This window comes from Ovis canadensis, chromosome 4 (genome assembly GCF_042477335.2).
Source record: "Ovis canadensis isolate MfBH-ARS-UI-01 breed Bighorn chromosome 4, ARS-UI_OviCan_v2, whole genome shotgun sequence".
Taxonomy (NCBI): Eukaryota; Metazoa; Chordata; class Mammalia; order Artiodactyla; family Bovidae; genus Ovis; species Ovis canadensis.
Window position 1 is genome coordinate 46665937 of NC_091248.1, and position 487587 is coordinate 47153523.

General features: G+C 40.4%; 8 protein-coding genes and 1 long non-coding RNA gene across 27 annotated transcripts; 4 read left to right on the forward strand and 5 right to left on the reverse strand.

Moving 5' to 3' along the window:
• Nucleotides 1–21108: 21108 nt before the first annotated feature.
• On the reverse strand, nucleotides 21109–40398 carry TRA2A (transformer 2 alpha homolog). 7 transcript variants are annotated; one of them, XM_069587692.1, is made up of 10 exons: nucleotides 40133–40367; nucleotides 39516–39605; nucleotides 30174–30480; nucleotides 29760–29893; nucleotides 26514–26679; nucleotides 25430–25618; nucleotides 23609–23724; nucleotides 22506–22631; nucleotides 22128–22195; nucleotides 21109–21960 (listed from the first exon to the last, which is right to left on the reverse strand). In XM_069587692.1, exons 5-10 carry the CDS (start codon nucleotides 26544–26546, stop codon nucleotides 21950–21952), a joined length of 543 nt encoding a protein of 180 aa, XP_069443793.1. In that variant the 5' UTR covers nucleotides 26547–26679; nucleotides 29760–29893; nucleotides 30174–30480; nucleotides 39516–39605; nucleotides 40133–40367; the 3' UTR covers nucleotides 21109–21949. The 7 variants fall into 7 exon arrangements, with proteins under 7 accessions (XP_069443793.1, XP_069443794.1, XP_069443792.1 ...); XM_069587693.1 differs by lacking the exon at nucleotides 30174–30480 and having other exon boundaries at nucleotides 40133–40390; XM_069587691.1 differs by lacking the exon at nucleotides 39516–39605.
• Nucleotides 40399–111607: 71209 nt separating this feature from the next.
• CCDC126 (coiled-coil domain containing 126) lies at nucleotides 111608–157949 on the forward strand. 2 transcript variants are annotated; one of them, XM_069587694.1, is made up of 4 exons: nucleotides 111608–111859; nucleotides 112264–112344; nucleotides 129292–129670; nucleotides 156170–157949. In XM_069587694.1, the coding sequence occupies exons 3-4, from the start codon at nucleotides 129433–129435 to the stop codon at nucleotides 156352–156354; spliced, it is 423 nt and encodes a 140-aa protein (XP_069443795.1). In that variant the 5' UTR covers nucleotides 111608–111859; nucleotides 112264–112344; nucleotides 129292–129432; the 3' UTR covers nucleotides 156355–157949. The 2 variants fall into 2 exon arrangements, with proteins under 2 accessions (XP_069443795.1, XP_069443796.1); XM_069587695.1 differs by lacking the exon at nucleotides 112264–112344 and having other exon boundaries at nucleotides 111611–111859.
• LOC138439217 (merlin-like) lies at nucleotides 149569–151461 on the forward strand. The gene is given in 2 exon segments (XM_069587696.1): nucleotides 149569–151228; nucleotides 151389–151461. Coding segments are annotated over 2 exon segments (1635 nt in total). The 5' UTR covers nucleotides 149569–149651; the 3' UTR covers nucleotides 151447–151461.
• A 30593-nt stretch (nucleotides 157950–188542) lies between the features above and the next one.
• DBF4 (DBF4-CDC7 kinase regulatory subunit) lies at nucleotides 188543–215085 on the reverse strand. Of its 4 annotated transcripts, none has more exons than XM_069587699.1 (12): nucleotides 214109–215085; nucleotides 212832–213004; nucleotides 205222–205401; nucleotides 202906–202956; nucleotides 202355–202424; nucleotides 202072–202148; nucleotides 199556–199592; nucleotides 198667–198712; nucleotides 194414–194542; nucleotides 193864–193978; nucleotides 191854–191978; nucleotides 188543–189734 (listed from the first exon to the last, which is right to left on the reverse strand). In XM_069587699.1, exons 1-12 carry the CDS (start codon nucleotides 214152–214154, stop codon nucleotides 188756–188758), a joined length of 2028 nt encoding a protein of 675 aa, XP_069443800.1. In that variant the 5' UTR covers nucleotides 214155–215085; the 3' UTR covers nucleotides 188543–188755. The 4 variants fall into 4 exon arrangements, with proteins under 4 accessions (XP_069443800.1, XP_069443801.1, XP_069443803.1 ...); XM_069587700.1 differs by having other exon boundaries at nucleotides 198667–198709; nucleotides 214109–214922; XM_069587702.1 differs by lacking the exon at nucleotides 205222–205401 and having other exon boundaries at nucleotides 198667–198709; nucleotides 214109–214922.
• Nucleotides 214530–327366, forward strand: SLC25A40 (solute carrier family 25 member 40). 5 transcript variants are annotated; one of them, XR_011256638.1, is made up of 14 exons: nucleotides 214532–214797; nucleotides 255383–255451; nucleotides 256768–256888; nucleotides 258507–258566; nucleotides 260334–260440; nucleotides 275436–275503; nucleotides 277395–277519; nucleotides 278138–278311; nucleotides 280192–280301; nucleotides 283959–284040; nucleotides 286228–286308; nucleotides 299310–299390; nucleotides 318952–318999; nucleotides 325619–327366. XR_011256638.1 is itself a non-coding variant. In XM_069587710.1 (13 exons), the coding sequence occupies exons 3-12, from the start codon at nucleotides 256792–256794 to the stop codon at nucleotides 299339–299341; spliced, it is 936 nt and encodes a 311-aa protein (XP_069443811.1). In that variant the 5' UTR covers nucleotides 214532–214797; nucleotides 255383–255451; nucleotides 256768–256791; the 3' UTR covers nucleotides 299342–299390; nucleotides 310319–310562. The 5 variants fall into 5 exon arrangements, 3 of the variants coding, with proteins under 3 accessions (XP_069443810.1, XP_069443811.1, XP_069443812.1); XR_011256637.1 differs by having other exon boundaries at nucleotides 325726–326056; XM_069587710.1 differs by lacking the exons at nucleotides 318952–318999; nucleotides 325619–327366 and adding an exon at nucleotides 310319–310562.
• Nucleotides 291950–313248, reverse strand: LOC138439223 (guanine nucleotide-binding protein G(I)/G(S)/G(O) subunit gamma-10). Of its 5 annotated transcripts, none has more exons than XR_011256639.1 (4): nucleotides 312331–312576; nucleotides 312071–312156; nucleotides 308551–308605; nucleotides 291950–294155 (listed from the first exon to the last, which is right to left on the reverse strand). XR_011256639.1 is itself a non-coding variant. In XM_069587713.1 (4 exons), the coding sequence occupies exons 1-4, from the start codon at nucleotides 312904–312906 to the stop codon at nucleotides 294111–294113; spliced, it is 312 nt and encodes a 103-aa protein (XP_069443814.1). In that variant the 5' UTR covers nucleotides 312907–313248; the 3' UTR covers nucleotides 291950–294110. The 5 variants fall into 5 exon arrangements, 3 of the variants coding, with proteins under 3 accessions (XP_069443814.1, XP_069443816.1, XP_069443815.1); XM_069587713.1 differs by lacking the exon at nucleotides 312331–312576 and adding an exon at nucleotides 312781–313248; XM_069587715.1 differs by lacking the exon at nucleotides 291950–294155 and adding an exon at nucleotides 303383–303863 and having other exon boundaries at nucleotides 312331–312423.
• A 2932-nt stretch (nucleotides 327367–330298) lies between the features above and the next one.
• LOC138439224 (uncharacterized) lies at nucleotides 330299–340049 on the forward strand. Its single transcript, XR_011256641.1, has 3 exons — nucleotides 330299–330850; nucleotides 337132–337214; nucleotides 339242–340049. It is a non-coding gene; the product is annotated as an uncharacterized lncRNA (long non-coding RNA).
• On the reverse strand, nucleotides 336248–384994 carry LOC138439218 (ATP-dependent translocase ABCB1-like). The gene is given in 20 exon segments (XM_069587697.1): nucleotides 336248–337509; nucleotides 338377–338523; nucleotides 342444–342515; nucleotides 342517–342645; nucleotides 350764–350961; nucleotides 351445–351601; nucleotides 354211–354351; nucleotides 356283–356383; nucleotides 364774–364974; nucleotides 371117–371200; nucleotides 374375–374452; nucleotides 377689–377796; nucleotides 378993–379139; nucleotides 379660–379836; nucleotides 380899–381060; nucleotides 383059–383229; nucleotides 384109–384312; nucleotides 384419–384544; nucleotides 384632–384742; nucleotides 384887–384994. Coding segments are annotated over 18 exon segments (2514 nt in total). The 5' UTR covers nucleotides 384452–384544; nucleotides 384632–384742; nucleotides 384887–384994; the 3' UTR covers nucleotides 336248–337305.
• On the reverse strand, nucleotides 384623–486808 carry LOC138439799 (ATP-dependent translocase ABCB1-like). Its single transcript, XM_070292395.1, has 12 exons — nucleotides 486720–486808; nucleotides 458946–458956; nucleotides 457289–457545; nucleotides 456838–457056; nucleotides 420300–420471; nucleotides 413167–413203; nucleotides 410684–410875; nucleotides 410129–410300; nucleotides 393707–393831; nucleotides 386343–386397; nucleotides 384887–385000; nucleotides 384623–384742 (listed from the first exon to the last, which is right to left on the reverse strand). The coding sequence occupies exons 1-12, from the start codon at nucleotides 486806–486808 to the stop codon at nucleotides 384623–384625; spliced, it is 1563 nt and encodes a 520-aa protein (XP_070148496.1).
• Between the last annotated feature and the right edge of the window lie 779 nt (nucleotides 486809–487587).

Consider the following 487587-nt stretch of genomic DNA (forward strand, 5'->3'; position numbering starts at 1 on the left):
AACTGAATGGTCCCTCTTTTTAATTCTAACCCATTCTAATTCTAATCCAGCTATCAAAAATTTAATTCATAAAAAGGACGCTAACAAAAGTCATAAAAAAACCCAAAAAATCAATTTTGTTATATAAAAAAGTGTGATTTCTGTTATACTGTTAACTAACATTTTGTTCTGAGACAATTAAATACTAAATGATATCACCATCTTTTGCTTTCGTTTGTTGAAAATTGCCCAGAATTTTGCTCCTCGATTCTGGTACCATATGCCTTATGGTAATTCATTTGCTCTTGCATTTCTTTCCTACCAAGATTCAGATGCCATTTTTTGGTTTTGACTTAAATGAATGGCCATGCATAAAAAGCCAAGTAAAAATTTTCTAAAATTTTGGTGTAGTATACTATAGATGCTCATCTCTGGAAACCACAGAGATATATTCCAATTTTATTTTAATCCACAGCTGATATCATGACTTTGCAGATTAAATTGAATTTTGTTTTAAAAATTAATAACAAAAAAAGTTGAGAAAGTGTTTTAATCCAATTAGACAATAGGGTTAAAAGGTGACATTACTCTTTCCCCTCAATATCAACAAATCTTCCAGTTGAGGGCAGTTTTTTCGGGTATGGAAGGTATGGAATGCAGTCAGTGTGTGCAGTTGGACAGGAGAACATATGTACATATTCCTGCTGAGAAGCTCTTTGTAGAGATTTGTGGCATAAAGCAAGATAGAACTTGTGTTCAGTTCTCAAGTTGCAGGTTAAAAGAAGCAAGGTAAGCACTGTTTAGTACTAAGTTTTGTCTTTAACCATCAGAATACTTCAGTATGATGCTTTTAACAGTGGGAAGAGAAGAGTAATAATACAGCCTGCATGGAATTAGGATGTCATTAGTACATCAACATTAGAATTTAAGTAACACAAGTATGTTTGGAATTTTCTGTTTTTCTTTGCCTTGTTATCTATTTTAAAAAAAATATTACACATAGTTTTAAAATATCAAATAACACTACTAAAACGTGTAATGAGTGTTTAAACTTATAGAATAATATCACATATTTTTAAAATGATAGATGTTCAATTTACTGAAATAATATTATCACAGATCCTTTCTGTCAGATTATTCTACCACTTCATCTGTGCATATGATCCATATATGGAGGGTTCATTTTAATCCAAAGTAATAGCATTATTTGAGAAAATATCCCTAATTTCAGAAAAAAGCCAAAGGTATGATGTGCTGTTACTGTGAAAACAACAATGTGTTTTGAAACCTATAGAGAGGAAATTCAGATTTTAAGTGAATTTTTACTTTATTATTTACTGCATTTTGTCTATTTATTGAGGAATAGGGAAACAGATTAAACTGTAATGTTTCTTCAGGGCTGACCACCAATAAAGTTTTAAGTGGCTATAAATAAAGTATGTTGTTTCAATCAATGATAGCCCCTTCCTATTACTATTCTCAGAAAAGTTTCTCTTTGCTTGATTATTAAAGATCCCTAAATTATTTCTTTACAAAGTAGGGGGAAACGCATGTTACATTAGGATAACCAAATATTTTAAACAGTTTGAGCTTTTGACAGATGAAGAATGACCACTGCTTTTTAAATAAAACAGTGTATTTTGTTGTCATAAGTGATGTATTTATTTTCTTTCCTTATCTTTATCAGTGTTCTGCTAATACAGTAATAAGCTGAATTTACTCTCAGATGTGATAGTTAATGGAAATAAATATATTACAGCCAAAGTGCAGAGAAAATATATAAGCAAGAAAAAGATCAAAATCAGCATGTCTTGATTAAGCTAAAAATTAAAGTATCTTCCCACAAATAAACCCAGTGATCAAGCTTATAGTTTTATTATTTAAAGTCTGTAACAGTTAAAATTTGAGTGTGTTGTTGGTTTGCAGTTATTACTAATCATGAGTAGAATCTCTTCAAAAGTTTGTGGTTTTATTTAATGTAACTTTTTATGTGATATAAAAATCAATTACTTTTTTTAAAATGTTTTTTCATATTGCAATAAATTTGAAAACATGAAAGTTAAGCTGAATACTACTAGTTATTTTGTTAAAATCTATAATCTGTGGATTAAAATATGGTCTTTTCCATCTAATTTTTCCCTGAAAACTCAAAATATAACCTATTAAAAACCAGGAGATGTAATGGCATTTGCAAGCCCATGGAACAGGTTTTGCTGATTTAAAAAAAAATAATCTTACAGGTAACTTAGAGATAATAGCGAATTTGATTTATGTATATGCAACTAATTGGAAGTTGGACATTTAAACAGAAATGCATTTTGAAAGCAATATAATTTAAGCAAATTGTCACTGGCATTACCAAAGTGATTATGCAATGTAAAATGAGGTTATAGACTAGATTTTAAATTCCACTATGAATATACCAATATAAATATGCAAATTATTGTTTTCAAAAGCCCAGGCTACATGGATGTAACCTCAAAAAAGCAGACTGTGGTGTAAACGGAAGTCAAAATGTTTGAAGCATTTTAGCAGGAAAAGGCTGTGTGAACCGGAAGATACCTAGATTCACTATAGCAGATCTCTAAAATGTAATTTTGGTAGTTAAAATTAGGTCTTTGGATATGTAAACTCTTAGCACTTTTTTATTTAATAGAAACAGAGATTGAGGCAATTCATATTAGAACTTAGTTCTAAAAGATCCAAAGTGGGAATATAGCCTTTTATATATATTGCAGATTCTTGGATGTTTGAGTAAAGAAGTTTGGACTTTTCGTTTGTGTCGTTAATTAGGGAATTGTGCAGAGTATCTTCTCTCTTACATGTCTTTCAGTTGAACTTGTTTCATTATAAAACAATTCTAAAATTTGAGGACTGGGAATACTTTTAGGGATCTGCTAGATTTTCCTTTCACATTTGAGGAAATTGAGGCCAGGGGAGGTCAAAGCAGGCAGACACCCAGCTAGTTTGATGGCAGGGCAGAGGTGTGTTTATCACTGAAGGAAACCACATGACAATCCTAAGTGGAAGGTAGTAAAAATGCTTTTTCCAGATTTTGGTGATAAGAACACCCAAGGTGAGGTTTGCCCAGACCCAGTATCTTTACTTTAAAAACAAACAAACAAACACCTATATTTATTGAGATCTAAAGTTCTGCAATGTTATTAAAGGGGAAAAGATTGAAGGCAGAAGAGACCTTGGGAAAAAAAAAAGTTACCTGATTCATCTCAGTCACTTTACCCAGGATCTCGTTTAAACCATCCCAAACAAGTAAACAAGTTTAGTGTGAAAAGCTGATAAGGAAGGAGATTTTTCTTCCCTCAAAAGCTTGACTCAAGGCCCAGCGATATCAGAATCTTCAGGAGCCAAGGAATCTGTATTCAAAGCTGCCTCACACTCAGCAGCAAGCTAAGAAATCCCTCCTCATATCAAACTTTAAAAATGGTATGTTGGGATTTAGTCCAAATGAGCAATAGTTTTTCATTGGGTTTGAATTTTATTTTCTTTTTGCTTTGGTGAAATTTCGGGGGGGGAGGTGCAGAGTGTGTATATATATATATATATATATGTATATATATATATATATACTCACACACACATGTGTCTATTTGCATATGTTTGCATATGTATCTCCCCCATGGTGTAGTTCAGACTTTCTTATCTCCTGCAGGGTGCAGAACAACTGGCAGAAACCCACTCTGCCCCTAGCTCTTCTCTTGTCCACTTACACCAGGACAGAGTGGTGGTCGCTGGCCATAATTCCTTCGGGCTTCCCACCCCTCACTAGAGACGTGAGCCACAACCTTTTCTCAGAGCTCAAAGTCCTTGGCTGTACCTTTGAATTAAAAGCTGCACTTAAGGAACTTCTTGTACCTCTAAGTGTGTTGATCTTCAGAAACCATGGATGCCACAGAGAAGTCTGTTTTCTCTATGTGTTGCTGACCCTACTGTGACCCTGGGGTTTTTTTTGTTTTTTTTTTTTTACCTCCTTGGTCTTGTTTCCACAGTTGTAAAGGGAGTTAAACTATTTATACCATCCTTTGCCTTTTTCACAACAGAACACTCTGGAGGCTTTCTACAAATATTTGTGGTATTTCATTTTCAGAAAAAGGGCTAAGGTTGGAAATATCAATGAAATTATCGTACCACTTCAGAAAGTTATATCAAATGCAAAAGGGGAAGGGATTATTGCTTGACACTGGAAAATAATGGAGATTTTGTGTGTATGTATCAGAAAAGAAAGCTTATTTAAATACCTCAGCTAAATAAGAGTTGGTAGTGAAAGCAGAATACAAATGAAAAACTATCCCCTATAAAGGAATTCCTTACTGATGCCAACCACCATCACAAGCCAGTGTCTTGGCCAGAGATTGTACGAAATTTGCCTCAAATCTCCAAGTAAACCAATTTATTTCCATAAATGGATTTCTTCTGTTAGAATCAGAGCCTCATGCTTCATATGAACTTAGATGAGAAATTATTATCATAACACAGAGTTTATAGGTAAAAGAGAATTAACAAGGAGAAGCAAAACGTCAAAATTTTGGAACTGATGAATCAAATATTAAATTACTGGATGATGGATCAGTCAGTATGAATGTTTACTAATAACTACATTTTGCCTTTAAATTGATTTTCTGACCGCTTCCCTTAGATTACTAAAGAGTGTATCAACTTAGTTATTTTAATTTTATAGAAACAAAGATAATTAGAACAAAAACTGGAGCCTTTTGAGACCAATTGGAAAATATACTAGACCAAACTAAAGGTAAATAAAATATCATTAGGTTTAGACCACGTACATTGGATTTAAAGAATTTAAAGTGCTCAGTTATAATGTCTGTGTTTACTTCAGTTCCTGGTGGTTTCTTGAAATATTCTGTAGGAACTGGAAAAAGAGATGTAAAAATTTCAGTTGTGCTAAGGTGACTATGCCTGGATTGGCTTTTCTTCCTCTAGACTGGAAATGTTCATTTGAGCAACATTTTCAAGAGAAATTTTTCCTAAAATTAAACTTCAGCATAGTTGCTCCCTCATGGTAAATAGCTTTAGGAGTAGTGACTTAAAAAGCTGGCAAGAATAGTGAGATTAGCAGGGCTCTAAGAGAAAATAAAAGATCCTGCAGATGATTCTTTATTTTCAGTATTTGAAATGAGTACCATTATAAGATGCAGCTTTAATACTTTGTGATTAGGAGTATCCCTGTGCATTCTATCTGTTTAATTCATTCTCATAAAATGAAGAAGAGAAAAGCTCAATGGAACAAACAGTGATTTATTTAAAATAAATAAACAGTGATTTGTTTAAAATAAATTTAAAATAATAAGTTCCAAAGCAAACAAAAAGTAATTTATTGGAAATTATTGTGCTTTTCCCCTGTGATATTTCAAATTTTTTCAGAGACTAAAATTTTTAGACTCTATGCAAATTGAAAATACATTCTGTTAACAAAAATTTTGTAATATGGAAGTAGATGAAGACTCTCATTGATAATAGCAGAGACTACTTAGCTTATTTAGCTTATACCTCCAGTTCTTACCAAAATAAAGCTTTTTAACCTGGCCCTGCAACTTTGAAGTTATTAATAATGTAAATATAGAAGAGATTTTTACTTTATAAAATTTCTGTTCCACTGCAAAAATTTAAATATATTTTTAACAAGAAAAGTCCTTATGGTCTATAATCAGAACGAATAACGTTTGATAACAAAGAAGCCAATCAAATTTGGGTTGATTTTTCCTTCTCCCTCTTGTGCTGTTGTGCTTTTCATGTTGAAAATCTTTCATGCCGAGGACACATTCAAAAGTAGACACACTGTACTTGACATTTTAAGCTTACCTCATTTTACTTTGTTCCTTTTATTTTGTAATATAATGAACTTGAAGTAATTATGTACCACTTATTCATAGCTTAGACTACACATGTAGGCTGGTCTCAACTAAGTCATTATTTTCCATGAATCCTGTGATTCTTGACACTAGAAATAACCTCTCACTCCTCTGATGTTAGGGTTTTGAAAGGTGAATTTCACTTAGCACTTTTTATATTGTAAGAAATTTATCATTAAAATTTTTTTACTTATGTCCTCTATCAGTGTAAACTGGTGAGCAAGTCTGATTTATCCTTGTAAATAAAGTAAACTCGAAGTTTGCAGAGGTTTTTTGTTCGATTTGGTTAGGTCTATGTTGCTTATTGCTAATTTCCCAGTACCTAAAATTGTGCTTGACACGTAGTATATACTCAATAAATATTTGTTGAATGAATGAATGCATGATACTGTCTTAACATCCAGCCTTTTATGAAGCAAGTCTTCAGTTGTAGAACATAGAAATGGTGGGGTTTGGGGGTACAAATTCACACTATTTCACCGTCTAAAAGACATGTGGTAACCCTGTTTCAAAGAAAAAAAACTAGTTACTTTGGGGATTGAGAGTATAGACTAACTCTGCAACAAAATAAAACTATTTAGTTTCCAGTTTTGTGAAGGTGCTGAAGAATCTGATTAACTCTATTATCAGTACAATCACATAAGATAGAGCGTCATAAACTTTAATCACTTCATGCACAGACTAACTTCTAAAAAATAATCGAGAGCAGAACTGAATTCAAAGGAAACTTTTGAGACTTAGTGTATGAATGATTTTTGTGACATTTGGCAACTTACATTGAGTAAGTATAAGGTTTTTATGATACAATCCTATTTGAAGAGAAGAAATGATTTTTTAAAAATTGTCCAGAAAAAGAACCAGTCTGTGATCAAAAACTCCAAATTATTACACAGTCATTTTCAAGTTAAAAAAAAGTAAAGTTGCCTAAACCTCATACAGACTATCAAATGGGATTCTGGAAAGTTACTGTGAAGTCCTCCCCTTCTACTTTGAAATAACTGGTTTTTCAGGTATGGAAATCTACACTTTGATTTTTATGGAATCCTTAATTTTTACATTTATCATTTCATGATGGGCAATATCAAACAGCATTATCCAAAATGTAGTAGTACAAAGCCATATGGTTTTATTATGTGGTTAGCTAACAAAAATTGTTTATATAAAATCACTAGATTCTGAAAATGATCAATCTAGTGATACATTTTTCTGTAAAGACTTTCATGTATTGGGTATATTTGGAACTGGACTTATTCACATCTACAGTTCTCTCTTTAATATATGTTGTGTGTGTGTGTGCTCAGTCATGTCTGACTCTTGGCCACCCCCAAGGACTGTAGCCTGCCAGACTCCTCTGTCCATGGAATCTTCCAGGCAAGAATCCTGGAGTGGTTGCCATTTCCTTCTCCAGGGGATGTTCCCGATCCAGGGATTGAACCTGTGTCTCTTACTAACATGTCCTGCATAGGCAGATGGATTCTTTACCACTGCACCACCTGGGAAACCCTAATCAGTGTCATCAAAAAGCATTCGGCATAGTAGTGTCTTCTTATTTATTCAACAAATATTTGAGCCCCCAAAGGTGTAGGACATTGTGGAGGGCAGAAGTTGATATGTGAGATGTGGTCCTTTTCTCACCCCGTAAGAGAAGCATATAAATGCCGTTTATACAGCCCTTAAAAATGTCAGTGACATACCCCAAAAGCCCTTAACTTTCTTTAATGGCCCATAAAGATTGTTTTTAGGAATTCTTGCAAACCCTTCTAAATATGAAATAAACTACCTTCAAAAAACAATGACTTTAAAATAAACTAAAAAAAATTATTTTTCTCAGAAGTTTGTTGGTTCATCATGTCCTAACAGAGACTGGCAGTAGAGGTCACAAGAAACTCAGTACCTACCCTCTAAAGAACTTTGTTTTTTCCAAAGATCTCTCAAGAGTGAAAGTACACTTTCTAATTCTAAATACCAAACAAGTTCACACTCATCGCACCAGTTCCTTTCAGCAATTTTTGAACTTTAATCATATAACCTCTTATTTTAATGTTCTAGTTTATAGTGTCCTGGTTCTTTCAGTCTGGGATCTTAAGATACTCATTGGTGGCTATCTTTGATTATTTATTGCCTTTTTCTAGACTTCTGTCTTCCTTTCATTGTTTACAGAACAATAGTCAACATCCAGGCAGGGGTTCACTATAATTTCATGAAAGGAGAATTTCTATGTTTTCATCTTGCTTTAGTAATGTGTGAGTATCCCCCAGGGTGGATAGATTTCAGGCTTCTTGGACCTGCATCTTGGGCTGCTATTTAAATGCAACTATACACACTAACTTCTCAATCTCTTTCTGAGGTATTGGTTATTGCTTGGATCAGAGCTCCTCATTTTTCCTCTTACACTGAAGCTTATTTTGTACTCTTTATGTTCTTTCTTTTTAAGTCTTTATTGCTTCTATTTTATGTTTTGGGTTTTTTGCCTCGAGGCATGTGGGCTCTTAGTTCCCTGACCAGGGATTGAATATGTACCTCCTGCATTGGAAGATGAAGTCTTAACCACTGGACCACCAGGGAGGTCCCTGCAGCCCTCCAGGCTTCTCTGTCCATAGAATTCTCCAGCAAGAATACTGGAGTGGGTAGCTGTTCCTTTCCTCAGGGGATCTTCCAAACTCAGAGATCAAACCCAGGTCTCCTGAACTGCAGGCAGGCTCTTTACCATCTGAGCCACCAGGGAAGCTGGTGAGTCAGAAGACACATTTATAGGAAAGGATGGAGGAAAAGAAATAACTGTAAACTAGTGTGTTAATGTGGTGAAAAAAAAAGCAGCACTGTTCTATCCCACAGAGGATACTGTTTGCTGTTGTTGTTGTTGAGTCGTGTCCAACTCTTGTGACCTCATGGCCTGTAGCCTGCCAGGCTCCTCTGTCCATGGGTTTTCCCAGGTAAGAATGCTAGAGTGGGTTGCCATTCCCCTCTCCAGGGGATCTTCCCAAACTAGGGATCGAACCCCTGTCTGCTGCATTAGCAGGCAGATTCTTTGCCGCAGAGCCCCTAGGTAAGCCAAGGATACTCTTACTAATGATGAACATATCAGGTTCATCTCGGTGTCACACGCGAGCTTAACCTTATAATTTTATCTAGCTGTTCCCTAATTTTAAAATGACTGGACTGAACTAAGTGATCTTTAAAGCCCTTCTTAACTCTAGCATTTTACTAATTCTCCTGAAACAGTTAATTGCTACCCAAGGCTGACTTTCCTTATAGCTTATTTGTTGCTCTATAGTATTTAAATACTCTCTAGAGAAACTTTTATCACAAGAATAATGGAGTGGGTTGCCGTATCCTCCTCCAAGGGATATTCCTGACCCGGGAATTGAACCTGCGTCTCTTGTGTCTCCTTCATTGTAGACAGATTCTTTACCTGCTGAGCCATCAAAGAAGCAAAGGGAAGCATTACAGCCAATACAGAGGCATGATTCAGTTGATTTTTGTGGGAACAAATGCAGAATACACAAGAGGATAATAATTTCCATCTAGAGAGTTGTCATCGTAGCAGAATTCATTTTTTGAAAAACCTCACTTATAAATAAAGGTGAGAGGAAGAGGGAGTGAGCTTTTGTCCCCCAGGCACCAGCCTTTAGAAATTCTAGCATCACTTAAAATAAACTAACCATTTGACCATTAACCATTTGACTGTATTAAAGTGTACAATTCAGTTGACATTTACTACATTATGTAGTTATGTGACCTTTCCATTACTTAGTTGCGGAATCTTCTCCTCACCCCAAGAAGAACCCTGACCTAACACTACTTTTAAGAACCGAGGGAGCCAACATTTCACAGACCTTTGGTCGTCATTTGCTCTTTTGGTTCTACTACACATAAAATTAAACATGAGTTCTAGCCAAACTTGAGTACTCACCTTCACCTTCTGTAGGCTGAAACTATTAAGATTCAAGAAACAAAGACTAATTAAATTTATACCTTAAATAGACAAAGTATTAAATAATGAGAGAGTTCAATCTAAAGTCAATATATTCTTGTCTATTATGTGATGGTTTTATCTAACTGGTGATCCTTTAAATTTCTTTTAGACTATTCTATTTATATAGTACACAATTTGCTACTAGTTGCACTTTTCTCAACTATGAGACCATAATTTGTTTTCTAAAGGATTAATCTGCTGAAAAAGATTCTACACCTACTTACATTATACTTAACTTGTGCTAGCCAGGAATGGTAATTCACACCACACATGCTATAGACAGGCTTCCCTGGTGGCTCAAATAGTAGAGTCTGCCTGCAATGCAGAAGACCCTGGTTCAATCACTGGGTCAGGAAGATCCCCTGGAGAATGGAATGGCTACCCACTCCAGTGTTCTTGCCTGGGGAATCTCATGGACAGAGGACCCTGGTGGGCTACAGTCCATGGGGTGGCAAAGAGACATGACAGAGAGACTAATACTTCCACTTCACACATGCTACAGAAATGCTCTTTGAGGAACTGGGTTAGTCATCTCCCTTTTGTTTTATTTTTTTTTCTTTCCTTTTTTGCTGAAAACGGATTATTTTTACTTCGAAAGCTAAGGTTTTTTTCCAGTTGCTCTTTTGGTTCTACTACACATAAAATTAAGCATGAGTTCTAGCCAAACTTTAGTACTCACCTTCACCTTCTGTAGGCTGAAACTATTAAGATTCAAGAAACAAAGACTAATTAAATTTATACCTTAAATAGACAAAGTATTAAATAATGAGAGAGTTCAATCTAAAGTCAATATATTGACTTTATATTGTCAAATATAATTTTTAAAAAATTATAATTACCTATGGTTTAGCCACAGTTGTCTCCTTTTTAAGTTATAGGTTGGAAACATTTCAATTTTTATTTAAATAAAGTTGTACTTATAGAAACTTTGAATAGTACAGTGAATCCATATACCTTTCTGATTTATTTTTTTGTATGAACTATTTGAAAAGGCTTCAGTCATCTTGACGCTTTACCCTTTCAATCTGCACCTTCTAAGAATAGTAATATTCTCCCATAGAATCGTTATGCTGTTGTTCACAGTTAGGAAAATTAACATTCATTCAATCATATTAGCTAATATGCATTATTCAAATTCACTTTCCCAAACTGACCCAAATACCTTTTGTGGATGTTTATTTGTTAGGGTCTAGATGCAATCAAGTTTTAAGTATAGCCTACAGAAATCATATCTTTTCAATGTCTTTTAATCCAAACCATTCCATCCCCACCCCAGCCTTTCAGGCTGGTTGGTTGTAAAATTTCTCACATTCTGAATTTGTCAAATTAGTTTCTCCAAATTAGATTCAGGTTAAACACTTTTGGTAAGAATACTCTTAAAGTTGAAAACCCTACACTTTATTACAATACAGATTCATGGAGCACTTATGTTGTTCCATCATTAATGTTGCTAAATTTGGTTCTTTTATGGTAACTGCCAGCTCTCACCATTGTAAAGGAATATTCCTTTCTCTTATGATTTTTTTCCTTTTATGATTATAATGTAGCATGAAACTTTGATTCCATGCCAATATCCTTTTTTCCAGCAACCATTCATCCAAGGGTTTTAGAATCCATTGCTAATTTCTGACTGAATTTGTTATTATATTGAGGAATAGATGATGACTTTCTAATTCTATCAGTTATATGTTTACTAACTGGCATTCACCTGTAAAGAACTATCCCACACTTTCTCTGTGTGTGTGTTAGTGTTCATTTTCAAGAGTTTGTGGGGGGGGGGAGGGGCGGTGTGTGTGTCAAACATGAAGTTTGACCCTTAAATATATTTAGAAATATTTTCTGCAGTTTATCATTTTCCTTCAACTTTATGGTATTTGTCACACAGCTTATGTCTCTATGTAATTTAATTTATCAATTTCTTTTATTGCAAATGGATTTTGAGTCATAATAGAAAGGATTCTCTCACACTTAGATTATGAAGAAATTTACTTATGCTTTTTCTGAAACTCATATGATTTCATTCCTTTCATTTAAATCGTTGCTTCATTCTAATAAAAAATAAAAACAGAACTACAAAAAAGAAGAGCTATTGAGAGAATTCCCTGGCAGTCCAGTGGTTAGGATTCTGCATTCTTATTGCCAAAGGCCCAGGTTCAATCCCTGGTTGGGGAACTAAGAAGATCCCACTAAGTCATGTGGCATGCCCCCCCCCCCCCCAAAAAAAAGGACAGTTATTGAATCTGTCAAGAGTCATTAGACAACTGTGGAGATAATCGTATGATTTTTCTCCTTAGACTATCACTATGATGAATTTACTATTAAACATCCTTGTATATACAGAATTAATCCTCTTTGGTGCATTTGTTTTAAATGCTGTTTGGATTCTACTTGCTAATAACTCATTCAGACTATTTGCAATGACATCTTAAATGAAATTTGTCTGCAGTTTTCTGTTTTGTGCCACTTTTAAGTTTAGATATCAATGTTAAACTTACTTCACAAAACAATTTGGATTTTTAAAAAAGTTTTCTGAAATAATCTGGATAACCGTGATATTATCTGGTTTTTGAGTCAGAATTAACCATGGAAATCACCTGGGCCTGGCACTTTTTCCTGAATTAGTTCTTTAATAAATGTATCTATTTTTTCTAGAAACTGGTGTGTTTAAGCTTTCTGTCACTATGAAGGGCAACACTGATGAAAGGAAGTGTATTTCAACATGAGTAAGCTCGGTTGATACCTCCAGTTCAAATCCATCACAGCAGAGATCTCCCTCACCTTCCCTTATTCTTTCTACGTATTTCTATCTTCCTTCTCTCACAAACAGGAAAATGTGGGCTGCCAACATCAGTATTTCCACTCATTATTTTCAAATTATGCATAGTTTCAATTCTGTTAAGTCCCAAAGGTCGTGTTTTTTTAATTTGGGGAGGGTTATGAACAGACTGGTTCCAAATAGGAAAAGGAGTATGTCAAGGGTGTATATTGTCACCCTGCTTATTTAACTTATATGCAGAGTACATCATGAGAAACTCTGGGCTGGAAGAAGCACAAGCTGGAATCAAGATTGCCAGGAGAAATATCAATAACCTCAAATATGCAGATGACACCACCCTTATGGCAGAAAGTGAAGAGGAGCTAAAAAGTCTCTTGATGAAAGCAGAGAGTGAAAAAGTTGGCTTAAAGCTCAACATTCAGAAAACTAAGATCATGGCATCTGGTCCCATCACTTCATGGGAAATAGATGGGGAAACAGTGGAAACAGTGTCAGACTTTATTTTTCTGGGCTCCAAAATCACTGCAGATGGTGATTGCAGCCATGAAATTAAAAGACGCTTACTCCTTTGAAGGAAAGTTATGACCAACCTAGACAGCATATTCAAAAGCAGAGACATTACTTTGCCAAGGTCCATCTAGTCAAGGCTATGGTTTTTCCAGTGGTCATGTATGGATGTGAGAGTTGGACTGCGAAGAAAGCTGAGCACCGAAGAATTGAGGCTTTTGAACTGTGGTATTGGAAAAGACTCTTGAGAGTCCCTTGGACTGCAAGGAGATCCAACCAGTCCATTCTAAAGGAGATCAGTCCTGGGTGTTCTTTGGAAGGACCGATGTTGAAGCTGAAACCAATACTTTGGCCACCTCATGTAAAGAGTTGACTCATTGGAAAAGACTCTGATGCTGGGAGGGATTGGGGGCAGGAGGAGAAGGGGACGACAGAGGATGAGATGGCTGGATGGCATCACTGATTCGATGAACATGAGTCTGAGTGAATTCTGGGAGTTGGTGATGGACAAGGAGGCCTGGCGTGCTGCAATTCATGGGGTCGCAAAGAGTCGGACACGACTGAGCGACTGAACTGAACTGAACTGATGAACACCATTTAGAATCTAGTGGAAGCATTAAACTCTTTAGAAAAATAAACACAAACACAGCTAGTTCTGAATACTTATTCAAAGGCTCAGGATTTCTCTAACACTACACCCAAGCTAAGGACCCTAAGTTAAGACTCATTTCCTTAAACTACCTCCTGTAAGGAGTATCTTGTTCTAAAGAAAATTCAGTTATTAGATGTAGAGTTGGGTTAGATTATTTTAAGACATTACCCAACCCTGAGGTTCCAATTTAGAATGTTTAACTGAATGGTAAAACAGCACTGTAAAAGACTGACCAAGCATTTATGGATTCCTTATCCAAATGACCAATTTTAAGAATGGCAACTGAGAGATGCTTCCAGGTAAGAGGGTCCCTCTCTCTTTCTTCTTGAATAATTTTCTACAAAAATTTGTTTTTTCCCAGATATTGAGAATTATTTTTCACTGAATTTGATGAAGTATACCTACCACTTCATATTTTAAAATTCTACATTCTATCTTTGGAGTTAAAAAAATAATCACAATTTGATTACATTATTTTAAATGGATAAAAACACCTATGTTTTTTTAAATTCAAACAGCAATAAAAAAGGTACTGGGAAATTTAAGCCTCCCTTCGGTATGTGACCAGCAGTCAACTAGTTTCCCTCCCAAGAGGGAATGTCTGTGTCATATGTATTTCCAGAGTACTACTTACAGCAGTGGAGAAGGCAATGGCACCCCACTCCAGTACTCTCGCCTGGAAAATCCCATGGACGGAGGAGCCTGGTAGGCTTCAGTCCATGGGGTCGCTAAGAGTCGGACACGACTGAGCGACTTCACTTTCACTTTTCACTTTCATGCACTGGAGAAGGAAATGGCAACCCACTCCAGTGTTCTTGCTTGGAGAATCCCAGGGATGGGGGAGCCTGGTGGGCTGGCGTCTGTGGGGTCGCACAGAGTCGGACACAACTGAAGTGACTTAGCAGTAGCACTTACAGCAGGTATTTTCGTATTTCCATTTCATGGGTGAACACATACATGGGTGAACACACTTAGAGATCCAGGAATGGCAGCATAGAATATATATTGTACTACACCTTGTTTTCCACTTTACCCATATATTTTGATGGTTATATTAGTGCATATAGATTGTATCATTTTCTTAATGTTTTTCATTTTTTGAATGACTAAACAGTTTTGAATAGGTTGCCATAATGTATTTTTTACTAGTTTTCTGTTGATGCACATTTAAGTTGCATCAATAAGGAATTTCATATGTGAATATTTGTGCCCATGTTCTTGTATATCTAAGGTATATTTCTAGAAGTATCTACTAAAATTATTTTGGTTGTTTTTGGTGGTGCTGCTCAGCTTGCAGGTATTTAGATCCCAGATCAGAGATCGAACCCAGGTCCTCAGCTGTGAAAGTGCTGAGTCCTAACCACTGGACCCTCAGGGAAGTCCCACTATTTAAATTTAAAAGCAAACTTTTCATATTATATAGTTTGGCAATTAGTAAGTAAAATAAGTGTATATTTTTGGGTGTCTCTTAAGATATAAACCCAATTACAAATGTCAATTAGTTTTTAAAATGTATTAGTATCCTGTTCTCCAGAAATGACTAGAATTCTAATGTCCAATTTAGATTTGGAGTACTATATACTATCAACATATTGAACTCAAAGTTTGGTGGATTTCTATGAATATTCGTGTTAAGATTTGGTAAAGTTTTATTTATTTTTAATTTTTTGGCAGCATGCAGGATCTGCTCAGGATTTCCTGTGCCCACTGTGCCCGTTGGAAGTGTAGAGTCTTAACCACTGAAACAGCCAGGGAAGTCCCAAGATTTAGTAGAAGTTTTGATCAGCTCTTGGAGTGATCTGGTTAATTAAATGCTCTCATCAAGAGTTTTTAGTCAGAAACTCTTTTATTTCAACTCTTGAAGTTTTAAAAATGTTTGCTTCCTGCTTTTACTCCAATAAACAACTTTTAACAATCTTCACACACTTTCATGTCTAATTGTATTTTATTGTGGAAATTATAGGACCTTTACTAAACAGTCTAGAAGTCATGGAATGAAAATTGTTTCTCTAAATAAGATTTTAGCACTTCATTTTTTATGACACATCTCTGTCATCTAAAAGTAGAATAACCCTTAGCTTAGTGAGAACTCAATTTCTGTGCTATGCTCTGCTTAGTCCCTCAGTCACGTCTGACTCTTGGCAACCCCATGGACTGTAGCCCATGGGGATTCTCCAGGCAAGAATACTAGAGTGGGTTGCCATACCCTCCTCCAGGGGATCTTCCCGAGGATTGAATCCAGGTCTCCTGCACTGCAGGCAGATTCTTTACCACCTGAGCTACCAGGGAAGCCCTAATTAACTTTTACTTAAACTGAAATACAACATTTTTTTTAATTTATTTTTTTTACAACATTTTTTTTTTACACCAATTCAGTCTGTCTGGAAAGCCAATTTACAGAATTCATTCTCTAATATAGTAAGTACTAAAAAGTACTAAGAATAATTACTGATATGAAAAGGTTTCTGTGCTCTGTAACTGTTGAAGTAGATTAAAAATAAAAACCTTGATTGTACATATTTAATAAAAAATCATATTATACACTTAATAGTGGTGAATATACTTTCATGTAAACTATACAATAAAGCTGACTTAAGAGCTAGAGGAATGATTGATCAATGGTATGAATCCCCATGACTGAACAAAATGAAACTATCTAAAAGTCATATTTTAAACAGAATAAAAGACAATCCTAGATCATGGTTTGCATTTTATGTCTTTTTAGTTTCCTTTACTCCTCAGTCTTATCTTTCAGGACACTGGCATTTTTGAAGCATATAGTCATTTTACAGAATGCCTCTCAATTGGGAGTTACTTCTCCCATGATTAGGCTTCCCTGGTGGCTCAGAGGTTAAAGCGGCTGCCTGCAGTGCAGAAGACCTGGGTGCAATCCCTGGGTTGGGAAGATCCCCTGGAGAAGGAAATGGCAACCCACTCCAGTACTCTTGCCTGGAGAATCCCATGGACAGAGGAGCCTGGTGCGCTACAGTCCATGGGGTCGCAAAGAGTTGGATACAACTGAGCGACTTCTCTCCCATGATTAGAGTCAAGTTATGTATATTTTGTGGACTGTCACAAAAGTGATATTGTCATTAGTGTTTCGTATCAGGAAGCACATGATGTCCATCAGTTCCATTACTGTGATGTTACCTTTGATCACTTGTTAAAAGATCTCTGCAAGGTTTCTCCAATATACAGTTAGAGTTGACTTTTGAACAACATGAATTTGAATTGTACAGGTCCACTTTTATGTGGATAATTTTCCAGGAGTAAATATTACAGCACTACACGGTCCTGGTTGGCTGAATCCAAGGATACAGAGGAAGTGCAGATACAGAGAGTTAACTATAAATTGTACACAGACTAGCCTCTGTGTTGTTCAAGGGTCAACCGTACAAACTATTTCCCTTTGTAATTACCAATTATCTTCAGGGGAAAGATTTTCAGACTCTTGTTTTTCTCATTATTCCTCACACGTTTACTCTAGTTTTGGCATCCATGAAAGAGTTTTGCTTAATTATTACTACCATGGTTGCCAAATGGTAACGTACAGCTTCATTTTTCACATTTAGGTATCTAATCCACCTGTTCAGTTCAGTTCAGTTGCTCAGTCATGTCCAACTCTGCGACCCCAGGGACTGCAGAAAGCCAGGCCTCCCTGACCATCACCAATTCCCGGAGGTTACCCAGACTCATGTCCATCAAGTTGGTGATGCCATCCAACCACCTCATCCTCTGTCATCCCCTTGTCCTCCCACCTTCAATCTTTCCCAGGGTCAGGGTCTTTTCAAATGAGTTAGCTCTTCCCATCAGGTGGCCAAAGTATTGGAGTTTCAGCTTCAACATCAGTCCTTCTAATGAAGGACTGATCTCCTTTAGGATGGACTGGTTGGATCTCCTTGCAGTCCAAGGGACTCTCAAGAGTTTCTCCAACAACACAGTTCTAAAGCATCAATCCTTTAGCACTCAGCTTTAATAGTCCAACTCTCACGTCCATACATGACTACTGGAAAAACCATAGCCTTGACTAGACAGACCTTTGTTGGCATTAATGTATAAGGCAAGGGTTTGTCTTCCAAATGTGGGGTAGGTGGCTCAGACGGTAAAGAATCTGCCTGCAATGCAGAAGACCTGGGTTCGATCCCTGGGTGGGGAAGATCCCCTGGAGAAGGAAATGGCAACCCACTCCGGCATTCTTGCCTCAAAAATCCCACGGACGGAGGAGCCTAGTATGCTACAGTCCGCGGCGTCGCAATGAGTCGGACACAACTGAGCAACTTCACTTCACTTCGTCTTCCAAATAGTCAATTTTACCATCTCTTAATTTTTCTACCAAAATGAAATGTCATCTTTATAAATTCTCCTATGTAGTTCAATCTATTCTAGATTCTATTCCTGTTTATTCATTCCTAGGTACATTCTTCCATCTGGTCCTTGGAATAATTTCATCCACTCCTCCCAAACTGCCCATCTTATAGAGGTTATTATAAGCTGTTAACAGAACCCTTCCCCCTTTTGCATGTTTATACATACATATAAATTTTGTGTAAGGATTGCAATAGTTATACTACTAGGCCTTCCCATTCAATTATAATGGAGTAGGGATCCTTGTATACGAGACAACAAATGTTTTTGGTTTTCTTCATTTCTTCTTGAGTTTGTACCTATTAAATTTATATTAAAAAGTGAAAACCCTAAATAATTGAGAAACCAGATCATACAACCCATACTTTTAAAATTGTATTAGAAGTATATGCCTTCACAAGTAAATTTTTTAAGGAATACTTGTTAATGTAACAGTACTTGAAAATAAAATTCATGTCCCTTTTTGTGTTCCAAAAACCATTTTCCATTGACTACTCTGCACTTGATTTTGTAAATATCAAATAGAATACTTCAATTATCTGACACTAGGGATGTTTTGGATAATTTAATTTTCAAGGTGACTTAAGCACCAATACTTTTGTTATATATATTTTTTCTGGCCTGCACCATGTAGTTTGCAGAATTCTTAGTTCCCTGACCAGGGATAGAACCCTGGCCTCTGCAGTGAAAGCACTGAGTCCTAACCACTGAACTTCCACAAAAGTCCATAATTATTAAATTGCCTCTTCCTTTATTAAACAGATTAAAAGTTATTCTTAATCCCTTTTTAGGGTCATCATGATTCAGCCTAGACTCCTTCTGTCATATATATCCCTTTTATACTTCAATTTTAACTTGATGGAAATTTTGGACTGGGAATTTCACGGAATTTCACCAGTCCAAAAGCTCCACCAATGATTTCCGTTAACTCACTCATTTATATATGTATTTACTGGACACTTACTCCATCAGAATAACAGGTACTATAATTATTACCTCATTGTTTACAGATGTGTCGACAAAGAGAAACCTGGCAGGGTACAGTCCATGGGGTCGCAAGGACTGGATGCAACTAAACAAATTATACATAAAATTTACCATTTTTAAGTGCACAGATCTGTGGCATGAGCATGTTCATTGATACACAACCACCTTCAACTTTTTTGTCTTCTGCAATGGAAATTCTATTTAAGTTAAACTCCCTACTCAACCCTTTATTTGTCCTTTTAATTTTTCCTAATTAAAGTGATCACACGGGGATGATCCAGAGATGATATGGGGTGGGAGGGGGGTTCAGGATTGGGAACTCATGTATACCCGTGGTGGATTCATGTCAATGTATGGCAAAACCAATACAGTATTGTAAAGTAAAACAAAGTAAAAATAAAAATTAAAAAAAAAAAAGTGATCAGAGCCCCATTTGATGCTCTGAAGCTGTCACACTTCAATTACCCATGTGTCCCAGTTTACTTTTGAGGGAACAGTAGGATTAGGCCCTCTCTTTGAAGAGTCTCAATTTTTCCAAGTTTGTCAACTTTATTCCCAACTCATTGTTAAAGGATGTTGCCAGTTACATTCCCTATATCAAGGAAGTATCCTCTCAAATTTACAAAGCAGTAATTGTAGCAGTCTGAAAATCATGCCCTGAAAATCTATTTCTGGATTAAATTACCATCAGAGAGATACAACAGTCCCCCCTTTCACTTTGTAGTTTTAATTATCTAAAGTTGACCAAATAATCCAAAAATATTAAAAATTCCAGAAATAATTCATAAGTTTTAAATTGTAAGCCACTCTGAGTGATGAACTCTTGCACCATCCTGCTTCATCCTTCTTAGGGTCTCCAACCATCAGCATCATTGTAAATCCAAGATCCAGCATCACCTGGAGCACATGGTCCTCCTTCTGACATATTATCAGGTCGACTGTAACCTAACAATGCCATTCATTCACCTCACTTAATTCATCACATGGGCATTGTATCATCTCACATTATTGCAAGTTTGAGAATGCATTCATGCACCTTTATTACAGTATGTATGTATAATTTTTTTTTGGCCGCACTGTGTGGTTTGTGGAAATCTTAGTTCCTCCACCAGAGACTGAACTTGGGCCCTCAGCAGTCAGTGGAGTCCTAACCAATGGACTGACAGGGTATTGTATTCTCTACATACTGTGTCTTTAATCATGTTCAGTATCTCTTTATGTATTTATGTTTTTACTTTTTACTTTTTTAATTTACACTTTTATTGAAGCATATTTGATTTATACTATTTTGTTATTTTCATGTATACAGCAAAGTGATTCTCTTTACATGTTATACATATATATGTGCATACGCTTTTACTTTTTGATGATACATGTATTTTAAAAGTATTCCTGCAGTCAACAAGTTAATGTTCTCATTCATTAGGGCAATGATTTCCAGTCTTTAAATAACCTGGCTTAAAAAACAAAATTCCTGTAGGGACCAACAAGAGAGAGCTTTATTCACTAAGATAGCCCTTAGTGGCAAGTTAGCTTTTTAAAAAAGATATCTGTGGTACTTGGATTCCACAGATCTCACTGAGCTAGCATACAGATCATAATAATCTAATTTTATTCCCATTGCTTTGAGGGAGAAAGCAAAGGAGGCTCATGTTCCTATACTTTTTCTTAAAGGTCACCTGAAAAATCATCCACCTCTTCATTCGTACAGCCTCCCCTTTCATTACACTAGTTATTTAAATGTGTTTTCCCATTAGAATGTGGGCTTCTTGAAGAAATAAACCATACTATTTATCTTTTCTTCAACACGGAATACTATCAATATTGGTAGTTGACCAAAAAAGGGAGGAAAGAAAAGGGTTTTTCAAGAAGAGACACAGATTATACATTTAGGTGCATGCAAAAGTACTAGGAAAAAGGAAATCCAAATTAATCCAGTTATATCTTCCCACTGTACCACAATAAAGAGAGAGTCCCATTTTCAAAGAAATTAACTTTTATTTGAAAGAAGACTACCCCCTCCAACTACTTCTAAGAACTCTATACAAACAGCCTGCCTAAACCATTGTCCCAATACCAAAATTTCTAATAGCAATTATACAACTGCTCTAAGTAATAAATAATAAAGGCTGTCCTTCACTGATTAATAAATTCAACACAAAAATCACACTTTACGTTTTTAAGTTTCAACAAATGTATTTTAAATACAACATGTTTTATAGGAGTCCACAAGCTTTTCATTTCTAAAAAAAAGAAGTAATTTTTAGGGTTCAAAAATTATGTTCTTCAAAAGAAATGACCAAGTAAGTATTTTCTTCTATAGCTTCAAACTTTCTATACTCAACTATTTGACTGTTCCATGCCACCCCAGACAAACTTGACCTGACTGAACTACTACTAACTTCCCCAAGAGAAAGTTAAAAAAGGAGTTTGTAGTCAATGCAGACCTCTAATACAATGTCTAATACAATATCTAACACAAAAGAAGCTTTAAAAAGATCATTTCTTTCCTCATTTTGATAAGCTAGGAGTGAATTTTCCATAAAAGCAAAAAACAAACAAAAAAATCATTTACAAAGCATAACACGGGGGGGTTCCTTTTTACTCAAGATGTTTAACTACTCAAAAATGACAATTACATCTTTAAGAATATAATAAAAGGGGTGGAAAATAGCAATACAATTGAGAAACTGTAGATGCTAAACAAACCAAAGATTTTTTAAGGGTTCTTTTTGAGGAGTAGAAAGGATTAGAAGCTTGGGGAAATCCAGCATTAAAAAAAGAGAAAAAGATGTCCTCAACTGCAACTGCTCTGCTTATTAATAGCGTCCTGCAAAAGAGTAAAAAAAAAAATAATAATAAGTCAACTGACAATTACACTTTCACTTGCCTAATATTTTCCCAACTATTTACAGTCACTACACACCCTAATTTTCTAAAATTAGCCATTAGTTACAAATTTGGTTCTTAATGTGACAAAAGCGAAAGTATACATACTTGGGCTGTAGGATCGAGATCTTGATCGTGATCTGTATCGACTATAATAAGGAGAAGGTGATCTTCTTCTGTAGGAGATAATAGATTACTTAGCAAAGCACATAATCACTACACTGAAGCAGATAAAAACAAAAATTTCATCATTCAAACTAGTAGCAGATCTAAGATAAGCTATTAATTTTTCAATGCACCAACTATACAGGGTGAGTATTGGCCGATACAAATGCACATGCCTCTGCACTGCAACTAGAGTATCAACCACTGGACTGCCAGGAAGTCCCATATTTCACTCATTTTTATCAATACAGATTAACTTAAAAGTGCCCATACTACTATTATCATCTAATTCAGAACAGAAATTGTAAGTTACAACATTACCTGTACCGGTAATCATAGTCTTCATATCTGTCGTACCCACGATCATATCCTCGATCATAGTAAGAATCTCGACGTCTGCCACCTCCCCCACCTCCACCACCGCCGCCACCGCCACCACCACCACTGCTGTAGAAAAAGGCGCAAATTCCACATCAACAGGAATGATTATTTTCTATCATTTAATACAAATAGATGCTTAAATAAAATGGAAGAAGCTAAGAGAGAAACAATAACCCTTTCATGCCAGTTACTTCAATGTCTTACTTTGTTGACTCCTATGGTATTCTGCTTGATATTTATAACATAAAGAGCCAAGAATAATTTCACTAACTACAAATTATAAGGCACTAGCCAAATCAGTAAGACCTTTTCAATAGGGTGAAAAAAACCACTGTGCTGAGAAAAAGTACCATATTACTAAGATGTATGTTCTATGACCAGTTCAAAAGCAGTTAATAAATCTCAAGAATTTAGACATATCCAAGCCTGAACACCAAAGAAAACTAACTATACTAAAGTCCAGCACTAAAGGTTAAGGTCTGGTGTTCAAACATCTATCAGTGAATTTAAATTCTAAGCCCTCTTTTCCTTGTTGTTTTCCTAACTCTTAATCATATGGACATTATTTTCACTTTAGTTTTCAGTGGGCTCTCCTTGTCAAATCCTTTTTTCTCCCAAGAGGCTTCACATTAAATGAAAGCCTATATTCCTTCTTTCACTCTCTGGTTTTAATATATTAAAAAACTTTTTCCTACACACAGAGGCTTCCAAGGTCACATAAATAGAACGAGAAGTATTTAAAAGCATACTTTTAATAATTTAATACATATTTAATACATACATTTAATAATTTTTCTATTGTATACAAGAAAAGAGCTAGGAATGCACTTCAACTAGTTTTAATGTCCCCTTGCTCAAATATACATATAAAAAATTAAAGTGATTCAAATAATATATATATATATACACACACACACATTAAATAACTTTCAATTCTAATTACAAGGGAAAAAAGTTTTATCTTTTGATTAACCAAAGATGTATACACATTTCTGGTGGCTTTTTGACTCTTAAAATTCAGCTTAGGAAACTCAAAATCTTACTGAGTTGGTCTGCCCATGTATATGCCTGGTGTTGGTGTGTGTGCTCTCTTGGTGATAGAATAATCCACCCGAATTCTTCTACCATCCAGTTCCATTCCATTTGCCCTTTCCATAGCCTATAAAAGAGAACAGGCACAGAAAGTCATGCATAATTTACCAAGGGGAAACTTTCAAAACTGAAAAACTGGTAAACATTTCTTTCAAGTAAAAACAGCAAGGACCTGACATCTTAATTCCTGCTATATGCCTGTCAATAATAATGCATTGTCAATGTACACAAGAACACTTACGCAGGCTTGTGTTAAAAGTTACAAAGCAGCAACCACAGAACCTGCAGAATTCTGAGGCTTCACAATCTAGCTTCAGTCTGAGCAATTCAAAGCAGAAAGTGCTGTTCAGTGAACAGGTCTAAACTAGTCAAGCCATTCCTTAAATAACATACTGCCACCTAGTGAGCTTCAAATAAAAAGGAACTTTCTCATCTGCCACCAAGATTATACCTGTGCTCATAATCCCCTATCATTCTGCCCTTTGGTACTAATACTAATAAAAGCATTAATAAATCAACCACTTTAACATTTTAAGAAGCATTTTGAAACTAAGTGAAGCTGTCATTTCCATTTTACCTCATTCAGAAATAAACCTAAAGAGCAGGGGTGTCAAAAGGCAGGGCAAACAAGCTTCATATTTACACAAATTTTAACTGTGATACTGTCTACACTTTTACTTCAGGTCAGATATCCTGGTATTTCTAAATTTACACCTTTATCCTTTATTAAGAACAGGAAAAAACAAAGCACAAATATGCAACAATAAAAAACCACTAGTGTCTATCAGTATACGTCTATCATATAAATGCCTTCAACTGAGAGCATTGTTTTGTTAGACTTATCCAGGTTTTTCAACGACACTACCACTGACATTTGGCAGTGGTTAATTCTGTGTTGTCGGTGGCTATCCTGTGCATTGTAGGATGTTTAATATCATCCTGCTTTACAAACAACAGATGTCAACAGCATCTATTACTGTTGAAAGATACGCTTTTAATATGACTGTTCATACTATAACCAAACACTATTGATACACAAAGCAATAATGACCTACACCCAACTACTGTCACATATAAAATGGTACAAAAAAGACAAGCCAGTACCTTCTGTTCTTTAACAAATGAGCTTCAAAAATTCCTTAAAATGGAATTTTCAATTCAATCACCATGAACTTTTGAAGGCAAGCCTACTGCTTCCTCTACAATCCATTACCTAGTACATTATAACAACGCTATTTAAAATCTCTGACATTGACTGGGATCATTCTGTTAGGCATATTAAGGGCACTAAACAAAAATGAAAAGGTATCAACTCTTTCCATTATAGAACAGAATGACAGATGAATATTAAGAGAATAGAAAAACAAAGCTCTGTATAGACAGGGAGATAATCAGACAAAAAAATTAAACAGATTGATTAAACCTAAACACAATTTTTAAAAAGTCAATGTAATCATTTGCTTAGAGCACGAATAAGGCTTTTTCAAAAGAGAACAGTTATATACACTTCATCTTTTCCATGTAACTCATAAACTACTTCACAAGGCCAGATTTTAATCAGGATATGCTTATACGCATTTTAGCTGGAAAGTGAAACTGAACATTCCAATTTTAACACTAACAGGCAGAGTTTAAACTATGTCAGAGAATTAAAGAGCACATAATGTTTATGGAACTGGAAATTTATTAATCACCTTTCAAAAGTTAACTCAATACTAAATAACGCACATCAGAAATTTTTCAAAGTGACAAAAATAATTACAAAAAATTACCTCCTTTGAGTCATCTATTCTCTCGAAATAAACAAAAGCAAATCCCCGTGACCGTCCAGTTCGCTGGTCATAAACCACATTGACACCACTCAACGGTCCATATCGAGAAAATACTTCTCGAAGATCTCTCTCTGTTGTGTACAAACTGAGGCCAAACACTCCTAGACAAGTATTGGGATCAGGATTTGCCTGTTGAATAAAGATGTTATTTAAGCTCTAAATTAAAAAAAAAACAACAACAACAAACATACAGAAATACTTCTGCTTAGGGCACTTCACCCAATACACAAAATCACTTGGAAACAAGAATTTAAAAGGAAAAAACCAGATGAGCTATATTTTACAGTTCATAGTACACTCAAGCCTTCTCTAGAATATACTTCAGGTTATAGACTGAATAAAAACGTCCCTAATTCACTAGTCCAGCAATTTTCAGAATACTAAGAATTTATCTTTAATGTCTATTTCTAGTTTATTCAAATGTTTTATATCCCCTATAGATCTGTACTCAACCTGACTTCATCTGCAATTGCTAATTAGACTCCCCTCTTCTATTTTCACTCTTTAGCAAGGGTATTCTTTCCAGATTTGAAAAATTAATGTGCTGATTTCAAAACACCATTAAATAATAGCAGACTCCATCACCGTTAAATAGAAGCAAACCTCAAAGCCACATATCCAAGACTCAATTTCTTTATCAATAATAAGGTAACCTGTCTCACGGAAAGGTTAACTGCATTTATTAATGCACTGAGGAACTTTGCATATTGCTCAATATAAGTGTTAGCTTGGTATTTCCTTGCTACCCTCTTCCCATGGTGAAACTTTTAATCTCAATATTTTCAAGTTAGCTTTTTATTTCAATTCTTGCAACATGTTTTCCCCCAAATTTCTTTTAATGATTCAAAAGTCAAGAAAAGAAACTATACTTGAATGAATATAAACAATATTCATATAGCCAAGGATGTTTCTGGAGTACCACTTTTAAACAGTGCTCTAGCTCTTACAAAAGCAAGATTTTATACTACGACTAAAGACACAGGAAACACATAAAAGGTTTTCATTAACTTAAAAAACCATATACCCTGCTGCCTGTATGTCTTCTCCGGTTAGACATTGGAGAATGACTTCGGCTCCTTCGACGCCGGTATTCTGGTGTATATGACCTACTTCGAGATCGTCTCCTATGAGAGTGAGAATGGGATCTGGATCGACTGTAACGTCTATGAGAATGCCTCCTTGACCTCGACCTTTGAGAGAAATAAATTTAGGTAAAAATACTGGAACAAAATGGCTAACGCTGTTAAAAATAAAAAACAAATGGACACCAGTTGAAGGCTCTCTGGACAAAACCAGATTAGTCATTAATTTAATCATCAAATACTTGAGACACTGCCTGCTCACCATTATAAGCTGCTTTATATTAATAACATACCACTGAGCCTCATTTCATGTCTGGTTTGAGCGCTCCCTATTTGTAAACTGTCTTTTTTGGTATGTGCACAGTAAATTTTTACAAATTTTGTTAGTGATTCACCCACTTTACTTTAGCTTTCTGAACTTTTGACAATTCCGAGGACCTATACGTATATCCCTGCTTGTTTTCAGCTTGTTTATCCTTTTAGAGGAAAAAGTATTCTTCCTCTTATAGACTGTATCTCCTTTTTTCCAGTTAACTCTTTTCACCTTACCTTACAAACATGTTAAGGCTCCACCTTCTTTAAAAAGAAAGATATCAACTAGCACTAGAAAGAAAATTATTTAATACTCTACAACATGGATAAACCTTGAGGACATTATGGCAAGTGAAATAAACCAGTTATAAGAAGACAAATACTGTTATTTCACTTAGATGAGATACTTAAGAGCAGTCAAAATCATAGAGACAGAAAGAAAGATGGTGGTTTGTCAGTGGCTGGAAGGGGAGGGGAATGAGAATCCTTGTTTAACTCACAGTTTCAGTTTTACAAGACAAAAAGCATTATGGAGATGGATGGCTGTGATGAGTGTACAGCAATATGAATGCATTTAATACCATACTCTTAAAATGGAAAAAAAAAAGACATAAACAAACCACCAACCAACTACCATCACAATAAAATTGTTTGAGTCTTATTACCTTTTCAGTATAGTCCTATATTCCCTTCACGGTTAAGTATCATTTCCTCTCCAGTCTTTCCTTAGCCTGCTGCAATCTAGCACCTGCTAAATTAACTCATCACAACCTAAACTGCCCACCTAATCTAACAGTCCTCATGTTTAATGGTCTTCATTTTTTCAAACCTTCTACAGTATCTCACCAATTTTTCTACTGCTGATTCCCTAGTTCATCTATTGTTTGATTATTTCCAATTACTCACATTCTTTTCATTGCAAAGAAAATGGAATTTCTTATTACTATTCATCTGATCCATCCTTAAATACCCAGACTAGTAGTGATGACAGTCATACAAAATAACTTCTATGAGGCATTCAATAAATGTTATAAATGCTAAGGGCCGGAAAATTTAAACAATAAAGCTCAGAGATTTTACTAGGTAGGCAGGGGAAAAGTGTTCTAGGAATACCAAGACCAAAGGTTCCTTGGCAAACAGTTCCGAGTTGGAATGAAAACAATAACATGAATGGCCTACTATCCAAAATAAATTAATCATGGGGAGGTGGGGTAGAACAAGAAAAAACTTGTATCCATATAGGAACACTGAACAGGGTTTTCTATTTTCCTTAGCATTAATTTATAGTTTCAATTTAAAAAATAAAAAATATTAATAAAACTAGTTGTTACATAAAATACCAACTGTTACATTTAAATGTGTTGGTCCTAGGTATGGAGGGCTGACTGTACTATGCCATTTTACGTAAGGGACTTGAGCCTCTGAGAGGGGCTTCTCAGGTGGTGCTAGTGGTGAAGAACACACGCAGGAGACTCAAGAGACAAGGGTTCACTCCCTGGGTCTGGAAGCTCCCTTGGAGGAGGAAATGGCAACCCACTTCAGTATTCATTCTTGCCTAGAGAATCCCACAGACAGAGGAGCCTGATGGGCTACAGTCCATAGGGTTGACAAGAGTCAGACATGACTGAAATGATTTAGCATGCACCCACGAGCATCTAAGAATTTGGCATCCACAGGAGAACCAATCCTGCCCCTTGCCAACAGATACTGAAGGAAGACTAAAGCAATGAAAAGTGACATGAGTGCCTATCCTTTCTCTAAGTCAGACAGTGATAAATATCATGAAAAAAAAATAGGAGTAAGGGAATAGTGTATGTACACTGGTATTTAATGTTCTCCAGTGGTACAGGAGCATAAAACTGAATCAAGTGATGATTTGAGAATATCATGAGGGAAGAATACTCTAGGCTGAGAGTAGCAACCACAAAAGTCCTAAAATGAAATTATGCTCACTTTTGTTTCCACACCCGAACTCTATGGAGCACAATTCTGTACATGTGGATTCAGTTAAATATGTAGAGTGGTAAGCAAATCAAGCACTAGGTTGGATCTTGGATACAACAGAGAAAAAGAACTAACTGTAGACTACAAGAAAAGTACAGCCTTCGATTCTTATTTCATGTCCCCTTGCAAGCATACACTATTCAGAGACATAAACTATGTCTTTTAATCAAGAAATTACAATGACTTATCAAAAGAAAAATAACTGTCCAGACTGCTTTTAACTGTTCCTCCCACCACTCCACAACAGTACACCTGAGATCTCTGAAACAGTGAGCCCTGCAATGGCTCACTAGTCTTTGTTGTAATCAGGGGAAGCGGCTGGAACTCTGAATCACTCTAGCACCACTTTCCAACAATTTATCTGATCAGACCATCAGAGTTCCCTCCTGGACCTAATGAGTCAAAATCTTCAGTTAAAGAATGCAGCTATAATGTGAAACTTGAAAAAGCTCAAATCATTCTGATAACCAGTACCACGTACATATATCAACCTTTTCTGCATTAAATTGTATGCCAAGTCTCCAATGGAAAAAATTATCTTTTTGTTGTACAAATATTGCTGAAATAATATCAAACAATAACCCTCAAATGCCAAGCACATTTAAATCAATCAACACATATTTAATTTGTATTAACAAGTAACAGCTCTAGACTAATAGAGCTAACAAATTATTCTACCTTATCTAAGTCTTTATATCTGTAACATACCGCTGATTTCTAAACTCCATTGTTAAAAAAAAATTTCATGATTTTGAGCAAAATTTCCAGAAAAAAACTGCAACAAAAATGAGGGATTTGGTAAAAACCACTTTGCCCAGAAAAATCCAAGAAAAGCATTTTAAACATACTCACATATTATTTTAAACACTTACCTGGATTTTGATCTTGATCGAGAATGGGATTCAGAGTGTTTGGAAACCCTTGATGGACTACGAGATCCTGACCTGCTCTCCGATTTTACACGAGCAGGAGTTCCCGTTGGAGATTTTGACTGAGAGCGAGACTCCTAACAAAGAAGACAGTATTACAAATGGCACTGGTCACATAGATGCCTAACACCTAACATTTAAAGTACCGTAATTATTTATATTGATTGCTCCTGAAAAACAAATGGTTAGGCAACACCCTCCAGAAAAAATTTCAGCTCAATAATAACCCATTGTTAATATTGCTAACTGTCCTCAATAATTCCCTACTTGAACCAGATCACCAATTCTCTATTAACTAAGTAATCATGCAAATTCATCTACAACTTGATCATACAGACACTGGAACATAAACCATACATTTACTTAACCTAGGACCCATTCATTCTTCCAGATTCTTTTAATTCTACTTCACTCTTGCTTTCTACTTCTCTTCATTCTTCATTGAGTTTTTCATTTTTCATACTTCGTGTATTCTTCCCCAAAACAATTCAAAATAGCCTTAAAAAATATTCAAGTGCTTCTATCTGACCAATCTTCTGTTCAATTTTTTCCCCCATTCAATTTTAATTTTCTGATCTTTAATACTTTTCATTAGCCTTCTTTTATCTTGATTTATCTTCCACATTCTTGGAAAAAACTCTTCAATTTCTTCACGAACATTAACCTTAATGGAAAAAGAACATTTAGTATATTTAAGCACGTGGGGATTATAAAACTCTGCTGGAGTTCAGAATGTTATCTACCAAATGGAAAAGCCAGCAGGTAAAGTGCAAATAACTAGTTTATTAAAAAAAACAATTTTATAATCTTTAAAATTTTTCAAAACTCTAGTTTCTAACAATTAAAGAGAATTTACTAAATTTCTCTAAATGTTTTTTACCATACTGTTCACCCTCCTCCCAAGTTTCATCCTAGTTCCTAAAATGTGAGCAGTTTTAATATAAATACTTAATTCAAGCATAACTCTAACATTAACTGTAATCCCCCCATACCTATGTCTTAAGTTTTCACTAATTTATAACCTGAAGATTCCCAATGATCTCAAAATAAGCTTTCCCTAAGCCGGGCTAAGATACCAAGATATAGTTAAAGCAAAGCATCACAGGCTGGAATATCTGAACACACCTATCTAAACTCACCTATTATAGGACACATAATGAGGTTCAGAGAAGTAAAACACAATTAGTAAAATTACTAACATTTCCTGATTGTTTGACCACTATCTTTGCTTACTCTGACTTTAACCAGAAAGATGCAATCTGAAATAAAACAAGCATACTAAAAAAAAAGAAGGGGGGGGGAGAAATATAAAATTTAAAAAATTTCCCCTTTGGCTTTTAAGTTCCTAGTAGTTGTAAATTAGTATCATGGTCTTTATTGTTTATCCTATCTTTTTCATAGTTTTTGCATATTTTATATAGTTATGCATACGTATATTCCCTTCAGTGACTATATCATTTATCAGAAATCCGACTGGCTTCTAAAAAAACTGGATATAAATCAAAACTTTCCAAATCATTTAAAACGTATTAGAAGCCTGCTTTTAAAATTTTGATAGACGTATGAAGAACTTATGACCAAAGTAGGATGGACAGTTTGGCTTCTCTGTCCACTTAACCCCTGATTATTAGTGAAAACAAACCCATTTTCCACCAATTTTCATTTATGTCATTAAGATTATCATCCAACTTCCTTGAGGTTTTCCTTCAGGCTTATTTTTCAAAAATGGTACTATTGATGCTACCAGGCCTGTTTTTTTTTTCCCAGATAAAAACAAACTGAAATACATAGCTACCCTTCTGTTCAACATCCACTTTCTCCATTTATTTACCTACAGAAAGTCTTTCACTACATCTCAGATACTTCCTAAATTTGTGGACAGATGCCTGGAACAGGCATAGCAATTTAGGTTTTTTCATTCACTGAAACGGTAAAAGCAGCATATTCAGGACTAAAAACAAAAGTATGGCCACTCATTTGTAATTGAAGTCTCACAGGCCAGTTCATTACCTATATTTCATTAGGTAAAAATATACCCCCCTCCTTTTTTTTGGCTTTCCCTTATATAAACAGATCCCTTGGTATAAATCTACAAACATCACTACAGCTCTTGTTATATACACAAAAAACTTTGTGTTCTGTGTGCTCTGATACTCTTAAAACCTTTAATTTTTAAGACAGAAATAGGTTTATTTATTAAAGACTTCTAAAAGACTTCCCTGGTGGCTCAGACGGTAAAGCGTCTGCCTACAATGAGGGAGACCCGGGTTCAATCCCTGGGTCGGGAAGATCTCCTGGAGAAGGAAATGGCAACCCACTCCAGTATTCTTGCCTGGAAAATCCCATGGACAGTAGAACTTGGTAGGCTACTGACCCTGGGGTTGCAAAGAGTAGGACACAACTGAGCAACTTGACTTTCACCATAAAAACAATAGTAGAAAATTATTCAATAGCGCTGAAAGTAACCACCTTTTAGGTATTAATGTTAATAAGGTAACTCAGTAACAATTTAAATTTTAAATCTCATTTCTGGGATAGCAACCCACTGGAAAATGTATAATTTTCCTTTTACTTTGTTAGCAAAAGCTAAGATATGACAGAATATCTTTTGGTTTTTATTATCCAAGGTGTCACAAATACCTAACCTCCTCTGTTACCTACCCTTCAATTTTTATATCAGGGAAACCTCAAAATGCATCTATTTTTTTCATGGAATCATTCAAGGTTAAGAAAGAGTGCTCATAACTCCCCCTTTAACTTAAAAAGATGTCAGTCATTTTAACTTCCAAAAACAATTTAGAAACATCTAGCTAAAAAGGTAAATCAACAACTGTCAGTAAACTAAAACTAAAAAATAAAACTACAGAGCATAAAAAACTTTTACTCTTCACTGTGCATTAGAAATTAGACTATAATAAGCCCTTTGTGGACAAATGCTAGATTATTCTTTTCCATCTTTGACTATCTTCATTATGAAATGGTAATATCAACTTTTCCCAAAGAAATTCATACAACTATTTAGAATTTGGAAAAGTAATCGAAACTGCAAAGAGAAAAATAACTATTGAGAAGGGTTTTATCTGTCCCATTTCACTAGAGACTACTTAACCTGCTGTTAAATCTGTCAAGAACTTCTGCCAATTCCTAAGTAACCTGCATCTGGACCCACCAACCAATACAGTGCCTACTTGAAATGGGCAGATTAATGACTCAACCAAGTCATATCACAAATTTTAATAGAAATATATCTTAAGTAGGCTTCTAGTCTACCTTCCCTACTATAAACCAGGAGCTGGGCAGAAAGTTCTCACAGCACAACCTGCTTAGTGTTTTTTTTTTTTTTAACTATTCTTTATTAACAAGATGCCTCTGGTGGTAGTTGAAGTACACAGCCAAAAATAAAAAGGAGCTAGCTACGATTTCTAAGAAACTACTATAGTGTATCCCATACAAGCAGTTTAAGAATTGTCTATGTATAAATATACCATGACCATGTACTCAATCTAAGAACTATCTATGTGTAAAAATATTATAACCATGTACTACTTTTTAATCAGGAAAAAGTTTATTAAATACGCACATGTAGTTGCAGAACGAGAAAAAATCCTACAGCAAATAACTGCAGTGTCTTTTAATACAGCTAGTATATTATAGATGGAAAACAAATTCCAACCATATGTATGCTTAATACTTAGAGCCCATTAAAATAAACCAATAAAAACGTTATGCTATAGCCCATTCTAATATTATGACAAGGCAAATTCCAAGGCAAATGCCAAGTAATCATGCCAAATTTACAGAAGTCCAAGTCTATGTGAATATAGTCTAAGTTTTTAAGACAGATTCTCAAAATGTATTTCCCTACTACTTTGTAAAATTGAGAGATTTTCACAGAAACATACTAGCGCGTTTAGGTGAACTATACTTGGGGGTGGGAGGGATTTAAATTACCCAAATAACTTATATTTATTGTACTAAGAACTTCACTCTTTAGGACTTGTAGACAACAGTCTGTGTTTATTCAATTCATGTATCTCAGTCTTTCAGTTTATAGCAGTTCTGCTTCCTTCCTTTTGAGTATTAAGCTGTTTCTTTTATAGATCCTTAAGCTTATAAAAAAATATTTTCACTTTTTAACCCATAACTAGTATTAGAGCAATTTCTTAAAAAGAAAATACCAACTGCTCAAACATTAGCTATGTAAAATAATTTACCTTCTTTTAAAGTCCAGTATGCTGCATCTTAAGTGAGATTAAAGTGGTTTTTGTATCTACAAAGGCTCACAGATATTCTAACCCGTATGTCTTTATAGTCTCTGAAGTTTGGAATAGTTTTGGCAATGTGTTAGACAAATTATTAAAGAATTGGCAGTTAAATTTCAACTCATGCACACAGTGAAATTACCTGTAAAATTTACAAATCTTTCATACAAATTTTATTTAGGCCATGCCATGTGGCTTGTGGGATCTTAGTTCTCTGACCAGGGATCAAACCCTTGATCCCTGTGAAACATGGATTCCTAACCACTGGACCACCAGGAAATTTCCTTCTTTAACTTTAAACGAGGTTCATAAACTAGTCAGTTTATATGCTATGATCAGTTGTCCAAAAAGCTGGAGCATAACTGGCAACTTCAAAGGTATAGAAAATAAATGTACAAAATTTCCTACTTATGTTCTCATCTTTTAGTGTTACGGAGTATTTACAAATCTTGAGTAAGTAAGATGATAGGGCCTTAGTTTCAAGGAAAAAATTTAACTTTTCTTCTGCCTCAGACTGTTCAGGCCTAGTCTCTCACACTTTGGTGAAAATCATGAGACAATAAAGATCATACAGAACTACACTAAGGCAGTAACTTAAAGGAAGGAGGGGAAATCACATTTTCTTTCATTATTTCCTTCTCAATTTTTTTCTTTTTACAGTGTTTACTGATTCCCCATCCAATCATTTACCATTTTCTCATCTTCACTTCTATCCTACTAAACTGGTTACGACGTGTGAACAGTAAGTATTAACTCATTCAGCTTGAGGATATATACCTTTTATACCCAAAGGGGAGGGGTCTCAGGGTTAGTTACATGATGACTGAGCACCCACTGATGCTATCAAGAGGTTTTCACAGCATTTACAAGCTCTGCTGGGAGGGACTGGGGGCAGGAGGGGAAGGGGCTGACAGAGGATGAGACGGCTGGATGGCATCAATGACTCGATGGACGTGAGTCTGATTGAACTCCGAGAGATGGTGATGGACAGGGAGGCCTGGCGTGCTGCGATTCATGGGGACACAAAGAGCTGGACACGACTGAACTGAACTGAAAAAACTTATGCTGATTACTCAAGGCCATTTTTACACTTGTATACTACACACTATACCATAAGGACGTAACTTCAGTTCATTTACAAAATTAAGTCCATAAACAAAGTTTATCTGTATTGTAAAAAATGACTCATCTCTAAATATTAAATCCCTTGATAGACTTTCAGATCCCATGACTCTTCATACTCATTTTAGGAATGGTACAAATTTTAAGTAGTAACTATGGCAAATCTGTAGAAGTACAGTTAGGCATCCTGGGTACAACTGGTTGTATTGTTCCTTTTAAAAATCCCACCTTCTGCTTAGATTGAGCAAATGAGCACCCTTCAGCGAAAGAATCTCAAATATAAAAATTTGAATGTTAAAACATTTCCTTAAGTTTTAAAATTCTCTGCTTAAATAAATGGATGGGGAGAACAAAAAAGTATTAAAATTGGATACATATTACTTCAGGAAAAAAAATTAAACTCAAGAGACACAGACTAGTCCCTAAGTTTAACAATACTCGTACTAAAAGAACGGAAGCCTTACTCTTTTGCAACTGGTTGATGTGATGAGATATGTAAAATTAAACTGCTGAAGACGCTGGACTAAGTTTTTTTTTTTTTAAACCTAAACTGCTAACATTCTTATCTATAAAATTGGTATTTCAATTTTATCTGTATTCATTTAAAAAAAAAAAGAGGGTTTTTTTTTTTAAAAAAAAGACACTAGTGGCCATGCTGGGTTTCTAATGGCACAGTCATCACCCTTATTATTATAAAACAGGTTTCAAATGAGAAAAAACAAAAAATCTTCCCCTATTTTTGATATTCTTTAACAAAATATCTTAACACACACAAATTTAAATTCCAAATTGATAGATGAATTTGCGTTTTGCTCTTCACTTTTACTATCCAGTTAATCATCTCATATATTAAGAATGGCAATACTAGGGTCTCTTAAAAATATCCCAGCTACTCAAGAAGCCAGAACAAGCTCTCAAAACAGGATGCCAGAATAAGTAGTATCCTTCCTCTTCAGCAATTCTACTAAGTATACACAATCATGTAATTATAAGATAGACTCCTACATGATAAAGAATCCTTAACCTAGATTAAAAACTCAGGGCCATTGTTTTCATTAAAAACATTTTTTTTTAATTTTTAAAATTTCAAATTTAAAGAGGGGAATAAGTAAAATAACAAGAAAATATTAATTTCCATTCCCCTTAATTTCTATCAAGGATACTAAAATTTTTTGAGATTGAAATCCTAATTTTAGTTGAAGTTGTACACAGCAAACTATTCGTTATTTTTATGAAGATCACATGCAAAAAAAGTCAGTTCAAGTGCCAATCTCACTTTTAACTCCAAATAAAGATAGTTCCACTTAAAATTCTGTTACCTTGATGCACATACCAAACAAATGGACTTATCTTAATAAGTATCGCTATTCTTCTGGATCCCCTGAAATCCTCTATGCTCATTCTTTACATCCCACTGCTGTCCAGTTTAGATAAGACTTTTCATAAGCTCCTTCCTTAAATATTTTAAGTGTGCCCTGCTGCTCTTCCTCTGCTATTTTCTGTTCTAAAGAAACAAATTCCTTTCATTATGCTGCTCTCATAAGAATCTATCGATGGCTCCTTACCACATATTGGATTAAGTCCAAATTCCTAAATCTAGAAATCAAACTCCTCCACTATCTGACTACAGTCAAGCCTATGTAGTCTAGCAACCTCCCCATTGTCTCATTCTTAAAAACAATATTCGTATTTCCCTTATCATAATATGCAGTGTTAAGTTTTACATACTAAATAACTTTTCCTTTCCTCTGGGCTCACAAAATCATTCAACCTCATTTTCTGAATTTCTTATTAATACTATCATACAGTTGATTATATTCTGACTTTTACCCAGATTTGAGATTTCCCTTATCATAATATGCAGTGTTAAGTTTTACATACTAAATAACTTTTCCTTTCCTCTGGGCTCACAAAATCATTCAACCTCATTTTCTGAATTTCTTATTAATACTATCATACAGTTGATTATATTCTGACTTTTACCCAGATTTGAGCTATCAGTTATCACAAATCAGACCCCAAATTCTCTCCTTTGAGAACATCTGGTCTTTACAAAAAAGTTAAGAGATACTTAATACCTTCGAAGGGAATATGATTGATTAACTTCTAGGGTGACTTTTAACAAAAATTCAGCAAACTATATTTTCTTTTGTAAAGCTCTTTCATGTTTTAGGAAACTCAAGAGATAATTATCTATAATGGAAAATTAAGTTCTTGTAATTGTTTTTAGCAAACTCAATTAACAGGTCTGAGACACTGACATGGAGTGTGTGCTCCTTTAAGAAAGTAATCAAAACATATACATAGCATATTTTTTGCATGCAATAAGCAATGGATTGGGACTTGCAAATCTCAGATTCCTGGCTGCATTGTCTTTTGGGTATCAGTTTTTAATTTCTAAAATGGTAAGAGTTCTCCAGCCATTGTAAATTAGAAAATATGTCAAAGATGGTGAGGGGGGAGATTGCAAAATGCTATAAAAGTAGGAACTATCAGTATCAATCCTGTTTCTTTAATATGTTTCAAAGTTTCCATAGAGTCACTCTCTACTTTCAAATATCTTTTCAATAAGATATGGTTAACATTATGTTGTTTATTCCTTACATAAACGAAATGAAATCTTTAACACTGACCTATTGATGTTTTCTTTGTTTTAATCAAAAAGTTTGAAGTATAACAACTACTCAAAACATTTCAGAAACACCATTTAAAAATCCTTTTCTGAGACTCTCTAAAACGTTATTACATTTACGTACAAAGATAACACAACAATTTTATTTTCTAAAACCAAGGGCACTATAGCTTAAAAACTAAAAGCACTGCTGAATATGAAACTGCTTTAAGAGAATAACAACAAAAAAGTACATCATCAGAAAACTGTCTCCCACTCTTCCAATTCTTCTTCCAATCATAAACAAAGACAATTACCTCAACCTACCAAAACAAAAAACAAAAAAACAGAAGGTAACTGGTGAACATACTGAGTTCATTCACTTGGGTATCAGATGTGAAAAAGTATTTCCTATGACCACGAACACTGTAAAAGAGGAGGAAAAGGTAAAAATGCCTTTTCCTATTAAAATATATAGTTAATGCCGACATGCATTTTAGCTTAAAATTGGGTAGGAATCTTATATATATTACTTTCTTAGCTGGGTAAGGTAACAATTACCTAGAACTTGCCAACTTTCTCAATTTGATGACCCCCCCCCCCAAAAAAAGGTAAGACCTCAAAGGAAAATAAGGTCCCCAAAGTAGTTCTCTTCAATTTCCCACAAACCAAAACAAACATTAACTCCCCAAAACTGTACTTAACTGACAGTAAAATTTCTTCCCATTATTAGCTAACATTTTCAAAACAAGAAGCAGCTTATGACTACCTATTACCAAGTATTACATGATTTTTTAAAAAGTTTTGTTGGGACCATCAATACTTCACCCTAAAAAATGAGCAGGTAATTCATTGATATCTACAGGCTTCAGATTTTAATAGAGAAAACCAATCTTAAAGGCATTCAAGATAGCTTTTTTGTCTTAAACTCAAAAAGAACAAAAGTCTAAATCGACCTTCTTCTGGTTTATCTGTTTCCAGATGCTTATGAGCGTCTAAAAAAAGACAAAACTCATTCCTTCCAGCACACACCTAAAGTGTTTTTGATGCGTTTCCCCTAGTGACCAGAATGCCAACACAGAAAATGCTGCCTGGGGATTGTTTTTTTTACAGGGTTTTACACTATCTCACTTCCATCAATTTTCACTACAAGGGTAACTTCCGAAATATAACCCAATCACTGCTAAACGCCCTAGTATCTTTAAGCTGAGGATAAGGTATCTTTGTGATGTTTATATTCATCATCCAAAATAATGAAAAACTTCGAGCCCTCTTTGCTTGAGAATGGGTCGAGAAGAGAAATGGGAGAGAGAGGGGCTGGAATTTTCAGGTAACCTTTTTGAGTTAAGAGAATAGCACAAACTATTGTAAAAATACTGAGCAATGAAATTTGTTCAGTTATGTAAGATTAAGACAGAAGAGTCCTTTTTGTTTTTTACCGTAAAAACCTGTAAAGGAGTGGTGAGTGTTTAAAGGTCATAGGAGGAAAAGCATTGGAAGTTGAGATATAAGGAAGAAAGAAAGAAAAAAAAAAAAGCCCAACATTAAGGAATTAGAAAAATAAGGCGTTGTAGCATTTCCACATTCATTTTGAAGTGAAAAGAAAGCAGAAGGGACATTAAAGGAGAAGGGCTCCTTGCGTAGTTTTCCCCTCACAGCTCTCGTCTTAAGAACGCTTAAGGGTCGGTGCGGTCGTTGACTAACCACTTCATTGGGCTCGTCCCACCTTCAACCTCAAGGCTTTCGCCTTTATAGACGCAACGCCGCCGGTTCCAACAGAGACGCGGCCGCTCACTGCAATAGAGAGCCAAGGAGACACAGGCCCCAGCTAGTCCCGCGCCAGCTTCTCCCCGCCCGGACAGCAGCCCCGCGCACTTTCGACCCCGAGACCCTCTACGATGCTCGGGGTCGCCAGAAACGCCACCGCAGGAAGCACCTACCACTATCCGGCCGGAGGGGAACTCCCTGCCGTCTCCTCCCGCCCCACCGCGACGGGGACCCACACCTTGGAACAGCGATAAGGAGCCTCGGGGTGGGGAGAAGGCAAGGTGCCCCGCGGGGGGGTGGGAATCGGACCCAGGAGTCCAGCTATCAGTCAGTCTCCAAAAAAGGGGGGAAGGGGGGTGATCCGTGATATTTGGGGCAAGAGTGTAACCCAGAAGCCATCTTGGGATGTGAAGAAGCGACCTCGATGGCTCCAGAGGCTGCTCCCAGCGGGACCCCGCAGGACTCCCCGCAACCCCGCCCGACCGCGCTCGTCCCCGTGAAACCCCGAGCATCGGGGCCGCCGCCGAAGACGGCTCCCGCGGCTTTGTACTCACTCTGCCCTCGAAGTTGTTCTCCTCTACATCACTCATGTCGGCCAGGCGCTCCCCAGAACTAAATAAGAGACAAGTCTCGGCTTGAGGGCCGATGGCCTAATCAACCCGCTGACTGGACCGTGGGGAGGAGGAAAGAGTCGGCAACAACGGCCGCTCCACTCCACTCCCACTCGGTCGCAGGCTCCGGCAAAATGGCGCCGGCACCGCCAGAAACCTTCTAGCCTCCCTAGTATACGACGTAAGGGGCGGAGCGTCTCTGTGACGTCAAGATGCCCCGCCCCCAAGGAGGCTTTGTGGTGGCCTGGGCCTAGCAACGCCCGCCGCAGAAGCTCTGACCCTCCACGCCTCGGAACCGACCGCCCACCTGACGTTCGAATTTCAGACTCCTTCTTAAGCGTCAGTCCTTTTGAAGATTTTCAGTCACCACATAAGCTTTTATTGACTTTAGTCCCTTTATATATTTTTCAAGTAGATTTAGATGGAACAGAAAAAATTGGAATCGTCTTCATAATTAGTAGGTTTTTTATTTTGAATGGTTTCAGTCAGCACTCAACTTTTCTTCAGCATTTGCTATCATGCTATTGAAGTAATTTATTCACAGATGGAATTTATAATCAGTTCACTCCTCCCTGAGACAACTGTGTCAGTTTTTAAAATAATGCTTATTTCCCTGCTAATCTTTTTAAATTAATTTATTTAATTATATATTTATTTTTGGCTGTGCGGGTCTTAGTAGTGGCATGGGGACTCTCAGGTTGAGGGGTGCTGGTTCAGTAGCCCTGAGACATGTGGGATCTTAGTTTTCTGACTCTTCAAACCTTGTCCCCTGCACTGGAAGGCAGATTCTTAACCACTGGACCACCAGGGAAGTTCCCTAACTAGTCTTTTTTAACTCAGATGTTTCTATAAATCTTCATAGTCAAAACTCCCAAATCTGTCGGCTGCTGCTGCTGCTAAGTCGCTTCAGTCGTGTCCGACTCTGTGCGACCCCATAGACGGCAGCCCACGTGGCTTCCCTGTCTCGGGGATTCTCCAGGCAAGAACACTGGAGTGGGTTGCCATTTCCTTCTCCAATGCATGAAAGTGAAAAGTGAAAGTGAAGTCGCTCAATCGTGTCCGACTCTTTGCGACCCCATGAACTGCAGCACGCCAGGCCTCCCTGTCGGAGAAGGCAATGGCACCCCACTCCAGCACTCTTGCCTGGAAAATCTCATGGCTGGAGGAGCCTGGTAGGCTGCAGTCCATGGGGTCGCTAAGAGTCGGACACGACTGAGCTACCTCACTTTCACTTTTCACTTTCATGCATTGGAGAAGGAAATGGCAATCCACTCCAGTATTCTTGCCTGGAGAATCCCAGGGACTGGGGAGCCTGCGGGCTGCCGTCTATGGGGTCGCACAGAACTGGACACGACTGAAGCGACTTAGCAGCAGCAGCAGCAGCAGCAGGCCTCCCTGTCCATCACCAACTCCTGGAGTTCACTCAAACTCACGTCCATCGAGTCGGTGATGCCATCCAGCCATCTCATCCTCTGTCGTCCCCTTCTCCTCCTGCCCCCAATCCCTCCCAGCATCAGAGTCTTTTCCAATGAGTCAGCTCTTCGCATCAGGTGGCCAAAGTACTGGAGTTTCAGCTTTAGCATCATTCCTTCCAAAGAACACCCAGGACTGATCTCCTTTAGAATGGACTGGTTGGATCTCCTTGCAGTCCGAGGGACTCTCAAGTCTTCTCCAGCACCACAGTTCAAAAGCATCAATTCTTCAGTGCTCAGCTTTCTTCACAGTCCAACTCTCACATCCATACATGACCACAGGATAAACCATAGCCTTGACTAGATGGACCTTTGTTAGCAAAGTAATGTCTCTGCTTTTGAATACTTGGTTTCAAATCGTGGTGATACTTTCTGAGATGACTTTGAGCCTTATTTGCATTTTGCATTTTTAAAATTAGTTTCCTCATAAAACTTTTTTTCCCCATAATACTTTGTGATGAAAGGTTGATGTGAACCTTCAACCACAGTTCTATGTTAGGAAAGGTAATTGAAGAACATTATTAAGATTTCTACCCCTGGTCTAGATTTCAAGACTTGACTGTTGTCTGCTGTTGATAGAGCTGACCATATATACTATCTGCTTTAAATTTTTATTTATATTTTTGGCTGCTCTGGATATTCTTTGCTCCTTGGGCTTTCTCTAGTTGCCAAGAGTAGGGCTACTCAAGCACGGCCTCTAGGGCTCGTGGGCTTCCGTAGTTGTGGCACAGGACCATAATTGCTCAGCATACTGTGGAATCACCCTGGACCAGAGATTGATCCAGTGGCATGTTCCTTGCATTGGCAGGTGGATTCTTCACCACTGGCTCACCAGGGAAATCTTATAACATTGGCTTTGTAAAAAAATATTTATTGAAATATAGTTGATTTATAACATTGTGTTAGTTTCAGGTGTACAATAAAGTGATTCAGTTATCTATGTATATATAAAATTCATTTTTTACAGTCTCTTCCATTATAGGTGTTTATAAGCTATTGAGTATAGTCTCCTGTGCTATACAGTAGGTCCTTATTGGTTATCTATTGTATATATAGTAGTGTGTATATTTCGGAGAAGGCAATGGCACCCCACTCCAGTACTCTTGCCTGGAATATCCCATGGATGGAGGAGCCTGGTAGGCTGCAGTCCATGGGGGTCACTAGGAGTCGGACATGACTGAGCGATTTCACTTTCGCTTTTCACTTTTGTGCATTGGAGAAGGAAATGGTAACCCACTCCAGTGTTCTTGCCTGGAGAATCCCAGGGATGGGGGAGCCTGGTGGGCTGCCGTCTCTGGGGTTGCACAGAGTCGGACACGACTGAAGTGACTTAGCAGTAGCAGCAGTGTGTGTATTTTAATCCCAAACTCCCAATTTATCCTCCACCTTTTCCCTCTGGAGCTATGAATTACCAAACTGTATGACTGTGAGTCTATTTCTGTTTTATAAATAACTTTATAAAAGTTATTTGTATTAATCTCATTTTCTAGATTCCACATATAAGCGATATTATATATTTATCTTTCTCCATCTAGCTTACACGATAACCTCTGAGTCCATCCATATTATTGCAAATAGCACTATTCCATTCTTTGTTTTTAATTTTAAATTTATTTTTAAATTGAAGGATCATTGCTTTACAGAGTTATGTCCACTGTGTGTGTATATATACATACAATACATATATACAAATATATGTATGTTGTTTAGTCACCAAGTTGTATGTATATATATATACATATATCTATATCACATCTTTATCCATTCACCTGTCAATGGACAGGTTGCTTTCATGTCTTGGGTATTGAAGGTAGTGCTACAGTGAACATTGGGGTGCATGAATCTTTTCAAAGTATGATTTTCTCTGGATATATGCCCAGGAATGAAATTGCTGGATCATATGGTAGTTCTATTTTTAATTTTTAAAGAAACCTCCAAACTCTCCACCAACAGTGTAGGAGAGTTGCTTTTTCTCCACATCCTCCCCAGCATTCATTAGTTGTAGACTTAAAAAAGTATTTATCCACCTACTTGGCTGTGTCGGGGCTCAGTTGTGGCACATGGGCTCAGTAGTTGTGGCCCAGGGGCTTAGTAGTTGTGGCCCAGGGGCTTAGTAGCTCCACAGCACATGGGATCATAGTTCCCTGACCAGGGATCAAACTCTCATCCCCTACTATGCAAGGCAGACTCTAAAGCCATTTTTTGATTGAGTTGTTTGTTTATAACATCTACTTTTAAAAAAGATAGATGGAATAGGCCAGATACCATTTGAACCTCCTTTCACTGGGTCTTGTTGCAGCATGTGGGATCTAGTTCTCTGACCAGGAGTCAAACCAGGGCCCCTTCCACTGGAAGTGTGGGGTCTCAGACCCTGGACCACCAGAGAAGTCCCTCAGTCAATCTTAGTACCATTAAAAGTGAGGTACTTCTTGATGTGATCAAGTAAGAACTACGAAGCACCTTCTTTAAGTATTCATGATTCCTTCAAATTCAGCTCAAATCCGATTAAGGCTTAGACCTAACCAGCAATTTATATGAAATATAGGTGATAGACAAATATGTTTTAAAAAACTGACCAAACACCAAGAAGAAGTAATCAGGTTTCATAGGACGAATAACCTGATTTCCCCAACAAATTAAATAAATTTAGAAAGAAGGGTATAAGAGGAAGGTGGGCTATCAAAAAGTCTTAAGAGACATAATCAAATATGTGCTTCATGATTTTGATTCAAACCAACTGATTCAAGACACCAAAATTTGAATTAAGCCTGGGAATTTGATCATTTTCAGGAATTAATATTAGCAGATGTAATAATGTTAAGGTGGATATGTTTAAAGAAAAAAAATCTTTACCATAAAATGACGTCTTGGACTTGCTTTAAATTATTCCAGAAAGAACCCAACTAAATAAATATATATTGTGAATATAATGAGGATACTTATTGTTAAAATTGGGTAATGGATATGTAAGAGGTCATGATGGAAACAAACAGGTTTTTTGTTTAAATTTTCCATAATAGTTTTTTTAAAAAAATATTGCAAGAAACTGCTTTTCTTGTGTCACATTATACTGATACAGAAAGCACTTTCAAAAGAAAAAGTCAAAAACTGTTTTCACAACTTTACAATAAATAACATTTCAGAGACAGTATTTTGAAGGATAATAATTATTTGAACAAAGTTCTATTTTTCTCTTTTCATTTTGAAATAATTTCAAGCTTATTGTTTTTTAAAGTTGTAAAAATAGTACAAAGAATTCTCTTCACTCAGCTTCCTCAAGTGTTTTTGTGTTGCATGCTGTTGCTGTCCATTTGCTAAGTCTAGTCTGACTCTTTGCAACCTCATGGGCTGTAGCACACCAGACTCCTTTGTCCTCCACTATCTTCTGGAATGTGCTCAAATTCACTGAGTTGGGGATACTATCTAACCATCTCATCCTCTGCCATCCCCTTCTCCTTTTGCCTTCAATCTTTCCCGGCATCAGGGTCTTTTCCAGTGAGTTGGCTGTTTGCATCAGGTGGCCAAAGTACTGGAGCTTCAGCGTCAGCAACAGTCCTTCCAATAAGTAAGTATTCAGGGTTGATTTTCTTTAGGATTGACTAGTTTGAATCTCCTTGCAGTCCAAAGGACTCTCAAGAGTATTCTCTAGCACCACAATTCAAAAGCATCAATTCTTTGGTGCTCAGCCTTCTTTGTGGTCCAACTCTCACATCTGTACATGACTATTGGAAAAACTATAGCTTTCCTATACAGACCTTTGTGGGTATAATCATCAAAACCAGGAAGTTTACATACTATTAACTAATCTGCAGACTTTATTCAAATTTCATTAATTGTCCTACTGGTCACCCTTTTCTGGGCAAAGATCTAATCTAGGATTATGCACTGCATTTAATTGTCATTTCCCTTTAATCTGGATAGCTTCTAAGTCCTTGTCTTTCACCTAAAGTCATTGAAAGTTTTGAAGAATACTGGTCAGCTGTTCTATAAACATACCTCAAATTGGGTTTGTCTGACATTTTTTTCTGATTAAATCAGTGTTACACATTTTGGCAAGAGTATCACAGAAATGATGCTGCATTCATCTCAGTGTATCATATCTAAAGGTTCATAATGTCATATGTCTTGTTACTGGTGATGTTAACTTCAATTACTGTTTATCAAATAGTAGTTGCTGGATTTCCCCACTGTAAAGTTACTTTGTTTCTTTTAGTAGTGAAAAAATATCTTGTGGGGAGATTTTTTTTGAGACTCTGTAAATATTCTCCTTCTCAATACTTTCTTGCCAGCAACAAGAATTACCCTACCTCTTGTCAAACAGTGGTTTTATATTTCCATTGGAATTCTATTCTAAGGAAAACCTTTCTATCTTCTCTCATTATTCTTCTCCCATTATTTCTCTCTTCTCAATTATTCATTTTTATCAATATGGGCTCATGGATATTTATTTCATTCTATGTGTTCTAATTCATTGGTATCATTTTGTTGCTCAAATTGTCCTCGATTTGTCCATGAAGAGTTTCTCTAACTCTCTATTTATGAGTTAGTTTAAATTTTTAAATTTTTTATGTTTAAACATATGTATGTTGAAACAGATATGTTTATGTCTGTTTGTATCTCTTTTCCATTTTCCTGTTGGATTTGCCCCTCAATTTTGAAGAGTTTTTAGTGTATTACGACATTGCCCTTTTATCTGTGATGTATAAGAATTTTCTCATAGTTTGTGAGTTGCCTTTTGGTTTTGCTTACGGCATTTTTTGCATACAGTTGTTTTACCTACAGTTGTTTACAGGTCAGATTTGTTCATTTATTATTGCTTTTGATTTTAAGTCATAGAAAACCTTACACTGAGGCTAAAGGAGAATTTACTCATGTTTTCTTGCAACAGTTATGTAGTTTCATATGTTATATTTAGGTTCTTGATCCATTTTGAGTTTATTCTCATGTATGATGTGACATATAGCTTTTTCCAGATAGCTACCCAGTTGTCCCAGCAACGTTTATTAAAAATCTCCTCTTTGCTGCAATGATGTAAGATTCCACCTTTATTATATGCTAAATTTCCTTATGCATTTAATTTTATTGCTGCATTTTCTATTCTGTTTGCTTAGTCTTTTTGTCTATTCATGCATCAGTACCACACTTTTAATTATAAACACTTTTAAGTTTTAATGACTGATAGGGCAAGTCCCCTTCTTATACATTTTTATGTTTTTTTAACTTAGCCTGATTACTTAACAGCCACAGTCTTTTTTATGGGGAAATTATACCTTTTAAAAATATTTTATTTAGTTTTTTTTTTTTTGGCTGTGCTGGGTTTTCGTTGCTGTGTGCAGGCTTTTGTCTAGCTGTGGCGAGCAGGGGCTACTCCCTAGTTGCAGTGCTCAGTAGTTCTCATTGCAGCTTGCCGGCTCTAGAGCCCAGGCTCAATTGCTGTGGCCCCCGGGCTTAGTTGCTCTGTGTCATGTGGGATCTTCCTGGCTCAGGGATAAATGATACCTTTTTATTGCTGCTGCTGCTGCTAAGTCACTTCAGTCGTGTCTGACTCTGTGCAACCCCAGAGACGGCAGCCCACCAGGCTCCCCCATCCCTGGGATTCTGCAGGCAAGAACACTGGAGTGGGTTGCCATTTCCTTCTCAATGCATGAAAGTGAAAAGTGAAAGTGAAGTCGCTCAGTCATGTCCGACTCCTAGAGACCCCATGGACTACAGCCCAACAGACTCTTCAGTCCATGGGATTTTCCGGCAAGGGTACTGGAGTGGGGTGGCATTGCCTTCTCCAGTTTATTGCTGACTTTCCAACAAAGGAAAAAAGCAGTCTTCCTAGTTCTCTATTATCATTACCGTGATAGCATTTCTACCATCATCATGATGTCATCCACATCAGCTGTACTATCTATGTACTAACCATTTTATGCACATTTTCTCATTAAAAAAAGCATCAGTACTCAGGTAGATTTTGGGAGAAATTGAAAATATGTTAAGTATCTTTTCCCTCCCCAAGCTCACCTTCTCATTCTTAGCATGTGAGGAGGTTTTGGTTATTTGAATCTAATTGCCCTGTTCATATCTGTATTCATGGGAGTTTAGAAGAGAATCCTTTTTGATCGGAGATACTAGAAATAGATGGTATCTCCAGTTTTTTCATTTTAAATGCAGACATGAAGGCTCAGGGAAGGGAAGTCACTTACATCAATAGAGAGAGATGGAAACAACTTTAGAAATAATCTAATCCAATATTATGGCAAATAGATGGGGAAACAGTGGAAACAGTGGCTGACTTTATTTTGGGGGGCTCCAAAATCACTGCAAATGGTGATTGCAGCCATGAAATTAAAAGATGCTTACTCCTTGGAAGGAAAGTTATGACCAACCTAGACAGCATATTCAAAAGCAGAGACATTAACTTTGTCAACAAAGGTCTGTCTAGTCGAGGCTATGGTTTTTCCAGTAGTCATGTATGGACGTGAGAGTTGGACTATAAAGAAAGCTGAGGGCAGAAGAATTGATGCTTTTGAACTGTGGTGTTGGAGGAGACTGTTGAGAGTCCCTTGGAGATCCAACCAGTCCATCCTAAAGGAAATCAGTCCTGGGTGTTCATAGGAAGGACTGATGTTGAAGCTGAAACTCCAGTACTTTGGGCACCTGATGGGAAGAGTTGACTCATTGGAAAAGACTCTGATGCTGGGAGGGATTGGGGGCAGGAGGAGAAGGGGACTACAGAGGATGAGATGACTGGATGGCATCACCAACTCAATGGACATGAGTTTGGGTAAACTCTGGGAGTTGGTGATGGACAGGGAGGCCCGGCATGCTGAGGCTCATGGGGTTGCAGAGTCGGACACGACTGAGCGACTGAACTGAACTGAACTGAATCCAATTTCTTGGTTTTACAGAGGCAGAAGTTTGAGTGACCCACCCAAGGTCTTATAGCAATAATAATACTGGTGGGTCCTCACCATGTGTCAGGCACTATTCTAAGAAATCAATATAGTTTATCTCGATTATTACTCACAGCAACCTGAAGAATTATTAATATTATTACCTCCAGTTTGTAGATAAGAAAACTGAGGCTGAAAGTAGTAGAGTAATTTGTTCAAGGTGAGCCAGCCAGCTGGCACAAGGCAGAGTTGGGATTTAAACTTCAGTGGGTTAACCACTAGACTCCAGTGCCCTCAGCAATCCTCTGGCATTGCAGATACAGAGCTCAAATGAGCAGACCCAAGGTTAGTGTTCAATCACTCAAAACTTGCTTATTTTAACCAAGGACTAACGTTGAGATCATACAAAACTTTTCCATAAAAGAAAAAGCAAACACACAAAATAGTTTATATTGTTTTAACAGTGCAGCAGGACTGTCCAAAAAGTTCATTATCTTGCAGTGATAGCTTTTTTTCAACATACAAAGTTTTACTTTGCTTTAAACATCCACACGAAAAAGAGAGGCTAGTATAATGCTGAAGTGTTTTAAATTAAATTGAAATACTCTGATATTGCATAACTGTTTCAACATGTGTATCTTAAAAAATGACTTTTCTTATATAACTGCAATATTATTTCCTACAATATCATTATCACACCTAAAATTAAAAATTTGCCTAATACTACCTAATAGTCCATTCTTGAATTTCTGCTATTGTCTATAAACTCTTAAAAAATTTTTATAAAGTTTGGGTCTAATCAAGCACCAAGATTGCTTTTTCTCATTTTATCTTCAGTCTCTTTTATTTAGAATGATCTAATTTTTCTTACCCTCTCTTTTTCTTTCTCCCTTCCTTACTTCCTTCCTCTCTACCCCACGCCCTGCCTGCCACCCGCATCCCCACCCCCGCCGACACCTCTCTATTTCTTTTTTTTAAGTGACATTCACTTGTTAGAGAGACCTGGCCTGCAGACCTGTGCTAAGCCCATCTTTTTAGGTGTATCTGTTTCCTCATAATGTCCTTTAATTGGAGGAGGAAATGGCAACCCACTCCAGTATTCTTGCCTGGAAAATCCCATGGACAAAGGAGCCTGGCAGGCTACAGTCCATGAGACTGCAAAAGAGTGCGACATGACTCATCAAATAAAAAACAAACAGCAATGTCATCTAATGGGACTTTCCTGGTGGTCCAGTGGCTAAGACTCCACCCTTAAAAGGCAGGGGCCACGGGATGGATCCCTGGTTAGGGAACCAGATCCTATGTGCTGCCCCTAAGACCCAGTGCAGCCAAACAAATAACTAAAAATAAACACTGAAAAAATAATAATGTCATTTAATTTGCTCCTGTATTCTCTATACTTCCTAATTTTTAATGGCTTGATTAGATTCAACTTAAGTATTTTTGGCAAGATTATTTCATGGGTGAAGCAGTATGTTATATATCAGAAGCAACATGGTGTCAAGTCACCCCATGAGCATTGACACCAAGACAAATCACTGAGTCAAGGTTTTGATACACAGATCCCTCCTCTGCAGAACCACATTCTACCATTTTGATCAGCAAGCAGCCAGGGATTGATATCTCCACACCATCCAAATATATAATTTCCCATCATCACTTCATGTAATAGGCTCAGTATCCATTGGAAATCCTTGCCTATATCAATCATTTTATTCAAAATGGTGACTTTCCCCCTCCATCTTATCTCTATGCTTACCAGCTGACAATGTTCTGATAAAACGATAGCTTTTTTCTCTTTTGAGTTTTAATTCATTTTTTGTGTTTTTTTTTAAATTTTTTTCTAATAAAAATCTTTAGAAAGAGCTTTCTTCATAAACTGTAAATTGACTACTCTGAAATATATTTCCTACTAAAAAGGATAAATGCTTAATTTTTTACCTTTAATTGTCAGTTTCAGAGTAAAGTGTTGATATAAGTCACTTCCAAAAGTGGCCCAGGAGGCTTTTCAATGATAGAAATGAAAGGGGTTTCTACTTGTAGTGCTTTTCCACTGAGATGCATTTTATCACCTAGGGAGCTCATAGCAGGTCACTGCTGGATTAACCTATAACAGTTTAGCCAGTTCTGAGGAACTAGATTTTAACATTGACAAGTAAAAGAAAGGTCAATATCAATCAGGAAAAGGTAGGTAAATGAGATTAAAAAAATAAAGAGATAAATTAAAAAAAATTGAAGTATAGTTGATTTACAAAGTTGTATTAACTTCAGGTGTACAGCAAAGTGACTCAGTTTTATTTATACAAGTACATATACGGGCTTCTCTGGCAGCTTAGTTGGTAAAGAATCTGTCTGCAATGCAGGAGACCCTGGTTCAATTTCTGGGTCGGGAAGATCCCCTGAAGAAGGGAGAGGCCACCCACTCTAGTATTTGGCTTCTCTGGTGACTCAGTTGGTAAAGAATCCACCTGCAATGCGGGAGACCTGGGTTCCATCCCCAGGTTGCGAAGATCCCCTGAAGGAAGGCATGGCTACCCACTCCAGTATTCTCGCCTGGAGAATCCTCATGGACAGAGGGACCTGGCGGGCTGTAGTCCGTGGGGTCGCAAAAAGTCGGACACAACTGAGCGACTAAGCACAGCACATAAACACATATATATGTTTACTTTTTTCAGATTATTTTCCATTATAGGCTACTATAAAATGTTGAATATAGTTCCCTGTGTTATATGGTAGGTCCTTGTTGTTTATCTTTTTAATACATAACAGTATGTATATGTTAAATCCAAAACTCTCAATTTATCCCTCCCCCCAAAATTTTTAAAATTTTCTGTATCAGAGGACATACATTATCAACAGAGTGAAAATACAAATCACAGAATAGGAGAAAGTATCCGATAGAGTTTAGTATCTAGACTATATAAAAACTCTTATAACTCAACAAGAAAAGAAACCCAAATGATTCAATTTGAAAATAGGCAAAGGTCCTGAATAATCATTTCTCCAAAGAAAATATATAAATGGCCAATAAGCTCATGAAAAGATGCTGAACTTAATGTGTCATTAGGGAAATGAAAATGGAAACTACAAGATACCACTTATACCCACTCAGATGGTTAGTAATTTTTTAAAACCATAACTATACTCCAATATAAAATAAAAGAACAGACAACACAAGTGTTGACAAAAATGCAAAGAAATTGGACGTTGGAACTCTCATGCATTGCTCACAGGAATGTAAAATGGTGCAGTTGATGTGGAAAACAGTTTGGCAGTTCCTCAAAAAGTTAAACAGAGAATTTCTGTATGAGTCAGAAATGCCACTTCTAGGTATATACCCAAGAGAACTGAGAACATGTGTTCACACAAAAACTTGTACACAAACAGTTATAGAAGCATTGTTCATAAACAGTCAAAAGGTTAAAACAATACAAATGTCTGTCAGCTGATGAGTGGATAAAGAAAATATGGTATATCACTTCAATAGAATATTATTTGCTACAATATGGATGAGCCTTGAAATATTATATGAATTCAAAGAAGGAAAACATAAAACATCACAGATTTATGATTAATTTATGATTAATGTGAAATGCCGATGTAGGCAAATTCATGGAGACAGAAGGTAGATTAGTGATTGCCAGAGAATGAGGAGAAGGGGGAATTGGGGACTAACTGCTAATGGGTACAAAGTTTCTTTTTAGGGTGATGGAAATGTTCTGAAATTAGATAGTGGTAATGGTTATTATGGACAGAGGAGACTGGTGGGCTATAGTCCATGGGGTTGCAGAGAGTTGGACATGACTGACAGCTGACAGCTAACTAAAATAATGGTTGTTACACAACAGAGAAAATATACCAAACGCACTGAATTGTATAAACCAGTGAATTTTATTTTATATAAAGTATTTCTCAAATTTTTAAATGCTATAAGTAAAAAAAAAAAAAGAGGTCAACGAGAGAAAGCTAAACAAGCTATCTGGAATATGAAATCATTATGTTGACCCTTAGTCACTTTAAGTGGTTCCAAAATGATATCAGATGATATTGCCCCAATGAGGCAAAAATGAATCTGTGATAATTTTTTTTTCTGTTTCAGTTTATTGCAGCAGTAAAAATGAATCAGGTGTTATAAACAAGCAATAGAAGGACACTATATAAAAATTATGATGCTGTGTGACCTATTAAATGATATATAATCATTTAAATATTTTTCTTTTTTTATATTTTATTTAATTTATTTTTTTATCCTTTGGCTGCACTGCAGCATGTGGGATCTTAGTTCCCCAACCAGGGATCGAAGCTGCACCCTTCTGCATTGAAAGTACTGAGTCTTTAACCACAGAACCTTGAGGAAAATCCCTATATAAACTATTAATACAGATATATAAATATGAGTTTTAAACTGTGTTGTATATAACAATATTATTTAAAACTTCAAAAATGGTAGTGGTGTGGTCACGTCTAAGAATATAACATATTTAAAAGAGTCCAGTCAGTATCCGTACACAGAGTATCTCTAAAAGGGTGTAAGAGACCCTGATAACATTCTTTCCCTGGGGGTGGGGAACTGAAAGGCTTAGGTGAAGGGGGTCTTTTTACATAAACCTTTCAGTCCCTTCTTTTTTTAAAATTTATGTTTGGCTGTGCTGGGTCTTCATGCTTTGTGCTGCACAGGCTTTTTATCTAGTTGGGCAAAGTGAGGGCTCCTCTTGATTGCAGGCTTCTCGTTGTGGTGACTTCTTTGTTATGGAGCACAGGCTCTAGGGTGCATGCAGACTTCAGTAGGTATGTTTTCCAGGCTCCAGAGCACAGGCTCAACAGTTGTGGCACATGGGCTTAGTTGCTTCAGAGCATGTGGGATCTTCCTGGACTAGGGATCAAACCTGTATTTCCTGTGTTGGCAGGCAGATTTTTTTATTTTTTTAACCATTGAGCCACTAGGGAAGCCCTCAGTACCCTCTTATTTTGAACCATATGAAATTGATTACTCAAAAAAATATTTTAAACCACCAACATTATTTTTACAGAATAGTCAGATTATTCAACTTGTAGAATCTTTTCCATTTTTCAGAACTTTCTGTGATGACATTCTTGCTTTGATATTTCAACCTCAATGCACAATGAAATTTTGTCAGTGGCACTCCTGCATTGATGTGGAGCTTATGTCTTTACAGCTGCAGGAATAGCAAGGCCTGTAAATTTATTGACCCTGTCACCAACCTTCATTAGGCAATGGTGACATCAAAGAGAGCAACTTCAGAAGCAGAGAGATACCTTTGCAGAAAACAGAGAAAATTCATCTCATCTTTAAACACTTTGACAGGACCAACCTTGATATGTCAGCTGCTGATGGTATGATTTGACTGGTGCACAGAAGACCTTTCAGCTGAAATTTATCCCCATCTTTTCCACTGCGCCTTTTGGTGCTCATGGTTAATCATCTGTAAAACCTCCCTGTGTTTTAGCTCTCTTCTTTGAATATTTCCTGCACACTCTTTATCTAGTTCAGTGATTTTCAAAATGTCCCCTGCTCCCTGGAGACATTTTGCAGTACCTGGAGATATTTTTGGCTGTCACACTGGAGGTGTGAAAGAAGAGAAACAAAAGGCAAGAGAGGGAGGGAAAAATACCCAATTAAATGCAGAGTTCCATAGAATAGCAAGGAGAGATAAGATGGCTTTCTTAAATGAACAATGCAAAGAAATAGAGGAAAACAACAGAATTGGAAAGACTAGACATCTCTTCAAGAAAACTGGAGATCTCAAGGGAACATTTCATGCAAGGATGAGCACGATAAGGGCCAGAAATGGTAAGGACTTAACAGAAGCAGAAGAGATTAAGAAGAGGTGGCCAGAATACACATAAGAACTATACAAAAAGGGTCTTGACCCAGATAACAGTGATGGTGTGGTCACTCACCTAGAGTCAGACATCCTGGAGTGTAAAGTCAAGTGGGTCTTAGGAAGCATTACTACGAACAAAGCTAGTAGAAGTGATGGAATTCCAGCTGAGCTCTTTCCAATCCTAAAAGATGATGCTATTAAAGTACTGCACTCAGTATGCCAGCAAATTTAGGAAACTCAGTAGTGGCTTTAGGACTGGAAAAGGTCAGTTTTCATTCCAATCCCAAAAAGGGCAATGCAAAAGAATGTTTGAGCTATTGTTCAATTGCACTCATTTCACATGCTAGCAAGATTATGCTGAAAATCCTTCAGGCTCGGTTTCAGCAGTACATGAACCAAAACCTTCCAGATGTATAAACTGGATTTTTTAAAAAGCAGAGGAACCAGAGATCAAATTGCCAACATTTGCTGGGTCATAGAAAAAGCAACGGAATTCCAGAAAAAAACATCTACTTCTGCTTCATTGACTACGATAAAGCCTTTGACTGTGTTCAGTTCAGTTCAGTTCAGTCGCTCAGTTGTGTCTGACTCTTTGCCACCCCATGAATCACAGCACGCCAGGCCTCCCTGTCCATCATCAACTCCCGGAGTTCACTCAGACTCGCGTCCATCGAGTCAGTGATGCCATCCAGCCATCTCATCCTCTGTCGTCCCCGTCTCCTCCTGTCCCCAATCCCTCCCAGCATCAGAGTCTTTTCCAATGAGTCAACTCTTCACATGAGGTGGCCAAAGTACTGGAGTTTCAGCTTTAGCATCATTCCTTCCAAAGAAATCCCAGGGCTGATCTCCTTCAGAATGGACTGGTTGGATCTCCTTGCAGTCCAAGGGACTCTCAAGAGTCTGTGTAGGTAACAACAAACTGTTGAAAATGCTTAGAGATGAGAATACCAGACCACCTTACCTGTCTCCTGAGAAACCTGTATGCAGGTCAGGAAGCAACAGTTAGAACCAGACACGGAACAACAAACTGGTTCAAAATTGGGAAAGAGTACATCAAGGCTGTATATTGTCACCCTGCTTACTTAACTTATATGCAGAGTACATCATGCGAAATGCCAGTCTGGATCAATCACAAGCTGGAATCAAGGTTGCCAGTAGAAATACCAACAATCTCAGATATGCAGATGACACCACTCTAATGGCAGAAAGTGAGGAGGAGCTAAAGAGCCTCTTGATGGTGAAAGAGAAGAGTGAAAAAGCTGGCTTGAAGCAACATTCAAAAAACTGAGATCATGGCATCCAGTCCCATCACTTTATGGCAAATACAAGGGGAAATAAGTGGAAGCAGCGACTGACTTTATTTTCTGGGGCTCCAAAATCACTGCGGGCGGTGACTATAGCTATGAAATTAAATCCTCCTCTTCTTTCAAACCTCCAGTGTGACAAGCAAAAATATCTCTAGACACTGCTTGCTCCTTGGAAGGAAAGCTATGGCAAACCTAGACAGCATATTAAAAAGCAGACACATCACTTTGCCAACAGAAATCCATATAGTCAAAGCTCTGGTTTTGCTAGTAGTTGGGTACAGGTATGAGAGTTATACCATAAAGAAGGCTGAGCACTGAAGATTTGACGCTTTTGAATTGTGGTGTTGGAGAAGACTCTTGAGAGTCCCTTGGACTGCAAGGAGATCCAACCAGTCCATCCTAAAGGAAATCAGTCCTGGGTATTCCTTAGAAGGACTGATGTTAAAGCAGAAACTCCAGTATTTTGGCCACCTTATGCAAAGAGCTGACTCATTTGAAAAGACCCTGATGTTGGGAAAGATTGAAGGCAGGAGGAGAAGGGGACGACAGAGGATGAGATGGTTGGATGGCATCACCGACTCAATGGACATGAGTTGGGGTAAACTCTGGGAGTTGGTGATGTATAAGGAGGCCTGGCATGCTTCGGTTCATGGGGTTGCAGGGTGTCAGACACGACGGAGCGACTGAACTGAACTGAACTGAACTGGCTTATTTCACATAGCATGATAACCTCAAGGTTTATTCATGTTGTTGCAAATTGCAGTATTTCCTTCTTTTTAAAGCCTGAATAATATTCTGTTGTATATATCTATCATATCTTCTTTATCCATTTATCTGTCAGTGAGTACTTAGATTGTTTTCATACCTCTACTACTGTGACTAATGCTGCAATGACCATGGAATATATATCCAGAAGTGGAATTGCTAAATTGTAAGATAGTTCAATTTTTAATTTTTTGAGGAAACTCCATATTGTGTTCTGTAGTGCCTGTACCAGTTTATATCACCAGTAGTGTTCCAGGATTCCTTTATTCCACACCCTCGTCAAAATTTATTTCTTGCCTTTTGATAATAGCTACCCTTACATCTGTGAGGTGATGTCTTTTTCCTGTTTTGAATATTTCTCTGATGGTTAGTAATATTTAGCATCTCTTCATGTACTTCTTGGCCATTTGTAAGTTTTCTTTTGAAAAAATGTCTCTCCAGGTCCTTTACCTATTTTTAAATTGAGCTATGCATTTTTTTTCTGCTCTGAATTCGTTGTATATTGTGGATAACAATCCCTTATCAGATACATGCTTTGCAGTTTTTTTCTGTTACCTAGGTGCCTTTTCATTCTATTGATTTCTTTCACTGTGCAGAAGCTTTGTTATCATTTTGCTGAATCAATTTTTGTTAAGTAGAGTCCCAGGGTGACATATGGTTCAATAAATGACCACAAGAGAGAAAGACAGAGAAGTTTATTACTCAGGTTCTGGAGAAAGTACATAGCGAAATACCTCACAGGGCCATAAGAAGAGATCAAGGCAGGGGGTGGGCAGGGAGAATGGCAGGACCTGAGGTATATGCCTTCATTAGGGTCCAAAGGGTGTGTGCTTTATGGTTCCCAAATTAATGCTGATTGGTCAAACAAAAATGAGTAGAATTTTGATAAACTTTATGGGCGGGGGGGCTTATCCACAGTGGAATGCCTTGGGAGTCAGGGGAAGCTGCCATAGGGCTATTGGAGGAGTCATATCAGGAGTTTACTTTTGTTTGTGACTTTATGGGTTTTTGGGGGTTCCCAGGTGGCACTAGTGGTAAAGAATCCGCCTGCCAATGCAGGAGATGAAAGAGATGTGGGTTCGATCCCTGGGTCGGGAAGATCCCCTGAGGAGGAATTGACACGCCACTCCAGTATTCTTTCTTGGAACATACATGGACAGAGGAGCCTGGTGATCTACAGTCCATGGTGTCACAAAGAGTTACACATGACTGAGCATCTGAGTCACATGACTGGTTTTCCAGGGCACGCACCTGAATGATGGGCTTGTGTAAGTTTGAAGCACCTACAGGTCATTTGGCCAAACAAAATATATGCCAAAGCAGCAATACCATGGAGTTGTTTAGTTACTAAGTCATTTCCAACTCTTTTGCGACCCCATGGACTGTAGGCTTTGAGGCTCCTCTGTCCATGGGATTTCCCAGGCAAAAATACTTAAGTGGGTTATCACTCCCTTCTCCAGAGAATCTTCCTGACCCGGGAATCAAACCTCCGTCTCCTGCATTGCAGGTGGATTCTTCACCATTGAGCCACCAGGAAGCCCAATTCCATGCAGTAGCTCAGCTAAACTCTCAACGATCCATCCTGTGATGCCTCAACATCAGGAATACAATCACCTGTATAGCAGATATGTTAAAGGACATAGGCATTGTTTTCAGAAGCCATCAAAAAGCACACTTAACCAGGCAAATAATGATGAAACCTATGATGAATACTGGAGTGGGTAGCCTTTCCCTTCTCCAGGGGATCTTCCCAACCCAGGGATTGAACCCAGGTTTCGAACCCAGGTTTCTCTCATTGTAAGTGGATTCTTTACCAGCTCAGCCACCAGGGAAGGCCCTTCCCTGGTGGCTCAGACGGTAGTGTCTACCTGCAATGTGGAGGAGGAAGAAGAGAGAAGGAAATGGCAACCCACTCCAGTACTCTTGCCTGGAAAATTCCATGTACAGAGGAGCCTTGTAGGCTACAGTCCATGGGGTTGCAAAGAGTCAGACACGACTGAGTGACTTCTCTCACTCACTATGATGAATAGACGTGCTACCGTCTGAAATCCAGTCTAGCCATTGTGCTCAGGTGAATAGAGAGAGCCATGAGTACAAACTAAGGACCTCAAGGAGTGTGGGAATTTGTATTTTAATTATATTATGCATGGTCTGTAAACCTTGACATAGCTTGTGGAGGTTGGCCTGTACCTATCCAGACTTGTTAATGTACCTGCAATAAAAGGTGCCTTGTGAAGAACAGACACCGCCCTGTTCTGCCAATAGGAAATCTACCACTAGTCAATTATCCATCATCTTTTGTGCTGGGGAGTCATGCTGTTGTTGCATCAGACTCAGAGTATGGTGTAGTGTCTGCCTGTGGTTGGTTAGGATGGGTGCTAATTCCTGGGTGTTTTTTAATATATTTGATCTTGTTGGGCTGGGGTAGAAGCACCTGTTCCTATGGCTGGTGATAGCCAGGCCCAACAGGGTAGAGAAAAGAATGGCTTTCTTGGTATATGTGAGCAGACAATTCTCTAGCAGAAAAATGCCAAGAGGGGAAAAAGCTAGAATATCAAAGGTGATGGTGTTGCAGTAACAATAGCCATGCAGATTGCTTGCAGATGGAGCAGAGTCAAATGGACTTGATACTTAGATACCTCCTGGTTTAGATCCACAATAAAGTTTGCACAAGATACTATTTATCACTAAGAGGCAGTGAGTATACACTGCTGAGATCCAGCCTGTTGGGTTCCAGGAGAGTTGGTAGAAAATATCATCGTGGAGGGATAATTATTTTGATACTTATCCACAGGGTACCCTGTTTGGAGTCTAGATTAGGGGTTTGGTTTAGCCTAAATGAGGCTTGTGGTGTTTTGGAGGGAGTTAGCCCAAGGGGCTGATAAGTAGGAAAAACCGCAGGATAGATAGGTCTACATGGGGCTGTAGGTGTGACTTGTGTGGTGAGAAGCTCAACTACATTTTACTCACAAGGCCTGGGCTGCTCTCTTGAAGATTTGTATGAATATAGTTGTTTTTTTTTAATTTATGAATATAGTTGTATCAGACCCGGCCCACTTGGTTGTCGTGTGGGCAGGGTTGTGGCACACGGTGTGGAGGGGCTTATGGCTGCTATGTGGAAGGGAGTGGAGATAGCAGTTTTGATTGTGAAGTGGGTGCTCGTGGTCATAGTGGGAATAACAAGAGAAATTGGATCTGTCATGGATACATCGTGTGGAAAGCAAGGGCTATAATCTAGTATAGCGGTGAACATAGCCACAACTAGCTGTGGGATGTGAGCAGGTCAAAGTACCTTATTGTGTCTAAGTGCCTTATTGTGGCTGATGTGGTTTAGAATACAGAGTTTGGCTTACCACAGAGGTGAAGCAATGTCTAGTGCTGCCGGGGCACTTAGAGTTCTGCAAGCATTCTGACACAGAGGCAAGGTTCAGGAGGCCAGCAATTAGCTGTTTTGGAGAAATAGCATTGAATGAGTTCCTCTGGGTTCATCAACTGAAAACATTTTTGCAACTCAGCCTGGAGGTTGACTGTCACCATAGTCTTTTCCCTCCTGGTATGGAAGTGATATGGGAGGGACAGTCAGCATCTAGTGGGGTTGGAGTACATTGCTTTCTTTGACTTTCAACTTTCTCCTGGACTGTGGCATCACCATCTGAGATGCAGCTTTCTCAAGTGGTGAATTCTTGGGCTGCAGCCATGTCATCAGAGGGGTTGATGTGCTTGGGGTGGGCAAAGGCCAGCTCAAAGGAGGATCGCCTTGTGAGGTAGAGATCCAGGAAGGGCAGGAGTGGCTGGCTGGGGGTAAATTCTGAGGACATATGCTAGAGGCCTGCCTCTGGATTGAACTGCTAGGATGGACTCTACTGCTGGTTGGGAGGATCTCCGTTGTGGGGCCCCTTGCAAAACAGTGTGTGATCTCTATGACTGAGCTTGGCAGGACCACCATCCACAATTTATACATATTCTGGGCATATTGATAGGCTAACTGTAGGGACATTTTGTGGATAGAAGCTTTACCATCCAGATATCACCCCATTAAAACTATTAGCAAATTCATCAGTGTATCAATTTGCCAGCCAGGTAAGTTTGATTTGTCTACATTGGGAGGGCCATTCTGCCTGGGATATAAAAATTGTGGCATGGAGGGAGTGACTAAATTTAAATAGGGAGGGAGTGACTAAATAAAGCACTGCTTCCACTGGTACCATATAAGGTAGAGGAAGATGAGCTCTGGGTCAGAATCCACACCTGGTTGTTTACTCACTTGTTGTTCAGTTGCTAAGTGGTGTCCAACTCTTTGTGACCCTGTGGACTGCAGCACACCAGGCATTTCTGTCCTTCACTATCTCCTGGAGTTTATCAAACTCATGTCCATTGAGTCAGTGATGACATCCAACCATCTCATCCTCTGTTGCCCCCTTCCCTTCCTGCCCTCACTCTTTCCCAGCATCACGGTCTTTTCCAGTTACTCAGCTCTTCACATTAGGTGGTCAGAGTATTGGAGCTTCAACTTCAGCATCAATTCTTCCAACACTCAGTGTTGATGTCCTTTAGGACTGACTGGTTTGATCTCCTTGCAGTCCAAGGGACTCTCAGAAGTCTTCTCCAGCACCACAATTTGAAAGCATCAATTCTTCAGCACTCAGCCTTCTTTATGGTCCAGTTCTCACATTCATACATGACTACTGGGAAAAACATAGCTTTGACTATATAGACCTTTGTCAACAAAGTGATGTCGCTGTTTTTTAATACACTGTCTAGGTTTGTCATAGCTTTCCTTCCAAGGAGGAAACGTCTTTTAATTTCATGGCTGCAGTCACCATCCACAGTGATTTTGGAGCCCAAGAAAATAAAATGCTACTGTTTCCACTTTTTCCCCATCTATTTGCCATGAAGTAATTAGACCAGATGCAATGATCTTAGTTTTTGAATGTTGAATTTTAAGCCAGCTTTTTCACTCTCCTCTTTCACCTTCATCAAGAGGCTCTTTAGTTCCTGTGCTTTCTGCCATAAAGGTGGTGTCATCTGCATATCTGAGGTTGTTGATATTTCTCCTGGCAACCTTGATTCCAGCTTGTGATTCACCCAACCTGGCACTTTGCATGATGTACTCTGCATATAAGTTGTAGCCTTTTTTTAACAGGGCCTGCCAGCATCTGGCACTCAGTCATGCTGTGATGCAGTTGTACGCCTGACTGGTTTTGCCTCGGCACATCTCCTGAGACAGCGTTAGGGTCGAGGGGTGTACTCGGTCACTATACTGTGACACAGGCGATGGGCACTAAGACTAACAGCCACAACAAAGGAGAGCATCTGCATCTGACCAGCTTTCAGGGCCTGCTTCTGGGGAGCAATCTGGATACTGACCAAAGGCTGACTGTACTTGTTTTGGAGCAAGAGTTGTTGACCTTTTCCTTTAAAGTGGACCTACCCTAAATGAGCTGACAGCACAGTAGCTTCCAGGGTTTCCATTTGGATTTCATTTCCAAATGTGACTGGCATCCACTAGGTGGAGGGCCTCTGTTCCTGTCTCTGAGATCCATGAAGTTTTGCTAGTGGGTCCTGTAGTTATTGTTTCAATCTTCTGCAAAGTTTTTGCTGAGTTTGGTTTAGTTAATCAGCCTTTAAACTCGAATAGTGAGACAAAGACTACAGCCCTAGCTCCCAGGCTAATACTGGACCATTGTCTGGGCCAACAAAATCTGTATAATAATGATCTGCACACCATTTGGTAGGAAGTTGTCCTCTTGGGTAAAACTCCACAATCTGCCCTCATTTGGGTTACCAGCATGTGAAAGATGGTGAGATGATAGAAGCATTAAAATGGTAAAGTGAAAATGAAAGTCACTCAGTCATGTCCGACTCTTTGTGACCTCTTGGACTGTAGCCTGCCAGGCTCCTCTGTCCATAGAATTTTCCAGGGCAGAATACTGCAGTGGGTAGCCATTCCCCTCTTCAGATCTTTCTGACTCAGGGATTGAACCCAGGCCTCATGTATCACAGGCATATTCTTTAAAATGGTAAGGGGAGCATTCATCTGGTGAACACATGTGAACGGTATCCTCTCTGATGTCAAAGGAGAGGGGTTCCCTATGAGTACGAGGAAGGGAGTCTTTGAAGAAGACTGGTAGTCGATGTCAAGCTGTTGGAGACTTGGGGGCAGGGACTTAGGCAGTACTAGAGCCTGGGGTAAAATTTTCGGCCATTTGGGGACCATTTGTTGTTATGAAGCTTGAGAACAATGTCTTTGAGTAGGTCATGTGTCTTGCAGTAAGTGCAGCCTTCTGGGGCTGGTAAACCAGATGGAAATTCCCCAAGGTTCTATGTTCTAGAGTCCAGAACTGAACAACTTGGGAGATGATATGGATACCTTGATCTGAATTTATGGATGTCTGGTGGGCCACAGGGGATGAGCACATACCTGGTTAAGAAGATTACATGGTAGGAATCTACCAGTAGGTGTCCATGAAGGTATAGGTGATGGCAGTTCTGTACTCATGATTCCAGCAGAGAACAGCAGCAACCTGATAAAATCAATTTGACTTTGTCAGTAGGGTCTGTCATCCAGGGGTTCGTGTCCCCATGTGAGAGCCTTCCAAAGTTTTGTTTGGGAGAAAAGGAGGCTATTATCAAGCACCACGTTGGCTTTTGAACTGTGGTATTGGAGAAGACACTTCAGAGTCCCTTGGACAGCAAGGAGATCCAACAAATCCATCCTAAAGGAAATCAGTCCTGAATATTCATTGGAAGGACTGATGCTGAAGCTTAAACTCCAATAATTTGGTCACCTGATGTGAAGAACTGACTCATTGGAAAAGACCCTGATGCTGGGAAAGATTGAGGGTGGGAGGAGAAGGGTATGACAGAGGATGAGATGGTTGGATGGCATCACCCACTCAATGGACATGAGTTTGAGTAAACTCTGGGAGTTGGTGATGGACAGGGAGGCCTGGCATGCTGCAGTCCATAGGGTCGTAGAGTCAGACACAACTGAGCAACTGAACTTGGCTAGAATTGGGGTGAGGGGTTTAAATTGTGTGATCTACTTATGCATGGATTTTTTTCAGTTGATATGGTACTACACCACCCATGGTTGTTTGAAGTCACAGATGTGGAGGGCTGACTGTATATTCATAGGTGGATTTTTGACTCTGTGAGGGTCAGCACCCCAGCTCCTGTATTGTTCAAGGATCAGCTATATATGCCCGTCAGTGAGTGCTGTCACTCCCCTAAGGCCTGATGGAATACAGACTCACTCTGCCAGTGGATATGACATCTTTGGAGCAATTCTTGTGTCTGGGACAGTGCCTGGTATTTTGGGAAATGGCTTATTGAGGGCCTTGGAACAGGTGTGTAATTTGGATAGAGAGTTGGCAGTATTGTTATAATTTGCTTCTTGTTTGCTAGCTTGTGTAGGCAGAGACATGAGTGACCATATTCAGCATGGTCATCTCTTTCTGAGTGGAGGCACCCAGACAGGCTTTCCCTGAATCAAGAAATTACCCCTTTGCTATTGTCCAGACCAGGCAGTGAGCCTGTTAAATACTGCCTTGGGAGTCTCATTATCACGACGTATTATAGAGTCAGGCATGCTCTCACCAACTCCACCAGGCGGGCTGAGCCAGGAGAGCACTTCTGGACTAGGGAGATGCCACTAGCAGGATGCCAGGCTGTGACCTTTGAGTGGGCTGTGATGTATATGGTGGTGGCACTGCCATCAGTGAAGATCACCCACTCCCTTCCCATGTCAGATAGTTCTATCCCAAGGGGCTCCCCAGAGTTTTAGAGAGGCTGGCAGTGAGGCTGCCACTAGTTGCACCTCAATGTCAGTGGGCAAGGGGCTGAGCATTCAGGAAGCCACGGCCTCCTGTAATTTGGAAATGCCCTGAACATCAGGTTTAACTCTTCCCTGAAGGTTCCATTCCCTTTTAACAGGGAGGCTTCAGTGGCCATGCTGAGCTGCCTTTGTGTTGAATTTCCAACCCAAGGCAGTGTGGGGACTAGTATGTAAAGCTGTGAGATTATTAATGCTACTGTCTCTAAAAGGGCCTGGTAGACTCCCACAATGTTGTGCTTGAGTGTTTATGTAACCAGATGCAGTTTGGGGCAGATGTTTGGTCCAGAACTCCATGGACAGTTACATAGAGCTATACTCAGTCCGGAGACCCTGTGAGGTATTCATAGTGGTTTGACTTGGCGGTCTGAGCCTGGAGGGACTGAGGGCAGGGCCTGCTGCATGTCGTGTTAGACCAGCCAATATGCAGTTTGTTGAGGTTCTCCCCGATTGAAAAAAAGCTAGTTTTCACGAAACAGCATGAAGTAAGTAGAGTGGATAAGTGTGGAGTGTGTTGTCTCCCAAAGGTAAAGAGAACCCGTGTGCGCTCTGCCTGCTGTAAGTAGTGGGAGGCTTGATTGTGAGAAGTTGATGTTTTACAGTCAGAGGAATATTTTGGCCCTCAGCTGACCGCATTATGTCAAGAAACTTGACTTGAAGTGGCCAGTTCTTGGATTTTATGCGGGGCAAGGGCCCATCTTCTCTGCTGTAAGTGTTACTAGGCCTGTCTCCCGAGATGGCATCCTCAGAGGGCCCCTCTAGTAGAATATCGTCTGCAGTGGTCCCCACTCTTTTTGGCATCAAGTACGGATTTCGTGGAAGACAGTTTTTCCATGGACCAGGGGTGAGGGGATGGTTTCAGAATGATTCAGGCACATTACGTTTATTGTGCACTGTATTTCTAATCTAATGCCACTGCAGATCTGACAGGAGGTACTCGTCTGCAGCCTGGAGTTTAGGGACCTCCGACCTATAGGATGTCAGGGCAGCAGTGGGTTGGTTTGAGCGAATGCAGATCTTGTCTGCATAGGCTACATATGGTGGCAAGGTTATTCAGATAATTCATGGGCAGCTGAGTAAACGTCTATTGGGGGCCCTGACTGAAAGCAAATTGAGGCTGTGGGACCAGGTAAAATATGTTGGTTAAGTCTAAGAGAGCAAAGGAGAGACCCTGAGTCCTTTGGCTGTCGTATCATCACCGTAATATTGGCAATGAGAGCCTTAGTGGCAGGAATCTATGCATTTAAGTTTTGATAGTCAATTGTTAATCTCCTTTCATTGGTGGCCAGTTTTAACACTGGCCAGATATGGTTGTTTATCAAAAGGTGAGAAGGTGGACCTAGTGACCCCATGCATGTGTGCTAAACTGCTTCAGTTGTGTCCATCTCTGTGTGACGCTATAGTCTGTAGCCTGCCAGGCTCCTCTGTCTATGGGATTCTCTAGGCAAGAATATTGGTGTCGGTTACCATGCCCTCCTCCAGGGTATCTTCCCAACTCAGGGACTGAACCTACGTCTCTTATGTCTCCTGCATTGGCAGGAGGGTTCTTTACTACTGGCACCATGACCCCAGGGTCAAGCATATTTCTAATGATGAGCCAAAGGTCCTCTGCACCTTGTTTCAGCCTGTATTGTAGTGTATTAACAATTTTCACTGGTGGAGACAGCTAGATTAGTCCCCATTTGGCAGCTCCCATGACAAGTCTTCCCTGGGTTCGGAAGATCCCCTGGAGAAGGAAATGGCAACCCACTCCAGTACACTTGCCTAGAAAATTCCATGGATGGAGGAGCCTGGTGGGCTACAGTCCAGGGGGTTGCAAAGAGTCGGACAAGACTGAGTGACTTCACTTCACTTTTGTGACAAAGGCCAGCAGTTTGGGTTTAACCCTCCAGGTGAATCCCTGAGTGAGGACATCCATACCTATAACAGGAAAAGAGTGAGCCAGGGTGAGAACCACCTGCAGCTGTTTGAGAAATATGGTGCCAATAGACATATCTAGCTTAATTTGTACTCTTTATAGTTTTACCTGCTATGCCTTGTAGACTGTATGAAGTTCACTTGGGAAATTTAGAAGGGTTACCCAGAGTTGCTGTGGTTTAGACTCCTCTGTCTATTGGTCAGAAACATTTAGAGCTGACCATTAGATCCTGCACTACCATGCGCCGGAGGTGACCCCAGGATGTCCCAGAGGGGAAGAGGATGAAGTGTCAGAGCATCGAGGTGTGCAGAGACAGAGGGACTTGGCCCCAGCTGCACTTGCCTTTGCAAGGAGCCCTGACTTGTCCTGCAGTGATGCCCCTGTTGTACTGGTCAACACCCAGAGTCCTGGGGCCATCCACAAACATGGGGGTCTGTGAAGGCGAGTCTCCTCTTCCTGCTAAGGTCACTGCCCCACACTTTGAGGAGCTCACACTTGACCTGGAATCGCCATTAGTACAATGCGACCTTGTGAAAATCGTAACCAGTTCTCCTGACAGCAGTTGTGTCTTGTGGGTACAGTCAGGAATTATACCCCCAATCTAATCCCCACTGGGGAAATTTACCCGCTGTGGGGCATTAACAGGAGGAAAACATATCTGATGCACTTTAAAGCAGCTCCAGTGAGTAATGCTCTGAGGTTTGGGAAGACTCTAGCTGCTTCTTTTGGAGTTTACACCGGGATGGGACGCAGTGGTACACTCCGCCTAGGCAGTAGGCTGCAGCATGAAGGAGCAGAAGACATGTGGCCTCCCAACGCCCTGTAAGTAGTAAACTTCTCTGCCTCAGTTTTTCTTTTGTTGAACCACAGCTCACAAGGGCTCTTCTTAACAAATGCTGATTTAAGAAAACCATAACAATTGGCATCACGGACAGGATGGTAGAGCTGTGCTCACAAGTGACCACAGAGAGTGTCTTTTGCTGCAGTGCAGACGACTGGCTCTCCCAGGTGGGACATTCTATCTGGGAGGGATCCACGTCTGCAGGTCTTTGTTTTCTGCTTCTTTGCTGAAACAGAGTTGTGGTTTAAGTCCAATGTTTCCTTTTTGGTGTTTTGGAAGGTGGAGTATTGAAGTGACGTGAGATCAGTCGTGTCCAACTCTTGGCGATCCCATGGGCTGTAGCCCTCCAGGCTCCTCCATCCATGGGATTTTCCAGGCAAGAATACTGAAGTGGGTTCCCATTTCCTTCTCCAGGGAGTATTGAAAGTGAAAAGTGAAAGTGAAGTCGCTCAGTCGTGTCCGACTCTTTGAGACCCCATGGATGGTAACCTACCAGGCTCCGCGGTCCATGGGATTCTTCAGGCAAGAATACTGGAGTGGGCTGCCATTTCCTTCTCCAGGGGATCTTCCCAACCCAGGGATCGAATCCGGGTCTCTTGCATTGCAGACAGATGCTTTACCGTCTGAGCCAGTAGGGAAGCCTTCTTCTATTATTGTGTTGTCTGTCTCATCCTTCAGGTCTGTTAATATTCGTTTTATATATTTAGGTGCTCTGATGTTGGATGCATAAATATTTTCAATTGTTTCTTTTCGAGGGATCGACCCCTATTATTGTACAATGGTCTTATTCAGCTCTTCTTTTAGTTTTTGATTTAAAGTCTGTTTTAAATTTTGGCTACCCCTGTTTTCTTTTGATTTCCATTTGCATGGAATAAATGCCTTTTCCCATCCCTTCGCTCTCATTCTATGTGTCCAATCAGCCTGTCCTGAGCTCCTGGTTGCTTCTCAAACCTTTGTGATTGTCCAAGCTGCCATTTTTGTTCTTAGTGGTTACCAGTAGTTGAGGGTGTGTCAAGACCTGACAGTGTCCCAGAGGGAAGGATCACAGTTAATTCCTGGATGCAGGCTAATTAGCAGCTGGACCCTCAGGCAGCAGCTGTGAAAGGACAGAGTTAAACCCCTTCCAAGAAGAAACTGGGAGGCAGGCACTTTCGCCTGTTCCCTCTGCGCTGAATCCAGCGGCAGGGCGGTGGTGGCGGCGGGGAGTAGTCTCCTGCACCTGTTTAAAAGCTGCTTCTATGTCTGCTATAGTCTTGTGGCACTTTGAATGCAAGTTCCTTTGACTATCAGAGCTAAGTCACTTGGGGCCTGTCCCCCTTGTAGAAGCCTTAAAAGTTGGGGCACTACATGTGTGATCCAAAGTCTTTGCTACTCAGGGAGAACCAATCTTAATGAAATGGAACTGGGGATTCCATCCCAACAGTGTGGTGCTGTGCCGGGGTAGGGGTTTATGGTGAGAGTGTGTCTCGGCTTTTCCTTTCCATTTTGATGTGAGTACTTTCTCATGGTCTGATGTGCAGGTGCCACTCAGCTAGTTTCTGGATTTCTCTCAGAGGGAATTGCTCTGTGCAGAGCTGTGTGTCAGGTGTATCCACAGGAGGAGCGAAGTTCAGGAGCCTCTTGGGTCACCATCTTGCCCCTGCTTCCTCTTTTCTTTTGAAATTCAAAACTTTTCCTTCTTAAACTCACTTTCTCCCTGTGTCCTAGGAAAATGAGAGTTTTTCATAAGCTCCCATTATCCCATCTGCTCACCCTTCATACCTGCTATGATTCTTCCCTTCTGTTACTAAGAAGGAATCATCTGTACTTTTAAGTAGGGCCAACTCAGATAGCAGTGGGGCACTGGAGGCTGCTCACATAGGCTTGCTAGGGCTGGTTGTTAACATTTCTGGGATATTGTGAGCTGGTCCTATTATGGAAATCAGCAAATGCTACAAATTGGTCTTCTTCTCCTGCTTCCCAGGTATGGAAGCATGAACTCCTTGCCTACTTAAGCAATATACCTTAAGCAATATAAATAATGTTATTTTTCACATTTAAAATTTTTGTAAAATTTGTCCTTTATAGTATTTGTTGTTGTTCAGTCAGTAAGTCGTGTCTGACTCTTAGTGATCCCGTGGACTGCAGCACGCCAGACTTCCCTGTCCTTCACTATCTCCCGGAGTTTGCTCAAATTCATGTCAATTGAGTTGATTATGCTATCTAACCGTCTAATCCTCTGCCACCACCTTCTCCCTTTTGCCTTCAATCTATGTTTTCTGATAAAATGTTTCCCTCCACAACATTATGTTTACGAGATGCATTCAGGTTGATATGTGTAACGTTAGTTCATTAATTTTTATTGTTCTGCCCCACTCCACAAGGGTATGAGAGCCACAAAGCACAGATTTTCATCAGTTTTATTCTCTGCTATATTCCTAGAACCTGAAACAGTGGCTGGTACAAAGCAGGCTTGGTACATATTTATTTGGTGGAATGAGTGGGGTCTGCCTGAAATTCTACCTCTGCTGCTCTCTGAGTTAATATGTTGCTCAGCTATTTGAGAGCTTAGTAGATCTTCATTTACTGACTCACCTGAATTTTCAAATCTTAGCAAAGAATTCATTTTGCATATCCTTTACCACCAGCAGAGGGCAGGCTTAGAGGAAAGAATAGGTAAGAGATGGCAGTCATGAACGTGGGACCCGAGCTGCTTTGGAGTGTCAAAGCCGCCAGGTGGCAGTATGAGCATGTTGGAAAACCAAGGTCAGGGATTTGGGACACTGGGGTCTATAAATGCAGTTGGGTGCACCAAACACACACATTTCCTTTTTTTTTCTTTTGGTCAACTCATCTTTTATTAACATTAGCCTTCTGAAGCTTTATATAAGTTGTTGCTTTATATTTTCCCTTACATTCGACAATACTAATTTTGAAACATTGGAACAGAACAAAACATTAAAAAAATATTTTTTTCATTGAGATAAAATTCACATAACATAAAGACAGCATTTAAACTATTTTAAAGTGCACAGTTTCAGTGAGTTTTAGGATACTTACAAAGTTATGCAACCATCATTATTAGCTAATTCCAAAATATTTGTATCATCCTCCGAAGAAACTACCACCCATTAAATAGTCATTTCCCATTCTCCCCTCCCTTCATTCTCTGACAACCATTGATCTACTCTCTGTCTCTATGGATTTACTTATCTTGGGCATTTCATATAAATGGGATTGTTCAATATACAGCACAAGTTTTTTTTTTTTGAATGCTACTTTATTTTTTTAATTTATTTTTTTTTTAGTTTTTTATTTTTTAAATTTTAATATCTTTAATTCTTACATGCGTTCCCAAACATGAACCCCCCTCCCACCTCCCTCCCCATAACATCTCTCTGGGTCATCCCCATGCACCAGCCCCAAGCATGCTGCATCCTGCGTCAGATATAGACTGGCGATTCAATTCTTACATGATAGTATACATGTTAGAATGTCATTCTCCCAAATCATCCCACCCTCTCCCTCTCCCTCTGAGTCCAAAGGTCCGTTATACACATCTGTGTCTCTTTCCCTGTCTTGCATACAGGGTCGTCATTGCCATCTTCCTAAATTCCATATATATGTGTTAGTATACTGTATTGGTGTTTTTCTTTCTGGCTTACTTCACTCTGTATAATCGGCTCCAGTTTCATCCATCTCATCAGAACTGATTCAAATGAATTCTTTTTTACGGCTGAGTAATACTCCATTGTGTATATGTACCACAGCTTTCTTATCCATTCATCTGCTGATGGACATCTAGGTTGTTTCCATGTCCTGGCTATTATAAACAGTGCTGCGATGAACATTGGGGTACATGTGTCTCTTTCAATTCTGGTTTCCTCGGCGTGTATGCCCAGCAGTGGGATTGCTGGGTCATAAGGTAGTTCTATTTGTAATTTTTTAAGGAATCTCCACACTGTTCTCCATAGTGGCTGTACTAGTTTGCATTCCCACCAACAGTGTAGGAGGGTTCCCTTTTCTCCACACCCTCTCCAGCATTTATTGCTTGCAGATTTTTGGATCGCAGCCATTCTGACTGGTGTGAAGTGGTACCTCATTGTGGTTTTGATTTGCATTTCTCTGATAATGAGTGATGTTGAGCATCTTTTCATGTGTTTGTTAGCCATCTGTATGTCTTCTTTGGAGAAATGTCTATTTAGTTCTTTGGCCCATTTTTTGATTGGGTCGTTTATTTTTCTGGGATTGAGCTGCATAAGTTGCTTGTATATTTTTGAGATTAGTTGTTTGTCAGTTGCTTCATTTGCTATTATTTTCTCCCATTCAGAAGGCTGTCTTTTCACCTTGCTTATATTTTCCTTTGTTGTGCAGAAGCTTTTAATTTTAATTAGATCCCATTTGTTTATTTTTGCTTTTATTTCCAGAATTCTGGGAGGTGGATCATAGAGGGTCCTGCTGTGATTTATGTCAGAGAGTGTGTTGCCTATGTTCTCCTCTAGGAGTTTTATAGTTTCTGATCTTACATTTAGATCTTTAATCCATTTTGAGTTTATTTTTGTGTACAGCACAAGTTTTTAATGGCAAGATTTATCTCTAAAGTCAAAATAAGGCTATGTTCCCGTAAAAAAGAATGAAATAATGTCATTTGCAGCAACATGGATGGACCTGGAGATAGTCATACTGAGTGAAGAAAGTCAGACAGAGGAAGACAAGTACCATATCGCTTATATGTGGAATCTTTTTTTAAAAAGAGCACAAATAAACTTATTTATAAAACAGAAATAGAGTCACAGATATAGAAAACAAACATAATTACAAAGAGGGGAAAGGATGAGGAGGGATAAATTTGGAGATTGAAATTGACATATACACACTGCTGCTGCTGCTGCTAAGTCGCTTCAGTCGTGTCTGACTCTGTGCGACCCCATGGACTGCAGCCTACCAGGCTCCTCCATCCATGGGATTGTCCAGGCAAGAGTACTGGAGTGGGTTGCCAGTGCCTTCTCCATATACACACTACTACATATGAAATAGATAACTAATTTCTAAATAGATAACTAACCTACTACATAGCACAGGGAAGTCTTTCCAATACTCTAATGACTGATATGGGAAAAGAATCTAAAAGAGTGGATATATGTATATGTAGATGTCCCAGCTGGCGCTAGTGGTAAAGAATCCACTTGCCGGTACATGAGACGTAAGAGACACAGATTCAGTTCCAGGGTTGGGAAGATCCCGTGGAGAAGGGCATGGCAACCCACTCCAGCATTACACACAATAGGACACAGCTGAAGCGACTTAGCAAGCATGTATGCATATGTATAACTGATTCATTTTGTCCTACACCTGAAACTAACACAACGTTGTGAATCAACTATACTCCAATAAAAATAAGGGTATGTTCCATCTAAAATATCCAAGCTATATCCAGGATGAAAAAAAAGTACAGTTTTGGGACAATTAGTAACTCTAACTTGCCTTAATACTTCGTAACAAGAGTGTTAAGAACTACCCAAATTGGGGTTGCCTGCCCTCTTGGGGATGAACACATCTCTTGACTGCCATGAAATTCTCTGGTATTAGCTGATTGCCATGAGACAGAGACTAAAGGATGAAAGCAGCACAGACTAATGAGCAGGGTCCATATCCCTTTAATTCCCCAGCAAATAAAAAACAAACCAATACCTAGACATTATCCACCAAGTACTTCGATTCCTGCTGAAGACAGAATTCTTCCCTGGTTTCCGAGACTCTGGGCCTGGAACCGGCTGTTAGTGGTCCCTGATGGGTTTTGCCTGCAGCCCACAGCCCACAGCCTGAGTACCTATGGGAACAGATGAGCTATTAACAGCCAAAGTTGAAGGGAGTGGGGAGAGGAATTTGTCTTCCTTGTGTAACTTTCCCAAGGGTAGAATTTTAAGTTCATGGCAAACATTCAATCACATAACTTTCTTCATCTTATTTGGGATACACAGAATATAGATTCTGTCAATATATTTTTACAGACAATGATATCAAGAATGGAAGCAAATAAAATTTCTTACTCAAGGGGATGTATAAGCAAGGGGGTTAAAGATGCTTCAGATTCTCTCACAATACAGAATAGCAGTTCTTCAGTTTGGAAAAGGCACAGGTCGTCACTGGTTGTTAGTCACCCTGCTGCCTATGAAAAAAAAAAAATCATTGCAGGGAATTCCTTGTGGTCCAGGGGTTAGGACTCCAAACTCTCACTGCCGTGGGCCTGGGTTCGATTGCTGGTCTAAACTAAAATTCCACAAGTTGCGTGGTGCAGCCAAAAAAGAAAAAAGAAAATCATTACACGTAGGTGTGATGAGTGTCAGGCCCAAGAGGGTTTTTCTGAGCAGCTGCCATAGCACTGAGTTAACATCTTCACTAATTACAAACTCAGAAATATGCAAGTGCTTTAAAAATAGAAATCGACTGAAGTAAAAGGGACATTAATGTAGGGAAAAAAGACTCTAATAAGCTGTAAATTTTTATAACAATAGGACTATCTATCTGTATCTTGAAAATTACAAAAATTTTAGATTATAAAAAGTTCAAAGAAAGACAAGCATAAATCTATGGAATGAAATTTTCATTCATTTATTATCATTCACTAAACATTTATTTGGCTTGTGTTCTGCTAGATGCACCTTGATCAAGAGGATTGAGTTGCCCTCAAATATTCAATTCTGATAATTTTAGATGATCCTAATGAAGAGGAAAAGGGGCTTACCCTGTGGCTCATTGGTAAAGAATCCACCTGCCAATGCAGGAGATGCAGGTTCGACCCCTGGGTTAGGAAGGTCCCCTGGAGGAGGAAAATGACAACCCACTCCAGTATTATTGCTCAGAAAATTGCATGGACGGAGGAGCCTGGCAGTCTACAGTTCATGGTTGCAAGAGTCAGACACGACTGAAGCAACTGAACGCAAGCAATGAAGAGGAGAAGAGGAAGGTGTGTGAATAAGCCAGTTTGATAGCATGAGGTATTTTCTGTTTAGTTCAGAGTTTAATCAAAAATGTGCAAATGATGTAAATAAGGAAATATGATTAAAGATGAGCACAGAGAATGTCCTAGATCTGTAAAAGTTGACGTCAGGTACACTGAAGCCCAATGTGAGTTGAGAATTACGAATCTGCTAAGGACAAAAGAGCTTCATAAATCATATTAGAACAAAAAGGATAAAGTATTTGGTTTGGTGCTTGGGGCCAACTGTGTAATGTGAACAAGCGACAGAGCAGGCAAAACTCTATGCCAAGGAGGATGCTCTTCATACTGAAAAAGGGTAAAGCAAAGAGGCTTAGAAAACACTAGAGTCCAAGATGGGTGAGAAGTGTGAGTATCTAAGTTGTGAAGAGGTCTAAATAATTTTGATCATCTAGACTTCATGAGGCTTCCCTGGTGGCTCAGCCAGTAAAAAAAAATCTGCCTGTGATGTGGGAGACAAGGGTTTGATCCCTGGGTTGGGAAGATCCCCTGGAGAAGGGAATGGCAACCCACTCCAGCACTCTTGCCTAGAATTCCGTGGACAGAGGAGCCTGGCAGGGACAGTCCACGGGGTTGCAAAGAGTCGGACACGACTGAGCAACTAATACTACATGGACTACATGAATTATGTCCATCCAGCATGCTCAGACAGCCCAGAATGAATGGTTGAACAAATGTTATTCTGAAAATCAAGGAGAATGAAATCAAGATCAGAAATTGACAAAAATGGAGACAATTTTCCAAAAGGAGAGGGTGAAGAACTCATACCTGATTTGATCCTGGGCAAGATTCAAGAAAGGATTATTTAAGGTATTACTTAGGTGCTCTTACAAAGTAAACATGTCCTAGAAGTCAGGGCTTGGCAGAGACAAGTATTTTTAGGTTACCTTATTTCCTTTCTTTTGACAAGAATAAATCATTTGTAAAAGAAGAAATTAAAATGACAGTACTCTTGATTCTGCAAGGCTTTGGAACAGGTGTTTCATTAACATCTTCCAGACTCCAGGGTCTTCGAGTGTAGGGGATTATGTCTATTATTTATTTTGGGGTTCTGCCCCTCCTCCCTCCCCCCGGCCCCTCCCCCCATCCCAGCCTCCTGCCACCCCCCCAACCCAATGCCTGGAGCAGTCTTAGTAGTTTGGCGAAGTTTGTGTTTTGGATAAACAAATATGTTTACCTAATGAAGGATGCAGGAATGTGGCTCCAGTGCTTGTATAATTCAGTGGTTACTGGTTAGACAATCTTGCCTGAAGGATCCAGCCAATGATTTAATACCAAATTAGACTATTGAAAATTTCCATTGTGAAGCAACAGGTATAGGACAATACCATTTCAATTTTGGAAAATTATATACTTAAATAGAAAAATGGAGAAAATCTTTATCTGTTACAGGCAAGACTGTAAACTAGTATAGCTATTTCAGAGAGCAGTACTCAGTGAAATTAAGAATGTGCTATACTTTATAACCCACCAGTTTGACTCCTGAGAAACTCTTTACAGATCCTTAAGGAGACAGAAATTAGAAGGTTTATCTTGGTTTCATTTGTAGTAAAGACTAGGAAGCAACATAGGGCAGGACCTTAGATCTGAGCAAGAGGGGCCTCTGCTCTGGACTCTGCACTTTAGAAGTCTCTAATTATCACAAATATACAAAAAGTACATTTCTTAGAGAACAAATGGGCACCTTGGTCACTGACTTGGTACTTAGGGCTGGCAGAACTTGGGCCTGTAGCCTACATATCTTTTTGTGTGACTAATGATATTCAGGCTCCAGAGAAATGCATCCACGTCTTGTCCCATGTTCTTTCTGTATTTGTTTATTTATACTTATAGTTTTTTTTGCTGCTCTGGGTCTTTGTTGCAGTGCATGGGGTCTTTTGTTGCAGTGGCTTCTCTCGTTGCAGATCACAGGCCCTAGGACACACTGGCTTCAATAGTTGTGGTGCACGGGCTTTGTTGCCTTATAGCATGTGGGATCCTCCCGGGCCAGGGATCAGACCTGTGTTCCCTTCGTTGGCAGACAGATTCTTAACCACTGGAGCACGAGGGAAATCCTGTCCTATATTCTTTAAAAAGGTGTCCCTGAGGAAATTCCCTGGCAGTCCAGGGGTTCAGTTCATTCACTCAGTTGTGTCCGACTCTTTGTGACCCCATGAATCGCAGCCCTCCAGGCCTCCCTGTCCATCACCAACTCCTGCAGCTTACCCAAACTCATGTCCATCAAGTCAGTGATGCCATCCAACCATCTCATCCTCTGTCCTCCCCTTCTCCTCCTGCCCCCAATCTCTCCCAGCATCAGGGTCTTTTCCAATGAGTCGACTCTTTGCCTCAGGTGGCCAAAGGATTGGAGTTTCAGCTTCAGCATCAGTCCTTCCAATGAACACCCAGGACTGATCTCCTTTAGGATGGACTGGTTGCGTCTCCTTGCAGTCCAAGGGACTCTCAAGAGTCTTCTCCAACACCACAGTTCAAAAGCATCGATTCTTCAGTGCTCAGCTTTCTTTATAGTCCAACTCTCAGATCCATACATGACTACTGGAAAAACCATAGCCTTGACTAGATGGACCTTAGTTGGCAAAGTAATGTCTCTGCTTTTGAATATGCTATCTAGGTTGGTCATAACTTTTCTTCCAAGGAGTAAGCGTCTTTTAATTTCATGGCTGCAATCACCATCTGCAGTGATTTTGGAGCCCAGAAAAATAAAGTCAGCCACTGTTTCCACTGTTTCCCCATCTATTTGCCATGAAGTGATGGGACCAGATGCCATGATCTTCATTTTCTGAATGTTGAGCTTTAAGCCAACTTTTTCGCTCTCCTCTTTCACTTTCATCAAGAGGCTTTTTAGTTCCTCTTCACTTTCTGCCATAAGGGTGGTGTCATCTGCATATCTGAGGTTATTGAAATTTCTCCTGGCAATCTTGATTCCAGCTTGTGCTTCTTCCAGCCCAGTGTTTCTCATGATGTACTTTGCATATAAGTTAAATAAGCAGGGTGACAATATATAGACTTGATGTACTCATTTTCCTATTTGGAACCAGTCTGTTGTTCCATGTCTAGTTCTAACTGTTGCTTCCTGACCTGCATACAGGTTTCTCAAGGGGCAGGTCAGGTGGTCTGGTATTCTCATCTCTTTTCCAGTGGTTAAGGCTCTGCTTTTTCACTGCTGAGGGTCCACATTCATTCCCAGGTTGAGAAACTAAGATCTTGTGGACTAAGATCCCATGACCCATGAGGCCAGGCCAAAAATCAATAAATCAATAAAATAAAATAAAAAGTGGCACTGGATTAGATTATTGTGAAAGTCTGTAAGGTGTTCCAGCTTCCCCAGTGGCCCAGCGGTTAAGAATCTGCCTGCAATGCAGAAGACACTGAAAACTCAGGTTTGATCCCTGGGTTGGGAAGATCCCCTAAAGGAGGAAATAGCAACCCACTCCAATATTCTTGCCTGGAAAATCCTATAGACAGAGGAGCCTGGAGGGCTGCTGTCCATGGGATCACAAAGAGTCGGGCACGACTGAGCAACTGAATGTGTGTGGGAGAAAATAAATTAATTACTCAGTGACTCCTCCTCTCAAATGTTACAAAGCAATCAGTTCAGTTCAGTCGCTCAGTCGTGTCCAACTCTGCGACCCATGCATTGCAGCACGCCAGGCCTCCCTCTCCATCACCAACTCCTGGAGTTCACCCAAACTCATGTGCATCGAGTTGGTGATGCCATCCAGCCATCTCAGCCTCTGTCGTCCCCTTCTCCTCCTGCCCTCAATCTCTCCCAGCATCAGGGTCTTTTCCAATGAGTCAACTCTTCGCATGAGGTGGCCAAAGGATTGGAGTTTCAGCCTCAGCATCAGTCTTTCCAATGAAAACCCAGGACTGATCTCCTTTAGGATGGACTGGTTGCATCTCCTTGCAGTCCAAGGGACTCTCAAGAGTCTTCTCCTACTCAATGAAACTACAATGCAATAGATTCTTGCAAAATGCAGTGTCCTTTCCCAGCAGCGCTGAGCATCCCTTTCTTTGCTTCTCTCTTGATATTCTGAGTGGTAGTTCCTTATAAATCAGTACTTTATTTGCAACAGATAAATATAGGAGCTGAAGAACGTTTGCAGTAGTGAGCAATTTCTATTACTAAATGTGTGGTTTAGACATAATGTGTACAATGGAAAACTGATTCTTTACATTGGCAACTAAACGGACAACAGATGCTAGAATTATGAACAGTTTTATTTTTATACAAGGTATTTTAAAAGGTATAAAGTTTTAGAAAACTAAATTTAAAATTCAGATTTAAACATTTTTGATATCCTCTGCTATCTATTAATTGTAAGTTATATATTACCTTTTCATGTAATAATGTTGAATATTTTAGAAGAAAAAGACTTTTTCGAAAAATGTACATGGAATTTTATTTTAATTTTTACTTTTATGTGTATTTTAGTTTGCTTTTTTCTTATGTTTTTTTTTTTTTCCACATCAGTTCAGTTCAGTTCAGTCGCTCAGTCATGTCCGACTCTTTGCGACCCCATGAATCGCAGCACGCCAGGCTTCACATACCAAGCTGCAAAAGCACTAAGTCCTAAATCACTGGATCACCAGGGAATTCCTAGTTTACTTTTAAAAATAATTAGTTAGTTTTTGGCTGCACGGGTCTTCTCTCCTGTGCATGTGCTTTTTCTAGTTGTGGTGAGCAGGGGTTACTCTCAAGGTGTGGTACATGGGTTTTCCTCTGTGGTGGCTTCTTTCGTTGCTGAGTACGGGCACATGGGGTCAGTAGTTGTGGTGCACGAGCCCAGTTGCTCAGCAGCATGTGGGATCCACCCAGACCAGGGGTCGAACCTGAGTCCTCTCTACTGGCAGGCAGATTCCTAACCACTGGACAACCAGGGAAACCCTCCTGGTTCACTTTTAAAATGAAAATACTTTTAAGTTGTCTAAAGTCAATATATTATAGATTATTTTAAAATCTGGATCACTGAGAATATAAGGTCATTATAAATGCAGACAATACAGAAATGGAGTTCAGAAAGAAAAAAGAGCTTAAAAGAAAAGGAAATCTTTGAAAGAGGCAGTCTGCTTAAATTTTTTAAAATTGGAAAAAATGAAAGCAAATAGACTTCTGTTGAGAATGACCCACATGAAATTCTTGAATAGAAGATAACAGTTTTTTATTTAATGGAGATTTGATAACTGATCCATGCAGTGAAGCTAGGAAAAAAATTATTCTTCAGATTCATAGCTTAAGTCAAATAGAATGTGTGCAATTTCATATTTTTTGTTAATAAAGATTTAATGACTAGCTAAGGCAATTCAAAAAATTAAGAATTATACATGAAATCAACAGGTTGGATGAGCAAGAAAACACTGAGGCTTTTCAGTGTTCATTGAGCAATGTTCCTGGATAATGATCCTAGATAATCATATTCTTCTGTTTCAAATGAATTTTCCATTTCCACTGAGCTGGTGATGCCATTCAACCATCTCATCCTCTGTTGTCCCCTTCTCCTCCTGCTCTCAATCTTTCCCAGCATCAGGGTCTTTTCCAATGAGTCAGCTCTTTGCATCAGGTGGCCAAAGGATTGGAGTTTCAGCTTCAACATCAGTCCTTCCAATGAACACCCAGGACTGATCTCCTTTAGGATGGACTAGTGGGATCTCCTTGCAGTCCAAGGGACTCTCAAGAGTCTTCTCCAACACCACACTTCAAAAGCATCAATTCTTCGGCACTCAGCTTTCTTTATAGTCCAACTCTCACATTCATACATGACCACTAGAAAAACCATAGCCTGGACTAGACAGATTTTTGTTCACAAAGTAATGTTTCTGCTTTTAATATGCTGTCTAGGTTGGTCATAACTTTCCCTCCAAGAAGTAAGCATCTTTTAATTTCATGGCTGCAATCACCATCTGCAGTGATTTTGGAGCCCCCCAAAATAAAGTCTGACACTATTCCCACTGTTTCCCCATCTGTTTCCCATGAAGTGATGGGACCAGATGCCATGATCTTAGTTTTCTGAGTGTTGAGCTTTAACCCAACTTTTTCACTCTCCTCTTTCACTTTCATCAAGAGGCTCTTTAGTTCTTTTTCACTTTCTGCCATAAGGGTAGTATCATCTGCATATCTGAGGTTATTGATATTTCTCCTGGCAATCTTGATTCCAGCTTGTGCTTCTTCCAGCCCAATGTTTCTCATGATGTACTCTGCATATAAGCTAAATAAGCAGGGTGACAATATACAGGAAATACTTAGGTTCTTGATTAAAAGAATAGAAATGTCACCAATACCTACAAAACCACACATGCTATTACTAGAACTGGAAAAAAAAAAGGCCAAATAAACAGAAAACAATGATAGCTTCACCATTATAAGCAAACAGTGATGTAAGACATTATTGTAATGCTCTTAAAGTAATAGTAACAGCACAGCATTTACAGAAAGCAGTGGAACGTTTCTAGATTTAAAATAAATGATTTTGAAATTTGAAGAATGGCTAAACATTTAAGACAGATAATGATCCTCATCTATGATGGAAAATTAAATAAAAGATGAAAAGATGATCAATTTGATATCTCATATATGCAAATAACACCACCCTCATGGCAGAAAGTGAAGAAGAACTAAAGAGCCTCTGGATGAAGGTGAAAGAGAAGGGTGAAAAAGCTGGCTTAAAACTCAACATTCAAAAAACTAATGCTCCTTGGAAGGAAAGCTATGACCAACCAAGACAGCATATTAAAAAACAGAGACATCGCTTTGCTGACAAAGGTCTGTATATCCATAGCTATGGTTTTTCCAGTAGTCATGTATGGATGTGAGAGTTGGACTATAAAGAAGGCTGAGCACCAAAGAATTGCTGCTTTCAAACTGTGGTGCTGGAGAAGACTCTTGAGAGCCCCTTGGACTGCAAAGAGATCAAACCAGTCAATCGTAAAGGAAATCAACCCTGAATATTCATTGGAAGGACTGATGCTGAAGCTGAACTCCAATCCGTTGGCCACCTGATGCAAAGAGACAACTCTCTGCAAAAGACCCTGATGCTGGGAAAGAGTGAGGGCAGGAGAAGGGCATGAGAGAGGATGAGATGGTTGGATGACATCACCAACTCAATTGTCATGAGTTTGAGCAAACTCTGGGAGATAGTGAAGGACAGCGAAGCCTGGCGTGCTGCATTTCATAGGGTCACAAAGAGTCAGATACGACTGAACAACTGAACAACAACAAAGTGAGAGAAGAAAAGTGAAAGAAAGTGAACTCACTCAGTCGTGTCCTACTCTTCGCGACTCCATGGACTGTAGCTCACAAGGCTCCTCCCTCCATGGGATTCTCCAGGCAAGAGTACTGGAGTGGGTTGCCATTTCCTTCTCCAGGGGATCTTCCCGACGCAGGGATTGAACCTGGGTCTCCCGCATTCCAGGCAGATGCTTTAACCTCTGAGCCAATAGTAACTCCCATCTTTGTATAATTAACTTCAATTCAGTTCAATTCAGTTCAATTCAGTTCAGTCACTCAGTCGTGTCTGACTCTTTGCGACCCCATGAACCACAGCATTCCAGGCGTCCCTGTCCATCACCAACTCCCAGAGTTCACCCAAACCCATGTCCATTGAGTCAGTGATGCCATCCAACTATCTCATCGTTTGTCTTTCCCTTCTCCTCCTGACCTCAATCTTTCCTAGCATCAGAGTCTTTTCCAATGAGTCAGCTCTTTGCATGAGGTGGCCAAAGGACTGGAGTTTCAGCTTCAACATCAGTCCTTCCAATGAACACCCAGGACTGATCTCCTTTAGGATGGACTGGTCGAATCTCTTTGCAGTCCAAGGGACTCTCAAGAGTCTTCTCCAACACCACAGTTCAAAAGCATCAATTCTTTGGTGCTCAGCTTTCTTTATAGTCCAACTCTCACATCCATACATGACTACTGGAAAAACCATAGCCTTGACCAGTCAGATCTTTGTTGGCAGAGTAATGTTTCTGCTTTTGAATATGCTGTCTAGGTTGGTCATAACTTTCCTTCCAAGGAGTAAGCATTTTTTAATTTCATGGCTGCAATCACCATCTGCAGTGATTTTGGAGCCCAGAAAAATAGTCAGCCACTGTTTCCACTGTTTCCCCACCTATTTGCCATGAAGTGATGGGACTGGATGCCATGATCTTAGTTTTCTGAGTGTTGAGCTTTAAGCCAACTTTTTCACTCTCCTCTTTCACTTTCATCAAGAAGCTCTTTAGTTCTTCACTTTCTGCCATAAGGGTGGTGTCATCTGCATATCTGAGGTTATTGATATTTCTCCTGGCAATCTTGATTCCAGCTTGTGCTTTATCCAGCCCAGCATTTCTCATGCATGTTGAGTAATTTTATACACACGCACATTTGAACTACCAGAAAAAAAACCAAAGTGAAAAATTAAGAAATATTCCATTGGCATCACACTTGATGTAAAAAAAGCACAGGCCTTTGGCTTAAGTGAAAGACTGATAAAACATTTTTCAGTTTTAAGCTTTGATTCAAAAGATTGCCAAAGGCAAGTCTGCTAAGAACCAAATCTGAAGGGTCCTGGAAGCATGTTTCTTTCCCTCCTTTGATAGGTTAGCAGAGGGCTCACTCTGAGGGACTGAGCCTGTCTGCAGAAGGACGATTAGGCTGCCACAGATGCCAGTGTACCTACAGGTAGAGCTTCTTCAAGGCTGTTTCCAAGGCCCTCAATATGAGACCTCAGCCTTGGGTTCACACACTACTTAGCACTCTTCCTGAGCTGAAGATCCCTTGTTATATTCTTAGGTCTTAGAGAGACTAGATCTTCCCTGCACTCTCTTTGTCCAGTTGATGCATATGTAACACATATTACGTGCAGGGCAGAATCCTTTCTCCTTGAATTCTGTTTGTTGAGTTTGTGCCACCTAATCCCTTGCCTCAGACCAGTCCTTGGGACTTTGACCAAGGTGCATTGAGAACACCTATGCCAGGCCTGTGCTGTGGGGCAATGAGAGCTCAGGGCACTGAGTATGATCTATCAGTAACTCCTATGTTCATAGGTGTACCATGGGGCCCTAGAAGTCTATTACAGAGCCCCTCCATGCATGATGAAGCCTGTGATAACTGTCCTGCTAAAATAAAGGGCACATGCTTTATTTTAGCACCAAATCCAGAACATTCGTGAAACCACTTCTGAACTTCGTTCACATCTGTTAGACTTACTCATGTCAATAGCACTCATATTCTTTGGAACAAATAGAAGATTACATACAACATTCCGAATCTGTCCAAACTTTGAACATCTTGCTGAATCATATACAATATCACTCCTGACCACATGAAGAAAATGCTTCCTAAATTTTGTCGAAGTAGTTGCATTTAATTTAAACAAGATACAAGGTACATTATAAAAGTTAAACGAAATAATAGATTTTGAGCAAAGAGTGATTTGTGGCCTTTGCAGGAAAAATGAAACTTATTTTGAAGTTGCACTGGCCACAGTGATTTGATATAAACTCTTCATTATTATTGCTAATGTTGGCAAAAGCATTACAAAAATCCCTTACTTAGCTAAGTTTCACTTTTGAAAATGGTAAGTTTTATAATTTTAGAGAAAACAGCTTTCTAAATCATAAGATATTAACAAAGACATCATTCAATAAAATATAAAGAAATTAGAGCAAAGAAACAAAGGTTTTATATAAATTTCATAAATAAGATTCATGTACATATAACCATCAAACTAAATTCCACAGAGCATGCTTTCTGTCCATAATAGATTAAGACATAGTTCAATTGAAGAGAGATCTGAACAAACTGATTAGCGTACTTCCAGTCTTGGTTTTGTTTGTAATATTTGAGCATTGACAATTTGGAAGAGAAACTCAAGGACTATTTTAGGGACCTATGATTCTCTTGAAACATAGGTAATGAAAATGGCAGTATAACTGACAACTATTTATATGGTAAATGAAAAAATTGGTCACATTTTTGTTATAATAATTTATCATATGCATTACAATTTTTAACATGATGGTGTTATAACATTATAATGTATATGAGGATAGAGATAAGAATAATGGTTACTCATAAAGGAGAGGAATATAAGAAAGCATACACATATATAACTGAATATATATATATATATCTCACTGGATCTCCCTGCCATATACCAAAAACAAATACAACAGTGTAAATTAGCTATCCTGCTTTCTGTTCTAAATCTGCCAGGTTTTATCCTTGAGGCGCATAACATTTCGGTCAGTTCCTGGCTTAAAAAATTTAGGGCTGGTCCATTGGGATGCCATATCGCTGGTGGCTCAGAGGTTAAAGCGTTTGCCTGCAGTGCAGGAGACCTGGGTTCAATCCCTGGGTCGGGAAGATCCCCTGGAGAAGGAAATGGCAACCCACTCCAGTATTCTTGCCTGGAGAATCCCATGGACTGAGGAGCCTGTTGGGCTATAGTCCACAGTGTCGAAAAGAGTCGGACACGACTGAGCGACTTCACTTTCACTTTCACTTTCAAGGAGAGTACAGGAATATTAAATGGTTTTATGACTAATATGTTTAAATTCTGCCATCATTATATTTCAAGCAAAACTTGAGAATGCAGACTCTAGAAATAAAAGGTCTGGATTCAATTGACGATCTACCATTTTTTAGCTGTAAGACACTGGGAAAATTACTTGACTGATCAAGATTCAAAGAAGTTTTCTCACCTGTAAAATGGGAATAATAATTGTCTTTATGTCTTAGGGTTACTTTGAAGATTAGTTGATTTAATACATGCAAAGTACTTTCTGAATAGTGCCTGGCAGAAAGTAATTGGTCATTTATTCTTTGCTTAATGATGCAGAAATCTAGGACTTTGAGCCAAACCTTTTTTTTTTTAAACCTTTTGAGAAAATCCAAAGCTATTTTTTAAAACCCATCTGGAGTGAAATACAAGCCATTCTTAATTTGCATATTGGAATGTAAGTCTTGGTCCTTAAGTGTTCATGCCAGAGGCCCTTGAGTGTCCTTTCAGTCTTCTCACCATGACTCCTGCTCCAGAGTTTTCACTCATGTTGTGAGCCTTGTTAAAATAACAGCAACAACAACAAAGCTGTCCTTTCCCATTGCAAAAGTAATGCACTGAGACACTTTGGAAAATACAGATTAGCAGAAAGAAAAATAAAATTGGCCCATAATCTCAGCTACTGGATATGCCAATTTCAATATTGCCATTTATGTTCTCTTAATCTTGTTTTTCTTTTTCTTTTTTTTTTTTAAACACTTTTTTGTTTAATGCTGCACTGGGTCTTTGTTGAGGCATGTGGGCTTTCTCTAGTTGTGGCACAAGTGGAGTTTTGTCACTCTTAAGTCACAATAATAGCTACATGATACAGTTGTAAAAAATAAAGTGAGACAATATATATGGCACATTATAGTAAGTGCTAGATAAATAGTTATTAAGATACAGAGTAAATTCCTTAAATGACCTAATCAGGAGCTAAAAAGATACAGCAGCCAAGAACAGGCCAAATCTACCAAGGTAGAAGTTTATAAGCATAAATTTGATACTGATTTTTGAATCCCAATTCTGTTTTTCATTATCTGTGGCGTAGACCAAGTTACTTAAACTTTTAAAGTATTAGTTTCCTCATAAAGTGGTATTTTATTTTAAAATTTATTTATTTGACTGCGTCAGGTTTTAGTTGTGGCACGTGGGATCTTTCATTGTGGCCCATGGACTGTCTACGTGGGCTTAGCTGCTCAGTGGCATGTGGGACCCTAGCTCTCTGACCAGGGAACAAACCCACGTCCCCTGCATTGGAAAGCAGATTCTTCATCACTGAACTGTTAGGGGAAGCATACTAATTGAAGCCGCCCACCCTGGCCAGGCACCATAGTAACCATTTGAGTGAGCTGTTTTATGACAGGAGGTCCTGCTAACGAACACAGAACTAATAAGCCACCACCAACCGGAAGAATTCGGGAGAGGTCAAAAGGAGACACCACATGTCCGACCACCTGCCAGAATCCTTCTCTCTGACGTCCATCTTGGCTGAACAAGGTGTGCACCACCAGGAAGGACTCTGAGTCAGAATGATTGGCTAAGGACAACCCGGAAACTAATCCCATCACCATAAAACCTGAGACTGCAAGCCATGTGGCAGAGCAGTTCTCCTGGGTTCCCTTACCCTGTTGCTCTCCACCCGGGTGCCCTTTCCCAATAAAATCTCTTACTTTGTCAGCACATGTGTCTCCTCGGACAATTCATTTCCGAGTGTTAGACAAGAGCCCAGTTTCAGGCCCTGAAAGGGGTCCGCCTTCCTGCAACAGAACCACCAGGGAAGTCCCTCATATAATGGTATTTTAAAATAGAGTTTCTTTTCTGCATTTTAAATGAGTCCCCCCTAAATGTTACCAACTATCCCCAATTCCAAAATGATGGATAAGATCATCAAATCAGGAGTTAAAGAGGAGGAGGTTAAACAAATTCCCCAACTTTTGCTAACTACACCCTATCGCAAGGGTAAGGAAGGCTGGGAATTAGAAGAGAGTGGTCACTGTCAGTATCCTGTGAGGTCTTACCCCTAAAGTGAGTCCCTCTCATGTGTTACATTTAGTGTCTCATGGATTACATGCGTGTTTGTATATGTGTGCAAAGAGTTGTGTCCAGCTCTTTGCAACCCCCTAGACTGTAGAGCCTGCCAGGCTCCTCTGTCCATGGAATTTTCTAGGCAACAATACTGGAGTGGGTTGCCGTTTCCTCCTCCAGGGGATCTTCCTGACACAGGGGTTGAATCCACATCTCTTGAGTCTTCTGCACTGGCAGGCAGATTCTTTACCACTGCACGGTCTGGGAGGCCCTCCTGTGTGTTTATTCTTCTTTAATCTGGCCAGTTCTTCAGCAGTTTTTGTCTTGCATGACCTTTGATACTTTTAAGATTATATAGGGCATTCATTTTGCATAACATTCCCCAATTTGAGTTAATTGGATATTTCCTCATGATTAAGTTGAAAATTTGCATTCTTAGCAGGACTGTTCCCAAACTGATGCTGTGCTCTTCTTAGTACGTCACATCAAGAGGCACTTGGTGTCAGTTTGTCCCATTATTATTCATGTTAACTTTGATTGCTTGGATAAGGCAGTGTCTGGCAGATCTCTCCATCATAAAGTGACAATTTTCCCATTTGAAATGAATAATGATTTTGAAGGGAGGTATTTTGAGACACTATAAATCTCCTTCTCCTCATCAAATTTTCACCGAGAATATTTAGCATCCACTGATGAGTCTTGTCTGAATCAGTTAGTGTTATTATAATGATTGCAAAGCGAGAAGTTGGAAATCAACCTATTACCTAGGACTGGGCATTTTAATTACTGGACTAAGACTGTCTCAGAAACCTGAAAAGCAGACTTTTTATTTTCTAAGAGTGACCACTAAAGTCATAGGACTTGCCTTAGATTTCATCCCTACAGAAGTGGTTTGAATGGAAAGTGGAGAAATAACAGTAGTTTTTCCAGTTATAACTTTCAAGTCCCACCTTATAAGTGTATCAGTCCTGCTCATATCTAACATGACATAATAACAGTGCCTATTTCATAGGTTGTTGAGGAAAGTAAGTGAAGTAAAATGCTAAGCACTTGCTGGTATGCACACCCCTTTGCATTGTGACTTTGTTGCTCCTCCTAACAAGTGAAGTCTGCTTATCTACCTCTTTAGTCTAAGCTGGACTGTTCTTGTTTTGGCAAAGAAAATGTGGAAGAGTTGTCACTGTGTGAGTTCTGAGCCTGGGTTTTAAGAGGGCTTGTAGTTTCTGTTCTTACTTTCTTGCCGTCATGATGCTTTTGGTAAAGTAGACCAGACCCCTTGGGGACAACAGACAACGTGGAGAGACACGGAGCTGACAGCCAGGACAACCACTGGACACATGAGTGAGGCCATCCTAGACCACCCAGCCCAGTCCAGCTGCCAGATGGTTACAGCTGTGTGATTCCACATAGGCCCCGCAGAAGAACCGCACAGCTGATCTCAGCCCTTATTGTTGACCCTCGAAATTGATGGACCCTGGAAGAGAGAAGATGTGGCTTAAAGAGGTGGGGAGGTGAGGTGAAGGACGTTGAGGGGAGAACTTGAGGTGGAATGAAGTGAATATGTTTGAGGGCATGGTTCTAAAGTATAGGACTGGGGCCAAGAGGTGGATGGCATGGAAGTAAGAATTTTGTTTTTTAATATACAGAAGAACTATGAGCAGAATTTCCCTAAAGTGAGGCAAACTTCCTTTGAAAGTTGGTTTTTTGTTGTTGCTGTTGTCACCTGACAAAGATCGAACCTGTGTCCCTTGGGAGCAGAGTCTTAACCACCAGAGGGCCAGGGAAGTCCCCAAACTACCTTTGCAAGTTTTGAGTTTACTCTCACTGGAGGAATTTTCTAAAAAGGCTGGATGACCTTTATTTTATTTTTGGCCATGCCATGCATCTTGTGGGGTCTTAGTTCCCCTACAGGGGACAGAACCCAGGCCCCCTACAGCGGAAGTGTGGAGTCCTAACTACTGGACCACCAGGGAATTCCCTGGGTGACTTTTAGATGATCAGAGTAATGTGGAAGGAATAGAGTGAAGTCTCACATGTTTCCCTTCCACTGTTACACTTCTTAGATTCTGAGGAAACTTCTCTGCACATCAGTTTGGCCTGGCAGTCCTGAAAATACTTTCCTTTTAGTGTTCACTATAGTAACAATTTTAACAGTTTTCTACAAGTTTACAGCAACAAAGATGATTCATTGCAAACATCTGTCAAAGCTATTGCTTTTTGTCCTTTTGGTTTATAAGACTGCAGAATTTGAGCTCCTGAACAAACTCCTGGCTTTGAGTCCCTTAGAATTTTATAAATCATAATACTTCAAAAAGTTCTAAGAATCCAATTTTTTTAAAAAAACACATTAACGTCTGTGAAATCAGGATGCTTCTGCATACATCATCAGTCATGTGGACATAGATGCAATTATTAGTAATTATGGTCATAGATATTCAAATTGTCATCACTTCAGCTGAGTTAAAGGCATTGTTGGTACCACATACGTTGAATGTAACTGATGTTCAGAGAGATTTATAAAAGGGATGCCAGTAATGTGGTAGAGAATCCTGGAGACTATTGGGAGCACTGTTTTATGTTTTTTTTTGGCCACACCTCATGATGCATGTGGAATCTTAGCTCCCTGACCAAGAACTGAACCCAAACCTCCTGCACTGAAGGGCTTCCCAGGTGGCACTAGTGGTAAAGAACCCACCTGCCAGTGCAGGAGACATAAGAGACTTGGGTTCAATCCCTGGCCCGGGCAGACCCCCTGAAGGAGGGCATGGCAACCCACTCCAGTATTCTTGCCTGGAGAATCCCATGGACAGAGGAGCTTGATGGGTTACAGTTCATAGGGTGGGAAAGAGTCAGACATGACTGAAGCAGCTTAGCGTGCACACAGGTTCCTGCACTGGGAGCAGAGAGTCTTAACCAGGGAAGTCCTTGGGAGCACTCTTTTAATGCTGCACCACATTCTTGGTGCATGGAGGATGAGATTGTATAGAAAACTCCTAAGTTATAGGAAAGCATCGTATTAGAGTTTATTGGAAGGGATTTTTCTTTCATTGTAATTTATAAAATAATGACTGATCTTACAAACAATTTTATCAATTTTTACTGATAAAATACAGTAGCTATTAAATACAGTTTAGCTAACCTGTATTGGTGCTAACTGTGTGTTGACCAGGCATAGTGTGAAGGGTTTTAAATGGATTATCTCAGTTCAATCTTCACTGGAACTCTGCAAGGTAGATATGTTTATTATCCACATTTTAAAAGAAGATTTATTTAATTATTCATTTTAGTGTTTGGCTGTGGTGGGTCTTTTCGTTGCTGCATGTGGGCTTTCTGTAGTTGTAGTGAGTGGCGGCTACTCTCTAGTTGTGGTGCAAGGACTTCTCATTGCAGTGACTTCTCTTGTTGCAGAGACGGGCTCAGTAGTTGGCGGCTCTGGGACGCTAGAGCGCAGCTCAGTAGTTGTGGTGTTCTGGCTTAGTTGCCCCATGGCATGTGGGATCTTCCCAGACCAGGGATCAAACCCTGGTCTCCTGCATTGGCAGGCAGATTCTTTACCAGAGTCACCAGGTAAGCCCTATTATCCACATTTTTACAAATGAGAAAATTGAGGCCCAGAGAAACTAACATTCACAGAGTTTTGCCCTTAGTAATGGATGGAGGCAGAACTCAAACTCAGGTAGTCTAGTTTTAGAGCAAGGGTTTTAACGCACTATATCCAACTGTTTTGCATTAGCAGTAACACTTTTTTGGCCGATGAAATATGCTGTCTTATTTTGAAAAATTTTATATATGTTTTGTCTCCTCATCTAGACCTTTGTTGTTGTTGTTATTGTTGTTCAGTAGCTAAGTCATGTCATACTGTTTGCTACCCCATGGATGGCAGCCCACCAGGCTCCTCTGTCCATGGGGACTCTCCAGGCAGGAATACTGGAGTGGGTTACCATGCCCTCCTCCAGGGGAATCTTCCCAACCCAGGGATCAAACCCAGGTCTCCCACATTGCAGGCATTCTTTATCAGCTGAGCCACCAGGGAAGCCCTCAGATATCATCTGCATATCTGAGGTTAAAAGATGATCTAGGCTTTAAGGATCATTAACTCAAGAATCTATTTTCTTCCTCTACACATTTGGGTCTTTAACATCCTGGCACTGTGCCTAGTTAATGCTTATTAAATGTCCCAGGACAGAATAGAATTTTGCACTCTGTTGATCTTAAGGTTACAGCCTTCCTCTGGGGGTTATATTAGGACTCCTTTAGTTGTAAGAAAGAGAAACTATAGTGATATTGTGCCTTTTTTTTGATAGTGCAGTATACAAAGCCTTCTATCAGGGGACTCTCTCATGAGATGGCAGCTTTCGGGGAGTCCATGCTGGGATTCTCTTCTTGGTTGCCCCCAGAGAGAGTTTCTGTCTCCTGTACACTGCAGGTGGAGTACTGGCAGGTGGCTTTAGACTTGACCTTGCAGCTTCACTCACCTTGTGCTTCCTCCTTTTTCTTTTTTTGGCCATGCCATGAGACTTGTGGGATCTTAGTTTCTGGACCAGGGATTGAACTCAGGGACCCCAAGAGTGGAAGCATGGAATCCTAACCAATGGACCTTCTGGGGATTCCTACCTGGTGCTTTAAATCTGGAGCAAACAATGCAAAAATCACTCAGTTCAGTTCAGTTCAGTCGCGCAATCGTGTCCAACCATTTGCGACTCCATGAATTGCAGCATGCCAGGCCTCCCTGTCCATCACCAACTCCCAGAATTCACTCAGACTCATGTCCATCGAGTCGGTGATGCCATCCAGCCATCTCATCCTCCGTCGTCCCCTTCTCCTCCTGCCCTCAATCCCTCCCAGCATCAGAGTCTTTTCCAATGAGTCAACTCTTCTCATGAGGTGGCCAAAGTACTGGAGCTTCAGCTTTAGAATCATTCCTTCCAAAGAAATCCCAGGGCTGTTCTCCTTCAGAATGGACTGGTTGGATCTCCTTGCAGTCCAAGGGACTCTCAAGAGTCTTCTCCAACACCGCAGTTCAAAAGCATCAATTCTTCGGTGCTCAGCCTTCTTCACAGTCCAACTCTCACATCCATACATGACCACAGAAAAACCATAGCCTTGACTAGATGGACCTTAGTCGGCAAAGTAATGTCTCTGCTTTTGAATATGCTATCTAGGTTGGTCATAACTTTTCTTCCAAGGAGTAAGCGTCTTTTAATTTCATGGCTGCAGTCACCATCTGTATTGATTTTGGAGCCCCCCCAAAAAAGTCTGATGCTGTTTCCACTGTTTCCCCATCTATTTCCCAGGAAGTGATGGGACCAGATGCCAAAGATCATTAAGATTCATTAAATGTACCTGCAGAGGCCAGGAGTGTCGCATAGTAGTGGTAGAGGAGTTCTGGCTAGCCTGTTAATAGACGGTTGTTGGGCCGGCCACTGGATACTCCAATGATGCCTCAGTCCCTATCTATCTTCTCAAATTTATTATGGGGGTACAGCAGTATTGCGTTTGCTTTAAAAAGATAATAATTTCATTTGTTTATTTTTGGCTATACTGGGTCTTTGTTGCTGTGCGGGCTTTTTCTCTAGTTGCAGCGAGCGGGGGCTACTCTTCATTGCAAGTGTGTCGGCTTCTTGTTGCCGTGGCTTCTCTCGTTGCACAGCACAGGCTCTAGGGCGTGAAGGCTTCGGTAATTGTGGCGTATGGGCTCAATAGTTGCGATTCCAGGCTCTAGAGCACAGGCTCAATAGTTGTGGCACATGGGCTTAATTGCTTCTTGGCGTATGGGATCTTCCGGAATCAGGGACTGAACGCATGCCTTCTACATTGGCAGGCAGGTTCTTTATTATTGAGCCACCAGGGGAGCCCCAGAGGTTATTTCCTGAAACTCATTTCAGATAGGCCTTCCCTGGCTAAAATAGTTTCATCCCTCTTGCCCCTCTCCATCCTCTTATCTTGCTTTACTTTTCCTCATAGCATTTGTCATCTCTGGACACAGCGACTTTGACGGCTAGCTGCTATTTCCCCAGCACCTGGCACATTTCTAAATGAATACTTAAATAAATGAATCCAAAGGTTGAAAGAGAACCTAGGCTCATAAGGGACTAGAACTGAAAACTGGAAAACCATTGGGACCTGGGGCAGTTTCTCTCCCAAGGGTGAGTTTATAGGGCCACATATTTGTTCATCTTTACTTTTCTCTTCCCATCTGCTTTTTTGACTTCCCTCTAGAGACTAAGGTGGAGGGAGGGAGGAATAAAGAGAAGCAAGATACTTTAAAAACCAGAGGTTTCTAAATCCAAAGGCTCATTAGAATCATCACAGGATCATTTTAAAAACACTGATTCCTGGGTCTCACTCAAGACCACTTGTGTTTAAATTTCCACGGATGGGGCTCTGAGATATGTAATTTTAAAATGCACATTTAGGGACTTTCCTAGTGTCCCGCATTAAGAAACCACCTTGTAATGCATAGGGCTATGGTTCCATCCCTTGTCAGGGAACTAAGATCCCACATGCCTTGAGGCAACTGCTGAACCGAGAGCCACAACGAAGGCTCTTCTGTGTGGCAACTAAGACCCAATGCAGCCAAAAATAAATATTTTTTAAAAAATAAAATGCATATTTAGCTAGCCAAGCACTAACGTATAGATGGGTTTCTGAGAACCTCTGCTTTAAACAAATCAAGCTTTCCCCAAAATGTTGTGTAGAGTGGACATCTTCAACAAATGTTTCCTGAGGCCACCTAACAGGAGTCAGGCATTGGAGTAGGTGCTAAGAGACTGTAGGAAAGAAAACTAAAGATGTCTAACTTCCTTGTGGTTAATCCCATACACAGGAAAAGGGAGTGAGATACTTTATTTCTTTATTCATTCCATTTTACAAGTACCTGGAAAACAGACTCATACTATTATGGTAAGGGTAGAGTCTTAGTTGAGATGTCAAAAGACCTAATTTCTAATCCTTCCTCTGCCACCTACAGGGTATGTCTTCTTGGGCATTTCATGTCCCTACTCTGAGCATTAATTTCCACAACAAAAAACTGAGATATTATCTTCTCTGTGTACCTCTCAGAGAGTTATTACAATTAGAAGAAGTAATGCAAAAATTGACTCATTGGAAAAGACTCTGATGCTGGGAGGGATTGGGAGCAGGAGGAGAAGGTGACAACAGATGATGAGATGGCTGGATGGCATCTGAGTGAACTCTGGGAGTTGGTGATGGACAGGGAGGCCTGGTGTGCTACGATTCATGGGGTCGCAAAGAGTCGGACACAACTGAACGACTGAACTGAACTGAACTGAATGCAAAAATGCCTTGAAAATTACATAAACATTAGCTACTCTGTTTTTCCCACAGATCTTATAGCTGAACACGACTGAGCAACTGAACTGAACTATAGCCTCTACATTTTTTAAGATCATACATTTTTATTTTTAAGATAAAGTACATCTGTAAGTGCACAGTTCAAATCAAGAAAGATATACCCAAAGCTGTCAATTGTGAATACCTACAAAGGCTGGAATAGCCAGCAGGGAGCAGAGGACTATAAACCCAAAAAGGGAACTTTTCTGTGCATTGTTTAGAACATTCTGCTTCAGTTCAGTTCAGTCGCTCAGTCGTGTCCGACTCTTTGCGACCCCATGAATCGCAGCACGCCAGGCCTCCCTGTCCATCACCATCTCCCGGAGTTCACTCAGACTCACGTCCATCGAGTCCGTGATGCCATCCAGCCATCTCATCCTCGGTCGTCCCCTTCTCCTCCTGCCCCCAATCCCTCCCAGCATCAGAGTCTTTTCCAATGAGTCAACTCTTCTCATGAGGTGAGTACTGGAAAGTACTCAAAGTACTGGAGCCTCAGCTTTAGAATCATTCCTTCCAAAGAAATCCCAGGGCTGATCTCCTTCAGAATGGACTGGTTGGATCTCCTTGCAGTCCAAGGGACTCTCAAGAGTCTTCTTCAACACCACAGTTCAAAAGCATCAGTTCTTCAGTGCTCAGCCTTCTTCACAGTCCAACTCTCACATCCATACCTGACCACAGGAAAAACCATAGCCTTGACCAGACGGACCTTAGTCGGCAAAGTAACGTCTCTGCTTTTGAATATGCTATCTAGGTTGGTCATAACTTTTCTTCCAAGGAGTAAGCGTCTTTTAATTTCATGGCTGCAGTCACCATCTGCAGTGATTCTGGAGCCCAAAAAATATAAAGTCTGACATTGTTTCCACTGTTTCCCCATCTATTTCCCATGAAGTGATGGGACCGGATGCCATGATCTTCGTTTTCTGAATGTTGAGCTTTAAGCCAACTTTTTCACTCTCCTCTTTCACTTTCATCCAGAGGCTTTTTAGCTCCTCTTCACTTTCTGCCATAAGGGTGGTGTCATCTGCATATTTGAGGTTATTGATATTTGTCCCAGCAATCTTGATTCCAACTTGTGTTTCTTCCAGTCCAGCTTTCTCATGATGTACTCTGCATATAAGTTAAATAAGCAGGGTGACAATATACAGCCTTGACATATTCCTTTTCCTATTTGGAACCAGTCTGTTCCATGTCCAGTTCTAACTGTTGCTTCCTGACCTGCATACAGATTTCTCAAGAGGCAGGTCAGGTGGTCTGGTATTCCCATCTCTTTCAGAATTTTCCACAGTTTATTGTGATCCACACAGTCAAAGGCTTTGGCATAGTCAATAAAGCAGAAATAGATGTTTTTCTGGAACTCTCTTGCTTTTTCCATGATCCAGCGGATGTTGGCAATTTGATCTCTGGTTCCTCTGCCTTTTCTAAAACCAGCTTGAACATCAGGGAGTTCACGGTTCACGTATTGCTGAAGCCTGGCTTGGAGAATTTTGAGCATTACTTCACTAGCATGTGAGATGAGTGCAATTGTGCGGTAGTTTGAGCATTCTTTGGCATTGCCTTTCTTTGGGATTGGAATGAAAACTGACCTTTTCCAGTCCTGTGGCCACTGCTGAGTTTTTCAAATTTGCTGGCATATTGAGTGCAGCACTTTGACAGCATCATCTTTCAGGATTTGAAACAGCTCAACTGGAATTTCATCACTTCCACTAGCTTTGTTTGTAGTGATGCTTTCTAAGGCCCACTTGACTTCACATTCCAAGATGTCTGGCTCTACATTAGTGATCACATCATCATGATTATCCGGGTCGTGAGGATCTTTTGTACAGTTCTTCCATGTATTCTTGCCACCTCTTCTTAATATCTTCTGCTTCTGTTAGGTCTATACCATTTCTGTCCTTTATACAGCCCATCTTTGCATGAAATGTTCCCTTGGTATCTCTAATTTTCTTTAAGAGATCTCTAGTCTTTCCCATTCCGTTGTTTTCCTCTATTTCTTTGCATTGATCGCTGAAGAAGGCTTTCTTATCTCTTCTTGCTAGTCTTTGGAACTCTGCATTCAGATGCTTATATCTTTCCTTTTCTCCTTTGCTTTTCGCCTCTCTTCTTTTCACAGCTATTTGTAAGGCCTCCCCAGACAGCCATTGTGCTTTTTTACATTTCTTTTCCATGGGGATGGTCTTGATCCCTGTCTCCTGTACAATGTCACGAACCTCATTCCATAGTTCATCAGGCACTCTATCTATCAGATCTAGGCCCTTAAATCTATTTCTCACTTCCACTGTATAATCATAAGGGATTTGATTTAGGTCATACCTGAATGGTCTAGCGGTTTTCCCTACTTTCTTCAATTTGAGTCTGAATTTGGTAATAAGGAGTTCATGATCTGAGCCACAGTCAGCTCCTGGTCTTGTTTTTGCTGACTGTATAGAGCTTCTCCATCTTTGGCTGCAAAGAATATAATCAATCTGATTTCGGTGTTGACCATCAGGTGATGTCCATGTGTAGAGTCTTCTCTTGTGTTGTTGGAAGAGGGTGTTTGCTATGACCAGTGCATTTTCTTGGTAAAACTCTATAATAGTCTTTGCCCTGCTTCATTCCGCAATCCAAGGCCAAATTTGCCTGTTACTCCCGGTGTTTCTTGACTTCCTACTTCTGCATTCCAGTCCCCTATAATGAAAAGGACATCTTTTTTGGGTGTTAGTTCTAAAAGGTCTTGCAGGTCTTCATAAAACCGTTCAACTTCAGTTTCTTCAGCATTACTGGTTGGGGCACAGACTTGGATAACTGTGATATTGAATGGTTTGCCTTGGAGACGAACAGAGATCATTCTGTCGTTTTTGAGATTGCATCCAAGTACTGCATTTTGGACTCTTTTGTTGACCATGATGGCTACTCCATTTCCTCTGGGGGATTCCTGCCCACAGTAGTAGATATAATGGTCATCTGAGTTAAATTCACCCATTCCAGTCCATTTTAGTTTGCTGATTTCTACAATGTCAACGTTCACTCTTGCCATCTCTTGTTTGACCACTTCCAATTTGCCTTGATTCATGGACCTGACATTCCAGGTTCCTATGCAATACTGCTCTTTACAGCATCGGATCTTACTTCTATCACCAGCCACATCCGCAGCTGGGTGTTGTTTTTGCTTTGGCTCCATCTCTTCATTCTTTCTGGAGTTATTTCTCCACTGATCTCCGGTAGCATATTGGGCACCTAATGACCTGGGGAGTTTCTCTTTCAGTATCATATCATTTTGCCTTTTCCTACTATTCATGGGGTTCTCAAGGCAAGAATACTGAAGTGGCTCGCCATTCCCTTCTCCAGTGGACCACATTCTGTCAGACCTCTCCACCATGACCCACCCGTCTTGGGTCACCTCGCAGGCATGGCTTGGTTTCATTGAGTTAGACAAGGCTATGGTCCTAGTGTGATTAGATTGACTAGTTTTCTGTGAGTATGACTTTAGTGTGTCTGCCCTCTGATGCCCTCTTGCAACACCTACCATCTTACTTGGGTTTCTCTTATGTTGGGCGTGGGGTATCTCTTCACGGCTGCTCCAGCAAAGCACAGTCACTGCTCATTACCTTGGATGAGGGGTATCTTCTTACCGCTGCCATTCCTGACCTTCAACGTGGGATGGCTCCTCTAGGCCCTCCTGTGCCTGCTCAGCCACTGCTCCTCGGGTTGCTCCTCCCAGCCACCGGCCCTGGACTCGGGTGTGGGTGGCTCCTCCTAGCTGCCGCCCCTGGCCTCGTGCTCGGGGTGGCTCCTCAGGGTCACCGCCCCTGGCCTGGGCACGAGGTGGCTTCTCCTGGCCGCCCCTGACCTCGGACGTGGGGTGTCTCCTCCCGGCCGCCACTGGCCTCGGACGCTGGGTTATGTGTTTCCAACTCTCACAGTAAGAGAAGAATAGAGTTTAAAAGTTAATTAAGTCCTTTTATGATTAAACTTTACACATCTACCATCTGGTTGAGTTAAACACATTATAGACTTTATATCACCCTAAATTTTTATAACACTTATTCCTGGTATCATATCATTTAGTAATATGATATGCTTTCCTTGTTAACTTGTTTGTCCAACCTCCTCATAAAATCATTATTTGCAGGCCTGTTTTGTGCTTGCCATGTATTCTCCAAGGCACTGGGTATAAAGTGGGCAGTTAGTGCTCCATAAATACCTGTTGATGAAATGATTGAATGAATAAGGTTATTTTTATGGTAACAGAGTGCATGCCCGGTTTGTTATCATCAGCCATAGGAGTGGGGAGGCAGGAAAAGAGGAGAGACTGTGGTTAATACCTGCATTAAATAGTCTTTTTCTTCTTTCCCTCCCTCTCAGTTAAAAAAATTTTTTTTTGTTGTTGAAGGATCATTGCTTTACAGAATTTTGTTGTTTTCTGGCAAACTTCAACCTGAATCAGCAATAGGTATACATATATCCCCTCCCTTTCGTACCTCCTCCAGTCTCCCTCCCCATCCCACCCCTCCAGGTTGATACAGAGCCTCTGTTTGAGTTTCTCAGCCATACAGCAAACTCCCGTTGGCTATCTATTTTACATATGGTAATGTAAGTTTCCATGTTACTCTTTCCATACATCTCACCCTCTCCTCCCCTCTCCCCATGTCCATAAAGTCTATTCTCTGTGTCTGTTTCTCCATTGTTGCCCTGTAAGTAAATTCTTCAGTACCACTTTTGTAGATTCTGTATATATGCATTAGAATACAATATTTATCTTTCTTTTTCTGACTTACTTCACTCTGTATAATAGCTTCTAGGTTCATCCACCTCATTAAAACTGACTCAAAGGCATTCCTTTTTATGGCTGAGTAATATTCCATTGTGTATTTTGTACCACAACTTCTTTCTCCATTCATCTGTTGATGAACATCTAGGTTGCTTCTGTGTTCTAGATATTGTAAATAGTGCTTCAGTGAACAATGGGATACATGTGTCTTTTTCAATTTTGATTTCCTTAGGATATATGCCTAGAAGTGGGATTGCTGGGTTATATGGTGGTTCTATTCCTAGTTTTTTAAGGAATCTCCATACCGTTTTTCATAGTGGCTATATCAATTTACATTCCCACCAACAGTGCAAGAGCATTCCCTTTTCTCCACACCCTCTCCAGCATTTATTATTTGTAGACTATTTGATGATGGGGATTCTGACCAGTGTGAAGTTAGGTGATATTGCGGTTTTGATTTGCTTTTTGCTAATAATGAGTGATGCTGAGCATCTTTTCATGTGTTTGTTAGCCATCTCTATGCCTTCTTTGGAGAAATGTATGTTTAGGTCTTTTCCCCACTCTTTGATTGGGTTGTTTGTTCTTCTGGTATAGAGTTGTTTGAGTTGCTTGTATATTTTGGAAATTAATCCTTTGTCAGTTGCTATTATTTTCTTCCATTCTGAGGGCTGTCTTTTCACCTTGCTTATAGTTTCCTTTGCTAGGCAAAAACTTTTAAGTTTAATCATGACCCACTTGTTTATTTTGTTTTTATTTCCATTACTCTAGGAGGTGGGTTATAGAGGATCTAGCTTTGATTTATATCATCAAGTGTTCTGCCTATTTTTTCCTCTAAGAGTTTTATACTTTCTGGTCTTACATTTAGGACTTTAATCCATTTTGAGTTTTTCTTTGTGTATGGTGTTAGGAAGTGTTCTAATTTCATTCTTTTACATGTTGCTGTCCAGTTTTCCCAGCACCAATTATTGAAGAGGCTGTCTTTGCCCCACTGAATATTCTTGCCTCCTTTGTCAAATATATGGTTCTCATAGGTCCACAGGTTTTTTTCCGGCCTTTCTGTCTTGTTCCATTGGTCTATGCTTCTGTTTTTGTGCCAGTACTATACTATCTTGATGACTGTAGCTTTGTAGAATAATCTGAAATCAGGAAGGTTGATTCCTCCATCTCCATTCTTCTTTCTCAAGACTGCTTTGGCTGTTCTGGGTCTTTTGTGTTTCCATATGAATTGCGAAAGTTTTTGTTCTAGTTCTGTGAAAAATGTCACTGGTAATTTGATAGGGATTGCACTGAATCTGTAGATTGCATTTGGCAGTGTAGTCATCTTCACAATATTGATTCTTCCTACCCAGGAACATGGACTGTTTATATCATCTTTTATTTCTTTCATTAGTGTCTTACAATTTTCTGTGTACAGTTCTTTTGTCTCTTCAGTAAGTTTATTCCTAGATATTCAATTCTTTTTGTTGCAATGGTGACTGAGATTGATTCCTTAATTTCTCTTTCTGATTTTTCAGTTAGTATATAGAAATGCAAGTGATTTCTGTGTATTGATTTTATATCCAGCAATTTTGCTAATTTCACTGACTAGCTCTCATAATTTTCTGTTGCAAAAATTGCTCTCATAATTTTTCAGTAACAGAAACAGATTTTCTATGTACAGTATCATGTCATCTGCAAACAGTGAGAGCTTTACCTCTTCTTTTCTGATCTGGCTTTCTTTTATTTCTTTTTCTTCTCTGATGCTGGAGCTAGGACTTCCAGAACTATGTTGAATAAAAGGGGAAAGGGGGACCCTTGTCTTGTTCCTGATCTTAGGGGGGATGCTTTCAGTTTTTCACCATTGAGAATGTTTGGTGTAGGATTATCATATATGGCCTTACTATGTTGAGGTAGGTTCCTTCTATGCCCATTTTTTGAAGAGTTCTAATCATAAATGGGTGCTGAATTTTGTCAAAGGCTTTTTCTGCGTCTATTGAGATTATCATATGGTTTTTACCTTTCAGTTTTTTAATATGGTGTATCATATTGATTGATTTGTGTATATTGAAGAATCCTTGCATCCCTGGAATAAAACCAACTTGATCATGGTGTATGAACTTTTTGATGTGTTGCTGAATTCTGTTTGGTAAAATTTTGTTGAGGATTTTTTGCATCTATGTTCATCAGTGATATTGGCCTGTAGTTTTCTTTTTTTGTGTTGTCTTTGTCTGGTTTTGGTATCAGGGTGATGATGGCCTTGTAGAATGAGGTTGGAAGTGTTCCTTCTCTGCAATTTTTTGAAAGAGTTTTAGAAGGATAGGCATCAACTCTTCTCTAAATGTTTGATAGAAATCTGTGAAGTCATCTGGTCTTAGGCTTTTGTTTTTTGGGAAATTTTTGATCACAGCTTTAATTTCAGTGCTTGTAATAGGGTTGTTCATAATTTATATTTCTTCCTGGTTCAGTCTTGGAAGATTGAACTTTTCTAAGAATCCGTCCATTTATTCCAGGTTATCCATTTTATTGCCATATAGTTGTTCATGATAGTCTCTTAGAATTCTTTGTATTTCTGCACTGTCTGTTGTAACCTCTCCTTTTTCATTTCTAATTTTGTTGATTTGATTATTCTTTTTTTCTTGATGAGTCTGGCCAAAGGTTTGTCAATTTTGTTTATCTTCTCAAAAAACCAGCTTTTAGTTTTATTAATCTTTACTATGGTTTCTTTCTTTTTATTTATTTCTGCTCGAATCTTTATGATTTCTTTCCTTCTACAAATTTTTGGGTTTTTCGTTCTTCTTTTTCCAGTTATGAGCTAGGATTGTATTGCTATAAATTTTCCTCTTAGAACTGCTTTTGCTGCGTCCCATAGGTTTTGAGTTCTAATGTTTTCATTGTCATTTGTTTCTAGAAATTTTTTGATTTCCCTTTTGATTTCCTCAGTAACTTGCTAGTTATTTAGAAATGTATTGTTTAATCTCCATATGTTTGTGTTTCTTACAGTTTTTTTTCTTGTAATTGATATCTAAGCTCATAGCGTTGTGGTCAGAGAAGATGCTTGATATGATTTCAACTTTCTTAAATTTATTGAGGTTTGATTTGTGACCCAAGATGTGGAGAATGACCCACGTGTACTTGAGAAGAAGGTGTATTCTTCTGCATTTGGATGAAATGTCCTGAAGATATCAATGAGATCCACCTCATCTAATGTATCATTAAGACTTGTGTTTCCTTATTAATTTTCCATTTTGATGATCCACCCATTGGTGTGAGTGGGGTGTTAAAGTCTCTTATTATTATTGTGTTACTGTCAATTTTCCTTTTATGTCTGTTAGTGTTTGTATTATGTATTGAGGTGGTCCTATGCTGGGTGCATATATATTTACAGTTGTTATGTCTTCCTCTTTGATTGACCCCTTGATCATTATGTGGTATCCTTCCTTATCTCTTGTAATCTTCTTTAATCTATTTTGTCTGATATGATGACTGCTACTCCAGCCTTCTGTTTTTTTGCTTCCCATTTGCATGGAGTATGTTTTTCCATCCTCTTACTTACAGTCTATATGCGTCTTGAGGTCTGAAGTGTGTTTCTTATAAACAGCATACATATGGGTCTTGTTTTTGTATCCATTCAGCCAGTCTGTGTCTTTTGCTTGGAACATTTAATCCGTTTACATGTAAAGTAATCATTGATATATATGTTCCCATTGCCATTTTCTTAATTGTCTGGGGTTGATTTTGTAGCTCTTTTTTCTTCCCTTGTATTTCTTGACTATTTAGGTCCCTTTAACATTTGTTGTAAAACTGGTTTGGTGGTACTGAATTCTTTTAACTTTTGCTTGTCTGAAAAGCTTATTTCTCCATCAGCTTTGAATGAGATCCTTGCTGGGTACAATAATCTTGGTTGTAGATTTTTCCCTTTCAGTGCTTTAAATATATCCTGCCATTCCCTTCTGGCCTGTAGAGTTTTTGTTGAAAGATCATCTGTTAAACGTATGGGTTTTCTCTTACATGTTACTTGTTGCTTCTCCCTTGCTGCTTTTAATATTCTTTCTTTGTGTTTAGTCTTTGTTAGTTTGATTAGTATGTGTCTTGGTGTGTTTCTCCTGGGGTTTATCCGGTATGGGACTCTTTATGTCTCTTGGACTTGATTGACTATTTCCTTTTTCATGTTGGGGAAATTTTCAACTATAGTCTCTTCAACAATTTTCTCATTCCCTTTCTTTTTCTCTTTTTCTTCTGGGACCCCTATAATTCGAATGATGGTGCGTTTGATATTGTCCCAGAAGTCCCTGAGGCTATCCTCAGTTCTTTTCACTCTTTTTACTTTATTCTGCTCTTTAGAAGTTATTTCCACCATTTTATCTTGCAGCTCACTGATTCATTCTTCTGCTTCAGATATTCCACTATTGATTCCTTTCAGAGTATTTTTAATTTCAGTAATTATGTTGTTTGTCTCTGTATTCTTTAATTCTTCTAGGTCTTTGTTAATTGATTCTTGTATTTTCTCCATTTTGTTTTCAGGGTTTTCTATCACCTTTACTATCATTATTCTGAATTTTTTTCAGATAGTTTACCTATTTCTTCTTCATTTATTTGGTCTTCTGTTTCTAATTTGTTTCTTCATTTGGGCAGTATTTCTCTGCCTTTTCATTATTATTTTTTTTAAGTTATCATGTTTGAGGTCTCCTTTTCCCAGGCTTCAAGGCTGAGTTCTCTCTTCTTTTTGGTTTCTGCCCTCCTAAGATTGGTCCAGTGGTTTGTGTATACGGTGAGATTTGCGCTGAGCTTTTTTTTTCAAATTTTGTTTATTTGTTTGTTTTTCCTCTGATGGGCAAGGCTGAGTGAGGTGGTAATCCTGTCTGCTGATGATTGGGTTTGTATTTTTGTTTCCTTTGTTGTTTAGATGAGGCATCCTGCACAGAGTGCTACTACTGGTGGTTGAGTGATGTGGGGTCTTGTGTTCAAGTGGTTTCCTTTGTGTGAATTCTCAGTATTTGATACTTCCTAGGGTTAGTTCTGGAGAAGGCAATGGCACCCCAACTCCAGTACTCTTGCCTGTAAAATCCCATGGACTGGGGAGCCTGATGGGCTGCTGTCTATAGGGTCGCACAGAGTTGGACATGACTGAAGCGACTTAGCAGCAGCAGCAGCAGGGTTAGTTCTCTGGTAGTCTAGATCTTGGAGTCAGTGCTCCCACGCCAAAGACTCAGGGCTTGATTTCTGTTTCAGCAGAATGAGAGGCAGGTGGAGCAGAATCATGTGGTGATGACTCACTCCAGTCACCGCAGCCTCCCCCAGGAACCACATCTGTTGTTGGTTCAAAACTCCGAGAGTTCTATGTGAAATCCCAAACAGAATCTCCTGAACGGAGGGCAAAGAGAGACTGAAGATAGGGGCCAATCACTCCAGATTTGTAGGCGGCAGTTTTAAGAAGCAAACTTTCTTACTTGGGTACCTGAAAACAGTGGCTCTCTGCATCCACTCCCCAGAATCTTAGGAGTTTATAAAGATGACTTAATGGGGCTCAGTCACATGCAGTACAGCCCAGATAATCTCAGTAACACTTTATTTACTCTCTCAAGCCTGCAGTGTTGTCTTGAAATGGTTCCCACTAGGGAAGCCTCCCTCTCACTTTTTATGGAATCTGAGAGAGATGGCTGACAGAATGTGGGTGGAAGTAGATGAATTCGACAGGGACTAGTGTTTCCAGGCTGCATCTATCTGTTCTGCTAAAGGATTGATCTGAGTAGTGTAGAGTGGGAAATGTATTGGAATGTGTGAATTTTACAGAACATGTTAAAATGTAACTTATGACAGACAAAGCTCTTGGGATTGTAAGAATTAAAATACAATAAAATTGGATAATGCTTAGACCAAAATATTAATACAGCTCTACACCATATCACATCTTTTCTTCAAATTTGCAATGTCATACATCTTGACTGACAAGATTTCATAATCTATTTGACTAAGTGTATGTAGAGAGATACCTAAACATTTTTTTTAACAAATGGATAAACTAAGACATAGCCAAGGAAAGTGGCTTAATCCTTGGGATTTATCAAACATAGTTATTAAAAATAGAATCCATTTTATCTAATTTAGAATATTTGGAGGGTTCAGTTTCTAAATCTAGCTCCTTATGTGGAAAAATGTATACTAATGAGCCTTGAATGCAATAGCATTCATCAATTGATTTACTTTAATGAGGTCATTATTTTGAATTTTATAATAATGGACAAAATATAGGTAATTTTGTGGCTAGGCAAGTTAGCACCCCCCCCAAAAAAAAGATACATATTTGTACATTTTGGTTTGAAAGGTTAAAATCCATCTTCCTGAGTGTGTATGAGCACTTCCTGGGAGATATAATCGTCATTATGATCTTGGTATTTTGAATGTTCATCTTCGCATTTTTGCAGTTTACATATGGGAGTTTAAAGAAATTAGATGTGCTTTCCATAAAGGAAGGCCTAAATTTGAATAAGGCAAGATATGATGGGTTTTTAGCTTCAGTTCAGTTCAGTTGCTCAGTCATGTCCGACTCTTTTTGACCCCACGGACTGCAGCATGCCAGGCCTCCCTGTCCATTACCAACTCCCGGAGTTTATTCAAATTCATGTCCATTGAGTCGGTGATGCCATCCAACCATCTCATCCTCTGTTGTTCCCTTCTCCTCTCGCCTACAATCTTTCCCAGCATCAGGGTCTTTTCCAATGAGTCAGTTCTTGGCATCAGGTGGCCAAAGTATTGGAGTTTCAGCTTCAACATCAGTCTTTCCAATGAATATTCAGGACTGACTTCCTTTAGGATGGACTGGTTGGATCTCCTTGCTGTCCAAAGGACTCTCAAGAGTCTTCTCCAACACCACAGTTCAAAAGCATCAATTCTTTGGTGCTCAGCTTTCTTTATAGTCCAACTCTCAGATCCATACATGACTACTGGAAAAACCATAGACTTGACTAGATGGACCTTTGTTGGCAGAGTAAGACAGCTTTTTAATATGCTGTCTAGGTGGCTCAGATGGTAAAGTGTCTGCCTACAATGTGGGAGACCTGAGTTCAATCCCTGGGTTGGAAAGATCTCCTGGAGAAGGAAATGGCAATCCACTCCAGTATTCTTGCCTGGAAAATCCCATGGATGGAGAATCCTGGTAGGCTACAGTCCACGGGGTCGCAAAGAGTCGGACATGACTGAGCACCTTCACTTTCACTTTTCAAATTGGTCATAACTTTTCTTCCAAGGATTAAGTGTCTTTTAATTTCATGGCTGCAGTCACCATCTGCAGTGATTTTGGAGCCCCCCAAAATAAAGTCTGTCACTGTTTCCACTGTTTCTCCATCTATTTGCCATGTAGCTTCAGTTCAGTTCAGTTCAGTCGCTCAGTCGTATCCGACTCTTTGTGACCCCATGAAGCGCAGCAACTCCCGGAAGTTCACTCAGACTCACATCTATCGAGTCAGTGATGCCATCCAGCCATCTCATCCTCTGTCGCTTAGGGGTAGACAATTAAAATACTTGTCTTGCATGTTCACACTGATATCTTTAAAATAGATAACAAATGAGGATCTACTGTATATAGGGAACTCTGCTCAATACTCTGTAATAACGTATATGGGAAAAGAATTTGATAAAGAATAGACACATTATATGTATAACTGAATCACTATGTATAACTGCACACCTGAAACTAACACAACATTGTTAATTAACTGTACTCCCACATAAAATTTAAAAAGCCAAAACGTTGTTTTAATTTTGATATTTTTTACACAATGTTAAATGATATATACATATACAAAGACACATTCTTAAATAAAAAACATACCATATTGTATATTTAAAAAAATCCCCTTTGTTGGCCAAACTGTTTATTACATTTTTGATTAGGAGCTCTTCCTGTGGTTAGCAGGCTCCTCCTGCATTCCCAGGCCCCAAAGAAGAGGGGCAGCTTCAGGGTTCTCTTCCCTAGCCTGTCAGACTCCCCCAGACCAAACCCTTTGGAACACTGTGTGGAAAAGTAGAATTGTCCATAAAAGGTTAGGCACACCACAGAAACTTACCACAACGTGGAAGGAACGAAGATTCTGTTAACTTGAATGTACCCCCTCAAAGCCCAGCGGAAGGTGCTTCCAGGTTTAGGCCTTCCCAACAATGGTGTCCTTCAGGGAGGCTTCTTCATTTCTGACCTGTCTCTCCCTCATCTTGCTGTCCGCATTTCAAACTCAGCAGAGAGCCACCATTTCCCCACAGGTTTAGCCCAGAGTCCTTTTCATGGTTTCAGCAGAGCTGAGCAATACTTCAGGCCCAAGCTGTGTCATGCTCTGCCTCATATATGAGCGTAGAATTAGGTACTCCCAATTCCAACTCCTTCTCCTAGTTTAGTTTCTCACTCCTTTCCTCAGAGACAACACAATTAACCTCGGAAAAGTCTACTTTTGTTGTTAACGTGATATGACAAGCAACGTATTTTAGGAATAAACTACCTTCTTACCTGTTACATGGGCTTCCCTGGTGGCAGCAGAGGTAAACAGCCTGCCTGCCAATGTAGGAGATGTGGGTTTGGTCCCTGGATTGGGAAGATCCCTTGGAGAAGGAAGTGGTAGTGCACTCCAGTATTCTTGCCTGGGAAATCCCATGGACAGAGGGGCCTGGTGGGCTATGGTCCATGGGGTTACAAGAGTCGACTTAGTTACTAAATACCACCATCTATTATATTGCTAATGAGGCACTTTCCAAACTGAGGTCAAGAACTAGTTGGATATGGTTTTCCTTTGATTTCAAGAAGGAATGGTTTCAATTCTGATCAAATTTATTTGAGCAACTGATTACATTCTTTTGACTCTAGGTCTCTCTTTGACAGAAGAGTGGGCAGAATTTGGCAATACCTCCCACTACCTCTAAGAAAATTATTTCTAAGTTGTAAAGGGCTATAAAATATAATAATAATTATTATTTTCAACCTTCCAAATTAATTTGTCTACCAAGATGTGGGATACAATGGAGGTGATGAGAAATCTTGAAAATAATAGTAGATGAATCTTTTTGGCCAGGGAAACCTCTATCAAATAGCCGTTATTAAATATATATGTACAGTGATTTGTGTATGAGGCATCCAGGTGTCCAGAGAGTTGTGTATGAGGCCAGTGGGAAGAGTTATTTATTCATCATATATTTACCAAGTGCCTTCTACCAGTATTGGGAAACAGTGAATAGTAATGTGTTCACAACCTAATATAGGAAATGGATATAATGGCTATTGTACTGGACAGTTCAGGTAATCTGTATCCAGGTGTCTTGTGTTTTGTATACATGACCTGCATTGCTCCTTCTCATTTGTACCTGGTTACTGAACAGACTTTTTGCACTCAGATGGAAGTGTTTTTTCCTCAAACAAAATATGTTTTTTTCTCTACAGATAGCAATGCAGGAGACCCCGGTTAGATTCCGGGGTGGGGAAGATCACTTGGAGAAGGAAATGGCAACACACTTTAGTATTCTTGCCTGGGAAATCTCATGGACAGAGGAGCCTGGTGGGCTACTGTCCATGGGGTTGCAAGAGTCAGACACGACTTAGTGGCTAAACCATTATAACAGGTATCACATTCTGCTGTGCCTTTTTGTTTATTTACCTTCTCTCCCTTCCCCCTTCCATAAGAGAATTCCCAGTCTTAACCCCTTCCCCACAAAGTACCTTCTGTCCTAGAGGTAGCCATTAACCTCCTTTTTTTTTTCCTAGACGCCCCTGCAGTGGAGGCACGCAGTCTTTAATTACTGGACCACCAGAGAAATCTCCAACCTCCTTTTTTATGGTAACTATTGCCTAGTTCTTCTTTACTGTTTCAGCACCTAAGTATGCATTCTTTCATTAAAAAAAAGTTTTTAGTCTTTACTTTAAAATTTTGTAATTTTATTTATTCTTTTGCTCTGCTTTATTTTCTTTGCTTTGCTTGGGCTTTCTCCAGTTGCAGGGAGCAGGGGCTACACTTGGCTGCGGCGAGCAGCCTGCTCACTGCATTGGCTTCTCTTGTTGCAGAGCACGGGGTTCTAGGGCGCATGGGCTTCAGTAGTTGTGGTTTACAGGTTCTAGAGTGAGGGCTCAGTAACTGTGGCATACAGGCTTAGTTGCTCCGAAGAAGGTGGAATCTACCTGGCAAGGGATCGAATCCGAGTTCCCTGCATTGGCAGGCAGATTCTTATTCACTGTGCTACCAGAGAAGTCCCTATGCATTCTTTACTCATGTTTTTGAACTTTATAAAAATGGAATAACATAGTATATATTATTTTGCGAGCGGTTTCTTAACATATTTTTAAGATCAGCGATATTATTGCATGTAGTTTATTCATTTCTTTATCATATTCTATTATCATATGACAATTTGTCCATTTTTATGTTGATAGAGGACATGGGGTTGCTGACAGTTTTTAGCTGTAACAGCAGCACTGCTGGTAACATTCTGGCACATGTATCTTGGTGCAGATGACTCTTTCTCAGGGTATATACCAGGAAGTGATATGCTTGGTCACGTGTGGGCCTGTGTTCAACTTCAGTTGATAAGGTCAAACAACTTTTCCAAACTGCTCTTTTAATTTACTCTCCCTGTAGTAAATGAAAATTCCTGTTTCTCCACTTCTAGCCAACTTGTAATTGTCAGTCTCTTTCATTTTAGCCATTCTGGTGGGTGGTGTAGTATTATTTTGCTGTGGTTCCCATTTCCTTTTCCCTTATGAGATTGACACTTTTCACATGTTTACTGGCTATTTGGATTTCTTCCTTAGTAATGTGCCTGTTCAAATCTTTTTCTTATGATTGTAGTTCTTTATATATCCCGGGTATAAGATTTCTCTTGTTTCTACATGCTGTAAATGTCTTTTCAGCTTCATTGAGAGATAACTGTTGAGATATACAATGCAATATTGTAATTTCTTATTTGACTCTGAGATTTGCTTAAGCTTACTGAAATATAATTGACATATGGCTCTGTATAAATTTAAGCTGTACAGCATAATCTTGTCATTTATTTGACTCTGAGGCTTGCTTTTTAGCTCTTTTAATGGTGTCATTTGATGAAATCAAGTCTTAAATATTAATGTAGTTAATTTATTAGTTTTTCAATTATATTTTAGTGCTTTTCATCGAGTCAGTGATGCCATCCAGCCATCTCATCCTCGGTCGTCCCCTTCTCCTCCTGCTCCCAATCCCTCCCAGCATCAGAGTCTTTTCCAGTGAGTCAACTCTTCGCATGAGGTGGCCAAAGTACTGAAGTTTCATCTTTAGCATCATTCCTTCCAAAGAAATCCCAGGGTTGATCTCCTTCAGAATGGACTGGTTGGATCTCCTTGCAGTCCAAGGGACTCTCAAGAGTCTTCTCTAACACCACAGTTCAAAAGCATCAATTCTTCGGTGCTCAGCTTTCTTCACAGTCCAACTCTCACATCCATACATGACCACAGGAAAAACCATAGCCTTGACTCATGACAACATAAGTCAAATTTCCATGTACAGATGAGACTTTCTGCACTCTTTATTTTTTTAATAGCAGGGGCTGGCCAACAGCAACTGTCTCCTAGGGGAGGTGCTAGCAGACTCAGACTCATGTGGGGACAGTAGGGCATCCGTGGGCTCTTTACTCAGTCTGATTGGTCTATTGGTGCACTCCTGATCCAATATCACACTGCCTTAATGACTATGGCTTTATAAGAAAGCTCGATATCTGGTTGCACATCTTCCTCCTCCTGGTCTTTCTTTTACTTCTTCCTCTTTCTCATATTTCATATATACTTGTCTTTGCTTTTCCATAACATTTTAGATTAGCTCGTTAAGTTTCTCTCACCCCCCCCCCCCAACTTACTGAAGTTTATCTGAAATTCCACTGGATCCATAGATAAATATGGGGAGATTTGACATCTTCCAATACTGAATCTTGCAGTCTGTGAACACTATTATCTCTTATTGGTTTAGGTCATCTTCAGTGTTTTAAAAATGTTTTCTTCATATAGGTCTTGCACTTTTTGATTTATTTCTAGATATTTGATATTTATTTGAAGGTACTGTAAGCTTCAAATACTCTAATTTAAAATTTCTAACTTTTTCCCTCAGTTCAGTTCAGTCGCTCAGTCGTGTCCGACTCTGCGACCCCACGATCTGCAGCATGCCAGGCTTTCCTGTCCATCACCAACTCCCGGAGCTTGCTCAAACTCATGTCCATCAAGTCGGTGATGCCATCCAACCATCTCATCCTCTGTCCCCTTCTCCTCCTGCCTTCAATCTTTCCCAGCATCAGGAACTTTTCAAATGAGTCAGTTCTTCGCATCAGGTGGCCAAAGTATTTGAGTTTCAGCTTCAACATCAGTCCTTCCAATGAATATTCAGGACTGATTTCCTTAGGATTGGTGATTTGATTGATCTCCTTAGCCTTTTCCCCTAGACTATAGAAAAAAGTATTATTTTTGAAAGATACTATTTTTCTATTAATCTTGTTAAATTCATTCATCGTAATAATTTATCTGCAGATTCTTTTGGATTTGCCAATACATATCTATGAAAAATAACGACTTTGTTCCTGTTCTTAGTCTTTTTTTCCCCTTACTCCATTGGCTAAGGACATTCAGGGGCAATAACGGGCATTCTTGCCAGTAGTACACTTTTAATCACTACTAAGCCCTCTGCCTCAAGCCAACGGCGTGTAATTGTTGGTTCCCAGCTGGAGAGTGTGAGTGAGACGCCCACGCTCTCTCTTCAGTGCTTGCAGCGAATTAAACCAGAGAGTAAGCCTCCGCGAAGCTCGCCTTCCAATTCTCAGGAAGGAGCTGGCAGCCCCCTCTGGTTGCCACGCAACGGCGTCTCCTGACCCTGAGTAGGTGCCAGCCGTTTTGAGGCACGTGCCGCGTCTTCCGCATTCCTGGACTACATCCCCCACAATGCGTCGCGCTACGGGCCGCAGGTCTCCAAGCAGGGGAAGGGCCGGGCAAGGAGGCGGAGCGGAAGCGGAGTGTGAGGGACAAGAGGAGTAAAATCCCCACAAGCCGGGAGCCAACCTTGTTGCTGATTCCCAGCTCAGGCCTTTCTTCATCCCCACCTGGAGGCTGCTTCGTGAGCGCAGGACGCAGCTGACGCCCGCTAATCGGCTTTCTTTGCGCCGCCCCAGCTCGGAAGCCAGTCGGCGTCGGCGACAGAGACGTGAAGCCCACAAGGCAAGGTAATGAGGAGGGGGCGAGAGGGAAGCCGCGGTTGGAGGCGTCTCTGTCCATCCCGCTCGCGTCTCTGCCGGAGCCCCTCGGGCCGGGGGCCGCCTCTCCTCCGCCGTGCCCCGTCCCCCGCCCCATCGGGGCCGCTGCCGCGGGGCGTCCGCGAAGACCCCGCTCCAGCGCTGACCCGCAGCTCCCGGCCACGGCCGAGGAGGGTCTTTGTCCCTGCTGCTCCAGGTCTGACAACCGCGGCCCCAGGGCCCCGGGCAGAGAACCGAGCGTGGCTCGGGCTGCGTGATCCGAGTGGGGCGGGCTGGGTCCCGTGGCCGCTGGCGCCGGGGAGCGACGGACCTGAGCTGCAGGGTTGGAGCGCCCGCGCGGCAGCCGCACTCACTTCTTTTTCTGTTTCTGACAGCTCAGTTCTGTTCTACTTTGAGAGAGAAAGTCAGATGCCCTTTTTAAATTCCGTCTCCAAAACTCAGCTGCTGGGTGACTGGTAAGGATGAATTTAAACGGCTATGTCGACTGTGGCTTATAATCTCGCAAGCCCTATTAAAACAGCCTGGCTTCCAAGACTGATCGACTCACTGCCTGGCTTTAGTGACCTTGGTTAATTAAGGCTCTAAGCCTGCATTTTCTCACCAATCAAATGGCCGTAACAGTACACATCTCTAAGTTGCTAGAATAAGAAATAATACGCTTACAACGCCACAAATTCTTCACTTGGAAAAATTCTTTGAGTGTGATAATTACATTAGCTATTCTGAAGTGGCCCCTAGATTGGTGAATTTTGTGTTCTCCTTGTTTAATCACTGGCACTCTGGGTTGTACATGCTTCACTTTATATATCTTGTTCACCTTAAACCTAAGTAAAGGATTCTTTAAAATGTGCTGTGTTTTCAATTTCCGCCGTTTTAAGATGGCTGAGAACATTCTTGGAAAATTGATGACTCTGCTTTTTGTGGGTTCGCTTTAGATATGAGGACTTACTCACCCCACCCCCATCCCCCCCTGTGTTCTGTAGGGGATTCTTGGAGGAGCTTAAGTGTTTTGGCAGAATAAGCATCTAGGTGTTCTGCAGTCCTTAACCTGGGGCTTTAGTAATTTTCACTTTTGGGCTTTTTGTTTCCAAGTTGTAGTGTTTGTTCTCAGGATAAATCCAATGTTAGCAATACATTTTATAAGAAATGATTGGAAGCATTTCACATTAGTCCTTCTTTAGTTATGATTGTTCTTGCACTGTTTTCTCCTGAATTTTACCGACATAGGTGTTGAGTTTTTCCTCATGGAAATCTTTATGATCCTTTGTTGAAATTGTTTTCATTTAAAATGTGTGTTCTGTACTACTTTGAGTTCAAATACTGTGCAGTCTGAAATAAGTTCTCTACATTAAGCTATTTTTGAATGTATGGTTACTGTGGGGGAAAAGCCAGTGGAGCAAGGTGAATTTTGTGTAATGTCTTGAGAGACACATGCATGAAAAAAAATTACTTAAGGAGAAATCTGCTGAATGTATTTCATCAGGATATCAGAGAACCTTAGAGTAAATACGTGAAAAACATATTTAAACTGTGGGAGATGGCATAGTGCACATAAAGATTTCTTATTCATTTAGAAATGTGTGGCAGAAATACTTGTTTTTAGGAAAAAATATTTCTCTGTTGGTGTTGTCATTTAGTGCTGTGTATAGGACAGAATAATGACTGTGGAGATAGGAGACCTTGATTCTTGTCCTGGGTCTGTCACTCTGTATGACCTTAGTTTCCTTTGTGGTTTTCAGCTTCCTCATCTTTCAAATAGAGAATTGGTCTGATTCCAGGGATTCTTCTAACTCAGACTTTTCAGTGATAAGTTCTTTTTTAATGTGGGAAAAAAATGATGTAAACCCTTTTAATAATTTATTTGTGTCTTAGGGTATTTTTCCCCCACCTTGGGGAACGGGTGCACATGAAAGAAGAGAAAGCTGCCATAAACAAGAATCTTTTTTCATCCCTCTTTCAGGAGCTGCACATGTTTTCTCTGCATTTTTGACATGGTTAGTTTTCTTCCTCCGTACTCTGCATCTCTTTTCTTTAGTCACAGTCTCTTTATCTGTTATCCCTGCTTTTATATAACTTGGGATCCCATGGACAGAGTAGCCTGGCAAGCCATAGTCTATGGAGGCCCAAAAGAGTGGGGACAGGATTTAGCAACTAAATAACAGTATAACTTGGGTTTGTTAGTCCCCCTAATTCAACCTCATTGTTTCTTTTTGTGATATTTATTTATTTATTATTTATAGGTATTATTTATTTATTTATTATTTTTCTCCCAACAGCTTGTTTTTTTTAGGGGCTTTTTTGTGCGAAGTCTCAGGCAAAGGTGCCCAGTCCTGGTCTGGTCAGCTGTGGAAGGGGAGGTGGGGTCATGTGGCACAAACCATGATTGGCTGAGTCAGTGGCTGAAATATCTAGTAGGGTGTGATGTATTTTGGATTACACTTTTACTGTGTGTAGTGCTTGAGTAGTTTCCCTTTTGCTCTAACATTCTCCTCGTCACCCTCACTTATTTTATCCGTTGTCTTTTATCTGTCTTTGTCCTCTGCAGTGCTTTTGTTGTCTTTTGCCTCTCCCCAATATTCCATCTAAAAATGATCTTAGATCTTGAGATGTGATATTTCTGTGTCTTAGCTGGAATTATAGTGTAGCTTCTTCCAAGGCAGTTAACATTTTAAGTCTTAGACCTAGTTAGTAGTGGATGGCTGTGTCCTATGTTAAATTTTTTCCCTAGTTGTTAGCCTCAGGCAATTTATGTAGAGAAACTAGAAAATATTTTAGTAATGAGCTTTTCTCCTGAAATTACATTCAAAGGCAAGTCTGTGGCATACTTATTTCTTTTTTTGGAGAGAACTATCTGAACCTCTGAGCTCTAGTGAGAACATACTGTGTCTTTTTGTAATAAAGATCTGCTTTTCCAGCTGTAAATTCCGTAGGAGACCAACAGGCAGTGATTCTTGTAGCACCTTTGGCTGAATGAGAGCTTCTGTGCTTGCTAGTTGCTGCTAATAGTTACTTCAGTTATATATTCATAACGGCACAAAAGTAGAGCCCTGAATGAATGCAAAAATGGGACTTGAAGGAGAGAGTTCCAAGGTAGGATTGGTCATCCATTGAAGTTTTTAGTCTTGCTATTGCAACGTCTGCATAAAAATACAAGGAAGTATTTAAAGATCGGCAGTGTGAAATGCAGCGTTTATAACATTTTTGACTGCAGCCCATAGAAAGGGGCCTTTTAACCGACAGACTCTACGGATATATAACTCTGTGTGCGTGTGTATGAAAAAACTACATGTGTATATAAAGATGAAAAAAGTTTTACAAAATAAAATCTATATTCTGTACAGTCTACTGTGATAATTTCTCTTTCATTTCTGTGTTTTTGGCTATGTTAGATCTTGGTTGTGTACCGGCTTCCTCTAGTTGTGGGAGGGGCTCCTCTCTAGCTGTGGTGCGCTGGCTCCTCTTGTGGAGAGCAGGCTCTAGGGGGCGCTGGGCTTCAGTAGTTGTGGCGCATGGTATTAGTTGCTCCTTGGCTTGTGGGATCTCTCTGGACTGGGGATCGAACTCATGTCCCCTGCATTGATTGGCAGATTCTTAGCCACTGGACCACCAGGGAAGTGTTCTGTGTTTCATCTTGTTTAAAAAGGGCTAGTTGAAAAGTAGATTCTTGTTCCTTGCTTTTGAAAAAACGCTGGAGTCCTGGGCTGAGAGTTTAGATGCTTAATTTCCCCATTTGTTTGACACTGGGTGGTCATTAATCCTCCTGATGCTTCCCTTTCCTTCTCTTTATTTATTAAAAGATATTTCTTTCTTTATTTGCGTACACCATCTCTTAGCTGTGGCACATGGGATCTTTAGTTGCAGCATGTAGTCTCTTAATTGCAGCTTGTGGGCTCTAGTTCCCTGACCAGGGATCGAACCCAGGTTCCCTGCATGGGGAGCACAGAGTGTTAGCCACTGGACCACCAGGGAAGTCCCTCCTTGTCTTTAAAATGAGGATCTTCTAGTTTAAATATTCACTGATCCTCTATTTTTACTTTTCCCTAGTAATAATGTTGGAGCAATGTATTCGTCTTTAGGTCTTTGGCTAGGGAGAAACCACTGAAAAATAGCTTAGCTATGTAGTTACTTGCATGTTTGCTGTTTGGCAAGAGCTTTGAAAAATCTTTGTTCATGTGTAAATCTTGTGAATTGGAGTGAATACATTAAGGTCTGTAATACAGTAAATATATAAATTTAGAAAAAATTTCCCCTTGTTCTTTGTTTTTCTACTTTAGTGTTTTGTAACGAGCAATATTTTGGAGTTTGAAAAATTGTATTTAAAATGCTTAACAGCAATTACAGATTAATATGCCATCACATTGCCAGATAGACCTTATTTCTCCTCCTTCTTACCACTGCCCTTTTCATATTAGAAAAGGTCAAAAAGAATGTTTTCCTGTGTAAAGACCACCACGTCAGATCATTACTACTCGTGTGTTACGAAACAGCGAAACTGCCATTCTCATAAGAAAAGGGAATACAGAGCTTTCTTTGCTTGTGGGTTTCCTTTTCATTTTGGACAGTTTCTCCAAACCAGGCCATTCCATGTGGGGATTGGGATTCCTTTCATTCTCATATGTTTGTACTGAGGAGAATAGAAATAAGAAATTTACTGTCTGCTCCCAAGATTCTGGTTAGAATTCTCAAGGTTTTGGTTAGAAGGAAATTGGAGCCAGACTTCATACTTCCGTTTCTTTCTTCAGGTCAGACCTCCTTCCTTGACCTCATAGCTCATTTGGCTCCTCCAAATTCTCATTTTTTCTCAATCTCTGTTTATTTTCTTCGTAGCAATTTATTGCCAGCTGAAATTAGCTTGTTTCTGTGTTTGCTTGTTACCGTCTGACTTCTACTAAAGCATAATCTTTAGAAGAGCAGGAATCCTGGCTTGTTTCCATTCACATCTCCTGTTCCTGGCACATAGTGGGTGCTTTAATAAATATTGTGAATGAATAAGTGAGCAAATGAATGAATAAACCAAGGGCTTTCAGGCTTAAATGAAACTGTATGTAGTAAAGGTTGTGTTTGAATACGGTTCTTTCTGTGTCATCCCTCCCCCCGCCCTCCCTTTATTTTTTCTGAAAATGTGTTCTTATCATTGTATTTGCTGATCATGGTGAAGATACCTACATCCAGAAGACCTTGTAGATTTTTTCTAGTTCTTTTGCTTATGTTAAAAAAATAAAGATCTACGATTTCTTAAGTTCTTCCTATAGCAACTTTGTAATACTTTGATTTCTGTGAATCAACATATTTGAAACTTTAATATACCAACCTGATAGTTTAAAGAATAGTCCAAACTATATATCTTCAGAATTTTTAGTATCATTGACCTAAACTGCCATTACTGTTTTCTTGTTACATTCCTTTAAAACAAAAAAGAACAAGATTCACTTGATATTATAGTTCGTTCAGTACTTACAGTCTTTTCTCCTGGAGGTAGGGGAGGTAGTGTGGTACAGACAAAAACCTAAACAGTGAGTCAGGACCTGTGTTCAGGGCCAGTACAGTTTCTGCTACTAACTGATTGCCTCCATTTTAGGCAAGACACTTAACACCTCTGAGCTTTAGTTCCTACATCTGAAATGTGAGAAGATTAAATCAGATTTCTGCTCAGGTAATTGAAAATACAGTCGTCCGTCAGTATCTGCAGGGCATTGATTCCAGGTCCACTGTACCTTTATTGCCCTGTGACCATGGATGCCAAAATCTTTGGGATGCTTAAATCCCTTGTATATTGATAAGATGGCATGTTATATGCAGATAACCTACGCACATTGTCCTGTATACTTTAAACCATCTCTCAATTGTTTATAATACCTAATACAATGCAAATGCTGTGTAAATTGTTGCCAGTGCATGGCAAATTCAGGCTTTGCTTTTTGGAACTTTCTGGAATTTCTTTTCATTAAATATTTTCTATCTGCAGTTGGTTGGATCTGTGGATGTAGAACTCAACTGACTGTAATTTTATCTTGAAATTCTCTTCTCCTCTGCACCTTTGCCCCTCAGAAACATTGCAGGGAGGTTACATTGGTGCTCAGGGGAGTTGGTGGGGTAGGCTGAGGGTGTGCTTAAAGTAAATAGCATTTCTGCTGATTGTTCTCCAGGCTCTGTGGAAGTTATGGCTGCGGTGTAGGGCACGTTACTCTTGCCCTTAAGGGACGTGGGACTTAAAGAGACAAGGCTCAGTTGGTATAAAGTAATGTGCTTTGAAATGTGAGAGGAGTTGAAAGTCGACTAGAATAAGGTTATGAGGTTTTAAGACCTTTCTCATACAGGTAGCATTTAAACAGCTACTCTAGTCTCATTTTAGGCCATATGGAAGAGGAACTGTTCTCATCCATGACATGCTGTTAAGTCGTCTTAATCATTGTTTTATCACTCAGTCGTGTCCAACTCTTCTGTGACCCCATGGACTGTAGCCCGCCAGACTCCCCTGTTCATAGATTTTCCAGGCAAGAACACTGGAGTGGGTTGCCATTTCCTCCTCTAGCGGATATTCTTGACCCAGCAGTCGAACCCGCATCTGTTATGTGCCCTGCATTGGCAGGCAGTTTCTTTACCACTAGTGTCACCTGGGAAGTCGTCTAGGAAAACATCCCCTGTATTAACTCAAGTTACTCAAATTGCTAACTGATATTGGTGTGTAAGTACCTGATAAATGTACTAATAAATGTTAATATTTATTGACGTTAGTAGTATAAGGTGTCTTTATCCTCACCAGTGTTAGGTAGGTACTATTGTCTCCATGATGTGAGACTTTAGGGTTTAGGAAGATAAAATAACTTGGTTAAGGTTTTAAAGATAGAACATAGTCAGCCCTTTGTATCTGTGAATTCTGCATCTGTGGAATCAACTGTGGATTGAAAATACTGAAAAAAATTCCCGAAAGTTCCAAAAAGTAAAACTTGAATTTGCTACTGTTTATATCACATTTACTTCCTGGTGGCTCAGACTGTAAAGAATCTGCCTGCAATGGAAGGGGCCCAGTTTTGATCCCTGGGTTGGGAAGATCCTCTGGAGGAGGGCATGGCAACCCACTCCAGTATTCTTGCCTGGAGAATTCCATGGACAGAGGAGCCTGGCAGGCTGCAGTCCATGGGGTCACAAAGAATCGGACGTGACTAACATATAGCATTTACATTAGTAAATAGTATTAGATATTATTAGTAATCTAGAAATGATTTAAAGTATACAGGAGGATGTGCATAGGTAATATGCAAATAATATACCACTTTTTATGAAGGACTTGAGCATCTGTGGATTTTGGTATCCACTGAGGGCCCTGGAACCAACCCCTGCAGATACTGAGGCAGGATCATACTGTATGTAATTTCATATGGAGATTGATAGAGAGTACCTTGAGGCTGGAGGTGGGGTAGGAGTGGGAGTGCTACTTTTTGAAGAGGTGACATTTGAGTTAAGGAGGAATACTAAAGGAGGAAAAGGAATAAGCCATGGGGAGAACATTTCAAACAAGGGAATAGCAGTTGTATTGACCTTGAGTTCAGAAGGAATTTGGTGTGTTTTGCCTAGCTTGACCTGTAGTACAGTGAGCAACGGGAAAGTGGTGTGAGATTAGGACAGACAGAGATAATGGTGAAGTCAGCAATGCAGAACCTTTTCGACTGTGGCCATGTTGCCAAACATAAGTTTGTGTGCCTCATGCACAGTGAGGCCAAAGAGGCCAAAATGGGAGTTTGGAGCAAAGAAAGGTTTATTGCAACAAGCATGAAAGGAGAATGGGCAGCTCCTGCTCAGAAACCTTGAACTCCAGGAATCGTGTGCTCATCACTGTTGTATCTTGACGGCTTCTCCTTTGTTTCTGCATTCTCTCCCTTCTGTGATCAGTATCTGTTTGAACCTGGTGAAGCCTTCTCTTTACAAACAAGAAATAGGGGGCACAGAAAAGCATTTGTACCTAGGAGTGCTCCACTGGGTCCTACTTGGTTTCAGTAAATAGTTTTAATTTTATTCTAAGTACAGTGGGAAACCATTGAAGAGGTTGTTTTTTTTTTTTTTGGTAACTGTAAGTTTGTTTCCTACATCTGTGACTCTTTCTTGTGTTGTAAATAAGTTCATTTGTACCATTTTTTAAGATTAAGCATGTAAGTGATGTCACATGATATTTGTCTTTGTCTGACTTCACTCAGTATGACAATCTCTGGGTCCATCCATGTCGCTGCAAATGACTTTATTTCATTCTTTTTTTGTGGCTGAGTAATATATGGCAACCCACTCCAGTACTCTTGCCTGAAAACTCCCATGGATGGAGGAGTCTGGTAGGCTGCAGTCCATGGGGTCGCTAAGACTCCGACACGACTGAGCAACTTCACTTTCACTTTTCACTTTCATACATTGGAGAAGGACATGGCAACCCACTCCAGTGTTCTTGCCTGGAGAATCCCAGGGACGGGGGAGCCTGGTGGGCTGTCGTCTCTGGGGTCGCACAGAGTTGGATACGACTGAAGGGACTTAGCACCAGCAGCAGCAGCAATATTCCATTCTATGTATGTACCATATGTTCTTTATCCATTCATCCATCAGTGGACATTTAGGTTGCTTCCATGTCCTGGCTGTTGTAAATACTGTGGCAGTGTACATTTGGGTGCATGTATCTTTTTGAATTATGGTTTTCTCTGGATATATGCCCCAGAGTGGGATTGCAGGATCATATGTTAGCTCTGTGTTAGCCCAGGAGTCCATCTACCGCCTTCCTTACTATCACTGCCTTACATCTCCAGAAGTTTTTCTTCATCCCAGAGTATTTATACAACTCTGTACTCTAAACCATAACTCTCCTCTCCTCCCACTAGCCTCTGGTAACTACCATTCTACATTCTATCTCTGACTAACTCTTCTAGGTACCTGTACAAGTGGCATCATATACTATGTGTCTCTTTGTGTTAGCTTCTTTAACTTAGCATAATGCCTTTAAGGTTCATCCATATTGTAGCATGTATCAGAATTTTAGTCTCCTTTATTACGAATAATATTTCATTGTATGTATATACCACATTAAACAAAATGTTCAGCTGTTCACCTGTTGTTCCCACCTCACAGTGCTGCAGTGAATATGGCTGTACAAGTTCCTCTTTGAGTCCTTGCTTTTGAAACCAAGCAGGACCCAGCGGGGACCACCTGGGAACAGAAGCCCTTCCAAGCCCCCCTCGCCACCCCCCCCCACCTCCATTTCTTTCTTGCAGAATGAAGGCTTCAGCCTCCTAGACCTCCCTGAATTTCAAAAGGCAGATTCAAATAGTTGCTAATCAGGCAAGTAAGGATATGCAGAAACAAAGGAGAGACATCAAGAAACTATATTGCAGCAATTAAAGTAGTATTCTGGTTCCTCCTCAAGGAATATATATATAATATCTTTCAGTTTTTCTGGAGGAACTAAGATTCCCATACAGATAAGGATGGTTAACTTCAGCTGAGCACAAGATTCCTAGAATACCGCCCTGTTAACCTTCTCACCAACCAATCAGAAGGGAGTAACATACCATACAGCCCTCATTCCAGATTTTGCCGATGAAACTTTCTCCCTGAAAACCATCAAGGACTTCAAGGTTTTTGAGCATGAGCCACCTGTTCTCCTTGGTTGGCCTTGTAATAAACCTTTCTCTGCTCCAAACTCCCATGTTTTGGTTTGGCCTTACTATGCATCAGTCACATGAACTTGTGTTTCATAACACTTTCAGTTCTTTTGTAATTACACCCAGAAGTGGAATAGCTGGGTCAAATTGTTTAATTTTTTTAGGAACTGCCAATACTGCTTTCCATGGCACCTGCACCATTTTGTATTGGGTTTCAATTTCTTTGCAACTGTACCAACAGTTTTGGTTTTGTTTTTAATAATTACTGTAGAAGAAAAAAACGTTTTCATCTACCTTCTTAGGTTCAGTGCCCAGGACTCTGCAAACTAAACTGATAAAAGATCAATTAACAGGAGAGAAAGGTTGTTTCATTTACAAATGGTTCACATCACAGAAATGAACTTTAAAAGAAGCAGTTAGTACTGAGAGTGTATATACCATTTAAACAAAGAGCCATAAATTATGGAAGTGTGATAAGACAAAGGAAAAGGAGTTTGAGCTTCTGGAGTCAGTAAATTGTGGGAAGGTAAATAAATGGGGGAAACTAATGAAAGATAAGATTTGTTTTACTAAGGTGTGTTTGTACAGATTTGTCTCAGCATCAGTGCCCTGTCTCCTGTGATAAAGAGTGTTCTCACCTTTCTCATAAGTAATTCATGTTTTGCTTTCAGGTAGAAAGGGGGAGGTCAGGGAGGCCTTACTGCATCTGCTGTTTCTCAGTTATCTTCGGCTCAAAATAATCCTTATACCAAAGTGGATATTTTGGGGTGACGTGTTCTGATGCCCTTCATAGCCATCCTGATGGTGTCATGTGGTATTTCATTGTGGTTTGGATTTGCTTTTCCCTAAAGACTAGTAGTTTGAGTACCTTTTCATGTGCTTATTGACAGTTTGCATATTTCCTTTGGAGGTAGAAATTAAAATTGTGGCTATTCAGATCATGGCTTGTTTTGCTCTGAGAACAATGGCTTGAAGTGGGGTTGGAGAGGAATCTAGGAAATCACTTGAGAAGTAGCGGCAGTAATTTAGTTGGAGATGATGGTACTTGGAGCATACTCTGGATGGTACTCTGTTGCCCTTCTTCAGGTTCATTTTAAGCGTGTCTCCTCTCCTTAATTTTTCTACTTTTGGGCCATATGGTGTGTAATTCCTTTTGTAATTTCTGCAGTTGTGTGAGAACTTTCCCCTGGGAATCCTAAAAATATTCAGAAGTCTGTCTTAGGTCAAAATAATGATGATGAAGCTAATATGTTACTGAACCAAAACTGTGATCCGCCCACCTGCAGTAAAGTCAACCTAATCTGCTGACACTGGGTTGTTGGGAAGGAAAATACAGTGTTTATTGTAAGGTGCCATACAAGTTGTGATGCTGATAGCTCAGCTTCTTTGTACACTGGTGCCAAATCAAATCTTAGAGACAGAGTTTTCCGTGAAGTAGAAAAGGATAGCCTTAGTGCTTTGCCAGGCAAAGGCAGGGAGACAGTGGGCTCCTGCCCTCGAAACAATGTATCCTCACTTGGGGAAGATAATAGGTTTTATAGTAAATGTTTAAGGAGGGTATGGTCATTCCTGGCTATTCTTCTGAAGGGTTGGTGGTGAGGTAGGTTGGAGTCACCATCATCAAACTTCAGGTCCAACTGGTCTTGGGTCTGCTTACTTGTGGGAATCATACCTTAGCTTAAAGACATTGTTGTGTGTATCCTTAGATGGGAAACAGGACCTTGCCCCAAAGCTGGTCCTGACTGTTTCTCCCTGGTCTCACATGCTTTCCCTTCCCTAATTAACATCTGCTTGTATCTGCCCCATTGGAACTCAGGGAAGGGCATGGAGGCTGAATGAAGGTGGTTTCTTATAATCAAAGAAATGGGGGACACAGAGGCCTGTGGGGCCCTGAACGGAATCAGTTGTCTGGGATAGATAATGCTCAAAAAGTCCCTTTTCTGGAGGAAGTTTTTATAGACAAAATTTGGGGTGAGGGCTGTATGGTGTGTGACTTTCTTCTGACTGGTTGGTGGTGAGGTAACAGCTTGTGCTCAGAGTGAAGTTACCATCTCCTACCTGTGTGGGGACTTTCCCTGCAGAAGAACTCAGAGGTGTGTTATGTATATCCTTTGCGGAGGAACCAGGACCGTGCCTCATCACTGCACTATTGTGTTTTTCTTTTTGGCCGCCCCATGTGGCGTGTGGGATCTTAGCTCCCAGACCAGGGACTGAGCCCATGCCGCCTGCAGAAGCGGGGTGTCTCAGCCACTTGGGCCACTGGGGAAGTGTCCCTGTCACTGCACTGTTGTTTCTTGACTCTTCCTCTTTTGTTTCTGCATTCTCTTACTTTGCTGATTAGCAGTTATTTGACTCTATCCTTTGGAACTCAGGAAACGTCTAGGAGGCTGAATGAAGTCTGTTTTCTAAGAACAAGAAACAGGGGACACAGAAAGGACTTCCCACTGGGTCCTGCTCGGTTTCAATAATGATTTTACTTTTGCCTTTAAAAACTCCAGCTGTTACTTGGGACATATTTGAAGTTTTATTTTTTAAAGTAATTAGTAAGAAATTAATATAGAGGCCTAGAAGTTAAGATTGAAAAGTTTTTATATTTTAGACTGTTTGGGTGGAGGACGACTGCTACGCTGGATTGTAGCCATAAGTCCCCAGTGACAGTGTAGGCCTTTCAGGTTTCTTATTATTGTCTCTATCTTGATCTAGGTGGCCTTTCAGGAGCTGAACTGGTACTTGAAGGACAAAGAAAAATTGGGGAGTTCAGTGTTCAAGTTCTCTGCCATTTGCAACAGAACGTTGCACAGAAATGAGTCAGGGGATAGAAGGGCTCCAGGTTAGACATTTATAGCTGTCCTCCTGTTTGCATTTCATGGGGCACGAAAAAGTGGGTTTCAGGCCTGATACTTAGAACTGTTAGCATTTCCTGAGACAAGAGTTAGATGGGCTGCAGTTGAGGAATTTACAGTCAGCTTCCTGTTTGCTCTCTAAAATGGAAGTAACAGCAGAAACAAGGTAAATAGCCAGTCTTTGTCTCTTGTAAACACCTTAAGGTAATAGTCATGGCAAGGACAAAGAGGGGCAAAACCCTATTTGAGTAAAGGATTAAGGGATCTCTACTCCCCCCTCTTTTGGGACAAGGGAATTGCTACACATTCGCAGAAAGGCTCCTTGTGGGTGGGTCAAAAGTCAGGGGATAAAGAGTATTGCTCCTCCCAGAAGCCTTCACTTTGAGATCCATATTGGCTGGGGGGTGTGTGGGCACCAAGGGGAGGGTCCCAGGGTAGGTCAAGTGTGGAGAAAAAAACCAAATAATTGGCCTGAAGGAAGACAAAGATCGGTAAGAACTGAGGTATATAAATGACTTGACCGCCTCCTTGTGGGGCTCCTCCTCACTAGGGGGGGTGCCTGTACCCTTTTCGCTCTGGGTGTACATCTCTGCCTTGCTTCTGTCTTAACAAACTGCTTCTCTGTGTGCTCTCCCGCTTGTTGTGCTATGTCTGTAGTACCTGCATGTATAGTTTCTGCCTCTGTGATAAATGTATCTTTTACTGGGAGCAAAGTTCCAGGGAGAAATAGCTTCTGGCCTCTAGCCATTGCTGATTCTGGTTTTCCTCCAGGCTCGTCAGCACTGGGATTAAAAAAAAAGAAAAATTTCCAGGTGGTTTTAATGTGAAGTATTCCTTCAGAAGAGACCAAAAGCCAGAAGTGTATCCTTTTTGGTATTTTAGTCACCTCTGCTGGGCTTGCCTGGAGTAGCTTGTGGAAATGCACCCTGAGATAACAGTTTTTAGGTCTTCTTGGGTCACTGTGGAGAATCCTCATGGACTGTTGAGTTGTTCAGCTCTTTGTCAGGCAGAAGCTGGCTCTGGGCCATCATTTCAGCTTAGAGAAGGCTCTAGGGTGTCTTCCACACTCGTTTCTTCCTTGGTGTCCTTTTGTAGTTCCCTCACATCTTGAGGGATTAACTGCTCCCAACTTCTGACCTCTTCGCTATTCCCAGAGACAAACCCTTTTAATAGTAAAACTTCTTATCTCTATAGAAAACCATGTAAGAAACACAAGCAAGTTACATAGGGTATAAATTTCACACTGCAGAGTCCCTTTGAAATTTCCCTGACTTCCTTCTGAGATGGTCTGCTTTAATTTTGTTGTAGGCAATGGTGAGTAGACACATTCCATGTAGAATCAAGGCTACAGAGATCTTTCATGAAAGCCCCTTTTCTGAATCTGTGGTACAGTTGGGTCATACACAGTATAGAACCAAAAGGGGGGTTCTTTATTTAATGTTTGCAGCTTCTTTGCGTCCCTCAAACTGAGAAACTTGGCTTCCCTGTGCCCTGGGATTTGTTACTCCGGGATATGCCCTCCTCAGCCGTGCTTGTGCCTTGTCTCCTCCCAGGGTTTTCTCTCTGTGTCTGGTGTTGGTACTGCCTTTAAGCAGAGTTTGTGTTCATGATGGTGAGCAGTCTGTCATTCCTTTTTGTAAAAATTAATTAATTTATTTAACTGCACTGTGCATCTTGTGGGATCTCAGTTCACTGACCAGGGATTGAACCTGGGCCATGGCAACGAAAACCCAAGAATCCTAACCACTAGGCCACCAGAGAACTCCCCAGCCTCTCATCCTTAAGCTTGAACCTCCTTGGAGGGATTTTAGCTCTTATGGGTTAGGCTCCCTGGGTTTAACTATTCTCTTTCACTAGGCATTCCAGCTTCCTTACCCATGAACCTCCTGTTCTCTTCCTAATGCCATTTACACTTTGGGGATTTGTCACTTTTGTGAAGTTTTGCCACTTTTGTGGAGTTTCATAAAACCTAGGAGTTCTAATATGGCTGGGTTTAAGGACCCTTTTGGAGAAGAAAATGGCAACCCACCCCAGTGTTCTTGCCCGGAGAATCCCAGGGATGGGGGAGCCTGGTGGGCTGTCGTCTCTGGGGTTGCACAGAGTCGGACACGACTGAAGCGATGCAGCAGCAGCAGCAGCAGCAGCAGCAGCAGCAGCAAGGACCCTTTTAAAGGAAAGAAGAGACCCTGAATGGAGATATAGATTCTGAATTTGTGGACTTGGTGATCCTTGTCAAAGTTTTCAGGCAAGTGAAGTGAGTGGTCCTGGGTATTAAAAAATCTTAAGCAGGCTAACCTCATAAAGCCTTACTTTAGTCATCTTTGGAGTGGGAACAACAACATTTTTTTTGAGGTTATGTAAATAGTGAATGAAATAACCTTTGTGAAGTGTTTATTTCAGTCTGGACGGGTGATAAGGATTCAGTACTTTCACCACAGTGGTTGCTGCTGCTGCTCTTTTAATGCCGTTGCTGTAAAAGAGGGCAGTGGTTAAGAGCCTGAGCTTTGAATCCTCTCTCTCCCACTATCTAGTTGTTTGATCTTGGGTAACTTTTTTTTTTTAATGTAAGATATATATATATGTATATATATATATTTTTAAAATTTATTTATTTTTAATTGAAGGATAATTGCTTTATAATATTGTGTTGGTTTCTGCCATACATCAACATGAATCAGCCATAAGTATGCATATGTCCCCACCCTCTTGAACTGGGCAACTCAATTTAATGTCTGTTTGCTTCAGTTTTTTTCAAACTGTTTAAGTTAGATTATTATTAGTATGGGATATTGTGAAGATTAAATAAGCTAATTTCTGTAAGGAGATTAGAGTAGAACCTGGTATGAAGTAAGTAAGTGTAGTGATGATTGTTGCTGTTATTTAACTGAAGTATCCTCTTGCTTCTGGTTTTGAGTCTCTTCCTTTGTGGCCTTGTACAGGTACAGTAGTCTAGAGCTTTTTAGGCCCTCATTTTAACCTTCATCTGCCAAAATACCTTCAGATCTTTGTTCTCAATTCTCTGGTGATGTCACTTTTCTGGCTTTGTGGGCATGCCACCTTTAGAACCCTGCTGTGACTGCTTCAGGACAGATTCCCAGTTGATTTTTCCACTGGGTACTGGGTTGGATAATCTAGCACTCAGGTCAAATTTGAAAAGACACAAGCACCTGTAAAGATGTGTGAAGGAAGGTTTATATATGTGAAAGAATGTTGTTAAATTTTGCTTGGGAACCCATAATTTCTATTTTTTCTGAACTTAAATGTAAAAATATTTGTAGAAAAAAATATTAGGTGATGTTTACCTTACTCTGTTAAACAAAATTTAGTAATCCAATATTGATATTAATGATACTGTTTCAGTGAACTCTGAAGGAGTTTGTTGGGTGCACGGTAACTGGAGAAAAAAGCAGAAGAAAATTAGAAAATGAGTTAATTCCTTAATTTTTAATTGCTTTACATAGTAATTAACATACCTAGTTGGCGGTGTAGTCTTGGTTGTAGTGAGGTTTGGAAAGATAAATATACTTCAGTTAGAGTAGATGGGTAGACCTTCAAACCTTGAAGCTCCAGAATTTATTGGATGTGTGTCAGGGACTGGGTGGCAGGGTGGAGTAAAGTAAGAATGGGAAGTTTCTGAACCAAAATTGGCAGGGCAGTAGATCTCCCCCTTAAGCATACCTCAACACACATGCGTTTGCTAAAAAACTTTGATTATATGTGTTTTGTATTTTGATATTTTGCATAAGATCATTGAGTAAATACTGTCTTAATTTATTTTCAAAAAGGTTTGAAAGCACCTATGCTAGAAATCAGATTCCTAGGGCAAAACAGGATTTTCCTGCTGCTTATCATATATGCTGGCTTATGAATATGTGTTGAGAGTGATTGAATGCTTTACCTTCATTGATACTATATTCATTTCTAGTCATACTATCCTCAAACTAGATTTTATTACTTCAGTTAAGTAGGTTGGAATTAGTGTGTTTTATTTGCCCATACTACTTTAGGAAGTTAAAAAGTTCTTAGTGATTATTTTCATTAAGCTGTGCAATGAATTTTTTGGACTCTAGGTATATTTCTCCCTGAAGAATTTTATCCCATTAGACATAATTGAAGAGTTTTCTTCACTGGACCCTTTGGTGATTTGGGCACATTATTACTGTTAAGATGTTTATGATTCCTTGATTGTTATTACTTTATCTCTTTTAAAAAACTGAAGTATAACTTTTCAGTTTTTCCTCAAATTATAAAAAATACATACCTGTTTAGAATTGTAAATTTGGAAATGTAAAAAAAAGAAAGTGCTTGTCATGTCTGGCATAAACTTAAAAGTATAAACTTAGAAATTATGACTTATTTTTCATCTTAGGTTGGTTATTTTTTAAGATTATCCACTGTCATTAGTAGTATTTTCTAGTGACGTTGGCATACTTATTGTGGGCTTGGTTTTGTTTTTCAGTCAGCTGTTTTGATCTTCCCGTCTGTTTTACCTTTCCCATTTCTGACTTTCATTTTGGAATCAACTTTTTTTTTTTTTTTTTAAAGGAGAAGGAGGAATTGCTTTCACACATTTAGGTTGGTGACTTGTATTGGAAGAGTCTGATATCTCTATAAATCTTATATATTCATCATTTTAGTTACAGACGATGAGAAGTTATTCAGAGTTTCATGACCATGGTGGCGTTTCTTTCAGGTAGTTCTAATGAACTGACGTTTATTTCTAGTTTAAATTTTTGAAGAACTGTGTAAACAGAGCTGATAAAAGACCTGGAGGCTTATTTAGTGATCGAGAAAATTAATCAAAAAGAAGACAGTACAATTCCAAATGAAAACTATTTGTAGAATCTCTTCTTTAATCTATCATTGTCTATTCTATTACTGATATAGTTAAGACTAATCGCCTTTTTTCTTCTCAATTTTACAGAGTTATTGTGATTTGGCGGCAACCTTGCTGAACATGAAGAATATACATTAGAGGAGGAGATATTTTTCTTTCACGTCTTGATTGCTTGGTGACTTGCCTCTAGGTACCATTTTTCAGTTGAGTCTGTTTGGTTCCTCAGAAATGGTTTTTACAATCTCAAGAAAATCCATGTCCCAGAAATTGAGTTTACTGTTGCTTGTATTTGGACTCCTTTGGGGATTGATGTTACTGCACTATATTTTTCAACGACCAAGACATCAAAGCAGTGTCAAGTTACGTGAGCAGATACTAGATTTAAGCAAAAAATATGTTAAAGCCCTAGCAGAGGAAAATAAGAACACAATGGATGTCGAGAACGGCGCTTCTATGGCAGGATATGGTAAGATAACCATAGAATATTCCTGGTTTTCTCCTCTTCATCTTGTCCCCATTTAATGATAATCATGGCGATCCAACTCACTACTTCATGCACAGGTGTTCACAAAGTAATTTTGTCATGACTTTTTATTATGAAAAATTTCAAATGTACTGAAAAATAGAAACCTGATAAATATCCAAATAATCCATCACTGAAGTCTTAACAATTCTAACGTATTGCAATATTTGCTTTGTCCAATTTTTGGAAAATATTTAGATTATAAAAACTGTGGCATTTTACTGCCAGATATTTCTGTATGTGTCCCTGATAGAGTGACTTTTCCTGCATAATCAGTACTGTTGTCATCCCTGGTTCATATTTGTGTTTTTCCTGCTTGTCGCTTTACTGCTGCTGCTTTGTCACTTCAGTTGTGTCCAGCTCTGCAAACCCCATGGACTGTAGCCCGCCAGGCTCCTCTGTCCATGGGATTCTCCAGGCAAGAGCATTGGAGTGGGTTGCCATTCCCTACTCCAGGGGTTTCACATTACTGTAGAGCATCAATCGCATAACATCTGTGAATTCCTGAGAAGCAGCCTTTGCCAGCGTCTCCACTGTTGCTTGTCGCCATTCTCCTTTTCACATCCCACTTGCTGCTGTGTTTGAAGTTCCTTATGTGTTGTGTTCTCTCTTGCCTTTAAGACTTAAAGAGAAGAGCTAGATCATGGTGTGTGTATATGAATGTGGGGACTATTTCAATATCTTTTGAATTAAAATTATACATGTATGTATTTAAACAAACTAACATGTTATGATTGTGAAAGGGCAGTTTTTACCACCTCCAACAGCCCTCAAATTTCCCATTCCTTAGAGTCAGCCATTTAAAATTATTTAATCTGCTGTATTTGGTGATTACATCCGTGCTTCTAAATAGCATGTTCTATGAGCTACTTCTTGACTTTTTCACTTACAGGAATTATCTGTTTACATCTCACTACAAGGTGAGAGTTCAGCTTTCTTTCTTACTCCAAATGTCTTACTCCAAATCCCAGCCACCCTAGGCTACTTTCATACACACACACACACACACACACACACACACACGTGCTTCCTGGCCCATCATAATTTTGGTTGGAACAGTAATTAGTATTTTATTATTATGACTGTATTGGTGGCATTTGTTAATATTACTGAGCCATATAATACCTAATGGTTACTTTTCCTTTTTCTGTACAACTATATTTTCCCCTGGAAATAAAATCTATAAGGATCAATTCTTATTTCTTTGCCTAGTTTTCTATCCCCACAGCCATATAAATCTCCTTCCGTATATTCAGACACATTAGGTATTTCACCACTTTTTTCTTGAGTAAAATCTTTCCCAGAGCCTTTGGATTTGCTCTGGCCTGGTCTGTGTCCTTTCTAGGCTTCAGTACTGAATTGTTCTAGGATCCCACTCCACCACCATCCCGTGGGTGCCCTTTCCCTCTGTTATGTTGGATCTCCTGTATCCTAGAATCCTGGGACTTCCCCTTTATTGGTTAAGCCCTCATTTTGGGGGAACAGACCCACTGGGAATTTTCTCAGAAAGGTAGAAAAGGAGAAAGTCCTTGCATATCTGAATATCTGAAAAGTTTTTTTTTTTTTAATTGCTACCCTCTATCTTCATGCTTAACTGACAGTTTTGGTACTAGTTTGGAAATAGTTTTTGTCTGATTTTAAAGGCTTTGTTCTTTTTTTTCCTTCTTAGCTTCCATTGTCCTTTTGGGAATCTAATGCTATTCTGGTTCTTCAATCTTTATATATGACTTATTTTTGGATGCTTATAAGATTTTTGTTGTTCTGAAATTTCTTTTAAAAAATTTATTGACGTATAGTTGATTTACAGTGTTGTGATAATTTCTTCTATAAAGTGATTCTGTTATAACTATATACATATATGTACATGTTCTTTTTCATTTTTTTGCCATTACGATTTATCACCGGATGTTGAATATAGTTCCCGGTGCTATGCAGTAGAACCTTGTTGTCTTGAGATTTCTTGATGATGTGCCTGGGTATGGATTCATGTGCTGGAACCTCAGTGGGCACTTTAAATCCTGAAACTTACGTCATTTATTCTGGAATATTTTTCCAAAATTATTTATTTGATTTTTTTCCTGCACATTGTTTTCATTCTTTCTTTTTAGAATTGTTATTCAGCATTTGGGCCCTCTAAACTAGTCCTCTCAGTCCAGTTCAGTTGCTCAGTTGGGTCCGACTCTGTGACCCATGAACCATAGCACGCCAGGCCTCCCTGTCCATCACCAACTCCCAGAGTCCACCCAAACCCATATCCATTGAGTTGGTGATGCCATCCAACCATCTCATTCTCTGTTGTCCCCTTCTCCTCCTGCCCTCAATCTTTCCCAACATCAGGGTCTTTTCAAATGAGTCAGCTCTTCCCATCAGGTGGCCAAAGTATTGGAGTTTTAGCTTCACCATCAGTCCTTCCAATGAACACCCAGGACTGATCTCCTTTAGGAAATACTGGTTGGATCTCCTTGCAGTCCAAGGGACTCTCAACAGTCTTCTCCAACACCACACTTCAAAAGCATCAAATCTTTGGTGCTCAGCTTTCTTTATAGTCCAACTCTCACATCCATACATGGCCACTGGGAAAGCATAGCCTTGACTAGACAGACCTTTGTTGACAAAGTAATGTCTCTGCTTTTTAATATGCTGTCTAGGTTGGTCATAACTTTCCTTCCAAGGAGTAAGCGTCTTATAATTTCATGGCTGCAGTCACCATCTGCAGTGATTTTGGAGCCTAGAAAAATAAAGTCAGCCACTGTTTCCATTTTTTCCCATCTATTTGCCATGTAGTGATGGGACTGGATGCCATGATCTTAGTTTTCTGAGTGTTGAGCTTTAAGCCAACTTTTTCACTCTCCTCTTTCACTTTTGTCAAAAGGCTCTTTAGTTCCTCTTCACTTTCTGCCTTAAGGGTGGTGTCATCTGCATATCTGAGGTTATTGATATTTCTCCCGGCAATCTTGATTCCAGCTTGTACTTCCTCCAGCCCAGCATTTCTCATGATGTACTCTGCATCTAAGTTAAATAAGCAGGGTGACAATATACAACTGTGACGTACTCCTTTTCCTATTTGGAACCAGTCTGTTGTTCTGTGTCCAGTCTAACTGTTGCTTCCTGACCTGCATACAGGTTTCTCAAGAGGCAGGTCAGGTGGCCTGCTATTCCCATCTTTTTCAGAATTTTCCACTAACTCCTCTTTATTTGCTTTCCTAGTTTCCACCTTTTAGTCTTTTTGCTTTATTCATTAAAGTTTTTTCTCAGCTGTATTTTCAGTTCTATATGGAATTTTATGGAATTTTGTCTCTTTCATTTTTAACTGCTAAGAGCTCCGTTTTTGTTATTTCCTAAGGTTAATTAGTGATAACTTTTCTGAAGTGTTCTTAAATAGTGAGATACTAAAACCTTGATGGGAAATGCTGAGTTGCTGAGTGGTGTTCACTCAGATGATCTGACTGGGTCATTTGTTTGGGCGTATCCTTAATATTTACAGTGACTTCTGATTACCAACTACCTGTAATTCAGCCAAATTTCACAGGTTAAGGGCATAGTCCTTCACAATACTGCCTTTACTTCAGACACCAGCCGTAAGTTTGGGTGTCCCCAGGTCATCTCCACTTTTTTTCCAGCTCTCTACAAGTTCCAGGGTTCACACTATCCTCTCAGATTTATAATGCATGAGATCAGCTCATGGAACTCACTGAAAATACTATACTAACTGTTACAGTTTTATTACCGCCGAATGGAAATCAGAATCAGTCAAAGGGAGAGACAAACAAGGCAGGTCTGTGAGGATTCCAGATGCGAAGTTTCTGTTGTTTTCTCCCTATGAAATCAGAACACATTGCCCTCCTGGCATGTCAGCGTGTGTCAGTATTAAGAGCATTGCCAGTGAGGTGAGCCCACCGAAACTTCGGCGTCTAGAGTTTTTATTGATGTTTCATTGTGGAGGTATGATTGATTGAGTCATGAGCCATGTGGTTGAGCTCAATTTCCCAGTCTCCCTCACCTCTCCCCTACTGGAAAGCCCTAACCCTCTAATCACAAGATGGGTCTCTCTGTATGGCTTGTCCCCATTCTGAGTCACCTCCGTACACACTATCTAGGGGCGCACCAGGAGTCCCAGGTTAACACATTATTGACCCGGGGTGGTTTTTGCGGAAACTAATGCCTCTGGTGCTAATCTGTGGTCAATAATATGTTAATATCAAGTGCAATTCCTTGGGCCCACCATGAGTAACAAAGACAGGAACTTCCTGGCATTCAGAGTCTGCCTCCCAGGATCCTGGGACAAAGGCCAGCTAAATTTTTCTTTCCCTTTTTAAAAAATAATTAACGAATTGATTTTTGGCTGTGCTGGGTCTTTTGTTGCTGTGCATGGGCTTCAGTGGTTGTGTCACGTGGGCTTAGTAGTTCTGGTGCACAGGCTTAACTGCCTTGCTGCTGCATGTGGAATTCTCCCGGACCAGGAATAGAACCTGTATCCCCTGTGCTGGGAGGTGGGTTTCTAACTACTGGACCACCTGGGAAGTGCCCCAGTTTTTAAATTATAGTATCAGTGTCTGTTCATGGCAAATAGATGGGGAAACAATGGAAACAGTGAGAAACTTTATTTTGGGGGGCTCCAAAATCACTGCAGATGGTGACTGCAGCCATGAAATTAAAAGATGCTTACTCCTTGGAAGCGAAGCTATGATCAACCTAGAAAACATATTGAAAAGAGACATTACTTTGCCAACAAAGGTCCATCTAGTCAAAGCTATGGTTTTTCTTGGAGAAGGAGATGGCAACCCACTCCAGTACTCTTGCCTGGAAAATCCCATGGATGGAGGAGCCTGGTAGGCTACAGTCCACGGGGTTGAGAAGAGTTAGACACGATTGAGTGACTTCACTTTCATTTTTCACTTTCATGCATTGGAGAAGGAAATGGCAACCCACTCCAGTATTCTTGCCTGGAGAATCCCAGGGACAGAGGAGCCTGGTGGGCTGCCGTCTATAGGGTCGCACAGAGTTGGACACGACTGAAGCGACTTAGCAGCAGCAGCAGCATGGTTTTTCTAGTAGTCATGTGTGAATGTGAGAGTTGGACTATAAAGAAAGCTGAGTGCCGAAGAATTGATGCTTTTGAAGTGTGGTGTTGGAGAAGACTCTTGAGAGTACTTTGGACAGCAAGGAGATCAAACTAGTCCATCCTAAAGGAAATCAATCCTGAATATTCACTGGAAGGACTGATGATGAAGCTGAAACTCCAATACTCTGGCCACCTGATTCGAAGAACTGACTCATTTAAAAAGACCCTGATGTTGTGAAAGACTGAAGGTGGGAGGAAAAGGGGATGACCGAGGATGAGATGGTTGGATGGCACCACCAACTCTATGGACATGAGTTTGAGCAAGCTCCAGGAGTTGGTGATGGACAGGGAATCCTGGCATGCTGCAGTCCATGGGATTGCAAAGAGTTGGACACGACTGAGCGACTGAAATGAATTGAATATCAGTATGTTTAGGTCTTTTCTCTTAAGCTGGTCAGACTCCTTAGAGAAGGGCTTCCAGTCTCTTCCAACACTTGCAGAACATCTATGCCTCCAAGTGTTCTGGGAGCGAACACTTTTTCTCTGAGCCAGGGGAAAAGGGTGCGGCGGGAGGAGTGGCCTCAGTGCTCACTATGTGAACTCTCACTTCCTCCTCCAGTTTTCAGTGTGGTGCCCAGGCCTTCAGCTGTTTTACTGGCTTCCAAAAATGCCTCTCAGATTTTCTGCAGTGGTGGAGGGGCCATTGCCCAGTTTGGAGTAGCAGAGAAAATTTAGGAATCAGATTTCTTTATAAATCAGTTTTTATCCAGTTCTTTGATTTTTGGTTCCTTTTTTACTCCTATTTTCATTAGTACCTGATACAGCAATTTCTGGGCCATTTGGGCTGTGTTTCTTTGGAGAAAAATGAATTGCTTTTTGTTTTCTTTTATTTTTTTCAATTGTTTTTTGGTTTCTGTTTCAAGATCCAACTTTTCCAGGAATGCAAAATCAGTTATCTAGGACACAAAGTAGCCATTCCTCCCCTGTGGGTGCGTGCTCTGTTGTGTCCGACTTTTTGTGACTCCGTGGACTGTAGCCCACCAGGCTCCTCTGTCCATGAAATTCTCCAGGCAAGAATACTGGCGTGGTTTGCCATGCCCTTCTCAAGGGGATCTTCGTGACCCAGGGATCGAACCTGCATCTCTTGTGTCTCCTGCATTGGCAGGCAGATTCTTTACCACTGACGCCACCGGGGAAGCCCCAGGTCTCATCCATCTGCTTTCCAGCTTCTGGAATTTTGTTGCTGTTGTCTCCTTTCTTGTTATCTTTGGCCTCATCCATGTATGCATGAAAAAAAGAGAGCGTGAAAAAGAATCACCTTTACTGTTTTGATGGAGTATCTCGAGTCAGCAAAGGTTTAAGTGCCTTTGTTGAGTTAACTATTTTTATCTGGGAATGCCCTGGACACTTTTTTATTGTCTTTATGATGATTTTTATGAAGTGATGAGCGTTAGTCTGCATTGGCTCTTGAGAATCAAATATTGTTGACTAGACATGGAGTTCAGAGAAGGCAACGGCACCCCACTCCAGTACTCTTGCCTGGAAACTCCCATGGATGGAGGAGCCTGGTAGGCTGCAGTGCATGGGGTCTCGAAGAGTTGGACACGACTGATCGACTTCACTTTCACTTTTCACTTTGATGCATTGGAGAAGGAAATGGCAACCCACTCCAGTGTTCTTGCCTGGAGAATCCCAGGAATGGGGGAGCCTGGTGGGCTGCCGTCTGTGGGGTCACACAGAGTCGGACACGACTGAAGCGACTTAGCAGCAGCAGCAGAGATGGAGTTGGTATAAACTGAGATGGCGGTATTAGTGGCAGATGCAGATGAAATGTTACATTGTTTTGCATTCTGTTTAGTCCAAGGACACTGATAGAAATGTGAAGAAGCAGTTCTTCTGGAAAAAGAAAAAAATTTCTCTGCTTGAGCAGAATAACTGATATTTTTAAAGGTAGCTGTTCTGTGCTATGCTGGGTAGCTGTATATAACAACTCAGTTATAAGAGCAAAATGAGACTCATATACACATGGTATCTTTTAAACTATATTTAAAATATATGGTAGAGCTAGTTCAATGTCAGTGAATATATACCTGCATCATTTAATGGCCACATGGTATTTAACCAGTGATCTGAAATGTTTTTTTATTTATTTCTGGTTATAAAAAAATAAAAGCATTCAAATATTACAGAAATATGCACCATAGATAAGTAAAAGAGCAGAGAGAGACAATGTCAGTTAATTTGGTATATATTGGGAGTTGCAGACTTTTTCATATAGGGCTAAATGGTAAGTATTTTCAGCTTTGTGGGTCATTTGGTCTTCTTTTCAGTAAATGAGCATGGCTGGCTGGCTTGCTTGTAAAGTTGCTCGGTTGCGTCTGACTCTTTGCGTCGGAGAATGGCTTCTCCATCCATGGGATTTTCCAGGCAAGAGTGCTGGAGTGGATTGCCATTTCCTTCTCCAGGGGATCTTCCCTACCCAGGAATTGAACCCGGGTCTCCTGCATTGCAGGCAGATGCTTTACTGTCTGAGCCACCAGGGATCCACTAGGGAGCATGGCTATGTTCCAGTAAAACTTTTTTACAAATACAGATAACCAACCAGCTCTAGTTTGCAGACATATCATCCAGCACATTTTGAACAAAAATGGGATTGTACTATGTATATGCTAGTTTGCAACTTTCTTGTTTTCACTTGATTATAGATGCCTTTCCATGTTATTATAGTCTGTTTCATTCTTTTTAGTGACTTAATATTGTTTCATTTTAAAAGGTTCCTTTTTTCCCTGCTTATTCTGTAATAATGGATAATTTGTTGCTAACCTTGTATGTTGGATTTAGTGCTGTGATATGTGTGTGTGTATGAAATATATGTGTGAATAATACATGTGTGGGTATTTTATGTTTGTATGACTGTTTCAGCAGGATGGATTTCCTCAAAATGAAATATTTGGCTAAGGGTATGCATGTTAAATTTAATAGACACGTGTCAAGGTGCCCTCCAGGGTTGTGCTGCCAGTGTGCACTCCTATTTCCATTCTCCCACCACTGTGGAAGTGCCAGTTTCTCCACACTATACCAGTTCTGTCTGCTTTTAAATGGCAGCTAATTGTTTGCTTTTGCATTTCTTTGTTTAGAGGAGAGGTTGAAAGATTTTCTAGTTTGTTGGCTTTGTATTTCTTATACATACAAGAGGGAATATTTTGTATCCTTTGTCAGTTTTTCTGCAGGGAAATTACTTTTTGACTGATTTTTTAATAAAGACATTCACGCTGTCAGTATATGTAGCATATGGATTTGCTCTCATTCATCAGTTGTCTAATAACTTGGAATATTGTTTTAAAAAATTTGTATGGTAAAACATGTCTATCATCTTTTATGGTTTAGTTATATGCTTAAAAAATTTTTTCTAAAACACATTGTAATATATTGCAGTTTTTTTTTTTTTTAACATTTTTGTCTGTAATATGGTCTTCCCAGGTTGTGCTAGTGGTAAAGAATCTGCCTGCCAGAGTGGGAGATGTAGGAGACTCAGGTTTAGTCAAGGGTCAAGAAGATCCCCTGGAAGAGGAAATGGCAACCCACTCCAGTATTTTTGCCTGGAAAATTCATGGACAGAAGAGCCTGGCAGGCTACAGTCTATGAGGTCGCAAAGAGTCAGACAAAACTGAGCAACCAAGCATGTCTGTAATACAGTTGAGATTTCTGGTGCAAACAATAAGAGATGCTGATTCTTTTTTGCAGACTAGGTAGCCAGTTATTTCAGTTTCATTATTTGAATTCTATCCTTGTGCCAGTAATCTGGAATGGCAATATAAATTACAGTAAGGTGAGAATTTTGTGAGTTCTGGTGAACTTGAACTTTCAGCCATTGATAGAAACCATTTAGCCTCTAGTTGTTACCATATAAAAAGGCTAGTCAGTCAAAATAATATTTATTGAATGGTTTTCCCTTGAGCTATATAATGTGATTTTCCCAGCTGGCAAACAAAACACAAGCTAATATATTTTTTAAAATGTTGGTCTACAGTGAATTGTTACTATTGCAAGAGCCATGGACAGATCAGTTCAGCTTTAAGATTACTGTCTGTAAATTTTGAGGAGTAACTTGTGCTTTCTTTTTAAGATACCATCATTTCTTTTTAAGATATCTTAAAAAGGTATCTAGGAATATTGCTTAACATTCTTAGTTTTCTCTAAGAAAGAAAATGTTTCTTCCCATGTAACATTTTTTGGATTCTGTCATTTGTGCAGAGCAGTGAATTTGGGGTTATTGTTCTGATGCCCAGTGACTGTTAGAGAACATTTGCAGTTGACATGTGGTTTCCTACACCTGAATGTACAGCAACACATCTTTTTTCACCTCAGGCTTTTCCACCCAAAGTCTGACCTTACTTTCTTTTAAGAGTTTCGGTTTTACCATCTGTTGTTGTTGCTGAAAAATGGACTCCATCAAATATTTTCAGAGAATTGGAGAACAGTTTAGTGTTAATATTTAAATGCTATTCTGAGAATTAAGAACTGTCAACCAGGCGTAGACAGAGACAAAACAAGCAAAACTCCAACAGATGCCTGTTCTCTGTGGCCAAAGAGGGGCAGCCTAGCAAGATAAAAACTTTTAGACATAAACCATTCCCCTCTAGCCAGACAACACAGAAGAAAGTTACCATTATACCACCCACGTTATCAAAGGCCAAGTGAGGAGCACAGACTCCCACCCTTGTGAGGCTATAACAGAGCATCCAGACTCCCCCTACACCATGTGGAGACCACATGGGGAGCCAGGACTTCTACCCTTACACAGTAATGAGGTGCTCAGCTCCCTCCCTCAGGGGTGATGTCAGAGGAGTGGAGAGTGAGGACTTCCACCATTGCCCAGTGGTAAGCAGCAGTCCCCATCACAATGTCAGTGAAGAGTATGTGGGGAAGGGGAGCCTGGAACTCCTCCCTCCATCCAGCAGTGACAAAGAGCTCACCACCTTCAGGTGGCAGTGGAGGCTAAGCAGGAACCTAGATTTTTCTCTCCACCTGGCAGTAACAAAGTGACACCCCTCTGCCCTGCCACAGTGGTATCAGAGAATACTACTTAACATAGGAGGTTTAAATAAGATCCAGACTTTCATAATAAAATATGTAAATGTCCTGGTTACAAATATAAATCAGTTGTCATACCAAGAACCAGAGAAATCTTAAACTGAATGAAGAAAGATAACCAATGACTGATGTTAGAATTATCTGAAAAAGATTTTAAAGCAGTCGGAATTAAATGCTTCAGTGAGGAATTAATGAGCACAAAGAACAGAATGAAAGAACAGAAAGGCTCAACAGGGAAACAGAAAGTCTTAGGAGATAAATAGAGCATATAAAGAAAAACTAAATGGAAATTTTTGGACTGAAAGATACAATGACTGAAATGAAAAGTATGAGTTAGCAGATTGACTCAAAAGTAGAAAGGAGAAAACAGAGGATAGAATCAGTGAACTGAACTATAGAACGATGTAATTACCCAACCTGAACAACAGAGAGAAAATAGACTTAAAAAAAATTCTAGTGCATTAGGGACCTGTAGGATTATAACAAAAGATATAACTTCTGTGGAAGAGAATGAGGGCAGCGCTGGAAAAGTAGTTCAAAAAAATTATGACCAAAAACTTTCTAAATTTTTCAAGAGACACAGACCTCAGATTCAGGAAGCTGAGTGAACCCCAAGTATGATTAGTGAAAAAAGTCCATGCCCTGATACATCATAAGTAAGCTTCTGAAAATTTAAAAGAGCAACTTAGGAAAAAAACCACTTGGACTTACCTGGTGACCTTAGGGTTCTGGGCTGTCACTGTGGTGGCCTGGCTTCAATGCCTGGTCAAGGACGATCCCACAAACTGTGTGATATGGCAAAAAAAAAAAAAAAAAAAAATCTTTTCAAAAGCACCTAGAGAAAAACAACACTTAACAGTGAGAAGACAATTCAAATGATAGTGGATTTCTCATCAGAAACCATCAAGACTAGAAATAAGTGGCATATGTGTGTGTGTGTGTGTGTGTGTGTGTGTGTGTGTGTATCTATATATTTAATTGGAGGATAATTGCTTTACAATGTTGTGTTGATTTCTGGCATATTTTGTTTTAAATGCTTGAAGAAAATAACTCTTAATCCAGAATTCTATACCCAGTGAAAATATCCTTTAGAAAGTAAGGGAAATCAAAGGTATTTCTTAGATGAAGGAAAAGAGCTTGTTACCAGCAGACCTACACTAAGAAACAGCTAAAGAAGTTCTTTCAATGGAAAAGAAATGATAAAAATAGAGGAAACTTGGAGCAATCAGGAAGGAAAGAAAAACACAATGCATAAAAATAAAGGTAGGTCACCAGATTGTTTTTCTTCTTGATTTTTCTAAACTGAAGCAAAAATTGTTGAAGGAAAAATTATAACACTGCTTGATGTGATTCTAAATTTATGTAGAGGAAATATTTAAGGCAGTATCTTATAAATGAAGTAGTTGGTAAAAGGATGGCATATTCAGATTTTTAAATCTGAATAAAACAAATCAAGGGGAGACATGGACTTTAAGAAATTTGCTGCTTATGCAATTGTGGAGCCTGGAAAGTCCAAAATCTTCAGGGCAGGCTGAAAATTCTGGCAAGAACTGATGTTTAGGTCCTGAGTCTGAAGGCAGTCAGTCTGGGGACAAAATTCTTCCTATTCCAGAAACCTTAGTCTTTTCTTAAGATCTTTAGCTTACTAGATGAAGTATACCCACATTATGGTGAGTAATTACATTACTGAAAGTCTACTGGTTTAAATGCTGTGTTAAGTTGCTTCAGTCATGTCTGACTCTTTGCAACCCTATGGACTGTAGCTTGCCAGCCTCCTTTGTCCATGGGATTCTCAGGAAAGAATACTAGAGTGGGTTGTCATGCCCTCCTCCAGGGGATCTTCCTGACCCAGGGATCAAACCTGAGTATCCTGTGGCTTCTGCATTGCAGGTGGATTCTTTACCACTGGGCCTTGCTAATCCCATCTAAAAAGTACTTTCGCAGCAATATCCAGACTGGTAGATTTGTCTCCATACTTTGGCCTAGCCAAATTGACACAGAATGAACCGTCACAGATGATGGTTGTTGTTCAGTCGCTCAGTCGTGTCCTACTCTTTCCAACCCCATGGACTGCAGTACGCCAGGCTTCCCTGTTCTTCACCATCTCCTGGAGCTTGCTCAAACCATGTCCATTGAGTTGGTGATGCCATCCAACCATCTAATCCTCTGTCATCCCCTTCTCCTCCTGCCTTCAATCTTTCCCAGCATCAGAGTCTTTTCCAATGAGTCAGCTCTTCCCATCAGGTGGCCAAAGTACTGGAGTTCCAGCTTTAGCATCAGTCCTTCCAGTGAATATTCAGGATTGATTTTCGTTAGGATTTACTGGTTTGATCTTCTTGGCAGTCCAAAGAACTCTCGAGAGTCTTCTCCAATACCATAGTTTGAAAGCATCAGTTCTTCAGTGCTCAGCCTTCTTTGTGGTCCAGCTCTCACATCCATACATGACTACCGGAAAAACGGTATCTTGGACTCTATGGACCTTTGTTAGCAAAGTAATGTGTCTGCTTTTTAATATGCTGTCTAGGTTGGTAATAGCTTTCCTTCCAAGGAGTAAGCATCTTTTAATTTCATAGCTGCAGTCACCATTTGCAGTGATTTTGTAGGCCAAGAAAATAAAATTTGTCACTGTTTCCATTGTTTCCATATCTATTTGCCATGAAATGATGGGACCAGATGTCATGATCTTAGTTTTTTGAATGTTGACTTTGAAGCCAACTTTTTCTCTCTCCTCTTTCACCTTAATCAAGAGACTTTTTAGTTCCTCTTCACTTTCTGCTGTAAAGGTGGTGTCATCTACATATCTGAGGTTATTGATATTTTTCCCTGCAGTCTTAATTCCAGCTTGTGCTTTATCTAGCCAGGCATTCACATGATGTACTCTGCATATAAGTTAAATAAGCAGGATGACAGTATACAGCCTTGATGTAGTCCTTTCCCAATTTTGGATCAGTCTGTTACTCTATGTCTGGTTCTAACTGTTGTTGCTTCTTGACTTGCATACAGATTTCTTAAGAGATGGGTAAGGTGGTCTGATATTGCCATCACTTGAAGAATTTTCCACAGTTTGTTGTGATCCACATAGTCAAAGGCTTTAGTGTAGTCAGTGAAGCAGAAGTAGATGTTTTTCTGGAATTCTCTTGCGTTTTCTATGATCCAACGGATGTTGGCAATTTGATCTCCGGTTCCTCTGCCTTTTCTGAATCCAGCTTAAACATCTGTAACTTCTTGGTTCATGTACTGTTAAAGCCTCACTTGGAGAATTTTGAGCATTACTTTGTTAGCATGTTAAATGAGTGCAATTGTATGGTAGTTTGAACATTCTTTGGCATTGCCTTTCTTTGGGATTGGAATGAAAACTGACCTTTTCCAGTCCTGTGGCCACTGCTGAGTTTTCCACATTTGCTGGCATATTGAATGCAGTACTTTCACAGCATCATCTTTTAGGATTTAAAACAGCTCAACTGGAATTCCATCATCTCCACTAGCTTTGTTGGTAGTGATGCTTCCTAAGGCCCACTTAACTTAGCACTCTAAGATATCTGGTTCTAGGTGAGTGATCACACCATCATGGTTATCTGGGTCATTAAGATCTTTTTTTGTATATTTCTTCTGTGTACTCTTGCCACCGGTTTGTAATCTTTTTTGCTTCTGTTAGGTCCATACTCTTTCTCTCCTTTATTGTGCCCATCTTTGCATGGAATGCCTCTTTGGCATCACTGACTTTCTTGAAGAGATCTCTAGGCTTTCCTATTCTATTGTTTTCCTCTATTTCTTTGCTTTGTTCATTTACGATGGCTCTCATCTCTCCTTGCTATTCTTTGGAACTCTGCATTCAGATGGATCTGTCTTTCCTTTTCTCCTTTGCCTTTCGCTTCTCTTCTTTTCTCAGCTATTTGTAAGACCTCCTCAGACACCATTTTGTCTTTTTGCATTTCTTTTTCTTTGGGATGGTTTTTTTTTAATCTTTAAAAAAATTTTTATTGGAGTATAGTTGATTTATAATATTGTATTTCAGGTGCATAGGAAAGTGAATCAGTGATACATATATCCACTCTTTTTTATATTCTTTTCCCATATGGGTCATTAGAGATTACTGAATAGAGTTCCCTGTGCTATGCAATAGGTCCTTATTATCTATTTTATATTGAGTAGTGTGTATATATATATTGGGTTGTTGGGAAAGGCTGTTTGCTATGACCAGTGCATTCTCTTGGCAAAACTCTGTTCGCTTTTGCTTTGCTTTATTTTGTACTCCAGTGCCACGCTTGCCTGTTACTCCAGGTATCTCTTGACTTCTTCCATTTGCATTCCAGTCCCCTATAATGAAAAGGGCATCTATTTTGGGTGTTAGTTCTAGAAGGTCTTGTAGGCCTTCATAGAACTGTTCAACTTCAGCTTCTTTTGCATTAGTGGTTGAGCATAGACTTGAATTCTGTGATACTGAATGATTTGCCTTGGAAACTAACCAAGATCATTCTGTCATTTTTGAGATTGCACCCAGGTACTGCATTTTGGATTCTTTTGTTGACTGTGAGGACTTCTTCATCTCTCGCTGCAAAGGATATAATTAGTCTGTTTTCGGTATTGACCATCTGGAGATGTCCATGTGTAGAGTCGTCTCTTGTGTTGTTAGAAGACAATGTTTGTTATGACCAGTGGATTCTCTTGGCTTAACTCTGTTAGCCTTTGCAGTGCTTCATTTTATACTCCAAGGCCAATTTGCCTGTTACTCCAGGTATCTCTTGACTTCCTACTTTTGCATTCCAGTCCCCTGTGATGAAAAGGACATTTTTTTTTTTTTTTTGGTGTTAGTTCTAGAACATCTTATAGGTCTTTATAGAACCGTTCAACTTCAGCTTCTTCCACATTAGTGGTTGGGGCATAGACTTGGATTACTGTGATATTGAATGGCTTGCACTGGAAATGAACAGAGATCATTTGTAGTTTTTGAGATTGCATCCAAGTACTGCATTTTGGACTCTTGCTGATTATGGGGGCTACTCCATTTCTTCTAAGGGATTTTTGCCCACAGTAATAGATATAATGGTCATCTGAATTAAATTCACCCATTCCGGTCCATTTAGTTCACTGATTCCTAAAATGTTGATGTACACTCTTGCCATCTCCTGTTTGACCACTTTCAGTTTAGCTTGATTCATGGACCTAACATTTCATGTTCCTATACAGTATTGTTCTTTACAGCATCAGACTTTACTTCCACCACCAGACATATCCACAGCTTTGGGTTCTTTATTCTTTGGCTCCAGCTCTTCATTCCTTTGGAGCTATATCTCTGCTCTACTCCAGTAGCCTTTTGAGCACCTACCAGCCTGGGGAGTTCATCTTTCAGTGTCGTATCTTTTTGCGTTTTTCATACTGTTCATAGGGTTCTCAAGGCAAGAATACTGAAGTGGTTTACCATTCCCTTCTACAGTGGACCACATTTTGTCAGAACTCTCCACCATGACCCATCCATCTTGGGTGGCCCTACACAGCATGGCTTATAGTATCATTGAGTTAGACAAGGCTGTGGTCCATGTGATAAGTTTGGTTAGTTTTCTGTGATTGTGGTTTTCATTCTGTCTTCCCTCTGATAAAGATAAGAGGCTTGTGGAAGCTTCCTGATGGGAGGGACTGGCTGTGGGGAAACTGGGTCTTGCTATGGTTGGGGAGGCATGCTCAGTTAATCTTTAATCCAATTTTCTGCTGATGGGTGAGGCTGTGTTCCCTCCCTGTATCTTGGCCTTAGGCCAAACTGTGTTAGGGGTAATGGTGACCTCTTGAAAAAGGACTTAAGCCAGGATGCTGTGGCTCCCATGACTGTTGTAGTCAGTGCCTCTGCTTCCACAGTAGGCCGCTGTCAACCCACGCCTGTGCTGGAGGCTCCAGGACACTCACAGGCAAATCTGGCTCAGTCTCTTGTGGGGTCACTGTTCCTTTCTCCTGCTTCCTGGTGCATACAAGGTTTTGTTGTGCCCTCCAAAAGTCTGTTTCCCCAGTCCTGTGGAAATTCTGTAATCAAATCCCACTGACGTTCAAAGTCAAATTCCCTGGGGATTCTCAGTCCCTTTGCTGGACCTGCTGGATCTGCTGGATCACAGATGGTTAAGAGAGGTAAAGCTTCTGTATATCACTGTGATTGGTAAAATGACTATCGTACATTATGTATACGATGTAATATCCAGAACAACTAAAACTTGCAGAGAGATACATTTAAAAACCCTTAGAAATATGAAAAAAATTCTAAAAAATACTCAAGTACCCCATAGGAAGGTAAGAAAAGGAAAACAGGGAAGTGAAAAAACAGAACAAACAAAAGATGAAATTTTAGACTTAAGTCCTAATGTACCAGAATTGCATTAATTATTAGTGTTATAAATGCACTAGTTGGAGGACACTGGCAGGTTGGGTTAAAAAACATGACAAAGTATGTGCTGTCTACAAGAAACTCACTTCAAACTTAATGATACTGGCTGGCTGTAAGTAGAAGGATTGGAAAAGATATTTCATGCAAATATTTGTCAAAGGAAAGCAGGAATGTCTACATTAATAACAGATCAAGTAGACTTCAGAGGCAAGAAAACTACCAGTGTTAGAGAAGGACCTTATATAATCATAAAGGGGTCAATCCACCCAGAAAAAATAACAGTCCTAAATGTATCTACAAAAATGATAGAACTGAAAGTAAAAATGGATAAAGCCACAATTACAGTTGAGAATTTAAACACTGCTCTCTCAGAAACTGATAGAACTAGGCAGAAAATCTTCAAAGATATAAAAGACCTGAAGAACCCAGTCTGAGCAGTGGACTCCTACATATATGGAAGCTCCATCAATAACAGCAAGATACACATTTTTTTTTTCCAATTCTGTAAGCATTTTACTTATCATTGAAGAAAAAACACAGGAGCATTGTGTTGGCTTCAATGAGACCAAATAGTTAATCTTTAACATAGCTAGTACACTCCAAAATTGAAGTCAACACAGGGAATATACATGGGTTTTAACAGTCCATAGAACATTTACCAAAATAGTTATCCTAAGACATAAAACAAACCTCAACAAATTTATAAGAATTGAGATTGTAAAGTGTATTCTGTGACTGCAGTGAGCTCAAATTAGAAATAAAAGAGTGGTAATAGGACAATCCCCAAATGAAAGTGCAGCATAAAAAATTGTGGGACACAGCTACAGCCATGCTGAGAGAGAAGTTTACTTTAGAAAAGTACATACTTTAGAAAAGAGAAGTCTTAAATGGGTAATCTGAGCTCCTACCTCAAGAACCTAGAAAAAAAAGAGCTAAAGAAACCCAGAGCAGAGCAGAAAGCAGGAAATGATTAAAGTAAGAACAGAAATAAATGAAAGAAAATCAGTAGAGAAAATTAATGCAACAAAGAGCTTTTCCTTTGAAAGAGTGGGGAATAAACTGGCAAACTTCTAATAAGACTGACAGAAAAATTGCAGTGTCACTATAGACCCTGCAAACATCAAAAGCATAATAAGAGACTACTATGAATAGCTCTACACATAAACATAGTAACTTATATGAAAGGGGTTAGTACCTTTAATGGAGAAGGCAGTGGCACCCCACTCCAGTACTCTTGCCTGGAAAATCCCATGGATGGAGGAGCCTGGTGGGCTGCAATCCATGGGGTCGCTCAGAGTTGGGTACTACTGAGCAACTTCACTTTCACTTTTCACTTTGATGCATTGGAGAAGGAAATGGCAACCCACTCCAGTGTTCTTGTCTGAAGAATCCCAGAGACGGGGGAGCCTGGTGGGCTGCCGTCTATGGGGTCGCACAGAGTCGGTCACGACTGAAGCGACATAGCAGCAGCAGCAGCAGTACCTCTAAAACCATGAACTAGCACAGTCACCCAGTATGGAATAAGTAATTTGAATGGCTCTGTATAGGCACAGCTCAGAGATACTTGGTTCTAGACCACTGCAATAAAGCAAGTCATTCCAAGTTTTTGGTTTCACAGTGCATGTAAAAGTTACATTTACACTGTAGTTTATTAGGTGTACAATAGTAATAGCATTATCTAAGAAACCAAATAAATGTACACACCATAATTAAAAATACTTTATTGCTAAAAAGTGCTAACCATTATCTGAGCCTTTAGCAAGTCATAATTTTTTTTTTTAACTGGTCTTGCCTTGATGTCAATGGCTGATGACTGGTCAGGGTGGTGTTGCTGAGGGTTGGCGGGCTGACAATATCTTCACATAAAATAACAGTGAAGTTTGCTGCATCAGTTGACTGATTCACAAATGATTTCTCTATAGTACGCCATGCTGTTTGATAGTGTTTTACCCACAGTAGAACTTTCAGAATTGAAATAAGTCCTCAAATTCTGCTGCTGCTTTGCAAACTAAGTTTATGTAATATTCTTAATGTCTTTTTTTTCTTTTTTTGTCATTTCAAGTCTTCATAGCAACTTCACTAGGAGTAGAGTCCATGTCAGTAAACCAGTTACAATACTCATTCCTTAAAGAGGCAACTTCTCATTTGTTAAAGGGTTTTTTTTGTTTGCTAATTTTTTTTTCTGTCATGAGATTGCATCAACTCAGTGACAGTCATCAGGCTTCACTTCGAATTCCAGTCCCCATACTGTTTTCACATATCTGCACATCTGATCACAGATCACCATAACAAATACCATAATGAAAAAGTTTGAAATATTGCGATAATTACCAAAATGTGACACAGAGACATGAAGAGAGCAAGCACTGTTGGAAAAATGGCACCGATACACTTCCTTGGCACAGGGTTGCCACAACCTGTCAATTTGTATAAAAAAAAATTTTGTACATTAAAAAAAAATCACAGTATTTACAAAGTGAGATAATTTTTTTAACTGTTAGGGAAATTGACTATAGTTTAAGAACTTCCAAAAAGAAATCTTCAGGCCCAGGTGGTTGCACTGAATTCTATCAGAAATTTTAATAGCAATCTAGAACCAGACATCTTGGAATGTGAAGTCAAGTGGGCCTTAGAAAGCATCACTGCGAACAAAGCTAGTGGAGGTGATGGAATTCCAATTGAGCTGTTTCAAATCCTGAAAGATGATGCTGTGAAAGTGCTGCACTCAATATGCCAGCAAATTTGGAAAACTCAGCAGTGGCCACAGGACTGGAAAAGGTCAGTTTTCATTCCAATTCCAAAGAAAGGCAATGCCAAAGAATGCTCAAACTACCGCACAGTTGCTCTCATCTCACACGCTAGTAAAGTAATGCTCAAAATTCTCGAAGCCAGGCTTCAGCAATATGTGAACCTTGAACTCCCTGACGTTCAACCTGGTTTTAGAAAAGGCAGAGGGGAGCAGGCTGCGGGGAGGGGACGCTTCCCGCAGGCGCGCGGAGCGAGGACGGTGACAGCCACGCGCGCACGTGCGCGCCCGGCTGTAGCGCGGCCCTGAGACGCGCGGGCTCTGGGCAGCCGCCGTCTAAGGGCCCCGTCCGCGGGCGTTCCCAGCGTCCCCGGCGCGAGTACCGGAGAGCGGGGCCGTGCCCTCCCCGTCGGTCCCCGATCGCGATCCTTGCCCAGGGCCGTCAGGGTCCGCCCCCGGGACTCCTCTTTCCTTTCCTGGGCAGGGTCCTCGCGGCCCATGCTGGCCGCTGGGGGCCCGCGCCGCTCAGACAGCTCTCGGGCCGGCCGGCCGGCCACCATGGTGGCCCTGAGGCCTGTGCGCCTCCTCCAGGGAGGCTAAAAGGTCCCGAGCGCAGGCCTTGGGGCGCGAGGGTCCTGCGCCTGAGCCCCGCGCCATGGCCGGGGCCATCGCTTCCGGAATGAGCTTCAGCTCGCTCCAGAGGAAGCAGCCTAAGACATTCACCGTGCGGATCGTCACCATGGACGCGGAGATGGAGTTCAATTGCGAGATGAAGTGGAAGGGGAAGGACCTGCTTGACTTGGTGTGCCGGACCCTGGGGCTTCGCGAAACCTGGTTCTTCGGCCTGCAGTACACGATCAAGGACACCGTGGCCTGGCTCAAGATGGACAAGAAGGTGCTGGATCACGATGTCTCAAAGGAAGAGCCAGTCACCTTTCACTTCCTGGCCAAATTTTATCCCGAGAATGCCGAGGAAGAGCTGGTTCAGGAGGTCACGCAACACTTATTCTTCCTGCAGGTGAAGAAGCAGATCTTGGATGAAAAAATCTACTGCCCTCCCGAGGCTTCTGTGCCCCTGACTTCTTAGGCCATCCAGGCCAAGTACGGCGATTACGACCCCTCTGTTCACAAGCGGGGGTTTCTGGCCCAAGAGGAATTGCTTCCAAAAAGCGTAATAAATCTGTATCAGATGACTCCGGAAATGTGGGAGGAGAGGATCACAGCCTGGTGCGTGGAGCACCGAGGCCGAGCCAGGGACGAAGCGGAGATGGAGTATTTAAAGATAGCTCAGGACCTGGAGATGTATGGTGTGAACTACTTCACAATCAGGAATAAAAAGGGCACAGAGCTGCTGCTCGGAGTGGATGCTTTGGGGCTTCACACTTATGACCCTGAGAACAGGCTGATCCCCAAGATCTTCCCGTGGAACGAAATCCGGAACATCTCCTATAGCGACAAGGAATTTACCGTTAAGCCTTTGGATAAGAAAATCGATGTCTTCAAATTTAACTCCTCAAAGCTTCGTGTCAATAAGCTGATTCTCCAGCTGTGTATTGGGAATCACGACCTGTTTATGAGGAGAAGGAAGGCCGATTCTTTGGAAGTCCAGCAGATGAAAGCCCAGGCCAGGGAGGAGAAGGCTAGAAAGCAGATGGAACTGCAGTGCCTCGCTCAGGAGAAGCAGATGCGAGAGGAGGCTGAGCGCACGTGGGACGAGCTGGAGAGGCGGCTGCTGCAGATGAAGGAAGAGGCAACGATGGCCAATGAAGCCCTGATGCGGTCCGAGGAGACAGCTGACCTGTTGGCCGAAAAGGCCCAGATCACAGAGGAGGCGGCAAAGCTCCTGGCCCAGAAGGCGGCAGAGGCCGAGCAGGAGATGCAGCGCATCAAGGCCACGGCTATCCGGACAGAGGAGGAGAAGCGCCTGATGGAGCAGAAGGTGCTGGAGGCCAAGGTGCTGGCGCTGAAGATGGCCGAGGAGTCAGAGAGGAGGGCCAAGGAGGCTGATCAGCTGAAGCAGGACCTGCAGGAAGCCGGTGAGGCAGAGCGAAGAGCCAAGGAGAAGCTGCTGGAAATCACCACCAAGCCCACGTACCCGCCCATGAACCCACTCCCAGCACCACTGCCTCCCGACATGGCAAGCTTCAACCTCATTGGCAACAGCCTGTCTTTCGACTTCAAGGACACCGACATGAAGCGGCTTTCCATGGAGATTCAGAAAGAGAAAGTGGAGTACATGGAGAAGAGCAAGCACCTGCAGGAGCAGCTCAACGAGCTCAAGACCGAGATTGAGGCCTTGAGACTCAAAGAGTGGGAGACGGCCTTGGACATGCTGCACAACGAGAACTCCGACCGGGGTGGCGGTGGCAGCAAGCACAACACCATCAAAAAGCTCACCCTGCAGAGCGCCAAGTCCCAAGTGGCCTTCTTTGAAGAGCTCTAGCAAGTGACCCGGCCACCCCAGGGTCGGCTGCTTCTGCCAGTCTGCCCCCTGCACCGACGGGATGGGACCGACACCGCAGGAGCCACCCGAAGGCAGGGCAAGCGGAGAGCCCAGGCCTTTCGTGTGCAATTGCCTTGAACTATGACCCTGCAGAGGGTTCTCTCGTGGGGTTCTAGTTCTCCTGACCTGAGTCTTTAGGTCTTTTCTCAGGAGTATTTGTCTCTCCTTGTCTGATGTGGGATCCTATGCTTCCTTCGTCCAAAGCAAAAAAAAAAAAAAAGAAGAAAAGGCAGAGGAACCAGAGATCAAATTGTCAACATCCACTGGATCATGGAAAAAGCAAGAAAGTTCCAGAAAAACATCTATTTCTGCTTTATTGACTATGCCAAAGCCTTTGACTGTGTGGATCACAATAAACTGTGGAAAATTCTGAAAGACATGGGAATACCAGACCACCTGACCTGCCTCTTGAGAAATCTGTATGCAGGTCAGGAAGCAACTGTTAGAACTGGACATGGAACAACAGACTGGTTCCAAATAGGAAAAGGAATATGTCAAGGCTGTATATTGTCACCCTGCTTATTTAACTTATATGCAGAGTACATCATGAGAAACGCTGGACTGGAAGAAACACAAGCTGGCATCAAGATTGCTGGGAGAAATATCAATAACCTCAGATATGCAGATGACACCACCCTTTATGGCAGAAAGTGAAGAGAAGCTAAAAAGCCTCTTGATGAAAGGGAAAGAGGAGAGCGAAAAAGTTGGCCTAAAGCTCAACATTCAGAAAATGAAGATCATGGCATCCAGTCCCATCACTTCATGGGAAATAGATGGGAAACAGTGGAAACAGTGTCAGACTTTATTTTTGGGGGCTCCAGAATCACTGCAGATGGTGATTGCAGCCATGAAATTAGAAGACGCTTACTCCTTGGAAGAAAAGTTATGATCAACCTAGATAGCATATTCAAAAGCAGAGACATTACTTTGCCGACTAAGGTCCGTCTAGTCAAGGCTATGGTTTTTCCTGTGGTCATGTATGGATGTGAGAGTTGGACTGTGAAGAAGGCTGAGCACTGAAGAATTGATGCTTTTGAACTGTGGTGTTGGAGAGTCTTGAGAGTCCCTTGGACTGCAAGGAGATCCAACCAGTCCATTCTGAAGGAGATCAGCCCTGGGATTTCTTTGGAGGGAATGATGCTAAAGCTGAAACTCCAGTACTTTGGCCACCTCATGCGAAGAGTTGACTCATTGGAAAAAACTCTGATGCTGGGAGGGATTGGGGGCAGGAGGAGAAGGGGACGACCAAGGATGAGATGGCTGGATGGCATCACTGACTCGATGCACATGAGTTTGAGTGAACTCCAGGAGTTGGTGATGGACAGGGAGGCCTGGCATGCTGCAATTCATGGGGTCTCAAAGAGTTGGACACGACTGAGCAACTGAACTGAACTGAGTATCAATCTTACACAGTCATTTCCAGAAAATAGAAGAGGAGAGAACACTTCCCAGTTCAGTTATAAGGCTAGTATTAACTTTACATCAAAACCAAAGACTGTATTGGTAATAAAAACTAAAGACCAGTATCCCTCATGAGTATAGATGTGCAGGTCCTTAGGAAAAACTTAGCAAGTGGAATTCAACAACATATACAGAGAATTAATTACTGTTACCAAGTGGAATTTATTCCAGGAATGCGAGTCTGTTTTAGTTTTCAAAAAGCAATCAGCTTAATCCATCATACTAGAAGGTTAATGAAAAGAAAGGGTTACTGTAAGAGAGCAACCCAGGAATCCTTGTGGTGAAGGAAATACTCTGCATCTTGACTGTACCAGACTCAGTACTCTAGTAGTGATGTTTTATGTGATTTTGCAAGATGTCACTATTGGGGGAAACTGGGTAAAGGGTACTGAAAACTTGTATTTGTTACTTCTTGCACTTAGTCAGATCATTATGTAGCTTTTCTTTTCTTGCTTAAGAACTAGGCTTTTTTAATGTACCTAGGCGTTGAATTTGCATGGGAAGTTGATGGGAACATCTCTTGATCTACTCATGAGATCTAAACAGTGTGCCTTGCACTCTTAAGTAGGGAAGTAATAAAATATTTGTTGAATGATATAATTTATTCAGCACTCAATGGGAGAGGGTAGCTGTATTAAAAATGTAAAAGACTGAACAATTAATGTCCACTTAATTGCAGAGTTTATGAGGCTTTTGAAACGATTTTTACCTAGCTATTTGCTCTGATACTTAAATTAGCTTTTAGTTCTGAGGAAGCATTCTTGTTTTATTGCTGGCTTCACAATAAAACTTTACAGTGAGTGATTTGTTTTGATCAAGAAGTGACTTCTAACTTTTCTCCCTTGTACAATTAAGCAGATGTTAGTGGCAGTAAAATATTCATTTGAATTTGAAAAATATTAATAAGGAAAAGTTTTTGACTTACACTTTAAACACAATATATTTTATTTTCATTAGTCATTTTTGCATTTTATTATAATTGTGTTTCTTTTTTGTGTACACATGGTTAATTTTATTTGTATCTGCCTCTCTTCACATTTATACAAATAGTAAAACCTATTGAGATATAAATAAGAGATAAATCAAGATAGAGACATATAGGTATGGAAGTTTATTTTACTTTGTGTAATATCTTTAAGGTTCATCCATTTTGTATCATGTATTAGAGATCACTGTTCCTTTTTATGGCTAAATAATATTCTCTTGTATGTGAATACCACATTTTGTTGATCTTGTCACCTACTGACGGACACTTAGGTTATTTCCACCTTTGGCTATTGTGAATAATTCTGAAATAAACATTTCAGAGGTATACAGGTACCTCTTTGAGTCTCTTCTTTCACTTTTTAAAGGTATATACCTACGAGTGGAATTTCTGGGTCGTATGGTTTGATCCCTGGGTTGGGAAGATCCCCTGGAGAAGGGAAAGGCTAGCCACTCCAGTATTCTGGCCTAGAGAATTCCATGGACTATATAGTCCATGGGGTCGCAAAGAGTCAGGCACGACTGAGTGGCTTTCACTTTCACTTTTTTCATGGTATGTGTAGCTTTTTTAGAAACTGCTTGGCTGTTTTGCATGATGGCTATGCCATTTTATAGTCCCACTAGCAGTATATGCGGATTCTAACTTCCTCATGTTCTTGCCAGTGTTTATTATTTTCTCTTTCTTTGATTATAGTCATCCTAGCAGGTGTAAAGTGATGTATCATGTGATGTTTGGTATTGTTTCACATGCTTGTTGATCAGTTGTATATCGCCTTTGGAGAAATGTTTTTTCAAGTCCTTTGCTGATTTTAAAAATTGAGTGGTTTATCTTTTTATTGTTGGGTTTAGGAGTTCTTTATATGCTCTTGGTATTAAGCCCTTGTCAGATACACGATTTGCAAATATTTTCTTCCATTTTGTAGATTGTCATCTCCCTTTCTGGATAGTATCTTTTGATATCCAAAAGTTTTAAATTTGATAAAGTCCAATTTACCTGTTTTATTTTTCTTCTATTTTTTTTTTCTGATGACTTAGTAGCAGAACCATTAACAATTTTATTAGCTGTTGTTAAAATGATTTTTTTCTCTGATCACAGATTGGGGTTGAGGTGGGTCCAGGATCAACAAAAATAACTGTATTAGTTGTCGCTGACTGAATACCTAATATGTGCTAGGTGCCATTGGGAATCCTGAGTAAAGAGACTTAAAATGAAGCAGAGGGTCATAATTTCATTTTTTTTTTTATTTTAATTGGAGGCTAATTACTTTACAATGTTGTGGTGGTTTTGCCATGCACTGACATGAATCCGCCATGGGCGTACATGTGCTCCCCATCCTGACCCCCCCTCCCACTCCCTCCCCATCCCATCCCTCAGGGTCATCCCAGTGCACCGGCCCTGAGCACCCTGCCTCATGCATCGAGCCTGGACTGGTGATCTGTTTCACATATGGTAATACACATGTTTCAATGCTATTCTCATAAGTCATCCCACCCTCGCCTTCGCCGACAGAGTCCAAAAGACTGTTCTTTACATCTGTGTCTCTTTTGCTGTCTCACATATAGGGTCATAATTACCATCTTTCTCAATTCCATATATATGCGTTAATATACTGTATTGGTGTTTTTCTTTCTGATTTACTTCGCATAATTTCATTCTTGCCAGTTAAATTCTGCTGACATCATGTAACCTCCCAGAGAGATTAGAATATAGTTCCCCCTCTCATTTGCTAGTCAAAACTACTATCTGTACTGCACTAACCAGGTTCCTGGCTCTGCTCTGGTTCCTGGGTTCCCCCCACATTTCAGCCTGTGGAGGTTCTAGGTTTTTTTGTTTCTGCATTTCATTGAGTTTCTTACTTAGGTAGCTTTTTAACCTTACGTGCCTAGCCCACAGTCATCTTTACAGTCTGCTTAAGAGTCTCAAAGTAAATGAATTTCTTACAGAGGGACTAACATTTTAAACCAGCACTTAAATCTGTTTTATTGCATTAGAAAAGTGAGTTTCCCCACATTTATAACTGACATTATTCCTATAAGAAACTCTGTATGTGATACTATAGATTAAAATACTGGGGCTTTTCCTGTTTGCGGTTTGAGTGCTTTCTCTCTAGTATATTTCAGATGATTCAATAATTGTTCATGTTTCCCGTCAAACTATGAAAGCACAAATATTAAGTGCTCTATCACTGTTTATTATGATTTATTCTTATTTTTCTTCCCCCTAGCGGATCTAAGAAGAACAATTGCTGTCCTTTTGGATGACATTTTACAACGTTTGGTAAAGCTGGAGAACAAAGTCGACTATATTGTTGTGAATGGCTCAGCAGCTAGCACTACCAGTGGTACTAGTGGGAATCCAGTGCCACTGACCACAAATAAAAGGATAAAAGCATCAGGCAGCATTAGATAGCAGTTGAAGATCACCTGGTGCTGCTACATTCACCATGGATTATATCCTATGGCAGAAAATCACTGGCTAGCATAGAGTAATACTTTACAATAAAAGCTCTACGCATTTTCAAGGAATATGCTGGATTCATGGAACTTTAATTCTGTATATAATTTAAAAAGTTATTAGTTTGCTTTCAGGCACATCTCTTCAATGCTGTACTATAGCCTTAAAGGGAATTTGGTAACATGGTTGATGTAGTAAGCAGGTAGGTGATCTTTGTATAAACCTTTGTGTTTGAGACCAAGTTGAAACAAAAACACTGAAAGATGGATTCATTTCTACAAAATATTTATTTAAATATATAACATATTTTTTAGACAAATGAGGAATATTGTTATTGAGTCGTTTTGTCATTTGTTATGGATAGATGTAACTGTTGGACTAATACTATTAGAAAATGTGGTTAATTCCAGTACTTACTATATTTTGTTATTCAGATTATGAACAGAGAGAAAGGAAGTATAATGTTGAAAATAGTGTTTTGAAATGGTGACCCAAAGAATGTCTTCATTTGCACTATCCCTTCAGAATAACTGAAGGTTATTGTATATTTAAAAAAATTACATTTGTAAGAGTATAATCTTGAAATGGGTAGTAGCCACTGTTTGTAAACTATTCTAAACATTGGGGCAATTAAATAACATTAAAATAGTAATCTCCAATCTCGTATGTAACATTTTCTTATATACTTGTATTCTGAAGAATAAAAGATATTTTTATGATGAGATTAAATATTCATGATTTTTCATATAGATGAACGTTAATTTAAAAATATAACACTTTGAGTGATTATGCTGTCAAGAAAGCACATTATTTCCATATTTGGGTAATTTTTGCTTTTATTGTATTGACAAGGGAGGGGGGTACTGAGATATTTGTGAGACTGGAACTCTTAAGGACTTTAGCAAGATGTATATAATAAAAGTATTTGTGTTGCATTAAATTGTTTGGAAAATGTTAACATTATAGTATATAGAATATATACTCTTTATGAAATGTTGGATTTGTATGATACACAGTAGATACTCATTTTATATAGTGACCACTTAAAAATAAGAGCATTTAAAATGTAATTTAAATTATGAAGATGGACTATCTTTTCAGGAAAACAGCTATTCTATATATAGCACAAGAGAGCTCAATCTTGGGTAAATTCTAGTATAGAGCAAAGTACACCTTTATTTAAATTTTCCTTGTTGCAAATTTAATTGCCATATGGTGCCCTATGTTTCATAGTATTTATTCTCTAAGTGGAGCTAGCTTCTAGATTTAGACAGTATTGCATTTAGTTTTGGAAATTGTATTGTTCATTATTACAATGTGCTACCAGATGTGGTAGCAATAATTATACTGGTTTATTAAAGTAAGTATGAGAAAATACTTCTTGAAGGTATCTTTGCAAACTCTTCCCTGTACCCTGCCTTATGTGAAGAAATTATTTACATACCATTTCCAGGTGAAGTTTGGAATAGTTGTTCAGTCTCTCATTAGGTGTGTACATTTTCTGTTTTTGTTTTCAGGGATGAAATAAAATGTATTATTTGTACTTTAAAGTGTTATAAATTTTCTTCTTTAATGGTGATTGTTCTTTTAATAAATGGTAAGTGATTAAAAGGAATTTTAGATAATTTTGGGTTTTGTTCCATCAATTCAAAAGAGAAAAATGAAAGATTGCCTCGTTCAGATTAGAAGAGTCTGAAGTTGGGGATTGATGGGAACGAATTCTGAGGTTTGTGATTGGAAGTGGTTCCTAGATTTGTTCCCTCAAGTTGAAGTTTACTGTTGAGTCTTTTTTTTAATTTTAATTTTATACTGGAGCATAGTTGATTAACAGTGTTGTATTAGTTTCAGGTATCCAGCAAAGGGTTTCAGTTATATATGTGTCTGTTCTTTTTTAAATTCATTCTTCATTAGGTTTTTACAGAATACTGAGCAGAGTTCCCTGTGTTGTACAGTAGGTCCTTGTTGATTATCTATTTTAAACATAGCAATGTGTACATGTAAATCCCAAACTCCCAATATATTCCTCCCCCTCTACCCCTCCCTCCTGTTAACCATAAGCTTATGCTGTAAGTCTGTGAGTATATTTCTGTTTCGTAAATAAGTTCATTTGTATCATTTTTTTAGATTCTGTATATAAGCAATATCATACGATCTTTGCCTTTGTCTGACTTACTTCAGTTTGTATGATAATCTTCAGGTCCATCCATGTTGCCATAATGCAAATGGCATTATGTCTTTCTTTTTAATGTCTGAGTAATATTCCAGCGCACGTGTGTGTGTGTGTGTGTGTGTGTGTGTGCACGCGCCCGCATGTGTGTGTTCAGTTCACTTCAGTCACTCAGTCATGTCCGACTCTTTGCGACCCCATGAATTGCAGCACGCCAGGCCTCCCTGTCCATCACCAACTCCCAGAGTTCACTCAGACTCACGTCCATCGAGTCTCTGATGCCATCCAGCGATCTCATCCTCTGTCGTCCCCTTCTCCTCCTGCCCCCAATCCCTCCCAGCATCAGAGTCTTTTCCAGTGAGTCAACTCTTCGCATGAGGTAGCCAAAGCACTGGAGTTTCAGCTTTAGCATCATTCCTTCCCAAGAAATCCCAGGGCTGATCTCCTTCAGAATGGACTGGTTGGATCTCCTTGCAGTCCAAGGGACTCTCAAGAGTCTTCTCTAACACCACACTTCAAAAGCATCAATTCTTCAGTGCTCAGCCTTCTTCACAGTCCAACTCTCACATCCATACATGACCACAGGAAAATCCATAGCCTTGACTAGACGGAGCTTTTTTGACAAAGTAATGTCTCTGCTTTGAATATGCTATCTAGGTTGTCATAACTTTCCTTCCAAGGAGTAAGCGTCTTTTAATTTCATGGCTGCAATCACCATCTGCAGTGATTTTGGAGCCCCCCAAAATAAAGTCTGACACTGTTTCCTCTGTTTACCCATCTATTTGCCATGAAGTGATGGGACTGGATGCCATGATCTTAGTTTTCTGAATGTTGAGCTTTAAGCCAACTTTTTCGCTCTCCTCTTTCCCTTTCATCAAGAGGCTTTTTAGTTCCTCTTCACTTTCTGCCATAATGGTAATATCATCTGCATATCTGAGGTTATTGATATTTCTCCCGGCAATCTTGATGCCAGCTTGTGCTTCTAGTCTAGCATTTCTCATGATGTACTCTGCATATAAGTTAAATAAGCAGGGTGACAATATACAGCCTTGACGTACTCCTTTTCCTATTTGGAACCAGTCTGTTGTTCCATGTCTAGTTCTAACTGTTGCTTCCTGCCCTGCATACAGATTTCTCAAGAGGCAGGTCAGGTGGTCTGGTATTCCCATCTCTTTCAGAATTTTCCATAGTTTATTGTGATCCACACAGTCAAAGGCTTTGGCATAGTCAATAAAGCAGAAATAGATGTTTTTCTGGAACTCTTGCTTTTTCCATGATCCAGCGGATGCTGGCAATTTGATCTCTGGTACTTCTGCCTTTTCTAAAACCAGCTTGAACATCTGGAAGTTCACGGTTCACGTATTGCTGAAGCCTGGCTTCGAGAATTTTGAGCATTACTTTACTAGCATGTGAGGTGAGTGCAATTGTGCGGTAGTTTGAGCATTCTTTGGTATTGCCTTTCTTTGGGATTGGAATGAAAACTGACGTTTTCCAGTCCTGTGGCCACTGCTGAGTTTTCCACATTTGCTGGCATATCGAGTGCAGCACTTTGACAGCATCATCTTTCAGGATTTGAAATAGCTCAAATCGGAGGTCAGGGACAGAAACTGGGAGGACCCCATGCCCGAAGGGCGGCGGCCAAGAGGAGTTATCCCATTTCCGAGGTCAGGGGCAGCGGCCGTGAGTGCCAGGCTGCAATGGCTCAGGAACGGCCGAGAGGAGCTACCCCGCGTTCGAGGCCAGGGGCAGCGGCTGAGAGGAGTACCTCGCGTCCGAGGCCAGGGGCGGCCTGGAGGAGCCACCTGGCGTCTGAGGCCAGGGGCGGCGGCTGGGGAGGAGCAGCCCTACGTCCAAGAAGCGGTGGCTGAGCAGGCGCAGGAGGGCCTAGAGGAGCTATCCCATGTGTGTATATACATTCATATATATATATATATGTATTTTTTAATTAGTGTCAGTATCTTTCAGACATCTTTCCAGAATGAGATTAGGGCTTCCAGTAAGTCTTTATTAGGTCAAATGTTACTTCATGTTGCTTCTTTTTGAGTGTTGATTAGCATTATCATTCATTTAAATAAATCATTTTGCATTTAGTTTTCTCAGAGTGTTTAATTCAGTCATCCACCCACTCTTTCTTTACTATCTCATATCAATTAGACATTAATAGTTAATACTGATTTTTTTTTCAGACAAAGAAGTAAACTTTGGTTCTGAGGATTCTTTTTAAACGGGAAGGTGATGTGAGGTATAATAGCAAAGTTTGAGGAGAGGAAACATTTGGTGTTTGGAAATTAACCCATACCAGATTATGTTCAATTTTAAGACAAATGTGCTTTTTGTTTGCTTTTTCATCTTCATGAGTTTGAAAGGAGGAAAAAAATTCCCTTTAGAGTGTTTTCTTGAGATTGGAATTGGGAGTCTCAGGCCAGAAGCCTTGAGTGGATAACTGAAGCAGGAGAGCCCAGAAAGGGGGTCTCTGCCAGGTAAGAAGGGCCACTGGTCTCTGCCTCCTGAAAGAGGCTCTACACCTTGTGTATTAGAACTATTCAAAACCACAGTGTGTTCTGGGAGGAAGGAGTTAGAGCAGGAAGGATTTGGATAATTTATTTTTAATAATATCCCTCATGTGATGATATCATTACAGTAACACTTACTGAGCATCTACTAAGGGCTGAGCCCTGCACTATGCCATCATGTACAATGTCCTGTTTTAATCTTCAAAACAGCTTTGTGAGATAGGTTTTGTTAATCCCTGTTTTGTAGGTAATGGACTAAGGTATGGAGAAGCTGGATATGAGGGCTCTGGTCACAGATCTCTTATGCTGTTCAGCAGAGATTGAAACCTAGAAGGGTTGGTTTATAGGGTCTGTGCTCTTGGTCACTGTGCCTTATCAGGTGTTCTGCAAATCTTGGCTTAAGTAAGCTCAAGCATTCTCCCTTCCTCTCCTTATCTTGTCCCCTGGACCTATGGACTTTTCTGTTGTGATCCAGGAGAGATCTCCTCACTTTGTCCCCAGACGCCTGGGTCAACAAAGCACATAGAGTCTGAAGAGGCGTCACACAGTAGGTACTGGGCTCCCAGGCATTGGTGGTAGCCCCGACCAAGGCTGATGGCCCAGAATAGCTGGATTTGTGGATACTGGGAGATGAACACACGCCATAGTGTTTGGGAGCTTATGAACAAGCCTGTCACAATAGCGGCTGTTACATCACATCTTGGGCTAAAGAGAAGGGAGGAATCAACTTGGTGCATATTCTCTAGGGTGAATAGAATCTGCTCAGTCTTGCTGTTAGGGCCATTTTTTGTGTGCCCAGCATGGAATTTAGGGCCGTTCTCCATCAGTATCTAGTGTGTGTGGGCATGCTCGGTCGTGTCCGACTCTGCGACCTCAAGCACTGTAGCCTGCCAGGCTCCACAGAAGAATTTGCCTGGATTTCCCAGCCAAGAATACTGGAGTGGGTTGCCGTTTCATTCTCCAGGGGCTCTTCTTGACCGAGGGATTGAACCGCATCCTCCTGCATTGGCAGGTGGATTCTTTACCACTGAGCCATGTAGTAAGCTATTGAGAGTACTTTAAATTGCAAAAGCTCTGAGTCCACCTGTTTTCTGTCTCTGGATGATTTCTGCTCACTGTACATGGTCCTTGCACTGATCACCAGCCTGGAATTGATCTCTCCATGGAGAAGTGAGGAAAAATTTTCATAGAATTCCTCTTTTTAGCATTTTCATTAATACTCATCCTGTATAAATAAAAGGGTTCTCTGGCCTTCGCCTGAACTCGTATTTAAAAGTAGAATGAACGTAAAGAATGTTGTGAACTGTAACAGCACATTTTAGCTGAAAATGCCCTTCTTTTAACTTCCAGGCAAAGACACAGTTGGAGGAGAAAGGCAGTCAGAAGTTGGGGGTTGGAGGATTGACATATTTATGTAGTTTATTCTCTCTTTATAGGCTGCTGCTTTTTCTGCCTTGGGAAATAACTAAATGGTGTTTGGAAATAAACTCTTCCAGGAAGTTGCTATGAATATTGATAGTTTCAAGTAAAAATACCTTTCTCTTTACGTGGCTTAATTATTCTTATCTTTTCCCCTAAATACCATGTGCTAAAAACAATGTTAAGTTTAAATACAGTGCTAGATAACCATGGTTAAAGCAGAAGAAAGGTTGCTCTTTCTTTGATTAAAACAAGTGACTTCTGACACAGCGTGTTAGCTGAGGGGCCCAGAGACTGCAAAAGTGGCCACTCTGCCTTCTGTTTCTAGAAAGAAACTTTTCCTGAGGCTAAAAAGGAAGTCAAGGGCACAGCTCTAAAAGGAGAACATTTTTCTTCCTGTTGATTAGGACTCAGTTAAACCTTTATCAGGGAAATAATGAACTTGGGGAGGGCATAAGCTCTACTTTTTACACCTTTCTCCAGGGAGTCTTCCCTTCACATATACTGATGCCATGGTGGAGAGAACTGATCTCTTCACAACCCAGAAGGCCAGATGGAAAGTATTCTTTGCCTGTGCAAAGCCAGGATAACTAGTATTTCTTGCTGATGATAAGGCATGAGTGCTGGCTTCGTGAAATAACGTCCCATGATAATAGGCACAGCTGGGACCCATTGCTATCTTACAGTGTCCCATTGGGATTCCAAGCAGATGAAGCCCAGTCCTAAAGTAGTCACAACTACGAAACAATTCTGCTGTCAGGCTTTGACTACCCTATTTTATATCATGTAGTCCTGATTTGTTCTTTTCTATTTGCTTTCTTGGAAATCCTTCCCCTTACTCTCTCTGGTTTGAGTACAATTTTTTTTTTCCAATATCCTTGTCAGGTTTTACCTACTTAGTATTCCAGGCTTTCCATTCCCACCCTCAAGAGATTGCCTCTTTCTTTGGAATCCTGTTATCACTTGTGGTCCCTGCTTCATGCATTTAGTCCTTCATTCACACTGTTCCCTCTGGATTCTCTTCTCCCATCTGTCATGAGTGGCTTCTCTTTCTTTAAGTCTTAACTGAAAGTCACTTCTACAGAGAGACCTTCTCTCACTACCATTCTAAAATAGGAGGCTTTTCTGTATATTCAGAGACCGTCAGGTTCCTAGCTCCCAGCACAGTAGCTGGTACATAGTAAATGTTTACTAAATGAATTAACAAATGAATTTGTATATTATTTTTAAAAATTTTATCATTTTTGGCTGTACAGGGTCTAAATTGCTGTTCCGGCTTTTCTGTTGTGGTGAGCAGGGCTACTCCTTGTTGAAGTGCGCGGGCTTCTCACTGTAGTGACTTCTCTTGTGGAGCAGGGGTTCCCGGGCACATAGACTTCAGTAGTTGTGCTCCTGGGCTCTAGAGCACAGGCCAGTAGTTGTGGCCCATGGGTTTAGTTGCTGTATTACATATGAGATCTTCCCCCACCAGGGATCAAACTCACTGTCTCCTGCTTTGGAAGGCAAATTCTTTACCACTCAGCCACCAGGGAAGAAGTCCTGTTATTTCAGTTTAATGTGTAATGATTTGCAGCTTAAAAACAAAAGCTTTCAGAATAAGATCAAACTAGAAATTAATTTGGAAGGAACTGAAATCTTTAATTGAGTCTTTCTTTCCATAATTTGGTAACTCTTAAAAATTTGTTAAGATTTTCTTTAATGTTTCTCAGTAAACTTTTATAAGTTCCCTTGCAGAGGTTTTGTATGCGTTTTTTTATATTTATTACTAAGTATAGTGTGTTTTATACTGTTAAGAGTTGTATCTTTCTACATTTCATTTTTATTAGTTATATATATATAGAAAAATAAAAAGAACAAAAACTTTGCTAACTCCAAGAACTGAGACATATCACAAAACAGAAGTGATGCGACCCATGTCCATTTGTGTAAGGAACTAAGAAGTTTTCTGGAAAATAACTCCTTGTAGTAGATGAAACCTGTGAGATGCCAGTGTATGTTTCAAGGATAGTAATATGAGTAAATAGGAGTGATTTTTCATGTTTTCCTCATTCTCTATGGTCTTCTCTTAGTTGTTTTCTAGGGATTTGAAGACAAATGTTTTTATCTTTAAATGGTATTTAATGTACATATGAATATGTTATGATAGATGGATATAACTTAAATAGGACATGATCACACTTTTAATCCAGTTAAAAGGCATTATGTATTTTAATATTAAAAATAAATGCTATTTTGAAGTTGATTTTTCAAAATATTCTGTTAAAAATATTTTAGATTTTTGAAGTTGAAAAAAAGTGTTTCTTAACTTCTACTACATTCATGGTATGACTTTTGGCAGAGCTGTTTTCATTTTTCTTTATTTAAGAAGAAAAATAATGTACAGAATTCTAATAATTTGCTACTAGCAGCAAATGTGGTCCACTGGAGAAGGGAATGGCAAACCACTTCAGTATTCTTGCCTTGAGAACCCCATGAACAGTATGAAAAGGGGCAAAAAGATACGACACTGAAAGAGGAACTCCCCAGGTCGGTAGGTGCCCAATATGCTCCTGGAGATCAGTGGAGAAACAACTCCAGAAAGAATGAAGAGACGGAGCCAAAGCAAAAACAACACCCAGTTGTGGACATGCCTGTTGATAAGAAGCAAAGTCCAATGCTGTAAAGAGCAGTATTGCATAGGAACCTGGAATGTCAGGTCCATGAATCAAGGCAAATTGGAAGTGGTCAAACAGGAGATGGCAAGAGTAAATGTCGACATTTTAGGAATCAGCGAACTAAAGTCGACTGGAATGGGTGAATTTAACTCAGATGACCATTATATCTACTACTGTGGGCAAGAATCCCTTAGAAGAAATGGGAGTAGCCATCATGGTCAACAAAAGAGTCTGAAATGCAGTACTTGGATGCAATATCAAAAATGACAGAATGATCTCTGTTTCCAAGGCAAACCATTCAATATCACGGTAATCCGAGTCTATACCCTGACCAGTAATGCTGAAGAAGCTGAAGTTGAACGTTTCTATGAGGACCTACAAGACTTTATAGAACTAACACCCCCAAAAGATGTCCTTTTCATTATAGGGGACTGGAATGCAAAAGCAGGAAGTCAAGAAACACCTGAGTAACAGGCAAATTTGGCCTTGGAGTACAGAATAAAGCTGGGCAAAGGCTAGTAGAGTTTTGCCAAGAGAACACTGGTCATAGCAAACACCCTCTTCCAACAACACAAGAGAAGACTCTACACATGGACATCACCAGATGGTCAATACCGTAATCAGATTGATTATATTCTTTGCAGCAAAAGATGGAGAAGCTCTATACAGTCAGCAAAACAAGACTGGGAGCTGACTGTGGCTCAGATCATGAACTCCTTATTGCCAAATTCAGACTTAAATTGAAGAAAGTAGGGAAAACCACTAGACCATTCAGGTATGACCTAAATCAAATCCCTTACAATTGCACAGTGGAAGTGAGAAATAGATTCAAGGGATTAGATCTGATAGAGTACCTCATGAACTATGGATGGAGATTCATGAGATTGTACAGGAGACAGGGACCAAGACCATCCCCAAGAAAAAGAAATGCAAAAAAGCAAAATGGCTGTCTGAGGAGGCCTTACAAATAGCTCTGAGAAGAAGAGAAGCGAAAAGCAAAAGAGAAAAGGAAGGATATACCCATTTGAATGCAGAGTTCCAAAGAAAAGCAAGGAGAGATAAGAAAGCCTTCCTAAGTGATCAGTGCAAAGAGATAGAGGAAAACAATAGAATGGGAAAGACTACAGATCTCTTCAAGAAAATTAGAGATACCAAGGGAACATTTCATGCAAAGATAGGCTCAATAAAGGACAGAAACAGTAGGGACCTAACAGAAGAAGATATTAAGAAGAGGTGGCAAGAATACACAAAAGAACTATACAAAAAAGATCTTCACTACCCAGATAATCACGATGGTGTGATCACTCACCTAGAGCCAGACATCCTGGAATGTGAAGTCAAGTGGGCCTTAGAAAGCATCGCTACGAACAAAGCTAGTGGAGGTGATGGAATTCCAGTTGAGCTGTTTCAAATCCTGAAAGATGATGCTGTGAAAGTGCTGCACTCAATATGCCAGCAAATGTGGAAAACTCAGCAGTGGCCGCAGGACTGGAAAAGGTCAGTTTTCATTCCAATCCCAAAGAAAGGCAATGCCAAAGAATGCTCAAACTACTGCACAATTGCACTCATCTCACATGCTAGTAAAGCTCAAAATTCTCCAAGCCAGGTTTCAACAGTACGTGAACTGTGAAATTCCAGATGTTCAAGCTGGTTTTAGAGAAGGCAGAAGTACCAGAGATCAAATTGCCAACATCCACTTGATCATCGAAAAAGCAAGAGAGCTCCAGAAAAACATCTATTTCTGCTTTATTGATTATGCCAAAGCCTTTGACTGTGTGGATCACAATAAACTGGAAAATTCTGAAAGAGATGGGAATACCAGACCAGCTGACCTGCCTCTTGAGAAACCTGTATGCAGGTCAGGAAGTAACAGTTGGAACTGGACATTGAACAACAGACTGGTTCCAAATCAGGAAAGGAGTCAGTCAAAGCTATATATTGTCACCCTGCTTGTTTAGCTTATATGCGGAATAAATCATGAGGAACACTGGGCTGGATGAAGCACAAGCTGGAATCAAGATTGCTGGAAGAAATATCAATAACCTGAGATATGCAGATGACACCACCCTTATGGCAGAAAGCAAAGAAGAACTAAAGAGCCTCTTGATGAAAGTGAAAGAGGAGAGTGAAAAAGTTGGCCTAAAACTCAACATTCAGAAAAGTAAGATCATATCATCTGGTCCCATCACTTCATGGCAAATAGATGGGGAAACAGTGACAGACTTTTATTTTGGGCTCCAGAATCACTGCAGATTGTGACTGCAGCCATGAAATTAAAAGACACTTACTCCTCGGAAGAAAAGTAATGAGCAAACTAGGCAGCATTTTAAAAAGCAGGGACATTACTTTGCCGACAAAGGTCCATCTAGTCAAGGCTATGGTTTTTCCAGTGGTCATGTGTGGATGTGAGAGTTGGGTTATAAAAAAGCTTAGCACCAAGGAATTGATGCTTTTGAACTGTGGTGTTGGAGAAGACTCTTTTTTTTTTTTTTTTTTTTAGTTTTTTATTTTTTAAATTTTAAAATCTTTAATTCTTACATGCATTCCCAAACATGAACCCCCCTCCCACCTCCCTCCCCATAACATCTTTCTGGGTCATCCCCATGCACCAGCCCCAAGCATGCTGCATCCTGCGTCAGACATAGACTGGCGATTCAATTCACATGATAGTATACATGTTAGAATGTCATTCTCCCAAATCATCCCACCCTCTCCCTCTCCCTCTGAGTCCAAAAGTCCATTGTACACATCTGTGTCTCTTTCCCTGTCTTGCATACAGGGTCGTCATTGCCATCTTCCTAAATTCCATATATATGTGTTAGTATACTGTATCGGTGTTTTTCTTTCTGGCTTACTTCACTCTGTATAATCGGCTCCAGTTTCATCCATCTCATCAGAACTGATTCAAATGAATTCTTTTTAACGGCTGAGTAATACTCCATTGTGTATATGTACCACAGCTTTCTTATCCATTCATCTGCTGATGGACATCTAGGTTGTTTCCATGTCCTGGCTATTATAAACAGTGCTGCGATGAACATTGGGGTACATGTGTCTCTTTCAGTTCTGGTTTCCTCGGTGTGTATGCCCAGCAGTGGGATTGCTGGGTCATAAGGTAGTTCTATTTGCAATTTTTTAAGGAATCTCCACACTGTTCTCCATAGTGGCTGTACTAGTTTGCATTCCCACCAACAGTGTAGGAGGGTTCCCTTTTCTCCACACCCTCTCCAGCATTTATTGCTTGCAGATTTTTGGATCGCAACCATTCTGACTGGTGTGAAGTGGTACCTCATTGTGGTTTTGATTTGCATTTCTCTAATAATGAGTGATGTTGAGCATCTTTTCATGTGTTTGTTAGCCATCCGTATGTCTTCTTTGGAGAAATGTCTATTTAGTTCTTTGGCCCATTTTTTGATTGGGTCGTTTATTTTTCTGGAATTGAGCTGCATAAGTTGCTTGTATATTTTTGAGATTAGTTGTTTGTCAGTTGCTTCTCCCATTCAGAAGGCTGTCTTTTCACCTTGCTTATATTTTCCTTTGTTGTGCAGAAGCTTTTAATTTTAATTAGATCCCATTTGTTTATTTTTGCTTTTATTTCCAGAATTCTGGGAGGTGGATCATAGAGGATCCTGCTGTGATTTATGTCTGAGAGTGTTTTGCCTATGTTCTCCTCTAGGAGTTTTATAGTTTCTGATCTTACATTTAGATCTTTAATCCATTTTGAGTTTATTTTTGTGTGCGGTGTAAGAAAGTGATCTAGTTTCATTCTTTTACAAGTGGTTGACCAGTTTTCCCACTGCAAGGAGATGCAACCAGTCTATCCTAAAGGAGATCAGTCCTGAATTTTCATTGGAAGGACTGATGTTGAAGGTGAAACTCCAATGCATTGGCCACCTCATGTGAAGAACTGACTCATTTGAAAAGAACCTGATGCTGGGAAAGATAGAAGATAGGAGAAGGGGACAACAGAGGATGAGATGGTTGGATGGCATCACCGAATCAATGGACATGAGTTTGAGTAAACTCGGGAGTTGGTTATGGACAGGGAGGCCTGGAGTGCTTCAGTCGCTGGGGTCGCAAAAATTTGGACATGACTGAGCGGCTGAACTGAACTGAACTGAACCAGCAGCAAGGAGAGTAACAAAATTCTATACCAGACAAGCCAGGTAGGACTCTTATCTCCCTTCAGATTGGTTGAAGAAACTAAAATACACCTACTTTACTAATAAATTTAAGTTATGTTCTGGGAGCTCCTTGATTAATTTTTTTTATAGACCTAACCCTTACTGTGCAATTAATCATTTCTCATTCTTTATAGGAAACATGGCACTGTCAAAATATGAGGATCAACTAATGTTTTTATGTCACACTAAGTACTGTGCAGTAGTTTGAACATTCTTTGACATTACCCTTCTTGGCTATATTTTGTCACTCTGCTTATTTAACTTATATGGAAAGTACATCATGCGAAATGCCAGGCTGGATAATCACAATCTGGAATGAAGATTGCCAAGAGAAATACCAGCAACCTCAGATATGCAGATGATACCACTCTAATGGCACAAAGTGAAGAGAAAGAGCTCTTGATGAAGGTGAAAGAGGAGAGTGAAAAAGCTAGCTTGAAACTTAACTTTCAAAAAGTGAAGATAATGGCATCTGATCCCATCACTTCATGGCAAATAGAAGGGGGAAAAAGTGGAAGCAGTGACAGATTCTATTTTCTTCGGCTCCAAAATCACTGCAGATGGTGACTGCAGCCATGAAATTAAAATATGCTTGCTCCTTGGAAGAAAAGCTATGACAAACCTAGACACCTTATTAAAAAACAGACGTCACTTCACTGACAATGGCGCATATAGTCAAAACTATGGTTTTTCCAGTATATATAGATGTGAGAGGTGGACCATAGAGAAGGCTGAGCACCAAAGATTTTATGCTTTCAAACTGTAGTGCTGGAGAAGACTCTGAGAGTCCCTTAGACTGCAAGGAGATCCTAAAGGAAGTAAACCGTGAATATTCACTGGAAGGACTGATGCTGAAGCTCCATACTTGGGCCACCTGATTCGAAGAACTGACTCTTTAGAAAAGACCCTGATGCTGGGAAAGAATGAGGGCAGGAGGTGAAGGGGGCAGTAGAGGATGAGATGGTTGGATGGCATCACCAACTCAATGGACATGAATTTGAGCAAACTCAGGAAGATAGTGAAGGTCAGGGAAGCCTGGCGTGCTATATTCCAGGAGGTTGCAAGGAGTCAGACACAACTTAGTGACCAAAAACAACAAAAGACTGTCCTTTCAAAGGTATTGTGAAGGCAAATTATATACACTGCTTAAAAGGAATGAAGATTTGTGTTTTTCAAAGTCCTGTAACAAGTTTCTCTCTTTCTTCAAATTATGCTTACTTGCTCTGTGTCTACCTGAGGAAAGCTTTCTCAGTGAACCTATTTCAGAGAAGGCAACAGAGCTTTAAATTTATTTTCAGTCTCTTATTACAAAACTTTCCGGCATACAGCAAGGTTGAAAGAATATGTCCACCATCCAGATTCTACTGTTAGGTTTTTTTTGTTATAGTCTGCTATATCCACCCATTAACGTCATTTTCTTTTTTTATGTTCACTGAAGCAAATTACAGTTTTCACCCACTTTTTGCTAAGTGCTTTAACATTTGTGTCATTAACTGGAGTTCAGTGTTTAAAATTTCCTCTTGATGTAAAATTTATATGAAGTAAAATGCACAAATTTTAACACACTTTAGCTGAGTTTTGACAAATGCATTAGCCTGTTAACTGTTAATATATATGACAGTAAAATCACACCTGAAAGACCCCTTATACTGTTCCTAGTTAAATCCCACCCCCCCCACCCCAATGCAGTTTTTTCCGCCATAGATTACTTTTGCCCGTTCTAGAATTTCATATAAGTGGAACCAGTTTGGCTGCTTACAGTCGTCGTGAAGTGAAAAGTGTTTTTGATTTTCATTTATGTTGTTACATGTGTCAGTAATTTGTTTAATGTAGAGTAGTATTTCATTGTATGAATATAACACAGATTACATTCTCTTCTGTTGGTAAACATTTGGGCTATTTCTAGTTTTGGACTATTATGATAAAACTGCTGTGAACATTCTTTTTTGTGAACATAAATTTTCATTCCTTTTGGATAAATACCTAGGAGTAGCATTCAGTTCAGTTCAGTTCAGTTGCTCAGTCGTGTCCGACTCTTTGCAGCCCCATGAATCGCAGCACGCCAGGCCTCCCTGTCCATCACCAACTCCCGGCGTTCACTCAGACTCACGTCCATTGAGTCGGTGATGCCGTCCAGCCATCTCATTTTCTGTCATCCCCTTCTCCTCCTGCCTACAATCCCTCCCAGCATCAGAGTCTTTTCCAGTGAGTCAACTCTTCTCATGAGGTGGCCAAAGTACTGGAGCTTCAGCTTCAGTGTCATTCCCTCCAAAGAAATCCCAGGGCTGATCTCCTTCAGAATGGACTGGTTGGATCTCCTTGCAGTCCAAGGGACTCTCAAGAGTCTTCTCCAGCACCACAGTTCAAAAGCATCAGTTCTTCGGCGCTCAGCTTTCTTCACAGTCCAACTCTCACATCCATACATGACCACTGGAAAAACCATAGCCTTGACCAGAAGGACGTTTGTTGGCAAAGTAATGTCTCTGCTTTTGAATATGCTATCTAGGTTGGTCATAACTTTTCTTCCAAGGAGTAAGTGTCTTTTAATTTCATGGCCGCAGTCACCATCTGCAGTGATTTTGGAGCCCCCAAAATAAAGTCTGACATTGTTTCCACTGTTTCCCCATCTGTTTGCCGTGAAGTGATTGGACCAGATGCCATGATCTTCGTTTTCTGAATGTTGAGCTTTAAGCCAACTTTTTCACTCTCCACTTTCACTTTCATCAAGAGGCTTTTTAGTTCCTCTTCACTTTCTGCCATAAGGGTGGTGTCATCTGCATATCTCAGGTTATTGATATTTCTCCCAGCAATCTTGATTCCAGCTTGTGCTTCTTCCAGCCCAGCATTTCTCATGATGTACTCTGCATATAAGTTAAATAGGCAGGGTGACAATATACAGCCTTGACGTACTCCTTTTCCTGTTTGGAACCATTCTGTTGTACTGGATCATATAGCAAGTATATTAAGAAATGCACTATTTTTTCAAAGTGCTTGTGCCTTTTGCATTCTCTCTGGTAGTGGTGTGACTGGATATCTCCATACTTCCCCATGCTCAGGGTAGGTAATAGAACAGTCATAATACTTCATTCCTTTGAGGACATTTACTTCACTGTGCCCAGAGAACTTAGTTATAGATTAGGAGCAAACTGGTAAAATCATGTGAGTGGAATTCCTGAACTGCTCATGCATACACTGGAAAAAAGTAAATTCTACCAGCAAAGGGATGATAAAGCATTGTCTTGAAAACAGAGAATAAAGGAACCCTTTGACCCATTTCTGTCTGTTGATGTCCCCAAACTTATCTCATTGCTGCTTATAAACAGAATAAGGCCTAGCCAAGAGGAGAGAGTAACTCTTTGACAGTATTCTAAACCGAGTTGCTACCTATATCCCTGGGAAAAATTTTATATGTGTGTGTATATCTATATCTATATCTATCTATCTATCTATATATATACACATTTGTTTTAGATTTACTGTACAACTCGGGTACCAGTGTTTAATTTCTATTTTATATTCCTGTCAGTTTGTGTTTTTCTTTATTCTTTTAATATGGTGAAATGCAGTGATTGATTTTCAAATATTAAGCCAACATTGCATTCAAGTTTGTAATGTATTATATCTTTTATAAGTTATTGGATTCAGTTGCTACTATTTTGTTTTAGGGATTTTTAAATCTATAGATTTATGAAAAAATTAATCTGTAATTTTCTGTCCTTGTAAGTCCTTCAGTTTTGGTGTTGAGTTTATTCTGGTGTCATAAGACAAGTTGAAAAGTATTCTCTATAAGAGCATTATAAGATTGATGTTATTTCTTTGTTAATTTAGAAGTCACCAGTGAAGTGATACGGCTTGGAGATTTCTTTGGGGGAAGGTCTTTAATTATGGGTTTATTTTCTTTAATAGGTATAGAGTTATTTAGATTTACTTTTTGTTTTTGTGTGAGTTTTAGTAAGTTGGCTTTTCTCTATTTTTTTTTCTTGTCCATTTAAATTTTCAAGTTTATTGGCTTAAAGTTGTTAATAATAATAATATCTAGTGTGGTTTGTAATGTTGTTGCTTTCATTTAGTTTTTGCTTTGCTCTTCAGTTATTTCTGGGCATTTTATACCCATTGTCTGTGACATAGTTTATACATTTAAAAATATTTTCTGGAGATCACTTCATAGTAGTGTTCAAGAAGTCTTCCGTTTTTTTCCCCAACATTGCACAGAACTTCATAGTGGCTATTCATGCCACCAATCCTCTTTTAATAAATGTTGTAACAAATAGTGCTGAAGGAGATACCTTTGTATGTATGTTTTAAAGCAAATTTGCTCGTTAAGATCTCACTTACATGTGGAATCTAAAAGACAGAAACCAAGTTTGTAGACAGAACGGACTGTTGGTTGCTAGAGGCGGGGGTTGCAGGGTGGGCAAAATGGATAAAGGGAGTTAAAAGCTACAAATTTCCATTTATAAGATAAATAAGTCAGGATGTAATGTATAGTATGGCAACTATATTTAATGATACTATATTGCATGTTTGAACATTGCTGAGAGTAATGAAACATCAAAGCTCACGTCAGAAGAAAAACATTCTATAACTCTGGTGATGCATGTTAACTATACTTATTGTGGTGATCATTTCACAGTGTACACAAATATCAAATCATTATGTTGTACACCTGACATGCAATGCTGTATGTCAATTTACCTCAATAAAAAAATCAATTAAAAATTTTTTTGCTAGTGTTATCTTTGAGATATGTGCTCATAAAGTTGATATGACAGAATGTGAACAATGGTTGAATCTTAGAATACCATTTCCTACTTTTGTGTATGTTTTAAAATTTCATAATAAAAAGTTAAAAAATTATATAAGAATTATTTTATGTTTATACTGAATTATACTTTTATTTATTTTTCTTATGACTTTATAATAAGGATTTTTCTCATAAATATATTTTGTCTTATATAATTATCTCATAATCCTTATATACTATCTTAAAATATTAGTATGATTTCTTCTGGTCAATGTTTATTTGGGAGTCAGTCTAGAGATAGCAGCTGCAGAGGAAGCATCCAAGGTGAGTTGCAAAGATGCTGTTTGTGCACACATCCTTGGGCTGTGTGGCTTGCACACCCTCCCTTGGCAGGCCAGGCTGATGTTCAAAATTTGAGATCATCCTTTATTGCTAAAAGGAACCTCCATGCCTCTAACATTTGTCTTCAGAAGACTGGTACTTCAGAGGGACTGGCTCTAAGATTACACTCTCCAAGAATAGAGGACAGCTTGGCTCAGATGGTACAGAATCCGCCTGCAGTGTGGGAGACCCAGGTTTGATCCCTGGGTTGGGAAGATCCCCTGGAGAAGGGAATGGCAACCCACTGCAGTATTCTTGCCTGGTGAATTCCACGGACAGGGGAGCCTGTTGGGCCACAGTCCATGGGTCTTAAAGAGTCAGGTATGACTGAGCAACTTTCACTTTCTTCTGATGGAAAGAGGAAGCTGTACTGTTATATATCTGCACTGCTGTTGGTCAAAAGAGATCCATCGTTGGCCAGTTGGTAAAGACACGTAACAGATGTGGATGCCATGGAGAACACGAATACACTACTGTGGTTTCAGCTTCTCCTTCTAACACAGCCCCACATCAGTACCTGATTGCTTATTCTTACCATCCTATGGTGGGGTGGGGGCAGTATTTTAGGGACGATGGCAAACATACTTTGATTGTTCACGAATGAATTACCTATAAACAGGCTATTGCTTATTGTCAGGTGCCTCCGCTGATGCGCAGACCACTCTACTACTCGTGAGACCCAGCCTGGTGAGGTGTTAGATCTACACTCCCACCTCCTGGAGAGAGCAAACATAGCGAAGGATTCTTTTGTTGGTGGCTTCTTGCCTTCTTTACCAGAAGCACAAGCTGTTGATGTGTCTGGTTACATTCCAATGAATGTTATTTCTGTCAATGATGGACAGATCTTCTTGGAAACAGAATTGTTCTACAAAGATATCTGTCCTACCATTAACATAGAGTTTTGTGTGTCCTATGTCAGATCTGCCCACACCAGGTTTGTGAAGTAGGTGCAGGCACCCTGTCAAAATGGGCCCCTTACGTTGAGGTTGCTGCATTTGCCTAGTTCAGTTCTGACCTTTATGCTTCTACTCAACACCTCTTGAGTTGTGGTGTTTGAGTTGCTGAGGCAGGAACAGTATTCTATGGCTGTGGAAGAACTCAGGGCTTTTATGCTGGGGTAAGTGATTCTCTTGATAGCTGAAGCTTATTTTATTTATGTCTTGTAGAAGGTGAGTCAGTAGTCCTGTTTGTTGTCTAGAAGTGAGATCTAAAGAATTGATTGTTCTGTTTCAGATTTTTGCCTGGCCATAAGCAACATTATAGACTTCATACTGTTTATCACCCAGAGAACCACATAGTGTCAGATTGTCTCACTTTTTTAGTAATGCTTAATTCAGGTGGTGACTTAATTAATTCAGGTGCTAATTCAGTTTGATTCCTTCCCTGTGAAGTTTCCCAGCAAACTTTTAACTAATGATTTTAATATCTGTTGATGATCATTATCTGATTCATCTTGAAATAGGGGTTATAAGATGGTGGTTTCTAGTTTGATCATTACTTCTACATTTATTAGCTAGAATTATTATGTATAGAGGAAATTTTACTATGTCCTTTAGAATTATTTGATGACCCTGGAATACTGTTCAAACCAGAAAGACAGCAAAGATCTTCAGTTATTTCCTTAAAATTACCCAATTTTAGAGTATTGTGTTGGTTACTTAGCAACCTCCATCATGTCCAAAAAAAAATCTCTCTCTCTTTTTCCTTTTTTGAGTATCACTATGAACTCGTGACTTTACACATTCAGTGTATTTTTGTCAGTTGCAGTTGTTTGATATTCACATTATTCTGTTTTGGTCAAAGGGGAACATTTTGATGTTTTCTGTATTTACTTAATTTGTCAATATTAGCTTTTGATAGCTTCCTTCCTTTCTATCACAATGTGATATCCCAAATGCAGTTGGTACAATTCCTGGAACTGCCTTTGTTAAAAAAAAACCCTGAGTTCTTTTGGTGTGGAATGGTGTTTGGGGACCACAAAATGGCTTGTTGCTACTTGATTATCACCACCTTCAGTGGACAGAGCTAGAAAATATGTAACTTAAAAAAATAAAAAATTTACAAGTTCATACCAATACTTAGAGCCACAATGTAAAACTATAAGATTTTTTTAACTGACCTTCTTATGTTGAACATTGGTCTTTAGCAGTTTTAACATAGTTTCTTAGTTCTATTATGTTAAAAATATATACACGTTAATTTCAAAATAATATAGTTGTTACTATTAACAATAAAACTACAAACAACATTAGGTATTTTAAGATTTGTTTGCCTTTTCAGTATTTTTCTCCTAAGAATATTTTGTACTAAGGACTGTAAAGGCAAAATAGTAGGCTCTAGGACTAATTGGAATAATTCTTTTTTCTGTTTTTGTTGCCAAACTGATACACAATTAATTTCATTTGTTTCAGTTTGTTTTCAAATTCTAGGCGTTGGTTTTTATTTTCTTCTTAAATTTAGTTTTCTGTTTTGCTATACCACCTCCTTCTTGAAATACTTCTTTCTTTAAAAATTCTTATTGAAATATGGTTGATTTACAATGTTTTAGATATACAGCAAAGTGTGATTCAGCTATACATATGCGTGTGTGTTCAGTCATGTCTGGCTCATATGTACATATGTATTCTTTTTTAGATTCTTTTCCATTATAGGTTATGATAAGATATTGAGTATGGTTACTGGCGCTGTATTGAATACTGCTGTGTGTGTATGTGTAATATGTATTGCTATATTGAAATACTTTTTTACTTGTCTGGGACACTACTTTTTCTTGTGTTTATTTTTATTTTTTTCTGCCTCACTTGGGGCTTTGATTAAGTCTTCTTTCTTCGATCCTCCTTCTCTTCCTGCTCTCAACTTTGGAGTGTAACAGGACCTCTCCTCCGTTCATATTCATCTCTTAGAGCTTGCATCTTGTCCCATGGATTTAAATACGACCTATTTTCTAATCACTCTAAAATGTATATCTCTGCCTGGACTTCTTCCCTGAACTGCAGATCTCGATATACAACTTTTATTCACTATCGGCACTTGGATGCCTAATAGGTTATCTAAACTTAACAAGTCCAAAGATGAACTCTCAGTCTCCATGCAGCTATTCCTCTGAGTCTCCCCTGTTTCAGTAAATGGCAGCTGTATCAGGTGCTCAGGCCTAATAGGTGGAGTCGTCTCTGATCGTTCTGTCATGCGTTCCGTAACCAATTCACCAATGTGTCTTGTCAGCTTCTACCCTTGATGTATAGTAAAGATCTACCATATCTTACCACTTCCACTTCCATCACTTCCAACTGAGCTGCTGTAAATGCACTGGGATTATTGTAACAGGCTCATAACAGACAAAGGGCTGTGTAGTCAAAGCTGTGGTTTTTCCAACAGTCATGTACGGATGTGAGAGTTGGACCATAAAGAAGGCTGAGCACCAAAGAATTGATGCTTTTGAACTGTGGTGTTGGAGAAGATTCTTGAGAGTCCCTTGGACAGTAAGGAGATCAAACAAGTCGATCTGAAAGGAAATCAACCCTGAATATTCATCAGAAGGACTGATGCTGAAACTGAAGCTCCAATACTTTGGCCACCTGATGGGAAAAGCCGACTCATTGGAAAAGATCCTGATTCTGCGAAAGACTAAGGGCAGGAGGAGAAGGGGGAGACAAGGGATGAGATGGTGGGATGGTATCACTGACTCAATTGGCAGGAGTTTGGGCAAACTCCAGGAGATAGTAAAGAACAGGGAAGCCTGGTGTGCTGCAGTTCATGGGTTCACAAAGTGTCAGACACGACTGAGCAACTGAGCAACAACATAACAGGTCTTCCTGTTTCCATCTGTGCTTCTCCTTCACAAGATAGTCTCCACTTGGCAGTCAGGTGAGCTGTTAAAATCATTCCTTTGTGAAGAACTCTTCAGTATATTTCTTCAAAATAATCTAGGTTTGGGGAAGGTGCACAGAGGGAGTGATGGCCACATATTGCTGGTTGTTAAAACTGGGTGGTGGCAACTTTAAATTCATTATATTGTTCTTTTATATATATTATAACATATAACATATAAATGTTTTTTATCAGTTCAGTCAGTTCAGTCTCATCCAACTCCTTGTGACCCCATGGAATGCAGCATGCCAGGCCTCCCTGTCCATCACCATCTACCGGCGTTTACTCAGACTCATGTCCATTGATTCGGTGATGCCATCCAACCATCACATCCTCTGTTGTCCCTCTCCTCCCACCTTCAATCTTTCCCAGCATCACGGTCTTTTCAAATGAGTCCTTCCAATGAATAGGACTGATTTCCTTTAGGATGGACTGGTTGGATCTCCTTACAGACCAAGGGACTCTCAAGAGTCTTCTCCAATACCATAGTTCAAATTATCAGTTCTTTGGTGCTCAGCTTTCTTTATAGTCCAACTTTACATCCATACATGACTACTGGAAAAACCATAGCTCTGACTAGATGGACATTTGTCAGCAAAGTAATATCTCTGCTTTTTAATATTCTGTCTAGGTTAGTCATAGCTTTTATTCCAAGGAGCAAGCGTCTTTTAATTTCATGGCTGCAGGCAACATCTGCAGTGATTTTGGAGCCCCCCAAAATAAAGTCTTACGCTATTTCTATTGTTTCCCATCTATTTGCTATGAAGTGTTGGGACCAGATACCATGATCTTAGTTTTCTGAATGTTGAGTTTTAAGCCAACTTTTTCACTCTCCTCTTTCACTTTCATCAAGAAGCTTTTTAGTTCCTCTTTACTTTCTGCCATAAGGGTGGTGTCATCTGCATATCTGAGGTTATTGATATTTCTCCTGGCAATCTTGATTCCGGCTTGTGCTTCATCCAGGCCAGTATTTCTCATGATGTACTCTGTGTATAAGTTAAATAAGCAAGGTGACAATACACAGTGTGGAGGTACTCCTTCCCCAATTTGGAACCAGTCTGTTGTTCCATGTCCAATTCTAACTGTTGCTTCTTGACCTGCATACAGATTTCTCAAGAGGTAGGTCAGGTGATCTAGTAGTTCCATCTCTTGAAGAATTTTCCACAGTTTGTTGTGATCCAGACGGTCAAAGGCTTTGGCATAGTCAATAAAGCAGAAGTAGATATTTTTCTGTAACTCTCTTGCTTTTTCGATGATCGAACAATTTGATCTCTGGTTCCTCTGCCTTTTCTAAATTCAGCTTGAACATGCAAGTTCATGGTTCACGTACTGTTAAAGCCTGGCTTGGAGAATTTTGAGCATTACTTTGGTAGCATGTGAGATGAGTGCAATTGTGCAGTAGTTTGAACATTCTTTGGCATTGCCTTTGTTTGAGATTGGAATGACAACTCACCTTTTCCAGTCCTGTGGCCACTGCTGAATTTTCCAAATTTGTTCGCCTATTGAGTGTAGCAGTTTCACAGTATCATCTTTTAGGTTATGAAACAGCTCAACTGGAATTCTATCCCCTCCACTAGCTTTGTTTGTAGTGATGCTTCCTAAGGCCCACTTGACTTTGCTTTCCAGGATGTCTGGCTCTGGGTGAGTGATCACACCATCGTGATTGTCTGGGTTTTGAAGATCTTTTTTTGTATAGCTCTTCTGTGTATTCTTGCCACCTCTGTTAATATCTTCTGCTTCTGTTAGGTCCATACCATTTCTGTCTGTTATTGTGCCCATCTTTGCTTGAATATTTCCTTTGGTAGCTCTGATTTTCTTGAAGAGATCTCTAGTCTTTCCCATTCTATTGTTTTCCTCTATTTCTTTGCATTGATCACTGAGGAAGGCTTTCTTATCTATCCTTGCTATTCTTTGGAACTCTGCATTCAAATGGGTATATCTTTCCTTTTTGCCTTTGCCTTTCACTTCTCTTCTTTTATATATATGTATATATATATGTAAAACAAATTTTAAAACCCTTTAAAGGCTTTATGCTTGTCTATAACAGCACCGATGCCGTAGCCACTTGTCACATGCGCACTTGAGCAATTGAGCACTTGAAATGTGCTAGTTTGAATGTAGATGTGCTGCGCATATAAAATACCCATCAGATTTCAAAGACTTTTAGTAGGAAAGATAAAATGTGAGAATGTTATTCATATTTTATTGTATTGATTATGTATTGAAATGATATTTTAGATATGGTAGGTCAAATAAAGTACATTATTACAATTAATTCCATGTGTTTCATTTTACTTTCTAAAATATGGTTGCTAGAAGATTTACATATGTGTCTCATGTCATCTTTCCATTGAATCCATAGGCCCCGTATGATCTGGGCCCTGCTTCCTCTCTGACTTCATATCCTACTTATTTTTCTCTCCCTTATGAACACTACAGTCATACTGATCTCTGTGCTTAGAACAAGCAGAATATACTTCTGCCCTGGGACAGTACAGTTTGTACTCACTAATCTGTCTGCCTGAAACTCTGCTTCTCAGCGTCCTGTGACACTGTCTTGTTTCCTTCAGAGATACTTACCTGATATGTATAACACCTCTTCCCCTTCATTCTCTATTCCCCTTAACCTGCTTTCTTTTTCTTTGTGATATTTATCACTGCTGACTTTGTTTTGTTCCATTTGTCTTCCTCTATCCCAAGCACCTAGCATAATGCTTATATAGCATAGACTTTTGGTAACAATTTGTAGCATGGATGTCTATAAACTGTGAAAATAATTATGTTATGTTGAATCTCTGCAGTAAGGCTCAGGTTTCCTAAATATATAAAGGGTAAAAATTATTAGAGTAAAATAAACTTTATTTATAACTGCATGAAATTCCCTGCATAAGGAAATAGATACCTTATTCAATGATATAAGATGGCTATTTTATTCCCTTCAAAGGAATTAAGGTAAAATAACTTTATACTAATCAATTTTTATATATTTGTATAATTAGTAAGAAGAAGAGTTTAGAGATACTTAGGAGTTGTTCAAGAAGGTAAACAAACTACACAGACCAAGACTTACTTAAGGGTCAGAAATTTTTTTTATCCAATAGATAATATCAAGTTTCTCAAAGGAATGTCCCAAATTCTTTATTAGTCTGGCATTTTTATTGTATCCTTGATAATACAGTAAAATAGGTTATGTCAAGGAGCTTAGAAATTTTTTTGGATACACTGAAATTTTTCTTGTGCTAGCAATTATAACAAAACTTGATCTGTTTTAAATAACCTTTGAAGGCAACCATTGTTTTTATTTAAAGTTAAAACCATGAAACAGAAAAAGGAACCAAAGAAAGGAAAAATGAGCAAGGTATGTGACAACATGAATTGTGAAATTTCCACAAGCAAAACTGACAAATCCACTAGCAATGAAGACCTTTAACTGAGACGTTTGAAGTATATCTTCAGTGAGTTTTTTGTTGTTTTTGTTTGTTTCCTCAATGACTTCTGAATATCATTTTGTACTTGTTTAGCATTACCGTGTATTGTATGTCAACACTATCAGCTACCCAAGGTTACAAAACTGTACTTTCATAGTGGCTATCCTTCACTTGAGTGCTAACTAAATGTCAAGAAAGTCTACAGAGATTATCCAGTTAATTCTCACAGGAGATGTAATTTTATTACTCTCAATATTCAAATGAGGAAACAGAGGCTTTCCAAAGAGTTCTGTTTTCAAAGAGTTTACCATCTAGGGTGATGAGAATAATAGCAGATAGACTGTAAGGTGCTAAATGCTTCAATAAAGAGTGCTGAAAAAGGGTTGCCTTTGGAGTTGGGAATGAGGAAGGCCTTCCAGGGAGCAGGATGCTTGTTCTGAATTTGAAAGTTAAGGAGGAGTTTGCATGATGAGGAGTGGAGAATATTGCAGCATATACAAAGACATTGAAATCTGAAGTGATGTGTGCATCAGTGAGAACTTTTCTGGAAGCCTTTGATTTATTCATCATATCCCACACTTTCTGTATTTCCATATTTAAAGATCTGACTTGGGCAATGAGATCATTTGATTGAGCTGTTATCAAGATCTAGAGTGCTGTCAGGGCTTGTTTGCATTGGCATGTGGGGTTAGAACTTCCTGTCCTAGACTTGGGTTTTAACTTTGCAGGTATCCTGGGGGCAGGTTCTACACTGAATAGCAGAGTGGTTAAGAAAAACAAATTCTTTGCCAGACTGCCTGGGTTTAAATCAGCTCTGCCACTGGATATGTGTTACCAAACATTTTTATGCCCTAGTATATTCGTTTGGCAAATGAGAACAATAGTGATAGAACCTACTTCATCATAGGATTGTTATAAGGATAAAGGAGTTAATAGATAAAAAGCTCTTAGAATAATGCCTGGTACATAGGAAGCTCTATATAAGTACTAAGTACTATTTATAGTGTTACTTGAGACTGGTATTTAAACAGAAATGCTGCTTTTATTCATTTAGAATGAACTTTGTTCCTGTCTAATGATGCTGAGTCTTCCAGCTCCTTTTTTTTTTTTTTTGGTAGGTATTAAGATTCCTGAGATATTAACTTTTGAATCAGAAAGTTTTTGGCTGGGAATTGGTGTAGAATATTTATCCTAGGCATTGGTAGAGGCCAGTGAGATATCCCTACACCATAGCAAAAAAAAAAAAAATTCTCTGGGTTACATCTCTCAGAGTTATTATCTTAACTCCTGTGTTTATGTCTGCCCAGCCAGATATAGCTAGTGGGTTCAGAGTCAGAAAGAGATAGAACTTGGAAGGAATCCCTGAAGTACTAGTTCTAAGCCCGGAACTTTTTAATAAGACACCGAGGGTGACTTACTTGAGGCACTCCTGTCTGCTCTACAACTTCCCCTGGGTAAAATATGGCTGGGGTTTCCCCAACTTGGAAGAACTATGTAATGATCAAGGAACTACAGATATTGCTCCTTGTCCTTGATAGATTGGAGAAAGGCAAGGCTTTATTACAGAACTCTTGAGCATTCTTTAGAACCCTCAGCTAAGTAGAACTGGCTCAGGACCTCACTTGGAGCTCTTCAAAGGCATGTTTCAGCTTTGCTGAATTCATCAGTTTTAACAGTTTTGGGGGTGAATTCTTAGGGTTTGCTATGTATATAATATCACGTCACCTATAAATAGAGCCAGTTTTACTTCTTCCTTTCTGATTTGGATGCCTTTTATGTCTTTTTGTTCACTAATTGCTCTGGCTAGAACATCTAATACTATGTTTAATGAAAGTGTCACAAGTGGGCATCGTTGTTTTGTTCCTGATCTCAGAGGAAGAACGTTGTTTCTTACCATTGAGTATGATGCTAGCTGTGGGCTTGTCATATATGACCTTTCTTATATTGAGAAACATTCTCTCTGTGCCCAGTTTGTTGACAGTTTTTTATTATGAATGGATTTTGAATTTTGTTCAGCACTTTTCATGGATTGGTCGAGATGATCATACAGTTTTTAACTTTCATTTTATGTGGTGTATCATATTCATCTCCTTTGACTGTTGTTGAAGTAGTGTGCTTCTGGCCACATCTTGCCTGTTCTACATATCTATCTATAATTTTATATATTTGAATGAAACCTTTCACATATATGGATGCCAGGTGCACATAATTATAATAATACTTGGCAAGGTTAAAGAGGCAGCCAGAGAAGGCCTGATCCTCAGAAAGTTGTGGAGTTGGTTCGGAGAACACAGTTCCTTTAGGAGCAAAAACAGATGGATAACAACCAAGGAATTTACTCAATATGTATCATTAAAATAAATTCACCTTGGGAGGCTGAGAGTAGTTGATAAAACCATGCTCTCATGTTCTGTTTCCAAACTTGAGTCAGTTTTTCAACCCAGAAACCACTGACTGAAGAAATGGACTGAAAAGACCCCAGTCCTGTTCCCAGGAGAAGGACCCTGCGACACACGTTAAGTACATGTGGTGATGATTCCCCTAGCCCCTCCCCCAAGGGACATACCTCGAGGTGCTTGAGTAATTGCACTGGGGATAAAGGTAAGAATAGCCCAATATTTGTTGGACACAGCGTCTGAACTGACATTGATACCTGGGATCCAGAGTACCTCGTATAATGCGGGGATGTGCTAACCAGCTAATAAATGGAGTCCTGGCCAAGGTTTGGCTCGCAGTGGTTCAGCTCTGCAATGTCATTTGTTTAGCCTCTGAATGTTTTATTAGAGAATACTCAGTACTTCATAAAATCCCTCACATTTTGTCCCCAACCTATAATATATAAGAATCATTATAATGGAGGAGACAAGAGAAGAAAAAAAAAAACCCAAGTAAGTAGGAATTTCCAAAACTGCCTCTATCACTCAGGCAAATAATAATTCAAAAATGATATCTTACCATGGGGTAGTGGTGGAGGGGGTGGTGGTGATGGAGGAGATATTAAGTACCTAAAGGCTAATTGATTCCCGTCGTCTGGGTTGAGAAAGGCAATCGTAGACTGCAACCGCACTAAGTCACAGGCTCAGCTGCAGTTGAAGTGCCACATGTGGTATCCTTTCCTTTGCAAATGAACATAGTCTCGAGTCCGTGGTGGGCAGACATTGGTTGGGTAGATGCATACTTTCTATCCCTGTTAGGAAAGTAGAAGATCAGAAACTGTGTGTATTCACAGGGAAAAGATTATAGTATACCTTTGTGATTTTACCTCCTAGCTGTTTAAACTTTCTTGTCCTTTGTCATCCTATAATTTGAAGAGGATGCCACAGAGAACGTCACTTTAATACATTATGTCAATGATAATGTATTTATTAGACCCTATGAGCAAGAAGTTGCTAGCACATTGGACACTGATGAGACACACATGCCCCCTAAATAGTAGGAGAGAGATCCTAGGAGAGAGAACCTAAGATTAAGAGGCCTCCTCACGTCAGTAACATTTTTAGAGTTCCATTGGTCAGAGGGATTCCAGGATGTGGCTTCCGAAGTAAAGGACAAATGATTGCACCCTGAACTTCCCAAACATGAAGAAGGAAGTATGATGTCTAGTAGGCCTCTTCGGATCTTAGAGGCAGTATATTCCCACTGGAATATATTTAGGTGCTTCCACACAATGGCATGAAAGGGTGCCAGCTGTGAGCAGAAAAGGGCTCTGCAGTCATATAGCCTGGCAGGTTCAAAGGTTCTAGAGACTTCAGTTGAAGGAAAGCTGGAGTTTATGGCAAGCACCGATAGGAAATCACAACTGAGGCCTTGGGTTTTAGAGTAAGGCCATGCCATCTTCAGTGGAGAATTACATATTGTATGAAAATTGAAGATAGTTCATTTTATGAGATGATGTATGAGAGACGAAGTACCTGAGCATGGGGCAAAATCTTCATGTGGCTACAACTGGCACTCTTGAGTTGGGATTCTTTCAGGCCCATCGAGTCATAACTTGAAGCAGGTGTGCAGTAATCCATGGTAAGATGGGACTGGTCCATCCAGGGTTGGGCAAGAGCAGGACCTGAGGGCTTCTGGGAATTGCATGAGCAGGCAGCATGGACCCCATGGCATCCATCACTGCTGTATGTCTCTCAGGTCACACCTACAGGTGTATGGGCCATCCTTTACGACCAGTTGTAAAAAGGAGGAAAAACCCAGACTTGGTTCATGGACTAGCTGCTTCTGTGGGTGCAAGCTGAAAATAGATGGCATTTAAAGTCAAACACAGGGAAAATCTTTCCAATGGGCAGAGATTCAAGTGGTGACCTAGTCTACCCGTGTGTGTGGAAAGAGAAATGGCATGAGTTTAGAATATATGTGGACTCTCGGGCAGTGAAAAATGATTTGACTGGCTATTAAGGGGTTTGTGGAGACAAAGATTGGAAGATCAAGTGAAAGGGGTAGAGGCATGTGGCATATGGGAATGGGCGTGAAGTGTGAGCATCTTCATATCACACGTTAGTATCACCCCAGTGCTGGCACAGTGGGTTTATGAGCAGAAGGACTATGGGGGCAGGGATGAAAGCCACGACTGGGCTCAATAATATGGACTTCTATTCATTTAAGTTGATCTAGCGTTTCTGCTTCAGCTTGAAGTTCAACTTGTCAGAAAGACTAACAGTGAGCTCCTGCTACAGCACCTTGAAGAGACCAAGCTGGCACTTGATGGCAACTTGATTACGCTAGACACGGTAGCAGATGTATTCCAGATATGAGTTTGTCTTTCTTGTTTACACCATTGCAATTTGAGGATTTGATTTATTGGCATGGCATCTTACATATTTTCATGTTACAGTAGGGGACTGACTTTATAGCTGAGGTATGGTAGTGAGCCCATATCAGGTCGTCTGTGGTCTTAATTCATACCCAATCACCAGAAGCTTCCCCAATGATAGGAATATTGGAATGGCCTGTTAAAGACATATGTACTCAGTTTCTTCAGTTGTGTCTGACTCTTTTCCGACCCTGTGGACTGTGGCCCACCAGGCTCCTCTGTCTTTGGGATTCTCCAGGCAAGGACATTGGAGTGGATTGCCATTTCCTCCTCCAGGGGGTCCTCCCAACCCAGGGATTGAACCCATGTCTCCTGCATTGGCAGGCAGTCTTTACTGCTGAACCACCCAGGAAGCCTGTTAAAAGGCACAGCTGTAGCATTAGCTTAGCAGTGTGGAGGTGGTATTTTTGAGGATGGGATAGCATCTAGGATATAGTATATACTTAGTTCAAAAGATTTAATGGTGCTATGTCTCTGATAAAAGAATACATGGCTGTGGGAACCAATAGGCAGAAGCAGGAGTGGCCCTACTTACCAGTGTTCCTCTTGGAATTTGTGCTTCCCATCTGAGTAATTCCTGTTGAGTGATAAGCTGCAGTTATCACTTGGCCCCTTTGGGTTCCTTAGATCAAGAGACCAGCAGACAAGGAGGCACCATCCCGGTAGGAGTAACTGACCCTGATGCCTCTAATAAAGAACGTGCACCCCTGTTGGTGAGGGTACAAGGCAGTAGACACTGTCAGCTCCTTCAGGAATTCCCAGCTGCAGAACCTCCTTGGTTACTGAACATTTACTGATGTACCAGTCAGCTTCACCTAGGAACCCTGAAGATTCCTGTGGGGTCAGTTATGTCCAGAGGCACTCCTTAGAAAACCACCTGTATGCTAAACTAGTCTACTTCCTGTGGGAACCCAACCTGTGATGAGTTGCCTTTAAGGCTCTCAGCTTTTATAGTTTAAATGTACTAATACAGAGAAGAGTAGAGTATGGGATTACTATTAGGGGCAACTAATATGGTCTCTGGGGAGCCTCAAAGAGTTATTGGAAAAAAAAACCCCACCCAATTTAGCCCTTCAAACATGGTTGTTAACAATGAGAACAAACTGTTTTTGAAATATGAGAGCATTCTGAAAATGGGTATTTGTCCATTGTTATGTGAGTTCACTAGTGAAAACATGTCTCTGTAAAAACCCTCATACTTAACTAATGGGATTTTCTATCCTGTTTACCAATTTTTATTAACTGTCTACTGGTGTTGAAATTTTCCTTATATTTGAATTTCTCTAAATTGTGAATTGCCTACTGATCAAAGGCAGTCTTCGTTTCGAAACTTATCTACAATTCATTGTCACCCCTTTTCTCATTTCTTGATACCAAATTAGGGATTTTTTAAAACTACTATTTTCTACAAAATATTTGCGCTAGGTCTTAGTTGTGGGACTTGGGATCCTTAGTTGCAGCATGTGGGACCTAGTTCCCTGACCAGGGATGGAACCCAGGCCCCCTGCATTGGTGTATGGAGTCTTAGCCACAAGACCACCAGGAAAGTCCCCCAAACTAGGGATGAAAGAATTAATTTTGGAAGAAAGTATTTCCAAAGGTAAGAAAGATTATTTCATTTCATAAGCTAGCCTGGTTTTTTTCCTCATAGCTTCTAATGAGCTACAAATAACTCCTCAGTGCCAGCACACCAGCATGGTCCACCAAGTTCACCTTCAGGTGTCAATGTTTCTGGTGGTAATGATTTCTAGAACTCAAGACACTGAACTACATTTGTTTGTTTTGTGTGAAAATGAGGTTTTTAAAAGCAATATTATGGAAATTATTTTAATAGACAATACATAAAACCAGTGTACCTAATTTATAATGCTGAATTTTCATATTCTCTAAATTTCACTTGAAATTAGTTTTCACTGACATAAAGCAAATTTACTATTCATAAAAATTCTTAGAAAACAATTATGAACACAGTATGTAAAGAGTCACAAGTTTATTCCATAATTTTAAAAAAATATGTATGCAATTCTATAGAAAAATGTAAAATCACCTTTATTGTTAATATTTACATTTGGTTCTGTAAACAGAACTGGCAAACCCCCATTCCCCAAACTAAGAATTTTTATATATATTTATAAAGAAGTCAAGAATATGATCTTCATTGCTTCTGAAAGGCATTTATTTTAAATCTAAAAGCCAGTAAATGTAGAAGTTGAAGGGGAGGAGAAAAACATTGTTAACAGATTTGAATTTTCCTCTTCCAAAATATCTAAAACATCACATATATTATTCTTTTCAGTATAGCTTGTGAAACCCAAAAATTCTGATTTCTCTTCACTAGTCTGAAATAAATCCAGTAGAGACTGTATTGGTGAGCTACAAATTCTGTTTTCTTCTTGTGTTGTAAGAAATTCAGTTCTTTTCTTATCTAACTCCACATTTGGTTCCAGGTTTTCTTTTTTATTTCTTCCTAATGGCATTTTCACTTTCCGACAGATTTTACCAGAAGGCAAACTATCCATACTCTTGACGTCACACGTGTTGGGTTCCTCATGAGGGCTTTCAGATGGAATTTCTGCCCAAATTGTTAGGTGCTCCTGTGAACTGTTTATTGCTAACAGATCAGAATTACGATGAAATACCGAATAAAGGTCCTTTTCTTTCAGATCCTTTGCTGGAAAAAGCACAGTATCTGACTTTTGTTTCTGTTGAGATGCGCTATCATCTGTATTGAAAATAGAAACTTGTATAGATGTCTGTGGCCTACAGGGACAGTGATCTACCTTCACTTCTAAGTCACTTTCATTTGAAATTAATTTGTGTTCAGAAACATCAAGAATGCATTCTTGTTTATTTTTACATGGAGGCAGAGGTGTAAAATTTTGTTTTATGTTATTTTCAGCTGGATTTAACATGGAACATTTATGAGATGTTTTATCATCAAGTTCTCTCAGTTCACTAGAATGGTGGCGGGAATGTTCTGACGAAGACACAGACTTTTGTTCAGGTTCCTGAACAGGTTCTTTATATAGGAAACCCTGCTTCCTCATATGTACATTTTCCCTGGAGTCTTTCTGAGAATTATGCAGCAATTCCAGCTCTTTAGTTCCAGACCTTTTCACAACATTTGCAATAATAGGAGAAAGGGATCCAACACTGTATTTTATTCTTCAAAGAAAAAAAAAGAAAACAATTAAAAATAATTGCTATCAAAACTCTTTGAGTATCTTTTAAACCTGTTTATGAAACTTATTTAATTAAGAAAACATTACAAAAATATAGAACCCTTAACCTTTAGCCAAATTTGCTTTAGATGTTTTGAAGTCATGAAACTTCACAGATATAGCTGAAAACTCTAGTGTGCCACTCCTTATCCACATTCTTCCAGTTTCTACCACAGGCAAGCAGTATCTTGAACTTGGTATTTAAAACTGCTTTGACTATATAAATCAAAGAAAGATGATAGTGAAGGGATTTGGGTCTGCTCCTAATTTTTTTATTATCTTGAAAATTTTCTTAACTTCTATATTTTGATTTATTTATATTTAAATATAACAGTTCTATATTATAATGAACCAGAAACTTGTAACATACTTCTAAACATGACAAATTAGTAGTCCTTAAGTTTCATACACATATTTGACCTGAAACTCTCTTCTTCATGAGGGAGTGAAGTCGCTCAGTCATGTCCAACTCTTTGCGACCCCATGGACTATAGCCTACAAGACTCCTCTGTCCATGGAATTTTCCAGGCAAGAGTAGTGGAGTGGGTTGCCATTTCCTTCTCCAGGGGATCTTCCCAGACCAAGGATTGAACCTGGGTCTCCCGCATTGCAGGAAGACACTTTACTGTCTGAGCCACCAGGGAAGCCACTTCATAGAGCCTCTTAATATTCCTGAGATGCTATTTTTGTATTGTGTGTGCACGCTCAGTCACTAAGTCATATCCTACCCTTTGTGACCCCATGGACTGTAGCCTGCCAGGCTCCTCTGTTTATGGGATCTCGTAGGCAAGAATACTGGAGTAGGTTGCCATTTCCTCCTCCAGGGAATCTTCCCAATCCAGGGCTTGAACCTATGTCTCCTGCATTGGCAGGTAGATTCTTTACCACTGAGCCATGTGGTTACAACAGCTCACTAATTATGTTTTATGTTATACATAATGAAGAAAAATACAGAATTCCAACTGCCCCTTCAAAACCAGAATGGTTCCTTTTCTACTTATTTTGTTGATACTTTCACTTAAGACTCCTCTTGAACAAATGGAGGATATAAAATATAAAAACACTAGTCCAACACCACTCTCTCCTTTGAAAGTCCAGAGATGTTTAGGTGACTTGCCTGTAGAGATAAAAACTGTGCAGGTAATAGGATACTGATTAAGGAATAACCAGTTTATGTATAAGTACTAGTGTAGGATTTTGCTGCAGAATGAGTTTTTAGGAAATTCCACATTCTTACCGTAGCCTATATATGTTTTAATAGTTGAAGATATGCTTCCTCCCCAAATATTTTATTAAATCAGTCATGAGCAGTCATTCTGAATGTTACAGAAATATGATGTTTAGTAGTCTTTATGCCTTTATGATTGGTCTAAAACCAGATATAAGGACTAAATAACCTATTGCATTATTACCAATTCTAGGGTATATCCACATGAAAGCATTTTTTAAAATTTTAGATTTATTGGTATAATCTTAATGAGGCTTAGTTTGTCATGTACAGTTACTGTATATTGAATAGCACTGTATTCACCTTAATGTTTATTAAAGGTACTGACACAACTTTTATCAGCAAGCAGAGCAGAAATATCTAGTAAAAGTATAAAGAAGATTTAACAGAAGTAGAATAATTTCTTAAAACTCCTTAAGAATAACAAAAAGTTCTATGTTTTGAGTCCAAGGAGATGGTCTAGATGGGGGGCCAAATCTATCTAGTGTGCCATCTATTTTTCAAATAAAAGTTTTATTGGGACATAGCCACACCCATTTACTTACTGTCTGTGGCTGCTTTCATTGTATAGAGGCAAAGCTGAGTAGCTGCAATAGCTATCTTGTAGTTCACAAAGCCTAAAACAATTCTTTGTATTTTTTGCCAACTCCTCTTTTCGACTATGTTAAGAAGAGAGCCTTAAAAGTAATCTAAGGTAAGCACTTTTGGTGGTGCAAGTAATAAGTTATTAACCATATTTATATCCTAAAATTATAATCCTTCTAAGAACAGAAAACTTTGTATTTATTTTTAGTTTAATAGTCTGATAGTCTTAAAACTTAGGTTGATAAATTACCTTTTCTTTTTAGGCGTGTCCCTTTCGTATTCCACAAAGTCAAAAACTAACTTAGATACAATGTCATCAACAACTTGATAGTGATTACTCTGTGCAAAGTTTCTGTGTTGCTCACTTAGAAGATGCTAAAACAAAAAAGTATATAATAATTATAAAGTAATAGATGCTTTTTTGTTTAGGTTTTCTAGTATCTTCTTGCCCTTAAAATTAAGTTTCTAATAACTACTCCAAAGAAATATCCTTTATCAGAACTTAAAATAAGTAGAATAAAAGTTATTTTCTCAGAAACCACTAAAACTACTTTGGTTTTCAGTCTTCCATTTTCCAATGAGAAGAATCAAGTACTAATGAATTTGTGGTTTTAAGGGAACTGAAAATGAGGGAGTTACATCAGAAAATGAAATAAAGCTGAAGAAAAACAGAAATACTGAGCATTTAGAGTATGCTAATGAGCATTTAGAGTATGCTAATATTTTTGGAAAGACTTCTCTTTACTACATTATTTTATCCTTATATAATTACCACCAAGTAGTAAGTTAGGTAAACCTTATAGAATATTAAATACATGAAATGTTATTTAACATATAAGAACCCAAAAGAAGAATCTAGAAGATAAATTAAAAAAAAAGTACAACTAATGCTGGGAATAAAAACAACATTTTTGAGATAAGCAAATAATGATCTCAATTACCCAGTACTTATGACAGAGAGTACCGAGACAGTCTTCTTCATTTTAAGGGTGGTCAAGAACAAAGTCAACAAGTTCAGTGTATTGAGATAAAACTTGGACGAAATATTTTTGAGAAAGTTCAGCTTCTGATTAAAAATAATTTAAAACTGTTTTCTTCCTTTATTAAATAAACTGAACACAAAAATGTGACACAAACTTCTGTTATAAAACAAACTTGAATTTAGAGTCTGAGGACAGAGGTAGTTTATGAATCAGACATTTCAAGTACTTTTTCTCAACTTCCCCACTATCTTCTACCAAAACCAAGTACCAAAACAGACCTACCTATTATTTTAAAAATTAACATTCAAACAATAACAGCTAATATTTAACAAGCACAGTGCTAGGTATTGTCTAAAGTCACATAGGCAGGAAGCCAGGATTCAAACCTGGGCTAGCCTGGATCCAAAGCTATTTTGCTTTTTTATCAGTTTACAAATTGTAATTATTCCCACCTTCTCTTCATCCCACATACATTTTCAACTATTTCTCTTTCTGCTATTGCAAAAAAAAAAGTCTCCACTTTCTTCTCATCCTCCCATCAGTAATCTCTTGCCCGCTTGTAAATTGCTAAGGACTGAAATGCTGCACTTCACAGCCATGGCCCGTCATCTCCTCTCTCTCCTAACATCCGACCAATTCGCAAGCCTTCCTGGCCCCAGCTTAAATTGCATCCACAGTCTCACCATGTCTGATCACTTCTACTACTATTGTTTAGTCCACCAACATCTGTTTTTTGATCCCATCAGTTTACTTTACCACTTCTGCACTGCTTATTTCAATATTCACAAGTCTGTCCCCTCAAAGTCACACAGGTCTCTACTCAAAGATCACCTTATTAGGAATTCCTTGTTTACTCTAAATAAAACAGCAACATCTTCTATTCCTGCTTTCTCATAGCACTGATCTAATGTTCTCTCTCTATACTTCACTATTCTTTTATCCTATGGTTACCTCTCTTTCCTCCCCTTCCACTGAATGTAATCTTCATGAGGATAAGGAATCGGTCTCTTTCGTATGATGCTTTTCACTCAGAGCAGTGACTGGTACACAGTAACCGCTCAATAAATATTTGTTGACTGGATAAAAATGACTTTTCAATATATACTTCCCCACTTGGGGTTCTTAAAATTTAAGATAATTCTATCAAAAAGAAGTATATGCTACTTCCTAATTACGAAGCTACCAACCACAATCAAAAGAATAAGCTAAAATTTATACAGCAAATATTATTCATAGTTTTAGAAACATCAACCCCCTGAATACAAAATCATATTTACAATGTCAAGATCTTCATATTTCTGCAAGCAACATTCACAGTATCCCTTTTTCTTCTTCTCTTTTAACTGGAATTGAACTGGAATTCCACCACATTTATCACCATCTGTTTGGATCCTGATAGAAATACATGGTAAAAGATTAACTACTGAACACAGGGAATACTTAAAGTCCTAGACTTTAAACAGCATCTGCTATAATCTGCAGAGATTTATATAAACAAATACTTCAAACCATTTTTCTTTTTAAGAAATTAAGCAGCAAAATGAGAATTAATGATTATTCAGGAGAATTATCTCATCACTGAAGAGAAACAATGTATTTTAATTATTTGTAAATATTTTTTAGCTTCTCCTCTCAAACCCCAATCTGAAGTGTCTAAATGTGACAGAGTGAAAAAAATTCAGACTTTAAATCTAGCAAAGGGGCATTAAAATATCCAAAGGAGAAACCTTAATAGTGATCACACACACTGCCCCCCTCCACAGTGTTAAATGAATTATTTAAAGTATTTATTAAAAAGATTAAAAACTGTTTGAAGGTAAAACCAACCTTAGTTTAACTTGAGTTTGCTTTTGAGTGCTAGATGGCTTCTCTACATCAAATGGGCTGGAGGGCTTCTGAACAGAATAGTTTATAAAAGGCATATTGGTCAGCTGAAGATAAAATGGCCTATAAAGCCTAAAAGAGTAAAAAAAACAAACACATGAGAATCTTTATGATGAAAGAAAACATGCTTTAAGTCTTATATTTTAAAATCATATAATTCATCTGAAGTCTGAAACAAACAATAGAAATAAGTTGAAATTTACTATCTTTCAGTTCAGTTCAGTTCAGTCGCTCAGTCGTGTCCGACTCCTTGCGACCCCATGAATTGCAGCATACCAGGCCTCCCTGTCCATCAACAACTCCCGGAGTTCACTCAGACTCACGTCCATCAGGTCTGTGCTGCCATCCAGCCATCTCATCCTCTGTCGTCCCCTTCTCCTCCTGCCCCCAATCCCTCCCAGCATCAGAGTCTTTTCCAATGTGTCAACTCTTTGCATGAGGTGGCCAAAGTACTGGAGTTTCAGCTTTAGCATCATTCCTTCCAAAGAACACCCAGGACTGATCTCCTCTAGAATGGACTTACTGGATCTCCTTGCAGTCCAAGGGACTCTCAAGTCTTCTCCAACACCACAGTTCAAAAGCATCAATTCTTTGGTGCTCAGCCTTCTTCACAGTCCAACTCTCACATCCATACATGACTAGGAAAAACCACAGCCTTGACTAGATGGACCTTAGTCGGCAAAGTAATGTCTCTGCTTTTGAATATGCTATCTAGGTTGGTCATAACTTTCCTTCCTTCCAATGAGTAAGTGTCTTTTAATTTCATGGCCGCAGGCACCATCTGCAGTTATTTTGGAGCCCCAAAAAATAAAGTCTAACACTATTTCCACTGTTTCCCCATCTATTTCCCATGAAGTGATGGGACCAGATGCCATGATCTTCGTTTTCTGAATGTTGAGCTTTAAGCCAACTTTTTCACTCTCCTCTTTTACTTTCATCAAGAGGCTTATTAGTTCCTCTTCATTTTCTGCCATAAGGGTGGTGTCATCTGCATATCTGAGGTTATTGATATTTCTCTTGGCAATCTTGATTCCAACTATTTACTGTTCTTAAGAACACAATTCAGTTGTATTAAATATATTCACAATGTTTTCAGATTCTTAACACCTGTTCATATCTAGAGCTTTCTTCACCTTTCAAAACTGAAAATTTGTATCCATATATAAAATAAGTAACTCTTCATTCTCCCTTCTCCACCAGCCCTTGACAAGCACCATTCTATTCTACTTTGTCTCTATGAATCTGACTACACTACTACTACTACTAAGTCGCTTCAGTCGTGTCCGACTCTGTGCAACCCCATAGACCGCAGCCCACCAGGCTCCCCTGTCCCTGGGATTCTCCAGGCAAGAACACTGGAGTGGGTTGCCATTTCCTTCTCCAATGCATGAAAGTGAAAAGTGAAAGTGAAGTCGCTCAGTTGTGTCAGACTCTCAGTGACCTCATGGACTGCAGCCCACCAGGCTCCTCCAGCCATGGGATTTTCCAGGCAAGAGTACTGGAGTGGGGTGCCATTGCCTAGGTTATCTCATTAGGTAGAATCATGCAGTAATTTCCTCTTATTTCATTAAGCACAATGTCTTCAGAGTTTATCCATATTGTGGTATGTATCAAAATTTCATTCCTTTTTAAAGGTGAATGATATTCCATTGAGGGCTTCCCTGGTGGCTCAGATGGTAAAGAATCTGCCTGCAATGCGGGAGACCTGGGTTTGATCTCTGGGTTGGGAAGATCCACTGGAAAAGGGAATGGCAACCCACTCCAGTATTCTTGCCTGGAGATTTCCATGGACAGAGGAGCCTGGTGGGCCACAGTCCATGGGGCTGCAAAGAGTCAGACATGACTGAGCAAGGCTAAGCACAGCAATATTCCATTGTATATATATATATATATATACATACATACACACACCATATTATCCATTCATCTGTTGATGAAATTTTGGTGGCTTCTGCCTCTTGGCTATTGTGAATAGTGTAGTGCTGAACATGCATGTATAAGTACTTCTTCAAAACTGTGTGTTTCTTTTGGATATATATACTTGGAAGTGGAATTCATGGATCATACAGTTCAGAATTTTTGAGAAGTCTCTATGTGGTTTTCCTTAGTGGTTATACCATTTTATAATCCTACCAATAGTGCACAAGAGTTCCAGTATCTCCGCATCTTCACCAATACTTGTTTTTTCTTTTTAAAACAGTAGCCATCCTAACAGTTGTGAGGCAATAGATTTCTTTGGAGAAGGAAATGGCAACCCACTCCAGTATTCTTGCCTGGAAAATCCCATGGACAGAGGAGCCTGGCAGTCTACAGCCCATGGGGTCACAAAGAGTCGGACACAACGAAGCAACTTCACCGATTTCTTACTGTGGTTTTGATTTGCATTTCTCTAACGATTAGTAATGTTGAACAACTTTTCATATGCCTGTTGGTAATTTGTATATCTTTGAATCAATGTATGAACTTTGCCCATTTTTCAACTGGGACATTTGACTTTCTATTGTTCTTTATATTAACATCTTATTAGATACATTATTTGCAACTTTCTTTTGCTTTTCCATAGGTTGCCTTCTCATCGTGTTAGGTTCTTTGGGCACAGAAATTTGTAATTTTGATGTAGTGAAATTTAGTTCTTTTTGCTTCTGCTTTTAGTGTCATATCCAAGAAATGAGCACCAATTCCAATGTCATAAAGCTTACTCATGGTTTTTTACCCAAAAGCTTTATAGTTTTAGGTCTCTGATTCATTTCAAGTTAATATTATATATTGCATAAAGTAAGGGTTCAACTTCATTCTTCTCTGCATGTTGCTATCTAGTATTCTCGATGGCCATTTATTAAAAAGACTGTCCTTTCCCTACTGAATGCTCTCAGCACCCTAGTCCACAATCATTTGATCATATAAAGATTTGCTCTTGGGCTCTTTCTTCTATTCCATTGGTTCATACATCTGTCTGTATGTCAGTACCAAACTGTTTTGATTACTACAGCTTTGTAGTAAGTTTGACATCAGGAAGTATAGACCTTCAACTCTGTTCTTCATTTTCAAAATTACTTTGGGTGTTCAGGGTCCCTTGAGATTCCATATGAATTTTAGGATGGATTTTTCTCTTTCTGTAACAGTCATTGGGATTTTGATAGGGACTACACTACATCTGTAGATCACTTTGGGTAGTTCTGACATCTTAAAAATAAGAAGTCTTCCAATCCATGAACATGGGCTGTCTTTCTACTTATTGATGCTTCTCTAGGCCTAATTTTAAATTGTACTTTTCTGTCACAGCAAGCACATTTAATAAAAAGTGTTCAATGTATCTTTGTCACCTCAGTGAGTACCCAAGAGAATTAATCACATGTGTCTAAATGAGCAGTAGAATGTTAAGAGAAATCTAATTCTCCCATGCCTAATTAATTTACTTATGTCTGTAGTCTTCATTAAGATTGTATTACAGAGGTTCAGAATGAGTTTAAGAAAACTATCAACTTTACATGTTATAGTCAGAGTTTATATTCCCAAGTAGTAACTAATAATTTATTTTTCAAAAATGTAAATGCAATATAAGTAATAGTTCTAAATCATACGGTATTACATTCAGCCAGAGAAGGGTTATTTGAAGTACTGAAAAATGAGATGGTCTCATGGTTGCTCTAAACTATATTTTTAAGTAATTATTATCTAAAACCTACTGAAACTAAATTCAGTCCTCAAGCACAAAGTAATTAATGCTTTTAAAAAGATTTTAAATTGAAGGATAATTGCTTTACCGAATTTTGTGGTTTTCTGTCACACATCAACAAGAATCAGCCATAGGTACACCCATGTCCCCTCCCTTCTGGACCTCCTTCCCAGCCCCACCCTTCAGCCTGTCTCAGAGGCCCTGTTTGAGTTCCCTGAGTCATACAGCAAATTCCCACTGGCTACCTGCTTTACACATGGTACTGTAAATTCCTGTCACTCTCTCCATGGGTCTCCCTTTCTCCCTCCTCTCCTCCTACCGTGCCCACAGGTCTGCTCTGTGTCTGCTCCACTGCTGCCCTAATGATACTTCTTGAAACTGTGCCACATGCATGTTAGCATCATGTAACTCTAATATAGAGGGCCCTAAGAGTATTAGTGGGAATAGCTTAATTAGATTTTCTCCCTTATTCAAATATTTTCTCCTTTTAAATCATACAGATTGAATTGAAGATACTTACTGGCTCATATCTTCCACCTTTACAAAAGGCTTTTTGAGTCTACCTGCTTGGGAATATAGAAAGTATGATATTAGGTATTTACAAATCCAGAATTTTTTTTATTTTTTAACAGAACTTCTCAGGTTAAAATAATCCAACTAAGTATCCATTACCCATTTCACTTCAGTTTGAAATTTTTAGCTTCAGGTAAGGTATCTTATAATTATAAATCCATTTCCAAAGTAACAAACTCTCTGTCTATATTCTGAAATTCTTAAACTGAATGGATCCTTCAAAGGATCTATAAGTAGAATTCAGGAGAATTTTGAGCTAAAAAAAGGAAAATTTGAATTTCATGTTCACTAGTCTCTAACCTAAATTCAACATTTCCTCCAATTCTGCACATAACCAAGAGGACCACAGTAGTATTAGCAGTGCTTCTAATTTTGATACCAGTTGAAACATTTCCATATCATATTAGTTACTACAAATATTTCAAAGCATCATTTACAGTCATCATTTAAAAACAGAATTACAGTAGCAATTATAATATCTGGTAGAACTTTTTAATGTGTAATAAAACAAGTATGTAACTATTGTATACTGAAAAATATTCTGATAACTGAATTTCAATATAATTTATTTTCTTAGTAATATAATGTGGAGAAGGAAATGGCAATCCACTCTAGTACTATTGCCTGGAAAATCCCATGGACAGAGGAGCCTGGTAGGCTACAAAAAATTATTCTAACAAAAGCCCACAGGCTTCACCAGACAGCCATGGGGGAAAAGGCTACGAACCACTGAATAAGTCATTTAAAGGGTTGGTTACATGATTTTTCAGTAGATGTTTTATGTTTGTTCTATTTTCTAGCAAAACATGCACACTTAAGAAAATCAAAATACTTACTTTTTGTTTTCTGAGTGCCAACACCTACTCTCTTGCCCTGGAGTGGGGGGAAATATAAATATATAGTGAAAACACTGGGCTTGAAAAGGGAAAACGGGTACTGCAACTGTTCAATATCCTTAAAATTAAAAAACCATATAGAAAAAGAACTATATAAAGGAAGGCTGATTACTGTAGTTTCATGGGGGGAAAAAAAATGAGAAAAAGCTGCTTTTAAAAATCAATTCAACCAAAGAAGTGAAAGGAAACAAAGATCATTCAAGAATTAAAGATCTTAACCACTGGTATGGAACTTAGTAACCTAAGCTTACTTTTACAGTACACCCAACACATACCTTGCATTTTAGCTATAATTGTTTTTATCTTCACAAAAAGAAATCAACCAATAAAGAAAAAGCATGGTTAACAGAATAATCTAAAAATAGTCATGTTAATTATTTTTATGCCCTTATTCAGCAAAACCTTTGTGATGATAAACTCATCAAAGAATTATTAAAAAATTTATTAGCCTGTTGATTCTAGTCAAGATGGAATATATTTCATATGGTCACTCCCCATATGAAGTGATGACAATAAAAACTGTACAAAATTCAATGAACTACTACTTGAGGACTAAAAGTAAACAAAAGTAGGTATACTGCAGAAGGAAGTCAAAATTATCTTTAAGGGGATAGGGGATATATTTTCTATTCTCCTACCCTCTTTTCTCTTGCAATGCTTCTTGAAGAATGGACCTCTAGTCCTGAGATTGGCAGCAATAGCAGAGTCAGTGGCTGTAACTCCTATACAAACCTCATCTTTTTGGCTACAAAGAGCCAGGAAAGAGGCTCCTGCTGTCCAAAGAGTACAAAGGGAATCCCTGTATTATTTCCTCTTTTCCCCCCCAGTTTTGACATGAGAATGGACCTCAGTTAGGAAACTGCAGCTGTAAAGGTGCCACAGGCAGCCAAACTTGAAAGCAACCAAGATGTCTTTCAGAAGGTAAATGGGTAAATTGTGGCACATCCAGACAGTGGAATACTCAGCCACAAAAGGAAATGAGCTATCAAGTAACAAAACAATATGGAGGAACTTTAAATGCCTATTAGTAAGTGAAGAAGCCGATCTGAAAAGGCTACATACTGTATGATTCCCAACTCTACTGCATTTTTGGAAAAGGTAGAACTATGAGAGTAAAATGATCAGCCTTGCAAGGAAATATCGTTAATTGGCTATCACAGGATCCTTCCAAAATACCTATCCAACCAGGTTCCTCTCTATTCGTTATTTCTCAGTAATGTTCCAAACTCTTAAAAATAAAGTCTAACTCTATGTAGTGTACAAAGACCTATCTTAACCTACTAACCTTTCTAGCTTCATTTCTTATCACTTTCATACTCAAAGATCAGGTTGTATTATACTACAGAAAATTCCCCAAACATGCCACCTTACATATGGCTTCATGTCTTTATATACATTCTTCTGTAAAACTTCTTTACCATTTAGATTCATTTAACGATTGAGTGAAGAAAAACCAGACCACAAAGAATGTTCTGAGATATGAGAACTATGAGAAAGCAAAGGGATGAGAGAAGTTCCAGATGAAAATAAGTTCAAGGAGGAAGTGAACAGTAGCATAGAGAACCAATATGACTGGTTTTTTAAAAGTGCACACCTAAAATGCCAAATTGGTCAGCAGTTTTGTACCATCCATGTTGAAAAGCAAGTGGGAAGTGTAAAAGTGGAAATGTCAAATGTCTGGATGATATAAAGATTAAATAGTAGGTAGGGATGTGAGGTCAAGGAAGGTTTTACTATATTTGTTTTAAAGGACAGAAGAGGTTTGTTTTAAAGGATCATGAAGGCATGATTCTATACAGAGGCTTTGTCAAGGAAGCTAGTAAAAACGGAAGAAACGGAAGATGTAGAGCATTAGGTCTAACAGACATTAATGCCCAACACACTTGTTTAACAAATATCTTGAGGTTAGCCCAGACAGTCATACTATATGACAGAAATTAGAGAACTTGATCAGTAAGCCTCCCTATTTGTGTTCCTGAAAGGAGTATATTATGCACATTAGGAGTAAAATGCAATATGTCAGGCATGGTGTTTTCCTTCAGAATGAACAAAAATATCTGTTCTTTTGGCTCCAGTAGCCATCGAAGAGGAAAAGGCAACCCACTCCAGTGTTCTTGCCTGGAGAATCCCAGGGACGGGGAAGCCTGGTGGGCTGCCATCTATGGGGTCGCACAGAGTCAGACACAACTGAAGTGACTTAGCAGCAGCAGCCATCAAAGAAGAAAATAAAACTATGCCACCATCCCTGAAACAACTTTCACCGTGTAAGTAAATCCTAAAGTGATATGCAATAATTTATTCAGATAACAGAATCATGCATATAGCATACATGATTACCCCTAGGATATTCTGGCAGTAATATTTTCCACTTGGCAAAGAAGCTTATAGATACATAACTAAAAACCGAGCTTAATCATTGTCTCTAATTAGTTTAAAAATTAAGGAAAATAACATACCACATCTCTTACAGAAGTGCTTGATTTCTTGAGTAAATACAATTCCTTTTTCCTTTGTTCAATGTAATATCTAATGTCTTTTTTAAAAGAAAGAAGGGTTTAAGATTAGCATTTTTGACTTTGGAGTTAAACACTGCTACTTTCTTAAAATTGTACTAAATTTAGATGAAAGAATTAATGTTACAGGTATGTCTTGCTATTAAAACTCTATCTAAAATTAGGAAGCAAGAGACAGACAGACACTTATAGAAAACACTCTCAAAAACAGTAATAAAATCCTTACCATCAATATGAAGAATTTTTACTCCCCATGATAAGGCATTAGATAATATACTGTTTGAAGGAATAAAGTCCTGTTAAAAAAAAAAGTTTGATAGATTTTCTAGGAAATTACTATTTTAAATGAGCTAAATTAAAAATATTATTGAAGTTTAATGTCACTTACGGTTATTCAGAACAGACCCTACACAATTACAACAACAATGAAGACATCAGTTTTTCCTTCTGGAATTTCTAAAACCATTCCTGATTAATACATTCTGATATTCTTGAAAGTTAATGTACCCTGTAGCCTTACAGTTAATAGTTTCAAGAAATTATTTTGTTTTAAATCACAGAATGCCACAAGCTTCAGAAGTGTCCAGTAATACTTTAAAAGGCCACATGATGGAGGTGTTTCTTCATGAAAAGCAGATTCTGTTCTTATAAACAAGACACATGCTGATATTTAGGCTTTTTCTATTAAAAATGAGGAAAAGAAGATTGCAGGAACATCTCTATTTTACACTTCAGTGAAGTAACAGAACACTGTGAATTTTTAAAATCCCTACTTACATGGTCCTTGATAGCTTTTTCAACTAATAATTTTCCTCTGCTCAAACACACCTATAGAAAGACCAAAGAACAACCAAACATATAGTTATACATAGTGCCTACTGGAAAAAATTTTAAAAAGACAAAATGAGCAAAGCAAGTAGATAAAATTTAAAAATAAAATTTAATATAAACATGAGCTTTAAAATACATATACTTTATTTACACAAGTCTTAATAACCATCAGTGTAAATATGGTAAAAACTGATCTCCTTAGGGTCTTTGTTTGCAATTAGATTTCTGATGAAAAAGTTTGTTTCTTCTTTTTTAAGTAGAGCAACTGAACTCAGCTGAATGAGATCCAAGGTCAGTTCTGTAGTCAACGTTATTCAACGTAAAAATAAAATAGACTGATTTGAGATTCTGCCTGTAATTAAATGTAAGCTTACATTTTTAATTTCTTGTTTAACTGAAGACCTAATGATATGAGTAGACTGGATATACTGGTTCTTACACAGTTTCAGTTTTAAATAAGACATTAGGAAAATTAGTTGAAATGCTATCAGCAGGAACTAATTTGGAACTAGTCACTGTTGTACAACCTTGTTCCTCAAAAAAAGCATGAACTGAAAGAATGTATGAGGCTTCCTAGGCCTCTTCTTCTTCTTCTTTTTTTTTTTCTATATATTTGTCTCTTTTTTCCCAAGTGATTTCTCTTCCCTGCCTCCAGGTGTCCCTGCTTCCCAAATGGCTACATGAGGTAAGATGGGGACGATATTTAAAATTATTTAATTAATTTCAATTTTAAAATGAGATAAACAGTATTTTTTCCAATCTCTTCTGCTTTTCATAACCAATTAAGTCAATTTAATTTACCCTTCACTGTATCGTACAACTTACTGGCAACTGAGTGGTAGTGATGTGACTGAAGGCAGGAGGAGAAGGGGATGAGAGGATGAGATGGTTGGATGACATCACTGACTGGATGGACATGAGTTTGAGTAAACTCCAGGAGTTGGTGATGCACAGAGAAGCCTGGTGTGCTGCAGCCCACGGGGTCACAAAAAAGTCAGACACGACTGAGCGACTGAACTGAAGTGATGTCAGTAAATCTAGACCAGGGGTTGGCAAACTTTTTCTTTAAAGGGCCAGACAGTACATGTTCATATGGCTCTGCAGGCCATATAGTCTCTGTTGCAACTACCCCACTCTACCTTTATAGCAGTAAAGCACTCAGTCAATACCTATACGAATGGGTATGTCTGTATTCCAATAAAACTTTTATTTATGAACAACGAAATTTGAATTTCATATAACTGCCACTTGTCACAAAGTATTCTTTTTGAATGTCCCCCCAACCATTTGAAAATGTAAACTCCATGCTTAGCTTGCATGCTGTAAAAAAAACAGGCAGCAGGCTGGATTTGGCCCCTGGGCTACTGTTTGTTTACCATGCTCTGAAACAAACAAGAGGTGTCTATTCCTTCTTTAAAAAATGACCTGCTGTCATCTTTTAGTTGTAAATTACTCTAAACATAAGTCATCACTAAATGCAAGGATGTATTTTAGGAATCAGAGTATGATTGTGCTCAGTCACTCAGTCATGTCCAACTCTTTGCCAACCCATGTATTGTATGTAGCCCGCCAGGCTCCTCTGTCCATGGAATTTTCCAGGCAAGAATACTGGAGTAGGTTGCCATTTCCTCCTCTAGGGGACCTTCCCAACCCAGGGCTTGAACCTGTGTCTCCTGCATTGGCTGGCAGATTCTTTACCACTGCACCACATGGGAAGCCCCCTGGAGTAAGACTATGTATAAGTATTATTAGGAGGAAAAAATCACCATTCTATATACAACAGCAGCCTTATTGACAACTGGAAAGCCACATTTAATGTAGATATACTTAATGTAGATATTATTCTACCTAGGTGAACTCTGCTGTCAGCCCACTCTTAATTATAACATCCTATAGACTTTCAGGGGCTTTCCTCATAGCTCAATTGGTAAAGAATCCACCTGCAATGCTGTAGACCCTGGTTCGATTCCTGGGTAGGGAAGATCTGCTAGAGAAGGGATAGGCTACCCACTCCAGTATTCTTGGGCTTCCCTTGTGCTCAGCTGGTAAAGAATCCACCTGTAATGCAGGAGACCTAGGTTCGATCCCTGGGTTGGGAAGTTCCCCTGAAGAAGGGAAAGGCCACTCATTCCAGTATTCTGGCCTGGAGAATTCCATGGACTGTAGAGTCCATGGGGTGGCAATGAGTTGGACACAACTGAGCAACTTTCACTCACTCATTCATAGCCTTTCAGAGTCTCAAAGCATATTTCAGAGACTTACTGTATCTGGAGACTTAAATGAACTTCCATCATGGCTGGGATGAGGTGATGTGGTTTCCGCAGTATTCACAGATTCTGGACTTGGTATAGGAGAGATTCGTCCCAAGGTTTGTGCAAATTTAGCTTCCTTTTTATTTGAAATAAGATAACTGATATCTTTGCTGAGAAATTCTTCAACTCGCTAAAGGAAAACACAATATTTTTAAGGAACTCATATAAATCATTAACTGTTTCATATGCTAGGCACAATAGGAAATGTCAATCTGAAACATTTTCAATATTTTCTAAATTTCTATGCTGTATTATTCTAAGCCTTGAGTCCTGAGAAAGTACAAGGAGAGTTCTAATAACTCATTGGAAAACACCCTGATGCTGGGAAAGACTGAAGGCGGGAGAAGGGGATGACAGAGGATAAGATGGCTGGATGGCATCACGGACTCAATGGATGTGAGTCTGAGTGAACTCCAGGAGTTGGTGATGGACAGGGAAGTCTGGTGTGCTGCAGTCCATGGGGTTGAAAGGAGTCGGTCACAACTGAGCAAGTGAACTGAACTATCTGTTTCTGGAACTTGATCATCATTGTAAGCTGAAACTGTACCCATTAAACAGTAATTCCCCATTTCCCCCTCCCACCAGCCTTTTTTATCTCTTTTAATCTCTCCTTCCTATTTCTGTGAATCTGACAATTCAGTCATTGGTTAGTCACTAAGTTGTGTCCAACTCTTTTATGACCCCATGGACTGTAGTCAGACAGACTTCTCTGTCCATGGGATTTCCCAGCCAAGAATACTGGAGTGGGTTGCCATTTCCTTCTCCAAGGGATCTCCCCAACCCAGGGATCAAACCCGTATCTCCTGCATTGCAGATGGATTCACTGCTGAGCCATCAAGGAAGTCTCTTGACAATTCTAGGTAGTTCATATAAGTGGAATCCTGTGGTTATCTTTTTGGGTCTTATTTATTTCATGTAACAGTGTTTTCAAGGTTTGCCCATGATGTAGCATGGAACAGAATTCCATTCCTTCTCAATGTTAAATAATATTCCAAACACAATGGTGTGATCACTCACCTAGAGCCAGACATCCTGGAATGTGAAATCAAGTGGGCCTTAGGAAGCATCACTACCAACAAAGCTAGCAGACGTGATGGAAATCCAGTTGAGCTATTTCAAATCCTGAAAGATGATGCTGTGAAAGTGCTGCACTCAATATGCCAGCAAATTTGGAAAACTCAGCAGGGGCCACAGGACTGGAAAAGGTCAGTTTTCATTCTAATCCCAAAGAAAGGCAATGCCAAAGAATGTTCAAACGACTGCACAACTGCACTCATCTCACATGCTAGCAAAGTAATGCTCAAAATTCTCCAAGCTAGCCTTTAACAGTACGTGAACAGAGAACTTCCGTATGTTCCACCTGGATTTAGAAAAGGCTGAGGAACCAGAGATCAAATTGCCAGCATCCTTTGGATTATAAAAAAAGCAAGACAGTTCCAGAAAAACATCTATTTCTGCTTTACTGAGTATGCCAAAGCCTTTGACCGTCTGGATCACAATAAACTGTGGAAAATTCTTCAAGAGATGGAACTACTAGATCACCTGACCTACCTCTTGAGAAATCTGTATGCAGGTCAAGAAGCAACAGTTAGAATTGGACATGGAACAACAGACTGGTTCCAAATAGGAAAAGGAGTACGTCAAGGCTGTATATTGTCACCCTGCTTATTTAACTTATATGCAGAGTACATCATGAGAAACGCTGGACTGGAAGAAGCACAAGCTGGAATCAAGATTGCCAGGAGAAATATCAATAACCTGAGATATGCAGATGACACCACTCTTAAGGCAGAAAGCGAAGAAGAACTGAAGAGCCTCTTAATGAAAGTGAAAGAGCACAGTGAAAAAGTTGGCTTAAAACTCAACATTCACAAAACTAAAATCATGGCATCTGGTCCCATCACTTCATGGCCAATAGATGGGGCAACATCAGAAACAGTGACAGACTTTACTTTTTTGGCCTCCAAAATCACTGCAGATGGTGACTGCAGCCAAGAAATGAAAAGACACTTGCTCCTTGGAATAAAAGCTGTGACCTAGACAGCATATTAAAAAGAAGAGACATTACTTTGCCAACAAAGGTCCATCTAGTTAAAGCTATGGTTTTTCCAGTAGTCGTGTATGGATGCGAGAGTGGGACTATAAAGAAAGCTGAGCACGAAAACAATTGATGCTTTTGAGCTGTGGTGTTGGAGAAGACTCTTGAGAGTCCCTTGGACGGCAAGGAGATCCCACTAGTCCATCCTAAAGGAAATCAGTCCTGAATATTCATTGGAAGGACTGATGTTGAAGCTGAACATCCAATATTTTGGCCATCTGATGCAAAGAACTGACTCATTTGAAAAAACCCTGATGCTGTGAAAGATTGAAGGCAGAAGGGGACGACAGAGGATGAGATGGTTGGATAGCATCACAGACTCAATGGACATGAGTTTGAGTAAGCTCCAGGAGTTGGTGATGAACAGAGAAGCCTGGCATGCTGCAGTCCATGGGGTCACAAAGAGTCAGACACGACTAAGCGACTGAACTGTATGTATAAACCACATTTATGCATTCATTTGCTTATTAATATTTGTCCCCCCGCCCCCCCCACCTTTTGGTTACTGTGAGTAATGCTGTTCTGGACATGGGTATATAAATTATCTCTTCAAGATGCTTTCAGTTCTTTTGGATATATACCCAGAAGTGGAACTGCTTGATCATAATGATAATTCCTTTCTTTATCATTTTGAGGAAACAACATGTTTTCCATAGTAGTTGCACCATTTTAAATCTGACTAACAGTGCACAAGGGTTCCAGTTTCTCTACATCCTCACTGACACCTATGTTGATAGTGGCTGTCCTAATGGATGTGAGGTGGTAACACATTGCTTCTTTGGACTGACATATAGTTAATTTACAATGTTGTGTTAGTGTGTGGTGTACAGCAAAGTGATTCAGTTACACATTCATATATATCTTCTTTTTCATATTCTTTTCTATTATAGTATATTACAAAATATTGAATATAGTTCCTGTGCTATACAATTGGAACTTGTTGTTTAATTTTAAGTTGGTTTTCTATGTTTGTCTTACTGGGGTCTTGACTTGCATTTTCCTTTATTTTTCTGGGCTCCAAAATCAATACAGATGGTGACTGCAGCCATGAAATTAAAAGACGCTTACTCCTTGGAAGGAAAGTTATGACCAACCTAGATAGCATATTCAAAAGCAGAGACATTACTTTGCCAACAAAGGTCCATCTAGTCAAGGCTATGGTTTTTCCAGTGGTCATGTATGGATGTGAGAATTGGACTGTGAAGAAAGTTGAGCACCGAAGAATTGATGCTTTTGAACTGTGGTGTTGGAGAAGACTCTTGAGAGTCCCTTGGACTGCAAGGAGATCCAACCAGTCCATTCTGAAGGAGATCAACCCTGGGATTTCTTTGGAAGGAATGATGCTAATGCTGAAACTCCAGTACTTTGGCCACCTCATGCGAAGAGTTGACACATTGGAAAAGACTCTGATGCTGGGAGGGATTGGGGGCAGGAGGAGAAGGGGACGACAGAGGATGAGATGGCTGGATGGCACCACAGACTCGATGGACGTGAGTCTGAGTGAACTCCAGGAGTTGGTGATGGACAGGGAGGCCTGGCGTGCTGAGATTCATGGGGTCGCGAAGAGTCGGACATGACTGAGCGACTGAATTGCACTGAGCAGTGATGTAGCACATCTTTTCTTGTGCTTATTGGCTATCCATACATATCTTCTCTAGAGAAAGGTCTACTCAAGTCCTTGGCTCAGTTTTTAACTGGGTTGATTTTTGTTGAATTGTAGGAATTACTTATAGTTTGGATATTAATCCATCAACAGATTTTACAAACAGAAAAAAATTGCAAAATTTTTTTCTCTCATTAGGTGGGCTGTCTTTTTTACTCTCTTGACAGTAGTCCTCTGATGCACAAAACCTCATTTTTATTAAGTCGAATTTATCTGTTTTTTTCATTTGTTGTCTGTGTTTTTGGTATGATAGTCAAGGAATCAATGCCAAATCTAGTATCATGAAGATTTCCCCAATACTTTCCTCTATGGGTTTTAGCTCTTACGTTTTAGGTCTTGATCCATTTTTAATTAACCACATCGTATAATGTACAGTAAGGGTACAACTTTATTCTTCTGCATGTTGATATTCAGTTTTCCTAGCATCATATGTTGAAAAGATTAGCCTTTCCCCATTGAATGGTCTTGGCAACCCTGATGAAAATCAGGTGACTATATGAGAGGATTTCTAGTTTCTCTCTTCTATTGCATTGGTTTGTATGTCTGTCATGCTGCTGCTAAGTTGCTTCAGTCGTGTCCGACTCTGTGTGACCCCATAGACAGCAGCCCACCAGGCTTCCCTGTCCCTGGGATTCTCCAGGCAAGAATACTCGAGTGGGCTGCCAGTTCCTTCTCCAATGCATGAAAGTAAAAAGTGAAAGGGAAGCTCAGTCCTGTCGGACTCATTATGCTAGCACCCACATTTCCTTTGGTTTTCCATTTCCTACACCTCTTGTAACTCTTTAGTAGTGAACAAAGTATCTTTCATAGTCTGGTCCCAATGTAACATTGTTTCTTGCTGTTTCCCCCATCTAAATCCCAAGATCAACTCATACTCTATTATTAACAGCTGCTCAAACCACACATACATATGTTTTATGTATGCTCTTTCTTCTATTTAGTTTGTTCATTCTCCCTGGTATATTCCTATTAGGCTTTCAAGATTCAGCTCAAACTTTATCATTGCTATAAATTGTAAAAGGCAGAGTTAATAATTTCCATTTCTGTATTCTAATGGCAATTTCTACATAATTTCTGATAAAGCACTGACAATGTTATACTGCAACTTATTTATTTAGGCGTCTGATATTCCTATAGGCTGAATTCCTAGAAGATTAGACTACATCTAATTTTTGCATCTCTATCATCTTAAATAGTGCTACCATATGGGAAACAGTGGTGGAATAATTTCTGAATGAATTTCCATATGCTCAAATCATAATCAATCTTCAAAGCTGAGTTTAAATTGTGTCCGTACAATGGCCTCCAAGGTTCCTCAGTTGGAAATAATCTTTCCCTTTTAACATTCTGTTATATAACAATTAATTTTAACAATGCCATCTCTACTTGATTAGAAATTGCAGGTGGACTAGGTATCAGATTCATTTTTGAATCTACCAAAATACTTAATACTGGGTCCTGTACCATTAACTTAGTTTTGTCTTTATTAGCTATTGTTGAATCTAGGTCTTTAAAAGTACAAACTCACAATTTATTTTCTAATGACTCAAAGGTTACACTGAACATCAAAAACAAGTACTTTATCCTCAAGTCCATGATATGGTAAGGTATCTGACCCTAATCTCTTTTCTTTCCCAACTCTCTTATTTTAGTCCAGTGTTTAGACATGGGCCTTTACATGGTTGGTTTTGCAATAGCAGCCTTCCTTTCCACTATTCAAGATATTTTCCCATTATGTCAGACTTTCCTGATGTGCTCTCAGTGTTTAATTGTCAGAAGTGTATTCTCCAAATAAAAAGTGTATTTAGATGTTTTCACTGACTCAATGAACATGGGTCTAAGCAAGCTCTGGGAGTTGGTGATGGACAGGGAAGCCTGGCATGCTGCAGTCCACGGGGTCACAAAGCATTGGACATGACTGAGCAACTGAACCAGATATTTTCATTAAGATGAGAGAAAAAAATGCATAGACCATTTTAAAACAGACTAACACTGCTAATAGCCTGAGGCAGGATAAATTACAAATGGATAAAAGATTTAGGTAATTATAAAAATTAATAGTAAGCATAATCCTTTCAAGGAATATCTATGGAACTATTTCTTAGAGTTGAATCTTAAAACTTAAGTGTATGGAGGTCAAAGTTTCTTTATAGTTCACATTTGAGATCTTAACAGCCTTTTTCAGTGATAGAAACAGTACTGTGCCAGGGACAGAAATCGTAGTGTGTTGGGAAGATCAGAATTTAAGAGTTTTTAAGAAAAATTAAAGAATAATCAAATTCAGTTCAAAATCCACAGCTCTGGGGAAATACACTCTTCATTTCATTGGCCTAGTTCAAACCATTTTAGGATGAAAATTTGATAAAACCAACTCTCAACTATTATCTAATGTATAAGTTAATTCAAAATTTGGTTCTTGCAAGTGTCTCAGGAACTGCTATAGGGATGAGAGCTTCTGTACTGTTCTTTTAGCTAGAGCAGTGGCTTTATACATTGGACTTCTGAACATGATTTTGTTTGAAGAGCTCCACTGCTAAAAACATAAATCTAAAATTACTGATTTACATCAGCAGGGTTAATGAGTTTTTCCACTGTAGCCATGGATTCTAGAGGAACAGAATGGTGCAATAGTATGTGAGTCTGGAAATTAGGCTGATTCTACCCTGAGCCAGTCACTTAACTTCTCTGAACACTTGAGTACTTACTATTTAAAATGCAAGGATCCTTTATTCAAATGTGCTAGGTTACAAAACATAACCTTTAGGAATGCAGTCATATGGTTATTCTGATAACATGTTACTACTATGACAAGTGTGTGACAATGTTTTAAGAAAACAGCAAAACAGTAGAATAGCTTTTCAAAGACAGATTAAATAGTTCCAAAAAACCTCTTACATGTTCTGCAAGTTTTTATCCTCATTGTGGCAGGATTTACTCATATTATTAAAAAATGCTAACCAAGACAAACTCAAAGTACAGCAGAAATCTCTGAAACAGGAAGAATCAGGAAATTAAATCTTAACCTTGCCAAAATTTATCCAGTATTACCCTTACTTCTAAAAAAACTCTTGTAATTTTATCCAAATTTTCTACTACTCAAATGTATAATGTAGAAAAGAAGCACATTTCCCATATTCATTATCCAAAAGTGGTACCTTAGTGACATTCATTCTTTTGAGACTGTATCAGTCAAAAGAAATTTTACATCTTTATGGTTTAAACAGGTTTCCCTTGTTCTGTAAATACCATCTTATTTATATTTAAGTTCCTAATAATCACAATCAAAGAGCTCCTGCCACCTGAAGGACATGCCAACATTACAATGAAAAGGCAGTCAGCAGTTCCTCCAGGACAAGGGTGTCTCATTTCTCACACTGTGAACTTTACACCAGACAGAAATCTGAAAGTTCTGTCAGGTTTCTGAAGCTACATGACTTTGCACTAATGATAAACAGATGATAAAAAATTTAAGCTTGGTAAACAGTGAAAGTGTTTGTTGCTCAGTTGTGTCCAATTCGTTGCGACCCTCAACTGTATAGCCCTCCAGACTCCTCTGGCCATGGAATTCTCCAGGCAAGAATACTGGAGTGGGTAGCCATTCCCTTCTCCAGAGGATCTCCCCTATCCAGGGATCGAACATGGGTCTCCTGCATTGCAGGCAGATTCTTTAAATCTTTTGAGTCATCAGGGAAGCCCCTGGTGCTATATGGTTATACCTTTTTTTCCCAAAAGGAAAATTTTAAATGATTATAAGTTAGAAAGTTTTTCTTTTTGATCAAAGTCCATGGATTTGACTTACCCCTCCCAGATCCTTAATGTCCTTTTGCAGTTTTTCAGATATGGTGACAGAAGGTAAGTCAATGTAAAATACTTTACCCCAGAGAGGTTTATATTTGGATTTTTCTGGTTTGTTATCAGTTTTCAGAGATTTCAAGGATGGTCGGTTTTTTTCATTTTTAACTTGGATTCCACCTGTTGTTTAAAAAATTAGAATTAGATCATGCTTTACGCAGATAAAATTTCTGTTTAAAAAATAATTTATGTAATAATCATATCACAGAGGGAAAAATATAATCCTACTAACTCAGCATTAACATTTTATTTCCTCTGTAGTGTCACTTAGGATAATGACAAAATAGTCTTTAAACAGATACTGTTATGTCACAAAACGTTCATTGTTCATAGGAGCTGATTTGCAGGAAATATTCATGCATTTAATCCTGTTTTATGCATTAAGGCATGGAACTTTATGAAACCAATTTCGAAGTTTTCATAGGATGTAAACTCCATGGAGTATTTACTCAACAAATACTTACTGAGCTTCTGGCATTCTGTTGAACACTCAAAACTGGTACTGACCTAATCCTCAAAGGTTCCTGACTGCTCAAGGGTAAGTTTCAGGTAGAGTCAATGTATATTGAAAAGACTAAACGGTCCACTTGAAGAACCAAATCACCATTCATTTCATTCTTTCTTTTGAAAACAGATCTGAGCTACAAACAACTGCTTAAAAATTAAAGAACTCAAATCTGTTTATAGTAGGAGACCACGTATACACACTACACACTATATATTAAGAAGAAACACTTGGAGGCCGGACTACTTAACAAGTGCCTGAAAACGAAGGTTTGCTTTTGTTTCTGTTTATAATGTTGAAAACAGCAAAGGTGTGTTTGAAATAAAATACTTTACTTCAACTTCATAAGACCAAAAATCCACAATTTAATCAGGAAGCGAAAAGCCCTGAACACATCTGCTTTTAAACCGAGGCTCGATCTGCAGCCTCCAAGGGTCGCAGCATCTGTGGGAGCCCCGGCGGGTTCCCGGGTGCGCACACTGTCTTCTCGTTTTATAACCGACCGTACGACGAGGAATTTGGGGCCGAAGCTGGAGCCGGGAGAGCTCCAGGGGCCGGGATCCCTCTGCTCCCCGAACCGTGCCTCCTTCAGGCCACAGAGCAGGACGCACGTGTCAGGCAGAAAAGCAGAGACCCAGGGCGAGAACTCTTTAGAAACAATGGAACCAGGAGAGGAGGAAAGGATTAAAGGGACTGCAAACGGAGGAAGGGCTTCCTACCCTGAAAATGTCCTTTGCTGTGGATCCTCATGGCTCCGGAGTTCATGGCAGCCGCCCGGCACCTACATGCTGGGTCGGGAGAGAGTGTCGCCCCGGGCCGCGGCGGAAACTCGGCTTCCTCGAGGCCCGTTGACCCGCCGGTCGCCTCTCCCCTTCCGCGGGCCACCACACCCACGCAGTAGAGATGCCTCACCCGCCGGCTTGGTTTCCGGGGCCGAATCCGGCCCCAGGGCGCGGAGAAGGAAGAGGAAAAGCAAAAACGAGTGGGCTGCGGCGGTTGAAGATTTGAAAACGCGTCACGCGGCCGCGGCGCCGATACGTGCGCCCCGCCCCCTCTCACGTCGCGCGCCCCGCCTCGCGCTCGCCCCCTCGCGCCGCGCACCCGGTCCCTTAGTGCCCGCCTCCTCGCCCTGCGGGCCCCGCCCCTCGCGCCTGCGCCCCGCCCCCACGGGCGGTGTCTCTGTGCCCCGCCGGCTACTCCTCTGCGATGCCTTTTCTCGGCTTCAGGTCCGCGCTCGGTGCCCGCCGCCTCACGTCCCTTCGCTACCCTGAAGAGTCCTTGTGGTTCCGAATTGACCGAACAGAGTGAATGCAGTTAGCGCCGCCGGCCGGCCCAGCTCGCCACCGGGGTCATTCCGGCTTTCTAAGGTTGCCCGGATCGCCTGCCCTCCAGTTGCTTCCTCCACCAGGTACGCTTGTTCCCGGCGGGTCGACTGTTCCGGCTGCTGGGGACGCAGCGGTTGCGGCCGAGCCCGGACTCAGATTGGGGCGGGGCGGGTTGGCTGCTGCAGGCTCTGTTCTCCGCGCCCCGAGTGCGGTTTTCCCGCGGTCACCGGGCCATCTGGAGGCAGGCCGCAGAGACATTTCACGGGACAGAGCTGCCGGGAGGCGTCGGAGCGAGGGTTGGGCCAGGAAGCCCCCGGCCTGGAGCGGGTCCTGGGCGCCTTGTGCTTTTTGGTGTTTGCGTGCGCTACTCTATTGACCTCTTGTACCTACACTTGATTTCGTTTTACTGAGAAGGTTATTTCAACAGTAACTGGAAAGGAAATTTGAAATCTCAAGTCTAGGTTTTTGGGTCTGGACCTTCCACAGATCCTTTTGTAAAAATTTGGTTAAATTACCTACTCCTTTTGAATCTCAGTTGTTTACATCTCGTAAAATGGGATTTGTAGTAAGGATTCCATTGGGATGCTTTGAAAACTAAGTCAATTTCACCTTGTGAGAAAACACTGCACACACACACAAAAGGATTTTGGTATGTTTCTGCCTGTAAACTTCTTAAGGAGTAAAAGAGTTAAATCTTGTACTATGCATTCCTTAACACCTGGCTATGATAAGCACTCATTGTTTGGTGGTTGATTTTTAACTTGTTGTGAAAAAGCTCAGGGAAGTTAATGCCAGTACCGCGTTTCCACAGATAGGTACCTTAAATTGTAGAAAAGGGGATATTGTAAATACCTTTAGCCAAAATGGAGGACACAGAGGGATGATGGTTCAGCTTTGCTGAGGGAAATAAGAGTTTTGCTGTGAATGGCCTTAGTTTGAAGGGTCTGGGGAGATACTAAAGGATCCATTTTTATTAGATCGTTGGTAACATTTGTCTGGAGTTCAGGAGATGCGGAGAAGGCAATGGCACCCCACTGTTGCCTGGAAAATCCCATGGCTGGAGGCGCCTGGTAGGCTGCAGTCCATGGGGTCGCTAAGACTCGGACACGACTGAGCAACTTCACTTTCACTTTTCACTTTCATGCATTGGAGCAGGAAATGGCAACCCACTCCAGTGTTCTTGCCTGGAGAATCCCAGGGACAGGGGAGCCTAGTGGGCTTCCATCTATGGGGTTGCACAGTGTTGGGCACGACTGAAGCGACTTAGCAGCAGCAGCAGCAGCAGCAGCAGCAGCAGCCAGCAGCAGCAGGAGGGATGTCTGGGAGAGAATGGTGGACTTGTCGAATAAAGGGAAGATAGTTTGAGAGACTTACAGCCCAAGCACTGATTCTCAGTCATGGGGTGATGCCTAGGAGGTTATCAGAGCTTTAAAGGCTGAAGGAGGTATAGTTTGGACAAACATGCAGCGTTATAATTTCTATTTGGGAGAAATCTGTTTTCAAAATATAAGCTACAGAAAGAATGCAAGGTTTTTATGTTTCTAAAAAGTTTTAAAAGATTAAGAAACACTGATATAGAATGCAGTTAAAGTAATGGGAGGAAATAGAAGTTGCCCAGTAGAGCATGTGAAATAAGAGAAGTAGTGATGAGTGCAGGATGATGAAAGAGTGAGAGTTGGAGAAAAGGCCACAGAGTTAGGAAGAAAACATGGAATTGATCTTCAAATGTCACAAAATTATGAACATTGGCATCGTGCAGGCTTCACTGACTATATGGTTTTTGGGTAATTTTGATCCTAAATTTTAATATCTGAAAAGGGAGTAAAAAACATTTCTCAGATGTGAAAATTAATTGGAACCTTTTTGAAAGCCTAATTAGTACTGTGCCTGGCACAGAGTGCAGAGTACATCATGAGAAACACTGGGCTGGAAGAAGCACAAGCTGGAATCAAGATTGCCAGGAGAAATATCAATAACCTCAGATATGCAGATGACACCACCCTTATGGCAGAAAGTGAAGAGGAACTAAAAAGCCTCTTGATGAAAGTGAAAGAGGAGAGTGAAAAAGTTGGCTTAAAGCTCAACATTCAGAAAACTAAGATCATGGCATCTGGTCCCATCACTTCATGGGAAATAGATAGAGAAACAGTGTCAGACTTTATTTTTCTGGGCTCCAAAATCACTGCAGATGTTAATTGCAGCCATGAAATTAAAAGACGCTTACTCCTTGGAAGGAAAGTTGTGACCAACCTAGATAGCATATTCAAAAGCAGAGACATTACTTTGCCAACAAAGATCCGTCTAGTCAAGTCGGACATGACTGAGCGACTTCCCTTTCATTTTCCACTTTCATGCGTTGGAGAAGGAAATGGCAACCCACTCCAGTGGTCTTGCCTGGAGAATCCCAGGGATGGGGGAGCCTGGTGGGCTTCTGTCTATGGGGTCGCACAGAGTCTGACACGACTGAAGCGACTTAGCAGCAGCAGCAGTCAAGGCTATGGTTTTTCCAGTGGTCATGTATGGATGTGAGAGTTGGACTGTGAAGAAAGCTGAGCACCGAAGAACTGATGCTTTTGAAGTGTGGTGTTGGAGAAGACTTTTGAGAGTCCCTTGGACTGCAAGGAGATGAAACCAGTCCATCCTAAAGGAGATCAGTCCTGGGATTTCTTTGGAAGGAATGATGCTAAAGCTGAAACTCCAGTACTTTGGCCACCTCATGCGAAGAGTTGACTCACTGGAAAAGACTCTGATGCTGGGAGGGATTGGGGGCAGGAGGAGAAGGGGACGACAGAGGATGAGATGGCTGGATGGCATCACGGACTCAATGGACGTAAGTTTGAGTGAACTCCGGGAGTTGGTGATGGACAGGGAGGCCTGGCGTGCTGCGATTCCTGGGGTCGCAAAGAGTCGGACACGACTGAGTGACTGAACTGAACTGAACTGGCACAGAGTAAGAGCTAAGTAAGTGCTGTCATCCTGGTGAACTTTATTCTGTATCAGCCTCTCCAACTTTACGGGTTCTGAAAAGCTAAGTCTTGAAAAATGGGCCTTTGATTCTGGTGTCTAAGATGTCTTTGGTGCCTTAGTGAGAATTTCAGGAGATAGCTAAGTTAAATACAGTACTAGATGAAAATGATGGGCTTGAAGTGGAGGTGGATTGAGTATACTCTTTGCAAAAACTGTGTCATTGTAGGAAATTATAGTGATAGGAAGGGAAGATAGGGTCTTTGGAAGGTTTGGGGATATGAAAGTCAAAGTTTTAGTCGCTCAGTCATGTCTGACTCTTTGTGACCCCCTGGACTGTACCTCTATTCATGGAACTCTCCAGGCAAGAATACTGGAGTGGGTTGCCATTACTTCCTCCAGGGGATCTTCTAGCCCATTGACTGAACCCAGGTCTCCTGCATTGTAGAAGATTCTTTACTGTCTGAGCCATCTGGGAAGCTCTTAGGGGATATGGAAAAGATTTAAATATGTTTCTGTTGAAGAACACAAAAATAGGATTTTATGTTGCAGTGAAAGCTGAGGTACCTTTCTTATTTGCTATAATGAGGAAGGACAGTAACAGCACCCTAGGCTTTGAGACACACCCTTGACTGCGCTGCAGGTGATAATGTCCAGCTGTGAATAAGCAGAAAGTTTGTTTTGCTGCATAGTGTTAGAATTTTTCTGATCTGTAACCCAAAGACAATTAAAAAAAATTATTATTGGAGCTCAGATCTTTTGGTAGCGAGTGAAAGAAGGATGTAGTCATATATCTATGGCTTGTAAACATAGACACCTCTTTACCATCATGTATATAATCGGAGTTATTGGTAAAAAAAATAAGGTTTATGTTAAAGTATTTCTTGAGATGTGCTTCAGGTGAAAGGTATGAATGCAAGAAGAGAGGTATGGAGGCAGCATTCCTTGTGGAAAGTTGATTGAAGAGTTCTGTTAAGCAAAGCTGGAGAACATGAGCAGAATCATGGTCTAATTAAATGAACATTTGGCAGTGAATCAAGAGAAAATGAGTTTTATTCAGTACTGATTCTGTTCCTAGGTAGTTTTATGACCTTAGGTAAATATTAACCTTCAGTTCAGTTCAGTCGCTCAGTCGTGTCCGACTCTTTGCAGCACGCCAGGCCTCCCTGTCCATCACCAACTCCCGGAGTTCACTCAGAGTCCATTGAGTCAGTGATGCCATCCAGCCATCTCATCCTCTGTTGTCCCCTTCTCCTCCTGCCCCCAATCCCTCCCAGCATCAGAGTCTTTTCCAGTGAGTCAACTCTTCCCATGAGGTGGCCAAAGTACTGGAGTTTCAGCATTAGCATCATTCCTTCCAAAGAAATCCCAGGGCTGATCTCCTTCAGAATGGACTGGTTGGATCTCCTTGCAGTCCAAGGGGCTCTCAAGAGTCTTATCCAACACCACAGTTCAAAAGCATCAATTCTTCGGTGCTCAGCTTTCTGTATAGTCCAAGTCTCACATCCATACATGACCACAGGAAAAACCATAGCCTTGACTAGATGGACCTTAGTTGGCAAAGTAACGTGTCTGCTTTTGAATATGCTATCTAGGTTGGTCATAGCTTTCCTTCCAAGGAGTAAGCGTCGTTTAATTTCATGGCTGCAGTCACCATCTGCAGTGATTTTGGAGCCCCCCAAAATAAAGTCTGACACTGTTTCCACTGTTTCCCCATCTATTTCCCATGAAGTGATGGGACCGGATACCATGATCTTCGTTTTCTGAATGTTGAGTTTTAAGCCAACTTTTTCACTCTCCTCTTTTACTTTTGTCAAGAGGCTTTTTAGTTCCTCTTCACTTTTTGCCATAAGGGTGGTGTCATCTGCATATCTGAGGTTATTGATATTTCTCCTGGCAATCTTGATTCCAGCTTGTGCTTCTTCCAGCCCAGCGTTTCTCATGATGTACTCTGCATACAAGTTAAAAAAGGAGGATGACAATATACAGCTTTGACGTACTCCTTTTCCTATTTGGAACCAGTCTGTTGTTCCATGTCCAGTTCTAATTGTTGCTTCCTGACCTGTATACAGGTTTCTCAAGAGGCAGTTCAGGTGGTCTGGTATTCCCATCTCTTGAAGAATTTTCCACAGTTTGTTGTGATCCACACAGGCAAAGACTTCAGTGAGTGACAAAGTAATAGGTATGAAGTGGGATTTATTTAGAGAGATACACATTCTGTAGACAGAATGAGATCCCATGTCAAAAGATGAGAGTGGCCAGAAAAATGGGGGCATTAATTTTTAATGGGCTGAGTAACTTCATAGGCTAACAAGTGGGAGGATTATTCCGACTGTTCCAGGAGAATTCTAGGAATCAGAGATTTCTAGGAATTGGACCACTGCCCACCTTTTATCCTTTTATGGTTGGCCAGGGAACTGACATAGGTGCTCATGTCATTTAGCATGTTAATGTATTACAATGAGTGTGTGCTACTGTTCAAGGTCTACTGAAAGTGGATTCATCTGCCATCTTGGTTCTGACCTGTTTCTGTCTTATCATCGATATGTCCTTCTTCAAGGGTTATGTCCTGCCCCCTTCCCTCCTGTATGTAGTTTTCAGGTGATCTCTTTTTCTGACTTTGGTGTTAAAGAGTAATATTTGTTTTATAGAATGATTTAGAAAGTGGTACCTTTCTTCAGTAACTTTTGGTACTTTGTGTGTCTCTAGGAATTTGTTTATTTCAAGTGATTTGTTGACGGGTTTTTGTTCAGTTGCGCAGCCCATGTTTGAGTCTTTGCAGCCCCGTGGATCACAGCGCATCGGGCTTCCATGCCCTTCACTAGCGCCTGCAGTTTGCTCAGACTCGTGTCTCTCAGTCGATGATGCCATCCGCCAATTTCTCGTCCTTAGTCACCCCCTTCTCCTGCCCTCAGTCTTTCCCGGCATCAGGGTCTTTTCCATGGAGTTGGCTCTTTGCATCAGGTGGCCAGAGTATTGGAGCTTCAGCTTCAGCATCAGTCCCTTTCTAATGAATATTCAGGATTGATTTGCCTTAGAATTGACTGGTTTGATCTCCTTGCTGTCCAAGGGACTCCGAAGAGTCTTCTCCAGACCATTATTTCAAACCATCAGTTCTTTGGCGCTCAACCTTCTCTATGGTCCAACTCTACTTGTTCATCTCGTGTAATAATTTCTCTTTCTGTAAAGCTTTTGGTAATATCTACTTTCATGCCTGATTTTACCAGTTCGAGTATTCTTATATTTCTTGGTCAGTTTAGCCAAAAGTTAATTTTGGTGATCTTTTTTAAAGAGATCTTCCATGGTGGCTCAGATGGTAAAGAATCTGCCTGCAGTGAGAGAGACCTGGGTTCTATTCCTGGGTCAGGAAGATCCCCTGGAGAAGGGAATGGCAACCCGCTCCAGTATTCTTGCCTGAAAAGTCTCACTGAACAGAGGACCCTGGTGGACTATAGTCCATGGGATCGCAAAGAGTTGGACATGATTGAGTGACTAACAAACATTTCGCTTCTTTTTTAAAGAACCAATTTTTGGTTTCATTGAGTTTTCTCTGTAGTTTTTCTACTCTATTTACATTCTAATCTGTAATATTCCTTTCCTCTTCTTGTTTCGGGATTAGTTAACTTTTTTCTTGGGTTCTGTAAGAAGTTCAGTTTTGAATAGAGATTTGGGATCTTTATTTTTTTAATGTAGGCCTGTACAACTATAAATTTCCCTCCTCTTGGTACTCTTAGCACTGCGTTTGTTGCATTCCTTAAGTGTTGGTATGTTGTGTTTTCATTTTAATTTCTCTCAAGGTATTTTGTAATTTACCTTGTAATGGATTCTTTGACTTGTTGGTTAATTAAGAGTGTATTGTTTCATTCAACAGCTTTAAATTTCCAAATTTCCTATTGTTATTGATTTCTATTTTTTTCCTCCTGTGATCAAAGAAGATGCTTTGTATAATTTTTAGTCTTTTTAAACTTAATGGAACCTTATTTTGTACCCTAGCTGTCATGAAGAATATTCCATGTTCACTTGAAGAGCATGTTTTGCTCTTGTTTGGTGGAGTAGTCTATGTAAGTCTGTTAGGTCTAGTTGGTTTGTACTATTTAATTTTCTAGTTCCTTGTTAATCTTTTGTCTAGTTCAGTTTATCATTGAAAATGGAATACTGAAGCTTCCGACTATTGTTGTCTTCTGTCAGATTTTGCTTCGTATAGTTTGGGGCTCTGTTGTATATACGTTTATAATTTTTTAAAATCTTGCTGGATTGACCTTTTTATATCATTCTTCTTTGATGTTGTAACTATTTTTGTTTTAAAGTTATTGTCTGGCATTAGTATTGGCAGTCTGGCTCTCCTTTGGTTACAGTGTTCATAGAATAAATTTTTACTTTTTCATTCTCAACCCATTTGTGTATTTGGTTCTAAAATGAGTTTCTTGTAGACAGCATGTAGTTAGATCACTTTTTATATTGACTCTTCCAGTCGCTTAGAGAATTTAATCCATTTGTCTTTAATGAAATTATTCAAAATAGAAGGCTCACATTGCCACTTTGCTCTTTTTTTCTGTATGTCATACATTTCCGTTTCTCGATTCATTCACCACCTTTTGTGTTAGATGTTCTGGTGTAATGTTTTGATTGCATTCTCATTTTTTCTCTATATATTTTAGTTATGTTTTTAGTTTATTTCTTGAGGATTGCAGTTCACATTTAGTTTTTAAGTGTATTTAAGATTAATACCAACTTGGTTTTAATGGTATGTAAAAACTTTTCTCCTATATAACTCCATTCCTCCAGCCCCCTTGTAAATGACATATTGTTACTGTTCTATATAATGTATGTGATATATATAAGCACATATAATGTGCATTTAAATGTGTCTATTACAAGCATGTAACATAAGTATAAATATATGATGTTTATATACAGGAAAGCATATACCGTATATAAGTAAATATGCAACATTAATGATATTGTATGTTGCAAATAACAATGCTATGCATGACAGTGATTAACGCAGTTATTGTTTTGTATAATTGCATTTTAAGTCATTAGAGGGAAGAAGAAGAGGAATTACTAATTAAAGATCCATTAATGCAGACTCTGGGCTTCCCTGGTGGCTCAGAGGATAAAGTGTCTGCCTGCGATGCAGGAAACCTGGGTTCAGTCCCTGGGTTGGGAAGATCTCCTGGAGAAGGAAATGGTAATCCGCTCCAGTATTCTAGCCAGGAGAATCCAATGGAAAGAGGAGCCTGGTGGCTACAGTCCACGGGGTCACAAAGAGTCGGACACGACTGAGCGACTTCACACATCACACACAATGCAGACTTTTATGTTTATGTTGCCTATGCTGCTGCTGCTGCTGCTGCTGCTGCGTCGCTTCAGTCGTGTCCAACTGTGCGACCCCAGAGACGGCAGCCCACCAGGCTCCCCCGTCCCTGGGATTCTCCAGGCAAGAACACTGGAGTGGGTTGCCATTTCCTTCTCCAGTGCATGAAAGTGAAAAGTGAAAAGTGAAAGTGAAGTCACTCAGTCGTGTCCAACCCTCAGTGACCCCATGGACTGCAGCCTACCAGGCTCCTCCATCCATGGGATTTTCCAGGCAAGAGTACTGGAGTGGGGTGCCATTGCCTTCTCCTTATGTTGCCTATACTTATGTTTTATTATTTTATTATCAGTTTATGTTTGTGTTTGAATCTAAAATAGGTCTCTTATAGCTAGGTAGAGTTTGTCTTTTTTTAAAAAATTCTGCCAGTCTTTGCCCTTTTCTTGGATTGTTTAATCCGTTTTACATTTCAGTTCAGTTCAGTCACTCAGTCGTGTCTGACTCTTTGCGACCCCATGAACTGCAGCATGCCAGGCCTCCCTGTCCATCACCAACTCCCGGAGTTCACCCAAACCCAGTCCATTGAGTCGGTGATGCCATCCAACCATCTCATCCTGTGTTGTCCCATTCTCCTCCTGCCCTCAATCTTCCCCGGCATCAGGGTCTTTTCAAATAAGTCAGCTCTTCCCATCAGGTAGCCAAAGTATTGGAGTTTCAGCTTCAATATCAGTCCTTCCAATGAACACCCAGGACTGATCTCCTTTAGAATGGACTGGTTGCATCTCGTTGCAGTCCAAGGGACTCTCAAGAGTCTTCTCCAACACCACAGTTCAAAAGCATCAGTTTTTCAGCACTCAGCTTTCTTTATAGTCCAACTCTCACATCCATACATGACCACTGGAAAAACCATAGACTTAACTAGACCGACCTTTGTTGACAAAGTAATGTCTCTGCTTCATAACTTTCCTTCCAGAGTAAGCGTCTTTTAATTTCATGGCTGCAATTAATATCTGCAGTGATTTTGGAGCCCAGAAAAATAAAGTCAGCCACTGTTTCTACTGTTTCCCTATCTATTTTCCATGAAGTGATGGGACCAGATGCCATGATCTTCATTTTCTGAATGTTGAGCTTTAAGCCAACTTTTTCACTTTCCTCTTTCACTTTTCTCAAGAGGCTCTTTAGCTCCTCTTCACTTTCTGCCATAAGGGTGGTGTCATTTGCATATCTGAGGTTATTGATATTTCTCCTGGCAATCTTGATTCCAGTTTGTGCTTCTTCCAGCCCAGAGTTTCTCATGATGTACTCTGCATATAAGTTAAATAAGCAGGGTGACAATATACAACCTTGATGTACTCCTTTTCTTATTTGGAACCAGTCTGTTGTTCCATGTCTAGTTCTAACGGTTGCTTCCTGACCTGCATACAGGTTTCCCAAGGGGCAGGTCAGGTATTCCCATCTCTTTCAGCATTTTCCACAGTTTATTGTGATCCCCACAGTCAAAGGCTTTGGCATAGTCAATAAAGCAGAAATAGATGTTTTTCTGGAACTCTCTTGATTTTTCCATGATCCAGCAGATGTTGGCAATTTGATCCCTGGTTCCTCTGCCTTTTCTAAAACCAGCTTGAACGTCTGGAAGTTCATGGTTCACATACTGCTGAAGCTTGGCTTGGATAATTTTAAGCATCACTTTACTAGTGTGTGAGATGAGTGCAGTTGTGCGGTAGTTTGAGCATTCTTTGGCATTGTGTTTCTTTGGGATTAGAATGAAAACTGACCTTTTCCAGTCCTGTGGCCACTGCTGAGTTTTCCACATTTGCTGGCATATTGAGTGCAGCACTTTGACAGCATCATCTTTCAGGATTTGAAATAGCTCAACTGGAATTCCATCACCTCCACTAGCTTTGTTCGTAGGGATGCTTCCTAAGGCCCCCTTGACTTCACATTCCAGGATGTCTGGCTCTAGGTGAGATCATACCATTGTGATTATCTTGGTCATGAAGATCTTTTTTTGTATAGTTCTTCTGTGTATTCTTGCCACCTGTTCTTAATATCTTCTGCTTCTGTTATGTCCCTACCATTTCTGTCCTTTATCGAGCCCATCTTTGCATGAAATGTTCCCTTGGTATCTCTAATTTTCTTGACGAGATCTCTAGTCTTTCCCATTCTATTGTTTTCCTCTACTTCTTTGCATTGAGTGCTGGGGAAGGCTTTCTTATCTCTCTTTGCTGTTCTTTGGAACTCTGCATTCAGATGGGTATATCTTTCCTTTTTTCCTTTGCTTTTTGATTCCCTTCTTTTCACAGCTATTTGTAAGGCCTCCTCAGAGAGCCATTTTGCTTTTTTGCATTTCTTTTTCTTGGGGATGGTCTTGATCCCTGTCTCCTGTACAATGTCAGGAACCTCTGTCCATAGTTCATCAGGCACTCTATCAGATCTAGTCCCTTAAATCTATTTCTCACTTCTACTGTATACTCATAAGCGATTTGATTTAGGTCGTACCTGGATGGTCTAGTGGTTTTCTCCACTTTCTCAATTTCAGTCTGAATTTGGCAATAAGGAGTTCATGATCTGAGCCACAGTCAGCTCCTGGTCTTGTTTTTGCTGACTTTATAGAGCTTCTCCATCTTTGGCTGAAAAGAATATAATCAATCTGATTTTGGTGTTGACCAACTGGTGAAGTCCATGTGTAGAGTCTTCTTTTGTGTTGTTGCAAGAGGATATTTGCTATGACCAGCGCATTCTCTTGGCAAAACTCTACTAGCCTTGGCCCAGCTTCATTCTGTACTCCAAGGCCAAATTTTCCAGTTCCTCCAGGTGTTTCTTGACTTCCTACTTTTGCATTCCAGTCCCCTATAATGAAAAGGACAATTTTTGGGGGTGTTAGTTCCAGAAGATCCTGTAGGTCTTCATAGCAGAAGACATTACTTTTAGAGACATTACTTTTAATTACTAATTAGTATTTTAATTTATAACAATGAGATTAGTGTCTTTTTAATTTCAGTAGTATGTGGCTATGTCCCCTAACACCTCCCTGTGTGTTGTTGCTCTCATACAAGTTACATCTTTATGTATTGTATCCTCATCATCAAAGATTTATTTTGTTGCTTTATCCAGTTGTCTTTTTAAAAAATATATATTTTATTGAAGTATATTGACTTACAATGTTTCAGATGCACAGCAAGGTGATTCAGTTATACAAGTACACATATATTATTTTTGAAATTATTTTCCATCGTATGTTATTACAAGATATTGACTCTAGTTTCCTGTGCTATGCAGTAAACCTTTGTTGCTTGTTTCATATCTATTTTTTAATTAGAAATCTAGCATTCTATTTATACTAAGTCAAACAGGTGGATTCAAAATGTCATAATTAGTTTAGTTAGGCAGAAGTTCATAGGTTTTCTAAAATATATATATTATGCATATATATATGTATGCAAGAAGAGATGGAGAAATTGGAGACCATAAATGAAATGGGAGCACTGAATATGAAATAGAAAAAAGGAAACAAACTAGATAAAAGATCTTGTTTTTAAGCATGACTGCTCATTAGAAACACATTGGAACTCTGGAGGAAAAAAGGCAATACTTAGGTATTTGTATACAAATACATTTGTATTTTTCAAAAAATCTCAAGAACATTCTCGTCTGCATCTGGATTTTAAAAAGGGATTACAAGTTTTTCTATTAGATCCTAGTTTTGGTGATATAGAGTTCTACTTTTCTGTTAACCAATCATGATACAATTAAGTTAGTAAGAGTTACATAATCACAAGAGTAAAAGATGTTTATCAGTTTTCACAATCAATAGCCAGGCCAAAAAAAAAAAAAGATAATTGTAATTGGAAGCCATCATGAGAACATAATTAACTTAACAATATAAAATAATTGCATACAGTTTTGGGGGAGGGTCAAGCAGAGTGATATGACAAGTGGAAGTGCTTACACGCACGTTTTCATCCTCCCAGTCTGTGTCTTTTGGTTGGTGCATTTATTAATCCATTTTCATTTAAGGTAATTATCAATATGTATGACCCGATTGCATTTTCTTAATTTTGGGGGGTTTATTTTCTGTAGGTCTTTTTCTTCTCTTGTGTTATATGTAGAGAAGTTCCTTTAGCATTTGTTGTAAAGCTGGTTTGGTGGTGCTAAATTTTGGTGGTGCTAAACTTTTGCTTGTCTGGAAAGCTTTTGAGTTCTCCATCAAATCTGAAGGAGAGTCTTGCTGGGTAGAGTATTCTTGGTTGTAGGTTCTTCCCTCTCATCACTTTAAATATATTATGCCATTCCCTTCTGGCTTGTAGAGTTCCCATTGAGAAATCAGCTGATAGCCTGATGGGAGTTTCCTTGTATTTTATTTGTCACTTTTCTCTTGTTGCTTTTAATATTTTATCTGTCTTTAATTTTTGTCAGTTTGATTACTATGTGTCTCAGTGTGCTCCTCCTTGGGTTTATCCTGCCTGGGACTCTCTGTGCTTCCTGGACTTGGTTGACTATTTCCTTTCCCATGTTTGGGAAGTTTTCAGCTATTATCTCTTCAAATATTTTCTCAGGTCCTTTCTCTCTTCTTCTGGGACCCATATAATAAGAACGTTGGTTGTGTTGACTGTTGTCCCTGAGGTCTCTTAGGCTCTTTTCATTTCTTTTCATTCTTTTTTCTGTATTCTGTTCTGTGGCAGTGATGTCTGCCATTCTGTGCTCAGGTCATTTATCCGTTCTTCTGCCTCAGTTATTCTGCTGTTGATTCCTTCTACGGTATTGTTTATTTCCGTTTGTTTGTTCTTTAGTTCTTGTAGGTCTTTGGTAAACCTTTCCTGCATCTTCACATTCTCTGCCTCCATTCTTTTCCCATGATTCTGGGACGTCTTCACTGTCATTATTCTGAGTTCTTCTTCTGGAAGGTTGCCTATCTTCACTTCATTTAGTTGTTTTTCTGGGATTTTATCTTTGTCCCTTCATCTGGAACATAACTTTCTGCTTTTTCTTTGTGATTAACTTTCTGTAGTATGGTTTTTGTTTTAGCTGCCTTGAGACTCTGATTCTGTGTTCTTCTTTTGTCTGCCCTGTGATGGATGAGGCTAAGAGGCTTGTGTAAGAAGCTTCTTGATGGGAGGGACTGGTTATGGGGAAAACTGGGTGTTGCTCTAGGGGCAGAGTCTCAGTAAAGCTTTAATCCAGTTATCTGTTGATGGGGGGTGGGGTGGGAGGTTGCACGCCCTCCCTGGTAGCTCTTTGGCCTGAGGTGACCTGCCCTGGGGTCTGCAAGCTTTATGATAGGATTAATGGTGAACTCCAAGAGGGTTTATGCTAAGGGGGACCTTCTAGTGACCCTGCCCCTGTGGTGAGCCCCTGCCAACCCACGCCTCCACAGGAGCCCCTCCAACACTAGCAGGTAGTTTTCATTCAGTCTCCTGTGGTGTCACTGCCCCTCTGATCTGTTCTCTGTCTTGATGCACACAAAATTTTGTTTGTGCCCTCCAAGACTAGAGTGTCTGGTTCCCTCCGTCCTCTGGAAGGCTTGTGATCAAATGCCACTGGCCCTGAAGGCCAGATAACCTGGGGATTCTCAGTCCCTTTGTTGGATCCCCAGGCTGGGATTCAGAACCTTCATAATGCTGGGAGAACTTCTTTGGTATTGTTGTTCTCCAGTCTGTGGGTCACCCACCTGGCAGGTATGGGATTGATTTTATTGTGATTGCGTCCCTCCTACTGTCTTGCTGCAGCTTCTTCTTTGTCTTTGGACATGGGGTATGTTTTTTGTGGGTTCCAATGTCCTCCTGTCGGTTGTTGTTCGACAGGTAATTGCAATTTCGGTGCTTTTGCCGGAGGAGACAAGCACACATCCTTGTACTCTGCCATCTTGAGCTGGAAGACCAGTTGTCTTTTATATTTATCTATGTTGTTACTTTTGCTGGTGCTTTTTGCTTCATCATATGAGTTCTAGTTACTATATAGTGGTGTGTTTCATTTTAACTTGAACGGATGCCCCCTAGTATTTCTTACAGGACAAGATCACTAGAGACAAAATCTATCAGATTATCTGGGAATGTATACTGCCTTCTGGCCTCCAGGTTTTAGATGTGAAATCAGCCTGTAATCATTGAAGATCCTTTTAATGTAATGAATTGCTCCTCTCCCTGTTTTCAGGATTCTCTTTGTGTTTGGCTTTTGGCAGTTTAATTATAATGTTTTTAGTGTGGCTGTTCCTGAGCTTATCCTGCCAGGAGTTTGTTGAGACTCTGGAATGTGTAGTTTCTTTTTCTCCTTCTCTTCTCTCCTCCCACCCTTCTGTTAATCAAGGTTTGGAAGCTTTTGGCCTCTGTTCTTTTTGTTCCTTTCTGTCTTCTGGGACTCTCATTATGTGTAGGCTGATATGCTTGATAATGTCACCTAGGTCTCTTAGACTCTGTTCATTTTTCTTCATTATTTTTCTCTTTGTTCCTCAGATTGAATGATCTCAGTTGATCTTCAGGTTTACTGATTCTTTTGTCTGTTCTCATATATGCTGTTGAACCTCTTGTGAATGATTCATTTCCGTTTTTGGTTGAATTGTTTCTTTCTGCCTTTTTTGGTTCTAATTTGCGCTTCTTTTTGTGGTTTCTTAAAGCAAGTGCTTAGATCCTTGTTTTTTAGATTTTTTTTTAATAGAAGCATATAATGCCATAAATTTCCATGTAAGCACTGCTTTAGATGCATTTCATAATTTATGGCAACTCTTGCCATTTTACTTCAATATAGGTTTTGGGAAGTATTTTATCAAATCCACGATTTTTAAAAAATTGAGAATTTTTGTTAGGATTCCTATAAATTTAGAACCAGTTTGGAAGATTTGATATAGTTATAGCATTTATTATTTCAGTCCATAAAGTGGTATTTTTTTCTATTAAGACGTTTAATTTTGTTTTAATTTTATTTTTTAAATTGAAATATAGTTGACTTACAGTGTTTTGCCAATCTCTGCTCTAAAGGAAAGTGATTCTCTTATGTACATATAGACATGTTTTAAAATATTCTTTTCCATTATGGTTTATGGCAAGATGGTAAATATAACTATATGGTAGGACCTTGCTGTTCATGCGCCCTATATATAATAGGGTACGTCTGTTCCCAGTACTTGCCTCCCCTTGGCAACCACAAGACTGTTCCCTGTGTCTCTGAGTTCATTTCTGTTTTCTAGATAGGTCCATTTGTGCCATATTTTAGATTCCACATAGAAGTTACATCATGTGGTATTTGCCTTTATTTTTTGACTGACTTTACTTGGTAATGGTCATCTCTGGGTCCATCCATGTCATTGCAGATGGCATTATTCCATTCTTTTTTATGGCTGAGGCGTATTCCATTGTCTGTATGTACCACATCATCTTTATCCACTCATCTGTTGATGGACGTTTAGGTTGCTTCCATGTTTTGACTGTTGTGAGTAGTGCTGCTATGAACATAAGGGTGCATGTATCTTTTTGAATTATAAAAACTTGCATTTTTCTTTTTGAAGTGTTTTATTATTATTGGAGTGTAATTGACATACAAGGTTGTGTTAGCATCTCTGTACAATGAAGTGAATCACTGTGTGTACACATACATCCCCTCCCTCCTGGCCCTCCCTTCCAGCCTCCCGTTTTACCCATCCAGGTCATCACAGAGCACCAAGCTGCGCTTTCTGTGCCATACAGCAGGTTCCCCCTCGCCATCCTGTTACGCATGGTAGTATATATGCATCAGTCCTGATTTCCCAGTCTGTCCTGTCCTCCCCTGCTCCCCATGTGCACGTCTCTTCTCATGTCCGCGTCTCTATTCCTGCCCTGCAAATAGGTCCATCTGTATCATTCTTTGTTAGATTCCACATGTGCGTGCATGCTAAGTTGCTTCAGTCATGTCTGACTCTTTGTGACCCTGTGGACTGTAGCCTCCCTGGCTCCTCTATCCATGGGATTCTCTGGTCAAAAATATTGGAGTGGGTTGCTATGCCCTCCTCCAGGTGATCTTCCCCAACCCGGGAATCTAACCCACGTCTGTTATGTGTACCACTAGCAGCACCTGGGAAGCCCCAGATTCCACATACATGTGTTAACATATGATACTTGTTTTTCTCTTTCTGGCTTACTTCACTGTGTATTACAGACTCTAGGTCCATCTACATCTCTGGAAATGACCCAGTACAAATGACCCACATTGCATTCCTTTTTATGGCTGAGTACTGAGTAATATTCCATTGTGGCCTTCCCTGGTGGCTCAGCAGTAAAGAATCTGCCTGCCAATGCAGGAGTCACGGGTTTGATCTCTGGGCTGGGAAGATCTCCTGGAGAAGGAAATGGCAACCCACTGCTGTATTCTTGCCTGGGAAATCCCATAGGCAGAGGAGCCTGGCGGGCTACAGTCCATGGGGTTGCAAAGAGTCAGACAGAACTTAGAGACTAAAAACAGCAAGAGATATTCCATAGTATATGTGTACCACATCTTTATCCATTCATTTTCCAGTGGACACTTAGGGTGCTTCCGTGTTTTGACTATTGTAAATAGTGCTGCTCTGAACATAGGGGTGCATGTATCTTTTTGAATTATAAAGACCTGTATTTTTTTTCCCTTCAGCAATGTTTTGTTGTATTGTTTTTTTATTGGAGTATAATTTGCTTTACAATGTTGCATTAGTTTCTCCTGTACAACTAAGTGAATCAGCTGTACACGTATCCCCTTTTTCTTGGACTTCTCTCCCATCACTCCTCCCATCCCACCCATCTAGGTCATCACAGAGCACCAAGCTGAGTTCCCTGTGCCCTATACCAGGTTCCCACGAGGTATCTATCTGTTTTACTGATGATAGAGTATATATGCCAATCCTAATCTAATCATCCCACCCTCCCAGTGCCCCTTTGTGTCCACATGTCTGTTCTGTATGACTTATTCCTGCCCTACAAATAAGTTCATCTGTTCTGTTGTTCTAGATTCCACATATATGTGCTAATATATGACATTTATTTTTCTCTTTCTCACTTCACTCTGTATGACAGGCTCCAGATCCATCCACGTGTTTACAAGTGGCCCAATACTATTCCTTTTTATGGCTGAGTAATAAATGTTCCATTGTTTATATGTACCATATCTTGACATTTAGGTTGCTTTCTTGTCCTGGCCATTGTAGATAGTGCTGTAATGAACACTGGGGTACAGGTGTTTTTTTCCACTGTGATTTGCCCAGTAATGGGATTATTGGGTCATATGATAGTTTTATTTTTGGTTTTTTAAGACGCCTCCATACTGTTCTTCATAGTGGCTGTATCAGTTTACCTTCCCACCAACAGTGCAAGAGGGTTCCCATTTCTACACACTCCCCAGCATTTATAGTTTGTAGGGTTTGTTTTTTTTTGATGATGGCCATTCTGACTGGTGTGAGGTGATACCTCATTGTAGTTGTTTTTTTTGTTTAACTTTTAATTTTGTATTGGGGTATAGCCAATTAATGAGGCTTCTCGGGTGGCACAATGGTACAGAATCTGCCTGCTAATGCAGGAGACTCAGGAGACGTGGGTTGATGCCCAGATTTGGAAGATCACCTGGAGTAGGAAATGGCAACCCGCTCCAGTATTCTTGCCTGGAAAATTCAATGGACAGAGGAGTCTGGTGGGCTACAGTCCATGGGGTTGCCAAGAGTTGGACATGACTGAGCAACTGCTTAACAATTAACACACACAGCCCATTAACAACGTTGTGATAGTTTCAGGTAAACAGCAAAGGGACTTAGCCATAAAGATACATATAATCCATTATCTCCCAACCCCACTCCCATCCAGGCTGCCACATGACATTGGGCAGAGTTCATGTGTTATACAGTAGTTGATCTTCGGTTACTTGTTTTAAATACAGCAGTGTGTACGTATCCATCCCAAACTCCTTAACTAACCCTCTCGCACATCCTTCCTCTCCTGGTAACCATAAGTTTTATCTCTAAATCTGTGAGTCTTTTGTCTGTTTTGTAAGTTCATTTATATCATTTCTTTTTAGATTCCACATATAAGGGATGCCATAATATGTTTCTGCTTCTCTGTGTGACTTAATTACTTCACTCTGTGTGTCAATCTCTAGGTCCCTCTATATTGCTGCAAATGACATTATTTTGTTCTTTTTAATGACTGAGTAGTTAAGCTATTTCAAATCCTAAAAGATGATGCTGTCAAAGTGCTGCACTCAACATGCCAGCAAATTTGGAAGACTCACCAGTGGCCACAGGACTGGAAAAGGTCAGTTTTCATTCCAATCCCTAAGAAAGGCAATGCCAAAGAATGCTCAAAGTACCACACAGTTGCACTCATCTCACACGCTAGTAAAGTAATGCTCAAAATTCTGCAAGCCAGGCTTCAGCAATACGTGAACCGTGAACTTCCAGATGTTCAAGCTGGTTTTAGAAAAGGCAGAGGAACCAGAGATCAAATTGCCAACGTCCTCTGAATCATGGAAGAAGCAAGAGAGTTCCAGAAAAACATCTATTTCTGCTTTATTGACTATGCCAAAGCCTTTGACTGTGTGGATCACAATAAACTGTGGACAATTCTTCAAGAGATGGGAATACCAGACCACCTGACCTGCCTCTTGAGAAACCTATATGCAGGTCAGGAAGCAACAGTTAGAACTAGACATGGAACAACAGACTGGTTCCAAATAGGAAAAGGAGTCCATCAAGGCTGTATATTGTCACCCTGCTTATTTAACTGATATGCAGAGTACATCATGAGAAACGCTGGGCTGGAAGAAGCACAAGCTGGAATCAAGATTGCCGGGAGAAATATCAATAACCTCAGATATCAATAACCTCTCCACACCCTCTTCAGCATTTGTTGTGGATTTTTTGATGATGGCCATTGTGGTTGGTATGATGTGATATCTCATTGTAGTTTTGATGTGCATTTCCCTAATAATTAGTGATGTTGAACATTTTTTATGTGCCTCTTGGCTGTCTGTCTTTGGAGGACTGTCTATTTAGATCTTCTGCCCATTTGTTCACTGGGTTGTTTGTTTTGATGCTGTTAAGCATCATGAGCTGTTTGTAAATTTTGGAGACTAATACCTTGGCAGTCACATCGCTTGCAAATATTTTCTCCCAGTCTGTGCTCTGTTCATTTTGGTTATTGTTTCCATTGCTGTGCAAAAGCTTTTTTTTTGAAAATTAATTAATTTTAATTGGAGGATAATTGCTTTACAACATTGTGATGGTTTTTGCCATACGTCAGCGTGAATTGGCCACAGGTATACATGTGCACCCCCATCCTGAATCCCCCGCCCTATCCCTCTGGGTTGTCCTAGAGCACTGGCTTTGGGTGCCCTTCTTCACGCATCGAACTTTCACTGGTCGTCTGTTTCACACATGGCCATGTACATGTTTCATTTCTGTTCTCTCGGATCATCCCACCCTCGCCTTCTCCCACTGAGTCAAAGTCTGTTCTTTATGCCTGTGTCTCCTTTGCACTTAGGGTCTTCGATACCATCTTTCTAAATTCCATATGTGTGTGTGTGTGTGTGTAACTATACCGTATTTGTCTTTCACTTTATGAGTTAGTTCACTCTGCATAATAGGCTCCAGGTTCATGCACCTCATTAGAACTGACTCAAATGCGTTCCTTTTTATAGCTGAGTAATATTCTATTGAGTATACTCAATACTTTCTTATCCGTCCATCTGCCAGTGGACATCTAGGTTGCTTCTATGTCCTGGCTATTGCAAATAGTGCTGCACTGAACATTGGGGTACATGTGTCTCTTTCAATTCTGGTTTTCTTGGTGTGTATGCCCAGCAGTGGGATTGCTGGGTCATAAGGCAGTTCTATTCCTACACTGTTTTCCATAGTGACTGTACCAGTTTGCATTCCCACCAAGTGTAAGAGGGTTCCCTTTTCTCCACACCCTCTCCAGAATTTGTTGTTTGTGGACTTTTTGAGGGTGGCCATTCTGACAGGGTGTGAAATGATACTTTATTGAGGTTTTGATTTGCATTTCTCTAATAACAAGTGATGTTGAGTATCTTTTCTTGTGTTTATTAGCTATCTCTGTGTCTTTGGAGAAATGTCTGTTTAGATCTTTCCTCCACTTTTTGATTGGGTTATTAGTTTTTCTGGTATTGAGCTGCTTGTATGTTTTGGAAATTGTCAGTTGTTTCATTTGGTATTGTTTTGTCCCATTCTGAGGGTGGTCTTTTCACCTTACTTGTAGTTTCCTTCATTGTGTGAAAGCTTTTAAGTTTAATTAGGTCCCATTTGTTTAGTTTTGTTTTTATTTCTATTATTCTGGAAGATGGATCCACAAAGATATTGCTGCTGTTTATGTCATGGTGTTCTGCTTATGTTTTCCTCTCAGAGTTTAATAGTGTGCAGTCTCATATTTAGGTCTTTAATCCACTTTGAGCTTATTTTTGTATATGGTGTCAAAGAATGATCTAATTCCATTTTTTAACATGTAGCTGTCTAGTTTGTGCAGCACCATTTGTTGAAGAGACTGTCTTTGCAGCATTGTGTAGTCTTGTCTTCTTTGTCATAGATTAATTGTTCATAGGTGCATGGGTTTATTTCTAGGTTTTCTATCGTATTCCATTGATCTGTATTTCTATTTTTGTGCCAGTACTGTGCTGTTTTCATGACTGTAGCTTTGTAGTATAGTCTGAAGTTAATTTCTCAAGATTGCTTTACCTTTTCAGGGACTTTTGTGTTCCCGTACAAATTTTGAGATTTTTTTTTTGTTCTAGTTCTGTGAAAAATGCTATTGGTTGGTAATTTGATATGGGTTGTATTGACTCTTTAGATTGCTTTGGGTAATAGAGTCATTTTGACAATACTGATTCTTCCTACCTGTGAATACTGCATGTCTTTCCATCTGTTTGTGAATTTTTTTGATCAGCTTCTTAGAGTTTTTGAAATACAGGTCTTTTGTCTCCTTAGGTAGGTTTATTCCTAGTTTTTTTTTTTTTTTTTTTTGATGCAGTGATTAATGGAATTGTTTTTTTGGCTTTCTCTTTCTGATCTTCTGTGGTCGGTGTATAGAAATGCAACAGATTTCTGTGTGTTAATTTTGTAATCTGTAGTTTTGCCTAGTCCATCGATGAGTGGTTTTCTGGTAGCACTTTTACTGTCCTTTATGTATAGTATCATGTCACCTGCAAACAGTGACAGTTTAACTTCTTTTCCAACTGGATTCCCTTTACTTCTTTTTCTTCTCTGATTGCTGAAGGTAGGACTTCCAAACCTCTGTTGAATAAAAGTGGCAAGAGTAGACGTCCTAGTCTTGTTCCTATTTTAGAGGAAATGCTCATAACATTTCACCATTGAGAATGATGTTAGCTGTCGGTTTGTCACATACTACCTTTATTATGGGAGAAGGCAATGGCACCCCACTCCAGTACTCTTGCCTGGAAAATCCCATGGACGGAGGAGCCTGGTAGGCTGCAGTCCATGGGGTCACTAAGAGTCTGGCACGACTGAGCGACTTCACTTTCGCTTTTCACTTTCATGCATCGGAGAAGGAAATGGCAACCCACTCCAGTGTTCTTGCCTGGAGAATCCCAGGGATTGGGGAGCCTGGTGGGCTGCTGTCTATGGGGTCGCACAGAGTCAGACATGACTGAAGCGACTTAGCAGCAGCAGCAGCCTTTATTATGTTGAGGTATGCCCACATTCTGGAGAGTTTTTTAAATCATAAATAGGTGCTGAATTTTGTCAAAAGCTTTTCTGCGTCTGTTAAGATGATCATACAGTTTTTATTCTTCAGTTTGTTGATGTGGTGTATCACACTGATTGATTTGTGGATATTGAAAAATCTTTGTATCCCTGGGATGAATGCCACTCAATCATGGTGTATGATCTTTTTAATATATTGTAGGATAAGGCTCACTAGTATTTTATTGAGGGTTTTTGCATCTGTGTTCATCAGTGATATTGGCATGTAATTTTCTTTTGTTGTTGTATCTTTGTCTGGTTTTGGTATCAGGGTGATGGTGGCCTTACAGAGTGAGCTTGGAAGTTTTTCTTCCTCTGCAATTTTTGGTAATAGTTTCAGAAGGATAGGTGTTAACTCTTCTCTAAATGTTTGGTAGAATTTGCCTGTGAAACCATCAGGTTCTGGACTTTTGTTTGTTGGGAGGTTTTTAATCAGGATTTCAATTTCAGTGCTTGATTGGTCTGTTCATATTTTCTGTCTCTTTCTGGTTCAGTTTCGGGAAACTGTACCTTTGTAAGAATTTGTCCATTTCTTCCAGGTTGTCCATTTGATTAGCACACAGTTAGTTGCTCCTAGTAGTCTCTTATGATCCTTTGTATTTCTGTGGAGTCAGTTGTAACTTCTCCTTTTACATATCTTTTTAAAAAAATTTATTTATTTTTGACTGGAGGATAATTGCTTTATAATATTGTATTGGTTTCTGCCATATATCAACATGAACCAGCTATAATTTGTTTCTAATTTTATTGATTTGAATCCTCTCCCTTTTATTCTTGATGAGTCTGATACAAGGTTTATTAGTTTGATTTATCTTTTCAAAGAACCTGCTTTTAGTTTCTTTGATCTTTCCAGTTGTTTTCTTTGTCTCTATTCCATTTATTTCTGCTCTGATATTTATGATTTCTTTCCTTATACTAACTTTAGGTTTTATTCTTCTTTCTCTAGTTGTTTTAGGTGTATTTGTTGTTATTATTAAGCCACTCAGTCATGTCCCACTCTTTGCAACCCCACAGACAGCACCATGCCAGGCTTCCCAGTCCTTCAGTATCTCCCAGAGTTTGCTCAAACTCATGTCCATTGAAATGGTGATGCTATCCAACCATCTCCTCCTCTGTCATAATCTCCTCCTGCCTTCAATCTTTCCCAGCATCAGGGTCTTTTTCCAGTAGGTCAACTCTTTGCATCAGATGGCCAAAATATTGGAACTTTACCATCAGTCCAATGAATGAATCAAGGCTGATTTCCTTTAGGATTGACTGGTTTGATTTCATTGCTGTCCAAGGGACTCTCAAGGGTCTTTCTCTAGCACTGCAGTTCAAAAGCATCAATTCTTCAGCACTCAGCTTTCTTTATGGTCCAACGCTCACATCCGTACATGACTACTGGAAAACCCATAGCCTTGACTATACAGACCTTTGTTGGCAAAATGATGTCTCTGCTTTTTAATAAATTGCCTAGGTTTGTCATAGCTTGTCTTCCAAGGAGCAGGTGTCTTAATTTCATGGCTGAAGTCACTATCTGCAATGATTTTGGAACTCAAGAACATAGTCTGTTGCTGTTTCCATTTTTTCCCCTTCTATTTGCCAGGAAGTGAGGGGACCAGATGCCATGATCTCAGTTTTGTGAATGTTGAGTTTTAAGCCAGCTTTTTCACTCTCCTTTTTCACCTTCATCAAGAGGCTTTTTAGTTCCTCTTCACTTTCTGCCATTAGGGTGGTGTCAACTGCATATCTGAGGTCATTGATATTTCTCCTTGCAATCTTGATTCCACCTTGACCTTCATCTAGCCTGGCATTTACCATGATGTGCTCTGCATATAAGTTAAATAAGCAGCATGACAATTTACAGCCTTGACATATTCCTTTCCCAATTTTGAACCAGTCGTATGTTCCATGTCTGGTTCTAAATGTTGTTTCTTGACCTGCATACAGGTTTCTTAGGAGGCAGATAGGTGGTCTGGTATTCCCATCTCTTTCAGAATTTTCCAGAGTTTGTTGTGATCCACACAGTCAAAACTTTCGTGTAGTCAGTGAAGCAGAAATAGTTGTTTTTCTGTAATTGCCTTGCTTTTTCTATGACCCAATGAATGTTGGCAATTTGATCTCTGGTTCCTCTACCTTTTCTAAATCCAGCTTGTACATCTGGAAGTTCTCGGTTCACATACTGTTGAAGCCTAGCTTGAAGGATTTGAGCATTACCTCGCTAGCATGTGAAATGAGTGCAGTTGTGCAGCAGTTTGAACATTCTTTGGCATTGTCCTTCCTTGGGATTGGAAGGAAAACTGACCTTTTCCAGTCCTGTGACCACTGCTGGGTTTTTCACATTTGTCGGCATATAGCGTGCAGCACTTTAACAGAATCATCCTTTAGGACGTGAAGTAACTCAGCTGGAGTTCCATCGCCTTCACTAGCTTTGTTCATAGTAATGCTTCCTAAGGCCCATTTGACTTCACAGTTAAGGATGTCTGTCTCTAGGTGAGTGATCACACCATTGTGGTAGTACAGGTCATTAAGACCTTTTTTAGTTCTTCTGTGTATTCTTGCCACCTCTTCTTAATCTCTCTGCTTCTGTTAGGTCCATTCCGTTTCTGTCCTTTAGTGTGCCTATCTTTGCATGAAATGTTCCCTTGGTATCTCTAAGTTTCCTGAAGAGATCTCTAGTCTTTCCCATTCTGTTATTTCCCTCTCTTTCTTTGCACTGTTCGCTTAAGACTTTATTATCTCTTCTTGCTGTCCTTTGGAACTCTGCATTCAGATGGATTTATCTTTCCTTTTCTCCTTTTGTCTTCCGCTTCTCTTCTTTTCTCAGGTATTTGTAAGCCCTCCTCAGACAACCATTTTGCATTTTTGCATTTCTTTTTCTTGGGGATGGTTTTGTTCACCACCTCCTTTACAGTGTTACGAACCTCTGTCCATAGTTCTTCAGGCACTCTGTCAAATCTAATTCCTTGAATCTGTTTGTCACTTCCACTGTGTAATCATAAAGGATTTGATTTAGGTCACTCTTGAATGGCCTTGTAGTATTCCCTAGTTTTCTCAATTTAAGTCTGAATTTGGCGATAAGGAGTTCATTATCTGAGCCACAGTCAGCTCCCATTGTTGTTTTTACTGGCTATATAGAGCTTCTCCATCTTCAGCTCCAAAGGATATAATCAGTCTAATTTCAGCATTGACCATCTGGTGATGTCCATGTGTAGAGTTGTCTCTTGGGTTGTTGGAAAAGGCTGTTTGCTATGACCAGTGTGTTCTCTTGGCAAAACTCTGTTAGCCTGTGCCCTGCTTTATTTTGTATGCCAAAGCCAAACTTGCCTGTTACTCCAGGGATCTCTTGACTTCCTCCTTTTGCATTCCAGTCCCCTATGATGAAAAGGACATCTTTTTTGGTATTAGTTCTAGAAGGTCTTGTAGGTCTTCATAGAACCGTTCAGCTTCTTTAGCATTAGTGGTTGGAGTTGGATTACTGTGATACTGAATGGTTTGCCTTGGAAACTAACCGAGATCATTCTGTTGTTTTTGAGATTGCACCCAAGTACTGCATTTTGGACTCTCTTGTTGACTGTGAGGGCTACTCCATTTCTTCTAAGGGATTCTTGCCCACAGTAGTAGATATAATGGTCCTCTGAGTTAAACTGGCCCATTCCCCTCCATGTTAGTTCACTGATTCCTAAAATGTCAGTGTCCACTCTTGCCGTGTCCTGTTTGGCTATTTCCAGTTTACCTTGATTTAGAGACCTAGCCTTTCTGGTTCCTATGCAGTGTGGTTCTTTACAGCATCAGACTTGACTTTCACCAGCAGACACATCCGCAGCTGGTGTTGTGTCCACTTTGGCTCAGCCTCTTCATTCCTTCTGGAACTATTTCTCTACTTCAGTAGCATATTGGACACCTACTGACCTGGGAGGGTGGGTTCCTCTTTCAGTGTCCTATCTTTTTGCCTTTTCATACTGTTCATGGGGTTCTCAAGACAAGAATGCTACAGTGGTTTGCCATTCCCTTCTCCCATGGACTATGTTTTGTCAGAATTCTCCACCATGAGCTGTCCATCTTGGGTGGCCCTACACGGCATGTCTCATAGCTTCATTAGGTCACACTAAGTTGTTATCTGTAGGTGTAAGGTGAGGTGGTTTATTTGAGATTTTTTCCTTGTTTCTTGAGGTAGAATTGTATCATTATAAACGTCCCGCTTAGACCTTCTTGGGCTGCATCGCACGGGTTTTTTACTGTTGTGCTTTCATTTTCATTGATCTCTAGGTATTTTTTGATTTCCTTTTTTATTTTTCCAGTGATCCATTGGTTGTTCAGTAACATATTATTTAGCCACCACTTGTTTGTGTTTTTATAGATATTTTCTTATAGTTTATTTCTAATTTCATAATGTTGTGATCAGAAAAGATGCTTGATATGATTTCATTTCTCTTAAATTTACCAAGGCTCGCCTTGTGGCCCAGCATGTGGTCAGTCTTAGAGAATGTTCTGTGTACATTTGAGATGAATGTGTAGCCTGCTGTTTTTGGACGGAATGTCCTATAAATAGCAATTAAATCTGTCTGGTCTGTTATGTCATTTAAAGTTTGTGTTTCCTTATTTATTTTCTGTCTCCATTATCTGTCCATTGGTGTAAGTGTGGTGTTAAAGTCCCCCACTATTACCTTGTTACTGTCGATTTCTCCCTTTATGGTTGTTAGTTTTTGCTTTACATGTTGAGATGTTCCTGTGTTGGGTGTATATGTATATTTATGATTGTTATATATTCTTGCCTCAAATACCTAATCATTATGTAGTGTCCTTAGTTTCTTATAATAGTCTTTGTTTTAAAGTCTGTTTTGTCTGATATGAGTATTGCTACCCCAGCTTTCTTTTGATTTCCATTTGCATAGTATACCTTTCTCCCATCCCCTTACTTTCAGTCTGTAAGTGTCCCTAGGTCTGAAGTGAGTCTCTTGTGGACAGCATATATTTCGGTCTTCTTTTTGTATCTACCCAGCCAGTCTGTGTCTTTTGATTGATTATTACTATGTATGATCCTAGATTATGTTGTTTATGTTGTTGTTTATGGGATCCCATAAACAACAACATAAACAACAATTGAGGGGATTGAACCCGTATCCCCTCAATTGGTAGAAGGCAATGGCGACCCATTCCAGTATCCTTAACTGGAGAATCCTGTGGATGGAGGAGCCTGGAGGGCTGCGGTCCATAGGGTTGCACAGAGTCGGACACAGCTGAAGCGACTTAGCATGCATGTGTGCATTGGAGAAGGAAATGGCAACCCACTCCAGCGTTCTTGCCTGGAGAATCCCAGGGACGGGGGAGCCTGGTGGGCTGCCATCTACAGGGTCTCACAGAATCGAACACGACTGAAGCGACTTAGCAGCAGCAACAGCGGCCCCTGAATTGGTAGGTGGATTCTTCACTACTGAACGCAAAGGAGGCCCCGTAGGTGTTTTATTGTTTTTGTTGCAGTGATAATTGGGATTGTTTCCTTAATTTCTCTTTGTGATCTTTCATTATTAGTGTATCGGAATGCAAGAATTTCTGTGCATTAATTTTGTATCCTGCAACCAAACTCATTGATCAGTTCTAGTAGTTTTCCAATGGCATCTTTTTTTTTAAAAAATAAGAAAACTCAAAAGAGATTTTTACTTTTTTAAAAGTAATATACGCACAAGTTAGAAGTTCAGTTGTATGAGGTTCCAAATTACTTCCTTCTATAGAGGAAACTATGGTTACAAGTTGTAATCTCTTCCAGATACATACCCTATGCATATATGAATAGGAATCCTAAAAATTTTGTGGACAGAATTATTTTAGGTTCATTTGGAAAAAAAAAAGAAAACCAGGAAACAAGAAAACTATGTAGAAGAATAGTGGAAAGGGCGGAAAAGGTTTTCCTCAACTCTCTTATGGTCCTTGGCTGGATCTGAACGTTAAACTGACACTAGCAGATTAATAAGAGAAAGAGATGTAGGGAGGGCACCTCTGACATGAAAGTGCTATGGTTTTATTTCAGGAGAGGACAGGGCAGGGAAGTTTAGAAGGACATTCTTGTTTCTGCTATGTTCTCAGACTTTTTTAGCTTGAAATTTTCAATAGGTATTGTTTTTGGGGGTAGGGTGTCCTGAATTCGATCAGAGACTGCTTTACCATACTTACTGACTGCTTCCCTGCTGGCTCAGACGGTAAAGAATCTGCCTGCAGTGCAGGAGACCTGGGTTGGATCCCTGGGTTGGGAAGATCCCCTGGAGGAGGGCATGGCATCTTTAGAATTTTCTTTGTATAGTGTCATGTCATCTGCAAAAGGTGACAGTTTGAGTTCTTCTTTTCCAATTTGTATTCCTTTTATTTCTCTTTCTTCTATGATTGCCGTGGCTAGGATTTCCAAAACTATGTTGAATGAAAGTGGTGAGAGTGGATATCCTTGTCCTGTTCCTAATTTTAGAGGAAATGCTTTTGATTTTTCACCACTGAGAATGATCTGTGCTGTGGGTTTGTCAGTATGGCCTTTATGGTATTGAGGTAGGTTCCCCTGTGCCCATTTCCTGGAGAGTTTTTATGATAAATGGGTGCTGAATTTTGACAGATGCTTTCTGAATCTGTTGAGATGATTGTGTGGATTTTATTCTTCAGTTTGTTAGTCTGGTATATCACATGGATTTTGTGTATATTGAAGAATCTTTGCTTTGGGATAAATCCCACTTCATCATGGCATATAATCCATTTAATGTGTTGTTGGATTCTGTTTGGTAGGATTTTGTGGAGGAGCTTTGTGTCTGTATTCGTCAGCAATACTGGTCTTTAGTTTTCTCTTTTTTTGTGATATCTTTGTCAGGTTTTGGTATCAGGGTGATGGTGGCCTCATAGAATCAGTTTGGGAGTGTTCTTCCCTCTGCAGTTTTTTTGGGAAGTGTTTGAGAAGTATAGGAAGGATGGGTATTTAGCTCCTCCCTAAATATTTAACAGAATTTGCTTGTGTAGCCATCTGTTCTGGACTTTTATTTGTTGGATGATTTTTAATTACAGCTTCAACTTCATTACTTATGAATTGATCTGTTTATGTTTTCTATTTCTTCCAGGTTCAGCCTTGGAAGATAGTACTTTACTAAAAATTTGTACATTTATTTCAGGTTGTCCATTTTATTGGCATACAGTTGCTTATAGTAGTCCCTTATGTATTTCATGGCATGAGTTGTAATTTCTGCTTTTTCATTTCTGAGTTTATTGATTTGAATCCTATCCTTTTTTTCTTGATGACCTTGGCTAAATGTTTATCAACTTTATCTTCCCAAAGAACCAACTTTTAATTTTATTGATCTTTATTTCTATTTTATTTATTTCTGCTTTGGTCTTTATGATCTATTCCTTCTGCTAACTTTAGGGGTTTTCCCCTTCTTTGTCTAGTTGCTTTAGTTGTAAGGTTGAAAGTGAAAGTGTTAGTCGCTCAGTGGTGTCTCTTTGCGACCAAATGGACTGTAGCCTGCCAGGCTTCTCCGGGCAAGAACACTGGAGTGGGTTGCCATGCCCTTCACCAGGGGGATCTTCCAACCCAGGAATCGAACCCAGGTCTCCTGCACTGTAGGCAGATTCTTTGCCAACGGGGCCACCAGGGAAGCACCCAATTGTTTGTTGGAGATTTTCCTTGTTTCTTGAGATGAGATTGAGTTGCTACAAATTTCCATTAGGACTGCTTTTCCTTTGTTCTGTAGATTTTAAGTTGTGTTTTTCACTGTCGTTTGTTTCTATGTTTTTTTGATTTCCTCTTTGATATTTCTTTTAGTGATCTCTTGGTCATTTAGTAGTGTAGATCTTAGCCTCCATGTGTTCGGGTTTTTTTTTTTTGGCAGGTTTTTTTTTTTCTTATAATTGATTTCTAATCTCAGCATTGTGGTTAAAAGAGATGCTTGATATGATTTCAGTTTTCTTAAATTTACTAAGACTTGATTTGTGGATGAAGATGTGATCTCTCCTGGAGAGTGTTCTGTATGCACTTGAGAAGAAAGTGTGTTTTGCCACTTTTGGGTAGAATGTCCTGTAAGTATCAGTTAAGCCTGACTGGTTTGTTGTGCCATTTAAAGCTTGTGTTTCCTAATTTATTTTCTGACTGCATGGTTTGTCCATTGGTGTAAGTGGCGTGTTAAGATTCCCCACTATTGTTGTGTTGTTGTATTTCCCCTTCTATGACTGTTAGTATATGCCTTATGTATTGCGGTGCTCCTGTGTTGGGTGCATGTATATTTGTAATTGATTCCTTGATCATTATGTAATTGATTCCTTGTATTGATTCCTTGATCATTATGTAGTGGCCCTCCTTATCTCTTGAAACAACCTTTATTTTAAGGTCTAGTTATCTGATACGAGTATTGCCACTCCAACTTTTGATTTCCATTTGCATGGAATAATTTTTTGTCTCCTCATTTTCAGTTTATATGTGTCCCAAGGTCTAAAGTGGGTCTCTTATAGACAGGATATATATAGGTTTTGTTTCTATATCTCTTCAGCCAGTCTGCGTCTTTTGGTTGGAGCAATCATTCTATTTACATTCAAGGTACTTAGCAATATGTATGTTCCTATTATCATTTTCTTAACTGTTTTGGCTTTGTTTTTGTGGTTATTTTTCTTCTTCCTAGAGAAGTTTTCTTCTTCTTAGAGAAGGTCCTTTAGCATTTGTTATTAAACTGGTTTGCTGGTGCTGAATTCTGTTAAGTTTCGCTTGACTGTAAAGGTTTTGATTTCTCTATTAAATTTGAATGAAACCCTTGCTGGATAGAGTAATCTTGGTTGTAGGCTTTCCTCTTTCATCACTTTTAATATATTCCACCACTCCCTTCTGGCCTGCAAGTTTCTGTTGAAGAATCAGTTGATAACCTTATGGGGATTCCCTTGTGTGCTATTTGTTGCTTTTCCCTTGCTGCTTTTAATATTTTTTTTCCTTGAATTTAATTTTTGTTAGTTTGATTAATATGTGTCTCAGCATGTTTCTCCTTGGGTTTAACGCTATATGAGACTCTGTGCTTCCTGGACTTAGTTGACAATTTCCTTTCCTGTGTTAGGGAAATTTTTGACTATAGTCTCTTCAAATATTTTCTCAGACTCTTTATCTTTCTCTTCTCCTGGGATCCCTGTAATTTAAATATTGGTGCATTTAATGTTGTCCCAGAGGTCTCTGAGACTCCCCTCCTTTCTTTTCATTTTTTTTTCTTTATTCTGCTCTTCAACAGTTATTTCCACCCTTCAGTCTTCCCACTCACTCATTCACTTTCTCTGCTTCAGTTGTGCTTCAGTTATTAATTCCTTCTAGCGTATTTTCTCTTTCGGTTGTTGTGTTGTTCACCACTGTTTGTTCTTTAGTTCTTCTAGGTCTTTGGTAAACATTTCTTCTGTTTTCTTGATTGTTGCCTCCCTTCTGCTTTTGAGGTTTAAGGTTGTCTTTATTATCAATACTCTGAATTCTTTTTTGGGTAGATTGCCTATTTACTCTTCATTTGTTTGATCTTGTAAGTTTTTACCTTGCTCCTTCATCTGTCCCATATTGTTTTGTCATCTCATTTTTTTTTTTTTTTTGGATGGAAGGGGGTTTGTTTTCTCCTTGCTGGTTGTTTGACCTGCAGGCAGTGTCCAGCACTGGAGTTTGCATGCAGTTGGATGGAGCTGAGTCTTGGTGCTGAGATGAAGACCTCTGGGGTAACTCACACCAATTAACATTCCCTGGGATCCTAGATTCTCTGTTGGTCTAATGGTTTGGACTTGGTGCTCCCACCATGGGAGCTCAGGCCCAATCCCTGGCCAGGGAACGGAGACCCCTGTATGCCATACAGTGGGGTAGGGTGGGTAGGCAACAAAGAAAAAGGAGCAAAACAGTAAGAAAGAATAAAAAATTTAAAAAAAATTTGATATTTTAGGAGAAATGAAAATAAGACAACAACAACAAAGTAAAACAAAACTACAACAGCAGAAAAAGCCAGAAAAGGCCCTAGGGGAGGAGGAAGGCGCTTAGGCTGAAGACCCCAGCAGCTAGAAAAGGCCCTTGGCGGGGGTGGGGGCTCAGGACCCTCTAGGCTGGAGGGGACCCCAGAAGGTGGGTCTGAGACCCCAGCAGGCTTGCCAGTGGCTGAGTGGGTGGGTGAGATGCTGGGCACATTCCCCTCTGATCCACTATTTCCCAAAGTCCCTTCGCATCCCTGCTAATCCTAGTTCCTTGGGCGGGCCCCTCTGAGTGGTGACCCCTCTCATCCTCCTGCTGCCCCTCAGGGTTTCTTCTCCCATCCCACCTCTACTTTTCTTTTCCCCCTTTCTCCCCATCATCCTACCCAGTCGCTTGGGGATTCCTCCCGTCCCTTAGGTGTCCAAGGCCTCTCAGCAGCCCTGGTAGGTGTCCGGGGTGTGAGAAGATGTGAATTCAGCATCCTCCTGCTCTGTCATCTGGACTCCACCCAGAAAGACCTTTCAGTTGGTGAAATTTTATGTTTTTTAAACAGATGTCTTGAGAATATTTTGTGAAACTTATCCCCAGAGTACATGAAATTCTTCCATGCCTCAGTATGTGCTGTTTATTTTAAAGTTTATTTTCTGTGAATTACAGGTATATAGAAATGATTTTTTATAATTTTAAAAATAACGTTTATTTATTTGGCCGTGCTGGGTCTTTGTTGCTGCACAGGCTTTTCTCTGGTTGCGATGAGCACGGGCTACTCTCTAGTTGTGGGGTACATGGGCCTCTCATTGTGGTGGCTTCTCTCGTGGAGCACAGGCTCTGGAGTGTTTAGGCTTCAGGACTTGTGGCAGGTGGCCTCAGGAGTTGCAGCTCCCGGGCTCTAGAGCACAGGCTCAGTAGTTGTGGCATGCAGGCTTGCCTTGCAGCATGTGGGATCTTCCTGGACCAGGGATTGAACCTGTCTCTCCTGCATTGGCAGGCAGATTCTCTACCACTGAGCCACCAGGGAAGCCTAGCATATTGATTTTTATAGCTAGCAACATTGCTAACTTATTAATATTGGTAATTCTATGATGCGTTTAAGTTTTCTGTGTTCACAATTATGTCATCTGGAAATACTGATTTTTTTTTTCTTTATAAAGTTTATATGTACTTTTTGCTTATCTAGATGGCTAGGAACTTTAATAAAACATTAAGTAGGGGTAGTGGTAATTATATTCTTATCATGTGCTTGATATCAAAAGGAAACCTTCAGCACTTCATTATTAAGTGTAAGAATGCTTTTTAATTTTTACTTTGATCCATGAGATGTTTAGAGGGGTGTTATTCAGCTTCCCATTATTTAGGGACTTCCAGATACCTTTCTGTTATTTTCTAGTTTGTCAGAGAACATATTTTATTTAAATCCTGTTAAGTTCATTGAGACCTGTCTCATGACTAGAATGAGGCTTATTGTGGTAAATTGTTTGGTAAATTGTGTGTCTGTTTTTCCCAGTAGCAGAAGAGTAGTTTAATACTTGCGGACGATCTAAAGGATGAATGTTAGATAGCCTGTTTAAAACTCCCCATGGAAGTAGCCACTACCAAATGGAGTATTTATGCATTTAAAATTTTATAGTGATTTGTGGAATTGAATACTTGTGGCTACAAGAAACCCATGTATATAGTGAAGAGCATTGTATCTCTTATGTTACAAGTAGTGACTCAAGTGGCCAAAAATTATAAAACTCAGTAAGGATTTCTCTTCTTTGGCTTGTGTGTGTTGGTCTCTCAGTTGTGTCTGACTGTTTGCGACCCCATGGACTGTAGCCCTCCAGTCTCCTCCGTCCATGGAATTCTCCAGACAAGAATATTGGAGTGGGTAGCCATTCCCTTCTGGGGATCTTCCCAACTCAGGGATCAAACCTGGGTCTCCTGCATTGCAGGCAGATTTTTTATTGTCTGAGCCATCAGGGAAGACTTTCTTTGGCTTAGTATATGCTATTACTTTTTTGTGATAAGGTTGGTGATTGTTTATGTACGAAGTATTAATAGCCTTTTCATCACCAAAAAAATACGTGAAATTTTCCAACTATTCAACAAATAATAAAATTATGCATATTTTGAAAAGATGCACATCATTATTCCTTGGGAAAATGCAAAGTACTACTACATTGGGATATCACTACTCAGCTATTCAAATGATTACAGGTTTTAAAAATAACTGTACCAAGTGTTTTAAGGATATGGAGCAACCAGAACTTACATGTTGGTGGGAATATAAAATGATAAAACTGCTTTGGAAAATACATTTGCAGTTTCTTAAGAATTTAAGCATGCATTTGCTGTTTGATTTAGCCATTTTATTTCTACTTATTTATTTAAGATTTATATGTGAATAATTCATTGCCCCTTTATTTGTACTAGTCCCCAACTTGAAGCAACCTAAATTTTTATCAGCCGGGGAATGAATAAAAAAATTGTAGTATGTTTAGACAGTGGGATACTACTTAGTAATAGAAAGGAAGTAAGTATCAATACATAAATGAGTGTCAGAACACTTATGGTAAATGAAAGATGCCAAAAGAAAATTAATACATATTGTGTGATTCCATTCGTGTGGAATTTTCAGAAATTCTAACGAAACTGTAGTGACAGCAGCTCACAGCTGCATCGGTGCAGGCATGGGAGCTGGGAAGTAGCGCCGGCAAAGGGGCAGAAGGACACTAATGGGCCTGCCAGGTATGCTCATTTTGTTGATGAGTGATAGTTTCACAGGTGGTCAAAACTCACGTTGTAAGCTTTACTTATATGCAGTTCATTGTATGTCAATTAATCCTCAGTAAAATTGTGAAGAGAGAAGATAAGATGTGATATAGATAAATAGAATGTTACTCAGCCAGGAGAAGCAATACTGCCATTTGTGACATCACTGATGGACCTTGACATTATGCCCAGTGAAATAAGCCAGAAAGAAAAACCCAAATACTGCATAGTACCTCTTGTGTGTGGATTCTTAAAAAAATCAGAAACAGAGTAGAAAAGTGGTTGTCAGGGGCCAGGGTGTGGAGGAAATAGGGAGAGGTTAGTAAATGGCGAAATTTTCCAGCTATAAGAGAAATACAGATTGAAGATCTCATGTAAAATATGGTGACTATAATTGATAATACTGTGTTGTATAACTGACATGTGCTAAGAAAGTAGAACTTAAATGTTTTCACTAAAACAAGTATCGCTAAATATGTGAGGTGATGGATGTGCTGATTGATTAGATAGAAGGTACTTTTTCACAGCATATACATATATATCAAGTCACTATAATAATCTTACGAATTTTATATCAGTTTTACATTAGTAAAACTGGAATAGAAAAAAGAATGAAAGAAAAAGAAAGTCTTTATAGCAGATTAGGATTGGAAAGAAAATTCCTTAATGTGGTGAAGAATGTCTGTTTAAAAATAAATGGATAAAAAGTCTAGAGCAAACATCATTCTCATGGGTAACCTTAGAAGAATTCTTTTAAAATTCAGAAATGGAACAAATATACTCATTTTCTCTATTTATCTAATACTGTATTAGACATTTTAGCTATACAAAAAGGAAATTAAGATGGTAGCATGATGATTAGGAATGATGGAAATCAGTCATTGTTTGCAGACAAATATGCACGTTGATGGACTTCCCACATGGCACACTGGTAAAGAACCTGCCTGCTGATGCAAGAGGTGCAGTTTCACCCCTTGGGGTTGGGAAGATTGCCTGGAGGAGGAAATGGCAACCCACTCCAGTATTCTTGCCTGGAATTCCATTGACAGAGGAACCAGGGTATAGTCTATGGAGTTGCAAAGAGTCAGACATGATTGAGCCACTGAACACAGCATAGCATACACATTTACATAAAAAACTCATGAGAGTCTAGAAGTCAACAGTTAAAAATAATAAAGGATTTCTTTTTTAGCAAGATTGGCTGGGTACATGCTTAATAGACAAAAAAATCAGTTGCATGTTCTAATTGCACAGAGCAAGTGAAAGTCACTCAGTCATGTCCCACTCTTTACGACCCCATGGACTACAGTCCATGGAATTCTCCAGACCAGAATACTGGAGTGGGTAGCCTTTCCCTTCTCCAGGAGTTCTTTGCAACCCAGGGATTGAACCCAGGTCTCCTGCATTGTGGGCAGATTCTTTACCAGCTGAGCCACAATGGAAGCCCAAGAATACTGGAGTGGGTAGCCTATCCCTTCTCCAGCAGATCTTCCTAACCCAGGAATTGAACCAGGGTCTCCTGCATTGAAGGTGGGTTCTTTACTAAATGAGCTATCAGGGAAGCCCAACTGCACAGAGAACATGTGATTAAAAGGAAGACACTGTTTTATGTTAGTAGTAGAGATTATCAGGTACCTAGAACTAGGTCTGCCACAAATATGCAATATCTCTATAGCACAAATTTTAAAACTTCTCAGAACAACATTAAGATCGGAATAAATGAAAGAAAGTTCTGTCTAGTCAAAGCTATGGTTTTTTCCAGTAATTGTCTATGGATGTGAGAGTTGGATGAAGAAAGATGAGTGCCGAAAAACTGATGCTTTTGATCTGTGGTGTTGGAGAAAACTCTTGAGAGTCCCTTGAACTGCAAGATCAAACCAGTTAATCCTGAAGGAAATCAGTCCTGAATATTCATTGGAAGGACTGATGCTGAAGATGAAGCTCCAATACTTTGGCCACCTGATGGGAAGAACTGACTCATTGGAAAAGACCCTGATGCTGGGAAAGATTGAAGGTGAGAAGAGAAGGGGACGACCGAGGATGAGATGGTTGGATGGCATCCAACTCGATGGACATGAGTTTGAGTAAACTCTGGGAGTTGGTGATGGACAGGGAAGCCTGGCGTGCTGTAGTCCATGGGGTCGCAAAGAGTCGGACACGACTGAACGACTGAACTGAACTGAAATAAAAGAATAGAGTGTATTCACAGTTAAAATCCTCACCAGTTTTATCTGTAGATTCAATCCAATTTGAGTCAAAATCCCAAAGAGGTTTTTCAAGGAACGTGGTAAGATGGGTTTTAAACTCTGAAGGGACCATAGGGCCAAGAGAAGCATGACACTTGTGAAGAAGAGGAACAGGGAGGGTAGACTTACCCTACCAAACAGGAGGGCTTCTTAGGACATAATAATAATAGAGTGTGCTACAGTTTAAGGATGCAGAAGTTGGCAAATAGAATAGAGAGACCAGAAGCAATTCCATACCGAAATGAAACTTAGTTTTGACCAAGTAGTATGTCAGTTTAAAGGAGAAAGGAGGGATTTAATATTTTTTTTAATATATATATTTTTTGACATGGACTATTTTAAAAGTCTTTTTGGAGTCTGTTACAGTATTGCTTTTATCTTTCCATGTTTTGGCCCTGAGGCCTAGGGGATCCTTGCTTCCTGACCAGGGATTGAACCTGTACCCCCTGCATTGGAAGACAAAGTCTTAACCACTGGACCACTGGGGAAGTCCCAGAGGGATTTAATATTGGAGCTGGGTAAAGTGGTTATCTGTTTTAACATGGAAAAAGGTGAAACTGGATCACTGCTTCACATGCTATTAAAATACTTCTGCATGGATTGAAGGTGAAAGTTTTGTCACTCAGTCATGGATTAAGGATTTAAAATTTGGTGATAGCAAAAGTTTAAAACTTTTAGGGAGAAATATAGATGAATATGTTTTGGACATTTGAGTAGGGAAAGATTGTTTAAAGAAAGCACAAAAAAGTGTTATCTGTAAAGGAAAAGATCAATAAATTTGGCTACATTAAGAACTTTGACCTTTTTCTTATACCATATACAAAATCAACTCAGAATGGATTAAGGTTTAAGCGTGAGGCCCCAAATATAAAAACTCCTAGAAGAAAACAGGATAGCAGCTTCGTAGCATTTATCTTGGCAGTGATTTCTTGGATGTGACATGAGAAACAACAATAAAAATGAAAGTATATTAAACTGAAAAGTTTCTATACACCAAAGGCAGTAAACTGTAGTAAAAGGACAGTCTATAGAATGGGAGAAAAATATTTACAAACAATATATCTATTAAGAGTCTAGTATCCAAAATATTTATGAAGCACCTACAGCTTAAAAACCAAATAATTTGATTTAAAAATGGATAGAAGACCTTAATAGACATTTTTCAAAGATAAGGTACAAATGACCAACAATGTGTGAAAAGACACTGAGCGAGACTAATCATCAAGCAGATGAAATCAAAATCCCAAGGTTATCACTTGATTCTCTTGTTCAGTCGCTCAGTCATGTCCAGCTTTGCAAGCCCATGGACTGCAGCATGCCAGGCTTCCCTGTCCTTCACTATCTCCAGGAGCGTACTTAAACTCATGTCCACTGGGTCCATCCACTGAGTCAGTCCATTGTCCATTCAACTATCTCATCCTCTGTCTCCCTCTTCTCTTGCCCTCATTTCTTCCCAGCATCAGGGTCTTTTCCAATGAGTCAGCTCTTCGCATCAGATGGCCAAAGTATTGGAGCTTCAACATCATTCTTTCCAATGAATATTCAGGGTTGATTTCCTTTAGGATTGACTGATTTGACCTTGCTGTCCAAGGGACTCTCAAGAGTCTTCTCCAGCACCACAGTTCAAAAGCATCAATTCTTCAATGCTCTGCCTTCTTTATGGTCCAGTTTTCACAACCATATGTGACTATTGGAAAGACCATAGCTTTGACTATACGGACCTTTGTCTGCAAAGTGATGTCTTTGCTTTTTAACACAGGTTTGTGATAGCTTTTCTGCCAAGAAGCAGTTGTCTTCTAATTTCACAGCTGCAGGCACCATCTGCAGTGACTATAGAGCCCAAGAAGAGGAAATCTGTCACTGCTTCCACCTTTTCCCCTTCTGTTTACCATGAAGTGATGGAACCAGATGCCATGATCTTAGTTTTTTTTTCAATATTTAGTTGTAAGCTGGCTTTTTCACTCTCCTCTTTCACTCTCATGAAGAGGTTCTTAAGTTCTTCTTTGCTTTCTCTCATTAGAGTGGTATTATCCGCATATCTGAGGTTGTTGATATTTCTCCTGGTAATCTTGATTCCAGCTTGTAACTCACCCAGCCTGGCATTTCTCATGATGTGCTCTGTGTATAAGTTAAATAAACAGGATGACAGTAAACAACAGCCTTGTTGTACTCCTTTCTCAATCCTGAACCAGTCAGTTGTTCCATACAGAGTTCTAACTGTTGCATCTTGACCCACATGCAGGTTTCTCAGGAGACAGATAAGATGGTCTTGTATTCCCTTCTCTTTAAGAGCTTTCCACAGTTTGTTACAATCCACACAGTCAAAGACTTTAGCATAGTCAATGAAACAGAGGTAGATGTTTTTCTGGAATTCCCTTGCTTTCTCTATGATCCAGAAAGTGTTGGCAATTTGGTCTCTGGTTCCTCTGCCTTTTCTAAATCCAGCTTGTATGCCTGGAAGTTTTCAGTTCACGTGATGCTAGTCTAACTTTGAGGAGTTTGAGCGTAACCTTAGTAACATGGGAGATGAGTGTAATTGTCCAGTGGTTTGAACATTCTTTAGTACTCCCCTTCTTGGGAATTGGGATGCGGATCAACCTTTTCCAGTCCTATGGCCACTGCTGTGTTTTCCAAATTTGCTGACATATTGAGTGCAGCACTTTGATAGCATCATCTTTTAGGATTTTAAATAGCTTTGTTGGAATTCCATCACCTCCACTAGCCTTACTGATAGCATTACTTCCTGAGGCCCACTTGACTTAACACTCTACAGTGTCTGGCTCTGGGTGAATGATCACACCATCATGGTTATCTGGGTCATTGAGACCTTTTTTGTACAGTTCTTCTGTGCATCTCTTCTTGATCTCTTCTGCTTCTATTAGGCCTTTACCACTTCTTTCTTTTATTGTGCCCATCTTTGGATGAAATGTTCCTTTATATTTCTGATTTTCTTGAAGAGAACTCTAATCTTTCCCTTTCTGTTGTTTTCCTCTATTTCTTTGCATAGTTTGTTGAAGAAGAGGAAATTTGACAGATTCAAGAGATCAGATCTAATAAACAGAGTGCCTGAAGGACTATAGATAGAAGTCCGTAATATTGTACAGTAGGCAGCAAACAAAATCATTCCAAAAGACCTCTTATGTACGCACAATAACATTATCCACCAAACAAAATCAAGAATACTTTAAAAATATCTGATATGCAACCACATTCAGATTTCTTTAGTTACTTTCAAACTGGCTGTTTAAAATTCTCTTATTTAAACCAGGATGCATTTGAGTGGATTCCTTTATTCTAGAACAGTGTGCCTCCCTGCCACCTTTTTTCCCACCATACTTTCACTTGAAGCAGCTAAGACCTTAGTCCTGTAGACCAGAGTGTTACCTTCTCCTGTACTGTGGCAACATGCACATGTTTACCATGTTACTTTAGTCTGGATTTCCTCCAAGCGTCACAAAATCTGGTGGTTCATCTCCTGTTGATACTAAGATGGGTCAGTATATTCAGGTTTAGAATTGTCTGCTTTTCAAGTAGAGTATATTCGCTGGGATAATATGAAGATTTTTGTGTGATAATACTTTTATAACTCTAATGATAATATTTCTGGAGTGCTCTTCATATTCTGCAAAGTACTTAATAAAATATTTCATAATAATAGTTAATAAATATTAGTTGATTTATGTTTTAAAGTTTTTTTATATACTCCTTTCCTTTAGGTTTGCTATCTGTTTCCTGTGTGAAAAGATAAGACAGTTTCTTTCTTTTTTCACTACAGATTTTCAGATACTGATGTTACAAACAATAAAATATTGGAACATAGAGTTGAGGAAAAGACTTAAATCAGGTAGGTAAATACTAAAAGCCTAAAGAAACAATAGAAGCATTCTTTTTTATAAAGGTTGTAATTGGGATAATTGACAGAATTGGAAAATGAACTTTAGAATACTGTCAGTATTGTTTCCTAAATTTGGTAATTGGACCTCAATTATATGAAAGTATTCTGAGGTGTATAGGATGAAGGGGGTATGATGTATGCAGTCTACTTTCAAATGGGTCAGAAAAAGTAAATGATATGTAGTATGAGAGAGTGTTGGTGAATTTATGGGCTAACAGTAACTCATATATTTCCATAGAAATAAAAATTGGTCCAGTCTTTCTGGAAAGCACTGGTAATTTTTCTCAGGTTTTTAGTTTAGCCCAGTAATCTTACTTTTTCTCCTATACTAATTTTACAATTACTACAACTACAACAAGATGTATGTATAAAGATATTTATATGAGAGTTTATGAAATTAAAGAATTAATAAATTGGCAATAACCTGAATATCTAAGAGGCGAAATAAATATAATTGAATACCATGAAAGCATTAAAAATGATAATGTCAATCTGTATTTATTAATACATCTATTTTTTAAGCATCAAAGTTGGCTACTAAAAGCTATGAATGGTGTTAATCTATTTTGTCTTTCAAAAAAGATGCATGTATAGATACTTGAATGTTTGTACATATTTGGTTAGATGTAATCTGCCTCCATATTTGCGTTTTTGTGTACATAGACCTTTGGAAAGATGATACTGTATGTTGCCCATGGTTATTTTTTTAGTAAGTTTATAAGTGAATTTTATACTCTTGTGTTGAGTTTTTCAGAAAGAGTATATGTTGCTTTTCTCACTCTTATTTCTAAATAATGCTTTTTATGAAGGTTATGCTTTTGGTTTATTTTGTACTTTTGCAGCAGTGTTTGCAGTGCAATAAAAATAGTGCTATATTTGCTGATAACTCTACTAGATTCAAGTATCTGAGTGGTTCTTATGAGACCGAATTCTGATTTTGAGTCTTATTGGTCAGCTGCTTTCATTCTGTCCCATGGCCAGATTCTGTTTTCTTAATGCTCTGTTGATTTGTCTTGCAAATGTGATGCTGCTCACATAGCTTAGCTGAAGTACATTACACCTTTGGAACATCTGAGAACATGTTCTGTTAATGACAACCGTGTTGTGCCTTTGCGTATAGAACTTATGTGTATACTTCTGCTGGTCAAGATGTGCTTTGATAGTTATACTGGTTTTAGTTTTTATAGTTTATTTAACTTTTAGCAGTTAGTTTTGAGGGCATCTTCTGTTACATTTTTATTTTACATCTTGCTTTTCTTTAACAGATTTTGCTGTTGTTAGTTAAGGATATGGATCCTGAATCAGAGGGACCACCAATTACAACAGTGACGCCGCTTCAGCAAATGTTCGCCTCTTGCACTGGAGCTATACTGACATCACTGATGGGTACAATAATGCTGGATGTAGATTATGTATCTGAATGAATTATTGATCCCACTTGAGTTTTACTCTGAAATACTGATGATATTATCATTCATGCTTCATCATGATAACAGGAAAGAGCCCTGGACAGAGAATCGAGAGACTAGCATTTTAGTCTTTGCTTTGCCGTTCTCAGGATGAATGTACTTTGGGATTGTCTTTATTCTCTTTGAACTTAATTTTCCCTCTCTAAATTTAGGGGCTTAGATCTGAAGTTCTTTGAGGTCTCTGTCAATATCAAACTTTTATGACTGTTATCCTTTTTAAAATAGTAAAAATACGGGGTTAAATATGAGCATGATGAAAAACATAGAAGGTGGATAACTTACAGTACCAACAAATTCAGATGATCATTTACTTTGCTTTTAGTGAATTGCTTAAATTTCTCTGGACTACATTTCTCTGTCTTTAAATGAATTTCTTATAGACACAGCCAAATGACACAGTAGGTGCCAGTTTAACATTTGAACGAGTTGGCTAGTTTATTTAAATAAGATAGCAGGCATTCATCTCTCAGTCGTGTCTGACTCTTTGTGATCCCATGGAGTGTAGTCCACCAGGCTTCTCTGTCGATGGAATTCTCCAGGCAGGAATATTGGAGTGGGTTGCCATTTTCTTTTCCATGGGCTCTTCCTGAGCCCGGGGTTGAACCCAGGTCTCCTACATTGCAGGCAGATTCATTACTGTCTGAGCCACCAGGAAGCCCAAGATGGTTAGAACAAATGTAAACTAATTGCTTTAGAATATAGTATTTTACTTCAGACCATAATGCCCATTTTCCTTTGCTGCACTGTTCCCATATAGAGTAACACAATATGATAGCAAGAAAGAGTTATGGCTAGCTTACTCAAATTTTCAATACCTGTGGTTTTTATTTGATGCAGGTGAATTTAACAGAGGGAGACTTTAATATAGGGAGACTTATATTATTTGATTATTGATTACTTGTAATACATAGTTATCTTTAGATATTTAAGTGGTCTTTTGGAACATTCACTTTTATCTTAGATAACATTTTCTTACAAATACTAGTATTTTAGCTTTAATGTTAATGGAATTATAGCTGTAGAAATAGTATAAATGAGAGTTTGCTGCTGTTGCTGAGTTGCTTCAGTTGTCTCCGACTCTGCAACCCCATAGACGGCAGCCCACCAGGCTTCCCCGTCCCTGAGATTTTCCAGGCAAGAACACTGGAGTGGGTTGCCATTTCCTTCCCCAATGAATGAAAGTGAAAAGTGAAAGTGAAGTTGCTCAGTCATATCCGACTCTTAGCGACTCCATGGACTGTAGCCTACCAGGCTTCTCCATCCATGGGATCTTCCAGGCAAGAGTACTGGAGTGGGGTGCCATTGCCTTCTCCGAAATGAGAGTTTAGTACCTGTGAAAGAAGTAACTACATTTTCTCGTTGGTCCTCTTTAAACAAAATTCAAGTGCAAAAAATTAGAATGTTAACACTTAAAACCACTTTATGATAAATAGTTTTAACCATTATATAGGTATCATGTGGTGTATTTTCTTTGGACAAACATCTATGCAAATTACAATATCACTTGTTAATTGAAATTTTATGTATCTTCATAGTGACACCCTTTGATGTTGTTAAAATTCGACTCCAAGCCCAAAACAACCCATTCCCCAAAGGTATGTGTTCAGCTTATCCTGAAAATGTTATGTTAGGTTTTTAAATGTCACTGCATTCATTTAAAGAAAAAAAAAATTCTCTTTTTGCCAGTTTTTGAAAACTGATGCCTTTATCTTCATGCGGAAACATTTTCCTCATTTCTTAGTTATACCTGATGAAGTCTAGGCAGAAAACAAGTACAGTTGACCCTTGAAGAATGAGGAGGTTAATGTTGCCCACCATTGGTGTAGCTGAAAATCTGCCTATAATTTACAGTTGGCCCTCAGTGTCCATAATTCCTCTGTTTTTGTAGTTCCTCATCCTTGGATTCAGCCAACTGCAGATCATGTAACACTGTGGTATTTACTATTGAAAACAATCTGTATAAGTAGACCCTCACAGTTAGACTCATGTTGTTCAAGAGTCAACAGGCTGTGTGTATATGTGTGCATATATGTAACACATGTAACACTTTGATGAACCTACTAGCAAATGAAAAGGACAATTTTGTATTTCAGTGTATGCCTCGCTAGTAAGAACAGAATTTTACTTATAAGGGGCCTTGAATCTAGCTTCCTACTTTAGTCCGAGAGCTGTGTCCATCCTACAGTATTCCTCCAATAGGCATCTAACTGTTGCTTGAATAGTAATAGGAAATTCAATATTTTATCAAGCAGCTTGGTTAATTGCTGGACATTAGAGCTTATGTGGACTTTGAGAAGACTAGTTACATGTTTTTATTAGATAGGCAAAATAACAATTCCTTGATCCATATTTTGCGGTTTTTATAAAGATAATGTCATTTCAAATGTGTGTAAATAGCAGAAAACAGACTGTAAAAAAGCTCATACATAAATTCCACCCTGTTGAATGTGTATCAGGGAGACAGAATGAACAACAGGTATTCAGGTAGATGGAAGAATAGGTGGATTGTAGGAAAGGATGAAAAGCAGAGTAGTTTCCTGTATATTGAAGGTAGACCAGTGTATTATGAAACTGACAGAATTATATATGGTTAAGTGGGGAAGACAATTATGGGAGCAAGAATGAATCCAACAATGGGAAGGAATCATTATTAGAAAAAGTTGTAGTCAATTAGGAGGGAGCTGGCCAGTGTCTAGATTAAGCAGTAAAAATACAGAGAAAGGGACAAAGCATAGCTTTATTTGCATGGGTTGAGATTATGAAAAACATTTTTTCATAATCTACTTTTTTCAGTTGAGATGTAATTGATACAGAACATAGTGTTAGTTTTAGGAGTACAGTATAATTATTTCATGTATGTATATATTGAAAAATGATTACCACAATAAGTTTAGCCAGCATCCATCACCTCATATAGTTAATATAATTTTTTCCTTGTAATGAGCTCTTTTAAGATTCAGATATGCATTGTTTCATAATGCATTTCGGTCAGAATTTCCCTTACATACCACAGAGTTCTGATCAGATAGAGAAGACGCACACCCATACTGTCTTTTCAAAAGAGGTTTTCCTCTTATCTTTCCTCTCCATTCCCTCAGATAACTGAAGAGAATTTTTTTCTGTGTACAGTTTTGACTATAGACCTGCACACAGAATCCAGTCACTTATTCAATTGCTTTTCACCACTGTGAGTGTAGAGCCCAGTGCTGTCATTAAACAAATCAGATTGTTTTTTTCATCCTAAAAGGTGAAGACAAAATTGTGTCTTGTTCATCCTGCTCCTGGTATTTTTAATTTGATCATCTGTAAAAATAATACACTTGTCTGAAATAATTGTTGACCATTGTAATCTTCTTTGTTAGGAAAATGTTTTCTATATAGTAACGGACTTATGGATCATCTGTGTGTCTGTGAAGAGGAAGGCAACAAAGCATGGTATAAAAAGCCAGGACGTTTCCAGGGAACATTGGTAAAGAGATTACATTATTTATAATCACAGCATGTTTTTTATTCTTATGTTTATTCTTCTATATGAAAGATTCAGCAGTTGCAAGAGAGTAAAAAGTCCATCATGTAGTTAGCACAGTTAAAAGGTAGACATTGAAGCAGGAGAGGGGAAGGACTTTTTTAACTTTTAATTCTTTGTTAACTTTATGTTTATCTGTTTATGCTTTTTTATATATGGGGGAAAAAGGAGTAGACTTTTAAAATTTTGAAATGCTTGTAGATCATACATAATTTTAAGAAAAATATTCAGAGACAGACCCTGTGTACCCTCTCTCAGTTGCTAACATGTAACAGGATGAGTACAATATGACCATCAGGATGTTGACATCGATATAGTGAAGATACAGAACAATTCTATCACCCAGGGATCCTTCCTTTTTCCCTTCTATAGTCACACCCACTTCTTAACTCCTACCAACCACTAGCCTGTTCTCCAGTTTACATAATTTTTGTCATCTTAAGAATGTTCTATAAATGGAATTGTAATAGGACATTTTGGGATTGGTACTTCTGACTTCTTTTAATTGTCTAAAGATTCATTCAAGTTGTTTAATGTATCAAGTTTGCTCCTTTTTATTACTACTCACTAGTATTACATGGTATGGGTATACCATAGTTTGTTTCAAGTGATATCCAGTTTTTGACTCTGAATAAGACTGCTACATACGGTCATTCACAGGTTTTGGTGTCAACGTACAAGAAAAAACTACTCGCTGTTTTTCTCTCTGAACACTCAGAATTCTTCTGAACAGATTAGTGGTATTTTTCCCCCTACCAAGCAGTCCTCTAGTTCAGACCGGTGGTGTTCTGCAGTTTAACTCAATTCTGACACCATCTACCTGGAGTTAGTTGTCAGCTCCCATGGAACTGTCCCATTTCAGACACCACTCTCAAGGCCAGGTTGTCACCCATGCTTCTGACTGACCGGTTGCAAGTCAAAAGACAGAAGTCCCCACGATCCTTTCCTTGGGTTCAGTAATTTGCTAGAACAGCTTGCAGAACTCAGGAAGGAAATTTACTTAAGAGATTACTAGTTTATTATGAAGGGACACAACTCAGGAAGAGCTAGATAGAAGAGGTGCACAGGGCAGGACTTAGGGGAGGCATGGAGCTTCTGCGTCCTCCCCAGGCCTGTCATTCTCCCAGCACCTCCCTATGCTCACCAGCCTGGAAGCCTCCAAATGCCTTTCTTCAGAGATTTTAATGCAGGCAGCATTCCTTGCTGTTCACTCAGTCATGTCTGACTTTGCAACCCCATGTACTGTAGGACACTAGGTGCCCCTGTCCTTCCCCGTCTCCCTGAGTTTGCTCAAACTCATGTCCTTTGAGTCGATGATGCCATCCAACTATCTAATCCTCTATTGCCACCTTCTCTTGCCCTCAATCTTTTCCAGCATCATGGTCTTTTCCAGTGAGTTGGCTCCTTGCATCAGGTGGCTGAACTATTAGAGCTTCAGCGTCAGTCCTTTCAATGAATATTGAGGTGACTTCCTTTAGGATTGACTGGTTTGATCTCCTTGCTGTCCAAAGGACTCTCAAGAGTCTTCTCCAGCACCATAGCTTGAAAGCATCAATTCTTTGGCACTTAGGCTTCTCTATGGTCCAACTCCGACATCTGTAGATGACCGTGGAAAAACTGTAGCTTTGACTATACTGACCTTTGTCAGCAAAGTGATGTTTCTGCTTTTTAATATGCTGTCTGGGTTTGTCATAGCTTTTCTTCCAAGGAGCAAGTGTCTTTTAATTTCATGGCTGCAGTCACCATCTGCAGTGATTTTGGAGCCCAAAAAATAAAGGCTGTCACTTTTTCCAGTTTCCCCATCTATTTGCCATGAAGTGATGGGACCAGATGCTGTGATGTTAGTTTTCTGAATGTTGAGTTTTAAGCCAACTTTTTCACTCTTCTCTTTCACTTTCATCAAGAGGCTCTTTAGTTCTTTGCTTTCTGTCATAAGGGTGGTGTCATCTACATATCTGAGGTTATTGATATTTCTCCTGCAGTTTTGATTCCAGCTTGTGCTTCATCCAGGCTAACACTTCTCATGATGTAATCTGCATATAAGTTAAATAAGCAAGGTGACAATACGCAGTGTGGACGTACTCCTTTCCCAATTTGGAACCAGTCTGTTGTTCCATGTCCGGTTCTAACTGTTGCTTCTTGACCTCCAGATTTCTCAGGAAGCAAGTCAGGTGGTGTGGTGTTCCCATCTCTTGAAGAATTTTCCACAGTTTTTTGTGATCCACACAGTAAAAGGCTTTGGCATAGTCAAGAAAGCAGAAGTAGATAATTTTTTTCAGAAATTCCCTTGCTTTTTCTATGATCCAAAGGATGTTGGCAATTTGATCTCTGCTTCCTCTGCCTATTTTAATCCAGCTTGTACATCTGGAAGTTCTTGGTTCACATACTGTTGAAGCCTAGCTTGAAGAATTTTGAGCATTACCTTGCTAGCAGGTAAAATGAGCTCAGTTGTGTGGTAGTTGGAACATTCTTTGGCATTGTTCTTTAATGGGATTGGAATGAAAACTGACCTTTTGCAGTCCTATGGTTACTGCTTAGTTTTCTCAATTTGCTGGCATATTGAATGCAGTACTTGAACAGAATCATCTTTAAGGATTTGAAGTAGCTCGGCTGGAAATCCTTCACCTCCACTAGCTTTGTTTATAGTAATGCCTCCTAAGGCCCACTTGGCTTCACACTCCAGTGTCTGGCTCTAGGTGAGTGACCACACCATTGTGGTTATCCAGGTCATTAAGATGTTTTTTGTATAATTCTTCTGTGTTTTCTTGCCACCTCTTCTTCATATCTTCTGCTTCTGTTAAATTCATACCATTTTTATACCTTTGCTCTATGTCAGTTAGGAAATTATAGGAATTTTGGAGCTGTGTGCCAGGATCCATGGATTAAGACCAAAATGTATATATTTTCTTAATTATAATATCATGGTAAGTTTTCATTTCTCTGGAGTAAATATCCATGAGTTTCTGGGTCATATGGTAGTTGCCTGTTCATGGTTTAAGAAACTGCCAACCTGTTTACTAGACTGATAGTATCATTGTACATTCCTAGTGGCAGTGTATGACTGTTCTAACTTCTCCACATCCTCACTAGCATTTGGTGTTGTTACTATTTTCATTTTAGCAGTTCTGATACCTTATTGTGGTTTTAATTTACATTTTCTGTAGTGGCTACTGATGTTGAAAACCTGTTCATCTGTTTATTAGCCATCAGTTTATCCTTTTCAGTGAAATGACTCTTCATGTCATTTGCCCATTTTCTAATTGAACTCTTTATATTTTTACTGTTAAGTTTTGAGTTCTCCTTGTATTATCTAGATACTAGTCCTTTGTTGAATATGTAGTTACTAAATTACTCAATATTTATTCCCACTCTCTACCTTCCCCCTTTATCCTCTTAAGCAAAGTCTTTCATGGAGTAAAAGTTTTTAATTTTGATGAAGTCCAGTTAGTTTTTACTTTATAGATCATGGTTTTGGTGTCAAATCTAAGAACTCTTTATTTACTCTTAGATCTGAAGATTTTCTCCTATTTTTAAAGTCCTTGATCCATTTTGAGTCATTCTTATATAATCTATAGATTTGAGGTTGAAGTTTCTTCTTTTTTGTTTATTTTACCCTATGGTTGTCCAATTGTGTTTGTTCAAAAGGTATCGTTCCTCCATTAAGATGCTTTTGCACTTTGTCAGAAATCATTTGGGCATATTGTGTGAATCTATTTATAGGTTGTTTATCCTGTAACATTTATCTATTACCTATATCAGTACCACACGGTCTTAATTAGTGTAGCTGTAGAGTAAATCCTGAAATCAGTAGATTCCTTCTGCTTTATTCTTATTTTTCTTTTTGGAAGTTGTTTTAGCTATTTCTAAAGTTCCTTTGTCTTTCCATATAAAGTGTTTTGGAAGTTTAACGTTTGTTTTTGTGGGTGCTGGGTCTTTGTTGCTGCACGAGGGCTTTCTCTGGTTGCAGCGAGCTTGTACGGGGGCTACTTTGTAGTTGTGGTGCTCAGGTGTCTCACCTTGTTGTGGTGTTCTAGTTTACTGTCTATGCTTTTTTCTGTAAGTTTTTTGGTTTCATGTCTTAGATATAAGCCTTTAATGTATTTTGAATTTATTTTTGTACATGGTGTGAGAGAGTAGTCCAATTTGATCCTTCTACATGTAGCTGTCCAGTTTTCCCAACACTGTTTATTGAAGGGGCAGTCTTGCCCACACAGTGTATTCTTGCCCCTTTTATCATAGATTAATTGCTTATATAGTTGTGGGTTCATTTCTGAGCTCTCTATTCTGTTCTGTTGATCTGTGTCTGTTTCCGGCCAGTACCATATTGTTGTGATTCAGTTAGTCAGTTCAGTCTCTCAGTCGTGTCCAGCTCTTTGCCACCCCACGGACTGCAGCATGCCAGGCTTCCCTGTCTATCACCTACTCCTGGAGCTTGCTCAAACTTAAGTCCATCAAGTTGGTGATGCCATTCAGCCATCTCATCCTCTGTAATCCCCTTCTCCTCTGGCTTTCAATCTTTCCCACCATCAGTCTTTTCCAATGAGCCAGTTCTTTGCATCACATGGCCAAAGTATTGGATTATAATTGCTTTACAATGTTGTGTAGTTTCTTCTGTACAATAAAGTGAATCAGCTATATGTGTACATATATCCTAACCCTCCTGAACTTCCCTCCTCCTCACCTCTTTCCCACCCATTTAGGTCATCACAGAGCTCAGCTTCCTGTGGTTTATAGCAGGTTCCTGCTAGCTATCCACTGTACACATTTGTTGTTGATGTTCAGTCGCTCAGTTGTATCTGACTCTTTTCAACCCCCTGGACTGCAGCACACCAGGCTTCCTTGTCCTTCACCATCTCCCGGAGCTTGCTCAAATTCATATCCATTGAGTCGGTGATGCCATCCAACCATCTCATCCTCTCTTGTCCCCTTCTCCTTCTGCCTTCACTCTTTCCCAGAGTCAGGGTCTGTTCCAGTGAGTCAGTTCTTTGCATCAGGTGGTCAAAGTGTTGGAGCTTCAGCTTCAGTCCTTCCAGTGAATATTCAGGATTGATTTCCTTTAGGATGGACTGTATTGACCTCCTTGCAGTCCAAGAGACTCTCAAGAGTCTTCTCCAACACCACAGTTCAAAAGCATCAATTCTTCAGCACTCAGCTTTCTTTATGATCCAGTTCTCACATCCATAGACAACTACTGAAAAACCATAGCTTTGACTATACGGAGATTGGTTGGCAAAGTAATGTCTCTGCTTTTTAATATGCTATCTAGATTGGTCATGACTTTTCTTCCAAGGAGCAAGCATCTTTTCATTTCATGGCTGCAGTCACCATCTGCAGCGGTTTTGGAACCCAGGAAACTAAAGTCTCCCTGTTTCCACTGTTGCCCCATCTATTTGCTGTGAAGTGATGGGACCAGATGCCATGATCTTAGTCTTTTGAAAGTTGAGTTTTAAGCCAACTGTTTCACTCTCCTCTTTCACTTTAGTGGCTCTTTAGTTCCTCTTTGCTTTCTGCCACAAGGATAGTGTCATCCGCATTTCTGAGGTTATTGATATTTCTCCTGGCAATCTTGATTCCAGCTTGTGCTTCATCCAGCCTGGCATTGCTCATGATGTACTCTGAATATAAGTTAAATAAGCAGGGTGATGATATGCAGCCTTAATGTACTCCTTTCCCAATTTTGAACAAGTCCATTGTTCCATGTCCAATTCTAACTGTTGCTTCTTGACCTGCATACAGATTTCTCAGGAGGCAGTTGAGGTGGTCTGGTATTCCCATCTCTTTAAGAATTTTCCAGAGTTTGTTGTGATCTACACAGTCAGTGGATGAGATGATTGGATGGCATCACTGACTCAATGGACATGGGTTTGAGTAAACTCTGGGAGTTGGTGATGGACAGGGAGGCCTGGCGTGCTGCAGTCCGTGGGGTTGCAAAGAGTCAGACGTGATTGAGCGACTGAACTGAAGTGAACACAGTCAAAGGATTTAGCGTAGTCAATGAAGCAGAAGTAAATGTTTTTCTGGAATTTCTCTTGCTTTTTTCAACACTTGCCAGTAGTTGTTGGCAATTTGATCTCTGCTTCCTCTTCCTTTTCTAAAACCAGCTTGAACATCTAGAAGTTCATGGTTCACATATTGCTGAAGCCTGGCTTGGAGAATTTTGAGCACTACTTTACTAGCATGTGAGATGAGTGCAATTGTGTGGTAGTTTGAACATTCTTTGGCATTGCCTTTCTTTCGGATTGGAATGAAAACTGACTTTTCCTGTGGCCACTGCTTTGTTTTCCAAATTTGCTGGCATGTTGAGTGCAGCACTTTCGTAGCATCATCTTTTAGGATTTGAAATAGCTCAACTGGAATTCCATCACCTCCACTAGCTTTGTTCATAGCGATGCTTCCTAAGGCCCACTTGATTTCACATTCCAGGATGTCTGGCTCTAGGTGAGTGATCACACTGTCGTGGTTATCTGGGTTATTAACATCTTTTTTGTATAGTTCTTCTGTGTATTCTTTCCACCTCTTCTTAATCTCTTCTGCTTCTTTTAGGTCCATACCATTTCTGTCCTTTATTGTGCCCATCTTTGCATGAAATATTTCCTTGATATTTCTAATTTTCTTGGAAGGGATCTCTAGTCTTTCCCATTCTATTGTTTTCCTCTATTTCTTTGCACTGATCACTTAGGAAGGCTCTTTCATCTCTCTTTGCTCTTTGGAACTCTGCATTCACATGGGTATATCTTTCCTTTTCTCCTTCACCTTTAGCTTCTCTTCTTTTCTCAGCTATTTGTAAGGCCTCCTCAGACAACCATTTTGCCTTTTGCATTCTTTTTCTTGGGGGTGATTTTGTTTACCACCTCCTATACAGTGTTACAACCTCCATCCATAGTTCTTCAGGTACTCTATCAGATCTAATCCCTTGAATTTATCGTCACTTCTACTGTATAATCGTAATGAATTTGATTTATGTCATTTCTGAATAGTCTAGTGGTTTCCCCGGCTTTCTTCAATTTAAGTCTGTATTTTGCAATAAGGAGTTCATGATCTGAGCCGCAGTCAGCTCCCAATCTTGTTTTTGCTGACTGTATAGAGCTTCTCCATCTTTGGCTGCAAAGAATATAATCAATCTGATTTCGATAATGACCATCTGGTGATGTCCATGTGTAGAGTTGTCTCTGATGTTGTTGGAAGTGAGTGTTTGCTATGACCAGTGTGTTCTCTTGGCAAAACTCTGTTAGCCTTTGCCCTGCTTCATTTTGTACTCCAAGGCCAAACTTGGCTGTTACTCCAGGTACGTCTTAACTACTTTTTCATTCCAGTCCCCTTTGATGAAAAGGACATCTTTTTTTGGTGTTAGTTCTAGAAGGCCTTGTGGGTGTTCACAGAACCATTCAACCTCAGCTTCTTTGGCATTGGTTGTGGGGGTATAGACTTGGATCACTGTGATATTGAATGCTTTGCCTTGGAAACAAAACGAGATCATCCTGTCGTTTTTGAGATTGCACCCTAGTACTTCATTTCAGAGTGTTTTTTTGAGTGTGAGGGCTACTCCATTTCTTCTAAGGGATTCTTGCCCACAGCAGTAGATATAATGGTCATCTGAATTAAATTTGTCTATTCTAGTCCATTTTAGTCCACTGATTCCTAAAATGTCAGTGTTCACTCTTGCCATCTTCTGTTTGACACTTCCAATTTACCTTGATTCATGGACCTAACCCTTCAGGTTCCTATGCAGTATTGTTCTTTAGAGCATCGGACTTTACCTCCATCACCAGTCACATCTGCAACTGGGCATTGTTTTTGCTCTGCCTCTGCCTCTTCGCTCTTTCTGGAGCTATTTCCCCACTCTTCTTCAGTAACAGCTGGGCACCTACCAACCTGGGGAGTTCATCTTTCAGTGTCATATCTTTTTGCCTTTTCATGCTGTTCATGGGGTTCTGAAGGCAAGAATATTGAAGTGGTTTGCCATTCTCTTCCCCAGTGGACCATGTTTTGCCAGAACTCTCCACCATGACCCATCCGTCTTGGGTGGCTCATAGTATCATTAGGTTAGAGAAGGCTTTGAACCATGTGATCAGTTTGGTTAGTTTTCTGTGATTGTGGTTTTCAGTCTGTCTGCCCTCTGATGGATAAAGGTAAGAGGCTTGTGGAAGGTTTCTGATGGGAGGGACTGGCTGTGGGTGAATCTGAATCTTGCTGTGATGGGTGGGTCAGTAAATCTTTAATCCAATTTTCTGCTGATGGGTGGGACTGTGTTCCCTCCCTTTCAGTGCCATGACCCCACAGCAGGTCATTGTTGATCCATGCCTCTGCTGGACACTCTGGGATGCTCCTAGGCAAGTTTGGCTCACTCTCTTATGGGGTTACTGCTCCTTTCTCCTGGGTCCTGGTGTGTACAAGTTTTTGTTGTACCCTCCAAGAGTCTGGTCCCCAGTCCTGTGGAAGTTCTGTAATCAAATCCCACTGGCCTTCAAAGTCAAGTTCCCTGGGGATTCTCAGTCCCTTTGCCGGATCCCCAGGTTGAGAAATCTGCTTTGGGCCTTAGAACTTTTGCAACAGTGCGAGAACTTCTTTGCTATAACTGTTCTCCAGTTTGTGGGTCATCTGCTCGGTGGCTGTATGGTTGAGCTAATGGCAGCCTCCTCCAAGAGGCCTTAGGCCGCATGCTGTGCCTCCCAGGTCTGCTGCAGCCAGAGCCCCTGTCCCCCCAACAGGCTACTGTTGACCCATGCCTCCGCAGGAGACACTCAAACACTCAAAGGCAGGCGTGGCTCAGTCTCCTGTGGGGTCTCTGGGTCCTGATGTACACAAGGTTTTGTTTGAGCCCTCCAAGCGTCTCTGGCGGGTATAGGGATTGATTCTAAATGTGATTTCTCCCCTCCTACCATCTGGCTAAGATCAAGTGGTGGCTCAGACGGAAAGCGTCTGTCTACAGTGTGGGAGACCTGGGTTCGATCCCTGGAAAAGGAAATGGCAACCCACTCCAGTACTCTTGCCTAGAAAATCCCATGGACGGAGGAGCCTAGTGTCCATGGCGTTGCAAAGAGTTGGACACAACTAAGCGACTTCACTTCACCGTCTTGTTGGGGCTTCTCCTTTACCCTTGGATGTGGGGTATCATTTTTTGGTGGGATCCAATATTCTCCTTTCAGTGGTTGCTCAGCAGCTAGTTGCAATTTTGGAGTTCTCGCAGAAGATGAGCGCATGTCCTTCAACTCTGCCACCTTAGGGGTCTTTTCTGATGCCTGCAGTTTTATAATGTGGTTTGGAATCAGCAATAATGATAACCTCTAGTTTTGTTTTTCTTTCTCAAGATTGTTTTGGCAATGCAGGATCTTTTGTGTTTCCATACAAATTTTAGAATATATTTGTTCTAGTTCAGTAAAAAATGCCATTGTCATTTTGATAGGAATTGTATTGAATCTATAGATTGCCTTGTGTAGTATAGTCATTTTAACATTATTCTTCCAATCAAAAAACATCTGTTTGAGTAACCCTCAATTTCTAGTCTTATAATTTTCTGATTATAATATAATAATTCAGTATTATTATACTTATAATAATTCAGTATTAATATTTTACTACCTTGTTTAGTTAGATGTATTCCTAGGTATTTCATTCCTTCTGATAAGATTGTGAATGGGATAATTTCCGTAGTTTTCCTTGTTGATAGTTTTTAGTGTTTAGAAATGCAGTGGATTTCCATATATTAATTTAGCATCTTGCAACTTTATTGAACTCATGAGGAGCTCTAGTAGTTTTCTGCTGGCATCTTCAGGATTTACTGCGTTTAATATCATGTCATCTGTAAATGGTGACAGTTTTACTTCCTCCTTTCCAATTTGGATTTCTTGTATTTTTTTCTTCTCTTCTGTGGCTAGGACTTTGAAAACTATGTTGAATAAACCATATTGAATGTGAGAGTAGATGTATCCTTGTCTTGTTCCTGATCTTAGCAGAGATGCTTTCAACTTTGCACTGTTGACTATGATGTTAGCTGTGGGCTTGTTGTCTATGGCTTACAGTGTGTTGAGGTATGTTCCCTCTGTTGAGGGAACATATACCCACTTTGTTGAGGGTTTTTATCATGAAAGAATGTTGAATTGTGTAAAAAGCTTTTTCTGCACCTATTGAGATGATCATATGCATTTATTTTTAGCTGAATTATTTTATGTATTTTTTCATTTGTACACTTTACTTTTGGCTGTGCTGGGTCTTTGTTGCTACGCAGGCTTTTGTTTTCCTCCTAGTTGCAGGGAGTGGTGGCTACTCTGTAGTTGGTGGTGCACGGGCTTCTCATTTTGGGGGTTTGGAAGTTTTTCTTCCTGTACAGTTTTTTGGAATAGTTTCAGAAGGATGGGCATTAACTCTTCTCCAAGTATTTGTTAGAATTCACCTGTGAAGCCATCTGGTCATGGACTTTTGTCTATTGGAAGTTGTTAAATTACTGATTTAATTTCATTTCTGGTAATTCATTTATTCATATTTTATATTTCTTTCTGGTTTAGGAATTTTTCCATTTTTTCCCTGGTCATCCATTTTACTGACGTATAGTCATTAATCTGTTATGATCCTTTGTATTTCCGTGGTATCAGTTGTGAAATTCCATTTTGATATATAGGTTTTTGTGTATATATTCCTTTGCTGAGCTGTTCTTATGTTTCATTTGTTTCAGACATCTTGTAAGTGATCAGTCAGTGATTTCTGTGTTGAATGCTCTAGAACCTTTGTCAGATAATCCTGTCAGTCTTACTTTTGGTGTCTGTCTGGTGTCTCCTTTCATTCAGTTTGACATCTTCCTTCTTGTTTATTTATTTATTGTCTGCACCAAGTGGTTTGCAGGATCTTAGTTCCCTATCCAGGGATCGAACCTGGCACCCTGGCAATGAGAGTGCCAGTTTCTAACCACTGGACCACCAGGGAATTTCCTCTTCCTGCTTCTTAAAATGACAAGTGATTTTTTTTAAAAAAATTGGAACCAGGAAATTTTGAGTATTATGAGGCTCTGAATCTCATTTAAATATGCCATTTGGCCCTTTTGACACTGTCGGCTCAGAGGAAGAGGGCGCCACCTTGTTATTAGGCTGGTAGAGCTGGAAGTCCGTGTTCCTTCCATGTCAGCCTCCACTGACACACAGAGTGGGAGTCGGGGGCTTTCACTGTGGGACGGTGTGGTCTGAGTGTTTGTGTTCCCTCCAGAATTCATTGTTGAAATCCTAATGCCTGATGCAGTCGTTTTAGGACGTGGAGCCTTTGGGAGTTGATTAGGTCATGAGGGCAGAGACCTCATGAATGAGATTAACGCCCTTAGAAGAGAGACTGCAGAGCTTCCTCGCCCCTCTGCCTTGTGACGACACAATGAGAAGTGTGAAATCCAGAACAGGGCCCTCATTTGACCTTAGTAGAACCTGGATCTTGGACTTCTGGCTTTGAGAACTGAGAAATAAATTAATGATGTTCCTAAGCTACCCACTGTCATGTTTTGTTACAGCAGCCTTAACAGACTAAGACAGTGGGAGTGGAATTTCTGACTCCCCAGGTGATTTCCGTTGCCTCTGGTGAGGCGGCCTTATTACTGTCGGGTCTCCACTACTAGTCCTCTGATATTACTAAGAGCCCTTGACGTACTCATCATTGTTACTGAAAAGCCCCAGTCTGATAATTTTAAAATCTTTGCCACTCACCTAGAGGCAGACATCCTGGAATGTGAAGTCAAGTGGGCCTCAGGAAGCATCGCTATGAACAAAGCTAGTGGAGGTGATGGAATTCCAGTTGAGCTATTTCAAATCTTGAAAGATGATGTTGTGAAAGTGCTACACTCAATATGCCAGCAAATTTGGAAAACTCAGCAGTGGCCACAGGACTGGAAAAGATCAGTTTTCATTCCAATCCCAAAGAAAGGCAATGGTAAAGAATGCTCAAACTACCACACAGTTGTACTCATCTCACATGCTAGTAAAGTAATGCTCAAAATTCTGCAAGCCAGGCTTCAGCAGTACATGAACCGTGAACTTCCTGATGTTCAAGCTGGTTTTAGAAAAGGCAGAGGAACCAGAGATCAAATTGCCCACATCTGCTGAATCATCAAAAAAGCAAGAGAGTTCCAGAAAAAAACGTCTATTTCTGCTTTACTGAGTATGCCAAAGCCTTTGACTGTGTGGATTACAATAAACTGTGGAAAATGCTGAAAGAGATGGGAATACCAGACCACCTGACCTGCCTCTTGAGAAACCTATATGCAGGTCAGGAAGCAACAGTTAGAACTGGACATGGAACAACAGACTGGTTCCAAATAGGAAAAGGAGTCCGTCAAGGCTGTATATTGTCACCCTGCTTATTTAACTTCTGTGCAGAGTACATCGTGAGAAATGCTGGGCTGAAAGAAGCACAAGCTGGAATCAAGATTGCCAGGAGAAATATCAATAACCTCAGAGATGCAGATGACACTACCCTTATGGCAGAAAGTGAAGAGGAACTAAAAAGCCTTTTGATGAAAGTAAAAGAGGAGAGTAAAAAAGTTGGCTTAAAGCTCAACATTCAGAAAACTAAGATCATAGCATCTGTTTCCATCACTTCATGGCAGATAGATGGGGAAACAGTGGAAACAATGTCAGACATTATTTTTGGGGGCTCCAAAATCACTGCAGATGGTGATTGCAGCCATGAAATTAAAAGATGCTTACTCCTTGGAAGGAAAGTTATGACCATCCTAGATAGCATAGTGAAAAGCAGAGGTATTACTTTGCTAACAAAGGTCTGTCTAGTCAAGGCTATGGTTTTTCCAGTAGTCATGTATGGATGTGAGAGTTGGACTGTGGAGGAAGCTGAGCGCGTAAGAATTAACGCTTTTGAACTGTGGTGTTGGAGAAGACTCTTGAGGGTTCCTTCAAGAAGGACTTCAAGGAAGATCAGTCCTGGGATTTCTTTGGAAGGACTGATGCTGAAGCTGAAACTCCAATACTTTGGCCACCTCATGTGAAGAGCTGACTCATTGGAAAAGACCCTGATGCTGGGAAGAATTGGGGGCAGGAGGAGAAGGGGACGACAGAGGATGAGATGGCTGGATGGCATCACTGACGCAATGGACATGAGTTTGGGTGAATTCTGGGAGTTGGTGATGGACAGGAGGCCTGGCGTGCTGCGATTCATGGGGTCACAGAGTCGGACACGACTGAGCGACTGAACTGGATTCCCTATATGTATTTTGTCATTTTCCTCTACTGTTTTTTGTTTTGTTTTTTTATTCACTTTTTTCTTTTTTTTTTTTTTTGATATTTTGGGACCCTGTCAACTGATATGTTTCACTAATTCAGGGAGGTTTTTGCTTATCATTGCATCAGGTAATTTCCTATTCTGTTTTCTTTCCTTTTGTCTATGACTCCACATAAACTAGTGCTGTAGTGCTTGATATTTCCCCTCAGGTCTCTGGGCCTCTGATCATTTTTGTACCCTCAGATCTCTGAGTCTCTGATCATTTTTCCAAAGTTTTTTTTTTTTAATTTGGCCATGCCACATGGGTTGCTGGATCACAGTCCCTGACCAGGGATTGAACTGGACCCTCAGCATTGACAGCATAAAGTCTTAACCACTGGACCACGGAGAAGTTCACATTTTTCTTCATTCGTTTTCTCTTCCTTCTTCTGATTTAATTTTAGATTTGTCTTCAGTGACTCCTTGCTGTCTCCTTTCTGCTGTTAAGCCCACTTAGTTAATTTTTCATTTCAGATTCAGGATTTTCACTTGTCAGTTTTAACAGTAATTATTTCCTTGCTGAATTCCAAATTTGTCCACGTACTATGGACCCATCATCTTTGTAACCCTTGCACATGTTTATAATAGGTGTTTTGGAGTTCTTATCTGCAGATAGCCTCATGTTAATCATCTCAGTGCTGGTTTCTGATGACGACTGCTTCGTTTGTTTCTTCTTATGTCTAATGAATTTTGATTGGATAGTGAACATTATGAAGAATGCTTTGTAAAGACTCTGGGTTCTTTTATATTCTTCCCAAGAGTCCGTTCTGTTCTAAAAGGCAGTTAACTTTGGCCAGATTCAGACTTCACAATCAGGCACCACTGTGGGGGGCTGCAGCTGAAATTCCCACCCCGTCTGCCATCCACGGGGTGTCTGGTTTGTTTTTGTTGTCTTCTCCTGGGGCTGCACAATTGAGTGGTGAGCCACATCTTGGGGCTGACTTTGTCTCTAAATTCAAGGGCTTAGGTCCTCTGGAGAAGAAAATGGCAACTCACTCCAGTGTTCTTGCCTGGAGAATTTCATGGACAGAGGAGCCTGGAGGGCTACAATCCATGGGGTCGCAGAGTCAGACATGACTGAGCGACTAAAACGGCAACAACAACATGTCCTCTGTAGCCTCTTTTCCTAGGATTTCCCTTCTAACTTTCTGATTAATCCACGAGCCTGAACTCTGGTGTTTGCCATCTCAAGCAAGTAAATGTACTGTTCCTTGCAGCTCCCATCGGCAAAAAGCTGTAAATGTGCAAACCTCATTCATGGCAATTTGACTTTTAACAGTAAGCTTCCCTCTAGCTTCTACTTGCTTTTTGTTCTTCCTGAGAGGTTTCAAATACTGGGTGTAAATAATGTTCTCTCAGATTTCATAATTTGAGAGGAGAGTTATTCTAACTTTCTGCCATCCCTCCACTTCCTTTTTATAATAATCTTCAAAAAACATTGCTTCTCAGCCCTAAGTAGAACAATCCCAAGCTGAGTAATATAGGTTTATTTTGTAAGCAAGAACTGTCATTTAGAAATGCATTATTTGTGTCTAGAAGTTGAGAAAAATTCTTTTTTCCTTTTTAAAGAATGGGCGTATATAAATCTGGGAAGCTTTTATTTTAGAAATAAATGCTTAAAAGAATCAAATACCAATTATCATTATAAGCTTTTTTGTTTATTTTGACCACTTTTTTTCTATTACAATTTTAGGATGCTTTTTTGAAAATCATTCGAAATGAGGGCATTAAATCCCTATGGAGTGGCCTTCCTCCTACGTTGTAAGTTGAAATTTAGTATTTTTCTTACTTAGTGATGGTGGTGGTTTTGTTTTGCCTTATCAGTATGATGGGACAACATCATGCATTTTTAATATCAGAACTTGTCATTTTCTAGAGCATTGTTTTGTGACTCTGACACTACCCCACATTTAATGATTTGCTAGAAGCACTCATAGGATGTATACTAATGTCTGTGGTTTATTACCGCAAAAGGCATGAAGCGGAATCAGTGAGGGGAGAGGCGTGAACTGGAATCAGTGAGGGGAGAGGCCCAACAGGAGCTGGCCAGGTGGAGTCCTCCCAAGACCCCGCTTGTGACACGCAGGGCGCATGCTGCCTCTCCTAGCCCCAGGCCGCCGCGGCCAGTGCAGGGGTTCAGCCTTACCGGCACTTGAATCTGAGTCTAGGGTTTGCACTGGGGGCTGATGATATAGCATGCTGTGTTCATGACTGGCTGTGGTTACTGAAACTCCAGCCCCCCAAAAAGAAGCAGATGTTTACCAAAACTCACATCAGTTGCACAAATCAATGCAGGCAAGCTAGTTTAGTGCTCTAGACATACAGAAAAGCCTTGTTACAGGGAGTATTTTGAGGGCTAAATTCCTTGAAGATGACCCTAGGTCAAGTAGACAAATAGACCCTCCTGAAGATACTGGATTTGGGGCACAAGCATACTTTATTTTTCCATGTTAAGAAATTAGTGTTCATTTGAGTTTTTACTAAAATAATGAGAGGTATCGTGCTATTTATACCTCTTCTCCAGATACTGAAATTCTGTACTAACTAGCTATTAGGTGAATTCACATGACAAGCTAGTAAGGCTGAATGTAAAAATTCCAATTAATACCTTGCCTTTCTCTGCCTCACTTTTCTGATTTATCTTGTTATGGAGCACATTAGTCAGTTTTGAGGCACATACTCTGAACAGTGCCTAAGGTTGTAAGGTTGGTGATAGATCCAGGAGCAGCAGTCAGTCCTGTTCCTAAGTTCTCGTCACCACACTTCACTGTCGAGTGTTAGGCGTTCCCATGTGTGGTCTGTGATAGTCCTTTGGTTAGACCAGAAACAGAGACCAGTTTCTTGTTGCATTAAATCTTTATGACATGATAGTACCTTCAACTTTGTGTTTAATTAATAAGTCCCTGTTGATACTTCCACTTGAAAGAATGTCATTGGAATTTGCTTTGAGTATGTATAATTCTGGTGACATTATTTTCAGTTATAAGCAGGTATGACATGGTCCACAGTTCAACAGTGTTTTATAATTGTGCTTGTACTTTTTTACAAGTAATTTTTACAAGATTTTTTACTTTAGTGATTTTCATGTTACCGTAATATATGTAGTTGGGAATGAAGACCAGACACACAATAAGTCAAGACGACTTATTTGTCTTTTCATATTTTTGACCTGACTGGGTGCTCTAAACTTCCCTTCTCTACTACATTACAAATCTCTGGAGAGCAGAAACCTACTTTACATCTTTTTGTTGTCTAAGTTAAACACTGCTAATTCCTAAAGAAAAATTGATCTCATAGCTGATTTATTGTGGTTTTCAGCTTCTGTAAAATAGAAGGATCTTCATTTTGTACTTCCCAGGTGGTGCAGTTGGTAAAGAACCCACCTGCCAGTGCAGGAGACACAAGAGATGTGGGTTTGATACCTGGGTCAGGAAGAGCCCCTGGAGAAGGAAATGTCAACCCACTCTGGTATACTTGCCTGGGAAATCCCATGGACAGAGGAGCGTGGCGGGCTGCAGTCCATGGGGTCTCAGAGAGTCTGACATGACTGAGCACCTATGCACTATGACTGTATCTTGTGCTTCATAATATCGTAAGAATATGTTTCTGCCTTTTGATAGTGTTGGACCAATCTTTTCGTTTTTTCTAACAGAGTGATGGCAGTTCCTGCCACAGTTATTTATTTTACCTGCTATGATCAATTAACTGCTCTTCTGAGATCTAAATTAGGAGAAAATGAAAGCCGCATACCAATCGTTGCTGGAATCATGGCCAGACGTAAGTAATAAATTCAGAATATTTTCATTCTGATTTCTACTTAAAGCTTGCTTTAAAATGTTTACATTCGTGGAGAATTTCAAGCAGAGTATTGGTGACGGTTTATTTTGCATCATAGTTTGTCCTCCTATGCTGACACCTATGCTCTAGCGGTCACATTGTGTGGTGACTGCCGTCAGAACCAGACGGGATCAGCCTATCCTGTTAATTCTTGGACAGAGTCTCAGATGTGAGATTGTAGACCTTAGATTCTAGATTTTAGGATAATAACAGAGTCTAATTAATGCCAGAATCTTTCATCATTTTCTTTATACACTCTGAGATTCAGAGTTTAATCAGAAGGGCATTTTTCTCTGTGTAGTGGAAGTGAGGTTTATAATAGTCCTGGTTGATGTATAATGGCTGTGGACCTGCTCTTGAAAGAGTAAGGTATGTGAAATACCTTTATCAAGGAAAAAAATCTGAGCCAGTATGTTGCCATCATGAGATACTAGACACAGTTTGCAGACATTTCAGAATAAAATTTTAAAATATAAAGATGCATGAAATACTCATTACTGCACGCATGTTTTCGTACTGCATGGCTTGCTTTAGTTGTATTCGCTTCTTTTGTACCAGTTGGCGCAGTGACTGTAATAAGTCCACTGGAATTGATCAGAACCAAGATGCAATCTAAGAAGTTTTCTTATGAGGAACTGCATCGATTTGTCAGCAAGAAAGTATCTGAAGATGGTTGGATTTCCCTCTGGAGGGGCTGGGCTCCTACCATTCTTAGAGATGTACCATTCTCAGGTAGGACTTATCTGCTACATTTTAAGTAGCTTTGTATGTACTACTTTTAAATGAAGGAAATTCTAGACTCTTTAAGGCTAAAGGTAAGCTACTGTCTTAGGTGATCACACACACCTCGTTCAGTGTGGCTCTCTCAGATCTTGATGAGTATTTAATGGACGGTTTCTGTTTCAAGCCTGGTTTTCTTTTCTCTTTGTGTTTTCTTTTTAAATATCAGTTGGTGAGTACTCATATTTAGGTAATGCAAGCTACCTTTAAAATTATTGTAAAGAAGTCATAATTAGTAAGATATGTAAAGTACTACGAATCAAAATATCATAACATTTAAGACCACCTGTGAATTATATTGACTCCTACTTTATTCAGTTATTAAAATTCTCCCCCACTTGAGTGAATGTCTTATAGGGACTATTATAAATCAGATTCAAGATTGTGCTAATCATTGAATTATGAAGAGGGAGAAAATCATGAAGAAATACAAAATTAACAGCTTATAGAATGTGCATACTTCAGTAGTACTTCTGCTGTGAAACTGATGTTTCCATTTAAAACCTGGAAGAAAGAATTATTGAGAACCGTTGTATTAACATTCCACATTCTTTCTCTCTTTGATTTAATCCTTTGCTTGGACTCCTGTTCACAGTCCTGTATCTTTCCCTTTCCGTTAGTATTTTTCTTCAACTTTTGTGTTCAGCTATGCTTTTTAGAAACACCATGGATTCCTAGACCAGTACTTTTTCATTCTTTGTTTTGATGTTTTACACATAAAAAGTAGTAAGGATATAAATTACCAAGTGCACTGAGACACACCTGTGCCATCACCGCCTCTGTATATGAATTAGAACACTGCAGTTTTTAAAATCATGAAACCATGTATGTCCACCTCCACTGTCACATCCTCAGTGGTAACCTCTTACCTGAATTTTTATCATTTATTTGATTTTAAAAAGTAGTTTTACCACATATGTATTATTGCTAAACAATGGTATTCAGTTTTGCCTATTTTTGAGGTATAAAAGTTATTTTACTTGGAAATATTCCTTGTTTTGTTTTATATGTGCAACTGTGTTTTTTTCACTCTTGTTTATACATGAATAAACAAATAAACAATGCTGTGAACATTTTTTAAGTCTCTTGCTGGGTATGTATAAGAATCTGCAGCTTTTAGTACCTATTTTTAAAAATCTATTTAAAAAAAGTTTCCCAGGTGTTTGTGGATGTTGCAGTGTGAGTTGATTTTTGTCTGTTAGCTTATATTCAGCTTCTTCTAAAACTGTTATAAATTCTAATTTGTCTGCCTCCCTTTTTTCTATGTAGACAATAATGTGTAAATTATAACTATTTCATTTTTAAGTTCGTGATGAATATCCTTTATCCAGTTGAAGAAGCTGCCATTTATTCCTAGGTTTCTAAGAAATTCCTTTGAATGCTTTTCCATCATTTTTAGATGATTCTACAATTCTGTTAATGTGATACACGGTATCTAAAGCATTTCTTATGTTTACCATCATTGTGTTTATCAGATAACCTAATTTAGTCATAGTGTGTGATAGTTCATGAAATACTTCAGTTTTTCTTCTTTTGGAGTTTTATATCAGTGTTCATGAGATGTGACTCTCCTTTCCTCTCGTGTTCTTGTTGGGATTTGAGATTAAAGTCCTTCTTTTTACTGATGCATAGTTTTGTTTATAAGACTCCTAGAATATTATTGAGAATTTGGTTACTATTTTTACAAATTTCACCTAGTATTTGCCTAAGCAGAAAGCAAGGTATGTCAATACTAGAATTCTGTTTTCCTTTAATATATAATATTCTTCAAATATTTTCCATAAAGTCCACATTTCATTTCTAAATGTGTTCATTCTATTCTGTTTTTGTAGCAATGTACTGGTATAACTATGAAGTCTTAAAGAAGTGGTTGTGTGCAAAATCTGGCTTATATGAACCAACATTTATGATCAACTTTACCTCAGGGGCATTGTCTGGTTCTGTAAGTTTATTCTATTGTTGTTATATTCCAAAATAGTGATAATTGTCTTACTGAAACAGAACAAAATATTATGTAGCATTTCATGTCCGTTGAGATAGAACAGCTTTAGGGTAGTGTATCATCAAAGTGCTAAGTATTTACTACCCTATTTTGAAGATAAATTATCAGCACTAGCCATTAAATATTTTAAAATGCATTTTATATGTCTTTATTACAAGTACATTATATCTTTCTGAAACTTTTGAACTTGTTAGATCATTAGTTATGATAATGAGTTTAGATGTACTTTATTACACAAAGTATTTGGCAGTTTGGTCATTAAATACCAGTAGATCTTGTTAGTTAATATTTCTCTCTTATATATCATCTGATTGAATAGAAGTAATTGCATCCTTTGCTGCTAATTCCTGTTTCTTTGGGAACATTCTAGCTGAGTACCTCTTAAAAGAATTTAAAAAAACCTTACAATTAGAAGGGAGCAGCACCCAGTGACCGTTTTTGGGTAGTAGGGAGTTCACCTTTGGCCACTCCTCCACATAATGAAAACTCATGTAGTGGGCCTTTATGCAGATTCTTATCACCATGATCTTGGACACAGAGAGCTTTCTTATCCCCACATACTTAGAGAATGAATTTGTGATGACACAGTGATGTGCTGACGTACTGGTACCAGATAGAGAGAGTGAAGGAACACAGTGCAGTCATGGAGACTGGCAGAAAAATACTGGAGTCACTGTCAGAAAACCTAACCTCAGGCTACAGAAGACCCTGAGATTGTGTTCAAAATTGAGACATGAAGATTCTCGGGTCTGGTATATGTCAGATTAACCCTGCTGCTGCTGCTGCTAAGTTGCTTCAGTCACGTCCGACTCTGTGCGACCCTATAGACGGCAGCCCACCTGGCTCCTCCGTCCCTGGGATTCTCAAGGCAAGAACAGTGGAGTGGGTTGCCATTTTCTTCTCCAGTGCATGAAAGTGAAAAGTGAAAGTGAAGTCGCTCAGTCGTGTCCGACTCTTAGCTACCCCATGGACTGCAGCGTACCAGGCTCCTCCATCCATGGGATTTTCCAGGCAAGAGTACTGGAGTGGGGTGCCATTGCCTTCTGCAGATTAACCCTGAAGTGAAGTGAAGTGAAGTGAAGTTGCTCAGTTGTGTCCGACTCTTTGCAACCCCATGGACTGTAGCCTATCAGCCTCCTCCGTCCATGGGATTTTCCAGGCAAGAGTGCTCGAGTGGGTTGCCATTTCCTTCTCCAGGAGATCTTCCCAACCCAGGAATCGAACCCGGGTCTCCTGCATTAGTGGGGTATAAATATACTGAGGCAAAAGAGAAATTCTTTGTATTAATTTAAGAAGTTAGAATACCAGCAAAATCTTTTCATTATTTCTATTTGTGAGGTGATTAAAAGTAACTTCAAATTTTATTTATATCTTAATCCACCATGAAATGAAAAACAAGTACCATTTATGTTTAGTGATCCATAACAATTGTAGAACCAATTCTGTACTTAGTGCGTTATGTAAAAAACAGAAAAAGTTGGATGGCTGGAGGGTCGCAGCTTTCCAGTAACGAAAAAATGTTGTTTTACTATTTCTTACCTAACACAGAAAATATATTTTTAAAATCTTTAATAATTTAGAAAATATTACTGCCTTTTAACTGTTAAACAAATAAAAATGTGTCTGCAACAGGAAAAGCACATCAGTGGGATAATGTCCAGGCTTTCTGTTAGAAAACCAAACAGCCTAAACCTGTTATTCTGCAGAGTGTCAGGCTTATCCCGCATTGTTGCTGCCTTTGATACTCCCATCAGCACCCCCTACCAAGGGGTTCTGTACCTGCAGATTGAACCAGTTCGATTCTTGGCTGTTGAATCCACAGATGTGGAATCACAGACACAGAGGACCAACTGTGCTATGACATTTTATATAAGGGACAGATACTCGGCAGGTCTCAGTATCTGCCGCCAATGCACCTCAGAAACTAAAGAACAACTATATGTGTTAGATTGTGGAGAAACGATAATTGATTTTATCTTACCTGAGATCTCTGAAACTGGTTTCAGGAACTTAAATCTCCTTACATTGATAGGTGAAATAAAAGTAGATGACTTTAAAGGTCATTTTATGAGCATATTGGCCAAATGTAAGTTGGGAAACAGAAAATAGAGACTGTTTTACTTTGCATGACTGTTATATTAAATATAAGACATTCTTAAGGGAATTTGTTCTTTCAGAAAACCTTTCTCGCTTAATTAAGGCATTATGGAAATAACTGTTAAATTGATTAATTTGAAAATTTTAATTATTTTAATTGGAGGCTAATTACTTTACAGTATTGTAGTGGTTTTGCCATACATTGACATGAATCAGCCACGGGTGTACATGTGTTCCCCATGCTTAAGCCCCCTCCTACATCCCTCCCCATCCCATCCCTCAGGGTCGTCCCAGTGTACCAGCCCTGAGCACCCTGTCTGATGCATAGAACCTGGACTGGTGATCTATTTCACATATGTTAATATACATGTTTCAGTGCTATTCTTTCAGATCATCCCACCCTTGCCTTCTCCCAGAGTCCAAAAGTCTGTTCTTTACATCTGTCTCTTTTGCTGTCTCACATATAGGGGTCATCACTACCATCTTTCTAAATTCCATATATATGCATTAATATACTGTATTGGTGTTTTTCTGACTTATTTCACTCTGTATAATAGGCTCCAGTTTCATCCACTTAATGAGAACTGATTCAAATGTATTCTTTTTAATAGCTGAGTAATACTCCATTGTGTATACGTACCACAGCTTTCTTACCCATTCCTCTGCTGATGGACATCTAGGTTGCTTCCATGTCCCGGCTGTTATAAACAGTGCTGTGATGAACATTGGGGTACATGTGTCTCTTTCAATTCTGGTTTCCCCAGTTTGTATGCCCAGCAGTGGAATTGCTGGGTTGTATGGCAGTTCTATTTCCAGTTTTTTAAGGAATCTCCACGCTGTTCTCCATAGTGGCTGTACTAGTTTGCATTCCCATCAACAATGTAAGAGGGTTCCCTTTTCTCTGCACCCTCTCCAGCATTTATTGTTTGTAGACTTTTTGATAGCAGCCATTCTGACCAGTGTGAGATGGCACCTCATTGTGGTTTTGATTTGCATGAAATGTGTTTTTAAAAATGATTTGGGAACTACATTTGATAAATATGTTGAAACCCATAAAGAAAATGTATGTAGGACTAAAAGTTCAAAAGTCCATTTTCTTTAATTTTTTTAACAATTTAAAAAACATTTGGAACATTTTAAATGCTAATTACTAAGTAATTTCTGCTTTAAAATACATATGCCTTCATCTGTAGTAAAGGAATAAAGGAACACACAGGAGCATCAGAAATTGTGAATACTGGTTTTGCAGTCAGAGGTCTGATTGGAATTCTGCCTACCAAGTAGTGTGGTGTGACCTCAGGAATACAGGGGGACTGTTCTCTTAGTCCTAAACTTTGGGAGGAATACATAAGACTCTATCTGTCCTCTTCAATAGGAGCTTCTCTTAAACATCCCTGGTTTCACTTTAATTATGATTTTATTACTATGCTTATTAAGTAATATGCTAATTAGAGTACAAAATACTTTGGGAAAAAATTAATCAACTTTATTTTTTGTTAGTTTGCAGCTGTTGTAACTTTGCCATTTGATGTGGTAAAAACACAAAAGCAGACACAACTTTGGATATATGAAAGCCAGAAAAGTAAGTTTAATTAATTTAAAATGTGTCTAAGATGCCATGAAAAATATTTTCTTTCTAGATAGTTAGGACTATCTAAGATAGGGAAGACAAGATTCCCCCTGTCGCTTGGTTGCCTTCCTCTCTACTTAACTCAAACTAATGTACTGTTAGAATGGAGTACCCAGAAAAACCTCTAAACCTAAGCAAAAAATTTAAGAAATTTTAAAGACTATATTAGTATGCATATACATACTTTTTTTTTTCTTTTCTATTTTTTAGCCTCCCTTTTGATGTGTTTTGTTTTCCCCCTGCCTGTTATCCCATCTACTTCTTTATAACCTGTAATTTCTTCTAGAACAAAATTGTCCTGAGGACTTCCCCTTTAATGCAGAAGGTGCAGGTTTGATCCCTGGTTGGGGAGCTAAGATCCCACATGCCTCCTGGGCAAAAAAAAACATAAAACAGAAGCAATACTGAACAACCTCAATAAAGAATTTAACAATGGTCCATATTTATAAAAAAGTACTATTAGTTGCTTCTACTATATTCATTCTGTTTTTATTATAGAAAGTGTAGCAAGCCCACTGGAAATAGGGCTTTGTTTCTGAAACGTAACATTTTTAGGATTTGATCATTTGGACGGTCAGTAGAGGAGTGTTTATTGTTGTCTGTGCTTGAAATATTAGTAGTCACACAGTGTTTCCTTACAGTATATGAAGCTGCTTTTCCCCTGTAGAAAGAGCTCCTGGACGTTGGCTCTTTAGGCAGGGCTCTGCCATGGCTTCCCTCCAGCTGAGAAGTCTTCTTCTTCGTCTTCTTTTACAGTCATCTCACCCTACTGTTAAAATAGAGATCGGTTTGGAGCTTGAGCTCCATAACATTAGAAATACCCAGCTTCTTAGCCTCCTTTCTTTACTAGTTGTTTCCAAACTTGAAAACATTTAAGCAAGGAGTATAAGTTGTCAACTTGCAGTATAAAGCTTTTGTCACTGACTGTGTTTAGAGAGTTAAATTTCAATCATAAATACTTTGTTCTTGGTTTTAAAATGTATCCTTTCTGTTTGGTTGCTCTAATTACTTTAGATAGATAGTTACTAATTACTATAGATAGTTTAGCTTCTTAAATGACAAGGCCTCATTTATCTTCATAGAGAATCTGATTTATATAGAAGAAATTTTGAAATAATGAGCCCCTCGTCATTAAGTTGCAGATTCTACAGAGCTGTTACTGAATGATCCCTTTCGCTAATTTTCCCTTTCTCCCTAGGCATACGTACTAAAATGTACTATAATCCTAATGACTCAGAGTTGTCGTCACTGTACACATTGATGACTGTAGTTTCATAACGCAGCTCTCAGAAGCTAGTGAGACACTTAGGAGTGTTGGCTTATCATGCACTGGGCTGGGCAAGACTGAAATCTTCAGCTGTCACAGTGCTCACGTGGTAGGATGCCCACCTTTTAGCAGATTTTTTTTCACCTTTAGCGTCTGTAGTCTGGGGGCTAAGCCAGCTGCTTAGAATCATTGTGTACAACGAAGGAGAGCGAACTTGGTGTATGTACAGCACATTCATGAGGTTTATGTTTGAATCTGAGTAACATCTATTTTTGCTGTTTTCAAAAGATGTATAAATCTGTTTCTTCACTGTGTTCCAGACACTTGAGCAGTTGCAAATAAGCGAGATGTTACTGTTAGTTACAGGAAAACTCTTCCTTTCAGAGCAGACAGGATTGATTTATTTCAAGACTAGCACATTTATTCAGAAAGATTCTAGTAAGGTGGAACCTCCCTAGGGAAAATGAGCTATTTTCCTTAAAGCTTCTCTTTGGGGAAAAGAGTTTTTTTAATGTATGCACTAAAAGTACAATGAAAAATGGTTATCATGGCTTCACTTGGGGAACCCCATGAAAATTCCTGTACATCTTTAAAATTTTTCATTATGAAAAAATTTTTAAGATACGTATAAAGGATACACACCACCTCCCTGATTGCATCGGGTCCTATGTACCTTAAAAGTTCCTTTAAAGTTTCTTTTAATGAATCCAACTATTAAAAATAAGATTTAAAATAATTCTTTATGTAAACAGATCTGTTCTTATTATAATGAAATGATATATCCCAAAGCCCATTAACACTCTTTGATGTGTATTTATCTATATTAGAAATTAAGTGGTAATTTATAATAGCATCGTTTCTTTAACATTTAGTTTCTATGCCTTTGCAAATGTCAACCTGGAGTATAATGAAGAACATTGTTGCTCAGAACGGATTTTCTGGATTATTTACAGGTAAAAATATTTCCTTTACCAACTGTTGACTAAAATGTTTACTTTTCCTTTTGAATTAATTGCTTTTCAGCAGAAAATTTTTGAAAATATTCCTCATTTACTATTTCCTCCTAAGTATCTTTGCTGTAAGTTTAAAAATTTTAAATACCAGTTGCTTTTGAAGTAATTTGGAATTAAAGTGAGGAGTGAACAGTTCGGCTTGTTCTTTGACACCACTTATGGGACGGTGTTTTATATGTTAACTTCACTTAATTTGATAACTGTCAGAATGAAACCAAATAAATTACGTTTTAAAATGTAAGGAAAAATTTGGTCTGAATTTTTCTCTTCCCTTTTTAGGACTGATTCCTCGTTTAATTAAAATTGCTCCTGCTTGTGCTGTTATGATCAGTACATATGAATTTGGAAAGTCTTTTTTCCAGAAACAAAATGCTCAAAGACAGCAATACTAGAGATGCTATTTCAACCTGAAATAACCACCATGACCAAATAATAAGTGGAGACTCTTAGACAAGAGCTTTTTTCACCTTTTTCGCTATTATCTTACAGTGGTTTTCTATCATTCTTATCTATAATTTAAATGAATAGTAAACCCCTACTTTGCATTTAATCATTCTAACTTCAAATTTTTATCCTAATTTTTGAGAACTTGAAAAAGATATTCCAGAAATCATAACCATTGAGCATTCTTGTAAAGAAGAGAGAAATTATTCTACACTGAAAGCAATAATCTCAGAGTTTGGTATCGATTTCTGTGTAACTTCATCCTGTTGGGAGTGTCAGAGTCGTCGAACATTTTTGCAGTTGTGTGCTGAATGATGTACAGAGTCTAAGAGAATTCCCAAGTGTTTTATACACGTTTAAATCATGGACGTAGATAGTTAAGTGTTTCAACGAAGTAGATAATGGAAAGCAGTCTTTAAATATTATTATTCACATCACTTACCAAATATTGCCTATCAGTTATTTTCTTTAATTCACATGTATTTGGGTGTTTTCCCACCCCCCACCATGTTACTGTTTTAAGGCCTCATGTGTATTAAGATTTCTCTGATCAAAGGTATGGCTATCTTATGTTCATGAACCAAAAATATAACTTGTGTGATATTGATGCTGCCACTTTTGATGTCTAAAGACCCTGTATTATCTACTGTTTCTGTGAGAGAGAGTGTTCACTGACCGTATTCAGTGTTCACTTCAGTCAAACTTGGGTGTGCGGTGGAAAAGCACGTTGTATTCAGGCCAGCGAGAAAGCCGTTTCAGCACAAGAAAGGCCTCTGGTTTCAGCTGTCTTGTCATCAGGCATTACCATTTGTGAAGTTCTCTAGGTCACGTCTCTTCGCTTGTCCTAACACCACTGAGACAGAGTATGTTCAAGATGTCCCTTGACTTTACACATCTCACACGAGAGTGCTAGACCAAGAACTACCAAGCCAATTTCCTTGAAGAAAGAGCTTTTGGTCACTGGAGGCTAATGCCTAAGAAGTTGAATTTATGAATGTAAGAATGAAAAAGAATATGATTTCAAGACAAACAATATTTTTAAATATTTTTGTTTTCCTCAGGATATGTATACTCTAAGAAAAAGCACTTTATTGCAGTCTATCTGTATTTTATGAAAATGTGAAACATTTTTTCCCTAAAATAGAGTAATATATATTTAAATGGCAAATCTCTAGTGTTGGTAGGAATTAATGTATTTTCTAATATAGTAGAAAAATATTTAATGTTTCACCAGAAATAAACTATATAGGGTTTATATTTAAGCTTTTTGTGTTTATTTTATCCTGTGTTGATTTACCTTAAGTTTGCAACATATATATCCATAAAAATATAAATATATTTTCATTGAAATATTTTGTGCTTTCTTAAAGCTACCACTGTGCTTCTAGCTAAATACTTTCATATAAAATTATGTTAATGCTATTCTATGAACACATATATAAAACACACATGGAAGTTTATCTTGAACACTGATTTTTACAGTATTAAATTTAAATTTACCTTTGTCCTGCTGTGCTTCTTTTGGGTAACTGGTAGGAAAAGGCAGAAAAATTTAGGTTTTGAACAATAGTCTCAAAAATCAGTTATGTATTTCAGTTAATGTCACTTATAAACAAACAGAAGGGAAACTTTCATCCTTTCCTTCCCCACTATTGACTGCATTGTGGAAAATTATTATTTTATAACTAAAAGAACTTAAACCTAACTCCCTCTAGTTTTTGTAACATACATTACATGCAAGGTATCTGAAAGAAAAGAAGTCTGAATTTAGGCTTTGTCTATACTTAAGTAGTAAAAAGCATTACTAGTAGGAACCAAAAAAGTTTTGGCTACAAACTGTATTCTTGGTAATGTTTCTAAATGCATTCTGTTAATGTTAAAATTTCTAACATACACATTTAATTTCTTATGTGTAAGTTTTTTAAGAAAAATGTCTTCTTCAGGTATTACATGCTTGCTGCTTTTCATATAATTCCATATTACTTTTCAAAAATAAAGTTATTTGTAGGAAAACTAATCACTATGTTTATTTAGCCACATTTGACTCCTTTAATTCTAGCCTCTTTTTTTCCTCCTGGGGCACAAATTCCAGGAATACGGGAAAGTTTGGTGTATTACGTTTTAATTTTTGTCCAAGTGAACTTTTAAAAGTAAATGACTGTTGTTATGTTTTAATCCATCACTCCATACCTACTGAGATGAGCTCTTTTACGTGGTAGGCAGCATAAAAAGCACTGGAGGTAAGACACTGCAGTTACTCTCACTGGTCTTAAGGTTTCAGCTGTGATTGTTAGGAATAAACAAAAGAAGTAATGGAAAAGCTGAAGAATTCTCCCCTGGCCTGGGATGCAGAGGCTGGTCAGGAAATGGTTCTTAGGACAGGCAGTCCAAGGCAACATACCTGGAGGCTGGGAGTCTTCAATCAGGCAGTGGTACTTAGCACCAGTGGCTTGAGCAGAGTGTACATGCCCCGTGGTAGATCAGATGGGAAAAGGAGTCCAGGGGGCCTGGTCTGCCAAGAAGGAACAAGAAGGCAAGAGAAAACCAAGGAAGTATTTTGAGCCCAGCTCTGAAAAGTTACAGAGTTGTGTTTTGTTTTTCTCTCAAGACCTATTTTTTTTTTAACTGAAAGAAAATAGGAGAGCATAGGTTAGCCTAAACAGAAAACACCAAAATGTGTCACATATTAAGACTAAGTGTTGTATGGTGAAGCTGGTTTTAGAAAAATGACTGGCAGGATGAAAAATGGGACTTATGAGCAGGTGACCCATTTAAAAACAAAAGTTTTGGTTTATACTAAAGTATGTTTTTAAAAGGTACCACCATGGCATTGGTATAATTTTATCTTCCCCCTCCTATCTGTGGGGAAAAAAAGCTAAAGCAAAATAGAAGTTGCTTTGCTTACTAAAGAGCAAAGTGGACTAGGTAAAATAGATTAAGAGCCCTGATGTTCAAAGCAGTCATGTGACATTTCCAGAGTAATCCAGTGGATGAGTTTATTAAAACCAGAAACTAACCAACAATGGGAAATTGAACAAAGAATTTACATAAGTTGTAAATTTGAGAAACATTTTTAACCACTTGAAAACTTGTATGTACATCTAATAAAGAGAACTTAACACCAACTTAGTCTACTTGGATGTTTAAGGTTCCTGTCAGTCACCTTTAATGGTAGTTTGCATTTGGTACTTACCGTTTCAGAACTTATAATTTTATTTAATGTTGACTTTATCCTGATGCCACCACACAGGTGCTGAGAGGATGGTGGTGGGTCCATTTTACATGTCAGAAAACAAACAGGGTTGTTACATAAATCACAGCTCAGCCAAAACCACTACTGTCCTGTACCACTTGAGTGAATGTTGTCAACTTTAAAGCATATTATGTCATTTGTTAGAAAATAAAAATTTGAAACAAAATGAAGGTTTCTCCAAAAGCATTTTCATATTAGTATTTGAGGTGTTAATATACACTTACCACATTTGTTGAAACAAAAATTCAGTGTATACCTTGAATCAATAACATTTTGTCAAAGAAAAAATAAGACTACTACTGCATGGTACAAAATGTTTAATATACATGCAACAAGTATCGTACATCAAGGCAACAAAATACGCATGGAAATAGGAGCATATAGTTCAGCATTCTATTTAGGGCAGAGTGTGTGAACAATGAACACTACTGAAGATAGAGACATACCTCATGCAAACATTAACAGACTACCGCTATAACTAGCGTGGAACGAACCGTGTAGAAACCTGAAGTCACATCAGCAGCTCAGTTTTACACCAAGAGCTCCAAGAAAGGAGGAAGAGGCGCTGTCCTCAGAGGCCGTGTTTCAGCATGCGCTCAGCAGCGTGTGAAGATGCACAAGATTGGGTACACGTGAGAACAAATCTGAAAATTTTCATCAATTATGGAATCCTGTATTTCCTTTCTGTATTATAAAAATGTATGGAAAATGTAACAATGATTTTCTTTAATTATTGAAGGATAATGTCATTTGAGAGTGGACCATGAATGAAAGCATTTAAATAGTCTGACTGTTAGGAAAGCAGCAGCAACAGTGCTTAAGGCTAGCCTAAAATTTTCCAAGTTCCTCCCACCCTTAATTGTCTCTCATTCGCTCCTCCCAAGGTTTCCAGTAACCTTGTTTTAACCTTCCTTCCATTCCCCATGCTGAATTACAAATTGCAGTAGATACATCATTCACAATAAGGTATACAGAATTAAGACTAGATTGATGGTACCATTTCTCAAGAATATTTGCATTACTACAAGTACCAAAAACTTAAGCTAAAGGAAGAAAGCTCTGAGTATGTTCTGATACATCTAAATAATTTAAGGGCTTCCAGGTCTTCTTTATCCCTGAAATGACATTGTTTGAACTGTCTTAACATATGACTAGCCTTGTTACTGTTTATTATCTTAAATTCCGAATAATGAGAGTCAAGTATTGCAGAGAAGCACCACACTCCCACATTTTGAATACAAAGAATGACTGTGGTAAGTGCTGCTTTTCTCTCAATATTTTAGGAGGAATGTTCTTTCAATAGTCAAAGTTGCTAAGTTTGAATGTAATGTTTTATTAACAAAGAAAAAATAGCATACAAAGTCCCAGATAAGTATTGTAGTAGCCTCTTCATGTAAACAATGTATAAAAGATCTTTGGCACAACTGACCATGTTTTCCTCATATTACTTTAGAAAATATACTTCATACATTTCCTCTTTCAATATGGTGGAATTTGGGGGGACCAAATGTACAATTGTTTCAAAATTTGCAAAAATTTAAAAGACATCTCAGAGCTTTTTAAGAAAACTGATTTTTAACTAATAATTTTTAAGGTCAGTTTTAAAATGAGATTATGGCATGATTAATGACAGAAGCTGTTAAAGCACGTGAGATGCAATTCATTCTTGCACACGAGAAAAACAGCACTGGATGTCAGGCATGCTGTTAAGTGTGGTGATTAGCCTGCTGATCCTTACCTTAAAGCTTCTCAAATCCTTAAATGGACTTGATATCCTTCCTGATAAAATTGTTTTCAACATGTTCTCTACATTTTTAAGTTTTTCCAATTTATGGGACATAAATGTGATCAATTTTAAAGCTGGTAAACTTTATTTATTTTTAATTCTTTTCTTTTCTTTTTTTTTACTTTACAATACTGTATTGGCTTTGCCATACATCAACATGAATCCGCCACAGGTGTACATAAGTTCCCACTCCTGAACCCCCCTCCCACATCCCTCCCCATACCATCATTCTGGGTCATCCCAGTGCACCAGCCCCAAGCATCCTGTATCCTGCATCGAACCTGGACTGGCGATTCATTTCTTATATGATATTATACATGTTTCAATACCATTCTCCCAAATCATCCCGCCCTCTCCCTCTCCCACAGAGTCAAAAAGTCTGTTCTATACATCTGTGTCTTTTTTGCTGTCTCGCATACAGGGTTATCATTACCATCTTTCTAAATTCCATATATATGTGTTAGTATACTGTATTGGTGTTTTTCTTTCTGGCTTACTTCACTCTGTATAATCGGCTCCAGTTTCATCCATCTCATCAGAACTGATTCAAATGTATTCTTTTTGATGGCTTAGTAATACTCCATTGTGTATATGTACCACAGCTTTCTTATCCATTCATCTGCTGATGGACATCTAGGTTGCTTCCATGTCCTGCTATTATAAACAGTGCTGCGATGAACATTGGGGTACATGTGTCTCTTTCAATTCTAGTGTCCTTGGTGTGTATGCCCAGCAGTGGGATTGCTGGGTCATAAGGCAGTTCTCTTTCCAGTTTTTTAAGGAATCACCACACTGTTCTCCATAGTGGCTGTACTAGTTTGCATTCCCACCAACACTGCAAGAGGGTTCCCTTTTCTCCACACCCTCTCCAGCATTTATTGCTTGCAGACTTTTGGATCGCAGCCATTCTGACTGGTGTGAAGTGGTACCTCATTGTGGTCTTGATTTGCATCTCTCTGATAATGAGTGATGTTGAGCATCTTTTCATGTGTTTGTTAGCCATCCATATGTCTTCTTTGGAGAAATGTTTATTTAGTTCTTTGGCCCATTTCTTGATTGGGTCACTTATTTTTCTGGCATTGAGCTGCATAAGTTGCTTGTGTATTTTTGAGATTAGTTGTTTGTCTGTTGCTTCATTTGCTATTATTGTCTCCCATTCTGGAGGCTGTCTTTTCACCTTGCTTAGAGTTTCCTTTGTTGTGCAGAAGCTTTTAAGTTTAATTAGGTCCCATTTGTTTATTTTTGCTTTTATTTCCAATATTCTGGGAGGTGGGTCATAGAGGATCCTGCTGTGATGTATGTCGGAGAGTGTTTTGCCTATGTTCTCCTCTAGGAGTTTTATAGTTTCTGGTCTTACCTTTAGATCTTTAATCCCATTTTGAGTTTATTTTTGTGAATGGTGTTAGAAAGTGTTCTAGTTTCAGTCTTTTACATGCGGTTGACCAGTAAAACTGGTAAACTTTAAAGGAAATTTTGGAAAACAAAATGTTATTCATTTTACCTAAATGGCCTAAAATAGTGTAAAATATTTTCCTTGTGCCCCAACAAATTTAGTAACTGCCTAAATGCATGTCCTACAAAATTTATAAAATGCTGAATGGAATGTTAGGTTAATGCTAAATGGTAACTGTTACAGACAGTTACTGAATAAACTGCTGTGAAACTGCAGCTGAGAAACTTTCTCTTCACTTCAAAGACAAGGCATTTAAACATCAGAACCTGGGAAGGAGTTCATGAAATATGAAATAAGTCATTTTTAGAAAATGTAATCATTGAATAAGAGAGCAAAAGAAAATACTTAAATATCTAGAATAAAACCTTGAACTCAGTCTCTGGCAACTATGATACATTTAAATATATGAAAATCAGCTGAATAATAAATATGTACAATTTGCAATGGATTATTGGAGGATATCTGAAAGTTTTTTAAGCCTATTTTTAAACCTCAGTGACAAATATAATTTTTAAATGAAAAATGGCAGCATTTTTTTTTACACTCAGAAGTTTACATGGAGTGGACTGAATTCTTTAATATAAGCAACAGAATTCCAGACATGTCCCAGAACAATATAAAATTCCAAAGATTTTCCCAGCAGTCAAACTTACGTATATGGAATATTTGCAACATAAAAACTTCTGGTTTTTTACACACAATTTTTCAGGATGGAGTCAGACCTGGACTTGTCATCTCTGTTGTGGGACTTGCAAGATAGTCATTCTATTTTAGGCTTGTTAGAGATCTGTAACTTGCCACTGATGTTAGAGACCCACAGAGGCCAAGTAATGAGGGAGTATCTTCTTTACCTGAAAATTAGGATAAAATAACAAATATTTAATTGCTCTTGAAACTTGATACTAGTAAGATCCTAAAACCATTAAACTTTACATACTGTATGCTGCTGCTGCTGCTGCTAAGTTGCTTCAGTCATGTCCGACTCTGTGTGACCCCACAGACGGCAGCCCACCAGGCTCTGCCATCCCTGGGATTCTCCAGGCAAGAACACTGGAGTGGGTTGCCATTTCTTTCTCCAATGCATGAAAGTGAAAAGTGAAAGTGAGGTTACTCAGTTGTGTCTGACTCTTCTGACCCTGTGGACTGTAGCCTACCAGGCTTTTCCGTCCATGGGATTTTCCAGGCAAGAGTACTGGAGTGGGGTGCCATCGCCTTCACCATACATACTGTATAAAACAGTGCAAACATACTATAAAATCAAACATCTGTATGTTGACTTTTGATCTTCCAGTAGTTTCAATGCTACCCCTTATAGAAACATCACAGTGGGATTATTTGTGCTTCTTTTAAAGTTCTAGATATGGAAGCTTGAGATATTCTGGAATAAATATGGAATTTACCTTTTTGGGGGAGAATATGGTCATATCCAATTAGTAAAGAATAACAAAAAACTACAGGAACAACACAAGTGCCCAGGCGACAGAAACACCAGGAAATCCGCATGTGGGTAAAGGCGAAGCGATGCAGAAGCAGCAGAACTGCTGCAGTTCAGTTGGAGGCTTGACCTACGGAACCTCTGTCCACTGACTGAATAAACTTATTCAGCATCTACTCTGCACCAGGAATACGGTTACCTGCTAGAAGTCCCTGAAGGAGGAGTGGCAGAGGTCTGTGTCCATGTCTGGGGAAAACACATTCTCTCCCAAGCAGAACAAGTTTCAACCCCCAGTGTGCACACAGTTGCTCTAAGAGGCCGGCCTAAGGCTGTGAAAGGCAGCTGCTGCTACTGCTGCTGCTAAGTCGCTTCAGTCGTGTCTGACCCTGTGCGACCCCATAGACGGCAGCCCACCAGGCTCTGCCGTCCCTGGGACTCTCCAGGCAAGAACACTGGAGTGGGTTGTGAAAGGCTAGTAAGGTGAAAATCACATTCACACTATTGTGCAACCATCACCAACCACTATTTCAAAAAATGTTCATCATGCCAAACAAAAACTCCTTACCTCTTTAAACAGTAACTTTCCTTTCTCCCCTTCCCCTCAGTCTCTGGAAACCTCTAATCTACTTAACTGTGAATTTGCCTGTCCTAGATTCATTCTTAAAATTGGAATCATACAGCATTTGCCCTTTTGTGTCTGGCTTATTTCACTTAACGTAATATTTTTTTTCAAGGCTCATGCATGTGGTATGTATTCCTTTTCCATGGCTCAGTAACATTCCATGGTGTGTATATATGACATTTTGTTACTCCACTCATCTGTATGGACATCTGGGTTGTTTCCACCTATCAACTACTGAAAATAATTCTGCTGTGAACACTGGCATCCAAGTATCAGTTTGAGTCCTATTTTCAATTCTTTGAGAGTATATACTTAGATTACACATATTTTTAAAATATACAGATTATAACAGTAATTGCAAAGACTAACAGTCTGACATACACACTGGAGTAATATGCAGGTGTAAAAGGGAATGAGAAAAATCTCTAAAATTTCCAGGATATACTATGTAGTGGAAAAAGCAAAGCACATAATATGTTATCTTTTATATTGAGGAACATGAATTTATTTTAATTTGCATATATTTTTAAAGATCAATAGATAATTAATAAGATAGTTAGGAAAGTAGAAGTTAGCAGAGTTGAGATGAATTTTAAGCATAGTACTCTGACTCTGGGATATATTCACAAGATAAAATAATTAAAAATTTATATTAATTTATCCTATTTTACTAATAGAGATAATATTACTTTGAAATTAGAACAAATAATAAGGAAAAGCAAGTAATTATGTTCCTGTAAACTAGGGACCAGTATTTTCCTCATAAGAAAGATATACAAAATCAAGCACATGGAAACCTTTTATGTATGAATTACAAAATAAAATAAATTTTAGGTATATTTTTCTTTAAAAAACTTCCTAACTTTCCTATTTCCTGTCATAGAATAGCATGAAAAAACTCTTGCCTAATTTTCTTAATCTGTCGGCTAGCTGCTAAAGTCCAAAATGAAACCTGTATATAGGCAGGAACAAGAACTCCAGGAGCTAATCCTGAATAATAATATGCATATCTGGAAAACAATTCAAAAGTTTCTTTTAAATAGAGTCTTTATGTTTGGAAGAGAAATATTCAGAATTGGAAGTTAATAAATTTACTGACAGATCACAAAGACCATGTAGGACATTATAATGTACATTTTTTTTCTCTTTTCTTACATTATAATAGAACAGTGGCCAATCTATCCACTTGAATTATCAGCCAAAGGTAAAAAGTTGTGTGGTCAACTGCAAATATACAGTGGTGTTCATGAATCATTTTTAAACATATTGATAATCTGTAGACACAATTTGACTCTTCCATGATTCACATTCTAAACTTGCATATCTCACTGTTCTGAAAAGCTTCACCCCATTGCAAATACAGGAATAAATAGGCTGAACATGCAAAATGGCTCTTAGTGTAAGTTTTTCCCATACTGTTTACACAAAGAACAAAAAACCCTCTTCCTGATTGGCAGAAGTGGAAAGAATTTTTAAAAACAATGCTAAAATGTTATGAATTCAAATCAACTCAGAGTGTAGTCTTAACTAAATTGGAGGGAAGTTAGTATCTTTAGAAATAAAAATTCAATTTCATTACTCTCAAATATATTTTCCTTTCAGGCCACGATGGCAACACACAGTACTCATTTAAGTCGGCAAAATTAATTGATAAGTAAACACAAATGTTATGTGACAGGCTTTGGGATTTCTATTAAGAAGGTGAAGAAAGGGAAAAACAGTGCCATAAATGACATTATTAGATCAACAGACCAAACTGGAATTCAGATGGTAGACCAAAGTATTGTATCAATATGAAATGTACTGAGGTTGATAGCTGTACTGTGGTTATTAAGAGCATACCCTGTTCTTGGAACCAATCAAGTATTCATAAGTAAAGGACCATGCTCTGGGCAACTTACTTTTTTAAAAAATATTTATTCATTTGGCTGCCCTGGGTCTTCTTAACAGCATGTGGGATCTATTTCCTTGACCAGGGATCAAACCCAGGCCTCCCGCATTAGGAGGACAGAGTCTTAACCACTGGACCACCCGGGAAGTCCCCTGTGCAACTTACTTTAAATGGCAGGGGCGGGGGTATAAATGGAAACAATAGGATAAAGAGTCTAGCAAAAGCTAGAGTATACAGGGATTCTTTGCACACGCTTATAGCTCTACATAAGATTGAAATTATTTTCAAATAAAATGTTTTTTAAAAGCACAGTATAAAGAAGTACATATGATATATACAATATTAGCCAATTACCTAGTCATTTCTTGCAGAATTCTGCCTGGATTTAGCATTGCCAGTGAAAAATTCACTAAATAAAAACAAAATTAAAATAAGACAGTTTTGAAAGGCACTGCCGGGTTTTTAAAATCTTTCTTCTCTTTCCCTGTCACTCTCAAGTCACTCTTATCATCTGGCCCATGTAAAGGGCCCTAGGGTTTAGGCGCATCGAGGGTCCAGTTGGGGAAGTAAAGCCCCCCCGCCCCAGGTACTGCCCCCCTACCAGAGGCCTTGGGCCTTTAGCAACACAGCTTCCTAGAGCAGCAGAGAGGAGCTGATGAAGGGCATACAGAAGGCAGAGGAAGAAGAAAGAAATGGTCCACATAGAAACACAGGATTTAACAGGCACTTTTTTCTTAGTGGTGCAAAGCACTTTACAGATACTTGCTTCTTTTGATTCTACGTTACTATATGTGTGTGTTTCCCTTACATGCTTCCTCACAACATAAATAATGGAAAGTCTGAATTACATTCATGGCAAAGGGAGAAAAAGACAAGAAAAGTCACTGAGTTGCTCAAAGACAAGTCAGTGGATCATGGTGATCCGTCAGGGTCCTGCATTCCTTGTCTTGGTTATTAGCAGTCCTGTAAATTGGTATTTTTAAAGCAGTATTAACCGGAAGGAAATGGTCTTTTACTTTGAACTAATTTTGATAAAAGTGTCACTGTGCCTTTTCTGGTTCACATGTTTTCGTAACAGCTAGGATCCAGTGAGCATTTACTATATGCTGGGCATTGTTTTGAATACTATACACGCATTACATGGTTTAATTTTCACAATTCCATAGATAGGACAATACAGGTAGGGCTACATCATAAATTCCTATTTTACAGATGAGGAAACTGAAGCACAGGGATATAAAGCAACTTAGCCAAAGTCACTCAGTTATTACAGTAAGTAGGCTGAGCGTCCTAACACTCTCATACAGCACCTGACACTGCACACCGATTGATTCATGTGGTAATGACTTATTTTCACTTAACAAGCACAAAGTGAAAAATAAAAAGAAAACAGCCCGTACTGACTGCATTCACAGCGTGACAGGATAAAATGCTACCACAGCACTGTTGGGAAAACACACTTGCCACGATGCCAGGAGAGAAACTGGGCTTTGTTCCTTTATCACATGCAGACAGCCCTGAGGTCACATTTTCTGGGTGCTGCGTTACCAAAGGGAGATGAGGTAGAAATTTATTTTAAACTTAACCTACCGTCAGGATCAATTACCAGGCCTGTAGCCCCGATGGCGGCATAATTTCTCCCTCAGGATTGTTCTTTCTATAGATGTTCATAGCAGGATTGTTCTTTCTATAGATGTTCATAGCAAAGTGTTTCTGCTTATTAATCCAGCTCTTTATCAGCTACTAGGTCCTTGAGGAAGCAGACTCTATTTCACTTCTGTTCTCATCCATTCAGTTCTGTGTGCTCATTTGCTTCCTGAATTCATAAATCTGGCACCTTCAATAGCTACGTTGGAAGTGTGTTTGGAATGAGAGGCAGACAAGCTACATGAAAGCTGAAGTATGTGCAGAAATAATTGTTCAAAACCACAGGAAACCTGCAGATTACGCATACAGGGCTATTTCCCCCCTGAACTTAGAAAGCAGGTTAAATCTTAAAATGACTTTTTCTCTCCTCCATCACCAATATTATAACTCAAATTGATCTTCCCTCCTAGGAAATAAAAATCTACGACCATTACAAACTTGACCTGCTCCTTTCTCAGAGTCCCAGGCCAAGAATGGCAATCTAATCCTGGGTGAGTAACCCTAGAAGCCCTAAAGCCCCTAGAAAACCAAGTTTCTGCTGCCAGAGGACCAAGGTGTGACACGTGTGTATGAATGTGCTCCTTCAAGAGTCATACGATGAAATCTGGAATGCTAGATCTGGAAATCTCATGGGATTCGATCTGGAGGAGGCTGCTACCTGGTCTTCCCAGATGCTATGTGTTAGGCTTCAGCTTCATAAACAGTCTTCAAGCAGTTATCTGGTTGAGTGGTTCACAGCACTGTCTGCCTGTTAGAATCATGTGGGGTGGGTGGAAAAAAATGTAGATGTCCAGTGGGGACAACAGAAGATGAGATGGTTGGGTGGCATCACTGACTTGATGGTCATGAGTTTGAGTATGCTCCAGGAGTTGGGGATAGACAGGGAAGCCTGGTGTGCTGCAGTCCATGGGGTCGCAGAGTCAGATACGACTGAGCAACTGAACTGAGGCTCCATCTAAGACCAGCTGAATCAGAACCTCTAGCTGAGACTAGATCATAATCTAAATATTGCTTCCAATTGATTTTAATATACCAGGATGGAGAACTTCTCTATTCTGCCTAAATGCCTCCCATAGCAAAAATGTGGGAAATTCTAAAGCTGCCTTTTCATTTTAGAGAACCCACATATACTCCATACATTTATACATTTTATAGGTGAGGAAACAGAGTCTAAGAGTGATTGTTGCATTTCCAAGTTCTTATAGCTAGTTTCCCCTCAATATTTATGTTCCAGACACTTGACATAAGTCATCTCATTTAATTCTATCAGCAAGCCTACCTTTCAAAGGTGGTAACAGTAGGGACTATAGAGGTTAAGTAATTTGCCCCAAATTCAGGTACAGGCCTCAGTAATAAACGTATACCTTAAGGAACACTCAAAGAGACACTAAATAAGGAGAGCTGTCACTTTGAGTCTCAAAGTAAATTGATGCCTGCCTCCCTTGATTCAGTCGAGGACTACTTTTATTAATATTACATGGAAAAACAGCACAAGACAGAATTTCTGGAAGGCCAGGCAGTTTTAGCAGTATGGGTAATAAATCAAGGTAACTGGGGCTCAAAAATGTCTTTTCCTTTCATCTATGTGGCAATGCAAGGGCACGCAGGGTGTATCAATTTCTCCACACAACCTCCTACATTATTACAGCCACACAGACTTGGCATGAAATATCAAGTTCCTAATACTCTGTAGAAACCCTGTTTCCTAGGACTCCATTCTTAAGGTTTGGATGTGGAATGTTTTATGCATAGTTTCTGCACAGCTGAGTCATTGTGAGGGAACAACCTTGTCACGGAGACTTTATTCTGTTGATAAGGATGGACTCTGTTCACAATAACTCACTGTCAGACCCTCTTGTAATTTAAACCTTTTTTTTTTCCTTCTAACATTCTTGTCTCATTTGGCTCCCATTGAGTCTTGCTGTCCAAGAATCCAACAATTCTAAAGAATAGACTCTAAACAAACATCATCTTGGTGAGACAAGCTAGCGAGCTCAGCTAGGGACACCTGAGGACTCTGCCATCTCTCAGCCCCCATGACTTTGGCTAAACTCTACAAACCTAAACATATCAAGGAGCTCTCTGGATTCAGAGTGAGCATGAAATGTAACAATTCGTTTTCTACACCTGATCTTAGCCAAAAGGCCGAGAAGCGATACAATTCGTTTTCTCCAAAGAGCCATGGGAATATTATTTGTACAAACCTAAAGAGTGGACACTGGCATTTATAACATTTGAGGGACTTCTCATTCCAAATCCTCCAAGACAAGTTGCCTAATGACAAACGTGGCTGCAGAGAACCAAGTGTCATTTAATTCGGAGGTCACCGAAACTAAGTTGGCAACTCTAGTGAGTGTATCACTCCAGCAGTCACAGGTCTGCAAATGACTTGCTCGTGCCATTCCCCAGAAAGACATTGAATTTGGCCCTGGGCACAGTACGTGGCACCTGTCTGCCATTCCAGCTTCAAAGCAATTTGGTTGCATAATTAGAAACACATTAAAAATAAGCAGACTGCTCCAAATAAGGAAGCTGTGAATTACTCTGGTGTTAGCAAAAACAAAAATGGGACTAATAAAACTGGACCAAATGCCAGCTTCCTTGGGATAAGTACATTGCATCCAATCAAAAAAAATTAACTATGATAAGATATGCATTATAGTCTTAACCATTTTAAGTGTATAGTTAAGTAGTGCTAAATATATTTACACTATGGTAAAATCAATCTCCAGAACTTTTCAGCTTCCCCAACTGAAACTCTGCCCATTAAACAACCCCCCATTTCCTTATCCTCCAGCCCCAGCTACCACTATCTTCTTTTCTGTTTCTATGAATCTGGCTACTCTAGACACCTCCTATCGGAGAAGGCAATGGCACCCCACTCCAGTACTCTTGCCTGGAAAATCCCATGGATAAGGAGCTTGGTGGGCTGCAGTCTATGGGGTCGCTAAGAGTCGGACACGACTGAGGGACTTCACTTTCAGTTTTTACTTTCATGCATTGGAGAAGGAAATGGCAACCCACTCCAGTGTTCTTGCCTGGAGAATCCCAGGGATGGCGGAGCCTGGTGGGCTCCGTCTCTGGGGTTGCACAGAGTCGGACACGACTGAAGCGACTTAGCAGCAGCAGCAGACACCTCCTATAAGCAGAATAATATGATATTTGTTTTCTTTCGCTTAGCGTAATGTCCTCAAGATTCATCCTTGTTACAGCAGGTGTCAAAATTTCCTTCCTTTTTAAGGCTTTTTAACACTCCATTGTATGTATGTAACAACTTTTGTTTATCCAGTCATTCATCTGATTTTTTAAAAATCCTAAATTGAAGCCAGTTTTGATTGATATATTCTAATATGGGCATTCTCCTGTTCTCTGTGTGTGTATTATACATCTATAAATCTTATAAGAAGTAAAAGGAAAGTAAATTAAAAATTCCTAGTTTCCTTAAAGACTTTTTAAACTATCCTATCTTACTCTTCACAATATTTGTGTTAAAGGTTTGGCCACTGGTTGAATACAAGTAATCCAGTTAAAACTTTCCCAGACACAATTTTTAAAGGAGAATGTACAGCTACCTACATTGGCAGTAGAATGTGTGCAGTCATGAGCATGGTATGGACGGTAGAAAGACCTGAGTCTGAATTCTGCCCTAACACTGTGTAATTTGGGGAGTTTATTTATTCTCTCCAAGCCTCAGTTGTCTTCATGTGTCACTGAGAATAAGACCTAGCACATGATACACACTATGAAAGATTTCTGTTATTTTTGTTTTTTTTTTTTTTAGTAGAAATTAAGCAGAAATTTTATTTCCAAGTTCTTCAAAGATTAAAACAAACACAAATTAAGTATTCCTTTAAGTGTCCCAAATTAAATCAAAGGCACATCATCAAAATAATACAGCTGTGACATTAAAAATTCATTTAGGTTGTCATATTTTCACATTACTTTAAAAAAAATCATTTGCAATGCTCTGTAGATCACATTTAAAAATGAAATAATTTAGTATATTTTTTTAAGTAAAACCACCCCTATAAAGTAGAGGAACTTAAGACGAAGATCAAACCTGCTTCATATACTGGATGGGGCAGTCTCATACAGAAAACAACATTCATCTTTGCAAACAAGGTTGCTAAGACACAGATCCCATGCTTAGTGTTGAAAATGAAACAATCTCCTCATTTAGAAAAATCAAGACATCATTTGATTAACAAAGCCCATTCTTCCCCCAATTTTATACTTGCCTGTCTTCATTTAGAAATTATAAATTCATGAGAAAAGAGCAAATTTTGTTATGGTATGAAGATCTTAGTTGGGAACAGCAAATAACAAATATTCAATTTTTTAACAAAGAATACTGTTTTCCTTCCCAAAATGTAAACATCTAGTAAATAAAACATACATAACATTCCAGGCATAGAAACGCTAGTAATTCACTTAATGAAAGAAGTGTATCTTGGTATATTTGGCGGTAAGGTTTTTGTTTAAGTATAAAGCACTTCAGCAAAGAATCAGGCCATTATTATTTAAAATCTACACCTTCACCCAGTTTCCTTATTTGAGTAGAAACATCAGTTTCTGTAGAATGTTGGCTAAAGGGCTAGGTCACAGGAAAGGTCCTGTGAAACATCTAGAAGTCCTGTGGTTAGAGAAGTGTTTTCTTGAAATTTGGAGGCAGTCATTCATCAGTTTGTGCTTGAAAGCATTCTTCAGCAAACTTCTTCTCTACAGTCTTCAGAGTAAAGCACAGGATCTGGGCTCCCGAAAGGGATTGCTTCCAGCTGGAACACCCACCAGCAGGGCATCCTTGCAGGCATTCTGCATGCAATATTGTTGAAGCTCTGCAGCCGCCTGAGAGACCTTGATCCTCTCCACGCCGGCCTCCAGCTTGAGCTGCTCCACCAGGCGCTGCAAGGCGCTCACGCTGGCCCCGGAAGACATGGCGGCGGCCTGGGCTCCGAGAGCGCCTTCTGTTATTTTTGTTACAAAGAGTTTCTTCTCAGAGACAGTAGTACTAGAGAATAAATAAACTCTTTTTGTAGGAGTGTGCTTTAACTATTCAAAGGATGCTTCTACTAGACATCTAAAAGGTATTAATATTCATCAATATCCATGTAAAGAGATCCTATTGCATAAATTAAGCAATCATGTTCTTAGGTAATTACAACCAGCCCTACAATGCTAACCAAATATGTAGCTCTCAGCAGTGAACACTGGAAACTCTTCCTGAGTGTCATCTAAATACAGTCTACTGCCTCTCAGGTGCCTCTACTGCAGAAGCTGCCTCCCCTTTATTAGCCGTCTCCTGCACATCCCCCATCTGAGCAGCAGGGCTCCACTTGGTCTCCTCCAGCTAGAGCCCCTCCACTCGGTCTTCTCCAGCTAGAGCCCGCAGGTCTCTAGGGAGGAACTGAGCCGTCGTGCTGGGTAGAAAGCGTGGCTATCTTCCTTTCTGTGTTAAGTCTGTCTAACATGAAAATAACTTTGTCCATTGGAACCTCACTCCAATGCTGCTGACATAGCCCCTCGTATAGATGGCATTAACTTATGTGACTCCTTTGGCACTCCAGTAATTTTAGTCCTTTGGGTGAGTTTCAAAGCACATCATTCTCATACTGAATCCATTCACTCTTTAGTAAAGTGCTCTGTTAAGGGACAGTCAACCTTGTTGATCCAAATATTAGAGACAGAAAGTAGGTGTAATTTTAGCAAGAAGGATAGGAGAGAGGGGGAGGGGGAGGGGAAGAAGAAAACATCAGAAACAGACCTGCAAGCTGAGGATGGCTAAGAAGTATTGCCATGCCAACTGCTGCATTTTGAAGCGAGCTCATCAATAGTCATTAACTGAATGGACACTGTGCAGACATGCTCTGCTATGGGTCCACCATCCTCAAGCAGACTGACTTCCTTACTTTATTGAAATTCAAAGCTTTCTGGAAATTTCCTTATTCTATACTTAAAGCCCAATAGCACACACTTATTTGTTGAAATTTAACTGATTATTTGAGGAATTTTACTGAGTATTTTAAAACTCCTTCTGTGATATCTGAAGCTACCCAGCTGTCCAAACCATGAAGCAAGCAGATGATGAGTAGAAAAGTCAATTTCTAATCTTTCACTCAGTTAAATAAATGAATACATCTATACATCTACATATCTCAATTAAAGAAATGCTTATCTGGAAGGGAGAAATTTCCTCCAGTATTAACAAATCTGTCAGTCATTTCTCCAAATACTATCATCATGAGGGGCAGACCTGACCCATGAGTTATGGCCATGATAGTGCCAAAAGACATAAATATTTATCCTGCCAATCAGAGTATCGAAACTAAAAAAAAGAAGGAAAGAGAAGAGAAGAATACTTAGCTTGTATAACAGAATTTCTCTTTTTTCACCATGTATGTTCTTTGGATTTTTCTTTAAGGTCAGTACTTTTGTAACCGTTCCAAATAAATGTATTAGGGAAGAAAGAGAATTTCAATTCAAATCATTGACAGAGTAATTTTGAGATTCTATTTATTTTGTATCTGTGTGGAAAAAATCCTAATTTCATTGAATCAGTGTCTTATTTGGATAAGTGATTGCAATATAATCAGAAGGGACTAAGATTTGGTTTCATTAAGAAACACTGTTTGATCTTCCAGAGCTCCTGAGGTAGTGAAGTAGAAACAGCTAGGGGTTGATGTCATTTACACACACAGACACAATACATCCTTTAAAAAGACATTCAGAATATTTCAGAGGGAGAATTATAGAGTGGAGAAGGAACAGATATTCTGGGTCTTGAGGATAAGGCCCCTTTAAGAGGCTTAAGTTAGCTTTTGGAAGACAGATCACTAGTGAAGGGCAAGAAACTTAAGGAGTACCTGCTGCTGCTGCTGCTAAGTCGCTTCAGTCGCTTCCGACTCTGTGCGACCCCATAGATGGCAGCCCACTAGGCTCCTCCCTCCCTGGGATTCTCCAGGCAAGAATATTGGAGTGGGTTGCCACTTCCTTCTCCAATGCAGGAAAGTGAAAAGTGAAAGTGAAGTCGCTCAGTTGTGTCCGACTCTTAGCGACCCCATGGACTGCAGCCTACCAGGCTCCTCCGTCCATGGGAGTTTCCAGGCAAGAGTACTGGAGTGGGGTGCCATTGCCTTCTCTGTAAGGAGTGCCTGGGTGTGTGCTTTAGGGAAGTCTTGCTTATGGAGATGATACTCATTGTAGAATCTTGAAGGACAAGGGGGAGTTAGTGAAGAAGAACTGGGGAGTGCAGAGGAAGTGGGGGAAGTGGGGGGTTAAAACAGCAGGGTGACTGGAAACTACATGAGTCGTTTCATAGTAGTTCACATAGACGGCAGCCCATCAGGCTCCCCCATCCCTGGGATTCTCCAGGCAAGAGTACTGGAGTGGGTTGCCATTTCCTTCTCCAATGCATGAAAGTGAAAAGTGAAAGTGAAGTAGCTCAGTCATGTCCAACTCCTAGCGACCCCATAGAATGCAGCCCACCAGGCTCCTCCATCCATGGGATTTTCCAGGCAAGAGTACTGGAGTGGGGTGCCATTGCCTTGAGTCCTCAGGGAACTCCACGTGGTGGAATTTCTAAGCACACAGTACAGACCATGGAAGACGATATTAGAGAGAGGTCTAAAAGGCCTGGTGGCCACACCAACTATCTTGGATGTAGTACCGTCTATAGAGGGCTTCTGTGGTGGCCCAGCTGGTAAAGAATCTGCCTGCAACGTGGGAGACTTTGGTTCAATCCCTGGGTTGGGAAGATCCCTGGAGAAGGGCAAGGCTACCCATTCCAGTATTCTGGCCTGGAGAATTCCATGGACTGAATAGCCCATGGTGCCACAAAGAATCAGACATGACTGAGCAACTTCCACTTATCACTTATAGAGGGAAGTAGTTATACCAGTAAAGTGCACAACACCCAAGAACTAGCCAGCGATCAGTGTCATGATACTCCAAACCCTTTGTCCTTCACCACCTGTTTTAGTTCTCTCCAAATTCCCACTTTTTCTCCCCATTTCTGATTGACTGAAACTATGCCTCTCTCTCTGTTCTTCTTTTCATCCTCTGCCTTCCAGACTACATCTCCCGTCTCTTAGTCTTCCATTGCTATACTTTCCCCTTTGTCCCTCACATCTCTCTCATCTTTTTAACCCTTATCTCTGCCCATTTCCCCACCCCACTCCCTTTGGGGGACAAAGGAAGGAACAGTCATCAAGAGAATGGGTGATGAGTCAGGCTGGGCAGAGTGGGGTCCTTGAGAGTGGAGGCTGAGTCAGAGGGAGACACCATGCAGGGGCACCCTGAGGCTAAAGCACAAAGTAGGGGGTGGTGGGGGGCGGTGTGCCAACTGCTCTCAGGGATTTCCAGAAGTTTGGTCTGGGAGACCAAATTCCATCATTAAACACAGAAGGCAAGCAAGAGTGTTGAGAGAGGCAAAGGGTGGGAAGCCAGGTGGAGCTTGGAATGAAACAAGGCAGGCAGGTAAAGTCCAGAGCAGGTGGGAAGGGCCCCTTAAATTGGCACAAAAGGGACCAGTGTCCCCAAGGTTCACCTTAGTGGCCGGAGGGGAAGGGAGATAGAGCACTTGAGTTTCTGGGCCACAGCTCAAGCATAGGAGCAAGTCAACATGCAATGTTGTCTCCACCAAACATTTATGTGAAACTGCTGCTGCTGCTGCTGCTGCTAAGTCGCTTCAGTCGTGTCCAACTCTGTGCGACCCCATAGATGGCAGCCCACCAGGCTCCTCTGTCCACAGGATTCTCCAGGCAAGAATACTGGAGTGGGTTGCCATTTCCTTCTCCATGTGAAACTGAGGAAAGTTTTAAAGGCTTTTCATAGTACATTTGAAACTCATGTAATATAATATATTCACTGCACCTCAATTAAAAAGTTTCTCGTATTAATGAAACATACTTTTATTGTCTCCAAGCTTCAGTGAAAATTCCAGGAATTTCAGAGTAATATCCTAAGTAACCTAGATCTGTTTTCAGTGATTTTTCAACAGAAGAATGCCTTTCTGTGTTGTGCTGTGCTTAGTCACTCAGTCGTGTCCGACTCTTTGCAACCCCAGGGACTGTAGCCCGCCAGGCTCCTCTGTCCATGGGGATTCTCCAGGCAAGAATACTGGAGAGGGTTACTCCATGCCCTACTGCAGGGGATCTTCCCAACCCAGGGATCGAACCCAGATCTCCCTCTTTGCAGGTAGATTCTTTACCATCTGAGCCACCAGAGAAGCCTGAATGCCTAACTCCTAGTAAAATGCAGTTTTATCCTGAACCTCAATCAGAACAGCAGCAAAAAAAATTAAGAGAGTGGAAAAGATTACATTTATATTTAAGGTTAAACTTGCAAATTCAAATGAAAATTTCAATTTCTACTTTAAGTTTTGTGACATTTTGTTTTCTGTAAGAGGCAGATTTAAAACCTTTGCATTAAAACCAGATTTAGTTGTATAAACAATTTATTCTCTAAAGTACTGGTGTACCTGCTCTCCCAGCCAGCCTATCCCTACCTGTTTTATTATCCACCTTGAGAATATGGGCCATTAAATACAATGAGCCAATCCAGGACATGTATCTTAAAGTACTTCTCACTACAGATCCAAGACATCAAACTTAAATGAAGGCAGAACTGATTCAAACTTAATATTTCACAGCTTACCAGTGTTAATGGTCCAATCAAATTTACTTTCTTCATTTTTTCCTTAGCTTGGCTGCTGTAAAAAAAAAAACAAAACCTGTATTTAAAAACTCTTACAAAATATTTCACAGTCAACTGAATATAAATTTAAGTAGTTACCATATTTGAATATTTTATTTTCAAATGTAAAAGAGTGATGCCCACAAACTGTCGAAATTATCCAGTTTAACACATGGTGTAAGGCAATAACCAAGTGCAAAGGAACTGTCCAAGGCACTATAGGAATCTCTGGATAACCGGGGAACGGTCACCTGCCTTGCAGCACACATGCACAGAAGGAAGATGACCATGTCAACAATGTCTGCAAGATCAGTTAATTCTTCATGTGCTGAAAAGGTACATCTGGATCTAAAATTAGTAAAGGCCACTCTTCTGAATGATTATAGGGAGTGCCGTCAGGAAATCCTGTTGGCTCTACAGTCAAAATACATCTTGAGTTCACTCGCTCTTTGCCACTTTCATAACTATCCTAACAGCCCGGAGAACTCCTGCCTTGTTTCTCCACTTCCGCTCGTGCCCACTTCAGTCTATCCGCAACGCAACACTCAGAGTCATCATTTAAAAACACAAGTCACATGCTTGCTAAAGAGGAGGAAGAGGTGAGTGACAGACTGGGAGTTTGCGATTAGCACATGCCAGCTATTACAAATAAGATGGATGAACAACAAGGTCCTCCTGCAGAGCACAGGGAACTGTATTCAACTTCCTGTAATAAACCATAGTGGAAAAGAACATGAAAAAGAATGTGTGTGCAAATATATATATATGTATAGCTGATCATTTTGCTGTATAGCAGAAATTAACACAACACTGGAAATCAACTATACTTCAATAAATGAAAAACAACTCTCAGGTCGTATTATGCTGCTACTCTGCTCAAAGACTTACAAGTGGCTTCCACTTTTCTCAGAGTAAAAGCCAGATCCTTACCCTGGCCTCTCTGGCCCCACACGATATTCTTTGTTGCCTCTCTGAGCACAGTGCCCACTCCCACCCTTGCCAGTTCGGCCCCAGTCACCCAGCTCTCTCTGCTGCTGCTGTCCTGTGAACCCTCCAAACACGCTCCCCCTGAGGGGACTGCATTACCTCTGCCAGGAGTGATACATATATGCCACACAGCTCTCTCATTTTTTTTTCAAGTTCTTGCTTAAATATTGCCTTCTCAATATGACCTACCTTAACTACCCTATTTAAAATTGCTTTTTTGCACTCCTGATTTCTTTAGCCTTAATTAACGTGTTCCCATAGCATTCATAACCTGCTAACAATTATTTGCAGGACTAAGTGCCCCTGGGAAAAGAGTTTATGGATGCTTCTTTTTCACAAATGACCAACTATTTGCATAGATCTAACTTTATATTACTTACAGCCCAAGAGTGCTCCTGGTTTCCTGGTCTGGGATATCTGATGCCCTTTGGTGATAATTTGTCTCAGAAGCACAGGCTATTAATTTGGTTTTAGGTTGGAAATGCTGTTGCTTCCTCAGTCTTGGGTATAGAATGAAACACAATCTGGTTCTCCCCTTAGGCAGGAAGATGGAATTTGATGTAATATTTTTCTTTTATGTATCTTGGGCTTTAATTCCATGCCATATAAAGACTACTTGCAAGATTCTAGCAACTACATATTCAGCATATGTATTGTTTACATCTATTCTCAATAATAAATAAATGCTAACTGTAGGAGAGCAGACTTTTTTTTACCTAAATGCATTCATTTAAATTTCCAGGTAAAGTTTTATTCACAGGACTTGATCCCAAACTATCTGGAACATTTTCTAAAATCAAAGGACTGACATCTGCAACGAAATGTGTTCAGAAGAATGTGAGAGGCAAAACTGCGTGATCGGAACGACCATGGAACTCTCAGTTTTCCCTAGACCACTGAAGTGAGCTGAACTTCCTTTAGCATACAAGTTTTGGTCCATTTTTTTATAAAAGTATGTCTCATTACACTTAAGTTCATAATCTTAACTTTTTCTTAGTCTTTCATACTCTGAACTGTCTTCCTGTCACAAGGCTGTGAGCGCCACTTCTGAGCACTTCCTTGGGCTCTGTTGTGTCACTGTGTCTTTTGCAGGGGTAGCCCCTCTGTACACTCACCAATGTTTAGCCAGTGCAACACAAAACAGACTTCTTGGAGAAAATACCATCTATTTATAGATTCACAGTCAATTCCAGCCTAAACTGCCAGCGAATGAAAACCACATTTTTCTAGAATAAAAAATACCACCCGTTGGTTTTCCAATTTTATAGGGTGAACTAGATATTCTGTGAATGAATGCCACAGTACATAGAAGAAATAAAGCAAGATCATGTTTGAAGAAATTAACAGACTAAAATAATGCCCCAGTTTAACCACCAGATAGGCATGTTCTCTGATAACTAATCAGGCCACTTGCAGCTTGAGGACCCACTACAGAACCTGATAAGTTTGTCCCTCTGGGTGATCACTGGATGACACAGGTCAGTTAGTTCTGGGTGGCTTGGCATGAATTCAGAGACCACAACAGCCTCATAAATTTTGAGGCTGAAGGCAAAAATGATTCACTGTCCTCAAAGTGAAAGAGGGACAAAGACAGCATGCCACTTACTGATTGCTTACGCCCCTGCTAAGGTGGAGAAGTGAGAGTGACGAGGGCCCTTGGGAACCAAAGAGCCAGCACAGGGAGAAAGACAGGCAAGCAGACAGGCAGAGGTTTCCCCCTCGCATCTGAGCAACAATTTCTTTGGAAGCGCAGGTAACCCGCCCCAGGCTGCTCAAGGTTCCCCTCCCCAACTCACCCCTCACCCCCCAGAGGGGAGACAGAGGGAAGCGGAGAGCTGAGAGGAGGGTGGGTAAAAGGAGGAAGAGGAATAATGAGTGGAGGGAAGAAGCTGCCTGCTTCACTACACTTGTTTAAAAAGCACAACCATCAACAGCAGATGTCTGATGCTCTTTAAGCCAGGAAGATCAGACCATGCTTATGAAAGTTTTCTGGAAAGTTTTCTGGAAAAGTCGTGAGCTCCGTAATGCAAGGAATGTTATACCACACATGCTCATGGAAGGGCCCTGCAAAAAGGGAAGGGGGCGCTTTCAAACCATGCTCTCTTTCCTGGTGGTGTTTATTGGCTCAGTCGTGTCTGACTCTTTGCCACCCAGAGGACTGTAGCCCACCAGGCTCTTCTGTCCATGGGGATTCTCCAGGGAAGAATACAGGAGTGGGTTGCCTTGCCCGTCTCAAAGGGATCTTCCCCACCCAGGGATCCTGGCGTCTCTGAGGGATTCTTTACCACTGAACCACCAGGAAAGCCAGCCTGTCGCAAAAGAAGCCTCAGTGACATTCCTTGGGTAAAGTCAGAACCACAGAAAAGACTCTAAGGAAACTCCAAAACAAAGGCCAAAGGCATCATCCACTTAGCTTCTTTCCTCGGCTACATGTGGTTCTGCTGACTCGCATGTAATGAGAAAAGCCGAAAAACGGTGGCCAAGGGTGGTGTACCTGCGGACGCCCAGTTCAAATCCGTCCTCCCTGGTCTCGGTGATCCGGAAGGTTGCGATCCTTCCCACCTCTGGATCCATCTCAGCCTGGGGAGAAACCAGTCTCAGGTGCAAGGGCACCAGCCCCAGCTTGGGGAGGTCGCCCAGCCTCCTCACAACACCCCCCCCCTCCCACCCCGCCGGGGGGTCGGGGCCAGCAGACTGGTCGCGGGGACCGGGAGACCCGCGCGGATGCCACGCTGCCCGCCGCGCGGAGCCCACCTTCCCGCGCTCCCCTCACCCGGGGCTGCGCCTGTCTCCGGCCGAGCCGCTGGGCGCGCCGGGGCTGCGGCCGCGGGACCTGGGACTTTGCTCGCCCCCGCCCCCGCCCCCCGCCCCACCCCGAGAGGGTCCGGCCCCAGAGACGCCTCCTGAAGCCGCCGGGGCCACGGCCCCGGGCAGAGGCGGCGCTCCAGCCGCCAGGCTCGCTCCGCACACCCCGCGGGGACGGAGGCCCGGCGCGCCGCCCTCCGCTGCCGCCCACCCCCGGCCAGCCGCCAGCCCCGGGCCCGCCGCGCCAGCTGCGGCCGATAAGCCCCGCGACCAGCCTGGTGCCGCTGGGTGTTCCGAAAGCCTGGCCTGCGGGCCCCTCGAGCCCTCCAGAGTGACTGTCACACTCCTTCAGAGCAGTTTTCTTTTTGAAGCCTTGCGGGGACAGTTTGTACTGCTCACCAATGATGGGGCAGCTGAGGGACCCCTACGCTCGCCTCCCGCTGCTTCTGCATCCCCGGGGGGCACCGAACCCACCCGTCTCTCGGGATGCTGAGAACAGGGCAGGGCCGCCCAAAAACATCGCATTAAGCTCTTCTTAGGATAATGCAGTCGGTGCCTTCTTAACACCAGGGAAGCCTTTCTTAACACGGAGAGGCCCAGAACTTCAGGGCTGGAGGGCCCTTTAGAAATCGCCAAATTCAACCGCTTCTCTTCCACTCCCTTTCCAACAGGAAACTGAAGCCCAGGGAGGTCGAGTCTCGCCTGTGGCTACATCCTCAGGACCAGGGTCCAGTCTCCAGTGTCCTCTCCTGGAATCCTGTTCTGATCCTGGACTTCTCTCTGTGCTCAGGTGTCTCTAAACCTCGCGCTCACGGGACTCCTCAGTGTGGTTTTCTCATCCCTTTTCATGAATCTCGCGCCACACTCCTTTAAAGGGAAAATCGAAAGCAGGGAGCAACATGTTATCATAGCTTTGAAGCCAGTGGGATTCAAACTCAGAGCTTCCTATCTCACTAGTTATGTCACCTTGGACACTTTCTCGCTTCTCTCAGCCTCGGTTTCCTCATATGGTAACATGAGGTAAAACACCCCCCTTACTAGGCCACTGTGAGGAATAAATGAACTAAGAAGGTAGAAGCAGCTAGAACTGAGCCTGAACCAGAGTACACTCCATACACACGGCTTCCCCTCTTCCCAACCAGGTGGCAGGGTTGCCTGCTGGTCCTTGCTCCTGCTGTCTTGTTAACACAGAAGCCATACAGTGGCTTTCTCGGGTTCCCAGAGAAAATTAACAAAGAGCATCCTACAAGAGGAGGTGCTGTCGGCAGACCTTGGAATCTCACCTCTTACAGTCACTTACTGTTTGGCCTTAGGCAATTTACTTAATTCTTGATTTTACTGAAACCATAAAATTGAGGTGTTATTAGGATTAGACATAATGTGTGTAAAGTGCCTGGCATATAAGAGGTATTAATAGTTACAAGATCAGAAGAGGCTGAGGAGAGACTGGGATATAAGCCAGGAGCTCCAGCACTCTCTATAAAGTATGCCACTTATCTCTACCCCGCTCTGCATATCAGCTTGAGCTAGGCAGAACCTGACTTGAAGAGATGACTTAGAGTTGACTGAAACTGTGGCATGTTCTAGAATTATTAGAAATGAATTTATTTACAAGTTTTCCTAAAAATGTTTTTTCTTCTTAGCCCATCTACCACAATCAAGAGGATTCTCTTCTTTGATCAACCAGAATTCCTCTTCTTCACAAGTCTAACAGGTGGTCAGATCACTATTTAAAAAATACTCTACAATTAAAGTAACTGAAATTGTTGAGCTGAAAGAAAGCTTGGTGGTGACAGGAGAACATTATAAAACTCAGTAGCCTGTAAGGAGATGGTAGCCTCTTAAGTTTCTATAAAAGATATCTCCGGGGAGTGAAAAGGTAGACACGTGAGAAAGTAGGAAGCTTCTGAACTAAAAACAAAACAAAACCCAACACATAGGAATATGACATTTTCCCCTGTCAGAGTCAGTTCATAAAGTTGTCCTTATAAAAAGTGTTCATCATATGTGGCTTGCATCTGAGGCCTGTGTGTGGGGAGAGAGAAGCCATGCCCAAATGACTGTCCTTTGTATTTGCCAGTGTTACAGTCCATTCCAAGGGCTACTTTTACATTTATCTAATAATAGTAAAACAACCTTATTTGGTGCATCCATCCGGTTATTCTTTAAAAAACAGTATTTAAGCCACTGTGATAAACTGGAGAATTCTCCATGACACTCAGGCTGTAAGAAATCTCAACTTTCTTTTGTTGGTAGGATATTGAGATAATCCTGCTTTGTTCTCATTGATGTAGAGTTAATGTCCTTCCCTCCGTCTTACTTATTCTACATGTTCCATTAGTTCTTTCTTTTTAAATCTTGATTATTGCTTTTTTTGGATTATTTTTATTCTTTGGTTCTTTTGATTTAATAAGTGCATATTTCATTTTATTGTTTCCTAGTGATTATGACCTATCTTTGACTAAACAGTGGTACTTTTTCCTCTTGCAGGCCAATGTAAGGACTTTAAAATTCTCAAACCTCATTTATCCACCTCTTACACACTACTACTGTCATGTACTTTAATTTTTTTCTATCTTTTATGACCCTTATGAGAAGTTATTTTATATTCATTCTCATTTAGATTTATCTATACATGTATTATCCTTTTCTTCCTCTTTATTTCTTCCTACATCTCAGGGTCACTATCTTGGATCATTTTCCTTTTACCTAAAGAATGCTCTGTGCTTCCTTTAGCCAGTGATAACTTTTCTCAACTTTTCTTTCCTGAAAAGTTATTTCACATTTATTTAGGAAAATTATTCAGAGATTTGCCTTTGTTGTTGTTGTTCAGTTGCTAAGTCGTGTTGGACTCTTCGTGACCCCATGGACTGCAGCTCGCCAGGCTTCCCTGTCCTTTACTATCTCCTGGAGTTTGCTCAAACTTTTGTCCATTGAGTCAGTGATGCCATCCAACCCTCTCATCCTCTGTCACCCCCTTCTCTTCCTGGCTTCAATCTTTCCCAGCATCAGGGTCTTTTCCAGTGAGTCAGCTCTTTGCATCAGAGATTTGCCTTACTGGATATCAAGACTTTTATTGTGAAACTATAGTGATTAAGGCAATACATTTTGGACAGAGATAAACAAAGTGAAACAGAATACAGATCTTCTAATACTGATCCTGCCAGTATTCTTAGCCACCACATTAACTAATGCAGGGCAGCGGGGATGGAGAAGATGGGTCAAATGTATTGGATGGTTAAAACACCTTCTTCCTCCAATTCATTGATCTCAGCGTATTTTAACTATTCCACACTATTTTGGTGTGCTGTCTTCCACTCATCTTGCAGACGTCCACAACCCCTTGCCTTCTCTCTTTATCAGGTTTCTTGGTAAAAGTACAACTCTGGCTAATTTAAATTATCCCACTACTGCAAGCTTCCAGCATGCAACAAAGAATGGCTAAAGAAAGACACAAAACCATTTGACATGTCCCACCATGAAACTAAGTGACCCTGTACTATATATTTAATGTATTTACTATGCTTATTATTTATTGTCCATTCTGAGGGATGCAAGATTCATAAGAACAGAGTTTTTGCTGTCTTATCCACTGGTGTATTCCAACCCTTGCTGCCCAATAGCAACTGTTTCCTTATTCACTCTCCCACTATGTCAGACCATTACTTCATGCTTCCTTTTCCCTCAAATATCTTTCAGTCATTTTACATCTTCACATTCTGCTAAAGTACTATGCGTCTTATTTCACTGATAAAAGTCACAGTGTTTGGAAGGGAACTGCCATGATCTCCTGCCGCGACACCTACCCACTGACCAGCATCTGCACCCAGCACCCTGCCTTCCCTAAATGAACCAGCTTCTCCAAATGAACTGTCCATGCCCTTATATGCAACCAGTCCTTTCATCTGTACTTTTATGCTTTGGATCCCAGCCCCTCAGGAATGAGTTCTTTAGCAGACGTTATTCCTTCTCTCTCCTGCCTTGTCCACTTTTCTGTCCCTGCTGGACCACCCCTGTTTCTTCATCTTAAAAAACACTCTCTTGACCCCGCTTTTCTTCCTGACTGCCCCTGCATTTCCCTCCTTCTCTTTGCAGCTAAGCTACTAAAAGAGTTCTATCACTTTCTCCGTTTCCTGTCTTCCTGTCCTCCCTGAAACACACTCACATCAGGAGTTTGACCTGTCACACTCCCAAAACTGCCCTGGTTAGGTCACTGATAACCTCTACCGTGCTACATCCAAAGGTCAATTTTTTGTCCTTATCTGACTTAACAAATTCAAGCAGCTGACGAATTTGTCTTTCTCTCTTCCCTGACACATTTTCCTCACTTGAATTCCAGGACACCACATGTTTCTTGGATTTTCTTCTGCTTTACTGGCCACTCTTTCTCAGTGTCCTTCAGTTTGTGCCTCTTCTTTCTGCCTCTCAACCAACACTGCAGTGAGCCGAGGCTGGCGCATGAACCTCCTCTGTCTAGACTCACTCCCTCTGTAATCTCAGCCGGTCTCATGGCTTTAAATACTATCTGTCTCCAACAATGTCCAATTTCTTTTCTAATCTAGACTTCCTCCTGAATTCCTGGCTTATATATACAACTGCATTTTGATCTCTCCACTTGGATGTTTAATGTGCCCAACCTTGACTCTTGACCTTTCCCCTAAGCTGGCCTCTCCAACAGGTGTCTCTCCTTCTCAGTTGACACCTCCAGCCATCCAACCAACCAGCAAGAATATAGAGTCATCCTGCATTCTCCTCTTTCTTCCCCACCTCATACTCCATGAGAAGATTTTATAGGTTCTGGCTTCAAATCATATGCTCAGTTGCTCAGTCATGTCCGACTCTTTGAGACCCCTTGGACTATTGGTCCTGCTAGGCTTCTCTGTCCATGGGAGTCTCCAGGCAAGAATACTGGAGTGGGTTGCATTTCCCCTCCAGGGGATCGATCATCCTGACCAGAGATCAAACCCGGGTCTCCTGCGTCTCTTGCATTGGTAGGTGGGTACTGTATCACTGCGCCACCTGGGTCTGACCGTCTGTCTCTCCCCAGTCCTACCGGCATGGTGCAAGCCGCTCTCATCTCTCACCTCAATGACCGCAGTAGCTCCATTAGTCTCCTCTGCTCCCGTCTTTGCCTCCTCTCCTGCCTTTGTTCATTCTCAAAGCAGAAGCCAGCGATTCTTCTGAAAAGTGGCTCCGATCACATAACACCTCAAATCCTAATTCCCCAGAGGCCCCAGTCCACTGGGAACCTTGGCCTGCAGTGGCTGGCCCTCTCTGCAATGTTTCTGACCTCATTTTCTACCTCTCTCCCTCCCTCACTCCTTGCCAGGCACACTGGCTTCTTGGATGTTCCTCAAACAGGACAGAATTACACCTCAGGGTGTCTGTGCTAGCTGCTCCCTCTGCCCCGAAGTCTCTTCCCCCAAATATTCACATGGCTAAAACCTTCACCTCCTACACGCCTCCTCTCCATTCCCATCTTGTCCATGAGACCACTCCTGACCTGCTTAAAAACCGCATCTCTTACTCCCAGGACCCCCAGTTCCCCTTTACTCTACTTCAGTTTTTCTTCCCACACCGCTTCCCACACCTAGTATACTATATAATGTATGAAATGACTGTGCTTGCTGTTTATTGTCACCTCAGGAATACATCAGACCCAAGGAAAAAAAGGTATTTTTCTCTGCTTTATTCAATGAGGTAGCCAACATTTGCTACCCATACTTACTAAGTACCAGACCTTGTACAAGGATTTGAGGACATAAAGAAAAACAGGTCTCAGCTCCTGCCTCAAAATGAACTGAGAATATATCAATACAAAAATCAGATCTCTATAGTGTTTGATAAAATTATGAAGCCATCACATGCAGGTATCACCTCATTTAAATCTGAAAAAAAGAAGCACGTTCAAGGTGAACAAGTGAGGTGGTATTATTCTCAGTTTAAAGGTGCTGCTTCAGTCGTGTCCGACTCTGTGCCACCCCATAGATGGCAGCCCACCAGGCTCCCCCGTCGCTGGGATTCTCCAGGCAAGAACACTGGAGTGGGTTGCTGTTTCCTTCTCCAATGCATGAAAGTGAAAAGTGAGCATGAAGTTGGCTCAGTTGTGTCTGGCTCTTAGCGACCCCATGGACTGCAGCCCACCAGGCTCCTCCATCCATGGGATTTTTCAGGCAAGAATACTGGAATGGGGTGCCATTGCCTTCTCCAAGTTTAAAGGTGAGGAAATTGTAGTTCCTAAAAAGTGAATGGAATTAGGACTCCCTGGGGAAGACTTGTGCCAGCAGAGTCATGCCTATCTCTGTATCTGTCCCCACAGCACTTGAAGGTCATTAAATGTGTACTGAATAGATCCATACCTTTAAGCTGTAGCATGAAAGTTTTACATGTAAAAAAGAATGCCTTACAACTAAGAGCCAAAGGGAAGAACAAACTCCATCTACCAAAGTATTTTAAACTACTTAATATTTTGTATATTTTATATAATATTACATTGTAATTGAATATACTATTTTCTATATTTTATATTATATTTACATGTGTATTAATTGGCAACAGTTTTCTCTGCAGAGAGAATGATGGAATCGGTTCTCTGTCCAGCGGACCTTCAGCTTGACGGTAATATTCTCTGCAGTGTTTCTCCCACTATATTGTATTTGTGGCTAACAATTCTCTGACTTTTCATCTCTGAAGATAGACTGTTAGATGTTATCTTTGACTGTTATATTTGCATGTCAGCACACTTGACTTCCTTGGTGGCTCAGAGGTTAAAGCGTCTGCCTACAATGCGGGAGACCTGGGTTCAATCCCTGGGTCAGGAAGATCCTCTGGAGCAGGAAATGGCAACCCACTCCCAGTACCCTTGCCTGGAAAATCCCATGGATGGAGGAGTGTGGTAGACTACAGTCCATGGGGTCGCAAAGAGTCAGACACGACTGAGCGACTTCACTTTCACACTTCACTGGTGCTTCCCTAGTAGCTCAGCTGTTGAAGAACCTGCCTGCAATGCTGGAGACCCCAGCTCGATTCCTGGGTCAGGAAGATCCTCTAGAAAAGGGATAGGCTACCCACTCCAGTATTCTTGCCTGGACAGTTCCATGGACAGAGGAGCCTGGAAGGCTACAGTCCATGGGGTCACAAAGAGTCGGACACAACTGAGCGACTAACAGTTTCTCACTTCACTACACTCTGTTTCCAAATTTCCTGCCACCGATACCTCTGCTTAAATCTTCCATCTTCCTTTCCAGGTTGATAGAGTATAATTTCTCTTGTCTTCACTGCTTCCAAACCATGTTCAATCTTACAATTTTCTCCCAAAATTCTTTTCAAAAACCTTCTTATCTGCTTGAAAAACAAAAATTCCTCTCCACCTCTGACCTCTTATCTTCTAAAAATCCTTCCCTTTTGGTCTCACTTTTCTTTGCTCATTATAAAATTCATCTAACTTGGCTCCAGCACTTTGGAAGGCATCTGTAAGATGTTAAGGATGAGGGTAATGCTGATTTCCAACGTAACTGGCTTTAATGGATATTTCCAATGATCTCTTCCTTGCCCATTTTGTGTGTGTTCAATAGTGTCCAACTCTTTGGGACCCCGGAAACTATAGCCTGCCAGGCTCATTTCACCATGGAATTATCCAGGCAAGAATACTGGAGTGTGTTGTCATTTCCTACTCCAGGGGATCTCCCCAACCTAGAGATCTAACCCACAACTCTTGTGTATCCTGCACTGGGAGGCGGATTCTTTACCACTGTGCCACCTTGGAAGACTGAACTCTTCCTTACACCCTCTTAAACCAGGGTAGACTTGCAAAGGTATGACAGAAGTTAAAATTAAAGCAGTTGGGCAGAAGCATCATTACTGATCACCAATGTCATATCATTTCCTCCAGGATAGAGTAATGGCACATTGAGAATGCCCAGGTCTCATTGCCTCGTGGAATTCTGTGCCCTGTGAGGATTATGGTAACAGTTGGGTAGACAGGAAGGGGTGCAGGGTGCCAAGGCTGGACAGTGAATGAATAAGCCCCAGGTAGGGTCACTATGCTTTGGGTCATTAATGTTGACTCTTAAGTTTATTCTAAAACTGCATATTTTCAAAAAATTATACTTTACTTCATAACAGATTAAATATTTGCTCATATCATACTATATGATAAAAATATCTATGGATAACATAACAAAGAAGAACAATAACGTTATGTTTGTATTTGATGTTAGTTCTCAGATACTCACAGCACTATTTCCTAGCCCTAAAATTGTGGCATCTTCAGTCACGTTAGAGAGTGTTGTGAGATGTTCAGAAATCTACCGAAGCAAAATAATTTGGGTTTGCAATCATCTGTGCAGTATTTCTGGAACCCTACTAATATTAGGCAGAATCTACAACTCTCTTTATCTCACTGCTTTGCTTTTTAAAACTTTTAATTTTGAGATGCTTATAGATTCATGTATGGTTATAAGACAAATACAGAGAACTCGCTGTATATTTTCTTAGCTTTCCCAGTGGTGATATGTTTTCTTTATGTATCTAAATTGATAAGGGATATTGGTCTGTTGAGTGATATTCCATTGAAACCTGGACATCTGAGGTATTCTGTTGTGAGATTCCATTTCTTACTGAAACCTTTTGTTCTCCTTGATTTGAGGACAGTGCCCCACCAGGGAGAGGGTGTCATTCTTCACTTGGTTTCCACTGACACTGAGGTGGGAGGGGCTCCTTGTTGCTGTAGAGCAGAGGCAGAGGGGCTGACCCCCCACTAGGCCTGCACTGATACCCTCCTGGCTTGGCAGAGAGGGAGTGCATTGTTACAGCTCTCCACGTGGTCTCTACTGACACCGCCATGGGGAGGCAGCCTTGTTACTGTCAACATGAAAGCCCTGAGCCTCCACTAGGCCACCTCTTCTCAAATCCTCATCACTGCTAGGTAGGGATGAAAAGTTGGCTCCCTGCTGGCAGGCAGTGAAGCTGGGGTGCACTTGTTACAGCCTCGTGAGGGTGGAAGTCAAGGCTTGCCACTCAGTCTTTCCGGGCATGGGTCTGGAGAATACCATAGTTTTTCCTATGATGTCTGGCTAGAGTAGAGGCTGCCATCTACACACTTTCTATTTTGCTGGGCTGCCCCTTTCCTGGTCCTTTGGCTAGGGAGAGCTGGCTTTTGTTGGGGCTTTTTGTCTGTACACACTGGCATTTCTGGGTTTTCATCTTCTTCAGCTCCAAGCTGACATATATAAGGCAAGAATAAAGCAAAACAAGACAGAAACATCAGACAAAACACTAAATAAAAGATATCAAAATTGGAAGGAAGAGGTAAAATTATAGCATACAGATGATATGATGCTCTATATAGAAAACTCTAAAGACTCTACATGAAAACTATTAGAACTGATAAATGAATTCAGCAAGATAACAGGATTCAAGATTAATATGCAGAAATTAGTTGTATTTCTTTACAGTGATATGAACTACCAGAGAGAGAGGAGAAAAAAAAAAAAACACTCCCATTAAAATCCCATTTAAAAAAACTCTAGGAACAAATCTAACCAAGGATATAAAAGACTCATACACTGAGAACTGTAAAACATTGATAAAGGAAATCAAATATGAATCAAGAAAATGGAAAAATAATCATGCTCTTGGACTGGAAGAATTAATATATGTAGTTAAAATGGCCATACTATCCAAAAAACTCTACAGATTTAATGTGATCCCTATCAAATTACCCATGACATTTTTTTCATAGAACTGAAACAAATAATTTTAAAATTTATTTGGAACCATTTAAAAGGCCCAGAATTGCCAAAGCAATCCTGAGGAAAAAGAACAAAGCAAATCTATGGAACAGAGTAGACAGTCCAGAAATAAACCCACACACCTAAGTTCAATTAATCTTCAACAAAAGAAGCAAGAATATAAAGTGTGAAAAAGATAGTCCCTTAGTAAGTGGTATTACAAAAGCTAAGAGCTGCAATTAATGAAGTTAGAATACACCCTCACACCATACACAAAAATAAACTCAAAATGGCTTAAAGACTTAAATATAAGACATTACATCATAAAACTTCTGGAAGAGAACATAGGCAAAACATTTTCAGACATAAATTATAGCAGTGTTTTCTTATTTCAGTCTCCCAAGGCAGTAGAAATAAAAGCAAAACTAAACAAATGGAACCTAATCAAACTTACAAGCCTTTGCTCAACAAAGAAAATCATAAACAAAATGAAAAGATAACTTATGGAGTGGGATAAAATATTTGCAACCATGCAATATGGTTGCAAATTTTATTATTGGTTGGTTAAACCATGCAACCACCAAGAGCTTAATTTCCAAAACATATAAACAGCTAATAAAACCAACAATATTACTGGTTGATTAAACTATGCAACCAACAAGAGCTTAATTAATTTCTGAAACATACAAACAGCAAATAAAACTCAATAACAAAAAAAAAACAACCCAATCAAAAAATGGGCAAAAGACCTACAGAGACATTTCTCCTAAGACAAACAGATGGTCAAGGAACACATGAAAAGATGCTCAACATCATTAGTTATTAAAGAAATACATACCAAAACTATAATGAGTTATTACCTCACACCAGAATGGGCATCATCAAAAAGTCCACAAGTAATAACTGCTGGAGAGGGTGTGGAGAAAAGGGAATCCTCTTGCACTATTGGTGGGAATGTAAATTGCTGCAGTCACTATGAAAAACAGTATGGAGGTTCCTTAATAAAATTAAAATATAGTTACCATATGATCCAGCAGTCCCATGCTATGCTGTGCTTAGTTGCTCAGTCATGTCCAACTCTTTGCAACCCCATGGACTATATAACCCACCAGGCTCCTCTGTCCATGGGGATTCTCCAGGCAAGAATACTGGAGTGGGTTCCTCCTCCAGGGGATCTTCCTGACTCAGGAATTGAACCAGAGTCTTCTGCATTGCAGGCGGATTCTTTACCAGCTGAGCTACCAGGGAACCCCCACAGCAATCCTACTCCTGGTCATACATCCAGGAAAGACAAAAGCTCTAAATCAAAAGATGCATGCACCCCGATGTTCACAGCGATTTTTAGCCGAGACATGGAAGCAAAACAAATGTTCACTGAGCGCTGAATGGATAAGGAATATGTGGTAAACCTATACACAGAGGATATGACTCAGCCAGAAGCAGAGAGAGTGCCATCCGCAGCAACACAGATGGGTCTAGAAACCATACTAACGGAAGTAAGTCAGACGGAGAAAGGCAAGTATTATGTCACTTATAGGTGAAATCGTAAAAACGGCACAAATGAACTTATGTACAAAACAGCAACAGACTCAGACATAGAACACAAACTTATGGTTACCAAAGGGGAAAGAGGGGAAGGGTAGATTCGGAATATGAGATGAACAGATGCACATTACTATATACAAAATAAACAACAAGGATCTGCTGTTAGCAGAGGGACCTATATTAAATATACTGTAATAAACTGTAATGGAAAAAGAATATATACATGTATATACATATGCATGACCAAATCACTTTGCTCTACATCTGATATGCAACATTATGAACTATACTTCAATTATAGAAAAACAAAAATCCCCACAAGCCAAAACAGAAATGAGGAACTCACCATCATGTCTTTCTTTGGATTCCAAGTTCCTTGGCATGGTTGTCTTCTCTTCACTTCTCCGAGTATTCTTATGGTTGTTTTATAATAATGTTCTGTGTTTCTAGCTGTACTTAGCAGGAGGAATAGGGAAAAATATGTCTCCTCCATCTTCTTGGAAGTTGCTGCTGGATTTTTATTTTTTTTTATTTTTATTTTTTCCCAGTTCTTTTACCATCCATCATTTTTATTATTGGTCCTTTTAGTGGATTTAGACAAAGCAGACAATTGCAAATCAACTCTTCCATCAGCAAATTTAGTACTTATCTAGATTACCTTAATTACTATAGTTTGTATTGAATATTTAAAAACAAGATATTTATTATTAGTTTTTGAAGCCTCAATATAGATATGACTTCTGACAGGACAGGCTTTCACAAGTATTGAAAATAGTTTCCAGATCTTCTGTCTTCTTTTGAAGATCTTAGGAGATTCATAAGGACAACAGATTTGATGACTGGAGTTACCATCCAAGAGGAAAATTAACGTGAAATTACAAATCTTTTTTTTTGTTTGTTTGTTTTTGCTTGGTAGTGTTCTGTTCATGAGATCTGAGTTTCCTGACCAGGGATTGAGCCTGGGCCGTGGCAGTGAAAGTGCTGAGTCCTAACCACTGGACTGCCAGGGAACTCTCTAAATTGCAAGTCTTGATTGTTCTTACTTTTTAACAAAATGCTCAACAGAATTTTAAAAAGACAAAAAAATGTTGCATTTACATAAAAGTGAAAGTTGCTCAAAAGTGTTTGACTCTTTGTGACCCCATGGACTACACAGTCCATGGAATTCTCTAGACCGGAATATTGGAGTGGGTTGCTGCTGCTGCTGCTACTACTACTAAGTCGCTTCAGTTGTGTCCGACTCTGTGCGATCCCAGAGACAGCAGGCAACCAGGCTCCCCCATCCCTGGGATTCTTCAGGCAAAACACTGGAGTGGGTTGCCATTTCCTTCTCCTGGATTTTTAAAATCCATTTTCTCTAATTGGATGCCAAGGCAAAGGAAGATTGTGAAACCAAATGAGCCAGTCTTTCTATTTGTTCATCAGTAGAAAAAGGGATATGAAGAATTAGATTAAAAGATTTCTCTAACTTATCTGCTCACTCTCTTCCTCCACACTCTCTCACCTTCTTAGTAACACCTAGTAGATGATGGCCACTTACAAAAATCTGTGTTTTTATATGTAAAATATGCAGGTAGGTGGATATTTCCTGGCCTTAAACTTACTCTATAGTAAAATATGAAGTCAAATGCTGACAATTATAGGGCTTATCAAAGTAGAACAATGAGGTGCCACTAAAAAAGCCAGGGTAGGGACTTTGCTGGTGTTCCAGTGGCTAAAACTCCACGCTCCCAACACAGGGGGCTCAGGTTCGATCCCTGGTCAGGGAACTAGATCCCTCACACCAGAACTAAGTCTGCATGGCACAACTAAATATACTGTATACTGCAACTAAGACCCAGCACAGCCAAATAAATAAATATACATATTCTTAGAGAAACCAGGGTACAAGATCTTCATAGTTTTATGTTATGCTCTATTATACTGCCTTAATTATTCTAACATCTTTTTCTTTCCACTAGACTGTGATCTCCTTAAAGAAAGCAGATGAACTAAATTTACCCAGCACATTGCAAGCACCTGGTAATCACTCTTCTCCACCTTCTCTCCCACTTCTCTTCCACCCCAGCTGGTTCAGGAAACACAGAAAGCCCAGAGGAGAAACTACATCCACAAATCATCTGGGCTTAAGGGCTCGGAGAAGACCTCTGATTTGAAATCCAAGCGCCATCAATCAGTCCCTCAAACTAAATCTCGCAGGAAGTGCGGGTGACCTCCCACCCACCACACACATCCTGCAAGATTCTGACACAACAAGCGCTGATGGATGAAAAGCAAAGGCTGACGGATCCTGTCTTCCATGTCCCTTCTCTGAGAGTTCTGACCAGTTTTGTCAATATTTGTTCAATAAATATTTATGGAGGTGGAAAAGGATGGATTAAAGAGCAACGTTTTCCAAACTGTGACCTGAGGAGCCCACCATGTGCTTAGATGACAAGGGTTCCCTGGCCACATAATTTAAGAAGTGCTGGCTACCAGGCTGCTGTCTCGGAGGTCAGGAGGATACCAACGTTTTGAGAGTTCTATAGTAACAGGTCATTTAGCTTTTTAAAGATACATTTCTTTCCTCCACTCCAAGACCAAAATATCCATTGAAAATACAAAATTCATATTCTCTAACCTCACGCGTGAAGCTCTATCTAAAAGAAATAATTCTAAAAGTCCCGAAGCAGGGAATAACACAGAAACAGATAAAAGTGAAGAGTGGAGCCTGGGAAGGAAGAAGCTATGATCCGACTGAGGCAACAGGCAGATAAGGGTGCACCGGGATATGTGCTGGAACAGATTAGGTAGGATTCTAGACTCACAACCATTATGGAGAAGGTTTTCAGAAAGCAATCATTACCTTGTCACGAACGGTGGCTTCTTTTTGAATAGCTGTAACTGTCTTTTATCAGTTGAAGTCCCATGGAGTGGAATGGCACACTCTAATTAGGATATTCAAGGAGGATTTAACACAGTGACTATTTACAAAGGTATGAGCAGAACATAGGGTATCATGGAGACACCGGAACGGATAGGACGTATGTTGGGGCCATGCAAATGGGTGGGGGGCTGTTTCCCAGGCCAGCATGGGTGAGGGGAGGGAGGAGGTACCAGATCACTTATGAATGTCACGTACAGAAAACTGCTTTGAGAAGGGCAGTGATCCCCTCCAACCGTACCCCAGGTTTTCCTTTAGCTGAACCCACAGAAGGCAATCTCCCAGGGCGGAAAGCCATGTGGAGAGAAGGGAGGACAGCAAACACACAAGGGTGAAGGGAAGACATCTGGTGCTTGTCTCAAGGGGAAGAACCTGGAGACTGGCGACTCTGCCATCTCCTGCCCAGCTGTGCCTACTCATGGTGCACACAGTGCTCTGCAGAAGGCATGCACTAGGCCAAGACCCTGACTGAGCACAGACAAGATGTGCAGACGGCAAGATCAAGCGCTCGCTGTCAGGCATGTTAAAACCTGATAACCAGAGAAGGAAAGAACCAACTAAAATATATTGTGAAACATAGAAAGGTGTAGAAAGCATATGGTAGGTTGATGCCGAGAATTTGCAAAGCTAACCTGTGACCTTGCCCTTGATATGCAATGCTAGTATGTAAAACCATCAGCCAAAGTGGACTTTCTGGCATAAATGCAAATTTTGACAATCTAAAAGGTACTTGAAATTTAATTCCGTCTATTAATAGGCAATAAAAAATTTAGCTTCTCCAAAAAATTGCCTTCAGAATTGAAGTACATGCAAAAGATTTATTCATGAATTTGAACTTCCATGAAACGTCCAGTATTTTGTATTGAGCCTCTGACACTCTTAAGTATTTGTTCTCACAGAGGAAATCCATAAAATTGTTTTTTTTTTTCACTTTAACCCAACCATTTCCCTTTAGCATATCGCTCTCCAGGTTCTATTTATATGTACAAATTCCAGACCTGGCCTCCCTGATTCCAAACAATTTCACACCATTTTAAAAAAAATTAATTTTTTATTGAAGGATAATTGCTTTACAGAATTTTGCTGTTTTTTGTCAAACCTCAACATGAATCAGCCATAGGTATACATATATCCCCTCCCTTTTGAAGCTCCCTCCCATTTCCCTGTCCATCCCATTCCTCTAGGTTGATACAGAGCCCCTGTTTCAGTTTCCTGAGCCATACAGCAAATTCCCATTGGCTATCTATCTTACATATGGCAATATAAGTTTAAATGTTATAGTCTAAGGAAGCAGATTATTGTGGCCTTATAGTGAATAGTGAAGTCGCTTAGTCGTGTCCGAGTCTTTGAGACCCCATGGACTGTAGCCTACCAGGCTTCTCTGTCCATGGGATTTTCCAGGCAATAGTCCTGGAGTGGATTGCCATTTCCTCCCAACCCAGGGATCGAACCCGGGTCTCCACATTGTAGACAGACACTTTACCATCTGAGCCACCAGGGAGTGTTTCCCAAATAATTCAGGTAGGTTCAGCTGTAGCCTGGCAAGAACTGCCAGTCTTCCAGGCAACACAGACCATCCATGGGAAAATGACTTATTGCCCGAGTCATTTATGTAAAGTCTAAAAAGAGTGGGAGCAACGGTGTCATTGCCCACACTGACAGACATGTTTTGCATAAGCGGGGATTAGATAGGGACAATGGACTCTTTGAAGTGTTAGTCACTCAGTCATGTCCGATAATTTGCGACTCCATGGACTGTAGCCAGCCAGGCTCCTCTGTCCATGGAATTCTCTAGGCAAGAATACTGGAGTGGGTTGCCATTTCCCTCTCCAGGGGATCTTCCCAACCCAGGGAGTGAACACAGGTCTCCTGCATTTCGGGCAGATTCTTTACCATCTGCGCCATCGGGGAAGCCCAATGCACTCTTTGGGAAATGCAAAAACTGTCATACTCAAATTCCAATAGAACAGAAAAGCTTCAAATGCCGTTGTTTAATGATAAAAATATAGATTAGAAGGGTGATCTTGATAACATTGTTTAGTTTTCTCTATCTTTTCACTAAAATGAGGGAAAAAAAAAAAAAAAGCCCTCTTCCCCTCACCTTGCCTTTCCTCCCTTTCCCAAAAAAGAACAGTGTGATTTCTGGCCCGAGATGCTAGGATAATGGCACCCCACTCCAGTACTCTTGCCTGGAAAATCTCATGGACAGAGGAGCCTGGTAGGCTGCAGTCCATGGGGTTGCCAAGAGTCGGACACGACTGAGCGACTTCACTTTCACTTTTCACTTTCATACACTGGAGAAGGAAATGGCAACCCACTCCAGTGTTCTTGCCTGGAGAATCCCAGGGACGGGGGAGCCTGGTGGGCTGCCGTCTATGGGGTCACACAGAGTCGGACACGACTGAAGTGACTTAGTAGCAGTAGCAGATGCTAGGATGCTGTGGCCCCTGATGCTTGTGGTTGAAATATTCTGTTAGCAGCAGTCTTACAGGTTACCCACACGTGCAAAGGTAGCAAGCTAGCTCTCTAGTGTGTTCGTGTTCTTTTCTTTCTTTAGGTAAGGAGTTTGTAAAAGGGTGATATGTCCATCTGCATAACAGAAATATCAAAGAAGTTAAAGCTGTTTTTTTCATAAAATCTCACTGCACAGGTACCCTTGTAGGAATGTGGACACCTGAAAGTAAGGTATATCTCAACACTCTCACTATTTTAAACAAATATTTTATTTTTGTTTTAAAATATTTAAATATTTTAAACAACTATTTTATTCTTACAGCAAGAATAAAAATATATCTATTCTGGGACTTCCCTGGTGGAGCAATGGGTGGGAATCTACCTGTCAATGCAGGGGACATGGGTTCAATCCCTGGTCAGGGAAGATCCCACATGCTGTGCAGCAATTAAGCCCCTGCCCACAAGTACTGAAGTCTGTGTGCCTAGAGCCTGCGAACCACAACAAGAGGAGGCCCTGCAGTCATAAGTCTATACACCACAAATAGAGAGTAGCTCCTGCGAGCCGCAACTAGAGAAAGCCTGTACACAGCAACAAAAACATAAAAAACACACACCAAACACACAAATACATAATAGCAATTGTGCCATTAAAAAAATAAAGCATTAAAAAGAATTACACCTATGCTGGCACACCTGGCCCTTCAGGCTCAGTTCCTGGCTTCCTAGCCTCATCCCTGTGGTGGCCACCACCCACTCCTCCCAAGCCAGCACCTGAAACTGCCCGTGAGTCACTTCCGATGCAGCCTTCGGGGATGTGCACACCGCTCTCTCTGTGCACAGATTTCCTGTAGCGTCCATCTGACAAGTCGATACTCAGTTCTCCAAGAAACTTCTTTAACCCTCAGAGCACTCCCAAGAGAAGTGCTGGCGTTCTGTTTAACTTCCCCCAAAGTCTTGTGTAACAGCACCTATACATTACTAACCTTGTTTCCTGCCTCCTTGAACTGTGAGCTCCTTATCACTGTGCTCCTAATATCTAGCCCATAGGCACTTAAGTAATTGTTGAAGAAACACAAAACAGAACTTTCTTTTCATGCAAGAGAACAGCTGGCCTTGAAGAGCATGACCTGAAGGCAACCAACATTATTATTATTGTTGTTCTGTCTGATAAGCACTGTCCTAAACATCATAACATCCAGTGTTCAAGTAATCCAGTGAGGTAGCTATTGAAATTCCATGAGGCCCAATGAGGAAATAAAGACTTAGACACAATCAGTAACTTGCCCAAAGAATGACATGTGTAACAAACAGCCAGCCAGGAGAGAAACCCAGGTTTTCTGGCTGGAGAACCTTGATGCTTCTCCACGGAACAACCGACAATCAATAAGAGGGAAAACATTTAAATTGAGCTGCCTAGCACAGAAAGCAAAAATGTTCCATTTCCAATTCAAAGGTCACTTTTCCTTATGACCCAAACTGGCTCTTTTGAAAGAATCCTGGTGAAAACATTTCATCATGTATCTTTGCCTCTCACACACATCAGTGAGCATTCCCGCTTTTCTCTGCTCTCCTGATTCCTCCCGACGCCAAGAGCAGAGGTCTTTCACCTTGGTGTTAAAAGTTCCAAGTGGGACAAAGGACTACAGTTACAGACGGCACTCCTGAAAATCCCTTGTCTGATCTCTCTTCTAAGATCAACAGATCTTTCGTTGTTTTCACTTAACAGACATTCTTAGTGAGGACTTCTAATGTGCAAGATGCTGACTGGGCTGTTGTTACAGCCTACAGGATACTTTTGAAGTTTTCAAGAGTTAAGGTAAGTGAAAGTCATTTATAGGCTTTCCAACTCAGAGGGCTATTACTCGCTCTAGTTATCAATTGGTTTAAAATACTAGGTTTTTGTGACTCATGGTTCTGTGGATTGACTGGGCATAGCGGGTGGGTCTCGTCTCATGAGGATGCAGTTAGGTGCTAGCTGGAGCCGGTCATCTAGAGGCTTGAATGGGTTGCAGTCTGTGGTACCCCCTCACGTGGCTGCCACTTGATAATGGCTGTGGGCTCTACTGAGTCACGTCATGTGGCCTGCCCACGTATCTTGGGCTGCTTCCTATGGCACGCTGGCTAGGTTCTGACAGGGAAAGGCAATCATAGCTCAAGACCTGACCCTCAGCTTACCACACTCCCGAACTGCATTTTGTCAGTAGGGCTCCCAGAGGAAGCAGGCAGTGCTTCCTGCCACTCTGCCTGGCTCAGCCAGCTCCAGCCGCAACATCCTTCTATGTGTACTTCAGGTGCTTTTAAGTAGCGGCTGAAAGGCTCTACTGAAATCAGAGTAGAGGCTGAAATTCCTCCACCTGAAATGCTGTCCCTTCATCCCCAGGGCCTGTCTTCTCCACTCACACCACTTCTTGGGTAACTCATTTTTCATTTTAGCCCACATAATCAGCACTTGAAGAGCAGCAGATCTTTAAGTTTCACCATATGATTCTACCTTTAACCTTTTGTTGTTAAATAATCATAGACCCACAGCAAGTTGCAAAAATTGTAGAGTCCTGTGTACCCCTCATCCAGCCTCCCTAAATGACAGCAGGTAACAACTATAACAGGGCTTCCCTGGTGGCTCAGACAATAAGAATCTGCTCGCAATGCAGAAGACCCAGGTTCAACCCCTGGGTCAGGAAGATCCCCTGGAGAATACAAAATCAAACCCAGGATGTTGATATTGGTATCATACTGTTATCGGACTACTCTCACTTCATATTTTTTCTTTTACAAAATTATGGACACAACTCCTAAAAGGCTCCCCCTTTATTTGGTGGAGTAGGTAGAGCTGGGTCACAGGTCTTATGGTAATCATGGGCTTCCCTTCTCATTTTCTATGTGAAACTATATGGCCTTACTTACATAAGACTACTCTTAATGTATCTTACATTAACCCATCACTTTTAGATCTTAATTTTTGATAAAACAAAAGTAACAGAGAGGAAGGTACATACTAGATTTTAAAAAAACTTAGCAGAAGAGCAGACACTTACTGAGCCTGACTGAGTATATCCTAAGGACAGCGCCAGACAAAAGAACAAAGTGATGCAAAGACACAATCCTTTCCCCAAAAGGTTCATAAGCTAGAAGCAGGCATCTGAAATGAAGATGCGAGTAAGAAAAAGGACTCAAAAACACTCCTCACTGAGACCTGGGAACAGACGGCTGCTGTGTGCAGCAGGAAACAGAAACACATTTTGCCCTAAATTCAGAAGTTCATTCTGGTGAACAAAAAAATCATCATCATAGTTTAAAGTTGGACAGAGCTGGGTAATCCTAGGATGGAACGAAGAAAATAAAACAGCTGATTTCAAGCAAACAGCACACAGTGGGACCCGTTTGGGTTTAGTTGGTAACCAGGGGCCACACTCTAAAAAACCTTCTACCAAGATGTCACCTTCAAGCCACATGAACAATCTTCCTCCTAAAAGAGCTGTTCACCTCCATCCGTGTCACAGCATTCTCCTAGCCAGTTTCTTCCCCTCCCTCCACCGTTCATATCTAGACTCTGGATATTTCTCATAGCCACCTGTGCTTCCCTCTTCTCACTAGCCCAACTCAGAGCCTCATTCCCTTCTTTTTAAAAAGTAAAATAAAATAAACGCATCATGTTTAGCTTCCCTGATCTGAGGTTTCTGTTAATTTCCTAAGGCTACTGTAACCAGTTATCACAACTTTGGTGGCTTCAAATTAGGAAAACGGTGTGAAGGTTTCTCAGAGATAAACACCAGGGCCTTCCCTGGTGGCCCAGTGGCTGAGAAGCCACTTCCAATGCAAGCGACGTGCTCTCGATCCTGATCGGGAACAAGGATCCCACAGGCTTCGGGGCCACTAAGCCCGTGCACCACCACAGAGAGCCTGAGCACCACAGTGAAGACCCAGCGCAGCCACAAAACACATTTTTTAAAAAAAATTAAAACTAGAACTACCACATGATACAGCAGTTCCACTCCTGGGTGTGCACCTGAAAGAAACAAAGTCAGCACTGTATATTCACTGTCACGTTACTCGCAATAGCCAAGATACAGAAACCAAGTATCCATCAAGGGACAACCGGGTAAGGAAAACACAGTGAATGCTTACAATGGAATACTGTTCAGCCATAAGAAGGAAACCCTGCCATCTGTGGCAACACAGATGAATCTGGAGGGCATTGTGCTGCGTGAAAGCAGCCATGGGGAGAAAGACATTTTTCGGTAGAATCCTTAGGGTTTTCTGTATGTGTATACGATCCTATCATCTGCAAAGACAATCTAACTTCTTCCTTTCTGATGTGGATGCCTTTTATTTATTTTCTTGCCAGATTACTCTGGTTAGAATGCTCAGTACTATGTTGACTAGGAGTCAAGAGTGGGGACTCTTATCTCATTCCTGATTTAGAGAAAAAGCTTTCAGTCTTTCACCAATGAGTGTGATGTTAGCTGTAGGCTCACGACATATGGCCTTTATTCTGTTAAGGTATATTCCCTCTACGGCTTCCCTGGTGGCGCAGAGGTAAAGAATCTGCCTGGAATGCAGGAGACACGGGAGATGCAGGTTCAATCCATGGCTCAGGAAGACGCCCTGGAGGAGGACATGGCAACCCACTCCAGTATTCTTGCCTGGAAAATCCCACGGACAGAGGAGCCTGGCAGGCTACAGTCCATGGGGTCGCAGACTCAGACACAACTTAGTGACTGAACAACATATTCCTTCGATGTCCAATTTGTTGAAAATTTTTTATTATGAAAGGATGTTGTATTTCCTCAAATTCTTTTCTACATCTCTTAAGATTATCTGATTTTTATTTTCCATTTTATTAATCTAATAGGATTAACTTATTAATAAACTATTGATTTGCCTGTGTTGAACTATCCTTGTATTCTAGGGATAAACTCCCTTAATCATGCTGTATGATCCCTATAATGTGCTGTTAAATTCAGTTTGCAAGTACTTTGTCAAGAATTTTTGCACCTTTATTGATCACCCATATTCATCTGTAGTTTTCTTGTAATGCTTTTATTTGACGTTTTAATCAGGACAATGCGGGCCTTGTAAAATGACTTTGGAAGTGTTCCCTCCTCCTCCATTTCTTGAAAGAGTTTGAGAAAGATTGGTGTTATTCTTTAAATGTTTGGTAGAACTCACCAATGAAGCCACCTGGTTCTGGGCCTTTCTTTGTTGGGAGGTTCTGGTTTACTGACTTAAATCTCCTCACTCATTATTGGTCTATTCAGATTTGTGATTTCTGATTCGGTCTTGATATGGTGTATGTTTCTAAGAATTTATCAGTTTATCCTAACATTATTCAACTTGTTGGCATATAGCTGTTGACAGTAATCTCTTAAGAACCTATTTCTGTGGTATCAGCTGTCATTTCTCTTTCACTTCCAATTTACTTGATTGCTCTGCTTTTATTTCTAGCTAAAGTTCTGTCAACATTGTCACCCTTTGGTGGTATCATGTTTCCTTGATTTTTCATGTCCCTTGAAGTCTGCATTGCAGTCCTCCCATCTGAAGTAATATTCACCTTCTCCTGCCTTTATTAACTGGGTCAGGAGAGAAGTATCTTCCATCAGCCCTGCCAGGGATTCTGAGGCTTTCTGACTTCCTCTGACTGCGCCTCATCCACTCTTCTTGCTCCCTCTTGTGGCAGAACCCTTAGGCTTATGTGTCTTCTCTTGATCAGCAGTGCATCTGGCCATGTACTGTCTGTCCTCCTCCTGTTTTGCCAAAGGCGGCACTAAAGCTCAAGTTTGGGGTTTCTCCCTAGCCGGCAGATTTGGCTCGGCCGTCTGTGTGTGATCACCAGTCATCAGCCAGGTCCTGCTCTTGCCACTGCTGTCGGGAGCACACAGGGAGCTGGCCACAGGGTCAGGGGCTATTCGTGGGGGAGGTATCCTGAGCGCTATGGCTCAGATGCTAAAGAATCCGCCTGCAATGCAGGAGACCTGGGTTTGAGCCCTGGGTCAGGAAGATCCCCTGGAGGAGGAAAGGGCAACCCACTCCAATATTCTTCCCGGGAGAATCCCATGAACTTAAGAGCCAGGCAGTCTACAGTCCATGGGGTTGCAGAGTCGGACATGACTGACTGATTAAGCACAGCACAGCATATGCTGAGCACTGCAGGTGAGGCATCCCCTGCAGCTTCAGGACAAGCTTCTTGAGTGCGGTCAGCTGGACCCGTGTGCCTTCAATGCCCTGAGGGGGCTACCTGCCATCTCCATCTCTCCCTGCCTCCCAGTCATGCAGTCCAAGTTTCAGGACTCCGGATGTGGGGAGAGAGAAACGAGCTTCTTTGGCAGCCTCCCGCATGGACTGGGAAGCCACGTGTCACCCACAAGCTCTCACTTTCCCTGAGATAAATTGCAGGCTCTCTCTCCTACCCTGAGCTGGGTCCCCTTGGGGGCGGGGTGGTGCACGTCAAGTGAAGCTGCACCTCTTGCTCTCTCAGAGCATCCAAACTCAGTTTGGGGCTCCAAAGGCAGGCTGAAACTTCTCTTCTGGAAGCCTGGACTTCTCAAAGGCTCTCTGGTCTGTGGGTGACTGCTTTAGACAGTGTTTTCCAGGGGCTACTGGACCAAGGCTGGTGGGGGGCGGGATGGGCTGCTCCAGCCAGTTCACAGGCTATTTCAGGGTCCAGTCAGGGCCCAAGTCTGTATCCCTATTAGTCGACTTGTGGGGAAGCAAGACTCCTCTCAGGTGCCCCTGGCACAGGGTGTTGGATGCCGCAGCTCCCAGACGGTACTTCTGTCATGGTTCAATGCCAAATTACTGTCGCTGAGGGCTAAACAAAGAGGGCAGATGCCTTATTCTGCCACTAGGCTGATGTCACTACTCAAGGGTCTGCCATTTTAATCTGCATTTCTTTGGGACCGTGTACTTTCTCCAGCGTTTCTTCTGTGGGAGTTTCTGGACCATGTTCTCTTCCCATTTTTCCTTGGAGGTGATGGCATTTTTGTTCCTTTTAAAATTCTTTGTATTTTCAGGATACCAATTGTTCATAATAAATATGGCAAATATCGCTCCCAGCTTGTGCCTTTCAGTCATGTTTATAGTGCTTTTTGGCTTGTCTTTTTGTAGTTGGAGCACAATTTTCTGATTGCATTTAAACTTAGGGCACATTTTAATCATCTGCCACCAGAAGGATCAATTTGGAAGAGTCCAGTTTACTGGGAAAAGTGATTCAATATCAAAACAGAGGAAGATTTTTATTGTTAAAAGTGCAAAAAGGAACTTCTTGGTAGTCCAGTGGTTAAGACTCTGTGCTCCCAAGACAAAGGGGCCTGGGTTTGATCCCTGGTCTGGGAACTGGATCCCACACGCTGCAACTAAGAATGTGAATGCCGCAAACAGAGATCCCACGTGCCGCAATGAAGATCAAAGGTCCCACATGCTGCAACTAAGACCAGCGCAGCCAAATAAATACATGCAAATATTTTTCAAAAGTACAAAAAGATGAAAATTCTGTAAAACCCCTTAATAAGACCAATGCAACATAGGCAACATACATGACAGTACATGCTTCACAGCTGTCCATCCTCTGCCCATTTCAGCCCCTAAAATCCTGTACTGATCTATGTGACTGGTCTGAGAGTCAGCATAATGTGGAAATACAACAATCAGCAGGATCAAGTTCAAGAAGAAGAAAGCCATATGGTTTTGTAGAACACAATGTGAAAAGACATGTACAACAGGAATTAATATATAGTTTAACCATTCTTACAAAATTAATGGAGGTTTTTAAAGAATTCCTTTTTTTTCAAGTGCAGAAATGATCTTCAATAGTCCAAGTGAGAGATGACAGATTTACAGGCACTTCAGACAAGATGACTCCAGTCATATAAAAGTTTAGTTTTATTATAGGCACTATGTGCAAACATTGAGTACTTTTTGCTACTTCTATAATCTTTTAGCAGGGTCGTCAGTTACAGTTCGAATAAGAAAATATAAACAAAAATTATACACTTTATTAACAAAATCTACTTTGAATGATTCTATAACCTTTCTAATGCAATCAAATCCACTGATTTACTCCCGTCGATGATGCTTCTTTCTGTTCTTTCAATTATAAAGTCTCTGAAGACCCAGAACAGAGTGGGATGGATCTTCCATTGCGGCAGGAAATGTTAAATAAGTAACTCTACATAGTTTCTCTGGTAGGTGTTCGCTTTTTAATTTTGATTAACTGCCATATTTTAACGAAAGTACTATAAGACAATATTTGACAGCTTATATGGTCACCGTTCACTAGCGCTTTGTCCCAGCCTGGACACTGACCATGGTGAAATAGATGCCTTTCTGCGCCAGCAGCTGCTGGTGTGTGCCGTGCTCCTTGATTCTGCCATTCTGAAACACCACTATCAAGTCTGCGTTCTGGATGGTGGACAGCCGGTGAGCGATCACGATGCAGGTGCGGCCCTCTCGGGCTTTGTCCAGGGCTTCTTGGACCACCTGTTCAGTAATCACACAAATTACCTCTGGTCAGAATAATCCTTCCCCTTGAATTCCTCCTTCACAACAAGCCTCACTATTAATGTATCCAACGATAAGTGCTTCTTTAACAGTGTCAGTTGGATATAATACGTATTTTACAAAGCAAGGGATCTGTTATACTGGAAGATACCGAATCCTAGTTTGGGTTAGTTCTTGGGTAGGGGCTATCTCCAAGTTGTAACTATAAATATAGCCCCTGCGATCACTTAAAAGCATTCAGTAGTGGGTTTAGCCATGCAGCATCCTTCTGGTCTACCACTACAGTTAAGTCAGGAAGCCTAGGCACGGGCCAAACACAGCTTCTTTGAATTTTGGTATTTTTAAGATTAAAAAATAATTCTCAGTACAACATTATAAAACAACTATATTCCAATAAAAGATTAAAAAAAAAAAAACAAAACTCAGAATGAGATTATCATTCAGATACCTGAATACTCAACTTTTTCTCAAACTAAAAACGATAGCTAGTATTTACCTTAAGGAACAGCCAGGTTTAAACATTTTTCTATGCTTCCACTTTTTTATACAGTTGTTGAGGAGATGCTGTCAGTAGAGATGGGACCATGCCTCCTGAATGCAGCTTCTTGGATCAATACACAGTGATCCAGGGCTATCTTTTGGAGCACACGTGCTCTAAGACTAACTGCCTCATTTCATCTTAGTTCTCTTGAATGACAGCTACAGAAAGAGTTTAAATTCCACTGAAAGTAACAAAATTCGTTATCAGCCTGAATTTTGTTCTCTACTGTGGAAGAGAGTAGCGCAAATTTAAACCATCTAAGGACAGCTGCTTCAAGTGTGAATGAGGCCAATTTAAATTCTCACCTTTTCACTTTCCGTGGCCAGAGCCGAGGCAGCTTCATCCAGAAGCAAGATGTGAGGCTGTCTAACAAGGGCGCGAGCTATGGCAATGCGCTGTTTCTGGCCACCAGAGAGCTGAGTTCCTTTGTCCCCTACTCTGGTGTTGTATTTCTGTAAACAGGGTTTTGTTATTATGAAAAGCAGAACTGATCAAGCTGTGAGAAAGAGTCTGCTTACAGAAAATAGGATAACCACGTCCATATACACAAAAAGGTTGAGGTTCAGAAGCTAAGAATGGGTTGATGAGTTTAACAGCAAAAACATAGCTCTACATGGCAGGATTAATTTCTCTTCTTGAAAACAGACATTTGTGTCTTAAAAATTATGTTTTAGTGTGGACAGATTAACGTGAGGAAGACTACTGCTGCAATGTTAGTCTCTTCAAGCCTTCTGGTTTCACTATATTTGGGACAAAGACTGGTCAGAGGAAGGAAATTTGATTTTAACAGGCTATGCGTAATAATATAATTGAAGCTCATTTTATTTATGACCAGCAGGTGATGCTCTCTGCATTATTTCAGAAAGTGAGGAAGGGAAGATTCTTAGAATGCTAACCTTTTGCTGTCTGTTTTTATAAGACTATTTCCAAAGCGTCAACAATTTTAATGGATGCTAAGAAATTCTATTTTGGTATCTAACTTGAAAAGCTGAAATCTCCTGATTTACTTTTGTTTTTAGAATTCTCCTGAAATTTTTCACATATTGTTTCCCACAGTAGATCATTAAGTACTAAATGTGATGATAATGACTAGAATTAATAGGGCAAATAAGTGAGAGAAGAAATGCAATGTATAACCTAGAAAACCACATTATCTTTTTTTATTCTCAGATCCTTGCCAGGCTGAAATCCTGTAAACTGTGGGCTCTGATTCTGACATCCAGAGTTCGATTTTAAATCATGTCCTACCTCCTACTCTGTTGGTGAGAATGTAAGCTGGTGCGGCCAGTATGGAAAACAGTATGGAAATTCCTCAGAAAACTAAAAACAGACTTAGCATGTGATCTAGCAATCCCGCTCCAGGGCACACATCCAGACAAAACTCTAACTCAAAAAGATACGCACACCCCTATGTTCACAGCAGCACTATTCACAGTAGCAAGACATGGACGCAATCTAAATATTCACCGGCAGATGAACAGTTAACAAAGGTGTGGTACAATGGACTATCACTCAGCCATAAAGAAGAATGAAATAATACCGTCTGCAGCCACGTGGATACAACTAGAGATTATCACACTAAGTGAAGGAAGTCAGAAAGAGACGGACAAATATCACATGGTATCACTTACACGGGCCACCTAAACTATGACACAGATGAACTTAGCTGCGGAACGGAAGCAGGCTCGCGGACACAGAGAACAGCCTTGCGTTGCCAAGGGGAGCGAGGAGGGGGAGGGACGGAGAGGGAGGCTGGCGTAAAGCAGAAGTAACTATTATATACAGGAGGGATACACAGCAAAGTCTTACTGTTTGGCATACAGAACTATAATTAGTATCCTATAAAAACCATAATGAAATAGAATATTAAAGAAGGTGTACATATATAGGTAACTGAACAATTCTGCTGTATGGCAGAACTTAACACAACATTGTAAATCAACTGTACTTCAATTATAAAAAACTCATGTGCTATGTAGAGTTGCCTGTTTTTCCTTGCTATTTCTAGCAACCCTAATTCTGTGGCACTCAACATAGATCTCTCCACCTGTACATGGTGTGACCAAGCTTGGGGGAGGTTTGGTCAGCTGGTTGCCAACAGGCCCACCCCAGAGCTGCAGCCACCGGAGAGGCCGATCCACTGAAGTGAGTCCCACACAGGTGGAGCGGTTTCCAGGCTGTATGGCCACAATATAGATCCCACTGAGGCAGGTAAAGGCAGGACTGTAAACCCTGAGAGAAGGAAACTAGACCAGCCCTGCTGCAGGATGAGGTAAATCCTAGTGTGAACCACAAAGGTGAAGAAGTAGGTCCTTGGACAGAAAGTAGGACTTAAGGGGTTTTGGCTTTTCTTTCCACATGTAGACACTGAGGAAAAGAATTCTGATGTGTACAGGCGTGTTCTGTGGACAGAGCCCAGAGCCCACGAAGATGGGTCCCTGTGGCAGACAAAAGTGAGAAGGGGAAAGATACATTGCATAAGCTAGATGATAATCACTCTCAGTATTTGTCTTTGTTAACCTCTAGCCCAGTGGTTCTCTAACTGTACCTGCTTATCACCTAGGGTATTAGAACACAGATTCCTAGACCCCAGTTCCAAGTTTCTGGTGCAGCAGGTCCGGGGTAGGGCCTGAAAACCTGCATTTCTCACAGGATCCCAGGTGACACTGAGGTGCTGGCCCATGCCCAGACTAACTGACCTCATCATTAGTGAAGGGGACTAACTGACCTCATCATTAGTGAAGGGGACTAAAGTTATGCACTGAACGTTCCAGCCTTGGGAAGGGCCCATTATCCACAGATGGGCTAGAAGGTTAAAGCAGGGGAGAGAGGGGACACTGCTTCTTCCTGGGGGACTGTGATGTGTGGTGACGGCAGTGATCCAGAGAAGAGCCTCAAGAAAAGGCAGTCTCGGGAGTAGCCTAGGGCCATAAGGCATTGTCATCTTTCCCCACGAGGAGAGGACCTTCTCTGCCGGTTTGAAGCTGAGCTGTGTTTTCAGGGGGCAATTCCTTATGATAATGAACATAACTTGTGACAATGGCGGGGGGGCATGAGACAAGACAGGTCTAGTGTATGTGTGTTGTCGTGTCTGAGTCTTGCAACCCTGTAGACTGTAGCCCGCCAGGCTCCTTTATCCATGGGATTTTCCAGGGCAAGAATACTGGAGTGGGTTGCCATTTCCTACTCCAGACAGTCTAGATGCACTTAAAATACAGGACCTAAGCGGCTTAAGAGAGGGTAAGAGGCTCCATTTATCTAACTTCCTAGGAGGAATTCAGAGGGCACCCATGGGATAACAGCCCAGGGCGGGCTTCAATATCAGTCCTGCAAGTGGAGCGTGGGGCCCATGGAACGTGCCATGGCGAGAGATGCCACCTTACCACGGACACTCCAGTAACTCACCCTTGCTCAGAGCCTTTTTTCTGAATGGGTCCAGTCCCCTGGCCTGGCCTGACTTCACAGAGAGAGGCTCGAGGCTTGGGGGAGAGCTGCCAGGAGGTGGAGGGAAGGTTCGGAGAGAAATGATGGGGAGGGCCACACCTGCTTCTGTGGGCCCCGTGCCCTGATGTGGAGGGAAAGGCCTCCCAGACGTGAACTTTTTAGTCAGACTGCTCACAGGGAGTCAGGCAGGTGGTTGGGTAGACATGACATAGGATGGGGACGGGAAGTGTCCTGTAAACGTGACATAGACGGGGACGGGAAGTGTCATATAAACCTGACATAGACGGGACAGGAAGTGTCCTGTAAACATGACATAGATGGGGACGGGAAATGTCCTGTAATGACACAGACGGGGACGGGAAGTGTCCTGTAATCATGACGTAGACGGGGATGGGAAGTGTCATATAAACATGACATAGACGGGGACGGGAAGTGTCCTGTAATCATGACATAGACGGGACAGGAAGTGTCATATAAACATGACATAGACGGGGACGGGAAGTCTCCTGTAAACATGACACAGACGGGGATGGGAAGTGTCCTGTAATCATGACATAGATGGGGATGGGAAGTGTCCTGTAATCATGACATAGACGGGGATGGGAAGTGTCCTGTAATCATGACATAGACGGGACGGGAAGTGTCATATAATCATGACATAGACGGGGATGGGAAGTGTCCTGTAAACATGACATAGACGGGGACGGGAAGTGTCCTGTAAATATGACATAGACGGGGATGGGAAGTGTCCTGTAATCATGACATAGATGGGGACGGGAGGTGTCCTGTAATCATGACATAGGATGGGAAGATGCTTGTCCACATCAGGGGTGTGTTTTGGTTGCTCATTTCTCTTCACCTTTGGGATCCAGCCCTTTACGAATCACAACCACAGGCTCCCAGGCACCGCATCCGGTGAGAGACTTACGTCCGGCAGCATCTCGATGAAGGAGTGGATGTTGGCCTCCTTGGCCGCGTGCTCAATCTCCTCCTGGGACACGACCCGGCTGTTCGTAGGCGATGTTCTCGCTGATGCTGCAGTCAAACAGAATGGGCTCCTGGGACACGATGCCCATGTGTGCCCGCAGCCACTGGACATTCAGCTGCTTTACTTCCTTGCCATCGATAAACTGAAAACAAGAGATCACGGATCGGCCTCAGAACCAGAACATTTTTGAATTTAGAAAAATGAATGTTGTTATTTCCTACGTTAAGACTGCCAAGTTGTTACGAGACTGCCGTTGTGGCTTTTAGTTTGGCCTGTCAAGGTCAACTGAGTCAGGTCATAACTGCATGCTGTGGGGAACTGTTATGTTTCTTCCATTTTAACTCTGGCTCCTGATATATGCATCTGGAAGGCAGAATAATTGCTCTCCCTTGGACCGCAAGATCAAATTAGTCAATCTTAAGGGAAATCAGCCCTGAACCAACCCCACACTGCCACTGGAAGGACAGATGCTGAAGATGAAGCTCCGGTAGTTTGGTCATCTGATGTGAAGAACCGACTCACTGGAAAAGTCCCTGATGCTGGGAAAGATTGAGGGCAAGAAGAGAGGGGGTGACAGAGGATAAGATGTTGGATGACATCACCAATGCAATGGACATGAACTTGGGCAAACTTCGGGAGTCGGTGAGGGACAGGGAGGCCTGGCGTGCTGCAGTCCGTGGGGTCGCAAAGTCGGACACAACTTGGTGATTGAACAACAGCAACAAGGCATAATCATGCCCATCTCCTCCATCCAAGATATCCATGTTCTAATTCACGAAACCTGCTCATGTTATTCACATGCAGAGAGAATTACGATAGAAGGTTGCTCATCACCTGACCTCAAGATGAGGAGCTTATCTTGGATTATCCAGGTGGACCCAACATAATCATAAGGGTCCTGAACTGTGCGGAGGGGTGGAGGGCAGGAGACTGGGGATCACAGTGAAGCAACATGGGAGGACTTGATCAGTTGTTGTTGGCTTTGCAGATGGAGGAAGGGGCCATGAGCCAGAAAAGATAAGCAAGCAGATTCTCCCTAAGGGCCTCCAGAAGGCACACAGCCCTGCTGACACCATGAGGTCTACTTTGGACATCTGACTTCCAGAATCTATAAGATAGACCTGTGGGGTTTTACTCCCCTAAATTGGCTGTAATTTGTTGTAGCCAACACCAGAAACTAATAAAACATATTCTATTTCTGGAATATATTCTGGCATTTTTTAAAAATAAGATTACTTTTTAATTTTAGTTTTCTGGCCGTACCACGTGGCACACAGGATCCCAGTTCCCCAAACAGAAGCTGAACCCTAGTTCAACTGAAGTCTTAACCTCTGGACCAGTCAGGGAAGTCCCCCATCCTTACTGCTATGTACTGATTTTTCACAGGAAAAGCATTCACGATTCAATTGGAAATAACTAACTGCTATCACCACATAACAGGCCTGGAGGTCACATTTCTGACCTGACCTGTTAGTTAGGATCAGGTTTCTGAGGACTCAAATGAGACAGAAGTGAGCGTGGGAGGATGCCGCTATCTCTCTAAATAGTTGTTGATCTTAGGAAAGTGAGTCAGTATCTCAGGTTCTCTGCACGTAAAATGGGGATGATTATAATCCCTAAACTCCGGAATTGAGGATTAAGGGACGTCAGCAGGGACCCCACTGGGCACAGGGCGAGGCACAGAGTGTGTGAAGGACTGTCTGTGGTTTGGCACGGCGCCTGTGTGATGCACTCGGAACCTCAGCAGAGGGACAGATGTCTGAGGGGATAAAAGGATGGACAGACATGTACAGCTTACTCAGAGAAGCAGGAGGGAGAGCCTGGCCTTTCTCTAGGGACCTGGCTCCCCTTGGATCACCCTGCAGAAGCCTGGGGCGTGCCCATTACAGCCTCGCAGATAAAAATCCTTCCTCTCTCATGGAGATGTATCTGCCCCAAAGATCTACTTTGCAAGAGAACGCTGGCATTCAAGTGAGAGCTGCCATAACCGAGGAAGAAGACATCAGTGACTCAGCTTTGAGCTTTTCTAATACTGATGAGTATATCCTGAGCTATAAATGTACTCTGAATCCCAAGTGCCTGGCTGCACGCCTCTGGGAGACAGCTGGCCAAGGACAGGGTACATACGGGCTTTGCTGTAGGAAGGTAGCTTCTATTTGTGAAACTAGCAGGCGCAAAGATGGATGGAAAACACAGCCATGACCTCAACAGTACCCAGCCCAGTTGTCATGGAGACTATTCCAAGCATCTACGCTCCAGGTTTCCTCATGGCGTTAAGGGAAAGTGGAAAGTAGAGGCTGAAGAGAGGAAGGACAAACCACACAAGGATGGTTACAAACCATATAGCAGGTCAGGCTAGATGGAACACTGCGTACTTGAGGAATGGAGAACTGAGGAAAGAAAAAGAATTTTTTTCCAGACTTATACCCCCAGGGGGCTTCCCTGGTGGCTCAGATACTAAAGGATCTGCCTGCAATGCAAGAGACCCAGGTTCAATCTCTGGGTTGGGGATCCCCTGGAGAAGAGAATGGCAACCCACTCCAGTATTCTTGCCTGGAGAATTCTATGGACAGAGAAGCCTTGGGGCTACAGTCCATGTTGCAAACACACACACACACACACACATACACACACACACACAGAGCTAGGAGAAAAAAAGACACTGTTTAACTAATATAACCAGATGAATATGACTGATCCCTGCAAGCTTCAGTGAGTTTTTCCATCAGACATATAATAAGATGCTTAGAGCTCCTCATCCCCACACTATACACAGACACTGCTAACTATTTAAAACTTGTGTTTCCTAAAGGATCCTTTCCTGAGGGAAAATATGTTTAAAAGTCCAAATGTGAAAAGATCAATGCACATCTTCTTTGGCTGAGGCACGGGTGGTGGTCTGAGGAACACCAAGGAAATCCAGTGAGTCTGTGAACACTGCTCAAAAGATCCTGGCCTAAATGAAAATCTCAGGTAACACACTGACAGTAACAATGAAAGGCTAAATTAAAATGATGAGCTATCCCTATTCTAGACTTAAATCTACTGTCTGATTTCAGTAGCACAATCAAATGTTAAATATGTATCATTTTCCTGTATGTATTTACTCTGAAATAATCATTTTAGATAAGTTATTGAGCATTGATTATATTATAGGCCCCGTGATTAAGTATGCCTCATGCACTCCCTCATTTAATCTTGACATAACTTGCAAGATAGGTGTGATTTTGCAGAGTCAGACACGACTGAGTGACTCCACTTTCACTTTTCCCTTTCATTCATTGGAGAAGGAAATAGCAACCCACTTCAGTGTTCTTGCCTGGAGAATCCCAGGGACGGGGGAGCCTGGTGGGCTGCCATCTATGGGGTCGCACAGAGTTGGACACGACTGAAGTGACTTAGCAATCCCCATTTTACTGATAAGGACACGAGCAGAGTTCAGTCACTTGTGCATGGTCACGTTCTTAGTGGCTGAGGAAACTCAGGTCTGCACACTACAGGTTAGATTTTGGGTACACAGTGGTTGAGAATTGAAAAATACTTTCCCTCTTCTTTCAAAGGAACAATGTGTCCATCTTAGCCCAGGTACCCACTGGGTAACAGCCAGATGACAGGCTTCTCGCTGTGTCCTAAGAGGGAGAGAGGACTCTGATGGTGGTGTGTAGGAGGGGCAAGGGGAGAAAGGAAAGGTGAGGGGAAGACCCAAGACTCGAGTGAGTCTCAGTGAAGCTAATGAATGTAAGATTCAAGGACCCTCATCTGCAGGCAAAGGCTGGGAGTTAAAGAATGCCCTGGGTGAGGGGAGGCCAGGCTGTAGTCAGGGGGCTTTTCTGGCTAAGCCTTTAGGATAACTTGCCTAAAAAGGAGAGGGACCAGAATCCTTACGGCTTTAATATTTTGTTGTGAATTTTTTCATTAGAAGTAAATATTTATGCTTGTGACTAATTCTGTGTTCCTAACTCTTTCAAGTATAGTCCCTGAAACTGTACAACTTTCAGGCCCCACAAAACTCAGAACCTCTACTCTCTGAACAATCCCATAGCTTCCTTTGGTAAGACTCGCCACAGTGTGACCTGAAACTTGCAGTTACCAGTTCAGCGGTTCTCAAAGTCTGGTTGGCATCAGAATCATCTGCGAAAGTTTAAAAAATGAAAAGGCCAGGTCCTAATCTGTGTAAATGAGCCAGGGTGGCTGCATTCTCTGTGAGCTCTCCAGGCCATTAGGACCCATACCAGTCTGAGAACCACTGCTCCGGTCAATGTTGCTAAGTGTGACTTGAGGCTTCCTGATGGTCACGAGGATTTCCTGACCTCAGGGTCAAGTCCTTGCTTCAGTTCTTACAATCAAATGACGCTCCAGTCACCAGACTCATTTTTTTTTCATGGCAGTAAGAACTAATCGCTAATAACCTATTTACTTAGTCTTTCAAGATCACTAATTGCTGTTCATAAACAGAACTTGGCACATTTACTAGCCTTTATTGTGGGCACTTGACTAAGAAGGCTGGCTGCTGTGTAGCACTTGGTGGCATTTCAAAGCTCTAGTGCAAACACACAGGAGCAGATCATCGTGTTCCTCCAACAGATGAGGGCACTTTGCAGGGCATCATCACTGTAGTCCTGACAGGGTTATTCTCCTGTGCACCCAGCACTCATGGTCCATATTCTCCTGTGTCTGTCCTTTCCCCTGTCAAGGGGCTGCAGGACTAAAATCTATTTCCTAGGCTCCCTTCTGGCGCCAGAAATAACTAGGGTCTACCAGTGAGATGCCCTGTGCAAAACCTGCAACCAGAAGCTGTGGTGAGCTGTCAGCCGCGTTCCGGCAGAGCAGCTCTTGCAGCAGTGAGACTCTGTCCTCGTGCCTTCAGGCTCGGAGCAGCTGAGACACGGGCACAAGCCCGGTAGCTCCCTGGCCGCAGGATCGCAGCTGTGGCACTGATCTGCATGCTGGGAGCGCTGACTCCGACTCCCCCCTCTGCCAGTCATGATGTGAGCACTGAACCCCTTATTAAACATGCAGCTGCTCGGACACCCACAGTGCTTTGTTTCCTACGCCGAACCATGACTGACAAGGTTCACATCTTTAATTTTGCTCCCCTGCCTTAATGTATGTGGAGAATACTCATTTATTTCTTCACTTTCTTGTAGTCTGATTATTTTACTGTTTACCATTATTGCTGTTTTCAACTTCAACACTCTGTTATTACTAAGAGTTTTCCCACTACAGTGACTATGAGTGCAGCTGGGGGTGCTGAGTGGGGAATGAAATTTTTTGTCTTTCCTAACTGGGTTATAATCAACACGTTTGAGAGTCATTATTCTAATTAAATCTGCTGTTTCAGCCAACTTATGCTGCATGCGGACATGATTAGTTGCTTTTGTTGTGTCTGACTTTGTGACCCAGTGGACAGTAGCCTGCCAGGCTGCTCTGTCCATAGGGATTCTCTAGGCAAGAATACTGGAGCAGGTTTCCATGCCCTCCGCCAGGGGATCCCCCCGATCCACGGACGGAACTCATATCTCCTGAGCCTCCTACATTGGCAGGCGGGTTCTTTACCCACCTGGGAAGCCCAACTTATGCTACATTAGGAACAAATCACTCATCAGCCACAGCTCACATTATCTCTTTCATCAAACAACATCTTGATTGCACACCCGTATAGCCTTATGCCTCTAGTTCTAGTTTTCCCTTAAGAATCAACTCTAGATCTATCATCTGTTTTAAAAAAAATTCTGGCCATGCCAGGTGGCATGTGGGATCTTAGTTCCCCCATTAGGGATCAAACCCATGTCCCCTGCATTCGAAGTATGGAGTCTTAACCAATGGACCCTACAGACGTCTCAAAGGCTATCTTCTTTAACTCATGGAAGGATATGCCCTATCTCTTCAGTTAAAATCTTTAAGCATCCCCTATAATTCATTCAGTTCAGTTCAGTTCAGTCGTTCAGTCGTGTTCGACTCTTTGCGACCCCATGAATCGCAGCACGCCAGGCCTCCCTGTCCATCACCAACTCCCGGAGTTCACTCAGACTCACGTCCATCAAGTCAGTGATGCCATCCAGCCATCTCATCCTCTGTTGTCCCCTTCTCCTCCTGCCCCCAATCCCTCCCAGCATCAGAGTCTTTTCCAATGAGTCAACTCTTCGCATGAGGTGGCCAAAGTACTGGAGTTTCAGTTTTAGCATCATTCCTTCCAAAGAAATCCCAGGGCTGATCTCCTTTAGAATGGACTGGTTGAATCTCCTAGAGATTAGCATATAACATGCTGGTTACTAAATGTCTCTTAAGGACCACAATCACTGTCTGAGAGTCAACATTTCCTCCTCGGATGGCTTCATTTGTCAGGAAGGTCTTCACTGAGAGTTCTCTGTCCAAACTTTAATCATAAAACTGAAGCATAAAGTCAGAATTCACAGAAAATACGTAATAAGTAGTAAAAATAAGGAACCAAGCTTAAAGAAGAACAAAGCGTACGTAAGTGTCACAGAATAGACTCACTAAAGGCACAACTGTCCTTGGATACAGTAAGAAATATTTATGATCACTGTGATTACTGTGAGGAAGTGAAAAGAGCCCTCGCCTACAGCTAGAAAATTCTATTTCCATGTCAATCATTAATGCAAGTAAGACCCATAAGGAGCTGGCAGGCATCAGCCTCACTGTACAAAGCAGGTGTCCATCCTGGTTGGGCAGTGCCCAGGCCATTCCAGTTGTTGAATATTTTGAATGTCACCCCTGAGTATAACCAATAACTCAAGGCCTACATAATGGAAATGTTTTGCTATAAATTTCACTCCTTCCTGATTTGATTCTTTTCTAGTCCCCATTACAGTCATTTAAAAATTCACTATTTGGGGGAGTTCCCTGGCAGTCCAGTGGTTACAACTTCGTAATTTCACTGTAATGGCCCAGGTTCCATCCCTGGTCAGGGAACTAAGATCCCACAAGCTGCACAGTGCGACCAAAAAATAACAATAAAAAATGTCCCTACTCCCTTCACAACACCTTCTCCGTGCCTAAGATAGTCGCTGACAAGCACTCATTGACAGTTTACTCAATGTCCCGTGAATAAATCTGACCCTTCACTTACCCTTTTAGTGTAGAAAGAAAAGAGAATCCCTCCATGTTCTTTATCTGTTTCCCAAATTTGTCGATATCACTTTTTTTTTCCTTAGAAGGTGTGTGAATTTCCTTTCTCCATCAATGGTTTTATCCCGTCTTCAGCCATGACAATGTTCGCGATTCCCCATGATGACCGTCTCCCCTGGGTTCTGCCCAGGCGTGTTTGCCTTCCCTCTCCTTTGGTCTGCCACTGGCCTACACACACTTCGTGTCCGTTCCCTCCTAACCACTCCTCAGCCATGCCACCTGTTTCCCCCAGCACCACTTCACTGAGCAGCCTGTGAAACGCCGGAAGCAGCCCATCAGCGGCCAGACCCTCCCACGTCTCTGCAGTCTTCATCGTGCCCGTCTCTCCACGGCATCTGCCACTGGGGCCGCCTTCTCCTTGCCATCTCTGGCTTCCACCTGGTTTCTCTCAGCACCCTCCTCTGCCTTTCTGGATTTCCACCCCCCGGACCCTCTCATGTAACTGAGACCAAGGGGAGGGGGATCGCAGGCAAAAAGGCTGCCTGTAGAGGAGGGGAGGGTAGTAGAGTTGAAGGAAAGGACCAATTGGCTGGAACAGTGGACACAGCTTTGAGACTGTATCAAGCAGGTCAGGCTTTAAGTGGAATCATTGTTTAAAGGTTTGTAAAGCCATGGCTTATTGTCGAGAATTAAATACATCTAGGCATTAAGAAGATGAAAAATTTGGAATGAGCTGAACAAGAAAGGATGCTCAGAAGGACCTACAGATCATTATACTAAATGAAGTAATTCAGATAAAGAAAGGCAAATATATGCTATCACTCATGTGGAATCAAATTTTTTAAAATTATACAAATGAACTTTACAAAACAGAAAGAAGACTCTCAGATTTCAAAAACACACTTATGGTTACCAAAGGGGAAACATGTTGGAGAAGGATAAATTAGGAGCCTGGGATTAGCACACACAATCCTCTCTATATAAAACAGGTAACTGACAAGGACCTACTGTTGAGGGAACTCTACTCAATGTTCTGTAACAACCTATATGTGTAAGGAATCTGAAAAAAGAGTGGATATATGTATAACTGAATTGCTTTGTCATATACTTGAAAGTAACACAACACTGTAAATCAACCACACTCCCCCTAAAAATAAAATAGTGTGCTCACCACCGTGCCAGCCAAGGGGTCATAGAACCGCTCCAGGAGCTGGACGACCGTGCTCTTCCCACAGCCGCTGCTGTCCACCAGGGCCAGCATCTGGCCCTTCTTCACCTCCAGGCTCAGCCCCCGAAGCACCGGGACGTCTGGTCGAGTGGGGTGGTTGAACACGACGTCATTAAATGCCACATTTCCTTCCACTGTACTCTAAAATCAGGACAGTGAAAGTAAATTTCATTGCTGCAATCCTGAAAACTGACTTTAGAGCCAATCCTCTGTACTGCCAGGTATTAGAAGGCAGTGATCTTGGATTCCAATCAAGCTTCAGTTGTAACTGCTAGAAAGTAATACAGATCTAAAAGGGTCAGTGTTCCCACCGCATGTCTCATTAACACAATACAAATGTGATAACCCAAAGCTATAACAGAATTACCTACACATAAGAAAACCTGATTCGCAGGATTTGTGTATAAAATGGGCAGTATTCCTATATCCCTGTGGCTTTGTTATATAAAAGTACTAGATGTTAACATGTATCAATATTATCAGCATTTATTAAAATGAACCCATGATCAAGAAAGTTTCATTTTACTACCAGCAAGTAAAAGCACAGATTTTATTAAACTTCCACTTAGATTCCATTCATTCATCAGTTAGGAGCAGGTCACATACTCAAAACATGAAACTGACCAGCTTTAGGCCTTCTGCGCTGTAGCTGTCAATCAGAGGAGTATTTTCAATGATATTGATGACATGGGCTGCTGACACTTTGGCCTTGGCACAGTCAGGAGCAAACGAACTGACCTGTCCCACAGCCATGGCACCAAAGACAACAGCTGAGAACACTCTGCCAACAACAAAGACAAAACGTGTCAAGAGTTACTGACTGCGATGCCAAGAGTGACACTTCTACAACCTGAGAGCGCTACCTCGAAGAATCCCAACACATTAGCCAAAAAATAAAACAACAGTTTCCTATAAGTTCATATCAGTGTGGTTAACTGATAGTAAAATGACCCCATGTTTCATCTCTCTCTGGGTTTTCGCCTTCTTATAACGTGACCTTGCAGCCTCTCCATGGAAGAAGTGGAATTTGTCTTCCTACCCTTGGAGTCTGGGTTGGCCTTGGGACTTGCTCTGGCCAACAGGATGCGGTGGAAGTGACGGTTTCCAGCTCCAAGCCTATGATTCAGGGGGCCTTGAGTGCTCCTGTCTCTCTCATTCTGCCACAACCACAAGCCCGGCTGGCTTGCTGGAGGACAAGGCACAGACAGAAGAGTGTTGTGTGGGCCCCAGCCAACCAGCCCATTGCTCACTGCACACACGCGTGAGCCCAGCTGAGATCTCCTCTGCCTAGCCCAGACAGCAGAACTGCCTGGCTGACCCACTTAAGACTTCAGAGCCAAGAACAAATGTTCACTATTGTGCATTCCTGGGGGCTAGTGGGTGGCTGTCTTGCAGCAGTATCTGTGGCCATCAATAATGGATATAGGCAGTTTTGCTGGAATTGGATCAGAGTCTTAGAAAAGCTGTGAGCCATGCAGCAAAGAAGAGAGTTCCTTACACAGCCAGATAGTGTGCTGCTCTCAAGATGCACTGAGTTCTTTTTGGGGTTTTTGGCCATGCTGCAGCTTCTGAGATCTTAGCTCCCCCTAGGGATTGAACTCAGGCCACAGTACTGAAAGCAACTGAGTCCTAACCACTGGACCACCAAGGAAGTCCCTGCATCGCCATTCTTAATCTACATCATGAGAATCATGGCAGCTTCAAGTTGGGAAGGACTTCACAGGATGTCGAGTCCAGCTCTCCAAGTTTGTGCCAGGGCGCACACCCCAGGCCAGCTCCCATCCTTTGTTTCAGGAAGGAGGAAGTTTGCTGAAGGAAGTCTTTTGTTAAAAAGTTCTTTTTCAAATCAAAGAGAAATGTACGTCCTTTTGCCTAATACTGCCCTTCAAAGAACTGGAATATAAGTTAAAAAGCCCTGTGCATCTTTGGTAACTCCTTTCCCTCCCAAAATTCCAGCTGCCCTTCTCTGGACACATTGATCAAAATGTCTTTTTAAACAGTGGGCCTAGAACCGATACAACATGGGGATCTTCCCAGGATCATACCGTGAGTCCATGAATAAATCACTTAGATGGTTCGTTTGGTCTTCTTATCTAGACCTGTGGGATCTTTTTCAAGCAGATAGCTCTTCAGACAGGTCTCCCCTATCTCTTACTCAGAAGACTTATTTTCTGAATCTAACAATCCGAGAGTCAGCAACTTCCATCAGCTGAATACCTTAGCCTCAGAGTAAAGCACTAATTCGGATTCTCTTGTGACTCAGACGGTAAAGAGTCTGCCTGCAATTTGGGAGACCTGAGTTCAATCCCTGGGTCCAGAAGATCCCCTGGAGAAGGAAATGGCAACCCACTCCAGTATTCTTGCCTGGAAAATCCCATGGATAGAGAAGCCTGGTGGGCTACAGTCAATAGGATTGCAGAGAGTCGGACACGACTGAGTGACTATACTTTCACTTTCAAAGCAATAATTATCTAATCAAGCACCAATACCAGTGATGCCTGATTACAATCTTTTGGTCATAGTTATAAAGAGCACCTGCATATCATCTGTCAGACAGGCTGGGTGGAAATTTTACAATCTTCTGTTGGGGTCATCCTGAGAAACCTGGAATGCATGCACAGATTGACGTCTAAATAGGATGGAAATGTTATACTGACACATACTTCCAAGTTTCAGTGATGCTGGTTTAAGTGTAAAACTGTCACCACTGATTATGGTATGCCATCAAAGGGCAGCTCACACATCACCAAATCAAGACACTCAGAAAAATTACACTCACTTTTCACTACCAAACCACATATTTTAGTTCACCTGTATATTCAGTATTTTAGAAGGAAGTCCAGGCCTGTCTTCTGACCCAGGTACAATATTCTGCATTTCACAGTGATGAGCCAGATATTCCCACAGAGCTTTCCTTTTTCATTCCTCAATTTCTCCAGCTCTTACCTTCTAATTCCTTTTCTCTTATCAAGCAAAGCAAATGTATCCTAGAATATTCCAGGGCTCTCAGAACTCAGTGCTCCACATCTATTCTTTAGCTGCCCTGTTCAGAATCTTCTCAAAAGGAACTAAGTACTTGACTCTGGGTGAGGCTCCTTCCCAAACACCCAGGCCTGCTGGAAACCCCTCGATGAATCATAACCCCACCTAGACATGGATTTGAGAAGGTTAAATGTGTGAGTCAGTACTGGGGAGAAGGGCAGATACCAATTCTCCAAATGAAATGGGATGCTTTCAGAGTAACACAAGGAGACTCAGCAGCAAAACAACTTCTGAATCACCAAAACCTCTTCATGAAGCTTCAGAGTAAGGCTTCCTATCCAGGCATGAAGCACATGCTCCTTGGTTTCATTTCTAGAGCCCAACTGTCAATAGGAGCCCCATACTTACAAGAGAACATCCTGAAACTCCATGATGCCTTGGGCCACCAAGTAGGCACCAAACCGGAAACAGCCAGCATAGGAGAAATACATCATTGCCTGAGTGATGGAAAATGCAATTCCAAAGACATGTGCTTTCCTCAAAGAGTTTCTGAAAAGAAGACATTCTCACATTTACTTGACTTTCATTTCTCAGTCCTTAAAACATAATCTTTGATGCATTAGCAGTAGGGGATGGTAGCATAGCAGACAAAATGGGTTTCATTTCCAAAACACTAAGTTTGGTCCTCACATTTCCACTTCAGCGGAGAACTAACCACACCTCAAAGTGTTGAGGTCGAGGTAAAATAAGCCAAGGACAAGAAGAGTTTGTTAAGGGTTAATGCACTCCTTCCCTACCCCCTACCCGTGGACATGTAACATATATGTACTCTACACTGAACAGTTGCTAAACACGTGTTGACCCAACACCCATGAGCTGCAGGGATGTGAAGGGCCATGCAGAGGTGCCAGCTATGTTCTTGTCCTTGGGGACCCAGGAGCTAAGCTGGATGACTCATGCAGTGGAAGTTTCCCTTGTAACACATTACAGCAAGAGAGGAGGAGGCACTAACCCTCTGGGGGTTTAGGGAAGGCGCCCCCAGGGAGTTAACATGTGTGGTTTTGAGCCACATGGAGCTGGGTGGTGTGGGCGCAGACTGGTGAGTGGGCCTGTTTCAAGCAGAGCACCTCTGCTTCTGTTTCGAGGACTGGGATTTAAACAATTTTTTTCCTTTAAAAAGGCTCTATTACAAAACCCAAGTCTGCTCCTTTCATCGTATAAGAAACAAGAGGGTCAAAGAGGTCGAGCCTGCTCGTATCCACGTCACTTTTTAGAGCACTCACTGTGAGTTCATTAAAGGACAAAGGGTCTGCACTGGAGACAGGTAAAGAGAACAAGGAAGGGAGGGTGTCCTCAGGAAGCACCCCCTCAAGCCTCACAGACACCCTGAATTTCATGTTCCACAAAGAACTCATTCCCAGCAGGATCTTGTAGTAGGGTCATGACGCAAACACAGGGTCAGAGGCATTCTCAGTATCCTCGCTCCCTCCCCTGCCCTCGGTTACTTGTTCTCACTGGATCTACCTCAGAGATGTCCTTGCCTTAGGTTAGGTCCTGTGATTCCTCTCTTGGAGAATTACAGTTCAGTTTAGTCGCTCAGTCGTGTCCAACTCTTTGTGACCCCATGAAGCACAGCACGCCAGGCCTCCCTGTCCACACTAACTCCTGGAGTTCACCCAAACCTATGTCCATTGTGTCGGTGATGCCATCCAACCATCTCATCCTCTGTTGTCCCCTTCTCCTTCTGCCCTCAATCTTTCCCAGCATCAGAGTCTTTTCAAATGAGTCAGCTCTCCGCATCAGGTGGCCAAAGTATGTGAGTTTCAGCTTCAACATCAGGCCCTCCAATGAACACCCAGGACTGATCTCCTTTAGGATGGACTGGTTGGATCTCCTTGCAGTCCAAGGGACTCTCAAGAGTCTTCTCCAACACCACAGTTCAAAAGCATCAGTTCTTCTGCACTCAGCCTTCTTTATAGTCCTAACTCTCACATCCATACATGACTACTAGAAAAACCATAGCCTTGACTAGATGGACCTTTGTTGGCAAAGTTATGTCTCTGCTTTTGAATATGCTATCAAAGTTGGTCATAACTTTCCTTCCAATGAGCAAGCGTCTTTTAATTTCATAGCTGCAATCACCATCCACAGTGATTTTGGAGCCCAGAAAAATAAAGTCAGTCACTGTTTCCACTGTTTCCCCATCTATTTGCCATGAAGGGATGGGACCGGAAGCTAAAGTTGAACGGTTCTATGAAGACCTACAAATCCTTCTAGAACTAACACCCCAAAAAGATTTCCTTTTCATTATGGGGGACTGGAATGCAAAAGTAGGAGAAATACAACTGCTTCCCAATTGGTTCCCTTCTAGAAGTCTCTCCACTTACTCCCTACCTTCTGGTCAAATTAATTTTCCTGAAAACAAACCTGATGATTGAAAAACTCCCCATACTTGCCTCCTACTCGTCAGTGGCTATTACCTGTATGGTACCTGCAAACTCTGGGCGTACATATATTCAAATCTCTCCTCCCGAGTCAAAGAAACAACAGTCCGGAAGTTTTCTATCGCTTCAGTGGCAATCTGTAATAGAGAACACTCCGTCACTAAAGGTACAAAAGCCAACAGTGGCAATGAGTTGGAATTCCACTAGAGAGATTAATATTATATATTAAATAATATTTATTATGACTTCCAAGTTTCTTTGCTATGGAAAGAGATACTAAGTAACTTATCAAATTGAGGTTTAGATCTGGAAAGAACATGAGCTAATTTAAACTCCTCTCTGCAGAAAGAGATTCTCAAGTGTCAACAGATGAAGACCCTTACCTAAAGCCACATAGCTTTACAGGAGTGAAAGTAACCTGAGAATTCAGTATTTTACCTCTATTGAAGTACTCTCTCTTCTATGATGGTCACATTTCAAGTTCATAATTATTATACATAAATTATTATAATATCATTATAATTGCTATTATTAAAAATATATAATATAATGTTTATATTTTTCTGTGCATAATCATCATTTGAGACAACTAAAGAATATTTGGAAAGTACTGAAAAGATAAAGAAGATAATGAAAATTACATATTGGTGTACTTTACATAATAGCTTACGTGCTGTTATTTTCTAAAAATATACCTGTTTAACAAAATTGGGCTGCAGTTCTATGTTTGACTTTAAAGTCTTATTTTTGCTTTAACAAATATCAAAAGCTTTTTCCAAGGTTATTAAATATATATATTAACAATGGGTTGTTTAAAGGGCCACTGAACAAAGCTTTTACTGAACAGTTTTCCATTCTTATTAAAAAGAATGCTGTGAAAACATCCTTGCACATTTACGTCCCTATTAAATTATTTTCTTAGACATTCTTAAAAGTGAATTAACAAAGTCAAGGAAAATAAACTAATTTTTAAGTAGTATAGCACATATTAACAATTTGTTTTCCAGAAAGTTACTATCATTTGATTATGTTTTAGGTAAAAGTTAACTTCCAACAAGGCTATCTCATTAGGACAAATACATCATTTACCACTTTTTAGAGTCTGGGTAAAAAGGCTATAGAAAATACAGAAAACACCAGAGTATAATACAAAATGATATTTCAGCCTGCTTCAGCATCGGACCTTAAAACATCTCTCTGTCTTATTCTCCTCATCTATAAAATGAGGGTAGACAAGAGGGTCTCTGGAGTCCCTTTTAGCTCTAATTTTAAGACAAATAATTTTTAGATTGTAAGTCTAAATTATAAATCACTAAGAGAAATTACCCATATTAAGATGTTCTTCCTTTCTCTGGCCTCTTCCCTGGTCAGAACTGACTCTAATACGGACAAATTCAATTATATGAGAGTGATTTATGGCACAAAAATCACAAATCCAAAATCTCACTGATTCTTTACTGAATCCTACACCAATACCTAACTTCAAAGATAATAGTGAATATTTGATAGGACATTGTTGGTTTTAAAGACTAATGCAAAAGGCTACTAGAAGAAAGAAATTAATACCATATTCTTAAAAACAAAAAAAGTAATTTAAAAATAAAGTTAAAAATATTATATTCTGACCCAGCAGGCCAACAAGACTGAACTAAGTTTATCATAGTTTATTTCAGTCGCTCAGTCGTCTCCGACTCTTTGCGACCCCATGAATCGCAGCATGCTAGGCCTCCCTGTCCATCACCAACTCCTGGAGTTCACTCAAACTCACGTCCATTGAGTCCGTGATGCCATCTAGCCATCTCATCCTCTGTCATCCCCTTCTCCTCCTGCCCCCAATCCCTCCCAGCATCAGAGTCTTTTCCAATGTGTCAACTCTTCCCATGAGGTGGCCAAAGTACTGGAGTTTCAGCTTTAGCATCATTCCTTCCAAAGAAATCCCAGGGCTGATCTCCTTCAGAATGGACTGGTTGGATCTCCTTGCAGTCCAAGGGTCTCTCAGGAGTCTTCTCTAACACCACAGTTTAAAAGCATTAATTCTTCGGTGCTCAGCTTTCCTCACAGTCCAACTCTCACATCTATACATGACCACTGGAAAAACCATAGCCTTGACTAGACGGACCTTTGTTGGCAAAGTAATGTCTCTGCTGTTCAATATGCTATGTAGGTTGGTCGTAACTTTTCTTCCAAGGAGTAAGCATTTCCACTGTTTCCCCATCTATTTCCCATGAAGTGATGGGACCAGATGCCATGATCTTCGTTTTCTGAATGTTGAGCTTTAAGCCAACTTTTTCACTCTCTTCTTTCACTTTCATCAAGAGGCTTTTGAGTTCCTCTTCACTTTCTGCCATAAGGGTGGTGTAATCTGCATCTCAAGTTTACCATAAGCTACTAACAAATACAGGGAAATGTCCAGATTCAATTTATGTTAAACTATTTTATGCAATTCTTTACATATTATAAAAATTATACTTATTTTAGAAAATACTAACAGTGCAGAAAGCAAAAAGTTAGGAAAAAATCCACCTCCAGTCAAACCCTCAGAGATAATCGTTGGCAGAAATATTTTCATTTATAAGGCTTCAAACAAAAAGCTTTTTTTTTTCACTAGTTAAGAAAATTCAGCAATCTTTAAAACTGTCTGCTGAAAAAAAACCAGACTTTACTGTGAATTTCAATGTAATGATTTTAAGAAATACTTATTTTCTGGGCACATTTTTTCTAATGCCAGTACGTATTGTTTGGTTTGTAACGTCATCACTGTATAGAGTGTGTGGAAAGCCCAATAAAAGTGAGAGTTCATGAGTTACACACCTTGAATAGTGAGTAAAATAATATAATCACTGCACAATCATCTTCATCTTGTCACACAAGAAGAAATTAGGAAAAGGCTTAATTAGTATTCTGCATCCTCACAGCTTCATTTGCTCCAGATTTTACATAGAGACTCAGTAACCACTGTGAGGAGAGAGAAGTTGTAATTCAAGAGGAGGAAATATCAATAGCACTGGGTTTCCCTCAGAAAACATCATGTACTAAATAATTTTTAGGAATGCAAAAAATATGCATACATTTCCTGAAAAACCTCACACTTCTCTTTCTACCCTTGTAGCAACTCAAGTGTGATTACGGCTTTTATTTCTAAAGAAGAAAAAGCATCTATTCTATAAAAATGTTCATTCATGAATAATGTGACAGACATCAATGGGGCAGAGATCACGAGCAGTGTAGAGGTTTTAAGAGCCAGCTCTGAGATCACACAGTCCTGCTCTGCAATCCTGGACCTGATCCGTCCTTCTAAGGGAAACAGCAGATATGCTACTGGTCCCCACCTTAGTAGGGAAGACAGTCATTAATCAATAAACAAATAGGAAAGAAACAGCAAGTGCAGAAAAGTGTCAGGAATGAACTTGAACATCAGGAGAGACCTCTCAGAAGAGCTATGAAGATCAGAGGGAACCAGCTTGGAGTTTTGTAGGAACTGAAAGGAGGCCCATGAGGCCAGGGCAGAGTGGATGAGGCAGACAGCAGTGCAAGACAGGGTCAGAGCAGTCATCATGGGCTGGCTCACGCAGAGTTTCATAATCCAGGGTTGATTTTATTGCCAGTGTGATCAGAAGTCACTAGACGGGTGGAGGTTAGCAAGATCTTATTTGTGTTTATAAGAGATGACTGAGGCCTCTGAGACAAATATAAAAAGCGGACAGACAGACCAATTAGGCTGCTGCTATGTGACTTTGGGTAAGTTACCTGACTCCTCTGAACCCTGAGTTTTATAATCTAACAGGGTAATTCAAAAGGGTTATTGAGAGTATCAAGTGAGAACATGTAGCATTCTTAGCATGATGCCTGGTAAATAATAAACAATCAATAACTGGTAGCCTGAGAGTGACGATCAGATGGGAGCTGACTTACTATTTCATAGACTGGTTGGTTGGAGAAGGCAATGACACTCCACTCCAGTACTCTTGCCTGGAAAATCCCATGGACGGAGGAGCCTGGTAGGCTGTAGTCCATGGGGTTGCTAGGAGTCAGAAACAACTGACCGACTTTACTTTCACTTTTCACTTTCATGCATTGGAGAAGGAAATGGCAACCTGCTCCAGTGTTCTTGCCTGGAGAATCCCAGGGATCGGGGAGCCTGGTGGGCTGCCGTCTATGGGGTCGCACAGAGTTGGACATGACTGAAGCGACTTAGCAGCAGCAGTAGCAGACTGGTTGGTGCAGCAATCACTTCCCCTACCTGCTTTCATGTCTCTCATGAACCACCACTGATTTAGAGCATTTACCTCACTCCCAACCTTTATCCAGAAAACCTGCTAAACTCAAACATATCTGTTTCCATCTGCACCCCTTCACCTGCCCGACTTCCAACAAATTACCAGAGTCTTAAAGCTAACACAACACTTCGACGGAAAACCTGTGGCTTGCAATGAATCAGCTTCTGACTGGTCTTCCTCCTACAAACAACCTGAACCTCCTCTCTGGGGCACTTTGAACACCTCCGTAAACGATGACACCAGAAACAGTAATGCACTTTCTTCATGTGCACGCTTTTCCATCTTCTCATTAGATGAATCAACACCACAGGGGAAAATCCCACAAAGGACAGGGTTAAATGGAGTGACTGGTCACAGGACGGACTGCCTGCCAGGGGCCAACGTCACCTGGGCCTGACCACAGCCAATGTCCGAGGGCCAGCACCATGCTGCTTGACTTCAGGACCAAAGGGAAACCTCACATGAGGACCTTCTCCCCCAGACAATCACCAAGAAGCACTAAAGCTGATCCAAAGAAGTTTCCTGAAGGAATCCCAAGGACACAGGGTACAGAAAGTCAGAGGAGATAGCAGGGAGGCAACGGAAAAAGTGTGAGTGCTGATAACCAACCAAAGGACCCGTTTCATCACCCTTATTGGTGAGCTGCCTGGTCCAGAGACAAAGGACCCAAGGCCACTGGATCTGCCCGGGTCACTGCCTTGACTCTTAGGGACCTTGGAGGGTCCACAGGTAGATGTCACCCTATCCTAGATGGTAGGCCTAGTTCTGAGGGAGCTCGGCTCTGACCACTCATTTCTGCAGTGATACAGATCATGTGATATCAGACTATGCTCCACCATCAGCAGACTCTGTTTTATTTTTTTTAATGGAGGATAACTGCTTTACAATGTTGTGTTGGTTTCCTCTGTACAACAATGTGAATCAGCTCCAAGTGTACGTATACCACCTTCCTTCTGAGCCTCCCGCTTCCCCTCCATCCTACTCATCTAGGTCAGCACAGGGCACTGAGTTGAGTTACCTGTGTTAAACAGCAGCTTCCCACCAGCTATGTATTTTACACATGGTAGTCTGTATACGTCAAAGACCTCTTTGTTTCTTAATTGAGGTACAACTTGGGAGCATGACTGTCTGGGTTTGAATCGTGGCTCTGAAACGTATGAGCTCTAAGGCACTGTGGCATTACCTGCCTGTGCCTCAGCCTCCCCTGCGAAAGGAGGTAATAGAAGAACCTGTCTCACAGGCCACCCTGAGGAGTAGAGCAACTGCCGTATACGCATCTGCTCAAAACAACAACTCCACTCAAAACTCGGTAATAACCTAAGCGAAGAAAGAAGTTGACAAAGAACAGATACATGTGTAACTGAATCACTTTGTTGCACACCTCAAACTAACACAACAGTGTTAATCAACTATACTCCAATATAAAGTAAAACTTTTGGGGAAAAAAAAGGGAGATTCAAAATGCAAATCAAGCAACAATAACAAACAGGCAAGCATGCAACATGCTTCCCGCATCCCCAGCAAAATGCGTTAGGGTGAAGGGTGAACGGGGCTTCCCAGGTGGTTCAGGCAGTGGTAAAGCATTCGCTTGCCAATACAGGAAACAGGAGACACAGGTTTGATCCCCGGGTTGGGAAGACCTCCTGGAGAAGGAAATGACAACCCACTCCAGTTATTCTTGCCTGGGAAATCCCATGGACAGAGGAGCTTCGCAGGCTATAGTCCATGGGGTTGCAAACAGTCGAACATGACTGAGCGACTAACAACAACAACAACAGACAGCAAACACAGATAGCATGAAGGGAGGAGGTGTAATGATGGGGAAAGAGTGATAATATTTTAGCCAGTTAGAGTGAATACCTGTAAGACTTTTCAAGTTTTTTAAAATCTCCCCTCCCCACATCTAATTAAATAGGCCTCCTTTCCTCAATAAAGCAACTCTGGAGAAAGGGGAAGGAAGGAGAAAAAGTGATATGAAGTGTTCTAGTTTCATTCTTTTACAAGTGGTTGACCAGTTTTCCCAGCACCACTTGTTAACGAGATTGCCTTTAATCCATTGTATATTCTTGCCTCTTTTGTCAAAGATAAGGTGTCTATAGGTGTGTGGATTTATCTCTGGGCTTTCTATTTTGTTCCATTGATCTATATTTCTGTCTTTGTGCCAGTACCATACTGTCTTGATGACTGCGGCTTTGTAGTAGAGCCTGAAGTCAGACAGGTTGATTCCTCCAGTTCCATTCTTCTTTCTCAAGATTGCTTTGGCTATTCGAGGTTTTTTGTATTTCCATACAAATTATGAAATTAAACTCAAAATGTATTGAAGATCTAAACATAAGACCAGAAACTATAAAACTCCTAGAGGAGAACATAGGCAAAACACTCTCCGACATACATCACAGCAGGATCCTCTATGACCCACCTCCCAGAATATTGGAAATAAAACCAAAAATAAACAAATGGGACCTAATTAAAATTAAAAGCTTCTGCACAATAAAGGAAACTATAAGCAAAGCGAAAAGACAGCCTTCAGAATGGGAGTAAATAATAGCAAACGAAGCAATGGACAAAGAACTAATCTCAAAAATATACAAGCAACTCCTGCAGCTCAATTCCAGAAAAATAAACGACCTAATCAAATAATGGGCCAAAGAACTAAATAGACATTTCTCCAAAGAAGACATACGGATGGCTAACAAACACATGAAAAGATGCTCAACATCACTCATTATCAGAGAAATGCAAATCAAAACCACAATGAGGTACCATTTCACGCCAGTCAGAATGGCTGTGATCCAAAAGTCTACAAGCAATAAATGCTGGAGAGGGTGTGGAGAAAAGGGAACCCTCTTACACTGTTGGTGGGAATGCAAACTAGTACAGCCACTATGGAGAACAGTGTGGAGATTCCTTAAAAACTGCAAACAGAACTGCCTTATGACCCAGCAATCCCACTGCTGGGCATACACACCAAGAAAACCAGAACTGAAAGAGACACATGTACCCCAATGTTCATTGCAGCACTGTTTATAATAGCCAGGACATGGAAGCAACCTAGATGTCCATCAGCAGATGAATGGATAAGAAAGCTGTGGTATATATACATAATGGAGTATTACTCAGCCATTAAAAAGAATATATTTGAATCAGTTCTAATGAGGTAGATGAAACTGGAGCTGATTATACAGAGTGAAGTAAGCCAGAAAGAAAAACACCAATACTGTATACTAATGCATATATATGGAATTTAGAAAGATGGTAATGATAACCCTGTATGCAAGACAGCAAAAGAGACACAGATGTATAGAACAGTCTTTTGGACTCATTGGGAGAGGGAGCGGGTGGGATGATTCGGGGGAATGTCATGGAAATATGTATAATATATAAGAAACGAATCACCAGTCCAGGTTCGATGCTTGGGGCTGGTGCACTGAGATGACCCAGAATGATGGTATGGGGAGGGAGGTGGGAGGGGGGGTTCAGGATGGGGAACACGTGTATGCCGATGGTGGATTCATGTTGATGTGTGGCAGAACCAATACAATAGTGTAAAGTAATTAGCCTCCAATTAAAATAAATAAATTTAAATTTAAAAAAAAGTGATATGAAAACAATTGTCTGTAACTAGAAAAGTCCACGGAGAAGGCAATGGCAACCCACTCCACTACTCTTGCCTGGAAAATCCCATGGACGGAGGAGCCTGGTAGGCTGCAGTCCATGGGGTCGCTAGGAGTCAGACATGACTTAGCGACTTCACTTTCACTTTTATGCACTGGAGAAGGAAGCAGCAACCCCACTCCAGTGTTCTTGCCTGGAGAATCTCAGGGACAGAGGAGCCTAGTGGGCTGCTGTCTATGGGGTCACACAGAGTCGGGTGACTGAAGCGACTTAGCAGCAGCAGTAGAAAAGTCCAACAAAATGAGTCTTCAGTCTGTGAGTCTAAGAATTGGTTTTGCTACTTTTCTTCAGTTTGCAATCTGCTGAGTAAGTGTCAAATAAGACTGCTTTGGTGGTCCAGTGGTTAAGACCCCTGTGCTCCTAATGCTGGGGGCCAAGGTTCAATCCCTGGTCCAGGGACTAAGATCCCACATACTGCAACTAAGTTCACAGGCCACAACGAAGACTCAGCACAGCCAAATAAACAAAAACCAAAGCCATCCTCAGAGCATAGAAAGTAGCCATGACTAACAGAACAACACTGCTTAGAATATTTTACTCTACCCAGGTCAGAAATTTTATCTCATTTGACTCACCTTCCCAGCACCTTCCAGCTCTTTCTTATCTTTCAGGGCTTGTCCAGACAGCATTTTCATTTCAATAACTCCTGCTACTGCAAGGATGGGTACAATTGCTAACAGAAGTGTTAACTGCCAGCCATAGATGAGGGATATGATAATGCCTGTGCCAAGATTTGCAATATTCTGGGTAATTACAGCAAGCCTGGAACCTATAGCCTGCAAAACGAACAGAAAACACTGTTAGAGAGACACCTCCCGATCATCTCTAAAGTTCATGCTTATGTATTTCTTAGTGATTATGAAAATTCAGCTTTGTGAAAATCTCATCTCCCCGGTTATGAGCTAATAAGTTAGTAGTAAAAGTTTACATGTAACTTTATTTGGTTTCCCAGATGAGGATTTCCATGACTTCAGAATAAATACTGAAAGTAGATCAATAATTCAGAATTCAATTACATATTTCTATCTCATTTGTTTTTTAATACCACTAAACTTTTCATTAAACAATGACACCATGATCCCTAAAGCAAACTCTGCAAATTAGCAAGATAAAATAGTCTGACAATTACTTTCAACTGCGACTGTTGGAAACTTCCAATGTTAGATGCATAACTACCCATAATTTAAGCCTAATATTGAACCATATTTTGTGGCTTATTTGAGATGCTTATTGTGTTTAGAGGGCTTCCCAGGTGGTAGAGTGGTCAAGAATCCACCTGCCAATGCAGGAGAGGCAGGTTTCACCCCTGGGTCAGGAAGGTACCCTGGAGTAGGAAATGGCAACCCACTCCAATATCCTTGCCTGGAGAATCCCATGGACAGAGGAGCCTGGTGAGCTACAGTCCATGGGGTCTCAAAAGAGTTGGACACGACTAAGGTAGAGCTAGAGAGACTGTGTCCAAAAAAAAATACCCAGAGCTGAATGTTATGAAATTTAAATTTACAATACTAAGCAGACATCAGAACCTTCAGTTTACATGCCAGAAGGAGCCTGAAGCATAACTGTCAGAAGCTTTCAGTTATTTCCAACTGAAAAGTCAGAAGTCAAAATACAAAGTCAATTTGCTTCACTACTCTACACTTCCCTCCCTTACCCTGGAAACACCTCATAACCTCAAGCCTTTCCAAATTCCTGCTCTGGCCCATGTCTTATCAACTCTCGAAATTTCCTCTGCCTGAGTGGGGCCATTCTAAGGGAAAGATTAATGATGGAGAACAGTCTAGAATGGTCATTTCCTCCTCTGGGGCCTTGGTCAAATTTTTTCCAACCCCAAAATGACTAGGTACACTGATTAATAACCAAAGCTTCTGGCGGCTCTGAGTTTTAAGACAAATTCTTTCCAAGCCCCCTGCCTCAATGTCAACCTTCTGACATCATTTGAAACTTATGTTGGTATAAACACCAAACCAGTAACTAGGGGGAAACAGTATTTAAAAACTACCAATAGCTCTATAATTAAATTCTATACCAAGGAATTGCACCAGGGCTGCAAGAAACGGCATTTATTTTTATCTGATGCCATCACTGAGCTTATATAAAGGGAGGGTTAGCCGTATCTGGCATAAGTCAGAGCGGAGCGGCCTTTCAAATCAGCTCTGTATTTGCACATTTTCAATTTCAAAGTCAAGGGTTATAATCTGAAAAGAGTCTGTGGCACAGGCAAGATGGAGACTGTTCCTTTTCCAGTATCCACAAACCCTACTCAGAACTCATTTCACACAGCACCCGACTGCAAGAAGCACTCAGAATATACCCCAAGTTCACAGCAGATAAATTACTCCAGTACCTAAGCTTTCATATACATACATGTTTCACTGAGGATGGCAGCCAAGGCCACAGAAATGAGTAAAATGGATCAAAGATGCTTCATGAAAGATGATCCAAAAAGCCTAGAACCTTAAGCTGGCGGGGAAGTAAGCCCCTTGGCATAGTATGATTAAATGCTTCCGGTGACATTGCCCTGGTTACTGTTCTTTATTCTAATGACACATTCACCATCCCAGTATCTATTCTTCATACAGAAAAAGAGTCTCTAGAACACTCCAAGGGAGAGCATAGATTACTAGAAGCCAGAAATTTTTCATTTCAGCAGTGAGGAGGAGGGCAGGTAACATTCTAACGCCAGAGCCCAAGAGTGAAACAAGTTTAGGGCAAAAATGCTCTAATATCTGAAACTCACTAAGTCTCTCACTGAAATCTCCCCACCCCCCTATGCACATTTTTCTAACCACTTTTTCCGGTCTCTCCCTTCCCTGTTATTTATTTCCTCCTCAGATCACCATCATATCGCTTGAAACCCAATTTTAAAATATGTGTGTTTACTAGGAAAAAAAAAGGCTATTTCCCAAACCTCCTTTTGAAATTAAGAACATTTCATCTTTCTCTCATCCCTCTTCTCCAGAAATTTTCTTTCTAAAATAGCTTCTTTTGACTTCTATGCGGCTCTTATTTGCTTTTTTCCTCAAAATTCTAACCCTTCTATGAAAATTAAACAGCCCATCATTTCATAGGCAAAATGTTGAGACTTTTGAAAGAAAATAAAAGTTTTCTTCTGATTTATGATTAGCAGGATTAAGCAAGCTACTTACTCAAAAATATCAATACCTTGGAGAAAATCATTGATGGTGAAGTTAAATATGAAAAAATTAGATGAACATCATTACTAACTATATACACACAGACTTGAGTTTGCCCTGTTTTATGTGGCAATGATTTTTGACAGCATTGCTTGCCTAACATATTTATATATATATAAATTATACTACTTCCTACTGTAAAATAGATACACACATGCATATGTATATGTATGTGTATGTATTCACTTTTCGAGCATGCTCAGTCGTGTCCAACTCTCTGCAACCCCATGGACTGTAGCCCGACAGGCTCCTCTGTCCATGGACTTTTCCAGCCAAGAAAACTGGAGTGGGCTGCCATTTCCTCCTCCAGTGGATCTTCCCGATCCAGGGATCGAACCCGTATCTCTTGCATTTCCTCCATAGAAGGCAGATTCTTGGCCACTTGGGCCACCTGGGGAGCCCCGTGTGTGTATGTATGTGTATACATTTATACAAATACAGCACACATATCCACCATCATAGGCAGGTCAGTTGGTGGCATGGAGGGGATTCAACTGTCCTCTCTCAGCCAATTTGTGACAACAGCTATTCTGAGCTTCCTGGTTCTGGTGAAGCGCCCCTATCTTCTTGCCTCCTCTTCCCTGGTCTCTTTCAGCCACTGCTTTACCCTCTGGAGAACAGTTCTGACTCAGAGTGGCTCCTGCTGCTGGGGGCGTGACAGTGGGAGTTGGGGACGCCTTTGGGGAAACAAGCGAGAAGCTCTAGACGGCCGACCCCAACAGGCAATTAGACAGAATGGAGTTCCTGGACGTGGCCAAGGGCCCCGCCAACAACACTGCAGAGGAGAAGGACTGAGCACAGTTCTACAAAGACAGGAAAGGCCTGACTCCAGAGGAATTTATGAAAGCTTGACTCCAGAGGAATTTATGAAGGCCTGACCACCAGCACAGCATCCAGGCAGCATCTGCTCAATGTTAGGCTGCAAGGGACAGAATTAGTGGGCTTCCTCCAGGATGAGTCCTCCACACCAGACAGGATGTGGGGCATGTGTGTCGGTGGGAAGCACCTGAACACATGTGGCAATGTCTCTGTGAAAGAGACACTGAAGTTATGGAAGCAAAGTTTAGCTAGGGAATACTGGCTTTAGGAAACTTCAGGACACAATTTGTCCCCAGAGATCATTATCCCCAGGAATTGCCCTTCCAAGGAGCCAGCACAATAGATTAACCCCAAGCTTGTGGACAGATCCTCATGCTAATTTATTTATTGTCATTTTATATTTTGAAAGTTATTAGTATTTGCACTTATGAAATTTTAGTCTTTTTTTTTCTACTGGAGGATAACTGCTTTACAATGTTGTGTTCATTTCTACTGTACAATGTGAATCAGCTATCATCTTATGCTAGCTTAAATTAAAAATAAAGTAGAGTAATACATTACATCTTCTTCTACCTACCACCCCATTTCCCTGCCCCACTTACCAGAAAGTCTTACAACACTGTACAATGTATGCTTGTCTTGCATGCTTATCAGCAGGATTTGAGACCCTAGACTGCTCTCTCCTTAAAATGCTTTCTCATGTTGTTCTAGGATACTGCCCATCTCCCTCAACAGCCAAGAATTCTTGCTCTTCTTTGCTGGGTCATCCTCGTAGCTGAGCTCAGACTATGCTGTTTTCTCTATCACCCATGCTCCCTTGGCTATCTCCTCCTGACTTGTGGCTTTAAAAGCCACCCATGGGATGAAAAATCTCCTAATGTTTATTTCCAGACATTTCTGTTAACCTCCAGGCTTGCAAACCTATTTGCCATCAGGACATCTCCCATCTACTGTGGGCATCTCACATGCACCATGTCCCAAACACAACCCTTTTCACAGGTTTCTGGTTTCATTAAAAAGTAATTCCATTTCTTCAGTTGCGCAGATCCAAAATTTTGGAGTCATCCTTAAATCTCCTTTTTCTTATATCTCATAACCACATTCAGCCACTCAACAAATTCTGTTGGCTATTTCTTCAAACTATACCCAATTTGATTTTGTCATCACTTTCACTATGACTATCCTAGTCTAAAACACTATCTTCCCTCCCCCTGGATTACTGCAATAATCTCTCTGCCTCTCCCTGGCCCCTTTAGCCTATTCACACAGCAGTCTTCAGAATTTTCAGATCATGTACCTACTATGTTCAAAACTCGACAATGGTTTCTCATATAGTTTCCGATATGCTGTTGATCTCAACTTACAACATTTCCTTTCACTCCTTTTATTCCCAACTATACTATCTTCCTTGCTGTTTTAGGACCAGTTGTGGAAATACAGGCTCCAGGAGCCTCAGGGGCTTTGCACTTGCTGATTTCTGTTAGAGAACATGCCAGTCTAGACATCTACAGGGCTAGCAACTTTCCTTCCTTCATGCCTCTTGAGTACGTCACCATACCACTGAGACTGAGGCCCTCCTTCCCCACCATGCCCTAACAGCGTATCCTGCAGCCATTTTTCCCATAGCACTTACGACAATCTGACATCCTGTGAGGACTTCATAAGGGCAACATTATTGTCTGTTGAGGAAGTTCAAAGTTATTTCAAGTGATGTTTACATTCTGTTCTATTAGATTCTGTACAGTTTGACCTAAACCTCAATCTCTCTTGATGTGTTTGCTTTAAGCAAAGAGATCTGTATTAAAATAACAATGCCTAAGATTTTATTGTGATTTTATAACTCTGTATGCGCTTTCACATTCATAACTGAATTTATCCTTACAGAAGCCCCATGTATTAGTTAAAAGAAATGTAATCATAGTACTCTTACAGAAAGATTAAAAGCTAAAGATTGATACAGTTCAAGGGAGGTAAAGACGTAGCAGAGATCACATGCTCCCCCCGCCCAAATTCCACATTATCCTGTGGATTTTTGTCATAAACAGACCAGGTGGCACTAGTGGTGCAGAACCTGCCTGCCACTGCAGGAGACATAACAGACGTGGGCTCAGTCCCTGGGTCAGGAAGATCCCCTGGAGGAGGGCACGGAAACCTGCTCCAGTGTTCTTGCCTGGAGAATCCTCATGGACAGAGGAGCCTGGTGGGCCACAGTCCATAGAGTCGCAAAGACTCAGACACGACTGAAGCAACTCGGCTGCACACATGGTACAGTTAAAGAAAAGACTGTCACTTTACCCACCAATCAAAACCTGCTGGTTTAACAGTTTCTAGTTATATTAATTAAAGAGATTCATGCAGCAGCAGAATTTAAGTTTTACAGTCTGACAGAATTGTTCCTTTTACCCTTATTTTAATTTTTTCATACTCTTCATTTCTTTCAACCTTTGTCTAGATTTTCTTCCCTCCCTTCTGAATTCAGTGCCCCTAAACTTTCTTACAGCAACTACACACACTTATTTTCAGTAGCAATTACAATTTTCTGGGGATTAGCAAAGCATTAAAACAGACTGAAAAGATAAAATAAAAAAAAGACTGGGCTTGCATGATACACTGATAAACACTTCCTTTTTAAGTAATTATCCTTCTACATGTATTTAGATAATAGCATGAATAAGATGAAAAATAACAAACAAAGCTCAAAAGTTATCACTATTATAGTGATACAGCATATGATATTTAAATAGATAATATTATTTTCTGTAAGGCACATGATATATTGCATAGGTTAAAGGTTTGACATTTTCTAAATGATGATGAGAATTAACTGTAGGGAGAGAATTAGTTTCATGCTCAAATTCTAAATGGCCCATTAGGACAATCAGCAGAAAGGAGGCTGTCATACCCCTTTAACTTGAGAGGCGTCATTGGCAAGCCTGGTCGTCAGTGCTCCCGTGGTGTTTTTAGGGTCATCGAACCAGCTCACATCCTGTGGCAGAGAAACTCATTTCATTATCTTAAAGCCTGATGCATGAGACCTTCAGCTCAAGAGCACTGATAGGGTGCCCTTATCTCCTACATTAAGCACTTAGGATTTGACACTGAGTAGATAAGAAAGGGACTTAATAAAGTCATAAAGAGATTATCTCTCAAAAAAATTCTGAGTGTCTACTCTGTTCCAAACATACTTGCTAAATGTTGGACCTATTCAACACTGAACAAAAATGACAGAGTTGCTGCTTTCATGAAGCCCAGATTCCAGGGACAGAAGCCACAAATTAATATACACCATGCCAAGGGGTAATAAATGCTAGAAGAAAAACAGAATGGGGTAAGAAGGGAAAAAAAGTTGGCGGAGGCACCATTTTATAGATTGGGGAGGTGAGAGAGAAGGCCTTGCTCAGGTGACCTTTGAGCAGAGACCTGAGTACAGAGAGATGAGAGTATCTGGACAAGGAAAGAACAGCACGTGCAAAAGCCCCGAGGCAGAGGCATTTCTGATCCGCTCACATACAAGCAAGAAAGTGTAAATGTGGTCACCAGCCTTAAAAGCACCTCTATGTAAATGTGCAGAAGCTGCCTCTTCTGTACAGACAGAAGACATCCATTCTCACTGGGCTCTCCCTCTTCCCTACCCCCATATCCACTTACGTCAGCCAATGTGTAGAGAGTAGACTGTGTATGGGGAATGAGGTGAAGCTCTAGGAGATGAGGTCTGGGGAGGTAGAGGGGACACAGAGTTTGTGACTTTACTGGCAAATGCAAAGATTCCAGATTTGGGGAATTCCCTGGTGGTCCAGTGGCTAGGACTCCATGCTTTCACTGCTGAGGACCCAGGTTCAATCCCTGGTCAGGGAACTAAGATCCCACAAGCTGTATCACATGGACAAAAAAAAAAAAAAAAAAAACACCAAACAAGATTCCAGATTTTACCCTGAGAGATATGGGCAGCTTTCAGCAGCTTTTAAGCAGAGGGATGTGATTTAACTTTTATCTTGGAAGAATGATTTTGGTTCTTGGGCAATGAACCTAGTGGACTAGGATAAGGATTGAGGCAGTGAGATGGGTTAGGAGGTTGTTGTAATATCGGACAGAGAAGAGGAGACAAGGACAACTCCTAGGACTGTAACCTGAGCAACTGGCAGAATGGAGGGGCCATTTACTGATATTGGGGTCTAGGGGTCGCTAAGAGTTGGACATGACTGAGTGACTTTATTTTCGCTTTTTACTTTCACGCATTGGAAAAGGAAATGGCAACCCACTCCAGTATTCTTGCCTGGAGAATCCCAGGGATGGGGGAGCCTGGTGGGCTGCCATCTATGGTTCACACAGAGTCGGACATGACTAAAGCGACTTAGCAGCAGCAGCAGCAGGTAAGGAGTGGGAGAAGGCAATGGCAACCCACTCCAGTTCTCTTGCCTGGCAAATCCCATGGACGGAGAAGCATGGTAGGCTGCAGTCCATGCGGTCGCTAGGAGTCAGACATGACTGAGTGACTTCACTTTCACTTTTCACTTTCATGCACTGGAGAAGGAAATGGCAACCCACTCCAGTGTTCTTGCCTGGAGAATCCCAGGGACGGGGGAGCCTGGTGGGCTGCCGTCTGTGGGGTCGCACAGAGTCGGAAACGACTGAAGCGACTTAGCAGCAGCAGCAGGTAAGGAGTAAGCCCTTTGGCAAAGGGTGGGAGGGGTGTCCAAAGCTCAGTTGGTATGAAATTCTTAATAGACATTCAAATAAAGAAGTCAAATAAACAGCTGACTATGGTTTATGGCCGAATAAATGAATTGGGTTTAAAAAAAATCAAAGAAATCTAGATTAAAGTTTAACATTCAACATAAAACAGGACTTTATTTATAAAACCACTTACACTTTTAAATACAAAAATACTAAAAATACTGTGAGTTTGAAGTCTCAGTTTGTATCTGTTACAAAAATAACTAAGGTCATAAGAAGTTATCTCAACTGTGATTTGCAGTTAAAGCAGTGTTTATCAAATATTCAAGAAAAAACTAATTATAATGCATTATAATTTATTATAGGACATATCCATTTGCTTTTTAAAAATTGTTAAGTGCTTAAGTGTCTCCCCCATTGGAACATAACTGCCGTGTATACAGGCACCACTCTGACTTGAAGACCTTACAATACCTAGTATATCATGCCTTGTAAGCAGAAGGCACTTAATGCATGATGGCTAGACTGAATAATTGTCGAAGAGGGTATGACACAAATCCTCAGCTCAAATCCAAAGTATAAGGGGCCTAGGAGTTGGCCTACGGCCTGGCTGGGGAATGGGGCATTTAGCCCTGGGCCCAAGCCCTGAGTCTAATTCAGATCTTTCTGACTGAAAATCCTGACAAGAGGCCCTACACCAAACAGTGCTCTCTGACTCCCTGGACTTGGTCCTGGCTCTGTCAGTCCCAAGCCAGCAATCCCCATAATCAGTCTTGTTTTTAAGCGGCCGGGGGTCACCATGCTTTGAGCCAGGGTTCAAATCCCGCCCCATCCCCCCAGGTGTATCTGAGGCATTCTGGTGAAGTATCACTGTATTAGTGATTTTTAAATGGAAAGTTACAAAGTCACAGACAAAATGTGCGTGATTGTTAAGGACACATTCCCCTTTGCACTGATCTGCTTTGAGTGACATGTCTAGGACCCCCCTCCCCCTTCCCCTAAGCAAACATTCACATCCATGTGCTGTCAGGGCCTGGAGGGTGCCCAGTGGGGGGGACCTAAGTCACTATCTGCTAGGAACAGTGCAGCTTGAACGAGCCTATCAGTCAAGCCCCAGCACAGAAACCAAGCAGCACCAAGTGGGCCACGGGGCTGACTTTTGACCTGTGGAAAGAAAGGGTTCAGAGGGCACTTCTTGGCAGGAATAAACATGAGCATCACGGGTCTCCCGGGGAGAGAAGGAAAGAAAGAGTGGAGAGGGATGTAGGGGCACAGAAGATCACTTCCATCACCTCCGCCTACAGCTGCTGAGGCGGAGGGCGGAGGGGAGCCTGCCTGGGAGACGCCATCTGGCTCGCGGGGACCCTGGTCCCGAGCCCATCCCCGGCAGAGCACCCCGGGCTCACTCTGCGGCACCGACAGCAATCCCGCCGCCTCCCCACAGGGCACAGTGCACACCCCCGGGCGCCATCCCCGGCAGGCCTACCTGTCTCAGCATCGACCTGAAAACCAGGTACCGCAGCCGCCTGGTGAGGATCTCGCCCGCTTTGCCGAACGTGAAGCCCTGTGGAGAGGGACACGCCACAGGGAGAAGGCTGGTCAGAAGCCCGGCCGCCGCCGACACCAGGGAAAGGGACGTGGGGTCAGCGCCGGGGCAGGACACAAAGCCGGAAAGCCCGGTTTCAAGGCTTGGCGGCTCTGCTTCTCAAACAGCGACCACAAGCGAGGCGCGCCACCGGCAGAGTTGGGAGGATCTGGTTTTGAAATCGACACTGCCGCTCCCCAACCAGCCGGCGGGCCCATCGCGGATCTACAAGGAAGTGGTTCCTGTCTCCCTTCCCACTCCCGCTTCTCTCTCTCAGCAACCAGGGCCTGCCACCGAGGAAGCTGGGGAGTTGTTCCCAAGGCAAGGGAATTCGACTCTAACCCAGGGGTTTATATTATGAATCATCCCCAGCAGGAAATTTGTGAGAGTGAATGAGGGTGGGGGATGGCGGGCACTGGTCACAATTACACCAGACCTGAGGTACAACCTGGAAAAACAGGAATCTGCAGCCCCTCCAGCCATAAAAGATGCAGACACAAAGATGTCAAACGCTTTGTTTCCAAGTTAAAAGAAAAGCCAAAGTCTAGGAGAGAAACAGGCCGGAAAGGAAGCTTACTGGAGAGAGTTTTCTGCACTGATCTCCCGCTTTCCTGAATGATATGACTTATGCCTGGGAGGAGAGAAGAGCGTAAGACGTGATTGTGCGGCCATGCAGGGCCACATCTGGGGAGGAAGGAGGACAGACCCTCGTCTCAGGAGCCTGGCGATATATAGGGCCAGACTGAGGCACTGCGCCACTTTCTCTCTGGAGCTCCGGGAAGGGGAGGTTCACAGATGGAGCCTGCCACACAGCGGCCCAGGGAGAGCAGAGTGGAACTGGCTGGATGGTGCATTGGAGGAAGGGAAGCCCTAGTAAGAGCCCAGAGTCTCCTGCCGCATCCGAGACATGACGGAAGGCAACCTAGCTCCTCCACACTCCCAGGGGGCAGGCTAGACATCATCGAGAGAGAGAGAGAAGAAACACATGGTCCTGATCAAGGGGGACAGCCAGGCTGGACCGTGTAACTGCAGGCCACCAGCCCCTCTGGTCACCAGTGTGAAGCAGGGGGCAGGGGAGGTACACAGACCAGCGCCCCCCACCCAGTGCTGCAATGCTGCGTACCCTCTGCTAATACACACCAAGCCAGGGACAAGGGGGAGAGAAAGAGACCCTGGATTAACTGAGCTGAAGCCCTCCATTACCAAAATGATTAACCTTACTAGGAAGTAGCCAGATGAAGGTTTCTGCTTTAAACTGAATGAAACCTGAACTATCCTGCCCACTATGAGAATACTACTCCTGTCATTTGGTTGAGAACTAGCCAGTGATAAGTATGTCAGGAACATTCTCTCTACAAGTCCTCAGGACAAACCTATAATTACCACTTTACAGAAGAAATGGAGGTTGAGGGAGGCTGGGAAGTGGCCAGAGGCTACAGTTCTAAGGTGGCAGAGCTGGAATCTGATGCGCATCTAAGAGAATCTTGACCAGAATGAGCACCCAGAGCCTGGGCTGTAATCCCCCATGAGCTCCTTCCTTGCTTTGCTAAATGAGGGGCATCTAACACCATGTTCTAATACCATTAGAATAGGCTGGCACAGTGCTACCTCTGCACTTCAGAGGTCCTGGGATTCAGAGCCTTAGTTCTCCCCTCGGTTTGCCAGGCAAGCCAGGCTCCACTCTCCCTGGGTATCACTGTGTGACAAAGGTACCACTCTGTCTACCTTTGCATCACCAGTTCAGATTTCCAGCTCAAAGCCTATCATGCTCCAAACTCCTTAACCAACTGCACCCTCAGCAACCTCTACATTTTCCCAACTTCTCTGGCATTAATACTTGGTATGACAATCTTGCATACAAGTTAAGAGTGTCACATTTATTCTAATATGATCAGATTCCCCAAAGAGACTTGAAGGACTCAGTAACAAAAGATTCTGGGGTTTGCGATCTCCTATCATGTCCAGAAAAATGTCCTGTCTATTGAAAATATATTAACATGCTCACATCATGCAAAATAAAGAGATCTATTGAGAGTTCTATCTTAAAAAATTACATGTGACAAACCACTCATTCTAGAGAAGGAAATGGCAACCCACTCCAGTATTCTTGCCTAGAGAATCCCACGGACAGAGGAGCCTGGAGGGCTGCTGTCCATAGGGTCGCAGAGAGTTAGACACGACTGAAGTGACTCAGCATGCATGCATGCATTGGAGAAGGAAATGGCAACCCACTCCATTATTCTTACCTGGAGAATCCCAGAGACAGAGGAGCCTGGTGAGCTGTCATCTACGAGGTCACACAGAGTCAGACACGACTGAAGCAACTTAGCAGCAGCAGCAGCAGGAACCACTCATTCATTTAATAAGTGATTATGTTTATAATAATCTCACACACAACTAGGAATTTACCTCTTTTCATCATCAAGAGTCAGCTACCATTATCCCCATTTTAACACATGAGGGAACTGAGGCTTACACAGTTTCAGTTATTTACTTGCCCAAGGACACAAATTAGGAACTGGTGCAACTCATACCTGACCCTACACCTAACACCAAAGCCCATACTGCCTTACCATGTGGAGCTTCTAGAGTGCTTAAACTCCTGGCAATTTCATTTCAGCCAAATGATCTGCAATCTGTAAAATCTGACACTTTACATATGCTTACTACACTTTTTGTTTGAAGACTGACATTCTTCCGTCATTAGAAAAGATTTCTTCTTCTTCAGGAAAAGGATGACAAACTCTTCAAATATTTTTGAAATCAGCATGACTGGCTTGTGGGGCTCTAAGGTTTGTTCTTGCTTTTAGAACACTGGAAGATACTTGAGTGTCAGAACTGGATGGCAGTACTTATATACCCAAACATGTGTCCACAGCTCCCCTAGATTCCATTTCTAAGACCCCTGCTTTTACTTCCAATCACTGTGTTAGATCAAACACTCTCCGTTCCCTCTGACTTCATGAACATTTAAAGTCAGGGGAGAAGGTGGGGAGAAGGAAGGAAGCAAGGGTTCCTTCCCTTGGGGTGTAAGAGGAAGCCAGAGTAAGCAAACATCTTTGATTTAAGTCAAGGAAACTGACTGCTAAGAGCCCAGTGACTAAGAGAGCGACTCTGCTCAACAGCAAATCACACAGATGTTTAATAAATTCCCCCAGTTGGGTAATGATACAGTTCTCCAAATGGAAAAAAAAGGTGAAAATGTAGACACTTACCTGAAGGGAAAATGTAATAAAAGAAATAATTCCAAGGATTAGAAACAACAGTGAAAACAAGTTACTTTTCTGTCGTTTGGTTTTGTCATCCTCATCTCTGGTGAAGATCTGGCAAAAGAAAATATTTAAGGGTTTCAGTACCACTGAAGAAATCATTCAAAGTCTGACCCATGTTACATCGAGTTACAGTATTTGGGGTCAAGAGGGCCTTAGCATGTGGAGCTCAGGCAGGCTTCCCTAAGGCCAGACTTAAATGCGGCAGCACCGTGCCTTCCCTGGGGGCCAGGGCCTGTCATTCATTCACTAATCCATCCAAGTCTTTCTCCGCTCACACTCCTTCTTGAAGTAATGGGTGCTTCAGGCCAGCACCAAACCCACTACCGCAGAACTGGGGACAGACACTCTTCTATTCCTGTGATGGAGACTACACTGTATGGCAGTCTGTTGTTTCACACGGGACATTTCCAACTGTCCCCAGGTGTCTGGAGACACATCTGCTGATGCGGTTTTGGTGAGCTCAGGAGGTGAGCTCATATATTCAGCCCAGGTCTCTCTGAAGAAAGGATGCTTCTTTAGCCAGTCTTCTTTGTAGGGTGGCCTGTTAGACAGTGGGCAACTAGAGCCAGCTCACCCGGAACCACACTCGGAGACCTTGGTTAAAAGAGCTAAACAGGATGCCTTGGGCTCAAAAAGCAGGGCAGAGAACAACCACTTCACAGGGAAAGAAACCCATCTTCCTTCACACTGGGCCAAAATCTGACTTGTGAGACTGTAACTTTATGGTTGAAAATGACATCATGAAAAGTAGGTGCGACCAGTATCTGTCAACCTGAATCTTTTCAAGCCATCCCATTTGTTTTCCTCTTAATACGTGGGACGGACATCCCACAGAGGCCAAGTGCTCAGCCTCATCACGTCCTGACAAGCACACGAATCAGAGAGTGGCTCTCCCTTGAGCTGGTGTGATGAACACGTAAGGAAGCCTCTCTGTACACGAGTCACAGAACTATTGCTCAGGTTGACTCAGAGTCCAGCGATGGCAGGTAGGGGACAGTAGCCTAGTCAGTTTTATGGACTGTTTTCCAGGATCTCATTCCCAGCGCCCTAGGGTAGAAACCAAGTGCCACGACAAAGGAAGCTTTCAATCAGTTTTCCTATCACAAATAAAACTTCTACATCTTCAAGCTGTTACATGAAGGTGCAATATATGTTTTTGTGGCTTTTATATAAATTTACAATTACAAACAGTTCATTCTTTAGTCAGGACTCACAGGTAAGTCCCCAAAATGAACAAAAACACTTACTCCTATCATCCTTGAAAGTGTGACTGACAATGCTGGTTTCAGACCTCCATTTATAATGGCGCAAAATACACCAACCACAAAATAAGGCCATTCAGTTATATTCAGCTTCAGAATCCTCCAAAAGGAAACGGGAGGTACACTTTCATCCTGGAGAACACAAAATATTACAACAAACTCGTTAGGAAAATAACTGATCTTAATGGATTGAACTGACATACAGTTCTTCTGTATGCACAAGTTTTTAAGCAAATATATCTTATTCCTGCTTCCTTATCAATTGATGGCTATGGAACTTTTCTTAAAGAGTGCTGACAGATTCTGTTACATTGTGCCTTAAATTTTAAAGAAATACATGATGATTCCATCAATATTTAAGTCTGACCGGACATCTGGAATGTGACAAGCATATTTGTAAGGATGAAAGAACAAAAATGTTTGTATTTGAAGACCCACTATTATCTCTTTACATTATAAACTCTAATTCTAAAGTTCTTATCCTATAAATTATCATTCATAAATTCCACCTTAGAGTTAACACGTTGAGATTTGGGTCTGTGGACCAAGCGAAGGGACAGGACAGGGAACTCTGGATAACCCTTTCTTGCTCCCACTCCCATCCCAGCCTTCACCCTCTGTTAAAGACATCAGTCGGCAGCCTCTTTTGTACCAAAGTTTCTTCTGTACTGAGCTTTCTGTCCTGGCTTTGGGATCCACGGATACTCCTGCGAGTTGATTTTTTTCTGATTAGACTGGATCTTGAATCTTCAGAGGACGTGTACAAGTCATCAATTTTACTTAGGGATTCACCAGGGGTATTCTCTAATTCAAGTTCATTTCCTTTTGTCTAAAATAAACAAGAAAAATGCATAAGTTGGTTAGGCGGAGTTAACCATTGAAATCTAATCGCTCAACAGCAGATATCAAGGAAAATGGTCATTTTAATTTAAGTCATGGGAAAGGATGAAGTAGAACTGCCATTATTTTGGTGTGATTATATCTGAAAATTAAAACCATTAGATAAGGATCCCCATAAACTATGCTGAAACAATATGGCATCCATTCCAAGTATCTTATCTAGTCACCTCCTCTGTGTGAGTGATTTTGGCTCAATCAGATTTGCTTTGGACCAGTGACATCACACAAATCACGGTGCAAGTCATACTGTGAGACACAATGTTTTCAGTAGACATGTCAAAAAAAGTGATAGGCAAAGTTAACTTTAATTATATGTTTTATCTAACCTTTTATGTATCTAAGATATTAGATTAACATGTAATCAGTGTAAAAACTTTTTGAGATAGCTTGCATTTTTCTTTGGACTAAGTCTTTGGACTCTGGTAGGCATTTTCAACTTAAAACCACTTCAATTGAGATTAACCACTACTAACGTGCTCAACAGCCATGCGTGGCTAACAGCTGCTAGAGTGGATACTGCTGCGGCTGCTGGTTAGCCACTCAGTCGGGTTCTACTCTTTTTGCAACCCCATGAACTGTAACCTGCCAGGCTCCTCTGGCTATGGAATTTTCCCAGCAAGAATACTGGAGTGGTTGCCATTTCCCTCTCCAGGGGATCTCCTGACCTAGGGACTGAACCCACATCTCTTGCTTGGCAGGCAGATTCTTTACCCCTGAGCCACCTGCGAAGCCCCTACTAGATTGGATAGCTCACTTTTAAGCCTTTTTAACTTTATCTTTCTCTATCCTTCATTTTTCTCCTTTCGAGAAGGAAAAAAAAAAAACAAAAAAAACTAAAACCTGGAGTGATCCTCAGTCCCCTTGCTTCCCACCCAAGAATTTTTTCCCTCTTCTCAAGATAATCAATAGCAACATTTATTTATAGCACCAGATACAGCAAAATCGGCTCATGCCTGGGATACTTGAGGAAACTGCTAGAGTCAGATTGCACCTGCACTGTGACAAGTTTGAAGTAAATGCCCCTCTTCCCCATGAGCTCATCATGACTGCCTTCCTCCACGATGACTCCATCATCAAGACCAGCGATGACGTCAGCATTGCAAACCGTGGACAGACGATGCGCTATCACAATGGTGGTCTGGCCTTCTCCGGCCTAAAGGGAGAAAATCTCGTTTTTTAATATGTGAGCGATTATATGAAAAACATTCAGTAACTCAATGTATATTTCCTGACCACCAATCCCCTGGACATTGCAAAGCTGTGTAAGCCATATGAGGCAGTCTCTGGCTTCAATTAATGGTTTAAAATGATGTTTTAATAAGTATGAGCACAAATATGATAGTCTCATATTAACACTATGTAAGCCATTAAGATTTTACTCAATCTCTACTAGCCTAAGTTTACGTAATAATCCGGGGCGTATACAGAGGTAAAACACTCGACAGCCCAGGAATCAGTCATTCGGAGCAGACACAGGCCCGCTGCTATCCCGTGAAGCCAGCCAGCAGCAAGGCGCCCTGGAAGTCCCCCTGTGCTCTCTCACAGACATCTGGATGACCAAGACCGACACTAAATGTGAGGCAACACAGGCCAGACTTCAGTGTTGCACTGATCTGAACTCAAACCTTAGTTCTGCTCTGTATGAGTTCCAGGATCTTATACAAGCCTTTAAACCTGTTCGAGGTTCAACTTATTCACATATCAAATGGGGATAACAGTGCAAGGCTACTTTCTGGAGTGGTTGTGATATACAGTAATGCACAGGTAGCACTGTGATGTACACAGTAAGTGCTTAATAAGTGATGCCTATTTCTAGGGAGAAGCATTATGGAAAAACTAAGGAGCTAAGTAAATGTCTTAAACACCCAATCTCATTTTTATTTTCATATGGAACAAAGCCAGATAACCAGCACTTGTCTGAGATTTCTATAACCTTTGTAACTTTCCTACTGCTTATAATTTTTCTTATTCATATTTCTCTCTGGAAACTAGCAATAAAATTCTCAGAATAAGCTAGCAAAAAGAGGTATAAGGATCAGTTTGAAAAAGAGAAGTGAGAAAAAGTCCTGGAAGAAAAAAAAAAAAAGCACATCAGAAAAATTAGGTGGAAACAACTAGAAAGCAGAGAAGACAATGGATTGATTCTTTGGATGTTTTCAAAGGATGAGATGTGGAATGCCCCCTTCAAAATGTGCATTAAAAGGAAACGGTATTCTTAAATGCAACCTTTCTAAATTATTTTATTAATAATTTAATACACAGTAACATGGTAGAATAGAAAGAAAACACAGATAAGCAAAGTGAAGAGGGAAAAGCAGACTCAATTGCATCTCCATCTACTTTGGTCCACAAAATTGTTAGGGACCTTTTTTCTTTTTCCTTTCTCAACAATCTGTTACGCACTCTGACAGGATGTTTAGCGAAACAGAGTTGTTTTGTTATTAGAAGAGGGGGATAGTTGGAGCAGAAATGAGCTCATCTTTCAGTTCTACCGGCAGCACTTGAACTCACAGCACTTATGGGTGAAAAGGTTTCCACGTTCCGTGTCCTCACAGAGCGAGCCTACTTGTCACCAGACACCAGAGACCAAGCACACGGTGACTGGCGTGGCACACACTCAGTCCAGCCGGTGAGTGAGTCACGTGAACTCAGGTACTGCAGGAAGGTCAAACTCTCTCGATGGTCAAGGACATTTCACTTCATTCCCAGCGTCATCAACTCTCTGGCACTCTCCTCAAGATAAGAGGTCTCTCATTTCCCATTGTCTTTGATAGGCATCTGATCTCCTGAGAACTAGATGTAAACCTTCCTCGTGGTGACAACAGTAAAAACTCATAAAACCTAGGTATCAGGGTGATCTCTAAGGCTAAGTTTTTAAGAGCACAATGAAGACCAACTTTCATCTGAGTCTGTATTCCTCATTGTTTAACTTAAAAAAATGTGCAAGTATCTTTCAATGAAAGTTTATTCATCTCTACCTGAAAATATACCAGAGAAATAGAAGTTATACAGATCCAGAGAGGCCTGATGGTTTTAATAGCTTAAAGAATTACTTTAGGAGAGATTTCTTTAAAAATAATATTAAGAAGAATTAACAGTGGAATGTTCTTATGCTTATAAACCAGCTAGGATTGAACTGAGGTTCACCCACCTTATCCAGGGCCGCCTGAACCACCGCTTCACTCTCGGTGTCCAGCGCTGAGGTGGCCTCATCCAGCAGGAGGATCTTGGGGTTGCGAACCAGGGCCCGGGCAATGGTGATTCTTTGCTTCTGTCCACCGCTTAGCTGGGCTCCTCTCTCTCCAACCAGGGTGTCAAATTTCTACAACATCGAAAACACAGGAGGACTAAACAACAGAATAAGCAATCTCAGCTCAGATTTTTAAGATGGGAAGTAATCCTATAAACAACCCAAATCTAACAGGCAGTATGCTCCAGTTGTGTGTGTGTGTGTGTGTGTGTGTGTGAAGTCACTTCAGTCGTGTCGAACTCTGCGACTCTATGGACTGAAGCCCACCAGGCTCATCTGTCCATGGAACTCACCAGGCAAGAATACTGGAGTGGGCTGCCATGCCCTCCTCCAGGGATCTTCCCAACCCAGGAGTTGTGTCTTATGTCTCCTGCGTTAGGACGTGAGTTCTTTACCACTGGCACCACCTGGGAGGCCTCAAACTTAGCAATAACCAACACTAATTAAAAAAAAAAAAAAGTCAGGTCTTCCCTCATGGTGCAGTGGGTAAGAATCTCCCTTGCAATGAAGGGCACACCTGTTTGAACCCTGGTCCAGAAAGATCCCACAAGCCACGGAGCAACTAATACCATGTGCCACAGCTACCGAGCCTGTGCTCCAGAGCCCCGGAGCCACGACTACTGGCACCTGGGTGCCTAGAGCCCGTGCTCTGCAACAAGAGAAGCCACCACAATGAGAAGCCCTCTCCCACAACTGGAGAGTAGCCCCTGCTGCCCGAAACTGGAGAAACCCGGCTGGCAGCAATGAAGACCCAGAGCAGCAAAAAAATAAGCACATGTTTTTAAAAAGCATGTCTGCTACTAGTTGATGCTACTAGAGCTTTAAAATCTGCAGTCATCTTGATCTGCCACCTTGGGAAGTTCCTCCAGTTTATATTCCTGCCCTGACTTCCTATGCGTCAGGCCGGCGTGCCATGACCCTCCAGCGCAACAAGGATGGAGAAGGACTCACGTTAGGCAGCTTCATGATAAAGTCATAGGCGTTGGCTTCCTTCACAGCTTTCTGAATCTCATCCATGGTGACATCTTCACGGCCGTAGCGAATGTTCTCAGCTATCGTGGTGGCAAACAGCACAGGCTCCTGACTCACCACCCCAATAATCTCCCGCAGATACCTTACGTTGATGGTCCTGATATCCTGTCCGTCGATACTGACCTAAAATAAAAAGGAGCTGTGATATGCACATAGCGCAGAATTGTGATGTGCGACCTGCTGGGGTAAGTCAGAGCTGCAGCATCTGGCTGAACAAGAGTCACCTCACCATGCCCTCCGTGGGGTCATACAGCCTCTGCATCAGCTGGACGGTGGTGCTCTTCCCACAGCCGCTGTTCCCAACCAGGGCCACCGTCTGCCCACTCCCTACCTTCAGGTTGAGGCCCTTCAAGATCTATGAGAATGAACGAGAAATAAACTTAAACCACAGATTTCAGGACTACGTACTTTGTTGAACTGCTGAGTCATCATTTCACTGTACCTTAACTTCGTTTCGAGATGGGTAATGGAAGTGAACATTTCTGAATTCCAGATTTCCTTTAATATTGTCGGGTTTGTGCCCAGCGTTTGAATAGCTGTTGATGCTTGGTTTCTAAACAGAATAAAATTTCAGAAGGTTACAGCAACTACTAGGTTACAATAAATACATTACAATTACATTTGTGGAGAGCTGAATAAAAGTGATAAAGAAATACACTGTTTTAGACAGAGAGATAAATGGCCAGCCCTGACTTACGTCATCAATGATCTTGAACACTTCATAAGCTGCTCCTCTTGCGTTTGCAAAAGCCTCAATGTTTGGAGATGCCTGTCCAATACTAAAAGCTCCAAGTAATACAGAAAAGAAGACCTGAGGAATGTGAAGTAAAAGCATCGAGTTACTTTGTATTTAGTACGCTTTTCTCATATTTTTAACATTGTTAGTTAAATTTTTACATGGTAAGATAACATATGAATACTGACTATTAAAACTATTTTTAAAATTCAAGTACTCTTCAGTTGAGAATGCTGAATTAGTCTTACTGGATCCGTGAAATAATAAATTCAATATGACTGGAATATTTTCATATGTCTTCAAAGGCCAAGAATTTTGGTTTAGAGCATCAGCAAGGTACAGTGGAGATAAACCCGATTATGAGAGTCAGAAACCTGAGGTCTGAACCCTGGATTGAGCTCTAAATGGCTGTATGTCTTCAGGTGATCCTCTGACAGTCTGGACTTCAATTTCTTTATTTGCAAAAAGAGACAAGAGATAGTCAAATACAGGAGATTACACAAAAGAGGGCAAAACCAAGGAAGCAAACAAAAACCAAAGCAATGTTGGAGACCACGGATAGACATTTCCCTCTCATTCTAATCACTTAACATAATTTGAGCACTTTTTAAACCTGGGGAAGTGGCTAATTTCTGACATTCAAATTAAAGGAGACAGGTGCATAGCAGACTGGTCTGCTTAAGAAGGGAGATATGGAGATAAGTGAATGGGGATCAGATTTAAAAAAAAAAAGAAGGATCTTTGCAGATACAGAACCATGGTAAAACTATCAGAGAGAACAGACTGTAATTGAGCCTTAAATTTGTTCTTATTCAATTAATACAATTCCCTACAGGCCGTCAGAACACTGCCTTGCAAAAAGAGGAGCTCATAATTGCAGAAATGAAAGTTTATTTCTAATAGGAGGTATAGTTTGAGTTCTTTGATCCATAAACACAGGATGGTATAAACATTATACAGGATTATATTAATTTTTTCGGAGGATTTGTTCCATTTGAGAATGTACAAGCAGAGGTCAAGCCCTGCTCAGATATGAGCATGATTCTTTCATGCCCTCATGACATTTAAAAACTACCTCACCAAAACCAGTTACCAAAGCATGGCATGGCCCAATGAAATTTACATGATTACTTCCTAAAGAGTAAATTTAAACAGAACTTTATAGTGATAAAATGGTAATACATTATTAAAGTTTCTCCCTCCAAAAAATGTAAATCTTCAACTAGCCAGTTATAACCCTTGACCAGAAAATTATTTTTGAGAAATGTGCTTCAGTGGTTGAATATACAGTCTCCCACTTTATGAGCTGATGTGACATGAAAGTACCACTGGGCATAACTTACACATGATTACATTTAAGGAACTTTAACGCTCATGACTCACACTTTGTTTTGCCTTTATTTCAGTTCTTGCTTACCGAGACTAACGTAGAAATCACTGTGATACGCTGTGTCCCAAGCAGCCCGACGAAACTTTTGCACAGAAGAAGCAACAAGGAAGAAAATCACTTAGATGCCAGAAGAGATAAATGAAAAAAAGAAGGGGATAAGGAAGGAGGAGAAGCAAACACTACTCCTTTTGCATAGGCTTTTTGACTAGCTTGTCAACAAAAATGTCACATGTACAAAATCAGATATTAAAATCATCAATTCATTAAAAACTCTAGTATCAAAATGGTAAAGTAGAATTTCCTAAAAGGGGTCAAAGTTACATAACAAAACACTGACAATTAGAAAAACTATTTTTCTTAAGTAATATGAACACATTTATCAATGATGCAAATAGCCACCTATGGGAGCAAGGAAAAATTTCTGCTGTGTGTGTGTGTGTGTTAGTCACTCACTGGTGTCCGACTCCACAGTTTATTTACATGTAAATAAACTGCGTCCTGTGCTAAGTCCTGCCTGACTCCTTGCAACCCCATGGACTGGAGCCCGCCAGGCTCCTCGCCATGGGATTCTCCAGGAAAGAATACTGGTGTGGATAGCTACAGGATCTTCCCGACCCAGGGATCAAACTCAGGTCTCCTGCATTCCAAGAAAATTCTTTACCATCTGAGCCACCAGGGAAGCCCCACTGTGTACTACTGAATTAAATTTACTTTAAATTATAAGAGAATTTGAGACATCTTACTATACCTGCTAATTTGAAGAGAAAATCAGAGTAAAGACCTTAATTCCTGTCTATGTGGAAGCAGCAAACGGAAGGGTAAGAACTAGAAGGAAAACTGAAGAATTATATTTGGTCTAAGAATAGCTTTAATAATTCTATTATTGCTGTTGTTTAGTCACTCAGTCGTGTCTGACTCTTCTGCCATCCCATGGACTGTAGCCACCAGGCTCCTCCTTCCATGGGATTCTCCAGGCAAGAATACTGGAATGGGCTGCCATTTCCTTCTCCAGGGGATCTTCCTGACCCATGGATCGAATCTGTGTCTCTCACATTTCCTGAATTGGCAGGTGGATTCTTTACCACTAAGTCACCTGGGAAGCCCCTTAATAATTCTACTTCCAACTTAAATCTCAAATCCAGGGACTTCTCCTCCTCCTGGACCACTTCAACAGTCTTCTGAGCAGTTCAAATTTTTGATGGCTTTCATCCATTCACCGGACCAATTACAGACAGAGAAATGATTTTAAAATATAAAGTAGACAGTCATTTCCTTGTTTAAATCCCTCAACTGCTTCCCTGTGCCCTTGGAATTAAATCCTAACTCCTTACCAGGACATGCAAAGTAAATTAAAGTAAAATTAAAATGGAATAAAATTCAGAAAAGTATTTCTGTCATATTCTGGAGGGTTTACCATAATTATATCCATATTTTGAGAAAATATTTCTAAATTTTCATTTTTTTTAACAGATAATTGATTTTTAAGTTTCTTAATGTTAAAAAAAAAAAATCCAGTGAGGGCTACTTTGGTTTTTCAAAGTTTATTATAATTTTTGAAGACCTGGTTACTTATTAGTATCTACTTAAAAAAAAAAATACACTGCTTAATTGAAATAGCTTAATACCAGAATTCAAACTCTGTAAGACTGCCAGAATTTAATATATGAATAATGCTACAATGTATAAAGAAATCAGCCTGAGCACTGATTAACAAAGATATTCTTCTATTTTTTATTCAAAGATTAGAGAAGGAAATAGCAACCCACTCCTTAGAACCTTGGGCTCTCAGGTTGTAGTCTTCAGTCTACTCCTGATATTCAAGAAAAGCTAATTTCAAATTTTCTAGGGGACCTTTCAAAGACAGAGTCCAGTAAATAACATCTTCTGAAGAAATAATTCTACACAGAATATGAATCTTTGAATATAACTGTGTAAGCCCATTTGCGTGTTAAAAAGTTGATCACTATCTTCTCTAAAAAACAAAACAAAACAATCTGTATCTAATTACTTCAGTTCAGTTCACTTGCTCAGTCATGTCCGACTTTTTGCAACCCCATGGACTGCAGCACGCCAGGCCTCCCTGTCCATCACCAACACCCGGAGTCCACCCAAACCCATGTCCATTGAGTTGGTGATGCCATCCAACCATCTCATCCTCTGTCCTTCCCCTTCTCCTCCTGCCCTCAATCTTTCCCAGCATCAGGGTCTTTTCAAATGAGTCAGCTCTTCACATCAGGTGGCCAAAGGATTGGAGTTTCAGCTTCAGCATCAGTCCTTCCAATGAACACCCAGGACTGATCTCCTTTAGGATGGACTGGTTGGATCTCCTTGCAGTCCAAGCGACTCTCAAGAGCCTTCTCCAACACCACAGTTCAAAAGCATCAATTCTTTGGCATTCAGCTTTCTTTATAGTCCAACTCTCACATCCACACATGACTACTGGAAAAACCACAGCCTTGACTAGATGGACCTTTGTTGACAACGTAATGTCTCTGCTTTTTAATATGCTCTCTAGGTTGTTTACTCCTTCCAAGGAGTAAGTGTCTTTTAATTTCATGGCTGCAATCACCATCTAATTACTTAGATCTAACTACCTAGATCTCTCCATTAAAAAATACTTTCAATTCCTTTAAACTTTCAGTGAACTAAAATAAGATTTATCTAAGTTTTGAATATTGGACTTGACACCTTTCCCTCCTTACATCCAGGTTATACATCATTATAGTTTTTCACTGCTAATAATATCTTCTAAAACTATCATGTTCTTCAATTTTGGATGCCATTAATCAAGAAGTATTATAATCGTGTTATTTTATGCAACAGTAATAAAGGAGTTTAATAGAACACTCCATATACAGCAGGGACCCAAAAGGCTACAGCCTCAAATAAGAAGCATGTGCACCATGGGAAGTGGCAGCAGGAGAGCCTGCTTGTCTCAGCCTTGACAGCAGATGAAGGGTGGGGGGAAAGAAACATGTCCCCTGGGAACTGGAACCATAAAAGGCAATGCTTATACAGGTCTGAAAAATATGAATTCACCAGTGTGGTCAAAAACTCCTAGGCAAAGAATATAATGTACACGGGCTCAGGTTAATAGTGCCCCCAGTGAGTGGCAGAAGCAAACACAAATCCTTCCTGCAAGAACTCAGCTTCTCTGTCCAGACCCACAGCAATTGTAAGATGGCTCTGATTGTAGGATTTGTCTCAATTTCAGAGACGATGAATTGCAAGAGAAAAATGTGCATCCTAGAACTGACGGAATACTACATGTTCTCTAACTGCTCCCTGCTGTTCACAGGAATGCCATGTTTACCCCTGAACTGTCATCAGGTACCCAGAGGCCTTCCCGTACACTGCTGGTCTGCAGATCTTATTACACTGTTACTGGACTTGCTGTGTAGACAATCACATACTCTATACAGAATGACAGCTTTGCTTTTTGTCTAGCAACCTAGTAACTTTTCTATTTTTATTATTCTTACTCTTATTTTTATTATCTTGTACCAGTACAACCCTAAATAGAAATTATGTTAGCAGACATACTGTTTCATTATTTTTAAGTAATACTATCAACATTTTACCCTTTAATAAAATTTCCTGTAGGTATCTGGTACATATTCTTTATTAAATTAAGAAAGTTTTTGTCATGAATCATCTGTGATTAGTACTTTTACCTCATCCATCAAAACAAAATGTCTTTCTTCCAATCTACTAATGTGCTTAATGATATTCATGGATTTCCTAAGTTAAATCATCTTTGCACTTATGGGATCAAGCCATCAGGTTCAGAAATTTTTTTAAAATCTGATGACAGCTTTCACATTGATTCATTTAGCAAGTAATTTATCTAGACTTTCTGCATCTATGTATTAGATGAAATTGTCTTATAATTTTCCTTTCTCATATACCTGCTATCTTGTTATGATGTCAAGGTTATACTAGCCTCATAAAATGAACTTGCAACTTTATAATATATGTTTTTTTCATTCTCTCAAACAATCTCTGTAAGATGGGGTTATCTCTTTCTTCAAGTTTTGGTAAAATATGTCTGAAAAATTATCTGGACCTGGTGGTTTTTGCGTGTTTATGTGTGTATGTAGATGAAGGGCAAAAGACGGAGAATTTAAACTGGATTCAATACCTTTAATGATTATGGTTCTACTCAAGTTTCGTCTTAAGTGAGAATTTTAACCTATATTTTTCTGAGACATCATCTATCTCATCAGGGATTTTTAATTACTGGTATAAAACTGTAATTCTTAAAGTAATATTTTAAAAATCTATAGCAACGTTTTTCCTTTTCTCTTTCATTTTGTTCCTGATTAAACCTGCAAAATACTCCTTCATTATTTATCCATATTTTCATAAAAATTAGTTTATGATTTTGTGTCAACCCTTTGCTTCTTTCGATAAAAGACAGAAATGGTATGGACCTAACAGAAGCAGAAGATATTAAGAAGAGGTGGCAAGAATACACAGAAAAACTGTGCAAAAAAGATCTTCATGACCCAGATAATCACGATGGTGTGATCACTCACCTAGAGCCAGACATCCTGGAATGTGAAGTCAAGTGGGCCTTAGAAAGCATTTCTATAAACAAAGCTAGTGGAGGTGATGGAATTCCAGCTGAGCTAGTTCAAATCCTGAAAGATGATGCTGTGAAAGTGCTGCACTCAATATGCCAGCAAATTTGGAAAACTCAGCAGTGGCCACAGGACTGGAAAACGTCAGTTTTCATTCCAATCCCAAAGAAAGGCAATGGCCAAAGAATGCTCAAACTACTGCACAATTGCACTCATCTCACACGTTAGTAAAGTAATGCTCAAAATTCTCCAAGCCAGGCTTCAGCAGTACGTGAACTGTGAACTTTCAGATGTTCAAGCTGGTTTTAGAAAAGGCAGAGGAACCAGAGATCAAATTGCCAACATCCACTGGATCATGGGAAAAGCAAGAGATTTCCACAAAAATATCTATTTCTGCTTTATTGATTGTGCCAAAGCCTTTGACTGTGTGGATCACAATAAACTGTGGAAAATTCTGAAAGAGATGGGAATACCAGACCACCTCATCTGCCCCTTGAGAAACCTATATGCAGGTCAGGAAGCAACAGTTAGAACTGGACATGGAACAACAGAATGGTTCCAGATAGGAAAAGGATTGTGTCAAGGCTGTATATTGTTACCCTGCTTATTTAACTTATATGCAGAGTATATCATGAGAAATGCTGGGCTGGAAGAAGCACAAGCTGAAGTCAAGACTGCCGGGAGAAAGATCAATAACCTCAGATATGCAGATGACACCACCCTTATGGCAGAAAGTGAAGAGGAACTAAAAAGCCTCTTGATGAAAATGAAACAGGTGAGTGAAAAAGTTGGCTTAAAGGTCAACATTCAGAAAATGAAGATCATGGCATCCGGTCCCATCACTTCATGGGAAATAGATGGGGAAACAGTGGAAACAGTGTCAGATTTTATTTTTCTGCACTCTAAAATCATTGCAGATGGTGACTGCAGCCATGAAATTAAAAGATGCTTAGAACTTGGAAGGAAAGTTATGACCAACCTAGATAGCATATTCAAAAGCAGAGACATTACTTTGAAAACAAAGGTCCATCTAGTCAAGGCTATGGTTTTTCCAGTGGTCATGTATGGATGTGAACATTGGACTGTGAAGAAAGCTGAGCGCCGAAGAATTGATGCTTTTGAAGTGTGGTGTTGGAGAAGGCTCTTGAGAGTCCCTTGGACTGCAAGGAGATCCAATCAGTCCATTTTAAAGGAGATCAGGCCTGGGTGTTCTTTGGAAGGCCTGATGCTACAGCTGAAACTCCAATACTTTGGCCACCTCATGCAAAAAGTTGACTCATTGGAAAAGACTGATGCTGGGAGGGATTGGGAGCAGGGGGAGAAGAGGACGACAGAGGATGAGATGGCTGGATGGCATCACTGACTCGATGGACATGAGTCTGAGTGAACTCTGGGAGTTGGTGTTGGACAGGGAGGCCTGGCGTGCTGCGATTCATGGTGTCACAAAGAGTCGGACATGACTGAGCGACTTAACTGAACTGAACTTTGCTTCTTTATCTTTATTTTCTATTAAAATGTTTTTCCTCTTAATCCTTTATCCTTTTTATACTTACTTTTCTCTGTTATTCTTTTTGTAACTTCTTAATTTAGCTGCTTAGTTCATGAATTTTCAGCAGTTTTTAAATGTCTTCTACCAAACACCTTAGCGCTACCACTGGATGCGGATTCATTTTTAATTTGAAACCCTCAGCTTTAGGAAGAGAGAGCTCCCTGGTGCTCAGAGTATTATAAATTCAGACTCTAGCAGCAGGTGAAGGGGAGGCTTGCACTTTTGATTTCTACAGAGAGATGCTTTCCCTTGGCGCAATAACTAGGCAGAATCAGATAAGATTTGTTGCCCCATGTTGGTAAACAGATTCCTTTTCTGATACACTTCTCCATTGAGAAAAAGTGGAAATGAACGCCAAGTTCAAAATTTCATTTTGTCTCTACTCAGACATTTATTCAGAAAGTACTTTGCTGAATACACTCTTGAAACTGTACCCTCATGACTCTAATGGAGTATTTAACTTCCCCAAACAATATTTACCCCAACTGGTACATTAGATATGTTGTTGACCTGTGGTTGTTTATATCTGTCCCCTTCCCCTGCCAGAATTTAAGCTCCAAGAGAAGAGGGTCTTCATTTGACTGGTTATTTGCAAGGCAATGAAGCAAGACTTCCCATTTTCTAGTCAGATTCATGTTAAGGCAAAAGCAAAAACCTTTGCAAGAAATGAGATACAGTACAGATATTTCTTTCCTCTGAACTATGATAGGTACATAGCCATCACAAATCTCTCAGAGGATATCTTTATGGGTATGAAATATATCATATGAGAAAAGAACACTCCAAACATAGTGTGTACATTTTAAAGAGTATACAGTGAGCACTCATGTAAGCACAGCTGAGGTCATGAAATACAACAATGTCAGAATCAAGATGCCCCTGCCACGTGCCCCACTTTTACCACCAACCCCTCACCTCCCCCAGAAGTAACCATTATTTTGACTTAATGACCCCATCCATCTAGAATCAAGAATTAACTTGATGGAGAAAAATTATCATCAGAGATATTAATTATGTTTCAGCCTTAAGAAACTATTTTATCTCACTACCCATCTAGGAGATTTTAGAAAACACTTTGAATTAGCAGATATAAGATAATTACAACTGGAATCACAACTTTTCTAGAATATTGATTATGCTGTAATATATTCAAGAAGCTGTTTAAGGAAATATATACATCAGTCATCACCGTCAACCTGAAGGGCATTTGAGATGACAGAATTTTACATCTCTACCAGCTTAAAAAAGGAGACTCAAACCTTTCAAGTTCTTTCTTTTGTCCTCCAAATGCAATCACAGTTCTAATAGCCGCTAAGACCTCTTCAGCTACTGCTCCGGCTTTTGCATACGCCAAAAGTTCTTTATCAGTAAATGAAGACAGTATCTGTTTAAAAATGCAATTGCAGATAATTTAAATTTTTTAACAAGTTAATTTTACCTTTTGTACACAAATGCTGCTGGTACAGAGTATACTGTAATGTATATAAATTTTTACTTGTATTTGGTTATGAAGTCCTATTTTTTAGTATACATATGATAGCCATTTCTTTTTGGACTGAGATGGTATATAATAAAGTAAAATTTCAACTTTCTCACTGTACCCCATGGATTCTCATACAAATAAATAAATCTGGGACTTTGGGGGAGATTTTACATCTTAAAAAAGTGTATACTCTAGACGTCAATAAATACAGAAAATGGGGCAGTATATCAAAAACATAGGTGTACTCAACATAGCAATTGCTAATTATACTCTGGTTCAGAAACACCAAGGTAGGAGGCCAGGAGAACACGGGGACCAAGCACTGTGCAGCGACAGGACCTCAGGGAGGTTTCAAATGCCAGGGAAGCAGAGCTCCTTCCAGCAGGGTTTCTTAGCACCACTTTAGGCCACCATGGAGGCCTCTTTTATGGACGTTCTTTGGTTTTTCTGTTTGGTCCCTGAGCATCTGTTCTTTGGAAGGAACGGTACCAGGTCCTTTATATACACAGGATCTCCTTCACCGATTCTTCTCAATTGTACCAAGAAGTAGGCATTATTTTCCCCCCTCAATACATGAGGAAATGGAACGAGAAAGAGGTCAAGTCGTTTGCTAGTAAGTGCAATATCCAGGATTTAAGGCTTCACAGTATGAATCAACGGCCACTGGAATGAATTTCTCTCTAAAACCAGCCACTGACATGTGTGGAATCCCAGAGGGCTCTGTGAGTAAAACTGTGAACCGACGAGGGCAAAGGACCACTATTTTTACCTGAAATGCTTGACTAGTCAACCATCTAAATATTGCACACAGGAATTCAAATCAAATTCTGAGTAAATATATTATACTCTTTCAATAAATAATTTATAGCATCTGTGGACTCATTTGTATAAGTAATAACAGCCTATTCCTTCTTGTCAGAAAAAGTTCTATGCCTTCTTATTATAAAAACAGTCTATGCCTTCTTATAAAAAGTTCAAAGTTGTTTTGACTTTAAGAGCGCATTTCTCCCTCTGCTGCGTGCGAATGTAAAGGAGCTACGGCAGATGCAGGAATGGGTGGGTGAGGGAAACGAACCTTTACCAACCAGGTTCCATGGCAGATGTTGTACGGTGTGCACCTTCCTCTTTGGTTCCCCAAACAACAACCCACCGATGCTCTAGACCTTCCTGACCTCTCAGAATGACCTGCCTAGGGCTGCCCTATCACATCTGCCAGAATTGCTCCCAGCGCTGGGCCTGACCCAGGGAGATCACTGTCATCCCTGAACAAGCAGGTCTGCATAAGGCAAGAGGTGCCTACAATACAGTTTAGCTCTGTTTCTCTGCTCTTGTTGAAAACCTCAGCCATCAACCACACCAGCAGCAGCTGACAACAGAAGATTAGCAGAACTATTTTTGAATGAGAAGTTTCAAAATGTGCTATTCTAATTTATTGTTGAAATATCAAGTACTATTCCAACTGATTCAATAAACCTGGCTTCTCTATGACCTTCCATAATGAAAAGCATATCCTTAGGCAAGACTACGGTAGAATGTTCATGAAGTGTTTTGTTTTTAACAGATCATGTCTATTGAAAGAAAAAAAACACTTTTAAATACTCTCAGGGATGTGAAAAGTCAACTTTACTGTTCCTCTAATATAAAATAACAGAATGGTGATAGTTCCATTATTACAATCAACCACTTAAATGATATCAAATTTCACTAACTCATCCCTTCTGCCAAAGGCTGCTAATTTTTTTTTGAACAAAGCCTAATTGTACTAGTGCCAGACACATGAAATTGTTATTCCTCTTAAGTTAAAAGCTAACACAGGCCACTATATATATTGTTGAAACTAATACATTCAGAAGCAATAGTTTTGTTCATGACAGATGTTTTGGCCTTCATCTTTGCCCCTTTTTTCCAGTTCTCAGTGTAGGTCTTTATTTCATTTTGTTTGGATAATTTATACATGCTTTATTTTTTTAAACTTGTTATTCTGAGATAATTGCAGACACAAAGGCAGTTCTAAGGAAGACAGTCAGATCCCATAAACCCTTTATCTGGTGTTCCCCAAACAACATCTCCAACATCTCTTCAGAACAAGATCCCAGCCAAAAATTTAACACAACATTAATTCAATGTTATTCAGATTTACCAGTTTTACATGCACTCGTGTGTGTGTGTGCGTGTTAGTTCCAAGCAATGTTATCATCTGCTAGATTCATGTGACGACAGTCACAACACAGAACAAATCCATCACAAGGATCCCTCAGTCCTGCTTTTTGTAGCCACAGCCACCTCCTTTCCTACTCCTCGTTTCTCCTCCCCTCCATACCATCCCAAACACCTGAAAACCACTAAACTGTTCTGCCTGTTATTTTGTCATTTCAAAAATATTATATAAATGGAGCATAACGTATGTGACCTTTCGGGACCGGCCTTTTTCACCAAGTACAAATCTCTAGAGACTCATCCAGGTTGTGTGTGTATCAGTACTACTTTCCTTTTTATCATTGGATGTACCACAGTTGCTCAACCAGTAACCTGTTCAAGAGCATCTGGGGTTGTTTCAGTTTGGGGCTATTACCAATACAGCTGCTATGAACACCTGAATACAGATTGAGTGAATCAGTTCAGTTCAGTTCAGTTCAGTCACTCAGTCGTGTCCGACTCTTGGCGACCCCATGAATCACAACACACCAGGCCTCCCTGTCCATCACCATCTCCTGGAGTTCACTCAGACTCATGTCCATCGAGTCAGTGATGCCATCCAGCCATCTCATCCTCTGTTGTCCCCTTCTCCTCCTGCCCCCAATCCCTCCCAGCATTAGAGTCTTTTCCAATGAGTCAAAACTTCGCATGAGGTGGCCAAAGTACCTGAGTTTCAGCTTTAGCATCATTCCTTCCAAAGAAATCCCAGGGCTGATCTCCTTCAGAATGGACTGGTTGGATCTCCTTGCAGTCCAAGGGCCTCTCAAGAGTCTTCTCCAACACCACAGTTCAAAAGCATCAATTCTTCGGCGCTCAGCCTTCTTCACAGTTCAACTCAACACATGAACATAATTTTTCTTAGATAAATGTCCAATACAACTGCTGGATTGTATGGTAATTGCATGTTTAGTTTTCTAAGAAATCGCAAACTATTTTTTCAGGTTGAACACCATTTTACACTCCTACCAATAATACATGAGTGACCCTGTTTCTCTGCGTCTCAGCAGCATTTGGGGTTTCACTTTTATTTTAGCCATTTTGGTAGATGCATAATGGTATCTTGTTGCAGTTTAATTTGCTTTTCACTGACGACTAACGTCGTTAAACAACCTTTCATGTGCTGACCTACCACCTGTATAACCTCTCTGATGATGTTTGTTTATCTCTTCTGCTCATTCTCTAACTGGTTCATTCAGGGTTGCTTTTTTCCCTTAATATATATATTTTTTATTGAAGTACGGCTGACTTACAGTGTCTCAGGTGCACAGCAAGGTGATCCAGTTATACATAAACACACATTATTTTCAGATTATTTTCCATTACAGGTTATTACAAGATATTGACTATAGTTCCCTGTGCTATACAGTAAACCTTTGTTGCTTGTGGCATATTTATTTTTTAATTAGAAATCTAGCATTCTATTTATACTAAGTCAAACAAGTGGAATCAAAATGTCATCAATTTTTTTCAGTTAGGCAAAAGTTTGTAAGTTTTCTAAAAAATATATATTTATATATTTATTTATATATCTTATATATATATGTGTATATATATGTATATATACAAAAGCTTTTCTACCATGCTCGATAAAGGCTTGAGAAAGAACATCCAAAAAAAAAAAGAGAGAGATGGAGAAATTGGAAAACACAAACTAAATGAAATGCCAGCACTGAATAAGAAATAGAAAGTGAAACAAACTGAATAAAATTAAAGGTTGAAGGGTTAATGCAGCCACAATAGGCTAGTGGAGATATGCCTGCAAACGGGTCTCTCTGCTTGGGCTGAACGTGCTTGCAAATGAGGCATTCTGCCAAGGAGTCTGCACACAGCCTTGAGTTTAATGGTCCCTTGCAAATGAGGGAACATTCCCTTCTTGTGATAAGAAGAAAGAAAGGGCTCTGGACAGACTCTGCAGTAGACAGAGATTTCACTCCCCTTGCTGTACGATAACATGTATGCACCTGTGCTGTACTGAAAAGGCTTATTCATGCAGTCTGGAATTCTGCCTAGGGGGCTTTATAAAAATAAACCACAATTAGTTTTGTGCAGTCTTTTTCCTCCGGCCGGAGTGGTGTATTGTCTGTCTCTTGTGTGTCTCGTGTGTTTTGTCTTTGTGTCATTCCGCTCACGACATCTGGCGCCCAACGTGGGGCTTGAGTGAAACCGAAAGGGTGAGTAACCCCGGGGGGATTTTAAATCTACAGCAGGGGAGCTTTCGGGAAAATCATGGGGAATTCCTCACCCTAGCAGGGGAACTTTCGGAAAATCATGGGGAATTCCTCATCATCATTTCGGACACAATACAGGGAGTTAGTCAAAGGACTTCTCCACTCCATAGGCGTTAAGGTCTCGACTCGTCGATTGAGTGAGCTCTTTGGCTTGGTGGAGCAATGTTGTCATTGGTTTCAATATCAAACTAAGTTACAGTTAAATTTGAAGGAGTGGAAAATAATTCAAAAGGAATTGAGAAAGCAACATCAGAAGGGTAATGTGATCCCTTTGAAGTTATGGACTATGTGTAGTGCTATAACACAGGCTTTGACCTTGCTCTCTACTGATAATGAAACTAAATCTAATGCTTCAAGGAGGGGAGAAATAATTTATGAGGATGTGTCAGACGTTGGTGGGGCTTCTGCATCGCCTGAAGGCAAGGATACAAATGAGCCTCCTCCTGTAAATGGTGAAACATCTGATAGTTCAGAATCAGATTCGGAGGCTTCTTTGGTTTCGTCAGAGGAGGGCAAAGAGATTAAAGAAATGATCCATCTATTCTGGGAATGGTGGAAATCCCGTAAGGAGGAGAAAAAATCTACACCTTCTGCTCCTCCTTGTGCTTCTCTTTTCCCCTCTGTGGATAATCGGCCCAATGTGGGCAGGGAATATTGTCGGTTCTCCTTTTCTTTGTCTATGCTTCATGATGATGACTTGCCTGCTCCCCCTGGTGGGTTTATCGATCCTCCACAATTATTTCCCATCCAGAGACAGCAAAATGACAACGTGATAAATATTCAATACACTCCTTTGGAATATAAATTTTTTAAAGATCTTAAAGCTGCAGTAGCACAATACAGTCCTCAATCTCCCTTTGTTTTGGCTATGCTGGAATCACTGGGAAAAGGCAAATTAATCATTCCGTTAGATTGGGAATCTATTGCCCAAGCTGTCTTGGAGGGCTCTCAATGGTTGCAACTTCGTAGCTGGTAGGAAGAAGCTAGAAAGCAGGCTCAGATTAATGAGGGACAGAATCCCCCCGGTCCTCTCGAGGACAAGCTAATGGGAGAGGGCCATTATCGGGCTTTAAGAGAACAGGCTCAATACTCTGATCAGGACTTACAACAAGTCCACCAGGTCTTTTTACGAGTATGGTGCCAAAAAAAAAAAAAAAAAAGAGCATGGCGCCGTGTGGTGCCTACTGGCCACACCCAGCCCTCCTTTGTTAAAACAATGCAAGGCCCCAATGAGCCTTATACTGATTTTCTAGCAAGGTTGAGGGTAGCTGTGGAATGGGCTGTAGGGAGGGATGAGATTTCAGAGATATTATTACAAACTTTAGTATTTGAAAATGCAAATCCTGAATGCAAGCGTATACTGGCACCATTAAAGGGACAGGGTGCACCTATAGCTGAATATATCAGAGCCTGCTCAGGAGTAGGAGGAACTGAGCATCAGGCTAATGTCTTTGCTATAGCCTAGGCCAAAGCTATGAGACCACAAAAGGGAGGTAACTGCTTCCATTGTGGAAAACCTGGTCATATGAAAAGAGTGTGTCAGAAATTAAAAGCTGATCAAGGTGCAATTCCTAAAGACAGATCTCTCGCTGGGAAGAATAAGACTCCTGGACCTTGCTGTCGGTGTGGGAAGGGGCTTCGTTGGACTAATGAATGCAGATCTAAAACAGACAAAATGGGCAACCTGATACTGGGAAACTATCCTGCGGGCCTAAGTCCTTGGGGCCCAGGAACATTACTGGGGACTTCTCCTCCTTGCCCTCCTCCCATCCCATCTGCCCCAACCCTATTCCCTCCCAACAACCGTTACGAGTTGATGCCCCATTATAAGGACCTCAGATGATGATTTCGGACTTACGGTCTGCTACTTCAGGGAGTGCTGCTGCTGATTTGGCACTAGCTGATAATGTTCTTTTGTCACCAGGGGGAGGTATTTACAAATTAAAAACAAATGTATTTGGACCACTGCCTAAAGGCACTCTTGGCTTGATATTAGGTTGTAGCAGCGCGGCTTTGAGAGGGCTAACAATAATTCCTGGGGTAATAGACTCTGACTATGTTAGGGAAATTTTAATTATGGTCTCTGCTTCTACCATGCTTTCATTGTTAGCTGGAGAGCGTATTGCTCAAATACTTCTCCTATCTTATCACCCCTTTTTGGCTCTTCCTAATGAACGAACAGGAGGATTTGGAAGTACTGGGTGGCATATATTTTGGAAAATGCTTATCGAAGATTCTTGCCCTGTTCTCTCCTTGATTATACAAGGAAACAACTTTGAGGGACTAGTAGACACAGGGGCAGATGTTTCAGTCATTTCTTCTCAACAATGGCCCCAAGATTGGAAAAAAGAAAAAAGCCCTCTAATGCTGATGGGACTGGGCTCCATTGCAGACGTCTGGAAGAGTACCCATCCCTTGCAATGCCAATTCCATAATGGAAGATCAGTGTTTGTTACCTTTTATATTGTACACATACCTATCAATATATGCGGAAGAGATCTTCTCTCTCCTTTGGGGGCTTCTGTAACCATTCCATAGGAAAACTAGTAGCCACTGCTCAAATTCCTCGAGCACTCCCATTAAAATGGTTAACTAATACTCCAAAATGGGTTGAGCAGTGGCCATTACCACAAATGAAGCTAAGAGGCATTAAAACAATTAATACAAGAACAACTTCAACTTGGTCATATAGAGCCCTCTACCTCCCCCTGGAATTCTCCTGTTTTTGTTATAAAAAGGAAATCTGGAAAATGGAGAATGTTAACTGATTTACGGAAGTTAATAAATGTATTGAACCTCTGGGAGCCTTGCAATTGGGACTCCCCTCTCCAGCTCTTATTCCTCAGAATTGGTCCTTAATGGTGCTAGATCTTAAAGACTGTTTTTTTACCATTCCCCTACAATTGCAAGATAGAGATAAATTTGCTTTTACAGTTCCTGTTCTTAATCATGCTCAGCCTGTTAAGCGTTATCAGTGGACAGTCTTACCACAAGGAATGATAAATAGTGCTACCTTATGCCAAGAATTCGTAGCTCGCTCTTTACAATCCCTCCATTGAGAATACCCCAATTATATTCTATATCATTATATGGATGATCTCCTATTAGCAGCTCCTAATATTGCTGAACGTGATGAATTCTTTTTAAAAGTACAGGAGGCTTTAAGACTATACAATTTGCAAGTAGCCCCAGAAAAAATTCAAAAGGACTTTCCTATTTCGTATTTAGGGACAATATTGGAACAACATAGAATAAGGCCCCAAAAGTTGCAAATTAGAAGAGACCATCTCAAAACCTTAAATGATTTTCAAGTTACTGGGAGATATTAATTGGCTACGCCCGGTACTTGGGATTCCTACTTATCAATTACGACATTTGTTTTCTGCTTTAGAAGGAGATACAGCTCTGGATAGCCCCCGGACCTTAACCCCATTGGCTTTACAGGAACTTCAATTTGTTGAGCAACGACTAAATGACAGCTTTTTGACTTACTTACATGTGTCTCAATCTATTTCGTTTATAATATTTCATACCCCTTATTCTCCATCTGGTGTAACTGCTCAAGAAAAAGGATTAATAGAATGGGTTTTCTTACCTAACAGTTTTTCCAAAAAATTGACTACATATATGGATAAATTAGCCTTCCTTATACAGAAAGGTCGCCGTCATATTTTACAATTATCAGGATGTGAACCACACCAGATTGTTACTCAGTTAACAACTGCTCAAATATCTCGATGTTTACAATTTAATGAAAACTGGCAAATTTCTCTTACCTCATATCCTGGTTCATTTTCTAATCATTATCTGTCATCTAAATTGATTGATTTTCTCCGGACTAATGCTGTGATATCTCATTTCCCAATTTCAGATGTTCCAGTTAAGGGGCCCACTATTTTTACAGATGCAAATAAAAATACTGCTGGATATTGGACCCCGGAAAGTTCCAGGGTTCTCTCCCACTCATTTTCTTCTGTACAGCCCGCTGAATTGTGGGCTATCTATTTAGTTTTGCAAGATTTTCCCCAACTTCCTATTAACACTGTTTCAGATTCTCGATATGCTGTTCTCTCTTGCCTACAGCTTCCCCATGTCTCCCTTCCACTGACCCTTAAAACAGCTATTGATGAATTGTTTTACCAAGTACAACAATTGCTCTTGCGATGTTCAGAGTTAATTTTCTTTACTCACATCCATGCACATTCTGCCCTTCCTGGACCCTTATCATTCGGAAATGCTACAATTGATGCCTTACTTTATCCTATAGAAGCAGCAAAACAAGAACATCTCTTACAGCATACCAATTCCAAAGGGTTACAAAAATCTCATGCTATTACTTGAAAACAAGCTCAAAATATTGTTCATTCTTGTTCCATATGTGCACCCTTTGCTTTGCCATTTACTTCACCAGGTGTCAACATGAGATGACAACAAGCAAATCAGATATGGCAAATGGATGTAATTTACATTTCTTCTTTTGGACAACAAAAAAGTGTGCATCATATTATAGATGCTTGCATACATTTTCAATGGGCCACTGCATTACATTCTGAAAAGGCTGACGCTGTTATTACTCATTTGTTATCTTGTTTTGCAGTTATGGGATTACCAATTGAATTGAAAACTGATAATGCACCTGCCTACCAATCTGCAAAATTAGCTCACTTTTTATCTCAATACCATACAACTCATACTTTTGGTATTCCTTATAATAGTCAAGGGCAAGCTATCATTGAAAGAGCTAATCGTACCTTGTGTGATTATCTTGAAAAAATTAAAAAGGGGGAACAAGAGAGATTTATGAAACCTAAAGACATTCTGAATAAAACCTTACTTACCCTAAATTTTTTGAATGTTTGGAGTAAGGGAAATCTATCAGCAGCAGAGCTGCATTTTCAAGGGAAAGAAGAGGATAAGAAGATCTTGAATATGTCTATTTGGTATAAAGATAAAGAGAAAGGTTGGATCCCAGCATCATTAGTATATTTGGGACGAGGGTATGCTTTCATTTCTGTTAATAATTACAGGTTTTGGACCCCAGCAAGACTGATCAAAATCAACAATGGCTGATGCCTTTGTTCAAAAATTCAAAGAGCTTACTATGCAGAGAAGCTTTACTTTCTGTACAAGGGAAGCAACACCTCCTACATGGGGTCAAATGAAGAGGTTGACCTAGGAAGCAGAGAAGACATTAATGAAGGCGGGGCAACCTCTGAATCCTACCAATCTTTTGCTTGCCATGATGGCATTGGTGACATGTCAGGTAATCGGTGTATCGGCAAGTAATCATACATATTGCGCATATATACCTAATCCCCCATTAGTAAGAGCAGTTTCTTGAGGGGAAGGTATGAGAAGTGCAGGTATGTACTAGTGAGACTGCCTTTTTTCCCCCGCCAGCTTGCGGGGGAATAGAACAACTATCTTATCATAAACAACAATATAATATTAGTAATTTGACCATTGCAGTGGAAGGTATTCCTTTATGTATAAGGGGACACCCCTTTTGTCTGTCCACCAAGGAACATTCTCATCATTCTTACAATACATGGGGGGTAAAATATAATAATTACCATTTTGCTACTTTTACTGTGCTTGTTTCCACCAGGGGATTTAGCACCTCGACAGAACCGATAGACATTCATAATGAAATACATATGTCACTATGTCCTGTTAACTTTTTTGCTTCTTCTCTAGAATCTTTGGAATGGGAACGTTGCCGAGGTTATCGACCCTTTAAAGTCATGAATTATTCTGGGTCTATCATTGTAGATTGGAGTCCAGATCATGGACAATTCTTAGAAAAATGGTCAAATAAATCTTTTAGGTGGCATCGTGCAAATAGCACTTTGATCGGCAATGGTAATGAAACAGTTAAATGGCAGCAATTTGCACTTGTCCCTCCTCAATTACAGTTGCAAGGATAGCTGCACATTCAAGGGGATATTTGGAAACTATGGGCAGTTTCTGGTAATCTCACTATCTGGTCAGCAAACTATACTTTGGATAGTGGTGACTCTTCGGGTCCATTCCATGTTAATTTACATGTTAATAAATCTTATTCTGCAATGGCATGTGTAAAATATCCTTTTGCATTATTATATGGGAATTGGACCTGGAATGATACTGTGGGATCTGTGTCATGTGACTACTGTAATCTAACTCAATGTGTAAATCAGTCTTGGTGGGAAGAATTTGAAAGACGAACCTATAACTCCAATTTCTTGTTAGTAATTTTTAAGGCTCAGACAGAAGTATGGTTACCTATAAATCTGACTCGGCCATGGTCAGACTCTTTTGCTGTTTCTCATCTAGTAACCACTGTACAGACTTTGCTACATCGATCTCGACGTATGCTTGGTGTGGTCATTGCTTCGATTCTAGCAGTCGCGTCAGTAACTGCAACAGTGGCAGTGGCAGTACTTGCGTTACACCAAGGAATTCAAGCAGCTGATTTTATTCGGGACTGGCATAAAGACTCTCATTTGTTATGGCAACAACAGCGAGATTTGGATGCACAACTTGCTACCGACGTGCTCAATCTTCAACACATCGTTTCCTGGCTTGGAGATCAATTAGCTGTTTTATCTACACGAAGTGTGTTGAAATGTGATTGGAATTCTTCTCAGTTTTGTATAACACCTGTACCATTTAGCATGAGTGAAGGATGGGATAAAGTAAAATGATCCTTGACTGGGCATCAAAATCTCACTATGGAGATTATGGACCTGGAATGACAAATTTTGTGTACTTTTAGCAGGACTTTACCTGGCATTACAGGGTCTGATTTGCTGAAAAATCTTTAAGAGGGAATGAATAATTTAAGTCCATTAGGGCGTGTATCCTCACTAATTGGGACTACCTTTGGGAACACTGTGTTTATATTACTTTTATGTTGTGTTGCTTTTCTAGTCTTCTAGCGATGGCGGAAAGGGAAACAACTAAAGCGCGAAGCAGAGAAGATTCAGTCCATGCTACAATTTATAAAAGCAAATAAAAAAGGGGGAGATGAAGGGTCATTGCAGCCATAATAGGATAGCAGAGATGTGCCTGCAAACGGGTCTCTCTGCTTGGGCTGAACGTGCTTGCAAATGAGGCGTTCTGCCAAGGAGTCTGGACACAGCCTTGAGTTTAATGGTCCCTTGCAAACGAGGGAACATTCCCTTCTTGTGATAAGAAGAAAGAAAGGGCTCTGGACAGACTCTGCAGTAGACACAGATTTCACTCCGCTTGCTGTACGATAACATGTATGCACCTGCGCTGTACTGAAAAGGCTTATTCATGCAGTCTGGAATTCTGCCTAGGGGGCTTTATAAAAATAAATCACAATTAGTTTTGCGCAGCTTTTTTCCTCCGGCCGGAGTGGTGTATTGTCTGTCTCTTGTGTGTCTCGTGTGTTTTGTCTTTGTGTCATTTCACTCACAACAAAGATCATTATACAGTCCAGTGGTTTTGAAACATGGTTGCTTATTAGAAACATATCTGGAACTCTGGAGGAAAAAAGCAATACCTGGGCATTGGTAGTTTTCAAAAAATTCCAAGATAATTCTAATATGTATCTGGATTTTAAAAAGGGATTACAGGTTTTTCTATTTAATAGTAGTTTTGGTGATTTTTTTAAAACTATCAAATTTTGAGAGTTCCTTATACATTAGGTAAAGACTAATCCTTTGTCAGATATGTGATGTGCATGTTACTTTTTTCCCAGCTTGTAGCTTGTTTTTTCATCTCCTTTACATGGTTTTCACAGAGCAAGAGTTCCTGCTTTTGGGGGAAAGCAGATAAAGTCTTCCTTCTTCTAGAGGAGATTGTATAAAATTGGTGTCAATGCCTCTTTAAATGTCCAGTAAATTTTTCCAGTAAAAGTGGCCTGTGCCTGGAGAATTCTTTTTCAGGAGCTCAGAACTTACTGAATAGATTTCTTTAATCACTATTTCATCTTAGTTGTTCTGGATATCACAATATTCATAGGTGACATAAAAATCTACTGGTATCAACATTTTACCACTTATCATTTTGGGTTCAATCTTCAAATATGATTTAGAAATCTCCTGGGAAAAGAAAGGCCCAAAAAAAAGAGAAAAAGAAAGGCTCAAATTCCTGCTCTTTCTGTTGTTCCTTTTCCCTTCCTGATGCTCCAATATGCCTTGTATCACTTTCCTTCTGTTTGAAGAACTTCATTTAGCCAGTCTTTAATATGAGGTATGCTAATGGAAAGTTCCTCTATAGTCTTCCATGATCTGGGAATGTTTTTATCTCCCCCATCATTCCTAAAAAATACTTTAACGAAGTATCCCCAGTTGACAGGTCTTTTAAGCACTTGAAAAATAATTTGCCACTTCCTTCTGGTTTCAGATAAGAAATATATTGTCATTCAAATTGATGTTCCCTGTAGGTAATATGCTGTTCATCTTTAGCCAATTTCCACTTTTTCTGTCTTTAGTTTTCAATGATTTAACTATGATGTGCTTTAGCATGGATTTCTTTGGGTTTATCCTGTTTGAGGTCAGCTTAGCTTCTTGGAGCTGAAGGTTTGTCTTTCACAAACCTTGGACATTCTCAGCAATTATTTCTTCCAATGTTCCTTCAGCCTCACTCCTCTCCTTTATTTTGGGACTTGGATGGTCACAAATGTTCCACATGGTACTACTGTCCCACAGGTCCCTGAGGCGCTTTCATTTTCTGTTTCATGCTGGGCGACTTGTATTATTCTCTTTTCAGTCCACTGACTCTATCCCGTCCTCTCCACTCAACAAGAGTAACCCCTCCATCGTGACTTTTGTTCTACGGTTGTACCTTTCAGTTATCTAATTCCATTCTGTCCTTTTTTCTTAATTCCTTTTTCACTGCTGATATTGTCTATTTCCTTTTGTTTTAGGATAATTTGTAATTGATTAGTGAAGCATTTTTCTGATGACTATTCCAAAATCCATGCCAAACAATACTGACATATGAATTGTATCAGCACTTGTCAGTTAAGTGTTTTCTTCTCATTCAAGTTGTGATTTTCGTAGTTCTTGGTATGACAAGTGGTCTTCTTTTAACTATATTTTGGGTGTGGTGTCTATTATGTCAGGAGACTCTGGGTCCTATTTAAAGTCTTTTACTTTAGCAAGCAGTTACCCTTTGGGGATTTAGCATATAATTCTTAACCTACTTCTGTGAGTTGTGGGTCAAGCAGCAGTTTTACATTCAGAGTGTTTGTGGTATTAGTTTCCTCAGCATGGTTTGTCTCCAGTTGCTGGGGCCCTTGCTTCTGCTACCTGAGGGCGTGAAAGTGTCCTTAAGGTTGGACCCCCTCATGTAGCAGTAGGATATGGTAGTTTCCCTTCCCTTTGCCCCCTAACTGACCCAGTGTCTCTGGGCGGGGTTAGACAATTGCACGCAGAGATCAAAAGAGGCTTTCTGGAGTAGGAAGCTTGCTGGGGCCAAGCCTCTTCCTGTTCTGCCTTCTTGCCCCTTTGCCTCTGACTTATAGAGGAGAGCCTCAGAATCACAGGAACAAAGCAGCTTCCTCTACCGGGCCTCATTTCTTTTTTAATAAGACTGACAACCAGACAATTAACCTAGATGTCCAACAGCATGCGAATGGATAAGAAAGCTGTGGTACATATACACAATGGAGTACTACTCAGCTATTAAAAAGAATACATTGAATCAGTTCTAATGAGGTGGATGAAAATGGAACCTATTACACAGAGTGAAGTAAGCCAGAAAGAAAAACACCAATACAGTATACTAATGCATATATATGGAATTTAGAAAGATGGTAATGATAACCCTGTATGCAAGACAGCAAAAGAGACACAGATGTATACAACAGTCTTTTGGACTCTGTGGGAGAGGGGGAGGGTGGGATGATTTGGAAGAATGCCACTGAAACATGTATATTATCATATGTGAAATGAATTGCCAGTCCAGGTTCAATGTATAATACAGGGAGCTCGGGGCTGGTGCACTGGGATGACCCAGAGGGATGGTATGGGGAGGGAGGTGGGAGGGGGGTTCAGGATAGGGAACACATGTACACCAGTGGCAGATCCATGTCAATGTATGACAAAACCAATACAATATTGTAAAGTAATTACCCTCCAATCAAAATAAATTAACTTATATTAAAAATTTTTTTAAAGAAAATATTAAATAGTATCTGAAGTAATGCACAATTATTAAAAGATTAACTTACTGCTTTCCCCCCTAACTTAACTAGAACAAACATCAATATATTTTAGAACAGTTTTTCAGCAAATACTGATATGAAGAATCTGCCACCTGCCTTGCCTAACATGCTAGTAAACAGAAAAATCAATTAACACAAAGGCTTTTGCCAAATATTTCAACAGAGATACAGTTTAGCCACCAACAATACCATTCAAACATTGCATTAGTATGAACAATAAATTAATAAGAATTCTCAGAACTTCAATTTCTTCCTCTGTTAAAGGAGATGATATCTAAACTTTACAAGAACATGTATTTCATGCCTTTGAAGAAGAAGATAATATGATGGAATGAGGGGGAAAATATTCTGTAATATTCTATAAACTTCTACTTCACATGTAGAAAATATAATAGCTAAATATTGCAAACAGTGTAACTAACATTTACTAATTTGGGGGGAGATTAAGATATGTTGTTATTTTATATTCTGAAATTCCCTGGGATTTTTTAACCTAAAAACAGTGGAATCTGGGTAACAAGGTCCTATTGTATAGGACAGGAAATGGTATTCAATAACCTGTGATAAACCATAATGGAAAAGAATATGAAAAATAATGTATATATATGTGTATCTGCATTACTTTGCTGAGCAGCAGAAATTAACACAACACTGTAAACTAACTGCATTTCAACAAATTTTTTAAAAAAGAGAAAAATATATATATTTGCCTGACACAGTAGATATTTAAAAAAATGGCAGTTACTGTTTATAATAGCAAAACAATATCCATCCCACAGGGTTAAATTTTCATTTTGTGTTAGGCTTGGGTTTGCTTGGCCCTCCGTTATTTCACATCCTTTTGCCATGTGAATGTGTAGCTCTGTCTCTCATTTCTCTTTTTCTCTAAGAAACTACATACCAGGCCAATCTCTCCACAGCCACCTACACTTACAGGAAATCAATTTAGAATGAACACCACACCCAGTCTCAAGAGGAAGGCCTCCCTGCGGAGGTGGGGAGGGCCATTTGCATTGCTTTGCTTTCAAGACAGAGAGGGAACCACAGACCTCAGATGTACGTGCATAAGGGGCTAGAAAAAACCTCTTTTTAAAAAACTGTCTTCACAGCAATGGACTTAAGTATGTATAAACACAGAGCCATTTATAATGCTGACAAAACTGTTCTGCCAACAAAATAAATAAAATCTACAAAAACACTGACATCAATAATGGTGACTGAATGGGACTTACGTGTTAGTCACTGAACTTGAAGCTCTGCTTGTGAACGTGGTACTGTCTACCGGGGACACAGCTCTCCGAGAGCCGAGCATGCCTTCTGCATGAAGGCAGGGAAGGAGACGGGAGAGCTCCATCTTTCCCTTCCCCCAATAACAGCACAGACTCTGGGTGGGGACAACTCAGTGAGCTCACATCTGCCTATTCCCACTGACTGTGAACGGAAGATTTAACACCAAGATTGAACAGAAGATTTAACGTCATCGTCAGTGTCGGGGTCATCATGTGACAAAAAGAGCCTCTACTGGAGGAGCTGTGGGGTGTTTTTTGAGGGTGGAGACAGTTTAATAGCCTGGATTCACAGGCTTCACACCTACCTTTGCCCAGATGGCAGCTGACAGGCCAAGAACAGGACTGATGGCCAGAATCACAAGGGTGAGCTTCCAACCTTTTGTAAATCCTATTATAAAACCGGTGAAGAATGTCGCCATTGCCTGAAAGAACATTCCGATTTTGTCACCAATTCCTTCATTAATTTTGGAGACGTCACTGAAAGAACAGTGTTAGAAATAAACATCAGGATTATGAACACCAGAACTTTTCTCCTGAGTGTTTGTTTGTCTCAGTGGGGGGTAATCAGTTTACATCTAGGATTTTGCTCAGGAACGTCCCCAGCAAGTATCATGGCGCCGCCCTAATGCTCACTCCCACAGGATGTCTTGGGTCTGGCAAGTCCAACCCCTCATTCACTACCAGTCACGCGGGACCTCTTCATGCCCTGCCAGGGTTCTGGGAACAAAAAGACGCATGAGGCACGATCAAGACTCAGAAGGAATTTAGTTTCAGAATTACTCTCAGATTTTATGACATCACTTCCATTTTAAAAGAATAAGAAGTACATGTCAGAGTTCAACACACACCCAGGTACTTACTCTGTGAGGCGCGTATTAAGTTCTCCAACGTCATGCACGTCAAACCAGCCTATCTCCTGTTGCATGATGGCATGGAAAAACTGTTTTCTGATTCTGTGTACTTGTCTTCCAGCGTCCAGACACCAGAATGAGACCTGGATGTAAGCAGCAATAAGCACGCCAGCACCAATTCCAGAGTAATAGTAGGCGTACCTGGAAAAGAGCAAGAAAGCTGCCCACACGCCACTTTCTCATCAATGCACTGTCCCCAGCAGACCACCTGCCCTGCCCTTTTCAGTCATCTGGCAACCTCGCCCTCCTTCAAAGCAGCGCTGATGGTCAGCATCCAACCCCAGCCACCCTGGTAGAATGTCTTGGTGAAGAGTGTGCTTTCTGTTCTGGCTCAAATCCCAGCTCTTAACTGCGATACAGGCTGACTTCACCTTTCAAAGTCCCAGTTTTCTAACTGGCAAAATGGAGATAAGAACTGTAACACAGTGGGACTTCCCTGGCAGTCCAGCAGTTAAGACTCCATGCTTTCATTGCCAAGGGCATGGGTTCAATCCCTGACTGGGGAACTAAGATCCCGTATGCCTCATAACATGGCCAAGAAAAAGAACCGTAACACAGTAATATATAAGAACACTTGCGTCTGTGCCTGGCACCCAGTTAGCATGTAGAGAATGCCAGTTATTGTGAAAGACGTGAGTGGTGCCCAAAAGCATCACAGCATTAGGTGAGGTCTACCAGTGTCATCCTGCACACCTGGATTACCCCTATATCAGCTGAACACTTGGGATGGTTTCTGCACACTGGGGAATGGAAAGAAGGGACAGAACTTGTGAGAAAGTGAAACCAAGAGATGGAGATGGTCACCTGACCTTTTGGGTTATTAATCTGCCAGACAACTGAGAATAAAAAATGTTTTTATACCATCTGCCCAACTGGCCATCATGAGTTACCCTGAAATGCTTAATGAATCAAGTAGCAGGGCCCCCCAGTTTAAATTCTAACGATAAAAAGAATGAGCATCTTCTAAAACCAGACCCTTGATCAACTAGAAATGCCAAATTTATATTTCCTTATCTGAGTCTTCATACAGAAAAAAGCAAACAACTCATGTGCCTCACTAAGCAATTACTTTTTAGGTAAAAACAAACATTCAAAAATGAAATACAGGATTCCAATATTTCTACTTTTAGAAGTTCATAACTGGCCACCCTCAAACAAACAACTTGTATGAATCATGCAGAAACTATAAAAATGGTGATGTAACAACCAGATGGCTGCTGATGTCGATGCTCACAGCCTGATGTAAACATATCTCCCCCAAGTTATACCTGGTAATGTACAATGTCTTTATCAGGGAAGCTAGAATTAGAATACTACATTTTAGTTAATATATAACTCAATATTTATTATCCAAGTGTTAATGATACAGCAAGAGATAGCTAAAAAGAAGCCTCATTTAACAAGTGGAACGTGTGCTTTGAAAATAAGCTAATGTATTGTAAGCCACCAGTCTACGTTTACTCAGAAAAAAATACCTGTATTTAAGCATTTCTAAGATGATTATGGGCTCCCCAGGTGGTTCAAATGATAAAGAATTCACCTGCTACGTGGGAGATCTGGGTTTGATCCTTGGGTTGGGAAGATTTCCTGGAGAAGCTAACAGCTACCCACTCCAGTGTTCTGGCCTGGAGAATTCAATGGACAGAGGAGCCTGGCAGGTTACAGTCCATGGGGTCACAAAGAGTTGGACATGACTGAGAAACTTTCACTTTGAAGATGCTTATAAGACACTGCTTTTCATCAATATTAAAAAAGCGCCTCTCCATAAGAGTATCTGGAAGTGTTTGCTTCTCAACTTTCAAAATATGGTCAAATATGTCCATTTTCTTCAAATCTACTAGAGTACTTACAGGGTAATGTGCAATCATTTTCTTCTGAATCACTAACTCATGCCTTTGGACATGTTTTATAAGCTGTTCTGAGAGCAAACTTCAAGGTAAGTAAATCATTAATGAAAGCTTCCAAAGTGAGTTAAGGTTAAAAGGACTATATTTATTCTGGAATGCATTGCTTCATTGTTCAGAATAAGATGCTATATTTAAAAAAATCCTCTTTAACTGATCGCATTATATCATGACTAAAGCCAACCAAGAAGCAAACTAATAATACAAAGCCATTGCAAATAATGTGATTCTTAACTGCATTTTAAATAAGCTCACCTTGAACCCCTCTAATTTCCCTGTAGATGATATTCTATATTTACCAATGCATACATCAGTCTGATCCAGGCTTAACCTTCACTTTAGAGTGTTTTATGAAGCAAATTCTTTTCTTTAAGAAAAAAACCTACATTGTATCCTCCTAAAACACTAACAATGATGTTGATCCCCTCAAAAGTTTGAATCTTTATTATAATAGTGCAAAATTTTTAACCATATTACAATTGGATTAAGACAGAAAGGCTTAGCAGTAGCAGAAAAATATCTACTTACTTGGTCATTTCCTTCTCCAGCTTCTTGCCATACTCTTCTATTTATAGTACCTAGTTGATCGCAAAACAAACATACACTGTTATGTTTCTTTTTTTTTCATTAAAAATATGCATATAAATAGAACTTCCTCCACAGTCCAGTATTAATAATCTGCCTTCCAATTCAGGGGACGTTGGTTCAATCCCTGGTCAAGGAAATAAGATCCCATATCCTATGCATGAAAACTAAGCCCTCACGCCCTGGAGCATGCACGCCCCAACCGGAGAAGCCCACGCGCCCCGACAGGAGAAGCGCACGCACCCCAACAGGAGAAGCGCACCCACCCCGACAGCAGAAGCCCACGCGCCCCGACAGGAGAAGCCCACGCGCCCCGACAGGAGAAGCCCGCGTGCCCTGAGGGGAGAAGCCCACGTGGCCCGACCAGAGAAGCCCACGCGCCCCGACGGGAGAAGCACACGTGCCCCCAAAAGTCCCACATGCCGCAACTAAGACCCAACACAGACTAATGAGGGAATTTCAAAAAGATAAACATATCAAAATGAATCAAACTGGTGTCACTTAACAACTTACACAAAAACAGGTCAAACTAATTTAATTGCGATTATCTATAAGCATCTGTGCAAATCCTTTACTACTGGCTGTGTGCAACCACACACACTAAATTCAGTGAAGCTTATTTGTGAGAAGAAAGCTGCATTGATTAAGAAGCAGTCTGTCAGCCGAGATACTACTGTCCCTGGATTAAAATGTTTTATGAAATTCCACTCCAAGATGACATGGAGAAAAATCTTTTCTGTGGGCTTTGTCCTGATAAATATCAGTGCAGGCTTGACCCTAAACCATTTAGTATTTCAAACTGAACACCACATTTCTTCAGTTTTTATTTTTAAAATGTAAGATACAAAGAAGAAAGTAATAAACACCAGTGAGCTCATTATGCAGTATTAGCAGATGTTAACGTTTTAGGACAAGGTACATTTAGACTCTAACACCTCCCTCCACACACACACACACACACGTGCGTGCATGCACTAGCCACTGTTCATATTCTGGTGTGAATTTTTTTCAGATTTTATTTTCTATATGCAAGTATACACGTACATGCTTATTTTAAAAGACAGAATCACAGTTCACATTCAGTGGCCAATTTTCCATGTCAGTACATGTGTACATGGGGCCTCCCCAGTGGCTCAGTTAGTGAAGAATATGTCTGCAATATGGGAGACCTGTGTTTGATCCCTGGGTTGGGAAGATCCCCTGGAGAAGGGAACGGCTACCCACTCCAGTATTCTGGTCTGGAGAATTCCATGGAAAGAGGAGACTGGCAATCTACAGACCACGGGGTCGCAAAGAGTCAGACATGACTGTGTGACTGAACTGAACTGAATAAACAAGTAAATCAATAAATCAACAAGATAAGTGTAATAACTCATAAAAGGGAAATAAAGCAGTGATGCTACAGTAACTTTGGAGTGGACTGGGGACAAAGGTCTTTCTGAGAGAGAAATGAATGATGAGAAGCTGGGCAGGTTCTACATGGCCCCTAGCCAGGGAGGAAATGAGAGTATTCATGGAACAGTGGGTGGGTTGTACTCAGAAAGCAATGAGCAATGGGACTGACGAGGCAGGAGGGGGCCAGATCAGGTGGGCCAGGTAGGCCAATGGAAGACATATTTATTCCAGGCTATGGAAAACCATCGAGCATAGATGTGACTGTCATATGTTTATAAAAGCTCATTCTTAGGGACTTCCCTGGTGGTGCAGTGGCTAGGACTCAGCAATCCCAATGCAGGAAGCCTGGGTTCAATCCCTGGTCAAGGAACTACTTCTCACATGCAGCAACTAAGAGTCAGCATGTTGCAACTAAAATCCAGAACGGCCAAACACATTTTTTCAAAAAATTTTTAAAAGCTCCTCCTGAGAGTGTGTGGAGAACTGGATACTAGTGGGCGGGGGTGAGTGGAAGCACAGAGAGGAATTGGGAAGAAAAAGGATGACTCGGCACAGGCTGAGCTGGGACATATGTGGTGGCAACATATGCGGTGACTTCAGCCCTGCTGCCAGGTGGTCGGAGAGCCAATTAGCAGAGGTCCCCCTCCACCACTCTCAACCAAGGAGGCCTCTCTGTGAGCTGCTTTCCCCAGGCAGCCTCTGTGACAGACATCATTCACACAGGAGGATTCTCTGATCACAGACGTGAGGAAACCACTGCCTTCAATGGCCTGTCAGGGCCGTTCTGGCTCAAGAATGCTATGACTCAATTTTTCCCGTCATCTTGTGCACGAAGCTCCATCAGACACAAGCAAGAGCAGCTTGGACCTTCTGCTTAGATGATCACTCCCCTCTGGCACTTGCCTGCCACTCAGGGTGGCTGGGATCATCGCAGGTGACCGAGGTGACTCTGGGAGCCACAGTCACTCCTGGCCTGGAGAGCAGTACCTCGGAGCTGCCCTGCCTGATACACTAATATGTAAGTCCACAGGGTGGCATCATAGGGAGAGAAAAGACCAAATGAAAAGTTGGGTTTGAAGTGTTTGCTTCAATTTTAGGCAGAATTTGAAACCACCAATAGAGTGGGGGAAATACCAGAATAAAAGGCAGGATTCCTGGCCCAGGAATTCAGCAATGCTCACTAGCAAGCAATTCCATTCTGGCCACGTTGGCTCAGCTTCCTGAGCACTGGTTTCTACATCCATAATATTATGGGTTTGGGCCAGATGATTCTCTGGGCTCTTTTTTAACCTATAAAATTCTGTAATTTGGTCTCTCATTTATTCATCTCACTTCTTAAGCACCTAGAGTGGGTCACGTATTATCTATTTTCATTTTTTGCTGCTTTTTATAATATTATAGAGTTTACACTGTAACTAACCTACTTTTTAAAAAAGTGTCTCCCCCATAGTAACAACAACAACAAAAATCTGACTATTCTACACTACTACTACTATTCTAGAAAAATTAGACATATTTTAAGTTTTTAAAAAATGCACGAGAGAGTTGTGAGCTAAGTTTTATTTTAGGCAAAATGAGGGCTATAGTCTGGGAGACAGCACCTCAGATAGCTCTGAGAAACTGCTCCAAAGAAGTGGCGAGGGAAGGACAGTATATACTTAATTTTGGTAAAGGGGGAGTTCACACAATCAAGCACTTATCTTTGCAAAGGTTTTCTGCTAGTCAAGAGAAACTAACGTCACCATGAAGGAAATAAGTGCTTTTCTAGATATGAGGAGATGCAAGAACTGGGCTCCTAAGATCAAATCCTGAAAACATCTATCTGAAGACCTGTTCTGGCAGTTCTCCAGAGCACAGAGTGCCTCATTTTTGATCTCCATCCTAAACTCCCCTAAAGGGAGTAGCCATAAATAGCATAGTAATGTCTGTGGCTTCCATGAAAGCAGCCATAAATACTATGCCAACAAGCGGGCATGTCTCTGTTCCACTAGAACTTTATGTATAGATACTGAAATTTCAATTTCAAATTATTTTATAATGTGTCACAAAAGATTTTTCTTTCATTTTTTCCCAGTGATTTACAAATGCAAAAATCATTCTAAGCTCACAGATGGCGTAAAAAGAGGCAACAGGCCAGATATGGCCCACGGGCCATAGTTTGAGGCTCTTGCCTTCCCTGAAAGGCATGGCTAGCAGTCCATAGTTACTAAGGAAATGCATCTGAAAAGGATGGCTTCACATTTATAACAGGTACTGAGTGACTTGCAGTATGCCTTTCAACAACTCTAAAAACTGAGTTAGTATCACAGAGTTCTGAAAAGATGAAATGAGATAAGGAACCATATCATTACAAGTTATGAAGGTTCATTTGTGAGGAACATGGAAACATGAGCTTCTTGTTGATAATTATAACAAATATTAACAATTATTGAGCACCTTTTCATGACTAAACCCTCCCCTGTGAGCCTTAAGTGAGGAATCCATTTAATTCTCACAATCATTCTATGAAGTAGGTTCTACTGCTATCTAACTGTTCCAAAGATGAGAAAATTAAAGCATGAAAATAATCCCCCAATCGTCTTAACCAAAAAGTGGCAAAGGTGGAATTTCAGAGCCAGGCAGTCCTACACTCCAGAGCCAGCCCTTTAACTACTGGATATAGTATCTCTTAAGAAGGTAGCAGAGACAGACAAAACGTCCAAATATTCCTCTAAATTTCCCCAAGACTGGAAGAGGGAGCTGAACGGGAAGGGCTGGCAAGGAATGCAACATGAACTACATCCCCAGGTGGAAACTCTGTGATCCGAACATATGAAGATGCATGCCAAGGAGGAGCAAGTCTCCACAGCTGGACCATTTTGAGAACTTATATATGCTACTAGGGAACAAGTCAGGTTACTGTCCATCTCACATGTAAATATGGACCAGGCAAAGCCAAGACACAGTAATGGTTAGTACTCCTACTTAAAGAGATTGATTATTTTCTTATGAAAGTAAGGGCCAAATAATTTTTCAGTGATCAAGATAAAATGTATGCAAATGTTAATGCAGTTTAAAAAAAAAGACCAGCTGAACACACATCCCAATGTTCACAGCAGCATTATTTGCAGTTGCCCAAGATATGGAAGCAACCTAAGTGTCCACTGACAGAAACATGGATAAAGTAGACGTGGTGTATATATACATATACAATAGATTACTACTGAGCCACAAAAGAGAACAAAATTTTGTCACTGGCAACAACAGGTGTGAACTTCTACGGCATTATGCTAAGTGAAATAAGTCAAAAACAAAGACAAATTCTGTATAATATTATCAATTATATGTGGAATCTAAAAAAAAAAAGCCCAACAAACTAGTGAACATAATGAAAGAGATGCAGACTCACAGATACAAAGAACAAACTAGTGGTCAGCAGTGGAGAGGGGGAGAGCAGGGGAGGGGCAGCATAGGGCTGGGAGGGGAAGGTACAAAACCGCTGGGTGTAAGATGGGCTACAAGGGATGAACTGTACAGCACCAGGACTACAGTCAGTCTTTTATAATAACTGGAAATGGAAAATAACCTTTAAACATTAGAAAAAATAAACTCACACAAAAACATTTTAAAAAATAAAATTTGCAAAAGACCAATCCACACAGCTCCAGGTGCGTTTACCGTGGCCCATGTGAGCTCAGCTCTGCTAGCTGCAGGGAGCCATGTGATAGTCCACTCTTCCCAGACTGGGCCAACCTTCAACAGGTGCGTTAACAGCCCAGTATTTCCCGACTAGCACAGCTGGGTTCAGCACCGGCCCTCCATGGAGTGCATGCAGGTGCACAGCGTGGCTCGTGGAACACCTCCCACAGTTAGATCAGTGTGTGTCTGGACTGAATTTAAAAATGAGTAAGATCAATAGGGGTCCCAGATGTACATATAAAGTCGGCTGAGCTACCACAGAGCACTGAAGGATCCTTGCATTGTAAGGTGGTAACAACTCCAAAGAATATTGCTAAATTACAGCATGCATGGGAACCAATGAACAAAGAATATTGCTAAATTACAGCATGCACGGGAACCAATGAACACATTGGTTAAAAACAAAGCTAAACATTTCCTTTTGGTGACTGGTATGAAGGAAAGGTACCAGTTCAAAGGTGGTGCAACATCTTTTGGCTGGTCTGTTTGAAGGGGCTTAACAAACACATGAGAATTTTACAGAGCTCAGACACACAGTAAGATTCTCTAGCCCAACTCATTACCGGCATTCACATAATTTGAAGCAGTCCTGCCGCAGGGTAAAGAATGTGCTCTTCAGGATCACACACACAAAAACAGTTCCTAGGATCCACAGACAGGTATCAGAGGATCCATAAAGACCCCAAATCGCATGCATATCTACGTGCATATTTCTGGGGGAAGGGATTCATAGCAATCATCAGAGACTTAAAGGTCCTGCAAAATCTATGTCACTAAATCCTGGAGTGCACAAACAGGCCTCTTCAAGGTCTCCATGACTTGAGTGCACACCAGGCTGTAAGTCTTTGTGCAGTTTAGTCGAAATCAATGTACACTTGACCAGAGGTGACTTGGGAGCTCACAGTTATGAGCCAGTTTCTCCTCAATCAAGTTCAAGGACGTGAAAGTGTGTGACACCCTAGTCCACTCACTTTCTCACTCTGCTAAGAAACTTGTTTTAGCTTGTTTCGGCCATGCCACGCAGTTTAGGAGATTTTAGTTCCCTGACCAAGGATTAAATCTGGGCCCTCAGCAGAGAGAGTGTGGAGTCCTAACCACTAGATGGCCAGGGAATTCCTAGAACTTAATTTAGGTTTCCTTTCTTGATCAGCCAAATGTCTTGCTTCCTATTTGACTGAGAAGACAAGTTCTACAAATCCTCATGTCCAAGTATTCCAACCTTTGAGCACTAACATTCAAATACTCTGTCTTCTCACCCGTTATTGTTGGTGAACTATTCACGCCTGTACTTCAAGCAAGTATTTCCTCTTAAGCATAACTTTCCTTCCTTTCTCAAGGACAGCACTCAAACGAATCTCTCCGTCTCTCCCAAAGCATCACTTTCTCTTCTATCTTGGATAATTTCTATCAGCATACAAACAATCTGTCATTCTCCCATCCTAAACACACACACAGCTTCTCTTGTCCCCATTTCTCCATTTCCATGTTTCCAAAAAGCCCAACCTGTGATGATGCCCAAAATTAAATTTCTGGTATTTACTGCCAAAACTGATCTCCCTCTATCTTCCTCATCTCAGTTGATAGTAACTGTATCCAGCTTATGCTGTTTCTCAGACTAAAAACTTTAGAATCATCTTGGATTCCTGTCTCCTGTACCCATAATCAATATGTCAGGGAACTGTGTAACTGATTCCTGCTTAATATTCAAATACCAGATTAGGTTCCAATACCTTTTCCTGAAACTGCCTGGGATATTTCTGCCTTCATAGAGTGCTCTCTTTTCCTATCTATCTCTACCAGCACTTTCACTGTATGTTCTAATGATTGTGAATATCATCTTCTCAAATTCATTACAGATATGAGCTATAGCCAGACCCCTCCATCTCCCACAGCACTAAACACACTCATGCATACTTGGTGAGGACTCCACAAACTTCACTGTGAGTCAATGAATGATTTTTCATCAAGCTTTCAAAACAATCAGTACCACAAACAACACTTACTTTCATTAGTCATGTTTGAAAAAGTTACGTTTCCGAAATTTCCAAAACCTGCAAAGCTATCCGTCATGTCTCCAAACACTAGCATCATGAGGGGGAGTCCAGCTCCGTGGATGATGGCAGCCAAAGTCCCCAGCACCATACACAACCTATCGAGCCAATTTGAATAGCGAAACTGAAAAAGGAGAAAATACAGACAACAGAAACAATTAGCACGATGTCATGCATGGTTAACTCTACTTTCCGAATGTATCCAAAATCTAAATAGTTACCTGTAGATTACTATTGCAACCACCTTGGCCTAATAACCTAAGAGAAGCAGGCATTTGCTTCTTTTTTTTTTTTTTTGAGTTTTGACATTCTTTATATTGGACTTAAGTCTATCCACTTAATAAAAAATTAAACTATAGTTGATTTACAATATATTAGCTTCAGGTGTACAACAGGTACTCAGTAATTTAATGGATTATACTCTAAACTTATTATAAAATAATGGCTATATTCCTTATGCTGTACAATACATCCTGTAGCTTATTTATTTTATACAGTTGGTTTATACCTCTTAATCCCTACCCCTATCTTGCCCCTCCTATCTTCCCTTTCCCCACAGATAATACTCTTGATCTCTGTATCTGTGAGTCTGTTTCTGTTTTGTTATATTCATTTATTTTATTTTTTAGATTACACATATGATAACATACAGTGTTGGTCTTTGGTTTATTTCACTAAGCATAATACACTCTGGGTCCACTCATGTTGTTGCAAAAGGCATAACTTCATTCTTTCTATGGCTGAATAGCATTCCATTGTATGTATGTGTGTGTGTATGCCACATCTTTTTCACCCATCTGTCGATGGACAATTAAGTTGCTTCCACATCTTGGCAATTGTAAATAACGTTATTAAGAACTTGGGTGCAGAGAGCTTTTTAAATTAATGTTTTCATTTTCTTTGTATCTATACCCAAGAGTAGAAGTGTGGTTCTGCTTTTACATTTTTGAGGAACCTCTATACTGTTTTCCACGGCTGTACCAATTTACAGCCATACCACCCTGAACGCGCCTGATTTCATCTTCCTTCTCTTACATATGAGGGCTTCATGAGAAAATGAATGTCACAGGACATTCTGGAACATTAAAGAGATCTATAATGGCTCAATGTAAGAAATATTGTATTTGTGACTCTGATTCCCAAGAGTGGAAGCCACTTTTCAGGTCAAGATTTTTCTTGGTTAAAACACCATGATTGCCAAAGGTCCCTCTGAGGACACCATTGAGGAAACATGTTTTGCTGCTTTCAGAAAGTGGCTTGGGTCAAATATCTGCTGCCTAACAGCACTAGCATAAATGTTAACTGGTATTAATGTAATTAGGCCTCCATGCCTGTGTGCATTCTCAGTCATGTTTGACTCTTTGCAACCCCAGCCCACCAGGCTCCTCTGTCCATGGGATTCTTTAAGCAAGAATACTGGAGTGGGTGGCCATTTCTTTCTACAGGGGATCTTCCCAACAGAGGAATCGAACCTACATCTCCTACAGCAGCAGGCGGATCCTTTATCACTGAACCACCTGGGAAACCAATTAGGCCTCCACAGTGAGAAGGAAAGGGAAAGCAATGAGTTAGATACATGCTTCCCAAAGACCAGAGTAGATCTGCATAAACTCTTTAATTGCAGGCAAACCACAAGAAAGAAAAGAGTGAGCTCCTGAGATGCAAACCTGATAAGAAGAGGACACAGTAAGGGGAGTGGGCTTGGGGCTGTGACAGGCCCACTTGGGAAGCGATTAATACTTCTCCCATTCGGGAGGATCTTCCTGACCCAGGGGTCGAACTCGCATCTCCTGCACTGGCAGGCGGATTTACCTTCTATTAAAGGCTATAAAGTGGAAAAGTGTCGAATTCCTCAATAGAGGAAGAAAAGATAATTGATATACAAGATTTCCCTCATCACCACTCCCAAAGTACTAACTCAAAAACTAATCACTGGCTGGAATAAAAGTAAGTGGGCCATGAATATAAATATTTACTAAATGGTATCTCTAATTTTCTTGAAGAGAGCTCTAGTCTTTCCCAGTCTATTGTTTCCCTCTATTTCTTTGCACTAATCACTGAGGAAGGCTTTCTTATCTCTCCTTGCTTTCTTTGGAACTCTGTGTTCAAATGGGTATATCTTTGCTTTTATCCTTTGCTTTTCGCTTCTCTTCTTTTCACAGCTATTTGTAAGGCCTCCTCAGACAGCCATTTTGCTCTTTTGCATTTATTTTTCTTGTGGATGGTCTTGATTCCTGTCTCCTGTACAGTGTCACAAACCTCCGTTCATAGCTTATCAGGAACTCTATGCCAAAGAATGCTCAAACTACCACACAATTGCACTCATCTCACACGCTAGTAAAGCAATCCTCAAAATTCTCCAAGTCAGGCTTCAGCAGTATGTGAAATGTGAACTTCCAGATGTTCAAGCTAGATTTAGAAAAGGCAGAGGAACCAGGGATCAAATTGCCAACATCTGCTGGATCATCGAAAAAGCAAGAGAGTTCCAGAAAAACATCTATTTCTGCTTTATTGACTATGCCAAAGCCTTTGACTGTGTGGATCACAATAAACTGTGGAAAATTCTGAAAAGACAGGAATACCACACAATCTGACCTGTCTCTTGGGAAATCTGTAAGCAGGTCAGGAAGCAACAGTTGGAACTGGACATGGAACAGACTGGTTCCAAATAGAAAAAGGAGTACGTCAAGGCTGTATATTGTCACCCTGCTTATTTAACTTCTATGCAGAGTACATCATGTGAAACACTGGGCTGGAGGAAGCACAAGCTGGAATCAAGGTTTCTGGGAGAATTATCAACGACCTCAGATAGGCAGATGACACCACCCTTATGGCAGAAAGTGAAGAAGAACTAAAGAGCCTCTTGATGAAGGTGAAAGAGCAGAGTGAAAAAATTGACTTAAAGCTCAACATTCAGAAAATTAAGATCATGGCATCCAGTCCCATCACTTCATGGCAAATAGATGTGGAAACAGTGGCTGACTTTATTTTTCTGGGCTCCAAAATCACAGCAGATGGAGATTGCAGCATGAAGTTAAAAGATGTTTACGCCTTTGAAGGAAAGTTATGACTAGCCTAGACAGCATATTAAAAAGCAGAGACATTACTTTTCCAACAAAGGTCCATCTAGTCAAGGCTATGGTTTTTCCAGTGGTCATGTATGGATGTGAGAGTTGGACTATAAAGAAAGCTGAGCGCCGAAGAATTGATGTTTTTGAACTGTGGTGTTGGAGAAGACTCTTGAGAGTCCCTTGGACTGCAAGGGGATCCAACCAGTCCATCCAAAAGGAGATCAGTCCCAGGTGTTCATTGGAAGGACTGATGCTGAGGCTGACTCCAATACTTTGGCCACCTGATGTGAAGAGCTGACTCATTTGAAAAGACCCTGATGCTGGGGAAGATTGAAGGCAGGAGAAAGGGACAACAGAGGACGAGATGGTTGGATGGCATCACTGACTCAATGGACATGGGTCTGGGTAGACTCCAGCAGTTGGTGATGGACAGGGAGGCCTGGCGTGCTGCGGTTCATGGGGTCGCAAGAAGTCGGACACGACTGAGTGACTGAACTGAACTGAACTGATTCAATGACTGAAGAAATCCAGTAATAAATACCGAAAATACAATTCAAGTAAAAAAAAAGGATATTCAATATACATTCTGCATGCTTTGACAGCATGGTATACACAGTAGAGAAGACACAAACTTGAGTGAATGGGTCATTCTGTCCTTTGCAGAAAAGCTTCATAAAGAAGGTGATGCTTCCTCCCAGATTCAAAAGCTTACCATGGGTTGAAAAGCAAGGAGGAGGACTTCCCTGGTGGTCCAGTAGTCTAGCAAGAAATAATGAGTGTGATTAAGAATAATTTGGAGACCAAGTAATGTAGATAGCACGTGGACCATTCTTTTATGACCTTAGGACAAAAGCAAGAGAGATGATGGTTACTAGAGATGGTTGTAATGCCAAGGGATAACTTCTTAAAGAAATTTTCTACATGTTTGTAGGTAAATGAGTCAAAGAGAGCATTGGTGAAAATACAGGAGGGAAACTGAGATGCAACAGTGTCCGAGAAAGTAAGAGAAATAGCTATTTTGAGAACCTAGAGTGAGGGATCATCAGCAGGTATGATAACTATTAGGAGAGACAAGATATTTCCTGATGCCCCAAGACTCCTCATATCTTCAAGGGGGTAGAGCTCCTTCCACAATGGAGGAATCCAATCTGTCATCACCTTTACCAAGCAATCAAACTCAGCATCATAAAAAAGTAGAATATATTGACATTTGATATTTCCAGGTGTGATGGGACATGAAGTACATAGCATTCCCTATGCAATTTTCTTACCATAAATATTTAACAGCCATGTATTAAAATCTTTAGACTTAACTCTCAGTACATAGGACTTCTCTGGTGGCTCAGATGGTAAAGAATCTGGTTATGCTTCAGGAGACCTGGGTTTGATCCCTGGGTCAGGAAGATCCTCTGGAGAAGGAAATGGCAACCTACTCCAGTATTCTTGCCTGAGAAATCCCATGGATAGAAGAGCCTGGTGGGCTACAGTCTATGAGCTTACAACAGAGTCGGAGATAACTGAAAGACTTTTACTTTTTTTAGCATATAAGAAAAGCAAGATGTGGAATAATAAGTTAAATGACACCAGAACAAAGTAATAAAAATTGTCCAGAGGGTGAAGCATTCATTCTATAGGAAAATTGGTATCATATTTTCAACATGTCAATGTTATTTTGAAAAAGAAGAAAACAGAACAAATCAATTGTAAGAGACACTTAGGGGAGCTAATTGTGAAAGTTCAAATATTAACTATTAGATGATACTGAGAAATTAACATTCACTTTGTTAAAGATAATCACTGTATTATGTTTTAGAGGAAAATCTTTGATAGGAAAACTTTTAAGAGACAGAAACGGAGGTACTAGAAAATATCATGAATCTCTAATTCCAGGTGAAATGTATGTAAAAAATGTTAACAACTACTAGTTATAGACAATGGTTATATGAGTAAGCACTTTCTATTCCACCTTTCTACGTGGATGAAAAATAAAAATAAAACTTTTTAAAAGGAGAAAAGGTTCTCCCATAGGGAAAGGCATGTCTCTTCATCTCAGGCTAGAAGGAATGAGCTAAAAGTGAGCACTGATACAAACAAGTATCTGAGAATGAGGACAAATTTGAAAAAGTACAAAACTTCATATTTATTTGTGACGTGAGGCAAGACTGACTTCTGGAGGGCACGTGGTAAGATTTTGAGAGGGTAACAGGCAGGAAGGCCAGGGGTCTCCAAATGGAGGAATCAGGCTGCAAGTGTCAGACATTTTTCCTCTCTCTTAAGCAGCAGGAGGAAACAAACAAGTTTTAGATTTTTTCCCCCCTTCTTTATACAAATTTGGCACCCCAGTAGTCTTGCCTGGAAAATCCCATGGATGGAGGAGCCTGGTAGGCTTCTGTCCATCGGGTCGCCAAGAGTTGGACACGACTGAGCGACTTCCCTTTCACTTTTCACTTTCATGCATTGGAGAAGGAAATGGCAACCCACTCCAGTGTTCTTGCCTGGAGAATCCCAGGGATCGGGGAGCCTGGTGGGCTGCCGTCTATGGGGTCACACAGAGTCGGACACGACTGAAGCGATTTAGCAACATACAAATTTAAAAAGAGGCTTCTCTTAAAATTCTGTGTTGCCATGACGACACCTGGCTCCACCTGAACCTAACTTTTCTCAAACCTTGAGAGAACCAATGGGTTTTTCTCATGGAAATGTTTGTCTTAAGCTATGTTAATGGACTATGAATTTACCCTAGCCTCTGTCTTCAAGTTGGTTCTGCCTAAGACTCAGAAGAACTTGACAAACTCATGCAAATGTTCTCTTAAGCTGTGTTAATGAGACTGTATTTGCTTGGAAACCTGCCTTTCTTCAAGACTCATATCAATCATTTTATGGCCTGGGACAACTCACCTTGTGCCAGTATTATCTCAAAATGCATGTTGTAGGTGAGGGGCCTGGTGCCAGTCTCTGAGTTTTGAGACGTTTCCTTTCTCTAATTAGCAGACTGCTAGTAGCAATATAACATCTGGCTAAAGACTAGCAGGGGGGCACTCTTTCTGCCCTCTTCTGATGTCTATGTCAGAAGCTTTCTATCTCATTTATTCTTTAATAAAACTTTATTACACAGAAGCTCTGAGTGATTAAGCCTTGTCATTGGCCCCGGATTGAATTCCTCTCCTCTGGAGGCCAAGAATTCCGGCATCTTTCACGGCTTAGCAACAACTTTTCAATTTGAGGGCAGTAGTAACACTGCTGAATAGGACAAAAGCTTCAGGGCAACGTCCCATCTCTGTCATTTACTCAAAAGGAAACTTTGGGGGAAAAAAATCTCTTAATAATCTTGACCTTCAGTTTCTACATTTATAAAATGAGGAAAATACTCATATACAGTAAGTTTCATATAGCTGTTATGAGGCTAAAAATGGTACTTCATAATAGAAACATTTATTAGGCGTATGATATAATACTAATATACAATATAAGCAGGTACTGTTGTTAGGTAGGTAGAATAGAGAAAAGGAGTCCAAAATGGGGTGGCTAAAGACAAGGAAGGGAAAAGCCCGCCAAAATAGAACAAAGGAAGGTCCCAGGACTGGAGTGAGGACCTCAGGTAAAACAAACGACACTCCTGGCTGGTCCAATTTACATAGGACAGGCCCAGGGAGAGAAAAACATAAAAAGAGGAGCCAAAGCTAGTTCTCTCTCTCCCCCACGCGCTGGGGCGCTCTTCACTTTGTCTTTGGATCCATGTGCCCTCAAGCCTCGAAGATGGATTTTTCCTGCTATCTTCTAAATAAAATAGAGCTGTAACACTGAGCTGTAACACTGATTTGTCTAAGAGCTATAACATGGTCCGTTCGAGACCTGAGAGCTATAACACAGTCTGTCCAAGACCCAAGAGCTGTAACACGCCAAGGGGCTTTAATGTCTGTCACTCCAAATCTTTGTTGTGACAAGACAAAGAACCGAGGAACATACACCCGCGTGACATCTATGGTGCTGTGACTTGGGTTTAACTTGGCTGAAACAACCTCCGCGCGGAAAAGGCCAAGCACAGCAGAAGCCCAGCTCAGCGAAGCTCCTGTGGTAGAAGTGGAATGTGAAGAAAATCCAGCACAGGGGAAGGCCCATCGTGTTGGAAACCGGGACAGTGAAAAACGAACTCAGCAGAAAGCTCACACGGCTCAGTCTCAGATTCCAGAAGACCTCCAGTTAAGGTAGGAGGTCCTCGCTCCTACGGCTTGAGGGACATGCCTATCGAAACCTTAATTCCTTTACAATCTCTCATTTCTTGCTTCCTCGAACCTCCCGTGAACAGGCGGGCGACAGGGGGCACAACTGAGGGACTCTGGAGAGGCTACTCCTCAGCACGTCCCAAAGGCGCTATCTGCTGAGGCCCAGAAGCTGTTACACAAGCCAATGGGGGTTCTTCTGTCCTTTCTCTTCTCTGTGCCAAGGATCAGACCAATGAAACTGTAAGCACTGGTCAGATATTTAGCAAGTTTTCCAGCAGGCTATGAAGGGGATTCCTTGGCACGTTTTCCCCACTGCTTTTTCCTCCTGTCCTTCAGCCCTCTCCTGGGACTTGAGCCCAACCAAAACCCAGAATGGCTTTGGGTACCCAATAAAGCTCAGGCTCTGAGGTCTCATTGCAAAAATTCATTGAGAGTCAAAGCGATAAGTAAGAGGTAGACTTGTTAAGATTCAGAGAGAAGTGCCCACTCTACAGGGTACTGGCCATGGAATGCGGCCTGGCTAGGTTTTGGGAGGGGGGTGAATTCATAAGCTAATGAGTGAAAGGATCATCCCAGCCACTGGGGAACCACCCACTCCTCCATCTTTTGACAGTCCCTTGAAACTGTCCTGCCACCTCTGGGTGTGTCTGTTGGCTTATAGATTGGGGATTAAGGTTTACTTGAATTTGACTTGTCATCTTGGACCCAGTTGGTTTTAATTGGTTTACGTTATACCATTGTGCTATGTCACTCTTTCAAAGGTTGTGCTCTGCCCCCTTTCCTCCTGTTTCATGCTCTTTTCCTGAGCCCCATCCAGACCCACAAGGTTGCCTCTACAATCTTCTGGAGAGACAACCAGAAAATAGCTGGCCTTGGGAGGGAAATACTGTATAATATCCAACCCCCTAATCCTACCCAGTACTGGTCACACTGGAGATCTTGGGGACGCCCAAATCCAGTCCGGGGGTCCCAGGAGGTCATCACACATTGACCTGCCTAGGGATCTGGTCCTCAAAAGGTTGTCATGCCTCAACCTGCTTGGGGATCCGCTAGTCCCAAGGGTCCCAGGAGGTCATCATGCCTCGACCTGCCCCGGGACCCAATTCTCGGGAGGCTGTCACGCCTCGACCTGCCCGGGGATTCGATCTCTAGGAGGCTGTCATGCCTCAGCCTGCCTGGAGATCTGCACCCTGACCTGGGGATGCCTGGCTCTCAGGTTGCAACAGTTCTGGGTACGATAAGCTTCAGAAAGACTCACCCCTAAGGTAGTCCACCCACAGAAACAGAAGGAAGCCTATTACTTGTGGGACTGTGCCCAGTCTCAACAATAACTCAGGAGCCCAGTGAGAACCCCATTGCCTTTCTGGAAAGGCTAAAAGAGGCCCTCCAAAAGTTTACCAACCTGGACTTAGACTCTTAAGAGGGACAGGTGATTTAAAAGGACAAATTCCTGTCCCAATGTGCATCAGATATCAGAATTAAGTTACAACAGCTACAACAGCAGGACCCTGCTGCTTCTTTAGATGAGATGGTCCAGACAGCCATCAATACCTTTTATAACAGAGAACAGGAGAAGGAGGCCAAGGCCCAGGAGAGGGAGAGAAAGAAAGAGACAAGGCATGCCTAGATGCTGGCCGCCCTCCAGAGAAGCTCTATGGCAAACCCCAAGTCCTTGAAGGACAAGGCATGAGACAAATGCCTGATCTGTAGACAGGCGGGGCTTTGGGCCAAAGAGTATCCAAACCATGACAAGTCTCCTAGAATGGCTTGCCATAAATGCCATCAACTGGGACATTGGGCGGCACTCTGCCCTGGGGACCCAAGAGCCTCAAGGTCAAGCACCAAGCCTACCCTCACGATGGTTCAAGAGGACTGAAGTGGCCCACTCCAGCCAGCCCGCCTGTCACAGATAACCATCACAGGGCTGGAGCCAAGGGTACAACTGGATGTGGCAGGCAGGTCTGAAAATTTCTTGGTTGACACAGGGGCCACCTACTCTGTCTTGATCTCCTACTCTGGAGCCTTCTCCTGCCAAACCTGTACCATTTGAGGTGCTACAGGAAAAGCAACTACTAAAAGATTCACCCAAGCACTTCTTTGTTGCTGGGATGGACAAATATTTTCCCACCAGTTTCTGGTGGTCCCTGAGTGTCCTACTCCCTTATTGGGAAGAGATATACTCACTACACTGGGGACCACCCTTGTGATGGGAAGTTTTTCAGCCCCTAGAGTCTACAGCTCCTGGTTACTACTGAGGAACCCATTACACCTTCAATAGACAGGGACCAAAAACTATGGGAAGACAAAATTAACCCCCAGGTGTGGGACCAGGGGATTCCTGGACAAGCCCACCAAGCTGAACTGGTCATCACTGTCCTCTGAGATTCCACTCAGTTTCCTAACCGGAAACAATATCCTCTCAAAAGAGAGACTCGGGAGGGACTACAGCCTTTAATAAATAGATTCCTTGCTTGTGGGCTATTGGTCCCCACCAGTTCGCCATGTAACACCCTAGTTCTCTCAGTAAAGAAAAAAGACGGAACCTGGCGAATGGTTCAAGATCTCCGGATCATAAATGAAGCTGTAGTCCCCCTCCATCCCACAGTACCCAATCACTATGTAATCTTGGGAGAAATCCCACCCAGTGCCAAGTGGCTTATAGTCTTGGATCTCAAAGATACATTTTTTTGCATACCACTGGCTAAAGAATCCCAGTATCTTTTTGCCTTTGAGTGGGAGGCCCCAGGAGAAAAACACCAACAGATGACTTGGACAGTATTACCTCAGGGGTTCAGAGACAGCCCCCACCGTTTGGACAGGTCCTTAGCCGGGATCTCCTAGATCTGGACCTGGGACCTAATGGGAAAATATTACAATATATAGATGACCTACTAATCTGCTATCCAGATGAGAAAAGTGCCCAACAACATGCAATTCAGGTTCCAAACTTCTTGGCAGAAAGGGGATATAAAGTCTCCCGTGCTAAGGCACAGATGGTTGAGACAAAGGTCACTTACCGGGAGTTCAGATTACACACGGGTCCAGGAGGCTGTCCTCTGATAGGGTACAAGGAATCCTCCAGTTGCCCTCCCCTACGACTCGAAAACAATTGCGAGCTTTCCTGGGGCTAACTGGGTATTGTAGAATCTGGATACCCAACTACGGTCTAATTGCCCAGCCCTTATATGAAAGCTTAAAGGGACAAGATGATTCAATCCCACTGATATGGGGAACTCCTCAAAAGAAGGCAAAGGCTTAAACAGTTAAAACAGGCCTTAACTCAGGCACCTGCCTTGAGGTTGCCAGACCCAGAAAAAGCATTCCAACTTTATGTCCACGAAAGAGAGGGAATAGCCTTGGGAGTGTTAACTCAGAGGTTGGGATCTGAGCCCCAGCCTGTAGCTTACTTATCCAAGAGGCTCGATCCAACCACCTCAGGCTGGCCCCCTGCCTTCGAAATCTTGCAGCTATTGCAATCATGATAGAAGATGTTTTAAAACTCTCCTTTGGGGGCAAACTAACTATTTTTATCAGCCACCAAGTAAAACAACTCCCAAATGGGAGAGGCCATTTATGGATGTCTGATCAAAGAATCCTCAGATATCAAGTAATGCTGATGGAAAATCCAGGCCTTGCTATACCCCCTTGTGAGGTTCTTAACCCTGCCACCCTCCTGCCTACCCCTGAGGGCTCTCTCCCCTTTCACTCTTGTCTAGAAACCTTGGACTACTGGACAAAACCCCGAGAGGGATTGTCAGAAGATCCTCTGACCAATCCTGAGGAAATCTGGTACACTGATGGAAGCAGCTTTGTCTCGGATGGAAAAAGAAGAGCCAGGTATGCAGTAGTCTTCAATTTTGAGACCACAGAGGCCAAGCCTCTGCCACCAGGTACTTCAGCCCAATTAGTGGAGCTCATAGCCCTGACTCGAGCTTAGGAGCTGGGAAAAGGAAAAAGAATAGCCATTTACACTGACTCCAAGTATGCCTTTCCGGTGCTACACACACATGTGGCTATTTGGAAAGAAAGGGGCCACTTGACCACCCGAGGGTCCCCAGTCAAATATGGTGATCAGATTCTTAGACTCTTGGAGGCAGTCCATCTGCCCACCGAGGTTTCAGTCTCCCACTGTAAAGGACACCAAAAAGGGGACACAGAAGTGGCACGAGGGAACCAAGCAACTGATCAGGCAGCTGGGAGAGCAGCATTACAGAACCATGACCTAATAGGGATTGCCATCTTAGTTCCACAGACTAATTTGCCAGAAACTCCTTCATATACTGAAGGTAAGACTCTTAAAGCTAAGAGTGAGGGCTTTCAAGAAGATCATATGGGGTGGTTCCAAAAGGAGGGACTCCTTTTTCTGCCTGGGACCTTCCAATGGAAGTTGGTTAACTCCTTACAAGCCACCACTCATTTAGGAGAAAAGGCCCTCCAAAGATTACTAGAAAGTTCCTTCGGAGGAACAGGCTTCCAAACAACTATAAGACAGGTGGTCTCCTCTTGTCCCACTTGCCAATTAAACAACCCCCAAGGAGCTTGAAGACCCCAGCTGGTCTAGCCCGTCCAATGATGTGAGACCTACCCAGGAGAGGACGGGCAGATGGACTTCACCCAGATGCCAGTTTCTCAAGGGTATAAATACCTATTAGTCATGATAGATACATTCACAGGATGGATTGAAGGTTTTCCCACCAGGACTGAGAAGGCTGAGGAGGTGGTAAAAAAAACTGCTCCATAAAATCATTCTAAGATTTGGTCTGCCCAGGTCATTACAAAATGACAATGGGACATCATTTACTTCTAAGGTCACCCAAGGGATCTCAAAAGCATTGGGCATTACTTACTATCTCCATTGTGCCTGGAGGCCTCAATCCTCAGGAAAAGTAGAAAGAGCCAATCAATTCTTAAAATCAGTGATAAAAAAGATAACCCAGGAGACCTCCCTGGGATGGAAGGAGGCTTTACCAATAGCTCTCCTCCGCACCCGCATTGCCCCTAAGGAACAGGTTGGTCTTAGTCCTTATGAGATGCTATATGGGAGACCTTTTGCTTATGTCAATGACCTCTTCCTAGATCCAGAGGTTCAGACCCTCCAGTCTTATACCATGGCGACTGGGCAAGTCCAACAGGATATACGCTTGTGGGGTATGAACCAGGACCCAAAAGATTCTAAGGAGTCACCACCATATGCTCCAGGGACTCAAGTCCTAATTAAAGCATGGAAATATAAGTCCCCAAAGGCTCAACTCCAGCCCACATGGAAGGACCCCTACCCTGTAATACTTTCTACCACCACAGCAGTCAAGGTACCAGGACATACTCCTGGATTCACTACTCACGAGTCAAGCTTTGGAAGAAAACAGAGGAGGACACTCCATACACCTGTGAGCCTCTGGGAGATCTCAGATACCTGTTTAGGACTACCAATGAGTGCCATTCTAATGAACACCCCCAAAATTAAGTTTCTGGGGATAAGATGTCTCAGGATAGCTCTAAAGAGTCAACACAGCTTGACAGAGATTGTACTCCAAAACAGACAGGAGATAGATCTTCTGATCCCTGAACAAGGAGGGACTTGAGGCATCCCGGTGATGCAAATTTAAAATTGGTTAATGCCCCTACTAGTCCTTGTTATGCTATATTGATGATGCTTATGCTTATTCCATGTACTGTCAACTGTCTAACCTGTTTTGTCTCTGCCCAGGTCAACCAGCTACAACATGCAGTGCCAGTTCAACAAAGATATAAAACTACAGCCGACCACAGAAAATATCACACATCCTTAGATGGAAACCGCTATAAGGACTCTGAGGCTTGAGACTAGCAAGAGGGGGAGGCCCAATACCCCTTGCCGTCCCAGTTCAGCAGGAAGTAGCCAGAAAGACCTCGATGACCCTATTCCCAAAGAACTGGGCCTCTCATCTCTTGAGGGGGTAATGTTAGGTAGGTAGAATAGGGAAAAGGAGTCCAAAATGGCAGTGGCTAAAAGACAAGGAAGGGAAAAGCCTGTAAAAATAGAACAAAGGAAGGTTCGAGGACCGGAGTGAGGACCTCAGGTAAAACAAACAACACTCCTGGCTGGTCCAATTTACATAGGACAGGGCCAGGGAGAGAAAAACATATAAAAAGAGGAGCCAAAGCTAGCTCGCTCTCTCTCTCCCGCACGCTGGGGTGCTCTTCTTTTTGCGTCTTTGGATCGAAGTGCCCTCACGCCTCAAAGATGGATTTTCCTGCTATCTTCTAAATAAAATAGAGCTGTAACACTGATTTGTCTAAGAGCTATAACATGGTCCGTTCGAGACTTGAGAGCTATAACACGGTCTATCCAAGACCTGAGAGCTGTGACATGCCAAGGGGGCTTTAATGTCCGTCACTCCAAATCTTTGTTGTGAAAAGACAAAGAACCGAGGAACATACACTCGCGTGACACTGTCATCAGTTTTAGAAATATAAAATAAGATTCTTCAGGGGGTTACAGTGAGGAGTCAAGTAGACCCCCCAAAAAAGTAACACATAGGGTGAAATGTAAGAAAGTGAAAGTGAAGTCACTCAGTCATGTCCGACTCTTTGCAACCCCGTGGACTGTCGCCTACCAGGCTCCTCCAGCCATGGGATTCTCCAGGCAAGAACACTAGAGTAGGTTGCCATTTCCTTCTTCGAGGAAATTTAAGACAGAAGTTTATTTACAATTAGAGCCCTTTAAATACAAGGAAATGAAAACTGTTTGGTCAGATACTTACAGGGAAGAGAGAGCGGATGAGCCAGAACCACACAGGAGACAGGGTGATCAGCACTGAAAGTCAAGGGGTGGACTTCCCAGGGCAAAGAAGTAGAAGGTGCTGGCAGGGGAGAGGCTTAGGTAATATCCAGCAGGCAAGATGGAGAACATGATCTTACCATGGTACCTGGCTGGAGGCCAGCGTCAATGAATTCATTCATTCATGCATGCATTCATTCAACATTCGAAAAATGTTTAGTAAGCACCTAGTAAGGATTAGCGTGGTTCTAGGTACTAGCAACATCCGTGACTAATACAAGCTATCTCTCCTCATAAAGCTTATATTTTACTAATATGCAAATAGTTAAAGAGAAAATAGACATATTCAATATTCATTCACAATATTCAACATTCATTCAGTAAATCAGTCCCTATTAAAGTTCCAGGCACTGTTCTAGGCACCTGGAGCACAGCAATGAAGAAATCACACCAAACCCTTCTGCCCTCATGGAGCTTAGATTCAAGGAGAAGATGAAACATAAACAAGGAACCAGACAGTGGTTAATTATTCAGGAGAAATATCACACGGAGTGAGATGTCACAGTGACAAGTAGCTGGCTCAGATTGGCAGGGCTGGGAAAGTCACTATGAAAAGGCAACATCCGAGCTGAGTCATCAGTCATAGGAAGGAAAAAGTCATGTGACGATCTGGGAACAGAGGATCCCAGGCAGAAAGAACAAACACAAAGATCGTGGGGTGCCCTGACCTTTTCTCATGACTTCAGACCATTGTCTAAGGAGCAGAGCATGTTCTAAAGTTAATGGACCACCTGGTGTTTTTCACCTTGATCAGTTTCTGATCGTCCTGTCATGGGTTTGGGTGTTTCACGGCCTTCAGGTTAACGGGACATGGAGGCATTCTCTTTGAATGTTAAGAAACTGGAACAGCCAGTATGGTTATAGATTACTGGAGTGAAATGCTTATGCGAAAAATAAGTGGAGATTGGAATTAGATTTTTAGAAGAAGAAACTGAGGCTTTTTTTTTTCTTTTGACCCTACACTGACTAGGTAATATTTTTCTACCTCATTAGGACCAACATGGCCATGAATCTGACCTCCATCAGACCAGAGTCTCATCGTGTGTTGATTTTAGTGTATTATTGATGTCGGGGATAGATGGGCTCCAGATTAGACATTTCTGGCCTTCTGTTTGCATTTCATGGGGCATGAAGAAGTAGGCTTCAGGCTGGATGCTTACAACTGTTAGCATTTCTGAGAAGAGACAGGTGGCTTCAGTCTAGGTATTTACAGTCAGCCTCCTATTTGCCCTTTGAAATGAAAGTAACAACAGAGAGTAAATAGCCAGTGTTTGTCTCTTGCAAACACTTTAAGGTAATAGTCATGGCAAGGATGAAGAGGGGGCAAAAGCCTGTGTGAGTAAAGGATTAAGGTATCTCTGCCCCTCAGACTTTTGGGACAAGGGAGACACTGCACATGCACAGAAAGGCTTCTTATGGGTAGAACTCAAGACATAATGCCTTGAAGGCATAATGCCTTCTCCTAGAAGCCTTCACTTCGAGATCCATCTTGGCTGAGGGGTGAGTGTGTACCCAGGGGAAGGTCCCAGCGTAGGTCAGGTGTGGGAAAAGAAACCAGATAATTGGGCTGAAGGAAGACAAAGACTCAGAAGAACTGCCCTAAATGACTGCTATAAACGACTTGACCGCCTCTTTACTGCGCTCCCCCTCACTGCGGGGGAATGCCCACACCCTTTCTCTGCCTTGCTTCTATCTTAACAAACCATTTCTCTGTGTGCTCTCCCACCTGTTGTTATGCTATGTCTCTAATAGTAAATTTTATATTGGCATTTACAAAAAAAAAAAAAAAATCCCAGGGTGAATACAAGCCCTGTGTGTTTCAAAGACCAGACATGATGATTACTGTGGACAGAAGAAGGTAGAGGAGACCTGTCTGGTGTGAAATTAGAGATGAGATGGAGGTCAGGCTATAGATGGCCTTGATGGCCAGAGGAGGGAGTTTGTTTTTATGCTAAACCTCCCATCTGAGGGTAAAATAAAGGGGTTTCAGGTAGGAACTGAGGTGACTTGATGTGACTACCATGGGTAGGGCAATTTGTAGAGGAGCTAACGTGGAGCAGGGGGACGAGGAGGTAGAGAGTGGTTGACAGAACCAAGTCCAGAGCAGGAGTGGGAGGCAGAACAATGCCCCACCTCCCGAGCTTGACCACATCCTAATCGCAGGAACCTGTGAATATGCTTCCTTATGTGATAAAAAGGACTTTGCAGACATTAAGGATACTGAGATGGGGAAATTATCCTGGATTATCCAAGTGGGCTCAATGTCATCATAAGGATCCTTATAAGAGGGAGCCACGGGGATCAGAGTCAGTAGTAGGAGAAATGATGAGTGAAGTAAGGAAGGGGCCAGGAGTCCAAGAAGGCAGGAAGCCTGTAGAAGCTGAAAAAGGAGGGAAACATTCCCTCTTGGAGCCACGAGGAGAATCCAGCCCTGACGGCACCTTGAGTTTAGCCCAGTGAGACTTTGAGCCCCAGAACTATACGATAATACATTTGTGTTGTTTTAAGCCACTAAGCTAGCAGTACTTTGTTCCAGCAGCAATAGAAAATAAATACTCAAAATAAAATAAAAAGGATGATAAGGAAGAATGGCCAACCAAGAAGGATCAGAAGTAGCTGGGAGGAGCAGGGGGAAGAGGTTCATCTGAGTTTACAGCAGCAGAGATGGGCGTCCACCTAGATGATAAACCAAAAATCTTTGTTCATAAAGTAAATTACTAAAGGAAGGTAGGGATGAACTGGAACTGAAGAGGTCAAAGAATGCAGCACCTAGGAGATGTTAATAAGGTGACCAAAATAAAAGAATGCGGAGAGCACAGGTGAACAAAGGAGAAGCAATCAAATGCCAAGGTTCTCAATGGAGAAGCAGAAGTGACTAGAAATCAGTAGAAGGTGTATCGCTGCCAATGGATAGAAGGTATGATAACTGCAGAATGAAACAAATATGGAAGGAGTTCTGCACGAAAATGATTCAGAAATGGCCATGTGAAACTAGAGAATGGCCAACAATACCACTGACTCCAAGGATTGGGGGTGGAGGAGCTCTAAGTCCACAGGCAAAGGTGACACAAGAACAGAACCAAAGAACTGGGAGGAAAATGAGCAGACTCTGGCATCGCAGACGCAAACAGGAGGAATGAACATGGTGAACAGCGTCAAGTGCTACTCAAAAGTCAGCAGAGACTGTCCACTGAATTCGCTGAGTGGTGGGGACAGAGCCAAATTAGAATGTAAGAAGTGATTTGGAGGTGAAACAGACAGAGAGCAAAGTCACCTCCTATTTGTGAAGCAAGCTAGAGGAGGCTTAGTGAAACGGAGGGCATTGGTGAAATTAAAGATAGGTGACATGTAAATATCAATCAGAAAGACCCAGTTGAGAGGGAGAGAGGGAGGATACAGAAGAGAAAGGATAATCACAATAATGGGAGGTCCTTGAGAAAGCAGAGGACACAGGGGCCAAAGCACAGTGCACAAGAGCGGGATTAAAGAACCAGATGCTTCCTCTGCTAGAACAGGAGGGAGGAGGAAGCGACTGACCTGGGTACCGCGGTGTCTGTAGACTGAGAGAAGAGCTGAGGAACTGCTGTCAGGGGGCTTCCATTTGGTTTGTGAAATTTAACAAAAAGGGGAGGGGTCATCCACGAAGAGCTGGGGCTAGTGGGGAGACATGGGAAATTCGTAAAGGGCTTAACATACTCAGTGAGAAGACGAAGAGTAAAATTTCTGTGTGGGATACATGCTTCCATGAGGTTTTTCTCCAGCATCCATCAGATGTAGGGGTTCAGGCACCAAGAAAGCAGATGGTCGATCTGCCCGGGCTGAGCTTGACAAGTGACAGGTGAAAGGAAGTCTGCAGCTCAGGCAGGAGCATAACCAAAGTGATGATCATTGCTCTAAGGTGATAAGAGAAGGGGAACAAGAAGGGGCTGCTGGGAAATTGACAGGTCAGGGGACTCAGGATCCAACAGTGAGCACTGAGCTCACTGAAGAAACAGTGAGCAGATTGAAGACAGAGGAGTGGCTGGCTAGTTCTATCTAACTGCTTCCTAATGGCACTTTAGATGTAGAACAGTTTCAAATAACAAACCTAGGATCTAAGTGTGTGCATGGGTGGCTGGAATAAAGGGGAGGGAAAGAGCGGTTATCTTTATAACACCATAAAAGTCACCCAAGATAGTAGGAGCACCCGGGGCGGAGAGGGAGACACTGAGCCAGATGGTAAAGTCTCCAATGAGGAAGGACCAGGTGGCCACAAGGTAACTGCACCAAAGAACCTGTCAATTCCAAGCAAATAAAAATTTAACCAATCACATACTATCATAAATGATTAAAGCTGTTAAAGGCTCTGGCTCTAGTGTAAGCAAGGCAACCCACTCCACTATTCTTGCCTGGAGAATCCCATGAACGGAGGAACCTGGTGGGCTATAGTCCATGGGGTTGCAAAAGAGTCGGGCATGGCTGAGTGACTAAACAGCAACAAAATGTAGCAACAAAATGTTGCAACAAAGCCTGAGAGAAAATAAAGGCCAGTAGAAAATTTGAATCTATTCCTTACCTCTTTGTCATCATTTTCTCAAGACTGCTAAAAAAAGTCTTCTACTAGAAAAAAGTGAACAGGCCTGGTGTACAGAAAACTGTTAATACTGCAAGCCTGAGCCTGCATTCAAGGCTAGCCCTTGGCTGGCATCTAGAATTTGGATTTTGGGAAGAGTAACCATCACCCTAACTGATAGAAGTGGCCGAATGATTTGTACAAACAACGTGCTTTATGCTGAGGGTCTGCCTTCCTTCTGTGAGTCTGGAATTTTGGTACACGCTGCGCCTACATCATCAGCTTCCAGTCAGAAACCCTTGGGCACTGAGTCTCTATGGAGCTTCCCCGACAGCATTTCACACAGTGAGTCGGCACAACTCATTGCTGGAGGAATCAAGTCGACTCCACTAGACAGGACGCTTGGCGCTTCTCTTGGACCTTTCCCTTCCTTTTCCCACTGCTGATTTTGCTTTCTGTCCTCTTGCTGTAATAAATCTTAGCCATGAGTATGGCAATAAGCTGAGTCCTATGGGTACCCCAAGTAAATCATCCAAGCTGGGGTTCTTGGAAACTCCCAACACACGAGTTTTTACCTTAGCTGGAAATTTTTATTAATCAGCAATGCTAATAGCATCAGCATTTTACTGTCAAACATTCTTAATATGTCCCTGTCTATATGGGTTTTATACACAAGTTCAGTTTTCTGTGTCATTGAGAGGGTAAAAGGCAGGAAGGCCAGGGGTCTCCAAATGGAGGAAATAGCCTGCAAGTGTCAGACATTTTTATCTCTCTTAAGCGGCAGGAGGGAAAAAACTAGTGATATTTTTTCCTTTTCTGTGCAAATCTAAAAGGAGGTTTCTCTTAAAATTCTGTGTTGCCATAATGACACCTGGTTTCACTTGACGTTAACCATTGCCTTTTTCTTATGGAAATGTTTATCTTAAGCTATGCTAATATACTATGCATTTACCCCAAACTCTGTCTTTAAGTTGGTTCCGCCTTTTGGCTCAGAACCTACTTAATAAACCAGTATGTTATACTCTGAAATTGTTCCTCTAATCTATGTAAATGACACTATTTGTATGGTGCTCTGCCCTTCTTCAGACTTCCCCGGTGGCTCAGATGGTAAAGCATCTGCCTACAATGCGGGAGACCTGGGTTCGATCCCTGGATTGGGAAGATCTCCTGGAGAAGGAAATGGCAACCCACTTGCCTGGAAAATCCCATGGACGGAGGAACCTGGTAGGCTACAGTCCATGGGGTCGCAAAGAGTCGGACATGACTGAGCAACATTTACTATTTTACTGCCCTTCTTCAAGATTCAAGTTAATCCTTTTATGGCCCAAGATGAACCATTTGGAGGCAAGATTATCCCAAAATACATCTTATGGGTGATGGGCCTGGTGCCATTCTAAGTTTTGAGACATTCCTTTCTTTCATTAACAGACTACCGGTGACTATATAACATCCAGCTAAAGACTAACAGGAGGGTACTCTTTCTGCCCCCTTCTGATGCCTATGTCAGAAGCTTTCCCTATCTTCTTTATACTTTAATAAAACTTTGTTACACAAAAGCTCTGAGCGATCAAGCCTTGTCTCTGGCCTCGGATTGAATTCTTCTCCTCCGGGGGCCAAAAATCCCAGCGTCGTAATTCAACAACAAACTTTCATCACCTCCTTTAAGAGAAAGGCATGGGGAAAAGCCACATAAATATTTAGTATAGCTTTCCATCAAAAAGCTAAGAATATATTTCTTCCTTCCTATGACAACCTGAGCATTATGATTTACAGTGTGAATTTCTCAGGTCTGAACCTTGGCCCTGATGAGTATTCCTGGTCAAGTTAGTAAGTCTCACCTCCCTTTCATCTACAAAATTAGAACAATACTAGTATCTATCTCCAAGGGAGTTGCAAAGATTAAATGCATTCACACAGAAAATATTTATTGCAATCCATGGCATAAAAAGCTATATTTGTGTTGTAATTATTACCTGGCCTTCAAATTCCAGATTTCTATTCTTTGGTGGCCCATATTGGTTTAATAGTCTTACCTCTATGTATTAGGTCTGTTAAATGTTCTAAAACATAAGAGTAATTTTTTAAACTTAACTTACTTATAAAAAACAAAATTACAGAGGGGCAGTTCTAAGATAGCAGACGAATAGGATGGGGAGACCACTTTCTCCCCCACAAATTCATCAAAAGAACATTTGAACGCTGAGCAAATTCCACAAAATAACTTCTGAATGCTGGCAGAGGACATCAGGCACCCAGAAAGGCAGCCCATTGTCTTCAAAAGGAGGTAGGAAAAAATATAAAAGATAAAAAGAGAGACAAAAGAGGTAGGGACGGAGATCTGTCCTGGGAAGGGAGTCTTAGGATAGAAGTTTCCAAACACCAGGAAACACTCTCACTGGCGAGTCTGTGGCGAGCCTTGGGACCTCAGAGGGCAACATAACTGGGAGGAAAAATAAATAAATAATTAAAACTCATAGATTATGTGCTCAACAGCAACTCCCAGCAGAGAAGCAGCTCAGACGCTCGCATCTGCCACTAGCAAGCGGGGACTGGACAGGGAGGCACGGGCTGCACTGCTTAGGGTAAGGACCAGGCCTGAATGCCCCGAGGACAATCTGAGAGAACTAACTTGAGATAGCAACACAGACTGTGGGATAGCTATCCCACGAAAAGCCCTAACCTAAGACACCGCCAGGCCTGCTCACAGAACAAAGGACTGAGCAGAGCTAGCGGGCTGTGGACTGGCCCACCCCCCGCAGGAGACAGGCAGGTGAGGGCAGCCAGAGCCGGAAGGGGGAAATCGCGGCCCCACAGAGGCATCCTCTACCAAACTGCAAGCAGGCTTCCTCGCTAACCAAAACTTCTTGGGATTCTGGATGGTCGACATCCACCAGGAGGGTCACAGCCAGAGATCAGCTCCCCAGAAGAGACACAGGGCACACCTGAGAAGGCATGCCCATCGTACACCCAGAAAACTGAGCGGCTGGGCTGGGGGAAGCGATAAGACTCAGCCCCCAACTGGGGGCGACTGCGCTGGCAAAGCACCTGGTCACCTGAGCTGCTCAGACTGGAGAAGGGCAAAAACGCAGGGCCAACCAAGTCTGCGTCTTTGTGGAGTACCCAAGAACCTGAACCTGAGTGGCTTAGACCTGGGAAGTGCATGCAACCCAGGGCCTGCCTCAGACAGCTTCCAGCAGAACAAACTACAGCCTGAGCAGTGTAGACTGGGAAAGCACACATGCCGTGAGCGGGGGCAAGCCCAGTGTGGCCCAGGCACTGTGAGCACTCCCCCCACACACCAGTGACATTTGTTTGCAGTGTTCCTCCCTCCCCACAGCACGACTGAACAAGTGAGCCTAAAAAAGTGACCACCACTGCCCCCTTGTGTCAGGGCGAAATTAGACACTGAAGAGACCAGCAAACAGAAGAAGCTAAAATAAACAGAGGGAACCACTACGGAAGTGACAAGTACAATGGATTAAAAGCCTGCAGTTAGCACCGACTACATAGGAAGGGGCCTAGAGATCCTGAGAAGTATAAGTCGGATCAAGGAATTATCTGAAAATGAACTGGCCCCACACTGTCCGCAACAACTCCAGAGATAGTCCTAGATAAATTTTTACTATTATCATTTTTTAAATTAAAAAATTTTTAAAATTTTTAAGTCCTCTATTACTCCTTTAACTTTCATTTTTATAACCTACAATTACTTTGCAAAAACAAAAAAAAGACCCTATTTTTAAAGCAAACTCCATATATATATATATCTTATAATTTTTGTGAATTAGCTTTTTGCTTTAATATTGTACTTTTGAGAATCTAACCTCTACTCTAGATTTTTAATCTTTGCTTTTTGGTATTTGTTATCAATTTTGTATCTTTAAGAACCCAATCTTCAGTACCCATTTTCACTTGGGAGTGAGACTACTGGCTTGATTGCTCTCTCCCCCTTTAGACTCCTTTTTCTCCACCAGGTCGCCTCTATCTCCCCCATCCCCGTTCTCTTCCGTACCCAACTCTGTGAATCTCTTTGTGTGTTCCAGGCTGTGGAGAACACTTAGGGAACTGATTACTGGTTGGATCTGTCTCTCTCTTGATTCCCCCCTTTATCCCCCTGGCCACCTCTGTTTCCTTCTTCCCTCTTCTCTTCTCTGTGTAACTTCCATGAAAATCTCTGAGGGATCCAGACTGTGGAGAGCACATAGGGAAGTTTTTACTGGCTAGCTTGCTCTCTCCTCTATTGATTCCACCTCATCTCATTCGGGTCACCTCTATCTCCCTTCTCCCTCTTCTCTTCTCCATGTAACTCTGTGTACCTCTCTGGGTGTCCCTCACTGTGGAGAAACTTTTCATCATTAACCTAGATGTTTTATCATCAGTGCTGTATAGATGGAGAAGTCTTGAGGCTACTGTAGGAATAAGACTGAAAACCAGAGGCAGGAGGCCTAAGTCCAAATCCTGAGAATACCAGAGAACTCCTGAATCCAGGGAACATTAATCAATAGGAGCTCATCAAACACCTCCATACCTACATTGAAACCAAGCACCACCCAAGTGCCAACAAGTTCGAGAGCAAGACATACCACACAAATTCTCCAGCAACACAGGAACATAGCCCTGAGCCTCAATATACAGGCTGCACAAAGTCACTCCACACCCACTGACATCTCACAACTCATTACCGGACACTTCACTGCACTCCAGAGAGAAGAAATCCAGCTCCACCCACCAGAACACTGACACAAGCTTCCCTAACCAGGAAACCTTGACAAGCCACCCATCCAAACCCACCCACAGCGAGGAACCTCCACAATAAAGAGGAGCCACAAACTGCCAGAATACAGAAAGGCCACCCCAAACACAGCAATATAAACAAGATGAAAAGGCAAAGAAATACTCAGCAGGTAAAGGAACAAGATAAATGCCCACCAAACCAAACAAAAGAGGAAGAGATAGGGAATCTACCTGATAAAGAATTCAGAATGATAGTGAAAATGATCCAAAATCTTGAAAACAAAGTGGAGTTACAGATAAACAGCCTGGAGATAAGGATCCAGAAGATGCAAGAAAGGTTTAACAAGGACCTAGAAGAAATAAAAAAGAGTCAATATTCAATAAATAATTCAATAAATGAGATAAAAAACACTCTGCAGGGAACCAACAATAGAATAACGGAGGCAGAAGCTAGGATAAGTGAGGCAGAAGATAGGATGGTAGAAATAAATGAAACAGAAAGGAAAAAAGGAAAAAAGAATTAAACGAGGACAACCTCAGAGACCTCTGGGACAATTTTAAATGCCCCAACTTTTGAATCATAGGAATCCCAGAAGAAGAAGACAAAAACAAAGACCATGAGAAAATACTTGAGGAGATAACAGTTGAAAACTTCTAAAATGGGGAAGGAAATAATCACCCAAGTCCAAGAAACCCAGAGAGTCCCAAATAGGGTAAACCCAAGGTGAAACACCCAAGACACATATTAATCAAATTAACAAAGATCAAACACAAAGAACAAATATTAAAAGCAGCAAGGGAAAAACAACAAATAACACACAAGGGGATCCCCATAAGGATAACAGATGATCTTTCAATAGAAACTCTTGGCAGGACATAAAGTGATGAAAGAAAAAAACCTACAGCCTAGATTACTGTACCCAGCAAGGATCTCATTCAAATATGAAGGAGAAATCAAAAGCTTTACAGGGAAGCAAAAGCTGAGAGAATTCAGCACCACCAAACCAGCTCTCCAACAAATGCTAAAGGATCTTCTCTAGACAGGAAACACAAAAAGGGTGTATAAACTCGAACCCCAAACAACAAAGTAAATGGCAACAGGATCATACTTATCAATAATTAACTTACATGGAAATGAGTTCAATGCCCCAACCAAAAAACAAAGACTGGCTGAATGGATACAAAAACAAGACCCCTATACATGTTGTCTACAAGAGACCCACCTCGAAACAAGGGACACATACAGACTGAAAGTGAAGAGCTGGAAAAAGATATTCCATGCAAATAGAGAACAAAAGAAAGCAGGAGAAGCAATACTCATATCAGATAAAATAGACTTTAAAACAAAGGCTGTGAAAAGAGACAAAGAAGGACACTACATAATGATCAAAGGATCAATCCAAGAAGAAGATATAACAATTATAAATATATATGCACCCAATATAGGAGCACCGCAATATGTAAGACAAATGCTAACAAGTATGAAAGGGGAAATTAACAATAACACAATAATAGTGGGAGACTTTAATACCCCACTCATACCTACGGATAGATCTACTAAACAGGAAATTAACAGAGAAACACAAACTTTAAATGATATAATAGACCAGTTAGACCTAGTTGATATCTATAGGACATTTCACCCAAAACAATGAATTTCACCTTTTTCTCAACTGCACATGGAACTTTGGTAAATTCAAAAAAACTGAAATCATTCCAAGCATCTTTTTGGACCACAATGAGTAAGATGAGAAAAACTATTAAAAATTCCAACATATGGAGGCTGAACAACACACTGCTGAATAACCAACAAATCACAGAAGAAATCAAAATATGCATAGAAGCAAATTAAAATGAAAACACAAACAAACCAAAACCTATGGTACACTGTAAAAGCAGTGCTAAGGGGAAGGTTCATAGCAATACAGGCTTACCTCAAGAAACAAGAAAAAAGTCAAATAAATAACCTAACTCTGCACTTAAAGCTACTAGAAAAGGAAGAAATGGAGAACCCCAGGGTTAGTAGAAGGAAAGAAATCGTAACAATTAGGGCAGAAATAAATGCAAAAGAAAGAAAAGAGACCATAGCAAAAATCAACAAAGCCAAAAGCTGGTTCTTTGAGAAGATAAATAAAATTGACAAACCATTAGCTGGACTCATCAAGAAACAAGGGGAGAAAAATCAAATCAACAAAATTAGAAATGAGAAATACAAAGGATCATAAGAGACAACTATAACCAACTATTGTTGTTGTTTAGTCGCTTCAGTCGTGTCCGACTCTTTGCGAGCCCATGAACAGTAGCCCATCAGGCTTCTCTGTCCATTGGATTTTCGGGCAAGAATGCTGGAGTGGGTTGCCATTTCTTTCTCCAGGGGATCTTCCTGTCCCAGGGATCAAACCCGTGTCTCCTGCATTAGCAGGCAGATTCTTCACCACTGAGCCACCTGGGAAGCCCTCAGCAACTATACGCAAATAAAATGGACAACTTGGAAGAAATAGATAAATTCTTAGAAAAGTACAACTTTCCAAAACTGAACCAGGAAGAAATAGAAAATCTTAGCAGACCTATCACAAGCACGGAAATTGAAACTGTAATCAGAAATCTTCCAGCAAACAAAAGCCCAGGTCCAGATGCCTTCACAGTTGAATTCTACCAAAAATTTCGAAAAGAGCTAACACCTATCCTACGCAAACTCTTCCAGAAAATTACAGAGGAAGGGAAACTTCTACTATTCAACATAGTTTTGGAAGTTTTGGCCACAGCAATCAGAGCAGAAAAAGAAATAAAAGGAATCCAGACTGGAAAACAAGAAGTAAAACTCTCAATGTTTTCAGATGACATGATCCTCTACATAGAAAACCCTAAAGACGCCACCAGAAAATTACTAGACTAATCAATGAATATAGTAAAGTTGCAGGATTTAAAATCAACATACAGAAATCCCTTGCATTCCTATACACTAACAATGAGAAAACAGAGAAATTAAGGAAACATTTCCATTCACCATTGCAATGAAAAGAATAAAATACTTAGGAATATATGTCTATCTAAAGAAACAAAAGACCTATATGTAGAAAACTATAAGACACTGGTGAAAGAAATCAGTTCAGTTCAGTCGCTCATTCGTGTCCGACTCTTTGAGACTCCATGAATCGCAGCACGTCAGGCCTCCCTGTCCATCACCAACTCCTGGAGTTCACTCAGACTCACGTCCATTGAGTCGGTGATACCATCCAGCCATCTCATCCTCTGTCGTCCCCTTCTCCTTCTGCCCCCAATCCCTCCCAGCATCAGAGTCTTTTCTAATGAGTCAACTCTTCGAATGAGGTGGCCAAAGTACTGGAGTTTCAGCTTCAGCATCATTCCTTCCAATAAACACCCAGGACTGATCTCCTTTAGGATGGACTGGTTGGATCTCCTTGCAGTCCAAGGGACTCTCAAGAGTCTTCTTCAACACCACAGTTCAAAAGCATCAATTCTTCGGTGCTCAGCTTTCTTCACAGTCCAACTCTCACACCCATACATGACCACTGGAAAAACCATAGCCTTGACTAGGTGGACCTTTGTTGGCAAAGCAATGTCTCAGCTTTTCAATATGCCATCTAGGTTGGTCATAACTTTCCTTCCAAGGAGTAAGCATCTTTTAATTTCATGGCTGCAGTCACCATCTGCAGTGATTCTGGAGTCTGACACTGTTTCCACTGTTTTCCCATCTATTTCCCATGAAGTGATGGGACCAGATGCCATGATCTTAGTTTTCTGAATGTTGAACTTTAAGCCAACTTTTTCACTCTCCTCTTTCACTTTCATCAAGAGGCTTTTTAGTTCCTCTTCACGTTCTGCCATAAATCAAAGAGGACACAAATGGAGAAACATACGGTGTTCATGGATCAGAAGAATCAATGTAGTGAAAATGAGTATACTAGCCAAAGCAACCTATAGATTCATTGCAATCCCTATCAAGCTACCAACGGTATTTTTCACAGAGCTAGAACAAATAATTTCACAATTTGTATGGAAATACAAAAAACCTCGGATAGCCAAAGCAATCTTGAGAAAGACGAATGGAACTGGAGGAATCAACCTGCCTGACTTCAGGCTCTACTACAAAGCCACAGTCATCAAGACAGTATGGTACTGGCACAAAGACAGAAATATAGATCAATGGAACAAAACAGAAAGCCCAGAGATAAATCCGTGCATCTATGGACACCTTATCTTCAACAAAGGAGGCAAGAATATACAATGGAGAAAAGACAATCTCTTTAACAAGTGGTGCTGGGAAAACTGGTCAACTACTTGTAAAAGAATGAAACTAGAACACTTTCTAACACCATACAAAAAAATAAACTCAAAATGGATTAAAGAGCTAAATGTAAGACCAGAAACTACAAAATTCCTAGAGGAAAACATAGGAAAAACACTCTCTGACATAAATCACAGCAGGATCCTCTATGACCCACCTTCCAGAATATTGGAAATAAAAGCAAAAATAAACAAATGGGACCTAATTAAAATTAAAAGCTTCTGCACAACAAAGGAAACTATAAGCAAAGTGAAAAGACAGCCTTCAGAATGGGAGTAAATAATAGCAAATGAAGCAACGGACAAAGAACTAATCTTAAAAATATACAAGCAACTAATGCAGCTCAATTCCAGAAAAATGAATGACCCAATCAAAAAATGGGCCAAAGAACTAAACAGACATTTCTCCAAAGAAGACATACAGATGGCTAATAAACACATGAAAAGATGCTCAACATCACTCATTATCAGAGAAATGGAAATCAAAACCATGATGAGGTATCATTTCCCACCAGTCAGAATGGCTGCGATCCAAAAGTCTACAAGCAATAAATGCTGGAGAGTGTGTGGAGAAAAGGGAACCCTCTTACACTGTTGGTGGGAATGCAAACTAGTACAGCCACTATGGAGAACAGTGTGGCGATTCCTTAAAAAAATGGAAAGAGAACTGCCTTATGACCCAGCAATCCCATTGCTGGGCATACACAACTAGGAAAACAGAATTGAAAGAGACACATGTACTCCAATGTTCATTGCAGCAGTGTTTACAATAGCCAGGACATGGAAGCAACCTAGATGTCCATCAGCAGATGAATGGATAAGAAAGCTGTGGTACATATACACAATGGAGTATTACTCAGCTATTAAAAAGAATACATTTGAATCAGTTCTAATGAGGTGGATGAAACTGGAGCCTATTATACAGAGTGAAGTAAGCCAGAAAGAAAAACACCAATATAGTATATTAATGCATATATATGGAATTTAGAAAGATGGTAACAATAACCCTGTATGCAAGACAGCAAAAGAGACATAGATGTACAGAACAGTCTTTTGGACTCTGTGGGAAAGGGCGAGGGTGGGAATCTTTCGAAGAATGGCACTGAAACATGTATATTATCATATGTGAAATGAATCGCCAGTCCAGTTTTGATGCATGAGACAGTGTGCTCGGAGCTGGTGCACTGGGATGACCCAGAGGGATGGGATGGGGAGGGTGGTGGAAGGGGGGTTCAGAATGGGGAACACCTGTACACCCATGGTAGATTCATGTCAATATATGGCAAAACCACTACAATATTGTAATTAGCCTCCAATTAAAAAAAATAAATTTATATATAAATATATATACGAAATTACAAAAGACAGAAATATTCTGGTCTCTAAATGACAGAATTGGAAATAAATCTGGGGAATAAACCCTATTTTAACAGCAAAGCTTCTTTTAATATAAGAATATAAAATGAAATATAAAACAAAAATGTCACTTGGTTATTTCTGAGAATAACCCGAGTACACAGTCTCATTTCCCCAAAATTCCAAAGAGAGTAAAGACAGACTCAAAGGTGGAATTTTATCAAGAGCAACTGGAGTGCAAGAAGATGAAGTTCACATAAGATCACTGCAATGTAAAAGGCAGCTCTTTTTTATGCCTGTAACCATACTTAATATTCACTTTACTAATATTCATTTTATAAGATAGCCTACCCCTCCCACACACACACTAATTTTACAAGTGTCTGGTGTGTTATGTCTGAATTACAAAGTGTGTACTATAAGACTTAATTGTTTTAGTAAGTCTTCCAGGTTCTGATTGCACAGTTCCCTAAATCTACATTCTCAGGAGGAAAAACAAAAATGGATACAGGTAGAGAGGGCTCATCAACCAGCCTGTCTTATTCCAAATCTGATTAAAGAAAAGCTTCTAAGTGGCCACCAAGAAACCAGAAAATAAGACAAAGAAGCATATTAAGGTTTTCAAATTCCAGATTTTCAGTTATTCAGCACAGAAGCACAGTGACAGGTACTAAGCCATAGTAATTAATAACCCATTGCTAACTTCTATCATGAGTGCCTGGGACTTTGACCTCAAACCTGCCAGGATTAGAGCCCTTGGCGACAGGGTACCCCAGGTTTTGTTTGAACCACACTCCATGTGGCTGGTTTCCTCTGTCTCGGACTGAGACCACCAATGGGAACAGGCTAGGACAGGGGACTCTGGAGGCTCTTTGCACACAACAAGTTTGTGTACAATGCTCATCATTCCCTGAAAACAAGCTAAATTAAATGAGTTCATTTTACCTCTTCATTAACATACTCCCCAAGAAAATATTATACCAGATGAAACCTCTTTTTTAGATCATGAGAAGGCACAGCACTTTTTCTTTTGTTTCACTTTGTTTTCATTGGAGTGAGATTGGTTTACAACCTTGTGTTGGTTTCTGCTGTGCAAAGTGAATCAGCTGTGTGTGTGTATATATATAGAATAGTAAACACATTCAAATTCACCATTGCAAAAGTACTGACAGTTGGTCTCTTTTCCTTCTCATCTTTTTTACTGAAGAATCTAGCAACAGAATTACATAAAACTTTAAAAACTATGTAAATCTATATGCAATCAACATAGAGCTTATATTTAGAAACAACCAGGACAAAGAAACATGTCTACAGTGTCATTAAAAAAACAGGTTATAATATGATCCCATTTATAAAGTTTACGTATGTTTACATATACCTAGAAATCTATACATGGGGTTATCACTGGGTGTTGAGATTTCTGTTGAGATTTCAAATTATTTTCTTCCTTGTGCCTTTGATATTTCTTAATTTTCTATGATGAATATACAGAGACACACAAATTTGGAATTATAAAACTAACATTAAAAAAAGAGAGCTTCCTGTCTTTCTTCTACTTAGAACTCACTCATGCTCCCCAGAGTTAATCCCTTTAATTATCATCTCAGTGATTTTAGCAATAGATAGTCTATCCTTCTACCTAGATATTATTCCTTTACCTCAGGGAGAGTAGTGGCAAACACGCATGGCAGAAATTATCCTAAAAAAGAAACATAATTCAATCACTCTCCATGAACAAATCTAATTCTGAAAAGATGTCTGGAGCCCTAAATGGGCCATGGTGGCAATACACACAACCTAGAAAAAGCACCATCAAAAAGGATGGTTTGTAAACTGAGAAAAAAAAAAAAAAAAGCTGTCCTCAGGCAGAGAAAGGTCAATTACTTCGAGCACAGATTCAAAACTCTCTAACTAATGTTTTACTCTAACTGCCATCCAGCATACGAGAGCAACCTCCGCATCTGTATTTTCCTATTTCTAAAAGAAAGACTATCTCAGGAAAGAAGCACATTCTTTTTACACAGCTTTTCAAGTTCAAAAAGTAAATTCATCTGTGTCTTTGTTCTTTAAGCTAAGCAAGGTCAAAGAGTCAAAGAAACTTCTAAAGAAAATAATCCAGAGTCTACTCCATATTTGGCTTTGGAGCGACATTCCACTGCTGAGAAACACACAAAATATACAAACACAGCTCTTCAGATTCGGTTCCACCCTATTCCCAGTAAAGGCACGGTTTCAGTACCCCTGGAATCAGGATGAGAGGAGAAAAACAGCCATACAAAACTGAGTTTTAGCTCTCAGCTTTTTATTTATTTTTTCATTCTCCAAAACTGCGGCTACTCTGAAGAATTTATAATGTTTCAGACACTGGCTAAGTAAACACGTTCCATACAAGACCTCATTTCATCTTAATCTCTGTGAGGCAGGCACATTTTAATCCTTCCTTTACAGACGAGAAGAGTTAACTCACTTGTCCAAGGTCACACAGAATGAAGCCAAGCTTTCCACGGAGAAGTCTAACTCCCAGATACCAGGCTATCTGGTGCAGCGTCAGACTTCTGAGACACTGCCCTGCCAGGAACACTGTCATCCCTCTTAGAAGATTCATTTATCCCCATTTGCTCCAACACAGTGCTGACAAATACGAAGTTGCTTATCAAATTGCATCTTAATAAAGAATCTTTACAAATACAAATATACCAAAGGGTACTATTACCCAAACATTAAACCTATTCACATTATCAGCAAGTCACATGCTTCTTTATGATTCTGAATTAGAATATACAGTTTAAAAAACAAACTCATAGAAAAAGAAAAAAAGATTTGTGGTTTCTAGAGGGGGGAGACAGGATGAGAGACAGCTGCTCCAAAGGTACCAACTTTCAGTTATAAAAGAGTGCTAGAGATGCAATGTGCCACAAGATGCCTACAGTTAACACTGCTATATGATACAGATGAATCAGCTGTTAAGAGGCTGGATCCTAAAAGTTCTCATCACAATAAGAAATCTTTTTTCTTTTTATCTGTATAAGATGAAGGATATTAGCTAAACTTGTTGTGGTAGTGTATCACAATATTTGTAATTCAAACCATTATGCTATACACTTTAAACTTACAAGGTATTGAGAGAGTCAATTCCTAGGCAGATTGATAACAAGTTCAGGGTCCCCAAGGAGGAGAAAGGGATATAGGGCTCTCAAAGGGAAGATAGGGGTCTGAAATTCTCAAGGAGAAAATGACAAACTTTTTTTCCCCTCTACATTCCTTAGTTTAGTCAATTACACAACTCAGTTTAAACTTGAAACGGCAACCCACTCCAGTGTTCTTGCCTGGAGAATCCCAGGGACAGAGGAGCCTGGTGGGCTTCCATCTATGGGGTCGCACAGAGTCGGACACGACTGACCCGACTTAGCAGCAGCAGGGATTATACCGGAGAAGGCAATGGCATCCCACTCCAGTACTCTTGCCTGGAAAATCCCATGGGCGGAGGAGCCTGGTGGGCTGCAGTCCATGGGGTCGCTAAGAGTCGGACTCGACTGAGAGACTTCACTTTCACTTTTCACTTTCATGCATTGGAGAAGGAAATGGCAACCCACTCCAGTGTTCATGCCTGGAGAATCCCAGGGACGGCAGAGCCCAATGGGCTGCTGTCTATGGGGTCGCACAGAGTCGGACAGACTGAAGCGACTTAGCAGCAGCAGCAGGGATTATACAACAACAATGTATGTGGCTGGAGGACTGTTTCTCCTTCCGGAAAACCTGACTAATCCTGACATCTTAGAATGTATTATGGGAGTGGGTCTGGTAGGATCTACTGTTAAATTCTGATCTTGTTATCCTAAAATGTAAATTGTGGGAGTGGGTCTGGTAAAATTTTCACAAACCTGAGACATTCTTTTGATTCATTGTGATGACTAATTAAAAGGTATATAACTCCATTGCTAACACTAGCAAGGGGGTGCTCTTTCTGCCCTCTTCTGATGTCTATGTCAGAAGCTTTCTCTCTTTCATATTTTAATACAACTTTATTACACAAAAGCTCTGAGTGTCTGGCCCTGGATTGAATTCTCCTTCAGAGGCCAAGAATCCCAGCATCTTTTCGTGGTTCAGCAACAACCTTTCAGTATCATAGGTCAATTATAACTCAATAAAACTGGAAAAATACATAGCTTTATAAAAAACAGATTCACATCAATAATGGTGAGCACAGTTTAATAAGAGTTTCTTAATTGAAAAAAAATTTCTAGTTTGAAAAAAAAGTTTATAGACCAATCAACAATAAAATGAAGGTATGTGCAAGCTCAAAAGAAATACTGTTTTCAAAATATGGGCTCTCAAAGAAGAATAAATAAGTAAATACCCCACAAACATTTACTGAACACCTTTTTCAAAAAGGTTCAAGAGGGAGGGGACATATGTATACCTATGGGTGAATCATGCTGATGTTTGGCAGAAACCAACACAATACTGTAAAGCAATTATCCTTCAATTAAATTTTTAAAAACGGAGGTATAACTGATAAACACTGTATTACTTTCAGGTGTACAAGAGAATGATTTGATATTTGTATATATTGGGAAATCATCATGAGTCTAGTTAACATTTGTCATCTTACACAGTCACAGAATTTTCTTTCTTTTGATGAGAACTTTCACGATTTACTCTTAGCAACTTTCAAATATGCAATACACTGTTAACTGGAGTCACACTGCTGTACATTACACCTCCATGACTTATTCTATAACTGGCACTTTGGACCTTTTGACTCCCTTCATTCGTTTTGTCCCCGTTTCCTCCACCTCTGGAAACCACCAATCTGTCAAACAAATTTCTTTCCTTCCACAAAGCCTTATTTCAATGTCCCTAAGTGTTTTCATCAAAAAATACATATTTAAGGTACCAAGTTTAAAAACTTAAAAACAAAAAGGGATGTATCTACCTTCCACTCTATATAACCTATTTTATGAGAATTTATTATGAAAACCTTCAAACAAACAAAAAAAGAATACTAATAATGACTACCCATTAAAAATTCACCTAGATTCAACAGCTGTGAACATTTTGACCATATTTTCTTTAATGCATAAAGAAGTTTATAACTGTTAATCATCAAACTATTTGAAAATAAGCTGCAAAGATCATGGCACTTCACATGTTTTCCTACCATCATCAAATACAATAAAATTAACAGCAATTTTGATATCAATCCACATTCAAAATTTCCAAGAATGGTTTCTATAGGTTTTTCCTTTTTAGAACTCTGATGTAATTAAGGCTCATGTATTATATGTGGTGGTTTTGTTTCTTTGTTGTTGTTTAATCACTAAGCCGTGTCTGACTCTTTTGCCACCCCATGGACTGTAGCCTGCTAGGCTCCTCTGTCCAAGGGACTTCCTAGGCAAGAATACTGGAGTGGGCAGGCTACCACTTCCTTCTCCACTTGTCTCTTTACTCTCTTTCAAATCTAGAAATTCTTCTTCCCACCTACCTCTCACCAAACGTTGACTTTTTATAGGAGCAAAAACGGGTGTCTTATAGAATATCCCACATCTTGGATATGTCTGTTTCAAACTTTGTCCAAATTGTGCAGGAAGTATGAAATACAGATTTGAGGATGCACTGTAAAAAAAGAATGTAAACTATCTCATTAATAATCCTCATTACATGTAGAAATGATAATAGGTTGAATATACTTGGATCCTTAAAATGTATTTCCAACATTAATTTCACCTGTTTCTTTTTACTTTTTTAAAGTTGCTATTAGAAAATTAATAATTACAAATGTGGTTCACATTATATTTCTATTGCACAGCATTAGTCTGAAAGCTTGATAAGTTAGATTCACTAAATGATTTTGCAAACATACTTCCTAGGTGGTGTCATGTCACTAACGCAGTCTATTCCACCAGGAGCCAGACCAGGTATGATCACTTGGATAAGGTGGAGAACTGTGGTATCTTTCCACTGGAAAAATCACATTTTCCTTTTTCCAGTGAAGAATTGTGGCTAATTCCTAGATTCAAACTTTCTCTGAATGGTTTAGGATCCATTAACAACCCTTGCCTGAACCAATTACAACAATGCAGGTTTCAACATTTTTCTGTGAAGAAGGTTCTCCCTCTGTCCCCCTTAGTTTTCCTCCTCCTCTCAGAATTTTATTAAAAATTAATTTATTCAGTATTTTACAATCAAGCACAGTCATTATTCTTGTTGATGCTCAAACTGTCCCAGATTTGGGCCAGTGAAAGCCCCTTCAAGCCAGCTCCTGTGTCCTTTTTGATAATCGCCCTCCACCTCTTGTTTTCAGGTACCACAAGATACTTCAAGCTCAGGCTCATCTGGCATTAACCCTTTCTCTATGGGGTGCAGATTCCTTTTTTGTAAGGAAGGATACTGAGAAACCAAGATTGACATTGAGTGTGCTCTTTGCCACTCACTATCCATTTCAATGGACAGAAACTAACCTATTAAAAAAAATCATGAAATCACATTCAAATTCAACATTGTTTTTAAAAAGTCTACTTAATGTCCACACTTGTATTTCTTTTCTCTTCCACTGAAAAGCTTGGTTTCTAATAATATTAATATTTTTACTAATTTTACCATTTATTACTAACAAAGAGCTTACTGAATGAAATTTAAAATTTCCTGTACAGATACTGCACTCTGATCAAAGTTTACCAAAGATAATTATTTTTCCTATGTGATTACAGAACCAATTCTATATACAGTCAGGATAATTTTACACCATTCTAATAATTCTTTGGTAGTACATTCGTCTCACAATTACTTCTACCAGAGTCAGATACTCATTGCCTTAAAAAGAAAAAAAGAATACTTAAAAGTAGTCGTGGCCTTCTGCCTCAACTGCTGCGTGCCACAAACATGCAATGTTTATGTGACTGTTTTACCAGAAGGAACAGACTGGATCACAAAGCAGAGGACAAGCAGCGCACGGTTCAGGCTCACGCACGATCAACATCACACGTAAAGCAGAAGGTTATAAAACACAGGAAAGGAAATGAGCCTTGGTCTGTGTGGGACCAGAAAGCTGAGGAAGAAGCTCGCCGTGCAAATGTTGGGCTCAACTCAAGCGAGCGAACCTCCGCAATTGCCTGCATTTAAGATAAAAACAAAACAAAACAAAACCCATCACCACCACCATCATCAGCTCATTTATTTAAGAGTTGGAGGCCAGAAACAAATCTCCCAAGTTTCTCAAGCCATGTAAAGTATGAAAGTGAAACAAACTACCTTTTTTTGTCCCTTTTCAAGAAGTTCTTCCCCCCTGCTCTTCCATTGCGGCCGTCAAGATCCATCGCGACCTGAGGAGCAACCCCAGCCAATCAGTCAAACGTAAGATCCTCAGAAGGCTAAGGTGAAACTGAACTTTACTGCAGCGCGCCGGGCAGAAGGGCGGAGCGCTCGCCCTGATGCTCCAGCGGCTCGTGGCCGCGAGGGTCGCCGCAGGGACATGCCTCAGCGTCAGGCATTCACGCGAGTACAGGGGCAGGGCGCTGGCCCGGCCCAAACTCTGCCCGCCTCCACCGCGGCTTCTGCCTCCCGGTTTCCCACGCCATCCATTCGCCCGCGGGCTCAGAGCCCGGCTACCCGCACAGCGCTGGCTCTGCAGGCTCGCGGCAGCAGACTCCAGGACGCATAACAAGCGCAAAACAAAACAAAACAAAACAAAACACTAGAGACTGGGGTGCCTCAAGAGCTCCCCGACTGAGAATAAGTCTCACCCTTTTTGGTCTCCTTGGACTTGCCAATTGGAATCTCCCCTGCCCTCTCCTCCGAAACCCAACTCAGGAAATTAGAGAGCCCACCCATCCTCCCCCCAAACTTCTCCGTCTAGTCCCCAGCTTCTCGCGCCCTACCTCGGGCTTTCCCTCGGAATGTTCACTAAGGCGTGAATCTTGGAAGTAGATTTCATACTCCAGCGGAAAGGCGCGGCGGATGCGAACAGCGGTCTCGGCTCCTCCGAGCCTTGAAGAGCCGCTGGTCCAACACGCCCTGGCTTCCCCTGGGAGCTGGGAGTACGGAGCGGAGAACTTGCGCAAAGCCCACGCCCGGTGCTCTGCGCTCGGCCAATCAGCCGCAGGCTCGGGACGGCTCCCGGCCGGTTCTATTGAATCTTGATTGCGCCAAGTTACGAAACAGGTTGGAATTAAGGGAGGAATGTCCACGCTTCTGTTGTCCCTCAGCAAAAGGGCGAGCAGGGGAACGCTTATCAGCTGAATCACTGAGAACTTTTATGTTTATAGAGCCCTTGTCTGTACAAGTCCACGAAATTATGAGTATATAGATACTCCAATACTTTGGCCGCTTGATGCGAAGAGTCGACTCATTGGAAAAGACTCTGATGCTGGGAGGGATTGGGGGCAGGAGGAGAAGTGGACGACAGAGGATGAGATGGCTGGATGGCATCACCAACTCGATGGACATGAGTTTGAGTAAACTCTGGGAGTTGGTGATGGACAGGGTGGCCTGGCGTGCTGCAATTCATGGGGTCGCAAAGAGTCGGACACGACTGAGTGACTGAACTGGAGATATAAATGTCACTATACAATTCGCTTCTTGTGACTCGAGTAGATAAGGGAAATTTTCTTTGATATCGCATCCAATATATTCTAATAAAACAATCTCCAGCCTTGCCTGTTCTGTAGTTAAAATTCCCTTCCGCTCTCCTATATTTTTTCATTAGAGTATCCACCGTTTGGTACTTTTTTTTTTTTAAGTCATGTATTTTTTTCTTTATAACAACAAAGTAAAGATATGGTGAAAAGATAAAATTCCCTTCCAAGCAGCATTATTTAAAAGGCCAGGTGAAATTTTTCTGCAAGTGTTTTTTTCAGTATGTTAGACAGTTTCTAAGGTGTATATGTTTATCCTTTATTTGAAGGGACATACAAATAAATGGTCTTCCCTGGTGGCTCAGATGGGAAAGAACCTACCTGCAATGCGGGAGATGGGGTTCGAACCCTGGATGGGGAAGATCCCCTGGAGAAGAGAATGGCAACCCACTCCAGTATTCTTGCCTAGAGAATTCCATGGACAGAGGAGCCTGGTTGACTGCACCCGGTGGGTTGCAGAGTCGGACATGACTGAGTGACTAACACTTTCTGCTTCAAGACATATATGGGAAGATTTTTTCTTAAACATATAAATCGAAATGGACATTTCAAGGTAGAAATGTATGTAAAAGAGTGTAATATTCTTGGGTTTTAGCCATCAGATGAATGCCCTGTTTTTCTCGAGGCATTTTAAAACATATTTTTATTTGCCTTCTAAAAGTATCGTGCATTTTAACCTGTTGTTTTAGTTGTAATTTAGTGCTGTGTCTACTGTTACCATTTGCAGGTTTTTCTGGTCCTCTCTTTTCCTCAAATTTATGAAAAGTAAGTGCAATTGTGAAGACAATTCAAATTCATAAAGCAGCGTTAACTCACATCAGAGCTTTTCATACTTGTCAACCCAGGGGAAATGGATGTTTTTGTAACCTTTTGTCTGCTTTCTCTGACTTAGAGGAGTTACCTCTCAGCTCACTGCAAAAGTTTAAAAGAAGAAAATCTTTTTAGTTTTTACAGCATAGTGTATTTTCTGTACTTTAACATATTTCAAAGCCATAATTTTCTATCTTTTATTCCAGATTTTCTTTGCCTTGATTTTTTTTTCACTTAGCTATACAATCAGGTTTCTTTCCTTACAAACTGTTAATTAGCCTAACAGACCACTCATATTCTCTGTGTTCTAATTGGAAATGTGTGGGTACAGCATCAGCCCAACCATTTAAAGGCTTAACACCAACCCTTTGTTCCACCTGGGGCAAATGTATAAGGCTTTCCCCTTTCTCCCATGTGTTTTTCATCTGATTCATGCTTCTGCTCTTTTTTTCCACTTTTGTTTTACCCTGTCCCTCATTTAGTTAAGAGGAGAGCGAAAAAGTTGGCTTAAAGCTCAACATTCAGAAAATGAAGATCATGGCATCTGGTCCCATCACTTCATGGGAAATAGATGGGGGAACAGTAGAAATAGTGTCAGACTTTATTTTTTTGGGCTCCAAAATCACTGCAGATGGTGACTGCAGCCATGAAATTAAAAGACGCTTACTCCTTGGAAGAAAAGTTATGACCAACCTAGATAGCATATTCAAAAGCAGAGACATTACTTTGCCGACTAAGGTCCGTCTAGTCAAGGCTATGGTTTTTCCTGTGGTCATGTATGGATGTGAGAGTTGGACTGTGAAGAAGGCTGAGCGCCGAAGAATTGATGCTTTTGAAGTGTGGTGTTGGAGAAGACTCTTGAGAGTCCCTTGGACTGCTAGGAGATCCAACCAATCCATTCTTAAGATCAGCCCTGGGATTTCTTTGGAAGGAATGGTGCTAAAGCTGAAGCTCCAGTACTTTGGCCACCTCATGCGAAGAGTTGACTCATTGGAAAAGACTCTGATGCTGGGAGGGATTGGGGGCAGGAGGAGAAGGGGACGACAGTGGATGAGATGGCTGGATGGCATCACGGACTCGATGGACATTGAGTCTGGGTGAACTCCGGGAGATGGTGATGGACAGGGAGGCCTGGCGTGCTGTGATTCATGGGGTGGCAAAGAGTCGGACACGACTGAGTGACTGAACTGAACTGATCTTGTCATATATTCAATATTTTACGTATCCTTGAAAAATGCCCTATATCCTCCCTAAAACAATGCAGGATTTTTTTTTAATTCAAGTATAGTTGATGGTCAATGTTGTGTTAGTTTCAGGTATGCAGCAAAGTAATTCAGTTTTATATGTATATATATTTTTTTCTTTTTTAGATTCTTTTTCATTATGGATTATTACAAGATAAAGAACATAGTTTCCTGTGCTATACAGTAATTCCTCATTATTTATTTTGTATATAGTACTGTGTATATGTGATTCCCAAACTCCTAATTATCTCCCGCTCCTTTTCCTCTTTGGAACTAAAAGTTTGTTTTCTATGTCTACAACTCTTATTTCTGTTTTGTAAATAAGTTCCCTTTTATCAGTTTTTGAGATTCCACATAATATTGATGTCATATGATATTTGTCTTTCTCCCTCTGACTTACTTAGTGGATCATCTCTAGGTCCATCCATGTTGCTGCAAATGGCATTATTTCATTCTTTTTTATGGCTGAGTAATAGGATTTTTTAAAAGTAGAACATATATTATGTTGACTGCACTATTTCTACAGGCTTGAGCTTCAAGTGATAATCTCTATCAAGGAGTACATGGTTCAAGGATCAGAATAGCCCATAGAATTTTCAATAAAGTTCTTTTATATATATATATATATATATTAGTTGTTTTGTTCCACTGGCATGAAGATATGGATATAAAATACAGTGGACCTAAAACAATGGATGATTCTAGCTACTCCCAAGCCATAACCATTGGTTTTAAAGACTCTGACTCCTGTCTCACATTACTGTCAGCCATTCCTGGTAATATTGAACAGCTGGACTAGGCACTTCCACTGTGAACCTCATTAACTTCCGGTGAAACCCTTTGGAAAGCAACCCCTTTGCAGGTCTTGACTCATACACCTTCATTCAAGCAGACATTTTTCCTTCTTGAAGTGTGCTTCCCCATTATATGTACCTTCCTGTCTTCCACTGGCATGTAGTCCTTTCACAGGCTTTAATGTACTCTTGCAACATTCAAGATTAGAGTCCCTGCCACAGTTTATTACATACCTGAAGAAATAATACATGCTGCTGCTGCTGCTAAGTCACTTCAGTCATGTCCGACTCTGTGAGACCCCAGAGACGGCAGCCCATCAGGCTCCCCCATCACCGGGATTCTCCAGGCAAGAATACTGGAGTGGGTTGCCATTTCCTTCTCCAATGCATGAAAGTGAAAAGTGAAAGTGAAGTCACTCAGTCGTGTCCGACTCTTAGCGACCCCATGGACTGCAGCCTACCAGGCTCCTCCGTCCATGAGATTTTCCAGGCAAGAGTACTGGAGTGGGGTGCCATTAATAATACATACCTACGGGAATAATAATAACTAGCATTGACTAAGCACTGGCTGTGTGCCAGGAATTATCCCAAGTATTTGAAAGAGATTAAATCATTTAATCCTCACAATTATCCTCTGACATGTGTAATTTTATTGTTACTCCCATTTTACAGTCACAGAAACTGAGGTTTGACATCACGTGCCCAAAGTCACACAACTGGTATGCAGCTGACCCAGGACTTGAAAGCAATCCAGCTCCCAGCCCTCATAACTATACTCTTAACCACTTGCCTACAAGGGTACGCTATTATAGTACATTGTCCTACACTGCCTTTTCAAGCCCCATGAAACATTTTCATCTTATGACTCTATCTTAGAAATCAAGCAGTGGCTCCTTACCACAGCTGTATCGTATCTGAGAGTTTCCACTTGACTTTTAAGGGCTGTAACACGTAATGTCTCTCTGACTGTCTTCATCCACCTCACTTCCTTACACTCTCTCCCTCAACCCCAACACATACATGAGTGTTCATTTCATTTTGGCCCAACTCACCTCTCAGATGATTTGCTTTTTTTCCCCTCTGTGCCTTTCTACATGTAAATCTTTAATTTAGCCAGCAATTTTCTTTTATGGTACCAAATTCCACAAACAACTTGAACTTAGATTCAACTATTGCATGCATGCTAAGTCGCTTCAGTCTCGCGTTACTCTTAAGCGACCAAATGGACTGTTGCCTGCCAGACTCCTCAGTCCCTGGGATTTCTCAGGCAAGAATACTGGAGTGGGTTGCCATGCAACCACAGGGGATCTTCACAACCCGATGGAACCTATGTCTTGAGTTTCCTGCATTGGCAGGTGGGTTCTTTACCACTAGCACCAGCTGGGAAGCCCTTTCGCTGTGTAAGTTTGAACAATTAGTAATTTACTTAACTTTTCAGTCCTTGAGTTGTCCCTTTGGTAAAAGGAGATAATAATGGTTACCTTATAAAGTTATTGCAAGATTAAGTGATTTGTGTATTGAAAAGGCTTGTACAGTGCCTGAAACATATTAAGCACTCAGTAGTTGTTATATATTAGTAATAAAATCCCCTTCTCAGTCTACTTTTGCCCTTCCTTGCTATTCTTCACCACTCATGTATGTAGCTACACGTATGTATTCTCTGTTACTTTCAACAAGCTTTCCAGGTGACTCAGTGGTAAAAACCTGCCTGCCAATGCAGGAGACACGGGTTTGATCCCTGGGTTGGGACGATCCCCTGGGGAAGGAAATGGTAACCCACTCCAGTACTGTTGCCTGGGAAATCCCATGGACAGAGGAACCTAGTGGGCTACATTCCCCGGGGTCAAAAAAGAGTAGGACACGACCGAGCCACTAAATAACAACAAGACTTTCAGGTCATAGAGGAGCTAAATGATAGTGATGGACAGTATAAACATTAAATTCTGCCTTCAGGGAGATTGCAGATTGCTTTATTCATAGAAGTTCTTCTGGCCCAAATAGAATGGGATTGTGTGTTTTATTATTTGGTTGTGTTGCAGTTCATAGAGTGCTTAAAAGTACAGTTCATGTAGTACTGTACTGTCTGTGGTAGAGATACCACAAATGCCGTTGTCAGGATAGTTTCTCTATATTCTTTGAAACTGTTTGCCATTTAAAATAACATTAACCTCTTCTGAAACACACCTTTCTACCCAATGTCAAGCAAAATTAGTGTGTGAAGCTCTACCAAAAACTCTTTTTATTGAGATATATTTAATATACATTATCGTATTAGTTTTGGGCTCCCCTGGTGACTCAAACGATAAAGAATCTGCTGGCAATGTGGTAGACCTAGGTTCGATCCCTGGGTTGGGAAGATCCCCTGGAGGAAGAAATGGCAACCACTCCAATATTCTTGCTTGAGAAATTCCATGGACAGAGGAATCTGATGGGCTACAGTCCATGGGGTCACGAAGAGTCAGACACGACTGAGCAACTAAGCAGCAATGTTCATTCTAGGTGTACAACATAATGATTCAATATTTGTGTATACTGTGAAATAATCACCACAATAAGTCTAGTTAACATCCATCACTACGTCTAGTTATGGAGTTTATTTTCCTTGTAATAAGCATCTTTAGATTTCACTCTCTTAGCAACTTTCAAATATGTTATTCAGTATTGTTAACTTCATGCTGTCTGTACATTACATCTTCATGACATTTATTTTATAACTGAAAAGTTGTACCTTTGACTCTCTTCAGCCATTTGTCCCACTCCCACTTCCCACCTCTGGCTACCACCAGTCTATTCTCTGGATCTATGAGTTTGTTTTGTTTTTGTTTTTAAGATTCCACATATAAGTGAGATCAGATTGTATCTATCTTTCTCTGTCTGACTCAGTTCACTTAGCATAACACCCTCAATAACGCCCTTAGCATAACATCCATCTATGTTGTTGAAAATAGTAAGAGACATTCTTTTTATGGCTAAACAATATTCATTTTATGTATACATGCCGCATTTTCTTTATTCATCTGTCAGTGGACACTTCTGTTGTTTCCATGTCTTTGCTATTGTAAATAATGTTTCAATGAACATGAGCAAGCGTATGTCTTCTGGTATTTTTGGTTTCTTCAGGTGAATACCCAGAAATGGAATTGCTGAACCACATAGTGGTTCTGTTTTTAATTTTTTGAGGAAGCCTCCACACTATTTTCCATAATGATAATACCAATTTACATTCCAGCAAGTAGTGCACAATAGTTCCCTTTTCTCCATATCCTCACCAATATGTTCAGACGACTCAATCTTAAATGCAAAGAGTATTTGCCATGTAAGTCCCATAAGGGATGAGTTTCACTCAGTGCATTGAAAAATTAGACATTAGATGTGGAACTACCAGCATTTTAGCTACTTTTATTTAGTTGGCTTTATCTTACAGCCTATTAAACTATTCACAAATGAATCTTAATTCCAATTCCTTGCATTTTAATTTCTATAAATGTGTTGTTAATAAATGTTTTTATTTCTTTAATGTGGAATTTTCAGAAGTTTTAAAATTCTGCCATTAATAGAAAATCCATTACATGTGTTTTTATCAACCAACAAGCACTGACTAAAAATGAATTCTGAGGACTGTCCAGGCTCTCTGGCTGTATATTTAGATGACTATTTATATCCTAGCTCCCTCAACCCTTCATTACCTTTTCAAGCCACTATTATAATTTATTTTTTATGCTCTCACCTACTTTCCTTCTTCTCCTAAGAAGAGAAATTTTTATTCTTCAGGAGGTTCTTCTTCCTATGACTCTTTTGTGGTAAATCCTGGAAGGAGACTCTGCCAGTCAGGAAAAGATTGTAATTTTAAGTAGGATAACCCCATGTGACTGAGACAGGATGGAGGAAGGTTATCATGATGCAGTTAAGATCTTGGGAATCCTAGATTCTGTCGTGGTCGCATGAGTTCTGAGATAGGATGGAGGTGAGGAAGGTTATCAGCGATGGAGTTAAGATCTTGGGAATCTGAGATCCTGTCTGGGTCACATGAGGTCATCCTACTCAAAACTGAATAATGATGCTTTTAAAATTATTTCTGTAAAATGGTTTCTGCTGAAGGGTAATTCTCACGCTCCAGTGTTTCCTTCTAGATTCATGGATGTTTACACTTGTGTGAGAATTTAGAGGTCAATGTATGCAGGTCTTTTATTATACCAAGTCTCTGAAATGCTAAGTCACTTGACTGAAGGCCATATAATCAGCAAGGGTCGAGTTAACAATATAGATTTTCTGACACTGAGTTTGCTGTTCTTTCTATCATGTTGAGAGGGATCCTAATGGTGAAGATTTCAGATTGGCTACTGTAGGGTGCGCGTTAGGGGCCCAGGTGCTATCAGACTCTCTAGCTGTTTTACTTCACCTTTGTGGCAAGTTTCTCTCACTTGATTTTGTTTTTGCCCTTGATCAGTTACATTACTGACTAGGGTTCTCAGCCTCCTTAATCAATCAAAATTGATGAGAGGCCAGTCAAGAAATTTAGACAAGGCATTATTACTGGGGCTCATGCTGCAGCAAAGAGGAGGGAAAACAACAGGTTCCCTTGGTTGCTCGATTGCTCCCTGAGGTGGGGCAAGTTGGTTCCTTATATGGGGTGACAGTAGGCGTGTCAGGAAGATCTCCTGGGGAAGGATATGTCAATCCACTCCAGTATTTGTTGCCTGGGAAATTTCACGGACAGAGGAGCCTGGTGGGCTGGGTTATTGTCTATTGGGTCGCAGAGAGTCAGATAGGACTTAAAGGACTTGTTGTTGTGACTAAACAACAAGGGGTGGGTCCAGGGCTCAGGCTGGAGGGGTGGCTTAGGTAGTTTGCCCACTTCTTTGGTGAGATTGTGTGCAGGGGGCTTGCACAGTACCTTGCTTTTGCCTCCCACTCTTCAAAAGTGGCAGTTAGGTTTTGGTCTCTTCATATCATGTTGTCCATAATTTGCCCCAATTGCACATGCACATGATTATTTTTAGTTTCTTATACTTTGTTTTCATTTTGTTACTCGAGGGGATATTTGTCCAGATGCAAGCACTGCAGCAAATGGTCCCGGTTGTAGGTCTTAGCCTGCCTCATTGAGACTTGCCTGTTTTAATCACCATTTTTCAGGACCCAGGAGAAGGGCTATAGTTCGAGGGTACACTCTGCCTTAGTAGTGTCTGAAGTCCAATTATCTGGGATTCTAAAGCTGGCCAACTGAGACCTGGGGTTTATTTTGTTGCACATACTTGAAAATGCATGAAAGAAATATATTGCTCATTAAAAGTTGCATTTTTGTTGTAGCTCAAAATTAAATTATGTATTAAAATACCTTTAATGATATTAACATTTCTCATATTATTAGAAAATGAGGACATACTGCTAACCCCAGTAGTGTAAAAGAAATTGCAAAATTTGTCATTTATCGCATGACCTTTTCTTGAGACACTGATGAATTCTGATTCTTATCTTTTAGTTGGTTTCCCTTGTGTTAGTCCTTCCCAGTGAGGAATTCTGTAGTTCAACTGAATTTTTGACTGCATTGTCTCTGTTACTTGACATAACCTGCCATGTCCTTGTAGCTATTGTGTTGCTTCTAATCACTGTCGTATTGCCTGTTCTTTTCCAGGAACTGGAAATTTAGTTTGCAATTAACAGTCTGCCCTCACTTCTAATTTTATTCCTTTTATTTTGCTGATTATTATGCATTACAGTCAAATAGTCCTCCCACAAGCCAAGTATATTGGGGCTTCCTAGGTGGTGCTAGTGGTAAAGAACCTGCCTATCAGTTCAGGGGATGCTAAGGGATGTGGATTTGATCCCTAGGTCAGGAAGATCCCCTGGAGGAGGGCATGGCAACCCACTCCAGTATTTTTGCCTGGAGAATGCCATGGACAGAGGATTCTGGTGGGCTACAGTCCATGGGGGTCACAAAGAGTTGGACACAACTAAAGCGACTACAAGCCAATTATATTATCTTATTACCATTTTATCACATGACAAAGATGAACCTTCTTGCTATTCTACAGTCTAGTTTTTCTCACTCTGTTATCTTTGTTACTCTAAATACAGTAAATTCCAAAAATCATGCTTTAAAATTGCCGTCTGGGTGGCTCAAAACATCTCACATTGAGTATTGGACTTGTTTTTGCTTTCTTTCTTTTTATTACTTATTTATTTATTAATCTGACTGTGCTGGCTCTTAGTTATGGCATGTGGGATCTTTAGCTGGGCATGTGAACTCTTAGTTGCCACATGTGGGATCTAGTACCCTGACCAGGGTTCGAACCTGGGCCCTCTGCATTGGGAGTGTGGAGTCTTAGCCACTGGACCACCAGGGAAGTCCCCAACCTCTGAACTTCTGATCCTGTCTCCAGACTGGCTTCTCGTTCACTTGCATATCTGAGTCAGCACCATCATTTGCTTCATATCAGAAACCTGGGGAAAGGGGCAGTCAACCTCAGCACCTGCTTCTCCCCTACTTCCTGTGTCAGACTTGAATCCATTTTCTCCTCAACAGTGATAATAGCCTTGTAATCCCTGGAGAAGGGAAGGTCAACCCGCTCCAGTATCCTTGCCTGGAGGATCTCATGGACAGAGGGTCGAACATGACTGAAGCGACTTAGCACACAGGCAGGCACGCAATTTTGTCAAACCATAATATCTACTATCCTCTCTTACCTGAGTTACTATCAGAGCTTCCCACCTGGCTTCTCCATATCCATTCTAGAACGCTTATAATGCACTCTCCACAGCAGGGAAAGTACCTTGTAAAAATGCACATATGGTCATGTCACACACCCATGTAAAGACTTGCAATGCCTTTCCATTGCTCTCAGGTTCAATTCCCCGTTCATCTCTGTCGCTACAGGCTGCTTCTCTCTTTGCTCCTTCGTGATCCAGGCGCGCTGGCCTCTGTCAGCTCCTTGGAGCTTTACTGTGCACGGTGTTCCTCTTGCCCACCCTCCTGGAGTGATCTTTCTCTACCCCTCTACCCTCTCCTACCCCTTACAACTGGCCAATATGCATTTACATAGAAACACACACACACACACACCAGCAGGTGGCTAATTGATTCATTCTTCTGCTTCAAACATCAGTTCCTCAGAGAAATATTCGCTGTTCTTCTGGGTTAGATTTTGTCATCTTGATAGTAGTTCACAGAGTATATTGTACTTCTCCTTCCTATTAAACATCACAATTGCAATTTTTGCTCATTACAAAATGTGTCTTTCCCATTGAGATATAAACTCTGGAAGGGCAGCCCGTTTCTGCTTTGTTCTTCTGTTTCCCAACAAAGAAAGGATAGTGAACACGGTAAATATTTACTGAATGAAGGAATGGCTAAATTAATACTGTTGTTTCATCCCCTGGCTTTTTCTCTCTTTATACTGGGCCTTCCTTGTTTTGAATCATCATTCCACATTTGTAGAAGAAGTTTGGAAGATCTTAACTGATTAACGTCTCTACATTCATTTAACATTCTTAGAAAGATTCCTTTAAAGATGAGGAAACTAAGACTCAGTGAAGCTGAAAGATTCCCATCTTTCTGAGACCATGAAGAAAAAGACATGTGTGCTAGTGTGCTCAGTCGTGTCTGACTCTTTGCAACCCCATGAAATGTAACCCACCAAGCTTCCCTGTCTATGGGATTTCCCAGGCAAGAGTACTGGAGTGGGCTGCCATTTCCTCCTCCAAGGGATCTTCCCGACCCAGGGATCAAACTCGAGTCTCCTGTGTGGCCTACATTGCAGACAGACTTTTTCCCAACCAAGTCATCAGTGAAGACTTTATGAAGAAAATAGGGCATTAATATATTTTTTAAAATGCTTATGTCTGAAATTCTTTAAACTATGTATCAAAATCAATAGATTTGATTTTCAGTTTTGTGTACATATTGCAAATAAAAATCAGGATATGTTATATTCATTTACTTATAAATAAATGAAATAATTATTCACAAAAGAATAATTTTTTATTTACGGCTTTTTGTATATAAAAAATGTTATAAAACGGGAATTCCCTGATGGTCCAGTGCTTATGACTCAGCACTTTCACTGCTGTGGCCTGAGTTCAGTCCCTGGTTGGGGAATTAAGATCCCACGAGCCATATGCTGTGGCAAAAAAAAAAAAAAGTTTAGTTACTCATAGAGCAAATCACCTTTATTGAAGAGAAAGACAGAAATTTCTGGAGACCGTTAAATGTTCGAGATTTGTGACTAGCATTGGAAAGAATTTTCTGCTCTTTGTCACTACATGCTTTACCCTGGTAATCTGGTGCCACAAGAAATACATTATTTACAAAATTTTTTATAGCAGTGCTCCAGGTTCTATCAGACCTAAGAATCCCATAACAACAAAACTTAACAAATATTTATTGAGTGATTGTACTGAACACTCTAGGTGTAAGGTTAACCCTTGCCCTCAATAGAGTTCCTAATGTATCAGAGGAAAGAAGGTAAAAATAGTGACTAATATTTATTAAGCTGTAAATCAGATGTTTTAACCGGAGAAGGCGATGACACCCCACTCCAGTACTCTTGCCTGGAAAATCCCATGGACTGAGGAGCCTGGTAGGCTTCAGTCCATGGGGTCACCAAGAATCGGACACGACTGAGCGAATTCACTTTCACTTTTCACTTTCATGCATTGGGGAAGGAAATGGCAACCTACTTCAGTGTTCTTGCCTGGAGAATCCCAGTGACAGGAGAGCCTGGTGGGCTGCCGTCTCTGGGGTCTCACAGTCGGACACGACTGAAGTGACTTAGCAGTAGCAGCAGATGTTTTTACACAAAGCTGACACAATTAGGGCTATCATTATATTTATTTTAAAGAAAACTAAAACTCAGTGATGTTTAAAAAAGCTGTAAAATAACACCCAGTCAGTGACCAATAAATTTGCATTCAAGATCCCATACAGCAATTTGAACTTTGGAACCCACATCTTTAACCACTTCTCTGTGTTTCCTCAGGTTCAAAATGATAGTGTTTAAAAAGCAGAACTGAGATCTTTTCTCAGGCATCTATTGTGCTACTTAAAGACATCCTTTTTTTGTTTAAGAACCTATATATCCACATCTGACATTCCCCCCCCTCCACCAAAAAATCACATAGATGAATGCTAAATGCAACTCTATTACAGAGGATGGATATTTGAGGTGCATGTTTTGTTGCTGAAATACTTAAAATAGTCTCCATCCATGTGCCAAGGAAAGCAATTCAAATTTATGAAAATGTAAAACCAACCTGCATCAACAATTGTTATATATTTTCAACTGTTTCTTATAAGTATATTCTGGCCTGTTAACACTACTGAGCTGGAGTATGTTTGAACGATTTAATAGGCAGTTTTCAGAGCTAGTTTCTGAATGAGATAGCTCTCAGCGTAGCCTTGAGACATGGGGAGATTGGTAATTAAATCCAGAAAGGTGTTGTCATGGGCTCTATGGGTGGAATGTGTAGAAGAGTTTTTTAGTATTCATAACTGCTATTTGCTTGGGCGTGACAGCAGGAAGCCTAGTTTACGTGTCTGGATGGTATAATTCCATGTGTTCCTTGATTTTTTCTCTTCCATTATGGTTTAAAGGATGTTGAATACAGTTCCCTATGCTAGACAGCAGAACCTTGTTGTTTACCTGTTTTTTTTTTTTTCCATTGGAGGATAATTGCTTTACAATGTTGTATTGGTTTCTGCCAAAAATAATGTGAATCAGCCAGGAGTATACATCTGTCCCCTTCCTTCTGAGCCTCCCTCCAATGACCCCCTCTCCTATCCCACCCCTCTATGTTGTCAGGGCACTAGGTCTGAGCTCCATGCGTCATACAGTAACTTCCCACTAGCTATCTGGTTTAATATGGTAATGTATATGTTCCAAAGCTACTCTCTGTTCATCCCACCCTCTCCTTCCCTTGCTGTGCCTGCAAGTCTGTTCTCTGTCTGCGTCTCTATTCCTGCCCTGCAAATGGGTTCATCAGTACCATTTCCCTTGCTGTTGTCATTTAGTTGCTAAGTCATGCCCGACTTTTTGTGACTCCATGGACTATAGCCTGCCAGGTTCATCTGTCCGTGGAGTTTCACAGGCAAGAAGACTGGAATGGGGTGCTATTTCCATCTCCAGGGGATCCTCCTAACCCAGGGATTGAACCCACATCTCCTGCATTGGCAGGTGGATTCTTTATCACTGAGCCACCTGGGAAGCCCACCATTTTTCCAGATTCCATATGTACATGTTAATGTATGATATTTGTTTTCCTCTTTCTGACTTACTTCACTCTGTGTGACAGGTTTTAGGTTCATCTACCTCACTAGAACTGACTCAAATGCTCCTTTTTATGGCTGAGTAATATTCCATTGTGTGTATGTACCACGACTTCCTTGTCTATTCATCTGTTGATGGACATCTAGGTTGATCTCATGTCCTAGCTATTGTAAATAGTGCTGCAAAGAACACTGGGGTCTTTTTCAATGATTGTTTTCTCAGGGCATATGCCCAGTAGTGGGACTGCTGGGGCGTGTGGTAGTTTTAATCCTAGTTTTTTAAGGAATCTCCATACCACTCTCCATAATGGCTGTATGAATTTACATTCCCACCAACAGTGCAAGAGGGTTCCCTTTTCTTTACCCCTCTCCAGCATTTATTATTTGTAATTTTTTTGATGATGGCCATTCTAACTGGTTTGAGTATAATAGTTTGTATCTGTTAATCCCATTTCAGAATTTCAGGATTTCAGAATTTATGTAGTTATTTCCTTTAAAGAAAGCAAAGGAAGTATCCGAGGAAATGGGGATAATTGGAAGAATGAATAAAATTATGGAATGGGAAAGCATGGCTGTATAATATTAAGATCTTTTCTTTTTTTTTTCCCCCTCAACATTCAGACATTCCTTAAGCCCACAATTTTCACTTATAAATTGGTGGAAGACAATGTTTTTACATAACGCAGTGAAGATTATTACTGTCCTAAGCACTTTGTATAGTAAGAAGGAAAATTCCAGCCAAAAGTATAGATCTTTTCTCAAGATATGTGTACACACACACACACACACACACACTCTCATGTATGTGGGCTTCCCAGGTGGCACTAGTGGTACAGAACACTCCTGCCAATGTGGGAGATGTAAAAGATGTGGGTTTGATCCCTGGGTCAGGAAGATCACCTGAAGGAGGGCATAGCAATCCATTCCAGTATTCTTGCCTGGAGAATCCCATTGACAGAGGACCCTGGTGGGCTACAGTCCATACGGTCACAAAGAATCGGACACAACTGAAGGAACTTAACACACGCACACACACACACACACACACATATGACTTCTCTGAGAGCTCGGTGATAAAGAATCTGCCTGCCAATGCAGGAGATGTGGGTTAAATCTCTGGTCTGGGAAGATCCCCTGGACAAGGAAATGGCAATCCATTCCAGTACTCTCCAGAATCCCACGGACAGAGGAGCCTGGCATGCTACAGTTCATGGGGTTGCAAAGAGTCAGGCACAACTCAGCAACTGAACAATAACAACGTATACTCCTGAAAACTGGTCTTAGAAAAATAATTCTAAATACTAAAAGCTCTATGACAGATTGATTATTACAATGTTGTTTGAAATACAAATGATATGCTGGAAAATAATTATCCAACAGTATAGGAACAAAAGTAAATTTTATTTGTGACTACTTTCATATGTAAGAGGACAGTGGAGTAACATAGCAAGAGTTTATCATGTAAATAAGTAAAAACACAGGATACAAGATTGTTTTTACCATACAATTACAATTGTATAATACTGCTTGCACATAATGAAAAGCCCTGAATATTTGGGTGAAGAAAATGTGAATTATTATTTCCAAAATTTACAAATATATATGTTCTTTTATTCTATAAGTAGCATGATGTATTTCTGTAAGTGTGACACTTTTTTGTCTTACAAACTTTATTGAAGACAAAACTTGTGCTTTTAGTTTTTGACTTCTATAGAGTTTTATCAGATTACAAGGAATTGTCATTTAGAATGAAGAATTTATATGATAATGTCATTTTCTGTTTAAATATTTGATTGTATGCTATGTGCAAGGCATTGTGCTATGTGGCACAGCTTCTGTGGCAGATAACAGGAATAAAAATTTGTCCTTGGTGTGAAGAAATTCACGATAAGTGAAGAAATTCACGATAATTTAATAAATATAGTCTTGCCATACAATAACATTTTTATAGTTAAATTTAGCACAGATTGTTATATTATGGATACTGCAGATAATGAATTTGTCTGATAAAGAAAGATAGATGTTCTGTTCAATATGGAACTGGGCGATTCTGTGTTGAAAAAAAAAAATCAATGTGAAAGTCAAATTTATAAAACTCTTGCCAAACTATGTAATAGAATTTTGGAGAAACTGGCTGAATCTAGATTTGATGTTCTGGTACCTACTCTAGGAAGAACCATTAAAAATAATGGCTTACACTTGTTGAACAATTACTATACACCACACCCTGTTTTAAGAGCTTCTCTTGTTTTCCATTTAATCTTCCCCCAAACCCTATGAAAAAAGTGCTGTCATCATCATCCCATGTTTAGAAATCAGAGAATAGAAGTATTTAGAAATTACATAATTTTCACAAGTCACATAGTATTAATACATTAAGGACCATGCCGAGAGCTATCACATAACTTGAGGGTAAGGTCAGATTGTCTGAGAAAGGTTCAGTGGGCCATATTCACTGTATTCTTCAATCAAAAGGTAACAAAAAGTGTGGCATAGATGAGATTGAGCACTTTCAGGGTGGTATAGTCAAAGACTACAGGTGGACAATAAGCACATGAAATGATGCTCAGCATTGCCATTATTAGAGAAATGTGAATCAAAACTATAATAAAGTAGCATTGATCAGTATGACCATCATCAAAAAGTCTACAAATAGTAAATGCTGGAGAAGGCATGGAGAAAAGGGGACCCTGCTACCTACATAGTTTGATGTGAACATAAATTGGTGCAGCCATTATGGAAAATAGTATGGAGGTTCCTTCAAAAACTATAAATAGAGCTACCTTATGATCCAGCAATCCCATTTCTGGGCATATACCTGGAAAAGATGAAAGCTCTGATTCAAAAAAATTTGTGCACTCTAATGTTCATAACAGGACTGTTTACAATAGCCACATGTAGGCAACCTAAATATCCATCAACAGGTGAATTGATGAAGAATATGTGGTGTGCGTGTGTGTATATATATATATATTATATATATGGCATATTAGTCATAAGAAAGAATGAAATGATGCCATTTGCAGCAACATGGATGGACCTAGAAATTATTGCACTAAGTGAAGTGTCAAAGACAAATATGATATTGCTTATATATGAAATCTAAAAAATAGTACAAATGACCTAGTTTATAAAGCAGAAACAGACTCAGATATGGAAAAAAAAAAAACCTTGCAATTGCCAAATGGGAAGGCAGGGTAGAGGATAAATTGGGAGTATGGGATTGACAGATACACACTAACAGATATACACTATGTATAACATAGATAAAAAGGATTTACTGTATAGCACAGGGAACTATATTCAGTATCTTGTAAGAAGCTATAATGAGAAAGAATATAAAAACAAAATCACTTTGCTCTACACCTGAAACTAACAAAATGTTGTAAATCAACTATACTTCAATTAAAAAGAAAGAAAACCAAAACATGTTGTGAGAGGAATGAGTGATGTAATGGTTAATTTTGTATGTCCACTTGACTGACTGTAGGGTTCCCAGATTAAACATTATTTCTGGGTCTGTCTGTGCAGACGGACCTTTTGGATGGGATTAGCATTTGAATTGGTAGATTCAGTCAAGTAGATTGCCATCCCCAATGTGGGTGGACACCATCCAATCCATTGAGGGCTTGAACAAAACAAAAGATGGACAAAGGAGGAAGTCACTTCTTGTTTTTCCTGCCTCAGAGATGAGCTGGGACTTCTCATCTCACCTTCTCCTGTTCTCGGACTGAGATTTACACTATTGTCTCCCCTGGTTCTCAGGCCTTTGGATACGGAATGAATCATGTCACTTGCTTTCCTGGGTCTCCAGCTTGCATAGATTGTGAGACTTCTCAACTTTCGTGTTTATGTGAGTCAGTTCCTCATAATTAATTTCTACACACACACACACACACACACACACACACTATCATTTCTGGTTCTCCCAAGAGTCCTTCCTAATACAGGAAGGAGGTATGTGGATGGCAAAGCAGAGCAGAGGAGAAGCCCATGGGAACAGGATATGGGCTGATTTGGGTTATATGTTCTATTCAATCCATTCCATCAGTTACAGTTCTGCTTGATGGTGCAAACAGGGAATCAGAAAATTAGATTATCTAGCTCTTCTGGCCTGGGGTTCTGTTAAATGGATTTAGACGCTGGTCTGATGGCTAAATTTCACTTAAGTGGGGAGGGAGCTTGGCCATAACCAGGGCAATCCTGCATTCAGGCATTTGCCTTAAAAATTATTTATCCATTCCCAAGAGTGTGGGAAATTCCCACGCTCTTGTCTATTCTCTATTTTTCCTTTTAGATAGAAAATTATAACAACACAATCAACCAAAATTAAATGAGGACTGTATGTCAAGTAGGGATTCCTATATATCATAAAGGAGAGCGTTTGTAACAACAATGTCATTTACTGAGTTGATGGTTAGAAAACACTGAAGATAGACAAGGTGTAGTTTTCTCATATGAAGCGAAGCCACAGCAACATAATCCACCCCCCGCAAATGAAATGTTTTTGTTTTTCTTCGACAAAGTACAAGTTGTTTCAGGACATGAAAGTACACAGTACTGGCACCTATTATCAGGAACCTACTAAGGCATGAAAGAAAGAACTAGAGTTTTCAATCAGAAAGTGTATGAAACCCTAAGTCTTTAGGGAAACTAATGAAACATTGCTGCTACTGTTAAGTCGCTTCAATCGAGTCTGACTCTGTGCGACCCCAAAGACCTCAGCCCACCAGGCTCCCCCGTCCCTGGGATTTTCCAGGCAAGAATACTGAAGTGGGTTGCCATTTCCTTCTCCAGTGCATGAAAGTGAAAAGTGAAAGTCAAGTCGCTCAGTCATATCTGACTCTTAGCAACCCCATGGACTGCAGCCTACCAGGCTCCTCTGCCCATGGGATTTTCCAGGCAAGAGTACTGGAGTGGGGTTAAGTGCTACCAAATCATAATGTGGCAGCACTTACTTGCTGTTTCAGCCGTTCTCCACAAGGCAGCCAGGGTGTCTTTTCAAAATACAAATCTGCTCTGGTCAGCCTTTTGCTACATACAGTTTCAAGGGCTTCTCAGGATTCTTAAGATAAAGATCAAAATGCTTCCTGAGGTCAAGGAGTTTGTGTAAAGCAAATGCTGTCTTCCTTTCTGGTCTTCTGTCCAAAAATACTCTCTATTTCCCTTTATTCTAAGAGCTCCAGCCACACTGACCTCAGGGAGAATGCATTTCCTCCAGCCCTGGGACATTTGTATATGCTCTTCCTTCAGCCTACGTTTCTTCTCTCATCTTAAACTCCTTTAACTAGTTAATTCCTAATTCTTCCTTTATGTGTGTTCATGCTAAGTGGCTTCAGTTGTGTCCAAACTCTTTGCAACCCCATGGACTGCAACCTGCCAGGCTTCTCTGTCCATGGGATTCTCCAGGCAAGAATACTGGAGTGGGTTGCCATGCCATCCTCCAGGGGATCTTCCTGACCCAAGGATCAAGACTGTGTCTCCCACAGCTCCTGCACTGCAGGCAGATTCTTTATCACTGAGTCACTGGAGAAGCCCAATTCTTCCTTCACACCTCAGCTCAATCATTACTTCCTTCCCTGACATCCCTATAGGGACACAGTGTTGTTCAACTACAGAGGCACTGCTCACATTATATTCTATGGTAACAGTACTTTCTGGAGTCCTGTTCCTGCAACCAAATACAGTTGAGCATCCCTGGAGAAAGAGGATCAGACATGGCTTTCTTGACTTAAGAGAAGCCATTTTGGGCCTAAATTATTTTGTGATCTAAGCCTGGTCACAATGCTTGACCTTGAACTGTTCTCAGTAATTAATGATCTTAAGAAAAAAAAGAATACAGAAACAGGGCTTCCCTGATGGCTCAGTGGTAAAGAATCTGCCTGCCAATGCAGGAGGCATAGGTTTAATCCATGATCCGGGAAGATCCCGCATGCCATGGACCAACTAAGCCCGTGTGCCACGACTGTCTAGCATGTGCTCTAGTGCCCATGAGCCCGCTCTGCAACCACTGAGCCCGTGTGCTGCAACTACTGAAGCCTGTGAGCCTAGTGCCCGTGCTCAGCAGCAAGAAAAACCACCACAATGAGAAGCCCATGCACTGCAGTTAGAGAGTAGCTCCCTCTTGCTGCAACTGTTAGGAGAAGCATACTGACTGAAACCGCCCACCCTAGATAGGCACCATAGTAACTATTTGCATGAGTTGTTTCATGACAGGAAGTCCTAGTAAGAAACACGGAACTAATAAGCCACCATCAATCAGAAGAGTTCGGAAAAGGTCAAAAGGAGACACCACGTTTCTGACCACCTCCAGGAATCCTTCTCTCTGGCATGCATCTTGGCTGAGAGAATGCATGTGCCACCAGGAAGGACTGAGTCAGAATGATTGGCCAAAGACAACCCAGAAACTAATCCCATTACCATAAAACCCAAGACTGTGAGCATGTGGCAGAGCAGTTCTCCTGGTTTCCCTACCATACTGCTCTCCACCAAGGTGCTTCTTCCCAACAAAGTCTCTTGCTTTGTCTTCATTTCCAAGTGTTAGACAAGAGCCCAGTCTTGGGCTCTGGAAGGGGGTCTCTCTTCCTGCAACAAATGGCAACTCTGGTGGGATTCTTCACTGTGACTGACATCCTGATCACTTGGGGTACTCAGGGACCAGTTTGCCTGCCGATGGAATAGACCCAGCGGCCACAACCAGGACCCTTTAGTCCCTGGTCTCCTCCAAACACACAACTGGCCAGAGTGCCCTGACTGGGTAAGGAGCCAGAGACTTTATGGACCTCTCTCCTCTTCCCTCTTTCTTTTCCCTCTTTAACCCTTCTTATCTTACCCTTTTTTTTCTAGTCCCCCAGTCCTGGGCACAAAAGTCTAGTCGAAGGGCTTCAGCCTGAGCTGAGAGTTGGAGGAATATCACCTCAGTTTGGCCAAGAATTTGAATTCTGGTTCTGTTTTTGTCTGGTTTCTGATTTGGACTCAGTTAGGTTCTGGTCTGATCTGTTTCTGGTAGGGCCAAGTTCCAGTCCTCCCTTCCTTGGAGGCCCAGGGTAAAGTCCCGTAATACCTGGATATCTGCAGATGGCAAGAGAAGTCTGTAAGGCCACCTATTTTCCCTCTCCTGCCTCCTTACCCCTCTTCTTTCAACCTGGTCTCTTTTCTCCCCTTTGAAATCTTTCAGGACCTGAGATATTTTCATTTATTCTGTTAGTACTTGGATCTGAACTTCTGCGTCTTGGTAGGTGGCTTTCTGAAAGACTGTAATCTTTTATTTAAGGGAGTGTCTGATTAGGAGGTCTGGGTCTATGTATGTGTTTTATGCTCTGTGATTTGTGTTGTGATTTGTGATGGCCATTTTGCTTTGTGTGGTCACCATTTTGTTTAGACCTCAGAGAAAGTTGGTTTAGGTAAAAGTCTTAAAATTCAGTTTCAAAACTGGTTCTTTTTGCATATACAGTTAGTAAAAGCAAACTTGATCAAACGACTTTTTAGAATTCTGATGCTGTGCTTTGAAACCACGGCTCTCAGGAACACTTATCTAGACCATCTCTAACTCCTGAGATGGAGGGAAAAACAGGAAGATGCCTTAAAAGTTTTTATTTATTCCAACTTTTCTTTATAAACTAGTGAATTTTATATTGTAATATCTGATTAATGACTAAGTTTAGGAAATGAAGCTAGATCTCATGTTGTATCTGTCTGTATATGTCTATGTCTCAGTATGTGTCTTTGTCTCTAGATAATACTGTTGAAATTAATTTGTAAATGAGCTCTATTTAACTGGCTTAAGAAAAACTAAGTGCTTACAAAGGAAACAATTCCAGATTAAGCTAAATAAATTTCAGGTTAACGTGAACTGGGAAATATTCAGTATTAAATTAATATCTGGTAATATAGACACGCCTTTAGAACCATCAATAAATATAATACTTCTGTTGTACCTAGGATTACTAGAGGTCAAATGAGACTGTATTCTATCTGTTACAAATTTGTCAACAAGAAAAGGAATTCAATGGGAAAAAAGTTTTAAGGGAAGTGTTTTCAGTAAAAGAAGGTGTAAGAAATGAAAAAGTACTGAAATGAGTGAGTTATGCATGATCAGGATTTTCTAAAATTAGATTATAATTAATTGGGTAAATAGACTTTGTTAGAAATGACCCAGCCATAGGAAAACTGGTTAGAACCAACTAGGTCCAAGATGGTAGAATCAACTTTCATTAGACTTTGAGCTTTGGTATGTACACCCATTATAAAATATCAACAAGTTAAGTGATACACCCACTAGTATTGGCTAAATCTAACTAAGTGTTCTTGACCCTTTTGATTTTTTGGACAAAATTTCCTAAATCAAATTCTATTAAAGTTCTTTTGACTTCAGCTAACTTTGGGATGTTACAAAGGGCCCCTGAAACACCTGAAAGAAAGATAGTAAGCTAAGTAGGTTCATTTGGTATATAAAATTACCTGGGAAATATTATATTATCAATGAGTAATACATCATTTTAGGTTATATTTTATGGTAAATGTTACTAATATAGATATCCTAGAAATTACACGGAGTTCCTGAAATTCTGATATGTCCTGGTATTCTAATGGGAAAACTGATGACTTCACAAAGGTTAACAAAAGGGCTGAATTAACTAGTGAATATGCTTATAACTTCTATGGTTTCTATCTGAAAAAATTACTAGTTTGAATGTGTTTTCCAGAAGTATGGAAAACCTTCCCCTCAAACTAATTATGACAGTAGTATGGTAAAATTATACTGTATAGACAAATTGAAATAATTATCTTTTCTCTCTATCTGACCTCTCCCCAAATTGGAAACTCTTAGGTTTCCAATAACTTCGTCAGATAGTTTAGGAAGATTATCTCATTAACAGGTACAGAAATCTCAAGGAATTTTTGAGACCTTGAAAAGGGAGGAAATTCACCTAGATTTATTAGGCAAAATCTATGATAAGCATTTTGCATGATTTTCTTAGCTGTGAAATGTTTTATTTTAAAAGTTCAGTCTGGAGAATGGATAAGGAAGTTGTGGTACATATACATAATGGAACATTACTAAGATATAAAAAAGAATGCATTTGAGTCAGTTCTAATGAGGTGGATGAAACCGGAGCCTATTACACAGAGTGAAGTAAATCAGAAAGAGAAACACCAACACAGTATATTAATGCATACATATGGAGTTTAGAAAGACGGTAACGATGACCCTATACGCAAGACCGCAAAAGAAACATAGATGTAAAGAACAGACTTTTGGGCTATGGGAGAAGGCGAGGGTGGGATGATTTGACACAATAGCTTTGAAACATGTATATTACCATATGTAAAATTGATGTCTAGTGTAAGTTTAATGCGTGAAGTAAAGCACTCAAAGCTGATGCTCTGGGACAACCAAGAGGGATGGGATGGGGAAGGAGGTAGGAGGAGGATTCAGGATGGGGGGATAAATGTACACCTATGGCTAATTTATGTTGAATAAACTGGAAAATTCTGAAAGATGGGAATACCAGACCTCTTGAGAAACCTATATGCAGGTCAGGAAGCAACAGTTAGAACTGGACATGGAACAACAGACTGGTTCCAAATAGGAAAAGGAGTACGTCAAGGCTGTATATTGTCATTCTCCTATTTAACTTATATGCAGAGTACATCATGAGAAACGCTGGGCTGGAAGAAACACAAGCTGGAATCAAGATTGCCGGGAGAAATATCAATAACCTCAGATATGCAGATGACACCACTCTTATGGCAGAAAGTGAAGAGGAACTAAAGAGCCTCCTGATGAAAGTGAAAGAGGAGAGTGAAAAAGTTGGCTTAAAGCTCAACATTCAGAAAACGAAGATCATGGCATCTGGTCCCATCGCTTCATGGCAAATAGATGGGGAAACAGTGGAAATAGTGTCAGACTTTATTTTTTTAGGCTCCAAAATCACTGCAGATGGTGATTGCAGCCATGAAATTAAAAGATGCTTACTCGTTGGAAGGAAAGTTATGACCACCCTAGATAGCATATTCTAAAGCAGAGACATTACTTTTCCATCAAAGGCCCATCTAGTCAAGGCTATGGTTTTTCCAGTGGTCATTTATGGATGTGAGAGTTGGACTGTGAAGAAAGCTGAATGCCAAAGAATTGATGCTTTGAACTGTGGTGTTGGAGAAGACTCTTGAGAGTCCCTTGGACTGCAGGGAGGTCCAATCAGTCCATCCTAAAGGAGATCAGTCCTGGGTGTTCATTGGAAGGACTGATGTTAAAGCTGAAACTCCAATACTTTGGCTACCTCATTCGAAGAGTTAACTCATTGGAAAAGACCCTGATGCTGGGAGGTATTGAGGGCAGGAGGAGAAGGGGACGACAGAGGATGAAATGGCTGGATGGCATCACCAATTCGATAGACATGAGTTTAAGTAAACTCCGGGAGTTGGTGATGGACAGGGAGGCCTGGTGTGCTGTGATTCACGGGGTCGCAAAAAGTCGGGCACGACTGAGCGACTGAACTGAACTGAACTGATGTCAAAAACCACCACAATATTGTAAAGTAATTAGCCTCCAAGTAAAATAAATGAATTTTTAAAAAAATTCTGTTTGAGACTCTATAAAAGTTTCAGCAAAGGAAAAAGTCTGTGATCAATTATGGTTATATATCATCAGGCCAAGTTTATTGAGACCAGACCTATTTCATAAACAAAGTAGTCTTAATTTGGTTACATTTGGTAAAAATGAGGGTGATTTTAGGGAGAAAATGATGTTTCAATGAACACTAAATCCCAGTTTGTTAATGAAGGTCTGTATTTACTAAGACTCATTTCCTGGATAGTTCTTTGCTGTTAGGGTGTAGTAATGTAGAATTTAATTAGATTATTAGAAGACACCCTAAGATTGTTTCTGAAGCTTATTTCAGTAATCTATCTTTGAACGAAGATCAGATGCCTCACGACCTGCAACCAGAACTGGAAAAAGACATAAGGGACTGTCTCCAACATGGATGGAAGAATCTTTTTATCAGGTACTCTTAGCTAGCTTATGCACAGTGAAATTAAAGGGGAAATTGCTCTTAGATTAATTCCCACTTCCAAAGGCCCCTTCACTGGACTAGTTTATAGAGAGGACTGCTGACCTGAATTTACCTTAAAGCAGCACTCAGAGGAAACTGCACTATACTAGGACAAGAGGCAATGGCACCCCACTCCAGTACTCATGCTTGGAAAATCCCAGGGATGGAGGAGCCTGGAAGGCTGCAGTCCATGGGGTCGCTGAGGGTCGGACATGACTTAGCTACTTCACTTTCACTTTTCACTTTCATGCATTGGAGAAGGAAATGGCAACCCACTCCAGTGTTCTTGCCTGGAGAATCCCAGGGATGGGGGAGCCTGGTCGGCTGCCGTCCATGGGGTTGCACAGAGTCGGACATGACTGAAGCGACTTAGCAGGACAAGAGGAAGACGACATCAGAAGTAGACAACTTGCCCAAGATGCTGGACCTGATTCATATGATCATTTATAATGCTTTCTTAACTTCTTGGACCTATTATAGACATGATCCTATGCTAGTTTTAGAAATCAATCCAATTGTTGGGTTTGTGGCCAATTACCTGTGTCAAGCTCTGGGTTACCTTGGTGAATTTCTCTACTCCAAGGCTCTAACCGGTTGGATGTGAACAAATTTACTTTAAAAGGAAAATTATAGTCATGTTCAGGTCACTGTTGATATTACTAGATGGAATCACCTCACCTGGCCAGTTAATAATGCCTGCTCTGACTCTGGTCATAGATTTAAATTTTTTTTCAGGGTCACTCAAATTTAATCAGAATGATGAGCTAAGTCTCAACCAAATCCTCTAGTCTATTAAAAGGAAATCTCCCACAAGTATGGGATGGATTTATATAGATAACACCAGGCTATGATAATTTATGGAGAAGGCAATGGCAACCCACTCCAGTACTCTTGCCTGGAAAATCTCATGGACGGAGGAGCCTGGTAGGCTGCAGTCCATGGGGTCGCTAAGAGTTGGGCACGACTGAGTGACTTCACTTTCACTTTTCACTTTCATGCATTGGAGAAGGAAATGGCAACCCACTCCATTATTCTTGCCTGGAGGAGCCTAGTGGCCTGCCGTCTACGGGGTCGCATAGAGTCGGACACAACTGAAGTGACTTAGCAGCAGCAGCAGCATGATAATTTAAGTTTAAAATATCTTCTACATGGTCATGAAATGCCCCCCATAACAGTCAAGTTTATCTCAAGCTTACTGAGATAAGCTTCAGAAACAAACTTAGGGTGTCTTCTAATAATATAATTAAATTCTACATTACTATACCCTAACAGCAAAGAACTATCCAGGAAATGAGTCTTAGTAAATACAGACCTTCATTAACAAACTGGGTTTAGTGTTCATTGAAACATCATTTTCTCCTCATGAGGGGACTCTGCCAACTAGAAACTGGCACTTGCCACCTACCTCTACAAAGATTAAATCATGGCCACTGCAGCTGTTGACCTTCAACACCCCTGGAAGGAGTGCAGGGCAGAGATCAGGAGCGAGGCACTCTGTGCTTTGGGGAAAACTGGCAGAACGGGCCTGCAGAGAGTTAGATATTTTCAGGAGGAGATTTTATGAGTCCCAACTCTTGCATCTTCTCATACCTAGAGAAAAACTAACATCATTATTAACAGTGACATCTACTTTGGCTATTAAGAAGATTATTACAATTAAAAGTGAAAAAAAAGATTGAATAGCTATGGTTCAGACATCCAAGGAAATCACTAGGCAACACTATGGGTATAATTTCAGACTAGTCCTTGAGCTTTCTGAGTTGGGTCAGACTTGGATACCACTGAGATGAGGTGAGGTGAAGTCGCTCAGTCATGTCCGACTCTTTGTGACCCCATAGATTGTAGCCTACCAGGCTCCTCCATCCATGGGATTTTCCAGGCAAGAGTACTGGAGTGGGTTGCCATTTCCTTCTCCAGAGGATCTTCCCAACCCAGGGATCAAACCCGGGTCTCCCACATTGTAGGCAGACGCTTTACCATCTCAGCCACCAGGGAAGCCTAGACATTGTCAAAAAACAATGTCGGTAGGCAGCTAGTAACTGCAAACTTTTGATAAAACTAAACAACTGGCTACCAGGCTACAAGTCTCCTCAAAGTGCCAGGTCCAGATTGGGTTTCAGGCCTATTCTTCTGAAAAGAAATGAGATTTATTTTGTCTATTAAAATTCCAGTTGTCACTCCTCCAACTACTTCTAACTGGGTCTGTTACATCAAAATGACAGACCAAGGGATTTAGATTTTAATCATACAAGACTCAGATCTAGGACTTGGAACTCAGAAATGCTTCCAGTTCAGTGTCTATTCTCCAAACTGAGGCGGCCCTATGCCCTATTTTAACAGGCATCAACTATCAGAGCCATAGTTGCCCAGTTCCCTGAATTAAAATTAAGTGGAAGTCTGGGGTCTTGGGGCCTTTCTGTGCTTCCTGCTTCCAGTTTGTAGGATATAGGCTTTATTCAGCCTCCTTGACCTTCCCTGAGTCCCAAAGGGCAGAGTCAAATAGTTGATAATAGAGGAAGGGAGAGAATGGTGGCTTGGTGAGTGGTAAAGAATCTGCCCAAGTAAGCAGAAGACTCAGGTTCATTACTGGGTCAGGAAGATCCCTGGAGAAGGAGATGGTGACCCACTTCAATATTCTTGCCTGAAGAATCCCATGGACAGAGCAGTCTGGCAGACTACAGTTTATGGGGTCGCATGGAGTTGGACGCGACTTAGTGACTACATAGCAGCAGCAGGGAAGGCAGAAACAAAGGAGGAACACTCCAGAAACAATAGTACAGCAATAAAGCAGGGTCCTGGTTCCTCCTCAAAGGACATTAACAATACCTTTGAGTTTTTCTGCAGGAACTAAGGCTTCCAGTCAAGTGGAGGATGATGACTTCATGCTAAGCACAAGATTCTTAGAACTTCACCCTGTTACTTCACCACCAACCAATCAGAAGAAAGTCTGCATAGAGTGGAGAATAATGAAGACCCCCTCCCCAAATGATTCTCTTTTAAAAAACTTTTATTGTTGAGCTGGATCTTCAGTGTTGGTTTTTGGACACAAGTCTACCTTCTCTCCAGGTTGCCAGGGTATAAAGCAAATTTCTTTTCTAACCAACATTTGTCTCCTCAGTATTGGCTTTTGAGTGGTAAACAGCCAAACCTGAGTTCCTTAACAGTATGATTAATTTGACCCTGATAATTCAAGGACGCAATCATTATTATCATGGTCTTTTTGATATATTTTAAACATGTATATGCAAAATTCAACTATGGGCATAGTCAAGTGATACTAAATGTATTTTAATTCTCTTGACTTAAAGAATCTCTCTAGGAAAATTCTCTTGAAAATTGTTTTAAGCCTAAGAAGTCTCATTTAGTCTATCTGCAGAAAGAATTAAAGCAATATATATATATATCTTTGACATCATGGCTTAAAATCCTTTTTGGAAGTTTGTGAGTAACCCATTTCTCACTGATATTTAACTTTTGCCAAATATCCCCAAGATGATTATTTTGAAAAGCTTTACATTTGTATAAGTTGACTAAGATAACTCACAGAAAATCGCTTTGGCAGTCACCCAGTTATAGCTACAATGTCGTAGCCACGTGTTCCGGGAAACAAACTCACTCAGAAGGACAATGCAGATAGTGGAGTGCAGTTTATTACACTGGCGGGCCCAAGGCAGAATCTCCTCTTAGCCAAGGACCCTGACCAGTTTTAGTGGAAATTTTATATGCCCTGAGTGTACATCCTCAAACCCACCTCCCCAGATTCCTTGAAACTAGTCTGGACAAGGTAAAAGAGAGATACGATCAAAAAGTTTACCGATGACTCATGTGTCATAAGCCTAGATGGTTAAACAGTGGACATTTATCAATAGGCCTATGGTCATACCCCAATAAGCACAATGGGATTTAGAACTTTGCTCTGTTACAGAGATAATTAGCATATTCTTTTAGGCAACGGAAAGTCTAGGTACAAGTTCTGAGGCTCTTTTATCCGGGGGGTCTGGTTTTCCATTGGTATGCCGTCTCTATAGACACCGGGCGCAATGTTCAGAGTCTACTGGGAGGGTGACCATGCGTATTGCCTAATGTTCACAGCTGGCCTAAGATGGAGTCCAGCTCTGTCTGTTTCCTCCTTCATTCCCCCCTCTTGATGCTCTTGTCAGGCGAGTGTATTCTTGGTTCTGTCTCATCTCAACAAAAATTTGAAGCAATGGTTAGAGCCCTCGGAGTATCATAGCTCTCAGACAGACTGTGTTATAGCTCTTGGGTCTCAAATAGACCATGTTATAGCTCTTAGACAGATCAATGTTACAGCTCAATTTTATTTAGAAAATAGCAGGAAAACACATCCTTGAGGCGTGAGGACATGCCAACCCAAAGACACGAAGGGAAGAGAGGGGAGCCCTGGCCCTTTGGCTCCTCTTTTTATGTGTTTTTTCCTTGCCCCCCTGGGCCTGCCCTGTGTAAACTGGGCCAGCCAGGACTGCTGTTTGTTCTACTGGAGGTCCTCACTTCCTTGGACCTCGGACCGAAGGTCCTCGGACCTTCCTTTGTTCTATTTTCACGGGCTTTTCCCTTCCTTGTCTTTTAGCCACCGCCATTCTGGACTCCTGTTTCCTGTTCCAACTACCTAACACTTTTAACTCATATTATGAGCATCATTCATAGGGATATATTGCACCCTGGCTCTCTGACTGCCAATTTGGGAGAATGACATCAACCTTCGGGTTACAAAGTTCATAATACATTGTAAAATGCAGGGTCCACAAAGCAGAACTATCAAGGCAACTGTACCAATGGTAAATACAATTTTCCACCAATAGCCCTTCACCCAAGATAGGACTCCTTCTGAGTAAGTTTGTTTCCCCGAATGTGCAGCTACAATAAAAATGAATTCTTGATGTTAGAGAGATTTGTGTGTTACTTTACTAACTTCATTATTAATCTTCATGCTTCTGAGCTAGTATCTTACTTTCTATAGTATGTTTTTGTATACTTTACAATAGATTTTATTATCTGATAAAGCAAGTCTTCCCTTGTTACTCTTGCTTTACCTGGTGATCTAGGCTATATTTGCATGTTTATATGACTTACAGATGAAATTTAGAATAATTTTGCCAAGACCCCCAAATGTAAACCTACTTACTTCATCATGGACAATTTAATCATTCTAATAATCAATGTAAATAATAATAATCATAATAATTATATCTAATGCTCGTTGCATACTTACCAAGTGTCTGTCAATATTATAAGTGCTATAGCAGTAAACTCAAGTGATATAATTGTTTACTTGAAATCTAAGAAAATTGACTGAAAATATATTAATAACAATGTGCTAAGTCACTTCAGTCGTGTCCGACTCTTTGCGACTTCATGT

Coding starts and splice junctions, on each gene's coding strand:
- TRA2A (XM_069587685.1), bottom strand. CDS start 40,168: ATGAGTGATGTAGAGGAGAACAACTTCGAGGGCAGA. Junction 29,894..40,132: donor AGAACAACTTCGAGGGCAGA/GTGAGTACAAAG, acceptor CTTCTTTGTTAG/GAGTCTCGCTCTCAGTCAAA. Junction 25,619..26,513: donor GAAGACATACAGGCAGCAGG/GTATATGGTTTT, acceptor TTTATTCAACAG/GCAAATCCTGATCCCAATAC.
- CCDC126 (XM_069587694.1), top strand. CDS start 129,433: ATGGTTTTTACAATCTCAAGAAAATCCATGTCCCAGAAATTGAGTTTA. Junction 129,671..156,169: donor CGCTTCTATGGCAGGATATG/GTAAGATAACCA, acceptor TCTTCCCCCTAG/CGGATCTAAGAAGAACAATT.
- DBF4 (XM_069587699.1), bottom strand. CDS start 214,154: ATGAACTCCGGAGCCATGAGGATCCACAGCAAAGGACATTTTCAGG. Junction 202,149..202,354: donor AAAAATTCTTCATATTGATG/GTAAGGATTTTA, acceptor CTTTTAAAAAAG/ACATTAGATATTACATTGAA. Junction 193,979..194,413: donor CAAACTCAAGTTAAACTAAG/GTTGGTTTTACC, acceptor TATTTCTATCAG/GATCCAAACAGATGGTGATA.
- SLC25A40 (XM_069587709.1), top strand. CDS start 256,792: ATGGATCCTGAATCAGAGGGACCACCAATTACAACAGTGACGCCGCTT. Junction 256,889..258,506: donor TATACTGACATCACTGATGG/GTACAATAATGC, acceptor GTATCTTCATAG/TGACACCCTTTGATGTTGTT. Junction 284,041..286,227: donor GATATATGAAAGCCAGAAAA/GTAAGTTTAATT, acceptor TTTAACATTTAG/TTTCTATGCCTTTGCAAATG.
- LOC138439223 (XM_069587713.1), bottom strand. CDS start 312,906: ATGCGATGTTTTTGGGCGGCCCTGCCCTGTTCTCAGCATCCCGAGAGA. Junction 312,157..312,780: donor CCTCAGCTGCCCCATCATTG/GTGAGCAGTACA, acceptor GTTTCTCCCCAG/GCTGAGATGGATCCAGAGGT. Junction 308,606..312,070: donor TTTGAACTGGGCGTCCGCAG/GTACACCACCCT, acceptor TTTTTTTTACAG/CAGCCAAGCTAAGGAAAAAA.
- LOC138439799 (XM_070292395.1), bottom strand. CDS start 486,808: ATGGCGGTGGCTAAAAGACAAGGAAGGGAAAAGCCCGTGAAAATAGAA. Junction 457,057..457,288: donor ATTCCGAGGGAAAGCCCGAG/GTAGGGCGCGAG, acceptor TGCGTCCTGGAG/TCTGCTGCCGCGAGCCTGCA. Junction 410,301..410,683: donor CTTAATACGCGCCTCACAGA/GTAAGTACCTGG, acceptor CTGTTCTTTCAG/TGACGTCTCCAAAATTAATG.